At 36.8% G+C, this 576,716-nt stretch overlaps 1 protein-coding gene, 2 long non-coding RNA genes and 1 pseudogene across 13 annotated transcripts; 2 read left to right on the top strand and 2 right to left on the bottom strand.

Annotated features, from left to right (window-relative positions):
* The first annotated feature begins 2,491 nt into the window (after positions 1-2,491).
* LOC107402019 (uncharacterized) lies at positions 2,492-477,027 on the top strand. Of its 11 annotated transcripts, none has more exons than XR_013043825.1 (10): positions 2,500-3,004; positions 33,626-33,683; positions 108,263-108,310; positions 128,341-128,433; positions 181,165-181,285; positions 239,491-239,535; positions 436,418-436,556; positions 462,487-462,636; positions 475,324-475,390; positions 476,270-477,027. XR_013043825.1 is itself a non-coding variant. In XM_076549122.1 (9 exons), exons 4-9 carry the CDS (start codon positions 108,308-108,310, stop codon positions 362,518-362,520), a joined length of 366 nt encoding a protein of 121 aa, XP_076405237.1. In that variant the 5' UTR covers positions 2,492-3,004; positions 33,626-33,683; positions 95,000-95,352; positions 108,263-108,307; the 3' UTR covers positions 362,521-382,115. The 11 variants fall into 11 exon arrangements, 1 of the variants encoding a protein (XP_076405237.1); XR_013043824.1 differs by lacking the exons at positions 436,418-436,556; positions 462,487-462,636; positions 475,324-475,390; positions 476,270-477,027 and adding exons at positions 38,170-38,256; positions 284,011-284,636; positions 286,254-286,314; positions 362,493-382,115 and having other exon boundaries at positions 2,524-3,004; positions 128,322-128,433; XM_076549122.1 differs by lacking the exons at positions 239,491-239,535; positions 436,418-436,556; positions 462,487-462,636; positions 475,324-475,390; positions 476,270-477,027 and adding exons at positions 95,000-95,352; positions 286,254-286,314; positions 314,766-314,825; positions 362,493-382,115 and having other exon boundaries at positions 2,492-3,004.
* LOC121821763 (uncharacterized) lies at positions 118,788-124,434 on the bottom strand. Its single transcript, XR_013043828.1, has 4 exons — positions 124,360-124,434; positions 121,078-121,178; positions 119,031-119,861; positions 118,788-118,904 (listed from the first exon to the last, which is right to left on the bottom strand). It is a non-coding gene; the product is annotated as an uncharacterized LOC121821763 (long non-coding RNA).
* On the top strand, positions 404,469-405,120 carry LOC102923218 (ribosome biogenesis protein NSA2 homolog pseudogene; annotated as a pseudogene).
* Positions 477,028-490,033: 13,006 nt separating the features above from the next.
* Positions 490,034-512,667, bottom strand: LOC121821606 (uncharacterized). The gene is made up of 3 exons (XR_013043829.1): positions 512,329-512,667; positions 494,421-494,468; positions 490,034-490,619 (listed from the first exon to the last, which is right to left on the bottom strand). It is a non-coding gene; the product is annotated as an uncharacterized LOC121821606 (long non-coding RNA).
* Between the last annotated feature and the right edge of the window lie 64,049 nt (positions 512,668-576,716).

The following is a 576,716-nucleotide window of genomic DNA, read 5'->3' on the forward strand; positions in this document are numbered from 1 at the left end:
ATATGTTAACCAAAAGTTAGCTGAGTTCAACTAGTGGTTATGGACTGCTCATCACTTGTCTTAGAAATCTAGAAAATTTTGATTTTTTGCATGCTGGAATTGAACACAGGATCTTATTTATGCCAAACAAGAATTCTACTATGAACTTATACCTTCAACTCCTAGAAATTTATTATATTATTTTCTTAAACATTTTATTTTATTTTTCCCAGGGGAAAAATGATCCTCTTTTAAACATTACAGATTATGAGACAAAATATATGTAGACAAATAATATAATTACTATAAAATATTAACATGCAATTTATATTTAATATCTTGTTATTATGTAAGTTTTATAGATTACGCCTTTATAACTTCACATAAGCATATTGGAGTATTAGTCTGAATCACTGAGTGGAATGAATTCTTAATTATTTCAAAATGTATTACAAGTTAGCACCTATAAATATGTATGGTAGTGTGTACATGTTAAAATGATTTGGGCAGTGGAGATAATTTTCAAATTAAATAAATTTAGCAGAACATGATCTACCGTGTTTGATTAAATCATCAGAACATCTAGAGTAGCAGACCTTTTCACTGTAAAGAAAGGAGTTGATGTGATTAAGTTGACAAACTCTTTTTAATAGTGTCCTGGTAGTGATCTTTCCCAAGTAATACCAGACTTCAGCAAAGGGGATTATTTTCATAACCTATGTGTAATTCAGAAATGTCTGTGGCCACATAAAAACTGGCACAGTGGCCATAAAAATTGCATTATAGCCTCGGAAATCATCAAGGCCTGTTTCAAGGGCTGGTGTATGTTTTATGCTTTGTATGGGTTATTAGTGACCTTTCTGAACTTACAGGAAAATCCTTCATTTCATGTAAGTAGAAGTTATATTACAATAAGAGCCATATCTTGAAAGTGTATGACTGTAGACATCTAAAGTATAAGGCTAGGTGGCTTTGTTGACTCTTAAATTAGCTGTTAATCTTGAGAAAAGGAAACGAGAAACAACAAAAGTACAACACAGATTATGGAGTAGCATTGACGTGTAGCAACCTCTGTGGACCTTCAAGAACTAACAAGCTTCTTGATTTTTCTTATGTCTATTAGCATGTATATTTTTCAACGATGATCGGTTTCAGTTTGCAAAACAGACATGATGGATTCACTGAAAGATGTCAAACATGTTCTATTCTTTAAAAAAAAAAAAACTTATTCAGCAGTGATATACAGACCTATCAATGACTTTGTTTTATATTTGAGAATGTGGGAAGCCCAGTTTCTGCACTAAATCCAACCAGGAGCTAACTTTAATACTTTTAAGTATATTGTCTGTTTCTGTACTTTCAAAATTGGTGCTCTATTTATTAGAAAGTTTTATTTATAATAATAAATTTTATTATATCTATATATATCACTAATTTTATACTCATCTATTTTAATTTTGTATTTGTTTGATCTGTATCAGATAATGCATAATTGAAGCTAATTCAATTTGCTAAGTAAAGGATGATGATATTGATAGAAGCTCAGTATCCATAGGAATTTCCCAGGCAGCCTGAATTGGATGATGCTTTAGTTGCCTGTGGGATTACTCAGTAAATAGGGTGAAGGAGGGAGTCTTGGCCATCTAGCTCTGTCTCTGACTGACAGCCACTGGGAGAGGGAGGGGTGCCTATTACAATCACTGTAAAAACATGAGCTCCTTAGTTTGGTTGGATCATTCAAAAGAATAGGTTTGCTTTGGTGTGCTATTACTTGATACTCCCTTGTCATAAATTTGATAATGATAACTATTATTGTATTTTTTGAAGGATATGAAAACTTGATGTATAAAACGCAGGCATAGTTTTACAATATTGCATTTCTATTTAGTGTCTCATAGATTTTCTAATGAATTCCCAGTTTGAAATGTCCTAAAGGAGAGAGATACAGTTTTCCGAACTAGAGGACATTATAATTAATATAGTTCTGAAAATAAGAGAATTTGTGATGTTACTGTGGTGTGGAATCTCACCAGAAGTTAGCATAGCTATGCCCAGGTCCTCAAAGTCAATTCCTTAGGCACCAAGAACTTTGTTTATAATTGAATTTTGCATCAAAATTCTTTAAAAGTCTAAAGTAAAGCACGACACAATACAAGGAATGGATGTGCTGGTAATGATGTGACTGTGTATATGAGTTCTTTGGTCATTTCTGTGTCCCCGGGCATGGAAACATGTCCCTACTCGGTCCTAAGTGCTGTTTGATCCAATGTGGAAAAGTATTGTTTTGGATTCACTAAAATAAGCGATACCTACTCAACAAGGACACTCAGGTTTACTCTTTTGGTTACTTTACATCTTTAGCACATTTCCTATTAAAATATTTCTAGAAATCAGGGTCTGCCCAGCTTTGGTTATCTAAGCTGCACTAAGTAGCCCTGGGACCCCTGGAGGCACACCCCACACACTTATGCAGTGTGACCTCAGGTCACAAGTAATGGCTGCAAGCTAATTGATTGAGAAAGGCTTGTCTGGCGGGGCCCCTCTGCGTCCTCCCTGTACATTCCGAAGTTCTGCGAAAGAGGCACTAGCCGCTCAGCCAGGCAAGGCAGGAAAAGAGAGGAAGTTTCTGCTTTCTGATTACAGCCTGAGTTCCCTGTAGTGAGCTTGCTTCTCTCCACCCACTTCTCACCACGAACTCCTTAAACTCGAGGGTGGACGATTTAATGCTGGATGCTACAGCCTCACCTGAAAAGTGTTCTGTGTATTCACTGAACTGAAAGGCCAGATCACCTACGTGAGGCGGTGGGAACCATATGGAAATTATATTAGAACTTCAGCAAAGTGCTCAGCCGCAGCACGCAGAAGCCAGCGTTCAGACTGACAGGCAAATGAACCGGCTCATGGACGGGGCCTCTGGGTGTCAGCTCTGGCCTTTTGGTTGTTGGACAACTATAGTCAAAACCGAAATGGAACAGGGGACAGGACAAAACACATTTTCATTCCACGCAACTGTTGCTTTCACATGGTGAGTGCAGATTTAAGATGTTACTCAAATATTCTTTCTGGGTTGTAATATAAGCTAAGAAATCTGTTATGCTTTTGGGGGAGAAACAAGCCAGCAAGAATATTTAGAAATGCTGAAGTTATGTGGCTTTGTCTCTGCTTGATTTCACGTGGTCTTTGCAATCCGAAAAGAGAAATACAGTACTTGTAGTGTCCTGTCCGACCTTTTTTTTTTTTCTTCCAGGTTTCCTTTTGTTTAAGTCCTGCTTTTCTGCAACCAGAGTCAATATTGATTTAGGGAAATCATGTGTGGCAGGGATGAGGAAGAAACACGAGACAGGATATATGTAAACATTTCATTTAGTCCAGCGTCTGTGTCACTCGGCTATGGCTTCACGTTTGGGTGCCTTATCTCAGGAGTATGCAGCACAGACCTATGGAAAGAGCTTTGTCTTAACATTCGTGGCCAGGGGAAGGGTCGGGGCCCATGCTTAGCTGACTGCCAGCCAGCTAGACTTGTTGGTGCACCCTCTTATTTTTAGTGTAAAATAGGAAAGAAAATTGGTCTACACACATTGAAAAGTAAGTGTGCTTTGATTTCCCCAGTCCCCCTCCCGTGGTTTATGTGTATTATTCCTGGGCAGGACCTTTAAAAGTCCTTTGAGTAGCAGCATGCAAACCTCTTTTGTTCCCGTAGATCGTGTTTGCTCACATTGTGTGGCAGAAACTTTGCACACATTTCTTCTGGAGAATCATGTTGAAATAATGCTTAGCAGTTTTCGTTTCAGTACAAATATCTTGAAAGTTAGTAAGCTTATGTTTTCTCAAATTAAACCTCCCAAGCAAAACAAAGACCTCTGAATATAAATGGTGATTAATCCCTAGTTTAATCATACCTACACCCTATTTTAAATGTGTTTTTTGTTCAAGAAAACTGAGCCTGCAAGCACACCCGGAAATCTGAGCAGAAGAGACTTAATTTTCTCATTCCAAAGCTCCAAGTTCAGACTTACATTTGTAGTAGGTGGTAAAGTATAATTGCTGTTGTTCACTTCATTAGAAAATCAGTTTTTACTACCAGAGTATTTATAATTGATTTTATCAAAAAAAAGATGAATGAAATGGAGAATATATCATCAATTTGCTGATTTGATAAAAGTCCCAGGTCTGTGCTTCATGCTTATTTAGACATTTTACAAAGTGGGGGAGGTAATGCAATCTTTTCTACTTGTTTAAAGCATAGAATTTACATGAGGACAGCCTCATTTCTGGAGCTCTCTACTTTCTGCTTGTAAAGTAAATTAATAAACTAAAAGCAGTCAATGTGAAGCTATAGACCTGTAACAATGGGAGCAAAGCATTAAAGAGTGTGAGAATATAATTTCAGTTAGAAGGTAGTGTTGAAGCATTACTTAGCTACTCTTGCAAGCTTTATGGAAACCTGTTAACTGCTGGCATAACTGAGTCCTAGTCTGGCATTTTGTACAGAGATTATGCATAAGAAAGACAAGTTAGTTTTGTGATATGACCTGAGCTGCATTATCAAAGCAAAATGTGGTGGACACATTCTTTCCCGAGAGAAATAAGTTCATTATGTCCTTGCCCACCTGTTACATTCACTCTCATCCCTGTGGTCATAGTTCCTGTTTGTTCTTGCAGCCAAAAAGGGAAGTTTTCTTTCTTTCTTTTTTTTTTTTAAAGGGAGAAAAACAACGATTTCCATTTACATGTTTTGAAAAATTGTGTTCTTACACCCAAAGCACCTGAAATCTATTACATAAGGCTTTGTGTCAATGTGAATAGCAAGAAATGTGCATTGTTTTTGAAATCCTTGAAATGTATACCAGTAAATAGAATGAAGGTGCCTCTGAGAATTTATGAAAAAGATAGACATTTTGAAGATTATGGTTGAAAAAAATGTACTTATTATTCCCTCCAAACCAATCCAAAATACAGAACTTCAAGGCGACTTCATTATTTTTCAACACAGCTCAGGAAGTCAGCATGTAACAGGGAGGGGCTGCAGAAGAATGGGGTTCCTTTTAGAAGTGTGTGAGTTGCAAGGAACAAAAGGTAGAAAGGGTTGTTTGCTTTTAAACATTTAATCTTAAATTATTATCTTTTATCATTGCTGGTCATATTTACTTACTGATGGGTGGTAGAGAATTTTTTTTTTAGAAAATTGAAATCAACTATAGTATCATTTTCATTCTATATTTTAAGAAGGTGTATATCATTTTACAAAATGCTAATCTTCCCTTGATGTTCACCGTGCTTTTCTTCACCCAGTAGAAAACAGCAGGTACATGTTTACTAGTCATATTTCATATTTATATAGAGAGCGCATATGTGTGTTTTCCCTGAAAACATGTATTTGTGTCTTGTATATGTACCTTTAACGTCTTAAAGCAACATCCTCCCTCCTGGGGCCATGATTAATTTTATTCTTGTGTAGATTAGAATCTGCACAAGAACACACAATAAGGAAGTACAGTAAATTAAAAAAAATAATGACTTTTAATACTGCCAAAAAAATAACAGGGGGGAGATGGTACCTTACCAATGATTTGAAGGGTAGTACAAGGAGCTTGTTGCAAAATATATCATGAATGGTAGGTTTTCATTTATCACTTGTCGGGCCTCCTTTTCCCATGTTGGTGGTTAACTGTCCTTCTATACACCAAAGCAGAGTGTGCTTCTCATAGCGTTCCAATTCATGAGTTCACATACAGGGTTCCGGAGTAAACGGGACATTGGTTGGGATTATTAGCCTCTGTGATCTTCTTAAATCTTATGCTCACTAAATTTCAGCTTCCTTCTTGACCCTTGTAGCAGTAGAGATCTGTAACAGAGAGCTTGGATCTGCTCTGCTCAAGAAGAGTATCACAGTGCTATATTTGTATTCCAGTTGGGCTGGTGAATTTTTTTTAAAGATGATGTATTCCATCTACATTATAGATTTCTACAGCCACTGACCCTTTATTGTTATTCTCTCATGAGTTGGGATTTTGGTTTGTAGATTGAGTTAAGTGAGAGATTTTTTTTTTAATTCAATTTCTTAAATACAGTCCTAAGGTCTTATACCTAGCTTTGCATGTTCTTTGTCCAAGTCCATTATCTTGGATAATGAGCATATTTTCCTAGGTCTAGTTAATATGTCAAAGAGCGCTTTGGCAGAAGTTCTGGCTGCAAGATCAAGACTTCTTATGTTCCTTAAGAAATTTCTGGGGCTGTAAGGAGGTGGTTTGCCAGCTAAGAATGCTTGCTGCTCTTCCAGAGGACTATTCACCAACCAACACACATATCTGGGAGCTAACAAATACCTGAAATTCAGGGCATCCAATGTCCTCTTCTGGCCCCTGTGAGCAACTACGTTTATGTGCACATATATGGATAGACACAAATACATACACATCATTCAAAAAATAAAAATAACTACAGTAGTTCTATATAAGCAACTACAGTAGTTCTATATAGAGAACTTATATTCTATAAGGTATGGGAGCGGTCAGTTTTCCATCAGCAAAACTGGAATTGGGCATTGCTCACTGTGGGGCAAATGTGGCAGTCCAGTGAAGCCCAGCTTTCTCGGAAGTACATGGAGTTGCTTGTCTTTCATGCCAGGCTTCAGCTAGTTTGTACTTTATAGTTTGGTCTTGTTTTTGAGCATTGCTTTAATTTTATGTTGTCTCTATGGGCATTTATCTGTTATTGTGATGTATCGGAAGCAAAGAAAGGGGGTTTCTTGTCATGACATCTTGACAAGAGTTCCCTAAACCATGGGCTCTGCAATCAGAACATGAGTTCAAATTCGCACTCTAACCCATGAATGGCGTCACTTTAGGCAAAGCCGTTTAAGTGTTAAATGCCTCTATTTGTTCTTCTGAAAAGTACCAGTGGAATTGCTTATCTCATGGGGATATTGTAAGCATTGATGCAGGAAGTCATTAATTCTGTGCTTGGCCATACTAGACGTGTACATTTGAGTAGGGAAAAGCAAGAAAAACCTAGACAAAAGCCAGTGCTACATTTTGTACAATGAATCACTGGCAGATGCAGCATCAAACTAGTTTGACTCTTGTATTCTGCATGAGTACGTATCAACATTTATGATATGTAAAGAAATTTCTAATGACAAAAGACAAGAACACCAGTTTCGATGTTTAACGGCTGTTTGTTTCTGCAAACTGTTAGACTGCTTGTGAATCTTAGTCTGTGTAAGAGAATGTAACTCAGAAAACCTCAGGAAAACCAAAGAACTTCCAGATGACTCCAGACATTGTTATTTTACAGCCCTGTAGCTTCTTGTTTGAGTTTTGCAGTTCTTTGTAAATTCTGGATATTAGCCCTTTGTCTGAAGTAAATGGTAAAGATTTTTCTCCAGTTCTGTGGGATATCTGTTTGTTCTGCTGGTGTTTTCTTTTGCTGTTCAGAAACTCTGATTTTTGTATGTCCACTTATTGATGGTTGGGGATATCACTTGTGTTGGAGTTTTGTTCAGAATGTGCTTGCCTATACCTGCATTTTTTCCTTTTCAGGCTCTTTTATAATTGTGAATTTTATACATGTACAATACAATGTGTTTTGACCATATATACACCCATTGCTTCCCCTACAAGTGCTCCCCCATCCACCATATCACTTTCCATCCCAATTTAATGAGCTCTTTTTTTAAAATACACACCAAGTCTGCTAAGTGCTGGGTAGCAGGAATCTTAAAAGTTCTTATTAATAAAATCAAACCTGAGCCAGGTATTGGAGTGAACTGGAAGATCAGAGAACCAGAACAAGCCATAGCTACCTCACCTCGCCGGATCCTCAGCTGGTCTTGTTTCCTCAGACTGGAGGCCTCTGAGTCCTCATCCAGAATGGGTCTCAGCTGAACTGTGCTGCTCAAAGCATAAAAGTTTAACCAGCCCAAATGCTTCTAGTTCCTGGTCCTCACGCCTTATATACCTTTCTGCCTTCTACCATCACTCCCTGGGATTAAAGGCTCACTCCCTGGGATTAAAGGCATGTGTCACCATGCCTGGTTGTTTCCAATGTGGCCTTGAACTCACAGAGATCCCAGATGGATTTCTGCCTCTGGAATGCTAGGATTAAAGGCGTGAGTGCCAACATTTTCTAGCCTAAGTATCTAGTGGCTTTTCTGTTCTCTGATCCCAGATAAGTTTATTAGGGTACACAATATTTTAGGGAACACAATACCACCACAGTACTGCTTATGTGTCCATCAACTGGAGCATGGATTGACTTATGGAGTGTGTCATCCATGAACAAAACTTACTCTCAATGCCCAGAAACTACCAACTGTGAATAGCTAAGGAAGGCATTTCATGAGTTCCTTCCCCATCCATGTTGGAATTTTGGGTGACTTGTTCTTATGTAGGTCTTAAGCATGCAACTATAGGTTATGTGAGATCATGTGTGCAATAGTATTGTCATGTCTGAAAAATACTGTTTCACTCTGGACATTGATTATTTTGGGCTCTTGCAATCTTTCTGCCTCTCTACCTCAATGATCCCTGAACTTTGGGAAAATCAGTGAGATAATAATGTCCCATTTAGAGGTGAGTATTCCCCATTCCTTTATTCTCTCTATGTTGACCAATTTGGACTCTCTGTATTAATCACTATCTACTGCAAAAAAATTCTATGATTAGGGTTTAGAGATCCACTAATATTCAGGTAAAAATATAAAAATCTAGTAACATGTTTACTATGTCTATTTAGTGGAAACAGGATTAACTCTCCTCTAGAGTTATGACCTAGCTTGCCATGGATTTTTGCCTAGTTATACTTACCTGGCATGGATTCCATCTCATAAAGCAGGCCTTAAATCAATTTTAAAAATGGGTGGTTACTTCTGCAACATTTCTGCCATTATTATACCACTGTTCATATCTTCCAAGCCCATTGGGATTGTAGTTGCAGAGATCACAGGTAGGAAATACTGTTGATTACTTTTCTCTCCCAGAAGTTTACATAGACCCTTCCAGAATCGTGAAAGCTATCCAATATGAATAAAGATTCCAGATCAGTGTATTTGATTTCTCTATGTCCTATGATGTAAGTATGTGGTATTTTCTACAACAGGGTCTTACCTTCAAGTTTTGGAAGAGTAATAACAATAATAATAGCCTAAAATGCTTATGAAACCTGTGGGATGCACTAGCCAACAAATCCTTAAAAAGAGGTAACCCACACCTGGTACTAGACTTTTTATTTGATAACCCATGATATCTGAGAGAAGCATTGTCCCACTCATTCAGAGTAACTTCATTTAAACCCCCTCTATGTATGTACATATATACATTTTTGGAAGCTTCTACAGTAGTCAATTTCTATATGGCTTTTTCATAAGTGTTTAGTGTTTTTTTTTCTTATGATTCTTCTTCTGCCCTAATATTCCATCCTCCATCCCATTTAACCCTTCCTGTCCAGTTATTCCATTTCCCCCTTCACACACCTGTCTTATATCCCCTTTCTTTCAAATCCCCCATTTGGCCCCTTATTAGTTCAAAGTTAAGTACATAAATTCTAAAGATTCAAATCTAGCCATCACATATGAGAAAGAGCATGAAATATTTGTGTTTTCGGGTATGAGTTACTACACTCAGACCAATTATTTCCAATCCCTTTCAAACTTGTGAATTTCATAATTTCACTAGTCTTTACAGCATACATGTATTACATTTTCATTTTCCTTTCATTGGTTGATGGGCATTTAGGCTGTTTCAATTTTATGTATATTGTGAATATAGTAAGAATGAATGAATACGGATGGTCCAGTACCTCTGTAATAGTGTATAGTTGATCAACAATTCTTCTCATCCTGTAGAATGCCTCTTTACACAAATGATGGTATCATTTACTATACAGAAACTTTTTAGTTTAGTGGACTCTCATTTGTTAATGAGAAAAAACCATGAGCCTCAGTGTCTGCAATTCCAAAGTCCTGTTCAGAAAGTCCTTTTCTGTGCCTTTAAGTTAAAATGCATGTCCTAATTTGTCCTGTAAAAGATTCCGTGATCAATTCTTATGATAAGGTCCTTGATTATTTGTAGTTGAGTTTTGTGAAGGATGGAAAATAAGAATATAGTTTTATTCTTCTACATGTTTCTACATTCATCTATCTAATTTGATCAGCATTACTTGTTGAATACGCTAGAGTCTTCAGGATATTCTACATCATCATATCATCATTAAGGAAGGATATGTTGATTTCTTCCTTTCCAATCTTTAGCCCGTTATCTCCATCTCCTATCTTACTGCTTTAGCTAATACTTTGAGAACTATATTGAACAGAAAGGAAGAGAATGGCAACCTTGTTTTCTTCTTCGTTTCAGTAGAACTATTTTCTATTTTTTCCCCTCAATTTAACATGGTATTGACTAGGCTGATTGTATATTTCTTTGATTATGTTGAAATATATCTCCTGTATCCCCAAGATTCTCTAGGACTTTTGTAATGAATGGATGTTTTATACTGTCAACGCCTTTTCTTCATCTAATGAGATGATCATGTTGTGTCTGTCCTTGAGTCATATTCAGTGGATCACATTTATTGATTCATATGTATTAAACAACTCCTGAATCTCTGAATGAAGTTGACTTGATTGTGGTAGGTGCTATTTTAGATGTGTTTGGTTTGAAAACATTTTATTGAGAATTTTTTTACTTTGTATCATTAGTTATTAATTTTAAAAAATTTATTTACTTACCAACCACAGTTAGCTCCTTCTCTCCTCCTGTTCCCTCCCCCAACCTTCTTTCTACCCACCTCCATCCATGCCTCAGAAAGGATAAGGCCTCCCATGGGAGTCAACAAAGCATGACATATCAAGTTGAGGCAGGACCAATCTCCTCCCCACTACATCAAGACTGAGTGAGGGATCCCATCATAGGAAATAGGTTCGAAAAAGTGAGCTCATGTGCCAGGGACAGATCCTGGTCCCACTGCTAGGACTCCACAAACAGACCAAGATATATGACCGTCATCCACATGCAGAGGGTCTAAGTTGGTCTCATGCAGGCTTCCTCACTGTCAGTCTAGACTCCATGAGCTCCCACGAGCTGGAGTAAGCTGTCTCTGTGGGTTTTCCCACCTTCATCTTAACCCCACCTTGCGTATACAATCCCTCCTCCCTCTCTTCAGCTGGACTCCTGGGACTTGACCCAGTGCTTGGCAGTGGATCTCTGCATCTGTTTCCATCAGTTACTGGATGAAGGTTCATGTTTGTCTTTCTGAGTCTGAGTTACCTTAGGATGATTTTTTTTCTAGTTCCATCCATTTGCCTGCAAATTTCATGATGTCATTGTTTTTACTGCCGAGTTATACTCCATGAGAATTTTTGCATCTGTGTTCTTCAGGCAGATTGCTGTATAATTTTCAGTTGTTGTTTTTCTTTATTCTTTATCTGCTTCAATCACCAGTGTAATGCTGGCTTAATAAAAAGAATTTGGAAGCATTTTCTTTTCCTGAACTATTTTACAGCATAGTTTGAGAAACCTCAGTTTCTGTGGTAAATCCATCTGGGCTTAGATTCTTTCCTTCCCTTCTTCTTTCTTTCCTTCCTATTTTTTTTCTATTTTATTGACTGGGAGCTTTTTTTATTGCCATTTCAATATGTGTTGAATTTATTATTTAAAAAATTTTTGCCAGGCCTCAATGGCGCACACCTTTAATCCCAGCACTCGGGAGGCAGAGCCAGGTGGATCTCTGTGAGTTTGAAGCCTGACTGGTCTACAGAGAGAGATCCAGGACAGGCACCAAGACTACACAGAGAAACCCTGTCTCAAAAAACCAAAAAAAAAAAAAAATCTTGGTTTATCTTTGGTATGTGATATACATTAAACAATTCATCTATTTATTTTCAATTTTCCACTTTGGTGTAAAAATATATGAAAGTATATCATTATAATCCTCTGGATTTCATTGATGCCTGTTGTAATATCTTCCTTTTCATCTCTAATTTTCATTGATTTTGGTTTTCTCTCTCTTTCTGTTAATTTGGTTAAAGATTTGTCAATTTCATTAATCTTAAAAAACATCTTTTGGTTTCACTCTTTGCCTACTTTTATTTATTCCATTCATATTTTGTTAATCCCTACATTGATTTTGATGATCTACATTTTTGGGGGTGTTATTTGTTCTTGCTGTTTTCCAAGGCCTTCGGGTACATCATTATTAATTCAGATCTTGTAAATATTGTATGTTGGCACTTAGCTCTATAAAATTTCCTATTAAGTCTACATTCATTGTGCCCCGTCTGTGTTTGACAAATGTTATATCTAGAATTGTAGCATCCAGTTTTAAAGGACTGTTCCCTTGATGAGTATTCCTCCTTTTCTCTTCTGACTAGTTAGTTTTGCTTTGAAGATGGTTTTGTCAGAGAGAATAATAATACCTACATATTTTTGTTTATTTGTTTTTTAGTTCCATTTTCGTGGAATAACTTTATCTACCCTTTTACCCTAGGATACTGTCTATCCTTGATAGTGAGGTGTATTTCTTGAAGCACATTCTATACACTAACCGGCACTCCTGTCCAGCTGACTACATCACCATCTCTTCTTTATCCTGTACATCAGCTCAGCCCCAGTCCACTTAACTCTGTGACCCTCTCTTCTTCCTCAACCAGCTCTGTCCATAACAAACTCAGAGCTAACAAAGGAATTTCACATTTCATCTCAAAAATACCAACAATATACAAGATCAAGCTAGTATCTTCTCTCCCAAACCCACCAGTCCTGTTGAAGTGCTTGTCAATGAGAATTATTTAGATGACTTCCAGGACACAGAATTTAGAAAGAATAATCATTAGTTTTTGAGGTACTGCAGAGCCAACCAGGGTCTTGAATGTAGTATTTAAACCTACTATTGAGCTCTTTCCCCAGAGTCTCATTTCTTATTTTGAGTTATGCATTCCTGAATTGTTAAGCCACAAAATTCTTCTTAATGTAATTTGGAATTACTTCAATAACTCATGCTTATGAAATTTAAAATGTAACTTTCTATAGTATATTTGCATATTTGTGTATCTTAGATGTGTAGACAGATGATAGATAGATAGATAGATAGATAGATAGATAGATAGATAGATAGATAGATAGATAGGTAGATAGGTAGATAGGTAGATAGATAAATGGATGAGAGGTAGATATTAAATATAGATCTTGCTTTTCTAAATTTCTACTTATAGCTAGTCATTTTCAATCTCTTTATATATTTACTAAATGTATAACAGTTATTAAAAGGTTAATAACATTTAGTAAGCATTGATCTTTTCCCTACCTACTGAAGAACCAAATTCTAAAGGTTGATTAACAAGCTCTAAACCTAGGTGATTTGGGCTATATTCCTGTGACATTTCCCCGTCAGTAATTTCTAGTGTGTAAGCAGTACAAATGAATATTGATTGCAAAAATCTTGTTAAATTGTGTTGTGATATCCTGCCTTCAAGAACATATGAAATTTAATCTTACTAATCTGCATCTGACTGACAAGAAAATATTGATTGAGCAGATGAGAATAATAAGAAAACCAATTATAAGTGGCTATATGATATCAGATTTGAAAATGGAAAACCCTGATGTCAAAGAGTATTCCATTTCAAGACTTAAAATATTTCCATCTCCTTTGCTGAGAGAGATAATCTAGAGAAAATAGAATGAAATTCTTGCTGAGGAGAAAAGGTGATAGGAATTGAATAATGATAGAAAGATATTTGAGAAGAGCTGCAAAAAACACACAGGACTTTCAATTTAAAGTAACAAATTGAAAGATAAGAATTCAGAAATCAGCTATTCCTTCCAGAAAGAAATGTGAATAAAGACAAACAAAACTAGTTAGTGAGGCTGTAATGCCTGATGAAAATCATAACGCCACATTTGTATTCTTGAAAAAAGATGTCAAACTAATAATAAGTCACAACCACTTTACCACCAAATATGAGTACTAACGTGAAGGGGCTAGCCTGCAAGGAAATAAACAACAATATCAGCAGAGATATCACCTTAGCTCTTGTCACAGTTTCTCCATGTGATGCTATTCCTTATGGAAAATGGGCATCAAGGGATTAGGAGGATAAGAATAAAAACATGATCAAGTAATCAAGGAAAATATTTCATGTCTAGAAGAGTTGATGCATCAATGTAACAACTGCAAATCAATGAAAGATAAAAGCAATGCACCTTGTGCTAAATGAACTATACTAACATAACTTATTCATTGTAAAGATTTTTTCCCCTTAAATGTCCATAGGTGCAATCTGTAATCCAGTAGGGATTGGAAAACATTAAAGAACAAACAAGCTCACAGAATGCAACATTCGTAGGAGATTTTTATTTCTTAGTATTTCTCTTTATTTCTCTATCTAACTTCATAGCCCTGACAATGAATTTGTAATTCTACAAGGAAATCCACAGAATGAGAAGAAAGTTAAATAAAATAACATTTGATAGAGACAGGGGTACCTTGGCAAGTTCAATTCAGTGTTAACCTGTTCTACACAATGAATTCTTGGCCAGCCAAGGCTAATGGCCTTATTCTCTCTCTCTCTCAAAATAAATAAATAAATAAATAAATAAATAAATAAATAAATAAATAAATAAATAAGTAAGTAAGTAAATAAAAAAAACAATAACAACAACTACTGGTAGACTAAGAAAGTTGCACCTACAGTAGCGGGTTCAATCTCTTTCATCATAAAAGCAAATGATAAAATAAAATTGGAATTTCATTTTATTAAAAAACAATATTCAAAAAGGATAATCTAGAACATTCAACATGCCTCACAAACTAATACAGACTAGAACCAGGGCATGTGATTCCTCCATCATTTCTCTTCTAAAGGGATATATCTTTTGTTACAATATGTGCTAAGTTCTTTATCTAACTCACTTTTATTCACTTTCTTTTACTAGAATAGGTGCTGTCTACTTACAAGCCCAAAGGTTCAATCCTACAGTGGATTGTTTTCCTAGTGGACTTAGGCTTTTCCTATATACTAGAGGTTGTATGCCCCAACTCTTTAATAATTCTCACCAAAAATTTGTACCAGCCAGACATTGTGGGTGACATCGTTAATCTCATCACATGTGAGGCTGAGGTAGAGGGATGATTATGAGTTGAAGCTAGCCTGGAATGTATAGTGATTTTGAGGCCATCCTCAGTTTTAGAGTGAGGGTATATCCCCAAAACTAAATGGAAAACAGGAGCAAAAGTAGTCAAATAATTTCATATAGTCATCCTTTGTACCTGTATTTCCAATTTATCTGATCTATAAAAATCAAATCATTCCAATGTGTAATGTTCAAAGCCTTGTTTTAGGCACTCTGCCTTAAACACATTGACAATTAGCTGCTAGGAATTTTACCCTTTCAAGAAGGTTCCTGGCTACTGTTATAGTCAGAGCAAAAGATCCTCATGCATTCCTCTAGAAAGGAGGTACCAAAGTTTAGGTGATAGCTATGGTACTATAACAAACACTGTCTTAGCTCTCTTTCTATTGCTGTGAAGAGACACCATGACTGAGGCACCTGAGAGAAGAAAGACTTTACTGGGGTTTACAGTTTCAGAGGGTGAGTTGATGACCTTCATGGCATAGAGCATCAACATGCTAAGACAACTACAAGATGGAGAGAGAGGAGGAGGCAGGGGTGGAGTGACATGGGCATTTGAAACAAGCCCACTCCAAGTGACCAACTTCCGCCCACTCCAAGTGACCAACTTCCTCCCACAAGGCCAAACTTTCTAATCCTTCCACCCACCAGAGACTAAACATTCATATGTATAAACCATTGGAGCCATTCTTGTTGAAGCCAAAACATGTCACTCCCTGCCCCTCATAGGATTATGGCCATGTATCATAATGTAAAACGCATCTAGTCCATCTTCAAATGTCCCTAAACTGCATAAAGATCTAAGGTCCAAAGACTATTCTGAGACACAAGTCAATCTCTCAATTGTAGCCTCATGTAAAATCAAAAAGCAAACCACATGCTTCCTGCATACAATGATGAAGAATATCTATTTCATTTCCAAAAAGGAGGACTAGGAGGACAGTGAGGAAACAATGTCCTAATGAAAGATTCACATACAGCAGGACAAACTCCAAATCATGTAGCTCTATGTCTGATGCCAAAGGCCTTAGATAGCTCTTTCCTTCCAGGTTTATTTACTACAACCCACTTACCTCTCTTGGGCCAGTTTTACTCTTTGTGTGCAGCTCTCCCTGACAGATATCCTATGAGTCTGGTATCTCCAACATCTTTGGCTTTCCAATATGTCTTAGTCAGTGTTCTATTGCTGTGAAGAGACACCATGATCACAGCAACTCTTATAAAAGAAAACAATCAGTTGGGGCTCCCTTACAATTTTGGAGGTTTATTCTCATCATGCTAGGGAGCATGGTGGCATGCAGGCAGGCGTGATGCTGGAGAAGCAGCTGAGAGTTTTACATTCAGATCTGCAGTCATCAAGGATAGCAACATGGACCTGGCTTGAGTTTTGAAATCTTGAAGTCCACCCCAGTGATACTCCAACAAGGCCACACCTCCTAATCCTTTCAAATATTGAGACTCCCCGGTGACCAACCATTCAAATCTGTGAGCCTGTGGAGGTCATTCTTATTCAAACCACCTTACAACACAATCCAGGTGTCATATTCACAGTTTCACAGAATGGCCTCTCTGGGCCTCCATTCAGGGACAACTCTATCTCATGCTTGGCTTTCCTTAACCTTGGAGGAAGATTCTAGAACACCTTTATTCCTGTATCCTTGGTGGCTCTAGAGTCACACAGTCTGGCCAGTGATGCCAAGTTCACTGCTTGCTTGGGATGGAGCCTGGTCCCTTCCTGAAATTACATTTGTATAAGCTTTGGTACTTTGTTGGTCTTTAGAAACAGATAATTCTTTGGATTTTTTTTTTTTTTTATAAAAACTGCAGGATTACCTGGGGAGGGTCTTGTCCTGAGAATGCCACTCCCTTTATTCCATTTCTTCTTATCTCTTTCAGAAAAAAAAATGTTTCTAACATGGCTTTTCCTGGTGCTCTTTTTCTCCTTAAATTCCACATTTTTAAAATTTCTTCTTCCCTTACTTGGTCTTTTTCACTTTTTCTAGATCTGCATCAGAGTGACAGATAATAACCACATGACACAGTCAATATTAAGTTGTCTTGAAATCCCCTCTGCCAAACAAATTAGTCCAAAACTTTCAATTGAACCTCAAGCAGATTCTTAGGAAAAGGTAAAAAGGCAGGCGCATCCTTTGCCAAAACATCACAAGAATGGTCTCTAGCATAATAGCTAATATTTTTTTCCTGCTTAAACTTCTTGAACTAGGTCTTCATAATCCATATAACTCTCAACACTACCACTATCTCCCAAGCTACTACTAGAATTGACCTTCAAGCATTGCTGCATGTGGTATTTATAGTGTTCAATTGTTTTCTTAATCCTAAACCCAAAATCTATTACACTCTTCCATAAAACAGTATGATCAGGCCAGTCACAACAATAACCCACTCCCAGGTCCCAATGTCTGTCTTTGTTACTTTTCTCTTGCTGTGAAGAGACACCAAACAAGTTATAAAAGAGAGTATTTAGTTGGTACTTACAGTTTCAGAAGGTGAGTCCATGACCATTGAGGCAGGGAGCACAGCACCAGACAGGCAGGCATGGTGAGGAAGCAGTACCTGAAAATGTGCACCTGACCCACAAAGTAGCAGGGAAAGAGGAAGGGAGGAAAAGGGGAGGGGAGGGAGAACTAACTGGAAATGGCATGGGCTTTTGGAACCTCATAATTCTTCCCAAACAGTTCCTCAACTGGGAATCAAGCACTGAAAGGCCTTTCCCACTCACGCTATCACAACAAGTAACTTTAAATTGAAAACTCACTTTAAATTTATCTAACTTTCGAGGAGATTATCTTACCTTCATTAAGCATTTACATGCCATCTCTGTGTTGTTAAGAACAATTGGAATTATAACACAGAAGCAGAATTCAAATGAAAATGCACTCAGTTGTACTAAAAATGCTTTAAATCAGAGAGCTTTCATTCAGCTGCAATGGGTAATATTTATATACTCTTAAAATGTAGCTTTCCTTTTAATAATGAATAAATTAAAAAAAATAAAAGACCTGGACTTAAAGTTTGAGATTATACTTGTTTATTCCTACTGATTGTTATTCAGAAGATGTAAGAACTTTGGCAAAGCAACAGAAGAGGCTGGATTAGTCATCAAAGGTACAGGTTTATCTTAAATTCTGTACTAAACACTAAACTTGCTTGAGTTTTGAGTTTGTATCCATGATGACTACTTATGTGTAAATTTCTTTTCCATGTGAAAGTATCACAGTCAAAAGCAGAGAGTGATAAATTCTGGTGTCTTATGGATATATCCATGTTCATGAATACATGTAATATGTAAGTACTTCCAGAGGCTAGCTGAGGGGGTTTGATTCTCTGGAACTGGAGTTACAGGCACTTTTGAGCTGCCTGATGTGTATGAGAGAGCTGAAGTCAGATCCTTGGCAAAAACATTATGAGATATTAACTGCAAAGACATCTCTCAGAACCCCTCCCTGATTTTTAATGCAGTCTGAGACTGCAGCCCGTGACATGGTATTGTCCAAACTTAGGATGTAATTTTCCATCTCCGTTAATATAATCTGGAAAATCTCTCACAGACACACCTAGAAGTGTGTTTTAGTGGTGATTCTACATCTAGTCAAGGTGGTAGGAAAGATTCTCAATCATGAGCACTGATATCACTCTGACTGCCTACTCTTCATTTTGTCATTCTGGGCACTCAGTTCTGTAAACTTGGTCCTCAGCCTAATAGTGTGTTTTCCTGTATTGGGAGAAAGATCCAGTTTCTGTAAAGCAACAAATGATTTAAAATGAACAAACATAGTTACTGTCAAGTCATTTCTTCCCTTTCCACACTGCAAATTTTATATATCACACCATCCCAAACCATCCATGTTTTCCAAGTGTCTTGGTCAATTGGTACTTATGTAAGTGTTAAGGACTCCTCATTGAAAACTTTTGATAGGCCACCAACCAAAATATTAATTAAGATTAGGATATATGTCAGGTATTTGCTTTTCATTTTTATCCTGCTTCTGCTTTAAGTAGTAGTATGTATTTTGTGGTTTTATTGTAAGGACAGACTTTTCCTTTCATGTACAGATTCAGGATCTACAGAGCGAGGACTGAAGTTCCATAATGTGTATTGAGAGGATTAAACATACATGCTGCCATTTTATAACCTTCCCGCTGCTCATCAAAAATATATCACCACCATCCTTACACAGTTCAAATAAGGGGGACATTTCACAGATAAGGACGAGATTATTATTCATGGAAAAATGATAAGTCACTGCTGACTCTCACAGATAGACAAAACAAACAAATCAAGTGCTGGTCCTGTAGATGTGAGGAAATTCTCCCCGGTTTAGTCAGCATCAGGAAGAGGATGGATGACCTCTGTGAGGAAGTGTAACGTAGCTCTGAAATTATCCCCGTGTGCAGGGAAGTTCCAGCGGAAATGGTGGAAATGCCAACACTCATATTAGGAGCCAAATAGACAAAGTGCTGAACTGTACTCACTGAAGTCATGCTAAGAGTAATTGCTTGTGCTAGCAATGAAGAAATTCAGTGTAGCAGAATAAGCAGTGGGTGAGCTGAAACCTGGGCATCATATCAATGCCCTAAGGAATTCAGTTCAATCAAGAGGAATGAAAAAATTACATATTATAAAATAAATAATAATTCTTCTTTCACCAGGAGTTGCTTACTTGTGATCCTGGAATTCTTATAAAGTGCCCTAAATCCTTTATTATTGAAGATGTAGTCAACATTCAACAAATACATGTCATTTAGAATATACATATATATAAGAGAAAGCGAGCACTAACTTAAATATTTGGCTTAGTAAAACATATTAATCATAGCATAAAGTCTTAGGTAATCCTCATGACAAAATCTGGCTGTATTTCTAAATCAGCAGAAACATAGATCATCATTGTAGGTTAGAAGCAGGCTAAGGGATGGGGAGAAAAAAATCATCTAATAAAGTACTTGCCTTGCATGTATGAGGACCTGAGCTTGATTTAGAACCTACATAAAAGACAAATTGAGGTGATGGCGTATGTTTACAATGATAGTACTGGGGAGAGGAGAACACAGGCAGATCCATGTGGTTCACTGGCCAAAAATACAGTGGCTCACTCCTGAGGAACAGCAGCTGTGGCTTCTACGTACATGTGTAACTCCTACCCCCATATACATCCATCTGGACACATGTGAACATACCACCTCCTCCACAACACTCCCCCCCCCACACACATACACAAAGTGGATGATGACTTAGATGTGATCAATGCAAGACCTGCCTAGCAGCTGTTGAGACTGGATAATTACATGTGAGTTTCTCATCACCAGGTATCATGTTCCCACTAATACAGATTAAGAGTGCCTGTATGAACTATAATTACCTCTGTGGCTTGTGTATAACATAATTAGATTTTAGTAATGCAAAGTGTTTCTACTAAGTGGAACATGCTTTTTAAAACTCACTGAAATGGCCACCAGAGCAATTCCACTGAAGACAGAAATATTGGCCCACATAACAGTGATGTGAAAAACATGCTTATCTCTTTTGTTTTATGGTCTTCAGAATTCCAAGTCCTGATTATATGGCAGACACATGGAACCTGGTTTCAATTAGGCTTTCTTGCTGGAGTTTGTGCACCAGGTGTCCAGACCACGGAATGGAAAACACGATCTTTGTCTGCTGTGTATAAATATTGTCCTAAGGTTCACTTGTATTTTAAATGCCTGGTTGCTCTTTCTTTTCAAAGTATCATCCTTTGTTTTAATTAATAACAGTAATTAAAATATAGTTTTGTAATCCTACCTTTTCCATCACTCCTTCTACTCTCAACATGTCTTCATTATTCTTCCTGATCCTCCCCAAATTCGTGGACTCTTCTTTTCTAACGAGTGTTATTACATGTACATATAAAAGAATAAACATAAATCCAACCCACTGGGTCAGTTCAGGGTTGCCTGCCTTTATATATTCCTAGGTCTGACTTCTTGGTCTTGACTAACCAACCAGGTAACTAATTTAAATAGAGTAATACTACCACCACCACCACCACAACAACAACAACAACAAGAACATTAAAACAGTAGTGCATTTCAGAGTTCTTTATGCATTTATCAACATAGAATGTACATGATATAACTGATAGCCTTATGTAATCAGGTTTATTGCATGGTAGTCAATATTTATGTTATATATAACTTTCTTAAAAGGAGCCATCCAATGATAAAGCACATACTGTGTAAATGTGAGGACCTGAGTTTATATCCCAGGGACTCACATATAACTTGGTATGGAAATCCCATTCTAGGATCCCAGTGTTCCTACAGAGTGATGGTAGGCAAAGAAAAGAAAATCCCCAGAAGTTTGTGGGCCAGTTAACACGGCACATACATGAATAACAAGATGATGCCTCAAACAAAAGTGGAAGGCAAGGATCAACATACAAGACTGTCCACTGACCCCGACACCATTATGTGCCTTAGCATGTGTGGGCTCACACTCACAAATGTGCACGCTCACACATACATAAATATGCATGCAGACAGGCAATGATACAAAAATGCTAATGAGAATGTTTTTGTTGATCAATAAGAGTTAACTGAAACAGTGAATACCACAATGAATTTCCTTTCTTGTAGTATCTTCAAATATATGGGATTTTAAAACACATGTGGTATGAGCAAACGAGAATTTAGACACCAACTGTGAAATGTTGTTATGCAGATGGTGTATAAGGTGTTGAACAAGGGCAAGCCTGACTTCAGGGGCAACCTGTGATCCAGCTAATCCTCCACATGACATTCACATGTCTATGGAATATTGCTGGGCAATCTGGTAGCTAGAAAGAAATGCCTTTAGGTGCCCTTTTGGGGAAGTATGTTCTCTGGTAGATTTGAGGCCTTATGACTGCTACAGCTCAAGACACTCCCCAAGGCCCTGCTCTGCCCTTTAAATACACCAAACTGTAAAATAAAAGTTGTTTTCTTTTCCATGTAAAGGGAAGCCAGAGAGTCCATGTATCTCTCTTCCAGAGCCCATGTTCTTCTCTTGCAGGTACTAAAAGTTTTAGATTTGCTGTGCTGGGAGATGCGCTGGAATATTTGACCCTTTCTCTGTTAGTTTCATACCCTCTGAACCTCCATTGACCCACAGTAAAATGATGATAACCATGCCCATCCAGGAGGGCCGAGGGGAGAATTAGATAAAATAATTTATAGGAATAGTCACCTTAGATTATGTTTGTTTATTCAATATTCCAAAAAAACTCATGAGAAAATTATCAGGCTGTTTTCTCTCTTTCACTTCACAAGAGAATATGAAGTAGAATAAATGGCAGGTTTGAGGAATGCACTGCACTTGAAATTGTTTTTAAATAAAGAGATTGTTAACTTTTCCCTAGTTATGGAATAATTTTGTCCTTTCTGTAATCACTTCTGGGCTGTCTATCCCTATCTTCTCTGTTACGCTGTTTGGAGGGAGCAAAATATTTTCTAATATTCATACTTCTGAAAGTATTTCTCATATGTAGTCTTTTATGTCTTTCGTTATTATATTTTACATTTTAGATTGTCCCCTTGATTTCACTAATAGTTTACTAACTTCACAGCTGAACCCACTTTCAGACAAATGCCATACTATCAGGAGCTATACAGTCAGTCCAACCAATTCCTTGCCTTTAGTTTCTTTAAATATGGACTGGCTTAGATACATGGCCATTAACAGGGCTCCAATAATTAATTTACTAAGAGTTTCCTCCCTCTGCATTATTCAATACAAGACAGATTGTGATCTGGCGTATTTCCAAATGTCAAGACCTTATCCTTCACTTTCACCGTCAAATCCCTTCCTACATCTCTACAGGAAAGACCCATTCCATCGGTGACTGGAAAAGGCCTGAGAGCCAATGGCAGCAAACATTTCCCCACTGAAAAGTACAATCACACCTGTCCATACTACTTAGTTTTCTATTATAAGCATAGCATCAATATTATTTACTATTCAACAATTTGGCACACTTAACGATGTCTATACATTAGGTGAGGTGAAACTACATTTTAAAATTGAGTGTTCTATTTATAGTGTGGCAATAAGTCTAAAATACAGAAAGTATGAATAGATAGCCACAGCCTGCAAATGGTCATTAGGAATGAAGAATAATTAGAACCATCAGTGAAATCCAATTTTGCTTAGTTTATTAAGATTAAAATTTAATTTGGAAGCAAATTATTTTACTTTAAAAATATATTAGTGGTGAAGACTGAATTAAAATGAACTCAACCTCATTTCAAAATAGATGTCCTTTGTTGTTGATATATATATATATATATATATATACATATATGCATATATGTTTAATGGATTTCATTTAATGAATTATAATTATCAAAAGACATGTTGTACTACCAACTAAACTGTTTTAATTTGTATAAATTAAGTTTATATAATAGATCTGAATTGCTGAAGAAGTATATTTCATTGTAATTTAAGAACATTTAATGAGCAGACATTTGCTTTTTGTACTTAAACGTTAAATTATTATCATTTTATCCAGTTCTAGAGTTTGAGGTGCTAAAGCTGAAAAATATCAGTTGCCTTGCTCCAAGTTAATTTTCAAACCCATTGTTTGTTACTACCTTCATAGTGCGATGAGATTTCTAAAAATTAGGAAAGTTCCTCTTTAATCTGAAACATATCAGCAACTTGTATTGCATTATTTTTTCTGACACTGAATATTACCATTATTGGTATTATCTTTCCATATTTATGCCTGGAACTATTGCTTAAAATTCAAGTTGAATTCATATTATAGTGTGGCAATAAGTCCGAAGGAACAATGCAAATACAGTTGGGTTTATGTCACTTACTATACCAGCAGAATGATAATTCACAATATGATGATATACTCAGGCATCCTCATTGTTGCATGCTCACGTTGTTTCTCACACTTTATTAAGTAGCCAATAATAGACACTTTCTTTGCATAAATGAGGCCACTGGCTAAATGTTAAACTTGAAAATTATCTGTACTTCTTTTAACATTGTGAGAAGATACATAAAACAAAAATACATTTTATATATGGCAGATGTGTTTTTGTTAATGAAACTTGTTCTTTGACATTTTCATACATGTATACAGTCCATTCTGATTACTCTTGCATTACAACCTCCCTGTCACCTTCCGACCATCATAGCTTCACTCTCTTCCCTTTTCCCAGGTTCATTAGTTTTTGTTTTGTTTTGTACTAAAGAGTTCAACCATGGCAATCTGTGAGATTGTTTTTAGAGCCCCCTTCATCAAAGTCTGGTGTGCTCACCTGGGACTATTTGAACGATGGCAGAGACTCTCCATTTCCCAGGCTGCATTGTGTCTAGAAGATGACATTTTATAGTTTTCTTCCTGTCTTTTATCCAATGTTCTCTGAGCTTTAGATGGATTGGTGTAAAGGTCCTGTTTGCAGCTGAGCATTCAGCTTTCACATATTCTCAGTACCTTGAGCAGTCATGTGCTCTAAACTCTCTTCTTTTTTATTGTAAATAGACTCCTCTAATTATGGCTAAAAGTAGCTTTTTTTTCCTATTAGTTTAGAATGTAGTTTGAGGCTATCCTCCCTGAGACCAATTACTTTTCCACACATTAATTTTAATGTTTATTTTTTTGCTTTTGAGATTATAATAGAATTATGCCATACATAGATGTATTTCAACTAGGCAGGTAATCTTCAAACACTTCAAAGACCTACAGAATATGGCATTTAAAATGTTTTAAAAACTTACACTTTTCTGGACATTGAGACATGTCTGTCCCTGGCAAACCCAATCTACTTCAGAGAAGATAATGGGTATCGACAAAACTCTGTATGGAGTTTGCTTTCTTTATGGCAAAAATAGCCATTTGGGCAAGAAACTGCTCTTACCTGGACTGTTTGACAATATGTTGTATAAACTAGACATGCAGGACCCATAGGAAAATGACCACTGAATTTACCAAAACAAGGAGAAATGGTCCTCCAGTTTCCTGCTTCACAGAGGAGACTACTAGATATTCTACAGAACACAGGGAAAAGTGACTGAGAGACTCTAGACCTATAGGATGAAGATGGATGCCCCAATGTTACAGGAGAACTTTAATTGACTGTCCAGGCAGCCAGCTGTCTCTGTCATTTCTAAAATTATGAAAGTTGCATGCAATTCACTTCCTATTTACTCAGGTAGTATTATATTCTTCTGGGGTCTTTAATACAGTTGAAGACTAAATAGTTACAATTTTCAATGGTTATAGTAAAAGATAAATTAATAAAAGGCAAAAGATTTATACGATCTGAAGAGAAACCAGAGTATAAAAGATAAATTAGATACAAAACTTTAGACTCACAAATATAGCCTAGATGATAGAATATTTTCTTTAAACTTGCCAAATACAAATAGACTAGATATTATAACTGTAATTCTTGCTTGGTAACTGTTCTATTATATGCAATTTTACTATGTTAAAATTAAAACCTTCCTTTTTGATTAGACAGAAAAGGAGAAGCACTGTGGAATGTCTTTCTGTATACTGTGAATATATGTTGCTCTGACTGGTTGATAAATAAAGCTGCATTGTCCTATGGCAGGGCAGGATAGAGCCGGCAAGAAAATCAAAGAGAGATAGTGAAAGGAGAAAGAAGAATATGGGAAGGCACCAAATCACTGTCCAAGGAGCAACATGTAATGGGACATAGGTAAAGCCATGAAACACAAGGTGATACATAGATCAATAGAAATGGGTTAATTTAAGATGAAAGAGCTAGCTAGCAAGAAACCTACCATAGGCCATACAGTTGGTAATTAATATAAGCCTCTGAGCAATTATTTTATAAGCAGCTGCAGGACCTCAGGGCTGGGTGGGACACAGGAAAACTTCCAGCTACAGGCAACCCATAGGAATGGCAAGACCCTAGATTGTTTAGGGGAGTGGCCTCTAGAGCCTCCCTGAACAACAACTCAAAAAGTGGTATTCCATACATAGCACTTGAGGTTTTGTTTAATAACCAGTGACTTCTAGGGACAGTTTTATACAGAGTGGGGGTGATGTGTGTGTGTGTGTGTGTGTGTGTGTGTGTGTGTGTGTGTGTATGTATGTGTATTGATGGTTATATTTTTAAATTACGTTACATAATCATAGGTTTCTGTGACTTTTTTTTTTTTTTTTTTTTGGTTTTTGGAGACAGGGTTTCTCTGTGTAGCTTTGCGCCTTTCCTGGAACTCCCTTTGGAGACCAGGCTGGCCTCGAACTCACAGAGATCTGTAGCTAGAGTTTTCCTGCCTTGCCTACAGTCAGGACAAATTTTTGTCACCCTCCAGTCCCATAGCCGCTCAGACCCAACCAAGTAAACACAGAGACTTATATTGCTTACAAACTGTATGGCCGTGGCAGGCTTCTTGCTAACTGTTCTTTTATCTTAAATTAACCATTTCCATAAATCTATACCTTGCCACGTGGCTGGGGCTTACCGGCGTCTTCACATGCTGCTGGTCATGGCGGCGGCTGCAGTGTCTCTCCGCCTCAGCCTTCTGCTTCCCACAATTCTCCTCTCTCCTTGTCCCACCTACTTCCTGCCTGGCCACTGGCCAATCAGTGTTTTATTTATTGACCAATCAGAGCAATTTGACATACAGACCGTCCCACAGCAGAGATCCACCTGCCTCTGCCTCCCGAGTGCTGGGATTAAAGGCATGCGCCACCACCGCCCGGCTATGACTTTTCCATACATATTGCAACTAGTTTACCTTGTCCTTGTTCCTCTCCTCTCTCCCATTCTCCCTGCTTAAATCACCTGCACTTTTCAGAGCACAGATGTTCATCTAAATATATCTCATTCTTGTTTAATACATATTAAACACTTACTTTAGGGAAAATAAATAAAATTAGAGAAAATAGAGAATGTTTTTATTGAGCTATATGTGTGAATTTTACAATGAAAATGATTATATATACTATAATGTGATTTAAAAATTAAGAACTAAATTTAGACTCAATGTTAATTATTATGTAAATATCAGATTAAATGGTGTGAAATCATTAAATCAAAATTTCACAGTAGGGGGGCTATGGCTTTCTAATTTAGATATGTCTGGCCATATCTTAATTTCTGAGGATTTTCATTTCCCTAACATGAAATTATATGTAGGGTTAGTTAACTAATGAAACATGCTAGATTTATAGAGAAAATTATTTGTAACCATGCCACTAGGTGTGTCCAGTTTTAACTCTGTTCCATGGGGAAAAAATAAATATGTTTTAAAAAAATCTTTATTTACTGGAGCTTAAGCAATTCACATGCTTTCCTTATGTCTAACTTTGGTACATAAAAGGATGGCAGCTAAAAGATCTTTAAATTGTATTCAGAAATGTTGCCAATTGAATTTAAGCTTAGCATGCAATTTATTTTAATTGCTTTCCTACTCCCCAAATTCTGGAGTTCAGAGTTTAACTCGAAATTGTTTTCTCAAGTTTAGCTCTAGCCAAAGTCCAGGAAATGGCTTATGTCTGTCAATATTTGACTTAATGGATTTGTTCTATGTTGGCGCTTCATCCTTTTCATACTAGACTGTGCCGATGACATAACTATGTGGCTCTTTGCAGGCTCCACTTGGAAGTAGCAGACAAAAACCATGAAGAAATCAGCAATTATTTAGATGGGTTATTGATTCTTAGTAGAGTTCTGTAAGAAATCATATGTTTATTAACTCATTATTTTGCTTTTATTTTATCCTGATATAATTTCAGTATTTTCATGAATTCCAACCCTAGTTAAGAAGTTTTTAAGTCAGGAACAATATGAGGAGGTTCAAGGTATGAAATCAATGAGTTATCTGAATGTTAAGGTTGTTACTTAGTGGGAAGTTTTTACTGCAGAAACAAAGCAGTAGAGAAGAACCTCTTCAGAGAAGAACCTCTTCAGCCATGTCATTGAGAGAAGCTATCTTAAGTTGGAGAAAGTCCAGCAGAGTCTAGATGAAAAGGGACTGGAGTTTTCAAGGCTAGGGTTGGCTGCATATTTAATTACATGGGATGGCTGAGAGGAGAAAGCCTACCATGAAATAATGCATCTGGTATGTGCTCTGCTGAAGCTTGTAAATATGATATGATAAGAAATGATTGCACATGAGGCAGTTTAAAAGAGTTCACACTTCTGAACTCATAAGAACCTGCAGTTGAGGCCATAGATGCTGACTGCAAGCTCTTGAGCTCTCTTAGAGAGTTTCAACTGGAGAGCAAAGGGCTGTCCATTTTCAGAAGACTCTAGCAGGAGTGCCAAAGACAAATAGAGTGAGAACAAGAGGCATCAACCAGTATCTTCAGGGCAAAGTGAACCTTGAAACATTGTCAAATGGCAGAGTTGGGCAGGAGAAATATTGACTGTAGATATGATGGAAGTGGGAAAGGTAAAGCCTCATCGGCAATGAAAATTGGACCGTGTAGGGAATGCAGTAATACTGGTTTAATTCCCAGACATCTGTTTTAAGTTAGTGGGTGGAGAGTTGGGATACTCACAGATGGAAAAAGGAAGTAGTATATTACTTGCTTTTATATAACGGGTACCACATTACCCAACAAAAACAACTTATGGGAAGAAAGATTTACATTGTCCCACTTTTTTAGAAATTTCATCTCATCATAGAAGGGGGGGGGGCTGTGGTGAAGCAGGCCAAATGGGGGAAGTGCGAGTATGAGGCAGAGGCTGTTTCGTACTTACCTATGAGGAAATTTTAATAACTACTATTAAATTTATTCTTCTACAGTTTCATAGGTGTGTATAATGCCTCTGATTTCTCTTATCTCTTGAAAAATCATCCCCTTCCCTACAAATCCACTTTCCCATATTCACATGTCTGTGTTTTGTTTTGTTACACTCTGAGTTTTACCAGGGCTATTCACTGAAGCCTGGTGGGATAATCAATGGGCATAAAACTGAAGACAGTGACTCTTTATCTCCCAGAATCCATCAGGAGCCAATAGTTCAGCAAGAAAGTGTAAGGCACTGTTGCCCCCCCATTGCCACCAACCATGTTATAGATTGTTTCACATTCTTGTGAAAGTTCAGCACAGACAACCACAACTGATCCAAAATCATTATTGCAATGGCTATGTGATGCACAGAGGACAGCACTTCACAGCCCCTTTCCTTACCTTTGGCTTTTACAAGATTCCCAACCCTTCTCCTGTGATGTCCCCTGCTTCCTAGAAAGGACGTGTGTCTCATTTAGGATTGAGCATTCAACTACTACTCATTCTCAAAACGTAAAGCAGTCGTGCGTCTTTGCATTCACCTCATTCATTAAAAAAGGCAAGCTTTTCCAATTAAAACAGAGAGTAGCATTTGTCTATGAATATAAACACAATATTTAGAAGGCAGTTTGATGCTGCACCAATTGAGCTCAACAAACTCAACAGTAGTAAGTTTCCCTGTATGGCTTAAGGCCTCCTCTCCCAACTTTTAAAACCTGGTTATATGGTACAGGTATGAATCCTTTACTGTGGATTGGGCCCCAGACACAATGAGAGAGTAGTTGATTACTCCCATAATAGCCGTGTCATTATTGAACCACTGTGCACCTTTTGCCTGGCAGCATGGTGTTATAATTCATAGGGCTCACTGATGGTTACCACACCTCTACACCAGCAGTCTGCATATCACCTCTGACACTGTGCAGGCTTTGTATACAGGGAGGAAGCTTCCAATTCAGTTCTAATTTGGTTTCTTTGTATTATTAAACCAATGTGCTTGGTGTCTTCAGCAATAGGGTATTACCATCTAGTTCCCCTGGGCAACCAAGAGCAGTAGCAAGAGCCTATTTTGTTTGGGGGACTTTGGCAGTAAATATATAAGGAAATATTCCATGCCTGGTACTTTGATTTTTGTTTAATAATTCATGAGTTTGAGGTGAAGCACTGGCTAGCTATGCAGGATATCACCTTTGTAATTCTTTGTTAAACCTATAATTTTTTAATCGGATTACAAATTGTAGAATTCCAAATGGACTTTTCATACCTCTTTCATCTTGGTCAGTCTTCCTTCTCTCCCCTCCACCTCCCCTGTGCTCTCACTCCATCCCTGCTTAAGTCTTTTCACCTAGTAGAATTCCTTTTGACTGTCTCATGTCCACAATCCATGCACCTTTAAGTCTTTCTGCACCACAATGGCCCTTTAAAGCTTCCCTGGATTCTCTAGGTATTCCAAGTTAAACACACAAATCTGATTCCTGGAAGATAGGATTCACCTGAAACAGAGAACATATGACATTTGTCTTTCTAGACTTGCAAATTTTACTGAGTAAATATTTCTCTAGTTCTATCTATCAATTTTTTTGTGAATTTAAGTTTTCATTGCAGCTGAATAGAATGCCATGATGTATATCTACCATATTTTTATTATCAGTTTATTAGTGACATGGAGACTGGTTGCATTGCCTAGCAATTGTGACTATAACAGCTGTGAACATGGTTGTGAAAGCGTGCAGTAGGATAAAAACTTTGAGTATAAGCCCAGGAATGATATAGCTGGATCATATGATACTGTAATTTTTTAGCTTTTTAAGGAATTTCAACACTGATTTCATTAGTGGCTGCACCCGTTTGCACTCACATCAGTAATGGATGAGGTTCTCCTCGTCATGGCCATCTTTTGTAGTCATTTGATTTCTTGATGATAGCCATTTTGGCAGGGGTGAACCTCAAAGTAGTTTTAATTTGTACTTCCACGATGACTAATGATGATAATGAGAATAAATATGTTTAAAAGTCTCTATTAGCCATTTGTATTCGTTCATCGATTTGTTGTAAATGGAGCTGATTGGAGATACCAGGTCAACATTTGGCGTGTGGGCATATGCCATAATGCAGGACTGGATGTCTCTGTTACTCTAGAGATGGAAAAAATTGGTCATTGGCACTTGAGAACGATAATATTGATAAAACTAAAGCAGATGTTGAGAGAAAAAGAAACAAGTTAGAAAGGATAACTTGGAGAAAAGTATATTTAAGATAAGGAAGTGAAGCTGACATGATGGCGTGGTACTAGTGCTTGCCACAAATTCCTGGTGATCTGTCCTTGATCCCAGAACCTACATAAAGGTGGAAGGGGAGAACTGGATCTACAAAGTCATCCTCAGGCTCCCACATGTTTACTGTGGCACTCACACAAGCAGTAAGACTCACAGTGTCAAAAAAGGAGGAGGAGCTAGTGAGAGAGCTCATGAAAATGTACAAGGTGCCATAATCAGGAGTCTATTGGGAACCTATGAGAGAATTGTTTTTCAGAAACATTGGAAGTCAGAGTTAAGATCTCGCTTGCTGGTATAGAAGAATGAAAAACAAATGGAAGCAGTAAGCTGAGCAAGTTCACATTCTGTTTTGAGGTGCTTGTGGGAGAAGAAAACATTGACTATCAAGATGAGAGACAAATAAACCTTACTAGTGCTTTGTGGTATATAGGTAGTAGAGGGGGACCTGGAAGCATGGATGAAATAGGAATTACTCATGAGGCAGAGACATAGCAACTCTCAATAAGTAGGTAATGGACAGCTGCCATTATTCATATTGTGAAGGAAACTGTGGATGATCAAGTCCAAATTACGGCAACTGAAAGCACAGTCTGTTAACCAGAGCTTACATAACAGGTGTTTTCAAACCTTTGGACAAGCCAGGCTTCTCTCTCAAAATCCTTCCGTTCTACCATATCCAGATATTTTTCTCCATAGACACACCAATAAAAAGGGGATATACAAAATGAAGACAATTGCTCCATTCAGAGACTAAAAGTCTGTCACAGGGACCCCTCCTACTGTGGGACACTTTACATTTGTGAAACAGTCCACGTGAATTTCTGTGACTTGCTATAATTTTGGAAAGAACTGTAATTAAAGCTGAAATTGGCAATAGTGTCATGTCTTCAGGATATTATTTTGGGCTCTTAGTTTTTCATATTTCAGCTGATAATTTCATAATGCAGAAAACATTGCAATTGAAATATGTGAAGACCCATACCAATATATTTAATATTTCAATGTTGTTAAGATAATATGACTAAATTTAATGTACTTACATATTACCAGTAAGATGTGTGAAAATGGAATTTACTTAGACATCTAGAAGTGCAATCTTCGTATTTTAAATGATTTCATTCTTTTGCAATGCCTACTGTAAACAGGACATTGAGCTCAGTGCCAATACAGAACAGGAGTTAATACTCGATCTGCAGAATGGCTCTCCAAGCTTGGTTTTGCTCTTCCACGTGGAACCCTTTGCATACTTGCAACTTTCAGTCTCTACAGTACTTTTTCACACTTCACATTGAGCTTGGAGTTGATGAAGATTTAGATCAGTAATCAAATAAAAGATTAATTTAAAAGGATCCAATGGGGGGGGGAATGGTTCTCTCCATTTTAAAAGTGTTTTAGGAAAAAAAAAGTTTTATTCTTGAACAAGAGGTCTAGCCACAGGTCAAAGACACTCAGTTGTTTGGCTAAGCACTTTGTGAGCCAAAAATACTTCAAAGGTTAAAGAAAAGATAGTCACAGGAAATGAGCCTTGGCTCAGAGTACAGCTGGATTCTGCAACCGTTTTACCTGATTGCATTTTATTCTGTATTAATCAAGTAGATGTAAAAGTGTATTCAATATTTTAATGAGCTAAGATCATTAGAGTTAAGCTTCATGAAGTCAGGTGATCTATCTTGTTCATTACTGATTCCCCAGTGCCCACTTCAATCCTTGGCATTTATCAGAGCCTTAATAAAGGTGTTTTAAAATAATCCCATGGAAAGACAATGAATTGAAGCCCCGAACATCAGCATCTGGTCACAGTTCTGCCTCTGAACCAATGTCTCAGCCAGACAAGCTTGTCCTTGTTTCATTGTTCTCATTTAAAAAAAAATAAGGATTTTTATTGATGGAAATTCTTCTGGTTTCATTAAAGTGCTTGGCAAGTCTATTTGGAATAAGTTGGCAATTACTACCTTAAAATAAATACATTTTTCATAGACGATATAATTGCTAACATTATAAATTAGGTCATATAGTAAATGGAACAAAATAGATTTGAGGATATTGATTTCATCTTATCACAGTGAAATGTTACAGTGCAGCTTTCCCACGCAGAAAGTTTTCAAAGTACTATGAACAAAGAAGAGCCTGGGGGTGCAGTTTCTTCGTTTTGTTTAAAGGAAATATTGAGTCAGAGTCCAGAGGGAAATATTTCTTTTAAGTTCACAGTGTGATTCCTGCAGGTCAGAGTTGAGGCCGAGGGCAGGCAGGTGGGGAGGGAATTCCTGGTCCTAATCCTGGGGTGTGAGTAAATAAGACATGCATTACCAACAGAGGGTGGACAGTATTCATATTAAGTAGAACCATGAAGTTGAATATATCTTTGTGGAATTCTAAAACAAGAATATCAAAGATCACAGAATTAATCCATGAAAAAATGGTTATAGAAATTAGGCTGTACTGACCCTCTCCCATCTCTCTTGTATCGTAGATCTTTGAGAATGTTACTGGGATAATTGTCCAAATCAAATTCCATGCATCCAGCCATGGTGAGTAGAACTATTTAAAATATCATTTTTTTGTTTGTTTATCTGTAATTTTTTTCCATTGTTAATCACAAACTTCTGGTGACTGATATAGGAAATTCAAAGAACTGATCTTCATGTTTCATATTTTTATGATAAAAAGGAGAATGATAGGCTAGGTAGCTCAGCTGGTGGTGTGCTGGACTAGTATGCTTGAAGGCCTGACTCTGCCCAGCACCACATACAGCTGGATAATGGTGGATTGAAATTCTAGCACTGAGGAGTTTGAGGCCGGAGTATCCTAAGTTCAATGTCACCAATAGCTACAGAGTGAGTTCCAAGAAGACTATTAGAGATTAGAGTCACTAAATAGTTTTGACTAAATTTTAAAATTGTTATCCTGAAGTGCAAATATACAATGTATATAGTTTTGCAGCACTTGCAAAAGTAAAATGCCTAAAATGAATCCTCTTGCTACTATCAAGTCTGTTTCACAAACACTGTGGGAAAGATTGTGTATGGAAATAGACGTATGAAACCCCCTTATCATGCTAGTGTGTGTCATTGATTGTCTTATGATAAAGTTATGAAAATCTAACCTTCAGGTATTAATGGAAAGAAACTGTTTGTCTGTTTGTTTACATTTGTTTTACCCTGGTAAACTGTTTAAATTTGCTTTAGGGGTTATCTCATCATCCTCCGCAATGAAATCATTTTTATTATTGTCTACAATCCCAGGTAGGACTGAATATTCTCTTGGACAATATTCTTCTGTTTGTGTCCATCACAGTGTCCAGCAAATGAGTGCTCTTGTATACAAAAGAGCTGTCTCAAGTATTGAGAGCTAAGAACCTAAATTAAGGGCTTCAGTGTGGCACTAACTATTGTGGTAATATTTTGTTTGTGATAGAACAAATAAACCTTGCCTGAAGATCAGAGGGCAGAGCTAGGCCACTAGTTAGCCAAGAGGCAGACGGAGTTCTGTGAATTCAAGGACACGCTGGGCTACACAAGACTGATCCAGTCCAAAAGAAAAACAGAGTGATGGCACACACCTTTGATCCCAGCACTTGGGATCTCATGCCTTTGCTTCCAGTACTTGGGAGGCATACATGCCTTTAATCCCAGCACTAGGGAGGCTGAGACAGGAAGTGATATGGCTGGGTGGTGAACAGAATATAAGGCTCGAGGAGACAGGAGTTCAGGTCTTTCAGGCTGAAAGAAGTAAGAAGTCTCTGGTGGCTCTGGCTGCTCTGTTGCTCTAATCTTTCTGCTTTCACCCTGATATCTGACTCTGGATTTTTATTATTAAGACCAATTAGGATTCATGGTATAGGCTATGTTTCCATCCCATAGTTTATGATGTTCATGGTGGATCTATATATTAAACATATCTAGTACAATAAAAATAAATCAGCCATATTCTCGACACTTAACCAGTTCATCCTGTTTACGAAACTGGGGATATTTTCAGTATATGAATGCACAGCCCACTGTCAGGATGCTAGATATAATGCAATGATGACCTAAGTTTCTCTTTTGCTTCCGTCTCTCATTGCAGCAAGACTGGAAATCTTGCTCACACATATGTCCTTTTGACCTTGACTGATTGTCAACTTGCTCTAAGCTTTCCCTTTTTATCAGCAAAATGAAGCAAAGAATACATATCTACTTGACTGAGTGTCCCAAGGGTTAAACAGATTAATGTGTTAAGAATGTTAGGTGTATACACACACACACACACACACACACACACACACACACACACACACACACACACACACCAAAAATGTTTCGACTAATTCTTTTAAAAAGCAGTTACACTAAGTTCCTTAGAAGGTTAGTTCTTGGGCTCTGAAGGGTCAGAAAAGGGAAAGGTTCTTTGTCAATATCACTAGTCATTAGCAAAACACAATGAAAACAATACCAGACATCATACCTCCTAAGGTGACTAAAATAAAAATGCAGATATTGTAATAATGACTGAGGATATGGGAAGAGTAAATTCTAAAACATTACTAGTGTGGTGGTAAAGTGATGTAGCTGTTTCTGAAAACAGTTTAACAGGCCCTCAAAAGTTTAATGTAGTTATTTTATGACCAAGCAATTCCATACCAGGTTCATACTAGGAAAAAAAAAAATAGAAGCTTACTGTTGGGATAAAGTGATTGACAAGAAGCAACTTCAGGGAGGAGGGGTTTATTTGGACTCACTGTTTGAGAGGATACAGTCCACCAGGGTGGGGAAGGGCTCTGAAGCGAAAGCAGGAGGCCCCTTATAACACAGCTTCAGGCAGGACTCGGCGGGGAGTGGATGCTGCTAGTCACCTAGCTAGCTTCCCCTTTACATTTTTTCCCCCAGCAGTTACAATGAATGGTTTTAAATAAAGATGCTTTGTGGATAATGTCTAATTCTGTATAGCCTAGTTGAACTTAATGGAACAATGAAAGATTGACCTTGTACATTAAATGAAGCAATGTTAAATAATACAAGTTACTTAGATGTATTTGAGAGATTTCTGTAAAGTCCCTTAGAACCACGTCCACGTGAGTACTTCTTACCTTTTGACATCCCACGCAGCTTCTTGCCATGTGTTTGTTCTTCAGTTATTTTGTGGCTCTAGGCATGAAACCACATTATCTGTAAATAAGAACCATTTTAGGTGTTTTTATTTTTTCCTTTTACTATAACATTCTTTAATATTTTCAGTTCATTACTTAATGGTGTGGTGGTAGCTTGTAGATGAATGTTAAATGACTAAACAGTATTTGTTTTTTTCCTGCTTTTATTTAGAATGTCTTTCATGATTATTATTTGAGTATCACATTGACCATTTATGTGGGTCTTTAATTCACTAGAATGTTATCCAATTACTAACAAGCTAAATTAGATTTTATGAGATTTTTTTCTTAATCTCATTTGAAATATATGAAGAACAATTTTAATCTGATAATTTGGTTTTCTTCTCTTGGCCAATTCACTTGCTCATGTCATGTCTTCCTTGGATAGTTTCATAGCTTAACATTTTTGAACAAATAGTATTAACAATTTATTTAGTATGTGTTTGTATTATTGTGTGTACTTGTGTGTATCTTCAGATATGGAGTTCAGAGGATAAGTTCCACGGTTAGGTCTCGCCTTCCACCACATGAGTGCTGGGGATTTAACTCACATCCTCGGGGTTGAAGGCAGGTGCCTTTACCTGATGAGCAATCTCACTGACCCAGCTCTCTCTTTTGTTATATAGTTTATGTCAATTTGTTTTATTTACTTAAGAATTTTTGGGAAGTATTGCAGAATGATGATAGTATTTCTTAGTATCCTTTTGTCTGGTAGTGTTAAGGAAAGGTAAGGGGTCACTGCAAACTCTCCCTGGAATGTGAATCTGGGGGAAAGATGCAAGTAAAATAATCAAGCCACAGACTTTACTTTAGGGGTGGTCTATAAAGAGTTTAAAATAGCTGAATATGTTGGTGCATGCCTTTAATTCCAGTACTCAGGAGGCAGACTCAGGGGATCTCTGAAGCCAATGTGGTCTATAGAGCAAGTCCCTGGATAGAAAGGGCTATATAGAGAAATCCTGTCTCAACAAAACAATAACAACAAAATGAAAATCCCCAAACTTTACATGTATTTTATCAATTATTATAAAGGAACTACATTTAATCTGACAGCCCTGAAATACCATGTTGCTCATTTTGTTAAGTTTTGCATCTTATTACCATATGTTTATAATTGAAATGCTTTTTCCTTGCAAAATTGTCACTGAATAAACCTGATGGACTCGCTGATATTTTCAACTTTTATGTATTTAATCTCTGATTTTCATTTTTTATGTCAGTATTTTGGAATATTTTGCTGATTCTCTCAAAAAGCCCAACCTGTAGTTATTGCTTGGTGTTGTTTGTCAAGTTATCAATTATTTCATTATATTCATATTGCAATATTCATTAATATGGAAATATCTCTGATTATATCCTCAGTTGTGTAAATAGGATTTGGATATAATAGTTTTCCAATGTTTTGAGTATGTATATGAAATAATACAATAGATAATCCTTGTCATATGATAATTTAAAGACATTTCTATCTTATCATACATCATTATATCATATAAATTCTTTATTCTTACAGATGGAGTAGACAAAGACAAGAATTATTTGTGCAAATTTGTACTGTAGGGTTATGTATAGGACTTAAGGATCTCTTTGGATCTGCACTGTCACACAGAAGATTGAGATCTCTACTAACTTCCCTCCTGTCTGAGAGGGAAGTGCCAGTGTTCCAGTTATTTCTCTGAATTATTCAAATCTAGTATTCTCACCCTAAGTGGATTTCTTTCTCGTGCCTTCTCGTTCATTTTGTGGCACTCAACTAAAAAGTGCAGTCGTTTTCTTTTGAATTAGTTAATATCTTTCTCTTGTGTCTTATTTTTAAGCACTATTTTATAACTAGTAAAACTCAAGGCAAATTTCAGACAGAAACTGAGACACAGTATTCTTTCTACTAGCCACTAAACATCCTCTGGAAAAAAAAAACTGTGTGCCAAGCAACATACCAAAAGATGGAGAAAGCAGACTCAGACTCCCCACCACAGGTAAAGTTTTAACAAGTCTGGAAGACAGAACGTTCTTCTGTTTGAACCTGCCAAGGCTCAGTATCTCCACTTTCTAGCAACATATCTTTTATTTGTGAACCTGAAGATATGCCAAACTTGGTGTGTTTTATCTCCAATCTGCCCTTCTTGCCAATTCCTGACCTACAAATGGCTATTCACATTGCCAACCCAGTGGATTTTCCACGTGTGAACTTTGCTGAATTAATGTTGTATTAATGTTGCATTCAATAGTTTGTCTTAACTCTTAGTAGTCTGCATCAAAATTCTGTTGACCACATATGCACATATCCCAAACTCTTCTATTTATCACCTTAGATTCAGAAAATAAAATATGCTCCAAGTGTTCTGTAAGCCCTGACAATGTATTCCTTTCTTTTGTACCATTCACCCTGTCATCAGAGTGCTTCCTGAAATTGATCTGTAATTGTGGTAAATTGTATGTCAGTCTGATGCAAACTAGAACTACCTAGAGAGAAAGTGTCAAGGAAGAATTATTTGGATCAGATCAGCCTATGAGAGATCTGCTTAAATGGGTTAATTGAAGTGGCAAGTCACCCTCTGAATGTTAATATAGAGAGGTCACTGAAGAAAGTGAATTTATGCATTCTCTCTCTCTCTCTCTCTCTCTCTCTCTCTCTCTCTCTCTCTCTCTCTCTCTCTCTCTCTCTCTCTCTCTTTCTCTCTGCTTTTGACTGAGAGAATGTAACTCACTGTCTGTCTGAAGTTTCTGCCACTACTTCCATATAGGCCATCTTAGACTTCCAGGCTAAGATGGCCTATAATCTAGAACTGTTAGCTGAAGTAAATCTTTTCTCCTCAAACTTGCTTAATGTCAGGGTGTTTTGTCAGAGAAACAGAAATGAAGATAAGGCATATATGATCATGTCAGTCACTTACTCATAAGTTTTGCCTTTGCATTGTGTAAAAGAAAAAGTCAAAGCACTTAGATAGCTTACTTAGTTTTATTCACAACTTATCAAGTTAAACTCTTCTCACTTTATTTTGGATTTATATCCTCATTTCTCCAAATCTGATCTCATTAATTATTAAGGATTATCACTTATTCATATTCAATTGCATAGATAATGTATATATACTAATCATTATTTGGAAAAGAAAAAAATAATCAGTAAATATTACCTCTTAAATGAATCAAATGGAGAAAACATTGTTTAGTTTGGTAACATAGAGAAAACCCTTGGAGTTTTATTATGAGAAGAATGGCATAGGAATGTAATTCTTATGTGTAATTTAGATTTGATCTAGTCAATATGCTTTTTTGTATATTTAGAAATAAAGTGTCAGAATCTTATAAAGTGCTATAGTTAGCAAAGTTTAATTCTCTGGGACCTAATATGCCTTAATCTTAATGACCAAAATAAATAGCATTTTGAGTCCAAATTAGAAATTCAAGATAATAGTAAACTATGACTTCTGCATGAAATTAGTGGTAGATTCCATTTTAGATTTAAATAACTATTTGCATATACTACTAAATAATTTACCTTGAAGGCTGTAATATTATGCCTCTTCTAGAACATTCATATTCAGCTATTTGTGATCATATAAATGTCAGTGTTTTTAAGTATGGGGTTGGATATTTGATCCTGTGACACAAAAGTCAGGACTGGGATGGTTATAAATGCTCATAAAGATGTCTCAAAAACTGGAGTTGCAGAGATTGACTCAGGTCGAATGAAGTCCACAGGTGCTTCACAAAACTTGGCTCAAGTATAGCCTGGAGTTCTTATATTCAACAAACATAAATCAGCCAACAAAAATCTGCCTTGTATTTTTGATAAGTGAAAAATGTCTAAACTTAATGGTATATCTTTACAATTATTCTTTGAAGTTTTTAATTGTTTGGTCTTAGTCATTTCTTTTCACATGCCAATGTATTAGTGCTTAATAGTGTTGTGTAATAGTCTAAAAACGTTACCAATGACAAAAATTCTTGAAATAATTTTAAAAATAGATCACATGTAATATGATTTCACTGATTTCTTAATTATTGCTGGAGCACATAATATTTTCAATTGACTTAACTACTATTAACAGATTTGTTCCAAGTCTGGCTTATTTTGTTTAACATTATAATCTCCACTTCTATCTGTTTTCCTTCATATAAGTGATACAATTTTGCTCTTTATGGCCAGATAAAACTCTACTGTGATATATATCAAATTTAGTGTTATCCATTTATTTGTTAGTGGGAATCCTGGATGATTCCAGACTATTGCTTGTGGTCTCTCCAATGAAGAATCTGTTGCTAAAAAAACAAACATGACTGTAGAAGGATTATTTAGGTTATAGAAGGAGAGAGGCATGAAAGAGGAGCATTGGAGATCATTCCAGAAGATTAATATGATCAAAAGACATATGAGTATATATGAAAATGTCATAGTGAGGCCAATTTATTCAATTAATGTTTGCTAATAAAATATGGAAGTATAAATTGTTCCTATTTCACGAGGGTTTTTTTTTTTAAAGACCTCAACTCCAGTTCACTTGGCAAGGATAATAGTGAACTTTCTTTAATAGCTCTATATTCTGTGAGGTTTTTTTTTTAAAAAGATATTATAGTTTTATAAGAGTAAAAAAACCTTTGAAATTTTGTAGATTTTTAAAAATAATATTTAAACATAGAAAAATATGCTAGGTTCACAATAAATGTCAATAAAGACCTTCTTCTTGGTCAAAAAGGGTCCCAAGTATTGGAACTTAAGGAATACAAAAAGACATATAGGATATTTAAATGACCTTGTGTTTCACACACTGAGGTCATTCTTATTACAGAAGGGCATACTTCTACATGTAGAATTATAACATCAAGTTAAAATGTTGGGTAGTATTTCGAGAGCATTTGATCTAATGCCCATATTACGTAGATTGCCAAGGAAATCCAGTGGATTAGTGAATTCAGCGGTGCAGTCAGCAATCCAATTTAACTGTAGTGATAAATAGATGGAGATAAACACTATAGTTTTTACCATTTGCTTTAGATTTGAATACAGATTTTAAAAATCAGATTATATATAAAAGGCTCCTGAAGGCAAATGAGGTTGAGCAGAGTCATTGTATCAGCTTTTCAAACGTATTTTGTAATGCAGCTTCTCATGAGGAATGAATATGCTTTTTCACAAGTATATCATTCCTTTTCTGTAAAAACACACTTCCCAACTACTACACATGGGTCATCAGACTTGTTCTTTCAAATATTTGATTTTTTTTTTTGGAGCATATGGAACCATTACATTGTCTTCCTTAAATGGTACGACCTAATTGACTTATTACACAATTTGTGGCTGAGATACTATGAAAACAATTCATAGCTGTAAAGACCAATCCAATCTGATTCTTACTGCTGGTATAAAAAAATAGGCTATTGAAATATAACTCCAAAACTTGAAAAGTGTTAGAACCTTCCTTTTCCCTTTAGATACAGCTAGCATGGTGTGGGAATCATACAGCCCTAGCTATATTGTGTTCAGAAATCCCTGCCACAATAGCACAGTGGAACTAAGTCATGGTGAATGGTCCAGCTCCATTCCCTCTTCCTGCTCAGTGTGCCTAGATTTATGTACCATCTGCTCTCCTTGGATTGACCTCTGAAGCCTGTGGAGTACGTCCTTTCCCCTTACTAACTAGAGGTGTGGCCTCCATTGCCTCATTTAACAGTCAGGTTTGTTTGTTTGTTTGTTTGCTTTGTTTGCTTGCTTTGTTTATGGCCAGGGGAAGGCCCTTTTTTCTTCACTACACTAAACTTTTCATCAGTATGGATGGAGATAGACAATTAGAAAGTATCTTAATTAAATGTTTTCCAGATCACAGTCTTGGAATCTAACAAACTTGTTGAAGATGCTCCCCACACCCCGCTCTGTAGCTAGAGTTTACTGCCTTGCCCACAGTCAGGACAAATCTTTGTCACCTGCCAGTCCCACAGCTGCTCAGACCCAACCAAGTAAACACACAGAGACTTATATTGCTTACAAACTGTATGGCCGTGGCAGGCTTCTTACTAACTGTTCTTATAGCTTAAATTAATCCATTTCCATAAATCTATACCTTGCCACATGGCTCGTGGCTTACTGGCATCTCCACATGCTGCTTGTCCTGGCAGCAACTGGCAGTTTGTTTCACTCAGCCTTCCACTTCCCAGAATTCTTCTCCTCCTTGTCCCGCCTATACTTCCTCCTGCCTGACTACTGGCCAATCAGTGTTTAATTTACTAACCAATCAGAGCAACACATTTGCCATACAGAACATCCCACAGCACCTCTCCTTAGTAGGATTGCCAGCAGTAGACCTTATCACAAAAGACAAGGATAAATATTTATTGAGCCCAAAAAAATATCTGAAGGACCCTCATTTGTTTACATTGTCTTGTGAAGATGTTTAATTATATGTGGCATTATTAGGGATTCTGGATGAAACAGGGTGTTCTTTAATATTTGTAAATAAAACTGTATGGAGTAAACAAATGGTTAAAGTACTTTCAAGTGTCCAGGATAAATATTTAAAGGATATTTGTTTTCAGATGAAAGCCTCTGAGAATATCGTGTGCTTTACTAAATTTCTGCAGTATCTGTCTTTTTTTTGGAACTTGTGGGATCCACGGTTTTGTAACATTAGTATTTGCAGATGTGACTTGTCTTCCCTTGCAGAGGCATGGATGACAAGAGAAAAAATTTTAGTTGGATTAAATAATTTTTTCCTTGAAGAATAAGAAAATGCTGAAGGAAAACTGTACTGCTTCAATTTGGCACATTTCAGAATATGAATTGAGTAACTCTTGACCAGTTATGAATAATTTACTTTCTCTATTATGCTAACAACACAAAAAATTAAGGAGAGAGTATGTAATCCCTGTATTGTTCATGAGTTTATGTTTTTCTAAAAAAAAAAGATAATTATACAAGTCTTTATAGATATTTGTTTTGATAGATATAAAATTAGAATTTATGGTTTATTCTTTCAAAATGCATTTTAAGAAACATTTAGGAGAAATTGAAATGGAAAAAAAATTTCAATTACTGATTTAAGAATTTTATTTTCATTACAATGAAATAGAAATATCTATTATTGTGAGAGATATGAATTGCTGATAGTCTTCTCTATAAGTTATACTCTATAATAATAAAACATTCTACTCTCCCTATACTTTCACACATATGGATTGTTATTTACTGATTAAAAAATTCCAGTTAACACACAGAATTATATGGAGATTGGGTTTTTATGACAAATATGTTATCATTTTCCAATGAAGTTATGCTGGAGAATTGTGAGCCGGGTAGCAGTGGCACATGCCTTTAATCCCAGCACTCATGAGGCAGAGCCAGGCAGATCTCTATAAGTTCGATGCCAGCCTGGTTTGCAGAGCAAGATCCATGACCGGCACCAAAACTACACAGAGAAACCCTATCTTGAAAAACCAAAACCAAAACAAACAAACAAAAGATGGAATTAATTGTGAACATGTTTTCATGATTTTTTCTCATAATTTTTGAAAAGTTTAAAGGCAAAATATTTGTTGCTTGTAACGTAAAAACTTGAACTACTATGTATATATATGATATTTAGGAAATGAAGAGCTAATGGTTTCAGAAACATGTGTTTTCATGGTGAATATAATAAAAATTTCATTTTCTGTGGTTTCAATTTTTGTTTAAATAGCATTTTTCTAAGTGAACTAAATATGGTTAATTTAAATTCTAATTCAATATCTATGAAATCTACTTTTGTCCAGTTCTCTAATCTGATATGTTTAAGGGTTTAAAACATAAAAAATCTTGTTTTTTAAGTCTTTTTCTTAAAACAATTAAATAGTTTCTTTTAGGTTTTTTAATTAAAATGAATTTTAATTAAATACATCTGTGGTTATTTTTTCTTTTCTGTCTGGAAGCAGGTGTTTTTGTTTTGTTTTGCTTTGTTTTTTAACTATATGCCATTGCAGTAAAAGGATAAACCTTATCATGGCTACTCCTAAAGATTTGTTTAAAAGGTTGTTTCTCAGATAAAGACCATTCTTCTAACTGGAAGAATTTGGTTATTCTGTGTATTTTCCCATAGAAGCATCTGATAAATTCTTGTGTTTATTAAGCATGTGCAAAGCATTCAAGACCCCAATGACAAGCCAGTTATTGTTGAAATGGTTTCATTCCAGTATCCTTGGAAGTCTGGTTAAGTATTTGCTGATAAGCCTCTGTGGCCCTCATGGTTCTGGCCATGTGCTAGATGAAGATTTTACAAGAACAACCTGCTGCATTTATGGGAAGTTGGCTTTTAGGGAATTTTTTAATTCCTACCAAGTGTACATTCTATGTATTCATTGATAAAAGAAACCAAATTCTGTTTTTTAAGACAAGCAATAAGTTTAAATACAATTCAAAAGCCATTTTTTAATTTTAATATTAAAATATAATATAATATAAATAAAATATAATATAAGTAAATTAAGCTAATTTAATTAAAATATAATTTTTTAAAAAGTAATTGTCAAAATGAAAATCTTTAGATTTTTTCATTATGTATTTTCAAACAGCTAAAATTCAAGTTCCCTTTTCTTGCTGAGAATTTGGGATTTTCTAGGTACTTCTTTTCCCATGTTGAGTGAAAGAAAATAATGTTCATTGTAATATGGAATGTCTGCAAGTAACTTAAGTCCTTTGATAAATTCAGCTCTTAAGTTTTACTGTTAGGTAAAATTTAGACCTATGAATTTTTTTTTTGTTTTTGTTTTTGTTTTTTTGTTTTTTCGAGACAGGGTTTCTCTGTGTAGCTTTGTGCCTTTCCTGGGACTCACTTGGTAGTCCAGGCTGGCCTTGAACTCACAGAGATCCTCCTGGCTCTGCCTCCCGAGTGCTGGCATTAAAGGCGGGCGCCACCACCGCCCGGCCTAGACCTATGAATTTTTTTTCTGATAATTTGAATGAGATAATTGAGAGCTCATTTACCCTTTTAGCTTACTAAAAATCTTAAATGCAGAGCAAAATTGTAGTATCACAGACTAAAGACTGGTATGTCTAGCCAAAGAATGAGATAGCACTACCTAAACCCAGTAACTCTATATGAGTTTTATTTATTTAAACAATTACATCATTTGACGATTTCTCATGTGTACACAATTTATTTTGATGCATGTTTCCCGATCCCCTCATCTATATCAAAAACTCACCTCAACCCCATCCACACCATTCTCTTGCCCAGATTCATTGTTTTTGGTTTTATTATCAGAGGCATTGAGTTTAACTAGGACCATCTGTGTGACCATTGGATTAGAACTGTCCATTGGTGCCTGGTAGAGTCAACAGTGGGTTCACAACAGAAGGCAATGACTCCCGCTCTCCTTGAATCTCTCAGTAGCAAATAGTTTAGTAGTAAGATGCGGGGCCACTAGAGTCCCTCCTTCATCCGTGCCTCACTGTTGTGAGCCTTCTGCTTGGGCAGGCTCGGAGGGCATATACAACGGCTATATATTTGAGACGAAAATGTCTGCGCCTTGCCCAGAGTACCACAAAGAAAATAAAAAGGTGATTGAAGGCAGATAGCCTGAGTGGCTGGAGGAAAACTCATCTCAGAAGCAGTGGTATCTCTGTGAGTTGTAGGTTAATGAAGACTTAGAAATCCTGCATAGCCTTTTACCATTCCTCTAGTTGCCCCCCGCCCCCATAACTAGACCCTATTACTAAAGCTATTATACACCCTGGTGAATCATATAAAGAAGTCAAGGACTTCCTCCCTGATGGTCAGCTATCAAAGCTTCCGAAGGTAATATGAATGACAGTGGGGACAAAAAGGCATCAGTAATCTTACTCAGATTGCAAATCTTATTATCTATGGGACCCACCTTCCATGCAAGATATGCCCTTTAGAGAAACAGTGCCATTACTGTTATGGGGGTAACCAAATGCTCTCTGATTGGCATTGAGTTCTGCTACTATAAACCTGGTGATAAATCCATGGTGGGGAAGATCATAGGCCTTGCAATACAATGGAATATATATATTCCATATGTATATATGTATATATATTCCATATATATGTGTGTGTATACATTATATATATGCATATATTTATACTTGAGGATTTGACACTTGAGGACTCAAACTTTGGTACTGAAAAAAATTAGAAATGTTATTACAAAAGAGCTTTAGTATGGACATACAAGCTAATCATTGATCATTTTAATTTTTTCATGAAAATAATTTGAAAAATGTAAGAGTAATTAATTATTCTAATTTTACAAATTATAAAGCTCGAGATTTTGAGTTGCAAATTAAATAGCTTCTGAACGCTACTGTCTTATTAATTATATCATGATAATGTAGGTGTCAGTACTGCAAAATTCCTGTCTTGCTTTTGACAGAATTGTTTTCATTTGTATTGTGAATATCTCAGAAGACAAAAAGATCTCACTGCATTAGTTTTATAGTAATTATAGAGGGTCCAGCTATGTTGAAAATTTTAATGATAGAATAATTCCCATAAAAAATTTAAAATGCCATATCATGGAAAGAAACATTGATTTGAATGGATAATGCTCTTCTGTTTTCTTTCCATTGTTATTCAATCTGAAGATGTTTTGTGCCATCTCTGAAGTGTATTTGTGCTGTTTTGGCTTTTTTTTTCAGCCAACCCTTAAGAGAAAGGACAGGATTAGTGCTATGTTGAATGCATTACGGATACCATGTCGAGGAAATACCAGGCCAGTTAAGTGCTTATCAGGAATATCATTATTCTTTCTGGTTGGTGCTCATGCATGTTGGTGATGGCCTGGTTCTCTCTACCAGCTACTTAGATGCCTCTTATCCAATTTAAACTTATGTCAATCTGGAATGGCATGACTTTGTGACTCTACTGTCATAATGTTAGACTCTATGTAAATGTTTCAAGATTATACTGCTTTTGATCAAAAAACTTATATCTGTATTATGTGGATATAAAAATAATAAAGAAAATGGCAATGAAGTATTATTAATGTTCTGCCACTTGTAAAAATCTAACTGTTTTCTCATTTGCATTTTTGATACATTTATTTAGTCTCTGTGTGTGTGTGTGTGTGTGTGTGTGTGTGTGTGTGTGTGTGTGTGTGTGCCTGTGCACATGTGTCTGTGTGTCTGTGCCTGTGTTCTGCCTGTTTCTGTGTCTGTATTCCATATGACCACACTGGAAAGAGACATAAAACATTCTTAGATCCCATGATCCTCCAGTTACTTGTGAGTTACCAACTCAAGAATTAGATTTAAACAGTGAGTTTATTTTATTTTATGATTATACTTTAGATGCCTGTTTTCTAATGAGAGATAGAAAAGGTATAGATTCAAGTGGGATGTGAGGTAGAGAGGATCTTGGAGGAGTTGGGGAAGGGGAAACGATAATCAAAATACGTTGTATGAAAAAATATGTTTCGATAAAAGAAAAAGATACGTAAGTACATCCATAAATACATATGTAAATAAACAAGTAAATAAATAATAAATAGCATAACTAAGCAGTCCTGGTCAAGCTGTGGTCCTGCCAATCATTATCTTCTTGGTCTGTCCTAAAATTTGTCAGCATGTAAAATCTCTCTGGAGAGAAACAAGTTCCCATCAAGCCTACTCCAGAGCCCTATCCTTCCCTGTCCCCACTATGAGAATCTTAGGGCAATTTCCAGTTTCTCTGAGCCCATCTTCTCAGTAGTCGGATGGTCACTGAAGGGAGAAGCACAAATGTCTGTCTAGTATCTTTGCTCTTTCAAGGATGGTTATACAGCTACTGTCTTGTTCAGTGGTTCTCAACCCTTCTAATGCTGCGAGCGACCCTTATTACTGTTCCTCATATTGAGTTGATTTCCAGCTACAAAATTATCTCACTGCTACTTCATACCTGTAGTTTTGTTACTATTATGAATCATAATGTGAATATCTGATATGCAGGATGTTTGATATGCAATCCCAAAGGGGTCGGAATCCACTAGTTGAGAACCACAGGTCTAGATTGTATAGCTTAAGCTTTGATTTGTGTGAAACATACTGTCCTTTGAGTTTCAGCTAGTTTGATTACAACAAATAGAAATACACTAAATGTATAATATTTCACAGAACAAAAATGTCTCAAAATATCTGGGTACTATATGCTGAGTTCTCTCTTTACAAAACACACATGGTATTTGGACTGGTACACTGAATCCCTCTAGAATCTGCATATGTGTTACAGTTGTGTAGTCTGGTCTTCTTGTGAGACTCCCAACAGTGAGAGCCGGGGCTGTCTCTGACCCTGATGCCTGCTTTTGGGACCCATTCTTCCTCCTGGATTGCTTCATCCAACCTGAATAGAAGAGGAAAAACCTAGTCTCACTGCAACTTGATTTACCTTAGCTGGTTGATATCTATGGGAGGCCTTCCTGTATCTGAAGAGAAAGAGTGGAGGAGGAGTGGATAGGGGCATGGAATGGAGGTGAGAGGTTGGGAAGAGGGGAGGGAGGGAAAACTTGGGTTGCAACAAACAAAACAAACAACAACAACAACAAAAAAAAACAAAGAAAGATAAAAGCCTCACAGGGATTCATTTGTTCAAGAAACAAAAATCCTTACTCCAGGAAAGAAACACTCAAAGAATATTTGTTCATCATGTACTGTAAGAAGCCTGTGATGGGATGACAGGGGAAATCCTGTAGAACAAGCCTGACTTTCTTCCTGGCTTCTCATTCTCTGCTCTGTGGTCCACACTAGAGTCTCCTTTCCTTTGCCTTGCTCTTTCTTGTGGTAGATGCTCACACCTCTTCAAGCAGCTTCCTGGAATTCACATTTGTGAAGAATTAATTATCATTATACCTAGAAATTACTTGGATAGCATAATGTAATTGCCTTATAGATTTGGTTGGTTTTTAGAATGATCCAAGAAAGAAATCCACCCTGTCCTGCCAAAGGCCTATATTCTTTTGTAGGAAAGTAACAGGCAAATTACTCACCAGACTTTTCATCATTAATTTAAAGGAATTTGAAAATAATGTAGAACAGCATAATTTAATAAATATAGAACTGACAAATTTTTAAGTAAATATTATAATGTTTTAGAATCTGTATTTTCATATATCTTAACCTTATTATTTACAAAATACAGTAAATATTCACAATAGTATTTGGAATGTAAATAAAGAGAATAAATGTGCAACATGCAATAGGTCAATAAGAACATTTAAACATTCTCTCCTAAAGTACATAGAGAAGGCATTTCTTGCTTATATTAGAACATGGAACAAGGAATATTATTTTTCTCTTAATTCAGTTTTCTTTTAACTTAAATCAATTCTGTTTTGCCTTTTAATCTCTTAGATTACATATTTTAATAATTTATTGAATGACATGACTTTGTATCCTCTTATTTCATACTCATGCTGCATTTCTGTTTCTCGATGAGTATGGACACAGAATTGTGAGTATTTATATATTGCTTTTTTCAAAAGCGATATATAAGCAACAATATTATATGATGTTGGAACAACATTCCTCTAGAGAGGGCACAGAGTGATTTCATCCAAGTCTAGTTGGTGAACTGATGTGTTTGTTGGCATTCTACAGACAAGCATGAGTAAGGCATTGCTTACAGTAGCATGCATGGCTCAAAGGTGGTTGATAATAACTAGTGAAAGCTGCATCCTGGAGCCCCCTATCCAAAGTGAAGTCAGCTCCGTGCAATAGTGCCATCTTCCCAGTAATTGTTTACTGTTTTTATAACCATCCGGAGGTGCCTGGTGAATCATGTAACTTTCTAGTCTTCCTGAACCTTGTAAGTTTCGTTAGTTTACTGACTCTTATGAGTGACCTTTCCTGTAAAAGGGGAGGTTTCATTTTGGTGGAAATAGTTGTACAACACACTTAAGCATTATAGAATATGATGTCGGGGAAACTTGTTAGGAGATATTAAATCTAAATATGGCTAGTATCGTTTGCCATGATTATGGTTACTTTTGGAGAGAAATGAAAATGACACAGATTCACTTCCTTTTATTGGTAGAGATTAACAATGTGATAGTACATGGAACATCTTTGATTTTTCTGTATTTGTTGAAAGGCAGTGATAGAGGATATTTCTGATGTCATCTGCAGGAGCTTACTTGAGGCACAAGTCCTTTTCCACTTTTATTGGTGTGTGTAGGAAATGAATAAATAGAAATTTACAAGGAAATAATATTAAAAAATTCAGGATTTAGTGAGAAATAAGTCCAGTTCAATCATACCCATATAGCTCACAAACAAAACCCATGAACTTGACCATTTTCTCAATCTCACTTATCCCATGCCACAGAGAAAGCTCTCCTGAATCACCTTCCCCTGGTGCCTTTCTCACCTCTCTGTTGATTCATATGGCTTTTATAGAGTCACACTGTGAGAGAGGACTTACATAACAGAGAAATAGATCGTTCATTAATTCTTTGAGAAATTTATATAGTGTAATTTGAACATATTCGCCACTGTCAACTCTTCACCTTATAACTTCCTCATCTGTCCTGTCACTTCCCATCAAATTTGAGATGATTTCTCTTTTTATTTTTCTTCTTTTTTGCCTGTCAAGTCCAGTTTATGTTCCCCTGTTCACCTGAGGATTGGAGCCTGTTCTGGGGTGTGGTCAGCACACCAGGTGTCACATCGTTAAAGCAAACTGACTCTCCTTCTCTCGGCAGCTATCAAGTGCTAATATCTCCTCAGACAGTAGTGCGTTTCAATGCTGGAATTTTGTTTGGCTGAAGTTTACATAGGTCTGGTGCATGCTGTGTTAATGTCTGCTCTCTTTGTCTGGATAATCCTGTTTCCTTGCTGTTATTGACCACCTCTGGCTTCTCTTCTAAGGAATGAGTGATATTCCAGTCTATGAGCACAACAGTAAGTCATTAGGAGTTGTTTTAATACTAAGTTAGTTTAGCATACCAATAGTATTAAGTTCACCTCCAGGGCCTATGACCTGTTTATTTATGGGTTCTTGACTCCTGTAACAGTACCAGGTGTGGGTTCCATCTCATGGAGTAGGCTTTAGATCCAATCAAAAATGGTTGGTTACTCTCATAACATTCATACCATTATCATCACTATACGTGGTCCTGTAATATAAGCCAAGACATTGTTGTAGCTACCTGAGATTGAGGATTATGCTGCTCCTCCAGCAGCATATATAGCATCTTCTAGACACATGAACACTTGTCAGAGGCTTGAGACTTCCAGGTGAGTACTATATTGACTTCCCCATATTCTGAAACTCAAGGATGTGACATCTTGAGCAATAAGGTCTTACCATCAAATTCTAGAGAGTAGCCAGTAGTATTTGCATTATTCTGTAATTCCTGGTGGGGGTGGTCTATGCGACCCCATTGGACAACAACTCAAAAACTAGTGACCTGTTCCTAGTACTGTGTCTTTTTTTTTCTTGCTAGCATTAGTTGTCTAATTGAGATATTGTAACACCATTGTACTAAAGAACTATCTTTTTTTTTTTTTTTTTTGGTTTTTCGAGACAGGGTTTCTCTGTGTAGCTTTGCGCCTTTCCTGGAGCTCACTTGGTAGCCCAGGCTGGCCTCGAACTCACAGAGATCCGCCTGGCTCTGCCTCCCGAGTGCTGGGATTAAAGGCGTGCGCCACCAACGCCCGGCCAAGAACTATCTTAATAGAAAGTTATCAAACTGTCGATGACAAAAACATGTCAAACTTCTCATGATTGTGGAAAGGGAAAAATGATAAACAACTAACTGAGAAATTAGTTATGGGTCAGTAGTATTCCATGTTATTGTCTACTGTACTTTGTATATAGTAGATAATTACTAAATGGCAAATCCCTAATGATAATATAATAAAATAATTAGAGAACCCTTGGCCTCAAAGTGTTTGAAGAAAGAGGGCAATGTGAAGCTAGCATGGAGCTTTGGTTATTGCCAATAGTGGAATCCTGAAGTAGTCACTTACTTCCCTGGTTTGCATTTTTGATGCTCATAGACCATCCTCTCCTTTAAGATGACTATTACGTATTATTTATGTAAGATACACATATGGTGAGCTTGAGAGAAACTCACTTCATTTACCTCTTCATCTTTTCAGTTCAGTTTTGGTCCTGGATAAGCAAAGCATTAATTATTCATATTTTCTCGTTAGATATCAAAAATCTTGTTTTTATTCAACCTCAGGTGATAGTACATTGTCTATAATATTCATGGATGACCCAGCCCAGCCTTTTTAGAGAGAACTATCAAATGCCATTCTTTAGCTATAATAGTCCTATCATATTTTTTATTTTGTGTATTTTTTCTAGTACCATTTATATTTTTAATGTTTTAGTCATAGCTACTTAAAGCTTTCTAATTAAATTTGAAGGATAAGTATGTTTGAATAATAAGTTTTAAGTGCCTGAATGATAGTATCATTTGCAGTAGCATTTTAAATTCCAATTGTTATTGATTTTTTTTATAATATATTTCTGACCAAAACATTCTTTTTAGAACATTTGACATTGTCTTTACATTGGAAATTGTAGAAAGTTAGCAAAAAAGAAAAGAAAAGAAAAAACACCCTACTGTCATTTAATTGTCTTCTTCAAGCTGCAATCATATTGCTTAAAGATAGATCATAGATTATCAGATGTTTTCACACTTTTAGTTTGTGCAATGGCCTCATTTTTATAAAAAGAGAAAGCTTAAATTTTCCCTTTATGATTTGACTTCATTTATTACAAAGATTCCAAAGTAATTGAAGTAAAATTAAAACTAAATGAAATAATTAAATAAGCAATCTAATTTCTAGGTGCTAATTCAATTCTGCTTCTAATCAATTTTCTGTATTTTAAACTTCATTTTCTTTCTATCTTCTTCTTGCTGGAAGGCTTATAGCTCTCAAATCGTGGAGTAGGTACACCCCTGAGTAGTTAGCATTATGACACAAAGGAAAATTTCATGACAGGACTAGACAAATACACTTAACAGTTATTCTACTCTTTGGGAGTTTCCTTCTCCAGATGGCCTTATCTTGTTGATTTGATTGTCTTTGAATATTAGCAATATGTACTGTGAAATTATAGAACCAGAAAAGAGCAAATCTGACTTACTAAGGGTGACCTTATTGCTCCTGAAATATTTATACAGGGAAAGAATCAGTATTCCAAAATGGGAAGGAAAAACAAGGTAAGTGGAGTCCTTCTTCATGTATCTTAGTGGAAATCAAGTCCACTAAGTATAATGATAATTCTTATAATAAGGTAACCACATTTCTGTCTCCTGCCAAAGCAATTTCAAATCTGAAAACATTTCACTGAAGAATTTTCTGAATTGGCGTGTGAATGCCTGCTCTGTAAGTCCAGGGCTGACACCATTTCCTTCGGGGGCAGTTACTCACCTCGAAGCTAACAGAGCTGCTACTGCAGAGGTTCTATCCTTCATGAACCAGAAAGCAAAGGGGAGGTGTTTAGAAGGCTGTCAGCGAGCATTATGACAAACAGCCGCCTTCCTAAGTGAGCAGAATATAATATTTTTGATAACTGAATTTAATAGGCTTTGACAGAAAGGTTTTTTTTTCAAGAAGCCATAAGTAATTCTTTACACAAATACTGGTTTTTGACAGTATTTGAAAAAGAAAATATACTTTTTAAGATATTTGCTTTTAGATGCCATTCATAAGCCTTCATGGCTTTCTTACTATAAGACAAACCCGTCATAAAAACTCCACTACAGATTTTTAAGGGTTTGAATTCACATGAGGTTGATGATTAAATTAATCATGACCACATTATGTCTATTTTTAAAAGTAAGATGTTTAGAAGTAATTACACTTTCTGAATATTTTTTCTGACTGATCTACAAGACAGGAGAATACTTACAAATAAAAATATTAATGTATTTCCTAGGTTACTTTTTATTACATTGCTTTATGATAAAGCCAACATTCAGAGCTTATTAATGCTATTGTGGCCAATATTTCCTCTTAACCAAACTGGAAGGGGATATATGCATAAAGCTGTCTGCATACTATACAATATATAACAAGTTGACTCTTTCTAACATGAACTGAACTGTGTAACTCTACTGAAAATATTGGACGTTACATCAGGCTTGTGTGTGTAAGAGGAAGAGGGCCAGGCACAGGGAGAGAGAGGAGAAGAGGAGAGGGGGAGGGACAGAAAAAGAAAGATGGAAGGAGAGAGAGAGGGAGACACGGAGAGAGAATTCTTTATAGCCCCACTGAGAAACAAGTTCTGCATTCCACTGTGTCCTTGGGTTGTCTGGGCATCCCTTTGCTTCTCTGTGGCTAGGCACACACCCCTAAATTATATGATTGTGTGTGGCAGCAATCTCCCTTATCGACATCTTGAAGATGGATTAAGTGAGGCTGGATTTGTGGATTTTGCCTTCGGTCCTGTCAGAGACCAATGCCCTATCTCCTTTGGGAATTTGCCCTACCCGGGAAAGAGAGGCCATAAATTGTGCTTCCCACCCCCATCTCCTTGGTGATCAGAATGTGGGCTGTCAATCAGGCATTGCTCTATTGTTGCAAGTCTATGTACAGCCTGTGTTTCTCAGTTATTGTGCAAGTTTCCCCAGCCCCTTGTTTCTATATGATAGCTCCATGATTATCTACTGAAAAGTCTGTTCTTGTAATGTTTACTTACCTAATAGGAATCTTCTGCTTCTAATTGTGACAGTCTGAAAGCTTCTTCCAGAGAAATCTAATTATGCTTCATCTGGAGTGTTCATCCAGTGATACTGCTAGCCTCCTGGGTACTAAGCACGCATGATGACAGGTGATTCATAAGTACGGTGTGACATTTCCCAATGAGTTGTTTTGTCATGGGTTATCCATTTTGTCAGACATGCTATTTCGTTCTGAGCTTTATATGTGACTATCACATCACTGGGCCAGTTGCTGAGAGTGTTGTAAAGCCTGGCAAAAACATAGCACCATTTGAACCAGAACATACAATTTGTAAACTAGAGCTATGACTCTTTTAAATTTTTATTTACTTTTATTTTATGTGCATTGGTGCTTTGCCTGCAGGTCAGATCTTTGAGTTAACAGGCAGTTGTTAGCTACCATGTGGGTGCTAGGATTAGAATCTGGGTCCTTTGAGAGAGCAAACAGTGCCCCTAAACACTGAGCCATCTCTCCACCCCCACCCCCCACCCCCGAGCTATGACTCTTAAATGAGGGTCCTGCTAAGACACAGCTAATCTCTTTCTTATGTGGGGTCCAATGTACTAAGAATGTTACATTGCCTTCACCACCCTTTAAAAATAAGTTAAGCCAATTGCAGGGCATAATTTCTTATTGGAGCAGACTCAATTACCTGTTCCATGGTACTCAGTTGCTGTGACCAAGTTCTGCCATTGAAGAAAGCAACGTGTCATATTTGAGCTCAGTTCTGCTATGGCTGGATCAGGTGTTTCTGCTTGTGCAGTGTAACCTAACGGTCATCGCTGCAGCCTTGCTCTTCTTACTGCCCCCCACTGTAGGTCTTTTACAGACCACATCTGTAATTGAAGGATAACTTATTTTGATAGTGATTTTGTCACATTTTCTGTAAATTTAGACACATTTCCAGTATAAATAACATGAAAGTCCCAAGGCTACTTGTGATGCACTACTCTAGCTATTGAAATACAAAACTAAAAGTTACCAGTTGAGTTGACATCACTGGAAAAAGGGAACCAAAGGTTTAAATGAAGTAAGAGTCATTTGTAAAAATTAGGAAGCCAGAGAAAGTAAGATCGGGGCATAAAACTTAGGAACTTATAATATCTTTGTATTTCAGGGAATCTTACTGAGTCATATCTTCTAACAAGCAGTTATAGTAAAAGCTGACATCTTCTACATTTTTCCTAATTTTATATTAAATTTAAATAAACCATATACTCTTTGATAAAGCAATGATAGAATTACTACCATATCAGATGCCACCTCAATTTATGTTACATTTGTTACATTTAACTGATTACTTTAAAAAGCTATGTATAATAATTCAATATGTATAAAGATATAACTTACCATTCATCCATTGATCCATATGTGTGCATAGGAAGATATTAGAAATAAAGGGGTCCAATAACAATTCCAGTTATTTCTGCCTGAGGATATTAGATACTCTACTTTCCGTTTCCTGGGAAACCATTTTTGCATTTTTAAAGTTATTATAACTCACATAAAAAGAAAATATCAATGACAATGAGTTTTTTTTTTAATGAGAATACTAGCAATTTCCTAAGCAATGATTAGTAGCATGATATGAGTGTCTTGTTTTCTTCTTTATACATTTCAGTCCCTTTACATTTGTATTACACGTATTTATTTATTATATGTGTGTGACAGAGGATGCCAAGGTGAGCCTGGAAAGGTCACAGGGCAAAATGTGGAAAATTGTTTATATTCTTCCACTATGTCGGTGAAAGGACAAAAGTCTGTTTCCCAGCACGCACATTGGGCTGCTCATAACTGCAAGAAGATCTGACAAACTCTGCAATTTCATTGCCACACATACAGATGTTGCATACACACACACACACACACACACACACACACACACACACACACACACTCACACACACACACACACACACACACGCATACACACACACAAAAATTAAAAAAAAATATGACTTTCAATTTTTGAAAATATAATTTTTAAATTAACATAAACAAATCATTCTGGAACTTGCTATTAAAAAGAAATGGTATTTCCATGAATAAAATGATATAAAAAGTTATTTTTATAATGTGCAGTTGTGCTCTGTCTATTAATCAACAGCCCCAGTAACAACAGCATTCTTTTAGGAAGCAGATTTTTGAACCTTGTTAAATTGGATGGAATTTTCCACAAGGATGGGATTCATTAGAGCACTATCTACATTCTGTCTATAAAAGCATCTAGTAAAATTCTGGACATCTTTTCTTATGTTCTTTCTTGAGTTCTTGCCACACAATGAAGTTGAGTTTTAAGTATAATTGACATTTTTTTTTCTGTGCATTTTTGACCATTAAAATTATGTTACAGAGCTTGAGAAAAGGCTCGCTGGATAAAGTGCTTGACCTCCATGTATGAGGACTGAGTATCAAAGCTCACACAAAAGCTGGACAGTTGTGCCAGGACCCTATTATCCTAGCACAGGGGGAGGAGCTACAGGGGATCCCTAGTAAAGCTGGCTAGCTAGAATGACCAGAATTGACATGCTCTGGGTTCAGTGAGAGACTTTGCCTTAATAAGTAAAATCGAGACTCCACATATACAAACACACATGTGTATACCCACCCACACACATCTGCCCAAACACATGTGGACATTTATACATTTGTGAATGTGTACCACACATGCAAAAAGACAGAAAAATTGCCTCTATATTGATGGATTAAACAATATAAGCCATAATTGTAAGGATTAAAAACCCATTCTAAGGCACATCCAATATATTTTACTTTTTAAAGTAAGCAAAGGTCACATGAAGAATCCTCAAATCCATTCTGATTTTACAAGCAAGCACCTAGGAAGGTCTGTATACACTGTTGAGATAGAAAGATGATTGCATGTTATTTCCATCTCTCTCTATAGACTATTACTTTGTCAACACTGTAAAGGAATATTAGTAGATTTCTTAAAATAAGTTGCAGTAGTACAATTAATTTTCCCAAATGACAAGGCAATCTGTTTTCTGAATTTTGAAGTGAAATTTGGAAAGAAACAAAATAGCCCAGGATGCTAGATATACTAGTATTGAGTCAGCCGTAGTGGCACATGCCTTTAATTTAGCACTCAGGAGGCAGAGGCAGGTAGATCTCCATGAGTTCTAGACCAGCCTGGTCTACATTGAGAGTTCCAGATAGCCAGGCCTGTTGCACAAGGAAACCCCGTCTCAAAAACATTCAAACAAACAAACAACAACAACAACGAAAGACAGGCAAAAATATAAGTATTGAAAATTAGTTTCGGAAATCATAAATCCCTCATTTTCACAGAGCACTCTTCTTTGATTTTAAAGTTACTGTGAATATATAAATATTTGCAATGTACCTTGTGAAGAACTCATTTGTGAGATGACTCTATGGGAGTGTTCATCACATGTCAGTGCTTTACACAGATCATTCCAGGTGGTAGGATGTTGTCACCTGGAACTTTAGTGTTTGTTGAAATTGGAATTGACTTAACTGCAGAAAGTAGATTAATTACGGTGCTAGATTTCTTTTTATTTTCTAATGTTGGGCAAAGTAATCATTATATCGATCCAGTATAGCTTAATAAATAAGTAAACATATCATAATTGTATATTAAGATGTAATTTTTAGTTATTGACAATACTAAATACATTTGACCATTTTATATTTTGTTTTATTATCAAATGTATAGACTTTTTGAACTCATGGACTCTCCACAGTTTCTAGAAAACAAAATCTTTACAACTATATATCACAGAGTGAAAAGGTTGAATCGAACTTTTTCTTTCCAAAACTAACACTCCATGTTGACTTTAGACTTCGTGAATGAGATTGAGGATTATTGAGGAGTTCTAAACTTGAAAGAGCAGTTGAGATTTGTTGGGCTCCTTAATCCTTCTGTAGCTTTGCACTGGAGGAAGAATCATCAGATTCCTGCCATCTGTTCCCATATCATAAGTTTGGAACAATATTTTCTGCCTTTTGCGGTTCTTTTTTTTTTTTTTTTGGTTTTTCGAGACAGGGTTTCTATGTGTAGCCCTGTGCCTTTCCTGGGACTCACTTGGTAGTCCAGGCTGGCCTTGAACTCACAGAGATCCGCCTGGCTCTGCCTCCCGAGTGCTGGGATTAAAGGCGTGCGCCACCACCGCCTGGCTGCCTTTTGCAGTTCTAAGAGTTGCTATGAAGATCAAAGAATTAATGAACTGCTTATGAAAATTATTAAAGCAACATCCATCCTGGTGCGAGGATTTTGATTATTACAGATCTTTGTAAGCACCAACTGCTGTTGATAGGGTGTGAGTCAAATCAAATTGTGATTTCCTTTCTCTCTTGTCTGGACTGGTTCTCATGTTAGAGGATCACATTCTGACTGCCTTCCAGGTGCCCCATCCACTGGACTTAGTCACCATCTTTTCCATGGGAATGTCTATGATATTTACTTTAATCGCTGGTAAAATATAGTCTTATCAATGCAGTTTTAGTAAAATATGTTCTGTTGCTGTGTGCATTGATTTATTTGAAATAAAATTTCATACGTTTGTGGAAATTGTTCAATGGGAACTACAGAGTCAACCCTGAAGGGAATTTTATGAATGAGTAATACAGTTCACTTCTTCTAATAAAAGTATTGTGAACCTCATATTTAGTTTATATTGATTGCTTTCTGACATGGAAATAAACAAATCTTTATATTATGCAGGGTTCCTGTTAGTGGCAATATCGAGACAATCAATCTTCCCCTGTGATGTCTGTTTCTATGCTTTTCTCCAACCTCATTTGACCCTAATTTAAATTAGGTTTTTAATTAAAGTAATGTGAGCCACTGAGTGCACTGCTTCTTTAATGCATGATCAAATTACCATCGAATGAATATATTCCATCTCTGTTGTAGACTTGAACTTTCTGTATTGGTAATAAAAGTATAGTTTCCAAGGTTGAGATCTGATTTCCACCTTTAAAAAATGCTGTATCCTTTTGACAGTGCTTATATAAAAGTGTGAGAACTAGAAGATACGGTGCTATCTAGATATCTATTACTGAGTTTGAAATGTAGACTCTGATACATCTTTGATTTTACTTAGCCTGTTTACCTGTTAAGGTATAGTTTAGATCACATAATTCCATTTGGTTATACAATGTATGTTTACAATGTAATAGACTTTTAAATTCCATTAATCTGAAGTGTAAGACTAAATGTTTTTCTCTAAATAAAAAGTGTTTTAGATTTTAATCAGTATTTCATTGCATAGAGCAATAAAACCCTAAGTCTTTGGAGGGAAGTCTAAGGGAAATAGTGAACATTAGTATCCCTTGCTACTAGTCCCATGTTCTGAGTGCTGCTGGCTATGAGCAAAGATAAAATACAGAATATTGTTTAAGAGTCTGTCATTTGAACATAGATTATTTTCCAACACAGACTAGATTTACCACCTTGGCAAGGTATTTAATCCTTTTTAGTCTTGATATATTCATCTGTAAGCATAAGTTTCTTAGATTAGAGAAGGTTGGAGTTAATGCGATTGAAACAATAACATATACAAAACAATTGGTCTAGGCTGTTACTAGCCAGAGTAATTGATCATTCATCTAATTACTAAAATATTCTCTTTGATTTCCTTTAAAATGTGGTCAGTGAAAATGGGTTCAGTGTATTTACTAATGCCTTGTCTATGGTCTTGTGATAATTAAAAGTTCTCCACAGTGCTTTGAAATTAGTTTGCCTTTGCTGGATCTTCTATACTCCAATTTGATCCAAGCAATTCTGGCATGTTCTTTCTTCTTGGTCATGTGAGATCATTATTGTTCCCTGTAGTATCCTGCTCTTTTGACTAGGCTGCGTTATGTGATGCTCTGTACTTGGTTATAGCAACCTATTTCCTTTTATTCATAATTGAATGATGTGTTAACTCCTTCCTCCCTTCCCCCCTCTCTTCATTTCCCACCCCATGACTTTTCTTTACTACTATGTACCGCTGCATCATTTTGCTTATAATTACCAAACAGAGCTTCAAATAGTATTGTTATCTTTAAATATTTTTGTCTTCATACTGTTTCTATTATACTTAACTATAGATGAATGGATGGGTGCATGGATAGAGGCATGACAACTAGAGATTTATAGCAGGCACATGTTAAATTTGAATAAAAGGCAGCATTTAAAAGCAATTTTCCTATGAATTAATTTTTCTTCATGGTAAAGGGTGTCATTCTTAAAATCCTCAATATGCAACACTAAATTTAACCAATTTTAAATATAAATGCTGAATGATGAACTAAATATGAGTACTTGGCTTTTAAGGAAAGTACTTGTATTTTGAGATTTATTTTACAGTTTTTTTTTTCTGTGTGTGAAGGTGTGCATGTCATAAACTGCATATGGAAATCAGAGGACGACTTGGAGGAATCTTTCTTTCTCTTTTACCTTGGTCACTGAATGGGTTGCTGTCAAGTTTCCAGACTTAACAGAAAGCTTCCTTCTTAGTGGAGCTACCCTGAACACCCAAGAATACTTGTATTTCAGACTCAGAGTTACCATTTAAGTTGGGGGGAAAATCTGTGATTTAATTCCTGCCTTGTAAACTTTGCTAAGGAAGAGACATAGAAGAAAGAAATGATATTTATAAAAAGTGAAAAACAAAATACTCAAAATAAAAACAAAAAAATTCTAGGAATAAGTCAATAAATGTAATACATGAATGCTTTTGAGTACTTAGACATTGGTGCAGTAATGGTATCAATGATGGAGTTAAAGTCTCCAGTTTTCTGAGACGATGTCACCTAAGGTTGTACCACTGGGTTCTGTCAATTGAGTGAATCGGTGGGGGAAGATTTCTCTCAAATGGTCCATAAGCATGAAGGAGAAGGAAGAAGTTTGGTATCACTTCAAACTTTTTGAAATATTCTGTTTGAAAATCAATTGTTGCACTGATTCTGAGGGTTCCTTTTGTTAAGATTCAGGTTTTTGCCGTTTCTATAAGATTTTAGTGTGGATGTGTTAGGTCACCATGTGAAGAGGAGGTGCCATCCACTTCAGTGTGTTTAATTTCTCTAAATCTTCTCTAGGACTTTCTGAGGGTGGGAACCTGGGTCTTTGTTGACCAGGTGAGGATGCACACAAGAAGCTGATGCTTCCATTCATGGAATACTTTGGTTCAACTCTCAATAAAATGTGTACTGGAAGTCCTTTACAAGCCTAGATATGTGCTAAGGATACAATTGTAGGTCAAACAGACAGGAATCTTACCTTTCTTGACTGAATGACTCTAAGAGAATCACCTGGATTATTTTATTAGATGTGTATGATGTGAGGACTGAGACGGTTTATCTTATTTTCCCAAAACAAATCAATTGTATCTTTAAATAGTAGGTCATCAGTTATGACATCAGTTAAGGCCCCAAGGAAAATTCACTGTTGTAGTAAAATGTACTCCATGTTGTCTAAGGGTCCTCTGTATCAATCTGCAGATAAAACAGTGAGATTTGTGTGTTTAAGCCTTGTTGCCTCCTCAGTCTTTGTGGTACACACACCAGGAGGAACACCTGGGCAGTCAGCATGAAATAAACCTGAATGTGAGGCAAATGATTCCTTTGATTCAGACATTTGGAAAGTTTGGCAGTAACATTTGGTTGGTTACTATGATTATAGTCTGTGTTTTATTTTCTTAGGAAATTTTCAAATCCATAATAACTCCCCTAAGTACATCATCATGGTATTATTATAGTTATTACCAAGTTTTATATAAATTTCCAAGAAGCATAACCCTTTCATAAATTTTATGTACCAGTTTTTTCATGTTGTTAAAAAATAGTGCAGAATTTATATTTCCATTACCAAACAACAGTTTGTTAAATTACCCCACATAACAAAATAAGTCTGCTCTAAGCAACATGTTAGTTGCTAAGGTAAACAAGAGTATACTGTTTAGTTTGCCTTTTATTACAAGATAATCAGAACATCACACATTCATAAATATCAGTTTTGCATAGAATATTGAGCTATGAATTTTTTTATCTTATTGGATATTTTGATTTAAATCACATGAAAGTTTGCCTTCCTAATTGGAAGACATGATTTAGTTAGTAACTAAAATTAGTTAGACTAGTAAGGTAGTGATGATACATATTAAAAAAAAAACAAACAACAACAGCAACCATGAACCAACAAAAATCTATGAAAGAACACTACAAGTGGCAGGAGATGTGGGTGGCATACTGGGTTTTCACATCTAATTATAAGGCAAAGGAAGAGCACAAAGTGAAAGTGTCCATTCGGATTGAAAAATCCTTTACGAAAGGAGTAAAGAAAAGGTATGTGTGATTTTAAACTTCTTCATGAAATGCTGTGTAGCAAGCATATTTCTGACTAGTAGACACTTTGGCCTGAACACCACAATGTAACAAAGTCTCAATTATCTTTGAGTTACAAATACATCAGTGAAATTTAAAATGTTTAGAGAAACCACCAGTTTTGTTGTGAAAAGGCAATAGACAGTGATCTATATTCATAAGAAACTTAAAGCTACATAAAACTTTCACTCTTCAAATTCTATTTCAATTGGTAATATTATGTACATTATTGTATTTCAGCTACACATGGCCAAGTATTATATTAACCTGTAATATCTAATATGTATGTATCTCAATTATTATTTACATTTTAGCAAGTTTCGTATTTCTCAAAGACATCTTTTTTTCACTGTCATGCTTCAGCCATACTTTTCCATGATCTACAAACTCTGTTGTACTTTTGATTAAAGAATGTTTTGCTTTATGTTTAGAACTTGATTTTGAATTATAGGTGCAAGAAGTACAAGAGAGTTTATTTTGCCAGATAATCAACTATAACTGCCTAGACTTTGGACTTGAGCTTATTGCAAGCTAATTTTCATTTATTCATATTTTCTTAAAGAACTAATTAATTGTAATACATTTATATATTTATTTATTTGTTTATTTAGAGAGAACATGTGCCACAGCTCATCTGTGGAGTTCTGGGGACAACTTGTGGGAGTCAAGAGTCCGTTCTTTCCTCCCATCTTGGGAGTCCACGGGATCAAACTTAGGTGCTCAGGCTTGGTGGACAGAGCCTGTACTCTGAAACACCTCTGGCCAGATTCTCATTTATTCTCGACAAGATAATCAAGGTCAAAGCCTTGGGACTCCTTGAGGAAGAAATTATGTCTAGGATTATATAAACCACAGTGAGAAACACTCTATTATAGAATTTTCCTACTATTGCATTCATATTTATATTTTAGAAAAGAGTCCCATGCTTGATAGTTAAGTGCTGGGAATAATCACATGCCAAATAGTTCTAAAAAGTGATTTTTACAGACTTTTCTTAATTAAGAAAATAATTTGTCTAAAATAAGTTTTCCAGATCATGGCAGGATTTTATACACACACTCAGATATACAAATTTAGCCATACATATGTGTGTAGATGTATATTTATGCATATATACATACAATATTCTTTACTTTTGTCATTACAGAGTCTTTAAGTCTTCAAAATATGTGAGTGTGCCTTTTTTCATTTGTTTATTTAGTTATTATTTGGTGCACGTGCATGTGTGTGTGTGTGTGTGTGTGTGTGTAGATTCATGTGTTGACAATATATAGAAGTAGGAAGCCATCTTATGAAAAGTGGCTCTTTGCTCCTTCCATGTCAGTCCTAGAGACTGAACTTGGAAATAAGGCTTGGCAAGAATCTCATTGATGTGCTGAGCCATCTTGCCAACCCAAGTCTTGGTATTTTAACTCTTTTCAATTGATATTAGGTTTTATATGGCATGTGACTTTTGATGTCACCTTCGTAAGTATATTTATTTCTAAAAATAAAAAAAAATAGGTTTGTGAGTGACAGTGAACAAGCAACCCTTGTTGCAAGTAAGAGATAAGTTATTGTGGAACTATGGCGGAGGAATCTGTAATAGAATGTTATAAAATTTTGAAGTGTGTGTTTATTTTGACTAAGTACAGGATTAGTCATTTTATTCTATTTCTAGAAGTTTAATTTGGAAAAGTACTGCCTCAGTTTTATTATGCCTCTTATAATATTACAACATCAATCAAACTAGCAGCTGAGTTTCATTTGAAACTCACTTCAATGTTATGTTCTTCAAAGTAAAATACATGGATTTAGACTGAGATATTACATGTTCTATTAAATGTTTGATGTATTCTCTTATAACATATTTTCTTAGATGAAAATTGAAATATATTTGTGAGCTTTAATTTAATGGCAAGGATGGATCTCACTTATTATATCTTTCTTATGACTTTCACAGTAATATATAATAGTTAGAGAAACAGAAACCAGTCTAAAAGTATAATATTCATTAGATATAATATATAATATAGAAATATAGACATATGAGTTTCTTCCTCAACTAGTTTGAATTTCACCTATGAAATAAATCAATTTATTTAAGTTAAAGTTACGGAAATGTGGATGCATGCTATAATGGTTAGTGTCATGGACTCTGAATCCAGCAAGCCAGAGATGGTCCTTAAACATTAATTTATGTCAGTAAGCTATTTTCTGAAACTTTTTTTTTTTTTGAGATAAGGTTTCTCCGTGTAGCTCTAGCTGTCCTAGAACTCATTCTATAGAGTAGGCTGGTCTCAAACTCATAGAGATCTGCCTGCCTCTGCCTCCCAAGTGCTGGGATTAAACGTGCAAGTCACCACAGCCTGGCATTTCTGACACAGTTTTGATGAACAGCATGGTATTAAGAAACAGTGTTATTATTTCCTTAAAATCAGAGTTTAAGACAGATTACAGATGTTTTCCAGAAAATTTGAAAGTTTATCTGAGTCATGCAGACTATGCATATATCAGAATACTCATTTGTCAAAAATGTATTGCATTTATAGATTCCAGGTAATATTTAAAAGCCATTTAATGATTCCGTAGATATATGTGTGTGTGTATATATGTATAATTTATATAATAATATAAAACATACATGTAATTATAATATATTATAAATATAATATCCTATATTTATATATTATGATCAGTCAAATTTTTCCTATGATCTAAGGAGAATTTTTCACATGTATTGTGCCTAGTTTTAAATATATATATTTTTTAAATTCTTTCAGGGATTTATCAAATATACCCCATTACTACTTCTAATTCCTTTAAGAACTGCCTCCACCTTCCTATCATCTCTTGACTTAGTGACGTCTTTTTTTACAATTCTATGTACTTGCCCAGTCCAGTTTGTGTGGTCCATATACTCATTGGTGTGGGGCTGTCTATTAGAGCTTGCTCCACCTTCCAGAGACCACACCCTTAAAGAAGACTGAGTCTTTATCACCCAGAAACATTTGACTGTTCACAGCTCCTTAGCTAGGGGTGGGAGATGATGAGACACCCGCCCCTTAACCCCCGCATGCTGGAGTGTTGCTGGCATGATCTTGTTCAGATCTTATTCGGGCAACCCCAGCTGCTTGTGAGTTCATGTGTACAATGGCTCTGTAATCTCTCAAAGGCACTTTTTCAGTCTGGTCTTCCTCTACTTCTGGCTCTCCCAATTTTTCTCTAACTGTTTACCCACCTCCACAACGGAACCTGAGCCTTGGAAGCCGGATATGGATATGTTATAGATGTCTTATTTCTGGCTGACCAATCCACACACACTTGTTCTCTGCACGTTGACCAGTTGTGGTTTCTACTTCCCACTTAACAAAGAAACTTCTCCAATAAGATCTTAGAGATGTGCTCATTTATGAGTATAGAGGTATTCATTTGGAGGGCAGTTTGGAGTTAGGTCTATTTAACAAAATTATAGTAATAGGTTCACCTGGAGCTTACGAGCTCCCCAAATCTGGGTTCTTAGGCAAATTTACAGTACCAGTGACTTGTTTATTCTTGTGGAATGGGGCTTAAATACAAGAAAGTGATTGGCTATGACCATAGCATTTGTAACACTGCTGCCTGCTTGTTATAACATACCTTTTCATAACATCTGTAATTATTATAGTTCACAAAGTTCACACCTGGGCAGCACTGTTGATGACTTTTCTCCCCAACAGCCTGAGGTATACCTTCTAATACTATAAAAGCCAGTCAATGCCTACTTGATTTCTCCATCTCTTGTGGCCAAAGTTTTTGTTATCTTCAGCAACAGGCATGGTCTTTCCTTCAAGTTGGGGGGACAACCAAGAGTAATGGCAATAATTGGTATTATTTTGGTGGTCTCCAGGACACCTTTGACCAACAACTTGAAAGGAGGCATCTTACAGCCGTGTGTGTGTGTGTGTGTGTGTGTGTGTGTGTGTGTGTGTGTGTGTGTGTGAAAGTTATAAATATTAAGCTTTTTCAAACATCCTCAATGTCAGTTATTTCTCCTGATACAGACTTGCCAATGCACACTGAATGGCAAATGTGTCAAATATATAGTAACTCAATTCTTTCCATAATTTTTTCATTTTAGACCTATATTACAGATGAGAAAATCAAGAAGAAGGATTTCTCCTTTGGCACTCAACTATTAAATAGCAGTCCTGTTTTGGAAGCCCAGTTCCTAGTCCAAGATCCTCATGCTACATTTTCATTGCCTTAATTTTTTGATTCATCTTAAATAGATGAATCTCTTCTGAAATTGAACTCTTCTGAAAGACTAGTAAAAGGAGGAAAGATAAGGGAATAAGGAAAGATGCCAATTAAGACATGCAATCATTTGCTATCTTTTGCAATGTGATAAGATGTTTCATACTGGCTGCTTTTCAAAGACTTTTTGATTAGAAAACTTTAGGAATATCTCAGCAACTGGTCAAAATAATGCTAGTTCTAGTTCTGACCAGGAATGAAATTTTCAGGTGGAAGAAATTTTTTAGTCATTTAAGTTGTGTGTCTCCAAATATATTTGTTGGTGCAATAATTCAAACTGAAAGAAAGTGAAGAAGTTTAGAGAAGTATTATGAAGAAGAAATTCCTCAGACTTATACAGATCCTGTAACTTAAAGCCATTTGATGTCAGTGATATTGCTTGTGTTGGGAAGCTTTAGAAACAGCTGGATATACAGTCAAAAGCATGTCTATAGCCAAATCTCAACTGTATCTAGATCCATAGCCTCAAATCCAATCTCTTCATTGATACACTGTATGATTCTATTTTTCCCCAATTATGTCTTTTGATAGACAATGACTATATGAAAATTAACTATTCTACTCTCTGGTTTAGAAAGGTAATCAATAAATATGGTTAAAGATGACCCACAGCCTGTCCAGGAAGTAGGTAGCAGGGGGTTCATGCTTTTATACACAGCAACAGTTTTGACTGAGATTCTCACTCCCTTTGCAGAGCTCTGAAAAAAAATAAGCAAAACAAAATCTGCTTAGAAGGCAGACTTTGACTCATTGCATTTTGCTATTGTTGTTGCTAATTTTAATGTGTTAATAGTAGTCAGCTTGTGTTGGTACACAACATACTACAGGATGGGAAAATATAGCATTTCTCACTGTTCTGAAATTGTGAGTCTATGATCTAGAACTTTGACTTTGGATAGCCACTTTCTCTTTTAACGCTCATGTATTGAAAGCAAAAGAGATTGCTTTTGATGTCTCTTCTTACGACTCTCATAATACAACTAAATCAGAGACCCACCCTTATAAATACATTTAACCTTAATTTTTTTCCACAGATGCTCTTTTTTTAATCTTGCCCACACTAGGAGCTAACGCTCCAACATAATACATTTTTGAGTAACACAAGAGTCTACAATAATATAGAAGCTTGATGCCTCTCTTTGTGGCTTATCAGGTTTGGTCAGGGAAATATGTACACCATATTTGTTGGTTCCTCCCAATCTTCCAAAGACGTTCAGGTACATCTTTGCTTTCGTATAAATCCAGATATGGTTAGAAAGTTCCTATGAGATTAATGAGACACAATCTTTCAAAAGAAAATGGACAACTTCTCCCTAAAATTTTGTGTCATATTTTTAAAATTTATATATTGAAAAAAAATCCCTTTAGAGGAATTCACCAAATCATAAATCTCTGTTTCTCAGAAAATACCCATCCTAATAAGACTTAATTCTGTAATAAAATATTAACACCAGTAAGCAATCAGATTAAAATCCTAGATTGATAGAATTAAGTAACATGTTCTTACTTCTTATGATAAGAATTATTGAGTTGCATATAACTAGTTCACAGGGAACCAATTACTATAAAATATTGTTTTTCTTAGATAACTTTTCCCTAAATATACTTATATAACTTTATAAGTATATTCTGAAAATTCATTTACTGACTTTTTTGCATTTAAAAATTAATTTAATTTGTGTATATTTGAAGAACTGTTGAAATTTCTGAGCCTCTAGATGCATAAAATAAATGCCATTTGCAATAATTTATATCAGTGCTGATAATAATTCTGAATTGTAGAAGTATATTTGCAAGCTGCTTTTAGAGGTTTTCTGCTTTCAAGGAGACGATATTAGACGATGTGATGTTTAACACACAAGAAAATTTCCAATGTTTCAAAACTTTGTCAAACTCATGACACTAAAACTTTGTAGAGAAGAATTCCTTGAACTATCAATAGTGTGACCCATAGACTGCAACTGATACCTGTGTCTACAGAGCGAAGGGACATGCTGTTTATTTGAAATGAGTGACATCCTGAGTTTCTATCATTTTACTTGCTAAGTGGTTAAGAAAACTTTTTGTTTTCTTTTTACTTTGCCTTTCTTTTCTTTAAGGAAGGTAAGTGTAAGAGAATGTATGTGTTTCCTTCTTCTGAAATATAACTTAAGAGGATTTCCAGATATTTGGTGATAATTAGTCGCGTCCCATTTTCATCAAATCAGGTTTCTTTAGAAACATCGCATTTAAACAGAATTCACGGTTCTTTCAGGAAGGCAGCTAGCAGGAAAGGGAAGGTTAAGGGAAGGTAAATTGGAGCTGGTTTTGTACAGAGCTATGCTGATCCTGTCATTTTACTTAGGGAAGCAATGCTGGGGAGCCTTGATTTAATAGGACCAGATGTTAATTAGCATGGAAACTATAACTGTGTATCCAGGAAAGAGACCAGCGCATGCTAAGGCAATCTGAAAGTCTGGAGCATGGATGTAGATGTAATTTCAAACTTTTTCCTTGCTAAGTTAGAATCAATTTCAAGTAGAAATACATTAATACTTTTTCAGTTAAAAAAGACTGGGTTTCCTTCAGGAGCTACCTGGAAAACTTTATCTTCTTCTTTTTTTTCTTCTTGTTCTTGTTCTTCTTGTTCTTCTCTTCCTCCTTCTCTTCCTCCCTCTTCCTATTCCCTCCTCCTTCTCCTCCTCGTCCTTCCTCCTCTTCTTCTTCTTGAAATAAATACTTCTTAGTATTCCTGATAAGGGTAAATATAAATGAATTACTGAGTTTAAAATAGACCGCAGGCTGTAACAGTGCCACTCTGTAGGTTAAGTCCTTTCCTGTTGTTCTTTTGTTCAGCAATTGATTACCAGCACCCTCTTTCACCCACCTTAAAGGGCACGCAGAAATTCATGTTTTTGTTCATCAGCCCACCCCTCTGAAAAGCGTTCGATATTAAAACAGTTTGCAAGGAGCAAAAGCAGAGTGAGCAAGTGCCCCAGCTAGGCTGTAGCAAGTTTAGAAGATACAGGTGAAGTTGCCTGGGACACACTCTAAGGCCTTATCCTGTCCTGCATTTGCATGGAGCTATCAAGTTAATTAGGGTAGGACTCTGTTCTCCATGTTCTATGTGACCTTTTATTATATCTGTGCCTCTCTAGCTCGTGTGGTGTCAAACTATGGGAAAATCTTCCCAGCTGTTTGACACGAACTGGGAAAATTGAAGCATGGATACTGTCTGAAGGTTTTGCGGCAATATTGTACAACAGAAGCTGAGCTGAACTCTGGAAGATACACAGGGGTATCGGAATGTTTCTTTTGTCTTTGTGCCGGCCTTCCCCCACCCACTGCTTTTCCTCATGATCAGGTGTGAGTTAGAAAGTTGCCAGGAGAGGACTGGGGTGTTAGGGTGAGTGGGTGAGGGTTAGTGCAGGAGTTACATGGCAGAATTCCCACGAATGCTGGCGAAGGATGAAAAAGATAAAGAAATCTTGTTGTTGTTGTGTTTTTTTTTTCCCTCTGAACCAGAGGATTCTCTGCATGACTTCCCCACTGTTGGGGCGATGAGCTTTCAGGCTGCGATTTTATTAACGATTCATATGGAGATGGAGGGCAGTGGAGGAGCAGATTCTCACATAAACTTGATCTGTCCATGAATGCGCTTCTCTGTTTGCCCTGACCCTGAATGGCTTAAGACACTGCCTGTGAGGCCAGTGTGCCAGACACAAAGAAAGAAATGAAAAGCGAGCACATTCCAGGAGTCTGCACAAAGGAACCCAGCAGTTTCTAGCCGTCTCCCCAGAGAGGGTGTTATCTGCATGCGGCCAAAAAACATCTAAAATGTTTATTTGTATACCTTCAGTTTTAAAATCCGTGCTCAGTTCCTTAAGCAACCATCTTTCAAGATGTTCTGCTGCGTTTTAAATTCTGTTTTCTGAACTTGTTGAAACAGGATATTTTATGAGGGTGCATTTTCTAAGTTAAGCTTCAGGAGGCATGGCCTCAAATTGTCTTTATTTGGTCTCTGGGTAGTTAAGTTACCTTGCCAAGTATGCCCTTTCTAGCTTTAAGCAGAGGACCAGAAAATATTTTAAAGTTGGGTTAGACTTTGTGACACATCTTGACACTGAAGTCTTGGGATAGAATTGATGCACGTATGAAACTGGTATGCCTTTGCAGGCTTGGACATCACCATGCTAATAAGCACAGACCTAAGTGGTACCTTAGGAGAAAAATGAAAGAAGCAATCAAAGATAAAAGTCTGAGTGAGAGAAAAGAGTCAAGGAAATTAGGAACTTTTCACAGGCTCTTCTGGGAGCATCACCAGCTCATTGTACCCAGCAGCATGCATGTCAAGATAAAGAAAAGTTTCACAAGCTATCTCTATGTGACTTAATGTATACTGGAGTTATTACTGAGCAAACATGTAGTCTGGAACAACAGTATCTTGAGGATTAGGGGGCTAAAAAACTGTATATGTTTAAGATGTTCCTACATTGAGTTGTGTATTTCCACAGATGCTCAAACACTAGAAATTTCAAATACACAGACTCTTGAGTTTTGTATGTGTTAAGCTGTTGAAGTTGCTTCTAACTTTTACGGTTCATTATTGAAATAACTCGTTAAGGAATCCAGGCAAATGCCATTCATTATGATGGGTTTTGTTCCTTTCACTTTATGGTGGCTTTATTTCCATGAAATTAACTGTTGTACTTAGGCTAATTGTCAGTAATTGGGGACAAAATCACTTCATTGTTTCCCTATAGCATGATACTAATTAGGATCTTTGCAGTATCAGCTCAGTCATGTTCTGTATTTTACCTTCTAGATTGAGTCAGTGGCAGATAATATTGAATACATCTTTTAAAGAAATCCATAAGATAAAATGCTTCTATTAATAATTAAGCAAGTCTTTTAAGCAGTCTGTCACAAATTAACTTTTAACATTGACATTAATGGAAGCCGTTGTTAGAAGTTGTGTTGATTTCCTCAAATATTAACTGATTTTCCTGATTTGAGTGGAATCCTCCTAAAAATGTCACTTTTGAGATATGACAGTTCCAAATCTCCACCTTGTGGTTATGTGCATTTCTGTTATTCTCTTGGTGTAAATAATGTGGAAGTTAGGATTCCTGCAAGGCTTTTGTGAGAGGTGAGGGGGCAGAAAGTGGTCTTTTTCTGATGTACTGGTAAGCAAAGTGATTGTCTTAAAATATGAATACCATTGCCTCTTACTTTTCTGCTTTCATTCTTTGTTTTTCCCATATGAAAATAAATTTTTGAAGCACTGCATGTCATATAAAATATATCCAAATAGTTTTAATCAGAAAACTTGATTTTGTATATTTGTTTTCACCCTAGAAAAGTATGAGAAATAAATTTTAATTTTTTTTTTGATGAGAAGCATTCAGAATTTGTAAGTGAGATTTAATGCCAACTGGAGACAGTATTCCAATAGCCTATATGCTATTGGAGCTATTGCAGACAGCAGTGTTTTACTCCATAAAAGAATTCTTCTCATACAAGTCCCCTGCAAGTTTTGTCAGTTAGGAAAGTTTTCGAACACTTTGAAAAGTAGTCTTGCGGAGTTTCTTTTTTGCTGAGAGACTTTTTACCAATCAAGTGCCAATTTGCAGTTCACAACCTACTCGGTTTGTTTCCAGTACATCCATAATGTATAACTTGAAACTGTTTCTCAGCCCTCTCAGAGAAAAGATTTGACAAAGCGATTAGGAAAATAATTGCCTATTAAAAGGTGAAGATTGCTTGGAGCAGCACGAAAATGAACTTTGAAATTGAAAGCATGCATTGTTAGCCTGGAACATACGCAGCAAATTTGAAATTAGTGAAAATGCAGGAAATACACATCTTGGCAAGCGTAATTGTTTGAATTTTCTAAAGCTGTCAGCCCATTTGCTTTATTTTCTTTTCCCCGTTAAAGAAAAACTTCAAATGGAAAGCTTCACCTTTTGCATAGAGTTGAAATGTTTTATTATTGAGGAATTGTTCTAAACTGTACAAAACCAGAACAATTCAACAGTTTCTAGGGTGGGAGGGGGGAAGCAAATGAGAATCTCTCTGTCTCTGGTGAATGCCCATAGCAAAGCAAAAATAAGTATAAAAATCTATAGTCAGTGCCTCCAGAAAGGGGCCTTTTGATTTCAGCAGCTGTCTGAATAGCCATTCAGGCTCTTTTGTAGCAAGTTGCAATAAAAGCACATCTAAATGGAGTACAAAACTTAAGACATAAACTATGTTTGGTTTTGGCATCTCAATAGGTTACCCCACAGGACTAAACAAAAGTTATTTTCCTCTCTGTCTTTCTTATGTTCCTGTGCCCTAGAAAATTAATTCTTCCATGTAAAATCCAGCTTACTCCTTACTCATCTTATTGGTGCACATATAAGGTGGTCTTGTTTGTTTTGTTTGGTTTTATAGTATGTCTGTTTCAAATATGCAGATTGTGATAAACGAACAAATTTGAAAATACCCCCAAATTTCAAGAGGGATAAGATATAATAAAAGTTTGAGGAGAAAAATCTTTCTGCTATTCAACCAGCCATATCAGAGATTCCAAGATAGCACAAGCTAAAGTTTGTTTTCTTTGCTCTTGTAACCATTCTAGCAAAAGAGAAGAATGGAAGTAGGAATCGGATAAAATTATGGACCACAGAGATGGGCGTCTGAATCCCGCAGGAGTGAGAAAATGTCCAGGGTTGTTTCTCATGTCATCATTCTTGAGAAGCCTGCAGATAGCACAGGAACCAGCACCAGCTTCAGGCAGTGCCCTTGACCATCTTGGCCCCCAAAGGCTTTTACAATTATAATCAGTTTTGTCATCATCCCACATTCTGCCAGCACCCCTAATTAGTCACAACCCCGTTTTTAAAATTACGAATTATCTACCTGAAATAAAAGCAACAACATCAGCCACCCCTCAAGCAGGAGTGATGGTCTTTATGGGAGTCCACATGAGCTCTGCCCTGCATGGGATTCTTAGGGTACCACCTTCTGAAGCGGGGGCAGTGGGTATGCATTCAGAAGAGTATTTCCAATACCAAGGCCACCAAACTCTGGTGTCATTCTCATGTCTATAAACAGCCTCACCTCATACTGCTAAATAGATTATCTTACCAACTCAAACAAGGAGCGATCAGCAAAACAAACCCGATCAGAGGTAGTACTTATGCCCTTTTTCCAACTTAGGTTTTGTTTACACTTCACAAATGAGTTCCACATTCTGTGAAAAGCATCTTTTTTTCAGGGTGTAAGCTCCTGCTGCCCACGAAGAAGGAGGCAATGGCTGCATTAAAAAGGACGAACTATAGTAAAATAGTGTGACAATCTTGAGGTAGTTCAGTGTTTATCTATGCTACAAAAGCAGTACATATTTTTGTGTCTTAGAAGATATAGGTAAAGACTTATGCTACTCCTCTTATTAAGAAACCTACATTTTAAAACATATTACATAGGGTTTTACTTCTTCCTTTGACAGTATTAGTTTAAAATTTGAACAAGTTTATGTGACATCCAATTCAGGTCTCAGCAAGTCAAAGGCAGATAAAACACATTCATTAATGCATGCCTCATGTCTCAGTCGGTTGAGCAGCCACTAACACCTGCTTTAGGTGGCCAGTGCCTGCAGATGAGACCAAAGTCTGTGTTTAATCCTTTGAGTTGTGTTATTAACTATTTTTTACTGATGAATAATAATTGAATTGTAAGCTTATTTGCTCTAGAATACAAAAGTAACATGGACTAATGATTGTGTTGCAAGTCACCTAGCCATCTCTCATCTAAGAAAACAATCTTCTCTTAGTTTTCCTAGCAAACGAAGACTAAGATTTTTAACCCCAATTCTAAGCACAGAATATATTCATGCTCTACAACAGACTTTACCTTAGAAATCACACTGTAAACTATTTGTGGTGGGATATGAAATATATAATTTTCATATTGAAGACATCAATTTCAAGATTCATAAGTGAAGTCAGATATTAACATTCACAGTGGTTTATATCGTTAGTTAACATGAAATATAAAATTATGTATATTATCCCTGTAGGTATACATTATTCCATGAATAGCTGCATGTTAATGTAAAGCACTATATGAAAACAAGGAAATTACTGAGATACACTTTAATTTCACAGTAATACAGAGAAAATGTACCAGAATGAGGAAAAATAATGTATTTTGAAAAACTACATCCATAAGTTTATTTTTCTTTTAGAATGCAAACATTTTTCCCCACATATAACTTATAACCAGCTCAAGATGTAAAGTGTTTAATGAATTATTACACCCTGTAGCCTGGAGCATGACCACAATGTAAACTGTCAAAGACATATAAACACCAAAGCAGGGCATGTGATTTTGGTTAACACAGTCAGTGAATGCAGGCGATTCTTAATGCTGCTTTTTTACTTGAGCAGTTTTGTTCTTTGGTAAACGTCTTCCTGTGATCGATCCCCGGCCCAGACAGCACTCTTCAGAAGAAGGTTGAGAGCAGCAAAAACGATGTCAGCCTCAGCTTTCGTAGAGCGGTGGGGTTATCAATAATGCATTGGAAGTCTCAGGGACCTTGGACATAAGCACAGCGCAGCTGCCCCGTGTTACAGCGTTTACTGCAACACTCGCGGGTTTGGACAGAAGTGTCACCACAGCTACGTCAGAAACAGTCACTGCTGCAGTCTCAAGAAATATTGGAAGCACAGGGGGAGCTGCAGGGGTTTCTCAGTTGAAGCGTTTCATTGGAGGATGGTATTTAGGCATGAGAATGCATCTATGAAATCGCTTTTTAAGGAAGATTATTTGATACTCATTAATAATCATTTGTCCCCAGAGCTACTCCCTAATACTTGTAACTTTTGTTTTGTTTTCTTGACTGGTTTCTTCACATCGTAACAGCTTGTCTGGCAGCAGGGTTCATCTTCTTCACGAGGGCTTCCTGGTCACGGTGGTGGCTGAGAGCAGTGGAGAGGGGGAATAAGGGAGTGTGGAAATGCAAAGCTGTCTCTTGTTACATTTTATCGATCTCATTCTGGTGTCATTCAATTAAGACAGAAACGTGATGGATAGTCTGCACAGATTCCTGGGCTGCCCTCCATCCCTTGCAGATAAAGCCTTTGTGTTTTATTTTGGGGGAAGGGATCGAGAAAGGGCATGGGCATGAGGGAGGAATCAAAACTGCTATGTGATCTGAATTACAAATCAATGCCTCTGTAAGGATGTTCCAAATGTCAAACATGCCATATTTATCTTTTCGCACACACAGAGTATTTCTGTTGATGTATGGCTGACTAGAATATAAGGTAGGTTTAGTTTTTTTTTATTTGCTTATTTTCTAATAGGCAAGATAATTAAAAACTGAACCACGTTAAAAAAAAAAAAAAAAAGACTTGCTGTTTTTAAAGCTGGTGAAAATGAGGAAATTCCCTTATTTTTTTCTATGGACCGGTGAACTGTCACTGATCTTTTCAGCAAACAGACTTTAGAGGCAGTAACGTGAAAATAATGGCTAGTGTGTTTTTATAACTTATAAATAAACCATTTGATGATTCCTCTTTTAAAAGGTATGCTATCTTGAACAAAATGTTAAAATTCTGATAGGGTGTGTTATGGCGATCCCTGTTGGTGCCATGTTTCTCCTTACCTGCGCATCACCTCTTTTGACTACTGGTGAGATTGACAGGAACCATGCACGTGGGTAGCTATAAATTAGCAACTCATGTAAGCAAAGTGGGTTTTTTAAAGACATTAAAATAATTGCTGTAAACAGATATCATCAAAGCAAGTAATGCTAAGCAAACTCTCTTGGTTCCTCCTAAAATAATACAGTTTAAAATAGCATTGCTGGTTTTCCAATTAAGATTCTGGCTACTGGTAATTAATCCAACTAAAATGCAGTGTTCTTGCTATAAGATTTTAAGCAGGGGCTGTAATGTTAGAATAATGTGTTAACATCCTACTTTTTCTCCATTCTCAGCCTTTGACTTAACCTGCAATTGTTTATCTAAAAATCGATAAACACTATTACTGTTAGAACAATGCAACTAAGCATATGGAAATTCCTGCTCCATGCTTGTCCTATGGCTTTGCATATGGTGGCATCAGACACTCTCTGCTTTATCCTGATCCCCCTTTATGGCTTTGACACTGAGTAATTTGGTCCTGTGTTAATAAGCTTGTGCAGTCATTTGTGAAAGGGATGTATACAAAGAAAAATAATGCATTTGGGACCTACTGCTGTGAGTAAAAGAATTTTCAGATTCACATGCACAGAAGCTAATTTATCAATCTTTATAAGGAAATTTTGGAGAACTCCCTAAAAGTCAGTCCTAAAATTTTGTTTACAGAATAATCTGAGTGTATTTAGGTTTAATCAAAATTTGTCAATGAAGTTTGAACTACCTCATTTGTAATAAATTAAAGGCTGTAGTTTGGGGCCTCAGAAAACATAAATTTCATCATTCAGTTATATGAAGCAGATCACCTAATATTTGTGGCGATATTTCCTCCCTTGACTAACAGTATAACTAAAAATAAGGAATTTTGTTTGCAGTTATCAAAAATTATAATATCATCTGTTTGGTTATCTACTTAAATTACTTAAGTATTCAACCAGTTTGATTCTGACCTCTAAGCATAGCTAGAATTCTACAGGACAGACTTTAACAGATTGACTCAAAATTATGAAAATCAGAGTGCAATGATCTTGACAAATCGTTTATGGGACTGGATACAAAATAGAAAAGAGACCTTCATGCTTTCAACAGTGGCTAAAGAAAATAGTTTTTTTTACTCTCTTGAAATGTAGATATTCACACTTTGACTAATTTCTTCCATGCTAAATTCTTCCTTTTTTTTTTTTTTTTTTTTTTTTTTTGGTTTCCATCCAAAAGGGTTTATAAAGAGAAAAACTCACTATTTAATCCATAACAGGATCTACATTTTGGTGGGATCCAAGTGTTCTAGGAATCTTTTGGAAACGCCCACAAAAGTGTATTTGGTCATTTATTCAAGAGTGATTAAAATCCTTAAGAATTAACTCTCACAAATTCATCTTGATGTGGCATCCCCAATAGAGAAGAGGAAGAGGAAGATTACTTCAGACAAGTGGGCATAAATATATGTTAACTGGTCAAATTCATCTCTTCTCAGTATAGCAGGCAATCTTAAAACACATATTAGTGCTAGGCCCTTACAAATTATAAAATCAATATAAATATTATATATTAATTTTAATGAATGCTTATAGATAATTATCACCCAAAGTTCAAGTCAAGTAAATACTGTTCACTATTTAGTTCATGAAAAGTTTTCTTTAAATGTACTTTACATCATTTTTTACTTTTTTAGTATGTATATTATCACTGTTTCTAAGATAAATAAATCATGGAATTGCTTGATATAGTTCAGTACAAGTAGCTAAATATAACTAAATAAAAATGGGATTTCCAAAGAACAAAACAGTTAAAAAAAATCAAGCATGTCACTTGTAGTTAGAGATATTTGTTCTGGGTTTGTGTTTGTCCATTGTCTGTTGCTATAACAAAATATCTGAGGCTAAAGTATTTATGATAAAAATAGGCATGTTGTGTTCATAGTTTGTGAAGAAGAAAGCTTAAGATCAGGTAGGCCATTTGAGAGGCTTCTCATGGAGGTTTTCTGTCAATATTAATAGCCTGTCATGTTGGTGTAAGCACGTGTGAGGAGGAGAGAGAAGTCTCATGGAAGGAAAGGAAGAAAATGGGCTTCAGAAGCAAGGTTTGATATTTTTGAAGCAATTCATACCATTGAGAACTAAATGAGCTACCAGTATTCGAATATGAAATGTTCTCTGTAAGCTCGTGTGCTCTGACATTTTTTTTTTCAGCTGTGGTCCTTTTTTGGGATGTTAGGAAACCTAAGGAAGTGAGTATAGGGAGAGGAAGTGGATCATTATCAGGGCTGGCCTTGGGTGTTATAACTTACCTTATGTCTTGTATGAACCCTCTGCTTCCCATCTGTCGAGACAAAACAAACCTTGTCAAAGGTTCCCACCACCATGTCTTCCTCAACATGATGGACTGATAATCCCAAAAAGTGTGATCCAGAATAGTTACACCTTAAGTTGCTTCTCTTGGATATTTTGTCACAATCAGTGAGACAAATTAACAAATACATGAAGTCCCTTCAGAGAGGGCTGCCATTTTGTTCTACCTCCACAAAGTCACCTATTAATGCTTCTACAACACTACCACACTGGAGACCAGAATTACGCTCATGGACTTTGGATGGACATATGCACATGGTGTTTCAGCTATGATTAATCCATTTTGTTCCTTTGTTTTGATTTCCTCAAGTCGTAGCTTACCACCTGTATTAGTTTGGTTTCTGATACTATGACAACACACCTGAGCTAGGAGTGAGATTTACTCACCTTAAAATTTTAGAGACCCAAAGTCCAGTATTGGATAGTCCCAGTGGTGAGGCCATTACTGCAGATGACGTTAGGATGGGGACAGCAGTGAAAGCAGAGATGGAAGAGTGAATCCTGCATCCAGGGAGGAGCCCCCCCACACACACTCATCCAGGGAGGAGCTCCCACACACACACTCATCCAGGGAGGACCCACACACACATACACTCATCCAGGGAGGAGCCCCCCACACACACACACACTCATCGAGGGAGGACCCCACACACACACTCATCCAGGGAGGAGCACCCCCACACACTCATCCAGGGAGGAGTCCCCCCCCCACTCATCCAGGGAGGAGCCCCCCCCCACAGTCTCCATGCCACCACCCTTTGATATGTTTCCATCACAGGGAGGAGCAAGCCACCCCCACATGAAACACCTCAGAGTGCACTAACAAGTCAAACTAAACCCAAACCAGAATTTCAAATGCAAAATGAAGTCAGCTTAGATTTTTCTGTCTCATTCTTTCTAGAGATAGCCATGTGTGATTTCACAGGTATATGGCAAAAGTCCCCAAATTGTTATACTGTTTTAGAATCTTTCTGAGTTTTCAAATGCTGATCTCTCCTTTTTTCAATCAGCAAAACTGAGTCAAGGGCTTTCCCTGAGCATTATGTTCAGACTAATGTGGTCTGAGTATACGGAAGATACTCCCTTTTCCCTTGAGTAGCCTACAATGTTCATAAGCAGAAGGGCATAGAAAGAGAACTCAGAATTGAAGTAATTTTAGGTGCTAAAGAAATGAAGTAGAGGATTTGGCACTTCAGGATCAGGCTGCAGAGCAACCAAAGGCAGCATTTTCAAGTTTACATTTTGAGAATAATCCTGAATGAAAGTCAGAGACAAGCAAAACCACAAAGGAAATATCCCAGAGAAGTCACTAATGTTTGTTTTCAACCTCACCGTTCTCTCATTGCGGGTGTGTATTCATTACAAATGACAAACTTGTTTCACCCGGTTAAACATTGCCTTCAGACATCATAGGGCATGCATTGTCCTTTCGTTTTCTGTTGAACCTAAGGACTAGTTTGATGATCAAATCAATTTTGTATTGCCGATTATATGTAGAAGTACTAGAAAACACGAAGGCTATTTTGTATGACATGTTAGTTGAACACAGACGTGGGCAAAGCCTTTCATATTTGCATAACTCTATGGGTCTATCAATTTGCAACGTTTACAGTCATTTCTAGACTGAGGTGTTGTGGACTCAAAGGAAGGTAGGGACTATCAAATGACACAGAAACAATGAGATGCTTCCTGCTTGACCACTCTTAAAACCCTATTCTTCCTTAGTGTCCATCTCACCGAATGGCTGCAGCTTCCGTTGGTGTGTCTCATGTAAAATCTCGGTGTGGTCTTGGATGACCCTCTTCTAACCTTTGCATCTTCCCACTCACCACATCTTACCATTGTGTCCTTTTGGTTTGGTCCTGGCTAACCATTTCCCCTCACCCCAATACTCTCCCATCCCCTTGATCCACCTCGTAATTCTGTTTGCTACTTTTGCAATTCTGATCTAATTTTCTCCTTCCAGAGTTCATCTTCATCTAAGAAGCCTTTTGTATTTTTCATAAGTACAAGCTAGATGGAACCTTTAACAGATTCTCATTAGAACAAACTTCTACTCCTGATGCTTTAGTCTCAAAACTTTAAGATAAAGCTTCAGCCTGTGTTTCGTTTTCATCTCCTGCCCCCTTTTACATATGTCCTCCTCTGCCGACTGTATTAGTTCTGTTTGCATAATACTATGATATAATATGCACCACCACCCAAAGCACCTTGATGAGGAAAGGGTTTATTTGCCTTTCAGGTCCTTAACACAGTTCATCATTGAAGGAAGCCAAAGCAGAAACTCAAGCAGGGCAAGAAACTGGAGGAAGGAACTGAAGCAGACACTATGGAGAGGAATCACTTACTGGATTTTTCCCCCATGGCTCACTCTATTTGTTTTTATGTGCAACCTCAGCATGCCCAACCTGCACAGGGGTGACATGGTCCATAGTGTTCTGGGTCCTCCAATATCAATTGTTAACCACCCAATCCACTTGCTTACAGGCCAGTCTAACAGAATCATTTTCTCAATTGAGGCTACCTGTTTCCAGATGACAGAAAACCAACCAAAACACTGACTTAAAGTAGTGTAGTGTCTGTTTTATGTCAACTTGACACTAGCTAAAGTCATCTGAAAGGAGGGAGCTACAGAGAAAATGCCTCACCTGTAGGTGATGTGTAGGGCATTTTCTTAATTAGTGATTCATTTAGGAGGGCCCAGCCCACTGTGGGTGGTGCTGTCCCTGGGCTGGTGGTCCTGGGTGCTATAAGAAAGCAGGCTGAGTAAGCCTTGAGGAACAAACCAGAAGGACCACGCCTCCATGACCTGTGCTTTTGCTCTTGCCTCCAGGTGGGCCTGTTTGAGTTCTTGTCCTGACTTCCTTTAGTGATAAACAGTAATGTGGAAACATAAGCCAAATAAACCCTTTCTTCCCCCATTTGCTTTTGGTTGCAGTGTTTTATTGCAATAGTAATCCTAACTGAGACAGCAGTTTCTGTAGTGTGCCTTAGTCTTTGCCTTAGCTCTTCATGCTTGTTTTGTGTCACTGTCTGAGACGTCCTTTCTCACTTCTTTATGTGGATTCATTGCCTCTTTTCCCAATAGCACTCATAATTTCAAAGATGTCTTTCACCTTGCACATCCCTAAAAATTATATGAACACTGGGAAGAAATATTTCATAAGTATTTGAGTGAACTTATTAGGAAAATAGAATGTGGTTTGGAAGGCAACATTTGAAGGAGCGAGATTGGCCTATTTCCAGAGAACTTATCATTAGATAGCTGATTTTTTTCCTTTTTAATAATATTTTGGTTAGTTATTTGAGAATTTTTTTCATTACATTTATCCCTTCTCTCAGCTCTACGCAGATTAAACTCTACCTCCCTGCCCTACCAATTTCTTATTCTCTGTTTTAAAAAAATGGAGCTGAATTTGGGTTGACCAAATAATCTTGAGTGCAACCTGTCCCGGATCATGGTTAACCTATTAGAGTCATACCTTTAAAGAAAATTGACTCTCTCTCTCTCCCAACAGCTAGAATTATCAATTACTTTTTACCTAGGGGTGGGACTTCATGTCCTTTTCAACACTTTGCTGTGTGGTTGATATACTGTGCACACCAATAAACTTCTCTGGGGGGTTAGAGAAGAGAGCAGGCACTATATTAAACATAAGTTTAGGCAGTGGTAGAACACGCCTTTAATCCTAACTCAGGAGGCAGAGATCCATATGGATCTCTGTGAGTTCAAAGCCACACTGGAAACAGCCAGGCATAGTGACACATGCCTTTAATCCCAGGAAGTGATGGCAGGAAGCAGAAAGGTATATAAGATGTGAGGACCAGGAATTAGAGCCTTTTTAAGCTTTGAGCTTTTAGCAGCAGTTCAGCTGAGATCCATTCAGATGAGGACTCAGAGGCTTCCAGTCTGAGGAAACAAGATCAGCTGAGAAGTTGGTGAGGTGATGTTAACTGTGGCTTGTTCTGTCTCTCTGATCTTTCGGCATTCACCCCAATATTTGGCTCCGAGTTTATTTTTATTAAAGAGACCTTTTAAGATTCGTGTTACATTGCTAGGATTTTTGTTTGACCTGATCTTGTACAGGTCTTGTTTGTGCTGTCATTATCATTGTGATTTCCTATGTACACAGGCCATGTTGTGTCTAGAGCCCAGGGTTTCCTTGTAACTATTTGCTGCTTCTGCATCTTACACTCTTTCCTCCTCTTTGTCTCAGGTGATCCCTATGCTGGTGTTCTATTTAGGGCTGAGGACTCTTCAATCCCTTATTCTCTGCGTGTTGTTTATTGTCATCTACTGAAAGAAGAGACATTCTGATGAGGTTTGAGAGGTGTTCTAATTATGAGTATGATCATAAGTCATAACTAGTCAAGTTCCTATTGTGAGTTTCTTTCCTGTATATGCATGAAAATAAATTATCATCCTGATTTGTGGAGAGGATGAAAAGTGATGACTACATAAAGATAATGATCCACCAATAGAAGATACTTATTGACTGTACTACCATTACCAATAGTAACAGACATAACCATAATTATCTAATGTCCTGAACTCCATCAATGAAAAAAAATGAAAACACCCACCTTTTGATTTATGATTAAAGACTTCAGATAGAATCTTGAATATCCACCCTTGGGAAATGGAGTAAGTGGCACAACTTAATAGTTTTAACTCATGTAACAGAACAATTAAAAAATAGACAAAAGGGGAAAGTCTTACATTGGAAAAGAAATTGACCTGATAACCAAATGCTGCTTTCTGTTATTTCCTGGGAGAGTATACATGTTAAATTCATGGAAGTATTCCCAATGTTCTTGTGGGGATACACTTAGATAACAATTGCATTCCTATCAACAAAATTGGACCTAAGGAAGCATGCCAAACATTTTAATAGTGCAAGAGTTTTCTATGTAGTATATTAAAGTTCACCAACTAGATGAATCCTTACTTGCTTTGTGTGAAGTATGAAAAGCTTCTTTCTCTTCTACTCAGATGAAGTATCCTTGTGGTTGTGGTTGGATATCTATATCTCCTTGTGTCTCAGTAGTCAGAGCCTGGGCTTTGTATGATTCAGCCTTACTCATCTATATGGCTCATTTCACTTTTACAAAATACCATTTGCAACCATAAGCAGACTCAATACAAGCTGACATACAAGCAACTATATACAGGCAGAGACCCTGAAAATATAAAGACAAAATAGGAGTCTAGATAACATGAACTGTAGGATGGCAAAGCTTAGCTAAGGCTTTCTTCAGCTGATGTCCTTGAATGAAATGCACAATGAAAAACTATATGCTTTCTACAGCTGATGGGAAACACCTTATCTAATGCAGAGACTAATAATTTAGAAAAATTGTTGCTTAATAATGATAGAGTGAGTAAGGGAGAGATGATTAGGAGCTGGGCTTGAACAATGCAATCAGAGTGTCACTTTTTCTGGAATGCTTGGGATCACAAGTATTTTAATTTTTTTATTTTTCTGATCTAGAAAGATGTATATATACATAATGGAATATCTTGTATTTAGACACACATGTGAACATAAATTCACATGCACATCATGTATACAAGCACATCATTTTAAGGTAGCTTTATAAAATATTTGCTGTAGTTTTACATTTAACACACAATTTCATCATGTGGAATTTTCAATTCGTGATATCATATCAGCCCTGAATGTTTTAGATTAAAAAATGAATCTTTTTTAGATGAAAAAAGAACATTTTTCTTTGTAAATACTTTTGTTGTTTGAGAATTTTGTATATGAGTATGATCAAATTAACCCCATAAATACACATCTTGCTTCAAAATTCTCATCTATATCCCCAGGACTTTACTCCCAAATGCATGTTCTCTCTCTCTCTCTTTTAAAACCCACAAAGTCTATTTAGTGCTACCTGTATTCATGGGTGAAGGACCATCTACCAAAGCATGTGTACCTTCCCAAGATTTTGAAACATTTAGATCTTCAAGCTTCTAGACTGGGGTTGTTCAACATACTTTGAAAAACACCAGTCGCATTACTTAGTTCTAATGATGTTTACTGAACATCCACTCCACTGTTGATCTTATAGATTGTAGAAATGCATATGCAACAGTTTTGACCTTTAGAAGAAAGTCCTGAAAGTATAATATTAGCTAATGGATCACTATAACACAGAGTATGGTAAAATAGGAGGCTTATTGCGAAGAAGGGAGTAAAGGGAAGGGGTATCCATGTCAAGTAGATCAGGTGAGATCATTGTGATTGTGTACTGATCCTTGAGAGAAGTGAGTTATCCCTGGGGAGACTTGAGAAGGCACTGCCACTCTGTCTTCTTAAAGTTACATTGTAGCTTTGGCATTGCAGCTGGTGCTTCCATTCATGGCAAAATAACAATGTTTACTGAGGTAGAAACAGCATGGACAAACGCAAGGTTGGAGGAGTTCAGACACTCTTTAAGGAAGCAAAGACAGATAATCCGCTTCAGCAAGATTCCAAAGGTCAGATACAGAGAGAAGGCGGTGGGTTGAGGTGGAGGAGACACAAATGGCAAGAGACATGAAATAAATTAGGCTCTAATGGAGCACATTTGAGTTTCTTATCTCTTTCAAGATAATATGCTGGGAAGCCCCTTTTCGGTTTTAAACACAGTTGGTCTCCTAAGGAAGTATCTGCCTGTGGGCAGGGATAGGTCTGGGCGGGGGGGGGGGGGGGGGGGGGGGGGGGGGGGGAGTGAAGATAGAATTTAGGAGCATGCTCATGGTGGGTCTTAGAAGAACCATAAGGGCTTAGGAATGCAAGGCAAAAGTGAAGATGATGAATGGGAGGAACTTGATTTGAAATTGTTTGGATGAAATAAAAAAGAGAGAGAAAGCCAAGGACTTAAAAAATTAAACCTTTGAAGTATATAGACCTCCTAAAGGACCCACTTTGAGCCCTAGGAACTTAGAAAACAGATTTTCCAAGAGTGTGAGCAAACTGGCTTATAGCATAGGGAAATTTTCATTCAAACTTACGGCCCACTCTTACCTCTTTAAAACCCATAATGATGTCATTAATTTTTACTTTGTCATTGAACTCCAAGGCACTTAGGCAGCTGTGCCCATATGCCTTTTGTATATTATTTTTGCATAATTCAATCATATTTGATTGACATATGGAAATGGAGTTGTGTGTTTTATTAAGGATAAACAACACCCTTTAGAAATGTCCTCATGTTTCTCATCTTTGGTTCTAACTAAGTACGGATTGTCAGTGGAGGGCTTGCACAATGTAGTGACTGTTTACCCTCATGGTCACATGGCTGACCTGTGACTGCAGCCTTGTAACTACTGCTGTACTTGGCAAGAGTCTGGAATAATATACAACACTGTATCAGGAAAATACTAGAGTTTCATTAGAAATATGGTTAGTAGTGACTACATATCACATCTACACCATTTTAAGTCAGAGTCCAAACTCAAGCTATTGTAAGTTGGATCTTGAGTATATAAATTAGAAATTTGCTAACCTTTGGCGGTGGCAGCACTAAGATCACAAATGTCTAAGTTGTATTTTTAAGTTATGAATGGAAATTGAAAAGTATTAGCTCAGTAACTAGGATTCTAGCAATAAGTTTCACTAGAGAATTTACTTTGTAGAGGTATTAATTAAAAGAGATTAACTTCCCGCTCTAAGATCAGAGTAACACTTTTTTTCATTAGTAAGCAGCGTTGCTTATAGATTCTCTTATAGGTGAAACTGAGGAAAGGCCAGAGTATCATTCTAACATAATATATATTATAAGCACATCTAGGACAGATTTTTTATTTTTTGACACATGAACTTTATTCACAAGGTTTTGTTATTTATGTATGTAGTTCTCAAATAGTTACTCCTTTGAAATTCATCAAATCTAACAAATTTCTTTCACTAGCATTCAACACTGCCAATAGAAAATAGTATAATTCCTTAAAAGTCTCTTCAACACACAAAAAAATACATTTTTTTTCTATTCAGACATATGAACAACGACTGACCACGAATAACTTCAGTTTTAAAAGTTAGAGGATATAGCATTGTCAACTAATTTTCTTAAAAGTTAAACATAAATAAAGCAGTCAAGGACAAGGAGCTTTTGATTCACGGTTGTCCATTGGAAACTCTGGCATTCCAGACCAACGTGGACAGGGTGTGAAGGTAGATTCTCTTCTGAACTTTCAAGATGTTTTTCTTTCTTCTCTAAAGACACATGGTGGCCTTGAATACAAAACCCAGAAATAAAGAAAACGTTAAGACCCTGCCAGGGATGCAAATCTAACAAGCACGTTCTAGACTAAGGGTGTTTAAGGAAGGCTTGCCGATTGTGTCAGCAGATAAAGGCACTTGCTGTCCAGAGTGATGACTTGATTTCAGTCTGTGGGGCCCACCACAAAGGAAGACCCACTTCCCACATATTGCCTTCAGACATCAGTGTGTATGACACAGTGGGATGGATATGCACATGCACACGCACACCTACATCATGCACACGTGTGTACACACACACCAAGTGAACAACAAAATCAACCCCCTGAAATTATGACGTGAGGTTTTTTAGTGTGCTCACATGTGTGGCAACATGAAAGTAACTCCCATCTCTCTTTTGTGTTTAGATTCTCATACTTTGTTATGCCCTTTCTGCATTTTAGGTGTTATATTATTAGCTCACACTAATGCTTATTCTAACATGACTGTTTCCTAGCCATCTTCTTGTCATACATCAATATTAGAGGCTTATTTTTTATCTATCTCTGATTTCTCTGAGTAATCTCATTGGGGATTAGAGCATAGTTTGAGCAAGTCAGTCTGTGAGTATAGTACCTACTCAGTGTGAGCAAGTATTGGGGAGCTGAGTCAGAAGATACAGGGGTATAAATGGAGGATGGTTTATAGGAAAGTTCTATTGAATGATGTTAGAAACTCAGTTCTGGAAGTTGTTAGGGAAAGAGATTCCAAGAGTCTTCTAGGCACACAGCAGGCATCTGAAAGCTCTGATATTAACTATTACTCACATACACAAGAAACAAAGAGCTAAAAGACACACTTTCAGTCATAGCCATTTGGAGTGGCAAAGAGGATGTGGGAATAACTTCTTAGAATATATCTGACTTATATGCTATGCTTAAAAAAACTCAGTCAAGTTTTTATAAGAGAGAGGATTTCCTTAACAATAGTTGGAGCAAAGTCATTTGTGATGAGTGACTAATAGTAGCCTCAAGGTATTTTGAAGAAATGATAGAATTTTACATTATGAGCTATATTTTGTTGCACAGATAACTCACCAAACTCTCAATTTTCAGGAGAGTCTTTTCCATGGAAAAATCAAAGAGATTGATCTACAAGTGTATTATCCCTCTTATCTGAAAGGGATGGACTGCGTGTTTAATAACAAATATATTTTTTTGTATTGAATCTGGGAGAACTTTCAGTTTTAAATGTCTTGAACATATTTGCAACATGTTAGAGAAAACTTAACCTGTAATGGCAATTGAAATAACTGATGTGAAAATAAGAAAATATCTTCACTTATAAAATAAACGTGTGGGATGATGGGGGAAGCTGGTCCAAGGGAAATAGTATCAGGATGAACATGCTCATGGACATTGTCTTAATACATGGTAACTCTAGTTAATCATAAGGTTTTATAGGCTTTAAAACTGCTGAGGAGCAGCATGTTGAATGTTGTTACCATAGGAAATGAGAAGTGCACAGGGCAATGAATATATTAATTAGCTTTATTTAGTCACTGAGTACTGTATTCCCATATTAAAACATCACTTAGTATACCATATATATGGCATACATGGGTTATACATATATATATAACATATATACACATATATCATCCCATATAACTTATACATATATATAAAACATATGCCATATATGTGGTATACAGAGTGATTATACCTCTCTATAAATATATAAAGTGATTGTTACATATACATGATTTGTTATAGATTTTGTTAGTTATAACTCCTTCACAAATCTGGAAGAAAATAGCAAAAGGGTTTTAAATTATTATTATTGTTGGTGTATCATGGTTTTTCCTGTGCTTTCAAATAAGTTACATGTGAAGATGATGTTATTTTTGATATTTAAGAATAATTGGAGATGCTGCTGCTGTTATGTGTAAATGAAAGGAGTCATGGGGTGTATTCCCTTTGTTTGCTGAAATGATTTACACATAAAGCTCACAGAAGCAACAATATTCATAATTTTGAGGCAAGAACTGATTAATCAGAATAAAGTCATTTTTGGATAGGTGATATGAAGTGGAACTTGCAATAAGATTTCCTTTGCTAATTTTAAGGTAGAATTTTTGGTATGTGTCAACATTCCTTTGATAAATTTTAATGAATATAAAATCATATTCTCCTCATGTTATAGTGAATACAGAAAGAAAAATTCCTTCATAGGTTCTTATTGTTTAAAAGGCATGATTCTTTTTTTAGTGAGAATTCAATGCTAAATCAAGTTTTTGTTAGATCTGATATTTTATGTTATTTTAGGCATGTTTTCTTGAAGTGACCGTGCATACTAATTAGAAAGAAAATAATTTATTGGGAGCTGTATGAAGTACAGCCCTGCAAATGGTATGAGCTTTTCCCAAGGATCCATATTGTCCTTGGACTTGGCTGTTGTATTATGCTTTAAATGGAATTGATTGTGTGGTTGTAATGAAAGTAACAGATTGATTTCTATCCAGTCTCACAAAGAGTAAATAGAGAAGCGTCCCTGTCTTGACCTACATTCATAACCAATGTGATTTGCTGGATTTAAACCCAAATCTTATGAGAGATAAAATGCAAATATAATGAGGCTGCTCTCAGAGTTTAAATTTTTTAAATAGTCCTCACTGATTTCTCAGGTTCTATGTGTTGTGTTAATTAGATCATAGTCACCTAAGAAATACTTCTTTCTTTAAAGCTTTTGCATAATTTCTCATGAAAGGAGCATTCCTAAACTCATGCCTTTATGTTTATTCTACGATATTAGAATGGATTATGAAACAGTAGTGTATTTTTTCAACATCCTAAAGTTTGAATGATATTTTAGTGATTCAAGCCAATGAAGTTGTTTTAACTTAGGATTTATTGACTTTATTTAGAATTAACATAAAATATTTTTGTTGGTGAAGTATACTGTGAAATACTAGGAAAGACACAACATTACTACATTTTACTAGCACATCGTAGTTACGATTTTTGTGAAGCAATGTTTCTACTGAATTGAATTATCTTGACTAAGAAATGGAATGTTTGCAACAACAAGCCCAGTGTTTCTTTCATCTTCTTCTGATAATTTAGAAGATAAACACATATAAGTATTACAGTTATACATTTATTTTTTAATTCTAGCAGTCAGGACTGTGAAAGCCTGGCTCCTATTTATCCTTTTATAGTAAGGAAACAAAACAAAGAGTTTTGAATTTGATAACTTCATTTTGTTATGAATGAAGAAATGAAAGAAGAAGAAAAAAAACTCAGAAAACACAACAAAAAACCACCCAACAATTCATCTGGAAGGAGCAGTTCTTTCACACATTCTGTGACTCTTTTGGATTTGTTTTATGTTTGGGTAAAACACTTTAGTATAATGATGCCTAAATGAGACAAAACAAAACAAAATAAAAACAAGATGAAACACAGAAAAGTTAGAAATGACAAAAAGAAGAAACAAAACAAAAAACCAACTAACACATTTGACTCCTGGTGTTTCCGAGTTGCAGCTCCAAGTGCTATTCTTCCCAACCCACTCGATTACCCTGCAGGTTGTGGCAGACAATTCCTAGGCAAAGCTTAGACATGGAGCCTGCATGCTTCTTGACTCCATTTTAAACCTTTTGTTCACACCAGGGTGGCATTTTTTCACACCGCATGTGGCAATTTTGACTCCTATCCAACTTGTCTTGCAAAATCAAAGTCTGTGATTTTTTTTTTACACCCACAAGGCGCTTCCTGAGCTGTGGCTGAGAGTGAGTCCTTCCTTAGCGATTGGTGCAGAAGTTTAGAGCAAAAATGTGTTTGGAGAGAGAGGCAGAAGACAGCAGTATGAGAAGTGTTCTGCCTCTCAACACTGCAAATACATGTTTGGATAGAATAGATGCTAACTGCAAACATCACATGTGGGGAAAAATACAGTGAGCTCTATGCTTATTAATTTAGCATTATGCTGAATGGTTGGGATAATGAAAGAAAACACTAAGGTGAAATAAATTTCAGGATGCATAACGCTATTTTTAAAAGTTGCCATAAAACAAGAATATCTTCAGGTCCATACTGTTTTGTTTGTCTCCACATCTCAAAATACTCACTAGGGCAAGAGGATGTTACTTTTATTGTGGTCATTGAACATGCTGTGTTTGATACTCTCTCCAGCCAGGAGTAAAATGAGGCATTCTTATAAAAATGTAGACTATGAGCCACATAACTGAAATAATTGCTCTTACTTCCTCTTCCTTAAAGTATTTTCTGTCTTTCTTATTTGTTGTCTTAAAAAATTTGCCTCATTCATTTATATTTTCTAATGGCAAATTACAAGATTATATCTAAGAAATGATATAAAACACACTCATCAGGGAGGAATAGAGGAAACAATATTTTACCAAATTCAAAGGTTTGTATCGTGGTTTTTCCCATATTTCTAGGAAGGACGGGAAGGAACAAAAATCTCTGAAGGCAATTTGATATCACAGATAATAATGGTAGTAAATCTATATGTATGCTTTCCTTGGATATTTTTACCCTGTTATCTTTTATTTATATTAATAAGAACACTTAAAATGACACATTAAAAACATTCCCTCAACATACATATTAATTCATTATCTGTGTAAGGATGCCAGGGGAAGATTGTTATTTTAGTCAACAAATTGATGATAATTATATGATTTCTCAGGTTTTCTGCAGAAATACAGTGATCGTGTGTTTGAATTATAAGTGACACATCGTAAAGAAACTGGAAAATCTGTTATTAGAAGGAATAATAAATACATGTAAAGTACCAAATATTAAGATCAAAGAGGCTAATTGCTTATTGTTTTTATGTAATAATTTATACTAATTTTTTAGCTAAAAAGCTAGCATAAAGGAATAAAACCATTTTAGTTAATGTGAGCTGCATGTTTTATATATCAAAATAACACACTATTGTAAGGAAAAAAAATATATAGCAGACGTATCTGAGGACTATGGATTTTGTGCCTTCTTCCAGAGAACATGTAAGTTAATTCACTGCATTTGAATTATTTACTGCAGTGTTTAAAATAAGAAATGTATCTAGTAAATTGCAAAAGACTCAATTAAGAAGTTGTGTGCACACACTCACACTCATACACACACACACACACACACACACACACACACACACACACACACACATTTTATAGGTAACCGTATAACAAGAAACGGTAGATAAGAACTCAGTAGGAAGGAGAGCAGCCTGCTGTAAGTTCTGAGGCAGTGGATGGACTAGCAGACAGGACTGCCTAGCTTTCCTTTAACACAGGGTCATTACTTCAGTTCAACTTAGAAAAAGTATTATAAAATACAAAACATACAATTCCCAGGAATAGGTACACCTAGCTGGTTAATATAAGAAGAAGACCAACTACTCAAATATTAATTGCAGTGGGTTTTATAGTCTGAGATTTTCTTATGGTGCCTGAATATTTACCAGGTAGAGCTTTTGCCCCTCAGTTAATTTAACAACTGACCATGGTACAAATAGAAAGGAAGAATCTTTGCATTTAGATATAAAAATTTCAAGGATCAAATAAAAGTCTTTTCCTTAGAAATGAAACAAAGAAGCAACAAAAAGGAAAATATCTGCACAAACACATGCCCATGGGACTGAAGTCTGATATTAAACCCTTACAGAATGCTAATCAGAATCTAAAATAAAAGCAAAACAAACAAACAAAAAGCAAACCATTTGTCCCCAAGAATCTGAAAGAGAGAAAAAAATTATTTAAGGCATAAGAAGTGTATGAAATAAAAGGTACCTACTTTTGCAGCAAAAACGTGTGTTGAAAAAATATGAGTTGCATGTGCGTGCCAAAGAATCTAGAAATCCATCTAACTCGTTTTCTTCACCGTGACAGGGAAGGAACACCTTTAGTTGCTTCTAAGTTTCTTCCTCTCTGCCTATTCCTTCTGTTTCCTCAGACCCTCTCCTGGCCAGTGTCTCTTCTATGTTAGGAGAAACAGAATACGATCCCCAGACAGACACACAAAATAAACACTCCAGAGCCAAAGAGAGATAGACCTGCTTCTTTTTTTCCCCCTGGTTTCTTGGGTTTTTTTGTTTTTGTTTTATAGATGTTGTTTTTTGTTTTTTAAATCAGCTCCTACATTCTGCCACAAAATTCAGCTTGTAAGTAATCCTGTGTTCCTTAAAGCTAGATGAAAAGACTACTCATTGAGAATTATATTTCATCCGTCACAATAACCTTCTTTATCCTGCCGTGGACCTCCCCTTTGCCTGTGGCAATTAGAGAAAATAGGTATGCCTTTAAGTATGAACTACTGGTTTCTTCAAATCAAACCAAACTGCTCCTGATGACACACGCACACAATGCTTCCTAATCACCATACTGGAGAGATGCATCTGAGACATCCTGAACTTGCAAGTTTCATAAAGACACAGTGAAACAGCGCCTTTGAGAATGAGCAGGTTGCATAGTCTCATCAGCCATTAACATCAGCTGTTGATGAACAGCAATAAATTTCAGTCATGTTAAAAAATGAAATGCAAAGACTTTTTTCATGTTTTGTGCTTTCTAGTTAAATCATGCCATGAGACAGACATTATAAATATATTTATTCAGTATGCTAAATCATAGTGATTTTATGTGCCTCTCCTAAGCACAATGACGTTATATGCTTTTAAGTGTATTTCAGTGCTTCCAAATAATACTTTTACTGATTTTCAAAGGGGGAGAAAACAAAGAAAACAAATTCCTTTCAAATACAGTTTATCAAACAACACTGTTCAACTTAAAAATCAATGTGATTATCCGGTTTACTTACTCTTATAAATCACTGAAATCACCTTGAGAGGCTCAAGTCCACCTTTCTGGATTTGAGCCTGTTAAGTAATACACAGCGTCAAATCGCCCCCTTAAAAGGGTAACTCAGATGTGCGGCTTTATAGGGTGTAGTAAAAGTTAGACCACCTCTACCTACAAAGCTACAAAAAGACCTTAAGACAGCTACAAAGGAAAACAAACAGATGACGGAAAAAAAAAAAAGTTCCGTTTTGACACCAAAACAAAATCCCTGCTGGTAAAGTATCGCAAGCAGTCACCAAAACAGCTGGATAAAGGCTTACAAATAATTTAAGCGAACACAAAATTCATCAAGTCTGAAGAAAGGAAAAAAAAAAATTCTTGAGAGTAAAATGAAAAACCTTTTGGCCCACAGCGCAGGTTGGACACAAAAGTGCTGGCTAAGCTATCTACTTCACACATGCAACGACAGAAGGTTCGATATTCATTCGATCGATGAGCAAAAAGGCACAATGGCAAAATCAGACAGACTTCTTTTCAAATACGGATCTCCAATGTCCCCCTCCAGTCTGCAGAGGCACGGCTGGTGGTGTGGCTCAGACAGAGCCAGGGTTACATCAAGGCTGCTCTCTGGACCGTGCAAACAGTCTAGACCAATGACCTGCAGCATCATGCCCTTTGAAGAAGAGGCAAGTTCGGTCATGATGAAGAAGAATCTCGAGGCGTACCCCCTTTTAACAATAGGGAGCAGCTCGAGGCTGCAAAGAGGTAAGCAGGGTAAGAAGAAAACAGCATCTGCTTCCATGGTTACAGGCCAGCTATGAGAACCTTGCTTTTCAAGGGAGTCTGTTCTCAGGCTCCCTCGTGGGGTATGCGGTGCATTATAAGCGAAGGCAGGTTCAGCTGAAATCGCAGAGTTATTTCAGAGTAAAATGATACGGAGCACATGGCTGGCAGGGAGAAAAAAAAACAAGTCACATGACTTAAGAACAAGACTTGGTCTGTTTTGCAATAGAATTTTTTTTTTCTTATACCAGTTTAGATTAAAAGAGTGAATTTGTATAAAACAAACAACGATGATAAACATGCTCTTAATGTCTTTAGTTTTTATGTGAACAAAGGTCAAGGGTCAAGACATTCTTCTCCCGGGGGCAGGACCAGGAAGCCTATTGTTAGTGTAGCTTTATGATGTATATTATTGTAAAAAGATTTCCTTTTTGCCAAACTGTAACCTGGATATGTATTTTTCTGAAAGTCTCTCTGACTTCATTTTCTCTGTTGCTGTAACCAATATTTCCCCGTTTTATGTTCATTTCTGTGGCTATTTCCCATTAGAAAACCTAGGAGGCTCCGGGAGAAACTTCCTCAGTACAGTGTTAGTGTTTTAAGAAGGTGCAAGGATTCTCCGGTCTTTACAAATGCGCTTGCAGAGAATTTAAATGCGGAGCAAACCCACAGCCTTGGCCAATTGTTCTGTTCTCTTTGTATTTCACTCCCAGCTTGCCTCAGTCGTCCTGTGAGTGCAGATGTAAAGTTTCCCTTTCTGTGGAATAGTCGACTAGCTACTGTTTGGACCTAATGATAGCCCAGCAGCTATGGACAAACATCTGACAAATATGAAATGTGGTGCATTCTGTATCATTAGCAAGATCCCGAGTAACCACATTAAAACACAGACATACGCATACTAACACAGAAAACAATCTTACTGCCACCTATCACAGTGCAATGTTGAAAGAGACCAGACAGTTATTTTGCACTTACATGTTTACAGATGTTTCATGCTATCTACCCTTTGAGCAATGTTTGCACACGTAGCATAAAAGTGGGGGAATGGGGAAGGAAACAGTGGTCCAAATGACAATGCACAAGGCATCTTCAGATTAATTTTGTAGAAGAGCATTTTATATTGAGTATGCCAGAGGAAATCGTGTCCTTCTTTGAAAACAGGTTCTCAACATCTGAGGTGGTAAATGGCTAAGAAATACAAACACCTTACTGTCGAAAGCTGTGTATTTTCCTGTAAAGGAGCACCACGTGGAATAGAATTTAAAAATTCATTTTCAAAATGCCTCCTCCAAAGGAACATGTTTTGAAGCTTCACAAAACCAACTGTTTGCGAACGTGGTTGTGACCATTCTGTTCTTTTCATTGAGAAGTCAGAAAACTGTTTTCTGGTGTGCTTCCCTATTGTGTGTCTTGTTTTGAGCTAGATGGACATGAGTTCATAAATATATGCATGCTTGAAGCTTTCTGTAAATATGTTGAAGTTCATCGTGTTTTACTTTACTTTGCTTATTTGTTTGCTTTTATATTAAGAGAAACATCTGGGGTATGAAATGAACCTTTGAAATATTGCTATTTTAGTATAGTAATCATCCACATATTAGTATAAGCAGCGAAAGAACATACTACATTGATGCAGCCACATTGCAGTTTATATAACAGAAAAAAATGTTAAAATAATTCAACATCAGAGAAACTCTGAAGTGCCAACTGATCATACTTCCTGCCAAAGGTCAAGTATTTTGTAATTGGAAAACTTACCTGTCAATTATCCAGAGGAAAGCTGAGCAAGCCCAAATACACCAAGGCTTGCACATTGAATTAAAATCTGTGAGCTGTGGTTAAAGGAAAAAGACTATTCCAGAGTGTCTGGTGTGAGGTTAATAACTGGATTCTCTTCTATCCATCATGTTAACCTTCAGCCTACTCTTGCCCTTTTATTTTCAAAACTTTATTTCACTTTATGAAAACATATGTAAACATAAACTTAAGAAATATGGCTATCCAGAAACACTTGGAAACATTCTCAGAGTCAAACTATCAGCTTATAAATTAGTCACTTGTTATATTAATATATACATGAGGATATTTAATATTGAATAGTTAGGGACAATAATAGGTTTTTTCCATAAAAATTCTCTTATCTGAGGTACCAAATGGATAATTAGTACCAATATTGTATGTAATGATCAACAAATACCGCACTCATATCACAAGTTATGCTGGCTGGAAATATTTCTTTAAATTCAACTTTAGAGTAATTATTATGATACCTCCATCACAATATTTTTTAAAAAAATGAATCTTGTACCATGTAATACTTATCCATAAAATTAAGACATCAAACCTTCCTGTTGCCTCAATGTGTGATAATGTCTTCAATATAGCATGTGCTCAATAAGGATCTCCTACAAGAGATAGGGCAGAATCATCCACATTTGAATGCACATTATTTTCAACTTCTAATGACTTCTCTATACAAGTGAATACTATTTTATCAACAATATGTGATTACTAGATGCCTACTATGCATTCCTAATTGAAGGGTATGATTACAGCCTTCTTAAACACGGCCCTGAAATATTATTCTAATGTCATTAGTGGATATTATAAGGGGGAAAGGAATAAAATAAATGTAAGGTGGTAATGCAAACCACATACATAGTTTTCATGTATTAAAATAGATTTGCGGTACATGGTTTTTATGAAATTTAACATATCAATGTGCAGAGTACATCCTTAAGAAGGACATGTAGCTGGTAAACATTTTACCAAATGATTTAATCAACTGTTTATGAGATGATTAACCTAATTTCATGATCAGCTGAAGTTGACTTACAGTAGCTAGAAGTACCAATTTATGTCTTCTGACACTTCATTTTCACTGACAGAATTTTCTTTAGCTTGAGACCAGCTGAAACAGAAACATCTCTGACAGAAACACTGGTGCTAAGAGAGCATGGGTTTGGCTTCTTGTCTTTCTTGGAAAATGGTCGTTTTACCACCCCCCTGCAGCCTGGTTTCATCTCTGCTTCTCTCTCTATAGGTTAGTCACGACCACAATGATACAAGGAAGTTCAAACTCCCTGAAGTTCAAAACTACTGAAACTAATAGTAAACACTAGACAGAGAAGATTGACAGACACTGGACAGTAACTTTTCTTTCAATGTCTAGCTATTGTATCAGAAAGTTATGTTGTTGTATTTTTATTTATTTGGATAGATAAACATTTGTGTTTATCCTTATATACTACTCCTATCAAAACAGTAATATAATGGCCAGGTGTGCTGGCACATGCCTACATTTACTTCAGTCAGAGGATAAGGTAGAAGAGCTGAAAGCCTGAGGCTAATATGGATGTAGTGAGACTGTTTCAATAAACATAGAGAGAAAACAGTTATGTCCTCCAATATTCAAATGTCACATCAGAGCTAAGTGATGCCTTAATGACAAGATTTTAAAAACAAACAGACATCTTTTAAAGGTGTTGGTAGCCCACCCTTGACTCATTAGCTTTTGTCTTAGGAAGTTGACATGAGGAATCTCTTAAAGCAGTGTATGATTATATAACATATCACTTAATTTTAGGAATTTTACCACAAGCATTGACGTCATTTATACATTGAGTTAGATTACTTAGAGGTAAGCAAAGTTATAAAAAAAACCCATGAATTATGAAGCTTCTCTTTACCATTTGACAGATAAACCATTCTATTACCAACTGATTTTTACACAGTAATTGACTGAGGAGAGGTTAGATGTCCACCTCTAAAAGGTGGGTGTCTGAAAAAGGTTAGATGTCTGGAAAGCCAATAAATAACCCACAATCCTGGATGGATTCAGTCCTCAAGTTAGAGCCATGTGTTCTTGATGACAGGTTTTGAAAGGTATCTGGGACTCTGCTTTGAACAACACAGGGTGACATTCATAGGACAGTTCTGATTTACGTTGTCAAAGCACACACCCTAAACACCAAGCACTTCTTGTTCGTATGCCACACAAATGTGGTTAAATAATCCGTCTATGTTGATTCATATATTGGACTGGTCATTGGAAATTAAAACTTACCTAACACATGCTCTTGAATTTGATATAATCCACAATATGATGTGTTGGCTCTAGCTTTTGTATTCTACCACTGGAGAAAAATCAACTGAATAGAATTCTTCTTAATTGAAATCAATATACATATTGATATTAGGAGTTCCCAGAATTATCTATGTTTACTCTTAGTTCCTAGAATTATCTATGTATAATCCCACAGACTTTCTGCAGTCTACACTTACTGCTTCATAGGTGTTGATCCATCACAGAAAGATCATAATCACAAATGTGATGAGGAACAGGAGAGTTGAGGAGACAAGGCTAAGATCTCATGAGGCCTTAAATAAAAAGTAAGTGAATGATAAATTATAGAAATTAATTGTTTCTAATCATGTTTATGAGCACAGGGGGGAAAGGTTCATAAAGTAGAAATTCTCAAAGGACACCTCCCATTCATCATAAGGCAAATATGAATTCTAAACACAGTGGTAATTGGTACAATGGTTAAGTTTAGATGCTATGGTGTCATGTCTATATGTGGGAATTTAAACAGGTGTTTGTTGTAGTTTGAAAAACTCAAGTGAACATATTAATATGATGCTATGGAAACTCTGCAGCCAATATAAACTCATGAAAGGCTTTATGTTAAAATCTATACTACAAAAGCTGTGCGATTTTAGAACTGGAAGTCATCTTCTCCATGCTGTAAAATTTAGTACTCTTCCATTCAGAAAGTATTTCCCAAGTTTGAAAGCAAACATGAAAGGTTTTCAAATGATGTTTTTAATACCAAGCATTGGATGAGCATACTTTAGATATTTTTATGTACAGTGTGAATTTATAAGCCTTATTACTGTCCAATTAGGTAGAATAGTTTTAGACAGAATTTTAGACAGAATTGTTTCCTTCTTATTTATATGCATATTTACTCTCATGTTTACATTTTTACTGAGATAGAAAAAAATGATAAATAGGTGGGAATATGAGAAATCTTAAAACATATACAGAAATTCTTATACTGGAAAGCTATAATAAGTATGAAACTCAACTCTGAACTTCCAACTACTCTTCAAAAATGTCCAGTCTTTTTAAAAAATTTTTAAAAGAAATTCCTCTTTCCCCATGGCAGGAGAATGAAACCCCAATCCTCATCTTATCCACTGTTTTATGTAGGAATGAGACAGGTTGGTGATTATTAAAAACTGTGTTTAGGTTCCATGTATTCTGCTTTCTAGTACTTGTAATTTTTTAATTAATGAGATAAGATCAAAAGGCTATTTCTCTTAATCGGCACAACATAACTTTCCTATTTTTGCTGAGCTTTAACCCCATTCCACTCAGCTATTCTGCATGCCCACATTTGTATGTAGACCCCATACCATTAGCACATGGTAAAGTGAGCATTTCTCAATGACTTCATTTTACTGACGGAATACAACTGTTTTGTCTTCTATATCCCTCTGTGTTTCCTATGGGATACACTTTTCTCCACAGCTAAATGATTAAATGCATAGCCCTTAATTCTCACTACACTGCTCAATATTGTTTTAATAAAAGAAGCTCATTTCTCTGAATATTTTCCCTTGAAGGACCATTTCTTTTTTTTTTTTCTTTTTTTTCCAGAGCTGAGGACTGAACCCAGGGCCTTGTGCTTGCTAGGCAAGCGCTCTCTCTACCACTGAGCTAAATCCCCAACCCTTGAAGGACCATTTCATGTACTAAAATCTATTCCTTTATAACACATATTTGTCATGTATACTTTACATAAATCATAGTCTCATTTAGTGATGCTGAGGATTTTTTATAAAACATTATTTGAATTATAGCAATTATAATTATGTAACATGAGTGTTATTTATAAGAATACTTTAGATAAGTATAACGTTTCTATAGATGGTCTCTCTATTCCTTTAAATACCCTTGTGTGTGTTATAGTGTGTGTAGATATAGTTGACATGGTGTATTTATGTAAAGGCAGGTAGATTCATGTCTAGTTTCATATCAGCGAAACAGTTAACTGTAATTCCTCAACTAGGAAGAGCTGAACTTGGGATGTATCTCAGTGATAGAAAGCTTGCCAGCATATGTGAGACCCTAAGTTGGATCCCCGACTTTGAAAAGGACGGAAAAATACTTCAATCTATAAATACTGTTAGTATCCAAAATTGTACTGAATTTTCAGGAGTGGAGTCTGAGATTCTGTAGTTTTAACAAACCCAGAGGAGGAAATGGCTCTGGCATACTGTGGACAGAACTAGTATGCCAAGGAACAAGATGTGACCTGACCCCTGACTCTAATCCTAAATCAGAGTTAACCTTCCCTATCCCATCTTGTTCCTTAGATGTAGAAAGGACAAACCCTGCTGTGGCTTCTGACTTCTTAAACAGTGGCTCTGTGCTTTGCTTTAAATCAATTAGGAAAGTTCTTTGTCATAAAACAATATAAGAGAAGGAAGATGTCTTGAGATTCACATCTTCAGTCGACATGCCATAGCAATAACCTAATTGCTATTGAAATCTGTCTACCTGTCTTAAAACAATGGACTTGACTCTCAATAGTTATTTTTTTAATTCTCCCTTTGCTGAGTCATTCTTTAAACATTTAATATCACCCAGCAGACACCCCTTGTGTATCTACCAGGCACAGTTCATTGTGCTACCTGTGGCTGCCACAATCTACTCCCTCTGTTTACTTCAATTTTCCTAATCCTCTCAAATGATTTCTTTCATTGACTTTGGTGTACACTCTACATCTCCCATATCCCTTCCTTCTTCAAAAGTGGTAGAATTACAAATTCAATGGTTTCTGTTCGTTTTCTTTGAACCAATGGTATTTAATCACATCCTAGGAGCTCACTGACCAGCCATCCTGGATAAATGAATGCGTTCTAGATTTAGTGAGAAAACTTGTTTCAAAAAATAAGGTGGAAAGTGATGGAGGAGTAACCCTATAGTCAAGCTTTGTCTTCTACATTCTCACATGTAAGCACACCTCCATGCATTCATGTACACACTCTTACAAACACATACAAGAAAACAAGAAAACACACACACACACACACACTCACGCACACAGAAACACACATGCAGGCACACACTCAATAATACTGTGTGAGGAAAACAAAAACTAGAGGAAAATAAAATGAGGGTCTTGGGGGAATGTTGAAAGTTAGTGTTGGGATTGGCCTCCTTACTGAAAGACAATCTTAAGACGAACTTGTAGAATCCTAATGCAAATCAATTATCCTTGAGAGATATGAGCTCTGGGGATCTGAATACTTAGTGAGCTCAAGGTAATCTTTTGCCAATTTTCTCTAAAACAGCATCCCTCCGTGGACACAGTAGCGTGTACTCTGTAAAGTCTAGGCCTGGTTCACTACCTAGCCAGCTCTCTACATTTAGAGAGGACACTGACTTCTCTGAGTGTTGAGCTCTTCTTAATGATGGGAATAATGAACTCAGACTCTGTTTTCAAAGCTTATGGCCAGAGATAAATATAGCCAATAAATTAGCAAATATCAGTTCTGAAAACGCAGAGCCCTATATAGAATATAAATGTCTCCATGTGTTTTCCAGCACTCTACCTTACTTCTGTTTGGAGAAGGGCTTAGAAGATAGTCCATTCCTCTTTTGTATAAAATGTGACTCACTAAGCTTTTAGAAAACACATCTAACAGCTCACTTATTTTCCCCACTTCTGCTTGAATTCCTTTGAATCACTCACAAAGATGCAACCTTTCTTTTATCCAATTGTTAGTTTTTCTTGCTGGCAGGCTTGACTACTTAGTGTAGCCATTCTGACCTTAGCTTAATGAACACTTCCTGAGATGTCCATCACCCATGAGGCATGACCCCCTCCCCATGGACCACCTGCCCTCCTCATTCGTTTGCTGCATGGCACTTTTCATTACCTGGAATCACCACCTTTGCTTATTTGCTTGTATATTATGTGCCTCTTTAGTCAATATGACTTTATTACTTCATTACGTGATAGACAGTGTCCTGGGAATCAGCAATGAAACTGAGTCAATAAGTATGCCCTTAAGGAGATGGGTACTAATAAATACTGATAATAGTAACTATCTGTATATGTACGTAGGTGCCAAGAGGCAGAAGAGGCTGTGAAAAAAATAAAGCAAGCTGAAGGATTAAACCCTGGAGGTCATTGTGCCATCTTTTGTCTCATGTTAGGGATGGATTTTCCTTCTTAGGTGATATTTATTCAAAGGCCAAGACAAAAATAAAAAATCTAGCTGGAGAAAATGTTTCACTAGCATGGGGAACTGAAAGTGTAAAGATTATGACATGAGACATATTTGGCAAGTCCAAAGATGAGAGAAAAGACCGTGGTGGCTTCAGAGCAGCAAGCCAGATACAGGTAGTAGGTGATACGAGGAAGAGTCTAGGTACCTATCTGTAGGCTGTGAACTTTGCTCAGGATCTAAGATCTTACTCTGAGTCCATGGGAAGAAGCCTTTGGGCAGGGCGTTGACATCACCAGATTCAGGTTGCCCTGGCTGCTGCGTGGTGGTGAAGGGGTTATCATATGTGCAGGACAAATAACGGAAGTTCCAGTGACAAGCTTGGATCCTTCACGCCCATTGCACCAGGACCTACTGGGCTCATCACTTTCCAGACGCTGCATTTTTGCTCACAATTAGCCATATTGCTAATTATGCACCACGACACACAGAGAAGCTGTGGCCTGGGGAGTCTTTATCACTAGGTTTAATTTCCTCCCTCGTGTCCTCCCTCTTTTCCATCCTTCCCTCCCCTCTGCCTTCATTCCTGACTGCCCACCTTCCTTCCTTCATGTTTCTTGTTTGTCTTCTTCCTCCTGTGACTTCTTCCTTAATTTTTCATGTTCTTTCCTCTTCCTTCCTCTCCTCTCTCTTCCCCTCCCCTCCCTCCACTCTCCCTTCCCTTTCCTTTCATTCCCTTTTCAGTTCCCTTTCTTTCCCCATGTTTCACAACATTAAATATTTAGTTATTGTTTATCACAAAACTTTGTTAGAAAGTGATTAAACTTCATTAGGAATTTTTTTAAGGTGGCGCAGGCTCTGCTAAATGAGCTAGAAAGTGATTAAGAAAATATTTCTTAACTAAATAATGCAGAAAAAGAATCAAACTTGGTTTCCAGGGTGTGAGCATTAAGTAAATAAAGGAATGATGATCGTTGATATTGATCGAAATAATCCTTAAGAAGAGAGGTTTCGAGAGGAACATAAAGATACTGATCTTGGGCATGTGCTAAGTTTTTCCAAGTGGAGATGCTGAGTGGGATGTTGGATGCATGAGTTTCACTTTCAGAAAAGAAGACTTGATTGGATTGCAAATCTCAATTAGGAAGAGTCCTTAAAGAGAATGGACTCTCCTTGTTCCCTGTAATTGAAATGGGGGCCAAAGACATGCCAGGTTTTCAGGGTTCTCATGCAGAACAAGGAGTTACTGTCCGCACTGCCACTGGGTTTTCTTGAGATCAAGACAGATAGTCTTTTGTTGCTTTTTACTTTTAATTTAATTTTAATTTTACTTGGGGTTTCATTTGAGACTGAGTCTCACATTGTAGCTCATGCTGGCCTTGTTTTACTCTGAAGCGTAGGCTGAGAATGAACTCATTGCAATTCTCCAACCTCAGTGCCCAAGTGCTGGGGTTATAGATTTGATGTGAGTCACTATGCCTGAATTCTTGATACACTATCCCTAAAAGGATTATGGTAACCAGACATAGTATCATTGTTCATAATGTGGTCCCAGAATTCAAAGACTGTGTATCAGAATTAAGTGGGTACATTTTAAAATGTAGGTCGGGCACCCAAGTACCAAGCATAGTAAATAACAAGAACAGCCATGGTCCTGGGGTTCTCATTCTAACTCATTGTTTAAATGATTCATTCCATTAAGCTATATAAATGATTTGGTATTGTGTCAAAGTGCTTCAATATAAATTAAAATATTTTTCTATACATTTTAAAGGATATTCTAGCACCAAACAAGTTTAATGATTGTTCACAGAGTTCATGTGTTTGAACTGCTCTGCTTATATTCTGTATTGTTGGGATTAGAATAGATTTAATTTCAATCAAATAGATTTTAATGGCATTTAAATAGTAAAGCCAAATTTAACTGTTCTGCTTTCCTTCAAAAAATATAATTTTAGGATATACCATAACTTTAGGATAAACTACTCAAAACAGGAAAAAAACACCTTAAATTGTGAATAATAAATTACAATGCACCTAAAGTATGAAGTATTTGTGATTTCCTATTTAGGGCATATGAGAAAATTGTGTTCCATTTCCCATACCTCTTATGATTTAGATAGAGTGAGAAAAATGGTTGTGGCCAAGCAGCGTGGTACTGTAGCCAGAACATTTGGTTGCCAACGTTCCTTCTTACTTGAATCTTTTTTCCATATTTAACATGGCAGCTCCCCTCTCTCCTGCTTGCCCATGCTGCTATGATTAGTAGCACTTTTATGCCAGCCCATAATGGGCATTTAGAGAGAGGGAGAAATACTCTTTTGTAACTTTAGCTTGTTGATTCCAGTGCATAATGCAAAGAATCCTTCTTCTAATCATTAGGTTCCCTAACAAAGTGGATCACCTGACTCTGAGATGTCCTCCTTCCATTAAGAAGGGAGATTTTTTTTTTCTCCATCAACAAATTAGGAATGTTTGTTGATATTTTGGCCATTGACAATAAAGAGTTGGGAGTTGTTTGCATTTTCTCGCACAGTTCACTACCAGATTATTTTAATGAATTAAAATAAAAGGCAAAACAACAAAAAAAAATGAAATTGTAAACCAATTGCTACAAGGGTAGAGATGATTCTTTTAATAATCATGTGCAGAACAAAATATCCAGTCACAGTAATTTGGAGGAAGTTTCTATTCCCTGTTCTTTGAGGATTGTGGTCATGCTGAAGAAATACAATGGGTATTTCTTCTGGTAGTTAACAGGTAAAGTGTAATCCTCCCAAATGAAGGGTTGCTAACAAATCAAAAGGATTCTAGACCTACAATTTCTAGGATGTTAGTCTTAGCCTAATGCTGCTATTTTCTAACAGTTTGGTCACACAGAAAGGGATTGCCTCAGATTTCTACCCAATCTTCACCTGCCTAGTCAATGAATAATTAACTGTAATGATTGTTTGTGATTTACCTGGTTCCCACATACAGCTTCACAGGACAATATTAAGACATTGAAGTATAATTTTCAAATCAGGAAGTTGGAATCATTGCAGGCATAAAAAGTGGGTCATTGATCAGTGCTCCATAGATGTTAACTTTTTCCAACATCATATTAGAGATAAACTTGTACACTGAAGACTCTACTTAAGGAGCTTTTGAAAGTAAATTGTAGCCACTAACAATCAATTAAACGTTTTGAGTTATTTCCCCCTGTATCCTTTTCAGGATAGAAAACCAATGAAGCTTATATCCTTTTATTCAATAAATGCAAATGTATTTGTACTCGATTGTTAATAGTATAATACTTTATTATAAATATTTAATATTAGTTTACATCATTAAGAAGATCAAGAATTAATTGTACATGAAATACTGAGATGAACTGACTTGGGTCCCTGGAACTCATACAAAGGCAGAATAAGAAAATCAACCTCACAAACATAACCTTTGCCCTCCACACATGTACTGTGAACATGTGCATACCTATACTCACATATACACATCAGGCAAGTTCATACATATTTACGCAATAGCAATAAATATAAAAATGTTAAATAAATTATTTATTCACTGAACAAGCATAATATGTGTATATATGCACATACATATAACCTAACTATTTACATAATTTTTAATAAAAAATTAGACCATATCCACTTGAAATGAAAACGTTGAAACATCGGGTTATAATTTTCCATTCTGCTTTTCTGTATTTTCATGGTCTGGAGACTAGCCTTACTTAATGTTTGAGTTTCCAAATATTATGCCAACTCTGGATAAATTAGGTCAACAGAGGGAAACATGCTTTCTACTGCTTACATTAACATTCTGCTGTCTGAAAAACTGCAGTAGCCCATCAATCATCTTGTTAATATTTGCCACTTGGAACAGAGTTTAAATGTGATCTGTAAAACCCCCAAATCTTCACTTCATTTAAAATTATTCTACTCTGTGTCATGCATAAATAATTTTGGATGGATATGACATAAAATAAGAGTGGAAAGAAATGAGTTATCAAAAAAGCATATAAAATGATTTATTTTTAAAAGTTGAAAATGTACTTGAAAGAGTAGATTTAGTGTTGCAATCTAACCATTAGATTTTCATATTATACTTAAGAATTATGTTTTGAAAGTAGCCTTTCATTAGTAAAATCTGTGATTGAAAAAGATGTTTGTATATTTATAGACATTGAACATCGATGACAGAATTTTGTGCATTTGTCCACAGGCCAATAATTCATTTCAAAAATATTTTTACCACTTAATAAACAATAATCATGGAACAACAGTACAATTTGACTGCATAGAAACCTAACTATGGTAGACTTAACTTAATAGTTAATTAATTTGTATTCTTATGAATTTTCATGTTTATGAGTCATATAGTTTCAGATTTAAGAATAATAGTTCAGTGTTTCAAATTGACTACTAGTAGTAAAGAACCTATTTGATATATTTTACATCTATATTTATATTCAGGGTGTTTCATCTGGCAGATGTTAAAAGTGAAGATTTTAACTCTATTTGGAACTTTATTTTAGTAAGCATGCTTGAGTTTAAGCCCTGTTTGAGAGTAAATGTGGACAATTTAGATACTCATCTGGAGAATTTGTAAGGTTGATAATACTTCAATTTATTTCTTTTCCTTTCAGGTACTGATTATTAAGGTGACATTATGACAGCATAACTCCGAAACAATGGTAAGTCTTAAATATTTGCTAGTTCTGTAATTTAATGTTGCACTATAATATATGTATACCTTATTGGGTTGCTTTTCCTATTATAATTGTATAGGTCTGTATAGGATGTAAATTTTGAACCAGACCACTAGACTGTAAGGTATTTATGACAAGTCAAAACATTTTAACTCAACTTTTATACATAATAGTTTTTGAATTTGGCAACCTGCAGTGCAGTCCTCTTTTTAAAGAACGTCAATAAAAGTAATTACTTTCCCATTCAATGTCCATTTTCCCTGAAAGATTTATTTTCCTTTTGGAATAAATGCTTTCACATATAGTGGCAGTAGAGCAACAGCAAGGTGTTGATTCCCTGTACTGTGTTGAAAATAATAATATTCACACTGGACTTATAGATGGTCAGACAGAAGATTTATTAATTAAATTAAATAAAATTTGATGATAACAGCCCTTTCTGTATTGATACTAGTAGACTCTTCTTAGGTGCAATAAGATGCTTACAACTAATCCTCACACACTGCCATTGCTTTTTTGGAATCATGACTCTTTATATGCTTATTATTTGTAACAAAATTTCAAATTGTCCATAAGCTAACTTCTGGCACATACAGATGATAGATAGATAGATAGATAGATAGATAGATAGATAGATAGATAGATAGATAGATAGATAGATAGATAGATAGATAGATGGAAAGATAGATACATAGATACATAGATAGATACATGGATGGATGGATGGATGGATGGATGGATGGATGGATGGATGGATGGATGGACAGACGGATGGATAGGTGGATGGATGAGATAGATGATAGATAGATCAGGTAGATAGATAGATAGATAGATAGATAGATAGATAGATAGATAGATAGATAGATAGATAGATAGATAGATGATTGTTAGAGACAGCAAACAGACACAGGAGAGATAGCATCTCAGGTACAATAGATGGTAAAAATATTGCAAATTTTTATTGGTTCTGGGAAATAAAATTAGGGTCTTACATATGCTAGTAAGTACTCTACCAGTGATCTATATTCCTAGCCCAAATATTGAACATTTTCTTCTTAATAATTAAAATAATTTAAAAATGTGTGTTTTGGTTGAATTGTCCTCTACTTTTATAAAATGCTGTTTTACTTAAATAAAATTATGTCCACTTTTGACATTAAAATGTTCTTTTCATTCATAAAATTTGTTACCTAAATATATACTTAAATGATTTACTAAAAAAGAAAAACAATGTAAAATAAAAAATAGTAAATTTAGATATATGGACATGTGTATTTGTGTGTATATTTATTACACGAAAGGTTATATGAATGGGTAATAACATATCACTAATTAATTTATTGGTATGTAATTGTCCACTATAGCCAACATAATTGGGACTATTTTAAATGAATCATATAGGTATATATAAGTAAATTGCTTAAATATGCACAAATATTCAGATATATAGAGATATAATAATATATAAATATATAAACAATCCTAGATAAAACTCAAAACAGCTTCGTGTAAAGAAAAAGTCATAACATAAGGCAGCTCCTCTTTTGGTCATCCTTATGCTGGGGCAGCTGGTGACAGAAGATGGCATGTGTCCCTTTGTATCAATACCGTGGAACCCTCCTTTCTGTGCTCAGAAGACAAGATGCAAGTTCATACAACTCTTGTCACCATAGAAGACATGCATTTGCCCATGTGTTTTGTTCTTGCTGATAGAACACTAAATACAATGCAGTTCAGCCTGGTTTTCATAATGGCCTTGCAAACTAATATATATATTTCATAATGACCTATTTCATGTCCTTCTGCCACTTAAAGTAGAAAAATGACAATGAACAGCAAACCTCATGGCTGTTTTAATTCTATGTGCAATAGCCACAAGAAAATGACAGAAGACTGTAGTAAGTCAGGGCGTTGTATATCAAGTTACTCAGAAGAGCATTTCTTCACTGCTGTGTGGTCCGGTGTGACTGATCTCTAAACACCTCTTTGATGCCCATAGTAGAGCACGTGCTGCTTTGCTTTAGTGGGGAGTTGCATTCTCACACTTAAGAGAGAAAAAAAAATTATATGACCATACCATCAGCAGAAAGGAATAAGCTAGAGAATCGCCTCACCTGGCTCAATAGGGATTCTAGACTGATACTATGAGGACCATGATGATGTGTGAAATAAGAGCAGAAATACACTAATCTAAAAGGTTACCCACAGGAACAAAATTCAAGGAAAATAAACATGAAAAAATAATAATTATTGCTTAGTAGAGAGCATTTTCAAAAATACTGTTTAGATCAACATGTGATAAGAAAAGAACATATATTTAGTATTAACATATTATCAATGCATTGTATTGTATATTCAGCCACTGCAAGTATTTAATGGTATTATGGTGACATTTAGTCTTTTATGTATTTACATATTTCATAAAAATATGTTGATATTCTGTATATTCTGTATCTACCATACTATGAGTTTATTTAGCCTTTATTTTCTTAAATTCTCCATAAAAAAAAAACATGGGTTCTATAATCTTTCAGAATTTAAATTCTAACACAGTAGTATAACTCCGGTAGGTTGTGTGTTAGTGAAGTTTTCAGAGTAAGCTTTAGAGAACTGTGTGTCTGGGGGTTGGAGGGGTATGTAGTTAACTTTGAGTCTAAATCCAAAGCAAGAAATGTGGATCAAGCAGACTTAACTCCACTGAAGCATGAAGAGAACATTGACAAAAAATGAGCCACTTTAAACCATCAATATTTATTAAACACTTACTCTAAACCAGGCCCTTTTCTAAACGCTAAGGTGGTAGCAGTGAATACAATACCAGGAAACAAGCTTTTACATATTAGTGGTAAGTGGAGAGAAAGTGGAGAGAGAACAGATATTAAATATGAATAATTAAACAAATATGTTTGACAAAGTTGAATGTGTGAAGAAAATAAACCAAGTTGGATAGGAGGCTAGGGGAAGAACTTTAAAATTAGTATTAGCTAAGAAGAGAGCTGGAAAGAGAATGAGTGTATATTGTGATAGTGATCCTGAAAGGGACATTCCAGGCAGCAGGAAAAGGCAGGATCTGCTTGCAAGTAGAGAACAATGCAATTGATTTGAGCAAAAGGGGAGAGATTGGTAGACAAGGGGAAGCTCTGTTGGGTCATGTCAAAAATTATTTTCTTCTTTTTTGTTAAATTTATTCATTTTTGTTAGTATGTGTGTGTATGTGAGTGTGTGTGTGTGTGTGTATGTGTGTGTGTGTAAACATGTGTGAGCAAACTGGTATCACGGTGAGCTTGTGGAAGTCATATGACCACTTGTAGGAACTGATTTTCTCCTCCTCCTTGTGGGATCAGAGGATCAAACTCAAGCCATGGGGCTTGGTGGAAAGAACTTTTACCTGCTGAACCATTTTTCTGGTCCTGGAATATTGAATCCTACCTAAAAGGGAGGCCATTTGAGGCATTTGATCAAAGATATGAATTGATTTACATTTTAAAGGTTTCATTATGGTAGATGAAAGAGCCTGAATCAAGGTTGAGAGGTTATTGCAGTGTTTCAGAAGAATGAACATGTTTACAGTAGGTGCTTTTAAATAGAATGAACTACAGTGAATGATTTAAAATTTATTTAACTTTTCAAACAATATTTTTATTCTTTGAAACTTTCACACAATTAACATAATGTATATTGCTCACATCAATCTGCCACTGTCTCTTTTCAGCTTCGTATATTGTACCCAGCTGTCTACTCCTCAACTTTATATTCTGCTTTTAATGTTATTGTTTTTAATAGTCCATTGAGTTGAGTTAGTGCTGGTTTATATAAGCACAGGTGAGTGACCACTCACTAATACATAAACAACCTACCCACTGCTATATCCCTAAAGAACGATTCTCCCTCTTTTGGCAACCATCAACAAGACCCTTTCCTCATCCATGATAGAATTTTAGCTGATTTGATCTTTGGCAGGTAACTAGATTTGCAGTAAGTTGATGTGTGTAACAACCATTTGTTGTTTTTATCTAAGTTGTTCTATTACCAGTAAAGACTCAAGTGTCAGCTATTGGGGTAAAAGCCTGATAGGTCAAAGAAGCTGCAGAGGAGTGACCAGACCATTCTCTCCACACTTCCCAGATCAAAGAGACTGCAAAACCTCCAAGTCCCTCCCTCCTACTTCCTGTGCATCTTCTCTATCTGTAGTCTTGACTTCTCTATGGCTAAGTCTGGTCAGCTAGTCGCTGGCTCTGCCCCCTGATTTAAGGTTAACTTTATTAACACAGTCTCAGGATGTCATTGTGCGATCAAATATCCCTCAACAGCCATTTACAACTGAAGTAAAGTATGGAGCCTTTAGCACAGTATTGCCATGTGGTAAGCTCTACACAAGTGCTGATTTATCTTCTTCCTCTTCAGCATCATTATTATTGTTTTCTTTATCAAAGTTATAATAGAAGCCTTAGGAAAAATGCCAGCACCTTTAAGTGTTATATGAGCATTATTCTCCTTTTCTTGCTATAGTCATATATTAAGCACTTGATTTGAGAGAGCACCATACTTCAGAATTGTTTATGGATAACATACATAATGCTTAATGCCCTAGTCACTGCAAAAATGTTACACAACTCATAGTTAAAAGCTATTTCTAGAACATTGCAATAAGCCATAGTCATGCCTTGCTCCTCTCATTTATCTCATCTTCAAATATGCCCATTTGACTTGGTTTATTTTTCTTAGCATGGGTTGTCCTTGAGCTTACATACGTTCAGTGTGCTGCTTTTTATTGTATATATTTTAATGCTCAGTCATCATTGATACATAGGAAATACACATATACAACACTATTCATCACAGTGGCTGTGGCCTTTGAAATTCATGTCTTAGAAATGAAGACAGATATTAAGATTTGTTTAAAGTAATGCAGTTATCTGTAGTTACTTTGAAAAAAACAAGATTTTTGCAGGAAGTATTATGGACTGTACACCTGTGTACACATAAGTTCCTGTATGTTATTAAAAAGTTGCTTAGGCAATCACCATCATTAAATGCTATGGTGGGTACAGAATAGGATTGGGAAACTAGAAACTGATTTGCTGTGAGTTCTCTTGACACACACTGATTGCTTCTTCAGTTTTATGAGAGTTTTAAAAAAGGTTTATGGAATAGAGTTCAGTAGTGCCTTTTTGTTGTGATTTTTATTATGGGTGTGATACTTTCATGTGTTTCTTTTTGTTTGCTTGTGTTTTGGCCTGGAGAAGTGATGCAGGGTTCTCATTTTAACTGGAATTTCAAATATTGATTTGGGTATTTAAACACATACTTTGGTTAACAAAAACAACCATAAAGCTAAGTAGAGAAGGATAAGGTGCTCTAATTTTCTCTTTTAGGTCTGGTAGTTTAGAATTCTGTGTATGTTAGCTTCTCTAGTACATAAACTGGAAAATGTTTCCATGTTGTGTGTTGAATTAGAAGGGAAAAAAGCACAGAAAATATGTGAAATCATTAAAAATTATTGTGAATATTCTGAAATACAAAATGATTCTTAATGTAAATGTCTCTTATTTAATCACAAATGAGTATGTTTGCTTAAATCTAAGCCTGAGGTAGACCAGAACTGAAGTTCAGGCTGGCCTCACATGAGGAGTGTGTGACCGCTGACAGGCGTCATACTGAACTAATTTTGGATTTTAGTTGCAAACTCAGTTGGGAAAGATGAATTTGAGAAGTATCAACACTTTCAAACTTTATGTCCATGTTGATGTGTACCTGTTCAGACATACATCTTTTATGGAATAACTTTGAAATTAAATAATTACTTTTTACAAGAATTAATGTGACAAATGCCAAACAGGATGGAGTATTCAGACAGAAAAAAAAATGTAAACCCAGGCCTATCTGTCATTGGTCCAGTACTTAGATGCCTTCTGAAATCTGTCACCTTGAAAAGTAGTTCATTTGGACTTTCACGCTCTTCCTCAGCATGCATAAATATGTAAGCTACTGTCTAGACACTGTCAGATGGTATGAGAACCCAGTGCACTTTTTCTTTCTGCTGTTGTCAAGGCTGAATTTCTATATCCTGCCTTGGTCATTGGTCCAAACAACTCCAGTGAAAAACAGGGTGCTTGAGAGAGGAAATAGAAGCAGAGAGTAAACAATGGAATGGGGGCAGCGCACAGGACTCCATCTCCAGAACACAGATTTGTTGCTGGAGAATTTATCTCCAGATCCTGCCGCCAACTCCGGCCAGTCCCAGAGCCCACTTATAAAATAAACACACAGGCGCTTACATTATTTAAACTGCTTGGCCATTAGTTCAGGCCTATCATTGTCTAGCTCTTACTCTTACATTTAGCCCATTTCTATTAATCTTTACTTTGCCATGTGGCTCGTGGCTTACCGGTACTTTACATCTTCCTTGTCCTGGCAGCGGCTCCAGGTGGTATCTCTTTCCTTCCTCCTTCCTCAATTCTCTTCTCTCTTTGTCCCGCCTATACTTCCTGCCTGTTCATTGGCCAATTGGTGCTTTATTTATATAGAGCGATATCCACAGCACAGATTCAAGTAAGTTCTTGCTCAGAGATAGCAATTAGCCTGTGTCCCTGCCAGTAACACACCAGAGGTTCAGTTTTGTGCTTTGTGAAAACCTAGTGCTGTAGGATGAGTGTTTTTTTGCCTGTTTGTTTTGGTTTTTTGTTGTTGTTTGTTTTTTCTTTTTTTAATCTTTGACAATATTCTTTACTCATTTTTTATTAAGAAAATTTCCCTCCTTTCCTTTTTTATTCTTTTCTTTCCTTGAGACAGGGTTTCTTTGTAACCATAGCTGTTCTGGAACTCTGTAGAGCAGGTTGGCCTTAAACTCAGGGATCTGTATAGCTAGAAGTTTCTCCAGTCCTGCCTGAGCCCTGTAGTCCCATGGCCTGCTTATAAAATAATCACACAAAGGCTTAATATTATTTATACCTGCTTGGCTCAGGCTAACTACTGACTAGGTCTTACACTTAAACTCAGCCCTTTTCTGTTAATCTATATGTTGCCACGTTTTCTGTGGCTTTACCTGTGTGCCATTACATGCTGCTCCCTGGACAGCAGGCTGGCATATCCTCACTCAGCCTTCCTCTTCCCAGAATTCTCCTTGTCTGCTTATCCCACCTATACTTCTTGCCTGGCTACTGGCCAATCAGTGTTTTATTCATCAACCAACCAGAGCAACACAATCACAGCACACAGAGTGATATCAACTATCATTCCTGCCTCTGCCTCCTGAGTGCTAGGATTAAAGGTGTGTGCCTTAGAACCCAGCTTACTCTCCACCAATCTGTTTCTGCTAAGAAACAATCTAGACCAGGGCTGCTTAGAGCGTGGTTCAGGGACCAGATGTTTCTGAGAACTGCCAGGGACCCGTCATAAAACATAGAAGGATGAGAATTGAGTGTTTTTAGAAATTTATTAAAATTCTCTTGACTTCATGATTTTGTGCACCTTGACTCAAATAATACATTATGGATGTTTTAAAATCTCTATTTTTTCTTGCCCTTCACTTCTTATTAGATAGAAAATTATTAATAAATGTCCACTCAGAAAGAGATAGGTCAAGCCTCCTGTCATAGTCAGGGAAGCACTGGTCTTCCTTGCCAGGCCTAGCACAGGTCATTATAGGACAGCTCTGAGCAACATTAACATGTGTTTCTCATCGCCTGGGATATCAAGACTACAATGAGATTGCATAATTATATCCCCAAAGGAACTTACAGTTTGATTAAAAAGCTTCCCTTCCCTTTCCTTAAGAAAATTGTTAAATATTCATGTAAAAACATTCAGCACACAAGCAGTCATATTTAAATGCTAAATAGGATATCAATAGAATTGCATTTGTATGTGCTAAAATCCTACACCATTTTATATGGAGTCATCTATTTGCTCCTACCATTTAACTTCTACAGGGCATTTTCTTATGGTCCTCATAGAGAATTTATGAGGAAGATACCTAGTAAAATATGAATTTGTCAATCCTACGTGATTTTCTATGAAAATCCTGAACATTTGCATTTAGAAATCATGGTGGTCTCATAAAAAAATGAAAGGTCTTAAATCCTCAATAATAAGGTGATTTCTATATATATGCTAAGAGAGACTTATTTTTTAATAAGCACCCATCTATTTTCAAGATCTTACCATAGAAAATTATTTAGAATACCCTATTCTCATGATTAGGAGTAAGACATGCAAACAAGACTTTGTAATCTTGAAAAATCTGGAGAGAGAAATTGGAACATAAATGCCAATTAAAAAGTTTTCACTAATTTGTCTCTAAGTCATTGCTCCTTCTATTAAAACCAGAAGCTCCCAGAGACCTCTCCCACAGAGTCATTGTTTTCCTAGGCCTGTGGCAAGCTGAAACACGCTTTGTATTATTAAATTGTTGTTACTGCCCTCTAGTGGCAACAAATAATCCTTGTTCTTCCACCTGTACTGATTGAGCCCTAGAAGTTCAGGACATAAAGGCAACCCACAGCTTGTGTATTGCATGAAGTTAAATAGCAAACCTAGGAAACCTTTACCTCATAACATGTAATCAAGCAGGAGTCTACTCAATGTGTAAGTTAAAGCAGAGTATGGAGACAAAAGGGTGGAGGCCTCATCCACGTGTTGTATTCAACTGTTTTTTCCATATGGTTAAAAAACGAGTCTCAAAAATTAAGGCAGCTTAGATAAAATCCTCTCAAAAGTTATATTGCATACTGTATGGTGGGGAACGTGTGAAATGCAGATTCATACTGTAGGGGCTAGAAATCATGACTCAATGATGATGATTTTCTCTGGCTGTCCACAGTCAGCCATAATTTGGAGCTACAACCCTTGGGGAGGTTATCAGAGAAAGTGCAGAAATGAAGATCCTCTCCTAAAATATACTTTATTGAGGAATTACCTTATAATGTAAGGGAATACTTCTTTCAATGATTTGTTGAAAAAGAAATAGGTATTTACTGGGTTTACCACTTACTTTGTAGGTGACCTTGGAGGGTACTAAGCATATTGGACTTTCCTCCAAACTCATCATTCGTATATACATACACATATAATCATTAAGATATATGTACAGTCAGAGCAGAATTTGAGGTTCATATAAAAAGTAAATGACCTAGAGTAAAATATATTTTATATGTTAAAAGTTAGTAATTACAATTTTATATTATATGTAACACCCAGTGAGCAATAAATGTCAGTATTGCCAATAAATGTCACAGGATTAATATGCAGGCACATCTGACCATATACGCTAGAAAGTTTCCCTCAGTACAGAGAGGATTTTAACATTTCCATAAAAAGAAACATGTTATATAAATCCATGAAAAACATTACCTTGAGGATTACTGAAGGATAAAATAAATAAGACATTAGAATGATTCTGTAATAAAATTCAATTGACTGTGGGAAAAATAAAGAATGATATTAAAGAAATGTTTCGATTATTTACCTTTCTCTTTTCTCTATTACCTGGAACCAAGAACAGATAAGAAGGTAAATGCATCAAGTTAAACATCAAATTCCCATCATGTCACAGCACATATAAACCACATGAACATGAAAAGCAGACTCTGGGTAAACTTAATCAGGTTTTAGGCATTTGATGAGGAAAATGGGTCATAAAAAATATCTATTGTTTCCCAAATAAATCACATTGCATGTGATTGAATTCTGTAATCATTATGTCATCAATAATTTTACATAGTTTGAAAGCTATATGGTATTTATAGTTCATGATGCATTATTAAAGTATAAGGGAAATATTCATGTGTGTAAAGTTTTAAGAAAAATTGTAGCAGTGTAGTTGGATGAAAGGGTATACATTTATATGCAAAACACTTATGTTTCATAAAATTGGATACTAAGATTATATGAGTTTATACTGCTTCATTTTTGACTCTACAATTCAATCTTTTCTCTGGAGTGCACCAACTTTCACCTTACCACGTATTGATAGTGAACTTCAGAGTAATATGTAACGTATTAGAAAGACTTCAAATTATGAGTTAGAATCAAAGTTGCTATAACTAACCAAAGTTGATATTAATGGTTATTTTTGTGTGGTATCAATAAAGATGTTTTAATTCTCTTTCTGAAAATCTCTCCTTTTTATGGTGTTTTATAGTGAAAGTAATTTCTATAACTCTGTAGTTTAGAAGATTAGAAGCCAGTGCAATCTAAGGAGCATGGACAGCCCCGTGCAGCCTATGAATATGATTATTAGATTCTATTTACTGGATGATGGAATTCAGATTGGTGCTGTTAAAAAGAAATCAAGGAATTACTGTATTCTTTCCTAAAAAATGCAATTCCAATGTCTTGTAGTACCAAAAGGCTGACACTCAGGGTGCACTAACAGAAAGGAATCGAAAACAAGATACTTGTACATTTACATTCATAACAACATTACTTCCAATAATCCCCCAAAGGGAAGAAACCCAAACTCTTACTGAGAAAAAATGTGTCATATACATACTTTATTCAGCCTTAAATAAAGATCAAGTTCCTGTTATATGCTTTCACATGAGGGATTTTTGTGGTCATCATGCTATGAAAAACAAGCCTGAAACAAGAGGAAAGACATTTTAAGATTGCAAGTATATGAGGTATATAGAAAGTCAAATAGTTAAAGAAAAATACAATGACTAGTGGTGACTGGGGAAGAGGGAAAGGAGCAGAGAGACCTTACCGATAAATAATAGAGTTTCAGTGCAGATAATGTCAACGTTTTGGAGATGGATAGTGGTAATCAATGTACATATATATACTGGTTCCATTGAAATATATATTTATGGTGACTAAGAGTGTCCATTCTATGATGTTTTCTATAAGTATATTTATTTAGTCCAGTGAAAACAATTTCTAAATGAAGAGGCTGAATACTGAGATCCAAGCCATTTTGCCACATAAAGATGACTATAGACACCAACTGTATTCTATTCTGTCTTGACAATGAGCTTCAAATGAAAATCCATGCTTCACATATCTGTAATTTAATAAAAATAAAAATGAGACAGGACAGTGATGATACATTTAGTTATAGCCACAAAGCTCAAAGCTTTTCAACATAATAATGATAAAATAGTTCATAGAGAAAAAATGTTGAAAATAAGACAAGAAAATACCTGTGGGCATCACTTCTGGCAAATTTAGTGAACACTCAATAATTGCCTTGGTCTGTTAACACTACTAGAAGAAAATGCCCAAAGCTGGGAATATTCTGAACAAGAAAAGCTTAGTTCTCATTGTTCTGAAAGGAGGAGATTCCAAGGCAAAGAGATGGCACACTCCCTGACTGGTAGAGCCTGGCTTTCTACTTTATAGATCTTCTCACTGTTTTTCACATGTTGGAAGAATGTTGGTGTCTTCTGATCTTGTTAAGAACAGAGATCCCATTCTTGAGGACTTGACTCTCAAGCCCCAATCATCCCCTAATGTTTCCATCTTCTAGTCTCCTCACCTTGGAGGTTAGGTTTCAACACAGGAATGTGGGCAATGCTGAGTCAGGTTTTAGGGTTCCCTGTGGAAGGTTTCACAGTGGAGATTACTGAAAGAACTTGAGAACTGTTATCACCCTAGATGCATAAAAAGTGTACATTTACAGGTGATGAATTTCTAGCTGGTGGTTTTATTGTTTTCACTTTGAAGATAAAGACAGAAAGTTGTTATAAATTACATGAAACTCAGGAAAACATTCCACTGAAAATACATGGCTCCTGTAGTCAAAATAAGCTTGAAAACTAAAAAATAATATGTAAAAATATTTTAAATACAGTATAAATTTAAGATAAATCTCTCTCTTACTTTGCCTCCCTTGCAACTGTCATAGGTATAGAATTAATAATATCACTAACCCTGGAGGAAATTGACTTATCAAAACACACTATATGCATGAATGAAATTCTCAAACATTAAAAGAACAAAAATACGAGGGTGAATTAAACAACAACAACAAAAACAAATTTACAAGCAATAACAAAATCACCAATTGTCCTACATAATCATTTCAGCTAAGCACTTCCACATGCAATGTAGTTTTGCTTCCTATTAAGCCCTGCAAAATGTCTATAAAATACAATTTTGAAAATTCTCAACTAAATCAGAAATTATAAACTCCCAAATTAAGTAGAGATTATACCTGGAAAAGTAACATTGTATACAACAAGCTTCCCAAATGTAAACCAGATTGTCCCTTTATGCTTAACTGCACAACACATTCAGTAGCAAGCAAGCGTTGAAAGTTCTTCATATTGTCCATAGCAGGATTTTTAGTTTGTGAGTGTTTTTAAAGAGGAGATGATGGCAAAGGTATCTTAATCCACAGTTTATGAGTTTTTTGAATAGAAATTTTTGCATATAAATGTTCACATCAATTATAAGTCATACTTGCCTTAAGCATCTCAATTTTAACAATCATGAAGTAGAAATACTCTTAAATTAATGTATATTAGAGCACATGGGCTTAACCTACTTTAGTTCTCATAAATGAAGCTGGGAGCAAAAGGTGAATTTTAATTTCTTTTTTAATATATGTTTTTATTATTAAAAATATTTTCTTTCATTTTACATACCAATCCCCGTTCCCCCTCTCTCCTCTTCTCCCACTCGCCACCACCTACCCCCATTCTGCCCCCAACATCTCATCATCGAGGGTAAGGCCTCCCTTGGGTAGTCAACATAGGCTGTCATACCATGTTTAAAATAACATCATTGAAGATTAGGATGGTGGTACATGCCTGTGGTATCAGTGTTCACTGTTAGAAGCAAGAGGATCAGTAATCCAAGAACATTCTCAGCTTTCTACAGGATTTGAGGTGAGCAGGAGCTACTGGAGAGCCTGTCTCAAAACAGGAACAACAAAAAATTTTAAACAAACATATAACATGCTTGGGGTTTTTTGTTTTGTTTTGTTTATTTGTTTGTTTTGCTGGATATACTGGGAGTAGAGCCCAGGACTTCACATGTCATGGGCAAATACTTCCCCAAAACTGAGTTACAGCCACAGACAAGTACAGTGAACATCTTGTAAAACTTTCTCTGCATGAGCATTGTTTTTCACCACATAAATGTGTTCAAGCAGTGAGTTCATTGCCAGTCTGCCTTGCTGCTCCTGATTGCTTTAACTTCAGGGAGGTGTCTTTTGTTTCTGTTTATTCATTTTTTATATTATGAAAGTGCAGAAAGATATTATCATTTAGAGCTTCTTCTAAAACTGTTTAGTCATCACTCAGAGTTGAGTGTAAATTACTTGTATTGATTTACTTACGAAAACAAACTGGTTTGTTTCTACATGGGTATGTTGTATAACTGGCTTGCTATGTTAACATGCTAGTGAGCAGTGGGTTAAAAAATATAATCTATGGTAGTATTTTATTTGTGCTGAAATGTGATTTTATTTGTATGTTAATAAAGCTGCCTGGAGATCAGAAGTCACAGTGAGCAATAAGCGGGAGTCAGGCAGTGGTAGCACATTCCCTTAATCCGATCACATGGCAGGCAGTCTCTGTGTGTTCAAGGACACAGCCAGCATGGTGATATATACTTTTAATCCCAGTACCAACCATAGAGACCTGGAGGTCTGTATAGACAGGCAGTGATGAGGAAGTCATGTGGTTGGGTTTAGAGCTAATGAGAAGGCAGAACAGAAAGGTAATAAAAAGACAGAGAGAGAATGTCTCTCTCTCAGGGGAAGTATGGCAGTGAATGGTAAGATAAAGCGGTCTTAGCACTTGGCTACTGCTCTGATCTCTGGGCTTGTAACTCTTCATTTGTCTCTGTGTTTCTTATTTAATAAGACCATTTAGAATTTCATCTACAATAATCAGTGCTTAAAAGTTTATTAAGTTTTTTTTTCATCTTTCCCCCTTGTGAGGTTGCAGTCTTTTTTCTCTTTTGCATATAGTAAACATGAAATCATTTTATTCATTGCTGATTGCCATCTACAAGCATTTCCCTCCAAAAAAATGGCAATCTTATTATTTTAAAACATGTATTAAACAAAATGATTGAAGTTGTTTTTAGATTATTTATCTTTTAGATTGTTAATATAAAAACCATTCAAGTCTAAGGTAACCCTTGTTTGAGGTAAAAGTTCTAAGAACTAGCAAAAAACGGTTGAGTGAAAAAAAATAAAAGACTAGGTAGAGAAATGGGTTATAGGTCAGATTTTAACAAATAAAGTACACAATTAAAATTTACATTTTTAGATGATTGAAGTTGTGCCAGCTATTTCTAATAATATAGTACTGGAGACAATAATAAAAATAATGAAATATTATGACATGTTTTTAAATTACATATTTTTGTACAATGTATTTGTCATATAAGACAGAAAACCAAAATAAATGGGAAATAGAGAAATTATTTGTTCTCCTCATCTTGAATGTAAACTGCACATTTTTATACATGTAGACTTTCATGTTATTTTCTAAGTAAATGTGCATTTTGCATGCATTAGTTAGTACGTGTAATATACAGTACTTTTAGCTATATACAGAAGTTTTAGAAAAAATATAGAAGATAAACTTTCTTGTACAGCCTTTGACAGACCAAAATGTAGCAGAATTGTAGAAAGTTTATTTAAATATTCTTTAAATCTCCTTCCCTCCCATTCCACAACATACTCTCCCCTACAAATCAACTCTTAATAATGACTCAGGCCTCCTCTTTCTGAGTGATTCCATCATGAAGAAATGGGAAGTCTTTCCCCTCTGTTCACTGAGCCGACGGTTCCCATTCTGTCCCTGATGAAATTGTTAGGCATCTCTTCCATGATAACAGACCAGGGATGCTTTTGAGTGAATTCTCCTCCTTATGATTAAGAAAGCAATTACTCTGATCCTGATCAGTTTTCTTTTCCTTCCCTTAGTTTTTCTTTTTAAAAGATTCATGTTCTCCGCCAAGCTCCTCTACTCATTCTGTGTTCACTGTACTAATATACCTCAATATATGATGCTTAGAAAGATACTTTGCTAAAGACATGTACTAAAGTTTGGATGTAAGTGCATCCCATACATTAGAACTTAGCTCCCAGATGGTGGTGCTGTTTTGGAGTTTGCTAGATATTTTGGGAGTTAGTACCTATATAGAGAAAATAGTAGGGGGCAACATATCCTTTGGGGTTCATTGTGGCTGGCCCCTTCCTGCCATAGTCTTTCTACTTCCTATTCGCTAGAAGGTAAGATCCTTTCCCACCACATGCTTCTACCAATGTGATGTTCTAAGCTCAAGTGCATGGAGTCAAATGCCATGGATGAGAACCCTCCCAACAAATATTTCCTCTGTTAAACATTTAGCTTCAAGCATGTCAAGGTAACTGACAGACCATGCACTTCCTCAAGATGTGAACAGAAGTTCCTTAAAATCCTGATGGGTTCAAGTGGATACACTGAGCTTGATGTTGGCTGGAGACAGTAGCTTAAGCAAGCTGCTAGGCCTCCATGATGGTAAATGGATTCTTTGTCTCATTAGTTCAGGATTTTACATTTCAAGTCCAATTTTAAAGTAATTTTTTTCTGTTCCATTCCATGCCTTTGGCTCATTATTCATTAAAATTCTGTCAGTCCCTAGGACTTTTAAATTTGCTTAACTAAATATTTAAAAACTATGGGTTGCATATGCTATACAGTTGATTTTTTTCTGTCCTACCTCAACTCTCAGTTATCACATGAGTACATTATTAATTCATTTTACCAAAGATTTCTCATATTATGACCAAAGTAGCTATCAATTACAAAAGAGTAAGCAGCACGTAAATTGTGTACACTCTGGACAAAGAGTTCACACCATATAACCACAGTAGGTTTTCTACCAAGACTTCAGTTAAAAATAGAATTAATTTTAGTAAGGCTTTCTTTATAGTTTTATATAATGTAATTTTGAAGTTAAACCAAAATGCAAGTTGCCTATCATTTGACCATGACTCTTAAATTGTAAGTAGACCCTTAGATTTTCTTTTTAAAGCTGTTTCCCCCAAAAGAATTCACCATATAGTTAAGGTCAATATTATTTAACCTTACATAATATCATGTTATGCTGCTTTCATTGGTGTTTATCCTTGAGGCTTGAGTATCAACCAAACTGAGTTCCAAGAGTTTAACTGTTTGGAATTTAGAATCCTATGATATACCTTTACTCTAGCTGTTACATTTTTCCTGTAAAGAAAGTCACACTTACCTCAATGATGCCATAATAAACAGTTTTAGACTGTACATTATGGATCAAGAGCAATAAGCGGTCCACCCCTTAGTTCTAAATCATTTGAGGCAATAATTGTCATTTCATGTAGTTAGAGAAATCTTGACAATTTGGTTTGGAGAAAATAACACCAATTTTGGTGTCATACTGGATATGGGTATAGGCAGGTAGACTTCCAGCTCTACAGCTCTCTAGCTTTGTGTATGAAACACTTTTTTTTGTGGTATTAGTTTTTAACAGTCAACCATGATCCCAAAATATTAAGTAGACTTTTCTAAAAATAAACAGTACAATACATTTGTTTCATACCGCTCTAAGTAGTGGGATTTTTGTGACATCTTGTTACTGCCCTAGGGTACTAAACATCCCTCTGTCCAGCGCACCCAAGCTGTATATACTATTTTTAGTTACACAGTGGCCATCTGGATTATCAGACTGACTTTCACAATATCCCAGTGTTTATGTTCAATTAAATCTATTTTGGTTACTAATGATCTTAAAGTGAGAGAACAGTCGCAATGACAATTTGGGGATACCAAAGAGAAGTGGTAAAAGGCCTCCTTTAAATCAGAAAGAGGAAGTTCTCCACTTTGTAAAACAAACAAACAAACAAACAAAATCTTATCTGTGTAAGGATTGCTAACTAAGAAAAAATTACTTCAATCCTTGATTTCAAGGATGTGCTAGGAGTCCTGGTACACAATCCCATTGATAAAGGGGGACTGTAGTTCTCCAGCTTGTCCAACTTGTCTGACCATTTTCTGTAAATGTAGTATGGAATATGACAAGGACAACTTAATAAAACCTCAAATAGATTACAGAAAAGCAATTATGAAACGTTAACACCTAATAAATGCCAGTAGCCTTCTTCTCTAGTTACCACACTGCAGATTTCACCTTCGGGTAGCAGTGTGCTGGCTTTGTAATGCAAACAGGTACCAACTAACTTATTGTCTTATCCCTCTGAGGTCATTCAGGCATGCATTGTATGCTTGGTAACAAGTTAGACTTGAAAGGGCCTTACAGAGGGGGCCAAACTTTCACCAGAAACTCACAGTCTTCCACATTATACATGAACATTTCTTATGCTGAAATTGCAACCCAGCACAATTTTTAGAAATCAGTCGGAATTGATAGTCTAGGTCAAGTCCTATAACTAGTGAAATTTTTTTTCATATCTAAAAGCAGCTATATACTAGGGGTTTAACCTTGGTAAGTGAAGACTTCCATACTTTCTTTAATTGTGTCACATATTTATATACATTCTTCACTATCCTCTTAATTGATTTTTGAAACAGGGTCTCAGTTATCCCAAATGGGCATCCAACTTGCTATGTAGCCAAGGATGACCTTGAACCCCTGATCTCTCTACCTCCACACAGTTTAAACACTGCTATGGCTATCTTCCTAATCATAACTTGAAAACATTATTACATTGATTAAATATTTTTAAATGTAATTTCTTTTAAATACCATTGTTACTTTCTACATCCTAACAATGACATTAACTTTCTCCTGATGACACAATGAAAAACTGAGGTACTGGCCCATGTTAACATCCTTTACATCTATTATTTGAAATAGAAGCTCTTGAATTAGGAATAGTATACTTTCGTCAGGTGAACAAGTAAGCAGGTAGAAAGCATTGCCTGTCATACTTTCATAAACTGCACAGTGTATTAAGGAGTTAAAGATTCGGCTAAAGGACATGAAAATACTGATGGGTCCTCTTGAGGAAGTTCATACATCCCACAGGTCCATACTAAAGCAGGTTTGAAACTCTTTTGTTTGTTTGAGACAAGGTTTCACTATCTAGCTCTGGCTGTCCTGGAACTCACTACGTAGACAAGGTTGGCCTCAAACTCACAGAGATTTGTCTGCCTCTGTCTCCCCATTGCTGGAATTAAAGGTGTATACCAACACTCCCAGATGGGTTTGGAATTCTTAAAGGAGTATGGGAAGACTTTGTAGTGTGAACTCAGAAGCAGGAAAAAAAAAGATTATGTTAACAGTAGCCTTATTTAGATCATTAAAATACAAAGTACAAAGTTAGAGCTCAAATATGGTTGTTCATCACTGAGCTGGGTTTCCATTGGTTTCCATGGCAACAGAGCAATGGATCCTCCTCAGTATATTGGGTCCCTGAATTTATTTATTTATTTATTTATTTATTTATTTATTTAGCTAGATAGTTGATTATTAAGAATTTTTAAATTCACTTTACATACCAATCAAATCCCCCTCTTTCCTACTCCCTCCTGTCCAGCCTCCCCCATCCCCAACTCACACCCTATTCCCTCCTAAGAGAATGTAAGGCCTCCTGTGGGGAGTCAGCAGAGCCTGGTACATTCAGCTGAGGCAGGTCCAAGCCCCTCCCCTTGCCTCTAGGCTGTGCGAGGTGTCCCACCACAGGTAGTGGGCTCCAAAAAGCCAGCTCATGCACCAGAGATGGATCCTGATCCTACTGCCAGGGGACCCCTTAAGCAGATCAAGCTACACAACTGTCTTGCTGTGCTGTCTGATGCTCCACAGGTGTTTGTCTAAATTTCATGAGTTCCCACTAGTTTGGTTTGGTTGTCTCTGTAGGTTTCCCCATCATGATCTCAATGCCCTTGCTCATAGCATCCCTCTTCTTTCTCTTTAACTGGACTTCTGGAGCTTGGTCTGGTGCTTGGCTGTGGATCTCTACATCTGCTTCCATCAGTTACTGGAGAAAGGCTCTAGGATGACAGTTAGGGTATTCACATATCTGATTACTGGGGTAAGCCAGTTCAGGCACCCTCTCCACTATTGTTAGTAGTCTAAGCTGGGGTCATCCTTGTGGATTCCTGGGAACTTCTCTAGCACCCAGTTTCTCCCTATCCCTGTTCTGTCTCCCACTATCATGGTATCTCTCTCATGGCTCTCCCACTCCATCCCTGTTCCAGCTTGACCATCCCATTCCCTTATGTCCTCATCCCCTATCCCCTGCCCTCCATTGCCCACCCCTCATCCCCAGTTTACTCATGGAGAGTTCATCTATTTCCCCCTCCCAGGGCTAGCAATGCATCCCTCTTAGGGTTCCCCTTGTTACCTAACTTTTCTGGAGCTGTGGATTGCAGTCTGGTTATCCTTTGCTTTAAATCTAGTATCCATTTATGAGTGAGTACATACCGTGTTTGTCCTTCTGGGTCTGAATTACCTCACCCAGGATGATATTTCTAGTTCCATCGAAATGAGCCTTCCTCAATTTTTTTAAGTATAAAAAACAATGAGATTTTACTTTCACTTCACTATAAAATATCTAGTAAGGAAACCAAGATAATAAAAATAACATGGTTAGAAGTTATCAATTTAAGTCCCATTAAAACTAAATATGGTACAATAAACATCTTTATACATCTTAAATTTATACCAACTAGTATTTGGAAAACACAGTAAAATGATAGTGAATTACTAGAAAAAATAAAATGTAACATTTGATTCCAAATTTTGTCTTTCCAGTCATGTAACCCACAGATTAGTTTTATTGGTATTTAAAAAGTTAAGTTCGAAATTTTACCTTGATATTTTCTTTTTCCAAGAAAATGAAGATTCTCTTGAAAGCCAACCACTCTCAGATCACAACTTCAATAGTACTGCCCGATTGAGCACACATATAAGGAACAGCCTTTTCAGGGAAAGAGAGCATACAGATAATGAACATGCAACAATACATATATCCTAATCCATTTCTTGAGTTTAGATTCTACCAAGAGAAGATCCACTGACTAAGGAAAGTGTCTATTATATTGCCTGATTATAGATTCCATAGACTGTAACAGGAGGATGGAGAGGTGGAGGAAGGCAGAGTCTTGCAAAAGAAGACTCTGAAGAACATTTCTTCTGAATCTATTGAAATTCATTACTTCCCACAAGTAAGTACTTAAATACCTCCATTGTGATTATATGTCTAACTTTTATTGTCTACTAATTGATAAAAATTCATAGAATTAGATTGTTTGAGGGAGGAAATCACCTGTTTCCTTAGGGTTACTTTTCTTCTTTTAATGTTCTAAATATAACTTACAAATGTGCTGTATACTATATAGTATGTAAATGCAAAATGTGTTTCTTGTTTTTGTTACTGCTATGTGTTTAAAAGATCTTTTGCTTATGCTCATAGATGAGATAGAGTTGTGAATTTTGTTGTTGTACTGCCCTTTTTTGTTTTATTGTTAAATTGTGTTGGTTTTTGTGCAACACATTCCATAGCCCTTCTTGCATACTTTTATGCACGGAAAGACTTTTTTTAGAACAGAGAAGTGAAGAGATGGTGGATATTTTCCATAATATGGTGAAACCGTTGACACATCTGTCAGTCAGTTCAGCTCTTCTTTCTTTAACTGGTATTAAATCTAGAATGTCTCTTATCTGTTGAGGTTTCTATTAACAACTATATGATTAATTTATATGATTAGAGTAAATCGTTTTCCTATCAGCCTACTAATATTTTGTTCCTATCTGAGATTATGTGTTTTTTATGGACATTAATGCACACAGTGTATCTATGTTTATAAAATAGATAGCAAATTGAAGTTCCAGTTTTGAGATGGTTGTGTGTGCTTTCTGTTTCTAAGCAGTATCATCTGTTTGGGTATCTAGGCTAATAGAGGTGAGAGGTGACACTATAGGAACTTTTTGACTTCCAGTGTCCATTTCTTCCTAACTCCCTTTCTTGCCAACTTTCTGTCAGCATTTTTATAGCTGACTTGCCTTCCCCACCCCCTCATTGACTTTGGAAATTCATCCCAGTCAAAGCCACAGAGATATTGTATGGCTTGGTTTGATTGGGAAAAAAATGCCTTTCCTAAAGCTTACATACAAAAGAGCTTCAAGCATGGCTACCTTATTTTGGCGTTCATTGGCTTGCTCAGCTTCTCATTGGAGAACTTCACTGCAATCCCAGCTCAAGGCAGGGAGCAGAGCTGTCTTTCCCCCACAATTCTTCGGGAAGATTTGTTGTTTACCTGCAGGGTAGAATCCTGACTACCTCCACCTCTGTGCACCCACAAACTGTGAGTTGAATCTCCCAGCATGCCTCACTCATTTGCGTGAGATTTCACCATGATTTTTAGTTTGGAAAAGTCTTTTGATATTTTTTTATTATTATTCCACTTCAGATTTCTATGTGTCCAAAGCAGGAAAAAAAACTAAATAAATCATCAAATTGTGAATGCTTTGCCATCATGACTTGAAATCTCCTTTTGCAAGAATGAAATCTGTAATTTTTATCCATGAAGTGTTATCTTTCCAAACACAGTCTCTTTAAATAAGACAGTAGGGGGAGAAGTGAGAGAGGAGGAACAGAGAAAGATGAGAGAGAGAGAGAGAGAGAGAGAGAGAGAGAGAGAGAGAGAGAGAGATCAGATGTTAATGAAATTTTTTGCAGTAAATGAGACCCCTTCTCCCCACAATTTGACCCTGATTCTGAGACTTACAGAACATTTATCCACATATTCTAAAGATATTATAGCTCCATATGTCAAGTGGTAGAAAAATGCAAGGAGGTATTTTACATTAAAAAGAGTGGTTATTGCTCACACAAAAAAAGCACAAAGTGTCCTATGAGAAAAGGAGAACTGGCAATGACATCAGTGACAACTACCTTCCCTTTCAGGCTCCTTTGTGCCTCCACTTCCCCTTGTCTCTTGTGCAGCCAGGAGCCAGTGTCCTTGGTGAAAGGACCTCAAGCTGTTGGATTGTGGGAAGAGGTTTCTGCCCAAGATGTTTTTACCTCTGCATTTACTAAGCCAGACAAGTTCAGCAGGAAAAGATCAAAGTACTAGCCGACGTTGTAAATCTCAATGTTTAAAAGATGTCTGCAAAAGCTATGGGTCTTCCCAAGACTCCCCGCCCTGCCCTACCCACACACACTCGGGCAGGGAAGAAGCAAGTAGACTCACAGTAACATGAGTAAAAGAGAGCGGTAAAAATAAAACTGGTTTATTTAGGTCTTTGAGCCCAGCTTGTTCAATTAACTTGTTTACTGATTTCTAATGTAAAACCTTTCTGTACGTTTTCCTCACTATGATAATTAACAGACCAGTGTTGAAAAATCTTAAAAGAATTCTGGTTTGGAATATTCATGTGTGTTCAGAGTTTTTGATTAAACAAAAGATATTTAATGAAATCAATCCTCCTAGACCTTAAATTGCAATCCAACTCACATGAATTTAAATGAGTTTCAATGATATTGCATATGTATAAAAAGTCAAATAGGGGAAAAATAAATCACCAGCTATGCTTCTGTTCAATTTTAAAGCATGATAAAAAGAGTTACTGTGTCACAGCTCATTAACACACCACCATAAAACAAATCATATAGATCACATTATATATAACATTTTATTTTTTGCCTGATTATGTTTCCTTATAAAATAGGCCTCTAAGAACTTTACACACATGGTAAAAAAATTACCTCTAAGGACTTTTATTGGCCACTAGGGATTGTCTTCGGTAAACTGTTTAGAACTACGAGGGTCTTAAAAAGACATTGGTTTGCAACTTTATAAGTTCATGTAACATACACACAGCTTTGCTGTGATTATTCTGTGACTGCTTGTATCCCAGTATATTCTTCATTGGCATTCTTTAGTTCTCTCCTTTTTCAGACTCCTTTCTTGCCTCTGAGATTTTGATGAATTTAAAATGAATACTCACAGCAACGTAATGAATAATGTTTTCTTGTACCATAAATCATCACATGGATAGAATAAATAAGTCAGCTGCTTATTCATTTTTAGACCAGAAATGTCTTATAAAACACAGTGGTGCTTGATGTTCATAAGTAATAATTATCAGTATAATACTTAGAACTGGTAACTAAATCATAGTTGGTAATAATCAAGATCTATTGGCTTATTGTGTGATTAATCACCATAGTTTTTAATGTCAACTATCTTCAAACATACATAAAGATAAACATGAATTTGAGCATGTAAATGCATAAATGTCATCTGGAAGAGTCGGATTTTTTTTCAGGCTAATTAAATACATGGAGGAATACTAATAAATTACAGAAGTTTCATTTCTTATTTATAGCAGGAACAGAGTATAGATGTATACTTGACCTTTATATTGACTATTTCCCCCTAACTTCATGCCATGGCTTTGGAGAATAAAACAATATTCCATGGTAGTCAACATTGTTTAAGATAAGCAAAAGTAAGAAATTGAAAACTTGAATAAATATTCCATATTTATCACTTGTAAGTACTGTTACTAGCTATAACGAGCTTTGCCATCCAGAATACTTACTACTAAAACTTGTACAGTAGCATTCAAGTCACATATAGAAAAAATAAACACGGCCCATTTCCTAAAGATACTGAACTATGCTAACTGAGGGATTTTTAAACTTTCAGGGGACATTTGAAGTATAACCTGATTTTTCTCTTAGTCACCATCTTCGTCTTGTTTTGAGGAAATGGAGATGTGATTCAGAAGCATTATTCATTTTAATTTAAATTGGAAACTGTTGCCTGACATAAGAACTGACTTTTGAATCTTCTCTTCAGAGATATTGACCGAAAGTTATTAACTAAATTTTGCAGCAACTTAGTTATGGTATTTGGAGATGATATGTCCTTAATATACTTTATAATTTTGTATAGCCTGATATTGCTCTATTGCTGTCCAATATTGGAAGCACTTCTTTAGGCACACATCTTCTCTTTCTATCTTATAACAATGTTTGAAGTAGAAAATAGTGAGTTTCCTATAGGGAAGTAACATTAAGTTTCAGTAAATTTAAATGACTTGGCTGCTAAATAAGTGAGTCAAAACTCTTGTTAGAAGAGGCCACATATCGTCAAGGTTAGGAATCTGAGCCTTAAAAATCAAAAGGTCACATCAAATTTGAATTTTAACTTTTCCTGCTTGTACCCTTGTACAATTGTGTCATCTCTTCGGGTCTAAACTTTGTTAAGTAATGTTCCTTAACACAGTAGAGTTCCTTATAGGGTGATGTAATGACTTGATGAGTTTTGACACTACAAAGAAATAAAAAAATCATATATACACACATATGCATCTGTAGATACACAGTAAATAACCATTAATTGTTATTGATTAATGTCAATTCAGCTTTCAAATTCTAAACTGCTGCTATTTGGTCAGAAGTGTTAGCTTTAGTGAGAGATGTCTAAATAAAATTAGCTGATGAAAAAAAATACTAAATTTCTGGACTTCTGAGTTGAGGTAGTTGCTATAATAACTCATACAATCTGAGGAAATTGAGTCATGGCTTAGTATATACTAAAGATCTTTTCCAATCTCCTTTCTGCTGTCTCTGGTTCACAATAATGGGCCTCATTCTTGTCCATCACAGATTAGGTTTGATCGAGTTGTTCCTGTGTTCATCCCACAGAGGAGTTGTCCTTAGAGATCCCTATATGCACTAATTCTCTGCCTTATGGCAGTACTACTGAAGAAAAAGAATGTGTTATGCCATGTATTGATAGACTAGAGCTGCATGTTTTGGCTCAAGGTTTCAATCCCAGGCACCAGGAGGCTGAAATAGGATTACAAGGAATTTGAGAAAATTCTTGATTACATGGTAGACCTTATCTCAAGGGCAAAAAAAGAATAAAATTCAAAGGAATGAAAAATATGCCTTTAGGGGAACATAGAAATAAAAATAACATTTAATAGACAGGAAGTTGGCACACTGTTCTTCTGCAGAACAATATGGTACAGGCAGTCGAGCTACTGATGACCTCATGGCAAACAGGTGGCTGTGAGTGTATAGCTACCCAACCAATCACACATTCTTCCAAACATTCATTTTATACTTGATGTCATTAAATGTTTATCTCTTGTAGTCACACAAAATGGGAAAACAGAATCAACTTCTTTAGTGACCTTATTACTCTATCCTTAAGGTGAGATTTACACATCTTCTTTTAGAGAACACATGTATTGTTAAAATACTAAAAAGTTATTCAAAGTTATATTTTTCTAAGTATGGCATGTAAGTAAAATATTTGCTAATCACTACCTGGCTCTTCTATGATAGCTAAAAAAAAAATCTTAAAAAAAACCCCACCCAGTTATATAAGTTGCAGTGGTGGCTGAATTGAAGAATTATTCATTTTTAAGTATTGATTTACTATAAATTTTTAACAAAAATAATTCTATGCTTTCCCATATTACTGTTATTAGTTAATATATACTTCAAGTTCTTTTCCATTATATATCTGGTTTGAAGTTCTCTATATTGAATATCGAAGCACAGGATTAAAAAAAGAATATTAATCAGCATGCACTTGAATAACTGTCCTCACTAGAACTCATAAAACCCATGTGAAGTAGGCAGAGTGTGTCTGGACCGCATTTAAACACAAAATCTCAAGTTCCAAGTGCTTTGGACCCAGAACATGCAGAGTTGCACAATGAAGTGAGAATCCAGGTCATCTGCTATATCTACCAATGCATTTAAACGTATGTGCAGCCAGGCTTATGCACACATGGATTGTGTAAGAATCGATGTTGAATGCTCTGTTTCCTGACAAGATAAATGATACTCTTCATGGTGACATTTGGTAAAGAATAGATATATGATATCTGTTTCTATAAAGACAAACAAATATGTACAGTAGTCTACCAAGAAAAAGTCTCAATGTTTGTAAAATTGTATTCAAAACATTTGTAGTTTCTTGGGTTGATAATACCTTTCTTATCATTATTCTACATTTCTGTAGAATCTTATGTGCATACTTATTGCCCTAAGATTAAAATTAAATGTCCAGAAGATGTAAAATTAATAAAATAACCAAATGTGACAGGTTATATTGCCAAGTATGGCCTGCATACCAACCAGAGAGATGGCTCTGTGGGTAAAGTCACATATTGCCAAGTCTAGTACCCTGACTCAGATCCTTGAGACTCACATGATGGAAGGAGAGACACTACTTCAGCAGATTGACCTCTGACCTCCATAAGCATACCATAGTATACATACCTACCCATCCATACACACACACACACACACACACACCCATCTCTCACCTCCAGCTTAGACAAATAAATAAGTATAAACATTTAAATAATAATGGAAGAAGTAATGGATAACATCAAATGAGTCACCAAAAAAGCACCATTTTCTTAAAAGTGCTATATGGTAACTCTAGAGTCTTGGTCAACTTAAATTTCATTTATTTAAATAAGAGCTCAATTTTTATCTATTTTTGAGTGTATGCATGTGTGCATGACCCTGTGTCTATGCACATATTCATATGGAGTCCAGTGATTGATGTGGTGTCTCTTTCTCAATCTTTCTCCACCTTGTTCTTGGGATAAGACCTCTCACTGAACCACTGTTTCTGCTAAGCTGGCTGGCCAACACACCCCATCTCCATTTCTCCATTACTAGGCTGAAGATCAAACTCCTATCTTCATGCTTGCACTGAAAATACTTCAGCAGTTGGGCCACCTTTCCAAAATTTAGTTTGTTAAATTATTGCATAAAAATCATTTCTGAAAATTAACATTTGGCTTGAGAATTAATTTGGTATGTCTGAAAATTCAATGACTTTTGAGGATACTTTCAGTTCCTAGCTGTGAATTAATGGTACCTCACAGGTCCTTTCATGCTTGAATGATTCTAATGTCTTTAAAGAATGATAGTGTATAATGTAATTTTTTTAAAAGACAGAAAATGAAGATTGGCTGCACAAATTTAATCTAATGCTAATAGGATGTCTTATTTATTTAGCTTTGTGTAAATAGAACCATGCCAGCAATTAGTGTTGAACAACATATGGAATCCAGAGGGAATGTGTATTTGAATTTTCATCTCAAGGATATCACAGTAATTTTGCTAGCCTAAACATAAATTTTAATATAACTTAATTTGCAGATTCAGATGTCTTAAAATACTTTATCACCTGTTTCTTGATGTGTTTTAATATTTTCTAAAATACTGAATTTTGAACTTTGTGTATTATCCACTTGTCCTATGGCCTTAGGGAATTTAAAATGTTTAGTATCATTTTATTTATTATATCCATAAATATACCTATGGAAGTTCCATACTTGACCATCCATATGTATTTAATAAATGTTTGCACACATAGGAAGAGGCTAAACTCTTGTAAACTTTTAATATTATCCTATAAAAGGATAATTTCTATATGTTGATTACTATTATTTTGATATTTCAATGCACATGGACATAAACCAAGTTTGGAAATTAATTTTGTAGCTGCCAAGATACCATAAACCTTTCACTCTCAGTTTTTAAATTTTACTGAAATTTTATTATACTGTGTTTATTCACTTATAAAAAGTACTTTAGACATATTTTGATGTCATATGAATAATAAACAACCAAGAATCAATGGCAGCTAAAGATGCTCTTTTGATTGTGGAGAAAAATCAAAACTCATTTATAGTAAGAAGTTTTCTTGTGTCCTGCCCTGGCTGGCGGTTGGGACAAATCTCTCCCACTTGCATTCCCCAAGTAAACACACAGAGGCTTGTAATAATTATAACTCTATGGCCATTAGCTCAGGCTTATTACTGACTAGCTCTTACATTTAAATTAACCCATAATCCTTTTATGTTTAGCCAGATGGCTTGGTACCTTTTCTCAGTCCTGCCTTCACATCTTGTTTCCTCTCAGTTTGGCTAGTGACTCCTGACTCAGCCTTCCTCTTCCCAGAATTCTTCCTGTCTGCTTACCCTGCCTATACTTCCTGCCTGGCTACTGACCAATCAGTGTTTTATTAAACCAGTGTACAAGAGCATTATCCCCCAGAACTCATTGATCGAATGATAAATGGATTTGAGATGAAAAATAAGTATTATCATCTGTTATTTAGATTTTAGAAGATAGATTTCTGAGTTAACTGTGTGTGGATTACAAAGTGATAATTATTTAATAGAGTTGTTATCTAGAAAGAACCAGTGATCTCACACCTGCCCCTGTATAAAGCTAATAATAGTCAACTCATCAAGGTGCACAAAATCCTTTGCAAGACATTGAACTTTAAGGGTGAAGCCATTGTCCATTCAGTCCTCAGTGTTGGCACACAAAAAATAGTAAGTACTAGACAAGTGAACTGCTGTAAAAACACGTCACAGTTAAGTCTTTTCTCGGGCCTGGAGAGAGGGCTCAAAGGTGAAGAGCACTTCCTGCTCTTGCAGGGGACCTGGGTTTGGTTGATACCTGGTGTCTCACAACCTTCTGCGTAACTCCAGCTTCAGTGGGTACAAGGCCCTCTAATTCGTGAGCTAATGAACAAGTGCTCCTTTCTTTAGCTAAGGTCAAGTGGTTTGTGTAATGGGTGCCCCAGATAAGCTGAAGGGAGTATGGAATTTGCATGCACATAGTGCATGCACATACTGGTAGGCAAACACTTGACACTAAGAAGTACTTGGATTTGGATTTCAGGAATTCGTGAGGATATATTAATGTAAAGCTGCTAGAGTTTCATCAGGAAGAGAAATGTTCTAGTTGATCTCTGTCTCCCCTTCACCGAGGAACTAGTTTCTTTTCTTCCTGTGAGCTTAGTTAATATAAACAAAGATTCTGGTTGTGACAGGAAATGAAAACAAACACCCTCTTTGTTTAAGTTGTATTCATACTCTGCATGAATGATGTCCTTCATGAAAATATTATGTCTCTCTCCTCTTCCCCACTCTCTCTCTGTCTCTCTTCCTGTCTCTTTGTCTCTGTCTCTGTCTTTCTCTCTCTCAACATTAGAAATAAGGCTCGGCCATTCCTTCTGTATTTTCTAAGACCACTTTAATCTTAGCACATCTTTATATAGCCAACATTTAAGGAACTAATAAGTCAACTGATACCATAAACTAAAGTGGTAGCAAGTACATTCAACTCGAAGTTGATTCAAAAGTCTTAAACACATAAATTTGGAATTTTGGCAAGCACTGTCAGGTGGCTGGAATAAATAAAGTAAACAGGAATAATGCCAATTAGAACACTGGAAGAAACCCCAGCATCTAGTCATTTAATGGAGTGTTTAATGTCTCAAAGCATGATATTGTGGTATACTTTATGTCAACATGTTAACTCATGTGAACATTTTGAATAATCCTCCCTTTCACCATTTTATACTAAGTTGTGTTTGAAGGGTTTTATATTACCATGAATATTTTTATGTTCTATGGTATTTGAACCCATTAATTAGGGTAGTTACTTTTGAATAGTATTTTTGCCCACTTTTCTGTAACTTTCCATCTGAGCATTCCTAAGGATCATAAATTCCACAGTGTATTTGGAGATGAACTGTATTTTAAAATCAAATTTGGCATTAGATTTGAAATGTTATGTTTTTATAAAATATCTACATTTAAGTCATAATCAGTATTGTCTGTGACTCAATATTTTAAAATGTTCTATTTCAAAGTAAATTTAAGAAAATATTTAAGTAATTAGAAACAAATGCCGAAAGTATAAATTTAAAATATCTCTAATTTAAAAAGTTTGACCAGTTTGAAAATTTTCTAAACTTTCTTATATTTTAAAAAAAATCTATAACAATTGCAAGAGTTTATAGATATGTTGCTATAGTGAGTTTTATAGAGGGAGACATGACTCATTTTTTTTAATTTGTGAATTATAATATATGAAAAGATAGATATTTTGATGGAAGTTAAAAATGATAAAGTAAAAATGAAGATCTTCATATATTCCCCCAAACAAATTAATGTACACTCTTTGTTTAAATGAGAATTTCATACTATTCAAAAATATGTGTTTGATATTTCCCATACTGTCAGAGAATGGCTGCCATCTGGAATGTAAGCCAAAGTGTGGAGATGGCTCTTATACAACACTAAAAGTGAGAGACACAGTTTTTCTGCAAGTGAATTGAAATACAAGAATATGTACTTGCTGAAGCACAGTTTTACCACATGCCCATTACTTACTAACTTAGAGTGTCTAAACCAAATTGAGCTACCTCACCAACTTACAAGAGGCTGGGATGGCTTGCCACCTTACCAATGTGTTCTGTAGAGGCTAAAGTGTGTGTGTGTGTGTGGGGGTGGCCTTCTCATTGACATTAGTTCATAATCAGTGTTCTGGGCACTGAAGATAAATCTCATTGCTTCATAAATTTAAATGTTTCTAATTTCAGTTAGTGAAGCCAGCAAATATACAGTCAATAGAAAAGTATAACACCTATCTAGACTTATTATATTTAGTGGACTCTTGATCTTGTTCATTTTAGCAATTGGTTTCCAGTGACCAATTTGAGGGGAGAAAATCAAATTATTCAGTTTGCACTTTGATTTGAAGTGGCAATGAGGGAGACGCCGCACAGTTGAGACAGTCCTGTCTTTTTGGAGTCATTGGTAGATGGATAGTGGGTAGAAAGGAAGGGCTTACTTATTACTCATCAGAATCAGTGTATACTGAAGCAACCCACATCATTCAACTCAATTCTGCCTTTGAATATCCCCAGTCAGGTAATGTTAGTGTTGAATTTGGTCATTAGTCACCCTCTTTCAAGTTCTTTTCTGATAAACTTAGAAAATGGTGATTTTGACTTTATTTAAAAACATTCTTTGTATGTGAAACAAAGAATTTAGGAAAACTTGAACAAAAGCTCTGAATTTTTAGCTGAAGATGGACCTTGACATAATGGGTATTTTCAAATCTCTGTTAAATCTTAAAGCTCACCCTTCTGTGTCCCAGAAGTGTTGGATCTGTGACTTATGGGCTGTCCAATTTAGAGCTAGAGTGATGCTTTATACAGAATGGGAGCTGTGGAAGTGGTCCCAGTGGTCTCTGGATAAAAGAGCCAATCAAACAGCTGGACCCTAATAGCTTTCTAAGAGAAAACTCACAGAGCCTCATCAGCAAGGCCTTTTACATTATCCTTGGGATGAACGTTACCCTGGGGCCTAACTGGCAACATCGTCTTCACCTTCCTCCATTCCAAGGCTTTCTATGATACAATTCCCCAACTCCCTGAATGTACTCTGCATGTGGAGGGGAGGGCTGTACAAGTCTTTTCATGGTTCATATAGCAAAACACAAGAATGGTCACATTAACTGGTTATAACAAAAGTACTGGTGATTTGGTGAGCTCTCTGACATTGATCTTCAAAGCCATGTGAAAAAAATATGCAATCTTTATTTTTAATTTCAAGCATATCAGTTCAAATCTTCCAAGCAGAAAATTCCATCAAGTGAGATCCATCGGCAGTTAAAGTTCAAAGTCAGAGAGCAAATGGAAATCGTTGTAGCATTTCTCATTTCCCCATGGGCATGACCACTCCAAATGTGCCACATGATTTACTGTCCCCAGATAGTAATTGACGATGCTCACTGTGAGGAAACTGGTAGAGCACTTAGGGAAGATGAGTGTGGAAGGGCCTTTTTACATTATTTTTGGCTCCATTCTGGTGTTTGTCTTTTAATTTTCTTTCTTCCTTTGAAATTAATTATCATATTTTCATTCTATCCCATCTAAACTCAAGCTTTTTGGAAGGAGATTAATAGCATCATCAAAGAAATTTTAAGATTTAGTGTCAGAAATATCAAGTAGTATAAGAGAGGGAACAGTTAGATTTGTAATTTAAGAAAAGTTTACATGGTAAAAATAAGAATCAACTACACATAAGAGAAATGACATTTGAGCTGTATTCTAAATGTAAATTTGACTTTCCTGGGATGCAATATATATTAGTATGTAATATTCTCCTTAATAATTAGGAAAAAGAGATAACTTTATATGTAAATATTTAAAATATTAAAAATTTCCTTGGCATTAATATTTTTAAACCTGTTCATTTTGTTTATTGAAATTCTTAATTACTATGTATTTTATAGTGTGTGTGTGTGTGTGTGTGTGTGTGTGTGTGTGTGTGTGTGTGTGTGTGTTGCTTGAGATAGCTTTAAACTTTGGAACTCATTTTGCAGCCTAGGCTTGCTATGTAGCAATTCCCCTGCCTCAACTTCCCAAGTGCTGGGAACTTTCACTTGTACTCTTGTCACCTGGAATCTCCATAGGCGCCTTTAATGCTTAAAATAATTCATGCAAATCAAATTTTGATTTAATTTGATAATGACTTCCAAACATTAAAATGTGTATTAGGAAAGTGGGGCCTGACAGAAACAGCCATCTGTTCAACAATGTGGATTCCTCTGTCATGGGCTCCATTAAGCCCTTTTTTTGTTCTTAGCTGCTACTATTTCTCCTTCCCACTCCTCCCTCTCTTTGCTTCTCTTCATCCTCTCCCAACTCCCTCTCTTTTCTTGCTTCTTTTTCCTTTGTGTGTCATTGTTGATATCCACCGTAGTGGTAGGCATGGAATGTATTCATTACGTATACAGTTATATAAATAAATCGACCAGGTTACTTCCACAGTTCTTTGAGCCAAACAATGTACAGTATCAGCAAATTATCATTCTGACTGCTACCATGTGCTTCAGTGTTTTATTAAGGGAAAAAGAGGGCCAGAGTGGGGTGGTTAGCCAGAATAATGCTCAAGTGAAGATTTTTTTCCAAACAGGTGAGACCATACAGCAACAACCAAAAGGCATTTGCTTGATTATTTATAAGGAGTATTTCTCTCTTGTATTTTGTAAGGTTTTCAGCTTGCCAAGAATAGCATATATAGTATAATAAAATATGTAAAATGCAACACTCCATTCCAATTAATAATTATATGCTCTTAATCTTTGGGAAAAATATTTAAAAAATCATAGAGTTTTAAGAACTACCCAAAGTGATTCTTACTATATTTGTCTAATACATTTATTTATTCTGCTTGTTTACATTCAGTTTATCATGAATTTAACTGATTTCTTTTAGTTCCATTTACTTTGAAATCTTTAATTTTTTTCTCCTAAATCATTGTTTTCTTTTCCTCAGTCTTTCATGAAAGACATGAATTCTTTGTCTTAAAACAAAATACTGTCGATAGTTTCATACACTACATGTTATGATATCAAATGTTCTTATGTATACTACTTTGTGTTACATAATAAATCACTGCTTATATTTAAGTGGTGAGTCATCATGATGGTCATTAGAGATTGTGAGAGAATCATTTGTGTGCTTTTACAATGTATAACTCATATTAAAGACAATAAGAATATACAATTCTTGGAAAATGAAATGCCTTCTGCCATTTCTCTTGTCTTTTTTAGTCCCTTTATTGAAAACACTTCTTCTTTTTTTTTTTTGTCCCACATAATATATCCTGATTATTGTTTCCTTCCCTCTGCTCCTGCCAGCTCTTCCCCTCCTCCACTCCCATCTGGACCACACCCTTCTGTCTCTCCAGAAAACCCGTCTTCTAAGGGATAACAACAAGACAAAATATACCAAGATAAAACAAAAACTAACACATCAAAATAGGATAAAACAAACAGAGGAAAAAGAGCCCAAGAAAAGGCACAAGAAACAGATTCATTTACACACTGAGGAATCCAAAGAAACCTGTATATGCAAAGGACCTGTAGGATTAAAAGAGAGAAATAAATTTTACCTTAAGATAATTTTTTTTTTCAAAAAAAGAGAAAGCTCTGACATGACATTATGAGATAGGAACCTCCAAAAATGCTGTTAGGTTTCTAAATTTTCACTTTCAATTGGTCATTAATTAGAGGTAGCTCCTTGGTTAGGTATGAGGGCATCCACTTCTCCTTTTAGCTCTAGGACCCCACCTGGTTCAGACATGTCTCAGTGTCTGTGATTCATAGGAGCTTATTTTTTTAAAGTGTCCACAAACCCTTCTGGCTTTTACACTCTTTCTGCCTCCTCTTTCACAGGGTTCCCTGATCTCTAAGAGAAGGAATTTTTATGGAGACATCCTGTTTAGGGCTGAATATTCCAAAGTCTCCCATTCTCTGCATAATGTCTGGCTGTGAGTCTCTGTATTTGTTTCATCTGATGCTGGAGGAAGCTTCTCTGATGATGGTTGAGCAACTGTTTTTATTTTTTTTTAAACAGGACTAAATCCCCATAGTTAATCATGTTCCTTTTCCTTGGTCAGCAATGCCATCAGCTATTACAGTCTCCATTGGCTAAACTACTAATGTGTTACTCACTTGAGTGTGGGTTTTAATTGTAGTAAAATTCTTTCTTTTTTCAACTTCAAATACTGCACTGTCCCATTTTCAAAGATTTGTATTAAAAAAAACAAGGATGGCATAGCCTTTGAAATTATGCCATTATTGTGTGTTTATTGCTTAAATGGGAAGGATTGGCTCTTTCCATGAAGCTGGGTGTGTAAGATCAGTAAAAGCATGCAAGGGTGTGCAGTATACATTCTAAGTATAAAATTTTTCCAATAATAAAGAATAATGGTCACATAAATATACAGAATAAAAATAAGAAAAATTATCTAATATAATAATACAATATCTAAAGACTGTTGCCAATGTTTTCAAATTTGCTGATTAGCAAGTGAAAAATTATTTTACTGTCAAACCCTAATTTCTGTCAAGATATTAGGTCATTTTTTGTTTGTTCAGTGTTTTCTCTGCTGTGCTATGAAATATGATGACTCCAAAAAGGAATTGGAAGGAAGTAACACCAAACACATTAAAATTAAAGGTTTTTTGAAGACCAAAACTTCAGTTTGTATATATATATTGATAAAATACAATGTGTCGATCATTTCTAATATTTTATCATTTCTAATATATATATCAGATATTGTCAGAATCTCAGATGCACAAAAAACAATTTTTATTTTGAGACAGTGTCTCACTGTGTATCCCTGGTTGGCCTGGAACTTGCTATGTGGACCTGGCTGGCCTCAAGCTTAGATGTGTCCTCCTGCCTCTGCCTCCTGAGTGCTGCAATTATAGGGTGTGCAACCACAGCTGACCAAATGAATGTTTTTTTTTAAATCACATTTCTAACAAGTAATAAGAATACCACATATTAAAACGATTTCTGAATACTCTAACAATGTGAGAATATCAAGTGTACTTTCTGAAGTTGGGGTGGAATGTAATTAGAAACTCAATTACAAAAATAACACAAGATGTCAAATAACTCTTACTGTACCGAGACCAGGTACCAGTGTCTCTGTTTTCTCACTCATGCGAATGTCAACACTTACCAGGGATGCTTCATTCTAGATTGTGAGCACCAAGTGGTCTTAGTACCATGCTATGAGAAAGATCAAACTTTACCCTGGTAGCATGATTTCAGAATAACAGAAGACAGTTCCTTAGGGAATAAGATTCTATCTCACTTAACCTTTGCTTTACAGTACCTCATAGGTGAGCACGGGAGGTTTTCTTATATCTGTGACATGTCTTAAGATAGCAAAGACAGGGAGTTGATTTCATTCTAAGAACCATGAAATAGAATTCCATACCCTCAATGAGGTGACAAGATCTTTCTTCCCCTTACATTTAAATTTTAAATTTTAAGACAGATAGTTTGCTATAGTGATAATCAGAAATAGTATGCAGTTTAGACAGTGCATTATTTATATTTAATATGGGCAAGACTTTACTTCATAGAGTAGCAGTGTATCAATTGCAGCATTATGTTAATACTCCCATTGATAAAATACAATGTGTCGATCATTTCTAATATTTTAAACTTCATTGAAAAATTGCTTAGAAGTTACCTATATTTGATTATTCTGAAGTTTTGAATATCTGGATGTTTGGGAAGAGTTTTAACAAACCTGAGCTTATCGATAAATTATCTTTGAATTCATTCCATCATTTTGTAGATAGTTTTATTTTCTGAATGCTAATAATCTTGCATGGACACCTGTGAAGGTTTGTTAAGGGCAGGCCTAGGCACATAATGTGTCATCCATTACGCTAGCCAAGCATTTCATTTCTATTAACATAAGTGATCTTTTCTGAAAGTACTTAGGCTATTTAAGCAAAATTCAGGTCTCTGGGACTGCAAATATAGGACATTCAGACATAACTGACATGAAAGACAGCCATGCACCATTTAACCTTAGTATATCTGAGAAATGCATTCTTCTGTGATGAGATTGCTGTATGAACATCATGAAGTGTGCTTACATAACCCAAGGCAGCAACTGCATGGGCATCCCTGTTTCACTGAATGAATTAGCCTTCAGAATAACATCTCTGGGTATTAAGACAACATTTTGCATTCTTACATGGACATTTTCATGACACAATCTGTAGTGTACATGTGTGTGTGTGTGTGTGTGTGTGTGTGTGTGTGTGTGTGTGTGTGTGTGTTCATATACACATGATTGCATGGAAGTAGCATGATGGTAAGGTTTCAGCCCAGGAAATAATAAGATCATGCTGAAAACATCAAGTTCTGTATTTTCAACAATAAATTTCTAATTCTGCAGACACTGTTGAATAACAAGTATCTTCATAATATCTTCATAGTGATCTTATAGTATGTCTACTCTGTAGGTGAGGAAATAGTTTTAATAACATAAGCAAGAATAAATTGATGAGTGGAAGATGGAGATTTTACTATAGGTCATTTTATTAAAATATTCCACAATAACTCTCTTTAATATTTTTACATTTATTTATTTGTGTAGGGGTGTATGTGTGTGGTGTATGCTATGGTGTATTTATGGAGGTCAAAGGACAACTTCAGAATGACCTCTCTTAGGCCACCATGTGGAATCCAGGGACTGAGCTCAGGTCTCAGGCTTTAGATTTGGTAGCAAGTGCCTGTACCCTAGAGACATATCTCTGGCATCAGGCTGTCTAGTAATTTGATTTAATAGTAAAGATTCAAATCCTTATAAGAAATAGATTGGTGAACATCACACAAACTGCTGCTGAATTTATCTAATGTTTGAGTAAAAAATTAAAGATAATTTGAAAGTGTAAAAACTCTGCAACTCCAGAACAAAAGAAAAGTAAATAGAATAAAATAATTATATTTAAGAAAGAAGATCTTAATTAAGTTAAGCTCCAAAATAAGCACCTACTTTGGGGGAAAAAAAAACAGAAAATTTCAGTGTAGTAAACGTTCATCAAATAATTCTTCATCTCCACAAATCCACCAGTGTGCAGGAAGGACACGGAGGAACAACATACTAGACTGGCTATAATCAGAGACCTGAGAAAGGGATGTCAAAATGCAGAGAATGACATTTAATCTGGAGCTCTAGGGAGAAACATATCACGCTGAGAAAAACTAGCTAAAACCCTAAGGAGGGATGAGATGAAGCCATGAGCCAACACAGACACATTCACATGTGCACACTTGTACAGAGAGGTATGCCACTGTATAACAAACCAACATAACCCAACAATAAAAATTACAACTGCTAAAAGTTCCTGATTTTATGGCCTCAATTGTTTACTTTTCGATTTGGAAATTATTACTTTTGACCTGTTTGCATGTGCTGAAATTTACCATTATCAATGTAAGAATCAGGCAAGGCAAACAATGGAAAAGTTGAGAAGAATTTTTCCTAAACATTTAGATACCTTATTTAAGATGTAAACATTGGCAACCGGGCAGCGGTGGCACAAGCCTTTAATCCCAGCACTCAGGAGGAAGAGCCAGGCAGATCTCTATGAGTTCGAGGCCAGCCTGGTTTACAGAGTGAGATCCAGGACAGGCACCAAAACTACACGGAAAAATTCTGTCTCAAAAAACCAAAATAAATAAATAAATAAATAAACAAACAAACAAATAAATAAATAACAGTAATAATAATAATAAAGATGTAACCATTGGCATGTAAGTTGCATATTAAAGATCCTCAATGAGCTAATTAATTACAAGTTCTTATTTGTTTAGTGAACATTAGGTGACTTATGTAATGGAAGCCCCAGGTAAACTGAAGGGAGGGGGAATTTACATGTGAATATTTCCCTTAAATCAGACAGAGCTTAATCAGTGGATATTTATGATATATTGTTGTTAAGATCTGGTATTTTGCTTCCTAAAATGCTAAACATTTTATTCTAGTCTTATATCTTAACAATGGAAAATCATGCCTACCTGTCTCTAATTCAAATTTAATTGTCTTCAAAATAGCTTGTTTGAAAAGATACCACTGCCTAAGTGATCTACAGTTAAATCCATTATATGAAATTAATATCAGCATGTTAAAAGTTTAACAAGAAGTTCCCTAATAATTGCATGGCAAGCATAAGACTTCTGCCTCCTTTTGAAATTCTCTAAAAATCTGCCATTTTTGAGAATTTACATCTCTCAGCTTGAGAGTTCACCCTGTGGATGGGGAAGCCAGAAGAGGAACCCGAAGGAGTAAAGGACAGGTTGCTCTCGGTTTGCTTCTCCTTGGCTTGCATTTGTCTCTTTGGCATGGTGAAGGGCTACTCCACGTTGACTGTGAAAACAAACACAATTAGTACACATGAAGCATATGCTAGCACTGCTGCAGGGGGATGACGGATGAGCTGCAGGCGACAGCAACACCTGTTCCTAAGGAGGATGTGTGACACACAACCCCAGCGGAGTAAGGAACTTTCAGCCACAAAGTGCACATCCCGCCAATTATAACGGTTTGTGTGGCTCTGGAAGTGTTCTCACTTTTATTAATCTCTTCTCTGATTGCCTCTACGTTCCCTTACTCATTCAGAACTTCACAATTGGCATTGAGCTGTGCTTAACCAGATGTGGCGGCTGTGCAGAGTAGCCACATGAGAGATATTAATAACTCTAAGTTCTAGGAGACTGGCTGTGTGTTTCCATGTCATAATGATCTTTTCTAAAATGCTATTGTTATCTTATTGATCTAGATGTTTTTTGAACTTATTGGGCACCTCCAGTAGCTGATTCTTTACTTGGAGATTTCAAGCACCTTTTGAAAACCTTAAGTTTTTTTTTAATTGTAGATATAAGGGAGAAAGCTGGCAGAGGGAAGAGTCCAGGCTGAACATAGGCCAGCTGACTAAACCAGACCACAGAGGAGAGAGGGGGAGAGAGAACAATAGAGGAGCCACCGGCCAAAGGAGGCTGCCTGGGCCAAGAGGCCAAGAGACAAAATGGCTGAGTTACATAGGAATCGGTCTAGAGGGAGGAAGGGGCAGTGCAGCCCCTAGGAGGGAGAGGTTTAGGGCCGGGGATGGGTGAGACAAGGTGGGAGGAGCCGTGGGTACTGACTGATGCTGGGAGAGCTGGCCAGCATTGGCTTTGCTGTGTTAAATGGGCACCTCCCTCAGTGAGCCATTTGTCCAGAGTTTCTGAGACCTAACCCTTACAAGTGAGTGTTCCTGAGCATATGTGGCAGTGAGCTCAGAAGATAATACACAAAATGCTCAAAGTGAGGCCACCGTTATATAAAATGACAAACAGAACGCAATAATGCTAGATGTCCTCTTGTATCTTTTACCTGAGGAATACATGCCAACGCGTAAGAAGTTTCAGCAACATTTTTCTGATCTTCGTTTTGTTGCAAACAGTCCAATGTCCTGGTATAACGTGCATTACTCCTACCTCTGTTATTTACTGCATTTTATTCCTGGTTTGCCTCTCTTTGCTTTAATGCATAATTGATAAAGCTCTTCTCTATCACAAATATAATTTGTACCTGAAGAGGCCTTGAGAGATAGTGTGTCTTCCCATTTTAAAACTTTCAGTGAATCTTTTTGCATCTACACATCAGCTCTGTCACCATTTCTTTTTTTCAGTCTTCCCATTTTGTGAAGAACATCGTAAGTCCAGGCCTTGTCCCGATTTTGTAATCATACGTCATTGGGGAGTTCTCAAGTCTTCAAGTTTACTGCTCTTGTGTCCTCATAAGTGTCTTTTAAAAAAATTAATAAAGGGGAAGCCAAAACTTTAGAACTTCAATTTTTTTCTCCTGAAAATCTGTAACCACCAGCTTTCTAAAAATGTTTCCTTATGATTGTTTATTATTCATCTCAATGGTCAGACGATAGACTCTAAATGTAAGGAAAATATTTGTTGTGCCTTCCAAAGGGGAATTTAGAGAGCATGTGATGAGTAGGCTGTAGGGTAGACACAGCAGATTTTAAGTGCTGTGTTGCTAAGTAACAGCTGTTGACTATGCAAGGTTTCTGAAGTTCTCCATACCAGTTGTCTGATGTATAAAGTAGCAAATAACTTTAAAAACTCTTGGATCTTAAATCTGTCATGAGAAAAACTGAATTAGAATGTGTAAAATACAGAGTTTAACATACAGTATATGCCTTATGTATTCAAGTCAATGATGTTAATTAGGTATTTTTAATTATCATCATTTCTATAATCTCAGAATCTCACCTTGTGCTTGACTCAGCCCAGCTTTCAACCAATATTGTGTTGGTGAGTGAATAAAATGAGTTAATGGTTGCTGTAATTGGCACAACTGATACAACTACATTTTTTGGGGGGGGGGGTTCAAGACAGGGTTTCTCTGTGTAGCTTTGCGCCTTTCCTGGAGTTCACTTGGTAGCCCAGGCTGGCCTCGAACTCACAGAGATCCGCCTGCCTCTGCCTCCCGAGTGCTGGGATTAAAGGCGTGCGCCACCAACGCCCGGCAACAACTACATTTTTATAATATTCCCATTTTGATTACCTCACTATTAGGACTTTATTTCTTTGGAAATTATCTTTATCTATCCAAGAGAATTTCATTCAAATTCTGCCATATAAGTTAGTAGGGCTCTGCCAACTCATTAGAGTACAGGAAACATGGATGGGGTAGAAATGAAATTATTAGTGCAATGGCCTCATGCCCCAGCTTCCCTTTTGTTAACGTTAAAAATATTGCTTCACACAGCATCCAAAATAACTCTTTAGCAGCATTAACTGGGGTATGTCCCTCTGTTCTTTAAAAGTTTTCAGTAGTTTCGTTTTACACTAAAAAAAAAAATTCACACTCCTTAAAGTCTAGCCAAAATGACCCTGGCTCTGGCTCTGAATCCGTATGAACCATATGTCTTACCTGGCAGATCACAAAGTCATGGAAACCTTGATCTATAGAGAGACTCAGATCATTCTGTGCTTGAAATGTGCTGCCTCTCTCTACAGCGCCTCTTTTTTTTTTTGTGGATTCTGACTAGACTCACATCTTGCATGGTAGAATTGTGCTCTCCTCAGATATTTTCCTTAATCTGTTCTTCCTCCCACCCAATCATATGTTTCTGCTCTAGTTTCTTCTTCAGAGATTACCAATTTACCTGTTGACTTGCTTATGACTTCCTGTCTTTCCCATTACAGGGTAAGTTTCATTATGACAGGGACTTTGTCTGACTCATCATTTTGGCCCAACTTTTATTATTAACTATTTGTTAAAACACACAAAGATGCTGGGTGCAGGAGCCATTGCACAACGAGCCTTGTAATGCCTTGTTGTAGAAACTGGACTGTACCAAAAGGCAGCAGAAGTAGTCAAGAGATTTAGAAGATTGCCTTGTACATTTGAAGAGGCTTTTTTCGAGCAAGAAAAGTTTGAGCTTGTCCTAAAGAACCAGTGGAATTAGATGAAGGGAAAGGTACATCCCACTGAGCCAGCCTGAAGTGACTGCTGTCCAGACATTCCACAGATTATGAGACAATTTAAAAGGCTAGAGCAGATGAGCCATTAACTGCTGACATTTTCCTTCACACTAGTGGTAGTGGGAATACTATCCTGGTTGGAATGAACCCTGAGGTGTTATTTCTTGGCAGCAAGATATGAATTATCTCCTGGGTGCTCTTGAAGTTCTACTACAGAAGATAATGTAACAAAATCCTTCTGATCATGTAGAGTTCCTCTGAAAAATATTTTGTTTTCATTTGGTACTCTGATGAGAGCAACAAAGACTTCTCAAAGCTACCCACCCCAACTTTCAGTGTACATGAACCTAGCTCCAATGATGTAGTGATATTCCTGAGGTTAGAGATCAAGTTTACTCTCAAGACTTTCTAACATACATCCAGAGAATAGTATTCTTAAACTGTAACTTCCTCTCCACTTAAATTTGTCAGTTTTCAAGTTATATTTTAAATTGTTCCCCTTAGCTATTGAATTCTTAAAGTAAATTTGTTCTCTGGATGAATTTGGACTCACCACATACTAGATCTCTTCTCCTAATAAGCCTAATGAACATGTTATTTATAAGAGAGGCTAAGGGGTACTAGAATTAATTTGGGAATATCCTCCAAACCATTTGGCCCTCTTAAAAGTCTCTGTGAGGATAATACACAGTTCTTCTGATAACAAATATTGGCCTCAGAAGGTTGTCAGGGACCACCCACACTGTATAAACAAATACTGTAAAAGGAGCATCAGTGTTTATTTTTATACTTTTAAGCATTTTTTATCAAAAGATCTCCGTAATATAAAATAACAAAACACTACGCCATATGGGACATTGTTCCTTTTCATTTTGAGGGAGAAAATAAGGCCACATAAAATTATGATTCAAGTGCAAAGTGATCTGGTGATGTCTTTATTATGTGTCATGGAATTCTGTCTCTCCTGTCCTCCAGGGAGCTGTGCCCACTAGAAATGTGCGTTGTCTACAGTGTTTGTGCTATTGCTCAGCTAAAATTCCTCCTCATAAAGACAGAGTGGAAGAGAGGTGCTGAAAGATATCCTAAGCTGAAAACAAACCAGATAATAAATTATTTAGAAACTCACTTTTACTAATATCTGAATTAAATATATATTTTAAGACTAATTTTTCCCTAGTTTATTTTACTATTGTATCAACTTATAATTTGGTTCTTCACTTTGATGTATAGATGTATACACTAAAGTTTTCTATTTCTCTTCTGCAATATTAGTACAGCAGCTGTAGGTAAAATCAACATTGCATGGCTTGTGTTCTTTTGAAACAATTTAAATCCTTTTTTTTTTTTTTTGGTTGCAAATGTTGTGAGACTATGAATGTCTGTAGAATAGGAGGAACTGAAGATTGAAAACAGGACAGAGCAATATAGACAGTATTTCTGTGCTCTAAGGAACATTCAGTTGTCCTTATCTTGTTATGATATCCAAACAATTCATCTTGATAACTGGCACACACACACACACACACACACACACACACACACACACACACTCACTTTCATACAGATGATTTGATTGGATGAAGGAAGATGATTTTGTCAGTATAATTTTCACCACTGAACCACCTGTATTTTTCCATATTTAGATATAATTTGTGCTGCTAAATCAGGTTGCCCTCTAGCCATAGTGGTTGAACTTTGAATTTCAAACAGATACTTTGTTTGCAACTGCCATAGGACATTAGTTCTCAGCATAAAATGACTGGTTGCTTTAAGTACAAAAAAAAAAAAAAACTCAAAACCCACAAAAAATGGTGAACAGAATTCTCTTCTTTATTTTCTGCCCATTGGCAAAACCTCAGGATGTTGTCATTTGAATTTCTATGATGTGCTGTCATAGCTGTCACCAGAGACGTTTTCTGACCATCTCTTAGATGCTCTAGCCACCAGCCCACAGATGGAAGCATGCCGGCACCACATCTCAGCAGCCAGTGTTTGCAGGACTCAATGCTTTCTTTTCCTATTCTTAGTGGTTTCCTTCTTCACCACCTCTGGGAAAGCCACAGCATCCACAGGAAGAAGGCAGTCCAGCATCAACAGGCTAGTCCCCCATGACCTCACACCACGCCTGCCTCAAATCTGCCCTTCAATCCCAGGGTCAAGAACAGTAAATAAAAGAGAAAACATCCCCAGAGGACCAAATCTAGTCTCTGCTTTCAGCTTTCTACATGGAGTAAGTTTTGGAGGAAACATTATACTGACTTACCTTATCTCTCCTCTTTTCTAGTCTCTCTAGATTTACATAAATAAGCTCAGGGGATAATGTGATATACATCTGTATATTTGAGTATATGTGACACGTACACAAATACACAGAGAAATACTTCAGTGTGTGTATATATACACATGCCAACAAATACATATAAATGCACACTTATGTACAAACACATATAATACACACTCAAAATATATGCATATACCTTCATCTTTGACTTTAAGTGAATGACTACATTTAGCTTCTTGCCTTGAAAACCAACCCTTTTTAAAAGTATTTGTGTTGAGAGGGGAGAATATAGGGCAGCATCCTAAAGAATGTCCTCCTTCCTCTGTAGCTCCTGCATGAGAGGTGTCTCTTGAGCCAGCTCTTTCTTTCCTTAGTGCAGTACAGAGCAAACATGTCTATCTTGGCCACCATTGCCAAGTTCAAACACTTTTCTTGGAACAACGTCTTCCTCTCAGTATTTACTTTCCTATTGTTCTATTTGGCCAGCATCCCCATAAACACACAGACTAGCCTGTCTAACAATCGCTTATCTTGCACAATAATGTAAAAGATTTTAATAGTTCTGAACGTGTCTTCTATCTTCATAGTCATGGTTTCTGTTGATTTCCAAGGTAATTTCATTTATCCAGTTGCTGACAGAGGAGCCTTCTGAAGAGCATGTTTTGTGACTTACCAGACAGCGTTAGTGAGATCTGCTTTTAGTTATATGGATGATGGACATGAAGAAATCTTCTGGGAGAAGTTCTGCTGAGTTAGAAGTCCTGGTGGATGTGTGGGCTCACAGATGTGCTCTCTCTATGTTCTACACCTATGTGACAAAAATCATTGAAATAGAGCTTCGTGCAAAGATCAGGAACTTGCTGTATTCAGGATAGTATTGCAGAAAATTCTGGATTATTACTGTTTTGGATAATGTATCAATTCTATTTCTTGTTTATTTGATTTGCATAATTCCTATGAACTAGCAGGAATAATATTCCCTTGCAATTAAAACAACACTGCCTCTCTTGCAGTGATTGCCAACTCTTTATTGGAGCTTTTAGAATCAGGGAGGAACTCACAATGGAAATGGAAAGATACAGTTCATAAGAAGCCTTGAACATTGGAATTAAAGCCTTTCATATTATAACTAATAATTCTTCTTACATTACTTAGAAAATAATCAAATTACATGACTTCTACCTGGATCATTATGTTCCTATAAGTAAGTTTTAAAGTAGGTAAGTTTATGAAAAAAAGTACTGGGAGTGCAGATTTTATCTTTCTAATTTGATTAGAATATGCTCATTCTGTTATCTGTTATACATGTCATAAAAGGCACAATACTTAGGGTGGTTTGATTTTCTGATTCTTCTACTTTAGGTGGTGCACAAGCAATACTCACTTATTAGAAACTACACTTTGAATTTTGATTTTTTTTCTAGCTTAACTATCCCCTCTCATGATGTTGGACTACTACATCTAGCTGCACCTCTCTCCCATTCAGCTACCTAATTATATTAGAAACAATCACTACAGTATAGTGCACCATGGCTGAGCTATGATGTTCAATGGGATAAGGTGTATAGGTGGAAGTTTCTGTCCTGCCAGCAGCTCCCAAATAAACACACTGAGGCTTATATTAATTACAAATGCTTGGCCAATAGCTCAGGCTTGTTACTAGCTAACTCTTACATTTAAATTAATCCATATTTCTTATCTATGCTTTGCCATGTGGCTTGGTACCTTTTCTCTGTACTGCATGTCAATTTTGCATCTCTCTGTGTCTGCTGACAACTCTCCAGTTCTGCTCTTCTTTCTCCTAGTATTCTCAGTTTAGCTCTCCCATCTAACTTTATCGTGTTCAACTACTGACCAGTCAGCTTCTTTATTACACATATTCACACAGTCTAAAGGAATATCCCACAATAGGATTTTAAAATATGTTTTCAGTGTATAATTCTTTTAACTTACAATGGTTTTTATTGCTATATAACCCATTTGTAGGTTAAAAAGCATTTGTAACAATAAAAAAATTAGTACTTTCATCAAGCACTGTTGTAAATTTTCTACATATATGAATATAATTCAGACCCCAGTTAATATATAATTACTCATGGAAATCATATGGTATCAGGTCAAAAAAAAAGATTTTTGTTAAGTTAAAATGTTACAAAAACATAATTTTTGATGAAAGATTGATGCTTTTTATTATTAGTAAGCCATTCAGGTTTGAGGAGATGACCATAGGTCAAGAAGTATTTCAATTGGCTTCCTACCTTTACGCTGAAATCCTCATCAATTTGGATGATGTGGCTGCTCTTGGAGGTGAAAATTTTCACTCCACAATAGTGTATATCACCCTTTTTAAAAAAGAACCATTGCTTCATGATGGGACAGAGCACATTGCAGTCCTTTCTGCTTAATGATTGCCACAGGGGTGATTTATAAATAATTGTTTACTTAGAAATATTTCTCTAGAAATTTTCTGGATTTTGCCTTATTTATTAACTCTCTCAAAACATCTTCTGATGCATTAACATTTTGTAGTACTTATTTTATTTATCTATTTTGTTTTTTGAGCATTTCATGCATGTATACAATAAAATATGATCATATCCACACCCCATTTCCCTTTTCCAACTGCCCTGTAACATCTAATACACCCTTATCCTGTTTCATGTCTTCCTTTTTAATGTTGAAAGGTAATGTACATATAATGTATGAAAATATAAAACTAATAAAAGTCCTATTATGAAGTTGGCCTAGAAGATCACACATTAATTTGTTATCCAAATGTAGCACTAAGACTCTTGTGGGGCTTTTGGTGATTATAGTACCAAATACCTGATATAATCAACTTTTAAACAGAAAAAATTTCATCTCTCTGGATTTAGAGATTGTGATCAATGAGCAAGCAGAATCTTTGCTCTTAGATCTTATAAGGCAATGGTAGAGACCACATAGAGAGATGTTCTTCACTTCATGGCCCCCAAAACAAATTAGAAAATAGTATGGTCCCAGTATCTTGAGCATCTCTTATGTTGTTCCATCCACATAGTTTCTACCACCATCCAGTAATATCCTGTGCAAGAAATGAGATTTATAGCCATGGACTTTGGGGGGATACTTATCTAAACCATAGTTAATCTCAAAATGATCTTTTAATGACATTTAGTAATTTTTTAAATCACAAAACATACATGTACGATTAAATTTCCATTAAATAAAACTAAATGTATGGATACCATCCTTTTAAAACTAGATGACCTACTTAGAGTTAAATTTAATGACAATTTGCCTATTAAATTTGCCCTCCTTTGTTTTTAAAAAGGAAAAACATTTTAAATACATCCACTAAAATGCCAAAATAAGTGTTTGAATGTCTAAATTCTGGGCATTTGACTGACTGCTTGATGAAGTATTCTTCAAGAATGTTACATATTTTAAATAGTCACAGTTCTTGTCAAGTGAGTGATAGCTTCACTGTGGCCTTTACCTCAGGTCTCCTTTTCATGTTGGAATGCAGCTTTCCCCATGGATAGATCTCCTCACCACTGTACCTTGCCACATCATCTCCTTGTCAGAAAACTATAGCCCTGAATGATGTTCAGAAGACCCTCTCATTTTTTTTCTAAGATAAATTTTAAGCAAATTTGTTTCCTTTAGGTTTGAATTTACTTGACAGAACATTGGTTCTCTGAAATAAAGAGGAAAAGACAGCCAGTGCGGCTCCATACCAAAGAGACTTAAACCAGGTACCATTTCCCACACAAATTTGGTGTTTTGACTACTTGAAAGTCTAAAGTCACACATTCTCTTATAGAAAAAAAGAGCTTGACTCCAGTGATGGTTTGTTATCTTCATGAGAAAAAATGCATGATATGCCATGTATTCTCAGCAAAAAGAAAAAAAAACAGAATACCTTTATAATTCTAATATAACCACCTCTAAACTGAGTCATAGACATCCTGAGTATGACTCTCATCAGCTCTCTCAAAGTCTCAGCCTAGAACTGGAAGGCACTCAGCTAATGGTGAAAAAAATGTGAATGAAAATGAATGATTAATATTTCCATGAAAATCTCTTGAATTTGAATTTTTTAAATTTAATTTTATTTTATTTTACAATACAATTCAGTTCTACATATCAGCCACGGATTCCCTTGTTCTCCCCTCTACTGCCCCCCTCCCATTCCCTCCAGCCCATCCCCCATTCCCACCTCCTCCAGGGCAAAGCCTCCCCTGAGGACTGAGATCAACCTGGTAGAGTCAGTTCAGGCAGGTCCAGTCCCCTCCTCCCAGGCCAAGCCAAGTGTCCCTGCATAAGCCCCAGGTTTCAAACAGCCAACTCATGCACTGAGCACAGGACCTGGTCCCACTGCCTGGATGCCTCCCAAACAGATCAAGCCAATCAACTGTCTCACCTACTCAGAGGGCCTGATCCAGTTGGGGGTCCCTCAGCCATTGGTTCACAGTTCATGTGTTTCCATTCGCTTGGCTATTTGTCCCTGTGCTTTATCCAACCTTGGTCTCAACAATTCTCGCTCATATAAACCCTCCTCTTTCTCGCTACTTGGACTCCTGGAGCTCCACCTGGGGTCTAGCCGTGGATCTCTGCATTCAAATCCCTCAGTCATTGGATGGGGATTCTAGCACAGCAATTAGGGTGTTTGGCCATCCCATCACCAGGGTAGGTCAGTTTGGGCTGTCTCTTGACCATTACCAGTAGTCTATTGTGGAGGTAACTTTGTGGATTTCTATGAGCCTCTCTAACACTTTGCTTCTTCCTATTCTCATGTGGTCTTCATTTACCATGGTCTCCTATCTGTTCTCCCTCTCTGTTCTTTATCCAGCTGGGATCTCCCGCTCCCACAAGCTCTCTTTCTCTTGACCCTTGCCCTTCATTACCTCCACTCATGTCCAGGCTGTTCATGTAGATCTCATCCAATTCTCCATCATTGGGCAAATCCCTGTATCTTTCTTGGGGTCCTGTTTTCCAGGTAGCCTCCCTGGTGATGTGAGTAGCAGTCCAGTCATCTTTGTTCCACATCTAGTATCCTCCTCTGAGTGAGTACATACCATGTTTGTCTTTCTGAGTCTAGGTTACCTTACTCAGGATGATTTTTTCCAGATCCATCCATTTGCCTGCAAACCTCATGATATCATTGTTTTTCTCTGAGTAGTATTCCAATGTGTATATGTACCACATTTTATTTATCCATTCTTCAGTTGAAGGATATCTAGGTTGTTTCCAGGTTCTGGCTATTACAAAAAATGCTGATATGAACATAGATGAGCAAGTGCTCTTGTGGTATGATTGAACATTTCTTGGGTATATGCCCAGGAGTGGTATAGCTGGATCTTGGGGGAGATTGATTCGCAATTTTCTAAGAAAGCGCATATCGATTTCCAAAGTGGTTGTACAAGCTTCCATTCCCACCATCAGTGGAGGAGAGTTCCCCTAGCTCCACATCCTCTCCAGCATAAAGTGTCTTCAGTGTTTTTGATCTTAGCCATTCTGACAGGTGTAAGGTGGTATCTCAGAGTTGTTTTGATGTGCATTTCCCTGATAATTAGGGATGTTGAGCAATTCCTTAAATGTCTTTCAGCCATTTGAGCTTCCTCTGTTGAGAATTCTCTGTTTAGTTCTATAGCCCATACCAATGTCAAGAGTGAGGCTTGGTACAAGAATAAACTATTTTTTTTAAAAAAAATAATGGTTCTCAGAAGTAAAAATATCCCAAGTTTTTCACTGTGACATCATACAGAAATATAGATGAAGTTTTCCTGGTCCCACCCAGCTCTCAGGGTTCCACAGTCCTGCAGCTGCTTATAAAATAATCACTCAGAAGCTTATATTAATTAAAATTGGTTGGCCATTAGCTCAGGCCTACCACTGATTGCCTCTTACATTTAAACTCAGCCTATTTCTGTTAATCTATATGTTGTCATGTGTCCGGTGGATTTACCTGTGTGCCATTGCATGCTGCTCCCTGGATGGTGGGCTGGTATCTACTGACTCAGCCTTCCACTTCCCAGAATTCTCCCTTTCTGTTTATCCTGTCAATATTTCCTCCCTGGCTACTGGCCAATCAGCATTTTTTATTTATTTTATTTATTTTTAATTATCAACCAATCAGAACAACACATTCACAGCATATAGAACATCCCACAGCATAGAAACTTAGTTTAATGTATGTTATATTCTTTGTAATAAAGTAACTGAAATATTTGTTATTATAATTTTACTGGAATAAATTGTACAACTCTTAACAAGGCTTAATGTAGTAATCATTCTGGGTTTTTAATATTAGAATCATGAAGACATAATATATTTGAAATTTGTGTCCCAAGATAGTACAGTTGTTTTCCTTTCTGACAATTCTCTGTGAAAGATGATTGCTTCTTCACCTTTTGAAATAGAACTGTTCATGATACCCCTAATAATACATCTAATTTTGCTAAGTACTTCTATCTTACCATGATGTTACCACAAAGACCTGGTTGACTTTGAAAGGGAAGTGCCCCAGTCCCATGTCTCCAGATGCTGTCTACAGAGTCTGCATAGTTATGTATATAATCTCGACAAGAAGCTGTAATCCCACTATCTTCTGTTCTGGGAGGTTATAGACAAATCCAGAAGGAAGGACCATAAAATAATACCCCACTAATGCAAATACAAGAAACACAATGAAATAACCTAGACCTGACCTATTTGAATATGGCCATTTTAGACTTGTAATGGAAAGTATTGAACAAATGAAAAATAAATATTTAACATAAATTTTAGAGAGCAATAGATAAAATATAGGCTGTTAGTATATCCATTCTATAGTCTTTCTGATGTTTTATTCTGTTTTTCAATGTTTTCTTTGAAGGCTGCTTAGACATATTGGGTGAATACTTGCTCAGAGTATATGTTTTGTGGCATTTTATTTATTGTCCAGTATTCCACCCTCCAAATAGGACATTTGTGTGAGTGTGTGTGTGTGTGTGTGTGTGTGTGTGTGTGTGTGTGTGTGTGCAATGTGTGCAAAAGCATGCCTGTGGAGTTCATGGTTGACATTAGTTATCTTCTCAGTCACCTTCCACTGTATATTTTGAATAAAGGTTCTCTCAATGATCCTGGGTCCTCCCCTGTCCATCTAGATGAGATGATCAGTGGGCTTGATTAATTCAACTTGTCTCTGCCTTCCATCACTGGGATCCCAGGGATGTGCACTGCACTGGCTTTTGTTTACCTGAGTGCTGTGAATTCAAACACAGGACCTCCTCCAGCCCAGGCAGCATTTTACCTGCTTAGACATATAAGCAACCAATAAAGCATTTTGAGTAGATAGTAGAGCCACACATTAATTGTATGCATAGAAGACGCTGTGTTATAATAATGATGACCCACTCCTTCAACATTTATTATGCACTTTTTATGTCACCAGGGCAAAATTTTTTTCTTTTCATGGACCTCATATTTTAATGATGAATGTACATTGTCAATAATCTAAATAGTCCAAGTATTAGAATATGTTAATAGAAGCAAATATGATTGAAGAATAAATGAAGGAGAGTATAGACTAATAACGGGCAATATAACAATTATAGGCAGGCTAGTCAGTAAGACAATCACTAAGAAGGTAACTCATAATAATGACCTGGACAGCCTGTGGGCCACTTCAAGTCTATAACTGAATATGGAACATTCCAAAACAGTGAATAAAAGGCTGTTTCCTTTATGAGAGGTGGATGTCCACAAGAGGCTTGAAGTGAAGGAATATTGAACAATAAGCCAACACTCAGTGCTTAGAGTGGACTTAATTTGTTTCAGTAAACATCACCTTGGAACTCAAAGTTTTATATATATATATATATGTATATACATATATATATATACACACACACACAATCACATATTTATACATTATATAATATAGGACATGTAAATAATATATCATACATATATACATATTTATATTATTGTATAATTTATATTATGTTATGTAGGGTATGTCTGTAATATATACTATATAAATATATGTGATTATATTATAATATAATATAATATAATATAGTATATAGTATATAACATATATTACTTTGAGTGTATATACATATATAAGAATTTGAATATTTTGAAATCAAATATTCAATTCACGTCATCAAACTTTACTGGAAAATGCTAGAAACTGTAGTGAACAATAGCTTTTACCTTGAGTTTTCTTGGTGTAGTCAAGAATGAGGATTTTTTTTAAATGATGAAAGAAAAATAGTTCTTACCAGGCAGGAGGATGACACAGATGCATTCCTGTCAGGAGGGAGAAGAGTCATGCAAGCACTAGCTAAGACACATGTTCCTAAAACATTAAATTACTGAATACCTTGATATAACCCAAATAAGTCAGTGACTACTTGTGGAAGAACCTGATTACAACTCAACCTTAAAAAAGAAAAAAAAAATTGCTTGAGGAGATAGTAATCCTAGAATCATATTAAAACACGATTTCACTTTGTTTTGAAGAATACATGGTGTCTGCCATGTGTCTGGAACTTATATCATCCACTTGAAAATGTATACTCTCACTGTTTAATTGAGATGGCTGAAAATCAAAGTAAGTATGATGATGTAAATATCCTAATGAAAGTGCCAAAGACCTTCACTTACATGTGTGTAATTAAGAAATATGGCAACAGATATGATAAAAAGCTTTAATTTCAGTATCCTTATTAATACCATGCAAGGTACATTTCCCAGCCTAACAATTTAGCAATCCTGGTATGGTGGCTCAGCCCTGTATTCTTAGCCTTTGAGAAGTTAAGGCAGGAGGATTACTACAAATTGGAGTCCAGCCTAGGCTAGAGAGGGATACCTTGTCTCCATAGAACCACAAACAAACAAACAAAAATCTGATGACAATGAGCTTACATTTTAAGAATTTGATGTATCAGTGCTTTTGGCCCACTGCTGTATTTTCTCCTGACCTTACTCCTGGGAATGCACACACCTTTTACTTCTCATGCTACAGAACTATAATATATTTAGCACAGAATTCTCTATTATTTTTAGGCCCTAGTGACTGCAACTGTGAACTGGTTCCAAAGTGCTGACATATAGTTATTTTGTAAAGGAACATATTATTTCTCCCTTATATAGGACCTGGAGACTTGCAAAGGGTGGAAACATTGTCAATCTGTTTCTCAATTCCTTAAGCACTGTTTTTTTTTTGTTGTTGTTGTTGTTGTTGTTGTTTGTTTTTTAAGATTTATCTTTGGCTTTCCTTATTGTCTACTGTGGTGATGCTTTTATTTTAGTCTCAATATCATTTACTCTACTCTTTCTAATGATTTTCTCATGCTATTAGATCAGTACTACTTAGATTTCCAGTTGGAAAGATAGTCTTATGCCTCTCTGTCTGTCTGTCTCTCTCTGTCTCTCTGTCTCTGTCTCTGTCTCTGTGTCTCTGTCTCTGTCTCTCTCTTTCTCTCTGTCTCTGTCTCTCTCTCTCTCTCTCTCTGTTAGATTAAAAGGACTTAGATATTTTCCCTAAGTAGGGGAAATTTCCAAGTAGATAGCATTTATTGAAAAAGGCAAAGTGACAAAAACAAACATTCAGATATGTAATTGTATTAGAGAAATTTTCTCTTTACCAAAAGACTTCTGGTTTAGCCATTCCATTGAATGTTTCATGCATTTAGAATGAAGCCAAGTGGAAAGATTTTTCCTTCCAAGGTGTGTCATCTGAAACACTGGTATCACCAGGTCTCATTGGTGAGACAAATCATCTTATTCCATACTCACATCATCTATCTTATTTTTTCATAAATACTCTTAAAGTTCTTTTATCTCTGGCAACAAAGAAATCTGATTAATCCTCTTGCCACATTGTTTACCAGACTCATTTATTAGAGGAATCCTCTTCTTATATCAGATCAAAGAACATATTTCTGTGGCTAGTGTTTCACACACAGTTACTGAAAGTTTACCTTAGCAACTGCTGACAATAAAATTCACATTTAATTAGCAAAGAGAATCTCTTTGTTTTGTGCAACCTCATTGATAGCTTGCTACTATTTTAGCTTCCTGTGTGATAGAGCTTTTAGTAGTAAGCAGGACAGTGGTAACTGGCTCCCTGTACAGCAATACACTGAGAGTTCTAAATTCACTTTTCAAGAATTTGCCCGTATCATTTTGTAACAACTAAAGTTTGTATATGCTTGGTGTCTATGGAAATTCACTGAATTTGGTGACAGTAATTCATTGACTATCACTGGTTAGAGCTGATTAACAATGTGAACATTTGGTATTTACCTGGAATATAATTGACAGACACCACCCAAACTGACTTCCTCTCATCCTACTACTCTGTGAGATTCGACACCTGGAGCGTTTCCTTTTCTCATTTGAATTGGATAATCAGAATAAATTTACCATTGTTCAGTCCTTAGGACTCTACTTAGATGTCCTCTCCCTAAAAATGCTCATCTACTTCATGACTCCATCTTAGTTACTATCCATGTACTAACACTTCTCTTAATTTCCTCAATGGTGACAGCTATTTATCCATACTTCTGCAAGATAGCCTCAATGCTTTAGTGTTTGCCTTCATTGAGCTTTATTCATACTCCTCTTTGCACTACACATTCAGTGAAATGTGATTGATGGGACTTGATAGTCTATAATTTCATATTCAGAGACCAACAGGGTTCTGTGCTTAGTGGGTACATAAAATGGAATGGCATAGTAACTTAAAGACTGGCCCTAATGATCCTTCTGTAACAGGAAAATAACATTAGAATGCAGATCACAAAGCATATAATGGGTTTTCAACTAATTTACACCAGGACACTTTATAAGAAAAGTAGAAAATTCTGGAATTTAAACCTCAAATATAATTGGTATGTTTTCTTATTGTTGTTGCTTTGGTTCTGGCTGGTTATTTTAGCCAAATAAATTTTTTTAAAAAAAATATGTCTTTTAACATATCAACATGGTCCCTACAATTTCATTTCTAAATTTTTGTTCTCTTATTTTTTGTTTCCCTAAATTTCTCTTTACAATTAAAAAAATATTTCTCAACCTTCACACAGCTTTTAATTTTTTGAATTTACAATGTAATTATATCATTCCTCCTTCCTGTTTCTTCCCTCAAGCCCCTCCCATGGATGTCCCTTGCTTTCTCTCGAATTCATAACCATTTTTTCAATTGTTTTTATATATATATATGTACACACACATACATGCACACACAGCTAAATATACAAATATATAATTATATTCCTAAATATGTAAGCCACTCAGTTTATATAATGCTACTTGCATTTATATGAGTTCAGGGTTAATCATTCAGTGTCAGGTAACCAATTTGGGGGCTCTTTGTTGTTAAAGACTGTTTTCTTCTACTCTGAGTGATCGTTAATTTTAAAACATTAGCAAGTTTGAATATGAGCTATAATTTAGAAACATTAGCAGTCCACTTCCTTCTAAGCCATAGATATAAGACTAATGAAAATCATTTCCTAAGCTGTAGGACTATATCTCATTTCAACATTATATTGTGCATTACTGGTCTCAGTTTAAATTTTTTGGTAATGGTGCAGAGTTTGGAACAATGATTTCCCTTAGAAAATGTAGCATTCCTTGTTTATCTATAGTTCTTTGTCTAGAGTTGGTATGGCTATGGGTATTGCCCTTGTTGGGGTCTTATTTAAGTAGCCATATTGTTGGGACTTCATAGATGTAGTGTTTCTAAACTTTCTGTGAGACACAATTTCACAGCAGACATCGTGGTTCTCCGGCTATTATAATCGTCCCCCCTTCCCCCCCCTGCCTACCCTGCTTCATCCATGATGTTCTCTGAGCTTTGGATGAAGGAGCTGTGTTGTAAACTGATCAGCTGAAGTTGGGCACCACATGAACTTTCATACTTCAAATTATTTCAGACATGTAAAAGTTTTCATAAGTGCTACAGAAATATCTTTATGGTTTAAAATCACTTTCACCACATGTTAATGATGCATGTTTTTCTTTTTCTTTTTTTTTTTTTTTTTTATTAACCTGGGACTTTCTTGGCTCAGCTGTTCTTGACTCAGGCTCCTTTGGTGCTGGATCCTCATTGGTCACCAAAGATCACCACAAGTGTGTTATCTCACACCAATGAAATTTAAAGACACAAACTGTATGCAATATGGAAGCAAGCTTTATTAAGGAGAATTAAAGAAAAGTAAGAAATTCTCAAGAGAAAAGGGAGTTGGTTTCTAAGAGAAGAACATAATCACACTCTTTTATCTAGGGTTTTTATAGGGTTGTCATGGAAACTGAACAAAACTGAGGTAATTTTAGTTGATATTGGTTAATTCTCTGTATTATTGTAGGCTGAGCCAATGGAGGGTACACAAGCTGTATGCATGTCACCCAGGCCTAACAGGTTGATGATCAGGTGTTGTCTACACTGTAAAGCTAAGGGAGGTCAAAGCTCCTGTATGTTCATCCTTGACTCATGCTTACCTTGTTGCTGACCCTAACTATAACCTGTTACTCTGTTAACTACTTGTTGCTGCCTCTAACCTTGCAAACATCTCTAGTCTTGTTAATTCTCTTTCTCAGAGGCAGGGTTTCTCAACCTGCCTCATGCTGTGACCCTTTAATACAGTTCCTCATGCTGTGGTGACTCTCAACCATAAATTTTAATCGCTACTTTATAGCTATAATTTTGCTACTGAATCATAATGTAAATTTCTGATATACAGGATATCTGATATGCGACCCTTGTGAAAGGGTCATTGGAGAGCCACACACCGGGAGGTCTCAATCCACCTATTGAGAACCCCTGCTCTAAGGGCTGGTCTTGGGTCTCTGCTGAACATGAGGCTTCTTGTTGGAAGCTATTGTTACTTACAGTTTAGTATGTTATAATTATTTGATTGTTTGTTAGAAGGAAGAATAAAAAGGTAAACAGTGCCTTACATATGTTCCTTCCAGGAGTTGTTTGGGGAAACTGTGAGGATGCTATTGCAGAGCCCTGTCCCTCTCTTATCTTTCTAGTGAGTTATCTCAAACCAAACTACAAACTCTCTTGTTCGTCTCTCTCTCAATGTTCTTGACCATGCCATATTAACTCTCCATCATCCTTTTCACCACAGCGTCTGTTCTCATTGCAACACATACAAGCAACTTCTCGTTGCTTTTATTTGTCATGAACCTGTTCCCTCTCAATCTGCAGAGAGCTAGACACCGCCTCATTAACTTCTCACATGGTCAAAGTAGAATTACAGAAACCAGGAGATTAATTGAAAATTTCTATTAATTAGTCTATAAACTACTCACATTTTATGAGTTGGTTCAAGGAAGCTTTCCCTCTTCTGCCTAGAACCCAATCCAGAATCTAACAGTTGAGTCCATTCTTTCTTATGCTGCCTACCCTGGCCTTAGTCTTACATTCTCCAGAATGATTCGGAGGCTTGTAATGAAAGCATGCTAACTAATGCTTTTCAGAATATCAGTCTCAGGTTGTCACATATGCAAGAAGTCATTATGCCACTGAGACATAGATCCAGAGTCTCAGGAATGGAAGTCTTGGGGTGGAAGTTACTTATTGTTACACATGTTTAGTTGGATCGTATCTCTGCTTTACATGTGGTAAAAACATGTGGTTCTTAATTTCTTGGGAAAAAAAAAGTGTTTTGACTTGGAATGTTCTTTTGAGAAATTTATACCAGGCATAGTTAATAACTGGATAACCCACTCTTGTCGATATGAAGACAAGTTTTACCAAGCATATTTCTACATATTCAGGTACACAAACATTGAATATGCTCTTCCTTAATAAATATTAGTCAGGTAGTATGAAAAACTTGAGGTAGTGATATTTAATTGTTTGAAGGTGTCTCTCTACAACTCTGGCTGGCAAATCTCCGGCTTGCTTAGATGATCCCTTCATGGATATTATAGGTACCACATTTAATTGCTGCTTCTAAACTGACATTAAATATTCTTTGATGTACTTGGCTTCCTTATCCCCACTTTCTAGTACAGCTTTTTTAAAATTTTGTTTGTTTTGTTTGTTTCTGGTTCTTGAGTGGTGATAGGATCGAACCTGTAGCCTCCCACATGAATGGGAAGCACACTCCCACTGAACTATCAACCGTCTCCAAGTAAATTTGTAGAATGATTTTTTTTCCAATCATTTGAACTATTTCAGGAAAAAAACCCAGAATCTGATATACCCTAACCAATCTGAAGTCTGACTTCTCTGTCATGTTACTGAAATTTCTCTCTTAAGTGCCTGTGGCCTGCTACTAGCCAAACGTGTTTATTATGTGCACCACTTAATAACATCGATTATTCTCTATGAATCACTTACAATCTCAAAAAAAAAAGAGTGAAACAGCCTCTCTTGGTTCTGCTATTTCTTTCCTAAATGTTTCTTTTTATCCTCAGTTTCTCTATCACTCGGTACATATGTTCTGCAACTCTGCAAAGGTCCCATAGCTAAACTCATCAGCTTTGGACAGGTAACTCAGTATTTACTTCCAATTTGAATAATTCCCATGAACTTTACTGCTGAATTCCCAGTAAATAATACAACTCCATTCATCACCAAACGAAAATCATAACTATCTTTCAATCGTATACTTCTTATTAATCTTCCTCCACTCACTCACTTGGACTGAGACTAAATCCACTGATTATGTCTCTCTTTACTTTGTCCTGTTCACACTAACCTGTAGTGGTTTTAGTAGTAAACAGCAGCAGCAGTAGCAGCAGGAAAAGTATCTTAATCCAGGCTGCTCTCCCTCTCTTGTTCCATGTTTGAACATGCCCAGTTTTCATTTAGAAATGGTATACGTTCTACCTACCACAGGGATATATCTTCAATAGGAAGGTGTTCTGATATTCTCAGTGATGCCATTATGTCCTGTAATATCTTTCATTGTAAACATGCTTGTATTGCTTTCCTCGGGGATTGCAAACCCCTCAGGTGATGTTTGTGGTTTCCATAAACTAGTCCAATGCTTTATTTATGAACTGATTTTTGAATTGACCAGAAACAAATCCCCTCTGGATTCTTATGTTTTGCATTATTTAGTCAACATTGAAGTACCATGCTCTTCCCAGAGATGATGTTACTCTGAAATAGGGAGCCTATCAGATTCTTCATATCCATCCTACCATCCATCTATTCAGTTATAAGTTATTATTAATAAACCCCATATAAAACTATGCATTCACTGACAGTTCCTGAACAATAAATATGTTTAGTAGTTAATTAAATCAAATTGTTTCATTACACCAACTGTGCTAAGGCAAGAAATAAAATGATGTGTTTTTTTTTCTGTGTTTCTCCCATTAGTGATCAGCAAAGGAAATAGGTACATGATCTGATGCTTCATTTCTGAAACTAATGCTGTGCTTTTCATTTATCCAATTAGAACCTCTTAGCACCTCAAATAGGTGCTTACAAAACAGCATTATTTATAGAAACAACAATACCCAGATGTAAGGCCAGGGACAAAGGAACAAATGCAAATTGAATACTTTTCAAAAGAGAATACGTACATTTTTGATCCCTGGAGAGCATTCAATAAATATCAAGTGTACTAAAATTAATCTACAGTTTGCTGATGGTTCTGTGCATGAATCATTTAATAAAGTTTGAATTTGGTTTATGAACATTGATGTGCATTTGAGATAAATATTCACATGTAAACATGTAAGTAAGGACCTTCACAATCTAAAATCCTCTTTAGGAGCTGCTGAGATGAAGAAGATTCCCAATTTCAAGATTCTAACAAATAAAAGAAATGAAAACAAAATATAGTAAGTGAATAGCAAAATGTAATTACATTTCTAGTATCCTACTGTGTAGTTATTATTTGTGAAACAGATTAACATAAAATGATGCATACTGACAGTAGTCATTTCTATACACAGTTATGAAACATGAACACAGTGGAATCCAAATATTTCTACTTCCATCAGCTTGGCTTGACACTAGGCAATCAACCACAGCCAATTGAAGACCTCCTACTGCAGGGGTCCTCAATTCCTCTGTCTTAGTGTTTCATTTAGGTCTCTGATTCGGGAGCCGCTTGTCAACTTTCTAGCTAACCTGTGCAGAAAATGTCTGGTGGGACCTGGGATCTGAAGGCCTGAAAAAATGGGGCAGACTACAGTCTAATGCTGTAGGCAATCTTACTTCATTTTCAGTGTACTTAGAACACAACAAAGTAGTGATCTAAGGAAAGTTCTTTGAGTTCAGAAAAACATGATCAGAAAAACATGTAAATAAATGCCGGTAAGCACATACTACATACTGATAGAGTAGCCCTTTCCCAAAACTTTCTCAGAACAGACCAATTTAAACACAATTACCTGGCACATACTTTAGATTATATCTGGGGAATCACAAAAGCAAGGCAAAAGGCTGTATCCAGATCCAGGGTAAACTGACCAGACCGGGTTCTCTAACTACGTTATGACATCCAGTAAGAATAAACATGTCTTATAAGCATGGAATCACATCCAAGAACAATCCAGGAAATAAAATGCACCTGAGGTAAAAGGCTCTTAGCTCTTTTTCCTAGAGCCTCTCTCACAGATCCCCAAGGCATTGTTCAATCATGAACCATTTTTATGACCATGTTCCAACATGCTGGACTGCTGACATGTATGTCTGTGCACTATGTATGTGCGGTGCCTGCACAGGCCAAAAGAGGCTGTCAAATTGCCTGGGAGTAGAGTTAGTTACAGATGGTTGTTAGCTGCCATGTGGGTGTTGGGAAGTGAATCCTGTTCCCTAGGAAGAGCAACAGGTTCTCTCAAACCCTGATCCATCTCCAGCCCTCATCGCAAGCAATAATTTTTAACATCAGAAAATGTGATTAGTACTTTAGGTTATCAAAGTTTTTGCCATGTGTATGCAGCAGTTGATTAAAAGATCTTGATGCCTAAAGGACTTTTAAATGATTTGCAGAATCAAGTTCACATAACTCATGTGCATCTAGTGGCTTGGAGGCTCCTCCGTTTTTTGATGTTTTTACAATTAATGTCAGTTCTAGGATTGTATATTTGGAATGACTTCTATTTACTCCCTATCCTATTCAGAAGTCTCTCTACAGGACCTCCTAATAGACATGGACAACAAAGAAAACAAAAAGGAAAAGAGCTAATGGGTCATTTTAGGGAAAAGACTAAAGAAACTCTATTCTTGGATAATCCCCACTACCATTTTACCTCACCAACTTCATTTTTCCTCTACTAGTCAAGTTTCAGAAACCATTATTTGGTCTGATTCAGCTAGAACCTTTATTCTGGACTTAATGTTCTTAAGTTTTGGATCAAGAGCAAGCATTATTTAAGATAAACAAAATCTGTTTGGGATATGGCTTGTCTTCATTTCTTTCATGTTGCTGTGATAAAATGCCCTGAGAAAAGCCGCTTCAGTGAGGAAGGGTTTATTTGAGGTTACATTTCAGGGTCATAGTCCATTATGGGGGAGAAGTAAAAGTGTTAGGAGCTTGTGAAGATGGTCACATTATATCACAATCAGGAACCAAGATCAATGGATGCTACTGAAAATCTTTACTTTCTTCATTTCATGCAGTCCAGGATGCCCAGAGTAATCCCACTAAGGTTAATATGGCTCCTCTCACATCAGCTAACCTAATCAAGACAATCCCCCCACTAGTGTGTCCAAGACTACCATCTCACTACCGATTCTTATGCTTATGAAGTTAATAGTTACCACTAACCATGGTATATGTTAATATACAGTATGTGTATTCCTTTTCTTCCAGAAGCTCCAGAGATGGTCAATGAGTTTTGTTGAGGATGCCGATGACACAAAAATGTTACTTACCTAGCATGCCTTTGCAACTTCAGTATGAATGTGATTAAAGCAAGCACTGGAATTAAAAAGTTTTAGTGAATTTATTTTCATTAATAGTCCAGGTGGTATTAACCATAAAATTCCTGTCTTGTGACTCCTTTAAAACTAGAAACATTATTCAGAAAAAGAATAAGTATTCAAAATCTGTTTTGTTCTTATATTTGCTTTACTCTCTAAAATGTGAAATTTTTGCAAAGGAAAACATTGAAACTCCATTAAAATATAGACTACTAGTTTATTATGAAGTATATATTTTATGGGGCACCTATTATTTTAAACTGTTCTACTGCTTTTAACCCTTGCTATATAAATGTTAATTTCTACTCTTTACCGTATTTGTTTTTTTAAGAATTTATATTTTTAAAGGACTTATTTTATGTATATGAGTGTTTGCCTGCAAAGATGTGACACCACCCCTCATCTCCATGGGCACTGAGGAAAAGGCTTAGTGCTTTCCTACTTCAACATATTTTATTTGCACTGACTTCTGTTAAAACATCCTTATGTGGTATCTATAGCAACTAATGTTTAATTTGTGTTTTTCATTAAATTAAACATGTCAGTTGTAAATAAACAGCACAGGCATTTTGGAGATTCCCTTGGTGGGAGACACGACATTAGTCTCTGATAAACATGCATCATCATCATAGTGTCCTGTGAACATGGCCCCAAATGACAATGTGTTCTCCATCTAAAAGGCAAGTGAGTCAGGTAGGCTTTCTCAGGCACTTTGCAATATTTTGGGTAATGAGTTTTTCTTCTCCAGCAAATCACTTTTCCAGAAGAAACCGTTGAAATCCAATAAGATCAGTGCAGAATGCCACACGATTACCTAAGTGGTGGTGTTAGTCCTCAGTCCAGTGCTCACGTCCTCCAGAACTGTCATATTTCTCCCATTGCAGGAGCATCACCTTTGACAAGAGGGAAAGCAGAGGATAATGGAAATAGAATTGCCATGCATAGATGACCCCAATCCTGCTCATAGCAAGTTTTATTTTTCCTTAGAACCCTCGGAGTTACGCTTTGCTTACCACCCACCCAAGTGCCCAGAATTTGCTTTTAAAACAGTCAGCTAATATTTCTCAAACATAAACTTTCAGCAGAAATAACTGGGAACTTGAGTTTGTTAAACTTTTACATTCTTAACTGTGGCCTGAGGGGTACTTTAAATTCAACCATTGGCTTCAGGTCTACTTTCTTATGCCCCCAAAGTATGCAGTATGAAGTAGATGAGAAGTCATTATGTAAAATACCCTTTCTAAATCGCCAGTCTCAGATTTCTGCTGCATAATAAAGAACGAAATACACAGTGTCCATATGATGGAACACACTAGACATAGATTGAATTTCTAGAAAAACTAAAAAGTAGTACTAATGAATAAGAGCATAGCCCCAGTTATGTATCATAATATATACAAATGTGTGGAAACTGAACTAGAGATGAAGGTAAGACATTAAAGAATAGTTCAATGACATGAGGGACGACATAATATAGAATATTAGGTAATTATTCCAAGAACTTGTGTGAGGGTTCCATGTGCTGACCAGAATATTTCCCATGGTATACATTTGGGGAAAAATAAACCAATTATAGTGTACTTTGAGAACTTTTTTGTTATAGACAACACTATGTCAAATTAAGTCTTGTGGATACAGCTTCAGTGTATTTGTTTAGTGAAAATATTGAATGCATATTTGTTCACACAGTTTAATTTTCTTGAAAACTCTGCCAGACTAGTGTCATATTGAAGGAGTAGAATGCTATATATTCATTTTATATAATAATAATAATAATAATAATAGTAATAATAATAATAATAGCAGCATAGATTTTGAGCTTACTAAGGTTTTGCTTTCCAAAACTGCCTGGTTTTAGAGCCATTGAACTAATATTCAAATGTTTTCCTGCAACATAAGCTAAAATTTGTTGCCATTCTGCTGAGTGATGTTTATTGGAAAGTCATAAATAATCTATTCAGTAGTAAAAAACGAAGCTCTCTTGGGTTGGACCAACATTCTTAAATTGTATAGAGCTGTATTCAGATCAGAATCTATTCAGCATTTTCATCTTATCGGTTTGCAGAGTAGAGTGACTGGCATTCTCTTTCCCTCATTTTGCTGGACTGGATTTCACACCTGTCTCAATCCCCTTAGTTCACACTTGTACCACTAGGGGCACCATCCTCAAGTCTGGCAGAGCCTGATTGGTGATGTCAGTAGTTCTACTCCATGCTGCCTCTGGAGGCTGTGATTTGGAAGCAGTTCTATTTTTGTTGCTTCTCCTGGCACTGTGTACCAGTCTGCTCACCAACAGCCTTCTCTCTTAATTAAAATCCCCTCGGACTGTCTCCCACAAATGATCATCTTTCAGCATCAGTGTGTGTGTGTGTGTGTGTGTGTGTGTGTGTGTGTGTGTGTGTGTGTGTGTGTGTTGGGGGGGGTGTCACACCTTCCACTGAGGATTAAATTTTCAGTCCATAATTGTTCAGATCTACTGGTGTGAAACTCACAGATACAGAGAGCCAACTTTATCATATGAAGCTTATGATGATACTCAGCTCATAATTTTTGTTTGAAGATGAATTATTATAACGCAATGTACTTAGACTCAAACTTGGCATATAGAAACATAAAATAAATATAAATTATCTTGATTTTGTATAAAAGCTGAGTTGTATCATTCTTAATTGTTAATGGAATCTAAAAATATATAATTAGTCATAAGAATTTGATATGTATTGATATATTGCATTGAATACTGATTCACAGCATCAGCAGATGCTATGAAATATGGCTGTGTCTGGGAAAATACCTTAATCAATAGTCATGTTTGTGGTGGGTTAAGTGTTTAAATAAAACAGCTGATAATCGTGATAAATTCAAATACATTGTTCTTATTTTAAACCAAGACAGGTTATTAACAGAATTTTTTTTAAAAAGGACCTTGCTCTTTTTCTGTTTAAACGACGATAATATGCAAAACCATTTTTATCAAATATTTTATTATGAAGCTACATTTTATTAGGCGCCGGGCGGTGGTGGCACACACCTTTAATCCCAGCACTCGGGAGGCAGAGCCAGGTAGATCTCTGTGAGTTCGAGGCCAGCCTGGGCTACCAAGTGAGCTCCAGGAAAGACGCAAAGCTACACAGAGAAACCCTGTCTTGAAAAACCAAAAAAAGAAAAAAAATTATTAGGCAAAAGGAAACACCTCACAATGTGATACTGAATGTCCCTTGGATCTCTTTTTTATTGTGGATTTTTAACAACCATCAAAAGGGAGAATATTCAGTACTAATACTTTGAATATTACTAAATGTAGAAGTTATATTTCTCTTGTGCAATGATTGCTTTACATAAATGCCTAACTGGCAACCAGTTTAAAGATGAAATACTACATGTGCCCATGCAAATGCAGAATATGGAAATATTACCGACCAAGTCAAAAGAAAGGGGGGAAGGAAGAGAGGGAAGGAGAGATGAAAGAGTGAGGAAAGGAGGAAGACAGAAAGAGGGAAGAGAGGAAGGGCCTTAGGGGGAGAGAGGAGAGAGACACATAAATTTGATTATAAATAAAGGACATTCGTGTTTCTATTTTAATACATGTCCTCTTTGTCTTCTAGAAATTAGATTATCATATACTCAAATACTCTTGAAAATTTAGGTTCTGCTTCTTTTACAATTTACTTTGAATTACTTTAATCACATTATCAGACTAAAATTCTGCTTATGACCTGCCAAAATCAGCTACCCTGAGGATATTGTAATTGAGCCATTGTTATCTGGTCAGACCTCACACCATAAAATTTTGTAATTTTGACTGACACCCCCAGTCCTCGGGAAGCTTGATATCAAAACTTAGGGATGTTTCTGGACTAGTGGGAAATGTGGTGTTTTGATGAGTTAGGAGTTACCTAAGAAAATATTTGTTTAAATCCAAAGGAAGCATTGATTGCCATTTTTCATCGGAAGTATTCCCATCAAGTGCATCATTTCCCAGAGAACATCAGTCTTTGCTTATTTTTAGTTGAGAACTTTTTTTTCCAGTATATATTTGTACTTCGTGTTTTCGTATGATATCTTGAGGCCTCCTTCTGTTAGCTGAGAGAATGGCTGGTTTACCACAGGATGCACAGAAGGTATTATTAGATGGAAGATATGATTTTGTTTTCCTTAATGAAGAGGATAGGCCTGTGGACATTGGAAAACGGCATCTGGAGCATTGTACAATAGGAGCCTGCACTAAGGAGCCAGAGGTTATCAATCCAAGCATAAGAGGTGGTGCAAAAGACATACAGTCAAAGCAGAAAATGAAGCCAAGGAGAAATCTGAAACAACACATAAATTTAAAACAATTGAAAAACTAAAATATATAAGATGAAAAACTAATAGATGTCATGGAAGCCAAGGAAATAGTGGTATTACTTTGGTTCATATTTCTCAGAAATTACTTTCTAGATCTTACTTCCTTACCTAAGAAAATATTTGTTTAAATACAAAGGAAGCATTGGGATTGCCATATTTCATGAGAAGTATTTTAATAAGCTTTCAATTTTAATACTTTTAGAATTATTACAAAGTTTGTATAAGATGGAGTTACTTTTAGGTCTTCTTTTTTCATATTTTATTTTTGATATTATAATTTAATTACAACATTTTTCTTCACCTTTCCATTCTCCAAGTCCTCCCATATGCCCTCCCTGCTCTCCTTCAAATTCATGGCCTCTTTTTTTCATTAATTGTTGTTACATGCAGAAATGTATATATAGATACCTACGTATTCCCAAATATAACCTGTTGTGTCTATATAATGCTACTGGTATGTATATTATCAGGGCTGATCATTTGGCACTGGACAACTAACTGCTGTTCTCTTCCCTGAGGAGGCCTACCTCCCAGCTTTGCTCAGATGCCTATACTTCTTTATGTAGGATTGGCGTAAGGTCTAGTAGGCTTTTCTTCATTCAGTTTGGCATGTTCATTGGTGTCCTCCTGGTTCATCTCACATTTTGGTGGCCATGTTGGTAAAACTTTATAGATATAGCTTCTGATGCTACCAGGAGACACAAATTCACAGAGAACTCTCTGATCCACTGGCTCTTAAAATCTTTCTGCCCATTCTTCTAAAATGTTCCCTGAGCCACAGATGAAGGAGTCTTTTGTACATGTATTCGTTGGGACTGGGCTTCACATCTCTTTATTGTGAATGGATGTGTTTTCTACAGTGGTTTCAAGATGAAGATCATATATAGCTCACAACTAGTTCCTATGATATGAACATAATATCTTGATCACAATTAATGAAACATGACAAGTAAATGATTATACTCCGTATTTTATGACTCCTCAATATGCTTTTACTGATGCTTTTGTTCTGAGAGCTCATTTAAGATATCAAATTTCAGTCAGTAGTTGTGTCTCTAGGCTATACTTGGTTCTAACAGTTCTAAAAATTCTCAGATTTTGCTTATGTCTTCTAACCTTGATCTGTCTGAGGTTTACTGATAAATTTCTCAGTAAAATATCCCTCTGAATTTTCCTGATACTTTCCCCATGCCTAGATTGGAATTGTGTTTGTAGGCATAAAACATCCCTATGAAAGTATGCAGTTTCTTTCTTCATCATTCATTCTTTAGTCTTAGGAAGGAAACCAGCCAAGGAAGAGAGGGAAATGATGCTCCATCCCCCAGAATAGAAGGTAGACATATGGAACTGTGAATTCCTTGTGTAAGATAATTGCCTGCTCCCTGTGCATTTGTTTAATCATTTACTTCCATCAAGATAGACTGGTGAATACTTATTTTTTAAATAATCCACTATTTTATGTGTGTGTTCAACTTGCTCTAGCTCTCATATCTGGACTTCTTTAAGTGTCATCTACATCCCTTTGAAATTCACTGACAATACATTGTTATGCTTTCTTTGTAATGCTTTTTATTCTTCGTCGCAATAAGGTGCTTCAGGTCCATTCTGTAGATTCCTGCCTGCCAAGTGCTTGAGCCAATCATCATTTCCCTAAGGATTCCCTTAGGGAATCCTTTTGTGGAAGGAACATGTTAAAAGCTAAGATCTGAATCTAGATATGCTCATTGCTGCCAAGATATCTTTGGTTCAAGACCTACCTTATAAGACAGAAGAGCAAAACCATGTACTTATTTGGATCATCCTTCACATCAGAATCAATGTTTCAGTTTTACATATATATGTATATATATTATTATTTTCTTTTAATTCTTTTTAAATTTAAATATTTCATTTTTCTTATTACAGCAAATAGCTTTTTTCAGAATTTGAAATTTAGAGGTTTCATGACTGATAAGTTGAAAGGCAACTGGCTTTTGTCTGTCGGTCATGTGTCAAGAGAGTATGCTGTATTTCTCTGTGTTTTCTAGGAAGATAATCAACAATCCACAAACAAATATGATTTTATGTACCTTTAAAATATTTATGTTTTAGCCACTTTTCTTGTCTTATCGCACTAGCTACATTTATACGGGAATAGCATCTACGTTTTCACCCTCGCTGTGATCTTAGCTATGGGTTTTCACAGATGTTCCTCGTCAGTCAGACAGGAGTTTCCTCTATTCCTTGGTTGTTCAGTTTTCTTCACCACTGAGCAATGAGTTTGTCAAATGCTTTGTCTTCAGGATCAGTTGACATTCTACATGATTTTTCTTTCTTAGTGTGCTGAGGGGGTGATTTCAAATGGCGAATAAGCATTTTTTTACACTAAAATGCTACCTGTTGTTTCTGTATATTAATGTCATACATTGATGAGTTTTACTTGCAAATGTTTATTGAAGATTTTTCTTAAAATACACTGGTGTATAATTTTCTCCCCTCCTAGTAGTTCTCTTGGCTTTTGCATTAAAGCACTTCTTGCTGCACTGAATGAATGATTGAACGTCCTCTGCTTTGACTTGTCTTCAGAAAGACTAATGTAAAATGTGTATATCTTTCTGCTTGTGAAACCTTTAGTGACAGCTGCTAATTTTACTGAAGAATATCAATAATTCACCTAAACTGTACATACTTGATTGTAGGTATTATCCATTGCTCCTACCACTATTAGATTGTTTTCAATTCTCTCGAAGCATAAAATATGTGACCGGATATATTGCTTTCATGAATTCCTCACAAAGTAGATTTTTAGATCTAGAAAATGGGACAGTGAACAATGTTCATTCTGAGCTTTACAAAAGACAGTCATGTTAGAAAAGCTAAATATCTTCTAGCCAACATCCTCTGTGTTTTCACATATGTCTGTGTATCTGTATGGACTTCCATCTCCCCCACCTTAGGAAAAAGTAAAAGAAAACCCTACTTGAGGACTGTATATTAAGCTTTAACTAGTAAAAAGTTTTGTGTAAAATAATTCACACATTAATTTAATATAATAGTTTCTTTAAAATTATCAAAGATATTTAAACTTTATTATAAAAAATCATTGCAAATTTAAATCCATCAGACAACAAGATTAAGGACACCGAAGATTATACAACTCAAAGAATTTTTTATAAGCTAGAGCAACCATTTGAAATAACAGCTATGGAGCTTCATTTTGCATTTTATTCTTTGATTGTCAAATATTTTTTTATGTCTTTATCCACTATCAGACTGAAAAATGTATGAGGAAGTTAAAACAATTCGGTTTACACCCTCTGACATAGTTTGTGTTCCTTGCCAGCATTCTGCTCTTCTTCTTCCCCTAATAAATAGTATTTTTCTAACTCTTTCCCTGTATCCACATCCATATTTGTTTATATATGTATATTACCAGCTAGATTCTAATTATGAGGAAGAATATATATTTCTTTTTTTTTCTGAGATGGTGTTACCACGTAATAATTTGTTTGTTTAATGAATGCATCCACTGTATGTTTACTATTTATGTGAAATATTTTCCAGTGTTTCTTGGATGTTTTTCAGTGAGAAACAGGTGTTAACAATTTCTCGCTTATCAGGTGTTCAAAGTATCATATTATTATTTGAACATCTTCTCAAAGTGAGAGCTACTGTAGTGTACTTTGGAGTATCATACACAAAGGTTCTATTTTGAATTTTATTATAAAAGGCTCATATTTCAAAAAATATTGATCTTTTTGTTTCAACTAAAATTAAAAATAATAAAAATATACTTACAAAAGAATAATGCAGAAGATAAAAAATCATAGTTTTGTATAAACAGTCATGGATTTGGGCATTTGGAACTCAGTTGGTTTGCAGTATCATGACATATACTTAGTAACTGACTCATTTGGTATAAGTGTTCTCAAAAAAACCCCAGATAATTCATTGGCTATCAGCATCTTCACCATATCATAGATGAAGAAATCATATTGTTTATAAAATAAAATTTTGTGCTGTGTAGATCACCAGTCAGTAGAGTGTTTGCCCCATGAAAGCGTGAAGACATGAGTTCAGATGACAGGACTCACATGTAAAACTCGGCATAGTTTAATCCTAGTTCTAGGGAGGCAAAGACTGAATAATGCCCGGGATTTGCTAGCTACCTAGTGTACCAGAACCTGTGACCTTTGTGAATCAGTGAGACTTTGTCTTTAAAAAGTAGGATGGAGAGTGATTCAAGAGGACCCCTAATGGCCACCTCCAGCATCCAAGTACATATGCAACAGGTGCACACACAGAAAAACATGAACATGTGCACATACATCACACATACAACAATTCCAAAAGTGTCTGACTTGGTGCAATAATAAAAACAAATATTCAGAACTGCAAAGCTGAAGAAACAGCTTTCTGAAAACAATCATGGGAACTCTTGCAGTGTGGTTCAGAACTGTTTCATTGTCGCTCATCACAGTCACTTTAAAGTTCATTATTTTAAATATTAGTTATTTCCTGCTATGACCATGAAAGCTAAGGTCAACACACAAAAGATGTTGGCTTTCCGCCTCGGGCTTTCATGGGCTGTTGGGGGTAAAACTCCTCGGTTGTAGTCTATGCAGTAGCTCTCCTCACAGCTTTCTCTCCCCCACGTGACAGAGGACTTACTGAGTAATGTGCTCCACATGTCCAGAGGTTGGCATCTATTTGTTGTACCATTGATCTTAATTATCAAATCCCTTCTTCCTAATTTTGATAATTGTAATATTGGACTTCCTCTGGCTTCTTCCTCATTTAATTTTTACTCTATGCTACCAATGGATACATTTTAATCTCTGGCAGTCATTAATGAGATTTCAACCCCTTAATGAATAAGTAAATAAAATTAGAAATTTAGGGAAATTGCGTTGATTTGTGCCTTTGCATGTAAAGAAGCAACCTTCTGTACTTTATTTTACTTCATTTTTGCTTCTGAAGGAACTTTCTAGAAGTGGAGGAGACCACTGAGGAGACATTGTTAAGTCCTAGTATAATCCCAATTCTCCATCTTGTTTGGTGGAAGATGTTGGCTTGGGATGAGTGGACACCAGCCTTGTTCCTAGAGTTTCAGTACAGAGCTCTGTTATTGCTGCATTTTACTGTTAATTTCAACACACTAGAAAACTTTAAAAGAAGATTCAGAATTCTTACCTTCAAATCCCAAATCTCTCCCTTGGATGTAAAATTATCACTCTTGTTTTCAAAAACTATAAAATCACCTTCCAGTGACCAGAGCAAAAGCTGGGAAACAAGCACTCCGTGTTAACCATAAAGAGCAGGGTTAAATTTTTCTTTCCACTGATAAATCCCACCCCGGAACAGATTTCAGCAAGGCAGCTCACAAAGCTCGCGGGTGAACTACACAGGCCATGTGGGTGCCGAGCTCAGAGCCGGAAAGCAAACAGCTGCTGTAGCCTGATTTGAGTTAAAATAGTGTGAGTGTTTAGTCTGGCGCACGGCTTCGGGGGAGATTGGCAGCTGGGTCAAACAAAGTCCTTCCGTTGGCTCCCTTCCCAGGCTGCTCTGCTAGTATTTAGTGGGTCCTAGTGCTGTGTAGGGCCCTTTTCTCAGGCAAAACCCTAACATCTGACCGCACCCTCTTTGCTATTTCAAAAAAAAAAAAAAAAGAAGAAAAAGGGGGAAAATAGCTGTTTCTGCTTCTTTCGTTATAAGATAAATTCTCCTGGAGACAACCTCTCCCACTAATTGTGTGTTAGCCGTGCATTTTATCTTGAGAGCTGACGCACTGGGCTCTCAACTAGTGTGGAAGGCAGACTGTTACAGTGTGGGATTCATAAAAGGGCCGCTATGGTGTGTGAAAGAGTATCTGTGTGCTTAGGCAGGAAACTTTTTGATCTACAGAAAAGCCAGAAGACATCTAGGTAAGGTTCCCGGGTCAGATCTACTTTGGGGGGCAAAGTTTGGCAGTGAAATTGGCCCATACAAAGGATGCAAGTTTAAAGGGTGCATGCTCACTTCTGTGGAAGTTGAAATGGACTGAAGATTGTTTGCTTATTTTTGATCTGTGATTTAAAACTAAAATCGGGAGGCTATAGTCTGTGGTTCCACGTTTGGCGTTCTGTTGTTGAACCGGTCGCAACAGATATGGTTTGATTACAGAGCGAAGTCTTTGCAAAGTGACAGAGAAAGAAAACGTTTTTTAAGAAGGGAAATTGACAAGTTTTAAAGAGAAATTGTGTGAACCTTAGGAGACGAGCCAGTGTATTCGGTTACACTAACATGGGTTTGATTACCAAAAAAGAATTTTAAAAAGTTGAACGTTGCTTTGGAAGGAATATTAAGTAAGTTGTCTTTGTCTCTTACTTTTTAATTTTAGCCGCTGATTTATCCTGTTGGGTCACATTTTTTGAGAGTGCTGAAGGCTGCCATGAATCCTTAATGAGGCCCCCTTTGCACATGATTTTGGCCAAGTGCCAAAATCAACTTCCCAGCGGCGAGCTTTCTCTCTCTCAGAGAACCTGGAGCGATTTTTTTTTTTTTATTAGAAATCATGTTTGAAAGCCGCCACAACCAGTTGTATAGGCATGTCAAAAATGACTTTGTACAGTAAATATGAAATAAACCTCAGTTTTTTTCTCATATTGTCGCTGGGGAGTCTTCGCCTGTTGCCACCTAAGCAGCGATAGAATAAGAAGAATCTGAAATAAGAAAATTTAAGGACTTTTTTTTCTTCCTTCAGCACACCAGAGTATGGGTGAGCATCTCACTGGGCAGAATACACTATGGAGAGATTCTTCAAAGCCCGTTGGGACAAATAACAGATGAATTCATGAACCTGTTCTTCTCTGTAACAGTTAACAGTAAGTAATAGTTTTCTAGAAGTTTTGTGCATACAGTTAGTTCAACATTGATTTAAGTGGGGTCTTTGTGTATGTCAAAAATGCCTTGGTGTTTGGGATCTGTTGTTGTTAATATTTGCTACATATTTTAAAAGATTAGGTGATACCTTGATGCTTTTAACAAACTTTTTCATCGAAATGTTTGGTATGTACACATGTCTGAATGATGAAATCATTGCATTTAATTGCTTTCCTGTAAGATAAAGGCTGAATTTTCGTGAAAGAGTGTGGGAAGCTCAAACACACATACACTTTTTTGAGCAGTTAAATCTGACTTTTTTACACCTGAATTGTCACAGGAGCCGGTATGGAATTCTATACGATAAGGTTTTATGGTTTACATTCATAAGTTGCAATGAAATAGTCTAGTTACTAGACAGTAACAATTTTAGATTTTGTCAGTGATTTTAAGCAATATCTTAAAACATTAAAAGCACTGAGTCTGCAAAGCACTTTAAAGTAAAGCAGAGGGATCTCAGTGTCTCTGCTGTTTTAAAGACATCCCGTGTCATCACCATAAAACATGATTTTGCCTCCTGGGTTAAAGTAATTTAATGCATAAGTTAGATCTAAGTTACACTTGTATGTTCTGCTTACTATATCAATGAGAATTAAAAGAATTATCAGTTCGTAATATTAGAACTATGAATTAGGAACACGAAATTAGAACTACCTTAATTGCTATGCTTACCACACACTTATAACTCTGCCAGTTTTCTCTTGACACAATGTAGCACATTGTTCATTTGGATTGTACAACAAACTGAGGTTAAACTTGATTTTTAGAATCTGATTACCTCTGGATAGTTAGTTTGAATTTTTGCATTGTGATTGATGACTTTGTATACATGTTAACATGTTACTGTTAGTTGAACTGAGGGTTAGGGTGTATGAAATGATCATATCAGTCAACAATAAGATTCATGGAAATTATGAGTCCTACAAATTTATCTGGATTAGTTCCCTTGGTCTGTGAGTTCATAGCTGAAACAATACTTAATGTGGCACTTCTTTAATAAGAAATTGCTATTAAATATGTCAATTTTTTATTAAAACAATCATTAGATTTACTACTATTAACCAGATGCAGAGAAAAATAGCACTACATTGTTTGGTTCGCTCTAAAAACCCCTTTATTTTTTGTTTTCCTGATTTTAACTCTCATTTTATTTTTATTAACATAATTTTGCTAAGTATCTGAAATATGTAGACTATTTTCTAAAATTTGCTGAGATATATCTTGACTGACAGTTGCAAAGATTTTTGTTACTGTTAAATAAGGACCATAACAACGCAAATATATTCAGAGATAGAAGTCTTAAGGCACGCAGATAGATATATTAGTGTTTAAGTTCAGAAGGCAGAAAATCACATACTTGACTATTGGCAAATATTTTTGAGTTACAGGAGAAATAAGTAAGCATTGAGAGCAATTTGAATTATATATCTCACTGCAGAAGTTAAACATTTACTTTCGTTTGCTGTGCCAATGAGCTGTTAGCTGAGTATGTCTATTGTGTAGGCTTTCAGACACAATCATCAACTATCATTATTAACATTTTACAAAGAGTATCTAGAGATACAATCACTTTGAAAATAAAAATATTTCTGTATAGTTTGCAGTTACTATATTTGAAACTAATGTCTTGAAAAGGTTTAATTATTTGTTCATTCTTTTGGACAGACTTAAGTCCAATCGTACTTCACAATGTAGAAACTTCAGAGAAATAAAATCAACTTGTAATTGTTTTTGTAAAGGATGGCCTTTTACCCATTTTAGTAAGAAAGGCTTTTGTTTGTTTCAATCATACAACAAGCACATAAAATTATTCCCCCCCCTTAAAAGAGACATCGAATAATTAACTGCCAACTTTTATTCTTTATTGGAATGCACACGTGGACACATTTTTATCTACAATTTTCAGTGTGAGAGAAACATTAACAATAGGGCATTTTAGGTGAACATTTCATCATTGCCATGAAGTGCGTTGGTCTGAATGGTCTACATTCCAGTAATGAGATAAGCACATCGCTACAGTAGACTGAATGGCATTATCGAGTCTTGGCACCACCTCAGTGACCTCAGTCAGAAAAGATTAGTTACAGGCAAGAGGATTTGGGATTGGAATAGCAAAAGTAGATAAGAAATGCATGTGAAGACATCGGCCTTCCTTGCATTGGAGAAAGGATATCCTGAAAAAAAGGCCGTACATTTTATGCAACATTTTATGGCACTATTTTGCCAGTTATTTGTACAATAAATCTTGAAACACTAATAAGCTGGTTGCTGCCTGTGATGGATTTTCAGATTTCAGATGTAACTGTAACACTTTTTCTTTTGGTAGATATCTAATGTATTTCCGAATAACCAAAATATAATTACAAACTTTATAGCCAAATCATTTTTAAATGTTTTCATTGAAATTTAATATTAAGAACACAGAACTATGTCCTCTGATTTTAAGTCTTTTTCAAGTAAAAGAAGGGTTGATCTGCAGTTGTTACCATTTTCTCTTACGAATTTAATTCTTAAGTTATTGTTAACTAAATATTGCCATTTGATATCTTTTTAACGCATTGAGTTGGGTTTACAAGCAATAGGGCCTATTATATGGTTAAACAAAGATGAATTATGTGCAGCTCTATAATCTTCTCTCAAAAATCCAGATAACAGGTCAGCCAAAGTTCTTTTTTTTTTCTAGGCTGAACATTTTTCTAAAAAAAAAGTAAGAACTTTTCAAAGTTGTAGGTTGTTTTTGTTTGTATGCTCTAATGTGTTGTCACCCTGCTCTGTTGCCCATGCTCTGACACATCTGTCCTGTGAACTGTCTGGTGAGACATCTTGCCTCGCCCTATGTTTGATTCTATTCCATACTAGTTTATATTTTGTTTTAAAATTGGCTTTCTTGCTGGGTATTAGCCAACACACAATTTAGCATGCAAGAGTCCATCCAATCTAGTTCTTTGGATACTCTCATGCACCGAGTTGTTTTGCATGCATTATGATCAATGGCATGTTTGTGGAGCAAGGCTTCACATGTGATTATTACCCATTGTTTAAGTTATTAATATTTGGAGATTCTAGAATGCTATCATTTCCTTTAAGTGGAAATGTTTGCTAACCCATCAGTGTTCCACGTTGTTACAACTATTATACAATATCTGTCCTTCAAAATACCTTCAGGCCAACCAGTTGTCTCAAGTTCCTTTTCTTTTGATGACAAGAAGTCAACATCTGTACGGGACAAAAGAGTACCTGAAATATTTTCAGATGATTTTTCTTAGACTTTTCTACCAATTTCATCCTTGAGATTTTGATAGCAATGATGATCTTGTTTAAACATCTGTATAAGTTTGAGGAATGTGAACTTGACTTGAGTTTTCAAATTTTAATAGAAAATATAGGTGAAGTTTATGGCAGGTATTTGCAACATGCTATTCCTCAGTAAACTACTAACTAGAGAGAGAGAGATACAGGAAGCTCTAAGAAAGCCGTGCTGGTAAATGGGAAATGGTGGTCCAGGCTGTGGGGTCCATGTTGTTACAGTTCTGGGCCTCTGCAACCATCTCCCTGTTTAAATCCTGGCCTTGCTTCAGACCCCCTCAACATTAAATCTCAGTTATGTCTACAGAGTAAGCAGAGTTATTGCAGAACACATGCATTCTGTTATATCGGCCTCCATGCTTAGGTTTTCCACAGCAAATGCACTATTCTTTGTGTGTGGTGGTTTTCAATATCATAGGTTGGGGTAGGTTGGCTCAGTACATTGGACATACCAGTATAATGTTGAAGCAAACTCTGCCTTAACAAATATAATTAGCTTTTTCACTTTGTCTTTACCTGGGCATCTTCCTAAAGAGTGGACAGCTAGCTGTGCACAGAAGGTCACATTACTGAAAATGACAGAACATGCTTGTTGACTTGTGAATTAATAACCTGTGTTTTGTCCAAAACAGTGTATGTCAATGTATATGGTGTCAAATTTAACATTCACTTTGTTCAGCTTCTACTTAACATATGAGTCAATTGGTCTTTGAAGAGATTTTTGTTTGTTTGTTTGTTTTGTTTTGTAGTACTGGGTATTGAGCCCAGGGCCTCATGAATTCAGGGCATCTCCAATGATAAAATATACTCATTATATATTTCAGTTACATTCTTTGTGGAGCATAGTTATCTCAGTGTGGTGTGAATTTTCTGCTCATACAGCAAGTCTGTACATTATGTGCATATTTCTTGGCATGCCCTTTGGAATTCTAACTTAACCATGCTTCTTTTCATTCCTGGGGTTCATTCATAAATATTCACTCCAGAGAATTCTTTTTAATCGATAGAAAATTGTAGTTGATATATTCTGGGAACTTGACATTCAGAGAGGTTGGTGCATAGAAAATCTTTACTGATGTGTGATTTGAGTATTTCTAAAACATCTTCACTTGTCAGGAAGTGAATTAGTAATAATATAGAAACAAGGAATGATTGGTAATTTTGACAGACGAGACAGTGATAATCAGTTCATAATGTTTGTAGAAATGATAACATTTTTCTATTGACATAGTGATATGCCAACATGTTTAATTTAGAAACCGTATTTGTTACTAGAAGGCAGTAATCGATTTTAGTAATCAGTAGTTTAATATGACTGATCCAGTCCAAACCTAGGACTGATTAAATGAACAAATAGATCTTCAACAAACTATAAACTGTCAGGTCACCTTATATCTGGAATTTGTTTTAATTTTCTATATGTAAATACTCCAATATAAATATAATGGTTTTTAGAATTTACTATTTAACCATGAAATGTGTTCTTTGCTCTTAGATATAAATCAGGAAGTGATAAAATTTCTTACAACTTGCCTTTAAAACCTACTCAAAATCAAATTTGAGTAACTAAAACATGTAAAAGTGTAGATGACTAACATGGCCCCGGAAAAAATGATGTATAGAATGGCTAGAGAGCCGACCATTGCTGCAGGTAGACCTTTTCCTTCCTCACTTGAGAGAAGTGCAATGAAAAGTGATTTCCAGATGTGCAAATTCACAGCTGCTTTTCTTTAACCTGAATTTTGCAGAAATGAGCTAAATTATAATACGCTTTAAGGTCACTATATTTTTTAATGGTTTTAAAATTGGTTTTTATTTTTCATTTCTGGGTTGAGTGCATGATAGTAAATGATGGGACTTAATGCGGATGTGGACCAGAAACTATTGCCATCTAGGTGGTAGCAGAATCATCACAGAGTCGGCAATTATAATTGAGCAGCACACAGAGCACATTTAAGAGCACAAGTCTCCTTCTTGTGTAGATGTAATGAATGCCCATATACAATTGCATAATATAATCCATAAAATCAGTGAAAGCTACCTACATATTGTTGGGGGGAAAAAGTGTATATCCATGTTCATAAAATGGAGAAATACCTTTATTTTTTTTTCTTTGACCAATGTTAAGGAAAACATCAAGAGAAAGATCCAAACAAGTTCTTTACAAAATGGAATTCTAGGGGCTTGGAAGAAAGCTCAGTCAGTAGCACTTGCTGCATAAGTATGAGGCTGGGCTTTCCATCTTCAGCACCCTCATAAGAACCCGAACCTGGCAGCTCACATCTGTAATCGCAGTGCTGGGAAGGTAGAAACGGGAGGACCACGAGGGCTGTTAGCCTGCCAGCATTGCCTGAATGTGAGGTGCAGGTTCAGTGAGAAACCTTATCTGCACAAATAAGGTGAGCCATTGAGGAAGACACTGGATATCCACATCTGGCCATCACATGAATATGCACACGTATACACAGCATCCACATGAGGCATGAGACAGAGACAGACAATAAGAGGCAGAGAAGGAGAAAGGTAAATTATTTGTGCAGATAATATCCCAAGCAATGAACATGGTGTTCGCTCTGTGACTATGGCAAATTACCTGAGGTAATGAAATTATGAAGAGAAAAAGTAATGATGTTTTGCTCATGTTTTTAAAGATTTCTCTCCACAATAAATTGATTAATTGACTTGAGCCTGTGGTGAGGCAGCACACGAGTGCCAGAGTGTATAGGATGAAGAAATTTTCTCTCACTTCATGACCAGAGAGCAAGGAGGATAAGGGGAAGGGACAGGAACGCACAAACCATTGAAGCACATGTCCTAGTGATATTATGATTCCATACTGGGGACAACACATACAAGGTCCTGCTGTGCCTGTGACCATTTTTATACAGTGAGCCTTTTCAGTGATGTATTTATCCAAACACTGCAACCATCAACCCATTTTTCTAAAAAAACACTGCAACTATCAACCCATTTTTCTAAAAGTATGAACACTTTCCTTCAATCCCCCATTTTACTTGAAGTTGCCAGTGTGTCCTATGGCAATAAGATATTGTTACTAATATTATTAAATTTTATAAAATGCATGTCCCTTACTACGAATCCTGGACTTGAAACAGATTTTTCTATGCAACTGAAAATAGTCTTTTTTTTTTCCCTAGAAATCTATGGGAAGGCATTACTATGGTTTAAAGGAAGGATGTGAAAGGCTGGGGAGATTTTAGGACCTTTATGATATTCAGACCCAAATAATGTTCACAATCAATTCTCCAGTATTACAAAAGTAATTGTTTTTTCTAGGAGCATTTTGAGAAGAATTTTAAAAATTTGACCCGAGAAATAATTGCAGGGCTGGCTCTCTGCTTATGAGTGTGATTATGGAATCCTTTATCTGTTCTATCTACAACATTCTTTCGAGTGACTCCTGACCTTGAAAGTACTATACATTCTAGTCCCAGATGCCCTAGGTCAGACTCATGACAGCATGCCTCCAATATTTCATGTCAGTCCTGCAAACGACCAGGCATAGCAGAGATGATTACAATAATGCCTCATTGTATAGATAGGAAGCACAAAATACTTAATTAGCTTTCTCTGAGTTGTATTCCTAGTAAACATTGATGTAGGGATGCCAGTTTTTCTAGCTTATTTTATTACATGTTATACTTCATATTTACTGATCATGGACCTAGACTACAACTCTCTGATCTCTCTCTCTCTCTCTCTCTCTCTCTCTCTCTCTCTCTCTCTCTCTCTCTCTCTCTCTCTCTGTCCCTAACCTTCTTCTAACCTTCTAATCCTCCTTCCCTTTCCCCTCTCTTCCTTTGTCTCCTCTTCTTCTTCCTTCTTCTCCCCCCACACCTGACTATTAAAAGTTCTAAGTGTAGGAAAATGAGCCACCAGTAGAGAATACTAGGAAATACTGATCATTCATATAACAGGTTTTCTAATGTATATTTTGCTTTGTTCTAAGTTAAGCAATTGTCAGTGACAAATCAACTTTAGTCACAGACACTTTTTCTGCAAATAAACTATGATAATATCAACATGCTGCGTTTGCATTTTTAAGGTGTGGTTCCTTTACACATCAATGGTTTAAAATAATGAGAGCTAGGAATAATAGTATAATAGTTGGAAATATTTCTCAAGAAATTGCACTACTGTGATTTGCAATCATCCATTATTACTACAGAAGAAGTATATGGAGAGGTAGTTTGTTCCCATCATAACCATCTATATCATCCAGTGTACCTCCTTATTATGGCATATCACAGAAAAAGAAATACTCAGATCCCTGTATGAAGTACTTAACTGCTCTGGTACCTATTTACTCTTTCAAATTCTGAACTTGGCCACATTGCACACTTATAAAAAATGAAACCTCAACTTTTAATAGTGGGCAAATGTTTTAAAATCTGGGTTTATAATTGCTACTGATAAGACCAAACTAAAATGTAAATAAAGGTGTAGATGTAAAATGTGTCTTAAAATTGCTTGTGGCATTTGTATTGTTTATGCCACGATGACTGGATGTCATAATTTAAAAGAACTTGACGGACATAGGACATTTTGGTCAAAGTCTCTTTTCTAGCTCTCACCTAGTTGAGTCCTTAAGAAGCCATGGCCATCCAGTGGTATTTCCCCAGCTCCTTATTTTATGCAGGAGAAATGATGACTGCCAAGTAGTGGAAATGGCCTTTGGGATCATGCTTGTCACTTAGGTACCTGTATAACAGGCCTTTCCCACAGATCCTCATTTCAGTATCCTGTTCCTTCCTTGAATGAGGCACTGTGCCCTAAACTCCTGTACAAAACAGCTAGGAAATATTTGGATGTTTCTTCTCCTTGAAGATTAGCAGCATAGTAATATGGTTGAAGAGGAAATCACCTTATTTGACAAGTAGAAGAATTATTAATAAAAATAAAGATTTAAATACAAAATTGCCTCTTATTTTTCCTGAGTTACATGTATCACTAGGGTGGTCTGTTTCATTGCTTTGTAGTACTTCTTGTCATATTGTGGAATAATTTATTGATTCACTCTACTGTGTTAACAGACTTGGGTTATTAGATTTATCATTTGAAGATAATTTTAACAATATAGGCTCAGTAACAAAAGATGTAGTAGTCACATACTCTCTTTAATAGACGAAATATGAAAATTAAATTGTTTAGTCACAGCACAGCACCTAAAGCTTGCTTTTTTCTTGTATTGAAATTAGATTTCTTTCCTCATAAAATATATTCTGATTATCATTTTGCCCTCCCAACATCTCCCAGTTTCTCCCTCCTTTCTTTCTCTTCCAAGTCCATACCCTTCCCGTCTCTCCTTAGAAAACATATAGACATCTAAGAAATAATAATAGAATAAAATAAATCAAAATAAGATCAAAGAAAAACAAACAAATCAGAATGGGACAATACAGAAAAACAAAAAGCCAGGGAGGCTACCTAGAAAACAGGACCCCAAGAAAGACACAGAGATCCACGGCCAGGCCCCAGGTGGAGATCCAGGAGTCCAGTTGGTGAGAAAGAGGAGGGTTTGTATGAGCAAGAATTGTTGAGACCAAGATTGGAAAAAGCACAGGGAGAAATAGCCAAATAATTGGAAACACATGAACTATGAACCAATAGCTGAGGAGCCCCCAACTGGATCAGGCCCTCTGGATAAGTGAGACAGTTGATTAGCTTGATCTGTTTGAAAGGCATCCAGGCCCTGGGACCAGGACCTGTCCTCAGTGCATGAGCTGGCTGTTTGGAACCTGAGGCTTATACAGGGACACTTGGCTCAGTCTGGGAGGAGGGGACTGGACCTGCCTGGACTGAATCTACCAGGTTGAACTCAACCCCCAGGGGAATCTTTGCCCTGGAGGAGATGGGAATGGGGGGTGGGCTGGGGGGAAGGTGTTGGGGGGGTGTAGGGGGGAGAACAAGGGAATCCGTGGCTGATATGTAAAATTAAATTAAATTATAAAATTAAAAAAAAGAATTATGTCAAAAATAGTGGATGAGAGATACGTGTCCCATGGGACTAAAAAAAAAAAGAGCCAAAGAAAAAGCATAGAAAATACATAGAGACTTACAAACACAGGTTCATACTCACAAGAGTCTCATAAACACATAAAATTGGAAGCTATAATAAATACACAAAGGACCTGTAAGGTAAAGAAAAAAAAATGTTCTGAAAAAAACCTTATGAGATAATGAACCTCCAAAGATGCCATTGAGTTCATTTTTGTGTGGGTCATCTCCTGCCAGGCATGGGACCTACCCTTAAGAGTGGTTTGTTTCTGCAGTGAGACACCTCTGGAAAAAATTAATTTTCCATTTGCAAGTCCCTATTTATTGGAGAGAGGATTGTGGGCTAGAGACAGGGTCATGTATCCATTGCTCCTCTCAGCTCTAGGATCTCATCTGGTGCAAATCCAGGCAAGACATTTCCACACTGCTCCAGTCATGCATTAACCCTTTTCCATCTGGAAGGCCTTGTTTCCTCGGTGGTGTGCATCCTCTCTGGTGCTTACACTCTTTCTGTCTCCCCTTCCACATAGTTCCCTGAACCTTGGGGGAAGAGATTTGATGAGGACATCACATTTGTGGCTGAGTGTTCCAAGGTCTCTCACTCCCTCCACATTGATTGGCTGTGGATCTCTGTACTTTTTCCTATCTACTGTAGTCATGGTTGTGGCAGAATGTTCTTATGAGTTTATTTTATTTCTACCTTCCTTTAGCATAACAGTAGTATTTGATTTTTCCCTAGGTCCTTGGCCTCTCTAGTTTCGGGTATGGGTTCCATCTCATGAAACAGGCCTTGACTCAAATCAGATATTGGTTGGTTACTCCCCCAAACTTTGTGCCATTATTATAACAGTGCATCTTGCAGGTAGGCACTTTCCAGTCCCATGAACATTAGTTTGTATGACTGAAGACCCTAGACAAGCCCCAGATAAACTTCTCCATGTTCAAGGATATGTCAGCTACAAGGCTTTGCTCTCAGTTTGTGGAGAGGAACCAATAGACTTGGCAACAGCCTGGATTGTTTGTACATTCCTTTGGCCAACAATGGGTTAGATATAACCCATTCCCAGGACTGGAAGCATCATTTGGTGATAAAACATGTCAAACCTGGACTCTGTCTTCTCCATTACTTGGCAACTTCATTGAGATCAGCTTCACATGTGTATATATTTCAGGAAGTTTCTATTGTGTTAGGTTTCCCTATGAAACCTGGCATATGGCCCTTAGTTTTATTTGTGCCTCTCCATATTAGCTCCTCCACATTTCTCTCCCCTCCCCCTCCCAGTTTGAGCTTCCATTTCTGGTCCCCCTCCCATACATCCACAATTATCTCTTCTGTTTTCTTTTTCTAAGGAGGTCTGTCCCTCCTCCCTAGGTCTATACCTAACCTCTACAGTAATATAGCTTGTAGCTTGCTTATCAATGACTCAACAGCTAATATCCACATATAGAGGAATACATACCATTTCCGTCTTTCTGTGTCTAGGTTACCTTACTCAGTATGATATTTTTTCAGCTCCATCCATTTACTTTCCAATTTCATAATTTCAGTCTTTTTTAACTGCTGAGTAACTTTCTATTCTGTAAACATATGAGATTTTGTTTATCCATTGATCTGTTAATAGACATCTAAGTTATTTCTAATTTCTGGCTGTTATGACGAGAGCACCAATGAACATGGCTAAGCAGGTGTCTCTATGGTAGGATGAAGTGTCCTTTGGATATATGCCCAAGAGTGTGGTAGCTGGATCTTAAGGCAGATTCACTCTCAGCTTCCTGAGAACAGCAAAATCAATTTTCATGGTGAGCTGTACAAGTTTACACTCTCACCAGCAATGGGCAAGTGTTCCCTTTACTCCACGGCTACACCAGGATGAGCTGTCACTTGTTTGAGTGATCTTACATTCTGACTGGTGTAAGATGAAGTCTCAAAGTAGTTTTGATTGACAGTTCCCTGATGACTAAGGATGTTGAACATTTCTTTTAAGTGTTCCTAGGCCATTTGAGTTTCCTCTATTGAATATTCTCTGTTTAAATCTGTACCCCATTTTTAATTGGGTTATTTGTTTTATAGATACCCAGGTTTTTTAGTTCATTGTATACATAGGATATTAGCCCTTTGGTGTGTATTTGGTAAAACCCTTTTCCTATTCTGTAGCAAGTTACTTTGTTCAAATAACAGTGTCTTTTGCCACACAAAAGCCTTTCAGGTTCATGATGACACAGTAACTGTTCTTAGTGCCTGTGCTATCAGTGTTCAGTTCAGAAAGGCTTTTTCCCCACCAGTGAGTTCAAGACTATTCATTTCCCACTTTCTCTTGTATCAGTTTCAGTGTATCTGGCCTTATACTGTGGTCTTTGATCCACTTGGAGTTGAATTTTGTACTGGGTGATTAAGTATGGATCTACTTGAATTGTTCTACATGCGCCAACCAGTTTGGACAGCATCATTTGTTGAAAATGCTGTATTTTTTCCAGTTTTTATTTCTGGCTTTGTATTTCAAAGATCAGGTGTCCATAGTGCATGGACTTATTTGGGAGTCTTCAATTTGATTCCATTGATCTATGTGTCTGCTTTTCTGGCAATACCATACTGTTTTGATTATGATTGCTTTGTAGTACAATTTGCGGATGGGGATGGAGATACTTCCTGAAGCTCTTTTACTATTCCAGAGTTTTTTTTTTTTAAGACTTGCTTTTTAATTTTGTGCTGACTATAATTTGTGCATGTTTGAACAATACAGAGTGGATACAATACTGTGTTCTTGGGTTATTGTAGGAAATATTTTCTAGAAACGTGAATAAATGTGTGTTGATAATACTTAAATGTTCTTTATTATTTTTATTGTTGTTGTTATTTAATTTGTATGGGTGTTCTGCGTGTGTGCATGTCTATGTATCATGTGTGTTCCTAGTGCTCCTGAAGACCAGAAGAAGGTGTCAGGTCTTTGAGAACTAAAGTAACATACAGATGGTGGTGAGCTACCATGTGTGTTATAGGAATTGAAACCAGGTCCTCTTAACCACCGAGTCTTCTCTCCAGCCCTTATCATTATTCTTGAAATAATAAAACCTAAATCATTATTCCTTACTGTAATTATTTATTATGTGTATGGAAACATAGTTATAAGTTAGTAAAAATACTCTTTTTTTTAACTTGATCAATTTCGTTTTTCAGCTTACGAATTCCTGATCTGTTCTAAGTCAAATAATTAGTTCGATGTTTTTGACATGATATAATTTAGAATAATCCTTAGTATATGTAACCCCATAATTTCATATCTGATAAGAACAAAATATAAGACCTAATACTCTCTGTTTCGTGTTTGTATGTGAACTTGAATGCAAATACTCACAGAGGCCAGGAGGCATTGCATCCCCCGGAGCCAGAGTTGTACTGGTGGTTAGGAGCCTCCTTACGTGGGAGCTCAGAACTGAACGTAGGTCCTGTGCTGAAGCAATGGTACTGCCTAATCACTGAGCCCTCTCTCCAGCCCCAAAATATAGAGTTTTGACTGTAGAGATAAATACTTATTTGAAAGCTATGGGAATAGGTTTAGAGAAACTTTGTTTACTAACTTGTATACTATTTTGGACAGTTCATCAGGTCATGTGACTCTGTTCAAATTGAATGTGATTTACATTACTGAGAAAGTAGAAATATTATTTTTTTACAATGCTGATTGAAGAAAAAGCAATATTGAATTATATATATGCCTTTATCCAATTCACCTATTGTTTACTTACTAGCCTCTATTGAGTACTCTCTTCAAGTGCTAGTTTATATATTTATTTACTACTTTGTCCATGTTGATAAATAATATAGGGCTGCCATCTGGGTATTAGTCAAAATTGCTAATAAGCAACCACCTCAATGAAATAAGTAATATTAATGTCATATATCAGAATATAGTTTGCAAGGGTCTTTCATGTAGTACACAGATTAACAGCAGATGGAGTACAGCAACATCCCCTGCCCCAAACAGTGAAATAACTTATATCTAAAGCTAAAACAGACTAAGCAATTACGTGGACAATGTTTCTCATCAACTCTAGAACTGTTTTATTATTTTGTTGTTGTTGTTGTTTTTCCTTTTGTTTTGCAATGAATTACAACTTGGTAAATATTAGAAGCCATTACATGAAATCAAAGGTGAAGTAGTCTTTTTTTAAATACTTTTTAAAGAAAACTGATTTTATTTGTGTTTACTACTCTATATATTATTGATATCTTCTGGAAGTTGATTAATAGTACTTGGTAAGCAATTTTCCTTTTGTGATTTTCCTCGGAATTGCATGCTAAAGACATTACTTATCATCTATAAACAAGAAAACCACGTTCTGGTATTCATCCATTTAAATAACCAGCTCGCTTTTGGCCAAGGTCAAGGAGAATTAAACCTTGTTATTATTTTTGACAGCTATACAATGCCTGATAATGGTTCTATTTCTGACACCAGCTGGCAGCATGTCCTCGTTCAAATGATTTCATAGATGGCCTGGTCACAATCCAGACATACAAGGGACATGCTGAATTCCACTGCTGTGCTTCTGCCTAATTAGACGTGTGTTCCTAATAGGAAGAGAAGGCCAACTTTCGCAAAGCTTTTTCTCCATGTAATTTTTTTCTTAGTTATTAAGTACATTTTTAAGCCTGTACAATGCCTGAAGGCTTCTGGATAAGCAAGTTAACCTGGACATTTTAGAAAAAAAAATACTGGTTTGTCACATGTGATGTGGTGCATATTTGGCCTAGAACAGCTATAATTGACTTGGAGTTCTGTTCTCTCTGACTCGGGATGTCATCTGCATCAGTTGGTCTTTGATAATCATGACAAAGCCTGGCATTCCTCTCATCACACTGTGTTAAGGGTCAGGTTCACAGATTAGATTAGACAACAGAAGAGACCACCTTAGAGAAAAGGCTGATTTTAAAGAAAATATTAATATTCATTTACTTTGAATTAATCAGAAATAATGATCAGGGAGAAGACTGTTGTAGAATTACTTACACACATGCACATATATGTACACACACACATATAGTGTTGAAGTCTGCATATATGCACAGGACTTTTTTCTGTCCGAGGCAAAGTCTCTCTATGTAGTTCTTTCGTAGAATTCATTCTGGAGCACACATTCACCTCAAATGTACAGCAATGGGATAGGCCTCAGCCTCCTAAGTGATAGGATTGTAAGAATGAGCCACCAAGGACATTTTTAGGTGCTTCCACTTAATCATCCTTTGTTAGTCATGTCAGTGTCTGAGAGGGTCCCTGCAGGTTTCATGGCAGCCAGGGAAGTGATCCTCAAAGGGGTGAGAATGAAAACTCTGTTCAGCCTGACTTAGGCTGGATCAAACTTCAGGAGTCTGGTGCCAAGTGGTTTATTACCAGCATATTTAAGGAGGTATAATTTTAAAAAAAAAGTTTCCTGATATAATACAATCACCAGTGCATAAGGAAGGAAAATTACATCAAAACTTAACTCAGGATATATATCATTTCTTCCAAGAAGATGAGTTTTGAAGATAAGCTACCTGTACTAGCTTAAGGGTCTAAGGAAGGATCTGACATGGTCCTGGTCACATAGATAATATAGAAGTCATTTGGGCTATTAGCTACCCTCCAGTCCTGGTTGTGGAAGCTTGGAGAAGCCCCTGGTTATACAAGTAATGGAAAGGTCATTTAGACTACTGGCCACCTCCAGTCCTGGTTGTGGGAGCTTGAGATGACTTGGCCCAACATATGAAATAAATCACTAGGCTCTTAATCACCTCAATTTTTCAGCATTCTAGATGGAAGAACAGATATGTCCTCCTTTGAGGAGACACCCCTGCATGAATAACATTCGTGGTTTCCTGGGAGATCTGTGGGTACAAGGTCCTTCATGTTCCCAACAAGTGTTATATTAATTTCTTCATGAAGAAAGCAATAGCATTTTACCAAAAGTGTTTAATTACTTTTAACACATTAGCTACCAAGCCAGCTTTCATTCCTGTAATGTTTAAACTTTTTTGTTTTAAAGACATTGTACTAGTTGTCAACTTCTTATTTTTTTTTAATTTTAAACATACGGGATATTTTTATTGTTGGTTTTTGGCTTTAGATTTTTTTTTACTCTCCATACAACTACTATAAAAACAATCATGATCCTGGAAAATCAAGTATAATTCATGAAAATACCATTCTAGCAGAGTTACAGGTAAAATATCAACATACATAGGTAAAGATACAGAGACAGAGACAGATATAGAAACAAAGACATATATAGATACAGATTAGATAGTTCTAGATATAGATATGGATGATATAGTTTCACTGAGCCAAATTTAATTCCTGGCAAATATTTTATGCCTTGGAATTTTTCTAAAGGTCTTAATCTTAAGATTATCTTTATGACCTTGCAAAGATTTCTATGGAGACAAACAGTCCACCTGAATTTTTGTTGATAATTTTATTTGAAATCATTGACATTTATATTATAAAATAATATTTTTCAATTCATTTGTTTGATTTAAAAATGTATTAGTAGATGGTCATTTTATACATATTGCCTTTTTTGGTAAGAGAAAATGAATTTATATTTATAATGCACAACAAAGTATCAAAGTACATAATTCTTTTGTTGTGAATAATTGTATAATGAGAGGCACAAGTAATTTAACTAATTACATGTTTGAAGTACATAGAAAATGTCATTTCTAATAAATGCCTTCATAAAATCGTAATGATGAATATACTTTAAGTGGCTTTTGTTTTAAGAGGAAAAGCACATATGATCTGTATTTGATTTTCCTTAACTTGTGGAAAGTTATGTGATAATTTTGACTTAGATGTCTGATATGAACATACCAGTTTTCAAGATCCACTAGGAAAATTGCCATATACAGACTATTGTTCTCTTGCCCTGTAGAACTATTTATTTTAAATCCGTGGTGCTCATAGATGTAAAATAATATGCCACTGTGATAGATAACTAAGTTGAAATGTATTAAAAATGTAATGCAGAAGCCATGTGTGGTGGTGCAAGCTTTTTTTTTTTTTTTTTTTTTTTTTTGGTTTTTTTATTATTATTATTATTATTATTATTTTATAACACCATTCAGTTCAACATAATAGCCACAGAATCCCCTGTTCTCCCCCTCTCGCCCACCCCTCCCCCCAGCCCACCCCCCATTCCCACCTCCTCCAGATCAAGGTCTCCCCCGAGGACCGGGGTTGACCTGGTAGACTCAGTCCAGGCAGGTCCATTCCCCCCTCCCAGACCGAGCCAAGTGTCCCTGCATAAGTCCCAGGATTCAAACAGCCAACTCATGCAACGAGCCCAGGACCTGGCACCAATGCACAGCTGCCTCCCAAGGCTAGCCTAGCATACATAATGAGTTTCAGGACACCAGGGCCATGTAGAGAGATCTGGTCTCAAAACCCTACCCAAACAAACAAACAAATAAAACAATGCAAAAGAATGTAGTCAGTCATCAGTATCTATTCAACCCTCTGTGGTTTAGCTTCATTTAATTTGATTACTAGTGAAACAAAAATATCTTAAAGGGAAATGTTAAAAATTAGCCTATCTCTGATTCTTTTTTCTGATGCATATGAAATAACTACTACTAGGTAAATGAGTCCGGAAAGGAAAAGAAAATTAGTCATGGAATGGCCACAAAGCATACGATCCCTAGATCCTTCCTGGTAGATTCAAACAACCTACAATTAGAACTACTAAGCAGTTCTCAACCACCATCATGTAGTGAATATACATTTCTATATTCTTGTTAAAAGTACATATGTGAATATGCAATGTTGAACAGTAATTAACCAGCACTGGGAATAGGCTCAGTGAAGTTAACCAAGCAAATAGGTTTTTAAAATTAACATTCTTAGGTCTTGAGAGATGGTTTAGCAGTTATGAGAAATTGTAGAACTTGGGGTTCAGTTTCCACCAAGCACATGGCACTCCACCTGTAACACCAGTTCTAGAGGGGCTGGTGCCCTGTTCTGGCTTCCATGGGCACTGAACACACTTGTGGGGTACATATTCAGGCATTCACACATACAAATGAAAAGTGAAAAAATGTATCTTTAAAAAGATAAAAGGCAGGGTTGGGGATTTAGCTCAGTGTTAGAGCACTTGCCTAGCAGGCGCAAGGCCCTGGGTTTGGCCCTCAGCTTCAAAAGCAAACAAACAAACAAACAAACAAATAAAAGGCTAAATAAAAACAGTGTTCTTTACTTAAAAACAACAACAGCAATGTTCTTTACTTAAAAGGGAAAAACAAACCAACACAGATCTTTTTGAACATTTTTTAAAGAAAACATGCTTTTCATTACTATCTTGGAAGTTATTACTGAAATCAAGAAATCATGAATAGACGTTGTCTTCAACAGCTGCTTAAAGAATGTATCTCACACTTGATTCTTATTACTCTTGCAGGATGAGGCATGGGATGTGATAGATGATCAACTACTAAATCTTGAATTTAATAAATGATTAGGACTGTCTAAATAATCCTAATAAAATGAGTATCTATTAGTTACTATTCTTCCATTGTAACAAAATCCTTATGGAAGGCTACTTGAGGAAGAAAGGATTTACTTTGAGTCATGATTTGAGAGGACAGATACAATCCATAGTGACTGGGAAGTTGTGGTAGTTGCATCATCAGAGAGCTAGTCACATTATCTCTGCCATCTAAAAAAGAGAGATGAAGATTGGTGCTGATCTGACCTTCTCCTTTATTCAGTCTGAGATCCTAGTCAATGTGATGATGTCACCCATATTTAGAGTGAGTCTTCTCTCAGTAAAACATCTTTGGAAATGCTCTCATAGGTACAGTCTAGGAGATTCTAATCCTGTCAATTTGACAGTGTTGGTTAACCATCCTACTCTGCATATCTGACTGGGCTTTATCCTATTGTTATGGCCCATTCCCTTGCAAACTAAGATTTTCTTGTAGCTACTTCTGGATCTCTGGTCTTTAAATGTTTCAATTATACTGTAAATTAATAATATCTGAAAATTAATATTCACAAAAAGCACATTGAGTTTCACTTTGTAGTATTATCAATTAAAGAAAATGATAATTTATGGGAATTAAAGTATGTGGTAACCTGGAAACATCATATCTATATCTCATCAATAAAAGAATGAAAATTGTTACCAAGAACTTAAGAAATTAGTTCATCACACAGTTTAATAACTAATAACTGAGTTCTAAAACATACCCAACATGTGTTTTATCTTTATGACTTGTATCATGTCCTAATATTTGGCTCTCAAAAGATAATGATTTCAGAGCCATGCATGAAGTTCAATAATAGAACAGTGAGTGGCCTACCAAGTGTTAGATCTCATTATTATGGGGAAAAATAATTTTGTATATATGTGCTTAGCTACTTCTTTAAATATTTGTGGAAATGGTATCAGTTGTATCTTCATTTAAAATGAGAAGTTGCATTTTGATATTTCTTTAGTCAGATGGATGTATCCTACATATTTTATTTTACCATTAAATATTTTTAATGTTTAAAAATCTTCATGTAAGTGTTATAAGCAGTGGCATAACGAAGTGGCATAGTCTACTTTGGATAACCTTGTTACTAGTGTATTAAAGGAACAGATTTCTAGTACTAAAGTTTTGTCCTCCTTAACTTACTGAGGACCCAGTAGTTCACAGCACTATGATTCTGGCACTGATGGTTGTTGCCCTTGGATTTATGTATGACACTTTAGCACTAAGCTGCTTAACTAACATCAAAAAAATTTTATCAAAATCACATTAATTGGTAACCAATATGTACATAGGGGTGCGGGAGAAGCTAAGGGAATGATGATTAAATTATCTCCCTAATAAATTATTAGTGTGGGTATCAAAACCTAGTAAACTAATAATTTAAAAGCAAGGATAATTTTTAAAATAATTCTAGAATTTAGCACTGCTTCTTGTTAATTTTCCTTGGGTCTTGTAGAACATTGTTTGAATGAAAACTGAAGTGAGATCAACTACTGACTAATCAATCAGATCTTGAACTTGGTTTTTCATGTTTTTGCAAAAATCAACTTCATATTTTCCCCGTCTCATCCACCATTTTTAATTTCCTTTTGAACTATTTCTTCAAGGGACCATTGTAGCTGGTGAGTTTCTCTCCAGGTCCCGCCAAGCCGCCACAGTCCCACAGCCTACTTATAAAATAATCACTCAGATGCTTATATTACTTATAAACTGTATAGCCATGGCAGGCTTCTTGTTATCTAGTTCTTCTACCTTAAATTAACCCATTTCTATTAATCTGTAAGTTGCCATGTGGCTCATGGCTTACTGGTATCTTAACATCTGCTTCTCATTCTGGCGGCTGTCAGCATCTCTCTGCCTCAGGCTTCCACTTCCCAGCATTCTTCTATCTCTTAGTCCTGCCTATACTTCCTGTCTGGCTACTGGCCAATCAGTGTTTTATTTATCGATTAATCATAGCAACATATATTCACAGGATACAGGACATCCCACAGCCATAATGTACCGTAAGTACATTAATTGAAGTAGGTCAGAATTTCAGCATTAAATTCCTTCTCATGGCCAAATGGTGGTGGCGCATGCCTTTAATCCCAACACTTGGAGGGAGGCAGAGCCAGGCGGATCTCTGTGAGTTCAAGACCAGCCTGGTCTACAGAGTGAGATCCAGGACAGGCACCAAAACTACACTGAAAAACCCTGTCTTGAAAAACCAAAAAAAAAAAAAAAAAAGAAAAAAGAAAAAAATCATTCTCATGTAAGAAAAAGTAATTCACATTAAAAAACAAACAAACAGACAAACAAGTTTCATGTGCCTCAGCATTCTAATTTCCAAAAGAGTTAAATGTGCATTCTCAGATGCCCTGTTGCCTCCTGAAGTCAGTCACTCACTTGGCTTTCTTTTCTAGTATAACTGGTTATTTTGTTTAGCATCAAAAGGTTGCCTGGTATTCACAACTAATCTTCCTCCCACCATTACTAATGTGATTGTTTGGTAAATAAGGAGAAAAGAATGGCCAGTGAAAGGCATGTGATTGTTAAAGTCTGGAAAGGAAATCAGCATTTAACTTAATTACAGGCTTGATGTACAGGTAAGGATATGTATATGCGGGGAAATCTTTTACCTTTACTCAGCTATTTAGATATGGAGCGTCAAGGTCAATTTAAAGAAATTTGAATAGGGTGTGTAGTGTGACTTTATAAAAATCCCTTTGAATTTCCATTTTTGGTAAATTTCAAAATTTAACAAAAATAACCCCTCTAGAAGAATATCTTGTTATTTTTATTTCAATTTTATTTCCCCTTGTTATTAAAAATAGGTTGTCTTTCTCATAAAATATATTCTGATTTCAGGTTCTGTAAGGGACCTCATTTGGCACAGAATACACACCCAAACACCAAATTCTCAACACAAAGGAGATTTCTTATTCAGGAGAGGCAGGTGGGAGTGCTACCTCTGGATCAGATAAAGACAGCAAACAGGTGTCTCTGCCCAAAGTGGTTTTTGAGGAGAAAATTGGGAAGTATGTGCTAAGATGAGTTGGTATGTCCTGATTGGTCAGGTTAGCCAGTGTAATAATGAATAATGAATTTTGATTGCTGGACCTTGATGTTTTGATAGTTAGACCTTGGAGTTTTAATCGTGCATGAGGAAGTGGCCAAATAAGGGACTAGACTTTGGGGGCTAGCTTTAGGAATGTAATCTAACAATTTAGCAAGGAAGAGGGAGGGAGAAAGGGCAAAACCTGCTGGAGCCATATTTGCCATGCTCAGGCCTGTTGCAGGGCCCTCCAGATTCCTCCTCTCCCTCTACATGTTCCAGTTCCTCCCCATCTCCCCTCCCATCCAGATCCACTCACCTTCTGTCTCTTATTAGAAAAGAACAGGATTCTAAAAGATAACAACAAAAGATAACAAAATAGTAAGATAACACAAATACCATCACATCAAAGTTGGACAAGGTAAATGAACAAAAGGAACAGAACCCCAACAGAAGACACAAGAATCAGAGGCCCATTGGTTCCCACATTCAGGAGTCCCATAAAACACTAAACTGAAAACTATAACTATATACACAGAGGACCCGGTGCAGACCCATGCAGGCTCTATTTTGCTGCTCCAAGCTCTGTGAGTTCAGATGAGCCTTGCTTAGCCTATTTAGAGAGCCTTGTTGTCCTGGTGTCCTCCATCCTCTCTGGTTCCCACACTCTTTCTGCCTCCTCTTCTGTGGGGATTTTTTAGCTCTGAGGGGAGGGATATGATGGAGACATCCCATTTAGAGCTTTGTGTTCTAAGGTCTCTCTTTCTATGTAATGCCTGGCTGTGAGTCTGTATTTGTGGTATTTGGTTTTGTCCTGGGTCTCTTGGCTATCTAGTCTCTGTTTCTTTGTCTCCCAAGAAATGTCAGTTATGGGTTCCATCTTGCTAAGTTGGCTTTAAATGAAATAAGACTACTATAGGCTACTCCTATAATCTTTGTGCTACCATTGCCCTCAGGGCTGATTGTAGGTCAAGGATTTTGTGGATGGGTTTGTGTTTACATTTTCTTTTGGTAATCTGCAGAGTACCTTCCCATTCCAAAGACACTATACCATGGGGTGAGATTTATATATAGGCATCAGCTCGACCTCTCCATATTCAATGAGTTGTGTGGATGCTGTCTCCAAAAATGGGACCATGCTCTCAGTTGTTATTTTTAATCTAATTACTATACAGTAAATCCAATAAATAATTTTAAAAACAAGAGACAATCCCTTACTATGAGCATCTGTCAGTGGAGGGTTCAATACCTAATCTAAGGCAATTTATAAATTTCCAATGTAGGATTTATTGCTTTGCAGACACTTGAATATTCAATTACTTTCTTACAAAAAGGTCAGCCTTAACATGATATTTTTAAAATCTTGTTTTCAAGATCTAAGCAAGGACAAGTATTAGATACAAATTAACTAAAATAAATAAATAAATGAAAAACAACTTTCTCAAAAAGTTAATTTGGTCATGAAGTGGTTGGGTAGGGTAGAGGGCTAAAATTACAATAAAGATACCCAGAATTATTGACTAAAGAAAACATAGATTAGAAAGCCTGGCAGAAAATATGGGTATTACCTGATTTTTTTAAGGGAGCAAATATCCACCTGTTTGACTTCTAAGAACATCTGTATGCTATCTTCTCAATCAAAATCATAACCAACTGCCACCTACATTTACAAGTAAACTCTGACTTATCCAGAAACCAAATTTCTGCTCTTAAGCTGATTTTCCATGCAGCTAGCCATTGCATTATATATCTGGCACAACTTAAGTCTTGCAGATAAAATATGGTAGTAAATTCCAAAATGATTTCCAAGTTTCTGTTCATGTCTTCCACTATGCTGCATATTCTATCCCATTTGCATGACTGTTCTTTAGAAAATTGAGGTCATGGGCCAGGGACATGGCTCAGTGAGTAGAGCACTTGTGTTCCAAGTGGGATGAACAGAGTTTGGATCCAAGAGCCCACATAACTTCAGGCAGACATGGCGCCTCCTGTAATCACAGCACTCAAGAGGTGGGTACACGTATACAAAGATCGTAGCTCTAGTTTTCTAAGACATATTCATGACTCTTACCTGAATAATCAGATCTTGCCACACAGTTAAAAGTTCCCCTACAGCACCCTCAGAGCCTCTTCCTGCTTCCTTTCTTTCTATGTGATCACATTTAGATGTGAGAAACCACTTGTTTCTCTTCGTGCATCATATCGGTACCTACATTGTGTTCATCCTGTTTTTGTCATCAAAATTTTTGTTTCTCACTTTCTATACCTAACGGAATCCTGCTTTTAATTCCTATTGTTACTGACACTTTTGGCAAGTGAATGAATTGCTTTGTGTATCAGTGAGAAAGTCTTGGGTCCCTAGTGCATCCCAGAATTTAGAATCTTGTGAATTTGATGAATGTAGCAGAGTGGTTGTAAATACATTATGTAGTAAAACTATGGCCAGCAGAGTCCAAGGTAATAGCTTATAACCAAATATATCACTATTTCTTCATTAACATATATGAATATTTAAATAAAAATAAAAAAAATAAATAAATAACAGAACTGTCTTTTTCCTCAAGATGAATTAGCAACAAACCTTAAATTTTTTCAAAGTTTCCAAAAGTACTTAGATTTGGAATTGGAGATTTTAAAGTGAATTCTAGTCACAGTGTCTGAAACTTCCAGGAAATCTTAGGCAAGATGGCAATGAAGAATTTGCAACAGTGACCGACCGCCATGTAGCAAACATTACTGTGTAATTGGTGGCTGACATCTAAGATTCCATTTAGATAGCTCACATCAGGCATAGCAGTTTGTTAGATATTCCTTATGAGAGTGGAAAAAATACACTTTTGGTTTTTGTTTTATTTGCTTCTTTGCTTGGTTGCATTTTTACATATTCTTTTCTACTTGTCCTGTATTGTGAAGTCTTTCAAGAAAAAAGTATTTGATGTTTCCAAATTGACATCACATCCCCAGCTACATTCTGTATCATCTCCACATCTTCTCTATGGTCTCCCCTCTACAAGTGATTCTTTTTTATTAAGAAATGGTGACTACTTCCATTTTTCCCCTTCCAGACTAGAGATTGTCATTAGCATGGACTAGAGGCAGATGTCTCTTCTTGGGACAAGATCTGTGGTAACAGATGATAAGCAAGGTGCCACTGGAGAAAAAAAATGCCTTGAGGCATTTTATATATATATAAAATCTCGCTTTTAATATTTTTTCATTGAAACTTTTTTATTTCAGTTAGGTAAATACATTTTGAATAAATTGCCACAGAGATTGAGTTTTGGATCAAGTCCACTAGAAATTTTGCCTTAAAAAAATCAATAAAGTTTATTCAGTTTTAGGTGAGATGATCTAATGAGGCCTTTCTCTCACAATCTGCTTTTAGGCTTTTATGATCTTAAAAAAAATAGATTAAGTTCTTTTTTGTCAACAACCACAGAGTCTAACCTGATTTCACAACCTGATATACATAATCACCTCAATCTGTATTTCTAGAAGTCTTTCAATTCTTATGAGTATAAAGATGATATTCAAATGGGAATTCATCTCAAACCGTATCAAAACTGAAGATTATTTTATGTGTATATATTGATAAACAAATCCTCAGCATGTTGGACTTGCAAGAAAGAAGATGAAATTTAAACTCAGGCTATTTCAAGTTAGGAAGGAAAGTAATATGAAGAATACTAAGAGAAACTGTGGTATTAGTACCTTAAGCATGGCCATTGATTCTGGAAGTGATATTTTACCATTTTTGTTTACTTATGTGTTACTTTGTGTGTTCTGTTCAGATGAAGAACTGCTCAGAATCACTTTTGCAATAAGTGATCATGGCCTCATGTATTTAACTCATGCCAACTGAATTCCATCTTCCCCCAAATAATTTCATACTAAATATTTAATATTTGTATATAAATTATTGTTGATACCCACAAATAGCTATGTATATTTTCTTGTAAAATTTGTTTTGGTGTGTAATATCAACAGTTGAGCAAATGAATGAAAAATTGTAACTTAGAATTTGAGCAATCATGGTTTATGTGCTGTATGCCCCAGAAGTAATGATGAGTCAAGAGCAAGTCTACAAAAAATTCAGCCAGCCTTACAACTACCCATTAAACTGAGACTCTCTTCTAGTTTGGCAAATAGGGAGTAGTCTTGGGAGACTCATTCAGCATTCCCATGACTTGCTCCACACTATAAATAAACTCAAAAACTCCTTCCTGTTCTGTGGAAAGAAATGCAGATGTGAGATACATGTGGGGAGGTGTCCTTTGAGAAAATACTTTTTAGTAATGTTCTTTCATTTTGGATGTGCCCCTTCACACTCAGACAACCTCAGGGTAGGGACATTTTCTGAAGTATATCGCTCCAGGGTCCAATTTTAAGGAATAAAATTAGACTACAAAGGCAAGAGTGAGTCTTTACTTAATTGTCTCTGAGTTATGAGAAAAGTTCTATAATAATCCTTGCAGTATTTAGAAGCTTTCTTTGAGTTGTTTAGGAAGTTGTGACAAGATCTTATTTCTGTCAGGCTGGATTTGATCTTCTCATCTCTGCCTCCTACTTGTTATTATGATAGGCATTCACAGTCATGTCTGGCTGTATTTATTTTTTTCAAAGATAGATTATGGTCTTACAGAAAAAGATAAGTAATTAAAAATACGTTGATTATTAATTTTTCCATTTCTGTCTACACTGAAGCCACTGTTCATCATTTTTAGTGTATAATTTACTTGGTATAAAACTCTCACCCAGGGGCTGGAGAGTTCCGTGGTTAAGAGCACTGGCTGCTCTTCCAGAGGACCCAGGTTCAATTCCCAGCACCCACATGGCAGCTCACAACTGTCTGTAACTCCAGTTCCAGGGGATCTGACACACTCACTCAGACATACATGCAGATGAGACACCAATACACATAAAATAAAAATAAATCTTAAATAAATAAATAAAATTAAAAAAAAAAACTGTCACTCTGCTGTGGGATGTTGTTCTGTATGCTGTGAATGTGTGTTGCTCTGATTGGTTAATAAATAAAATGCTGATTGGCCAGTAGCCACACAGGAAGTATAGGTGGGATAGGAGGATTAGGAGAATTCTGGGAAGAGGAAGGGCTGAGTCAGGAGTCATCAGCCAGACACAAGATGTGAAGAAAGAACTGAGACAAGGTACCAAGCCATGTAGATAAACGTAAATAAGAATTATGGGTTAATTTAAGTGTAAGCTAATTAGTAGTAAGCCTGAGCTAATGGCCGAGCAGTTTTAATTCATGTAAGCCTCTGTGTGTTTGCTTGGGTCTGAGCAGCTGCAGGACCGCAGGGCCACCAGAGCCGGGTGGGGCCAGGAAAAATTCAGCTATATCACTCAGTTTTCATACTTCTATGTGTGTGCATATTGTTTTATATGCATGAAAAAATTCTTTCTTTACATGGTCACCTAAAAAATATTGTAGATGGTAACTTACAGTAATCTGACACCACTTTCCATTACCTTTCCATTCTCTACCAGGCACAGGCAGAGTTGAACGTTCTTTTCTGAGATGGTATACATCTCTGTCATGCTTTTCACACTCAAGTCCCACTTCTGTACACATCTGCCCTCAAGCTGCATTGCAGCCAGGAGGATGTCTCATCCATTCCTTTGTTTCCATAACCTTCCCTTGTGCTTTTCACAGTTGGCAGGTTATGAAAGGCTGACGGAGTTTTTAGCATCAAGCTAGTCTTTCAGAAAAAAATGAATGAATCTGTTTACACTGAAATAAGATCCTAAACAGCATTGTGTGCTGCTTCTGTTACCTTGTGTTTCTGACTAAAAGTGAATAATAATAACAACAGCAGCAGCAGTCTAACAAAGAAGAAACCAATAGGAGAGCAGGATTTCTTTGGGAATTACTAATATGAAAAATAAAAATATCCGGAGTAGTATGAATAGGATATTCCAAGACATGAAGATCATCGATATTTGTCCTAAATACTTGCACAGTTTTTCTGATGTAATCAAATTTTAAGATTGAAACATAACTACAGGATACCTTATTCAATTACATTATACAGGAACATTGAACGCATAAGTGGATATCTGAAACCTGGAGGCCAGGGTGAGTGATATGCTAAGTCAAATCTTCTAGAATCATGTGCAAGGTACATATTGTTAAGCTCAAGGTAAAAATCCCTATTATAATAGGTTGTTATTTTTCTAAATTGCATTCAAATAGTTTTAGACCTAGAGAAAAGTGTGCAAATAGCACAGAGATTTTACACACACCTGACATTTAGTGGCCCCTAGAAGTAAAAGTTTGCACTAGTTATAGTATAACTATAAAAATCATAAACTTAAAGATACAACTTCACATATTATTGTGTATGTAGGTGTTTTGTCTGCATGCATGTCTATGCACCACATGCACGGATTACCCATAGAAACCAGAGAGGGCATTAGATGACCCTGAATCTGGAGTTACCGTTAGTTGTAAGCTACCATATGTGTGCTGGGAATGCTGGTTTTAGTTTATTATTGGTTTAGGGAAATATGTAAAAATCGTATGGTTAGAAGCATTATTTAAAAGTTATACAACTTTTATTCCCTTAACTGTTCTACTTTCATATTCCATTTTTTCATTTCACTCTTTTCTCTCGTGTTCCTTTTAGGTAGCCTCTCTCTGTCTCTGTCTCTGTCTCTCTCTGTGTCTGTTTCTCTCTCTCTCTCTCTCTCTCTCTCTCTCTCTCTCTCTCTCTCTCTCTCTCTCTCTCTCTCTCTCTCTCTCGTGTGTATGTGTGTGTCCCTTGTACAGATGAGCAGATAGATACATTCATTTTCTCATTTTCTTATACTCCTTTTTGTTTCACAAGAGAAGCAGCTCTTACAGGCTTGCATTTGTACTTTGCTTTCTTTATTTAACAGGTAACTGCAAACCATAGTAGATAGTGTGTGTGTGTGTGTGTGTGTGTGTGTGTGTGTGTGTGTGTGTGTGTGTGTGTATGTGTGTACAGATGTAAGATGTTCTCCTCTCTTACTCGAATTTTTTTGAATAAGGATCATTAACCCTGGAGCTCACCAAGTCAGCTATACTAGCATGCCAGAAAATGCCAAGGATTCTCCCTAACTTTTTCCACTGATGCTGGGGATCCAAGCTTAAGTCTCCATGCTTATGTGGCAAGCATTTTATTTCCTGACTCATCTTCCTAGTCTCTGTTCCTCCATATTTTATATCTGTATAATATGCTGCACAACTTTTCTGTGCATAGTCATTAAGTTGTTTTCAATATTCTTTAAACCAATACTCTAGTGATCACCTTGTTTATGCATATTTTGCAATTGTTGGGAATTTCTTTAGCTACTGTCTCAGAAGTTGAAGTTTTGGGTTGAGGATAGTGGTGTGTGTATTTGGTTAAATATTGGAATCTGTAATACATTTCTTTTTATGTATTAAATAAAAATTTTCTATGATATATTTTGATCACATTTTCCCTCCCCTGACTCCTCCTACCTCCCTATGAACTTAACTTCATGTACTTTGTCTCTTAAAAAACAAACAAAAACAAATATCAAAACATACAAAAAAATCAATGAAACAAAAAAAAGTCAAAACAAAACAAAATGAAATAAAAGGTCCACAAAACCAAACAAGCATGGCCTTCATTTTGTATTGGCAAACTACCCATGGGCATGGGGCCTACCCTGGAGTATGGTTCATATACCCAGTGACACTTCATCGTAGAAAATCGATTTTTCTCTTCCCCAGCAATTTTATCCATTGTAAATAGCTTCTTGGTTAGGTATGAGAGCCCTGTGTCCCTCTCTCGGTGTTCCAACAATGTCTGGCTTATGCAGGTCTTGTGTGTGCTGCCACAGTCTCTGTGAGTTCATAGGTGCATCAGTCCTGTTGTGTCTGGCGGATTCTGTTCCCTAAGAGTCATCTATCGCCTCTGCCTCTTTATTTCTGCCTCCTCTTCCACATAGATCCCTGAGCTTAAGGGGGTGAGGTTCGATGATAACATCCCATTTCATAACCAATGCCCTACAGTCTCTTACCCTCTACACATTAGCCAGTTGTGAGTCTCTGTGTTATTTCTCATCTACGATAAGAAGCTTGTCTGATGAGAGATGAGTGAGGCACTGATCTATGGGTTTAGAAATATGTCAGTAGGAATTATTTTATTCTTATATTCCTTTAGCAGAGTAATGGTAATAGAAGAGATCCAGATAAATAAGTTCTAAAGCTGCATTAGAGAACTGCTGATATAAGAGTTTTTCAAGAATCCCTGCCAAATGATGCCTTTGTTTTAATTAACACATAATTGCAATGTAGGGTACAACATATGTCAATACATACACTGAATTCTAATAAATTCAGAATAATTAATATGTCTATCTCATTATTTATTCATGTGTGAAACCATTGTGGTCCATTCTTGTAGTTCTTCATAAAGCACATAACGGGTTATTGTGAAATGTAGTCATTCCATTGTGCTATTAAACACTGGAAATTATTTCCCCAAATAAATGTATCATGGTAGCTGTTACACCACCTCTCTCATCTCCTTCCTTCTATCAGCCTCTAGTAATTACTATTTCTCTTCTATGTTGAGTTCAACTTATTCTGGCTCTCACACTTGAGATAGAGTATTCAGTATCTATATTTCTAAATATACATTATCTAACTTAACATATCTATTTCCATCCATTTTTGTGATAAATGGCAGGATTGCATTGTTTCTAAGGGCTGCTGATCTTCATATATTATTGTAGCATGAATCTTAAAAGTTCTTATTAATAAAATCAAACCTGAGGCCAGTTATTGGGGTCAATGCTGGTAGATCAGAGAGACAGAACAAGCCACAGCTACCTCACCTTGCTGGATCCTCAGCTGGTCTTGTCCCCTCAGACTGGAGGCCTCTGAGTCCTCATCCAGAATGGGTCTCAGCTGAATTGTGTTGCTAGAAGCCTGAATGCTTAACCAGCCAAATGCGCTAGTTTCTGATCCTCATGCCTTCTATACCTTTCTGCTTTCTACCACCACTCCCTGGGATTAAAGGCTTGCTTTCTGGGATTAAAGGCGTGATGAGTCACCATGCCTGTCTGTATCCTTGAACACATGGATTTCTGCCTCTGGAATGCTAGGATTAAAGGCGTGTGCTACCACTGCCTATCCTTTATGTTTAATATTGTGGCTGCTCTGTCTCTGACCCCAGATAAGTTTATTAGCATGCACAGTATTTGGGGGAATACAATACCACATTTCCTCTCTTTTTGTCTAAAATTTTAAAAAGCTTATAACTAATACAAGAAAAATTATATCCAGTAAGTATATACAATATACACAGTCAAGATTACATTAACGATGTCTAGTCCATTAACATTTGACAGATTCAGATAAAAACTCCATTATACATATTAACAATGTCCAGTCCAGTAACATCTGATAAACTCAGACCAAAAATTTTTCATTACTTATCTTATTTAAAACAAGTAATTCCTTTTTAAAGTAGATTCCATAATCTCCCTTTTTATCTTATCATATCCATATCCTCTCTTTTTTTCTTTTCATAATACATTCAGTAGTCTACCTTTTGTCATTTTTATATCTTCCCCTTTTTCTTCAGTGTGGATTCAGTGATCTACCTATTTATCCTATTATTTCTTTATCTTTTTTCTCAGAGTAGATTCAATGATCTATCTCATATCTTATTCTCTTTTTCTTTTTGCTTTCTAGGGGTGAAGATATCTTTAGGGAATCTTGAAAAGAAAATTTTTGAGTTAATTGTCAAGTCCTATATCATTTGTCCAGCTGCTGCATAATGAGAAAGTGCAGGGCTTGTTTCAAGTCCTTGTTCAAGTAGTCTGTCAGGCTGAATCATCTCAGCTAGTCATCTCAAAATTGTCCTGAACAGTTTGTAGTCCAAAGTCAATTTTTCCATGGTATTAATCGGTTTAATGGCTTTATCATAGTCCATGTGGAATCATCTTTGTGGAGTACCATCATCCTTTTGAAGATTTCAAAGTTGCTGTTAGGTATGGTCAGAAGGTTTCAAAGTTGCTGTTAGGTGTGGTCATAGTTCCCTGAAGACTTTTTTTTTTAATGCCTCCTCTGTGGTTTGGAGCAATCACAGTCTGATATATATCTGTCTCTTGGAACCATGAACATTCTTCCTTAGAAGATAAAATCTTCACAGCAATTTCTCCCCACCATTTGTCTTGCCAAACTTTTTCAAACTGACTTTTGTCAATGCTTTCTTGTAACTCGATGGTCCTGGCAATTCTTCTCTGAACCAGCAGAAGTAAATCCTTTGTTCCAGGTAGCAGCATCACTGCAGTCACCAACACGATGAGAAGGAACCAGCAACTCAGAGCAGCAGCTTTTGCCTCCATGGTCCCACCACTGTTTGTGGTTCAGTCCAGGCCAAAGCTTCTCCCAAGCCTCCTAGGCCGGCCTCAAACTTGGGATCCTCCTGCCTCTGCCTCCTTCAGTAAATCCTACCAGTGTGCGCCACCACAACCGGCAACGTATAGCTCAGGTCTGAGCTGGGCCCCCCAAGGCCATAGCCAAGTAGTTTTTTCAAGAATTTGTAGCACAAATGTTGGGTGCCAGATGTAGCATGAATCTTAAAAGTTCTAATTAATAAAATCAAACCTGAGGCCAGTTATTGGGGTCAATGCTGGCAGATCAGAGAGACAGAACAAGCCACAGCTACTTCATATTATATATATTGTATGTATTATATATACTATATACGTGTGTGTTTGTGTGTGTACATGCAATAATATCTTTTGACATTTATTCATTGATCAACAACTAGGTTGACTTTTGTGAATAGTGAGTGTTGTGATAAACGTGCACAGGAGCATCTCTTCAATATGGTGGTTTCATTTCTTATAAAGGTTACAGGTATTTTATATGGCAGTTTTAGCTTTTACTTTGCCAGGACCATAAAGGCTACACTAATGCATCTCCACAAATACTGTATGATATCCTCTGCATTTGTGACTCTGTTGTCGTTTCATTAACAGCCATCCCAGCAGGTGAGGTGGTATTTGTTAACGTTCTTATTTGTGTTTCTCAGATGGATCTCACATGAAGTTGAGATCTTTGTACACATGCTTTGTGGAGAAAAGAAACCAAACATTAGTAGTTTGATGGCTTCTAGAATTTGAAAGTATTAGTATCACACCACAGTCACAGGTTGGGACAATATTCTGATGTCTTTGTTCCAGGGTTTTAGTCATTTTTCTAATGACTCCAGCTCAGTTTCCACTGAACCAGGTTGTAAAATTGTTGAACTAAAGGCTCATCTATTCAGTGAACAAACTGATTAGGACAGCAGCCTGTTCCTTTTCTCCACAAAGGAAGGGAACAGGTGACTCCAAGCTTTGTATGGTTTGGGCTGGTATTTTCTTTGTGACAGCACTAAGTGAATTATTTATCATCCCCGATTGCAAACTGGATACCGTCTAGTAATGCCGAGGTTATTCACATGTTCTTGAAGATTGATGCTCTGTGTCCGTACATGGCACATTGCCTTTCATTTCTTCCAAATTATTCTGGTGTAGCTGTGAGGGGAGCCTTAACGTATGGGTCTTATTTTCTCAGTGGTGAAGTGGAGACAGTGTTGGGGAGTGTTCTGCCTCAGGCCATCAGTGTGGATCTCTGAGATGATGAGATCCTGGAAAAGAAGTTCAAATTCATCTTAATTTCCTAGGCAAAGTTATCCCAGAAAAACTAATTTTCAATTTCAGTTAAAAATATAGCCCTTACTTCCCTGAATAATATATACAAACATATAGAGCCATTTTGACCCCAATTTTAGAATTCATCACTGTATGCTATTGTGGGTGAAGCAGACGTAGGGAGAATTAAAGAAATATGAAAAATGACCAAATTACTATTGCCCTTGAGCTGGGCACAGTTGGAGTTTATCAGTGAGTCATTTTATATCATCCCATGATGTTTCTGTCTCCTGACTCTCTGTGAATATTCTGGATCTTCTGAGGCAATTCTGTGGAAAAAATATCAGCATAATTGTTTTTATGCAATGAAAGTACCTTAATTCATTGAGAGAAAAAAGTCAAATCATGTCAGTTTCTACTTTGCTTCAGCATAGAAATTATAGAAAGAAAGTAATGCATAGTGAATGTTGATATTCAACAAAGGGAAAGTTACGAGTTATTTCTGTATTTGAAAATCCTTTGGAGCCTGACCACTCTTTTGTTACAGTTCTTACTATGATTAAGACTAAGGGAGTATCAAGGAAATTATTTCACTTAACATTAATTCAAGTACATTTTTTTTTGTTGTTTCAGTAGATGCCTTTCAGTGACATATACAACACTGTTGTATTTACTTCAGAGTTTTGGATATGTCACAATGCACAAAGTAGATGCTTTCTAGATTCAATTTGTAAACAATGATTTATTCTAATATTGATTCTGCCAAGGTCACTGATATCAAATCCTACCTTAAGGAAACTAGGTACACTGTGGTTGTAATATTATCATATAACCTTCTTAAAATCTTTTGCTTTCAGTCCTTATTATTTTGATTTGTAATTGATTTATAGCTCTATTAATAATTATTTTCCTTATTATTTTTTGAAAATATGCAATTCAGGCGAGAAAATACTAAGCACAATTTTAAGCAACTTTGGAACTAAACATGGCATTTTGAATCATTTTTGAAGTATTCTTTTAGTTAGTGAATATATTAGATTTAAGTAAGCAGGCTGTACTGGACGTCTAGTTTAATGTTTATTTTTAGTTGTTTTATTTCATTTTGTTGTCCTATGATGGAAAAGGAAAGATTTGGTGAGTCTACCCTTTTCTGGATTCATCCCTGAAAACAATGTTGAAGAACAATGACATGGCAAGCACTACATATACCTAGTGCTAACTTTCACTAGAAATGTTATGACACACTCTATGGAATTTAAAAATCAGTTTTACTTTTATCTCAGATATTTTGCACATGTAGAAATCCGTCTAAAAATTAGATGACTTGTCCAAGATTAAAACTTCTCCGTAATTCATGCTCATTTCCAACAATCTCTCCAACTTCATTTGTTAAGCTAAACCATTGCCAATTTCCTTCAATCATTCGATGGACTCATAGAATGCAAAATGGAGAAGGATGTGTAGCTCCATAGTAGATCCTTTGCCTGGAATGCACAAGGCTCTGATTTGGTTCCCAGTACTGCCTCCCACCTCCAACACACACAAGACTCTATAAGGATAGAGGAGGAGAGAAAGATCCACACAATAACAACACAATAACATCCGCAAAGGCAACTCTTTGGTCTTTCAACACAAGGAAGGTAGACTCTACTAGAGCAATATCCTTACAACCTTGTGAGACCAGTGTGACTGAAAATACGTTGTAATGGTTTTGTTTGCATTCAGTATTTTTACACTTGTGAAATTAATGAGACTATACCTGGTGAGATGTGATAACTATCTTGGCAGTTGATGCCATATGTAACACATGAACAAGTTACACAATTGTAGAATTATCAACCAAGTATATTACTTCAACACAAATTAAAGATCTTATATAAACTTCAGTGAAACTGATGCTTCCTGTTCATTTCCAGTCATATGACTATATCTCCAGTGTGCTCTTCTTGTCTAGAGGAACTGTGGGAAAGCAGGATCCATTGACTTCAGTATGTAGTGATGTGGTCCTGGTTTCTACTTTTTTTAAATTTAACTTAAGTAATTTATAATAAATTACAATGCTAAAGTACCTAGCACAGAAACTTCATTTGAAAAGATATTTAAGAAGACATCCACATGGCTTTTATTTGGGTGTTACCAACTCTGTGTCTCTTGCCTTGATTGAAACAAAATAAATTATGTCTGATGGATATCAACAAATCAGTAGATGGGTGTCCAAAACTCTTTGTACAATATTTTCTTCTCCCTTTAAAAGCCAATGAACAACTTTTAAGCAATTCATGAAACCCTAAAATCATATGAGAATCATGGTGGGATGTGAGAATTTTAATGGGGAACATGTCCATGACCTTTTTCAGATTCTCAAAGGTCCCCAGTGTTGTGAAAATGAGGAAACATTGCCCATTTTCTGTTTGGGAAATGGAAGTGAACTAGATCTTGCTGGTTGTGTTGATATGCAAAGAAGCTTTGATTCAGAAATATTGTAGCTTCCCTAATGCCAAGCAGCTGTAGAAAGTATAATAATAATTGGTTGCCTTTTGAATTACCCAGAATGATTTCTCGACATATTACTCTTTTACCCTCATTAACCAGATAGTCTGAAATCAGTTTTCCTCCATCAACTTCACCTAATAATTGAAAACATTGAAAGCCTTCATGAACCATCATGTTCAATAGGGAAAAAATCCCAACTCAGCTTTAGATATCTAAATGTTAATCTAGATTTCACGTTGGCTCTACTTTTATAAGAAGCAAATAACAATCAGAATTTTCACAAGTAATTTCCCAGAAGACATTTGACCTCAGATCATCAGGTAAACAAGCTACTGTATCTTTCATTCATAAGTGATCATTGGTTGTTGTGATAAACCATAAAAACAAAATCCTTCCGAGTTTCCTCTATTCCTTGATATGTAGGATGAGGGCATCAGCAATCAGGGTTTTAGGTATTTCAGCAGAATGATGAAAGGATGTTGTGGTTTGGCCTGTAAATAAGAAATAGGAATAGCTCTGAGGATCCCATTCTACATGTGTTCTAGTCACTGGCAGTCAACTTTTTCTCCCCTTAGCATTCAGTTTAATCTGTCTACAGAAATAATCCATAAGTACAAGGAAAGTAAAATCTGAAAGGCATCTGAGTAAAGCACAACAACTTAACATGTTCTTATATATAAATTCAGAAACTTCCTTGTAGCAATGTGTAAATGAACATTAATGGGTTTACTGCGCTAAAAGATATAATTATTTTAAATTTAAAAATAGGAGAACATCATGTTAGAACTGAAAAATATTCCTTTCCTATTTTTTTTCAATGAAAAAAGTTCACATTACATTTTATATGTTTAGGTGTCAATTCCGGGAAGTAAAAACAGGGAGAAATTAGGTTTCCATTGTTGAAGGCACTTTTTTGCTGACTCACCACTAGGGGGAGAACATTGCTAGGCCAGAGTCTAACATTCCTGTAAGGCTTTTGTGTGTATGTGTGTATGTGTAGTGTGTGTGTGTGTGTGTGTGTGTGTGTGTGTGTGTGTGTGTGTGTGCCAGAAGAGATTACTTCCTAATAAAATTTAAGGTTTTGTATATTGTTTTAAAAATCTAGACATGCTTAATACGACTGGAATCTAATGACAACATTGATTATGTTCTGGCCTTCCAACATTCAAGGCTCCACCCATTTCCCTAAGCCTTGAGAGCGAAGGCTTGACACCCTGCCTTGAAATCTCAGAGGGAAGAACTTGGAAGAAGGCTATTTTTCACATTCTGGTCAAAATAGCAGCTGCAATTTGGTCTCGATGAATGCTTTAAGTCTACATGGAACCATATAAAGCTTGTTTTTGATAATGGAATCAGTCTCTACCTAGATACAGAATTTTACTTTTCATTTGATGTTTCTTTGAGACAACTTCAGCTGGAGCCAAGCCAAAATCTCATAACAAAATAAACTTTCCTTGGAGGACCTTGGTACTATTGTGTTTGAAAGCATTTACCTGACTTGGGACTTCAGAACTTTCGGAACGAAAATAATTATTTCAAAATAGATGATCATTCAATATGATTTCAATTTCACCAACATTTCCCCACCCAGTTCTCTTATCTTTATATGTTTTAAATACAAAATATGATTTAATCATCTAGTACAAAAATCTCCAAATGTACAGATTCATTCTGCTTGAAAACTACATTCTGATTAAATTTGGTCACGTTTATAAAATTTTTTAGTTTGTGTGACATAAAGTGCATCTTTCTCAAGTAAAGAATATGTTCTGTGAAAGTGATTTATTTATCCTACCCCAATGGTATTTTTTGTTTGTTTGTTGTTTGTTTTGTTTCCTTCCCCTGATTTCATTCTCCTCCTTACAGTCCTTTTTCATTTCTTCCGATTTCCAGTTCTCCACTCTCACTCTGTAGCTTTACTGCCTCATTACCCCGCCTCCTGCCCCATTCCCAGTGTGAAATGAACGCTCTCTCCTTCATCTATTTTCTTAACAGCCTCCTATATTGCACTTTTACTTAATTTTTTCCCAATGAAATTAACGATTCTTTATATTTTCCTGCCCTCACCCCCCCCCATTATACCGTCTCATCTATTTCTCTCCTGATGCTGTGATTTACTCAGGGGAGGGACTTTCTCATACACACGGCTCACTGCTATGATGATTTCAATGGTGCCAGCATATTTTAACCACATCATTATCATGTAGTCCCAAAGCTTTGCTCACAGAAAATGCCCATCTTTAAAAGGATTTTGTTTCCATTAATCAATGTTGGAACTTGAGATTCAGGCAAGGAAAGCATTTATTAGAATGTACCCTGCTTGTTCCCACAGTCATTTCATTTCCTGAGCTGTCTAAGAAGAAGGAATTGTGCAAGGGTCGTTCCCCCCTCCAAGCTTACCTCTCTTTTCTATATCCCACCGAGGCCCCCTCCCAAATCTATTCTTCCGTACAGTAGTTAAATCAGAGCATGCAGCAGGACGGCATTGTGTGAACTGGTGGCCACACAAGTACTTTGTATTCACGAGAGGTTTAGAAGTTCAGCAGCTGCATATAAATATGCATAGTTGAGAGATTCATGATGGTGCCTCCTCATTCTAGTGCTGGTTGGCTGCGGTGCAGGCACTACAAATCAATGAACACTTTCCCCATCCATCAGCTGCTCACTTGCAAGCAGACAAAACACTTACAATGCCAGAAACCCACAGAGAGCTCCTTAGTGAAGGAAACCTCACTGTCAGAAGATTCAAAATAGCCTTCTCCCTCCAACCCCGAATCTCCACAGCTCTCGGCCTCGAATATCTTCTTCTTATCCAGTGAAGATTATAAGCACTTAAAAAAAATATCATCAGGAAAGAAAGAGGAGGGGGGAGCAATGATAAATCAGGGTTTTGATGGTCCTCACATTACCCTTGTCACAAAGCAAAAGATTCTTTGAGCATTCTTTTAACCCTTTAGAAAATAAAAGCGAGCATAAGCATGAATCTGCCTATGTTGAGTGTACTGCTTTACAGTTACAGGGTTGAGTGTAGCAGCATTTACATATGCATAGCCCTCGCCCATGCTGCGGCAGACATTTGTAATTCATCCATAGTTATTAGATGGCTTTGGGTATTGCAGGGTTATGATGATTGAGCCAAGAAAAAGAAAAGAAAAAAAAAAACACAAAATGTGCTTCATAGTGGAAATCACATTTTCTCCTCTGGATTGAGCAATCTTTTTGCCGAGGTTTCGGGTTTATTTATATTGAGATTATAAACATTTTAATAAAAGCTTGATCTCATTTAATACAATTTCATACACAGCATAATGATGAATCAAACGTATATTTCTTGGTGAAAAGATATGAATTTATTTCGTCTAGAAGACAAGTCCTTTTTAATTTCTACATGGATTAATCATAATAAAAATAGCTTATTGGTGCTTAGTTATTAACCAGTATTTAAACATTGTCAACTAGAACATAAAATTTTCAAAAAGAATAATAATCAATTTGAGTTTTGCAGTCATAGGTTCATTCACTCAGCTTTCAGCTATTTGGTGCTATGGCAGTACTACAGAATGTAAAACACAGCACAGTGCTATTTGTGGTTCTTGTTTGATGCATATGGATGTTCAAGAGACAGACAATATAGGTACATAAATGAGTATGTGGCTTTCAAATTTAAGAAAATTTCAGTTCAAGAGTCACTATATTGAAGATGTTTAACAGAGATTTAGTAATTGAATGCCATATTTATTCAAAATTTATCTATCCAGTTAGCATAATCAGTTACCATCTTGCTAGAAGATCACACATCAATTTCATTAAGACTGTCTGACTAATCTTCAATGCTATCACAGGGAGGCTGACTGACATGTCCAAGTCTTTTTACTTATGAGGAGCAAAGCCAAAAATTGAGCCCCTTTCAGCTGAACCCCAGCACCCATCCCCACATGCGTTTCCACTAAGCCATATTGAGTTACAAGGCAGAATGTGATAATTGCGCTCGTGGATCAGAGGAGGTAAAGATCACTTCCAGCTGGGATGACCAAAGAAGACATCATTAAGAAGGAGTTGCATTGGAGCAAGCCTTTGAGGAGTGGGCACAGGAACAAAGCAAACACCACAGAAGGCTTAGCATCTGAGAAACCTGGGGACTCTGGAAAACACTTGTCAGAGGACAGTGTTTTCAGTGAAAGGGATGCTGTAAATAACACTACTACTTAAGGAATCACCAGCAAGAATCCTCACTTAATTGAAATGGAATTCATAAATAGATTTATAGATCAGCTGCAAACATGTCAGCCAACCTGTTGAAACCTCAGTTTCTCTATTTCTGAACTAAATGCATGAACTAATAACCACTGAACTCTCTGGCCAAGGAGGCCTGAACAAGGCTTTCATTTCATTTTTTTTTTAAATATTCTATAGAGTGGGTTCCAGGACAGCCAGGGCTACACAGAGAAATACTGTCTTGAAAACACACACACACACACACACACACACACACACACACACACACACACACACACACAATTCAGTATATATCAGTTGTAACATGCAAATAGAATTATTCATTGAACATAAATCCACTCCATATGTTTACATATCCATAGCTACATACCTGTGTACAAGCCAATTATTTTCATTGTATGGACTAATTATAAGTTCTAAAGTTTAGTTCAAAGAAAACTTCCTGTGCCAAGTAATTTCCCGCCCCCCTCGTTTTAAAATGCAAACTGATTCTTTGAACAATTTAGTCAACATAAAGAGATCATAAGCATATATTAAGCATGCAATAAAGATGGGATTGGTACCCTCTCTCCCGCCCCACCCCCACTCTCCGATTCTGTATTTCAGCCAGTGGGAAAGACAGAGACTACTATGCATAATAGACATCCATATGCCAATAAAATGGTATTTTGTAGTATTCAAATGTGCTTGAGTATGTTCACAAATCTTCTACTTTTCTAACTAGCCAGACATTATTCAGGCAAATTTCAGTAATTTTTATTAAATTAACATTTATGCATAAATCTCTCTGAAAATCTCAAATTACTATATGTTTTAGCCAGAAACATCTCTAATGAATATAGTGTGTGTGTGTGTGTGTGTATGTGTGTGTGTGTGTGTGTGTGTGTGTGAGAGAGAGAGAGAGAGAGAGAAAGAGAGAGAGAGAGAGTGTGTGTGTGTGTATGTATGTGTGTATGTGAGAGAGAAAGTGTGTGTGAGAGAGAGAGAAAGCGAGCATATGGGTGTGTATGTTTTGTGGACACATGTAGATAAGTGGAGGGAACATGGAGACTGGAAGAATATCCATGTTATCCCTCTAATTTGCCTTCCTAATGAATAAAATCATCATCAACAACAACAAAACAAAAATAGTTTGTTTGAATTTAACGTGAGAAGAAAACCAAACATCATTTACACCATGATTTTGCTAAGGCAACTTAAAAGATTTTGGTGTATGCTGTGAGTGCCCACACTTTTCATTGTCCATATTATACTTTCTTCTGTGTCTTGGTCAAAATCTACTTGGAATTGAGCTTTGATTTATATTTTAATCAATTTCAGATTTATTATTTTTATTTTAATAATTTGAGGTATATGTAGCAAATAATGCAATGCTTGAGTCTAATTAAATTTGATCCCAAATAGGGATAGTTTAAGCTCAGTTTGGTTAAATCAGTTCATGGTCAAATTTGCTAATCTTGACAAATGTTTACTGAATACCAAATTTGTTAGCACTACGTGTTGCTTATTCAAAGGTAAATATAACAAAAGTTTCTGACCTCAGTTATTTATATCTTATATTGAATGAGATCAAATTTTAGAGAGACAACTTGTTTAACTTCCTACATATATAAGTGCTGAGTGAGTGATAACTTTTCCAGATCCTTTGAAAGCTCAGGAACCAAGAATTTGCATAAACCCAGTCTTGGTTAACCAGGTGGTATCAGCACCACGTTCTGATGGAAGAAAGCTCTCAGAGAATTTGCCCCCCGGTATACTTAAAGCAGATACAAGCTGAGAAAATTTGGAGGACAAAATCATTTATAAATTGATCAATGTAGATTATAGTAAACTTTATTTTCACAAAAGGAGAACAATGACTCATTATAATAAAATCAACACTCTGCTGCAGGTGCGATGTCAAGGTAAAAGAATTTCACTTCATAAATATATTTCTCATGGGAGGTTTAAAATATTTCCAAACAGGATCACTCCTTGGGGTGCAATAAAATTTTCATAGATTTGGGGTCTTATAAATTGCTTGCTGTGAGGTCATGAGGACTTGAGTTCAGATCTCCAGCATCCATGTAGTAGCAATAGCACTGAAAATGATAAGAGCAACAATAGCCAGTTAACACAGGTCTGTAACTCCAGCACTGTGAGGGAGGAGACAGGCTGATCCCTGATGCATTATGGCCAGCTCTTCCAGCCAAATGGTGAGCTCTGGGATCAGCGGGATACCCTGTCTCGGAAAATAAGGTGGACAATGATTAAGAAAGAAGACCAACATCAACCTCTGGCATTTACCCACATACATAGGTGAACACCCCACTCCCACACACATACATGCCAAATATTCAATAGTAATTTGAATGTCCCATATAATTAAGGACTTACATTTTAAGGAAATTCAATACCCATAAGTGTGAGAACAATACAAAGCCATTGAAGATTAGATCTGAGAGTATCGACCCAATAGCTCTTAGTAGTCCTGTCTTTCCTAGGTATTATCTATGTAACATAATATAATTAGTTCTGTGATGATATCTTGATCTGGGTAATTAAGGCAAATTTGAACTTCTTTCCCAAACACTAATCATCTCAGAGATTTTGTACCTAATGCCAGAAGGATGGAGTTTTGCCACATTGACTGGATGAAGAGTGATGGATATATATTAATTTAAAGGCAATCACTAAGAAAATTTAATGGCGAATAATGTTATATAAAAATACCATAAATGAATTATCAGTAATTGGTGAAATTTTAATGATATATTGAATACTGGATTCTAAATCATTTTAGAACTTGAAGCAAGTATATTGGCATAATGAATAAATGACTTAGAATTAAAAAGCTATTTCTGTTTAACACTGTTTATCTCCAATAAAGTACTATGTGGTAAGAATGCTGTTAAAAATGCACATTTAATTTAGTAAGAATTTTTTTTTGTTTTTGTTTTTTGGGGGTTTGTTTGTTTGTTTGTTTTGTTTCGTTTTGTAATTTCGTTTTGTAAGGGTTTCTCTGTGTAGCTTTGGTGCCTGTCCTGGATTTCGCTCTGTAGACCAGGCTGGCCTCGAACTCACAGAGATCCAGCTGGCTCTGTCTCCCAAGTGCTAAATTAACGGTGTGTGCCACCACCACCTGCCTAATTTAGTAAGAATTTTGACCAGGTTGGATTTTACTTGCAGTATTTGCATATAATATGTAGATAACAGGACATCTTACCTACAAAATATTTGGTTTTTTTTCTTCATAGGCAACTTGAAGCCAGGTATTAATTTGAAATACTATTCTTCTCATATAAAAACAAGGTGTATTGTTCTTCATTTACCATTTCACCCACTTTCTAATTCTCATCGACAAACCTGGAGCTTCCTATCTTGATCCTAACCATAATGCTTTGGGTTTCTGAATCAAACTCTCAATGTAAAGAGTAAATTAGACCGTGTTGTGCTGTGAGCATGCATATCTGGATTCCAGTCTTTCCTTTTTGTATGTTATTTACGTGTAGGCTTCATGTGAGAATGAAGTAGGAGGTGATAGAGTATCTGAACCAGCTGGATGCATGTGATGCATGTTAAATGCTTAGTCCTGGTAACCCTTGATATCCATTTGACCCTCTCACGAGATATCTATCTTTTAGGTGCTAGAATAGGAAGTGAGGATGTGAGGCAGAGCATGACATTTGCTTATAGCAAGGAGAGATGCCAGGGACTGGCACATTTTTGGATATACTAAAGGACAAATAAAAAGAGCTTAATGGGGGCTGGAAAATATCTCTGGTGCCTGCTCTATTGGAATGAGGACCTTAGTTTGAATCCCTAGCAAGCACATAAAAAGCCAGACATGGTGGCATGCATTTGTAGTCCCCTGCACTTCCTGTTCCCGGAGGCAGAGACAGGAGGTTTGCTGAGGCTCAGAAGGCAGTTGTCCTAGCAGAACTGGCAAACTCCGGGTTTTAGTAAGAGGCTCTGTCTCAGAAGACAAGGTAGATAGCTCCTGAGGAAAGAACCCGATGTTGACCTTCGTTCTCCAACTAGACCTGCAACCCTAGGTGTACCCACACATGTGAACACACACACACGCACACACACATACACACATCAACAATATACACACATACAAATACACACAGCACAGCACACATACATATATGCACTAAAACAGTTAGTGTAGAAACTCAAGTATATATAACTGATTTTAAGGAAATCACTATTTGCCTATTGATTTAATCAGTCAAATAGTTAACTGGAATTTATGTAAATGCTTTGTACATACTAGTGATTGTCCTAGAAGTGGAAAATGCTGTGGTGGAGGAAGTCTTCCATATTTATAGGTACAGTTATCACCTTATAGGAAAATTGTTATTTAATATTCAAAAATAAATATGGAATTATGTATGGTACTATTGTTACCAAACCCAGAATTTCCAATTTGGACAAGCCTTACAGCCCACCACCAAGTGCTAATAGAATCTCTTGGTAGAGGCTTGGCATGTTACTCAACACCCTGCAATGAAACAGAGTACGCCCCCACAAGAAGAATTATCTAGGCCAAAATGACAATAGTGTCAAAGTTAAGGAATCCAGTGGCAATCCCACAACCCTTATAGAACACAGGACCATCATAGTAGCTACCTGTCTTTTTAACTATACAACCCTGATGCCTAGAAATGTGCCCGACACATAAAAGATGTCCAGGAAGTGAATGCGATAAAGGATTACGGGGGGAGTGGTAGAGGGGAGGATAGGTTCTTTCAGCACAGGCTGAGAGGATGCAAGGTACATTAGAAAACCGAAGACTAGAGGCAGACAGCAGTGCCATGGAGAAGACCAGTGGCCCTGAGCTTGTTGACCAAAATGGGCTTGCTCACTCCCTCTTCTCTGCACCTCCTTCCTGCTGAAATTTCATGGTGACATTTTACTCTTCCCTCCTTGGTGAACATAGTAACATTTTTAGGAAGATTTTATTATATATATATATATATATATATATATATATATATATATATAAAATATTTTTTCTGTGCATGAGTGTATGTCTGTGTGAGTGTACATCATATGTGGACAGGTATTCCTGGAAACCAGAAGAGGGTCTTGGATCCTCTAGAGCTGGAATGTCAGGCAATTGTGACCCACCTAATATGGGTGGTAGGAACCAGTCTAGGATCCTCATGATAACTAACAAGCCCTGTTAGCTTCTGAGCCAGCTCTCCAGCCCCATACATGACACATGTAAATCAATTCCACCTTTCTATTTTTTCCCATCCAAGAATTCTGAAATTTATCCAGACTCTCTTGTTTCTTTATTATTATTATTATTATTATTATTATTATTATTATTATTATTATTATTTATTATTAATATTTTAGGTTCTCAAAAAGTGGTTTAAACCAAGAGGAGCAGGGAAGAATGGCAGCAGAGCACAGGCGACTTGGCATGTAAACCATGATTCTAGGAGGGACCGAATTCCTCAGGACAGTAGACTCAAGGGAGTATTTCTGGGGTGGGTGGGGTGTCTGAAGCAGACATAGATGACTATTTTTAAAATCAGTCCCAACCTTCTTTTTCTGCTATTTACATTTAGCCAAAAAAATAGACTATTGTTTTCCTTAGCAATGTGCTCTGTCTGCCTGGAGTAGGCTACAACCCCAGCCACTACCTCTCATGACCCCTTCACATGTTTTCACTCTGGCTTTTGTATTTTTGTTTCCCATTGTCCTTTACTCATGAGGGAAAGAATAAACCACAGTCTTTCTGCTGTTCTCCCAGCCCCTCTCAAATAATTACTCTATAAAACACTTCATCCCATCTGTTATATGATTGCTAAAAATATAGCTTACCTTCATTAGCAAGGAAAAATGTTTCCTGGGAATGTGTGAAGGCACATCTGCTCAACACACACACACACACACACACACACACACACACACACACACACACACACACAGAGGCACATATTCACATACATGCACTAGCACACACAGCACACACACACAAACACACACACACACACACACACGCACACGCACACGCGCACACACACACACAAACAGGCACATATTCACATACACACACATACACAAGCACTTTGCTAGTAACTTATCCCAGGACTATAGTTGGGAGCATCAATATCTAAAGACACTGCATGAAGTGAGTGTAAGGAAGGGAGAGAAGAGTGAGTCTAGGGATGTAACTGACTGCTCATTTCTACCACATCTTGTACCTCTTCTTATTACTTAGAAAAGTAAAAATGTGACTAAAAAACAGGCATAATTGAAAAACAAAACATTTCTTTCGGTCATTTTAAATCAGATATATATATATATATATATATATATATATATATATATCATATATACTGTTTTTGTTATATATATATTGTACATACTTCAATGTGATGTAGAGAATTGTAGTATGCCTCTAAGTTGCTAGTATTATTTTAACTAAATTCAACACTTTCAATACATATTTAAGGCAGTGTTTTATTTCATCTGTTTTATTTACATGGAGTACTTCTTTAGCTCTGGTTTGACTGGAAGACTTAAAAGGTCACCAACTAAAATTTCAAAAACACTCCCTGAACCCTGGTAGAGGTGGATACTCGTCAGATTCCTGATGGTGACCAAATGGAAAAAAAAATGGCAAAGACACATCAATCTGTGGCCACCAAGCAGCTGCTGTCCAGATAAAGAAAACTCTCCTGGTTGATGAAGGAACTTCAGAAAGTGTTCTGTCTCCAAGGCGAAGTTTTATTGAGATAGGCTAAATTAAGGGTGAGACTATGTTTCCCTGGGTTAAGCAAGCCTTGTTTCCATACAGTAGTTGACTTCCTGCATGTGCTCGCCAGGGTTGCCCAGGGACCGGACCTTGGATTCTCTGAAGCAACCGAAGAGGCTTTAGCTTGCTTAATTAGAAGTACTCTATGGTGACCTGGTACATTTTCTGATCATAAACAGTCTTTCTTGCGTTCTTCTCATTCTCTGTTTTGAAAGCCCTTGACAGTGGAAGGACACAAAATGATCATGAAATCTATTTTGAAAAACTGTTGCCAAGCAAGCTTTGGACATAGATTAACTTAACTAGACTTAACTGTCTTCAATTGTTTATCCATGATCTACAACATGTATATGTATATATGAAAACAAAATCCTTAAATATATTTCCCATGTTTAAGTAACATTTTGAAGAGGCTTTATTATTAGGTAAAGTACTTTTAATGTCTAATGCAAAATATTTCAAAATATTCTATTTTAAATGGTACAAATAAATGTAAAATGCATATGTGTTTAAGACAGAAATATTTAGATAGTTATTTTCTAAAGAAAATATAAAAAAACCAATAATTATAAGTAAGCAATACAAATAATAGAGTTATAAAGTGTCTGCATAGTGAGTGTTTAATTCACTAGACTCAAGGCATCTTTAAACTCATAGATATTATGGTGTATATATAATTCACCTGTTCATATATTTAAGATAATATAAAATAGCTTATCTTCAAAGGAACTTTGTTTTTATATATACACAGGGGAAATTAATCCTGCATGTATTCATAAAATATTTCCAAACCTATGTACACTATTGTATTCTAATATACTAATATATAATACTGTAGCTGTCCCTTATATTAACATTATACCCAGAACTCATAGTCATTAAGTCCAGTGGGCATGTATGGTTTCCAGGTTAGCTTTGGCTCTCAAATTGACACAACTTAGACACAACCTAGACATTGCCTGGGAGGAGAGCCTCAAATGAGGAATTCCCTAGACCAAATTTGCCAATGGGCAGATCTCTGCAGACTGCCTTAAATTGTGAATTGAAGTCAGAGGGCCTCACCGACTGTGTGGGGGATCATACTCTGTGCAGGTGGTCTGGGCTGTCCTTGGAATAATTTGTTCATAATGCCATTCATTGGTGTCTCTGAGGATACTCTGATTGTATCTAGACTCAGCTATCACTTTTCAAGTTGTATTTGCCTAACACACTAATAGGAGCCTTAAAACACAGGTTCAATATTGTGTGCATAGAGGAGAGAGTGCTACAGTTATGGGCACACAGCCAAGCACTGTATAATATAAGTGAAATTATTCTAGAAGTACTTCTGCATATGGAAAATTGGTGCGTGAAAGGGAGTTGTTTGTTCTTTCTTAAAGCAAAGTTCACATACTCCTGATATTTACTCTTAGCTCATTACAATCTACCCTGAGTCCATGCAGTTCATAGGCATAGCTAAGTTGCTGTGGGAATTGAGATTTAGGTTCTCATACAAAATCATCAGAACACTGAATCTATTATCTGAAAAAAATTATACATTTGAATAGTAAATGACCAAGTTACCTTATGTAAAGGAAACATTTTTCTTTCAGAAAGTGCTTCCAAGTATCTAACTTCTAGTTTCCTTAGTCATGAATTTATTGTCACACATCACAAACCAAAGAAACATTTATTTAGTACTGTTTGTACCGATACACATCTTTGAAAGTAAGGCTCACTTGTAATTTTTCAATGTGAGTAAATTTGCACAGACATGTGCTTTGCTTTCACGTGGCTGAGAAATATCTAGTAAAAATATCAAGATAGTTTACAACAGTTCCTCTTCCTTGTCTGCTGTTGTTACTCATAATATGGGGGCTTCGTTTTAAGATGCAGAAGTAGATAGAAGAATGCTATGCATTCAGGAGAAAATTGCCAATCCAGTTTTATATACCAATTTGTCTTTAGGGTCCTTCTCTGAGATTTCATTGTGCTTTTCTTTTGTAAGACAAAGTGGAATCAGTTCCATGCTTCTCTGATACTTCAGGGACTTCTATATGATTCAATTGCTGGTGGAGAGGTATGTTTATGTATGTGTGTATGTGTGAGTGAATGTGTTTATGTATGTGATGGTGTATGTGCATGTGTGTGCGTGCGTGTGTGTGTGTATGCGTGTGCGTGTGCGTGTGCGTGAGTGTGTGTGTGTGTGTGTTTATAACCAATAGAAGGGATACAGATAAACGATGAACTCCTTGAATAAATTCACTAAGTACAAACGATGTGCATTTTGTCTTAATTATACGAGATTGTGAGCAGGTTCTTCCAGGAACAGGAGCTCATATATTTTCACGGACCCTCTTTGGGAATCCCTGGGAAATAATTTGAAATGTTTGAGCTTTATTTCATGAAAGTTCAGTAAGTAACAGAGCCATTTCCCCTTTGGTGTCTGAAGATAATAATTCTCTATTTGTAATTTGTTAAAATTAATTTGTCTTTAAAAATGAAACAGCGTTTAATTTACAAAAAACAACTCTGGAATGGAAAGCCCTCCAAGAGTATAGTGGAAAAAATAAAGAGAGCAAACAACTGCAAATGGAAATAACGTAGCCTGTTAACTTGTTTTTTGTTAGCCAGGAAAGCCAACTTCACTTGTAGGTTGAAAGTAAAGAAAGAAAACCTATCTGGTGATATGAATAATGTCTGGGAATAGAAAGATTGCATCATTGTGGTGGTTTAAATGGGTTATTCCCCCATTTGAATATTCAGTGCCATTAGTGGAACTGCTTGAGGACTAAGAGGTATGGTCTTTGTGGAAGATATGTGTTAACTGGGAGTTAGCTTTGAGGTCTCAGAAGAACACTGGTATTCCTAAAGTACCTTTTGCATCTTGCTTGAGATTAGAGATGTGAATTCTCAGCTGTCCTGCCACTGTGCCTCCACCCCACTACCGTGGATTCTAACCCTCTGGAACTGAAAGCGCAATTAAAAGTTTTCTAAGTTGCCTTGGTCATGGTGTTTTATCATAGCAATAGAAAAGTTAACTAAGACAACCATCATGCATGCAAATGTAGATAGTAATCACCTCCTTTAAATTATGTTATAGTTCAATAAATAAACAAAAAAACAGGTGAACACAAAACTGACCCATCCTTGTTCATGTAGGTTCTTAAGCTACAAATTTTAAAAATACATTTCAATATTTTATATTATGTATATCAGCATGGTTGTGCTTGCACATTTATATGTTCTTTAAATAATTTTGCTAATGTTTACAATGATACATTTATAAAGTATGATAATTTACATTGGGGATGATATAGGAGACAGAGCCATACATTAATGATCTCAAATACAAATGCAAACTCACATAGACTCTGGTGCCAAAACCTATGTGGGCGTTGAGACCTCAAGTCATACTTTGCTTTCTGTCTGATCACTTCCAGATCAACTCCAAAAGGATTCCACTCCTACCATTTCTTCCTTTCTCAAAAGCCTGAATTAGACATAGTGTTCCTTCATCTTCCTGCATAGTCTGGCCACCATTTGGCCTCTGACCCAATTAAATTTGTCTGGTATATCAACTGTTATCTACTATTATCAAATTGTCTACTTGTTCCCACATCAAAGTAAGCTTCACATCTGCATGCCAGTTGTGGTTCTGGAGAGAGGCAGATTCAACCTAATCAGAAAGAATAGGGATCAAGGTCTATGGTCTTGTCCAAGTGTTTTCAACCCCCCAGACATGAAAGGATCATTGAGTTATGTCAGGACTGCACATCCAGTGTGATGCCACTTTGATCATATTCAATCACAGCATCATCCATGCAATGTGAGAGTGCAGATTCAGGTGGTGATTGTTTGCGTATAGCCCTTCACAATCTATGTTCTTATTCCTCATGCATAGAGATAGCTTGCATGCATGTATCTATCTTGTACTCATAAGATGTCTACTTGTCCTGAAAGAAAGACAAGTCACCCCACAGAGAGGTAACCTTAAGTTAGTTCTATTGGTGAATTATTCTACATCACTTGATCACATCATTCTTAAGACCTTGGGGATGGAACTATATCATCATTTCATTTCACATTATTGTCTTGATTGAGTTATGTGGGTTCTTCAATGTCCACATAAACAAGAGTAAACTAGTAATCATCACAATAGCTGAGCAATAGTATGCAATATATAATATTATTATTATTAGGAAATAATATTAGGAAAAAGGCTTATCTGAAGAAGGATCACTTCAGTTGAAATTTGAAGGATGGACAGTTGTTAACTAGGCAGAAAGATAGGCCAGAAAGCTATAAGGTAGCTTTGATATGGGTACACATTTTCTTAGGCAAGGTAAAAATCTATGTATTGAAAACAGACACAGTGTCTTCAGATTATTGTTGACATTTGGCTAGCATGGAGGCAAAATGAAACACAACAGATGAAACTTGGCTGCATACTCACCATGCATCTTAAATTCTCAGAAGGCAAATGATAAAGAATTTAATGAATAAATACATTACATGTTAGAAAATAATTCATTCTGTGAAAGATAATAAAAGAAACTAAGACAAGCAAAAGACTTGTGAAGGAAGCCATTCAACAATGAATGGAAGTGGTACTTCTTTGAAAATGGCTTGAATGAATTAAGAATAGTGGCTACATTTAGTGTTTAAGAATGAAGTCACTGAAACCAATATAGCAAATTGTGAATGATTATTAAAACTAGGCTGTGTACTTGAATGAAGCTTGTTTTGTCTTTCTGTACATTGGAATTTTGACAGATTTATGACACAACTACACCCTCCTAGATATATAACACAGGAACTGACAAAGATGTGAATCTATGTTTATTGCTGTATTATTGAGAATAGCTATGAAATGGAAACTCCCAAGATGTCTACCACTAAAGAAAGAATAGAAAAAATGTGGTTAATGTATACAAAGGAATTTTACTCAGCCATAAAAAAAAATGAAGTCATGATATTTTCCAGAAAATGGATAGAACTGGAAATTCTTAAGTGAAGCAACTGAAGTTCAGAGAGACAAACACCACATGTTTTATCACAGATGCAGACCCAAAATCCTGTTTTATTTGTGTGTATGTATGCATGTGGTTGTGTGTTTATGTCATGAAACTAACAAGGAGCTGACCTGAGGAGTCAAAGATATCTTATGTAGAGTGGAGAGAGGGTAATGGAGTGCATACAACAGGAGGTTACTGAAGGAATGGGGGGCACACGCAAAAGGGGTCAGAATGATGGGAGAAGGAGGAACTGCAGAGGTAGGTCAACAGAGACAAAGTTCAATAAGATGACGTCATGGTGCCCAGTACTTTATATGCTAATCTTAAAAATTAATAAAAATAAAACAACAAAAATACACAATTCAAGTAAAAAATGATTTTATAAGTAATACACTTGCTGTCACTGGGAGTAGGACTCAAGTCTCCAAGAGAGATCATTTTATACAGACTTTAAGTCTGTGCCTTACTTTTTGGAATCCACATTTAAGGCAGTATCACAGGAAAGAAAGCAAAGAGGGACTCTGGTGAAACTTAAGACTAAACCTTCTCTTTCACTACCAGCTAGATGAAGACACAAAGGAAGTGCCTAACAATTCTCCCTCAGAGCTCAGAGCGGTAGGCATTTCAGAACGTGAGTGCTGATAAGTAGTTAAAGAATATGCCTTGAGGCACTTTACCAGGGAGCAGAAACATGAAGTTTGGAAATTATATGTTAGTTGTTAATCATTGAAAAAGTGGATATCATGGTGGAGAGAATCTCTGAGGATCATTAAGGGAAGCTGTGTTCCTCAAGGACAGGGACCCAAAAAAATTGTCCTTCCCCATGGCGGTCTGTGTGATAATGTTTACAGTGTGGATTTTTTAAGTCTATTGATTAGAAATATAGCATATTAGTAAGGGTTTTCTGAAGGAAGAAAACAAATAGAAAGAATATATACACCTATACATAGATACAATTATATAGATAGATGATAGATGATGGACAGACAGACAGATAGATACATAAAAGGGGATTAGACTGGCTTATGGGATGTGGCCAACAGTGGTTGTCCTGTGACAGAAAGATTCATATAATAGTAATAATGGTGCTGGAGTCCTGGAGGACTCTTGGAGATCTTCTGGTTTTCAGTCTGTCTTGGAATCCTGAGGAAGTTGCAGTTTAACCAATTGGAGCAACAGGACATACAAACTTGCTCGTGAGCATGAGGTCAAGAGGGCAAAGAGCAAAGCTTCCTTCCTTCATGGCCTTTTACCTGGGCTACCATAAGGAGGTGTTACCCAGACTAAGGGTAGATCTTTCTTTTCTTTCTTTCTTTTTCTTTTTTTTTTTTTTTTGAAATTTTTTTATCCATTTTACATACCAATCACAGATCCCCCTCTTTCCTCCTCTCGCCCCTCCAGCCTTCCTCCATCCGCAACTCACCCCCCATTCCCTCCTACAGGCAGGTAAGCCCTCCCATGGGGAGTCAGCAAAGCCTAGCATATTAAGGAGAGGCAGATCCAAGCTCCTCCCCCTGCATCAAGGCTGTGCAAAGTGTCCCACCATAGGTAGTGGGCTCCAAAAAGCCTGTGTGTGCACTAGGGATGGCTTCTGATCCTTCTGCCAGGGGGCCCTTCAAGCAGATCAAGCTACAAAACTATCTCGCTTATTCAGAAGGCCTAGTCCAGTCCCTTGGAGGGTCAAAAAAAAATTTATTCATTTTATATACCAATCAAAGATCCCCCTCTTTCCTCCTCCTGCTCCTCCATCCTTCTCCACCCAACCCACCCCCCATTCCCTCCTGCAAGAAGTTAAGGCCTCCCATGGGTAGGTACATTTAACAGAGTCCAAGCCACCCCCTCTTCGCCTCAAGGCTGTGCAAAAGTGTCCTTTCATAGGTAGTGGACTCCAAAATGCCTGCTCTTGCACCAGGGATGGATTCTGATCCTACTGTCAGGGGACCCCTTAAGCAGATCAAGCTACACAACTGTCTCGATATACAGAGGGCCTAGTCGAGTGCCAGGCAGCCTCCACAGCTGTTGATCTAAATTTCATGAGTTCCCACTAGCTTGGTTTGGTTGTCTCTGTAGGTTTCCCCATCATGATTTTGATGCCCTTGCTCATACAATCCCTCTTCTCTCTCTGACTGGACTCCTGGAGCTCAGCCTGGTGTTTGGCTGTGGATCTCTGCATTTGATTCCATCAGTTACTGGAGAAAGGCTCTATGATGACAGGGTATACACCCATTTGATTACCGGGGTAAGCCAGTTCAGGTACCTTCTCCATGATTGCTAGTAGTCTAAGCTGGGGTCATTTTGGGCTGGAGAGATGGCTCAGTTGTTAAAGGCTAGGCTCACAACCAAAAATATAAGAGGGTAGATGTTTCTGCTCCAAATAATCTGATTAAGAAAATCCTTCCCAGGAGTGCTCAACAGTTTGGGTTCCAGTTAATTCCAGATGTGGTCAAGTTGACAACCAAGATTAGTTATCACCAACAGTTATTAGTTAATATAATATGTGTAATTAAGTTGGGATAGTGTCAAAACTATTCATAGATTATTGACTTGATTCCACACATTTTTATTTAATTGCTGTGGTATCTAACTCCTATCCCTCATTCCCCTTACAGAGGTAACTATCACGACTCAGGAGTTTTGGGGTGCAATCCTCTTTGACTGCAAGCTGGTAAAAGGGTAAAGATGGAGCAGAAAACACCATGGTGTTCCCATTTTATCTTAAAGCATAACCTTATTTCATATTTTTGTTTACGTGCCTTCTTTTATAGCACCTAATACTACTATCTTAGAGATTTATTTATTTTTAATTACATTTATTAGTATATAAATTCCATTAAGAGAAAGAAATTCTTATTTTGAATATAATTTTCTAAATAAACATTATCATTTTGTATTTTCCAAAATAAAAGATGGGACACATTTTAGTGATGAATTCTTATGTATTCCATTGATTTCGCTTAATATACATATATATTACAAAAGAGTATATATATATATGTGTGTGTGATTTTAGCAAATTATATTATACTTACTCTGTAATATATAAAGTAGGTATAGTTATGCATTACACTTCGTAGGTATCTGTGGTGTTAAAACACAGCATATTTTACTTGCATGGAGATTTTTATTCCAAAAGGGTATTGAGCATGACAATCTGACAATGTGTCCTTGGGATGCTGTCATTTCTAGTCTCAGATCCAGCTGACAAGAAGTCAGGTGGCCTCTACAAGTTGTTTAAGAACACTTCCAAAACCATCTTATTGGCCATGTTCCAGCTGTCACTTGGAAAAAATGTGATCAATTGAGATCCATCTGCGCAGCAGAAAGCCAGTCATCTCACTCGCCCCAATAGAGCTTTTGTGGGGTAAAGACCTTATCAAATTCCTTGGACATGAAGTTACTGTTGGAGCAGCTGCATTTCCTAACTATTTCATCACCAAGCAAGAAGCTGCAGCTTTTGAAAGGTCACATGCCCTAATAAGGATCTAAATCATGCTGCTATTGTTCGGGAGAGAAGTGGAAATGGTTACATGGTGATACTGTCAAAACTCTGCTCATACACCTTCCGTTGGTGTTAAGCTGTATTCCATCATGTAAATCACAGCATCCTGATGTAATTGCAGAAGCCTAGTTAAGAGACTAACAATAAACCCTAACCTCATCCTGAACTTGGATTCACAAGTGATGGATTTAAATCATAGAAATGGAAATGGATTGTGCAAAGGGCTTATGACATACATATACATAGACATGTATATACATATGTCTCAGAAAGAATAGTCCACTTGGTTAATAATGGAAAAGAACTTGTATGCATTCTTCTTTGTTGATTACATAGAGAAAATAGATTTTAAATGAAGCATATCCTGCTAGCAGTTACCACTTGATTTGAATCCTAAAGAAGGCTGGGAAGATGAATCTTAAAACTCAATTGATGGGAAGGTTTTCAATATCATTTCTACAATATAAAAACCAAGGCTTGCAGACCATGAAAAGAATGTAAGCTCTAATAATAGAATTACACTTTATTTAAAATGTGCTAAGGTGTGTTTTAACTCATTATCTACCTGTAAAGTCAAAGATCTTACCAAAACAGTCAACGTTCCTAAGTCAGTTTGTAGGTGAAGCTAGTTTTAACATATGGATTTTCATAAACATATTAATCATCATTCCCTGCATGTCATTTTAAAGAACTAGCTTCTCTCAGCGGTGCAGAGGGCAGACAATGCAAAGCTACTTGTCCAGACATACTTTGGGGAAGAAAGCGTAAGTCCAACCTTGCTCCTTCAAATGCTGTTAATAGCCTGCTTCAGTAGAACAGAATCGTGTGACTTATACTGATAAAAAAAAAACTGGGATGTAGAATACATTGAGTGGTAGCCTAAATTCTCTTTGTAAAGTGCTTAATATGGTTTTCATAGAAGCTTAATAAACATTCTCTTCGCCAGAGGACAAGAGAGGTGAATAGAGTCTTTAAGAAATTTATGTTTTAAAATGACTAATGACTTGTCTCCTCTTCACCTTCCCTTAGCTCTACAGATTCTTTCATACCACATTAAGGAAAATTTTGTCATAAAATCTATGAAATAGGAAATAGTTGTTATTAATGTTAACTAATATATGTAATTGTGGTACCCAAAGCCAGAGAATGCTCATTAAGATGGTCTAGTCATTCACAACATGCATCCCACTTTGAAAGCCACAGATGTGTTTATTCCTCCTGACCCCCATTTTGGACATAAGAAAATGTAGGACTCTTCTCTAGAGTCAAAAATACTTGAGGATATAAACTGAGTAATTAGAAGGATCTATTACAGTGTTAAGTATACTTGGTGGTATAAACATAATCCTATGCACAAGAGTGTGTAAACAAGCATGTTCATAAGTTTTTATATCTGAAAAATGTATGTTCTGAGATCATATGTCTTAAACTAACAATGTGGATACATTTTATACATTATCTGTTACTGGTGTTTCAGAAATCATTCCTTTGTGATTCCTTGTGTGGCTTTATTTCACTTAAAAATGGTTGGATTTGGTTATTTAAACCTTGACATATAAATGTGTGCCAACATTCTTTCTTAATGACTCAAGAATTGAAATGAAAAAATGCCATAACATAATCTGGCAAATTTATCTTACTATTAAGCAGTGCTCTGTATTATTAGGGACATTAGCCTCTTCAATTGCATATATTTCTAACTGTTAAGTTATTTAAATGTCTCATTAAATATTTTATTGAATGTCTTTTCTTATATCTGATATGACTTTCTAAACTTAGCAAGTTCATCTTTGGACATTTTGTAAAAGAAACATGAATTAGAGAGGGGGATGCATGCCATTGATACTCTGAGTTTCCTATGTAGCCCACACAAGCAATTTCTGGGATTGCAGCAGAAACACCTTCTCACAGGCATGGCTTGCTATGTACTCTGTTCTCAGTCTCTTATAATTCTAGGTCTAAATAGTTTGGAGAGGAGAATCTCTGCACATGCACTACTGTTTGTCTGATCACACTAAGAACATGGTGTTTCTTAGGAAAACAAACTGGTCCAAGAATTATTTCAGGAGTGTTATTATGGTGATAAAAAAAATTGTGTATTGTTAGTAAAATCGTGTTATCATTTATGTTTCACAGATGTTTATGTATTTGTATTGGTGGATAAACATGAGCCAGAGAGCCAAGATGTCCCTCCAATATTGCCTTCAATCTCCATGTCAATTTAGAATGAAGAACACGTTAAAAAGAAAAACGCTACATTTTGTTGGTTTATTTAACATTAGCCCAGGAAACACATTTCATATCGAGGATTTCTGTAGAGTTTCTTGCACATCCATCTAGTGGTGTCGTTGACTAGTTGTGCCAGCTTTGGGCACATTTTCCACACTTGCTCTCTCTCTGATTGTTGTCTAAGAAGTTTATGACTGAAATTCTGACCACTAATCCATTGGTATATCTCCTCAAAATGGAGAAGATTTTTACAGAATTTGGTGCTAAGTAAACACGACTGACTCAGATCCCCAATTTGGGTCTAAAATATAATGTTCTTGGGAGCAGATTTCATGATTCCACTCCCTCTGCTTCTCGTCAGTCTTAGGAGGTACAAGGAATTTATGACTCAGTGCTGTGGAATGATTATGAAACCAGGAAATTAAAAGGCTACCCTGAGTCCTGCCATGAGCTAGCAAAGGGACTGCTTTGATTATCTGTCAACAGCTGAGTTTTCAATTACCCTCCAGTCTACCAGTATCTGTCTTAGTGAAAGACACAAGACGTTTCCTGGTGGCAGTCCCTATGCTAGATAGTATCTCTATGCAGCCTCAGAAACGCAGGATGTGTGTCACCCTGGGCAGAAGTTTTATCATATCTAAAGAATTAGCTGCTTTCTTAGCGCCTATGTTTTTAGTAATGCAAGATGTTAGATAAGTCTGTAGGTATTTAGTTTAATTTTTTAGATTTTTTTATTTTGTATATATGAGTGTTTTGCCTACATATATGCACCGTGTGTGTGTGTGTGTGTGTGTGTGTGTGTGTGTGTGTGTGTGTGTGCACGTGCGCGCTGCCCAGAGAGATCTGAAAAGGTCATCAGATCTCCTGAAACTCAGTTTACGAGTAATTGTGAACCAGTATGTGGTGTGGTGAGAAACAAACCTGGACCTTCCACAAAACCAAACATTCTTACCCAGTGAGCCATCTCTGGAGAGATAGAGCCCCAAAATCTAGAGTAACTTAGGTTGTAATTTTGTTATTGTTTAGTTATTTTGATTAGTTTTATCAATATGGTGTAATTGTCCTGGTGCTTTCCGCCTCTCCATAATGTCAGCAATGAAGTTGCTAAATTGGCTAGTAGTGATGAACAGCAAAGAGACTTCATGGTTCCATACTCCCTATGAAGCACAAGCAAGCTCTACCTTCATAGGATACTTAAGTTACAATGTGCCTCCCCCCTTTGTTACTGACAATGTTATCAGCCTTGTGAACACATGAAGTGGGAACAGACGATGCCTTGAGGCAGTGTGTGGTTACCCAGCTTATATGTTACTAATATTAAATGTTGATAATGACTCTAAAGCTATCTAACCCTTGCATTTCCCTCCATATCATCTATTTTCCATTTCTTTCCCAGGTTACCCTTAATAGTCACTCAGAAAGAATTTACTCAACTATAAAGGTAGGAAAAAATATTTCTTTTTATAAATTTTAGTTGTTTTAAAATAGACCATCATTATTAAATATCGATAGGATTGATACTGCCTATAGTCAGTGGTGTGTATTTTCTCTACTTAATTGCTAAATTTGAATTAATCACAATCAGTGTTTGTCAGTTTGAGTATTTTTCTATTGTATTTGTTTGTTTTATGGAAGACATCATTTTGCTTTATATATGTAGACATTTTTTTTTTACATTCTCCATGATTTTATAGTCCCTTGGCATACTATATATAATCTCCATATATCAGGAACTTTCACAAACAGACAGACAGATAGATGGAGATATTGAGTAGCTCTTATGCACGATAATTCTATATTTTTCTTGCTATTCTATACTTAAACATTTTAAGGAAATGACGCAAACACACAACACACAAAAGCTAGTTGTGAATAACTTAACAACATAAATGTAAATTTGGAGGGATTTTCTTCAGTATTTACTTTGCTTAAAAGCACTGAAAATACAGCCCTTCCCTTGGTTAGGGCGTACATGAAGATAAATTTAGAGTTTCTAGTCTAGTAAATACTTCTCTGATAATAACTTAATTGTAGCTATTTCAAAGCAAATTGGTTAATTGTGGTGAATCATATGCAGATTGCTCAGATGTAGGTCAACCCCCACTCCCACATTCTAGAACCTCTTTTCTAATTCAGGACAGATTGCTTCATGCCTAAAAGAGCAGAAAAGTACAGATCAGAAACCTTGGAGAAAAATGAAACAATAACATCAATAACATAAAAATTAACAGTGCACCAGGGGTCAGAGTGTTCCCATAAAAATGGGAAGGTAGGCTGTGTTTATTTAGAGCTGGGTTAATGATTTCTTAGCTTTGTTATGTTGTTGGGGAGAAGTTTATTCATTTGCCAAGATTTGTGGCCACCAAATCATGGCCTGAAGGATGATGATGTACATGGAGTGACATCATTCTTGGCAGGTCGTTGAAATAAAATGAAGATCAAATTAAAGCAAACAAATAAACAAACAAAAAGAGGTTGGTGGTACTGTGAAATGACTCCTTAAGCCCCCGTGGAAATACAATTTCTTTCTTTCGGTGCTCTGAATGAATGATAGAAGAGTTGATCCCAGAAAAGCCCAAGCAGCTCCTGGCAAGGCCATCTGAGGGGTTAATGGGAGAACACCATGTGCCAGCCATGCTGAAGCAGTCTGGGTGCAGGTGCAGAGCTCAGAGCTTTCTATTGCTAGCTGTTGTATACAGGTCTAGTCTACAGGTGTCTTTGTGCGGAAGTGTTGTATTGTTGTCTAATGAATGGCCAAGCTTTCATGGTACCAATCACACTTTATACGTGCTGCTTGTTGTATTTCTCACAGAACATTTGATATCTGGTAATAAGTGTATTGTAAATTGAGATTTGGATGGTTACACTTATTGGCTTTTATCTTTGTGTGCCATTGCTGAATTTTTCGACATATTGAAAAAAGAAAAAAACATGAACCTTATTTATTGATTAAAAACTACTTTTAGGCTTTAGCTCTAAGAAATTTAAAATTCTGCATTGATATAAACTTTTAAATTATAACTGGAATTTTATTATTCTAGAAATGGAACTGGAGGCTGATGTTGTAACTCAGTAGTCAACTATTTCCCTAGCATGCGTATGGGTGTGGGTTCAATTCTCAGTTATAAAAAAGAAGCATTTATGCCTATAGGTAATTTAATCATTAAGGGTCTTTAAATATTGACATTTTCTGAATTATTACAAAGCAGTAATTTATTTAAAAACTTCTTTCTGTGAACTCAGAAAAAGATTCTTATTTTTAGTATTAATATGATGTTACTAAACTACATTTTAATAAATCTTTGTTTGCAAAATAGATGATATATACTTTGCGCCTCTAAATATAAACCTATGTTATGTTAATTACATAAAATATGAAATAAAGAATTGTACTGTATATGAAGTGACATTTCCCCAAAAGTTAGCTTACAAACATTTAGTTGTTTTAGTATTTTGTCATGTCCATAAACAATAATAAAGGCAAATGGTACTTTCATTCTGTCTCCACAATTCTGAGCTTTTTCCTCTTTTAATTGTAGATCTCCATCCAAGTCAACAATATCCATTTCCTCTTTATTAATGGCTTGCATTAGATGATATTTGGGTGTATCATAATTTATTTAATAGATCCTCTAAACATTGCTTTTAAAATAGAACTTTGAAATAAAACAGAGAGAAGCTTTCCTTAATTACACTCCTGGCAGACATACAAAAGGATAATTCCCATTTGTATATTGAATCAAGAAATTGAGGAGTGAAAAAAAAATGTTTTTCAAGAGGCATAGAAAGTAGTAATAGGTAAATGTGCTTCTGTCGGAGGAAAGTAAATGGCATAGATGATCATGAAAATGTGTCATAAGTAGATAAAACTGACAATCATCCAAATTCCTCAAGACCACAATGCCACCTCTTTCCATCAGCATTTAGAGATTTGTCTCTTTCTATGTGACAGTCATTTGTCAGATCTCTCCATAGCAACTTGGGGAAAAACTGAATTCACTTATAAAAATTAATTTGTATTTATCTTTTTGTTCACAGTAGGCTATTTGCCTAGAGGGTAATGACTGTGTATTACTCATCTTTGAAATTAATGAATGCAGAATAAATATTTATTCAATTACATTGGATTGAAATGAGACAAAAAAGAGTTATCAAGTAAAACTATTAAATAACCCAAGCATTTTATAAGGTGCCATTTATTGCCCTTCTATTATCTCTGGGTTAAATAATAATTCCTAATGAATTATGCACAAAAATATAAATATATAGATTTTGATGTACAATGAAATTTATTTTGAATGAAATTTTCATGGTTCTTTTTGGTATGCATATATAAAATTATTTTAAAATGTAACCAGGCAACCGTGGTGCATGCCTTTAATCCCAGCATTCAGGAGGCAGAGCCTGAGTTTGAGGCCAGCCTGGTCTACAGAGCAAGATCCAGGACAGGCACCAAAAACTACACAGAGAAACTCTGTCTTGGAAAAAGAAAAGATTATCCTAAAATATCATACATAAGATTCAATTATTTGAGAAAATATTTATTATTTTCAGTAAATTTACTGAATTCACTTATAAAAATTAATTTGTATTTATCTTTTTGTTCACAGTAGGCTATTTGCCTAGAGGGTAATGACTGTGTATTACTCATCTTTGAAATTTACTCATAAATTTACAGTAAATTTACTCATATGGTCTTAAAATTAGAAGTACATGACTTGATATGGACTTAGAATTTCTGTTGCCTTTCATGCATTATTTGCATGTATGATATTGCTATGTTTGTTAATACTCTATGAAAAAATGGTTTTGTTGAATCAAAAAACTCTGTATTTATTTGTCAAAGAGTGAAAGAAGAAACTCTGAAGACAAAGAGTGTCACTAACAATATATGAGATGTGAATTGATATTTATGCCATTTGAGTCATGGACATTATCTCACCAACAAAATTAGGGTTATCACTGGATTGAATTGTGTTTGAAAGAACGTCTGATCTCTTAGTCTGAGCTTAATGGTAATATTCTTTTAAAACATGGAGACCAGATTTACTAATTTCTCTTTGGGAGAAAATAAATAAAAGTTAGCCAGCACACAAAAGACTCTGTAGAAGCTGAAAGAATGAATTTAAAATCAACTGTTTCTAGCACATAACCAGGGCCCTTAGAAGAGTCTGTAAATTGCCTCATCCCTTTCTTGTTTTCTGGTCAGCTGGATTAAAAATGAAGTGCCACCAGGGCCCATGCACATAAAAATGAGTATATTAGAGCAAATAAAAAATACTGAGAAATGCTATGGAAGACAATAGAGTAGATGGTCATGTAATCTGTGTCTGGAATGTGACAACGTCCTATCTTGTCTTTTTTTTTTTTCTGATCAATTCTATATCCCAGCATTCCCAACTTCTCAAAGAATAGGATATTGAGATAGGATCTGATATGTGACATATCATGGCTTTGCTTTTTCACTCAAATTTAAAAAGAAGGAACATAAAAAAGACAGACCAAAAGGAGGCACACAAACCATTCGATGAATTAAGTCAAGTCTTAAGTAGACAATTCCCCACATATAGGTGCCCCATCAAAATATTTTAAACAACACACTTATAAAATCATAGGGAAAAAAATCACTTTTACCCAGGTTTCCCCTTGCATTAAAAATGTCATCGTATCTTAGGGGAGGAAATAGAAATAGCACACACACACCAGTGAAGCTTATTTCTGAATTCCAGAATCCAGAGAGACAAGAGCCAGACAGCAAAGAAAGAACCACGTGAGGTAGGAGGGTCTTCCTACTATATATTCTGTTATTAAAATATTGTTCTTGATACTTCCTATGACTGGCAATTTATGCCAAGAATTTATTACCATCCCCTCCTTAATTCAAGTTTTCTGCATATCTTTATGCTGTATTAATCCCATAAGGCAGCAATGAATAAAGTTAATGGAGCAACAGGAATTAAGACTCTGAAGTTAAGTTCAGGTACATATCTATCTTGTCTCATGATTGCTATTGAATAAAGTAGTTCTAATAGACCCACCACTGCTTTGTATCTTATCTTGTTTAAGATTCCTTTTACAGATCTGTCCTGGACTGACTCCCTCTTTGCTCATCTGTCAAAACTTCCCTAGTCATACTCCCATATATTCCATTGTACTTAGTGACATTTACTTACAGTTCCTCATATGTCTCTCTTCCCTAGGAGAATTGAGAGTTTTGAGGCCAGAAGTAATCTTTAAAACTGTTGTGTTCTGAGAAGGCAGAGTGGAATAGTAGAATTTTGAGTTAGACCATAATGGCATTTGATGAGTGGATATGCTTTGCCTGGTACTCATAGCAAAGAAATAGACAATTTACATGTCAGAATAAGTATATATGTATGTGCAATTGTAAATATACATGTGTAAGTGCCTGCACATGAGTTAACATGTTTGTATGATTTCTGCTATATAACCTGTCATGAAGAGGTCATATATATTGTGCTTGTTGGTTTGAAAATATGTGTCCACATTTGCTTATGTATTTAACAATTTGTGTGTATGTGTCTAAAACCAAATATTGTAAGGTTTTACTTACTGAAGATCTTTTCCTTAATTAATTATTTAGCGAAGGTCCCAGCCTCAGTGCTTATTAGAATTCTTTCATTCTTTATTCTACTGTGTAGCTTGAAGATGTCGCTCAGATTTAATATCAAGGTCTACACTTTCTTCAGGAGCCTCAAAAAACAGTAAGAGCTTATGATTCCAGCTTAATGAACTCTCAATTCTTTCTCTAGCTGAGGACTTTGCATTCCTAAATATTAATTCTACTAGAATTCCCTCCTATGAAACTTTTCTTCTTCCCTTTATGCATGCTTACTTTCCATCAACCGCCAGAAACATCTGGAATAGCATCGTGGTCTTCTTATGGGCAAAAACAGTATCAATGTTGCAGACTGAACTACATTAAAAACAGTAGGTGGATTCAGTCCCATGTCTTGTCCATTGCTAGTGACTTACAGTTCTTGAATAAATGTCAACTTAATTGGTATTAACTGGCAAGATAAAGGTTAAAATAACTTATGGAAGAAGAGCTAGGCACTGAAGTAGAAGCATCCAGTAGCCTGGTGATTAGGGAAGCAGAAAAGTCTATAGTTCCCCTAATGCACTTTATATTTTCTATGATGAAGGCCAGTATTATAGAGTTTTCTCTGCAAAATGAGGGTCCCTAGTTTTTCCCATGTATAAAAGGAATTTAATATTGTAGTTTATGTTACAGTTTGATTACTGGTGGCTACATCCAAAAGAGGCAGGACAGATGTGGAATTGTTTAACTATGATATTTCACTAATCTTAGCAAAGAAGCTGAAGATAGCATACAGCAATAACGAAAGGTTTGAAAATCCAGGGAGTAGTACCAGTGCATGATTTTGGAGTCTCTTAGGGAATGGATTCAGTGGAACTTCTCTTGGGCTTTCTGTATAGTCAAGGGGAGAGGGGAGGAAAATGGCAGAAAGAAGAGAGACGAAAGCCTGGAAAATTCCTAAAATGTGTTCCTGTGTTTCTGCATGGATGACATTACTCTAAATTAAACTAAGGTATATGGGAGGACAAGTGTGTAGGATGTAGGGAGAAACATAAAAAAGAATCCAGTTTTAGAAATTAAATTTGAAATGCCTGTTGAGGAGAGGTCAAAGCTGGAGAATGTACATATGTGTTTCCTGCCTGTGCATATGTAGCAAGAATTTCCTGTGCCAATGCTTCTGCACGCCACAGTGTCATGCAAAAGCTCTGCTTTCTCATTAATTTATTGCCATCAAATTAATTTATTGCTTGAATATATCATTTGAAACTACAGTAATTCATTCCATATTTCCAAGCATACCACAAACAGAGAATGCTACAGTTTAAAACTTGTTCCAGACTTAGGGGGAAAAACAAATCATGTGTCTCTACTACCATAGGAAATAGGAGAAGTGCCAGCTACATGCCTCAACCTGTTTCGGTTTCAATTACCTGAATTATTGAGGCAGAAACAACCTTTGCGCTTGATTTACTCTTGTGATTGTCTTAGTCTGCTTAGCCTTGCTTGGGGCACATTTCCATGGTCTACTATTATTAGAAAGGAAAATTTACATCCTTTTCTATGGTATTTCTCCCCAAATAGAAGCACTCAAAACATCTTTATTAAGAGAGGAGTTTGCTGATCCAAGGGGGAAGTGTCCACCAGTATTTTCTTCTGTTACATTGTGATAGATCGGTTACTTCTTTTTCCTTTTTAACCACAAACTTCATGACTCTGACTTGTCACTATGAGTTTTGAGCATCACCCATCACCTGATTTAAAATATCCAAAATTACCAAATACACTGCAAAGGTCAGCTAATTTCCCAGTCAACAACAGCACCTGGAATGAAATTCACCCTGCATCAATAAGACAATTTCAAGACATGGAACCCAATTTTGGTTATTGACAGAGCAATCCCCTAAATGTAAGGCTGTCAACTGAATGTAGTTTAACAATACAGTATCTTAATACTTCACCCATAATAACTACTTTGTGGCCTTTTTAAGCATTTGGGATAATCAAGACTGATAAATATAGTATTTGAGTGAATCAAGTTTCCTTTTGGATAGTCTTCTATGAATGAAGTAGACACGATGTATGTCATCTCCTTCCTTTTCTCTTACACATAGTCAATGACAGTATCTGTCTACTTTCAATAGTCCATTTCCCTTATGATTCTAAAATTCAAAGAATTAAATAGGTATAAACCTGAATATTTTAAAAGTAAGAAACTTTTAATAGACAAAAATAAAGTATGCAAGCAGCCTCTCACTGTTAATTTTAATTTATCCACATGTTTATACTTTATGGATTTAGTCAATGGGCATTCATCTTTTATTACTTGTCAGATAAGGTAATAAGCATTGTAGACTCAGTAGTCACGAGTCATTTGCTCTTGAAGATAAAAGAGCACAGATGTAATCCAGGGTAACAGCTTCAAGTGGGGCCTGTAGAGGCAGAGATATAAGGAGATTTTAAGAGTCAGGCACACTAACTAAATTAGTAAGATAGTTACAGGTACAATAAGTACATAATGCAGCTAAAGAAATCCCACTTGAGAAATATTAATATGATGTGTATAAAGAGTGGAGGTGGATGAGAAGCAAGATGAAGAACCACGTGCCAGACCTCAAGAGCTTTTCAGGCAATGCTAACTACTCTGAACTAAAAGGAGAGTGTATGGATGTGTGGGGAGGTGTGGCGGAGGGTCATTGGAGGAGTTGGAGGGGAAAAGGAAGGAGGCAACGATGATATGATTACATCATAATATCAAATAAAAATAAAAATTAAGGATGATGAAGAGCAAATGGGTACATTTAAAGGCTGGCATAAACCAGCCAGATTTTATGTTTTAGAATGATGTTTGTTAAGTGTGAAAGCTATGTGACTTAATCAAGCAGGAAAGATCAAAGAACACAAGTGTGCTCCAAGAAGAGAATTAGACAACACAGTTGAATAGGCTACATTAGATAACTTTTTTAGATATCAAATTGGGAACACTTTGCAATTTATGTGTGAAAGCCTTGACAAACTCTCAAAGGTTTACAAGAAAGCATGGGGAGATGAAGGTATCAATCACCGACTACAAAGAACAGGTTTGGGTTAAAGTTGATGATTTCAGTTATGAACGTGTAACAGGCTGATAGCTGCAGTTGGACTTTCTTGTCACACTTTCTTTGGACCTCCAGCCCCCAAATAGTGGCATGGAGACTTGTTACTAATTATGAAAGCTTGGCCATTAGCTTAGGTTTATTCCCAGCTAGCTCTTATAACTTAAATTAACCTGTTTCTTTTAATCTACATTCTGGCACATGACTCTTTATCTGACCTCCATTGTGTATACCCAACTCTCTTATAAAGTTCACAGTCATGTGAAAAAATTAACCGTATTACAAATGAAAATAATATGTGATTATTTGATGCATTTGCAGATCTTTCTTCCCTTGTGAGCACACTAAAAGGGGGGATCCTTTATCAATCCAGTACACATTTGGTGCCCATTCCTCTTTTCTCCTTTGTAGACTATTCATTTGACCTGAATGAGCTATATACAGCTACCATCGGTCCCTGATCGGTAAATATTGAGAGGATTTAGGATGTGTCTACAAGGTATTTTAAAATAAAACTTCAAAAATAATAGATTTTTAAAAACCAAAAGTGTATTCTTTTCATAGTTCTTAAACATAGGTTACTTTTGGGAAGACAGGGAACCAGTGAAAGAGAAAGTGGAAAACTACAATTATCTAAATGAGTATTTGAGATTACAGTGAATTCTATCACTCAAGACTGCAATTTCTCATGACTTTCTTGATGCAAAATGTAATTAAAAGATGTATGTCCTTGTTTAAAATTTTCCATGCTGTTTTTAACAGATGCATCACTGATTGATATCTAAAATTAAGTCACCTCTTAAATTAAATTATTCACATAATTTTCCAGTTTAGAATTTCATGATATATATATGTATGTATATATATATATATATATATATATATATATATATATATATAGAGAGAGAGAGAGAGAGAGAGAGAGAGAGACATGTAGATAGAGATAGAGATAGAGATATAGATATAAATATGGTTATTTTTGGTAAGAAGAACACATTAGAAAAGAAATGATTTTGACATCATAGGTTTAAAATAAGGAGTCTTTCAGCACAACTCATTGTCCAGTACCAAATGGTCATCCCTAAAAACATACATACAATTGGCATTATATGGACTCATTGGGTTATACTCAAGAATATATGTGCATGTATAAATACATATATGAAAGTAATAACAATGAAAAAGGAAATCATGAATTTGGAGAACAGGTAGGGGTGTATGGGAGAGTTTAGATTGAGGAAAAGAAAGGGAGAAATGTAATTAAATTACAATCTCAAAAATAAACACAGAATTAATACAAATAAGTAAATAATGAAACTATCTAAGATAAGCTGTCTTTGAGAAAAGCAATGAAAACAGTTTAAGAGCATTTTTATAACCATTTGCATCAGAAAAGTAAAAGTTTTCTTTGTAAATATTTGACCTTTTCTCTTATAATCAAATAGATCTCTCCCTCCCTCCCTCCCTTCCTCCCCCCACTCCATCTCCCTCTCCCTCTCTCTCTCTCTCTCTCTCTCTCTCTCTCTCTGGTATATGCACATATATAGGTACACATATAGGTAAGTATTATATTCACTCTGGTTATATTAGCATGAGAAATTTGTGAAGCTTCCTAATTCAAACTATTTAAACTAAAATTGAAAATTCTCTTGATGCCCAATAATTACATAAGCATAATTTTTTTTAATTTTAAAAAGACTGCTTGTCACATAGTCTGTTATCCTGAGTAATAGGACTACAAGATGCAAAGCTACATTGGGCTTAATCCTTTTTAAAGATGATTTTTAAATTTATATAAGCTCATGTTTTATTGTTATTGTTGTTTGTTATTGTTGTACGGGGTGAGTGTGAGTGAATTTGATGTCTTTTTTCTTTTCTTTTCTTTTTTTTTTTTTGGCCAGAATTACCTTGATCAGTCTTTCACTATTGAGCTTAATTCTCTCCTAATGAAATGCTGTACCACAGTGAACTTCTGACCACAGTACACGGAGATATCAATCATTCCTACTTATCCACCAAATAGAGTCTGCATTCCTGTTCTAGGTCACTGTGCCCTGCACAGACATGGCCCCATTCCCTTTTCTTCATCTAGACTTTTCATGTCTCAATAGCACACCCCACACTTGGCATCAAGGTGGGTCGTCTTTGAGTATCCTCTTCCCATGTCTTCTGTTTCTGCAACAGAAGTCCTACTTGTGGTTTCATATATTTGGTGAATATGTGAAATCCCTGCCTTTCTAATGTAGCATTTAAGGTTTTTTTGTTTGTTTGTTTTCTCATCTGGTGTCTACTGTACCTGACAGGGTCTACATAATAACATTTCAAAACCCTTTATGTGTCCTAGTGTCAGAAGATTCAGTTAAAAAAACATCGGCCACTTTAAAATAATTTCAGCTCTACATGCCTAGACATTTTAAGAAATGTTTATGTAAGTTCAGCTTCTGTCTCCTTGAAAAAAAAAGATATATAGGCTCATATAAAAGGATACCTAAGTATTTGAACTAATAATTATTACTAAAGTTAAATTAACTGACAATTTTTTTCTGAATAATGTGTGTGTGCATTTAAGTTGAACTGAAAATTGCATAGAGTTATCATGTAAAATATGCTCAAATAGTAGTCATTAAATCTATTTTTGTAACATTCTTGAGATGCTGTTTCATGTTTTATAGTCTGCCTCTCATCTGTCACACATATTTATTCCCAAAGAAAAATTTATGAACAAAATAAGGATTATATTTATACAATTTTGCAGGTAAATAATTACTGGATAAACTGATCCTTTCAGTTCTGTTAACATCATTTATAGAGAGCTGTAAGACTTCAAACTTGGATAAATTAATATTTTTCCATCTGTTAATATAGTTTTCCTCGTATCAATATGTATTTATATTTATATATCTTTAATGTTCATGTTTATATCCATTTGTATGCATGTATTACTAAGCAGAATGTTTACCTCTTATAATTAGTAAATTGTTCCAAACTTTCTTTTAATAGCCATTTGGAAAGGACATCAATTACAAAAAGCTATATGCAAAAGAATAGTCAGGAACTATAGATTGTTTTCATATTACATTTACTGTGAAAAATGTGCTTTTATATTTTTAGATGTTTGTGAATTCATAAGAATGAGCTGAACAGATGTATCACTTTTAGTTTAGAAGCATATAATGTCAAAACTCGGAAACTTTGCTCACCCTTGATGCAACGGGGAGGGGCTTGGTCCTGCCTCAACTGAGTGTACCAGGCTTAGCTGTCCCCCCATGGGAGAACTTGCCCTTTTGGAGGAGGGATTGAGGGGTGTGTGGGGGGGAGGTAGGAGAGGAGCCAGAGGAGGGATGAGAGGAGGATCTGTGTCTGATATGTAAAAATGAATAAAAAAATTAAAAATAAATAAATAAAATATAAAAAAAATAAAGTCAAAATTAGAAGGGAAAAGATTCTCAGACCAGATATTGAATTATACAAAGGTAACTATTGATTAATTGTCTGTTGGAAGGAATAGCTGTTTTTATATTACTGTGCTTCATTTTATCTAAAATAAATGGAGTGTTTTTCTGCCAAGAAATGATTTTGGCATCCTGGATAGGCACTTAATTTCCTGTCTTCAAATACCTCAGTAACACAAGGTTCAGTTCCAACAGTCTTTATTTAGACCACACAAATTGTGCATAGTTAACACTTGCTTTAACAAAATGAAGGCATACCCCTTCAAGGTTTGAGTCTTTACATATTGACCAGACTCATTAAGGCTTAAGGATCAAAGACTCCTCTTATAAGAGGGGAAAAAGAAAAAAAAATTTCTTCCATCCTAGAAAACAGGAGGGGAGAGCCTGATATTAAGTCCTGGTCTTAGAGGTTGCTTTGCAACAGTTCCAACCTCATTTCTTGACTGTAGCTTTAACTTAAAACAAAATGAAAATTTCCAGACCTAAGTACTGCCTGTGGCAGAGTTTGCCTTCTTTGCGGCAGGGTTTCTGTTTTACACCAGCATATCTCCTGCTTTTATTCTTTCCTTTGTTCTCATTCTCTTTTTCTTCCTTATATTTATATATGGTCTCTGTCTTTCTCTACCCTTCTCTGTCACCTGCCCTTCATCTTAATTCCTCAATCTCATGACTCCATCTCTTAATACTCTAGCATGCCCAGCTGCTAGGAAGAAGCACACCTAGAGAGTGCTTTCTCAGAACCGAATCTCACTTCCACTATTTTCAAATTCTTTGACAATATAGTAGTTAATAGAAGAGTAAGTGTTCTCAGCACATGAATTCTATTTCCTGTAATTCCTACCAAAGATCTAGAGAGATGTTTATATCCCTCCCTACTTTTAATATATATTGGTTCTTATAACCCTTTCCAACCAAAATTTCAGCGTCCATATCTAACACTTACAAGTTCAAGTACTTTTTATCATACCACTATGAATTACTCTTGTTTTATATTAAAAAATATACTATGTAAATAGCTTGGTCTTGAATAATGAAATATAGAAAAGTCTGAGGGCTTAAGTACAATAGAAATTCATCTGGCTAGGTGGCACCAAACCACAGTACTTGAGGCCACAAAATGTATTTCATCAACACCTTAAATTTAGTTTTGTATTTGATAGCTAAAACAAAAATAACTCATCATTTTCCAAAAATATTTTTTTAATTTTTGGAAATTGTCAGTGGTACTATATTTTTGCCATGTAACCTATGTGCTTTAATCACAGAAATATCTTGAGTGATAGATGGTGTTATCTGTTCAAGCAAAGCATAGTATTTCATTTTTCAAAATGAATAGGCAAATTAAACACACCCTGTGAAAGCTAAGCTGGCATGAATCTTTCGCTCAGGTTCGAATGCTGTCTGCTTCAACACTTGTGAATGGTACCTGAATTCATAAGACAACACTAACCACCACCCTGCTTTATTCGAGGCAGGTAAAAGAGAACTCACAAAGTAGACTTTGTGAGTGTCATTATGTATGGTATAATTATACAAAATACTACATAACTATATATGTACAATACTATATAAAATAACAGGTTCGCTACTACGCCAGTTGTTTCAGTTTGGGGCACCTGTGCATTTAGTTTATATAGAGCATGATTGGAGTGCTGTCCTCATTTTACTAGACGGGAACTTACATTCAAAGCCTGTTGAGCTACCACACTTAAGAAAAGAGCAGCATGGGGTACCACATTATTAATTGCTCAGGTTTTTCTTCAGACAAATGAGGCAGAAACCTGTATAACCATCCTTTCTTTGATGTTAAAATAGACATGGGAATCAGTTTAGAAAATTAAGAGTGGACAAAATAGAGCATTTAAGTTTAACTTAGAGTAATTTGAAGAAAAAGAGATCATATTTTGTATTGGAGAGTTATTCTTGCTTTGTTTCTGTATTATGAGCTTTTCTTCTGCAGAAAGGTCTTGGAAAAGATAAACAAGAGCTCTGTATCCCATGAGTAGATGATTTAATCTTCTGTTGTTCTTTCTGCAAATGCCTCATTCAATTTTGAAGTGAGAAAAATAGATATGCAGGAATAATCCTCCAATTCTAAAATGCATGCACAAGAAATAAATTGGTTATCACAGGTATCCTCTATGCTCACTGGTATTACACACCTCTGAAAAACACATCCTGCTGGCTTCCCAGAACATCTCTGACTTTGACCTCTCCATGACCTTTCATATAAGCATCTGCTTCTGAATATGTTAAAGAACCTCATAAACTGCATATCTTTCCAGTAAATATGCCATCCCTATATATAAAGAAAAATACTAATATTAGCATTATTAAATATTGTCAATGTTGCTACCATTGAGCATATTAATACTGGTGTTCATTATGTCCCATTTTTCAAAGAAAACTTGTTTGCATGGGCAGGATTATGTTCTTGAGTAAGACATGGCAGAGTGAGGAGCTGTGAAAATATGTAATGAGGTCTAAGGAAATGGAAAACGCATCCAGGATAAGGTCTTCTGTGTGATTTTGCTGCTGTTTTGTTGTGTTGGATAATTAATAAGTCACTTCTATGTTTTCAATGTATTATTTACAAAATAGAACAAGATAGTTTTCAGACTTCAATTCTTTAAAAGTCTATAAAAATTACACAAGAGTTCCGATGAAATCCCTTTTGTAGAATTGAGAAAATTTTAATTTTAATTAATATACATGACAAAAATAATGAATCAAATATTTTACAAAGGGATAGAGTAGTTCAGTCTATTCACTACCCATTAGTGTGGCACAGCAGGAGATGATTGCCTCTGAGGTGTGTGCTATGGTTACTGATCACAGAGCCAGAAAACATTTAACTTCTGGTTTATTTGGTTTTTTTAAAGATGAAAGTAATTGAAAAGAATTGTGATGTTCTCAGCAATCCGAAGACGATGCTTACTAAATAGTTGTAAACTGTAAAGCTGTCGCCAGTTGTCCCTGCATTTACCAGTGCAACTGTGCTGTGTTTTAAAGAATATAGTATAAACTTTAAATGTGGGGTGCTACGTGGGGTTAGTTTCTACATTAAAAAATATTTTGTGTTTCCATTCGTTTGGCTATTTGTCCCTGTGCTTTATCCAACCTTGTTCTCAACAATTCTCGCTCATACAAACCCTCCTCTTTCTTGCCAATTGGACTCCCGGGGCTCCACCTGGGGCCTGGCCGTGGATCTCTGCATCTAGATCCCTCAGTCATTAGATGGGGTTTCTATCACAACAATTAGGGTGTTTGGCCATCCCATCACCAGAGTAGGTCAGTTCAGGCTGTCTCTCGACCATTGCCAGTAGTCTACTGTAGGGGTCTCTTTGTGGATTTAGCTGAGGAGCCCCCAACTGGATCATGTCCTCTGGAAAAGTGAGACAGTTGATTAGCTTGATCTGTTTGGGAGGCATCCAGGCAATGGGACCAGGTCCTGTCCTCAGTGCGTGAGTTGGCTGTTTGAAACCTGGGGCTTATACAGGGACACTTTCTCAGCCTGGGAGGAGGGGACTGGACCTGCCTGGACTAAATCTACCAGGTTGAACTCAATCCTCAGGGGAGTCTTTGCCCTGGAGGAGATGGGAATGGGAGGTGGACTGGGGGGAAGGCAGAGGGGGGAGAGAACAAGGGAAAAATTAAATTAAATTATAAAATAAATAAATTTTAAAAAATATATGAAGAAAAATATTTTGTGAGCATTTTCTATTAAACAAATAAATTGGCTTTATTATGTGTAAAGGGTAAGTGTACATTTTGAGAACACAAACATTAAATATTTACATATCTTCTTCTAGCTCTCAAATAGCATAGCACAGTATGTGCAGAAAGTTAACAGTTTTGGTATTAAGTTAACGGTGTATGGTATCATTTAGCACATGTTTTTGTTCAAGGAAAATGTTCTTCATTATATTTTAATAAACATTTCTATTGCTGGACAGTCAAGAAGGAAAGCCTTATAGATTCAGATGCAGGTATGACCGTAGTTCTCTAGATATGTATTGCTTGTGGAAACATACTACAATCTATCAATAATTTCTGAGTATTGTTGTACTTTAGGCTTTGTTTTGTGATAGTGAAAGTTACTGAAGTCATTAGCATAGTACTTCACCTTGACTGCTTTGATATGGAGATGGGACTATGTCTAAAACATATGAAAGATTGCTGAATAATAATCAAAAAATATTAACCAGGAAGTGTCATTGGGAATTGACGGAGATGGGTCATCATACTGTACTGAACACATGGCTATGGACTCACTCAGATTGTAAAACTGAAAACTCTATCAAGCTTTGTTAGAAAAACAAAGATAGAAGTGAAGAGGATTTTATATGAGGGGACTGGCATAATTGTGACAATATGCTTGCAATGGATATGGAATTTTAATGACACAGTAGGAAGATGACTGAGCAGTTTCCTTGATGGTTCTGAAGGGAATGTTTACAAAGAACTATTGGGAATGGTGACATCTGACTTAAACATCTGCATTGAAAAGATTTGGTTGTGAGGTCTGTGTAGGGATCCAAGGTGACTTTTAAGCAAGGTTATTATATAATGAAATCAGCATTGAAAATGGATTTGTCTGGAAGTAGTATGCAATATATAGATGGCTATTGGAGGGTGGAAATAAAGTCTCCGGGTGCCCTGTAGCCAGGAAAAACTATGGAAAACACTCCCAATAATGCAGGTGTGAAAGCAGGTGATAAGCTTTTAGCTTGGGAGGGTATCAATTAGAGAGTAACAAACAGAGAGGATACCTGAGGCATTTAATTTACACGAACGTGCCATATCTATATTTCAATCTTATAACTACCCCCATATGTTTGGTCTCATTAGTGCTGGTTTAGTTCTATGAACAAAATAGTTACTGCCAATGTGCTAATGTATTTCTTATCGCTCAGTTAAAGGCATTATTACAAAAACAGCAACAACAACGTCTTGCCTATATAAAGATAGCGGTACGAGATAATATGAATTCACTCAGAGCATGCTGAGTTGTTATCCAGCAGTGGTGAAAGAATTCACTGAAATAGGTGCGTGTTCTCAGTTCATCCCAATTACGAAAACTAGCTGGTACTTTTGACAGTTGATAATGATTAGTGACCCATTTAATGACTTAAGACTGAAAGCAGTGAACACATCAAATAGAGGTAGGTGGCACATAATGGATGCCATCCCTTAACAGTGCCCTAGTAATGTTATTAATGCCATCTACCAAATATTGAATTAATGTACCATGTAGAGTAAGCAAAGTAAGCCAACAATCAGGAAGATGGCTAAACTCAAACTAAGGGGATTTATTTTTAAGCTTGGTGTCAAAGGCTGCTTTTGTTTTTCAACTTCTTGTATGTTTTTCAAACGGAATCTCCAAATTAAATAAGTAGTAAGTTTGGTATCTTCATGAAGTTGAGGTGTGTGTGAACTTCATGACTGATAAAAAAATACCATTTTGTACATGTAAAGTTTTAACCCCTAGTACACATATCAGTTAGAATGTCATTATAGGCCATTCATTACTGTGTAGAGGTCATACAGTCTGCATGCCATAATCACAATATGAAAAGTCTTTCCCATAAAGTGGTAAATTTCGTTTCTGCTCAATGGTAGTATGAGGCTGGGGTTGTAAGTACAAGGTAAACATGGAAAATGGTGTTCTGCTATTTTTGCTGTTGTCTGCTTAACGAGATTAGTCAAAGAGCCCTCAGCATTGCACACCATCGTTGGCTGTATAGTTTGACTAAGCAATTCAATACAGGTTACTTTTAATGTAGCACTATCACCTAAATTTCATCACCCATGTACAGGCCAATTCCATTTGCCCTGTTATTTTAACAACTGATTTGCCTTTATCAATAAACTGGCAATTAAATAATCCAAGTAAGCGATCAACGGGGTTTGTTTTTAATAAGTTTTTCTCTTTGGACATGTAGAAATATTTATATGGCTTCTATATATCCACTACTCTGCTTTAGTCAGTTATCACTCTCTAAAAGGATTCTGTTTACCAAATGGATATTTATGGGTTATATAGCTATAATCAAATTTCCTCTAAGTTGTCGATCAAAGAGGAGTTCCTGAGATGTAGGTAAAATACTTAATGTAGTAATTGAGGCTATTTGAACTGTATGTTTACACGTTCTACTTTAGAGAAATACTAGGGATCCACACTTGAAAAATCTCTAGGAATTTGCTGTGGGCAACATATCACTTTCATTTTTAAAAGGGTAGATAAAATATGATTTTTCTGAGTTGCACTTGCCTAGAGAAAAACTATGTCAGACTTTTTTCTATTATTCAGAGAAGTGGCTTACCCATCCTTGGTTCTAAAAGACCTAACAAACTGTGAGGGGAAAATTTTAAACAATACAGAGAGCTCATTGTCGTGAACCAATTCATTTATCCTCTTCCAGTAAATACGGTGATAATTAAAACATAATAATCAGTATGGATATTGCCTGCCTAAAGAAAAAAGAAAGGCTTCTTTGTTTATGATAATGAAGAGAAAGTTGTAGACACTTGAGATGAGGACATCAGTATGAAAGAGATGAAGGGGTGCCAGGAATCTGGGGACATGGGGACGGGAAAGGAGACGGGCACAGGAGACTAAACACCGACAACCATAAGTAGTGCAGAAAAACAAGGCAATACTGAAGTCGTGTGGTAGCTTTGATGACTTCATAAAATGCATGCTTTTAAGAAAAGAAGAAAGCCTAGTAAAAATATTAGATAAAAATTTCAAGACCAAGAATATACCAAGTAGATTATACTATACTAAAAGGCAAAAAAAAAAATTAAATAAATTAGTTGACCCCATCAACAACCTCCACACACAAAGCTGATTTAGACAGAATTATGAGATAAACCTAGTTTTAAAAGTTATTAACTATGTTGAAATGACTGTAAGTTAAACTGAAATAGAGTCAACCAGGGATATAAAATTCTTACTCTAAATATGAGTATAAAGTTTTTGTTTTCTGAGAATCCCTGTATAATAATTTATCCAGTTAAGATAAAATGTATAAATAAAAAAGTCAGTGTAAAAAAATATGCTTAATTTGATTTTTTGGCCAGGCGTTGGTGGCACATGCCTTTAATCTCAGCACTGAGGAGGCAGAACCAGGCAGATCTCTCTCTCTGAGTTCAGGGCCAGCCTGGTCTACAGAGCAAGATCCAGGACTGGCACCAAAACTACACAGAGAAACCCTGTCTTGAAAAAAAAATTAGAATTTTTGTTTTATTATTTCATTTTGATTAAGAAATGGTAGAAAAATATTCTTGGGTAAGTTGTGTGTACTTACACACACTTGTAGTTCGAGCACTTGAGGGGCAGAGACAGGAAGATTAGGGGTTCAAAGCCATTCTTAGCTACCTAGACAATTTGAGGACAGCCTGAACACATGGAAATCTTGCTTTAAAAAGCCAAAAGATTAATTTATATGTTAAGTTTAAAATATTTTAACTAATTTAAATTGTCTTATATTCAGCGAACAAAGTATAAATAAAATAATTTGTGAGGCTACAAGACACAGCTTTGCTACACTTAACCATTTAATACAGAGCCCGGGACTGAGCAGAGTCTAAGCATCATAAACAAGCACCTAACATTTTAGTTTGGGTTTGATTTATTTATTTTAAATTGCCAGCATATAAATACATAGATACATTTCTCAGGACACTATCAGTGGTCATTTAATCATTCTGTGGGGAAAATATTTTTACGCCATACTTTAGGCTTATTGTTCTTTTTCAAGAAATTAAATATTCTAATGCACACATATACATGTCCATACATTGAACAAGGCACAGATACAACCATATAAATAAATAAATAAATAAATAAATAAATAAATAAATAAATAAATAAATAAAATCTTAAATAAAGAAATGAGATATTTTGCAGTAAGGGAAGTCTTTCCCATCAGCCTGGTGGATGGTGCAAGCATGGCTAAAGTCTACCGTAAAGATCTTCAGGGAGAGATTAAAGAACTTATTTTAAAATAAGAGAAACTTATATGAAAAACATTGAGAACCAATCACAAACGTGTTAATATTTTGTTTCTTTAAGGACAAAGAATACTTCTTTATTTCTCCAACTATACTTCATACATCTCATCCACATTGACTCTAATGTATTTCAGTGCAATTTGTCAACCTATACTGTAATTCTTCTTGAAGTGAAATCAGCATGATAATTGTGCATCTGTGGTTAATTAGCTCAGTTGGTTGAATCATGAAGCTAATGAGGCCATATCCCGGGTCTGATCTTTGTGTGGGCCAATGAGCTTTACTCTCTTCCTGGGTCACAGACTACAGTTCAAGCCCAGGCCAACTATCTCATAGCTAAGTGCCACTGACCGTAGGGAAGTTGGTCAAAGAGAAAAGCAATTCAGCAGTGAGCCTGAAATAGACCATCATCTCCATGGTGTGTGCTTGTTAATGCAGTCTGCAATGACCATGTATGCGGTGAAGCATTAGGTGGGCACTCAGCGTGCTGCAAAAGGACACACAGAAAACCTTCTGTGGTCTCAAGTGACACAATAAGGAATAACTAATAGTCAGATTGAATCTTTCTTGAATTGCAAGGGGGGACAAAAGTCCTATGGTTCCTATGTGTTGATTTTTCTTCAGTATGTGTAGGAGTCTTACATAGATTTGGTAAGGGGACCCTTCAAGTTCTGTCTGAACTATGAAGTAAGATGAATGAAAGTGAAGGGAAGGCAAGTGAGGGGCCAAAGTGTCTCTTTTATGACAGATAAAGATGAGCTCAGAAATGCAGTTTAAACATGTCTTAATAGTAACTACAGAATTAGACAAACGTGTTAACACTTTCTGACAAGAAAACCATGGTTATGTCGATGGCACCGGCTTAAATTTATCACCTATATTTTTTTTTGTAGGAAGGTAATGCCCCAAGTGTGTGTGGGGGGGGGCAGGGGGTTATCCATACATGGAAATGTTTTGATATCATAAGCTTATCAGATTATAATCTAAAAAGAGAAGGCCATGGGGGAAGAAAGGCCTGGATGGCATGAGACAGAAGAAAACAATTCTTTCCTCCTCTGTTTCATTTATACTTTCAACTTTCAGGGCTGTGGTCAAATCTCATAAGAGTATATACTGTATTAGGTAAATGCTAGTAAATAGTTTCTATCTGCTTTAAGAACTAATTTTCAAAGCCATTGTGGTCCAAAGGCATCATGACTGGATAGGACTGTTGGTTACTTCTCACCTTCGAAAGCTTGAATGGTATCTCCTGCTACCATGAAAACTGGTCAGAGGGTGCTTTCAGGGGAGACACAGCTCAGGGTCCTCTGAGCCTTGTGCCTGAACTGCATAGTGTCTTCGGCAATAGAGACTTACCTTCTAACTCCAGGGCACAGATCTCTGGTGTAATATTTTACAATATCTACCTCATTCCCAAGAATGAAGAAAGGATTTATCTCTGCTGATTTTCTGATGTTCTATAAAATGCTATATGTAATTCAAAATGGTATTTTACTCTTTACAGACACTAGAGTGGTTGTTTTGCATTTTATACTCTGAGATCTGTATGGGTCCCTGACTATATTCACATTGCAGGAACTGTACTGTTAGTATGAATAACCTGTGATATATTAATGAATTTCATAAAGTGAACTCACATTTCTCAGTTTGCCCAGAATTATATTTAGTCAGTGAGGATTCAGGTTAAATTTTGTCATAAAAATGTCTTTGGTTTAAGCAGAAAAATAACCTTGGGAACTTGAAAGTTCAACTTGCTTTTAGAAGTAAGAACAGCATACCTTACACAAATTTGACAAATACCTCCTTTGCTACTCTGTATTTTTCAATACACTGGAGCTGTCACAGTAGTTGTTAACAGGGATCTCCCTGACTTACTGGAGTTTTTCTTGTATTGTAATGGGAGAAGGTGGCTTTTCTTCCCCTTCTGAAGTCTCTCAGAGATACTCTTCCATATTTAGAAAAACAGAAACATCAATCAAAGTAAGACATCAAACCTTCACTGGGGTTCCTAAATCCAGTAGTTACTTCAAGGATAGGAGGCTTGTGGCTTTGGAAACACATTTGTAAACATATTTTTAGAGTCAGCAGAATACTGTACTTATGGGGGGGGGAAAGCATTTGAAATATTACTTCTTTGATCCTTCTTATAACATTTTTAAGTTTCTATCCCTATTTCTCATGATCAATTTACCTTACTCACTTTTTTTCTTACCTGATCTATCTGAAATGTATCAATAGATATAATTCCAGCACTCGGGAGGCAGAAGCAGGTGGATCTCGATGAGTTCAAGGGCCAGCATGGTCTACAGAGTGAGTTCCAGGACAGCCAGGCTACATAGAGAAACCCTGTCTCAAAAAACAAAACAACAACAACAAAAAAAATACACTAATCATATTAATTACATAATTTGAACTCTAAAAATCTCATGTTTATCATAATGCATGTTTCATTTTGTCATGATGGAAGGTTTCATGATAACCATCAAGTGCATATGCACATTTTATATGAACTCCATATGTTTTCAGTCATCTTGAATTAATACAGATTAGACCAGAGAGCATGCTATTCCCTTAGGAAAGAGAAAATCCTGATAATTACCCCAGAGTCACATTTTTTTTTCATCAAAATAGTAAGTTGTAATTACTATTTAAATAAATGGCAGGGCAATCTTAAAGGATAATTGTATGTTTTCCTTTGGCTTTTCTTGGTTTCTAATTTTTCTTAAATACTATTGCATCACATATCATCTAGAACATTTTCAGAATGAAATATCACACACCACTAAATATTTTAAATAAATAAAAAATATGTAAGCAAATTTAAAGATCTGGTTTTAGACAAATCTTTAAGAATTATCACTCCTGTTGGGAGACCTTGCCTTGGAAGAGGTGGGAACGGGGGTGGGGGGGGGAGGTTGGTAAGGAAGTCTGGGGAGTGGGAGGAAGGAGGAGAGGGGGATCTGTGGTTGGTATGTAAAATGAATAGAAAAATTTTTTAATAATAAAAATAATTTTAAAAAGGAAAAAAAGAATTATCATGATACCTGTAGTTTATAAGAACAAAATGTTTATCTGTTTTTGTGTACAGATCAAGTTTTGTTTGTGTAGAGATCATATTTAGATCTCTATCCCAAATTTCTATTTCAAGTAGATAAATAGTAGAGTTTGGTTTAAATCCAAGATTCATAGCCATCCAAGTTCATACAGTACTTTTTAATCATTCATGTAGTCTCCTTGTTCTTTGTAGATTCAAATTGATATATAGAGGAGTTATCACCAAAGGAAATTCAGCTACATTTGAAAAAATATAAGTTAATACTGGAAGTTCATGACTGCATTTGAAAATATTTAAACAAAATACTTTTTAAATTGTCAAAAAACATGGTCACAAAATATTTTTGGAGTGTACTACTGTGATAAAGAGTAACTTGTTTCAAAAACCTTACTTAGTGATGACCCAGTAACCAACACTAAAACAGAACTATATACATCACTCCTGGTGTTTTTGTTGCTGTTGCTTTACTGCCCAAAGCAAGTAACACAATCAAGATTTTAACAAACTCAAAACTATTTAATTTTATTTATTTTTCAATGAATTTTAATCATTCACCATCAATCCCAATTTTTAAAGCTAGACTACAAAGGCCTGTGGTGATGGCGCAGGAAAGATAATCATATATTGTTTGCCTCCTCCTATCCATGTCGCCTATAGTGCAAAAGATCAGAGATGGGACCAGAGAGTGGAAGTGAGATGGGAGACAGGAAGTAAAACCACAACAAGCTGAAAGTTTCCCAAGTTAAAACATATATGTATAACCTGCTCCTTAGGAGGAAAAGCCCTTGGATATGAACCAGTAAACTTAGGTTCTTTAGGTTCTTATTCACATGTGAGATATACATATATATGATAATATTCAATATATTTAATGATATATGCCTCTCAGCCTTCATTCTGATCTTCAATATATTTATCTATAGAAAAAAATATGTCCATATGCTCTGCTTCATTTTTAAGATGTTAAATGGCAGAGTTTATGCAAAATCACATTGCTTCATATAAGCAGACAATAATGGTAGCATCTTTGACCTTTATAGAAAACCTGCTGGAAATATTTATTTATATAACTTTTAACTAATATATTCAGTTTGAAACTTTGAAAATGATTATAAAGTTCCATACTATTTACTAGCTCCTATGTAGAAGACGTTTTAACCTTTTGAGATAGATATGCCTATTTTATACTTTCAAAACCCAGTAAAGTCATTATTGCTTTTATTCCTGTTTGGAAAGAGTATAAAAGGGTTTTTTTTAGGTTATGGTTTCCAGAGGGATCGATCCATCATGGCAAGTGGGCATAGCAGCAGTCATGTGCTGTGGATATCACTCTATATAAATAAAACACTGATGGCTGCTTATAGACTGTTTACCTTATTTACGTGAAGCCTTAGTCCTTAGGTAATTTCGGTAGATAAGATTTATAGATTTATAGTCGCCTATGCTTGTCATCTCTATAGTTATGTTAGTTAGGTTATCCAGATTTACAGATACATAGGTCAGATGGACAGGTAATCTTCAAACACTTCATAGACCTAGAGAATATGGCATTTAAATAACTTAGAATTCTGTTGACGTGAGGCACAATTGCTCCTGGCTGCACCAATTGATCCCGAGAGAATGTTGGGCTTCTAAGACATTTCCATTTGGAAGTTTGTCTTTTTGGCATAAAATGGCCTACTGGGCAAAGACCTGCCCTTGCCTTGATGGCTGACAGTACAAATGCAATGCTGTCCTTTCTGGACAAGCGGAACACAAGGAAAGTGACCACTGTACTCTGCCAAGACAGGGTAAGATGGTCTTTCAGAAATCCTGCTTCTGAAAATGGTCTGTCAGATACTCCAGGCCTGTAGCCAGTTTGAATGCACCAACAATGCTGAGAAACATTAGGTGACTGTCCAGGCTGCCAGCTGTCTTGGTCTACTCTTGCAAGATTCCCGAAAGTTGCTTGCATCCATCTACCATTTCTCAGGTACCATTATGTTCCTTCTCAGGTCTTTGATGTGGTTGAAAACTAGATAGTTGTAATTTCCTCAGTTATGATAAAAGATAAGTTAGATATAAAACCTTAAACTCACAAATATAAGATAGATAGGACATCTTCTTCAATATTGTAACTGTAATTCTTGCTCGATAATTGTTTTGTTATATATAATTTTACTATGTTAAAATTAAGATCTTCCTTTTAAAAAAAAAAAGAAAAGGGGAAGTGCTGTGGATATCACTCTATATAAATAAAGCACTGATGGCCAGTGACCAGGCAGGAAGTACAGGCGGGACAAAGAGAGAGGAGAATTGGGGAAACAGGAAGAAGGAGGGAGAGACACTGCAGCCACCGCCAGGACAAGCAGCATGTAGAGACTCTGGTAAGCCACCAGCCACGTGGCAAGGTATAGATTTATAAAAATGGGTTAATTTAAGATAAAAGAACAGTTAGCAAGAAGCCTGCCACGGTCATACAGTTTATAAGTGATATAAGCGTCTGAGTGATTATTTTATAAGTGGATTGTGGGACTGCGGGGCTTGGGGAACCTGGAGAGAAGCCCTCCAGCAACAGTCATGGAAAGCATGAAACTTGCTGGTCACATTTTCGTATCCATCAGAGGAAGCAGAGAGAGAGAAGAGGTATTTAACTATCAAAGCATGTCACTTGTGACACAATTCATCAAGAAAAACTCTTACCTGCAAAAAAGTTTCGTAACTTCCCTAAATAGGGCCACTAAATATTCAAAACCATGAGCCTATGATGTGTATTTTTTCATTTGAACCACAGAAAGTTTTCTGGTTTGCCTTCAATCCTAACTAACCAGTCTCTTTTATAGGATCCTGCCATGCAATGTTCTACGCATGTGAAATTTATTCCAGTAAATGATGCATGGCATTCCAGGATGTTCAATATTTTGTGAAGACTTCCTTCTATGGCAATGTTAGTTTTTGTTTGCTTGTTTGCTTTGTTTATTTTATGCATTTTTTGGATTAAACTAACATATTTTTCTCTTAGTACTACCAAGCATGAGTATCTGAAATGATTAAAAAAAGGTAACTTTCACAATAAGTCATTCCTTCCAAGGGAATTTCATAATAATTTGACAAAAGATAATGAAGACATTGGGAGTGGACAACAGCTAAGATAAATTTTGAAATATCATAAAATACAAATTAATAAATATAAATAAGATACTTGTTAAATTATGTTTGGGGAAATGAATTATATAGTATAAGCTAAGCAATAGGCTTTTTGAAATGAAACATGTTGTTTATGCTCACTCAACCTATGTAAGAAATTCTTGGAGACACACCTGCATGTATTACCAATTCATGACATTTCCTGGGAAATTTATCATAGGGCAATTACCATAACCAAATTACAATACCTGTAATTAAACATGGTAGATAGAGATGCATTGTTTATGAAGAAAACAAAGTAAATGTAACAATACAGTCCAGCTGTGACACCCAGATTCCCATAGTTAGAGAATTATGTTTGATAAAGCAAGTGTGAACTCAAATTGTTGAGGGCTATTTCAAGTTGCAATAGTTACTTAGCATACCTAGACATTGCAGTGAATTCTGTTAGCTCATTTTATACTCCTATTCTTCTATATTGAAAACATGCTACAAAAATAATTATAGCTATAGGTGAGCACAAATATATGCATCGTGCTTCACTTTTCATATCATTTCCATTTTCAAACTATAAAGAAACTTATTACACTAAGGAATGTGGGGTGTTTTACATGAGGAGGCATTCCAAAGTTATTTTTAAGTGTTCAAGTTACAGAGCTTGCCTTGTAGTGTATTTGAAATATTGAAATACGTAACTACAAAACTAGTGATGTCATTCTTTTATGACTTTTTTTTCCTTTCTATCTTGTTCCTAAGATCCTGATAGTCACGACACTAGTAGCTTTCTTCCTTGGGAGACTTCTACTGTCATTCTGGAATTCTAGAAAAATCCTTGTAATATAAATCCTATACAGTATATGATTCTTAATGCTCAATTCGTGGGATAAATTTCGAAATATGGCAGTTATTTTTAATGTTTAACTGCTAATGTCTAGGTCCACAGCAAGAAGCTGTAGACTTGGTTTTCATATATTCTCTCTGATCTTCTCTCTGTGTCTGCTCTCCATGAATCCTACTTCAGAGTTCTAAATGTGTATATGATTTAAGCGTCGTAACTTTTGAAGAAAAAATATTTGATTTTGTGCTAAAGAATATTTATTAAATTTTATCATTTCAAAAGTGACTAAATATTTTGGACAAACAAAACTGCTTCATGCATAGACGTTTCTACATGCACAATACTGGTTGCTTATTCATTAAAGAAGTAAAGGTTCCTTGACACTATTATAATAGCTGGATTATTTGATTAATTTTTAGCAGCAGAGATTAAATTCATTAAGAAGTTAGCATAGGCCTCGTGTGGCTGGACATGCCTTTAAACGCAGCATCCAGGAGACAGAGGCATGAAGATCTCTATGAGTTTGAGGCCAGTCTGATCTGCATAGTGAATTCCAGTCCAGGCAAGGCTACGTAATGAGGCAACATCTCAGAAACACAAGCAAACAAACAAGAAAAGAAGTTAGCAATAGGCTCTGAGAATTAGGAGTACATTGACATCTTGATGAATAAAGAAGAGAAGTGAAACAAGTAAAACAAAAGTATAGGTGAAAAAATATAAATACTTCTTGGTTGTGAGCCTAGCCTTTCATGTCTCCAGCCTCAACTGGATGTACCAGATTCTCCTGACTCCACTCCATGGGAGTCCTTGTCTTGGAGGATATGGGAATAGGGGAGGGTTGGCGGGGAAGGCTGGGGGGGGGAACAGGAGGAGAGAGGAGAGGGGGATATGTGGTTGGTATGTAAAATGAATAGAAAATTTCTTAATAATAAAAAAAGGAAAATATAAATATGTGGTGGTATTGTATTCCCCAAAATATTGTGCACCCTAATAAACTTATCTGGGGTCAGAGAACAGAGCAGCCACTCGATACAGAGGCTAGAAAATGGTGGCACTCACACCTTTTAATCCTAGCCTTCTGGAGGCATGGATCTCTGTGAGTTCAAGGCCACACTGGAAATAGCCAGGCATGGTGACTCACACCTTTAATCCCTGGAAGTGAGTCTTTAATCTGCAGAAAGCAGAAAGGTTTATAAGGCATGAGGACCAGGAACTAGTTCTGGTTAAGCTTTTAGGCTTTTGAGTAGCAGTTCAGCTGAGATCTATTTGGATGAGGACTCAGAGGCTTCCAGTGTGAGGAAACGGAATCAGCGGAGGAACTGGTGAGGTGAGGTGGCTGTGGCTTGTTCTGCTTCTCTGATCTCCCAGCATTCACCCCAATACCTGGCTTCAAGTTTGTTTTTATTAATAAGACCGTTTAGGATTCATGCTACATAAATACAGTAAAATACAAAATTTAAAAATATAAAGACTGATTTAGGGATTTAAATTTTATTTTTGAAGATCTCTGTAGAGCTTTTGCTATGGACAATAGATTATATAGGCACAGAATGTTTTGGCAAGTGGGGGGAGCATACTCTGTTCTTATATTTTAAAAATTATTTCTTTATAATGTAAAAAAGAGCCATTTTCCCAATGCATGATGGGCAGTTTTCCCAATGCATTATGTGCAAAGAAAACTACAGTTACACAAACGTCCTCCTGTTCATAAAGTTATGTTAGTGAGTCTTAATCTCTAGTTATCAATGAAAGTTATTGCCTCAGACAAGACTTTCCTCTTGACCTGACACCATTGGTTCACAATTTTTCCCAAGGGCTGACAGCTTGTTTCAAATGACATAGCAGGTGGAGTTATATGCATGCTTAGTATCAACCCCAGAAAACCCTGGTGGCACTTTCCATTGAGAAAGAAAGGACTTGGATAATTAATACTTAATACACACCTCCATTTGTCACTGTGGAAGTTCTTAAGAGTCTCCCATTCTCTTTCGAATCTGAAATCGTTAAGATAAACCATAACCACTGAAATAATAAGAGATGTCAGGTCTCTGGAACTACCATACTTAATTAGTGAACCTCACTTGGAAGAAGGCACCAGTATGTAAACTACCTATAGCTAACATAAATGCCTTTCTTACAGGAAAATTAAGGAGACAGCCAACACTTTTGATGATCTTTTGCATCATTTTTAAAAAACTATTTTCTTATTTTGTGTATATGTCTGCATGTCTGCCTTGTACCACATGTGTTTAGTGCCCCTAGAAGCAAAAAAAAAGAAAAAAAAAGTTGCAGAATCCCTTAGAACTGGAGTTACAAATAGTTGTGAGCTACAATGTCTGCTCTAAGGACCAAACATAGGCCTTCTGGAAGAATAACCAGTGTTCTTAACCAATGAGCAATCGCTTCAGCCCCAAACAACTGTTTAAACATTTTTTAGTTCCATTAATTGCAAAAATAATGAGTTTCGTTGTGACATTTCAACCATATATATAAAACACATTCTCAACATTTTTATTAAGCACTGAAATTACCCACATTTGCTTCCTTTACCACAAACCTAGGTCCCTTTCCTCATCTCAAATGGTTTAACTTCTCTGTGTTCCCATTAACTATGCAAATTTATTTATTTTAAACATGTCATGAGTTATGTTATTCATAAAATAGCATTGAAATATACTTAATATTCCTTGTAAAGGGAATATTTACAACATGGATTTTTAATGTATTGTTTGGTTGCTAAATATCAAATTGGATTTTTCAGACCATTACATTTGGCTTTGTGTGGTTTCATAGTGGTGATTTTTGTGTGTCAATTCTTAAACCATTCAAAGGCTCCAAGGAGTCCTTCAGTTGCTTGAAAGCCAAATTTCTAGATATGAAAATTTGCAAATCCAGATATGCAAAAGGATCAAAAAGGGTATTTAAAATTATAACTAAATATTAATGTATAGATAATTATTTACCATATTGTTTCTCTATTTTGAAATAAAAATTAAAATTTATAAATCTATACTATGTATATGATGAAAGTAAAAATACCATTATTGCATCATTGCTTAATATGCTCTTTTCCCTAGTGCATGATGGGTAGTTTTGTACTAGAAAGAAGCCTCTACATGCATGAATTTCCTTTGTGCTCATGAAAGTAAAGTTAGGGAAATTAGTCTCATAGTTATCAACTGAACCAGTTTATTACCAAGTTTTACCATCATATTTGTACATGAAGAATGCCAAAAATGTTAATATTACTTTATTTGCAAATTCCTGTTAGAGATTTGAGTATGACTTTTTAATCAGGTATGCAGACTACTTCAGTAGTTATTAAATCTTATTTTGTATTGCAAGTATTTTAAGAAATTGTCTTCACTTAATGATTTTCATTTTCATCAAAACTATTTTCATGAGTTTCTTTCTGGTGGTAAGATGACATCATGATTTCCTAATAAGACTCTGTTATTGTCTAATAGATTATAAGGCAAAATAGAATGGGCACTGTAGTTTGGAGCATCATTCCAAATCAGTTTGCTTATAAGGGTGTTATAATCATTCCCACCTCCTCCAAGGCAAGGTCCCCCATGAGGAGTCATCAGAGCCTGATACCTTCAGTTGAGGCAGGACCAAGCCCCTCCTCCCTGCCACAAGGCTGCTCAAAGTGTCTCACCATAGGCACTAGGCTACAAAAAAGTCAGCTCATGCACGAGGGACAGATCCCGAATGCACTGCCTGGTGGCCCCCTAAACAGTTCAAGCTAAACAACTATCTTGCTTATCCAGAGGGCCTAGTCCAGTACCATTGGGTCTCCTCAGTTATTGGTCCACAGTTCATGCATTTCCACTAGTTTGGCTAGTTGTCTCTGTACTTTTTCCAGTCATGGTCTCAATATCCCTTGCTCATAGAATCCCTCCTCTCTCTCATCGACTGGACTCCTGGAGCTCTGCCTGGGACCCAGCTGTGGATCTCTGCATCTGCTTCCATCAGTCACTGGATGAGGGTTCTATGATGACAGTTAGGGTATTCAGCCATTTGATCACCAGAGCAGGTCAGCTCAGGCACCCTCTCGACTATTGCCAGTAGTCTATGGTGGAGTCACCCTTGTGGATTCCTGGGAACCTCCCTAGCACTCTGTATCTCCCTATTCCCATGGTGTCTCCATTTATCATGGTATCTCTTTCCTTGCTCTCCCACTCTGTTTCCATTCCAGCTTGAACCTCTCGCCTCCCTAAACTCTCATTCCCCATCCCTTGCCCTCCATTACCTCCCTCACCCCCAGTTTACTCATGTAAATCTCATCCATTTCTCCATCAATGGGCAATCCATGCATTCTTCCTAGGGTCCTCCTTACTAGCTAGCCTCCCTGGAGCTGTGGGTTGCAGTAGGGTTATCCTTTGCTTTACAACTAGTATCCACTTATGAGTGAGTACATACCATGTTTGTCCTTCTAAGTCTGGATTACCTCATTCAGGATGATATTTTCTAGTTCCATCCATTTGCCTGCAAACTTCACGATGCCATTGTTTTTCTCTGCTGAGTAGTACTCCATTGTGTATATGTACCACACTTTCCTTACCTATTCTTCAGTTGAGGAGCATCTAGGTTGTTTCCAGATTCTGGCTATTACAAATAATGCTGCTATGAACATAGTTGAGCATGTGTCCTTGTGGTATGATTGAATGTTCTTTAGGTATATGCCCAAGAGTGGCATAGCTGGGTCTTGAGGCAGATTGATTCTCAATTTTCTGATTTTCTGATAAACCGCCATACCGATTTCCAAAGTGGCTATACAAGTTTGCACTCCCACCAACAGTATAGGAGTGTTGCCCTTGCTCAGCATCCTCTCCAACATAAGCTGTCTTCAGTGTTTTTGATCTTAGCCATTCTGACAGGTGTAAGATGGTATCTCAGAGTCATTTTGATTTGCATTTCCCTGATGACTAAGAATGTTGAGCAATTCCTTAAATATCTTTAGGCCATTTGAGATTCTTAAGTTGAGAATTCTCTGTTTAGCTCAATAGTCCATGTTTTAATTGGACTGTTAGGCATTTTGATGTCTAGTTTCTTGAGTTCTTTATACATTCTGGATATCAGCCCTCTATCAGATGTGGGGTTGGTGAAGATCTTTTCCCATTCTGTAGGTTGTTGTTTTGTCTTATTGACCACGTCCTTTGCCCTACAATAGCTTCTCAGTTTCAAGAGGTCCCATTTATTAATTGTTTCTCTCAGTGTCTGTGCTACTGGTGTTATATTTAGGAAGTGATCTCTGGTGCTAATGCATTCAAGGCTACTTCCTACTTTCTCTTCTATCAGATTCAGAGTAACTGGATTTATGTTGAGGTCTTTGATCCACTTGGACTTAAGTTTTGTGCATGGTGACAGATATGGATCTATTTGCAATCTTCTACATGTTGACATCCAGTTATGCCAGCACCATTTGTTGAAGATACTTTCTTTTTTCCAGTGTACATTTTTAGTTTTTTTTTTTTTTTGTCAAAAATTAGGTGTTCATGTGTGTGGATTAATATCACGGTCTTCAGTTAGATTCCATTGGTCTACATGTTGGTTTTATGCCAGTACCTAGCTGTTTTTATTACTGTAGCTCTATAGTAGAGCTTGAAGTCAGGGATCGTGATGCCCCCAGAGGTTGCTTTATTGTACAAGATTCTTTTAGCTATCCTAGGTTTTTTGTTTTTCCATGTGAAGTTGAGTACTGTTCTTTCCAGGTCTGTGAAGAATTGTGTTGGGATTTTGATGCGGATTGCAATGAATCTGTAGATTACTTTTGGTAAGATTACCATTTTTACTATGTTAATCTTACCTATCCATGCACATGGGAGATCTTTCTTTTTTCTGATATCTTCTTCAATTTCTTTCTTCAGAGACCTAAAGTTCTTGTCACACATGTCCTTCACTTGCTTAGTTAGAGTTACCCCAAGGTATTTTATATTATTTGTGGCTATTGTAAAGGGTAATGTTTCTCTGATTTCTATCTAAGACCTCTTATCATTTTTATATAGGAGGGCTACTGATTGTTTTGAGTTAATCTTGTATCCTGCTACTTTACTGAAGGAAGTTATCAGCTGTAGGAGTTCCCTGGTAGAATTTTTGGGGTCATTTATGTACACTATCATATGGTCTGCAAAAAGTGGAAGTTTGACTCTTCCTTTCCAATTTCTAGCCCTTGATCTCCTTTTGTTGTCTTATTGCTCTAGCTAGAACTTCAAGTACTATGTTGAATAAATATGGAAAGAGTGGACAACCTTGATTTGTTCCTGATTTTAGTGGAATCGCTTTGAGTTTCTCTCCATTTAATTTGATATTGGCTGTCAATTTGCTGTAAATTGTCTTTATTATATTTAGGAATGTTTCTTGTATTCCTGATCTCTCTAGGACCTTTATCATGAAGGGGTGTTGAATTTTGTCAAAGGCTTTTTCATCATCTAATGAGATGATTATGTGGTTTTTTTTCTTTCAGTTTGTTTATATGGTGTATTACATTAACAAATTTTCGTATGTTGAACCATCCTTGCATCCCTGGGATAAAGCCTACTTGATCATGGTGGATAATTTTTTTATGTGTTCTTGGATTTGGTTTGCCAATATTTTATGCGTACTTTTGCATCAATGTTCATGAGGGAGATTGGTCTGTAATTCTCTTTGTTTGTTGCATCTTTGTGTGGTTTGGGTATCAGGGTAACTATAGCCTCATAAAAAGAGTTTGGCAATGTTCCTTCTGTTTCTATTGTGTGGAACAAATTGAAGAGTATTGGGATATGTTTTACAATATGAGTCACTTTAGAAGCCGACTCTTGCCCACATGATCTCAATGGAGAGTTAGGACTCCAAAATGTATACAAGGTACAGTCACAATGACATTTAGGTTAGGCTTTTGATTTCTGACTGTAATAAGGTGGTCTTGTAGTTTCACAACTTAAGCAGTTTAACTTCATTCTCTTTATGGTCACCAGCTTCTTTTTTCCCCATTACCTATAACATCTTTGCTCATCTATCCAGCATCATGCAAGCACTCCCTGTAACTACATCAGTCCATATTCTTGCTTTCAGTTCTTTGTGTCACTCTATTAAACACCCACTCTAAATAAATCTGAATCTTCAACAACTTTCTCTTACATAACCCATTCTTTAATAATTGTCAAGGAAGACAGGATCGAAGAGGCTCTGTAAGAGGCAGCATTATTCCTCACTAAAACTATGAAGAACGTGAAAGCAAAAGGTGGTCTCTGAGAGATTTTACTCGGGTTTCCACTTGATCCCCAGTTCTACACTTTATCAGTAAAACTTCTGTTTTACTCATCAAAGATAAAGGGAAATAGAGATAAGAGAGCATTTGAGAGGAATTTTTAAATGGGGAAATTAGAAGATATAGAAATGGAGGTGGTTATGAATGCAAAAAGAAAACAACATGAACAATGAGATGCCACTCTCCAAAGAGGAATTTAGCACAGTGCTGAGTAACTGCACTCCATATGCTAAATTGAGAACCTTTTATATATGGTTGGTTCATTTGAGGGTTTTGGTTTTGTTTTTATTTTGATTCATATCTGAAAACATAAACTCTATGCTATAGTATTAGCACGGTGAATTTAAAACTTGGTTGTATAGAAAGAAATTCTTACTGGAAGGCTGCCACTTTTCAGTTCACTTGTATATTGTTCTGGCAGCTTCGATGTTTCAAAAGCAAAGCCAGGCAACTGGGATAGATGCCACACAACACAGAGCTGCAAGGCGTTCATCATTCAGACTTCTAGAGATCTTTGCTGTCTTCTGACCTAGGACATTCTCGTAAGCTAACAGGCCTAGCTGTCTGTCCCAGGCACTGCTTCAAAATCACATCTATGAAATTTCACACACACACACACACACACACACACACACACACACACACACACACACAAATGGGGGCAACTTATACCTGCAGACATGCAGGTTTTGATAACAAGTAAAGCAGTGACTGTTTTGGATGAGTTACTTTTAAAAAGATTCCAACTGCTTGTTTTGAGGTGGCCAAGGACTCACATGTATTATGTGAAGTGGAAACACGTACACTATGTATTATTTCCTCACCAGTGTAGTTTTGGTCTCGGGCGGATGGGCGTGGGGGCAGGGCGTGGAGATTGCAGGGTCTGCCGGGGGTCTTGGAGAAGGGGAGCCGCCCGGTAGGCTAGAAGGGAACCTGTCCGGTGGCCAGAACCTGGGGCCAAGTTGGGGAAGGTCTTCGCTGGAGTGGCTGGTGCCCAGGGATGGGGTCTAGGCTGAGCCTGGGCACTCACCTCTGGTCCAGAAGGGAAGTCCGGGGCAGGATCTAGTTTTGAAAATCATTATAGTACAGTGGTATAAGGAAGTAACTGACATTGTTAATGTTAATTTCCAGCCACCTAAAGATTCCTTCCAGTTCAGTTCCCTTTAATATTCCTGTGTTCCTCCGACTCCTACTGTGGCCTTAATGCCATAATTCTTTGTTTACCACTTCTATGAAATTCTGAAAGTTGTAGAAATGCAATTATATAGAATAACTTTTGCCACTGCTTTCTTATACCCAATATAATTCCTTCAAAACCATCTAGGCTGTTGAACGCATTATTAGCTCCTGAGTTCATTGCTGAATACTATTCCATTGTATGGATATGCCAGTTTACTTTAATAAGTCATCACTTGGAAAACATCTGGGTTTCCCAGTTTTTTTACTATAATGAGTGTAGCTTCTGTAAGCATTCAGAATTTTGCGTCGGCAAACATTTTCACTTCTATTTTTTTTTTTTTTTTTTTTTTTTTTTTTTTGGTTTTTCGAGACAGGGTTTCTCTGTGTAGCTTTGCGCCTTTTCCTGGAACTCACCACTTGGGAGTCCAGGCTGGCCTCGAACTCACAGAGATCCGCCTGCCTCTGCCTCCCGAGTGCTGGGATTAAAGGCGTGCGTCACCACTGCCCGGCACATTTTCACTTCTTTGGGAAAAAGATAACCAAGTGACACATTGCAGGTCACACAATAAGTTTACAATCTTTAAATAATTTTTGTATTATTATATGAGCATGAGAGACACATGTCTGTGAACATGTGGTGGTGGTGCCACTGTATGCCTGTGGAGGCCAGAGGACAACTTTTAATAGATTAGGTACCATGCAGCTTCATTATTGGATCTTAAAGGAAAATGCTAAACTATTTTCAGAGTAGTGGCTTCAGTTTTATCCCCTACAAGCAACATGGAAGGTATTCAGTATCCCTTTAGTACTGAAACTGTTTTCTTTCACCTTTTCGAATAAATGTATCATCTCCTTGAGGTTTTACTTTTCATTATTGAAAGCTAATATTTCTCAGACTCTATTGGTATGTTTATCACTATCTGTTTGACTTTTGGTGTGGAAATCCCTTCATTTCTTTTGTACGTTTTCCTTTGGATTAATGTTTTTATTGAATCATAAAGGAGCTTCATGTTTTGTGGAATCTGGTGCTTCATTGAATAAGTGGCTTGAGAATATGTTCTTGCAGTCAGTTGTTTACATTTTCAAATTCTTAATGGACCCTCTTAGGAAATGAAAAATGTTTAATTTTCACAGACCACAGAATCAAATTTTCTTTTTAAAATATGTTTGTTTATTATAATTACATCATTTTACCCTTACTCCCTCGGACCCTTCCTTAACCCCTCCAGTGTCCCTCCTCTTGCTTTCGCCCAATCAAATTTATGGCTTCCTTTTCTTTATTGCTATATACACACATACATAAAACCTACTTCCTTAGGACTGGGCACTTGGAATTGAATAAGTAATAATTGCGGGCAATAATCTTGGAGAAGACTGTTTCTGCCCCCAGCATTTCTCGGTTGCCCATAGTTCTCTTCCTAAGGTTGAGCCACACGTGATTTTCCCCATCCTTGAATGTTAATTTTTGTGTGAATTCTAGGAATCTCACCTAACCACAGCTCTTAAAGGTCTTGATTTTACCTTGTTTTTTCTTTTTATAAGTTCTATGTACTCTTTCTTATATTTAATCTTTGATTTTTAGTTCAAGGAGTGGAAAATAGGTCAAAGTTCTCTTTCTGTCTTTTATCATTTGTTTTAGCCTCTTCATGTCTAATTTGCCCTTCCCTATGTTATGAAATAACTGTCACTCTTTCATTTTACAGTTTTTATAACTTTGCCTCCAATCATTTGGGTATACATATGAATGTTTTTCTTGGCTCTTTTTTTCCTCTATTATCTGGTGTATCTATTTTTCCACAATACCATATTGTTTTAATTGGTAAAATTACAGTCCATAGTTGAATTTGCTATTATTATAGTTTTATATTTATTGGTAATATATTAGAATAATATGCTTTTATAGAATCTGCATTGGAACCACATATATAAATTCCTCCTATTATAATCTTTTCATACTCAAATTGTTTCATCTAATTCTTTGCATGTATATAAAGTTACAACATTCAGAATAACTTTATGCATCTATATCAATAGTCTATACTGTTTTTGGAGTCACTTGGACCACTCTGCCCAACCATTGAAAGGATATTTTTTGTGCCTGATGTTGGAGTTGTTGTTAGTCTATGGTTCTTGTGTGGAGTGTTGTCAGCCCAAGTGGCTTAGTTTCCTTTAAAGTGTGTGTGTGTGTGTGTGTGTGTGTGTGTGTGTGTGTGTGTGTGTGTGTGTTATACACACATACACATATATATGTATTGTGTATAACTTTATAACTATGAAATAAATGATTCCTTAAGGCTTTCAAATGATATAATTTTTAAAAAATGGGCTCGAAACCTAAACAGAGAGTTCTCAATTGAAAAACTAAAAAATGGTTAAAAAATACCTCTAAAGTGGTCATCATCCTTTGAAAAACTTTTAGACAGGGTGACTAACATCAACAAAGCTGGTGAGTTTGTAGAGAAAGGGAACCCTCATTCCAGTGTTTGGTAGTAATGGGAACTGGTGTAGCCACTCTGGAATCAATATGGAGAATCCTCAAAAAATCTAAAATTAAAAATTCCATATGAAACAGCTATACCACTCCTTAGCATATACCCACATCCTCTAGAGATTATCTACTCACCAACGTTCATTGTCACTCTATTGACATTAGCCAGGAAATGGAAACAACCTAAATGTCTAATGAATGGATATAGAAAATATAGTACATATATATGTGGAATACTATTCAGCTGTAAAGAAAAAAAAATGAAATCATGAATTTGCAGGTAAATGGACAGACCTAGAAAATATTTTATTGGGCGAGATAACCCAGAGCCAGACAGACAAAAACTGGATGTTCTCTCCTCTGTGATTCATTGCTTCAAGTCCTCAGATGTGTGTATACAATATGACGTAAACAGAGAAACCAAGAAAGTATAAAGGGGCCATAGGAGGGGAAGGGAGGTCTGGTAGTGAGGATCAGGGTGCTGGCAATATCAAGTGGGAAATGGGATAAAAGGGAGAACGTTCCAAGTCTGAAAGACAGAGGGCAATCACTACAGGAGAAACAAGGAGCAAATACCAACATTCGATCTTATAATTTTGTATCCACCTCTGTTTATTTTGTGACAAATTCTTGATTGTTATTATTGGTTCTTTATCTCTGTTTACCTCCCTTCTATCTACCTTATCTCTCTACTCATTTCCTCCTCTATCTGCCTCTCTCTCTCTCTCTCTCTCTCTCTCTCTCTCTCTCTCTCTCTCTCTCTCTCTCTCTCTCTCTCTCTCTTCTAGCTGCAAATTACAGAATTATTTTATTGAATTAGTGTTTGGAGCCTAAGCACTCTTGCCTTGATTCTGAACTTAAGGGAAACAGTATTTATCATCAGATATAAATATAATGTTAACTATAAGGCATTTTGTAATTATTTTAGAAATCTTTATTAAGTTAATTTTTCCCCCTGGTTATGTTTTTAAACCATGCATGAATGGATACTGAGTTCTGTCAAATAGTATTACTTAATTTTTGTTATTTAGCCTTCTAATATTATAAATTATGTTCTGTGGTGTTTTTTAAGTAGGCCTTGCATTCTTATAATAAACTTTATCTTCTCATGCTATTACTATTTTTTATTTCTTGATTAATTGAATTTGATAATAACTTGTTAAGGATTTTTTGTTTTTTTATTCATTAATGTTGTTGGTTTGTAGTTTTCTCTTTAGAGATTGTCTCATGTGAGTGTAAAATCAGAATAGTAGTTTTAGAAAATGAAGACACATCATTTCCTACTTTTTATTTCATCAAAACAGTTGTATAGAATTGCTGTTAAGTCTGTCAGTATTGTTTAGTGTTGTCCAACTGAGCCTGGACAATTTCTTTTGAGGAAACTACTAAATTATAAATTCAACTTCTTGGATAGTGTTAAGTCCATTGAGATGAGTTATTTCAAGTTGGAAGAATTTGAATATATTGTATTCATTTTATTTTATTTTGAAGAGTTTGATTTGGGTGAAGAAGAGCTTAGCAGTTAAGAATGCTTCCTTCTCAGTTACAAGAAATGATCCTATCAATTCCGTAAAGTCCTGGCCACTACAAACACCTGTAACTGAAGCCCCATGGGACCAATGTCCTTGTCTTACATACACAATAAAATAAAATAAAATAAAATAAAATAAAATAAAATAAAAGACTTGATATATTTCAACAGAAACACCGATTTGTCTTCATGTGGTTTGTAATTTTCCCTTATTATCTTTTGATATCTGGAGGTGACTCCCTTGTCACCTTGTTTCATTTCTAATATTGATGCCTTGGATCGTCTATCTTTCAATTCCTGTGAGACTTTGTCAACTTTATGAGTACCATAAAAGAACCCAAATATTATTTCATTGACTTTATTTTTTTTTAATTTTTTAAGTTCATTCCTTTATGCTCATTTTTCCTTCCCATACCTACTTAGGTTATTATTATGGGTTTTGAGGTTAAAGTGTGGATTATGGATTTGAGATATTTTCTATGTATACACAGTTACTGTTATTAATTTCCCTCTGAACACCACTATAGAGGCATCCCACAAATTTTTATGTGTTACATTTTCAGTTTTTCTTTCTTTCTGTTATGTTTTTATGGTTTCTTTTTGTTTGTCTTGGTTAAGACTTCCTCTGTAACCCATGGATTACTTAAACATGTGCTGTATTTTCTTCTTCTTCTTCTTCTTCTTCTTATTATTATTATTATTATTATTATTATTAAATGTTTTCATTTATTTTACATACAGACCACAGTTTCCCTTCCCCCACCTCCTATGTACCCCCGGTCGTCCATCCACTCTTCCCCTCCCTCTCTTCAGAAAGGGTAAGGCCTCCTATGTGAGTCAACAAAGCATGGCACATCAAGTTGAGGCAGGACCAAGCTCCTCCCTCTGCATCAAGGTTTGGGCACGGAAACCCAGCATGTAGGATGGGTTCTTTAAATCCAGCTCAAGCCCACTGCATGAAGCCCCACAAATAGATCAAGCTATGTAACTCTCACACATATGCAGAAGGCCTAGGATGGTCCCAGGCAGACTCCCTAGCTGTCAGTCCAGAGTCCCTGAGTTCCCATGAGCACAGCAGATCAGCTCTCTGTGGGTTCCCCTGTAGTGACTTTGATCCCACTGACTCATATAATCCCTCCTTCCTCTCTTCGGCAGGAATCCCAGAGCTTGGCCCAGTGCTTGTATTTTCAAATTATTTGGAAATAGCCTAGTACTTTTCTGTTAATTGATGTCTAGTTTGAGAGCATTTTATCAACCATAAAAAAAAAAAACACTTTGTGAAATTAAGTGAAGTGATACACTCTTGAAACCTCAGTAGTCAAAAAATAGAAGCAGGAGGATTATGAATTTGCAGAAAACTTAAGTGCATAACAAGACTGTTTGAAAATGAATAACTATTTAAACAAACAATGTACCACCTTCATGTGATTTTTAACTGTTAATGTTTTGAGATTTATTTTATAGACTTGTGTTTTTATTTCATCAACTTTTTAGGTTAGCATGAAATAAATGATTTTCACCATGGCATCTTTTGTGTGAGTATGTGTGTATGTGTGTACATGTGAGCGTGTAACAGACTTCCTTGGACTGCAAGTCCTCAAAACGTGACAGAGAGACTTATTATTACTTATGAAAGCTTGGCCAATAGCCTAGGCTTGTCACACTAGCTCTTATAACTTAAATTAACCCATTTATATTAACCTACATTTTGTCTTGTGACTTTTTACCTCTCTTCCATCTTGCATCTCCTGTTTCTTCTCTGTCTGCCACCCCTAGATTCATCTCTTTTTTCCTCTGCCTGGAAGTCCGGCCTAACCTCTTCCTGTCAAACTATTGGCCATTCAGCTCTTTATGAAGCCAATCAGAAGGTACCTTGGCAAAGATACATCTTCACAGTGTACAAAAAGATGATTCTACAACGTGTGTGTGTGTGTTTGTGTGTGTGTGTATGTGTGTGTGTGTGTGTGTATGTGTGTGTGTGTGTGTGTGTGTGTGTGTGTGTGTGATTACACTTTGTTTTCATTTGCTCCCCTCCCCCAATACCCTCTCTCTTAACCCTTCCTTAGACTTGTCTTAGACTATTCCTAGGATGTTTGGGAAAGGGCATTAGGGCACTTTATTTGAGCTTGCCATGGCAGCATCTAGTCTTCATGTTGACATTTGTAAGTATGGGTTTGAAATTGACAACAGTTCCTTATTTGGTATTTGACTATAGCTAATGGCCATATCCCAACAATTATTGTCCTTATGGACCACTGTTTTCCTGATCACAATACTAAAGAAATCCAGCACAAGTAAAGGTGAAGGAACTCACCAACATGCCAGTCCTTAGATCCTGAGTCTCCAGCTTTCTTACCATCTTCTCTTCACCCATCACAGTCTCCTGTTATCTGTTTTATTCTCTAGAGATATTAGCAGTATTTAATAGAAGATTAGAAAACTCATGTTCATTCCATGTTTCTAAATGCAAGTTTGTGGTGATATTTTGTTTGTGCTCTAACAAATAAAGCTTTGCCTAGAGATCAGAGTGCAGGGCTAGCCACTAGAGGCCAGGCAGTGGTGGCTCACACCTTTAATCCCAGCAGTTGGGATTTGATGCCTTTCATCCCAGCACTTGCTCTGCTTCTCTGATCGGTCAGCTTTTACCCTGATATCTGACTCCAGGTTTTTATTACTAAGACCATTTAGAATTCACACTACACAATTTCCCCCTTTCTCTTTCTTTCTTTTGGAATTGGGAGCCCACCATATAACTCCATTAGTGTCTTTATGCAATTTAAGCATAAAATTATTAGAAACTAATTAATATGTTTTTCCCGAAAGTGGAAACTTCAAACTGAAATATTTCCATCTATAATTTATATTTAATATGCATTTTATTTAGATTCTTCAATTTCTCCCTGCTTGCTTCTTGAAGAGTCTCTCTATAATAAATTTCCTTTTGGATACTATCTTCCCTCTGTTTTGTAGTGAGCTTTTCTCATTTCAAAGTAGTTACTGAATGACACCCCATGGGAGTCTTATCCATTTGGCTTATTGTTATTCCCCTGAGCCTATTGCAAGACCTACCAAACACTAGTGCTTAATTGCTGCAAAACGGAACAGTCACTAGGAATTTACTTTCCATTTTATATCTGTTACCTATTTTGTGCAGTCTTACAACTCAGGAGCTATAGCTTTATCACGCACAATTCTCCCCTCAGCACTTGGGAGGTGTGTGGTTAGAGCTCTGACAAAATTTGCCCAGAATTTTTCAGTCTAGGAAAAAGCAATTGCAAAATTCAGCACATGTTTAAGGTCATGTTCTACTATGTAGAACTGCGTGCAATTTTCAATTATAGACAGGCAGGATTCCATGACGTTTCCCATATGTGCATGTGATACTCACCCCTGCTGCTTCTAAAGTGACCTCATGAATAAGATAATATCCTTTGAAACCATTGATAGGACATTTCCTAGTTCTCTGACTTTCACAAATAATGTTTAGGCAAGTCATGGTTTGAATTGTCAAATATTATTTATTGTGTGTGTATTCCTAGAGAGGGATGCAGATCTATTTTTCAGATTAGGAACTGAGCATAATTTTAGACTTGTTGTGAACATTATTTTAGATATAATCACTAGAAATTTTTCAATGGAGTATGAAAGTATAGATCTTTTAAATTGTGCTCTATGTCTTTGGCTTAAATATTAGCAATATTTAATGCTTACTTTCCTATTTGGCTTTAGATTCTGCTTAAGGAAATAAAAAGTGAATTCACTCCACTTTTGTTAGAAAATATGGAAATGTTTGTGCATGGGAACTCTCATTGCCTGCTAGAATGGAAACTCACCAGGGAGGGGGAAAATGTTCATTTTATTGCCTAAGAGCTGTTGATACACTCCCTGCATCTTTCAAAGACATCTTTCATGCCACACAGGCAAACCGTGGCCAGTGAGAGAACAGAAAGACCACTTCTCACATGTGTCACTCTCAGAAAACTTGCTTAGCAGCTGTGCTAGGTAGTGATGGGGATTATCACAAGACCCAATTGCAGGCATTTGCCTGCTGGAAGAGACAACCCAGCCTCTCCAGGGACCACTTTGTTGGAAATAGTAGCAATAATGCATCTCTGTTGCTAGTGGCCATGTAGTACAAAATTGGTGCTAGATAAAATCGGAAAGCAATAAAAATGCAAAAAAAAAAAAAGAAAGAAAGAAAGAAAAAGGAGAAAACTCTGAGTTTTTGTTTTGTTTAGACATCTTAAAGTGGAAGAATAAAACAAATGTCCTGGGTTTGCTGTATTCACGGTAAAGAAAACATTATAGATGTCCTTAATGAAGAAAACTCACGGAGCGTTCAGTCTTCTCATTTGAGAACCGTTTGGGTGTGTTGAGAAATAAAGTTGCAAACTAGGCATGTTCAGACCTTTATTTGCTACTTTTAGTAGGGAAAGACTCTCTCTCTCCCTCTCTCTCTCTCTCTCTCTCTCTCTCTCTCTCTCTCTCTCTCTCTCTCTCTCTCTCTCTCTCTCTCTCTCTCTCTCTCTCTCTCTCTCTCTCTCTCTCTCTCTCTCTCTCCTCCCCTAACTACTAGGCAGTTTTCTGTGCAAATGAAACAGGCGTTGCAAGAATCAGATTCACTTTGGACGACTCTTCACATTCCAAGTCATCACTGCGTTAGGCAGCACAATCCCATCTCTGGTTGATGGGCAGAAAAAGTGGGCAGCTTGCCAGGTAGACGTTTCCATGACTCCCAGCCCCCAAAGGTGATGCGTTTTTCAGCTAATTCAATGAAGAGTGGGCTGAACTTTGGGTCTAAAGGAGACAATAGCTGCCTTCGCAGTATCAGCAGAATGGTTGATGGGAATGCACTCACTCTACATTTGGCAGAGAATCATGTGACCTGACGACTGAGATTTTGTGATGGTGCCAACGGAGACTTGGAAGCAGCAGCGGGCCGGACTTTTTTCTTCTTTTCTAGCAAGGATCAGAAAATGGTGGATCTTAATACTTGACTTTAGCCAGACTCAGCAAGCAACTGAGCTTTGAAGCACAACTTCGCCTTTATTCGGGGTTTTTGGCAGGCCACCAGGAGGCTGTCCCTTTCACGCCTGATAAATTCTGCTGCTTATCTAGAAAGTGAGAGGGAGAAAAAGGAAAATAATAACAGAATATTGAGGCATAGCAAGTGAATCCTAAAATTGTATGTGCTTTCCCCCCCGCCCTTTTCTGACTGCTGATTTTTTAAAATTTTCATGTTAATACCCTTTTTGGTTACTGAAGAATCCAAGTAGTTGGGTTATTTATTTATGTATGTATTTGGTTTATAATGAACAGGCATTTGAACTGGTCGAACAGGACGACAGAGCAGTGAGCATGAGATCATTTCAGCCGACTAGCAAACTGGCACCCAGCCTTTTCACCCCTTCGGTTCGGGAGGCAAACGTGTGCAGTCCTCATTTCTCAAGTCAGCCCAGCCTGGAAGGATTCCGGGTCTCTCCCACCTTCTCCCACCCTGCTGCCAGCTGATGGCAAGGATTGGTACAGCTTCTGCGTAGTGCTTTGTGCCTGGAATACGGAGATGGAAGAGAATGATGACAAGCCCTCTCTGGACCTCCTTTGCTGAGAAATTAAGGAGCCCTGAAGAAACAGCAACATACAAAACAATACAAAAAACCAGAGCTTCTCAGTATTTGCAAGAATGCTGGAAAATAATGATCATGATGAGATGCGCCTGCTCGAAAACAAAAAAGCAAACAAAAACGCAAACCAAAACAAACCAAAAACCAGCAAACTTTTTGGCTTGTCTAACTCCTGAGACATCGTGCTTTGTAAAGCAGCTTGGAAGGCAACACAGCCAAATCAGCCTTCTTTACTTTTGTTTGTTTTTACTATTATTATTTCAAAAAACTATGGGCTAAGAGCAGTTCTTTGCACTTGGTGAACCCGCACTTTCATATCAGGTATAAGTTTTGTTGTTTCCTTTTATGCTTTCTATGACATAAATCAGGGTCCTCACACTTTCAGTTCACTCTTCTTAACTCATCACCCACTTCACACTTTTTTCCTTTGCTTTCTTACTCTAATCATTAGCATAGACACTAAACTGAAAAATAGAAAACTCTATAGAATCGTGTTCCTGCTCTTGTGCACAGAAAGTTTTAGAGAAACAGCAATGTGTTATCTGTGATTTTTGTGTCCAGTTATACTTTTTGCGGAGAAAAGGGCTTAGAATTCAGTAGCAAAGAAAGTAACATCTTTTCTGTGACTCATAATTAGAAATGCAAAGAAAGAAACTTCTCTAAGTTCTGTAAAGAGATCTTGCTTGAAAAATGCACCCAAATAATGTTAAATAAAATTAGTTTAGGGGGGAGATACTTATAGGGATTGCAGTAGAGGAGAGATGGCGATGGAAAGAGCATATTCTTGCTAAGTACAAAATAGTTTGTTCCTTAATAATTCTACTTCTAAACACGGAAAAAGAATTTGCCCAGGAGCGGTTGCAAAGTGTTGGAAGCTGCCCTTCACTTTTTCGGGGGGTAAAGTCTGTACAAACTTGTTTCAAGTTCAGAGCTGCTTTGGTTCGGCAGGTGAACATTGCATTCTAATTATTTTGTCTTTGTGTAGAAGGAAATCGCTAAGCAAGTTCAACATTTTGTGACAAAATGCAGTTTTTCGTGGTTCAGTGGGAAAGGAGTAGATGATATAATCTACTTTAAAATTTTTTTATTTAAAAAATATTTCTAAATATGTAGGGAAAAATTCTGAAAAGAGAAAACGCTTTGGAATATGCAGTGTGTATCAAGATTATAATTTTCATAGTAAGAATTGATATGGTAATATCATCTATGGGAAATAAACTTTAGAAAAATCATTATGCTTTTAAAATCATACTTCATGATATCAGAAACACAGGATAAACAAAGAGAAATATACAGCTGGTTAATTCTGTGTTCTTTTTGGTTATCTGGCAAAGAATTATGAGATGGTACACGGAGCTTATATATAGATAACATTTGAATAAAATGTTTTATTGACTTTATTCCTTGCTCACTAATTATTTACAGAATAGCTCCTGTTCCTCCATTGTGTTAATGGTAAAGCCAACTTTCAAAGGCTTAATTAATATTGATAAACCTGTTTTCATGTTTCAAGATCCTTTAGTTAAAAAACATTATTTTGAATGTTATTTTAGGAGCCATTAATCTCCACACTCCTAATTATCTTATTAAGCTCCATGCCAAATCCAAACCTCTTTTCAGCTCTCACTACTTCATTGTGTAGAACCTAGTCGCTTCCTTGAGAACCATGTCCTTTCACTTTCAAAACTGTTTCTGTGAAAGCAACGCCAACCAAAATGAACACATAAATGCAAACTGTGAAAGTATTTCTGTGTCCTGTGAGTATCCTGGGGTGGGGCCCTTGGACTCTGCCAAGCCTTAAGAAAAATACTTGTAAGGGTTTTCCCATTTCGACATTGGGCTTTCTTCTCGGCCCCGTCTACTTTCATTCTCAGAATCCATACCGAGGCTCCTCCTAGGTGGCAGCTGTCTGATGTCTTCCTTTTGTGGTTGTTTTAGGGGAACCCTTAAAGTGGATATCAGAAGAGAAGAGAATGGCCATAGGAGAAAACCATCTCAGGTAAAAAAAAAAAAAAAAAGAAAAGAAAGAAAGAAAAAGAAAGAAAGCACAAATCTAAAGTGTAATTAATCTACAATATTTTAAAGAGAAAATTATTCTGACTGTTCGCTTGTATTCCTTTATGGAGAAGCTATTGGGATTTTTATTTTCCTTCAAGAGTTTATAGCATGACTTGTCTTTGTGAATGTTCTGATGTGGTTTTGTGATCAATGCCCCAGTTGCCATCATTCTGAGCACATATGTGTATACTGATTCATACAACACAGGTACAAGATGATTGAATAGGAAGCCATTTAATGGAAAGAAAAATATGTTTTCAGCAGTTATGCCTTATAAAAGGAAGTAAAATCTGGGAGAAAGGTATAAAATTATGATTTGCTTTTTAATCTTTTCAATATATCTAGCAAGACAATAAAGCCAAAGCTAATTTTGAAGTAACAAAAACTGCAACCAGTGTTTCCTCTTTTTTCACATGAAATATATACTATATAGTGAAATACTTTCACTACAATCGGGTACATAATTGTTGATTATTTACTATAGTTTGATTAAGTAGAATGATTTGAAAATAAATAATGGTGAAAATTTGTGTATACCAAATTATCTGTATTAAACTCTATAAAATACATTCTATTTTTATTTATTTCAAAACATGCCAAATCATAAAGTAATTACTATGCAGTATTATTTTTCACAATGAAGATATAATTAGGAAAAGCTAAATCATTTTTATAGGAGGAAATGATTAATGATTGTACAACTTATAATTTTGCTGCAGATGAGCTTAGAATCCTAAAAAAGTACATGGAACTGGTTTTGTATGTGCTCATTGACTTGCTCCCTTACAGTCTGATAGTTCACAAAATTAAGAATAATTTATTTCATTTCAACCTGTTGAACACAGGAGAGTTATAGGCAAGCATATATTTTGTTTTAAAAGATATAATTTTGTTGGAAAATAAATTTAAATATATTTTGCTGAAAGAGACTGTATGCCCTTTGATGTGGTACAAGTGAACACAAACAGTAACAAATAGCAATAATGACACACTCATCATGTCACTGATTTTAGTGTTCTGATACCATTTTTTTTCTATACTGGAAAGCCTAGTTTCATCTCAACTGTAGACACATATCTATGTATTAAGATTGTGATTTTTGTGTTCTTTATCAACCAGATCTTATTTGTTTTATGAAAGGTATAATGTCACTATAAATCCTTAAAATCATAACTAAGACTATGTGAATGAATACAAGCACTCTAATGCATATACAATTAATTGAATAATTAATTTCTTTTTAATTTAGACTACATCCATGCTTCATAATAGCATAATTCATATATATGTATATGGATATGGATTCTTAATTAGAACAGTTTAAAATATTCACAATTAAAACAAAAGCAATCTATTAAAAAAAGGAAAAAAACTTGAAAAACTACTTTTTAATCCTCATGTTTATAAACCTGTATTCACGTCAGCGTATTTATGAAGGTCTTTAACTGGAATTTGCATCCTGACAGTACAGCCTTTAAAATATTTAACCTAAAATATTAATATTATTTTTATCCCCTAATTACATTAGATGTTTAGAGCAAATGCTACATTATTAGAGAGTCCATGTGAGATGATGCCCATTGGCATAAACCCGTAGATCCGATCTTGTGGTGAAGTGGACCGCACAAGCTCGTTTCTATGGGTCTGTGGCAGTGTGGTAATCTGACAAAACACTATGTAGAGTGCTGCTCAGTTACATTTCAGTACAATCCTGCTAACACTTCAGTTTTTTACGTAGCCTTGAAACAATCATAATTACTTTGTTCTTCATGTTATATATTAATCCTCATATGTCTTACAAGACAAGCTTTAATTGTTGGCTTTCTGAAATTATTTGTAGCACAGCCATTCAAGGCTGAATTCAAGTGCAATAAACTGCTTTCAAAAGGTTGGTTTTTTTTTAATAGCTGGCTTCGAGCAAGATCTGAATAGCCGTTGTTGAGAAACTACAGCACATTCTCCGTTAGTTAAAGTGCCTTGTCCACTTCAACAGCAGAGGAAAGTCTATAACTGAATTTTTATGTTACAGTTGAGCCTGTTTCTCTTCAAAATTGAGGCTGAATGCTACTGACTTTTAAACTTACTCACTGTTAGTGGAAGTATGGCAAACGAGATGTCAGAATGTGTTTTATGTGACCTATGCCATAAACCCAACAGATGGGGTAGTCCTGTAAGATACAATTGAAGTTAATTGGTAAACCACTAGAATATTCTATCTGCAACCTTGCCAAGTCCTTAGGTATTTGGCCACCATATTTGGAGAAGCTGACTGAAGATATGATAAGGAGTTTGAAGCAACATTGGAAGCTGTGTGCATCCGGGTTGAGGTAGTAGGTTGTATGGTTTAGAGTTACACCCTGGGAGTTAACTGTACAACCTTCTAGCTTTCCTTGGAGCACACTTGAGCCATCGAGGAATTCTTCATCTCTTTAATATGACTGAGCCAATTTCTGTGCAAGAAAGTAATGTGTCATGAGTATGTGAGGCCTTAGTGATGGAAATGATCATTTCAGACCTGATTAGGAAGATATTCTGCTTGTGTCTACTTGTAAACAATGACACAATGCTATTTCTAATGGGTTGTTATTTTGTGTTTACCATTCTAAAGAACTGGATAGTGAATTAAATTGCATTAATATTGAAAGTTTGGGTTTTTTTCATCAATGGATTCACAAAATTTGACATTTTATTTTCAAATTGATCATTGGTCTGTTTTCATTCTGTACTTAGAAACTACAAAAAGAATATATCTGTGGATGTTAATAAATTCCATAATATATTATCTGAGTTTTCTCATGACCCATCACTTTCTAACTTATGTTACAGCTATCAATGTTTATTTATATTTTCTACAATAGACTGTAAGCCCCTTGAGGGCAAAGTCCATGCTTTATTTTTCATTGTATTCTTTTACTTCTTACACATCTTAAACAGTAAATATTTGCAGGATGAATAAATGGGCTATAAGATTTCAGTCTATAAAGAGTTTCTAAATTTGAATTTCCTATATTGACCCAATTAAACATTTATAACTAATTTCCAGATTCTTCTAAGTCAGTAGTATCTCTATTTTTTATGGTTTTGATTTACTCTATACATACAATTTTAAAATTCGGAAATACTTTTTCTCTGTAACAAATACTGAATAAATTACTTCATCACAGTTTATATATAATCTTAGCTTTAAATAATACATATTTATGTTAACCATTTAAATATCTTTTTTCAGATAAAATGTTTTTATTTTTAATATCAATTCTATCTACATGTCATGCCAAATGTCTCATTTAATGATTTTAAAAATCAGATGTTTGTATTTTATATGTTTTTCTTGTCTTCTATACCATCCTTTATTTTTTTATACAACTGAGTTTTATCTGTTGGGAACCCCACAAACATGTCAAGAAATTTATAATAGATAAGGATTTAAAATGTAATTTTAAATTTTGGAAACATTTTTACTTAAAGGAAAGTCATTTTATATACCATGTTATAAAAGCAAATGGCACTTTTTAGAATTTTTTTGCTTACTGTTCATTTTAGTGGCTCCTAGTATTACAATGTTACTCATTTCATCTTACATATATCATCTTTCAACCCTAAATTTAAATAGCTTTTGACATTAAAATTTTAATTTACAATTAAAAATATCTCGAGAAATCATGGAGTACATCCTATAAATCATATGTATTTTATATGTGTGTATATGGACATGTATATACATATCACATTAATTCTTTCCTTTGTGATCGTTAATCTTTTAGAATAGAATACTTAGGCATCCAAATATTTTATTATTCAAAAAATTGCTAATAGTGACAACAAGCAAGGAACTTCTGATGTATAGAATATAGGAGCCTTAGAAACTGAACACCAATACTTTTCAGCCATTGTTTTTTGTGATGTGGTTTGCCTAAGAGCAAGGCTGGTCTGAGCCTTGCTATGTTGCTCAGTATAAATTTGAATTTGTGGTTCTCCTACCTCAGCTTTCTGAGTGCTGGAATTATAGGTGTATGCCACTAAACCTGACCAAAAGTATTATTGTAGATAAATAATATTACCAATATCTCTGAAAAAAATCTTTTCAATTTCATATCCTAAAAAACAAAGACTTCAAGAAATAAAGGGAAAATGGGATATAGAAAAATAGAAGTAGTATCATGTCATATGGTGCTGGTTGAGCACAAAAATGGAAGAAATGGACAAGAAAGTAGTTAGCTAGTATGTGTCTATCATGGTTTAGCCCTTAAGAGCCTAGCATTCATTTCATTTGTATCTGTATATATTTATTTACCCCAATACTGGGTGTATAGATTTGGAGGCCACATGCTATGCACATTGAAAGGATCAAGAGAGTCCTGTTTTCCATTCAATGAAGGAGAGTTAAGCATACTACAGTGGACAACTATTATGTGCAACTTAATAGTATGCTATAAAATACTATAAGAGGGGGCTGGAAAGACAGCTCAGCCATTATGATGCTTGCTGATCTTGCAGAGAACCAGAGTTTAGTTTCCAGCATCCACTTGGGTAGTTTACAACCCCTGTAACTCTAGCTATGGGGGATCTAATACCCTCTTCTGGCCTCTGAGGACCCCTGAACACAGAACACACACACACACACACACACACACACACACACACACACACACCCCACACCAAGTAAAATACTATATCAATTATAGAATTATGATCATGTCTATGTACTTTCTAAAGGGAACTGTGATTGTAAAAAAAGAAACTGCAACTCATTACATTGATTACACAGAAGCAACAGAAATTCTGAAGAGCAAGGGGCATAGTATCAGTGAAGAATTTTAAAACTCCATAGGATGAGAAAGCTACATCTAATAATTACATTTGCCTTTGATCATGATAAATTTTACCAAGGCAACTCTAGGGCTGCTAAAATCCTGTATGCTTCTGGATAAAAATAAATAGCAAATATAAGTATAAACATTGACATGGCTTATGTGGAAGACACCAAGGTCTAAGACCATAGATGATGTGAGTTAGAAATAGGTAAACTGGATCCTAAACTGTAAGGAATGAAAACACACCACATGTTGAGCACTGACATTCAGTCTCACAGCATCAACCATCCAAATTGCATCATTTCTGAGGTCGCAGGCTTTGCTATACACTGAGGGCTGTACATTTTGGCTCAGATGAAACGTTGATGACAAAAAAGCACTCAATTATTAATGAATCATACTTTACCAAAATACATTTTGTGGCAGTGTGACAAATGTTTATATTCATAGTGGTTGACTTAATTTATTTTGTCAATATACTTGGATAATATTTGAAGCTCCCTTTGCCTTCTCTTGTCCCCTCTGATCTACTTTCAATTCTTTGCAGCATGTGACATTACAGTGTGATGGAGGGAGCAGAAGGAAAAGCACAACCCAGCATAAGCAATAGGTTGAGCCTTGGGTCAAAAACCCAACCAAGTTCACTATGCTGTGACTTCACAGTATTGGCAACTAAATTGGCCATAAAACTGTGGAGGAATCGGATAAATTTCCCAGCATGTGTCTTTTTGAAAACAGTCCAGCAGTACATAAACTATGCTATTCGAATAAGTGAGTCATTTTCTGTAAATAATCGTTTAGTTACTTTTGCTTCCTATTACTAAACAGTGACTCACAAGCAGAGGTGATCCCCCAAAGGGTGGGACACAAGGTCTGTCACCCTGAGCCTTAAACTCATGCCTCACTCCTCTGCCAGAGCACATAGTACTTACTGATGTGGGATGACGGACTCCTGATGATGCCTGTGTTTTCCCTATAAGACCCATTTTGTTTCGTTGTGAAAGGTCGACATGGGAAGCTAGTAGCATGCCTACAAACGTTTTATTTTGTACTTTAATCTCTACTACATAAACAAAACAGCTACTTTTATAACAAGATACTATCGTATTCATCTACAAAACCTTTACTGATTCAGGAAGAAAGACTATTTCTGTTTTGATTCCCCACAGCAATTACTCTGAGTTCCATTAATAATAATAATCAGTACCCAAAGGGATTGTGACTTGCCTTTGTACTTTCTGGTATGTACTTAGAGAGAACCACATTTGTATTGAATCAATGCCTGTTGTTTGGGATTGAACTTTGGATTATTTATGGGTTGTGTGGGGAATCTCTGTACAAAATTATAATAACTTTTGTTCCAGTGTAAAGTTCTATGCTTTCCAAAATATTTCCAGACACTGAAATGTACTGCTGTACTACTGGGGCATTCTAATGGCATTTGAAGGGTCTACAGTCTAGTCTTAATTAAACCTATGATGTAATGTTTGAAGGTGATTTATGAAACTAACCAATCACTATTTATAATGAGTCCAAAACCCTTATACACCAAATTCAGTTTCTCTTACAACTCATATTTCTTACTGTATCATTGGGGGTTTGAAACAGATCCAAGTATTCCTTGGTGAATTAAAAAAGAAATCAATGAAATAAAAATGTTCTGAAATAGAAGAGCAATCCTACATCAAATAAGATTTACACAGACCTTTCAATTCCAGTATAAGGGACATTAGGGATATCACTTCTCACTTTAAAATGCTTGAGGGCTGATTTTAAATGTTGTACCCTTTCTTCATCAGAACATGCCTTCATCTTCATCTTACTGTGCTACGTGGAAGGTGTGAGTTATATGTGTACATATTTGCACCTTCATCTGAAATCTCCCAAATCCCCATTATGTTCCTCTCCTCTCTCAAAATGACAAAAACCATTATGAAAATGTGAAGTTTTTAGTAATAACGTATTATATATGTTTGCAATTCTTCTATGGGCACTAGAAAACTTGTTGTTCAATGTATATAGTATAGTCCACAGTTGACCAATTAAGTCATAAAGATTGTGTGTGTGTGTGTGTGTGTGTGTGTGTGTGTACTGATACACCTTTGTGTACATGTATGTGACATCAAGTGTCACTTTTCTGTCCACTTTTTTTTTTTTGAGGCAAGAGTCTTTCACAGACCTGGGACACACCAAGTAAGATAGGCAGGTGGCCAGCAAGCCTCAAGATCTGCCTGTTTCTTCCTTCCCAGTTCTGAGACAGCACCATGTACCACCATGCTTGGCTTCTGAGGACTGAATTGAGATTGACATGTTTACATAGACAGCACTTTATTAACTGAACTATCTTCCTATTCCCAAATAATCTTAAAAATTACTACATATATATATATATATCACATATTTCATAAAATAAAATATCCTGAAGTAATTATATATAATATAAATAAACTATAATTTGTCATAATTTGTCACCTATGATCTCTAATTTTTGGTTGCTTCATGAGTGTCTTTAACTAGAAAGGAAAACTAGGGAGAATTCTCTATTCTTTGAGAGATTTTTTTTTCTATCTTGCATCTAATTCTATAGTAATTTGAAAGTGATAGAATTTTATTCCTTCTGAAACATCCAACTTAGAGCATCTCTTATTCATTTTACACTTATATTTTGGTTGGTTCTGATAATATTAAATGGCTTGAGCATGAATGTAGCTGACACTCAGCAGGCATATGTACTTGGTGGTGGAAGACTGGGAGTGAGGATCAGTGGGAGTTTTGTTACCCAAATTGTTACAAACAAGTCCTTATAACTCTTGGGTCTAATCCACAGCACCACAACTAATTATTAGCAATAGTAGAATTAGTAACAATTTGTTGGGTACATAAATATTAACTCAATCATTCTTAAAATTGTTCTTTGTGTCATCTATAAAAAATATTTACTAGCCACATTTGGCTAAAACATTTGGTATCTAGTGTAACTGAAGCACATAATTTTACATTTTCGTTAAAATTTAAAGAGCTGCATGTGGCTGGTGATGAACGCATTAGACTTTTGAAGTGGTGAAGTTTCTATGTGGGTAAAACTTGTTCTATCTCTCAGAAGAAGTGCCCCCTTTTCACATTTCCCAGTAGTCCACAATAGCTTGAGAGAGCGATTATTGTATGAAGTTGCTGCTTGCCACTATCTGGACTTTTTAAAAGTTTCTTCAGACCTCAGCTCAGATAGAACTGGAAATACTCTCTTACATATACTGTCAACTTCTCATCTACCTACCTACCTGTCTGTCTGTCAATCTATCTATCTATCTATCTATCTATCTATCTATCTATCTATCTCTATCTATCTATCTATCTATCTATCTATCTATCTATCTATCTATCTATCACCTATATTTTATCTGTTATTAAATATAAACTTTTAAAATACTGGCCAAAACTTAATTTGTGTGGTATTTAATTAACAGAGTATATATAGTTAGCCAGCTAAATCCACTGAACAATATTGAAGAAAAAATCAAGGTTTTAAAATGATTCGAGGAATTACATAGTTGATAAACCACTATGTGTTATGCTTAAACATTTGAATGTATAGTATTAGACAGATTATAAAAATAAATCCTGATTCACTAGATGAGTACAGGGGTCTCCTTTAGACCAGTGGAAACATGAAAATAGCACATTGAGCATGGTCTTATGAAAGTCCCAAAACAGTACGCAAACCTATCATCAATGAAAAGATATTTATCACTTGAAAATACTACGAAAAGTTATAAAATTATGCTTTTGTATTTAGAAAAACAAAGTATTTGCATTTTACTTCTAGAGAAGTGCTTAGTAGCTCCTCCTCTTAAACATCCTACATGAGATGGTTTGTGCTGTAAAAGTATTAGTTGTTTTTTTTAAACATGAGAAAACTGTGCTCAGGACTGTAAATGTGTGTGTGTGTGTGTAAATATGTATGTATGTGTGTACATGTATTTGCCACACTTACATGAATCGTGGCTCTTACACCTAAAAGCTGTGTGCCTTCCACTACCTCAACCCTTCCCAGACTTCTAGAGACTTTTTCTAGAGCATTGTTTCAATTTAGAAATTCACACAATAAAAGTTCAATGAAGTTCCCCCCCCCGATACTCCCCAGGAATATACAAATGGCGTAAGGTTACCCAAACCTGTCTGGCAACAGGTGGTATATTTGCTCCTAACTAAAATTATCAATTCAGTGAGTTTCAAAGTCTGTCTTCTACATCATGATCACTTCTGTTCCATAAGCATTTGAAAACAAGGGACTATAGTAATCCCAGCTTTGCAGACTCCTTGTGACCTTACCATTTTAGGAAGTGTTTAACATTCTTCCCAAATTTAGGGTTCAGACATAGCTCACATTTTCTTCCCCATCTTGTAATGATTTTAGTGCAAACTTTGACTTTTTCCCTTCCTTGTCTCAATGTAAAGCCTCTTAGAAGACTGACTCTCAATGTCATCCTTCATCAGGAAGAAAGAATGGAGTTGATGTGAGCAGTCTTAGAAAGTCCTCGATGCTGTTCATTTTCTACACTCTTCATTCTCTGAGCAGTCAATGGTTTTCTCCTTGCCAGTAACACATGCATGGAAGCTCACCCTGGGAGTGAGGAATGACTAAACTTAGAACAAATCTGATCAACATGACAGTGGGAGCTGGCTTTTCCATTATGCTTCATAATAGCTTGTCATCTGTAGGTGGAAATTCAAATACCTCTTAGTATTTCGTGATTATTTTTAAGGACTAAATGATTATGTGTATATGACATTGAGCAAGCATGGTGGCTAGTTAGATAAAAGTATATTGTCACCAGGCAGTGGTGGCACACACCTTTAATTCCAGCACTCAGGAGGCAGAGCCAGGCAGATCTCTGTGAGTTCGAGGCCAGCCTGGTCTACAGATCGAGATCCAGGACAGGCACCAAAACAATGCAGAGAAACCCTGTCTCGAAAAAATTTTTAAAAAAGTATATTGTCAAAACATACACGATATGGTACAGTTCATGTTTTATTGAAAGTCCTAATGCCTAGTGCTACAGAGGTTATGTAGAAGGATACAGTCACAGAAAAGTTAGGGAGGTGCTTGTTTCATATCTTTTGTTTTTCCTGGCTCTTTCTTCTTGTTTTTGGACCATCATGGATGGTATAGCTGCCTGGATTACTGTTTTGAACAGATCACATTAAAAACATCTCCATTGTTAGGTAAGATAATATGTCTCACCTCTTCTCTCTGAAATTCCAGTTTGTCTTCATGCCTCTGAAGTTAGTTTTTTGCCTTCCATGTGTAATGCCTGCTTTAAGAACTGGCACAATCCTGCCACTGCTGTGCACCTGCAAATTTGAGAGAACAACAAATTGCTGATTGTCTCTGAGTTCCTCTCTCTAAAATAGGGATAATGATCTCTTCCTTCTGATTTCTTTAGACTGTGGAGAGAGTAAGACCATTTGATAGAGAGAAAAGGAGCATCCATATTTTTATAAACAACAAATCAAGTCACTGAAAATCACTCATTTGACGTCTTACACGTGTGTACCTAGGAAAGGAGACAGCACAGTGTTTTCTTCGATGCTCACTGCAGAGAAAGAATAGCTCTCCTTTCCTTACTTCTACTCTTTGCCTTTCTGTATTTCCTTCCCTGATGTGTGTTCCCGGGTCCTGCTGCAATAAAGCCAGAGAGCATTGGCATGATTTAATTACTAGTCTGCCAGGTTTGTGTGCAACCTTGGTCATATACTGCTATAGGGAGCTAGAAAAGTCTTACCATTTTATTCCATTATTTTTTCCTTAATAGCCACCCATTTCCACATGAGCTACAATGGCATGCCATTCCTGTTTGCTAGGATTTCGGTGTGGTTTTAAAAGTCTATGAAGCTTTGTTCGTTAATTGATTTTATTACATATATTTTGAGACAAACTCCCCAGAGGCCAGGAATGGTAGATTCCAAGCATCCTCTTGAGGTTTTACTTTTATTTTGTTTATATTATAAATTATGTGTGTATGTCGGGAGCGGTGGTATTTGTGTACACATGCAGGTGCCCACGGAGGTGAGAAGAGGACTTAAGATCCTTTGATACTTAGAGCCAGTTGTGAGTTGCTCAGTATGGGTGCTGACAACCTAACTTGGATCATCTATAAGCGTGGTACTCACTCATAAGCACTGAACCATCACTATGGCCCCCTTACCTCTTGGCTTTTGACATGGTTCTTTTTCTTTAGGTTGGCTAGACTCCTATGTCAGAATCTTGGATGATTTCCCAAAGCAGGATTACTGTCATTTAGGAAGCAATGTATATGTTTAAAGTTTGGGAGTATAATAGGTTTGTATGGCCAGTAAGATTTTACTTTACCCATCTTTCTACCCATCTGCAAAAAGACCCTAGACTGTCCCTGGGGCATGGATAGAGGCAAAATACAGGACAGTAAATAACATGTCTACTGACTTAGGTCCTTAGCCCTGTTTCCTTTTGAGAGTGTCAGTGACTTGGTGAGTTGTGAGGGTGACCTTGCTTATTTTCTGCTATGGATTAGTATTTGAAGTACCTTGGCCTGAAGAAAAAAATCTTCTCAGATTTTGTAGACAATTGGGGACAGAGAAAATATCATTTTTTTAAAAAACAATTTTGCTTAAATAGTTTTGTTACAAATCATTCACTTTGTATAAAATGCTAGCCAATTTAGCAAATAAAAAGGATGGGACAAGGGTTTGATATGAATTTGAAATAAATAATTTTCAAGAGTTTTCTTCTTTTTTAATGTTTATGAGTGTTTTACCTGCAGGTATGTCTATATGTACTTGAAGTGTGTATGGTGTCCACAAAAGTCAGAGAGGGCTTCGGATCCTCTGGAATTAGAGTTATAGACAGTTATGAACCACCATGTGGGCATTTGTAACCAAACCCACGTTATTCACAACAACAAGTGCTCTTTATCCACTGAGCCACCTCCTGAGCCCAACAATTATTTTGGAAAACTATTAGTATGTCCAAAATAATCTGTTTCTGTTGTCTATCTGACATTCATATTTCACTTGGACACCTAATATTTTTGTTAGGCAGCTGTGATTAAAAAGTGTTTTCAATATTAAAGTTTTATTATGGGGACATAATTAATATATTTGCCTGTAGTTAACTAGCTAACAAAATATACATAATTAAAATATGCCTGATGAGCTATCAGAGGAAAACATGCCAAGCAAATGTAAGAATTTATATCAAAGTTCTAAAACAAAAAAAAAAACTTAAAAGAAGCCTTCTTCCTTAAATGTTAGGACTATGTAAAATCAGTGTTTTAGACGGTGCAATAGCAAGCGAATTCCACCTAGTAGACCCAAGGTGGCTTGTGACATCATCATACATGTCAGTGGATAAAGAATTGTTAGCGCTAAAGCCACACTGTATGATGACTTCCATGATCGCTTAAGCAGCTTTTGCAATGGCAGAGTCAGCATTCTTTTGTGAGCTCCTTAAGGAAATTTTCTGAGAAAACAAGCTCCGCTCTATGCTCCGTTAAGACCTCACTGGTTTTGCACACGCTGCTGCTGCTGCTGCTGTGAGTTTAGAATTGCTGGGTTTGGAGAGATCCATCGCCCTAGCAAGATAAATCTCTTATACATAACCTATGCTGTGTCTGTTTGCCCTCATCTTGAGACATCACACTCTCTAGACATTTTCACAGCTGGATTTCTCTTCTCCTCACCATCTCGGCTGCCCCCCCCCCCTGTGTAGTGACCCCCACACTTTCCTGTTTTGCATATACCTCTACAGTGCTCAGATTCCCAGCTGAGACTTCTCTACCCTCTCATCAGCTCCCAGTCCCCTCCCATGTTTGTGGCCTTGGGCTGGTATTCACAAGTCTGGAAATTGTCAATGTCACTTATGAAGCACGTATATGCTCTTTTAGTGTTCACATCCAGTGGATATTGTTTTTAAGGAGGAAACTCATAGGGCAAACCGAACTTAAGCTCCTTTACTTCATACAGAAAGCCATAAACACACAATGATTAAAAGATGTTTTCAACAGTCGTCATCAAGTTAGAGTCAAGGCAGGAGCATGGGTTGTGCCATGAAGTTAGTCTTTGTGAGGCTGAGCTTCTCCTCTGTAGCATGGCATCATTACAATCACAGAATGGTATGTGTGAGATTAAGAACTTAAAGGTCTTAACTGAATGACATAGAGTGGGTGTTCAGAAAGCGTTCGTTGTTACTTTACTGCCCACTCTTTTGCTTAAAGAAAAGAGGGAATGTTGGAGACAGTGAGTGAGACAAGGCTTTCATTAGAGCAAAGAACCTTAAGTTTCCCCATCCTGAGAAATTTCTTTTTTCTGATCCTAGATAAACATTCATGTGTCACTTAACAACTGACATTAATGGTCATAAATTCAGTTTTGGGGAGTGTCATTGTGTAAATATCACGGAGTACACACAAATAAAATGGTACAGCTTACTGTCCTTGTAGGCAGATGGTCAGGTATACCTGAGTTGTGACTGTCACACAGTACATGACTGAAGCTCTTTGGCATATAATCATGTTCTATGTGTTTTATGACACCATAATCTTTCTGTGCTCACATTTTCCTCCCAAAACTAGCATGTACTTGAAGTTCAGTGTTCATGAATGAATGCAAGCAAACATGAGTGAATGGTAGTAACCCATGTTGTTACTATCCTTCTACCTGATAATAACAGATGTGAAAGAGATGTGTATTTTATTGTTTCTGTGGATATTAATAGTAAGTCATAGTGCACTCCCGTGATGACATTTTGTAAGGTTGCCCCTTATTTCTGTTAGATCTATACTAACACATCATATTTTAATATAACCCACATATAAAGCTAGTTTTCTTTAAACTTCTTAAGTTCTTTCCCTCTCTGTATTACTTACTCCAAGAGCTATGTGTGTTTTTAAAATCAGCTCCTCTGAAAGACGTTGAAGTAATTCACAGTCTGCTTCCATCAGATCAACACAAACTCATCTCACCCATTGCCCATCTCCTGTCTCTGCTACTTCTGATATCCCACTTGTGAATTACTACTTCAGATGCATGCCTGATGTAGTGTAGTGGAAGGCCATTGAGCTACACAAACGCAGGTTTGGACATGAGGCTGACAGTGCACATATACAGCAGTATCATTTTGTATGTGGAGAGGCAGTGTCTAAATCTTACATTCAATGCATTTGTAAATGGCCTAACAAGGCGTCATTGAGCTCTTGTAGGATTAAATGAGATAGCAGCATTTAATTTTTGTTATAAGCAATAAGGAGCAAAGATGACAATAAGTTGAAGCTATTATAGTGAAGTAAAAATGAGTATGAAAACTTTTGACTGTTCCATTCATTTTTTTAAATTTTTGTAGCACATATTATTTGTATAAAATCACAGGTTGTAAAATAAGATGCTCATAAATATGCACAGTGTACTTTAGTCATACCCAACCCTCCTTTACTCTCACTTATCCCCTACTCCATTCTACCACTACCTCTGTCCTTCCAGACGTGTCCCTTTTACTTCTATGTGTGTGTGTGCATGTGCATGTGTGTGTGTGTGTGTGCGCGCGTGCACGTGCTCGTGTGTGTGTGCGTGTGCATGTGTGTGTGTGTGTGTGTGTGTGTGTGTGTGTGTGTGTGTGTATTTGTGTTGTGTATGCATACACATGCACACATGCATGCTTAATACTTTGGAATCATTTTACTTTCTGGAAAATTTGCATTCATTCTTCAAGATCTGCTTATCCTCAGTGTTCACACTAAGGTGTCGTTAGTCGTGTTGAAGCAGCCTGCTATGGCATTTCCACTCTCCTGCTTCTTAGTTAATATTGCATCCTTTTGCATTGTGTCTTATTCCATAAACTATCACAAAAATGGACGGGTCACACAGATAATAACTGTGAAGGAGACTCGCAGTAATTTACTAAAATTTCCTCATTTAGGGTAGGGGAGATGACTCTGTGGGTAAGAATGCTTGTTGCATAAGCAGGAAGACTCAAGTTCAGAGATCAGGACTCACTATAAAAAGCAGGCGATGGCTACTCACACACCTGTAACTCCAGCTCTCTGGGAGTGGAGACAAAGGAAACACTGGGGGCTTACTGGTTGCAGGCCTGACTAGTTCCAGGTTCAAAGAGAGACATTGTCTCAAGAGATTTAGGTGGAGAGTGATCAAGCAAAATGCCTAGTCTCCTCCTCTGGCTGCCATAAGGGTGAATACAGATGTGCCTAACCATGCATATGCATGTGCATTCACCACCACACACACCTCTGTACTTGCACACACAAATAATAATTCTATCCTTACTCACTAGCAACAATTGCAACACGAAAGCTCAAACTCTTCAACAAACTATTTGGGGGAAGTATTTCTACAGCATCTGCTGACGTAGCAATGGGTGAGTTTCTAAGAAGTAGAAAAATAAGTTTGTCTGTTTGGCTTGGTATCTGTAAGATTGACAGGGGACAGACCCACAGCAGAAGGTATTTCTGGAATAAAGGGAAATCTTGTAACAAGTGCCTATGACAAACCTAGAAATTCTTGCTTCGTACTTTTTGTGCTATGCTACATTTTTGTAGCTGGAGAGCTTTCTCTCTAGATCCCACCAACACATTTCTCATACAGAACATCCCACAGTACGTGTGTGTGTGTGTGTGTGTGTGTGTGTGTGTGTGTGTGTGTATACAAATTTCAGCTTTTCTCCTGTTTAGAGATAAGACCTCACTATTTGGCTCAGGTTGTTTCAAACATGTGGTCCTCCTGCTCCAGCCTTCCAAAGGCTGGTGTTACTGGTGTCGGGCAGTCTTCAACTTCAAATTTCATCTTATTTTCCAGATTCCCTTTATAAAAATTGCTCCTAAAATTCTTTTGACATCCATGAGTGGTCCCCAAAAGACTGATCTTTGCGGGACCTGGTAATTCTTTGGATTCTGCAGTGTACCTGCCTATCCTCTGCCTTCTTAGGATGTCTGCTCTCAGAGGCCAACCATGGATGCAGTGAAGAAGCGGAAGTAGCATTTTTTGTTGTCACTCACATGTTTGTCCTCCCTCAGTTAAGGAGAAAAGAGAAAGACATACAATTCTCTACCCTTCCTACAAAAATGGAGTTGTCCTTTGTGTGTCCAACCACTGGTTACTTCAATCTCAATTTAGTAGTCATACTCAGTTTTGATGATCTTGGCTGTCTACAGACTATTGTTAGGGTTGTTAACCTCCCTTCTGCTGAGAAGGGAGAAGAGAGAAGGAGGGAGCAGAATCATAAGGATTAGTGCTTAATTGAGGGGGAAACAGAAGCTTGTTCAAATTCAGTTTTCCTCTCTTGCATTGTAGTGTGCTCCTATGAACAAACTTTCCCACTGTCTCTCATGAGAGCTACCTTATGCAGAGATCCACAGCCGAGCCCCAGGTGGAGCTCCGAGAGTCCAATCAGCAAGAGAGATGAGGGATTGTATGAGCGAGAGATATTGAGTCCATGATTGGAAAAAGCACAGGGACAAATAGCCAAACTAGTGGAAACTCATGAAGTGTGAACCAATGGCAGAGGAACCCCCATGGAACTGGACCAGGCCCTCTAGATAACTGAAATAGTTGATTAGCTTGAACTGTTTAGGAGGCCCCCAGGCAGTGGAGCCAGGACCTGTCCTTGGTGCATTGGTTGGCTTTTTGGAGCCTGGCACCCATGCTGGGACTCTGCTCAGCCTTGGTGTAGGGAGGAGGGGACTGGACCTGCCCAGGCTGAGTCTACCAGGCTGGGCTGACTCCCCAAGGGAGACCTTGCCTTGGAGGAGGTGGGAATGTGGGGTGGATTGTGGGGGAGAGCTGGGGGCTAGGAGGAGGGAGGACGGAGGAATCCATGGCTGATATGTGAAACTAAGTTAATTATAAAATAAAAAGACTATTAAAAAAAAAGAAGAAGACTAGCTTAGACCAGCGACAGAACCCATCCTACAACCACAGCCCTGAGAGAAACTTATTATTTCCCATGTAAGTTACAGCAAAGTACATAGAAATTCCACTTAAACATTTGAGTGGAGAAATAAGCCTCAGTGAGTCTGTGATTTCCTTGGTTCCAGGAGAAGAGGTAAACAGAGGCTGAGCTGCCCAGCATTAGTTCCAAGAGTTTGAATCTCCTACTATGGCCAAGAACTTTCTTTATCAGATGCCTCATTTGTAGAGCTCTGATAACATCGAAAGTTCCTGAACAGTCACTTGTTATATACGTAGAACAGGATCTGCCTAGTGCTAGTGGTCAACATCACTGTTATTTGTGAAAATTGTTATCTGACTTGAAATGCATGGGGAGTGCTCATATTTCTCCTTACATATAAGAGAATCAATTTCCTTTTAAATTAGAAGGTAGGGAATTCAGAATTAACTTCTTCATTTCTTAGATGACTTTAGAACTGATTTCTTTTTTTATTAGATGATCTTCCATCACTGCATTTTTAGAAAAGAATATTTTGAGCATGTGGAAAATGAATATACCCCCCTGATGTCTTTGGCAGCACATTGAGAGGATGCATAAATTTACATTAAAAGTTCATCTCTGTCTTGACATTGCCTTGAAATTCATCTCCGTAGGGTGATACTTTAATAATGACTTCTTGTAAACATTTGGAATGGATTCAGACATAGGTTAATACCGTCTCTGGTAAACATCAAGAAGATAATTTCTGATTGATTTTTATTGTATATCTTGTAGATCGACCAGTCATGTATCATTGTCATCTTTCTACTAAATCCAGACACTACAAGGTATGATGGGTTGTTTACAGCCCGGTCCTTCCATTTGACGGGGAACCAGAAATACTTCCCCTCAAGAAACATGAAAACCTTGTGTTAGTGGTTGTCAGTGAAAATCTGTCTCTACAAGTTTGTGTCATAGGAGCATTAAGATTCTTTATACGACCATCATTTCTAGCATTTAATTTTCCAAATGTATTTTCAAAAAACATGTCATATTACGGTCCATTACCAATCACTAATGGAGAATTTTATGACTAACTTTTGGAGCAAAAATGAGTATTTGCTGTGTGAGGATACATTTGCAAAACTAGATGTGGTAACATTTAAATGGCCACTTATCGCTAGTAGAGTACTGCTCTGACTAGAGCCTAAAACTTAGATTTCCATTTCATGGCATCATTATCTGCAAGGCCAGATGGATGTATTTTGCACATAAGGAGCATAAGTGAAACCAATTTGATGGAAATAGGCTGTGTCTTATCATTAGGAAATTTAGAAATGGAAAAATAATGACTTGCATAATAAATGTATGATCAGAGACCAGGTCCATCTCCCAATATAGTTTGTTTTTTCAAGAAACAGGGAAGCAACACACATCTCTACTAGATGCTCCTTTATTCAAGAATGGCTTCAGTATCCAGGGTCAAGCTGAGCAGGGTGAACTCTTTCATTGTGTGGATTCTTCGATGACTCATCTTTTTCCTTCTATCCACGAAACTTTTATTTTATGCCCATTTTGTATTTGAAATTTTTAGAAAATAGAGCTCTTAAAATAATGCCACCGTCATTGTTTCTATCTTATTTTTAACTGCTATGTGGGCTGTGAGGATCCATTAAACAGTTTTACATTCTTTCTTTACTGATGTCTCTACAGTCTGTTCCCAACATTGCTGAGGATAGCTGTAAAGAAAACAATGATTTAGTGACAGAATTTATACAGTGCCTATAGTGTAAATATTGCTGGAGAGAGGCTTCTTAGTCTAGAATACACATCCTGAAAAGCAAGGTGATAGCTTGTAAAGTTTCTTCTTTTACATTTTGACTTCTAAGATTTACTTATACTTACATAAACCTCAAGTGTTTATTTTATAGCTAATCTTCACTGAAAGCTCTTCCAAACTTCATTTCCGTGTTGTTTAAAGTACAAAGGGTAGGATAAAGAAATAATATAGAAGTTAAGCGACCTGTCTGAAGCCTCAAGCTAGCTGCTGACTGTGTCAACAATCAGAGATTCAAACCACACTGGATCCACTGGTCCTTTAGAGGGTTCATTGTTTCTACCTGGTTTTTCTCAGAGTGTGGTTCAATATCTTTATTTGTCAATGTAAAATACTCTTTACATTATTAAGGCGTTTAAATCATGCAATGCTAATATTCTAATGTAATGTATGACAACTAGCTACCAGTAATATGCCAAATGTTTATTTAATTGCTAATTCAGGATTGATAATCCTGGGGATGATTTTTGCTTTGTTTTGTTTTACTTTCAGGAAGTCACATAGTTCCAGTAATTAGTGGTAAATGAAAGCACAACCTGGTAAAATGCCTTCAGACTTTTAAAATCAATTTAGTGACATGAATACTCAAGAGGCTTCCAAAGTTGTTTCTTATCACAAACTTAAGAATGACAGACATGTTTAGGGAAGTTAGCTGGATTTTTGGAAACAGATACAAGTAGAAAACTTTCTAAATGATGAAAGAGAAAAAGTTCAATGGAAGCATTTTTCTGTACACTGAGGACTGCAGATTACGAGATGTTCCTGAATTATCCTTGGAAAGGGTCTGAGGCAGGAGAAATTAAAAAGCCCCCTCACATATGTGGCATCATGCCCGAGGTGAGGCATTCCCTTCCTGCTCCATTCTTGAATCATTTTCCTGATTCAGATCAGAAGTCTCCTGTATGCTTGACACAACATGATGTGTATTCGTGACTGTCTACGCAACCTTTTGTCCTACTAGACACTTGACTAGGAGGGTAGAACTAGGCATCCAGGTATCTGGGCTGTTTCACACTAAGTAATCAACTCCCACTATATGAACGTATTCAAATATTAATGAGTTTCTATGGAATTCCTTAGTATTTATACACACCAGTTCTCATGCAAAGATCTCTGATTTTTCTTTCTTCCGAGTGAGTGACACCTACAAGCTGAAACTCCAGCAGGCTTAACAATATGAATGGCAGAGGGAGGAACAGAAGCCCATCCATTCCCTTTCTTACTCTTTCATTCAGCAGTTTTATCCTGAGAGAATCTTCATGTGTCAGACATTATGTCAGACCTGAGGATCTAAAGATGAATATGTTAAGATCCCCTGAAACTCTGCCTAGTCACAGAGATAGACTATAAACAGTAATTATAACGCATTGTGATAAGGGCTTTGACAGAACAATGCACTCTCTGCTCTGGGATTTCTAAAGAAGGAATAAATGACTGCGCACACCAAATTGCTCCATTTAATTTTAATCTACTTTTAATAGTCATTCTAGTCTGATTGTTTAGTATGTAACTACCGTAATTCAGAAAAAGGTAGGAAAAGACCTATGCAAATTAATGAAAGTTTAAATATTGCAATTCTATTTCTAAACTCATTAGTGCTCATTATTGTTCACATTATACATTTAATTTGAATCTCAAACAGAAATCTATATAAAGTCTAATGCGGAAAATGTTTAAATGGTTTGCTTAGAAAAAAATCATTATTGATGTCATTTATATAACTTTGAAATCTAAAGAGAAATCTCAAAAGAGGATTATTTTCATATGCACCTTTCAAGAACAGGCATATGGAGGAATTAGGGTAGGGTACAACATGTCGTGAAGATGGCTCAGAGACAGTCAGAAACATGAACAGTGTTCTAGACCACAGGTGGGTGCCTGAGCTTTGAGTAAACGTTCATCTGCTATTTGTTTGTTTTTGTTTTTGTTTTTATTATTATTAAATCTTGTATAGAAAAACCTTTTGGCTGGATGAATAGATTTATTTCACTTGTCATAGTTTATCAATCCTTTTTAATGGGAAAAGAAATAACTATGGAAAAATTATAGCATTTAATAATGGCAATTAAAATATTTTTCTGAATTTATGAAAAAAATCAAAATCAGAACAAGTTTCTTAACATTTCTTAATAATCATCAATCTATTGCGACCGAGAGCAACAAAAGCTCATTAATAACAAGACATGAACATTCCTGGAATAAAAAATTTTAAGTAAATTGCCATTATAAAATGTTACATTTATTACTTTTTCTTGAAAAAAATTTGGAAAATGATTTAAAATTTTATTATTTTTGTACTTTCAAGTTTATTTTTTGGATAGAGACTTCATACTTATGTTTATTAATGGGCTACATTTTGTGGTTTTCAAGGGAGAATAATTAGCATACACAGAGTCTTAAAGTTTTATCATTCACAAGATAAGTGTACTGAAAGTCACATGTGATATTATGTTTACTTATTTTTGTTCTGAAACACCAGAATTTCTTCTACCAAACTATAGCACTGTATCAGAAGACAGACACCTCCCAATAATCCCTATACTTCTTCCGCAGCCTCTGGAACCACTACCCCCTCTTTAAGAGATCAGCTTCCTCAGTTTCCTCATGAGTGGGATCATGCAGTGTGTCTTTCTCTGTCTGACACATAAAATAAAATAAATGCATCTAAAAACTACAGTAAACAGAATAGATATGAAAAGGTCTAAAGCAAAGGTGGACAGAATGGCGCTCTGTTTCAAAGCTTAATTCCAAAAGCTGAGAGCGACTAGTAGACAGTGGTTAATTCAACACCTAAGGAGTCAGCGGTGTGTTTAAGAGGAAAGGGAAATCAAACCGATGAAAACTGGGTAGAAGCCTATGGTGGGGGGGCAGTCACAGCTCTCAAGCATCTGAGGAATGCAAGTTCAACACATTCCAGGATCGCCTCCCCCGCCGGCTGTGGAGTTGCTCTGCCCAGTATCTATCCATCCACCTTAGACCACTTTGTAAACAGAAATTAGCAGGAGAAACAGATGCTTGCTCTTCTGTGTTTCCTATGGAGCTTTAATCTAGTAACCCTTTCTTTTGTAATTAGAAGAAAGCCATAGTCATTGTGAAAGGGAAGAGCCCTGTACCTTAAGACGCTCTGAGAAGAGTAGAAAGGGCAGAGAAAAGAGACAGTAGCTAGGATTTGCTAGCTAAGATAACTTCACTTCCAGTCATTCTTTAACTCTCTGCTCACTTTACCTCATATCATCCCCATTTAATTCTTATGTTGCATCAATGTAAGAATGCAGCAGGAGTGTTTATTGTTGATAGATGCTACACCTCCTTGTCTTAAGTCAAGAAATCTATTCCTTGTGAATAGAGATCAGTAGAGAACATGCCTTCTTGCTCACATTTCTTCCAAATTTCTGATTTACTGCTGCCAGACACCAGGGATAGAGAGGGTTTTCAGATGAGCTTAGTTTGCAGGAAGTAATTGAGTCAGCAGATTATACCATTGATTCCTTCAGATCCGGTCTGTGGATTCCCCTCTGAATGATTTGAGACTTTGGGGACTTGGAAGCCTTTAGAGTTTCTTGGTAAAGTTCACTCAGGGAGCTAGACTGCTGAAGGGCAGCAGCCACCAAAGCCACCCTAAGCCAATGGCTTTTCTCATACTCAAAAAGAATAAGATAAGGAGGACATGGAGTAACCAGATTAACTAAAGCCAAGTAAGAGGAAAAGGACTTCATAGAGTGGGAGGGATTCCAAGGAATACCCCTGTGTTGACCTGCCCAGTCTTCTCTTATGAGACTTATTGAGAGAGTTAGATGGAGTCTGAGATAATCTTACTGGGTTGGTAAGATTATCACTCATCAGAGTGAGCCAGTAAAGAGCTGACATGCCCTAAGCCTGCTCCCTAGTGTCAATCACTCACCCATTCCAGGAAAGAGAAGTGAGTGTGTGCTTTGGGGCTAAGCTCAGCTCCACCTGGACCCTACTTTACTGCATGAGAGAGCTGTCTGCTGTCTCACAGGGAGCCTGGAGTCCCTCCTGCTCTAATGTGATGTCCTTCCATTGCCTTTACTTTCTATTGAAACATCATAGCAATATTATGGGTCAGAGAAGAAGAAGAAAAAGGAATCCTTCATCCAAAGTGTGGTGGCTGAGCCTTCTGGCCAAGTGAAAACTATGAATCCCAATATCATTAACAATAAATGCTTAAAGCTTTTCTTCCTTCCCAGCTACAATTTCTGTGAATCTCACCAGAAAACTCATTTTAATAAAGCAAACAAACAAACAAACAAACACAGTCCTAAACTTCTCACGCAAACATACTAGCTCCTGCTGTTACATTATCAAATTATGCTCATATCTGAGGCATCCCTAAAGCTACCCTGTACTCTTCTTTATCAAAAAAGAGACTGGAAAGACAATGTTTCGCAGTAATCCTTTGGGGTAGAACTGGAGAGCCACCACGTAAGTATAGATAGCTAATGCTAAGACACTTAAGTGAGACTCTACAGGCCATATTCCCACTGGATGTGTCATTCTCTCCCTGACAATCACGCTCTTAACCCTTACGTCCAAAAGCTAGCTTAAAGGTGTCATGCTAAATAGGACTCTTTCCCGAGAAGCCCACATGAATTCTCTCAGGAGTGCTTTCACCTTTCTCTGAGCATGGTTTTTTCTTTCTTTCTTTGTTTCTATTTGTTTGTTTGTAAGGCCTTTTGTTTTAATTTTTTCAATCATGTATTGACTCTTGTGGATCTTTCACTCATCAAAGTACAGCCTGAGATGACAGGTTCTATATTGTTCTGTGTGATAGCCCAACTATCTGAATTTATCTGAGTCAGTCTCTAAGACATTAATGGACATCTCTGAGTGCTGAGGGCTCAGGACAGGCCACTACCCCTCCCCTGTTGCCATTGATATTCTCCACATAAAATATATTTTGTTTTAGATTTTTGACAGGTTATAAATTAAATTGAGTCTCATGTAAGTGAAACGTCTACTATAAACAAGGAAGACAATCATAGTGAAATCTATTATCAGGATTTTTTTCTGAATTTATTATAAATGAAATATTAAACCTTGTCATTATACATTAACCTTTCATCTAAAATCTCCCTATTACAACTTGACATAATTCTGGAGAGAATCTTATTTAACACTGAGTTGTAGTTATAATGAGTATAAGTTCAGTTATCATCTTGTTTTTAATAATCATCTTTTTTCAATATTATACACATAAGAGATATTAGAGTTACCTGGTGTCACAAAACAATCCTTGGAAATATGTCAGTCTTGCTATTTAAACTACCCTTTATGAATATGTAAAACAAAATATTTTTTTAAAAATAGACTTTTCTTACCATTTACCATTGTATTTGAAGGTGAATTTTTGCTAATTCTAGTTTAGTCAACTATTCCATTCTAGTTCATGTGGTATCTTGTCAGTGAGAGTGACTAGTTTTTATTCGACCCAAAGCTAGAAACCATATTTTTCCTAAAATGGTTATATTTATTCAAGGCATTCTGCTCTGTAATGTTCCACTAGTATTATCTGGGTGGTTTTTTCCTAATACTAAAGTTATATATTCTGGATTCTTTTGATGATTGTTTGTATATATTCCAAACTTACTATTTGTGAATTTTGGAATAAGTCAAATAAATGGCTTTCCTTTTCTGGTCACTTCCAGAATATATAATTAATTTCACTACAAACCCTCTAGTGGGAATTTTCCCATTTGTGTTGGTCAATGGAGAAGCACAGATACAGGGGTGTATTTGCTAAAGTATTGATAACATTTTAGTACTGAGACCAATGTGGTTTGTAAACCAAATAAGTCTCCTATTTTTTGTCTCTCATGCTTATAATTTTTCACTTACATTATGATCCTTGAGCAGGGGGAGTAAATGGATTTATGAAGGCAATGTAGATGGAAATGATAGACTAAGAAATAAGTAGACTGATAAGTATATTTCAGTCATTCCAAATATCATAATTAAAACTTCAAAAGAACTACTCTAAGTATTCATAATTGAAAATGGATGAGTAGGCATAAAAGGTCAAATAATAGCAAATCCTCAGTCTAACCCTAAAACTAGACCTCTGAAAAGTGTACAAATATTGAGTACAATTAGGAGTTACAAATAGGTGTTAGTGCTGGACTTTCACTCTGAACCACCACCATTAACTGTCATGATTATGATCATATACTTTACAGTCTAAACTCATAAAACCAAAAATTTCAAACTCTTGAGAGTAGACCCTGTTCAATCACTGTGTTAGGTTCCTATCAACAAACATTTTTATTTTAAAATTCTTATGGGGAGTAGGGAGAAACAAGGATATAGGGTGAGGTTTTCAATTTTAGAGTCTAAGGTTTGGGGCCATGTAACAGTTAGTTTTTAACTTTATAGTACTCTTTTATCATTTGCCACAAAAGCAGGTTGACTACCTTTTTCCTCAGGCAAGCTTTTTGAAATAATCCAAATCATTTAAATTTGATGCATGTTGCTCAGTTCCTTCCCTTGCTAGTTGACTACTTTGTGAAACCTAGCATCAACATTTTTATACGTTTTTTTAATTAAGAAATTTTTATTCATTTTACATACCAATCAAAGATCCCACACCTCCCTCCTCCCACCCTCCAGCCTTCCCCTCCCACCCCACACCCCATTCCTTTCTAGAAGATGATTACCATGGGTAAGTACATTTAGTAGAGGCAAGTCCAAGCTCCTCTCCCTGCTTCAAGGCTGTGCAAGGTGTCCCATCACAGGTAGTGAACTCCAAAGAGCCTGCTTATACACTAGGGATGGATTCTGATCCTACTGCCAGGGGACCCCTTAAGCAGATCAAGCAACCTACACAACTGTCTTGCTATGCAAAGGGCCTAGTCCAGTCCCATGTAGGCTCCACAGCTGTTGATCTAAATTTCATGAGTTCCCACTAGTTTGGTTCAGTTGTCTCTGTGGGTCTCTCCATCATGATCTTGATGCCCTTGCTCATAGAATCCCTCTTCTCTCTCTTCAACTGGACTCCTGGAGCTTGGCCTGGTGTTTGGCTGTAGATCTCTGCTTCTGCTTCCATCAGTTACTAGAGAAAGGCTCTATGATGACAGTTAGGTTATTCACCAATCTGATTACTGGGGTAAGCCAGTTTAGTTACCCTCTCCACTATTGCTAGTAGTCTAAGCTGGGGTCATCCTTGGGTATTCCTGGGAACTTCCCTAGCACCCAGTTTCCCCCCTATCACCGTGATGTCTCCCTCTATTATGGTATCTCTTTCATTGCTCTCCCCCTCCCTCCCTGTTCCAGTTCAACCATCCCATTCCCTTATGTTCTCATTCCCTATCCCCTACCCTCCATTGCCCACCCTTCATCCCCAGTTTACTCATGGAGATCTCATCTATTTTCCCTTCCCAGGGCGGTCCATTCATGCCTCTTTGCATCTTCCCTGTTAGTTAGCTTTTCTGGAGCTGTGGGTTGTAGTCTGGTTATCCCTTGCTTTACATCTAATATCTACTTATTAGTGAGTACAAACCATGTTTGTCCTTCTGAGTCTGGGTTACCACACTCAGGATGATATTTTCTAGTTCCATCCATTTGCCTGCAAATTTCATGATGTCATTGTTTTTTACTGTTGAGTAGTACTCCACTGTGTATATGTACCACGTTTTCTTAATCCATTTTTTGGTTGAGGGGCATCTAGGTCATTTCCAGGTTCTGGCTACTTCGAATAATAGCATCAACATTTAAGATGTTATTATGAAGGGCATCTCAAAACAGTCCACTAAAAGCCATAAACAGCAAATTTCATTCCATCTGCCCTAAAGCAAGTTTATTTTATTTCCATGTGCTCTATTTGGTTTGCTATAGTTAATAAAGTCCACCCATATTTTTCAGGAACTCCTGATGGCCTAAGAACTTTAGGCAGCGGCTGCTTGATCAAGCCTAGCACACCTTTCGCTCTCATTTTCTCACTGGTGAGCATCACAGATACCATGCATCAGTGACAAGTCATGGTATTTTCCACATAGCACACCACAGTTTCCTTTTTGGAAACAAAATCTTACATATTTACATGTATCTCTTGCCTTCATGTTCAACTTAGATTTAATTTTCTGCTTTTTAAAATTCAAATGAATAAAAAAAAGTACTTGAGGCTCTCCCCCATATATAAGATAATTACTTACTTTACTGTGTATATTTCTTTTGTGTGCATGGCAATCTTTGCATTCAAATCAACACACACATGCATGCACACACTGTCCATTTGTTGTTTCGACAATCCTGACCGTATTTGTCAATATTCTTTCTGGCCCAGATTTCTTATATATAAATTAGATTAAGTACACAGATCTGTTATATCATTCAAAGAAAAGTAATTTTAAAAGTTTAGGAACAGTTTTGAAGAATATGTTGGTGATGGTGGAGAGATGGCTCAGTGGCTAAGTATACAGGTTGCTCTTCCAGAGGACTAGGATTTGATACCCAGAATCCACATGGCAGCCAACAACTTTCTGTAACTCTAGTTCTAAGGGGATCTGGTACCCTTTTCTGACCTCCATGATCACGAGGCAAGCATGTGGTGAACACACATAAATGGAGGAAAAATACCTAGATACACAAAATAAAAATAAATATTCTTAAATGTTTTTTTAAATGAATTGGTGCAAGGTGGTGTAGCTTTATAAAGATGACACCACCATCTTATGGGATGTAGCAAAAAGGGCATGTCTTGTGCCAAGTTAACCTCCTTCAGTTAGTGCTTAGCAGCATTTTGTATAAACTTTTCCAGTCTGTGTTTACCCACTCAAAGGATGCTCCTTCTTAAAAACAAATGTCTGAATATATTTCCTTCTGATGGGTGTATGGTAAAGATCTGGTTGCAGGTGCATTTCCTCCATTGAATCTATCTAACATGATTACCTACGTGTAAGTGAATGTCAACGGTTAAAAAGAGAAAGAAGTCCCTGTGATGAAATAAATTGTGCTAATATAAATATAAGGGATAGTGAGTGCTATATGCTATTAGCATAATAAACTCTTCCAGTGTGAACATATAATACTGACTTTCTCTAATTATTACACCCATATTTGAATTTATTTTTCTATTCAGTATCTATTGAGTTTTGAATGTGGACATTTCTTTTTCATTTTACACTGAAATTTGAATAGGTGTTTTAACATGCATTATCTATTTGCAGGGAAATGATGGGTTTTCAAAATGAAATAGTCTGTGTTATCTGCTCTATTCCTTTTGCTGGTAAAAGATTAATTTTGCTTTTTATTGAATAATTGTCTGTATAATTTTTACATTTCTTTGAAGTAATGTGTATCACTTTTAAGTAGGCCTATTCATTCAACTAAAATATATAGACTTTTTACTTTGAAATGCTATAAATTATCATATTTTGTCCCATGATTAAAATATTTAATACTCCAAAAATATTTGTGTGCAAATAATCATAATAACTCTATTATTTATATTGTATATATTTATATAGACTCAGATGAAAACATGAAGTATTTATTTGTGGGGTGGCTTAAAATGTCCGTTTTTTTACAGGACTATTTCATATTTTTATAGCAGCAAAATTCACAGCACATTCAGTTTTACAGACTCAAAATATCAGGATATTAAGCTTTTGTCAGAGGAACAGACCCTCTCACACTTTTTAAATGAACCTAATACATGTAATGTTCATGACTTGCTTTTTTCTTTCTTTGTTCATGTTAAAGATGGTTGGCTAAGTTGAGTTAAACCACTAATACAATGGTTTTATAATACCAGGTTTTATGCTTTGATCAATTTATACACTATGTATTGCAATCGTTAATCCATCCTCTCTCAGATGCCCTTTAGCTGAGGACAGCCAGTCTCATGCCTGGAAGTATCAGCATATGCTTGGCAGGTAAGTAGATGAATGAGTTTACATAATGTGGTATTTCTTACAGCTGTGTTCTGCACAGGTGGTACCAACACAGCTAGAGTGATGTTTTTGGTGTTTTTTTTTTTAAATTGTAGTTAGCCAGTCTTCCTCTTGATGCTTATAGTATTTTTTTGTTAATTGCCAGCATGTTCTTTTCCATTTATTATAGAAAAGATATAATAAAATAAAAATAAATATTAAGTAGGAAGGAAAGGAAGGAGCCTTAAGATTATTAGCCTCCTTGTGTTTTCATTCTGAAGACTCACATATTACTTAAACTGTTCTTTAATTAGATCCATTCTTCTTTAAGACTTTTAAAACTAGTTACTCTTATCCTAATAATTTATCTTTAAAATTTCAATTAAGGCTAGTAGTCAATAGTCTCCTCTATATTCTTATTCTAGAACCAACCGAGGCATGTTTTCTGATTACAAGCTCAATATAAAATAATTCTCTACCTTGATGAGAATAATGGTTGTTGTGACCTGAAGCTCCAACTTGCTCCTGTATTGAAATACTCAATTACCCTGCTACTTTTTCCTTATTCAAGATCTACTTTGCTAGTACTTTCTTTCTGTTCCTCTTGAGAAGTTTTTTACTAGGAAATATATATTGAAGTTTTCCATCATAAAGGGAAAAATTGAGATATTTTATTGTCTGAAAACAAAGTCTAATATATTATTGTAGTAGCTATGACAAATAGGATTGTGAGGTAACTAAACTAAATTATATGACATCTAAATTTCAACTGAAGACAATTAGCCAAAATTAATAGATATTTTTCTGAAGTAGTTGGTAAAGTACCAAAGGAAAAGAAGGGTATGAAAATTCACTAGGTTTGAAGAATAAATCATTTACATTTTTAATATTTTTGTAATTATAATTACATTATTTCTCCCCTTCCCATTTTTTCCTCCAACCCTTCCTATGTATCCCTAACTCACTCTCAAATTCATGGTCACTTTTCTTTTTATAATATATATATATATATATATATATATATATATATATTAGATAGATATAGATTATATAGAGAGAGATAGATAACTAATATATATGTGTGTATGAGTGCATGTGTATATATATATATACACACACACACACACATATATATATATATATATACATATATATATATGTGTGTGTGTGTGTGTGTGTGTGTGTGTGTATGTTACCTGTATGTATATGAATTCAGGGATAATAGCTTTTACTGCATAAACAATTGGGTGCTTCTCCAGGGGACTGTCATTTCTCCTGCTCTCAACTTTCTCCAGTTGACCGTAGTTATTTGTCTAGAGTTGAAGTTTCTCTTTGCAACCGATGGGACCATTACAGAAAACCACAACCAAATAAAATGTAGAGGAAAAAGAGAGCATGTGTTTCCTAGTTCCAACTTATACATCTACTACATACTTCCTATACCTAATGCTCAGGGATCATTGCAGAGGAGGAGACAGGCAGAAAGTTTGTAAGGGGAGACGCACAGGGAGTTTCCTATGAGATTGTGTTTCCAAGAAATGTGAGAGAGCCTGCAGCTATGAAGTCTCTTTGTATTAAAAGCCAATGGGGTCAGGTATAGTAGGCTATACATACAACCCCATTACATGAACATCTGGGCAGTAAGATTGAGTTCAGCCTGAACTAAGTAGAGGAGACTTTATCGAAAACAAACAAGCCACACCATATATACTTCAAAACATAGAAAAGTTCAAGGAAATGATGATAACAGCAGTTACAAGCATCCTGGATGCAGATGGAGGAAAGGATGCGTATGGCTGAGGATGTAGCATGAGTGTCATTTTCTTAATATAGTGGCTCCAGAGATGACAGTGAGATTGGTTGTTCAGTGACTTCTAAACAGAAGAGACTATATTTTGACCCCCTGTGCTACTCTTTGAAGCTCTTAGGAACTTCATATGTGTTTTTTATCATATCTCATTGTTAATTCTCAAAAGCAGACTGTACTGTGACCTCCCCTTCTCATCTGCATACTTATAAAAATAGTATCTAACACAGTTTGTACTAACTCTCTTAAGGTTTACAGGATTTTTTTTTCAGGTTCTCAATTCCAGAGTTTGTTAAGATAAATCATCCTGAATAAAGAAACACAAAATCCCAAACATGTTTAAAGTTTATTTAAAAGCCAAACAAACAATCAAAGTATTTGGGATGTAAAGAATTATATATCACAGGGCGTTGGTGGCACACACCTTTAATCCCAGCACTCAGGAGGCAGAGGCAGGTGGATCTCTTTGAGTTCGAGGCCAGCCTGGTCTACAAAGCAGGTTCCAGGACAGCCAGGGCAGTTACATGGAGAAACCCTGTCTCGAATCCCCACCACCACCAAAAAGAAGAAAAAGAAAACCTTAAAAAATTAATTGTATACCTTAGGTAACTGAGCTGAAAAACAGCAGATGTCAAATTGTCAAATATGATCTCTGTGTTTAGACATTGTATTTATACAGTGTCTTCCAGATAGCTTTGTGTAAAAAGGATTTTGCCTGTAAAGAGTTGACCAAATGAATATTTTTATTTATTTGTGTTATTGTACAAACTCTTGTCAGGGACTTCTGTCTTCTGATGTAATGCAATGCTTCTAATTTGCTCAACCCAATAGGTTTTTGTCTTCTGGGTGAAATAAGCTTCAGGAAAACATTTATTTCTAAATGTTGTGATTTATCTATTTGAATTTTTCTTACACTTATCAGAGGTCTACTGTAGATTCTTGTCTAAGATATTGGTAAAAAATTTCTTCAAATGCCTTCATGGTTTCCACTAACAAGAAATGAGTTATACTCTGAAGTATAGAAATATTTTCTCATTTCCTCACTCTGTTTATTGGATATTTTCTAAAGGATAAATGAAGGGGGAAGGATTTTGTTTTAATACCAGGACGTATGGAAATGCACTCTGACTTCACGACTGTATCAGTTAGATAGCTAAAGTTTGGATAAATCACTACTGAGGCTTGTAAAACTGTTTGGGACTATTTTCAGAATGTATCTGAAGATTCTCTTCCTGCTTTACAAGAAAGTCCACACAGTTGATACTCACAGAGAAAAACCATGGTGTGTGGGAGAAACCAGTCAGAGTTTCGATAAGTATTTGATTTTTCTGATGTTATTTATCTCATTCTTCCTATGCTTTCTAGGGTATATGCAAGCTATGTTAATGGTGATTGCAAGGGATTCTTTCCAAGTGAGTCTGTATCATAGTTCTTATTTTCAGCTGTAGCTATTTTTGAAAGGGATACATAGCTTGAGAGTGCATTGTTAGAATACAAAAGTGTATTTATGTGATTATTTAGTTCACTACAGCTCTGTCTTAAGATCCTGAAAATACATCTAGGTGTCTCTCTATTTCTTCTTCCTATAGGATTAATGAGCATTTAAGTCAGATTGCACCCTTTAATTGGGGGTATGTTTTATACCTTTAAATACGGACAATTCTGTGTCTTCCTGCATTCAGAATATACAAAGCAACATTTAAAAAAGGCAACGGAAGTTAATTTGAAACTTTTTCCACATTCAGCAAAGTTCGCTTTAAGGGCCAGTCTGGAACAAGAAGCTATTACTTTACAGTTTTGTGGCACATTTGTTTTCAATAGGCTTAGAGTAAAAACTGACAATGTATTGCAATGTAGTAACTTAGTACTTTGAAAAGAGGAATCCAAAACTTTGAAGGAGTGGCCCTTCTTTCAGTATTTGCTCAATGAAGACAACAGAGACAAAGTAAGAACTCAGAATTCCTAATTTCAATGTTTTATTTCGATTGCTTCTCAAGTTAGAAGTGTTCTGTACTTTCAAATTTTATTTAGATCCCTAGAAAATACTTGATCTATTGGTATTTCCTTTTCTACAGTTAAGGCGTTTGTTTCAAAAGGTTAAAATCTGTTAGAAATATGAATGTAAAAGAACTTCTAATAGAAACTTGTAAGATGATAGATTTCATTTCTACAAAACTCTAAAAGAAGTATTTGCCCCGACTTACTACTTCCGCCACTGACCTTGTTGCTCTAGAATAGGTATAATAGTATCTGGCTAAGTCATGTAATTTATCATGCAGCATAAAATGACTACATGGGACAAAACAGAATATTTTCTTCATATGACTTTTGAATATTACTCAGTGCCTGGTCCCATGAGTCAAGTAAGTCAAGGAAAGTCTAATTTTTAGCTGAACTTTGTGTCATAACATGTAGTCTGATCAGAAATAGAGATGTCAGAAAATGAGTACTAAATGAGGGTGAAAAATGAATGGATAGATGGATGGATGAGTAAAATAAGAAAAGTTTCAATGGAGTAATAGATACGATGTCTGATACACTGGAAAATAAAAACAAATAGAAAATGCCTCACTAATTATTTAGTTAAGCTGAAATTCTTCAACTGTTTGAACTCATCACAAGATTTGTCTGCAGTATTATACAAAGAAGAAGAGCTATTTGTGTGTGTGTGTGTATATATATATATATATATATATACATATTTGAGAATGTCATAGACGTGTATTGAATTTGTATCATTCTTTTCCTCCCTCTTTTCCTTCCAGTTCCTCCTATGTTCTTCCCACTCCTTCTCAAATTCATGGGTTTGAATTGTTTAATTGTAATTGCTACACACACACACACACACACACACACACACACACACACACACACACACACTTTGACTAACAAAATCTTTGGAGATAATTTTGTGCTGCTCATATGTATTTAGGGCTGACCTCTTGCAGCTGGCTAGCATATCAGAGTCTTCATCCCTGAAGATGAATTCTCATGTTCCCAGCAACCACTGATTACTTGCAGCTATTTTTTTAGGACTGAAACCTTGTGAGAATTAAAGGAGAAGATGTAAATGAAAGAATAAGACCCATTAGAGACAGGTACTGGGTTTAATAATGGCCCCAATTTGGAATCTCTTGAGTTTCTCAACATTTTTTAATGATTAAGAAAATTGTGTTACATTCCTAGGTTGCAATTCATTTTTAAAGACACTAACTTATTGCGGTACAGTGGCATGTGAAAAAAGAAAGAACACGATTTGAGGAAGGGGCAAACACATTTACATTTTTGTTTTCTGTTACTTTCAAAGTGTTTCATGTACAAAGGAACTTCTGAATTCTATGGAGTACCTTTGGATTCTTTCCAGACAAGGGGTTCCATGACATGATATAGACCATAAAGAGTGACTTGTAGTTAGAGCCACATGCAGCATAAAGTTCTCAAAGGCCACTTCACATTTCAGACTACTAAGTCTGATAATTAAGAAAACCGTGAAAGTTGAAATTAAACAGGTCATGGTCAAAGTGATCACACTGGGAGCATTCCATAACTTCTCTGATGCTAAGAACCCTTGGCTGTAATGGACAATAACCACGGCAGTTATCTGCTCAGATCACTGTGATGATAAAATGAGGTGAAGTGTATTAGTCCTGAGCCATACAGGAGTCATGTGCAAATAAAAGGTAAATCATAGCATTATTGTTGCTTGCCATCATTACTAGTTTGAACAGCCATGCAAAAACACGTTTACTTATATGTTTCCTGAGTAGTTTTATTTGTTTGTTTTTCAGGACAGGCATTCACTGTGTAGTTCTGATTATCCTGGAACTCACTATGTAGACCAGGCTGACCTCCAATTCACCTAGCTCCTCCTGCCTCTGCTTCCTTAGTGTTGGTATTAAAGGCATGCACCCCTGTTTCCCCAGCTTGTTCCCTGAATTATTAACCCCTGCTTCTGCATTATGCACCATGCATCACAAAGTCACATTCAAGCTGCCTGCCTGCATCCTTTGCATACACTAATACATATTTTTTGACTTGCTAACCTGATCTTTTCCCCAAATCTTGTGACTCTCCAGCCTTTGAACCTTTCTCTTTGCTCAGCCTACACACAACAGAAGTATTATCCTCTCCAGTTTGATTTCCCTTTCCACAGTCCTCATCTTCAGGTTCAGCTTGAGGGGAACTCTTCTAATCCTTCCCTGAAGCACTCAGCATGCGTTCCGTGCATTCTCAAAGAGTTTCACATTCCATGGAGCACTTCAGCAGTCCTGTACTTCCACACTGTTGTCAACCTGACTTCCACTACCACATGCTAATCATTTGGGAGCAGGGACTATTTCTGCCTTCATTTTAGTAATGTTGTGTCTGGTCTTTTGTCAACATATATAAACTATATGTCATGTTACTTGGGGGCACACCAGAAAACTCTAGAAAGAGCCTGGTGTAACTCTTCATGACAGGTGCGTGCCATTTGAAGCATGCAAATTATATATATATATATATATATACATACATAATCAACTGATTATGTATGTATGTATATAATCAATAATCAACTGATTATATATGTATGTATGTGTATAATCAATAATCAACTGATTATATATGTATGTATATATGTCAGTATATGTTAAAGATGTTCTAATTTGAGTGAGTGTTTACAGTCATTACAATATATCATAGGATCTGGAATATGTGTAAATTAAATTGATTACAACACCAGAAACGCTGCCATATGAATTTACTTATAAAGAATATTTTACTGTTAACAGTAGAGATCAAAGTGTGGGAATAACCTAATTTTAGTTTCATTTAAAAACTGGAACATTTAACTTGTTTTAATACATTCTTTTGTTAATTCTTTGAGAATTACATCCATTGTGTTCACTCACCTCTTCCAACTCCCCCCAGATCCGTCCTCCCTTCCCATACCCACTCAACTTTGTGTGCTTGTTTTTTTATATTTAAAAACCCACCCTATACAAATTAGTACTAGCCATATATTCTTATGTGCTGAAGCATCTTCTACTTACCAAAGGCCACACCCTTAAGGAAAAATGAATCTTCCTTTCCCAGCAGCTACCAATTACCGATAGCTGTTCAGCTGGGGATGGACTTTGTGGTAGCCTCCCTTCTTCATGCTAGGATATTTATTGTCTGATTGGATCGTGCACAGGTTGTTTGAATGCTGTTACAGCCATTGTGAGTTCATATGTGCAACTGTCCTTTTGTTTCTGGAAAACGCCATTTCATTACAGTCATTTACCTGGTTTGCAGTTTGTAGAGATTAACACAGAGAACCGCACATGGTCAAGGTAAGAGAGACCATGGAGTATCTGGTTGTTTGTTTTTTGTTTTTTTTTTTAATTAATTTACTTATTTGTTTTACACCCCAGTCACAGTTTCACCTGCCTCTTCTCCTCTCAGTCATTCCCCCCACCCCCAAATCCACTCCTCCCACATTTCTGTTTAGGAAATGGCAGGTCTTCCATGAATATCAACAAAGTATGGCATTTCAAGTTGGAGTAAGAATAAGCACTTCCCCATGTATTAAAGCTGGGCAAGATGACCCAGTATGAGTTGTAAGGTCCCAAAAGCCAGTGAAAGAGTCAACTCCTGTTCTCACAGTTAGGAGTCCACAAGAGAACCAAGCTACATAACTGTCTTTTGTTTGTTTGTTTTGTTTTTTGTTTTTTCGAGACATAACCGTAACATATATGCAGAGTGCCTAGGTCAGTTCCTTGCAGGCTCCCAGTTGAGTCTCTGTGAGCCCCTATGAGCCCAAGTTAGTCGATTCTGTGAGTTTCCTTGTGGTGTCCTTGATCCCTATGGCTCCTACAATCTTTCTCCACCTCTTTGGCAGGATAACCCAAGTGCCACCTAATGTTTGGCTATGGTTCTGCATCTGTTTTCATCAGTTGTCTGATGAAGTCTCTCTGATGACAGTTGGGCTAGGCACCAATCTATGAGTACAGCAGAATATCCTTAGACATCATTACATTGATCCCCTCCCCCCAGCCCCCCCGCCCTGCCCAGTCATGTTTGGTTCAATCCTAGGTCTCTGGATCATCTAGCCTGTGGGTCCTGGTGCTCCAGGCAGTGTCAGGGGTGGGTTTACTTTCCTGGCATGGGTTTTAGGCTAGACTGGTCATTGGTTGGCCAGCCCTCAATCTCTAGGCCACCCTTACCCCAGCATATTTCATATGGAGGACAGACTCTAGGTCGAAGGATATGTAACTGGGTTGGTGTCCTAATCTGGCCACTTGAAGTCTTGCCTGGTGACAGGAGATGGCAAAATCTCTTCTATTTTCCCTTCCCAGGGAGATCTGGGTGGCCCCCTTTGAACACTCCTTGTTACCTAGTCTCTCTGGGTCTGTAGATTGTAAAACATATATTTATGTCAGGCCTGGTGGCACATGTCTTTAATCCCAGAATTTCAGAAGCAGAGGAAGGCAGATCTCTGAGTTCGAGGCCACCCTGATTTACAGAGTGAATTCCAGGACAGCCAGGGCCACACAGAGAAGCCCTACCTTGAAAAATGAAAAAAAAAAAAATCACTCACCAACTTGTCTTTAAACTAAGCTTTCTATCTTCTCATGAAGATTGTTAGCTAGCAGACTCTCATCATTTCTGTATTAATGATTTGTATCCTAAAAAAAAGAAGGGTGTGTTTTGTTGGTGGTAGTGTTTTATTCTTGTTGATTAATTTGTTTTTTAGATATTCACCCCTAATATGATGAAAAAAATCTCTTGATGGAAGGGAATTTTGGAATTTTTACATTAAAAAATAGTATCAGTAGATGTGTATTTGGGATATTAAAAATTATTGGTGAAATTAAGCACTATACTTCTTAAACTTTTTCACTTACGAAAATTTTATATAATCCCAGGCATGCAAATACTTAAGAATAAGAATATAAATCAAACATTTGCTGTTAATAAGTCATAAAAGTTTTAAATAATTATTTGGTATATGTATTAATTTATGTTTACTAAAGACAAATGCAAATTTGCTACTAAGGAATTCTGTCCATTTATTTGAGAATATAATATAATTACATCATTTCTCACTTCCTTTTCTTTCCCTAAAACCCTCCCATATACCCTGCCTTGCTCTGTTTCAAAACCACACCCTCTTTTTCCATTAATTGCTGTTTCATTCACATCTATATGTATAGATGTAACTATAACCAGCTCGGTCTGAATAATGTTGCTCATAGGTATGTTTCAGAGCTGTTGGGCACTGGACATCCAACTAGTGTACTCTTCTGGGGAAAACTACTTCTCCCCCTCTCAGCCTTTCTTTTTTGCCTGTAGTTCTTTGTGTAGGGTTGAGACCTAGTGTGCTTTGTCCTGTCTACTTTGACATGTCTATTGATGTCCTTCTTCAGCTCACATTTGAATCGTCATTGTACTTAGAATTTATGTGTAGCTTCTGACATTCTAGGAGACACCGCAAAACCCCTGATCCTCTGACTCTTACCAACTTTCTGCCCCCTCTTCTGAAATGTTCCCTGGGCCTTCCGGTGTGGGAGTACTTAAATATCCATTGGGGCTGGTCTTGACAGCCCTGCATTTTTTGTTGTTGTTGTTGTTGGTGGGGTTTTTTTTGTTTGTTTGCTTTTGTTTTTAGTTTTTTTTTCTTTCACTTTTTTTTATTAAGAAATTTTCTACTCAGTCCACATGCTATCCACAGATCCCCCTCCTCCCTCCTCCTACCCCCTAGCCCTCTTTCCCAAGCCACACCACATCCCCAAAATCGAGGTCCCTGGTCTATGGCCAGGCTTCTGGACAACCTTGCATTTTTGATTGAAGTTTTCCATAGCGGTTTCAATCTGTTGCAAAGAAAAATTTCTTGGACGAGAGCTGAGGAGAACAGTTATCTGTAGGTAAAGGGACAAATGCTATATTGCAGTTAGGGATTATATTGGTTTAGGAAAGGTCTGCTCAATGTGAGAGAAATCAAGCCTGGTACTAGAAAATTAGTCAACTACTCAGTGCTATGAAAGTTACAGATCTCGGATTAGAACTTACAAGGAATATTTATTTTTAAATAAATAATTCAATGATGGTTGAATTTTGATAGTTTGGAACACAGAGCACCTTCACTGTTTTTCAGGGTGGTATTTTTATCTTATAATCACTAATATTGAGAACACCAATTCATATAATCTAGTACAAAGTGGCAGATGTGTGCTCAGGCCATTGCAGAACTTGCCAGAAACTATCTTAGTCACAGGCCAAAATTTATCTAAGATAGTTTTAGGAAATTCAAGTCAGAAATTCATGTATCAGTTATTGGAATCAAGCATTCTATCATAATACAATAGGAAGGCAGGCATACAAAATGGTAATTACACTCGGAATAATGACAACAGCAAATGCCAAAAATCTTGGTTTTCTGTAATAAAAGCATCGTCATGTTTCTTTAAGATCAGAAAACCTTGTATGCACAGAAAGATACTACAACTGATAGCATACTGTACTCTCATCTGATCTGCATGTTGCAAGCAGCTTGCATTGATTTCTGCTTGGAATGTCAGTAGTTGCAGAGCAAAGAGCACAGGTTCTATGTTCAGAAACAAAGGCACAGTGGGACTCACCGATGTAACATGGGCATGCTCTGCAAAGAACACTGTAGATTCATTACTCATAGAATTTTGAACTATTTTTTCATTATTGAGCATTCAAAAACCCATTACTCTTGTCAAATTCTTTAAAACCCCAGCACTCAGTACAGGATGCCTTATAGGTCATGACCCACAGATTAAAGAACTGAGCTAGAGGGTGAGGAGTAGTGAGTTTATGTGCCTTCCTCCGGACCATGTATCATTGTGTCCAGTGATGGACAGGAACCCCAATTTTCTGCTTTGGGTGGGGTACAGTTGCCTTGCAACACTTAAAAGTTACCCTCATCAAGTTGAGGACTTCACTATTTAGTAAATAATGTCTCTAACTAATCCAAACCATGTCTTTATGGTGCATGCACACAATTTCTTACACCTAAGGACCAATGATGTTTAAAAGTGAAAGAACTCCTTTAACTTAACTCTCTATGTAATAGGGAATGTCTACTCATACTGTGATTGCCATTCTTTCTTTATCACTAGTATCACTCCTTCAGTTAGAAATGAAGTTCATAAGTAAGTTACTAACTGTTGAGAACAATAATTGAAAATGGCCACACATTTCAAACGGAGAGGTAAATAACCGAAATAGCTTGGACACTGGTTTACCAAAAGAAGAAAAGTGAAATATATTTGTGATTTCTTTACATGCTCTTTTAGCACAATTAAAACAGATGTAAGAATTCCATGAGACATGCACATTCATTTTGTAAAGTTGCACAGGATTCTTATCTTTTTTTTTTTTTTTTTTTTTTTTTTTTTTTAGTTTACTCAAGGGTACTGGAGATATAGCTGATGACCTCAGGAATGCTACTCAGGAGCCACACCACTGAGCTACATTTGCAGGCCCACACAGTGAATGCATTGGCATGAAGAAAACTGTTCATTAAATTGATCTGTTGACCATAATTTTAATACTATGACTATATTTTCTTCTCTGGGATTTTAATTGGCTTTTACATTTATCAAACTTTTGTGTCAGGCTCTTTCTTTCAAGGACTGACTGCCTGGTTTTTGTTTCAGGGAGCCAGTGATAGCTTTTGTCCTGTGTGCCGTTATCGGCTCTTGCTTTTGACTTTCTGTTCCTATGCAATCACCTCCTCCCCAGATCCCATGTGGACCATGAGGAATCCACATTTGTTTCTTCCTGGTCTCTGGCTCCTGAGGGGACTTACCTGCCTAGTTTGATGGAGGTATTCCAGTCCTATTGTATTTAAAAGAGAATTTTCATTCATTTTATCTAAACAGAGACTTAGTCAAAGACAATTGGTTTTGAGATATGAGTAGGGCAGTTTCTGGTATTGTGTCTAGTTTGTTGCAGGTTTTGTGGGTGATGTTTCTGCATGGAACTTAGTGTTGGAATATAACTCTTCAAATAGCAGTAAGTCCCAGGAACAAAAAGTTGTTTTTGTTTTTTAAAACCTAAGCAGGCTGTTTAAAGAAGTGGACATTTAAGTGCTGAATCCAATTAGAGACTCTTAAGGTCTATCCTGACAAAGATGACAATAACCTTTATAAGCATTAGTTTCATGACACAACCACTTTGTAGAAGTGGATGTAGAGTTTGTAGGTCCTTCAGCGAATCCTCCCTGTTAGCTGAATTTATTTAAAGAGCTTTTCTGGTCACCTTTGAACCTCAATGATTTCTCCAGATGTACAAAAGTGAACAATGTAAAAATCTTGCTGCTTCAGCAGAAATGATTCCAGCTGGCTGGGAACTGGTTCTGCAAGTCATTGGTTACAGCTGTGTTTCGATTTATGTGATGGTTGAAAAAATAAATTACCCGATTAGATGGCTAGAAAGAGGACTCTTTGTTTAGCCCTTGTGTGGGGACTGAAACTGTTTATGGTGCTGTTTTCTCCGCAGCCTCTGCAAAGTAAGCTGGACAAATAGACTTATTCAATGCTCCTAAGAAATGTTGCATATTCAGCTTTAATTCTTTACTGGAGAAACTGTGCTTTTTTGTTTGTTTGTTTTTGTTTTTATATATAGATATATAATGCTGTCACCCAGCAAATGTTTTAAAGATCTAGCATTGAAGAAAAGCACTACATTTTCTGTCCTGAGTACCACATTTAGTAATTGAAAAGCTAATATGTACATGTCTTTGTCAGGCATAAGAATAAGAATATGCTTTCTCTTAAGTTCTATAGTAGCATGTGGTCTGAATATAATTTCTAATTTAACTTATTCACTTCCTGGACTCGAGCTCATGGCACATAGACAAAAAAATAAAGAACTTCTAAGGGAGTGTAGTCAAGTATTGCTTTGGGAATCTTAAACTATGAGAGTTTTGAATTTGTGAATATTATTTGTTATCTCAGGGAAGTTTATACAGTTCAGAGGGGTTTGATTGGCAAGTTGAGTTGGATCCTTGACTCTTTTTCTTATTTATTTTAGCACAGGGTCTTGTTAAGTTTCTTAGGTTGGCCCAGGACTCACTCTGTATCCCAGGCAAGCCTTTAACATGTCTTCTCAGCCTACAAAGCAATTGGGCTAAGAGGCCAGGGCCACTAGACCTGGTCTAAACTTTAGGTTAGCAAAAATCAAAATCCTGGTAACACTTGTAAATATATCTTCCTGGGGCAGCTACTACATTATTACATTATTGCAAAATTTTGCTTATAGAATTTTTTCCAATTTAGCTTAAGTGGAGTCACTCTATTAAGTTAAAAACAACCTGTCAGAACCAATGACTTGTTTATAACATAATCAGATCCATTGGGGCCTTTATAAAATAATTAGTGGATATGGAAGACAACCACAGTGACATTTTTATTTTTAATTTCCCAAATGGCATTGACTTTTAAAATTAATCCAACATTTTTAAAAATAATTTTTATTTTATTCACTTAATGCCTCCGTGTGTGTGTGTGTGTGTGTGTGTGTGTGTGTGTGTGTGTGTGTGTTATAGACATGTCACTTTACACATGTGGAAGTCAGAGGACAGCTTATAGAAGTTGTTTGTCTCTTCCAACCATGTGGATCCCAGGAATCAAACTCAAGTCATCTGGGTTGGTCACAGCACCTTTATCCTCTGGGTCATCTTGTCTGTTCAACTCATTTTTTATTTTTTTTTTTTGTGTGTGTGTGTGTGTGTGTGTGTGTGTGTGTGTGTGTGAAGTTCTTTATAAAACCTTGAGAAAGGACTAAGTTTTTCAGTGAACTTGAAAATGATCCCAAGTTCCTGATCAAAAGTCACATAGAGTTCACAGCAGCTGTATGTGGTGAAAATACAGAAACGTCCTGTTTTTCAAGATAATACATAATAGATAACACTTTATCCTTCTTCCTTTCATACTCAAGCCCCACACTGTGTTTGTGTGTGTGTGTGTGTGTGTGAGAGAGAGAGAGAGAGAGAGAGAGAGAGAGAGAGAGAGAGAGAGAGAGAGAGAGAGGGAGAGAGGGAGAGAGAGAGAGAGAGAGAGAGAGAGAGAGAGAGAGAGAGAATCTAATAAATAGAATAAGTATCCATAAAGTAGCCAAGAGGAGACAAAGGTGGGATTGATTTATCTTGAACCAGCAGACACTTTGCTGTGTCAGGTTATTCCTTGATCAATGCAAATACACCCGCTCAGTAACCCTCAACAAAATCAATACAGTTGATTGGAAAAGATGGGAGGGATGCATGAGAATGCAGGATGCACTTGACCCTTCACTGCTCACAAATATTTAAATGAGGCCATGATGATGTGAACCATTTTTCACTGCTCTCTTGAAGTGGAAACTTGTTCAGTCCAGAGGGAAAATCTGCGAGTTAAGAGTAGGCTTGAACTTGCCTCCCATTAGCTTTACATCTAGAAATTTATTAATCAGAAAAAAAAATCTATCATTGAACGGAGAATACAAAATGTAATTTAGTATTAAAAAGAACATGTATGAGTCATTTATGGTAAGCTTGCCCTAACTTTTGCAGTTATTTGTTTATTTTTATATTAGTGGTGACCTGAGCTTGGGGAATTGAACCCAGCGCCTCATGCACGCTACACATAGCCCTGTATTATTTCAATTAAAAAAAAAAAAAAACAGATTACCAACAAAGAAATGACACTTTTTAATTCATTATAGTTTACGTTGTGCTTTGTGCCTCATTTCTGTCAGTCATGATTGGTATATAAAATTATTTTTCCTTTAGAGTAAAATCATCCAAATACCAGGTATGGAGACATACTTCTATAATCACCAGGCCAGAGAATCAGCAGGAGTTTGAAGCGTCCCTGGAATGGATAGTTAGTTCTAGGCCAGCCTGAGCTAGAGCACGAGACTTTGTCTAGATAAATAAATCAACAAAAAAAATTAAGGTATTTTTCATGTTGAATAAAGTTGTAAAACAAAGATGATAACATACAACCATTGTAACTCCCCACTATCAGCTTTATTTCACTTTGTAATCAGCATTTTAAATTAAGTATTTTTTTCTTTCGTTGCTGGTAGTGGAACCTCGGGCCTTCCACGTGCTGTGTGGGTGCAGGTACTCTACCACTTAACCAAACTCCAGCCCTTACAATAGGATTTCTATAAACCCAAACATAAAGGTTTTTATACTGCTGTTATTTTCAGACAAGGGTTGTCCTGGGACACTCAGCCCCTCTGCCTCTGGTTCTTGAGCGCAGAGTTCAGTATGTGCTACTACTGTGCCCCATAAAAACTAAGGTTTCTCAGAAGCAACAGTGACAAGAGTTTTCCCATTTCTATTCAAAACACAAAAATAAAATCTTCAGGAGGTTTGATAAATTGAGATATTTTTGCCTTAACATTTTAAAAAAAATTCACCATGAAAGTAAAAACATATGTTTTCTAGCAATAAATCTTAGAGCTATTTTAGCCCATGCAGGTAGCGATTCATTGACATGAGCAGCACCCCTCTGCATATATACTATGATGTTATATACATATTTGCTTCCATATTCAAAAAACATGACCCTTTCCAGTTCTAAATTTAATATATATATATATATATATATATATATATATATATATATATATATATATATAATTTCAGGTATTTTTCAAATAACTGAAATTTTCATGTAAATAGGCAACCTGTGCTAAAGTTTAGTGATTTGATGCTGCCATCCTCTCCAGTTGATGTAATGATAGGGTTTAGGGGTTCTGCCATCAGACCCGCTATGAGGAGCATCAGAAGAAGGTCTCTCTAGCTTTCCAGTTGGAAGTACAACTAGAAAGCCATTGTGAGACTGAAACGGGACAGTCATGTAAGCACACAAAGCAACACTAGGTAATGCTGACTACACAGATTTCAGTTTCATTTCCATCCCATTTCACTGGTGTTTCCAGCATACCTAGGCCTTGGTCATAACCTAGTTCTCCCTCCTAATTTTAAGGATTAGAAAGTTAAAGTTCTTAAGCGCAATGATTCATCGAAGACCATGAACAGTATTAACATCTGGGCTGGCACTGCATCCAGGCTTCTCAGGATTTAGATAAATTCTTTTCTTCACCTATCCCCATGCTTTGTCCAGTCATTGTGTGCTGCCATACAGAAAGCATCTCTTTCTTATAGGTGCATTAGTTTAAAAAACAAATTAATATGGATTGTTCTAGATTGTTACAGATCCTGCTCCTTAACACTCCAACTCTAAATACAGCAGTCACTCCACAATTATGTCATTATTTTCTTTCAGCTTATGTCTTTTCTTTGAAAGGCAGGATTCCTTCTTTCTCATCTGCCAGCAAGCTCAGGAATGTTGCAGAAGCATGCTGCTTGCTGTTAGTATGTACAATCCTGATAGCTGCTCCAATGGACTCCTCCACATTGGAGTATGATTTGACAGGTCCTGGTGCATTGCCATGCCAGTGGTCCCACCTTGCAATGAGCTGCCTTACTAACTGAAAGAGGGACTACCACCTGCAGCCTCAAGAGCTGTTTGCTCCTGTGTGTGAATGTGCTACAGCACAAAGCACTTTGTCTTCAAGACCTCCTTCATGTTCAGGTTCCTGCCCTGATTGCCCCTGGCTCAGGCTGACTGTTCTCATTGGTGTGGCTCTGAATGCAGTCCTCCTGTGGATAGTGCTGAAGATTGGAACCAAAATCAGGTTGTGCACTTCTAAGAGAGCTGAAAAGGGGAAAGGGAAAAAGCATGTGAAGACTCAGCAAGATTGATTCAGTGAGTTACAATCAGTTGTTTCTTAAATTAATTAACAAAAGAGTGAGCATTAGACTCCCATTCCAGGATCATTCCTAAAAGTAAGAGAAAACTCTATGATTGTTGTTCCATTAATTGTGATATTTTTCAGCTATATAGCAGAAGAGAAAGGGGGAGGGAAGAAGAGAGAGAGAGAGAGAGAGAGAGAGAGAGAGAGAGAGAGAGAGAGATTCATAATCAGAATGACAAACAAACATTTGGCATCCCAGAGCCAGCAAAATTATGAAAGAAAATATAAGTCCGATTTTTTTCTTTGACTAAAAGCCAACCATATTCTTCACTATAAAGATTTTAATGTACATATTTATTTTAGTGTATTTTAACTTTCTTTGAAGTCTGATTTGGAATCTAATTTGTGCTCAGAGGTGTCTTCCTCAGGCAAACACAAACACTGGGTGTTTAATTTCATAAAGAATTCCTAACCAGACCAACACCAATTCACAGGCTTCTGATTCTTGTCTCTTTATTTTTTTTAATTATTCATTATTTTCTCTGGAAAAAAAAGGTCCAGAAAGGCCTTTTTGGTTTGTATGTTGTTCCCTTTCTCATGTGAATAGGAAGTAGAAAAAAAACTTGGTATTTTGCTTCTCCCACTACTGCTCCATCCCTTCTGAAAGGCAGAGCTCTGTAATGTGTGTTGTTTGGCACAGAGAACATGGTTCTCCATTCTGGAAGGGTTAAACAAATAAGCATCCCCCATGTACTCAGAACCCCCAGAAGGAGCAGATTCTTTAGTCTTCTGATTTTGTTACATCATTTTTTTAGGGGAAGTTAGTTTCTGTGTAACCTGTAAATCATCTTGCAGTTTTTAAAGCTATTAGTAAACAAAATCACTTCACCCAAAGTAAAAGAATAAAGGTTCTTCAGTCAAAAAGAAATTCTCTTTATTTTAGATCTCTAAGTAAATCAATACAGTTTAGTTATCTTAAAAGACAGTAGAAGGAAAACATTGGGATCCAGTGATGAATTATGCTGTAAGCCTTTTCAGAGGGACAGATTAAGTCAGAATTGTACAATAAGCTCTCTGCAAAGTTGGACAATGTTTCAAATCCACATTGTCTAAAATGATAGACTCCCAGCCATACATGCTATCCATCAGAGATGCAGCCAGGGAAACAGAGGCAATGAACTTTGACTTTTGCTTAGTATTAATTTTAATTCATATTCCAAATTACTGGCTGCAGCTGGTTGCAGAATACAAGTTAAAAATGGCACAGAAATTATTAGGCAGGTGAATAATATATTGCCCCTGCACATCCATGAGTTTTGAGTCAAAGCATGAACTACATATCATTTTTATGTCATCTACCCTCCTTATTACAAACCTCACCCATTAAGTTGTTATTATTCTCATAATCACTCTAATTTCAAATACCACTTAGAAGAAGTAAGAGATTCTTGCTCTGCAAGGAAGGAGCAGGCAGACTGTATTGTTTCAAACCACCGTTTCTTATAACTTCATATCGTTTAGTGCACAATCAGACCAATTTTGACTTTTAAAAAGGTCAACAAACAAGCCTCCAACCACATTTGAAAATAATTGATATCACGAGGATGTACCAGTGTTACATTTTTCAAATTAAGTATAGAAGCAAAGTCAACGTTGTTCTTTGTAAGCATAAACCCTGACAGCAGGTCAAAAGACAAACCCTGATAAGCAGTGATTAGGAGCTGAGAAGTAACAGGGACTGCAAACTTCCATCTATGACAGCAGTGACCAAATGGCTTGATTTTAACGTTTTCTTTCAAATAAATGTTGATGTATCAAATCTACTTTCCTATTGGCCTCCAGGGAGGTCTTGCCAGAAGCCTAGTCACTTAGAACTAGCTAACCAATGACTCAATATAAATATTTTAACTCATGGTCTTCCAGTAATAATTATTGTTTTTCCTCCAACTTTCATTGCATTTCCTTTTCTAACCTCCTTGGTTAATATTTCTTTGTGCTTTCTCTGGAGTCAAGTCATGTATGCTGCCTGGATGTAATAAAAAAAATAAATAACATAGATTAAGGAGAAAAGTGGAATGTGAATTTGTTGTTTCCAGTCCAAAGAGGTAAGAGTGAGGTGCTCATGCGCAAGGTCCACAGAGCTGGGTATCAATGACTAGTTGTTGTAAGCATGTATTCAGTTATTAAAAAAAGTCGACATTTTATGTCTGATAGCCATAGCAAACTCATGATACTGATATACTCAGAGCATTGTGAGCAATTATGTGTGTGTGTGGGGGGGGGGTCAGCATAAAAAAATGCACGGATAGACGAAAAAATCAAAATAAAATCTTATCAAGGAGACAGAGGCAACCAGTTTCACCCATGAAGCGTGATGAATTCTGCAGGCTTCTTGCCATCACTGACAAATAAGTGTGCTAAACTAATCTGTGTGTGCATGTGCGTGTGCGTGTGCGTGTGTGTGTGTGCGTGTGTGTGTGTGTGTGTGTGTGTGTGTGTGTGTGTGTGTGTGTGTGTGTGTGAATCTTTGTTTTAACTTTTGGTCCGATTCTGCGCTCCGGCCTTTCGCAGTGTCCAGCCTCGCGGAAATCATGATTCATGTTTTCTGTGCTGATGAACTGCACAGTGGCTCAATGCTGTCTTTCTCCCCCCACCCCACGCCCTCCCCGCCTCTCTATTTCGCTTCCTTTCCCCTCGCCTTTCCCATTCTTTTCTTCCCTGAGAGTATGCACTCAACACCATGTTTCCTTCTGGCGGCCTCTTCTTTTTCTCTCCCTGTCTTTGTGTTCGAGGGTTGCTCTGCCTTGCCTCCCACACCCCTGTTTCCCTTTCCTTCTTTCAAATCAGAAGCCGGTAAGAGCTGATTTTAGAGAGAGCTATGTTCTACTTGCATCTCTTTATGGATCGTGTGATTCTTTTTTTTTTTTTTTTTTTGGAACCCCAGCGAATGGTTGGCTGTTTGTTGCCACAGATCTGTTGCCAAACTGCTACCTTAGTTGGTCCTGCAGTGGCGCACTGCATGCTGGGATTGTCTGTGAGAGTAAACTGACATTTCTGCTGCACCAGACAGCATTGGCTGGAGGATCCAGTCCTTGGCTTCTTCCCTTTTGTGTGTCCCCCCCCCCAACCTCCCCCCCCCTCATTTTTTTTTTTTTGTATGCTGTAAAGTCGCCGATGGATAGTTCTGTCCTGCAAGTAATTCAGAAATACTGCTAGTGTAGAAAGGGGAGGTAGCCGTGTACCACACTGTCATTACAGGGAGAGAGAGAGAAGAACAAAGAAGCGGGTGCCCTGTATGTTGTGAAACACTAGCACAGCCATGGCCGAGTGCGTTAGCTCTTCTGGTCCTAGTGGACAGATGTACAGGGACCCACAGTTTATTTAGATCTATATATTCAGTCATTAATATGCAGGGTCCGAACGCTCCTACGAAGTACATATTCATTAGTGGTCATCTTTTTATTATTATTATTTTCAAAAGTCTTAAAAATTAAAATATAGTCATACCCTGTTGGTTTATCTTACTCCACAACTTAGCATTTCAACACAGTTTAAATCACATTGATTAGTCAGATCTTGGCAAGACTTGTCTTCTCATTCCTTCGAAATGAGAGCATCGCTAATAAAAACATGAAGCTATTGCTTCGATTAAAATCCCCCTCTCCCTTTTTTTTTTTTTAATTTATTATGGCTAGAAATGATTGATCTCTACAGACCCGCCACACTATGGATGTCTGGTGCTGGGTGGGGTTTTCGCATAAAAATGAAAAGCCTCACTTTTGCTCTTTCTTCGGTCAAAGGGGAAAGAAAATGAAACCATAGAATCAAGTCTAGGGCTGTGGAGAAACTGCTGGCATTATTTCTTTCTGTGTCACGTGGGAGCCTGCCTGCCTGGCTGCTTCCTGAGGTGGGGACCCGGGCGAGACCGCGCCTGAGTCTGTTTCCACACTGCCCTTGCAGATCTGTCTTATTGATTAGCAGGGAGAAGGGTGGGGATTGGAGGGGAGGGGAGAGGAGCTCTAAGTGGCGACTGGCTCGTTGAAGCACAAGACATTTTCTTCCGGGAAGATGTCAGACAGCTGAGAAACAGCCACAGAGGAAGTAGAAAGGTGGAAAAATAAGGAGGAAATGAAGGCATTTCTTAGGAGAGTCTCGAGGCTCCTTTTCTTTGCTCTCTCTCTCCCCCACCCCTTTCCTTCCATCATCTGACCTGCAGAGGCTAGAGTGACAGCGTCATGCAAATGCCGCAGTCCAGCAGGTCTGGGAGAGGGTGGATGCCAGACTGTGCGTTAATGTTAATGATGAGCGCAGTGAAAATACCAGCCGCCGCCACCCCTTGCACACAGAAGCGCTCTGAGTCAGCATCAGATGCTAGCCTGACTCTCCGTGTGTCTGTGTGCCTGTGCGCGCGCGCGTGCTCGCTCGGGCATCCGTGTCTAGCCGAGGGGAGGGGGTGGCGTGTGAGTGCGTGGAGGGTAAAAGCCAGTCAGTCAGTGAGAAGCAAAGGTACGTTGGAGAGCAACTAAAATCTGACTGATTTCCATCTTTGGAGCATCAGATGTATTCCCTAAGGAGGATGGGTCTCTGTGATGGGGGTGGTATAATTATGTTAATGTCATATTTATGGAGGGGTGAGATTTTTCATTCTAATAATTGGTTGAATGCTATGGTCAAAAATTGTAAAGCCATATTCAGTTTTAAGGAAAAGCATGGATTTTTATCTAAGGACTGTTTTAATTTTTTCTTCTTTTTTTTTTTTTTTTGGTTTTTGTGAATGCTGCTTTTTGGTTGTTTCTTTGGGATTTTTTAAACTATTTATTTGGAGCCATTCAATATGGGAAATCAAATGATAAACAGAAAGAGATCTTATATAATGATGCATTACATTGCGGAACAGAATATTTAAGTCTAAGAAGGCAAAGTAAAGATCTGGGCAGGGGTGGGGGGGGTGGTTAGAAAGGGGTGTGGTACTAGGGTGGAGGAGGGGGACAGTTAGCAAATATTTTGTTCAGCCTAGCTTTCCTTGCAGCTTGCGTGGAAATGGATGATTCACCTGCCTACAGGAATACACTCCAATTCTTTCCATTTTCTGTCTTTTTTTTCTCTTACTTTCTTTCTTTCTTTTCTTCTTTCCTTCTGTTTTAACCTCCCCTTTTCCCTTTTAAGATCAACCACTTCAGAAGAACCAGATTCCACTTCTGTGGCCAGGAGTTTTATGTTATGCTAGTCTGATTGTTTTACCCTGCATTCTGTGCTATTAAACCCTAGATCATTCCTAAAGTACAGAATCTGCTCTTGAACCACAAACAAGCCTAAAGGATGGGAGGGAATTCGATGAATATACAGGACTGGGATTGTGTATTTTCAAAAGTAGTGAACTTTACAATGTAATTAGTCAAAGAAAAGAATCTTTTTTTTTTCCTTACGATGTTGCCAGGATTTTAAGTTACATGCTTATTAAGTGGCCTTGCTCAAATAACTATGGAGTGTGCATGGAAATGTTTGCTGTCTGAATAGTTTGCATATTTAAAAAGAAAAATCAAGATTAATAGGTATTACGTTATGACATGTAGAAAGTTTTTTGTTTGAATCTTAACTGAAATAGTATATATTTAAATATATATTTAAATCAAATTTTAAGCATTGTATATCCTGGGCCCACCAAGTAACAGTTGTGATATATAAAACTGCATTAGAAGCAAAATTTCAATTAGGGTCCCATTAACTGGCATATAATCCTTCTTTAATGTAATAGAAGCGAGTATTACTGTAAAAACCTGCTAGCAGCAGATTTTAACCCATTTGCTGTCTTCTTTGAATAGAATGGAATGAGTCTTAGCTGTTCATTGTCTGCTTTGTTCTCATAGTCCTCATTATTGTAAGTTCTAATCTGTAAGTGGTCATCATGATTATTCTGCTCATCTTGACTTTTATGTGTCATGTATGTTTCTATTTGTGTGCTTCAATTAGTATTTAGAAGAAAAAAATCTGACTGAACCCAACTGTCATTCCTAAGCTGTCCTTTTCACTGGAAGAAGAATTCTCCTGCATCAAACCAGACTTTTCCTAGTCCCTGAGACCCTAACTTGTGAGGTATTTTAGTAACATCACAAGTCAGGCTCTTGGGACCTAGGCGGAGGGGTACCAGCAGCTTTGGACCTTATTGATTGTCGGCATAAACCACCAGAACAAAAGAACAGACATAGATTCTGCCTAGGAGGGAAGAACAATGCTTTTCTTTTTAATCAGCAAGGGTTTCAGCATGGCCCACCCCCCAAAATACAGTTGTCAGAAGCTATACTCTAAAGATACGGCACAATGGCAGTAATATAGCATATGTATTTACTGTGGTTATTGATTCAAGTCTTGTAAGAGATCTGTATAAGAAGCAAAATTAAAACACACGTGTTTTTAAAACATTGCTTTGGGTGTATTTTAAGATGGATAAGAAGAAATTATGTCCTTCATTAATGACAAAAGTTGTTTATATTCATAACTTTTTGTATGCATAGAATTATAGCCATTACTTACTTGAATAAATTATTGTGCCTTCATAGAACTGTGGCTTAGGACACAGAAGATTCCAATCATATTTGAGGCCTGGAAAAGAAACGATTTGCAATCTTCTTTATTAATCCTATTCGGGTTGATACAAATTTGTAAAGAATATTGCTTTATACGTGGTAGTTTTAGCCAGATTTCCTTAGACTTTGCCCACACAAGACAGTCTATGTGTATTAACAATTCTCTCATTCTGAAAGTCACCAAGTCTATATATTTAGAGAAATACAGTACATTTGAATTTTCACATTTCACTTTGTGTGTGTTAGCAACCTATGTGAGAGAAAGCATTAGGTAGCACCTATGAAATCAGATGCCCTAGCTCCATGTAAACTGCATCTGAGAAGCAGGCTTTGATCAGAATTTTCATTATCAGAAGTAAATATTCCAACCATAGCCTGTGTGAACTTGTTTGAATATTTATTAGTCATTGACACATCAAACGTGTATTTCTGGATCTATAAGCAATAAATCTGTTCCAAATACGTAATACTATTACAAAAATTGAGGCTTAAAATGGAGATGGCTCATAACACAGGCGACCGAGTGACTGTGATGTTTTAACTCTACTGCTTCTCCATAAATTGTTCCTCCATTGTTAACAAATCCATGAATCTATTTTAGGATATCGTGTGGAGTCTTTGTTCATGTTTGTTCACTTTTAGGTTGTTAGTATTGCTTATGACTTGAAATATCATAAAATACAAAGCACTCTCGTTATTTCCTAAAAATAATATAAAGTATCATAAACACTGACTATGTTTATGTATGCATGGATGTTGTATCCTTTCAGATTCCTTATTGGCCTCACCCATGCCATTTATCTAGACGCTTGAGAATGTGTCTGTGTGTATAAATGTGTTTTATGACTCCAAGTGAAGGGAGTAAATATAAATGGTGAAGGTTTATTTTTAACTAGTATCTATCCTTTGCTGCTTTTAACCCCATTATTGTTGGAGCTGAGTATTTTTCAAAGCAGAACTTTTTCAGCACAAAGAACTCTGTGTATGTGTATCTCTGAGCATCAGAAAACTTGATTCTGTTTAATAGAAGGTTTACACAACTGATAAGAAAGCATTCTATTGTACAAAACACTACATAGAGGAGTGTGTTTACCGACACCTGTTTTACAATAATCATAAATGATATGCATATGGTGTCTGATGAATTTAAACTCAAAAGAAAGTAGGGAATAATATTCATATAAAGGTAGCAGAATATTTAAATATAAGGATTTTCTTTTTATCCTATGTTAAAGAACTGCACTATTTATTAACATATTTCATAGGAGGAAATCACTGACATAAAGTGATAATTCAGTGCTATTTATTCAGTTCTCCCAAACAAACATCATACATACATATATATGACTGACAGATCTTGCAGCTTTGAACATTTTCTGTGCAAATACCATGTGTGGCATGTGTTTTGTGAGAGTGTCATTCCCAAAGTGTCCCTCTCACTCCATAAAGGTGTGGACCTCGGACTTTGTTTCTGTAAGCCACTTTACGCTGTAAGTATGTGGACGCATGTGATTCTGCATTTCTCTCTCTCTCGGCTGTCGCAAGATGATGCTGTTCTGAGGCTTTGTAATGTGACTCGGAAAACCAGATCATTCTAAGCTTAAAATAAAAGGAAAAATATACAGCAAAGAGTGAGAAAATGATGTGGGTGGCATACAAAAAGCAGTGATATTAACAATCCAATCGCTTCGGGACTGGGAGAGCAGCCTGAGTCAGACGCATACATTAAGAGCCGTCTGATGCCCATGTGAGCTCGCTCAGTGTGTTGGAAATGAGGGATCACCTCTTCTCTGACACCAGCTTATTTGTATGTATTCATTTTGAAATAGCAAGCCACTCTTCCACACACATCAACTAACCCCCCCCCCCACTTGATTCTTGGATTCTTCCTCTTTCTTATATTGTTTGCTAAATTACCGTCAACTCCAAGTTCCTTTTAAAAACAAAAATCATTACTCAACTTAGCCATTTGCCAGAGACTAATGAAATAATAGTTTTCCTTTTGTCTTTGTTTTGTGACTCTGACAATATTGCGATACCTGTGTCTTTAGCTTTAGCTCTCTGTAAGAGAAACATGGATTTTTTTTTTCTAAATGATAATTTATAAAGCATTTTAGAATGCATCAAGGAAGCCACTCTGGAATTTTGCCAAATCTTAATATGATTATATTTTCTTTTAATATTCATGAGATCAATATCATTTCCAGTTTAAAATTCCTAAATGCTTCAGTCTTCCACTGACACACAGAAGTATAGAGATATTCTTAAGTCATTTAATAATGCTTGGAAGAAGAAGAAGAAGAAGAAGAAGAAGAAGAAGAAGAAGAAGAAGAAGAAGAAGAAGAAGAAGAAGAAGAAGAAGAAGAAGAAGAAGAATCATCTCAGGGGAATTATAGTTATAGTACAAATTAATTACTAATGAAATTGGAAAAGGTGGGTTCACCTTAAACTCATGTTCAAAATGGCAGGCTGGTGCATGTGCCTAAGCTTGAACTCATACACCTTAAATATGCAAAGGACCTTGCAAGCTGTTGTGTTTGGGTGAGTTTGGGGAAAAGCAGGGCACAAAGGGTGAGCTGAAGGCCAAGTTTCCTTGCTGTTTGCACATGCAATGCAGCCTAGCTGTCTATAAGCAGCAAATGCAGGCACAGTTTTGATGCCTGGATTCTTACGTTTAATTTTTAGTAGACTTTTAATTTAGTCCTCAGATCCCACTGATCCCTAAGTGACTGCATTTGGAAAAAGAAAACAAGGTTCCTAATATAGAGAAGTTTAGAAAAAAAAAATCCTGGGTGTTTGTAAACATGTGAAAACAGCGTTGTTGGTGTTTTTTTTTTTTTTTTTTTCCTGTAGCTCTGCAAATACATACTTAGTATGCTGAAATTCAGTTGCTATTTTTATCTATGTGTCGCTGTCAATTCCATGTTTAGTTTCTTTATCCATCAATGATGAAAGACATATTGGTGTGTGTGTGTGTGTGTGTGTGTGTGTGTGTGTGTGTGTGTGTGTGTGTGTCTGTCTGTCTGTCTGTCTGTCTGCTGCGTGTCTGTGAGTCTTTGCATTTCTGTAAAATATTTAGTGAAGACAGTATGAACACTGGGACAGCTCCGTGATGTCATCCATACTGTGTTATTCCTAACAACTTCAATTTTCATTGAGTGACACTTTTTCCCATGATGCTTTGTGTTAAACATATTACACGTTTACTTGAATATGATATTGTACCTGTATTAAGTTTGAAAGCAGGTGAAGTTTGGAGATATTTGATATTAATTTAAAATTAGTTTCATTATCAATCAGCTAATTCCATGAATCTTTTATGAAAACCTCAAAATGAGATTTTTTTTTGATAAGGTGGGAAACCTGCCCCATTGATTATATTACTAATGTGATTTTAAGTTTGTTTCCTCCATAGTTAATTACTAACCAAACAAGTACAAAACCAATCACGGATGGCATCTGTTTGGCCAAGTAAGTAAGACTAGTCATTCCTAGGTCCCAACTTTGTTAAATAAAGTGAGTGTGTGTGTGTGGGGGGGGGTCTTTTGCAGAAGTTTTTAACAATCTATCTTATTTTTCTCTTTCATTGTTGACTGGTATCTGACAATTTATGAACAAGTGAATATGAACAAATAATTCTTTTTCCGTGTTTTTGAACTGGGTATTCTCTTTACTCTACCAGTCAACATCAATATTTTATACATCCAAGTTGGCAGGTCATCCCTGAAATCTTCTGAATACTTTGTAGCCATATAAGTGAAGTGTAAAAAATTACATATTTATGTTAAGATTGTTTTCCCATTTCAATGAGAGGTTGGAGTCATGTTGAATTGAAACATTATACAAGTGAAACCCTTGGCTATGTAGAATTTTTTGATATAATATTTTTTTTCATAGCAAACATCCAAATCTTAGATAGGGAATCAATCTCTACTAAGTTATCACTCTGTTATACACCACACTCAAAGGCCAGCCTCAGCATTCATGAACTGTGGGGAGATTTCTACATTAGACACTATTTTTTTTTTTTTTGTTGCTGTTCTTGAGGGATTAGACTAGTCAGTTCCCTCCATTTCTCTCTCTTCCTGCCCCACCCCCCTGCACCCAACATGGAGCCCTTTCAACTTCTTCAAAGAAGTTGGGGGGAAAAAAGTGGACTCTTTATTAATGGCAGAAAACAAACTGGCTGCTAGACTTCCGAGACAGCTCTCCAATAATGAAGCTGAGCAGGCTCTGCGACAAAGAATTCTTGAATGTACTAAATATATAGAGAAGCCTATTTAATTCATCAGAGCAGCTTAGAGGACAGGCACACAAAGTTTAGAATTCAATTCAAGCCATGCCAGAAAATGAAAATGTACTTTAAAAAGGATTTCTGAAACAATTGTTCAAAGAAATGTCAACTTTTAAGGTTCTTTCTAGAAGAATGCATTTTGTACTCTCATTTTATGTGGTGATTTTTTTCAATTAAAAAGGAAATGATTAATAGAATCTCAAGGAAATTGTATCTTATAATTTTAAAAAAATGTGTTTTTTTCCCACAGGACCCATTTTAGTGAGGCCCACCTAGAACATTGTCTAAAACTAAGCAGTTATATGAATGAAAAACAGAGATAGTTTTATTTTTATAACAATTAGACATAATGTAAGTACTCATCCTACTAAAAAATTTAACTTTTATATGGTTTCCAGCACATTCACACATACCAAACTTTATGTTTTAAAACAATATAATAAATTGATTCTGAAAAAAACAAATTACTAATAAAAAATAGGACCATGTTTGATTACTATTGATTACTATGTGAAAGAATTCTTTTGCCTCTCAGGCTACCTGACATGATATTTGTAAGGAATACTCATTTCTACAATATTATGAAATTTATCAGCCCAAATACTGTCATAAAGAATGACTTATAAAGTTTACTCAGGCCAATGGGAATGTAATTCTGTTTTCTTAGGATTGGCAGTCTGGAGAAAAGTGTGTTATCATTTTTTTCATTGATAACTACAATCTGTGAAGAGAATGGTTGTTCCTCTTTGTTGCTTCTCTGGAGCAAGCACAGCTGAGAAGGAAAGACTCCAGAACTCATGGTTTCTGAATACATATTGTCAGCTCAGTATGAACTGTTTATTCATTAGTACATTCATTAGTGCATGGTTAGTCCTTCTCTGCCTCTGCTCTCCCATTCCAGTCTCATGCATTTCCCTCTTTTTCTCTCTACTGTGTTGACATTCTTGGGCTCTCACCATTGAATGACAAAGCTGACCAGCTGAATCATCTTCACAACTTAGTATTCCAGAAGGAAATAAACACAGAGGGGGGGGAGGGACAGAGACAGAGAGAGACAGGCATACAGGAGGAGAGAGAGAGAGAGAGAGAGAGAGAGAGAGAGAGAGAGAGAGAGAGAGAGAGAGAGAGAGAGAGAGAGAGATTCTGTTTTACTAAACATCGGTTTTGAAAATGATGAAGAAGCCCCATGCCATCAGTGGATAAATTCTTCTGCACATACCTCTTCTACTCTCACTCTGGTGCTGACACCCAATACAGAGAGGCAACAGGACTAGATCAACCTAGCAGGCTCTGAGAAACAAGGGAATGTCACATAGTGGAAGAAATACCAGCAACACCCAAACGGCTTAGACAGTGAGCACCAATTTCTGAATGGTTTGCCACAACAGCATTTATAGGTCAAATGTTTGCCTCGGTGAACTTGGCAGTGCTTATCAACATGGGAAACACTGTTATCCAGGGAAATGTGCTGTGTACATCATGACAATGAAAAACTTTATGATATTCAGCCTTGAGTATCATGAAGATTAACTACATTTTCTTAACATTTCCCATGATTATTTAGTTTTTGACATATGTCAGGACAGTCAGCATATTGTGTCAGTTAGGGATCTGAAATTTTATGTTAGGATTATTAGAAATAGAAGTTTGGTAAAGAAAGGATAGTGATTTTATTTTGTAGTCTAATGTGTATATCATAGTTACCACATGATTTGACAGTTGCTTGAATCTTTTAATCACCAATGTTATGAAAATGTCTGTGACTGAATCTTGGAATCCCCTCATTTTTGGTTATGAATTGGACAAATTTCCCTATTCTTTAATGCCTATGTATACATGTGTGTGTTATATTTCTATATGTATGTTATATATTTATATCATTAGACACATGCGTATATATGTATATATGTATTATAGCTATAGTTAAATGATTCAGGTGATAGGTTTTTTTTTTTTTTTCATACTTACTTTTGTGGGGAAGTGGTTGAGAAGACAGAGTTAACACTGTATCCTAGACTGGCCTTGAACTTTTGACAATGATCCTGCCTCAGCAGTGAGCCAGACTGGCTGGCTAGATTCTTCATAATTTATCCTTTACTTTTTGCATTGTTGTTTATCATGGTATGACCTGAGCAATTTTTAACATTTTACTGTCAATCATGACTACTTAAGAAATCTTTTTCTCTAAGAATAAGATTAATTTGCTATGAATAATGATTCTAATGCAAAACATTTTTATGATGCAGTTGAACAAAGCTATAAATATAATTTAGAGACTTTGAAATTTTATTTTAACATTCACAGTACTTCTTACTAATTAATCAAATTATAAAATTATGCTGTGGTTTCCAGTATATTAAAACAAGCTGTCATATTTGGAACATCTGTTTATGTTCCTGCTTTTGATACATGTTTCTAAAGGGATGAAATAAAGATTGCCATAAATAATGCTCATAATTTATTCTACAGAAGAATGACATCTACTTCCATTCACTAAACCTGTTTATCTCCTACAATGTAAATCTTTCAGATTGTATTTTATCATGTCCTTATCAAGATGGAGGGGGAAAGGCTCAGGTCTTAGTTATGCCTCCCTGATTGGTTAAGAAAATTGGTGCTGTCCTGGCAGCCTTTGCAGACACTGTGTTTTGACTCCACAGTCAGCTGGTACTATCACTTTGTCTCGGATATATATATATATATATATATATATATATATATATATATATATCCCAACGGCCAAGGCTGACACTATGACATTCTCAAAAACAGTAAAAGGCCAGATTTGTAAATCTTGGGTTACTATTCAGAGCCTTTACTTGTTTCTTCTTAAGCCTACATGGGATTTTCATGATCTTCAAAATATTACTTGAATTTTATGTCATGACTTCTTTAGTTATAAAACCATGTTCTTACTTCAGTCTTCATGGTTAATTAAGGAAAATCTGTTGTTGTTGTTGTTTTTACTTTATGTTTATAAAAGTCAACATGAGGCCAGATTTGGTTTTACTTACCGATGATTTTAAAACAATGACAGCATTTGTGTTTTTTTTATGGTTTTGGAAAAGTACTGTGAAATGTTTCCTGATTTAAAAATCACATCCTGATTAGCTTTTGAATATTTAATAATAAATGAAGCAGGTCTCAAGCATGAAATTCTCAAAAAAGCATTGTGTGTGTATGTGTGTGTCTATTCATTAGTAAAGGTTTTACGTATTAAATTGTAAGTTTAAGAGCCATTGATGAATAGTAAAAGATTTTATTGGGTAGTTACAGGCATTAAACAGTATCAGCCTTTTTTTACCTATTAGCTCCAGGAACATAGAGGAAACTGTGTACTTGACAGTGTGAAAAAAATGTTTTATTTGGGACTTGTATGACTTGGATACTGGATGGATTTGATTTGCTTTCCATATCTTCTGTACTTAGAAAAATAGTAAGGTCTTTAAAACCATAGAAGGGAAAAATCTTTCATAGTAGTTTTGTTTGATTCTTTAAGAATTATTGAAACTCTGAATTCTTGGATATCCTAAGAACAATGTTATTTGAAAGTTTGGGAATCCTCTCTTTCTGATTACCAAAATTCTTAGTAACGATTTTCTTTCATTTTCATGAGTCCTCCAGTTTATCAGAAATTGCACTTTTAAGAGGAAATAATTCTGTATTGTTAAAAGTGTCATTTTGAAAAGTCCCATGGATAAGTGGACAAGACACTTTCTACAGACAAGAAACTTTCAGCTTTAAAATTTTTATCCATCCTTCTCCTTACCCATCCATTCATGAACAATGATATATATATATACAATCAAATTACTTGCCACCTAGGCATAGAATCCAAATGAAAGTAGAATTTTCTTCTTAAAATGCAATACTGTATTCTTATAAGAAAAATCAAAAAACTAAGAAATAATTGTCCTCAGAATAGGACAGATCTGCATGACAATATGATATTTTGAGGTTCTAGAGAAGGAGTTTACAATGGTATTTATGGAAAGTTCCCTATAAGAGGAAGCATCTAGTTCATTCCCTAAGGATAGGAAGACTGCTGAGTGACATGAAAGCTGGTACTTTAGTAGGAACATGCAACATACTAAACTATCCAGGAATAAGATAGACTATGCTATATTTTACATTTAATATAATTGATAAATTGGTGTCTTTGTTGAAAAGTTGAAACTGGGTGCATGAGGGCAAACAGAGGTCAATTTGTAAAGGACCTACAATGTTCACAAAGGCTGTGCTGAGAGTGGGTAGATAGGGAATGCTTGGGGACAGACACACGAGGTTGCTTACATTCCAACATCCATTCGTGTCTAGTCAGTATGGCTGAAGGCCTCAATGCGGAGATTATATCAGAGCTACAAAGATGTGTGAAGACACATCATTCTTTCTATCCTGGAAACTCTAGCACTATGTTTAGGGCAGAGTAGATGAGGCTGGAATGAGATGGTGCGAGTGATTAGTACACATGTGTGAAAGACTGCTGCAGTTCTACTGAGAGAAAAACAACGGGGAAATAAATTCTGATTATCCAACCCGAGCTCAACATATTCCTTAGAATTTGTAGTTTCATAGCCCCATGAAACTTTCTCTGAAATTTGATTGAAAGCCCTTGTCTTTTCTTACGGGTGAAACAATCCAATAGTGTATGTAGCATTTCCAAGACACTGAACACACCCAAAATTTATAGTCACTAATACCAATCATGTGAAACAAGAGGTAGATATGAGAAGTCTGATGCACACACAATTGAAAGACTTTAAAAGACAGTAGATTGCACGGGGAAACAAATCGTAGCAAAGATATGATGTTGTTTTACTTATGTTTTTTAAGAAATATTTTTTATTCATTTACACACCAATTACAGATCCCCCTCTTCCCTCCTCCCACCCCTCCAGCCTCCCCCTCACAACCCACTCCCAATCCTTCCTACAAGAAGGTAAGGCCTCCCATGAGTAGTCAGCAGAGGCTGGTACATTCAGTAGAGGCAGATCCAAGCCCCTCCCCCTGCCTTAAGGCTGTACAAGGTGTCCCACCATAGGCAGTGAGCTCCAAAAGGCCAGCTCATGCACCAGGAATGAATCCTGATCCTACTTCCAGGGGACCCCTTAAGCAGATCAAGCTACACAACTGTCTGGCTTGTGCAGAGAGCATAGTCCAATCCCATGGAGGTTCCACAGGTGTTGGTCTAAATTTTATGAGTTCCCACTAGCTGGTTTGGTTGTCTATGTAGGTTTCCCCATCGTGCTTTTTATGCCCCTTGCTCATAGAACCCCTCTTCTTTCCCTTTGACTGGACTCTTGGAGCTCAGCCTGGTGTTTGGCTATGGATCTCTGCTTCTGCTTCCATCAGTTACTAGAGAAAGGCTCTATGATGAGAGTTAGGTTATTCACTGATCTAATTGCTGGAGTAAGCCAGATCAGGCACCCTCTCCACTATTGCTAGTAGTTTAAGCTGGGGTCATCCTTGTGGATTCCTGGGAACTTCCCGATTAACAATCACAGGTCTTTAATATTCTTTGTTTTACTTATTGACAGCAGAGGAATGAGAATCATTATAGTCCTTTGACCCAGCATCAGTTCCTTTTGACCTCTTACTGCAGTAAGTGGAACTTGAATATCAGGCATGGGAATCTGGCTTGGATCTAGAATGCCCATGTGAAGTCCTTGTGTTTAACACTTGATCTTCAGTATGATGTCACTGGGATATAGCAGAACCTTTAAGAAGTTAAGTCCTACTGGAATGTCCTGAAGTCACTGAGACTATGCCCTTGAAATGGGCTGGGATACCCCAAACCTCTTCTTCCTCTCGTTTCCTGGCTGAGATGAGCAACTTATCTCCACCAAACACCTATGGCATATCTGTCCACAAGTAGAAAATCAATAGGGCCAACTGTGAAATGGATTAACAAAAGTGAGTAAAAATAAGGTACTTTCTCTTTATAAAAATGAACTATTTCAGAGATCTGTTTGGGGAACAGAAAACTAGCTTTCACACATGATGTGCACGTGACACCATATGAAGATGTCAAAATATCAGTAAAGTTTCTAGAAGTGGTGACAAAGCCAAGGAAACCATTCCCCTACCAAGAGAGTTGAACACTTGAGATCAAGGGTGCAGACTGCTTCTATATTGTGTTATCTGTAATGACTCTTCCATTTCTGAGGGAAAATGAAGACAATCAGCCATCCTCAGACACATAGTTTGTTTCCATGCTGTAGAAAGGAGGAAAAAGGACCAAGTGTTATTCTAAAGAAACCATCTGAAAATTTCACAGCATCGGAGCATGCTCTTAGAACTTCACCACCAGGAACACAGTTTTGGGGTTGTGTAACATTGAACATGCAGAATTTATTCTTGATAGTCATTCATTTGGATTTCTGAGAAAATCCAGAAGGGTGAAAACTAGATATTTGCACAAAAGTGCTTATCTGTCCATGTGAACATGACTAATTTTGAAACATCCAGTAGGGCATGAAATGAAAACAAAATATAGAGACTCTTTTATCTTAATCTTTGCCTCAATGATAGGTTTTGTTTGTAAAGATACACAAATTATTTTGTAATGTCATGTTATGAAATATATTTCATTTTAAACTTTTATTCCAGTGACCTATGTCTTGAAAGTACCAGAATCCTTCCACATATAACTAGAAAGATGTTAGTATTCCAGATCAAGTTAAACATGCTATTCTAATATTAATTCTGCTTGTTTCAGACAACCATGGGCCTACTTAAGATCTTATGATATTATCTAAAGATGGTCTAGTTTACTTACAAAATAAATTATTGTTTTAGAACAATAGCAGTAGTTCATCCTATAAAAATATGCAATTAAAATTCTAGATAAATAGAAAAGCAAAAACTCCATATCCAAGAGAATAAATATTATTACCATATAGTATATACTCAGGTGTTCTCAATGTCTCATCACATACATTCAAGTTTTCCATAACTTTTATAACTTTAACTTATATTTTAATCTTGAAATACTGATTTCATTCATGTATTATTTTATCACATGTTCATTGTGTTATAACTTCACTGTAAAATATATGTAACTAGTTGAATCACAGATATCAATATTTTTGCACTTTTTTGTTGCCTAATGTTAAAACTACTGTGCCGATCAATACTTGTATAAATACATGCAATAATTCTCTCAGGATACTGATTGGGACAGATGATAATTGCCTGAAAGAAGAGAGTGGCTATGCAAATATGAGACAAGAGTGGTCAGGAAGATTGAGGAGGTAGAAGTGACAGAGCCAAGTTAAACTCTGACATGAAAGCTGAGAGATTTAAATCAAGGTCATTACCTCTCCAAATTGCACTGGCCTTATTTATCACTCTATTCAAGATACTAATGACATTTATTTCTTTAGTGGATGAAAAGAAACAAGGAGAAAGTAAGAATATTTAGAACATCTATTAAATTATTTTCTTGACAGTACAGGAAATGCTATGAGCTCAAATCTAGCTCGTTGTCTTAGATAAGAAGGAAATCGTTTTATTTTTAATTTCTTAGGGGCATTGCCTGATACATTAGCCCAATTTCAGACTAGACATATGTCACAGAAATTAATCATAAAATAAGAAGACGCTATGATCTAGAGGTAGTTGTCCTTCACACAGAACACCGCAATACAAGGTAGGCTGAAAGCAGTGAGAGAGGGAGGGAGGAGAGTGGATGTTAGCAAGTACCCAGCTTACTTCACTCTTAGTGTCACCAACTCTGTGGGAGGCAGGCAGAGAACCAATACCCAGTAGATGGGTTGAGCGACATACGAGTCATAATCCTTCCTGTGGAAATCTGGGAAGGCCACTTGCACATGTCTTGGGTGGTTGACAGAAAGGAAAACCTAGAGAAGGGTTGAAATAGACAAATTTCCCTCTAGCCATCAAACACATAAACTTTCTCCCATGAATATCCATTAACATGCATGGACAACATCTTGGAAGGGTTCCTATATCATCAAGAAGTGTCAGTGACCTATCTGACCATAGATGGGAGATTCTTTATCATGTTAGAGCATTCAAAACACTAGACCAGGGTATAGTTTAGTCAGCAAGCTAGTCTCTCTAATAATAGTATTACCAGGATGAGGAATAAGCTGAAAGATGTTGCAAGACTAAGAGAACCACACCCTGACATATATTATCTTAAGCTAATTATGAATAGAAAGCATATGCTACTTTAGTGGGGAGGACATTCTTGAATATTGTGAGCTATGCAAGTCCACTTTATAATGATAGACCCAACAATGATAAAAAATGCTTTCTAGAGTAGCTTTGCTTGTCACTTCTCAGTGAGTCAGAGAACAACCTATGGAAATTGGAGACATCGGCTTTTTTTTTTTTCATAGAGTAGCAAAAGCTTTAAGTCTTCTGTTTCTAATTTTCTTTCAAGTATTTTTTTCTCCTTTCCCTTGAAAACAGATAAGTTCTTGGTCTTTAACAACTAGGCCCGAATATTTATTCATTCAGTCAACAAACACATTAAATATCCTCCATATGGCAAGCAGATTATTTTGTGCTGCCAAATTATTTTCAGCTATAATTTATTTTATTGTATTTGTTTAATGTTAATTGAATGTATCAGGGCCTTTATGTTACAAGAAGCATCTGTCTCACATAATTCTGATTCATGAATTTTAGCATTACATTTTCAACACACACACACACACACACACACACACACACAAACACACACCTATACCCACAGGTATATAGGAAATACTATGATGCTAAAGAATGCAAGGCAACATTTTAAATAAACTGTGTTATAGAAAGTCAGGGAAAAGCTCTTCAAAACCATTGAATGAGAGTCTTGATAATGCAGTATGATTTCTTTATTGGTGCTTCTAATCTCTTGGTTGGGAATTCAAGTAGAACATAGAAAACAGTGAAATTTAGTGTATCTTTCCCAAAGCTTGAATCTTTAAGCTAATCATGTGTGGTAAAGCTAAAATCAGAGAGCATTTGCTTCAATAGCTCTTGCAGATGCTTTTCTGATGAAACTGCTTCATTTCCTATCCTAATTAATTCATATACATGGAAAGATGAAGAGAAAAAAACTTGTATTAGAAGTAGTAAGATCCATGTAGTGTTTCTGACTCCATTGCTTTAGCTGGCCTCTTCACCAACCTTTTAACAACCGGATCTCAGAAATATCTGTCTTAGAAAGGGCTATTCTGTCTGGCTTCCATTTACTTGAGAAGGACTTAGGTTAAGGTAGGTCATAAGCAAAGTTTGGGTTACTTTTATCCAGAAATTATTCAAAAAATTCATTTTGTGCTGGGATGTGTTTTTCTGTGTCTCTGTCTACTTCCTCACAATACACCTTTTATGGTCCTTCACCTCCTTTAATAAACCAGTAGTTTAAAGGAACTTGAAGTTGTAGGTTTCTATATTTACATAATTAAATACTCAAAATATAATATGATGGGATAGGTAAATTGTATTTAAAAGATGTGATAGCAAAGAAAATACACAGATATCATAACTGAATCTAATATATTGCAAGTTTCAGCCTACATTCTTAGTCATATCTGTGCTAGAAGAAATCTACTTTCCATTTTCTGTTTGCATTTGCATTAACACAAAATTACTCATGAATATGAAAAAGATATTATTCATATCCATATTTCTTCATTTCTTTATTTCAAACCCAATGTGCTTATGAGTTATACATAAACATACTACTATATATGTATATTTATACACAGCTATCTAAGCGATACATTACAACTGATAGCAAGCTTAAGTGACTATATTTTGTGTCATGTGTGTCTTATTATATCATTAATGACATTACAATTGTCAAATAGGTTAAAAATCCAATAATTATAACTGCCATGTTTTAGCATGGTTTGTCTCATTGAGAATGGTTTTAAAAATAGAAGGATCATATCAGAATCCTTCTAGTACAAATGGCAGGTGCAGTTAATATTTTTACTGAGTTGCTATTTCCATGGTATTTTAGTAAGTGTCTTCTAAAAATCACTATGTTCACAAAGCATTATAAATTCAAGATTTCATAAATCTAATGTCCTTCTCAAAACACCTACAAAGATGCACCGACAAGAAAAATGACTGACATGTCAGGGCTTACATGCTTGATTCTTCTTAACTCAATATCCCAGAAAATCATTTCTCTTGAAATTGTAGGCAAAGTTTTCAAAGGAAATCGAATCCCCCCTATTTTCCAGTTCAACTTTCACACTTTGGAAAAGCAAATATTATTGCTTCAGTCCCCAAAACTTTTCTCAAAAACATCCCTGCCTCTGGGAAGCAGAAGGATACAGATCAAGCATGAGTATCATCGAGTGGGAACTTTATTTATGACAATGATGCTGGGCCTTATTCCATCTGTATTTCTGGGTGACATGGGGGAAGGGAAGGTGGAAGCTTGCATTTCCTTCTTTTAAATTAATTCCCCTTAGCTGCTAACAAGCGGATCATTTTAAGCCCACAGGATGTTGTATTTTTCTTTTCAATAATTGCTACAGATATTAGAGTGAAGAGACAATGGTGGGCATGCACAGAATCCACTGACTTCCTAGACAAACTCACTTGTCTGAGATCAAATGGCTACAGCACAGTTAGGGTTACAGTCTCCTTCCCTTCCTCCTTATTCTCAACAGCACTGGAGCTTTTTCCAAAGTTGCCATGGTAACACTCTATCTGGCTGCTGGCTCTGTCGTAAGTTATTGAACTGAGACTGGCTTTTGGTTTAGCAGATAATTAGGTTCTGTCTCACAGGTTCATTTTCCTGTGACTGGAACGTGAATATGACCTACAGCTGGCCTCAATTTCAGTGTCACAGACAAAAGTTTAACCCTTCAGAGCTCCCCTGGCACAGGCCTGAGCCTGTCTTCTGAGGTAAAAGGACACACAGTGCCACTCACCCACGCACACCTTGGGGAGATTACCAAGTCTGCATATAAAATTTCTTATTCATTTTAACACTAAGGAGCATATGGTCAGGAACACATTAGGCATTTTCAAAATTAAAAAAAAAGGTCAACAATATGATGACTATTTACATATTATGTATATAAAACACAACAATTCCCATAGTCATTTAATTATCCTTATTTCTTGAACAATTTTAAAGTCACGTGAAGGTACCTTCTGTTCGGATTGAGACCCACACTAGTACTAATATTCCAACCTCGGGAATATTAACATGGTACTTTTATTGGCAGCTTTGAGAACAATTTGCTTATCCCTTCTCCTTTAAATGTTACAGATTTTAACTGGTACCAAAAGGCTGCTTTGTAACCAAAGATGGACCCATTTGACAGGGAGTCGTAAAACTACTTCAAGAAAATGCAAAAACGTTCCCTCATGCTGGAACCATCTTGTTCTGGAAAACTAGAAAATTTGCAGAGTGTATTTGTCAGATTTCAGTTAACAATTTGCTCTTTGTTTAGAACAAAGAAAGAAGCCCAACATTGAAACGAGATATTAAATTCTCAAAATTAAAGTCATGCTCTGGCAACAAGGGCTGTGGGAATAAGCAGAGCAGGTATGTCTTCACAGGCAGGACAATGGCAAAGGCCTTAAGAGAAACTTAAAGTGTTAGTGTACTCTGGCTGGAATTTTAGCATAAAAAAGAAAAGAAGGTAATAGGAAGAAGTTGAGTTCACCATAACCAAAATATGAGTTAGTGAACTTCTATAGCTTAAGTGGTTGGAGGGTTACTCAATTCCCTTAACAGTGAAAAGTTGAAGTCCTGAAAGGGCTTAGATGCTGTGTGTGCAGGCTTCATGTAGACCACAGTCTCATCTAACCAGGGGCGACCTTCCTCACCATTCAGATGAGAATAAATTCGAAAAGAGCCCCAGCCTCAGCAGTCCTGAGTGAGAAGCCAGAACACCACACGTGTTCCATACACAGAGGTTGTAGAGGATCAGGTTGAGGTTAAAGTAGGTGGAGGTCACATTGATTTAAAAGGGGACCAAAGAGGAGGAACTGTTTTGTCCATCACTTCTCAGTGAACTGAGGTTCTTTTCACCTGTAATCTCAGTACAGAGCAGTAGCTATTCTCTTATTGATGACTAATAACAGTTTGTTGAATGAATATACGACTTTTCCACTCTCTATGTAATAAAAAGTAAGCATTTGATTAAAATTATAAGGAGGACTTAGGAAATATGCAGCATTTTCAGGTTAAATAAACCTTTTCACTGCCTTACCATGATGCCTTGTAACACCGGAGACCTACAAATACAGATTATCTCTTGCTGCGCTGGTGCAATGGCCTGGAATGAGAATTGTTCACGCTGTTGTCCACTCTAGTGTGTCACAAAATAGATCGTGTGCTATCTAGAATACGGATTACACTGCATCAGTTTTCTTTTTACAACTTCCTGTTGACTTCAGTGTTATTAGAATAGCATAATAAACACACTGTGTTAGGAACTCCTATACAACCTTAGCCTGCCCACTTCTCAACAACACCTCTCCAGCCTGCTACCTCTTTCACTCTCTACCTTCCATTTCCTCTATTAGACGGGTGTGTGCTCAATGGAAGGTGACGGTCTTTGCTGTTCCCTCTGCAGGAACGCACGCTTCCTCTGCACTGCATTCTGAGCTCTCTCTCTTCAAACGCCACATGCTTGCAGTTGCATCTCTGAGCACCTAGAGGCTTGCTCTCTTCACTTCCCACCATCCTTCTTGCTTCAAGGTTTCTTCATAGGACTTACCACTTCTTAATATTGCAGCAGACAAAAAACTAACCCAACAAGTACGTGTTTATGTGCTTTTCCACTAAAATATTAGTCCCATGGATTACTCAAAGATATATCCCCATCTCCTAGAACCTAGGAGGCCAGATCTAAGAAAGCCTTCAATAAATACTTGTTGGAGAAAAAAATTAAAGTAAATGAGTAAAGGAGTTCAAGTGGAGTGTCTATTTACCACAACCCAGTGAGATGAAGACATAACACCTTTTTAAACATAATGAGTAAAATCCTCTATAAAATGAAGTTGCATGAAAACAAAAGGATTCAGCATAAGCACCCACATTTCTGCACTTCTAGCCACCACTTTCAAGTAAGACAGTGTCTATTAGCATCCTATCATGTGAAGCACATGAGCACATGTGTGTTCAGATGTGTGCACCCAAATGTACACACAGAGGCCATAGGGGACATTGGATGTCCTGTTCTACTGCTGTCTAATTTACTCCCATGAAACAAGGCCTCTCCCTTGAGGCATCCCAGTGATCTTCCTGTCTCTACCGCACAGTGCTAGGATTGCAGCAAATGAAATAATTCCCTAGGTGCTGAGAATTTAAGCTCAGGGCTCACGCCTGCACAGCAGGCACTCTTGCGTGCTAAGCTACCGACACCCCCAGCCCCAAATTCTATTCTTGCATGAGCTAAACCCCAAACAAAATGACATCCATTAAATAGACACATACACACCACTCTAGTCATTGATGGGAACCTTCCTCTGGAGAGGATCAGATAGTAAATCATTTTGCTTTCCCACCCATACAGTTCGTCTTGCAATTACTCTGCACTTCTGTGCAGGTGTGAAGGCAGATAGACAACACATAAATAAAAGGTCATGGCTGAGTCCCAAAATTATTTATTAAGTACAGAATGGAGCAGATTTAGCCCATGAGCCACAGTTTGCTGGTCTTCATCTTCCCTGGTTATTGGAGAATGCCTTAGGACCATTACTCTCTTACCTACTCCTTGAAAGCAATGGCACTTTATGGATGGCTAGCTTCAGGACATGTGTGACCTAAGAGGCTGATTTCTTTCCTTTCCCTCTAGGTGCTTAAAGGCAGTGCCTACTTTTTAATTACTCTGTAGTAGCAATAATTGAAGAAGGTCAGAAATTTCCAGTGATAACATTCATTCTTGGAGAATGACTGGTGTGGTGCGTGAAAACAGTCAGTTGTTGGTAAATATTCTCTGAAGTGGAGAAAAAGAACTTTTGCTTATGCTTGTAGTACAAATTTCCCACTTTAAACTGCCAGTGTTATATCACGTAGCATTGAGTTGAGGAGAAAAACCTTGCCTCTTAAATTAGGAGGTGCAAGCTCTGTTTTCTGAATATATATTTAAACTTTCAGTGACTCCTCACAGCCAATGCAGAGTCTGCAAGAAAGAGTGGTTAGCTTGATGGAAGCAACTGTCCGGATAATCATTTGTAGTACCAATAAGTTCAGAGAAAAAAAGTATAAAGTATGTGTGTAATGCTTTATATAGCACCCCAAGCCTAGTGTTTGGTTAAAATACATACTCAATAAATGGAAGCTATTACCTTCTTATTTTAAGTTACTATAAACGTTAAAATTAAATGTTTAGCTACAAACCCAATCCAATTTTAGTGCCTCTGTGTTAATAAGGCCTCTTAACATTGAAGCAGCAAGGCAAAAGGAATTTTTATGCACTATTCACAATTGTACCCAGCTCAAGGTCAAGATAGCAACAAAATACTCCAAGCTGAATGAAAAAGTCTCCACTTGACTGCAGCTCTTCATAACACTTCACAAGGGTCAAGCCGTGTTATTTTCTCGCAATGTTAAATAGACTGCATCTTAGGAGCACAGTTCACTTATTGATTGGAGTGGGTTCAGACTGGCTATAATTCAAACAAAGACACTTCAGTGAGTTCAGGACCCAGGATGAGCCACCAAGGGGCAAAGGTTTCACTAGAATCTCAAGGCAAGCACTCAGTGTGAATTAGTAGCATGGATGTCTTAACATTATGTGGTTGTGTATAATACACTTCCAGAGCAGTTTTCCAACCCCAGTGAAGTAACAGGCAAAATACAAAAAAAAAAAAAAAAAAAAAAAACAGGCTTGAAATTCTAGTACTCTAGAAGTTTAGGCAGGAGGATTACCTTGAGTTCAAGGCCAGTCTTAGCTATAAAGTGAGTACAAGGTCAGCTAGAACTATATACCAAGACTTTTAAACATACACATGGAGACACACACACACACACACACAGAGAGAGAGAGAGAGAGAGAGAGAGAGAAATATTGACCTTTTTAGGGATCAATATATACTGTACTTCTTTGTCTCTGAAGAATGTAAGTATTTTCCTGGGAATGCACAAGAAGTACACAGTTATTTATAGAAGTGAAATGTATGGTTTGCCAACCCTATGGACCTCCTTTTTAATATTTTTATGAACAAAAACTGGAGAAGCTAGTGATGTTTAATTTAGAACCTGCTAGCGTGTTGTAACAGAATTGTAATCTCATATTCCACTTGTCACATATGAATAGAATATATTTTCACGATGTATTTATTGGGGCTAATTAAATTATCATTAGTCTTCCATTTATGTGGATGCCTTTTTTGTTCAGCACTGTTGTGTTACATATAAATACTACACTTATTCAATAATGCATGGCTAAAATTAGACCTCTATTCTATTTTGAATTTGTTGGTGAAGTGTCTTGCCTTGACTCTGAAAGCTGTATTATAGGTTAATGAGTTCTTTTCCAGTTTGAGGTTTCTCAAATCTATTTTAATTCCATGTCAGAAACTGGAAAGGTTTTTCCAGGAAGAGTTACATAAACCCACAAAATAACATGTGGGAGTCTCTGACCTACTTCTTCGACTTCCATTTTGCTACTGCTTTCATCCCCAAATAAGAATACAGATGCATTATGTGTTTCAACATATTGGCTTTCTTTTGCAATGTATTGCTGCAACCAGTCATATGTGTGTGTGTGTGTGTGTGTGTGTGTGTGTGTGTGTGTGTGTGTGTGTGTGTGTGTGATGTATGTCCATGTGTGCTGTGTGCAGTTTAACAAGGAGGCCAGAATGCAGTCGCCCTGAACTGTTTCTGTGCCTAGTTCTTTTGGTATGGATCTCTCACTGAATCTGGAACTCACCATATTCTGGCTAGCTGACTGGCCAGCCAGTGCTAGCAATCTTCCCATGTACATCCCTACAGTGCTTGGTTACAGGCCCATGGGGCAACACCTTGCTTTTCAAGTGGCAGGTGGGTGGGAATAAGAATTCAGGTCTTCGTGCTAGCAAGCACCCTTACCCACCGAGCCATCTATCTTCCCAACCCCTACGGGCATTTTAAAGCAGAATTTTTCTAGGAGTTAATTAGGCTCGTTTGTCTAAATTATTCTTTCCAGTAATGTCTAACTTGCCGCTGTTGGAGACCTGAGACAGTATAAGATCTGAGGTGAGGTTACTATGAACATTCACAAAGATAGCCATGGGCAACTCTAATTTCTACAAAATGGTAATAAGATATTCTGGTCATAGTTCGATCAAGGAATATTGTATATTTCTCAACTGGTAGAATCTTTTACTTAAAGGCTATTTTGTGGTGGCCAAACAGGAGGACTCCATTTTAGATATTTCAGGTGTACAATATACTTCGTTGACTATAAGCACAGCATGATAGGAAACAGGCCAAGATATTATTCTTGCTTAGCAGAAACTTTACGCCTGTTGAATAGTTTCCTCATGTGCCCCTCCCGATGGTCTCTCAACTCTTTTTGCACAAATTTGACTATATTAGATACTAATATATCAGAAAATGAACCAGGTGGCATCTGCTCTTCTGTGACTAGTTTGTTTCACTCAGCATGATGTCTTCAAGGTCATTAACATTGTTACTATTGTTTATTCCCATTTCTTTTTAAGGTAGAATAGAATTTCACACATATTTCACTACCCATTTATCTATTATCAGACATTAATTCATTTTACACATTTTCTTACTTTTATTTATTTAATTATATGCTTACGGAGATTAGAGGAGACAACTTAGAGGAGTTGGTTCTCTATGTTCACCATATGGGACCTGCCATAGAATCCAGGTCTTTGGGCTTCTCAACAAGCACTTTTACCCCTGATTCTTCTTATTTTATGAATACTATAAGTAAGTTATGTAGCTATAAGTAAAGTTATGTAGCTAATCGCTATTTGAAGTCCTGATTCTTATTATTTTGGATCAATGCCATATAAATGGGATGGCAAAACCAGAGTTGCTGTATTTATAACTGTGCATGGGACCTCTGCTCTATTGTCTTAGCACTGGCCATGTTCTTAATCCCACAGACAATACACAGGTGTTGTATTGCCCACACCCTCCCTAACACATTGTCTTTGACTTTTGATACTAGCCATCCTGACTAGATGGGGCGTTACTTCATTTTAGCTCTGACTTTTGGTTCCCTAATTGACTAGTGCCACTGAACATTTTCCAAACACCTCTTGACTGTGTGTCCTCCTTAGAAAAATGTCTATTCAAGTCCTTAGTTTCTCTTTTTGTCAGATTTTTTCTACTGAGCTGAGATATTTGGGTATTTTTTATTCTATATTTCATAATATAGCAGACCCATGGAATTAATTATCCTAGGATGTTTTTGTGTTGCTTACTCTTGGAATGCTGATTAGAACATTAAAAAGATGTGTGAAGGGAACACATTAGGGTTTAGAGTGGGCAGGGAGACTTGTCACATAGCTTAGTAGGCCTTCCACCCGCCAAGTCCCCAAGGATGACACCGAACTCTTGATTCTCTAGCATTGACCTCCTGCTTCTGATAATACTGTCCATCACCATGACCAGAATCACAATGTCCAGCCCTTGCTAGTGTTTCTTTGATTAATAAAACACAGATTCTCAGAGTTTTACTCAAGAACCTAGAGTACAGTGATGTGTTGAAATAACAATTACTCAGGAAGTCTCAGAAGGTATGTTTCAGCTTTTATTGATGTGATGGCATTTGCTGGCAATTATGGTATTAAAAAAAAGTTCCATGAAACAAATTTCCTCTCTGAATATGTGAGTATATTTTGTCTTAACTCAATTGTCCTCAAGTGTACAGTTAGGCTTTATGTAGCAATTTTAGATATCTTATGCCCATTTATAAGTCAATTGACAAAGTTTTTCTCTAATTTGATTGATTTATAACAAAAACCAATTATCATGTTACATTAATTTTGTACTGATGATAGAGTAGTTTTTCAGAAAAAGTTTACTTCAATTAACACTTTTGAGCAGGATTTCTCTGTGTAACAGCCCTCACTGTTCTGCTGTCCTGGAACTCACTTTGTAGACCAGGCTGGCCTTGAACTCACAGAGATCCACCTATTTTTGTCTCCGGAGTGCTAGGATTAAAGGCGTGTGCCACCAAACCAGGCTCATATTTCTTCCTTTGGACCACTGTGTAGTCAGGCTGAAATCAAACTCAAGAACTTTGTGCCTATCATTCCCAAAGTCTAGGATGGCAGGCAGAAGCCTGGTTCCCTTCAATTATTATTTTAAAATAAGCATTCCTTAGTTTACCCTGATAATTGCAAAATTGTACATATAAGCTCATGAGCTGTCAAATGCTTTTTTCTAGGGCACCTCTCTTTTCCCCCTCTATTTTTAAAATTTATATTTGGACAACTATTGGAACTTTTTAGTGATCTGGTATTCTGTAACAAAACAAAATGAAGACACCCTCTTCTCTGAGCCTGAAATCACTTAACAATGACAATTTGTAACACCTGCTCTAGGAATGAATGTTTTATAAGGCAGAAAACTGGCCACCCTGATGATGACTTCTTATGGTAACTTTAACTTTTTAGAAAGCCCTTTCTCATACAGAGTAACATTTCTGCAGTGAAGTGGTTTTACTTTGGTGATCAGAGGGCATTGTTCTTGCTTTCCTCACAGCGATAAAATTTCAAGAACATCTAAAACCATGCTTTTACTAGTTTGCATCTACATCAAGTTACAATGTAGTCTTTCAAACTAAGAATCTTCAAACTTAGTAGACTTACTAAGGTCTACCATGAATAACAGACATCATTATCACTTAGTTTCCCCAAAGAAATCGTTAAAAAAGACATGTTTACTTTGGTGCAGACATGGTATTTTCTTGGCTAAAACACTTGACTTCTTTAATATCAAATGAAATATAATTTTAGAAGCTAAACATATATTTGCTGTGTTTCTATAGATAATCCATGTTGTAAGTCCAGAGTACAAGGCAAATTTTAGTGGCATAATTGGGAATAATGGGCATCTAGTCTAAATTCTGAATGAATTGGCTTAACAAAAATGTGCAATAAGTAAAGACGTATTAATTCTCAATGAAATAGGATAACTGTATCGGAAAGACAGGGCAGAGAGAATTCATGCACAACAATAAAATTAAAGAAAAATTTTAACCAAAAGCTTATGTTTTGTATCAAAAATGTCTTTTTATCATATTAGCTTGTGGAGACATTATGTCAATGCTGCATCTTTACAAACACAAGAAACTGGGTCCAGTTTCTGGAATGCATTGTGTCACCTTTTGTGTTCAATAGGAAAACCATATAGAGTTGATTGGAAACAGTCTAAGAACTGTTGAAAACTGCAAACACAACTCCTTAACAGTCCCATCATCTGAAGATGGACCTTACGTAGTCTTTGCAGCGCCATTTCCACCCCATTCTATGCTGTCTCCTCAGAAGCCCCAACACCTAATAACTACTACACTGAACTTTTGTCCTAGAATTTCCTCATTTTGAGAATTGTATAGTCTTGAGAATGGCCTCCCCTCCCCTTAGAATAATTATCTGAAGATTAACCTAAGTGATTATAAATGTATATACGGGCTGGATATACCACCATTTTTAAAATTATCCATTTGTTGAAAAACACCTGGGTTAGTTCCCCATATTGCTGTTATGAGTAGAGCATAGTTATAATAAACATCACTGCACAAGTTTTGTTGTAAAACATGTTCTCGTGGATCCAGAGTGAATTAGGAAGAGTCTAATTTCTGGTTTGCAGCATCACTGCACATTAGATCAACAAGACACTGAAATTCTGTTCTAGAGTGGCTGTACATTTCTGATCTTTTATTGTTATATTGAATGTGTCAAAACTGCCATATGTGATTCTCCACACTTCAATTTGGGCAACAATGTTGTTGGCCTGAGTACCTAGATGTTGTCTAACTTCAGTTCCTCCCATGCACCCTCCTTTCTGTCTTGTGTACTCTCGACATCCCCTCACAAAGGCAAATGGACTTCTGGAGCATGGTGATTAGGTTTAGAATTCAAGCCCAGAAGATCTAAGGTTAGGTCCTAGATGTGTGTCCTACCAGCTGTAGGATTTGTTATTTAATGAGTGACTTCTCATTTTTATTGTTTGTGAGTGGGTAACTCTAGGCTGCTGAAGACTCAGCATTTGTTAAGTCTTTCCTGTGGAGACATTTCTTGCCTTCTTCTAACACAAATCTTAAATTCTCACACAGGTACTCACAACCCAGAAGAAAAATTTAGTTATGTGAGTATGTGATGCTGCTAAAATGTAAGCACCAATGAGGAAAGTGATAGCATCAATCTTACTCATCACAGCATCCTCAGAGATAACACAGACTTGGCCAGAATGAAGCTCTCAACACAATATTGTAGAATGAAGGAGAGAAAGAGCAAAAAGAAAAAAATGAATGGATCAGTCATGAATTTTGCCTCCAATGTTAGCATTTGCTTATGACTTAAAGCATTCTAATTTTTAAAAATCTATTATGTGTTAATCATGCTTCTTTAATTCTGAAGAGAAGGCCTCTGTATATAGGCTGTGTAAATACATTTACAAGATGCCTTGTGAATAAGATATAAGGTAAAGATCATACAACCTTATGGAAAGCACATGTTTTTTGTTTGTTTGTTTGGTTGGTTGGTTGGTTTTTTGTTTCATTTTGTTTTTTTCGAGACAGGGTTTCTCTGTATAGTTTTGGTGCCTGTCCTGGATCTCACTCTGTAGATCAGGCTGGCCTTAAACTCACAGAGATCTGCCTAGCTCTGCTTCCCAAGTGTTTGGACACTTGCTCTACTCTAGTGGTATTCTTTTAAGAAGGAGTGGATTGCTGAGGAGACAGAGACTGAGGGTTAGAGTCTTCTTTGTTTCTGACCTAGCTCTCTGTTTCCTGATGTAGACACAGAGCTATAACCCCAAGTTCCTGGTGTTGTGGATCCATCCACTTCAACCACCACAAGATCTATGACATTTAGGATTGAACCCCTTTAAACATCTTCTTCTCTCAAATATTCTATCCTTGCAATGAGAAACCTAACTAACACAATAGGATAATATTTGATTGATAGTTTGGGGTTACATTATCATGTTAATTAATCCATCGGTATGCTGGGACTCCAAAAAGTTGATAGAAGTCATGTTATTTAGGAGTTTTCTTTGGCTTTATCAGTCTTGAGAGTCCTCAAAGTATCAGCTGAAAATACTTCTTTATGCCTCTGTTCCTAAATTGAACTCAGCATTCTAGTGGTTTAATGCATTAAGTAAGTTTCACAAGACTTTCAAGGGAAGCAGATAACTCTGTGACATCACAAAGATGATTTTTCACATACACACTGTGTAATACCCAAATTGTAAATCAGCCACCATTGTAAACAGCACAAGACTTTAATCTCATGATTTCTCTCCTTTCCAGATATTTTGTTATCTGCCGTTCCCATTTTACTTCTGAAAACCAGTTGCTACATGGTCTTCATAGAAACAGTTATCATTTTTTCAGTACTCACTTGCTGTATCTATAGACTCCTAATAAACAAATATCTCCATATTTGGGTGTATGAAACCATGTGCTAAGTTTTGAAGACATACATAAGCATATTTATTTTCTTCATTTTCCCCAAATCTCCTCAAATACAGGTATCATTAGATTGGTGCAGTATATTATAGATGTTAAGAATTGTAATTTAATACCACAGAACTATATAGCAAAGCTATGCTGTGAAACTCTCAACTTCAAACTAATTCAAGTGCCCATTTTGTGCGGTGAAGGGTTTGAGCTCAAATTTTTACCAAATCATATCAGCCTGTAAAAGGAAGATTACATTTGTTTCCTTGCCTTTATGAGTTTTAATACTTAGAAGGTTAAAATAATGCAAACAGACATAAAATTTTTTATATTTATTAAGTATTTACTGTGTCCATCATTGTCTTAAATAAATCCCCAGGTTTATTTTATGCTAGTATAGACACTTAGGCTGCTACATTCAATGTGTATATGTAACTGTGGAAGAAATTGGCTAAGAGAGATTAGACAAGGGTCTCAAGGTCACAGTGAATGATTCTTAGGCCCAGAATATGATTATGTGTTGTGTATGGGATCCACCTTTTACCAATAGTTCATGCTTTTCTTACTGCCATAATTCAACTGGGTCATTTTAGCTAATGGTGTAAGAAGTTACTGTCCCTTCCATTTTCCTATTCCACACATTAGGCAACATTTTTCATTCACATACAGTGTGGTAAAATAAAACCCTATCCTCCTCCTATTATGCCTTTGTATCTATTGGGCACCAATGGCCTTTATAAATAAATCAAGTATAACAACAATCCTTTGCCTGAAGTGACTTTATTATTCCGCCTCCTTTCATTGTCCTATTGCAACTCAAATACTTTAAGGTCCATCATAAATATCTATGTGCCAACAATATTTAGTCAGCTACCTCCAGAATTACACATATGAAACCATAAAAGCAACATTTTAGGGAAAAAAATCATCCTATTGTGTATTACTAGACCTATGTCTGTACTTAACTGCTGGAATAGTGATAGCATATGGATTAGATTTTGCCAGTTGAGAACATTGAATCTATTTTAAAGAGTCCTGTTTGTGCCCATGCATGTACATATTACATACAAGTTAATGTCTGGAATTTGTTACCCCCTCTCTACTGTACATCTGCTCTCTGCAAGGGTTTGTATTCAAAGAGTGCTACTTTATAAAAAAAAAAGCTCTTTGAATTTATGTGTTGCTATTTTATTATTGCTGCACTTACTTGAAATGCTTCTATTATCTAACCAGGGAGATTTTTCTAAATCGACAAATGAATGTTTTCTACAAATAGTACTGAGATTTTTATATTTATTTATTTTCACTATGCTAAAATATCAACTTCAGTTCATAATTATAGAAAGGCTTTGTTCTTCTTATCTGGGTGTCAACAGTAATTGGAATCCATATCCATATCCCACCTTGCAATCATGCTGCAAAAGGGCAATAAATTCCCGCTGAGTGTGTTACTTGTTAAATTTAGTGCATTACATTCAAAGTAATGAATAAAAGCAGTGGGCCGTTACCGTCTGGCTGGCTGAGGGAGGCCAGAACAGTCAGACTCCCCTGGGGCCATGTGCTAGTTTTAAAAAAAACAGTGACAGGCAGAATCAAGGGAGTCCCTAAGCATCACAGTTTGGTTTGTCTCCCCTAATTTCCTCTTCTGTTAGAGACTCAGGCTGCAGGGAGAAGAGGTAATCTTATCCATTAATTCACCACACTTTATAAAATACTGAATACTGTGGTTCCATTACCAACAAATGCAGTTTAGATAGGTAGATATGTATTTACACTGAACGGGGAGATGAAAATTCCAGTGAATGTGAACCAACAGCTATGCCTCGGAGCAGTTTGTAGTGAACCCTACATGTATTGTATATTTATCTAGGTAGAAAGTGCACATAGATATTATTACATGAGTGAATAAACCAGAAAAATAAGCCTGTGCATAACTATCTACTTCCATATCATATTTATTGAATGTACATAAGCAGTTACTGAACATGATGCCAAATTGTTAATCACTTTTTCTTAAAAATAAACTATCTTAAAACGTAAATATTTCCATATAAAATACTCTCCCTTATATATAACATACCTTTTTTTTTAACCTACAATATAAATAATCAATGATGTTGAATGAACCTGTTCTACATTCTTGGTTTACAGATTTCTTATTCTTAAATATAATTAAGTTAGACTTACCATTTCCTGCTAAAGCCAGTTGATATGCCTAGTCTTTTGTATTATTGTAAATAGTAATACCAATCCAAAAGACAAGTAAATTCTTAAGAAAAAATACAAGTAATTTCTGTAAAAGATCCACTTTTACTTTCATTGAGTGCCTTGGAAATTTTATCATCTAGTGCCCTTTGCTATCCATGATAAAAACAGCTGCTTCCAAATAGCCTGGTGTATCTCATTAGAGAGATATTAGGCCTAATTATGCAACATATGAGTGAGATCATTATAGCGACATTATCTCAATGAGGTAAGTAAGGCACACGTGAAATCCAATACTCAGTTACTTGAAAGAATATCGGAAAGCAAATGTATGAAAGTGAAGATCATTTCAGTGTGTGTGGAAAGATGATTCAAGACTGTCATGAACTTCCTGTGAACATATTTTCTTTTACTACAACCCAGTTGTTTTACATACACAGTGAGTCAAGTGAGCCTACCAAACCAGAGCATCTTAACTACTGTGTCACAAAACCACAGTCAGGACTTGTGAAAGGAAAGATGTCTGGATCCCAACCCGAGAATTTCTCATTCAGTAGGGTGAGGAGAGCTCAGAACTCTGCATTTCAAGTTCCTGATTGATAGTGGGCTCTTTGAGAACCAGGGGAAGATCCCACTGTGCTTTGAACATTTAAATCAAATGATACTTTCACATTACAGTTGTTTTATGAAGAAATGTATCTTGAACTTATAACTAAGGCTGTCTATCAAGCACAGTAGGCATATTTACAACATGGCATTTGTAAACAGTAGCCTAAACGCTAAGCCAATCAGCTGTTACATTTTCAATTTATTTGCAAAGAAAAATGTCAAAAAAAAAAAACACCTGCTTACTGTAACTGGTGGGGTTTATCTCTTTTATAGAATGTCTCAATGTGTTTACTGAATTGATTAATTCTGTGCCACAAACTGAGTATCACAAAACCTCAATGGATTCATGATTATTATCATATGTAAGCAATTATCTGGCTCCCTTTGTTGAAAAATAAGTGCTAGCCCTAGCTGGGATAGATTAGTGACTTTATCTCCTCATAGTGTGTTGAGGGAAAAACAGGCAATCAAAACACTATTAAAAGTTCACATACAGGATTTTTTTTATTAATCTTTTGTTTTTTAACTTTCTTTTCAAAATTCCATTTATTTATTGTGTTTGTGCTTAGTGTGTATGTGATAATCCGCATGCCCTGGTACAGCACAGTGGCAAGAGGGCAATGGGAAGAAGTAGGTTTGCTCCCCCTACTCTGTGGCTTCCAACGGACTCCAGTTGTCAGGCTTGCTTGGAATAGCTCTTAGCTGCCAGTCCTCATAGTTTTCTTATCTCAAATCAAGCATTTTAATTGTTAGAGTAGGGTTCTAGAGAGGTAGCTCAAATGGTACATAGCTTGCCAGGCAACCATGAGGACTGGTGTTTGATCCACAGAATCCACATAAAAAAATAAATAAATAAAATCTGGCCTTGAGTGTGGTTAAGGGCAGGCCACATGCCCAGCAGTAGGTGGCCAACACAAAGAGAACTCAATGGTATATTTGCAGGTTTTTTGTTCATAATACATAATACTTTATCTGGGGATTTTTTTTAACCTTACAGATATTTTGTTTCTGATTTTGTGTTTATATCTGTGTCTATGTACGTTTCTTGTGCTTTTTCTTTGACTTTTTTTTGTTTACTTTTGTTCTATTCTGGGTTCATTTGTTTATCTATTTAATTTCTTTTTAGAAGCCTATTTGTTTACTAGTGAGAGAGAGAAAGGAAGGACGTGGATTTGAATGAGGAAGTGGAGAGGATCTGGGAGAAACTGGGAGAAGAGAAATCATAGTCAGAATATATTGAATAAAATATAATCTATTGTCAGGAAAAAATTTGTAGAATGTCAAATAACACCCCACCTCCCAGGTAATCTGGGCACAGTTATACATACTTGAAATCCCAGTATTGGGAAGTCAAAGACACCCCAGATTCCAGGGGTTCGTGTAGCCAACCTACCTCACTTACCTAGGGGACTTCTGACCAATATGAGACACCACTTTAAAAATCAAGGTTGACAGTGCCTGAGGAATGAAGTTGAGAATGTTGTTCTTGGCCTCCACATACATGTGCATGCAGGAGCATATGTATCCATGCACATATATCTGTACACACATAGAGAAATATTCACAAACACAAATATTCAAATATTTATAGTAATACTTGCTATTAGAAGGCCATTTTAAACGATAATAAACATCTGGCTTCATATAGGTAACAAAAAAAATTAAAAATCTGACTGATATTCTGAGCTCCCATATAAGATCAGGAAACATTTCTCTGTGGTAATCTTCTCTAAAAATAAAAATAATATTGTAAGACTTCAAAATTAAATGTAAGAGTGCAAACAAAACTTGTTAAATAACCTGCATTCTTAATTTTCAAATATTGGAATCTCACTTATTTTTCCAAGTTGTTTTCAATTGAAAGCTCTGACAAATTCTCGTCTGCACCCACCTCAAAGCAAAATTAGACACTCTAGTCCCCGTCTGCTGCTTGCAAGTCTTGAAACCATTATTGCTACCCTCTAAGTGCTTTTGGATCATTCTGATGTGGTCCCCCTACGACCAAAGAAAGCTTTTTCCCAGGCCACTGTTTATGTAGCCAGAAAATGTCTTTCTTGTATTGAATTGCTAAGGCCCATGGCCACCGCCTAACAAAACTGAGGCTTTGGCCTCCCCTAACTTTCTTGTGCTTTTATTCTTGGCTCCAGTCTGTAGTCACATGAGGTTCTTTAGAAAATAAATCCTAAGTCTGAACCAGAGAAATCTGGGTCTAATTGGTCTGGTGAATAGCCAGGCCATTAGGATCTTTTTAAGATGTCACCTTATGATCATACCATAGTATGGCCAAGTTTGAGACTAATGTTAACAGTCTTTCCAGGTGAATCCACTAAAATGTTGACGACAATAATATAATGATAGTAACCATGAAGTGAATGTATGTGTCTCATTCCCTAGGAGTGTTAACACATGGTAAGAAGTTGTTTGTCCCTCCATTAACATACATTGCAACGGCCTATGTGAAGATTAGAAGATGATGGTGAAGTCATTCTATGCCTTTGTCATAATTTTAGTGGTAAGAATTACTTACAAAGCAATGTTCATTATGGTAGCCAACGTTTCAACTAGTTCAGACCCTTAATCTCTTTCTCATATTTTATGCTCTGGTTTCCTAACCAGAATCCCCAAGAGAGGCTCCAAGCCCTGGCCAAGGGACAGGAACACAGTGGGTGCTAAAGAGAAGGCAACCTTGCATAATCATTGGCAATATATTTATAAAATGAGTGCAGATATGAGCATTGTTGAAAAAAAAGTAACTGTTTAAAAGTTTTACAAAGACATTTGATATTACTATATAAGTTATATTGATGAAAAATGGAACAGTCCTGTAGATATGGAGAAAAGGAAGAGGAAAACAAAATGAAAGGTCCAGCAACACTTTTGTTTTAAGTGGGTGGGCTGGGTGGGCCACTCATCCCTTAGAAAGTTATACAAATACAAATAATTTATTTAGATATCTTTATCAGAAATATAAATGGGAATAAAACATAAAAAAGTATGAAATGCTACAAAATGAATAGCTACCAAATCATTGGCAGATCAGATAGTTTTAAACAGAAAAAACTGTTGAGAAGTGGTTGTAAGATTTATACCTTATAAATAGAACTATATTTTTTGAGCATGTATTGTTCAGTCTCAAAATATGCCAAAATAAAACTAAACCCAGAAATCGCAGAAGCAGCATGTGGTCATAATTTGCATTACAGAAGTATTTTTTTTTGTATGTGTGTGAAAAAGCCTCCTCCAAAATATTTAAAAGAAACAATAAAACAAAAGCACATTAAATAGAAAAACCATTTGCCTTAATAATTATTGGAGCTTGTGGGAAACTAAAACCATAGTTGTAAGCAAATTAGAAATATCACATTACATGTAGTACCACATCTCAACGGCAGCATATGGCCAATATGTTCAGAGACAAATATTATTTGTCTCTGCACTATTTATTATATTTATTATATAATAAATATAGTGCACTAGTATTTATTATATTGAAATTTAGTCTTAATCAAGAATTTAAATTTTATAAAACTAGGAGAAAATGTCAGACGAATATAAACTTAATGTTGGAGATTTTAAAATCATCAAATGAGCTACATAAATAAATATTGTAAGAAAATGTTTAATGGTAAGTGAGAACACAAAGCAAAATATTATTAATTATTAGAAGATGGCAAAGTGAATACAAGGAGAATTTTAAAAAACACAATATGATGGTAATCTTATTTAAGAAGATAATTGTAAAATTCTAGAAAAATACTAATGAATATACTTTACACAGGGTGTTAAAAAAATAACTTCTGGCCAGGCCAGACAATGGTGATGTCTTTAAGCCCAGCACTAGGGGAAATAGAGATAGGCAGATGGCTGTGAGTTCAAGGACAGCCTGGTCTATAGAGTGAGTTCCAGGACAGCCAGCATGGTTACACAGAGAAACCATGTCTCAAATAAACAAACAAAACCCCTAAAATATCAATACCCTAGCTTACCTATGAAATATGCAGATGATTTTAACAACCCATACAATGTTATGAAGGAAACTATATAGTAACTATAGGAATTCATGGAAAGTTAAATCCTTGACCATAGTCTCCCCAGATATTCACATTTTTAAAAATGATGTCCTAAGTATTTCTACACAGTTCTTAAATTTATAGTTTTCAGGAAGTTTGAATCAGATTGTTTTCCATTACAATTTTTAAAATCTGAATAAGGAAACTCACAAAATTCCACCCACCCTAACACTTGTCCATAGATTGGGAAGAAAGTAACTGTAATGTGGGCTATGTCTGAATTCTACACACAAAATTTGACAGAATCTGCGCAAAGTCCGGTGGATCTACCCAGATTGACTCTATAAGAGAATATCCAGTCTCTCTGTCTTACATGTTTGCCCTTTCCTGTAACTTCCTCCTAAAGCTTGCAGTCCACCACAGAACTCACTCTGTCTCTTAGAAGCATCTAAATTACAATTTTGGCTCAAATTAGGAAAGGTTTTTTTTTAATGTTGTTATTTTAATCAATATTCAGCTTTCAATTGCACAAATTTGAATTGCCTCATTTTCCTTAGTTTTGTTTTATAAATTATCTATTAGTTTTTCACTTTAGGACATGCTTCTTTCCTACGAACTTGTGTTTACTTGTGTTTATTGTGATCATTACTCTGGAATTTACCATGACGGGTCTTGGAAGAGAAGCATCTTTTTTTTTTTTTTTTTTTTTTTGCACTAGATATTCCTCAACCCCTCCCCACTCACCTTCCCAATTGTGGCTCAGTCAGCTGATTAACATGTGAAGAGAAGAGATGACTGCGAGGTCTGGAGAGAGACACTAGGATTCAGGCCCACATCATGGGGTAGAAAGAAATTATTCCATGCCTTAGTCACAAAGTTTACCCAATCCATGCTACTCTCCAGATATTATATTCGTGGATATAAATTTTGATAGGGTACAGTAAGGAAGTCCAAATATGCTTAATTTAAAAAGTTTTTAAAATATTCTGAAATAAACCAGTATGTAGGATATGCCACAGACAGCAAGAACAACAGATTTGAACAGCCAGTTGAAAAACAAATTCACAATTGTGCTCAGAGCTAAAGATTAGAATGCCTTAGTTAAGAACATACTCAATATGAATTATGATGCATAAGAACTTTACAGTTTGCTATTTTCAATATTCCATCAGGTAGCTTCTCCTATCCCTGCACACCTTTCCTTTATTTATTGTTCATCATTTCTTTGAATAGAGAAGCTACAATGGGAAAATATCAAGAATTCAACTCTCCATGAAACAGGCAAATGACTCAAACACCAGTTTTCCCCCTTGATGTTTAGTATCAAGCATATTGTTATGCTGTTTTGTTGAGTTATTTTTTTATGCTGACTGATATCATACTTACTAATTGAACACACTGAAACCCAACATGTAGCAATTTTGTGAAGTCAAAATTTGCAGACAGGACCCTGAATGTCTTTAAAGAAACCAAAACCAGCAGTACAAATGGGCCACGGGATGGTGGGAAACCAGTTAATAAGACTGGTCCAGTTTATTTTCCATCTCTGCGTCTACCATACTCCCCACTCATCACTGAGCCTCGCTGGTTATGGCACTCCAGTTCATGAGATGGAGAGGCTAGTTACTGTGAGCTGTATTCACCTCAGTTCTAGTACCTAAAACCCCAAAGAACTTTACTCACACATAACAGGTTATAGATTTAAATCAAAGGCATTGACTGGGTATAGGTCATTGCCAATTCTCTAGCAGTGATGAATTCATTCCCTTACGTTAAGGATATCTTGAGAATGCTCTCTGCATCCTGGACCTGTCTTAGGTACTAGGGATATGGCAACAAGACACAGAGACAGGATCTTCCATTCTCTTGAGCTGGGAGAGGCACACAATACATAAGGTAAAATTTATGATAAATATCTTACATGCAAGTACACATAGAAGTTAAATATAGTACACAGTCATACATTTAATACTACCAAGTTAACACAGAATAAGTGATGGGGTAGCAGAGTGTAGGGCAACATTAGATAGAGATTTAGGAGAGGATGTCCGTTAAATTAAATGTGGCTATAGACCCAGATGACAAGAATAAACCAGCTATCAAAAATCACAGAAAACACTAGGACGTGGTTGTGTTAGAGCACATGTCTAGCATGTGTGGGTTGTGAATTCAGTCTCCAGCACTATCAAAGTACAAAGCAGAAAAGATATAAGGTATATATATATATATATATATATATATATATATATATATATATATATAAAGATGTGAGAATATTAGACAGCCAGGACTGCTAAAATCTAGTAAGCAAATAGGAAAGAGATGGGTGAGTTAAAGACAGCAAAATAGGGACTGAAAATATGTAGGGAAGGTTCTACAAGGCATTTGAATGTTACTCAAAATGGGAAAAAGTTATAGCCAGAGGGAAGATGCTGTGATTTGCCATGGTTGGGCAGGGTGCCCCTTGGGTTATGTTTTAATTTGACTGATGTTGCCGAAGCCAGAGGGCTGTAGAATGAAAAGGAGCATTTTCCCATGGGAGACATGGTTCTGGGCAGATAAAGAAAGGCACGTTTTTTTTTTTCCTTCCCCAGTCTGTTGAGGCACCTCTGTTAGAAATGCCCTCAGCAGTTCGTCCCCACATACTGTCAATCACTGTAATAACCTTCCCTGCAAATCCAGCCCCATTCTAACCTTTTTCTATAAATTTACAGTATTTTTGACGTTTATAATCTTCTTTATAATTTGAAGGGTATCCAAAGGAACTGGCTCAGTTGGAATGTGATCCAGTATTAGTAAATTGTCTTTGCTCTGCTGATTTAAGCATTGATCACCTGGTGGCTAATATTTCCTTGAATGCTGCATATTGCTTGGAGGCACAGGTTTCCAGTCTGATGTACTAAGCTTTGTGTTTTCAAATTTCCCATCTTCCAAGTTTTGTTATTTGCCATGCTTATTTTCAGCTTTCTTACCAAAAACATGCTTGCATCCTGAGGGTGTTTGCTAGAGAGCTAGCAAGGAGCATCACTCAGCTATAAAAGAAAGTCAAACTGGCCAGGGGGGAAATGGCACAACATAGATGGGATGCCAGCGGAAAAGAGATACTTGGAGAGCAGAAAGCAAAAGAAAACTACAACAGGCAGATAGCAATCATATCAAACCCCAAAGGAATGACCCAAAGGGTTGTGGAATCGCAGCAGAAGAATTAATGAGATGGAAAATTTCTCAAGGAAAAAGAGCCAAGTATAGATAAAGGAAGAAATAAACATCATAAAGGAAAAAAAAACTCAACATAGAGAAAGAAAAAAAATAAAACAAAGCCCAAGAGCAAGGTGAAAGAGTGAAGCAGAAGAGACCTGAAGAAATGGGCATTGCATTAAAGCAAATGTATTCCGTTGTCTTTTCTCTTATCGGTGACTGCCTTCGCATTGCTCGAGTGGCAAAGCCAACCTGAAAGGATAATTTTGTTTATGTACCCAATTTGCATAATTGTGCAATATAAATTACAATGCTAATTAAGGACAGCCCTTGGGCTTCTGGAACTGGGTCAAAGTGTTTCCCTTAGTGCAGAGAGGTTGGGGCATTGGCTCTGTCCCCTGTCCCACTGCAGGGGAGCCAAGCAAGAGAAAAGAACCTTTCTGATAGTGTGTGAATTCTTGTCAGAATTTGTTGTAGACCGAGAATTGTATGTCTCACTCTCAAACTTGGCTTTTCAAATGGTCTTTGTATGAACCTGAAATGATGTTCCTAAAATGAAAAAATTCTCCTAAACGTTCTTGCTTATCTTTCTATAATATTTCCCCATCTCAGTTTGATAATTTTTTTTTACTTAGGGAACTAAAATATGAAATTGTGAACAAGTGAACATGAACCTGGCATACAGTATTTTCTCACGGAACCCTTGCCAGATTGTCTGAAACCAGAATATGGTATGCCCTGCTTTGGCCTTCGTGAGGCAGACAGACAGACACCAGGCTCACATCTGAGCTTCAGTTAAACCAATATCATTAAAATTAAGTAAACATTAGAAATTCAGACCCAGAGTTTTTCTCTTCTACCATCCCTAAGAAGGGGATTATACAGGAGAAGATTCATAGAATAACTGGCTTGGGTCTTTCAAAGTAAGATAGTCTCTGAGTTCACGTAGTGAAGTTCAATGGAACACAGTGGAAGGCCTTGGGAAAGGCCTCTCCAGAAACAGTGTTTTGGAGGCTTTGATAGTCACTGAATTCTGACCTCAAGCAGAGGTTATATGCAAAATAGGAAAAAAAGCACATATCAGTTACTCAAGGATAAGAATGAACAATTGTGTTGTGGAGAAGGCTAAGTATGGCATCTAAGGTTTCCACTTTATTTCTTATGCCCCATAGTCTCAAAAGGTAGACTGGTTCTTAAGGGATTGATCCCCTACCTAACTTGATTGGTAGTCTAATTGATAATTAAGACTAATTAAGAACTCTGGTTGTATAGACCTGATTTCAATTTTAACATGCTAGGAGTTTCTTTTGTGGGGATCATTACAGGAATAATTGGATATATGCAGTGTCTTTTCTACCTTTGTGTTATTTCATATTCTTACCAGTGTTCTAGCAACTATTTTCCAAACATTTTTAGGCCCACTTACATAAAGAAAAATATATTTATTATAAATAACACTGGAGTTATTGGTGTTAGCAGTGAGTCCTTTGAGAGGTGATTAGGCGATGGAGCAGTGACCTCATGAATGAGATTAGTGTCCTAATGAAAGATGCCCACAGAATTAAATGTTACCTTCATGTGTACAGATGGACCAGTCTGGGGTTTAATTCCATGCCTGACAGCACAGATTATTATTCATGTAAAATTTTCTAAAATGTGTAAATAGCTCACATTCAAAATTTTTTATATTTAGCAAGCCCAAAGAAGCTTGCTGTCTCTCTGTAGTGGATATGCATGTCTCTCAGGAATGTGTGAAGTTCCCAGGAACATCCTGATCTCCACTGGTTTTCTGTTTGGATATTTTTCTGACAGTTTTACTAATTTTCCATTCTCTAATTGTGTTGACTCTACTAATCCATTCATAATTGTATTCATCATGCATTTTTTAGTCTTGAACAGTCACTTACATTATGTGCACGTACATCTGTTATTTGCTTATTAAAAATATTAACTACCAGGCAGTGTTCAAGACATTAAGGAAACAATGGCTACAAGAGATGAGCTAACGTAAGTGAAACAAATTCTAATTTCTGGAAGGAAGGAGCTGGAACATGCGTGGTTGGCTTTGTTCTTCGTGGAGTGCTGGAAACATGAGTAAATTCTGAACTGGCGAGTTTTGGAGTATTAAGATGTGTGTTATAGTTATAGTAACAGAAATAATAGAGAAAGTTTAAGACTGTCAGTGCTGAAGTTCAGTTTCAAGACATTCCAGTACAACTGCTCAGTCTTTAGGTGAGAGAGAGAATTGTTTCGGCAACTCAAAACTGGTCAAAATGCATTTACACGGTAAACCGCCAGTGGGGATGCATAGGGAGTATTTGAAAGAACACAAAGGACAAGGGAAAAGAAAAACAGGTTTGGGGGTTTACTTTGATTACCTAGCTCTTGTGTGACTAGGGAAGTTTAATGTCCCACACCAAAGGGCACTCATTTAATCTTGGAGGGATGTTTTAAGAGGCAAAATGGTGGGATGGTATTTGAAAGTACTCTAACACCTTTTCCTAACTGTGCAATGTTTTCTGGCAGAAAGGATTCAGTTTGGAGGTAGTGCCTAAAGCTGACATGTAGAGATGAAGAATGGGAAAGAGAAGCAGTCCTTCCTGCTCCACAATAATTAAGAACTGTACTGAAGACTCCCTCCCCCAAGTACGAAATGAGGGTAAATGCTTCAATAGTATGCATTTCAAAGACTCAGGAGCTAACTCAGGTAGCAGTGTTTGCCACATAGATATGATGAACTGAGGGTGATACCCGAAGTTCAGGGAAAGTTCCAGGCCCAATGAGACACTGTCAGAACAAACACAGCAGCACCTGAGGAATGACATCAGGCATTGACCTCTAACTTCCTCCCACACCATGCAAATACATATATGTGTCCACACACCCACCCATACACCCTTCTTACCCCTCAACAAAGAATACATACTTTGACTATCAAGAAATTCAACCACATATCACAGGACATTTTCAGTTTGGACCATCATTCCATGGTACATGCAATTCGAAGTAGTTAACTTGTTCTGAAATAACTATACCAGAAACAAATAGGAATTTTGTATCTTAAGACTGGCATGGAAAACAGCGTATTTGAAGAATAACGACTTTTTATATCACATGTTTGCTATTTGTTTTTTAGCAGGCACAAACATATTGTGTGGTGTTCTGTATTTATGAAACTCATAACAAACTGTGAAGAGATAACAGAATGCGTTTTACATGAGCTGAAGCAGTAGATCAAATATTTCGTTAAAATCAAGACTCCTGTTATTATGAATAAACTTAAATATTACTGAAAGCATCTTTCTTGTTGACACTTTTAATTATTATGGTTGTATAACCCATATGATACTATTTTGGTAAAAAAAAGAGTTCACATCTATGATAGTATGTCTCATATAACTTAGGTGCATAAACATGTCATAGCATGTGAGTATGCGGAAGCACTTATGTGTGATTTTCACATAATGACAACCTGACAATGCATTTCTAAGATGTCTATAATTAAGAAATGCACAGCTATATTACATTGCTATGTATTACTTATTTATAAGTAATTGTATTTATTTTTCATTTAATTTAGAGGGAAGAAAATAGACTGGAAATGACTAAACAAGGGGACTGATCCTGATTTGGGTATAATGTGTTTGTCTTCCTAGAATCCTTCTCCTGATAGAATTGCTTCTTCCATCCTGCAATGCTCCAATTTGAGCACATCCTCCTCAATTTTAATGTGTGCTTATCTGCCTGTGTTTGTATCAGAGAATAAACTATTTGGTTTTATCCTTGATACCTTTAGTACTGACCCAACACAGTGATGATGCTTAATAAATATTGATGAACATACATTAAATAGAATTGACTATTAACTTTTAGTAGTTTTCTAAAAATGGTGCACAGCTAGCTAAACTCATAATAAGTCTTTAAAATTTCAAGTAAGATTAAACATTAATAAGAACTTCAAAAATGCTCAGTGCTTGCTTAGAGGCATAGAAACCCAAGAACATAATGTATGTGTTGTTATACTCCTCAAAGTAAAGACTATTGAGATTATTCATAGAAGCTGATGATGTTAGCCAATTTCAGCATGCATATAGAATTTGGAGAGTAAATGGAAGCCTCGAAGATCTTGTCCGTGTCAATTACATACATAATATGAACTGTTGTACTTACTCAGTGCTTACACAGCACTGAATGAACAGCTGTGTCAATCTTGTAGCAATGTGGTCACCCGACACCTTGTTTTGGTAGCCTATAGTGGAAATGAATTTAGACATATGACCCAATTCTTGACAGTGGAATCCTCCAGATGTGCAGCCTGCAGGAACTTTATTTAAATAAAAAAAGAAGAAGAAAACATTTAAGGAACAACGGTCTCTTGGTACCATTACCATCAGCCCAGACAATTAGATGTCTGGAGGAGCAATCACCTTGCAATCATGGGATAGGTTTCAAAAAGAAAAAGAAAAAAAAAAACCCACACACAAGAAACCTAGACCTTGCTTCTCAATTTCTGCGGTAAGCCCATCAAAAATCCTGACTTTTGTTTCCTAAATTTTGTTTATTTAGTAACTTAACTCATTCTTTATTTATATATATTGTGGGTACACACCCATGAATGCAAGCGATGACGCCCATGTGGAGGTCCGAGCACAGTCTATGGAAGTTTGTTCTCCCTTGCCAGCATGAAGGTTCCACGGATCCAATTGACATCACCAGCCTTGGCGGCAAGCACTCTGCTCTCTCTCTGAGCCATCGGGCCAGCCCCACACTTTATGTTTTTAAGTTTTGCTGTCTGCTGGATTTTCGTGAAATCAAGCACAAACATAATACATTTTTCGTTTCATAAAAAGTAAACCTGACTCTGGCAGTCTGTGAGATCCATGCATGGTTCCCATCCCACTAAAGCAATGACATCTCAGCCACAGTACAAAAGAATTATCCTGACTGACGTATGGTATTTGAAATATTTTATCTGTGTTGTTGGTTTATTTTTTTTTTCAATTGTTTGCTGAAACATGAGTATCGAGTTCAGAAAAGTTGTCTCAAAGTCAGGAATGCACTCGTTGTGGACATTGGCTGATAAATGTAGTGATTTGTGTCTCTGACTTTGGCAAAACCTGAGTGCAAAACATCTCTCCACAATACTGACTCAATTAATTTTTTTTCTTTCTGGGTGTGATTTGTATTGCAGAGGCAAATCAAGAAACATCGACAACTTGCTTAAATCTTGCTCTTTGTCCTATTTATATAATTTATTGTGCCAGTGGTTCTGAGGTGGTGGCTCCTGCACCTCCTCACCCATGAACACATCCCAGATGTACTGAAAATTCCCCACTAATTTGTGTATTTCATTCCATTCTTTTGTAATTAAGTGCATATGGTTTTGACTAGAAGAAAAAAAACCTATGTAATCCCAAAGGGTTTTTTGTCCCTGTGAATAATTGATTCATGTCTTTCTCAACTCCACCCCTGTTATTCAAATAGATATTATGAAAGAAATCCCTGCTTTGTAAATTTTGCTGATCCAGACACGAGAAAGGACAATCCATTACTCTCAAGATTTCTTCAGGATCTGTGGACCATTCAATCTCTTAAAAAAAAATATTACCTCATTAAGAGTCATATGATCATAGAAGAGGTTTCATTGCTGTTTTTCAAAACTGAAACTTAGCCTTAACGCAGAAAGCAGCAATCTCCCTAGTGGTATTTACCTAAAAAGGTCCTATCTGCTATTACTGGATTTCAGAACTAGAAGCCAGGGCCCTGCCATCTAGGTTGTGGAATAGGAGAGAAGTTTAGATCCTCTTACTGTGTGGGTAGCTATGATCAGGTAAGTTGTTTATCTTTTGTTAATTACAATTCAATGATTCTTCTTTTTATGAATTATAGTTCACTGTCTCTGAGGAGAGTGTTTGTACCTACGATTGGGATATGCATGTACATGTGTGTGAACATGTATATGTTAAATTCATTAGCTCAGACACTGCATAACCGGAAAGAATGAGAGGAAATATTTTTACTGAAGAACTATAGTTTAGTTCAGGTTCCTGGTGTTCTCACACTACTAAGAAGCATAAAACATGGAAGAAAAAAGTAGATTTGATTGGTTCTTCTGCATCTAGGTTTCTTGGTGGAATCAGATTTGAGCAGTCTTGTTATAGGGTGCATGGAAATGGAAGAAAAGATCTCGTGACTGGCTGTGTCTAATACATTTTCTGGCACAGACTTTATATGTAATCTACTGTTCACATTTCAAGTACTTAGTTTCATAAGTCTATCATATTTGTAAATCTGTATTACTATCAACAATACCAAGGTGAACAAATGAGTCCTTTTGTCTCTTTCCAGAAAATGTCCAACGCCTGTACTGGACCATTGACTTGCTCTTTATAACTGTATCTCTTGTTTACTGTTGTATTTACTTCATATTTAATGCTCAACCAAACATCTACTTATATACTATCATAAAGAGATAGTTTTCAGGTACAATTTATAGTCCTTAATATTTTAAGTTTGAGCAACTTTCCCAGGTAAAGAAGTGAACATTTAGAAAGAATTAGAGTTATTCAAAGCCCAGGAGACATGTTCTTGTTAGTTTTTAAAGAGAATAATTCCAAGTTATAGAGACGTCCATGTGTCAAGACACCCTACCTATGCTTTAGGAGCTGAGGGCAACCCCCAGGAAAAATCACAAGAAAACTGGAACTTCAGTGTCACGGGACAAGGAGTTAAATTCTTGCAACAAGTGTGTGAACTTAGACATCTCATCTGAGTTTCAGATGACAGTATAACCCAGGCCTAACCCAGGATGTAATGTGGTTACACCTGTGCAGTGAATTGTTACGTCATGCCTGGGCTGCCGACTTATTGAACTCTCACTTAATAAATGAACCAATTTCATTTTAAGTTGTGAAATTTGTGGTGACTTTTCCTGTTATAAAGCTGACAAATTCATTACTGAATCATTCTTTATAATTGGTGAGTATATCTATTACTTCCTAACATTATTAGCACCATAATGTTTTAGAACAATGAACATTTTATTATATCATAGTAACTAGGAGGTAGCCAGGAATCTGGATGTGGTTTCTGTGTGTTCCTTGGTGAAGGCTTTCTCACAAGCCACTGAACATTAAGAAGAGTCCACATTTAGCCTCACTTGCTGTGGATATTATTCTGTATAAATAAAACACTGATTGGCCAGTGGCCAGGCAGACAAGGAGAGAGGAGAATTCTGGGAAGTAGAAGGCTGAGTTAGGGAGACACTGCCAGCTGCCGCCATGACAAGGAGCATGTGAAGATACCAGTAAGCCATGAGCCACTTGGCAAGGTATAGATTTATAGAAATGGACTAGATATCTAGAAGCCTGAGCCATTAGGCCAAACAATTTAAACAATATAAGTCTCTGTGTTTACTTGGTTGGGTCTGAGCGGCTGTGGGACTGTGGGGTGACAGAGATTTGTCCTGACTGTGGGCCAGGCAGGCAGGAAAACTCTAGCTACACTCACTAGATTGGTTGTTAGTAGCACTCAGTACTTATAGGTTTTCTGTTGATGGCCCTTAGATGGCTTTTGGCTGTTCACCAAAGCCCAGCTTCAGTGTGTAGTTTGTGAGTCTCTTCACAGCAGTCAGCAAAGGAGAGCAAATATCTGCTGAGAAGATACTACAATTTCTAGTAACAATTATAGAATTGATATCTCCAAACAAACAGGCATTTTAATTTCCTAGAAACTACTTAGACACGGTTAACACAAGTCTGTGAGTGTCAAGAAGCTGGGATCTCCAAGTCTGACTTTTAGAAACTAAGTTATTACATGCAGTATTTCACTGTAAGATTTCCATTATCTGCTTGTGGTGGTTGGAATAAAAATGTCTCCCCATAGGTTCATAGGGAGTGGCACTATTAGGAAGTGTGGATGTTGGAGTAGGGTGGTTGTTGGAGGAAGTGCATCACTAGGGGCAAGATGAAAGGTCTCATAAGCTCAAGACAGGCTTAGTGGCTCATTCTCTTCCTGCTGCCGGTGGAAAAAGATGTAGAACTCTCAGCTAACTCTCCAGCACCATGTCTGCCTTCATGCCACCATGCTCCCTACCATGATGATGTACTTAACCTCTGAACCTATAAGTCAGCCCCACTTAAATGTTTTCCTTTACAAGATGCCATGGTCATGCTGTTTCTTCACAGCATTAAAACTCTAAGATACCATTTAATGTTAGAAATTTGACTTCATTTGATTTGACAATTTATAAAAATACCCACAAAAACTGTTGCAAAGAATTTTCAAGGAGAAGTTATATGTGAACATATATTTTATTTCTCTTCAATGGAATTACAATGTCACACAGGAAATATCTGTTCAATTTTCTAAGAAGTATGGTGATATTTTATTTGTGCTGAAATGTGATTTTATTTATATATTAATAAATAAAAGTGCCTGGGCATCAAAGCTAATAGCAAGTCATAGCAGAAGTCTGGCAGTGGTAGCACACACACTTAATCCCCATCACATGACAGGCAGGTCTCTGTGTGTTCAAGGATACCACCAGCATGGAGACACATGCCTTTAATCTCAATACCAACCATAGAGACCTGAGGTCTGTATAGACAGGCAGTGACAAGGAGGTCATATGGTTGGGTTTATAACCATTGAGAAGGCAGAACAGAAAGTAAAAAAAAAAAAAAAAAAAAAGACAGACACGCAGGAAGTAGGTCTCTTTCTCAGGGGAAGGATGGCAGTGGCAGCGGGTAGTAAGAAGGTGGTCTCAGCTTTTGGCTACTGCTCTCGGACCTCTGGGCTTTTAACTCTGCATTTGGCTCTGTGTTTCTTATATTTTTTTCTGAGAACAACATTTACTGTTTATTAGTGCTGCATAATACAATAAATGCTCTCTCAGGATGAGATTTCATCACTTTCAGTAGATGGACACCGAAGTTTACACATGATAAATAAGATGATAATAGAAATAAATATTAGGAAATTGAGCTTTAAAATACATGCCTGCTTGTGATCTGTAGGAGGAATCTTAGAAGGTCTTATTAATAAAAACAAATCTGAAGCCAGGTATTGGGGTGAATGCTGGAAGATCAGAGAGACAGAACAAGTCACAGCCACCTCACCTTGTCAGTTCCTCAGCTGATCCTATTTCCTCAAAAAAGGAAGATATAAAAATGACAAAAGGTAGAAATTGAATCTACTCTTAAAAAGAAACTACTTGTTTTACCTAGGATAAGTAATGATATTTTTTTTGTCTGAATCTGTCAATGTTAATGGACTAGACATAGTTAGTGTAATTTTTGACTGTATATATTGTATATACTTATTAGATAGTTTTTCTTGTATTAGTTATAAGCTTTTTTTAATTTTAGACAAAATAAGGGGAAATGTGTTTCTTTTTTTAGATTGCTATGGATTTTGGTTTATTGATACAAATTTAAAGTTAGTTTTGTTGTGCTATATATATTTCTACTCTTGTTTAAGGTACTATGTCTATGTAACTCATTTAAAATTGTAATATGTAATTTAAAAATACAGAATAATTAGTCATTTATGATAATCAAACTTATAATCATGTTAGTTACATTTTCTAGATATACATAGATATATATCAATTAGGTAGATAATCTTCAAACATTTCAAAGACCTACAGAATATGGCATTTAAAATGTTTTAAAAACTTAGACTTTTCTGAACAATGAGTCACGTCTGCTCCTGGCAGCCCCAATTATTTCAAAGAGAATGATGGGCATTGAAGAAACTCCATATGGAGTTTGCTTTCTTATTTAATAAAACTATTCAGAATTACATCTACAAAGAAGTTTCTTAAAGTGCTTTCCAAAGTGATTTTATGGTTTCCTATTCCCAAAATAGTATCCTCTTGCTCTTATCTCCATAAGCACTGGACATCATCAGTCATTTTAACTGTAGGCATATGGATGTGGGTAGAATAATACTGATAAACATATTAAGAATGCCCTTCAGGGACTAATTATCTTAAGCACTGAACCCAGTTCATATATCTACCTTTAAGAAATACCTGTTTAAGCCGGGCGGTGGTGGCGCACGCCTTTAATCCCAGCACTCGGGAGGCAGAGCCAGGTGGATCTCTGTGAGTTCGAGGCCAGCCTGGACTACCAAGTGAGTCCCAGGAAAGGCGCAAAGCTACACAGAAAAACCCTGTCTCGAAAAACCAAAAAAAAAAAAAAAAAAAAAAAACCAAAAAAAGAAATACCTGTTTAACAAGGTTGTCCATTAGGATTGTTTTGCTTTTAATGATGGAGTTATAGAATTCTGCATTTTGAAAATTTTTTATCATTCATATGTATTATAGGTATTATTGTCCAGTCTATGCCTTGTATTTTTACAGTTTTACATTGTCTATCAACAGAGTAGATTTTATGTTATCAATATCCATTGCATACAGTTTCTTACTGTGACTAATGTTTTGTAAGCTGTACCTGAAAGTATCAGATTATTGGACTAAAATCAACAATAAAGTCTATAATTCAAGTATTTAGTTTATATCTTTGATCTACCCTGTTTTAATTTTTCTATATACTTAATATAAGGATCAATATTTGATTTCTTTATTAATATGCACTTTAAATTTTTCAGGGTCATTTGTTGAAAGAGCCTCTATTTTCTATTAATTTTATTTTCTTTAAACTTTTATATCTAAAATGAAATGACTATAAATGCATGGCTTATTTTTAACTAGCATGTTCCCTTGATTTTATGTAGCCCTTTATGTAAATATCATTGTCTTAATTACTCTAGATTTATAGAAAACCTTGGAATTAAATTTAAGAATTCCAACATGACTCTCTCTCTCTCTCTCTCTCTCTCTCTCTCTCTCTCTCTCTCTCTCTCTCTCTCTCTCTCTGTCTCTCTCGCTCTCTTCTCTCTCTTTTGAGACAGGGTTTCTCTGTGTAGTTTTGGTGGCTGTCCTGCATCTCACTCTGTAGACTAGGCTGGGCTCGAACTCACAGAGATCTGCCTGGTTCTGCCTCCTGAGTTCCGGGATTAAAGGTGTGTGCCACCACTGCCCAGCACCAACATGACTCTCTTTATGACTCTCTTAACCAGTTGTTTAGCTTATTCTAGGCCATTTATATTCTCTAAATATTATAAAAATTATATTGTTAATCTTCTTTTTAAAATGTTGCCTGCAACAATTTTAAATGGGTTTGTATGGATTCTATTGATCAATTTTTGGAGAATTAGTAATTGTTAACTGACTACCATTGCTATAGCTACCTTGTTCTTAGACAGCATATCTAGTTTAGCTCTGAGTCTAAGAACACTTTAGCTCCAGTTTTTAGAATCTCCTTTATTTCTCTGAATATTTTATATCTTCATGGTGCAAATACTGCAGTTTCTTAAACTGTGGATCTTTTGCAGTTTTGGTTGTAATTGTGATTACTTAAAAAGATTTTTCTATTGCTCACTGCTAGTACATAGAAATGTAATTCAGTTTTGTATAGATCCTATGCCTTTGTGTTGTAGTTGGTTATATATTTCAATAGCTCCTATGTGGATTCATTAGGAACTTCTATATACATAATCATGTGACTTCATGATTAATTACATCTTGATGTCACGTCTGTGCTTTTAATTCATTTTATTTTCCTTCACTAGTATTAATGAGGAGTGCTCAGTGTAAGGATATTTATTGTGTGCCTAATGTTGGTCTTTAAACCAAGTATGATCTTAGAGACTGGTCCTTTCTGTCCCTAGATTACTAATATACTTTACTATAAATGCACGTTGAATTTTCTCAAATCCTGTCACTCAAATCCTTCTCCTTTTTGTTTTGATAATGTGGTGAGGATCATGATTGGTATTCAAAAGTTAAGTCATGGATTCTTGAGAAAACCCCTTGTGGTCACTATATTCCCTTTTAAAAGATTTACAGGATTAACTTGCTAATATTTGTTGCTGATTTCTGAACCTATTCTCATGAAAAAAATATGTCTGTGTTTTCCTTATACCATTTTCAATAATAGAAATGCTAACTTCATGGAATGAATAAAGGAATATTCCTTTCTCCTTCTACTTCCTCAAATAGTTTGCATAAGCCTGGTGATATTTTCCTGAAGATTCATGGATAGAGCTGACTGATCTACATATTTTTTTCTGAAGTCATGTTTAAAATATATTTTCAATTTTTAAATTGATGTGGGTTCATTCAAGTATTCTACTTCTTTTTTAGTAAGTTGGTTAAGTTTCACATCATTAGATTAAAACTGCCACACTATTCTCTTATTGACATTCAATATAAGTAGAATTTAAATTGATATTTCTCTTTTCATTCTTTAAAAAATGTATTACATTTTTATACCTTGTGTAAGAGAAAGAAATAGAGAGAGAGAATGAATGAATGAGAATCAGGTGCTACAATCTATGTGTGGAGGTTATTTCTGTGAATAAATCCCTCCTCTTGAAACTCTAAATCTCAATAGATTTCCTAAATTCCAGTCTCTATTTAACTTATAGAGACAGTCTTCATGGGTGGAAACTCCTTCCCTGCCTATCCCAGGCTTTGGAATGTAACTCTATCTAGAAATCTAGGACCATCTTGAAGTTCATGTCATGTGTTTCCCCTCCCTCTATACTGCCCTGACTATTTTCCAATGTATATATTTTTTTAAAAAAGTAGATGCTTTTTGGCCAAGTTTCTAAAGATAAAGGCAGTTCTTTTATTTTATATTGAAATCAGACACTTAGGCCTATTCTTCCTCATCTTCTACCTTCTGCCCTTCTTTCTTTTCCTATATATCTATATCTATATCTACTATATCTATATCTATATCTATATCTATATCTATATCTATATCTATATCTATATCTATATCTATATCTATATCTATATCTATATCTATATCTATATCTATATCTATATCTATCTATATCTATATCTATATCTATATCTATATCTATATCTATATCTATCTATCTATCTATCATATATATATATATATATATCTTTCTGTCTATTTATTTATTACTCATTCCTCCCACTTCTACTCCTGACAAGCATGCTTTTGAAGCCTGTGGTGCTTTCAAATGCACCATTATTGCATTAGTGGCTTTTGAGCTTTGACTACTATTAAGAGTTCTCCAAAGCAATGAAATAAAATGAAGAGAAAAATCAGAGGAGGTGGGGGGAAGGAGGGAAGAGGGAAAAGGGAGGGATGGAAATGAGAGGGGAGAAAAGAAGAATGACAGATGGAATTATGAGGGGATGTATTAGATTCACTTACATGAAAAGAGGCTGAATCGTTCAGTGATGGCTGTCTGCAGGCTGGAGAGCTCTCTGGAAACCAGTCCCACTCAGTCAAAGAAGCTGAAAGTCACAAGAGAACAGCTACTTATGGTGCATCTCCAATTCAAGTCAAGAGGCTGAAAGGCTTTTAGGGAGTCATTAGTCCTGGTCCCCGTTCAGAGGATGGAGCTGATGGTCACAGGCATTGGAAGTAGCAAAAACTGAAGCTGCTGAAAGAAGAGTAGAATGTGTTTGAAATTCTCGTTTCTTCCACTCAGCGTTTCATTCATGCTCTCAGCCTCCTGCACCATCCTACCCACACTGGGGGTGAATCTTTCTCGTGGAGCTGACGGACCCACCTGCCAGTCTTCTCCCCAAACACCATCATAGTCATCACAGGAGTGAACTTTGACAGTTTAGCTGGCATCTCTCCAAAATTAACCCTCACATCTAGATATAGGACACTTAACTCTGTGCATGTGCATGTGTGTATGTGCGTGTGCGTGTGCGTGTGCGTGTGCGTGTGTGTGTGTGTGTGTGTGTGTGTGTGTGTATGTGTGTAAAACACATCACTTGCTGTACAATGGCTTCTGAAACTCTAGATAAGGCCAAAATGGTAAGTTATTACTGTTATTTTAATAAAACTTGTTTCTGTTTGGTTATATTGTAAAAATGGAAATTTTATGCCATCCATGATTCTCTAAACTTCCTCAGAGAACATTACCATAGTCTGAATATTTATGTCTCAATGAAGTGTGGTCCTAATTAATCTTAACAATAAAAACCCAGAGTCAGATATTGAGGGTAGGAGCTGAAAGATCAGAGAAGCAGAGCAACCAGCCACCAAAGACTTCCTAGCTCTACGAAATCTCACACCAAAGGGGGCCCTGTCTCTATGAATCCTCAGACTGAGTGAGCAGATCCTGTCTCTACCCACCTTATATTCCTAGCTCTACCTCGCTAGTGCGGGGATCAAAAGCATGGTCCTCCCAAGTGCTAGGATAAAAGGTGAGAGCCACCACGGCCTTTTTCTCTTTTAGACTCAGGTTCAATCCCCTGTAGCCCAAGGTGACCTTGAACTCCTGATCTTCCTACTTCCTCCTCCCTAGTGCTGAGATTAAAAGTGTGTGCCACCACTGCTTCTCACCCAGAAAGAAAAGTCATTGTCAGGTGATAGTGGCTGGACATTCATGAATTTGATTAGTGCCAAAAAAAGAGGCCCAAGACACCTCTTACTTACTTCATTCACCATGTGGAGACCCGCAGTTCATAGTCATTTATGGACCTGGTATACAGGCCTTCAGCAGATGTCCAATCGGCTTCTGTCTTGATTTTGGTAGGAAATGAATGCCTGTTTATAAGTCAGCTGGTTCATGGCATTTCGTGATGGCATCCTGAGAAGGTTGAGAGACAACAAGTTAACAGTTCATCTTTAAAATGTAATTATGGCTGACCACTTAGGATTGTATAGGTTATTAGGGATCTGGAGAAAACTGATTCTTCCTCTATCAGTTACCATGGACGGCCATTAGGTCTTCCTCAAAGGTGAAGATTAACCATCACAGAGATAAATTATAAATATACAAAACTTTAACTTGATCCAAGAGAGAAAAATAAAAGATTTCCAAAGACAGTGACTGACAGTTTATAAGAGTCAAGTAATGTGAGAAAAAGGCAATTTGAGGTTTCTTTTTCATCGGAAAGTTTTCACAAATAATGTTTGGGAAAGAGCTTGGATCATAATGGAGAGAATAGGAAAAAAAAAATCCAGAAAGAAACATGGGGAAATAAATCAGAATAACTTAATTTTCAGAAGAAACATGAGCCTAGTGTAGAAGAGGAAGAGATGGCCAGTTTGGTAACTAGACAGCAAACTGTGGATTTAATGCAGGACTCTGCTAGCCCTTTGTGTCCCAGTAAAGGAAGTCCACTGGTTACCATAACAGGCATGTGAATAAGCTTTATTCCCTCCCTGCCTCCTCTTTCAACATTGCCCCAAGATAGCCTTTCAGAATCCAACCCTGAGTTGTCCTTGCTGACACCATCTGCATTTACTCAGCTCCTTCCTCAAACCTGCTTTGCTCTCGCCTCCTTCCTCAAAGCCAACTCTAAAAATTAACACAAGCTGTACGCTGTAATTCAGATGTTCATGCTTGCAAGTAGTGGGTACTACAGGAATACTTGTCCTGTAATACCACCTGATCAGCATTCTCTTGGACTTCCAACCCAGAGCTCATTTAGATATTGATTGTACTTGAATATTATTATTTCATTGCTAGCTGGAGTTTATATATTCCATATTAATTCAGTCTGATTCTAATGAAATTCGAAGTGTATTTAAGTTTATATTTAGAAAGGATCTATTGAAAATGTGAATGAAATCATGAGTGGGATCCACACTGTGTGGAACCATAGCTTTCCTCTGGTCATGCTCTAGTGCACTTTGACTACAGAATCATTTGTTATAGGCACACAAAGGTGGGACAGGTATGAAGTGGGCTTTGATGAGAACCACTATTCTACTATGCCTATATTCACCAAGCACCATTTATGGGATATTACCCTCAGCAGTTAGATTATTCACAGGAAAACATAGATAAGAAAATAGTTACTACATGCAAGAGAGCTTAATTAGTTTTCTTTTAGATTTATTTATTTCAAATGCGATATGAATGTTTTACCTACATGTGTGTTTGCACACCACACTCATGCCTGGTGCCTGCAAAGGTAAGACGAGAGCATTAGATCCTCCCAAACTGGCATTAGGGATGCTTGTGAACTACAATGTGGGTTCTAGGAATCGAATCCAGGTCCTCTGCAGAAGCAGTAAATACTTTAAACCACTGGAACATTTCTCCGCCCCGGAGATAACTTTAGTATTGCATCTATTCTCAATATTTCCAATATAGTCATTTCCAAAAATGAATACAAATGAGAATTAAAGCTTGTCTTCTCATCCCCTCTTTATATATTTATAATACAATGAAAACAGATTGATTCATAATATGTGAAGTAGTCTCCATTTGGTTGTATACTTTAGCATTCTGACTAACAATAATAAAATATCACAATATACATGCTTTGTTTTCCAAATGTTACTCATTTAACTGGAGCTTTTAATAACATATTTTCCCAAACAGCCTTAGGAGAAATATAATAACAGTGACTAGCTGTAATCGGAAAGCAATTGCAGATTGATGACGACCAAAGAGAACAAACAAAATTAAAAATGTATAGGTCTGCTAGGAGAACTTGTTCTGGATTCTTTTTTGCTTTCAAACAACAAAGAAAGGAGAAAGAGCAAACACAGATTCTGGAGAGAACGCTTCAAGCTCTTCTATTCATCCCAAAGAATGTCTGCTTCTCTCCATCACTGGACCTTCCCCAAAGGTAAATACACTTACCCGGAAAGAGCAAGCTGGCTTCTTATGGCCACTGTGTTCTGCAACATTTCCAGAGCCTGAGGAAAGAGACTTGGAGCAAAGGGTAACAGTTGTTTAGAATTGCTGTGCCTGTAGACAGATATAATAAGCACAGGTATAAACGTGGTCTTTGGATGTAAGGGCTCACCCTTCTTATTTTCATGGGGATAAGAGTGGTGTCTAAATAAACCCTGTGACTGGAGACGATTTTAAAGAATCAGACACTACTACCAATGTGGCTAGTGCTGTTATATCTAAGCTGGTGCAATATGTGGGATTAAGGGTTTAAAATGGGGGTGGTAAATATTTTCAGATGTTATGTTTAAAACAGAAGCTGTCTGCATGTTTCTGTAAAAAGACAGAGGGAAAATATTTTGGGCTTCATGAGCTATATTTGAGGACTGATCCAAATATAGAAGTCTGTTGTTGGAGCAATAGATCATATGTTAAGTAACGGTGGGGGTGTGATTTAAAGGCTCATAGGTTGCTCACTCATGCTATAAATTATTAAGAGCTGCTTGAATGTGTCAGTATATCCTTATAACACCTATACTTGGGAGGCTGAGGCAAGAAGAATATTAAGAATGTGAAGATAGCCTGATTTACATAAGGAGTGAAACCCTGTCTTTAAAAATTTCATAAAACCATCAAACAAATAAGTAAATTATTAATATAGGGTACCAGAGTTGAGCCAAAGCACAGATTTCAGTGAATGGGCACAGAAATGGGTGTTGACCATTTGCTGTCAAAGAGGAAGGCCCAATTTGAACCTAGATGACTTGTACTAATATGTATTCCTCTGATGAAAATCATCACTTTTCATGCAAAGGAAGCAACTATCTGAACTTCATAGACCTGCTAATTCCATACTAACCACAAGCCTTTCTCCACAGCAATTTTGTTGATTTTCACAGTGTAAGAAGACACAGAGAATGCACACCCAACAGAGAAGATGCTTCATGTGTCTTTCGGCATCTTGACTATTGAATATAAGCCCAATCAAAGTACTTCAGCAGTTTCAACAAAATTGAATTCTGATGGTTGCATTAAATCAGCAGTTTTCAAGTGTGGTTGATGTTGCTCCCTAAAGGACTTTTAAAAACCTGTGGAGATATTTTTCGGTCATCACAACAGGGGAAGTATTGATTTTGCTATCTTGGGAAGAGACAAGGAATACTGCTGGAAGTCCCACAACACAGGGCAGTCTTTCACTCAAAACCCAAAATATCAACAGTACTGAATTTGAAAACACCTTCACCGGAGCTTAATTGACTCTTTAGTGAAATAATTTCGGGACAAAATAGGAATCTTCCTTTGGAGGATACTGGAGAGACATAAATGCAGAAAGAAAAAGGTCTCAGAACCAAAATCTTTCAGGTAGCTTTCAGAAAGAACTCTGAAAATATTTTTTCTTTTCCAAAAATCAATGCAGGAAGTGAAAATATGTCTCGTAGTTGGGGATTTAAATTCGGTGACTCTCAGAATAGCATTTGAAATCCCTGCTTGGGAGAGAGTTTCTTTGAATTCAGGATGATTTTCCATTTAAATTCTGTAACACCAACCCAGGATATGAAACACGAAATACAGAAACACTTAGGTTTTCTATTATTGGCGTGATATAGTCTGCAAGGACATCAAGGCTGAGCAGTTACTTACCTGGCTAATGCTGAAGATTGGGACTTTGGAAGCAGTGAGCTTGAAGTATGTGGTAAAATAGGAACAGACTCTTGTGGAGTTGGAAAGAGATTAGTGAGGCCTTGGAATTGCCTGGGAACTGCGTGCTTTTCTGTCAGGAAAGCAGGAGCTCAGAAGCAGTTGAGGTTGGGCTGACAGAATCAGGTCAAAGTGTTCTGCTCTATTTTGATGTGTCTTAATATGGAGTTCCTTAGATGCAGTTAAATCTATATGGCTCTGAATCGGGGGGCGGGGGGGGAGAAAAAGCACTATATCAACACAGGGAGTTTCTTCCAGAAACCGACTTTAGGTATGAATATTAACTCATCCAAACGATCAGGAGCTATGGAAACTTCTTGATGCTTCCAAATTATTTAATGTCTATTGAAATAGGGCGTATGAATACAGCAGTAAGACTCTTCATTGAACAAAATGAAACCAACTAGACTAATTATTTGCAGCAATATAAGTAAAGTTTTTGCTACTGGTAAATTGATGTATTGTTATGCAAAATTGAACTGTAGAGTAGCCTCAGGTTTGCAGAAATCTTATCTACATAATGCAGAGTTTCAATGCATGCCATTTTCCTCTACTACTACTTTGTATTTCATGATTGACATAAGGTATATTTTTGAACCAACACTGATACACTGCTATTTTATGACTTTTAATTTTTAATGTTTGATAATTTCATACATACATATTATACAAATGTTTTGTCAAGTCCACTCTCTATTTCATCCCTTTCATTATCTTCCCAATAACATCTATCACTATTTCCTCCCAATTTCATATATTCTTAAAAACATAATCCCATTGATTAGCTGCCCAGAGTGGGAAGAATTAGTCTTTCCTGGGGATGAACCGACTTACTGATGGTCCATTGCAGTGTGGTCATCCCTGAACAATGTACACACAAACAACAAAACAAATACAACAGTCCAAATTTATTTATTTGTTCACATACACATATGTATATAACAATAATAATCAAAGAAAAAGAAGCTATCAATTTGAGAGGCAGCATGGGAGGCGCTGGATTGAGGAAAGGGACAGGGGAAAATAACATAATTCTACTTTAATTCAAACATATTTTTAAGAATTCCATTGTGTTTATGCTAGTTTAGTAAAGAGGTGGTTGTAGGTTCACCTACACCATTCATAACTTCATTAGCACTAAGTACTTGGCTAGGTCTCCAATACCTGGCATAGATTTCTGCTTGTTGAGTGGATCTTAAATCCTATTAGAGAGCTGTTAGGAAGAAATAGTCTTCTCTATGGAAGAAGACACAATTTCGATTTCCAATGCCAAATGTTCAGTCCTGAAAACACACATGCAAGTAAAATTATAGAGACCAAGCTGGTGTATTTAGGAATGTGTGTTTGTGTGTGTGTGTGTGTGTGTGTGTGTGTGTGTGTGTGTGTAAAACAATTAATGAAAAGGAAGCCACAAATTTGAAGGAAAGCAATGAAGTGTATATGGAAGGTTGGTGGGAGGAAATGGGAGGGAGAAATGATGTGATTACATTCTAATATTAAAAAAGAAGAGAAAAAAATCCCATTGAGTCCAATTAGTGCTGCCAGTGATGGGTGATGTCATTCTGTATGCTGTGAAAATGTGTTGTTCTGATTGGTTGATAAATAAAGCTGTCTGGCCAACGGTGAGGCAGAATAAGGTTAGGTAGGACATTCTGTTTTTTTTGTTGTTGTTGTTGTTTGTTTGTTTGTTTTTTCGAGACAGGGTTTCTCTGTGTAGCTTTGCGCCTTTCCTGGGACTCACTTGGTAGCCCAGACTGGCCTCGAACTCACAGAGATCCGCCTGGCTCTGCCTCCCGAGTGCTGGGATTAAAGGCGTGCTCCACCACCGCCCGGCAAGGCAGGACATTCTAAAGAGAGAGGAGGAAGGAGAAAGGCAGAGCGGAGAAGACACTGCCAGCAGCACCATGAGAAGCAAGGTATAAAGATACTGGTAAGCCACAAGCCACGTGGCAAAGTATAGATTTATAGAAATTGGTTAATTCAAGATATAAGAGCTAGTTAGCAAGAAGCCTGCCATGGCCACAGTTTAAAAATAATATAAGCCTGTACGTGTTTACTTGGGTCTGAGTGGCTGTGGGACCCTAGAGCCCTGAGACCTGGGTAGGACCAGGAAATTTTTCAGCTATAAATATATGTAATTTTACTAGGTTGAAGTTAAAAACCTTCCTTTCGTTTAGAAAGAAAAGGAGAAGTGATGGGGGGATGTCTTTCTGTATGCTGTGAAAATATGGGTGTTAACAGCTTAGATGTAAGATTGTAAAACATCGATAGCAAACTTCTGCCCTCCGGGGTTCTCCCATTGTGCTATAAGCCTATATTTAAGATCTCCTCTGAGCTGGGCAGTGGTGGCTCATGCCTTTAATCCTAGCACTTGGGAGGCAGAGCCAGGTGGATCTCTGTGAGTTCGAGGCCAGCCTGGGCTACAGAGTGAGTTCCAGGAAAGGCGCAAAGCTACACAGCAAAACCCTGTCTCGAAAAAAACCAATAAATAAATAAATAAAATAAATTAATTAAACTTTGTTTATGTATTAAATGCCACATGCTATATTAGTGGTTTGCAAGAACATTCATGTGACATTCTATTTTCCTTTTGAAAAAAATCAATTTTTATGAAAAGAAGTCATATGTTTTCAATGAAGATGTATATATCTCAGAAATGTATATTAGTCAGTCCCACCTTGTGCTAACATAATGGAATGTACATACACAAGAATGAGATGCACAGGGTTGGTTGATGGTGGTATAACATATTTTCACGTCATCTTAAATCCAGCTGTAATTTTAAAGATAAATATGAGAAGAAAACTACACAACACAGCCCTCAAATAAACACAACCATAAACCAAAAAATTAACAATGAGATTTGTATAAATTTTATAATTTTACACATGAAAACACAACAGAGCTAAGGTGAAACAAATACATTGTTTTGATAAGTTTTACTCATGTACTAATGATTCCACCTAGATGATTATCAATATACATTCATTTACTACATGCCAGGGTTTGATCTAAAACAGACGGACTTCAAGATTTAAAAATTAATGAACAGTATAGATGAATACTAAGACTAATCAGTAGCCACAGTCTTTGCTACTGACAAGGCAAATTCAAGGGCAAGCAATATTAACCACACCACAGTTTGTTTTGGCTGCTGTAACAAAATAAAATATACTATATAACAAAATAGAAAATATAACAAAATAGAAATTCATTGTGGTTTCAGAGGCTAGAATCCACGATCAAGGCTCAAATTCATTATGTGGTAAGAGTGGGTGGGTGTCTTCGGTCATGGATGACACTTTCTCTCTGGTGGAAAGAGATAATAAGCTCCCTAGGGCCTCTTTTCTAAGGACACTAATCCCATTTATTTGGGCTATGCCCTTATGATCTAATTACTTCCCCAAGGCCCTATCTCCTAGGACTACCAGGATACCAGTCTAAGAATTATAGAGTGAACACAAACATTTAGATAAGAGCAATGAGTGAGGATAAAATTCACAGGGAGTAAACAACAGATGAATTTTTATATATCAAAGAATAAAATATCAACAGCAACATAATAAAAACAACAGAGTGTTGATAAAAAATGATGTGAGTTCAGTGGCTATAAGTTTCACTTACTCCTCACTGCAAATACATGAAATCATCTTGAAATAAATAATACATGGAAGAATGAAGTATAGTAATAAGTTAGGACTAAAAGATAGTCAATGCCTTTATTTCCAAAGCCTAATTTCTGGTATCCAATGTTCTCATTGGGAAACACACACACACACACACACACACACACACACACACACACACTCAATCAATCAATCAATCAATCAATCAATGAAGTACTATCTTGGCCTAAAAACAAATATCAAGTAGAATCTAAGAAGAGTAAATACTGTGGTCGGAATTCTTGAATTCTGGGAAAATTTGTAATCAACACTTGTGGGTCTTTCCATTCCTGTTGTTAAACCTAAAAGTTCTACATAAGGCTTGGAATACACAAGATGCAACTGTAAACTGTCGTCGTCATTTTAAACAAGTGTGCTAATCTGTAGAACCATCTGGACTAGGTATGGCTCTAGGTGGCAAAAACAATATTTCCTGGACATAAGATTAAGCCTGCTTCATTCAGTTATAAGACTTTTATTTTTGAATTTTAATATGTTTTTAAAATTTTAATTTAATCACACGTCCTCCCTCCCATTCCTCTCTCCAAACCCACTCAGATAACCCTCTTTGCTCTCTTTTAAATTCATAACCTCTTTTTTTTTTCATTGTTTTAACATGCATATCTGCTATGGGATGTCTTTCTGTATGCTGTGAATATGTGTTGCTATGCTTGGTCAACAAAGAAGCTGCTCTGGCCTATGGTGAGTCAGGTTATAGCCAGGTGGAAATCCAAGGAGAAAGACAAGAAGAAGACAGAGGCAGAGAGACACCAGCCTTTTGCCCAAGGAACAAAATGCCAGCAGACCTGTAAGCCGTGAACCATGTGGCAAAACATAGATTAATAGAAATAGGTTAATTTAAGATATAAGAGCTAACTAACAAGAGGCCTGCCATAGAATATACAGTTTGTAAATAATATTAAGCCTCTCAGTGATTATTTTATAAGTGGGGCCAGGCAGGACTGGAGAAACCTTCCAACTACACATATCTCTATCTATCTATCTATCTATCTATCTATCTATCTATCTATCTATCTATCTATCTATCTACACATATATTCCTAAATATGCCCTGCTCAGTCCGTATAATGTTATTTTTTTGTATGTTTTTAGGGCTGACCATTTGGGATTGGATAACCAATTGTGTACTCCTCCCAGGAAAAGACTAGTTCTCCCATTCTTAGCATTCCTTAGTTTTCTGTAGATCTTTGTTTAGGGTTGAGGCCTCCTTAGAATCCCTCAAACTAATAATTGAAATGTAAAGCTAATTTTAAGTTCAAGATATCAGTGTGCTTTGGTATTAATAGAGGCAACCTCAATATTTTTCCTGAGGTTTTTTATTCTACAAGCATAGCCTTTATATAGGTGAAAACACTAAACCAGAGTTTGTTAGCAAATATCAAATATATACCAAGCAAGTTCACCATAATCAAGAAACAGATGAACCAACATAGAAGTGTGCATTCAATAATAGAACTACAGAGGAGAATAAAGAGTAGTCTATACATAAAATATTTAATGAAATAAAACTGACTAAGGAAAATGATCAGCTGTCAGATGACTGTTAATTAAAACACAAGAAGTTGTGGAGGTTTAGGGAAGCGGCTCAGTGGATAAAAGTGCTTGCCAGGAAAACATGGTAACCTAAATTAGATGCCTGGAAATCACATGAGAGCTTATCTCAGCTGTCAACTTGACTAGATCTGAAATCAACTGAATTACACGCATGTAGGCACAACTGTGCAGGAATTTTTTAATCACATTATCTGAAAAAGGAAAACTCTCCCTAAATGGGGGTGGCACCTTCTGGTGGCCACCCGAATAGAATGACATAGAAGACAGAAACTTTTTGTGCTTGGCCTGTTTGCCTTCACTCTTGGTGGTGAGTTCATCTGTTCTGTGGCTGTGACATTGCTTCACTCGTACTAGAACCACTTTCTTTAGGATTCCAACGTAGACTGAAGCACAGTAGTTCTCTAGGAATCCTCCAGGCCTTCAGTGTCAGACTGAGACTACTCATCATGGATTGAGCATTGATGGACTACACAAATGATATCATGGAAGCCAATCTAATAAATCCCATATATATATAATACATAGGTATATAATATATATAAATAAATAGAATATTATATATACACACATATATATTAGTTATATCATTTCAGTTCTCTTAGAGAGCCCTTCCTTATACATCATGTAAAAACAGGGTACATATCTGTAATTTCAGCAGCCCTATGTGATGTGAGGCAGAGAGGAGAATCAACGGGAGCATCCTGCGCTAGCTAGCCTATACTATACAGTGCAGTGCCAAAATGTCACAAGAAATCCTGCTTCAGCAAGGTGGAAAGCAAAAACCTACAAATTTCTAAAAGTTGACCTTTTACCTCCACAAATGTAAAATGTATGCGCACGCACGCACACACACAGACACACACACACACACACACACACACAAATGATAAAAAATAATAAAAAATCTACTGAGACTCAGTATGAGTGTGTGAGTATAAGATATATGTAAATGTTTTCAGATGTTCCTACCACTAGGAAAAAAAATCTTAGAATGTAAAATGAGGAAGGTGAATCTGAAGTTTCTATAAAGCAGATTGTGACTGGAAAGAAATGTAAACAAAGCTTCACCCTTCTATTCTCATTAGACAAAATTCCAATCCTATTTTTCTTATTGAAGGAACTGGAAAGCATCTCTCTTGGAGAATTATCTTTTGAAACTACAGTCTAAGGGCTGAGCCCTTAGTCTCAGAAAATTCAGCTAAGTATCTTTTAAAGGTTATTTTCACATTACTAAAAAGACAAATGTTAGATATTGTTCACTCTTGGCTACAGTCACAGCTCCTATTGCCTAGAGACATAGTTTAAGCTTTAAAAATGGATTATGAGTGTTTTATCTGTCCAACGATTACATCTGTTAGTAATGTACCGTATGAAGTTTACAGTTGGTAAAAAAAAAAAAAAATCTTTAACATAGGCTTTTGTACAATGAGATCATATAGAAAAGAAAATGTTACTTGCTGTTTTCTTCTCGCCATTTCTCCCCACATTCATTCCTCCAAGACAGCAACTTTTGTACCTATGTGCTTGAGTAGTGATCCAAATTTGACAATATCCACCCGATGTGTGATTCCTATTTAACAAAGACCCAAGAAAAAAATATCCACAGACTTACAAACAACACAAATTGCTCAGATGGAAAATGTATAATTAACAAAATAACCTATACAGCCTCCAGCTCCTTTACTACAATCTTTGAGAGTACTCCTTACACACATGTAATGAATAAACAATAGGATGATATTGAGTGATACCCCCCAGAAGTTGCACTTTAACTCTGTCTTGAAACCACAAATGTTTAGATTGGCTTTTCTTGAGATACTCATTATTAAATGTTTATCCTACCACTTTATTCTGCAGATATTCTGAAGCCCTAGAAATAACAATTGTAGCTTTCCAATAAGTCTGGGGTTTATTGTATTGATGATGTAATCAAGAGCTAGCTGTGAAGTTGTGGATTTAACAGCCATGCTCTTGCATGTATTGATAAATCCATTCATGCAACAGCAATATTGGACGCCATTTCCAACAGACTGATCTCAGGAAGCTGTTTTCCTTTTCTGTCTCTTCCTTTCTTCTTACCCATTTCTTTAGTAATCTCTTATATTGTTCAGTCTAACAGATGTTACTTTAACCTACACTTTGAACCTCATACTGTAGTCAGTATTTGTTCATTCCCTAACTGATACCTCAACAAAAAAAGTAAAACATCAATTATGAGAAAGAGGTTTATCATCCAGTCATTTGTTTCATGCTGCTACAATTGCCTGTGGTTTGGTTTCAACCATCTAGGGAGTCATGCGTTGGAGCTTTGGTCCCCAGTGTAGGCATGATGGGAGATGGTGTAGAACATTTAACAGGTAGGGCCTGGGGCCAACTAGGCTGCTTCGGGTTCTGCAATCAAAGAACTGGTACTGCCCGTACAATGTGAATTAGTTTCCATGACAAGAAGTTGGTACAAAAGAACATGGCTAGCCTCTTTTCACTGTCTGTCTCCTGGTGTCACCATATGATCTGCCCCCTCTCATTTTTTTATAGAACCCAGGACCACAATGGCTAGGCCCTCCCCCATCAATTAACGATTTAAGGAAACAGACCTACCTACAAACAGACTGTATAAAGGCATTTTCTTAATTGAGGTTCCCTTCTCTCAAGATGACTTCAGCTCATGTCAAGTTGATAAGACACTACTGAGCGCAGGAGACATTTCAGATTCTCTGGTTGTTTCATTCTGATGTCAGCTGCTTACAAGATTGTGGATTCGACTCTATCAAACACCACAAAGAAACGATGTAGGGGCTGGAGGGATAGCTCAGCCGTTAAGGACTAGGCTCACAACCAAAAATATAAGAAAAGATGTAGAACAGAAGCAATGTGATAAAGGAAGAAGAGTGGAACGCAACAAGTCAAACAAGTAGACATTGGTACTCTAAAATAAAGGTTAGAGTTTTGCAGTTGTTGATGTTCCAAGTGAGTCCCATCAGTCTTGCTTACATGTCAGTTGAGGAATTCTTTATTGTATAGTCTGTCCCGTGAGCTGTAGAAGGTCTCAGCTGCATATATGTACACACAAACACACATCTGCCCACCCATCCCACCCATCCCACCCATCCCACCCATCCCATCCCCCCACACACCCCAATTGTGACAAACAAAAGCATTTACAAATATGGCCAAATGCAACATTGGCTGGGAGTCTGTACATAAATCACCCCTAGTGAACTGTGCTACTTCAGATGAATCAGTCATTAAATCTTCAGAGAAAAACCCATGTGGTAGGAAGGATCATTAAAATATAACTTGGCAAGAATTGCCCCCATCTTTTGAAAGATTGGGAAAAGAAGGTGCTGTGATTGATAGTCAAACACACACAGCTGTTAAATGGGAACATTAGAGACTCAAACTCCAGGATTTTGAGCAAATTATTTGTGTTAGTTGCACACAAAATAGTTTGTTTCAAAGATGAGTTGAATTTAAGATTGATTGAATTAATCTAAATACACAGTTTATTTTAAAAAGTGATTTAATTATGCCTTTTATATTTTTTGTTAGAACTTTGCATATTTATTGCCAAGAAAATATTAAAGATACTTCACCTCCAAGTCACTATTCTTGAGGTATTAAAAGTATCCGCATTGAGAGTCAGAAGATGTGGACATATGTGGTTATAAATGTCAGCGTTGATATCTTCTAGAGTTAAGTAGATACCTAAAGACAGTTTTAACACCCTCTTTAAAAACATCATTGCCCTAAGCCCTGGGCTGGCTCAGCTCATCTATATACAAAACTGCCTCTTATTCAAGACCATACCTGTGACCCAGACAGCTTTGAGAGACACAAAAGAGGAAGTCCAGGCTCAGAGGAAGAGCTTGTGTGATAATGACTTCAAATGCACACATTTTAATTTAATTTTCAAACTTTCAAAAGCATTGGTTTTGGTCTTCTCTCTCAAACCTTAGGATTTGTATCAGAAAAAAAAGTAAATCTAGATCTAGAGGAAAAATATCTAGAAGACGGGGAAAAGCAAGAACAAAGGGAGAGAAATAACTGAGCCAAACAAAAGCATTTTCCTATTGAAGATATATCTAAACATATTGCTTTAATTTAAATTTAAAGCCAAATAACTTTTTTAATTAAAATGAATAAAATGTATTGTGAGAAAAATTTAAATTAATAAAGAATACATTACTTCACCCAGCAAAATAATTTGGCATAGTATATTTACAGCTCTGTGTCTAATGAGCAAATGCATTCATACAAATTTTTCTAGACCTTCATGAATTTTGTACTTAGATCTTAAACTATTGAAACATGTAATATAGAGACATGTAAATCTGTAGCTCACTAACTTAGCATCTGAGGAATATGCTGGGTTGAAATTGAACAATTTTTAGGAAATCGAGGAAATAGTTCAATTTTGTGACAGAAATCTGCAAATTGCAAGCAATTAATGAAGGCTAAGAAGAACATAGTGGCTATGGATTCAACATGGTCATAAACGAGTTTCCCTTTGTTCTTTCTAGGATATCTGCAAAGCTTTATTCTCTTAGAACAGTACCCACAAGGTGACATTTGTCATCAGGATGACTTTTCAATTATGGATCTCTTGGAAAGCTAATGATGTCTATATGTTAATACCACCAACACTGTGTCAGTCCATTAAAGAATCTGTGATATTAAATATACTGGTGTAAAATTATATGTTATGTCTGCTCAGCCATGTGCAAACAATCTGGCTGAAGTGCTAGAATTATAAGGAAATCCTCCCCAGAGACAAAAGCACAAGGGAGTTCTGTGGAGAGCAGTTTAAATGGTCCCTTATTTTAAGTGGCTTCCTGAAGTTTAGAGATTGAAGTTTCAGAATTTAATTACATTGGATCTCTCACTCAAGACGTCTGGTTAAAGTTATAATTTTACAGTGCTACTCTTACTTTGAGAAGGGGTGAAGAGAGGAAGGCATCATTAGGCATCATTAACGTAACCATTCCAAGTTTTACAAAATCCATACCTATTGAATTCTGAAGTGAAATGATTAATGATGTTTAAGACTGCAAGAGTGCAGAAATGGTGATTTTTCAAGTGGCTGATATTATAAGGATCTGAGACCAAATATTTTCCATCACATAACTACTAACACAAAGCCAGGGTCATATTCTTAATTTTTGTTTCTCACAGCAACCTTCATTGATTGGCTATGAACCTGGACAATTGTTCAGTGTGATGGGTTCCAGATGTATAAATACAGTAACAACCTACTGATAAAATGAATCATAGAAAACCAAGTAACAAAAAGAACATTCAACTCATAAGTAAAATGAATAATAAAATTGATATTTAGTCACATATTTAAAATGGTGCTCTTCCAAATTCTTTTGTCATATTTATTTCTTAGTTCCACACCTCTTGCCTAATACATCTATTACAAGCAATAAATTTGAGTAATGGTTTCATTTCTAGTGTATAAAAATACCTGTGTGATATTCTCAGAGAATGAAACTTTATATAATAAAAACAAATAGCAATAAGGAAGAAATGTCTTATTATAAAAACCAAGAGAGAGCATTTTAGAAGAACAAATTCCTGCTGTCTTAATAGCATGATAACATTAATTTAGATGTAGCCTCATGAAGGATGTATCAACAAACTGAATAATACTATTCCATTGATAATTACTGTAACAATAATGCAACATATATTCCTTAAGGTTATTCTGTAATAGAATTTTTGTTACACTTCATTAAATAGCTTCAATTATACTACAAAAAGAAATACTTAATATTTCTTCTCATTTTAAAATACATGCAATATGTATACAATTTTCAGAAATTGTTGACATGAATATCCCATGCATAATTTTCATAAAACAATAATGGCCGTCATAAATATTTATAAAATTAGCAAAAATTAAGAAAGGTCACAGTCTCTTATTTACTTGTAAATTTTTATTTATTATTAGTTTGTGTGTATGTGTGTGCATGATAGAGGGAAGAGAAAGAGACAGAGGGACTGTGCACATGCACACATACACAAACCACAGGAAAGAGGTCAGAAGACAAGTTTCACCAGCAAGTTATCTATCTTCTGTAGCTGGAGTTATCTCCAATCCTGACGCCCAGGCCGGCAGCCACTCAGACTGAAATACACACAGATGCTTGTATTATTTAAACTGTTTGGCCTGATGGCTCTGGCTTCTTGCTATCTGTTATTATATCTTAAAGTAACCCATTTCTATAAATCTATACCTTGCCACGTGGCTCGTGGCTTACCAGTATCTTACATCATGCTTCTCCTCATGGCGCCTGGCACCTTCTCCCCACTCAGCCTTCTTCTCCTCAGCCTTCTCCTCTCTCTTGTCCTGCCTACACTATACTTCTTGCCTGGCTGCTGGCCAATCAGCATTTTATTTATCCATCAATCATAGCAACATATACTCACAGCAAATAGAACATCCCACAGCAATCTCCTTCCATCTTGGTTTCAATAATTGAAATCAAGTCTTTAGGCTTCCATGTAGATGAAATTCTAAATGGTCTTATTAAATAAAAAGCACAAAACCAAATACAGAGTTAAAAGCCCAAGAGATCAGAGCACTAGCCTTTAGCTTACCACTCACTGCTGTCCTTCCCCTGAGAGAGAGACCTCCTCCTGTGTGATCTGTCTTTTTATTGCCTTTCTGTTCTACCTTCTCATTGGCTCTAAACCCAACCACATGATTTCCTCATCACTGCCTGTCTATACAGACCTCCAGGTCTCTATGGTTTGTACTGAATTAAAGGTTCAGGTCACCCCTTGGCTGTGTCCTTGAACACACAGAGACTCTGCCTGCCTTGTGATCGGATTAAGGGCGTGTGCTACCACTGCTGCTTTTAGCTCTGATCCTGAGGCACCTTTATTTATTAACATACAAATAAAATCACATTTCAGCACAAATAAAATATCACCATACTTCCATGGCAAGCACTAACCTATAAAGCCATCTTTCCAGACTGATCGTACTAGTTTCAATGATTAAGCAGAAACGGAAAGACAAGCCTGGAAAATGGGAAGTCCCTCTACCCAAAGTTCCTGCCCAAGGAGAAACAGAAGTATTGAAAGTTATTCGAACAGGAAAAAGAAAAAAGAAGGCATGGAAGAGGATGGTTACTAAAGTCTGCTTTGCTGGTGATGGTTTTACAAGAAAACCTCCTAAATATGAAAGATCCATTAGGCCAATGGGCCTGCGTTTCTAAAAAGCCCATGTCACACATCCTGAGCTGAAAGCTACATTTTGCCTGCCAATACTTGGTGTGAAAAAGAATCCATCATCCCCATTATATACAACTCTGGGTGTGATCACCAAAGGTATAGTTATTGAAGTGAACGTGAGTGAGCTGGGCCTTGTGACACAAGGAGGCAAGGTTATTTGGGGGAAAGTATGCCCAGGTTACCAACAATCCTGAAAACGATGGGTGCATAAATGCAGTCTTGCTGGTTTGATAGTGACTTCTGCTGAAGACTACCCACCTTTAGCAAGACATCATCACTGTGGTTTGTGACTACTACCAAGCTGTCCCCCCTCTGCAGTCATGAAGGGCTATTTATTACATTGGAGAGAAAAATAAAAACTGCTCAGTTGTAAAAAAATATTTTCAAAGAAAAGGTTGGTATAGGGAATGACAAATGTATATAAAGCTATTATTGATATATTTTATAATCTTTAATATTGAAGATTACACAGTAGGAATATCCGAAAGACTCACAAATAATTGAACAACCAAAGGAAATGTTGTCTTGTTGTATTTTGTTTTTAACTATTGAGGAGGCTCATTTTTTACATGATTTGTAACTAGCTGCTGAAAATAACTTTAATGGTTCGTATATCAAGTTATCAATATAGTCAGTTTGTCCTTGAATGGTATGTCTCCCTGGAATTGGTTTGCTTTGGCTGTGTTATAATTTCCACCATGAGAGTTTAGCAGCATGAGACAGCACCTATTATAATGCTCATGGCCATGGAGCTCTAGCTATGGCTGTGACATCACTGGCTTCTCTGCTCAGATGTCCCAGGTGAATCCAGGTGTCATCTGGGCTGTGCACTGTGGCTCTTCCAGCACAGGTCTGTAGTTTAGTCTTTTGTTGTCCTCTCAGTTCTACTAAATTGTGACCCTGTCAAGAAGGAAATGCTCTGAACTTGTCTCTGTATCTCATTGTTATATTTCTACTGGCAACCAAAAATGGCTTGTGACAAAAAATTTAGTTTAAGTCGTGACATTTTGACCTTTTATAATTAAATAATCAATGCCTATAAAACATAAAAAAATTGAATATTACTTATCTTTCATTTACTGTATGAGGCAGACAGCATCAGAATCAAGTATAAATTTAACTCCCATAGAACTTATCCAACAATCAGATAGGTAAAGAGTAAAGATTAATAAAGTATTCATCAAAGTAAGTAGACAAACTGGCACTATTTTAAATAAAATATTGTAATATTTGGGGTATACTTTATACCTTAATTTATATTTTTGACTTCATTTAACTTATGCTCTTAATAAAATATCCAAGATAATTCCTGTACAAAGACAGGAATTTATATCTGCTTTATATCTGGCAAGCACACAAAATCTATTTCTTTCATCAACCCAGACTAAATGACCACTCTCCCATCAATACCCTTTTACTTGTTTTCCATTTTAACCAATTTTTTTTTTTTTGGTTTTTTGAAACAGGGTTTCTCTGAGTGGTTTTGGTGCCTATCCTGAAACTCGCTCTGTAGACCAGGCTGGCTTTGAACTCACAGAGATCCGCCTGGCTCTGCCTCCTGAGTGCTGGGAATAAAGGCATGCAACACCACCACCCGGCTCAATTATTTATTTCTTGTAGTGAATATCAAACAAAGCAACTTTGAATTGTCCATAAATTATACACTAATCATGCTATTTACAAGTATTTTATCATTTCTTGAAGTCATAATATTAGCTTTGATAATAGAAATATATACCTGACTATGGAGATGACAGAATTAAACATAAATTTTTAAGAAAGCAGGCTGTTAGTGAAATGGCATCCCAATTATCAAATCACACACACACACACACACACACACACACACACACACACACACACACATCCATTCATAACCCACCCATATGAACAGCTTTTTTATGTTGTTACTAAAGAATATGAGCACAGCTCTGTTTACTAATCATTTTGAGTGTAAGAACGTGGATAAGTTTTGAATATGAGAAAATTAAACACTAGAAGGTATAAATTAAGTAATAAGAAATAGTATGTACAGTGTTATACAACATGTCAATAAGGTGCACCAGCAGAACCATCTGAATCAATTGTACAAGAGTAGAAAAGTGCTTAACAGCTTACACCTGGAGTCTTCAGAATGTTTCTAGTTTTTCATTAAGAAGAAAAATAACCATGTACCTTTCACCATGGAGCATGACATGGTGACATGCTTTATATAGACATGCTTTTAAATAGACATGCTTTCTCTACATTTGAACATTTAAATAATTGACAGTTTACATTTGTTTTCAAGAACTTGTGTTTTAAAAAATTCCATATAAAATAAACATTTATAGATGGCTTTTAAACATCTGAGAACATTTATTGGAGAACAGATCACATTGTTTAAAAAAAATAGTGAGTCAATCAAAATGTGCCTTTTCTCTTCTCTGTGATTTTTATAATCATAATAAAGTTGTCCCAAGGACCATATCAGTTGTCATAACTGCAGCAGTGAAAATAATTTCTTTTGATTATAGCTCTTGTTATTTGCCTTCATCAAATAGAATAACTTTAACCTTCAATGCCATCCTTTCACAATGAAGATGGGATGACTACTCTTGGAATACTTCATTTGTCATTATTAGTTACTGTCTTCATTCAGACACACCAAAGTAAGTCTGTTTCAAGGCTTATGGGTGGAGTAACATTGTGTCAGTGTGACAACCTTTATAAACACGTAAGGCATATTGATCTTCTGATCCAGTGAAATGTAGAGTATCATTGGTAGTTCCATCCCTTGTTGTCTAGAAGCACGTTGGGGGTGGGGAGTTTTAGGACTAGGATGCTCTGACTGCACCTTGAACCCAACTGCACCAAAGTGAAATGTGAGAGCCTTTCACTAGCATCTTAAGATTTCCCATACATTTCTAATGTATACAAGATTGGGAACAAAAACCTCCAAAATAACATCTTTCATTTCCTTATACATTGGAATTATCTATGGAGCTTTGGAACTTCCTTTAAAACAATCAAAACCAATATCCATACCAAAGCCACAAGATAGGTAAAGTTCCAGGATAAGCATTTAAAAATATATTTCCTTGTATTCCAGCATTCAACCATACACAATTGTGTGTGCTTTTTAAAATGAAAATCAGCTTTGGCCCTAAGTCAATGTGCTATTTTGGTTTGGTGAAGCAAAGAAACATTGGCACAAGGGTTAGTAACCAAGAAAAAAATTCTAATCTATTTTTCAGATCTCTCTTTTAAATCATGTTACTTAAAACATGTATAATGGAAAAGTATATGACAAAGGTCAAGCACATTATCAAGTCCCATTTGCATAAAAATAAAGTGTGTTTAATAGAAGACTCCTTGAGAATCTAAAGCAATGAGAAAGAAATAATCTACCCTTATATTTTCCACAGAGGAAATATAGCATACTGAATCAAAACATATAAACTGAAATAACTTATAAATATTTATTTCACTTACTTCAAATTGAGTTTTATATTGAGAAACTAATTGACATAGTTATTCATTTTTAATCTCCCAAAGTTATGTAAGGTGCCCAGGCTGGCCTCGAACTCACAGAGATCCGCCTACCTCTGCCTCCCGAGTGCTGGGATTAAAGGCGTGTGCCACCACCGCCCGGCTCTCTTGGGGTATTTTAAAAGAAAGACAGAGTAACTAATAATCACAAATGAAGCATTTCAAGAGTAGTCATCCCATCTTCATTGTGAAAGGATGGTGCACGCCTTTAATCCCAGCACTCGGGAGGCAGAGGTAGGCGGATCTCTGTGAGTTCGAGGCCAGCCTGGGCTACCAAGTGAGTTCCAGGAAAGGCGCAAAGCTACACAGAGAAACCCTGTCTCGAAAAAACAAAACAAACAAAAAAAAACAAAACAAAACAAAAAAAAAAACGTGTTCCAATATCTTAGTCTGAATTATATTTGGATTTCTCTCTGTGTTATCTCCATAAAAGGTAAGTTTTGATTACAGTTTTAAAGTTTAACAGTTTATGCCTTTTCCTACAGGCCTTCCAAAGTACAGTTGCCATCAGGTCAATGTCTAATAATGAGTTAGAATAAAAAGCTATTATTAGGACTGCCAATGTAGTAGTTTACTCCTTTAACCCCATAACTCAGGAGGCAGAAGCCTGTGGATCTCTTTGAATTTGAGGCCAGCCTCGTCTACATAGTGAGTTCCAGGACAGTCACAGCTACATAGTGAGTTCCTGTCTCAAAATACAAAAGAAAAACCCCACTAGTAGAACTGAAATGTGTGTATGTGTACAGGTATGTGAGTACATATCGAAACATGTATATTCACATAGGCATATGTACATACATACATACTTTTTTTGTCTTCCCATCATGATTCTAGTCATGACAGTATTTATAATTATCTTCCTTTTTATAATTCTTAATTTTTTGAGATTATAGTGTAATTGCATCATTTCCCCCTTCCTGTTTCTCCTTCCAAACCATATACCCCTCCTTACCCTCTTTCAACTTAACAGCCTCTTTTTTCACTAGTTGTCCTTAATATACATTTATGTATACATTTTAAAAGGATACATTAAATTAAAATTGGAAACAACCTTTGTTTCTGTGAAAATAGGATTAGCACATTAAGGAAGATACAAGCATCCTCTGATCAAATTATAAAAATATAAACTTTAAGATGCTTTATAGAGCTATTTCAAAATACCTGGCATGATCCTAGGATAAGGTGTACTTCCTACAAAGTCACTGAAGGTTGAAAAGGAAATAAAGACAAATAAGACAAAGCCATTGTACTAAAAAACTGTATTCTGTTATCTATGATCGAGCTTATACATTCCATAGAACCATTTGAGTTAGGAAGTTCAAAGTTCATTAAGGCAACATAAGCAGACATGTTTAATATTGACTTTGTGTCATTCTTTGTTTAACAAGTAAACTCTATTGGACAAAAATAATATAATTATATGTAATATCCAAAATATGGAACAAATTAAATCTTTAAGATATTGTCTTTTGAAATTTTTCCTGTATTTTTAAAATTTTCATGTGTGTATACAATGAAATACGATATTTATCTTATACTCTCCCTCCAACTCTCCCCATATCCTCCCCATATGCTTCCCCTCCCTGTGTGTGTGTGTGTGTCTGTGTGTGTGTGTGTCTGTGTGTGTGTGTCTGTGTATGTGTGTGTCTTGGACAACCCAGTAAGTCCAGTTAATGCTACCATAGTGCACGGGTATGGTGCATTTTCCAGGAACACAGGAAATCTATCTGGGGCCACATCCTCAATAAAGAATGATTCTTCTTCAGCCAGCAACACCCCACTGCCAGTAGCTCCTTAGTGTGGGGTGGGGATCTGAATATCATCTACCCATTCTAATCTGGGATTTTGGCTAGCTTGATTGCTATGCAGGTAACTACATCTGCTGTGAAATTGTGGTTACAATACCTATGCCAAGGCCAGAAGACAGCGTGTCACAGTGCTTCTCCCATACTCTGGCTCTTGCATTCTTTCAAATTCCTCTTCTGTGATCATTTGTAGGTAATACAAATGTCCTGTTTAAGGCTGAGCACTCAATCCTTTCTTCTCAGAACTTCGACCAGTTATGTATCTCTCCATTGTCTAATTTGCTGTATACACATACACACACAAACCCTTCTCTGATAAAGGTTGAGATCAGCCTAGGTCTATGGCTATAAACATAAATACTTAGAAGATTATCCAACAGCATGACCAATTTGCAAAATGTCAATAGAAAAATCCTACCTAGAACCCATTGTGTCCCTAACTGTGGTCTTCTGACCAGGATTACAGTATCAGGCATGAAGTTCCCACCTGTAGAGATGACAGAAAGTAGTTAATGATCCTATATGAGTGATACCACTACTGCACCAGTAAGTGTATCTTGCCCTGTATATTGCAGTGTGAAAGCCCAGTGCTGGGTAAGACAACAGAGTACACATGAAAGACAGGAAATGCAAAGTAGATTTTTTAGTTGGAGAGAGCACATTAAGGGAGGGTAGATAGTAGATTCTAGGTAGAATCAAAGTAGTGAAATGGAATTTTGGGAGCAAAAAGGCTTAAACAAGGAAGCATATGGGATTGTGGGGGGGAGCTAGGGGAACTAGGGGCTGATGGGGAGGGCTAACCCCAAGGATGGGAGTATGAAAAAGCTTGTATGGAAGCCTATATTTTCACAACTCAACCTAAGAGGATAATTGAATAATAGGACATGTGAAAAGAAAGAATTGAGGAGAATCCTAAGGTCTAAAGGTTTAGGCGAGGATAGGAGTGGTGGGATGGGTAAAATAACAAGGTAATGGGTGGGTTAACCAGTTAAGGGTGCATGAAAAGCCTTGTGAAAATCCACTAGTTAGTAGGGCAATTTCAAAATAAAGCTTAAAAAAAGGAGCTCAAACAGAATTATCCCACATGGGTGGACATGATCCTGGAAGACACCGTTATTAAGTGAAAATCACAGTAGAAGGCATGAATTGGTCCCTATAAGTTATTGGCTTGGAAGGCCTAGAGTCTCCAAAACATTGTGGGCTATTTCATTGCTTTTGGTTACCCACCATAACTACATGGTAAGACCCTATTGCTAAAGACACCACACACTTTGGCTGCAGAGAGACAAAAGTCACTTAAAAAAAAAAAAAAAAAAACAGGAATCTTTTTTTTTTTTTTTTTTTCCGAGACAGGGTTTCTCTGTGTAGCTTTGTGCCTTTCCTGGAACTCACTTGGTAGCCCAGGCTGGCCTCGAACTCACAGAGATCCGCCTGGCTCTGCCTCCCGAGTGCTGGGATTAAAGGCGTGTGCCACTACCGCCCGGCCCCAGGAATCTTTTTAATGACTGGCTTTTCACAGTGCCTATGCAGGCTGCTGGGAGAGAAAAGACAACAATGAATTCATTTTCTTTTTCTATGTTGAGAAAGACTATAAAAATTATATATTGAAATTTGAAACAAAAATAATAGTTTTCTTTTTTCTTCACATAACCTTTTTATTGGTTCTTTGGGAGTTTCACATCATACACCCTGATCACAACCCCTTCCCAGTTCTTCCATGTCCAGTCCCCTTGTATCTCCACAAAAATGAGTTGATAATAATAATAATAATAATAATAATAATAATAATAATAAATAAAAATAGAACTGAGTCTCTCCCCTCCTATATCTCGACCAGAAGCCATCAATTGTGGGGAGCTACACTTCAGCATCTCTACCACACATTTCGTGTTTGTTTTTTTTTTTTGAGACAGGGTTTCTCTTTGTTGCTTTGGAGCCTTTCCTGGAACTCACTGTGTAGCCCAGGCCGCTCTGGAACTTAGAGAGATTTGTCTGTATCTGCCTCCCAAGTGCTGGGATTAAAGGTGTGCACCACCACCACCCAGCTTCCATCACACATTTTAAGAGTTCTCTTTGGTGGCTTCCTATCTAGGCTGTTACTTTTTGGGAGGGTGGGCATTGGGGTGGGGGTAAAGATTGTCACAAAAGCCCTCCGTATGTCCATCTCTCAACTGTGCATCTGTAGTCCTTGATATCACAGCAAAAGTAACCTCCAAGATTGCATAGTGATTGGGAGCATGGCTCATGGACCTCCGCATAGTTTTAGTTTCTAGAGACAGCACAGACCCACAAAAACAGCCCCTTGCTGCAGGAGAACCACAGGCCCAAATATGGGTCTCAGCAACAGTAGGGACCTGGACGTCACCATGGCCTCAAGTGGCAGCAAGGATCAGTCACATCAATTTGGCCTCCAGGAGCAGCATGGCCTACAGACATCGATATGGTTTCACGAGGCAGCACAGATCATGGACATCTGCATGGCCTTCAATGGTAACTTGGACCATGGACATCAACCCCAGCTGCTGCAGAATGGCCATGGACACAGATGTGGCTCTCAAAGGCAGCATGGGCCTGGACATTTTTAAATGATTGATTTTTGTTCTTAAACTTCTATTTCTACATATGACACCAAATCAGATTTTAAACCCCTGAAGGGGTTCTGAATTACATGTAAATATCAACTGCATCACCTCTCTCTCTCTCATTGTCTGTCTCTGCCTCTGTCTCTGTCTTTCTTATGCAAATAGTTCTTTCTTTTTTAAATGCATATCTAAACTTAATTCAAAGTGATGGAATAGCCTGACTTGGTCATTATAGATTGTATATATGAATTGAATTATCGCATTTTGCCCAATAATTATGTATAAAGATCATGTTAATTAAAAACATAAATGATATAGCCTAGTACAATATTTTCAAGAATGCAAGGCTTCAGAAGTTTTCATATACAAATGCCCACACTTAAAACATTTTTTAAAGCAGCTTTAGAGGAAAAAAAAAAGGAGTAGTGCCATTGATTGAATACTTTGGGGAAGAGAGGAAATCTATGGATAAATTTTTGAGTATATTCATTCAATTTCACAATTTCTTCCTTTCTTATTCTTTTTCGTTTTTTCATTTCTTTAGACAGCACTTCTCTGTGTAGCCCTAGCTGTCTTGGAGTTCTCTCTGTAGACCAGGCTGGCCGTGAACTAAGAGACCCACCTGTCTCTGCCTCTAGAGTGTTGGGATTAAAGGCATTGTGCCACCATGCTAAACCAATTTCACAATTTTCTTAATAAACCTTTTTCTACTGGACTTTGCAATCATAGAAGAGATTGTCACCTTTATTTTTTGATTTTTTTAAGTGTACTCCAAATGATCAAATCTTGTATAAATGGTAATAAGAATCTGTGGTTTAGTCAAATTCATCTTGTTTTCTGGAGTTGGTTTGGTTATTTGTATCAAGGGCAAAAATACCACTTGAAATCAAGAGTTAGAAATAACTGTGGGACAGCACTGAGCCAAAGTTACATATGACATATCTGAAGCCATGTGCACCTTGACTTCAAGTGACAATTGGCACTTACACCTCCTGGTCTAAGTTGAAATTGATTTCTGAAGGTAATTTCCTCACCATTGGTTCCTCACATGAGTCAATGAGTTGACAGACATATTCCCAGTTAAAAAACCTACACATTTGGCAGCCAGAATTCTTAGATTGAAGGCTCAACACTGCTAGAGAAAGGGTTTCTATATTTATCCACTTTTCCATTACTATAATGAAATACCTGAAGTTGAGTAATGTTATAATTATAAGGTGGTTCCTTTTTAGAGAAATTGTGCAACTTCTATATTTACCATCTCTTAAATTATTCTTTCATTCCTTGTGTCCTATCCTTATATCTTAAACACTTGTTTTTATTTCAACTGCTAACTCCAATATTTTATTTCCCTGAGGACAGAAGCACCCAAGAGAGGGGAAGAGAAGAAGTGTCAGAGGTTACCTGTGGATTTTTTATGATTATGTGACATAGGCATATTGTCTTTTGGAATAAACTTCATTCCAGATATTTACTATTAATCACAATACTAGAATAATATAATGTAGAAAAAACAACCCCCAGATCTCCGTGTTAATCCATAGTAACATTCCATTGTGTGTCCACCTAAAACAAAGGAGGATTTTTTTTCCTGACATGAGTATTTTTTCAAATACTTGGCATTCACTTGATAATTTGCAGAGGTAGGCTGGCTTCTGCTTGCATGATCACAGCAAGGTGACACTTGTTATATGGCACATATATTCTGATGCCTTAATTGGATTGTGGCATAGGAAAGAGCTCATTTGTAATTTTGCAAATATGTATTTAATCTTAGTCTCATTTTCTTTTCTTTTAAAAAATTCTCAAGAATAACATATATTTCCCAGAAACAATACAATTTGCCATATACCTACACCAGGGCTGGGGGAAGGCACAAAATTCTTTAGGTCATAGGCAGTAGCCATTCGTTTCTATTGTTTTTAAGCATGTGAGATTGCATAGGTATATTGGAGTGGGTGACACAAGAGTATTTGGTATTCTTAATATTTGCCATCAAAATTCCATCACAATTTTTTACAGACCTTGAAAGAAAATACTCAACTTCATATGGAAAGACAAAAAACCCAGGATACCTAAAACAATCCTATACAATAAAAGAACTATGGGAGGTCTCATCATTCCAAACTGTACTACACAGCAACAGTAATAAAAACAGCAGGCGTTGGCATAAAAACAGACAGGTTGATCAATGGAATTGAATCAAAGACCCAGAAGTAAATCCACACACCTGTAGATACTTGATTTTCGACAAAGAAGCCAAAAGTATACAATGGAAAAAAAATCATGTTCAACAAATAAACTATCTTTTCCCTGCTATGACTTGCACCATTAGGCTAACAGAACATGTCACTGATATATTGGTTGTAGTATTAAGGCAACTCCATGTAGTTAAAAGGGAGGTTTATTTTGTGGGGTAACTTACAAGTAAAGCAATAGGTTACAGGGTCTGAGAAAGGTGTAGTGCAGTCCAGCGGTGTTCTCTGGAGAACTCTGCTTGATCTACCTCTAGCATCCAGGAGCCAGGAACCAAGAAAGCCAGCACATCCGGATCTCAGGTATTAAGAGCTCCTGTCTCGGCCCCGCCTTGTAGCCATGACAGTTAACAAAGCCTCAGTGGGGCTAGTAGTACTTCCAGGTCAAAGCTGGAACAGCTACCTAGTACACTTATCCAATATTCGTCTCTGTTTCTAACAGACAACTTCTAAAACCTCTAAATTTCTCATATTGATTGTGGCTTTTATTTTTTGGTCTTCTGTTGGTTTGACCGATATCTGGCACTTCCTATAGAGCTTTAGGATGGGGGCTGACACAGTCACCCCTAAATGAATGCAGGATCAAAGGGCTGCACTTTCAGCCACAACATCCACCCTCCAGGGAATGAGTAGGGCTGATGACTAAGTTCACCACTAAAAATCCATGATTGGATCAGTAATGTGTAAGTAATGAAATCTCCATGAAAATGCAGAAGGACAGTATTTGAAGAGTTACAAAGGTTTGAGCTCATGAGGTTTCTGAATAATGTACACCTGAAGAAGATATGCAAGTTCCATGGTTTCTCAAGTCTTTTCTTATCCATCTTTTCATCTGCAATACTCTGAGTCTTTATAATAAACTCATAAAGAGAAATTGGTATTTCTCAGAGTTTTCTGAGCTTCTCATGATAGTCAATCAAACCTATAGAGGCTCCGGAGCTATGGAAAACTCCATTTATATAAGCACACCTTGGAGAGCTTGGGATTAGTTCCAGACTGTGCTGTTAAAGCAAATCTCAGTAAATGGGTCACAGAAAATTTTGGTTATCTAATGCATATAAACAACATCAGAGTGCACAAACTCAAGAGCATTTTAGACTGCACTTGTAGTCCTTGGTCTCTTGATATTGTTGCTGTTTGTTTATTTACTTTTGTTGTTGATTATTGAAGTTGCTCAAATCATGGTGGTTATAATCAGTATCTTCTAATCTCTTTTTTTTGTCAATATTTCTGTCTTCATCATGAATTTTTCTAATAGTATCTGTAATGATGAGTCTCTTCTTGAAATGTATCAACGTACTTTGCCAAGATTCACCAGAGGCACCCACCATATCCAGACAGCTTCTGTAAAATGATAACTCTTAAATACTGCCTTGATAGTCAAAATTACCCCTTGATCCGTGAACTATTGAAAGGAATCTTCTTTAAGTAGGCTTGAAATACTCAATGTTCCATATTGCGAAGAGATGTGCTGTCATTCAGTCTTGTTATTCTATTTACGCAGCACAGAGAGTAAATTGAAAACAATTTTGAAGGGCAATAAGATTTTTCAGGATGGTTAGTGAACATTGATTTCTATTTAAAATTAATAGGTGCATTAGATTCTAACATGCCATCCTTCTCTCTTCAATGCTTTGGAGTCAAGCACTGACTTCTCTCCAGCTACAAAACTCGAACATGGTATTTTCTTCCAATGGAAGGCTGTGTCATGTATATTGGAAAAGCTATTGTTCATTATAGCCACCTTCATCAATGGCCATAGGTAGATTTTCTGTGTAATTTGATGGTTCACCCTGATCTTCTGTAGTATGCAGCTGCATCGTGCCTGTAGACATGAAACAATCTGCTAGATTCATGCTTGTTTCTATGGCTTCCTCGCTTAGCATCTGTAGAAATAAAAACAATCAAAAACCTTGGGGTTGTGTTTAGAATTATTCACTAGATTTACAGACTGCTCTATCTGCTTTCATATTCTATCTAAACAACTAAAAATATACATCAGCAATAAGGTTGTTTTGCTTTCTTATCGTTTGTGTTTTCACTGCGGTCTCATTTTTGTTTGCTCTCAAGAAATTTCCTTTATAATATCCACTTGGCTGTTTAGCAGCAGATGCCAAGGCTAAGCCATCCTGCACCTTTGACATCCCTTCCTCACTAACATTGTTCACTTCCAGCTTCTGTGGAAAACTGGACACAGAATATGGTTGTTTTACTTGAGCATGTCGAACCATTCTAAGTTTATTAATTAGCCTAATTTACATGTCACTGAATAACTAGGACATAGAGAAACCAGAACAAAAGATATCAGAAACTGTAGGGTGGGCAGTGGAGCAGCCAAAACCCACACCAATGTATTGTTTGGTGTTCTAAACGGACGCAGTTTGTGATGCCTCAAGACAACAGCAGTAGTGACACCAAAGGCCCCATCATAGAAAACCAAAGCACATACAGTAACAATGAAAAGGTCTGGGAAGATTAAAAAATGTCAAAAAAAATGTGAAAGAGACACGGTGCCTTCATGAAGATGTCATTGATACACTTGCTCAATGAAAGGTCTTCTAAGTTTTGATTAAAGAATTTTTGTATTCAAGATACAATAAATCAAAGAGCAAAAGAAAAAATGAGGTTTGTCTGCTGTCAGTCATCCAGAAGCACAGGGAAATCTGTCTGAAAGGTGTGAATGGGAACCCATCTGTGGTAGGAAGTGTTTGTGGTTGTATTCTCAACCTGTGAGATTTGATCATATGTCAGCGCACATTCAAAACTGAATTAAGTCAAGGATACTAAACTAATGTCCGCTGCAGAACTGAATACATACTTGTTAGTGGGAAGAAATGCTCACACGCTTAGAAGCCACAGGAATCTTCCTTGTGTGGTGAGTAAAGGGAAAAAAACATATTTTGACCTGGTGTTGAAGCATGTAAAGCTTTTTCTTGACAAGCACCTTCAGGTCTGAATCATCCTATGAAGCAAAGCGAGGCACATGGTGATGTTCAGTATGTACAGCTAGGGAAATACATTTCTTCCCTTTTATGGGAAGTGTTGCAAGGTTTCAGGACAAAGAGCATGAATCAGTAAAGGCCGGGACAGGGCCACCAAGACTATAATTACAATCTGTCTCAAAATGAATTTGAGGCAGAAAGGACATTTCCAAATTCTAGTTAACACCAGGAAAAAAGGTGCACAAACACCTTAAGAATAAGTGAGTTCCCCCTCACTTGTAAGCACCTTGTATATCCAATTGAAATGAACTGACACTGTAACCTTCTGCATCATGACTGTGATAGGACCTGGACATAAGCAATGCTGTCTAGAACAGCACTTTTTTAAGTTATAAAAATATGAATCCTTGTGACTATTCACTCTAAGCCAAAAGCTGCAAAGTACTGTGATAAGAGCTCAAAATTCATGGTGATCCCAAATGAAGAGGTCATATGTAGGGAAACCATAGTCAGCTGCATTGGTAAGACACTCTAGAAATGTAGCTAGAGTTTTCCTGCCTTGCCCACAGTCAGGACAAATCTTTGTCACCCGCCAGTCCCACAGCAGCTCAGACCCAACCAAGTAAACACAGAGACTTATATTGCTTACAAACTGTATGGCCTTGGCAGGCTTCTTGCTAACTGTTCTTATAGCTTAAATTAATCCATTTCCATAAATCTATACCTTGCCACATGGTTTGTGGCTTACCGGCATCTTCATATGCTGCTTGCTTGTCATGGCAGCATCTGGCAGTGACTCTTTCCGTCTTCCTGTTCTTTCTTTTCTCCTCTCTGTTAGTCCCGCCTATACTTCCTGCCTAGCCACTAGTCAATCAGTGTTTTATTTATTGACCAATCAGAGTAATTTGACATACAGACCATCCCACAGTATAGAAATTCTGGTTATCTGTCTTAGCTGACAAGAGAGATAAAGCTGCACCCACAGATTGAGATTTGCATACAGGAAGCCAGAGATTATCTATGCTGAGGAGAAATAGAAGAAATGGAAAAGCATGTGTTGGTATCTGCTCCCCTCCCACACACACATCCTACTCACAAATTATTAATCACTCCCCTGCCAGCTTTCTCGGCTTTCCTAAATAATCCTCACACTCAGTCTACAGATACGGTTCACTTAGAGCTACAATGAGTCACAGAAAAGTAGGACATATTCTGTTCCTTCACATTTATAAACATGGAGGGCTACAATGGCCTTTCATGATTTCTTTTTTTCAATAGCGAGGGAGATTACGGCTTGAGTTTCAGGCAAGTGTGCTAGCCTGAAGTTGGTTCTGGAGGGAGTCTTTCATAGAAATAATATGTACATTATACATTCCTTGGGTTAGTTCCAATGAACTATGCCTTAAATCAATGAATATTCATTGCATGTATACCAAGAGTGTACATTATGCTTGTGATAATGTAATATGAGTATGCAATACATTGCTCTGATATCAATTGATTAAAATTAAACTTCCTTGTTTTACCTAAATGAAGTTTAATTGAAACTATCAAAAACTAAATTCAGATCCTTTTGAGTGTTCATGGATGAGTGGTAATGAGACAAGGTACAGCTTTTTTTTTTCTATCAGCAATATTTACTTTGAATAATATAGCTGCTTGCTACATAATATAGCTGCTTCCCATATCATAAATAGAAAAAAGGTAGATTAACAACTTAAGCCTGAGAGTGTAATTGAATTCTTTAGTATTCTCTGTCTAGTTTTCATCATCCAATTCACTTTCATCTTAGAAGAAAATTACTTGGGTCAAAAGTCATTGCTTTAAGTCTCTAGGTATATTATGAGAAGCAGAATGTTAAGCTGAAAAGCTATTATCGGGTTTCTGATAAGAGCTTTTGTGATAGGAATTCTAATTTTTGTGTGGCCATAGTTATTAATGAACACTGGAGGTTTGGGCTCTGGCTGCTACAGTGGATAATTCAGTGGGACTGTATGACATCATGTCACTCTGGCAATGTACCTGAACCTTTTCCCTGTAACATCAGTTTGACTTTGTGTAGAGAATCTACTTGCACACTCCCAAGAGTGTCAATGTGCGTCTTCATTCATATGTTTTCCAGAAAATGTTTCCTGCCAAATATAAGTAAATGCTAACTCTTATATGCGTTACACCTAATATCTAAAAATCATCTGCCTCCTAGAGGATTGTTACAGGTTGCTATTTCAACTTACTGACTCTCATTTTCTAGTAAGTTTGGCACTATTTATAAGTTAATTTAAAATGAATGTTGGCAGGACCTTAAATATAAACAATTTATTATTCATTGATGTATAGATGAAGTTTGATGACAGATGTATCCTGGCATGACTTAACCCAAATTTGTTTTAATCTCTTGGACAGTTATTGATATTTCACATGCGAAATTTCCACGCTTGTGTAGTTTTTGAGCTTAGTGTTTCAAATGAGGTGATTTAGATGAGCACAATAAAAGGGAGAGCTCTTCAACAGGGGGAAAGTTTTCACAAAGAAAATGAACAATGGAATCTGTGACTGGTTGTACAAGGCAAAGTCTCATTTATAAAAATGGGGCGCTACACTGGCCTTTCATGATTTGTTTTCTTATGGGTTGTAATAGGGAAGTTTTGAAGATCTCTCAAGCTAACACAGTATGGTTCTGTTTAAGACTAGAGAGGCATTGTTTTGTTCTATGTTCATATACCTCACCTCTTACTTTATATCTAGCTATGTATATAGGATTGTGCTAACTGATGGAATTAAGGTGATGTGTCTCTTTAACCTAATGTCCTACACATAGCCCTATATGGATGTTATGCAGTGCTGTGGGATGGTCTGTATGTCAAATTGCTCTGACTGGTCAATAAATAAAACACTGATTGGCCAGTGGCCAGGCAGGAAGTAGGTGGGACAAGGAGAGAGGAGAATTCTGGGAAGCTGAAGGCTGAGGCAGAGAGACACTGCCAGCCTCCACCATGACCAGCAGCATGTGAAGATGCCGGTAAGCCACCAGCCACGTGGCAAGGTATAGATTTATGGAAATGAATTAATTTAAGATATAAGAACAGTTAGCAAGAAGCCTGCCACAGCCATACAGTTTGTATGCAATATAAGTCTCTGTGTTTACTTGGTTGGGTCTGAGCGGCTGTGGGACTGGCGGGTGACAGAGATTTGTCCTAACTGTGGGCAAGGCAGGAAAACTCTAGCTACAATGCAGTTATATTATCTCTTTCTTTCTGTACACTTTAGCTGTCCTGGGCTTAATATTACTGCATTCCTAAGGAAATTGAACTTTTGGAAATTTTCAGCTAAAATTCATATGCAGTGCTAGAGCACCCAATTGAGATTGTCCTGTCACTGGAGGCCGAACGAAATTCTAGTGAGGTCCACTGTAATTTTCCATCTCAGTAAATTACTGAGAAGTCGTGAGTTGCTGCAACTAAGTGCTTGGGGATGTTTTTCTTTTGTCTGAACTGACACCTTAAATTGGAGCTAGTTTTATTTTGCGGTTTTTTTTTTTTTCAGGACAGGAGCCACTCAGGTAGTCATGTGGTGAGATCTGATAAGTGCTGGAACATCTATCCTGCCCTCAAATACCCATCATCACAGTGTGGTCTATCACAGCTCTTACAAACACTGACATGAAAACCTCTCTCTTCAAAGTGACATTTTTCTTTTGAAAATAAGAGTATTCCAGAAGGATATGGAATCCCAAAAGGAGAAGAGGGGAGGGGAGGGTAAAAAAGAGCAATAGAGGGGTGAGTAATATCAGACATTATATTCATGTATGAAAAAATATCATGAAATTATTTACTTTTTACAAGTTGATATACACTTACAAAAATAAAACTGCTCTAGAAAAGACATGTATTTATCTTACTTTCACCATTTATACAATTATAATTTGTCAAGTCGATAAAATATAGAAGAAGCAAATAACTTAAAGAATCACTTTAAAGGTTTATGTGAAAATGTACGCCCTCACAGGAAATGTGCAGATTGACGCATTTGGGTTACCGAAACGCTGTGCTGTAACCAAGGTAGTTCAAATACATGAGCTTTTCTTCACCCCAAAAGTTATCTCATGTCTCCAGTAGGACAAGTGTTTTATCTCCACGCTGGTTCACTTGTACCTAAGGCATGATGTCAGAAGTCCACGTAAAATAAGGCATACTAAGTGGGCTTTCTCTCCCTAGGTGTGATGAGTAAGTTCCATTCATTGTGTTGAAAAGTGGTGGTATCAGTGATTCTTTTTTCACCATTTATGTTTCAATGAAACATCTGGTTTTTGTTCAGGTTAGTGGCTGTTATAAATAAAGATGCTTGTAAATTCTTCTATAAACATTTGTGTTCAATGATCTTAATTTCTCATGAGAAGCACCCTGAATTAGGATCACTGGGCCATACAGAAACTACCTGTTCAAATGAATAGGATTCTACAGAGCTGGTTTGTTTTAAACATGACGGCAAGTTCCCATTACTCCAAGGAATGTGTGATGGTTTCAGTTGTATTGTTCCCCTCTACTTGGCACTGTTGGTTTTTATTTCTTATATTTTAGTGGTTAGGTAAATTTTATCTAATTGGGGTTTCATTTCCATTTCTGTAGTGACTAAAATCATTGAGCATAATTACTTTTGCTCTCTATATATCCCAAGACCCTTGGGACTCCACCTCGGAATGCAGACTGGGACCTCCCCTCTCTTTTTACTCCATCCCTTCAGGCATTCCTCATAGCCCATCTCTGTTCTTTCTGTCTCTCTTGGAACTTAAGAACCAATCTCCACCAGGCACCCCAAAGCTGCCATACTTGCTTGGAACCTAGCTAATGTGACAGTGTACTTCTTTGCGTCTTCCATTCTAGACTCTCCCGACCACTCTTCGACCTGCTTCTGCCCACCAGCCTAAGCCCCTCTTCCCAGCCACCTCCATCCGCTTGGAACTCAGCCATGTGGGACAGATTCAGAGCCTTCTTAGCTGTTCCTTGCTCTTCGCAAATGTGACAGGTTTTTAAATATTGAAGTGTTCTGGTCATTGTTTCTTTGACTACGTATGCTCTGCGCCAGGATTCTAATTTCGCTAGTCCTGCGCAATTGAGTGTTCTCGAAGGTCCCTAGTGAACCAATTTTATTTATTTTATTTTATTGTCATTTTCTTTGTCTGTGAAAATAACAGGAGCAGAAGATCGGAAGCCCTAGTATAAAGGATTAAAAGGGAATTATTGAACAGGAAGAGATAAATTGGGGTGAGATGGAGCAGGGCAGAGTAAGAGAAAAATGGAGTGATAACACTATAGACCTCAAAAAAAAAAAAAAGAAAAAAAAAAAACAAGAGAAACCTAATATTGTAGAAGCTTCCTAAAATATATCTCTATCAATACATAAAAAGATTAAAAATAGAGTTATCCCATAACAAGCTAACAATAAGACTGCTAGATATCACAATAAATAAAAAGCCAGGAATGGGTTACTGGAAGCAGAAAGTAAGCCTCAATCATACCTGGCTACGACCACTTAAAACTACAATAATGACTCGCCTGGTCCAATAGTGGCATGATCATTATGGGAGTAATCAACTACTTTCTGAATGGATTTAAATCCAGCTTCCCAAGATGAATTGCACACGTGATACCATTATCAGACTGAGAACCTGTGGCTACATAGGTCACAGAGGACAACCTACTACTATTATGCTGTTGAATGGACATAATACTGAACTAATTCTTAGTGATGTATACTTATATCCATAGATTAAGGCACCTCTTAATTTATCAGAGAAGTTTTTGTTTGAAGTAGAATATTATCAAGCTACACAGAGAAATCCTGTCTCGAAAAACCAAAAAAAAAAAAAGCTGTGAAATGTTGATATTATTATTATTATTATTATTTATTATTATTATTGGTTTTTCGAGACAGGGTTTCTCTGTGTAGCTTTGCGCCTTTCCTGAATCTCACTCTGTAGACCAGGCCGGCCTCAAACTCACAAAGATCTGCCTGGCTCTGCCTCCCGAGTGCTGGGATTAAAGGCGTGCGCCACCACCACCCGGCTTACAGTTCTTTTTAAGCCAAAATTCTTCAACTGTTACCTCTGTCCGTATTGCTTCTGGTCCTTTTATTCACTATGTCCAATAACCTTCCATGGCATTTGTTGCTTTATTTCTTCATATCACCCTTAAATATACCTGTTCTCTAGGAACAAGCTTCACTTATCATACTTCAAAAGGCTGAAATGTTAATATATAACACTATAATAAAATATTTAATAAAAATAAAAATTTGGGGATCATTTCAAAGCTTCAAACACTATGAATTTCAAAACTTGCATGTGTATCTGCCATCCCTTTCCTAAGCTTCAGACCTTACCTACAACTATTTAGTGGACACTAGCACTCAGACAAAATGAATTAATTTATGAACTATATTTACAAAATCTGTTGTTGGAAGGCAATGGCAATTGATTTCAGTGATCAAGATTGGAGAGCAAGGCTAGGTAGGAATGGTAAGATTGCTAGATTCCATTATAAGCAATTTAATATCTTTTAAAAATGTATGTATTGATCTGTTTTATAAAATTATTAAGACATTAAAAATAAATAATGCAAAAGGAAAAAGAGAATAGTATCCTCTGTCATGAAAAACAAGCACATCCCAAATGAAAAGAGTCCTGACCCTGTGGGATAACACAAGATCTCAGAGTTTTGACTCCAACCATACAATGTCATACAAGAAAGGGATATTTTCCTTTGCTTCTAGACTACTTTTCTAGTCAGCCATAAAATTAATGCTGTCTAGATTTCACTTAAAAGTGTGTTATAAATAACATTTTAAGAAAAGGAGACACATATAATGTTTACATAGTCTATTAATGACTTACAAAAGAAATGTTTCCTTTTTTAATAATATATGACATGATTTTTAGTGAATAACTGCCATTGATGAAAATCATTTACCGTGTATAATGACATTGCATCATATATTTAAATTGAAAACACCCCAGCCAGTTAAAAACAGAGCAATTTTTCTATATATAGTGCTAGATATATAACTATATGGCATATTGCTGAAATATAACTATAACTATATAAATATCTATATTGATAAAAGAAAAAATGGCCAGAGGCCATGCATTTGAGAGAGAGATAGAATGGGGCCCATGGGAGAAGGTGAAGGGAGGAAAAGGAAGGGGGAAATGTTGTAGTCACATTTTTATTTAAAAAGATTAAAACTTCAGAAATCATTCATTGGAGATTTTAGCATGAGATCTCAAATTAAGGACAAGTTTGACTTTCATTTATGTAAATTTATATATACAAATAATTTAAATATGTTATAGTAAATGCTTTTAATATTATGGATTGGATAAGTATATAATATTTTAAATTATTCCTTCCCTTCTTTCTCATTTAAAGTCTGACATCCCATTTGGAGCCCTCCTACATACAATGATAGTGTGGTGATTTGAAAGAAAATGGCCCCCAACGGTAGTGGCACTATTAGGAGGTGTGGCCTTGTTGAAATAGGTGTGGCCTTGTTGGAGGACCTCTGTCACTGTGGGGGTTAGTGCTGAGGTCTCTTTTGCTCAGTGTGACACAGAGTCCACTTTCTGTTGCCTTCTGATCAACATGTAGCCAGCACCATGTCTGCCTGCATGCTTCCTGCCATGATGATAATTAACTGAACCTCTGAAACTGTAAGCCACCCCAATTAAATATTTTCCTTATAAGAGTTGCCACGGTCATGGTGTCTTTTCAGAGCAACAACATTCATGATTTAGGGAGAAGAGTCAGTGAAGGAGAGAAACAAAACTCAATTCAGAAATCATCTGATCATAATGGAGAGATTTTCATTCTTGCTAAGATTTTGCACATCATTCACATAAAGCTGAAGAATTTCCAAATTCTTTAGAAAGAATGTTTTCTAAATATATAGCAAGAGCTTTATTTACCACATTCTTCTCAAGGAAAATCTAACAAAAATAAGAAGAAATCCTTCATCATTTTGGCTCTAACTTTTTCTCTTACTAATTAGATGTTAATCTTAGAAACAACTGGTTATGTGTTATTTTTCAATTGCTTTGTTTTTATTTGATTGACTCATTTTTCTTTATTCATGCTTTAATGACATAATTGTCCATTATAGCTGTTTCATTGAAACCTTATTCTATTTCCAAATTTGAATCTATATCCCCAAGATCATTAAAGGTGATGTCATTTTATAAATCATAGGTTATGCGACAGTTAGGGCTGATTTTCCACTTGACAAACTTTGAAATCAGCTAAGAGAGAAGCATGTAGGCATATCTGTCAAGATTATTTAGAATACATTAACTTCTGACTAAGCCTATGAGGGATCATATTGATGAGTTAATTTGAATGAGAAGACTCACCCTGAAAGTGGCACCATTCCCTAGGCTTGTGGCAAAAGCAGGAATCTAGCCAAGGACTAGCATCCATGCCTATCCCTTAAGTTTACTGGGAACATCATGTCACTAACTGCTTCAAATTCATGCTACCTTGACTCTTACACAATGATGGGCCTTACCCCTTAACAATGGGCCAACATAAAACTGTTCTTTACTTAAGTGGCTTTTTTCAGGATACTTTGTCACAGCAACAGGAAAGTAAATAAGACTACATGCTTAGATTTACTTCTCAACAGTTTTCCACAAAATTCTTTCATTGTGTCAAAAAAAAACTCAGAAATGAGGGGGAAATCCCACAAACAAATGTACTTTATATTGTAAGATGACTATGACTGGAGCATGTACATTTAACCACAAGGAGATAGCTCTCCATAGCTGGACAATGGTGGTAAAATTCCCACTATGTGGGCCGTATCTCGTACCAATACACAGACTATTGGACTTAAAAATACTAACACACTGGTAAATTGAATGTTTCTAAACACACACACACACACACATACACACAAACACATTCATACACACACAAAGACATTCACACACATACACACAAACACATTCACACACATACACAAACACACACACACACACACATATATATATATATATATATATATATATATATATATATATATTACTTTTTGGCTGTTTCAATAAAAAGTTGTATGGGCAAATGCTATCATAAGAACTTTTTAATTAATACATGGAAGTTACCAAAATGTAACCAAAACAACTTTAAAATTCACAATAAAAACAAAAATACATGAAAACATATAATATACCAACCTATGATAGATACATTTATAGTAATATACAGTGTAGTATAATAAATATATATCATATATATCATCCTAGAGAAACTTAAAATATATGATGGTTAGCTTTGAAGTCTTTAAAGTTTTACAAAATTTGATAGTGTTTAAGTTCATTTTTCCCAGAATATGCAACTTAATAAATTTTGTCATGAATTTTTTTTAAATTTTATGTATGTATATAACATGTACAGAGATGAGAAAAGGGTATTAGATTCCCCTAGAGCTGTAGTTCACAGGTGATTGTTAGCTGCCCAACATAGGTGCTGAGAACTTAACCAGCTCCTCTGGAGGAGCAGGAAAGGCTGGTAAGTCATGGGCCATCTCCACAAGGGCCATCTCCTTGTCATGAGGTCTTAAAAAGCTTGTTCAGTCATAACTTGTTCCTTTAAAAAACTCCACACACATATTCAGACCCATATTTTGATTATCTGTTCACAGGCTGAGTGATAATTAGGTTGTTTCCATTTACTAGCTGCTGTAGATAGAGATGCAGTGAATGTAGTTGAGTAAGTATCTGTGGGGGAGGATGTTGAAAGAAAGACTTGTGCGTTCTCTCTCATTGGGGGCTCATAGCCCCAAATCTTCAGAGAGGAGTACATATTCTGGAGTAACTACAGAAACCACAGAAGTAAAGGGGACCATTGCTGGGGTGAAGGGTGGGGAGCACTACAGATGAGAATAGCAGGATACAAGCGATTTGAGCAAGGAAATGGGAAGAACAGGGAGGGCTTTAATTAGGGAGGTGTGAGGAAACAAGTAGAGAAGAAGGAAAAGGGTACAATAATGAGAGAGATGTCTGAGAAAGTCATAAGGAATCATAACTAAAAACACCTTTAGTACACTTAGCTCTGTATAAATATACACATACAGTTTAAATGAAATTTTCTCATCAGGATTGGTAATATTCAATCCAAGAACTAAAGACTATAACAAACACCCCACACCAGTCATAAGAAGTCCTCTTTTAAGGTGTTGATCAGAACTGTCCAAGAGACTCCCAAATCATTACAGGCTATTACTTTTGTTCTTGCTTTCCTCCAAGAAGTGAAGGCAATTCTCTTATTGCTGAAGACACCATGCACTTCAGATACAAGATCTAGAGGCCTTATTCACAAAAGCCAGCAAATGGAAACAGCCTAGATGTCTATTGATGAATGAATGGATAACAAAGTTGTGGTTCCTTCACACAGTGGAATGCTGTTCATCCGTTTAAAAGGTCAAATGATAATACCACTGTACCGCACAAAAGTTACTCAGCAGCACAATAGTGGTATAGTTATTGTTGGGATAACCAATCACTATATGAACTTACTTGAGACCCACTCCACAGGATGGAATCCATGCCTGCTAACATAAACCACATCAAAACCCATTGCTGGGGAGGTCATACAGCCTAAAGTGTGTCTGGGTGGTATTTACCACTGTTGTTTGACTAAATTGACATGGCACCAAACTGACTTTGAAATATTTATGTCTGTAGATAAATATTATGCTCAGTCTTACTCAGTGAAGTTACTCATTGCAATGAATGGCAAAGAATCCTGAGACTCACAAATGTTCAGGGTACTCAGAAAAAGTGAAATTTAAGTGCTTAACTCTAAATAGAACATTTCTAACACCTCCATTAAGACACAGGGAATATTGCAAAAGATGATGTGGAAAGAATTTAAGAGCTGGAAGAGCCAAGAGAAGGGCATGACGTAGCCACTGCAAGTATATTCTCACAGTAGTTGTGATTGGTGATGATGAACCTGCAAAGCACTTGTCCAGTCAACAGTCAAACATGGATTGGCTGGTCAAGGTCTCACAGGGCAAGGTCTCTACCATGCCCTGTTGAACTACTGGCTACTGATGGATTCCAGGGCAGAGGGAATCATTATCGTCAGTTTTTTACCCACTGAGCTCCAATGTCTAGTTCTAAACCACAGCTCTACTTAAATCAGTGGAATATAATACAACTAAGAGATGTGGACGTAGGAAAGGAAACTTAGGTATGAGGGGTATTGATTGGGGTAGGAGGGAGATGAGAGGTGGAGAGAGCAATAGGAATGCATTATATGCATATAGGAAATTGTCAAAGAATACATTTAATTAACAAAAATAATGTGGATAATTTTTGAAGACAGTCAATGTCAGCCTCTTCCCTACACACACATACACACACACACACACACACAGAGAGAGAGAGAGAGAGAGAGAGAGAGAGAGAGAAGATATGTGCACAAAAGAATAAAAAATGGACTACACATATATATGTATATATATTATATATTCAAGTGCACTGTTTTTAGTATAAAGTGTCAAAATATAAATCAGAATTCTTATACAATGAATAATGAATGTATTTTTAAAAGAAAAATAAATTTACAAACCAATGAATGGATAGGTCTAAAAAAAATATTTTGAGTTAAGTAACCTAGACACAGAAAGACAAAAGCTTCATGTTTTCTCTCATCTGTGAATGTTAGCTTTTCATATTTAGATATGCATTTCTCACACTTGGAGTATAGGAATGTGAATATTCCTCACACACAGGTCAGGAAATTAATAAAGGGCCATGGATGGTTTGTCTACCAAGGGAGGGTAGATAGAACAAAGTGATGTAAATACTTAAAGAGAATACATAGAATATGAAGGGTTAAACTGAGGAAGGAAAGCAGAGAACAGTGTAGATGAGGGAATACAGGAAGGGTTAAATAATACTAAAATCTTTCAAAAATAGTTATATGAAAGCCTACTATTGTAGATGCTTTCCATGTGTATGTGTGTGTGTTTGAATGTGTGCATGTATGTGTGAGTGTGTGAGAATATAAGCATATACATTTACACATGAATGATAAAAGTTAAATTGTCTTATCCTATAATGGGGTGGTAATGTGCCTACTAGACACTACAGGCTAACAAAAAAATAGCCCCAGTGTCAAGAACAGGCTGCATCTATAGGAGTTGTTGGCCAGTGAGTTCCCATTCACTCCCAAATATTACAAGTTATTACCTTTGCTCTTGGTTATTGTTCGTAACTTGAAAGTATGTCCCTATAGTCACAAAATGATGGAGAAAAGTTTGAATCATGGAGAGTAAAGCTAGACTGTGAGATGAATGGTGAGAAAAAAAAATCACAAAGCCAAAAAGAAAACCCTTGCCTGGAATGAGCTTTGTATAAACAGAGCGATACTTAGAGATGGGTATGCGAGGGGAAGATAGCAAGTCACATTCTTTTCTGTTTTAAACTAAAGCAAGCAGCTTTATAAGGATGTGAAGAACTTGTCAGTTTAGTTTCAACTCTGGATAGAAAGAAGTAGTTCCCTGAGTGTTCTCAGACACTTGCCCTTATCCCCTCAACTGGTCATTTTCCCAGAATGGGTTGTGTTTATAAGTCATGAAATGATTTAAGGTTCTAAATTCATGAGACTTTTATGTATAAATCTTGTCCAGTTGAGTCACATCTTTAAAAAAAAAATAACCAACTTAAAGCATCTTTTAAAACTGAGATCTGAACATGCTGTCTGGCTTAGTGGTCTATGAAGGAAGACTATGAAAGAACAGACAAACTCTAAATTACACTTCAAGATGTGATACTAAAAAATGTACTAAAATGGAAATTTCAATACACACCAGCAAGTGGAAGAGCTGTTTCAGTCACAGCTAAAGTAGAGAGAACCATTATTGTCCTCTTAAAACAGAAACAAATTCTTCATTCCAACTGTGAATGAGAACCAACAATCAAAGCTTTCAGAGACACTATAACATGGAAAATGTGATAAATTATAAGAAAGGGTGTTGTGCAAATAAAATCACCACAGATCAAATTTGCCAATTAGCCTTGAAGAGATAGCATGATATTTACATGAGTGTATTGCTTTGGTCTTCTATTACTTATTTCCTGTAGTATGCTTGTTATTTCATATATATTCTATATTGTTTATGGGCTGTGTGGCAAAGAGACTGAACTAAAGAACATATTGTAGTATTAACAAATATACCTTAGTATACATAATAGATTTAAAAAAACAATGTAATGTTGGGGTTTTTTTGCCCTTTGTAGATTAAGGAAGCAGCTAATTTTTAACTGGAAGCTTTCATCAGGCAATTCAGGAATTTGTGGGCTATTCATCTTGTGACTGGTTGCCAACACATTGGTAAGGCTTTTCATCTTTCTGATCATTGTATCATGGACTCCTCTATTTCATTGGTGAATCATAAAATCCTTTAAGAATATATAGACAAATGATGCCAGATGCCTTAATCTCAGCACTTGAGATGCAGAGGCAGGAGGATCTCTGTAAATTTGAGGCCATCCTGGTCTACATAATGAGTTCCAGAACAATAAGGGCTACATTGTGATACCCTGTCTCAGAATAAAAATAATAACACGTTAAAATATTTAGAGTTAGAAGAAAAGTAACTAGACTGCATGAGTTCAAAATATATAAATAAATATGTGGTTGTCTAAATTAGTAATTAAGATCCTATTATAGCAGCGTATTCTGATATCTGCATAACTGTAGTGATGAATTTAAGCAGTATTTTTAAGGCCTCTAGAGCACAAAACCAAGGAGCATTGACTGTCAACTCAATGAAATAAGCGGTAAATTTCCAGGCAGTTAAAAATAAAGATATTCTTTGTTCCTACCCATGCCTGTGAACTTCCTGATTTCTACCCAAAAAAAAAAAAAAAAAAAAAAAAAACCAACAGCTAAGAATTTTCAACCTGGTTGGCTCCAAACCATCAGAAAGGAAAAGTAAACATGGAAGGAATCCTTGTACTGGTATATGTCTTGTCCTCAATGATGTGATTTTATACTGAGAGTAACAGTAGCATATAGTCATGAAGGAGGCAATATAAGGGCAATGTTTGCTGGGGTTAGCAAGAAGCAAACAGGAAAGGGATGAGGTAGCTTTTGAATGAGTGTATGGCTATTTCCTTCCAGGATTTACCATGGAATAAGCCCAGTCTTAGGTGCTGAGGATAAGGAGTTTAAATGGCTATGTAAGACAGGGTTTCTGTGATTTTTGAAGTAAAGAAAAGAATGATAATAAAGTCAATGGTGAGAAGCAATATGGCAAGCCATATCTCTGACATGTGTCACCTGATACCAAGGCACATGTGCTTTAGCTTCTTGCATCTGGCCTTTGTGTGTCTTAAAGCCACACTACACAGGAAGAAGGTCTCAATTACTGAAAATGAGACCTTGGTTTTAGGAATGGAAAGAACTAAGCCCAAACAAACAGAGCCTCTAAACTCTTATATATAGGCCTGACCTATAGCAGTGGGAAGGGGTGCATCAGTTTTAAGAAAAAAATATCTTTTAATACTACTGTTGATTAACAGACATGAAAGAGGACCTCTATTTTAGGTCATGAAGCTGCCTTTATTCATTAGAACCAGCCTTTCTGTATATTTTTTTAAATTCTCCTTTTGGTTATCTTAACAAAATGTGAGATTAAAATTGCTACTACAATGTAGTATATTAGGCAAGCATTATTTTCAGCTTCATAAACAGACCGTGCTAGGTGGCTTTGTGTCAACTTGACAGAAGTTGGAGCTATGAGAGGAGGGAACCTCAGTTGAGAAAAATGCCTCCATAAGATCTGGCTGTAGAGAATTTTCTTAATTAGTGATTGATAGAGGAGGGTCCAGCCCATTGTGGGTGGTGCGACTCCTGGGCTGGTGGTCCTGGGTTGTATGAGAAAGCAGCTAAGCATGCCACATGAAACAAGCCAGTAAGCAGCGTTCCCCCATGGTGTCTGAATCAGCTCCTGCCTCCAGTTTTCTGACCTGTTTGAGTTCCTGTCCTGCTTCCCTTCAATGATGTGCTACAATATGGAAGTGTAAGCCAAATAAACCCACTTTCTTCCCCAACTTGCTTTCAGTCATGGTGTTTCATTGCAGCAACAGAAACCCTAACTAAGACACAGACACTGTTGAACTCAAATAATCAGAGTTTGAGGAGATGACTCCATCACAGGGTAGTACCTGCCATGAAACTGTGAGGTCCTGAATTCTGGTCCCCAGGATGAATGTGAAAAATAAAAATAAAAAAGCTTGGCATTTCAGGTTTATATCAATAAACCTAGTGTTGGGCAGGCAGAGAAAGGAGGATTCCTGGGTCTTGATGTCCAGCTATTTTAAATAAATTGGAAAGCTCCAGATTCAGTGAGAGGTCGCATCTCAAATAAATAAGTGAATAAATAAATGGTAAAAAAAAGGAATAGAAGAAAACACCCGGTGTTGACCTCTGGCCTCCACAAACAAGTGCCCACACATGGAGATACACTAGTACACACACACACAGTACAATCACACATGAATAAGTGTATGTTCAATGTGAATTTTTTGTAAGTAGTACACAAGATGGTTGTCTGAAAGAACTCCAATGAGTGCTATCTTTGAAGAAAAGAAGGGAATGACTGTAGACAGCAGAAGAAAAAAAAACTCAGTGAGATGGAGTTATGATGGGGATTTTAGGAATGAACAGCATTTCACCAGGTGCACGCCTATTGCAATACTGACCCAGAGAACATTACGCCTTGGAACCTGAATGTGCAAGGCTGTCTATAGCAGAGGGAATAATGGGAGCGCAAAACAGGAGTCAAGTTTGGAGGAAGCACAACAGGTCCTGGCCATAGACAGGCTTGATGCTCTGCCAAGCTGTTGGTACTTACACACATCCGTCATCACTCATAGGGGAATAACTTGATGGCAGCATTAGGCCGAGAGACCAGGTTTAGGTTGCTATTGCAGTGGTAAGAGTGATGTTTCTGAAAGAAAAAGAGGCTGGCTACAGAAATGGAAATAAGTGCATTAACTCAAGAGGTAATTTATGATAGATAACAAATCATGATAGTCAGTAGACTTCAGGAATAAAAGAAAAATCTGGGGACATAATTTTTGATGCATTAAGCTAGATGCCAGAGTGTCAGGGCTGTGCAAACAATGGTAGAATACAAAGAATGAAAGATGATATCAGGCTCACTTTGAGGTATTTTAGCTTCACATTTGATACTCCTTTAGCAAGCATTGGTTACCCCTAGACATAGTTGATGTTGTAAATATGAAACTTTAGAAAGGGCCAAGGCCTGAGTCACACATCCTCTGGGAACCATTTGGGAAGTGTGAGTAAAATCAGTTAAGAAAGGAATGTTACAGAGGACATCAGTTCACAGGCACCTAGAAAAGCATTCCATTGAGCAATCATGACCTTCATAATCTAGTTGCAATTCTTTAAAGTTTAACTAAATGACAGATAAGAAAAACATTAGAAGATTCATGAGGTTACAGTGTTAAAAAAATATGCCCTGTTGCTTTTTCAGTGATTAAAGATTAAAAGTCAAGTTTTATTTCTTTGTGTGTGCATGTGTATGTGTATTTATATTTTCTTTCCAGATGAAGGCATATTTATTATTAGTAGTACTTACATTCTAAGAATCTAAGAATGTAAGATCACAAGGATCGACACTGTTTGTGGATCTCTGGTGAGTGATGCCTTCTACACAGCAGGGCTTCAATTTATGTCTGTAGAGTGGATAAATGAGAAAGTGTGACTAACCACCTTCATACTTCTCTGAAAACACAATCCTCTGTGAATACTTTATTTCTGGATGTTAGAAACATATTTTGCACAATCATTATATGTGGTAATATTTTGTGTATGATCTAACAAATAACGCTTCTCTAGAAATCAGAGGGCAGAGTCAGCCACAGAGTTAGCCATAGAGGCCAGGCAGTGGTGGCACACACCCTTTAATCCTAGTACTTGAGAGGCAGAGGCAAAATGATCTCTGTGAGTTCAAGGCCACCCTGGACTACATCAGATTAATCCAGTCTAAAAGAGAAACAGAGCCAGGTGGTGATGCCTCACACCTTTAGTCTCAGTACTTAGGAGTCACACGCCTTTAATCTGAGCACTAGGAAGGTTGACACAGGAAATGACATGGCTGCGTAGAGAAAGGAATGTGATAAGGTGGATGGAGACAGGATCTCAAAGCATTCAGTCTGAGGGTTTCTGGAGACAGGATCTCACCTCTTTTCAGCCTGAGGCCTCAGGGACATTCAGGCTGAGGATTTGTGGAGACAGGATCTTCCCCTTTCATCTGAGGAGTTGGTGAGGTGAGAAGTGTCTGTGGCTTGTTTCCTCTGATCTTTCAGCATTTATCCTTATGTCTGGATCTGGGTTTTTATTTATAAGTTCAGTTAGGATTTGTGCTACAATTATATCATTGGTTTTCAAATATTCTAGTAGTAACTGAGTGAGGGGGAAAGCATAAAGCATCTTTATGCGATTAAACTTGCTTTTTCAAATTTTGTCTTTGAGAATTACATACATGTGTATGATATACTTTGATGATTTTCTGAACTTCTGCCCCTTTTATTCCTCACCAACCTCCTTAACCAAATAACTCTCCTAATTTTATGTCAAAATTTTTTTCCAAGTAACCAACTGAGTTCAGGAGTGTTGCTGGTATGTGGAGAAGTGTAGGTCCATCCTCTGTAGCATGTGAAACCTACCTGGTGCAACACTCCCGAAGAAAGCTGACTGTCCCTCCCCCAGATGCAGCTAATTACCAAAAGCTCCTCAACTAGGGTCTCATGAACACCAGTCCATCTGTTCGTGCTGGAATTTGGCTTGATCTTGTGCTGGTCTTGTACAGGCAGACACAGCCTTGTAGCTGAGAGTACATGAGTTTAATGGGTTTGTTATTACTAGAACAGAATGTTTCTCAGCAGTCCTAGAGTATCCAACATTTAAAAAGTCTACTTTGTAAGAGAAGCCCCAAATGTGACTTTGTGGTTTTGAAGTTTGACACAATTTACTCCCTGAAACTAAATTTCATAATCTTGCTAACATTTCAAAGGGAATTCAATTTCATCCATTTGTAATTGCTTCCTTAAGGTTTTGTCCTACTACTAAGAACCCATCTAATTTTTTCTCCATGAGTGAAAATCAAATCTGACATCTGCCTTGGGGAAATTTACCTTTATCCTAGAAAGTTGTACCTGAGTGTTCCATGCTGCAGAATTGTCAAGAGAATTTTCACTTTGATATGTGCCTGTCTTTATTTAAAATAAAAACCACTCACCCATCTTTATTTAAAATTGCTTATTTTTGACTAAAGAAAACCTTAATTCTCTTATTTTCATGGCTTAATGGTTTAGGATTGAAAGTAGATTTAAGATATTTCATCTATTCTTAGTATGTTAGCTTTAATTCAATTTTTCACAAATACATCGTAATACTTTCAAAATGAATATAGGAGAACATTGAGTTTGCAGACAATTATGAAGCAATTTTTGTTTCCATTTGCAGACTCAGAAGTCATCAGTGTTTCCATAGCATTTGAACTCTGGTTTTGACATGAGAGCTGCAGATTCTCCTGACGAATTCCATCACTCAAAAGAAACATCGGAGCATATCTGCATAGTAGCATGATTAATTCCCCAGAAAGGTACGATAATTAATATATGATAAGATAATTAAAATACACTATATAGCTGTTATTGAGACCTAAATGTGTAAATGTTCTTACTGAGCAGTTTTATGACATAAAAATACTACAAAATTTGAGTAAATCAAAGTGACCAAAACTCTAAAGATCCTCAACTTGTCTGCTTTAGAAAAAAAAAAACAGTTAAAGATTTGGTGAAAACATAGGAAGGCAGTTGAACATATTGGATAGACAGAAAGATGTTGGATGACTAAATTGATAAGAAACTGATTAATATTTTTATTTTTTTAATTTTTAAATTCAGAGAAAAACAGCTGGTGATTTGGCTCAGCCAGTGGTCTCCTAGTACCTTAGTACTTACACACATGCATACATGCACATCTACACGCAATAAGTAAATAAATAAATAAAAGTAATTTTCATAAATTTAAAAAGGACTAAAGAAAACTGTTGAAGATTGCTGGGAGGTGGTGGTTCATAACTTTAATCCCAGCACTTGGGAGGCAGAGGCAGGCAGATCTCTGTGAGTTCAAGGCCAGCCTGGTCTACAAAGCATGTTCCAGGACAGCCAGGGCTACACAGAGAGCCCTGTCTCAAAAATCAAATAAAAATGTTGAAGACCAAAAAATACTTCCTAAGAGATGGAATTTTTTTTCAGAAGAATATAGCTACACAATGAGTTGTATCTATCAAGTGAAAATGTATTTGACACAGATACAAAACACATGAAACAAGCCTCCATTCTTCTCTAGTTCAAATTGCCTTAAATGATGTTTTACTAATATATGAATGTTAAAATATGTGAATGTAGAGAATATGGAATGTTGACCTATTATCCTGCCACAAACAAGATTCCAGACTTCAAATGAGGGATAGATTATCAAAGGGTTTGAGGTTTCTCTTTTCTCCCATTGTTACATGTCCATGACTTTGATTATGAGTCTTTATTGTGAAATCCCTATCTATTTATAATGGGCAAAAAATGGATTTTTTTCCTATTAGGACATTTGACATGCTCATTGTGTGGGTGATAAATACTGAATGACGCCTTCAACTGTTCTGGGATGTCCAAAATTTTCTTCTGATTACTGGGTTAATCAGACATATAAATGGTGAGGACATAGGTGCCGGGCATTAGAAGCACTTGAAACATAAAATATGATAGTTATTTAAAGTTAGTGTTCAAAAATTGAGACTTGGTCAATTGTTTGAAATATCAACAGAAGCAGAGATTGGTTATTATAGCATGTTTCTAACCTAGATGAAATAGTTTCAAAGATGCTGAAATAAGTTTTAGCTCAAAAATTAGTGCTTTAGTAAGCAAGGATAATATACAATCATTTGTGTGTATTTATAAAATTATTTATAACAGTGGTAATTTGTGTGTGGTAAGAATCTTCATTCTCTTCTTTTGTCCTTTTACATATTTTAAGTTATTTATAAAAAACATGTATTATTTTGTAACTAAGGAGCTTGTACAAAAAAATTCCATTTTACAGCATTCATTATTTAATGTCACTGTGTAGAAATCCAGAGGTTTTGTGTAGAATAGACTCATTATACAATCCATTCTCATCTCAATATTCAATATGATCCTTCCTTCAACATGTACCACCAAGTTCCAGCAAAAACTTGAGTATGATGTGGTGACGTAGCCTCAGTTCAAGTTTCCCCTTCCTCTCTCATCAATGGACCATACAAAATAAAACCATGTGGTTGGAGATCATCAGAAGTTTCAATGTCAATAAAAGCATAGTCACAAAATTTAGTAATTTTTCCCTCATTCTGTCAAGAGAAACCCAAGAGCCAGAAATAAAATAAGAAAAAGTGTTGAAAACAATGAAGCAGTTATCCAATATATTTTTGTGTGGAGGCCAGAGGTGACCTTGAGAAAATATACATTTCATAGGAAGGTTTTGTGTACAACAAGAACAGTAATGGGAAGCCTAGCCCACAGCCTATGGTTGAGTGGGAACAGCTGGTTTAGAAAGGAGACAACCTCCATCAAAACTGAACGCAACAAAATGGTGGGTATAACCTGCTGAGAAAGTGACAACAACAGGAAACCAAGAATAATTTTCCATGGTCTACTTGTGAATTGTCTAACTTTTCTTGAGCAGAATTCGGAATGATGGCTGCAAACTCAATCATTGAAAAAAAAAAAAGAGTAGAATTGGAGACAGACTAAAAATACAACCTCAACACTTCCCTTAACTTATTGAAAGAACAGAAAATCCTGCTTATCTGGTAAAACGTTCCTTTCCTCTGGCATATTTTATTGCCCATACAGACAGTTGGCCCATCACTCAACCACCATTGCATGTCAGATATTTTCTCAAGTGTCCATCCTAAAATGTTTATGTGGCTGGTCAATCACAACAATGAATTCTATTTAATTATATGGCATTTAAAAATCTTGCTCATTTGATGACCAAGTATTTTTCTTGTCCTTATTATCAGTTCATTATACTCAGCTACTAATTACACAAATAATCAGCTTTGAAAACACAAAACTGGAAATGGTGAAAGTTTTTATTATAAAGGATTTGCCACAAATTCCTCATACAGACAAGATAGTGACTCAAAAAATGTAATATCACACTATAACATGCAAATGCAAGGGTTAGAAAGAGGTAGTGATATAGTGATTAGGAGTTACTTAGGTTCCGAGCCCTCTCTACCTCATCTCTTGCTGGGCATTAAAATGCCTTTTATTACAAACATTAATGGCATCCACTGTTCTTGTTTTGGTATCTTTAGATCAATTACATAACATTGTCCTTTCTTCAGTACCCTGGACTTGAAGTAGTAGTAGTAGTAACAGTAATAACACATCATCTTTTATTATCTAAAAGAAGCTAAAATAGGTCTACCCATTTCTTACATATGTGTTATAGCTATGCATAGTTCATACATGCCAATCAGTACAGGAAACAAACAGGATGCATTAGGCGCTAAGGAAGAGTTAGACGTACGGCTGTGAAGTAAGTACTACTGATTAGGGTGGGAGACAACGCTTCTGGGGACAGTTTGCCAGGAAAGGTTCTGAGGATAATTTGGAATCAATAACAAAGAATGAAAACCAACAAACTCCTCTATGAAAGTGGTGATTTTCAAACAAGAAATAAATATACTTATAATAATATGTAAAAAAAAATTTCAAAAATTTCTTGATGGGCGGGGTAGATATTTGTGGAGCGGTGAATATTTTTCTGCATTACAAATAGTGATGTGGATGGCAGTAGATTTCCCTGTACTGAGAAAGTCTAAGGAACAGACTTATTAGTGTTCTCTTGCTCTATTTATACCACCAACTGCCGCTCTGCTTATTTCCAAACTTCAGATTTATTTAATCAACTCAACCTGACATGTTTACTGTCTCAGTTACCTGAGGAAGATATAAGTAAATTTAAAAGACTTGCTTCTGAAAGTTTGTGGTCACTAGAGAGCCATTTACATTCTGGGGGACACTAATCCATCTTTTATTAAATTTGGCAGAACTGCCCCCCCCCCAAAACTTCATATAAAGCTTATTAGATTGCAAGCTCCTTGAGGGCTAGAATCGTGTGTCCCTTGTCTTGGTATTCAATTCAGCAAGCCTCTGTATGGAAAGGGTTACTGTATTCATGCATTTTAATGAAATTGTTATCAACTGAAACTAGACGGATGCCAAGAGTGTAAAGTCACACACTGCTGCTCTCAGTCACCTTCATGTATATTAGTGTCCCACTGCTGTTATATTCCTTTGATTATTTCCAGGTATTTTTGTGGTTGTGGGAATGAAATCTAGAACACTATATGAGAAAAGAATTTACTTTGGAATACTAGATCATTAATAGGAAAGTCCGTGGCCTGGGTATTTAATAGGAAGATGGTCTGCTGACATGTCATTAATAAGAAAGTTTGTTGGCCTTATGGCCTATCCTATCATTGACAAAGCAAATGTAGAAACTTCATAATTTTGGACAGCCTAATTTGGACGCCATGAAATTGGGCCTATAGTAGATGTATTTAATTTTTTATACTATGCTTGTAAAAGTAATTATATATATATATATATATATATATATATATATATATATATGTCATAGAGATTCATTTTTCACTTGATAGTAGCCCCCTAGTTCTGATACAAACTAAATGAAAGCCAGAGCTTATGCCCTGGGAAATAAAATTGCATGTATTAAAAATATATTTAATTTATGTTTTCCAATACTGTTGAGATATTTCAGCAGCCTAATGGATACCACAAGTTATTCTAATGAAGTCCATGTGTAATTATTGTGCCATAATCTGTGGAATTCTGACATTTTCATAATTAACCAAAGCCTAGGGATTTAGTTCTCACTTCATCTTCTGGTCGGTACTGAATTCTTAAGTGTGATTAAGAAGCTGATGTTACATTTGAACACCCAGCTCCAGCTGCAAGAAACAGTGCTCCCTAAATTATATGGTTTTCCAGCATTCCTTGTGACTGGAAGGAATTGTTTCCATAAAATCGTGTGTTTTGGAGCAACTGAATATTCTGTACAACATTGGCCTCTTAACCCAGCCTTCTCTTACCTCTGCATATTTGAGTCTTGATCCTTTTTCAGATTACAGCTCAACTATCTACCCTGAGGAACTTTTTCTGAAAAATCTATATAATGTCTGTTAGAAGGATACCTACCTTAAATCATTTCATATAGCTCTAGTATGCTATCATATGTGACATCTAATAGTAAGCTCTCACATTAATTTTCTTAGATGGTGAGAAATAATTGTCTCTTCATGTTTCTTATTCCAGGCAGGCAATTCAATTAATTTTTGACTAAAAATCTGAAGTCATTTCATTTCTTAAAACTATGGAATATTTTTAAAATAAATATGGAAGATAAAACAGCTTTGACAACTTTAATATATATAATTCAATATCAATATAAACAGACTTTTCAAGGTTAAAAATATTCAGTGACTCACATAGTAGAATTCTTAAAGTCATTTCTTTTATTTTTTGAGATTACAATGTTATTACATCATTTTCCCTTTCCACCCTCCATCAAACCTTTCCATGTATCACTCCTTGCTCTCTTTCAAATTCATGACCTATTTTTCATTAATTGTTGTTACAGTGTGTGTGTGTGTGTATGTGTGTGTGTGTGTGTGTGTACAACCTTTTCAGTCTCTATAATCTTACTTATATGTATTTTAGGTTTTCTTTTTATCTAAGCTATCCTTTTCAATTAACCTTTCTCCTAACAAAGATACAATGCTTCTGCTTATCACTCTGCTGCAGAATTCCCATTTCTGTCCCTGTTTGTTGCACAGACCTCTCAAATTTTGCATTTTAAAACTGAATTTGTTAAATGTTCCCCAAACTCCTTCACCAATGATGCCTCCTATAATAGGCCTTGTATTGACTATTCTCATTGCTTTGTAAATTTCTAAATCAATGTCTAAGAACAGTGTGGAATCCTCTATTGTGCTAACAACTCTGTAACTTAGTCCCAAATCAGTACGCGCGCGCGCACACACACACACACACACACACACACACACACACACACACGCATACATACATACACACACACACACACACACACACACACACACATCAATGCATGTGTAGATACATTTAGATTTACAACATCTACTGAAGTGAGTAAACTGTCATCTATTTGTCTGCATGACTTCATTGTTCCTTAATCAAGTTCAGATCAGTTGCTTCTTTTTATTTCTACCCCTCGATGGATTCGGGCCATTTTAATCAGACCTGTTGAACCAATCTTCAATAGCCAGTTCCCACTCCTATCTCCTGCCATGATGAGTGAATCTTTCTTCTTTTCTCTTCTTCTTCTTAAAGTTGTTCTGTAGTTTAAATAAAAAAAAAGTACCATACTCTTTCCATTTGAAATTGTGAAGTTGCTTTTTTTCCTGAATGGGTGCTTCTCTCTATTGTTTAGAGTGCTGGACATCCATTGCACTTTCTGAAATTCTCTCACTTCTTTTTTTGTCTCAGTGAACTACTATAAATCTTTTAAAACGGTGAAGTTTTAGTTGCATCTAAAAATCAGTTCTTAAATCATGTCTCTTATTATTGCTTACCATTTTTATAGTTTTGTGAATATTTTGTCAGTATATATTCTTCCATATACATTATTGTAATTCATTGCCTTTTCCACAGGCTATGAGCACATCTTTAAAGTTTAGTTTCTCTCTACAAATCTCTGTTGTATCATTTCAGGTATGGCTCAAAATTTATACTCAGCATATTTGGATGAAGCAAAAACTAGTCAGGAAGCCAATAACATAGGTCTCTACTTGAATAAATTCTATCATTGGAAATGGGAAATAGAAAATTCACAGACACATAAATCTTTTATTAAGGTTTTGCTTCTAAATATCAAGAAATATTCCATATGTTTTTCATATATGAATGCATTGGATCATTGCAACAATTCTAAAAGATAAGGACTTGTATACATTTCCACACAAGGAAACTGAGGCACAGAGAAGTTTATACTTAACATCGAGAGTTTTCTTAGCCTGGGTTCATCTGAAAATTCTGAGGCAAAGATTTGTTTGCAAAAGAAATTTAATTATGAGTACATAGTAAGTAATTGACAGGTAGAAAAATGAACTGAGATTAAGAAAGAAGGAAACCTTTATAAGCTGATCTGTACTTTTACCAAGTGCAAATGATCTACATTTCACTGAACCATCTTTTAAGATACTTCATAATGAATGTGTCTCAGAGAATCTAAAATCAACCCATTGTTGGGGAAGAAATTGAGAGAATTATTCTTTGGTTCATATGTTCTATTGATCAATTTTTTTCAATGTTTTTTTTTTCTTTTTATTAGACCAGCATGGTTGTTTACAGGTTTCTCTGGCATTGTATGTACTGTTGTTAGAAGCTAGAATTAAGTGGTGGTGCTGGGAGCTGGGGATCCTGAAAGATATTACAAGCACTGTTCCTGTTTGAATATCCTGACAATCTAGTATAAAACCCTGGTCCCAGCTTTTCCAATAAAGTCTCGATTAAAAGACAACAAAATTACTTAACCCCAGGACAACAAAATATCTTAACTGACAGCGATGTATGAAATCCATCATGGATCTTTAATATCTTAAAATGGAGTTAGACCTCAACCAACCAAAATGCAGAGATGTCGAGCCCAGTCCTATGGATATGTCTACAAACTACCCAGCTATTTCTGTCTCAGAACATTGCAGAAGAGAGGCCTGAAAGATTGTAAGAGCCAGAGGATTGGAGTGTTGGCTGTGAGATGGTGTCTCCTGGTAATTTCAGAAGCTATAACTGTAGTCTCCTCAACATGACCACATAACATTAGCTGAACATGAACTGACATCAACAAGCAAGCCACAGTGCACTGGGGGAAGCCTATGGGGCCTCAACCCTACACAAAGAATTACAGGCAACCATGTGAAGCTGGGAGTGGGAGAGGGGGAAGAGCACATCAGTTGGTTATTCAATGGCAAATGGTCAGCCCTGAAAACATATATACAAGTAACAGTATATTGACCAGATCATATTTGAGAATATATATGTGTGTGGGGGGGGTGTGCACATGAATACGCACACACACACACACACAAACACACACACATATGTATGTGCATATATGCATGTAATAACAATTGATGAAAAAAAGAGGCCATAAATTTGAAGGAGAATTGGGTTGGGTATATGGGAGAGTTTGGATGGAGGAGAGTGAAAGAAGAAATGTCATTAAATTACAATTTCAAACTTACACAACAACAACAAGAAAAGGAGTTAAATACAAAGAAACAAGAGAGCTGGGCATGTTGTTAATTGTGTTTCCTGATGGTTACAAGTCCCCTTAGTAGTCAAGTATCTTTGAAATAACAGAATAGCATCACCACTACCCCAAAAACTAAAGCAACAGGGTATTTCCTCACACATGTTCACTAATGAAGGGTATGTGTCCTCAAATACTTCAACTTTATTATAATAGTCATATTGTGGTTTTGGTGCCCTTCCTCATGTGGGTTTTTCTAGAGCTTCATAAAAATAACTACCCTAAAATGGAGACCTAGGCAACTGTGATCTCAGAGGGAAGTATAAGACAAATTGCTAAACGGTCTTATTAATTAAAAAAAAACACAGAAACAGATATTGGGGTTAAAACTGAGAGATCAGAGGAATAGGAAAAGCCACAGCCAACCTCACCTTACCAACCCTCAGCCTCCAGAGAGAGCTACTTCCTGTATACCCATGCCTAAATGTCTTTCTGTCCCTGCCATCTCACTTCCTTTTTCCCCCCTACCTACATCACTTCCTCTTTCTGCCCAGCTCTGTCACTTCCTGTCCGTCTGTACAGACTTCCAGACCTTTATGGTCAACCAGTGTTGGAGTTAAAGTGTGTGCCACCAGTGCCTGGCTCTGTTTCCAGTGTGGCCTTGAACTCACAGAGATAAGGATAGATCTCTGCTTCCTAAATGCTAGGATTGAAGGTGTGTGCTACCATTGCCTGACTTCTATGTTTACTATAGTGGCTGTCTTTTTCCTCTGATTCTCAGATAATCTTTATTGGGGTACACAGATAAAATATCACCACAGGGAAGAACAGTTATCTTACTCTATGAAAGTGCCACCACCTCATGCATATTCATAAAGCCCTCTTAAAAATTCACAGCATGGAACTTACAATGTTGCCACCCTGCTGAGACAGAGAACTCTAATTTCCCTTTTGAGGTTTCCTTCGCTTTGCTCAACAAAATTCTGCTTAATGTCTACATGCCCATTAAATTCTTCCTTTAGGAAAACAAGAACTGAATGGCTTCATGAGGCTATCATCCACACTGGTTCACTAGTGAAGGAGGCATAACATTCACTGGAGGAATGATCTGAGGTTGACTTGATTTGCTAAGTCCTCAAATTCTTTAAAAAGCATACATATCATCTTGTCGTGGCAATGGTTTGGGAAGAACAAAGACAAAATCTCTGGAAAATATGCGGTTAAAATCTCTGTAAAGGTGCACAAGAAGGGACAGATACAGCCATTTGATGAATAGTGACATTCCAACTATATATGAGCCCACTATCAAAAGACACACATAAAGGAAATCACTGGAGGGAACATGGATGCCTCTGCCTCTGATGCAGGAGAACCCTCTATAAGCATTGAACCTGGGATGGAAAGGTATCCTGCAAGACAGGAGTCAAATAAATCCACAGGTCACTATAATCATCACAGCTCTGCTACAGTGGGAAGTGTTACAGCTCTGCTCCTGGAAAGGTTTTCCCAATGCAAGTGTAACAACTCTGTTCTAGTGGTGGAGGATTTCCCTAGCGACAGTGTTGCAGCTCTGCTCAGGTCTGAAGAAGTGTTCGAGTTCTTTTCTGCTAGCGGAAAAATTTTTCCTAGATACAGCTCTGCTCTGCTCTGATGAAAGTTGTTACAACTGGACTATATTCTGGTGAAAGTGTCCCACACCACAAGAAACCTCATTCAAGAGATTTATTGGGAAGGAAACATCCAGAGGGTGGCTGCCTCTATTAGGATGAGAAGCAGTAGAAAAATGAGTGGAATACAAGGATTACATAGGGTTTCTTGCATGCGAGAGGGGAGTTTTCCAAGGTGGAGATTTCCAGCATGGGGATTGGTGAAATTTCAAGTCCTGAGCTTGGCGGGATTCTGTGATCAGACTTTGGTGTAAGCTGAGGGATTGGTTGGCTTTCCTACTCAGGAACTGGTTGCATTTTGTGCTCAGGGGATAGTGGGGGCAAGCTCGGAGATTAGCGGGAGTTTTAAGTCCCTGGCCCTGGTCTTAAAGTTAACTCAGGGTCAGGGTGTTTTTTTTTCCCTTGGCCCAGGTCTCAGATCAAGTCAGGGGCAGGATATTAGTTCCTTGGCCCTATTTACCCTATACCTATAAGCACGGCATCTGTTCTCTTGATTCTGTACTGTGGAAATGCTTCACGATATCTCTTTCTGCCTCCTACATACAAAGCCAAGATTGAGATTTCTCAGACTGGTGACACAAAAGATGCACAAGACTCAGAGTTTTTGTAGGGCTATATGATTGGCCAAAAGTTCATAAGAGAACAAAGGAGCTCCTCAAACCCTGCTCTCAAACATCTATAGGAAATTGGCACATGACCAAATATCATGTCTCACTATTCTAATCCAACATCTGAGGTTGTTCATTCAAGAGCATAATGTTTGCAGATAGAAATACACTTGATATAAAGATTATTGTGGTGATACCATTCTCCAAGGCCATATGGATGGCTTCTGATTATTAAACTTTAGAATGGTTTTGTTTTGCAAAACAGCAATACAATTCAATTACTCTTTAATTAAATTTAAAAATGTAGCCATTTAAATAATCTATACTTAAGATTGCTGTGGATATCACTCTGTATGCCATGAATGTGTTGCTCTGATTTGGTTGATAAATAAAACGCTGACTGGCCAGTAGCCAGGCAGGAAGTATAGTATAAGCAGGACAAGCAGAGAGGAAAATTGGGGAACAGGAAGGCTGAGTCAGGAGATGCTGCCAGTCACCACTGCCATGAAAAGCAAGATGTAAAGATACCAGTAAACCATGAGCCATGTGGCAACTTATAGATTAAAAGAAATGGGTTAATTTAAGATATAAGAACTAGATAGCAAGAAGCCTGCCTTGGCTATACAGTTTATAAGTAATATAAGCCTCTATGTGTTTACTTGGGTCTGAGCAGCTGCAGGAGCCAGGTGGACACAGGAAAACTTCAACTACACAAGATTACTCTAATAGTTAATTAAATTACTATCAGTCACTCAATTTTAGCTGATATGAATTATTCTAGAGGAATGTGTCTAGTTTTCTGACACATATATGAAAGGCAATTCCATTTTACTTTATTTTTACATTTGTCATAATGCATATTTATTGGAAAAAATAATTTAGCTATTATAAACTCAGTAAAATGACAATTTAATTTTTGTATTATGTCATTACAACTTAATTTAGATAAAATTAATAATGACACAGTTATGTTTTTAAAACATGACACAAGTATATTTAATACTCATAATAATTTTGCATTATACATGTTAATTTATGTAGATACCTTAGAACATCAGAAAATACATAAAATGATTTTAGTTATCTTTGATATTAAATTAATACAATTATTCTATCACAGATTTCATGATATACTCAAGGTTGTTATTTTTAGTTATATATGGTAAAATGTTTTATTTCACAATTACTACCAGAAACACAACTTTTCTATATTTAGATATAAGGTCTTCATGTATACTCTTGACTTAGCCCTCAGGAATATTAAGTATGTTTTCCACAATATTTATGGTAAACATCTATATTCTTCTTAACTCTGCTTCATGCTACATAAAGCACACTTTATTCTAACTCATTTTACAATTCCATGCTCTGCTGCTCGTGCTACTACAGGCCATTATACCTCCCTGCACTATCTGCTTTACCATTTTTTCAAACATCTTTCTCTTAAGTAACTCATTCTGGTTAGACAGTTGTCTCTAAATCAATGAAATCATCCCTGTGGTCCACTGAAACTGCTGGGAGCATATTTAACTATCAATGTATACGTGTGAAAACTATAGACAGTGAGGAATAAAACTGTCCAAATTCTAGGAGTGTGTACAATGATGGGATTTACTTTTTAAGAGAATCCCTCTGAAAATACCAACCCCCCTCCTCAAACCCCTCACAGGGTTTCATTTACATCATCTAGGTTAAGGCTTCTGACACTATCTCCAAGTGAACGAACACTTCAAGTACATTGGCCCCTTCTATAAATTTCATAAGGCATTTGCTTATGAAATGTTTTCTGAACTTCTAAATAGCTTATAGAGATAAAATGACTCTAAAGAGAATAGCATGCTATTTTATATATATTCTCTTTCATGTCAGATTCCAATAAGAAGGTTGGAGGGAGAAAAGATAATGAAGAATCAGATTATTTTCCTTAAAAGTAATCCCACCTCTGTTGAAGTCATGGAGTCTGGGTGGTACTTTTTAAAGGATGTGATACTTAGCCATTGTTTCTACATGTTCCTCCTGTTTATAGTTTTTTATATGTTCTGTTCAATAAATGTTCCATCACCCGTGAAGACCAGGGGGGAAAATACTGGTGCTCTGAGGACATCTTAAGGGAGTATTCACACTGTAATAAGCCCATTTTAAACTCAGAGTAGTGTTTTCCTTTTCCTGACAACTGTATTTTCATCTCCAAATTCATCACAGAAATCTCCCCTGACATAAAATCAGAAATCTTTTTTTCCTGCATTATGGGGCTCTTATTTTATGTTTAATCTTTTGCATCTGAAAACTAAAGCAAACCTTTTCTATTTCCTCTGCTTGGGTCCTGTAAAACAGTGTTTGGTCATTCAAAAAAATTCTCTATTTTCAGATAAATATTATGAATTTATTGTAACATGAATTCAGTTAAATTCAGAAAAATGTTAAATCCTGTCATTTGAATTTACCCTGAAGCTTATTTTCATGAAGTCTATTTCTGTAAGATACTGAGTTTACCCACAGGCTAAAGTATGTTAAACTGGAGTCTCAGTCAGCTATACAAGTAAGTGACACAAACAATTTGTCATATATCATTAAACATTTTTGCCAATCATCTCTGTTTTGTGTGGAGATGTGGACATGTTCTTGATACTGAATCCTTCTGTAGGAGGGAAACCAGGCTATCCAGCCAAGATCAATTTTTCAGTGCCAAGCAGCTCTGTAATTCTGAAATACATACTCACTGAGGCTGACCTGACCCAGCTGGAATCAGCTGGCAGGAAAACACACTGCCAAAGTGAGTGTCTCTCACTCTTGGAGCTGAGTTACTTCTGCAATGTGGATATTCTACTCCAATTATTTGACTACTCAATAAGGAGCCATGACACCGAGACAACTCATTCTGTGCAAGCTCCTGGCTGGTATCAAAGACCCACACAAATTCTTGCTCCCAAACAGACTGATACTCAGTCCAGATAATCACTGACACACACTTGACCTCTGAAAGCTACAAATATTTAGGATATTGTGCTGGAAATTTTTCTCATGAAATTAAATGATTTATTTGTACAATTTGGAGGAATTAAAAATCTTGTGTGTGTGTCAATTTACTGTTGTTATTACTGTATACATTTAATCTATTTTGAGATTGTAAAGTTTCTTAATGTTAATAATATTTACCTTAAATGGATAGCATGGCAGTGATGTAAAATGGCCCCTTTCTCTGTGGGTAAAATGGCCATGAATGGACTATAGTTATATGGTGACATATTTTTAAAAGAAGCCGTTCATTACAGAAACACATTTTTGAGAGCTGGGAATCTCTTACAAAGGTCAAATAATTTTCAAGTCAAGCAGTGAAATTAAATGATGGAGAAATATTTGGAATGCAAGTTGCTGCTTAGAAATTTGCCAGTGGAAAATTTTAGGATAAACAGCAGAAACAAAAAATATTTGTTAGAACTTAGAATTAAATAAGCAGGCAAGCTAAAATGTAAAATATTTGAAGTTATGTGTCTCCAGAGCTATAGCCCACTTTATTTGACATCTTCCTCAACCATCATTAGATTATTTTGATTAGGATTTTAAGTGTATGATAAATTCAAAGTATTTTCTAGTTCATAATATATGAAATAGCCCCAAATCTCTAACTATCCAATCAAATATGAGTCTAGGTTATCCTGAAAGTGTTTTTTTTTTTCAAGTACCTTCTTCTCTAACTCCATGCTTTGCACAAATCAAACCCCTAGACTCTGTGTCTTTTCTGCCTTTGTTTCAGTCTGGAAAATTTATTCAGCAAGATTCAATGCCAATATCACAATTGTTAGAAAGGGATCTTGGCCTCTGGACAGAGTGAATTGTTCCTTGCTTCCATCATTAAACTATATTTTCTTTTATTACAATTATTAGAAAACTTGGCTCTCAGTTATAAGCTATGTGTTCCATAACCTTAGGAAGTATTTATGTTCCTTCCTCCTTCTTCAAAATTTCACAGCACATTTGTACACAATACATACTTTAAATTCATTTAGTGATCATTGGTTAGAGAGACAATACATATACTTAATCTCTACCAAGGCCCTATTTATTTCTGTATCTCATGATCTTCTCTCTAGTTCTTGACTTTTCTATCTGTATCTCCACACATACCACCTCTGATTGTGACACTTGCCTAGTAATTCACAAATGGAAAGTATATGCTTTCATTTTTATGTCAACCCAATGCTACTTTTGAAGTTTGGTTCTTTTGGAAAATGTAGTCTTTTGTTAAACAATGCTGTTTCTTCTAGTGCCATGCTTATGCTCCAGTCAACTCGAGTGGTGAAGCCTTGAGATGGTGGTAGGGAATCCATTCAGTTTGCAATGTTTCCACCAGTGTTAGCATCCATTGAAAGGCCAGATGTTCCATCCAGTCTTTGTTCCTCAATGTCATAGGGAATGATGATTTGTCTCTTTTTCCATTTGGTCCACACCAAATGGACTTCATAGAACTCCAGCCTGTCTCAGCTACCTCTGGAACACTTCCTAGAACTCCAAGTGTATCAAGCTACTTGTGTGTCACCTATAGTAATGCAAGATTCATGGAAATCTCTTTAATTCTTCATCACTCTCTTGTACTCTGGGAGCAAGACACCATCCTTCTCTTCCCTGCCTCTTGCTAGTGAAGGGAAATGTGTTAAACCTCTTCTATGATTGTCACCTGGATATGCAATGCACATATCAAGGGGGTATGGTTGGATGTTTTGGGGGTTTTTGTACTGATGGTGTTATTTACAAGTAGATAGATTAGTAGGTGAGACCAAAGAGCTTTGTTTTATTTCTTTTGAATACCAAAGAATACCTAACCTATTATAGATCCTGACACCAGTAATTTTTCATTATCTCTTTAAAAATTAAACTCTAATATAGCTTTCCTGGAATAATTTTGTAAAGCTGTTTACTTATTATTGTCTAACAGAATGCTAATGATCATAGAGTGTGGTAAGTTTAGGTTATAAAATGTCTCACATAAGTGGACATAATTTCTACTAGTGTTTGTGAGCAAATAGAGCAATCTAAATACACGCCCCTTACGGATAGAGGAAACTTGAGCTTAACATGCTTCAGTAAGTCACATGGCATCATGCACCCGGGCAGGAGTAGATGTGGGCCAGAAATGGCACTGCTCAGTCACTGTGCCCTCTGTACTCCACACCTGGAGCTCATCTTTCTGTACTAGCATTCATTGTTTTCCACCACTGAGCAAACCATGTATTTCATCCCATGCCATCACTTAGGGTACTTTAAATAAGTGGTATGTATAACCACAACATCAAATATCCAGATTTAATATTTCTTAGGGGTATTTTTTAAGATTTCACATGAAATCCAAAAAAAAATGCAATGTTTTCATGAACTCTAACTTAGTTAACCCAATTCAATGTAATAATTTATCGAAATGAAACAATTCCTTTAATCTAGTAAAGTTACACTGTACTAAACCTTTACAACACAGCTCAGTGGGTAGGCACTGTCCAGTCTGTAGACAAAACTGACACGTAAGTTTTCAGGGGAGGGATCTTTAAAAAGGATTACATGACAGTGGTGTCAGAATGAGTTTGGGAACAAAGTTAGGCGTTGTATCATAGCACTGTAGCATATAGCACACAGCCACTGGATCCTTTCCCCTATCTACCCAGTGGCAGAGAAGCCAACATACAATCATGTTAGTTAGGTATTCCTTTCCCAAATGTTAAGTACCAGTGATGTGGCTATACAATTCTACGACTCCATGCAATATTTGAAGGAGTCAAGTCCTAATAAAATATTTTTAAAATACTAACCCTAACCTTTAGACATCTCTTCTAAGAGAAAAAGGGGCTGTTGAGTACAGAGTGGCTTGTGTACTTTGCTGCTGTCTCATACGTTTAATATTGAGTTATCCACAATGTGTTCTGTTCTGGCGTGTTTGACCACCTCGGACTTAATAGACTAAGCAATTTTATTGTGCCTACTTATTTATGTGTATGTGTGGGAGGGGATGGGTGTGGGTGTGTATGTGGAGGTCAGACGCCAGCTTTGTGGAGGCAGCTTTCTCCTTCTACCTTGTGGGTCTCAGGCTTTGAAGCCGTGATTAGTGTTGGCAGCAAGTACTTTTGCCAGCCGACTCATCTTGCCAGTGCTAAGCAAATGTTTTAGCAAGCCTTGTCCTTGAATTTATGACTGTGGCAGTAATGCATTGTACCCTGATACTATTATCAATCAGATGAAAATACTCTGAAACTCATGCAGTTAAATGATTCTACACTGAAGTACCTCTGGGAATATTTAATGTGTTAATGTAGTTTACCAGAAGAATGTATCACCTAAATCATCTGTAATGTTTTTGGCAATACAAATTTATTTCTGTGAATTGCAATTGAGTAAGTGTGAGTGTATAGAACAAAACTCTGAGCTAGAGTTAAAGTAAAAAGGCCTAAAATATCCATGTCTTCTAAACCTGAGCCTGAGTTAATGGTACTGTTCCTATCTATTGTCTGAGCAGGGTTAAAAAGACCACAACATTTGAAAAGCTAAGACTTCACATTAATCATTACATGCCCATCACCAAGCACAGTATGAGTGTGTGGTGGAAAATTCATAAATTTTTATTAAACATTTCAACAAACTAATACATTTGTGAATATATGATATTGGATAATTATAAAGTAATTTACAAATATAAAAGAGACTCTCATAATAGAACTCATTTTAACCTGAATTTATTCGAAATTATTTTTCTGCCATTATAATTTTAGTAACTAAAGGTTTGTTTTCTTCTGTATAGAGGCACATAATTAGCTATTCCTGATAACTATCATTGGAGTCAAATATTAAAACAGAAATGACATTGGAAGGATGATAGTAGAATATAAAAAGAAAAGCAGCAAATGAAATATAAACATCAGTTTTGACTCCACATAATGGAACATTGTTGGCATTATTTTGTTAAGTTTGAGCTTAACAAGGGTGCTACAGAAGATGAGGCGGGAGGATGGCAAGGCAAAGCCATCCTAGTCTGCACCTTCCTGGACATAGTGACACATGCTTGCAACCTCAGCATGTGAGAGAATTCCTAAGGGTTAGAGGCCAGCCCAGTTTACAATCCTAATACCCTGTTGCAAAAACAGAAGACAAAAAGGCAAGTAAATTGTTTAGATCTTTGTTTGGCTGAAGAATAATAACAAAACGCAGAACAGAACTTTTGTTTTCAAGATACATTATTGTCAGTGGCACACCAGTTTTACGATACAGAGGATGACTTGAAATGATCACAACATAAAGTTTTACAGTCAAAAGCATCCCAGACTTGAGATTCATTTAACATAACGTCTCACAGCACATCTCTGACGTCTTAAAGGCTGTGTTGTCTGCTCCCCATCCATTAGTCTTCCTGCTCCTCAAGGTCATTTGCTCACTCATTTGCACTATTAGATTTATCAAGCAGTGTTTTTATCAATGTCCTGACTGAATTCAATTTGATGAGTTCTATATTTTGAGCAGTATGTTTGAGGCATTTAGAGGGTTTTTCTTACAGGAACGTCCTTTCAAGAAGTAAAACTGCCTGTCAAGCTGTTTATGACTTGGATGAGGACTGCAATTGCAAGCCAATCATGGAGTGTGTGTTACCAATTCAGTCACAGCTTGCATTTTCTCCAGATATAAATCCTTGAAAAAAATTATTCCTGGGTCCATTATACTCACATGAATTTACTGACAGATAACATAAAGAACAATAAACAATAAATGTTTCTGAAAGGAAGAACGCAAACACATCTAATTGTAAAAATACAGCTCTATTTTATTACACCAAATGAATTATACTTCTGGAGAATAAAAGTTATAGAGGAGCAAAAATACGATTCCCATGTTTTCCCTGATCAAACGTCTGAGCAGTCTGTGCAACTTTGAAAGGAAGTTAAAAAAAATAGTCTCCAAAGACTCTCAATAGGCATGTTTCAATCAGTCATCTTATGATTAGAGAAAGATCAACTTTTACAAAATTATGCAGCAAAATAAGACAAATCTAAAATAAATTTGTCTGAAGTCCTAGATAACATGACCGTGCCCCTTCTGAGCTGATTCTGTTTCGCTTCAGAGACACAGTGGACAAAGGGCTGTGAGGGGGGCAGATGATGAGAGTGTCCCGGGCTGGTCCATCAGTCATTCCTAGCTGTGCTCACTCCACTGTCAACACTTCAAGTAGAAATGACAATATGAGTATTGCCAGTGAGAGTTGGGAAAATGTGCCACATACAGTACTCACTCTCCTCCCCTCCTGCATCTGCACTCTTAAATTAATATCACAGCTTCTTACCAAGACACTGGGAGAAAAGGGGTTGACACGTTAGGGGCCACCTCTTCACCTCCTTGTTCCCTCAGTGGATAGCTTTAGTGCCTACTATAGCTTACATGATGATGATGAAATTCACATGTGGATTCTATCTATCTATCTATCTATCTATCTATCTATCTATCTATCTATCTATTATTATGTGTATATACATGTACATCTGTCCCCCTTCTCTCAATGAATTGCACAAATATGAAATCAAATGTAGAAAAATTTTAAATTTTAGCCAGGTGATTTTTCAATGTATCGCTAATAGAAAGAGTTTAACTCATGTTTGTGTAAGATGTACACGACATATGTGAGACCCCATTAGCACTCCTTCCTGCTATATAGTTAGCATGTAATGGTACTTTTCCAAGTATAGATAGAGTCAGCTTAATAATTCAGAGAAAAAAATATTTGGAAGGATACAAATATGACTTTAAATTCTATCCCTATAATTTATAAACTTTTAAAAGTATCTTAAACTCTCTGTTCTTGGTTTCATTATTTCCACACAAAAAAGTGCTTACTTTCTACAAGATCCTAGAAGATGGAATGAGTAGTAAAAACATGGCCAGTGTGTTGACAAGCACAACCTATGAGCACAGTGATCACGGAACAAAATTAAGGGGAAAGTGAGACACAATCACCCCTCGGAAGGAGCACTTGGACCATCTCCCCCTTCATTATCAGTAAAAGTAGATTCCATTGTTATTTTATATTGAAAGCACGTGTTCAGCTCGGTTTTCAGAATGTGCAGTCTGATATGATTATGAAAAGCCCGAACCTTATTAAACAGGCAACTTAATGCCTCCAGCAGCTGGCGCCTGTTTGAGGCTAGGATTCATAACAGCGCAAGAGTTCTGCTCTGTCTCTCCCCCTACTCCCCATCTCTATCAGTAGTGAGATGTACTTCAGAATGATCAGAGTATGCAGTCAACATACCTGGGTGACTATAAGCTTTCTGGTTCTACAAGTTCACTAATGCTCGTGGTTCCTGGTGGAAAAGAAGTAAAGCTGAATACAGATGCCCTCGTGATTGCTGCTATGGACTGAATATGCATATATGAGAGAACTTAAGCCCCAATCTAATGGTACTTAGAGACGGTGTTTAGAAAGTAATTCAGTTTAGACAAGGCCATAAGGTTAGACACACATGAATTAGGGTTCATAAAGAAGCAAGTCATAACTCATAAGAAAAACTATAAAGAAACTAAGTGATAGTTCTCCACCAATGAAGAAGCAGCCATCTGCAAATCAGGGAGCAAGTATTCTGGTTATGCTGAGACCTATGCACCAGACTCAAGCTTGAGAAGCCTTCTCAACTGTAAAAACCAGATGTTTCTCATTTAAGTTACCTATTCTGAAGAAATTCTTTGGTAGCCAGATTTAACTAAGACCCAAGACTCCTTGGATGTTCACTTTGTCCAGTCTCTCTCATGGTACTCTTATTCCCAACAAATCCATTATGTCCCTTGGCTGTCTTCAGTGTCTGGACTCAGCTCCCACTCACAACAAACACCTCCTCCTTCTCCTCCTGGAGTCTTTTCTTATTCCATGGATCCCCAAAAGAGACACTGGAAAACTGAAAATAATTCTTGAAGGTGGCACACAGCCAACTCTCAAGTATCACCATTTGTTTCACCAAAGTAAGATCACCTTCTTTTTATTCCTCCTTTTCAGTCCAATCTTTAGCTTCCACATTTTCCCAATATGAGCTGGGAATGTACTAATCCATAGTACACTGTAGTTATCTCAGTCATGAGTCAAATCAAGCATCTATCATTCATCTTGCCCTTAAGTAAATCCAAACATTGCATTGGAGAAGTTGATGGAGAATGAGATAGCTTCATAAATCTTTTTGTTCTAATATCAGTTCCCCTAGCAACTTCCAGTCTAACCCTTCATGGTGGGAAGGTGGCTTAATATCTAATGCTCACTTCAACATCCTGACATCTGCTTTGATATGTCTCCTGTGACATCCTGGTCAAGACTGAGGAGAATTATACTAGCCAGGAATCCTATTTTCACCTCTAAGACTGACTGAGTAATTCGCTAGGCCAAGTACAAAATGAATATTAACTAAGGTCCTCACAAATTATTAACAACGTCAAGATGTTGACAGCAGAGCATCAGACTGTGTGCTTCCTATGTGGAATCCCCAGTGAAGGCAGTTGAATGTCCATATAGCCCTTCCAGACAGCAGAGTATCATGGCTCATCTTTCTTTCCCATCCTATCTCATACCACCTCCATTAGATGTCCCTGTGTGTCACATACTGAGATTCTTAACAAATCCTTGCCAAAGACCCACTATGGCACCTTAGTTCACTACTCAGAACTTAGCTCATACTGCAGCAAAAAACAATATAAGGGAAAGCAGCCTTCCTCAAAATTAACCAGTCTCGTTCCTGATAAGGAAATGAGTCTCCCAAGTGGGAAAATAAAAGAAAAAAAATGAGTGACACAAAAATGCTAGATCAAATTTAGAAACTTTATTTAGATCAAATAAAGAAAATATTCATTAATAGAATTCGAAGTGAAATGTTTTATTTTTAATATTCAATGCAAAAGTATCCTGCATATGATTTTAGTCAGTTGCATTTAATTAAATAAAGCAAAAATGTATCTGCAGCATGTAAAATGTCACTACCTGTACAAGTGGTTTCTTTGGTTTTGCTTTGAGAAAAATAATAACAAAGCAATGGAACAAAGAAAAGAGAAACAAGAAAGCGCCACATCCAGGTCCACGGAGGTTGAAAGTGCAGGGAGTAATCCATCAAATCTCTAATGTGTGCCATTATTTCCATTACAGTACTTCGTACTGAGAAAAAAAATGAGGTATTTCTTAGAAGGGGGAGGTTTGCTTTTCTAATTCAATGACACAGGAGCTAGCATCCCCGAGGTAAGGTTCAGCGGGAGCTCATCGCCAATGTGGAGATGCAGACACCGCAGATACGAACGATCCATCTCTCTGACACACGTGGGGCCTCATTTGGGGGCTGCCAGACACAGTCGGCTAGATGAGAATGTCACAGAAAACAGAAAAGAGAGCAATGGGCCGGGCTTATTATCGCTCCTATCTAGGAACAGTGCCACACAGTGATTCAGAGATAATTATTCTGACGTGAAGAGGTAGAAATTCCACCCATGGCCATGAAGATCCACACAGGCAGTTAAGGAGTTAAGGGAGTAGGAAACGGTGAGCCAGCCCAGGAAATATTTTTGATATAGGTGCTGAGTCATCTTTTCAGGTCCATTCAAGATTGATGATATGTTACCATCTCCCATCCCTCAAATTCTAAACAAACAAACAAACGACAGAAAACCGCCAAAAGCGAACCAGACAGCATCAAAACCCATGAAAGCCTGCTAATAGACACAACAATATTGGGAAAGGTAATGAAAATGCAGTGTGTAGGTAGAGATGGATTGAGTATAGCATATGGAGTAATTCAGTTCCAGTTTCATGCCTGAGGCTCCCTTACTGAAAGGATAATAACGTAGAGCAAAATACAAGTAATCCGGAACAGGCTGTCCGTATAAGGACTAATGGGTTTACACAGATAAACACAGGCAAGTGCAAGGAACATTGGATGGTCATTTGACGCTTTACGGCATGGAAAAGGTTTTAGGCTAGCTTCAAATAAGGAGCATTTGTAGTTAGCCCCTTCATTCCTTACCAAGCCTCATGACCACTTGTAGGAATTACATGGTTACTGTTATGCTTCCAGACCTGTGATTTGACCTGTGACCTCAAAATCTATATAATGTTATTTCTTCCTAAAAAGAGCCAATACTCTACAAAGGTTCTTGCCTCCCCCGTACACTCCCTGCCTTTAATTTTAAACAGAACTTCTTTGGGGGAAGAAGACAATTAGTGCAAAATCCATCAGAAGGCGTCTCAACCTGTTCTCCAGTCTCTAGCCAGGAACTCTCTGGAAGGAGGCCATTTAACTCTCATTATTTCTTAGGCCATGGCCTATTTTTCCAGGCTGTTGTATAAGGCAAATCCATTACTTCATTTCTCATAGCCTTTCTACAAAAGACAAAAGCAGACGGATCTTCCCAAACTCTGACAGAATATTGTGCACAGCCAAGTGGGCTGAAAATGTGGGCTGCCAAGTTGGCCAGCACAGCTCCTGTATCATTCTCTTTCCAGAGTTTCAGCAATAACAATGAGACTGACCCCTAACAAATGTGGGGGTTGGGGGGGCTTATATGTTCCTACTTAGACAGAGCCATGACTCTCTGAAGCAGGCAAGGGACATTTCCATCAAGACTGTCCTCTTCACATGGTATGGTCTGGAAACCAACATTTACAAATAAATAATGCTGTCATATTTATTTACAAACACATAACTTTATGCTGAGGAGATATAAACTGAAATGACTTAAGTCATCGCCATACAAAATTCTTTTATGCTCACACTCTGCAGACAGCTAATGCATTATCTGTGCTCCTCACAAGCATTCTATGATCATTACACTAACAAATAGCTTCATTTTTGAGTGTTTGCCAAGGTTGTGATAAGTCTTGTACATGATCACCTACTTCTCATTATTACTCTGAAGTTACTCTGAATCTGCACTGGAAAATACTGTAGTTCAATGCTCAGATACTTGTTCCAGCTAATGGTGATAGGTAGAATCATTACTTCCTCTCAGAAGAGAGCTGTTTAAATGTCTCCTACTATAACACTGCTTCTTCATAATTTCATTGCTTTTAAGATGGTCAATCACAGATATTCCAGCCTCATTTCTTTCATCCACACTTATTATGCATAGAACAGTGAACTTCCATAACATGATGAGGACATATTTTTGTCCTTGAGGAATATTTTAAATGTTATGTGTCAACTTTAACATTATGGGAAGGCTTGGAGGACCATGTCCCCAGAGCAGCAATTTCTCTTCCAAGTGGCATTCATCTTTCCTAGAAGTTTATTCTCTGTCTCTATCCCTGCCTCTGTCTCTTTCTGTGTCTCTGTGTCTCTGTCTCTATTTGTTTCTCTCTTTCCCCCATCTCCCCATCTCTCCTTCCTACCCCAACCCTCCTCCTCCTCTTTCCCCTTCTTCCTCTATGCCCACTGTGTGATCAGTATCCTTTATGTCTGTGCAGCATAATATGAAGACTGACTCCCATTTGCCCTCTTTTCTCATAGACCAATAACAAAGCATTCTGACCACGGGGGCCACATTTTCAATGGCTGCAAAATCTCTGGTGGTGGTCAGGAGTTTGGAAAAGCTACAGTCCCAAGACACTCAATCAAGTCATTCAGCCAGTGGCATTTCACATAATGCTGCATGATTAAAGACTACGAAGGTTAAACATTCTAACCGCACACATATGCCTAGCAGTGGTCTTTTGGAAACCTCTATTCTGAGGAACCATCTGGACATTCCAGGTGATCTCCATGCCTACTGATGGGAGCTTACTCCATCACATATAACAGTTAGGGCAACCCAGCAGAGAGTGCATTTCACATCCCCCTTTTGTTTCGAGTTCTGTAAGAAGAGCCAAAGGCTGACTTCACTCCCATCAACAGGCTATTAAGTCATACAAGAGTAAGGGTCCCAGCTATAGGAATTAAGCTCTTGCTCTGGAGCCCTTTGCAAATGCAGATTTTTACTGAGACTCGGGATAAGAAACCAAAGTTACAGAAGGATCCACTTCAGCTGGATTCAAGGGGAAAAAAACTTCCAAACAGCACAAACACTATGAGATTTGCAAGGGTTCTCAAGTGATCTGAATAAGTTATTCATGAAACCAGAGTTGAGCCAGGTCTCGGTGGTTATCTATCTTCACATTTTCATCACAACAGAAAAAGGCTCAGAGTTGAGGCTGGCAGTTTGAGTCCAGAATCTCAGACTTCTGATGCTCAGGGTAGAAAATTTTCCTAATAAATAATCTAGATATGTTCAAACAAGGCTATGTAATTATTGGGAATACTGTAACTATGTTTGAATGTTTAGATGGGAAAAATGTGTCAAGTACTATTGCTCTGTCTAAGAATTTATGATAGTGATGCTATGTATGACAGATAAATGGTATTAATGTTAAGTAAACATACACTGTCTTGTAGACAGGACAAATTGTAGATCAAAGGTTTTGTGGCTGGGTCGATGTCCCAGTCCCGCCACTAGAAGCCTTGCCTGGTTACATAAGATGGCTGGTTCAGGCTCCATAACCCCCATTTCTAGGAGTCTTCACTAGGATCACCCTCATAGATTCCAGGGAGTTTCCTTTGCACTGTTTCTACATCACTCCCAAAATGCACCCCCCCATTTCCAGTCCTGTCCCCCTGTATTCTCTCTATTCTATTCTATTCAAAAGTGTATATCACACTTTATTGTCACTTGCCTATAATTTCTGTGTACACATACATTGCTAGCGACTAGTAAAATATTGCAAATACCTACACTTACCTGAGTCCCATTCACTCTGTCACTAATAATGTCTAAAGCTAATATGCTGTTACCTATTTCTAATAAATAGTTAGACGTTTTGATTTTCTTGTCCTTGATCAGGATGAACTGAATCTTAAAGAGAAATACCTCACCCTATGAAGATATCCTGTAATCAATTCGTATATTTGGAACCTGAACTGAGTTCATCTTTGCTTTATTTTTATTAGTCCTTTCTATTTTTATTATATACATTCTTTCCCTTCATTTCTTCCAGATCTATCATACCTTCCTTGCTCACCCCAAATTGTATCCTCTTTATTTATTTTTTTGATATAGACAAATAGTTTTTTGTTTGTTTGTTTTTACTACCACCACAACAACAGCAACAAAAATACAATAAGACAAGGCAAAAGCCTTCACACTGAGCCTGGACAAGGCAACCCAATAGGAGGAATAGAGTCCCAAGAGCAGGCAAGAATCAGAGAAGCACTAGCTACCACTCTTAGGAGACCCACACCAACACCAAGCTAACAGCCAAAGCGTACAGAGAGAGGAGCTGGTGCAGACCCATGCGGGTCCCGTGCTTGCCAGGTTCGTCTCTGTGAGCCCACATGAGGCCTGTTGAGTTGATTCAGTGGGTCATGTTCTCCCGGTATCCTCCATCTCCTCTGACCCCTAAGGTCTTTCTGCCCCCTCTTCCACAGGGTTTCCCAAGTTTTCAGGGGAACCTCCAATTTACACACTCTCTCTCCCTACATAATGTCTGGCTGTGGGTTTCTGTGTCTGCTTCCATCGGCTGCCTGGGAAGCTTTATCCGTCGTTGTATCCTGTTTTTGGGGGGGAAAAATCCAAAACAGTTTGTGCTGTCCCTGTACTCCTGGATGTGTGGTCTTTTCACTGCAGCACAGACAAATGATGAGGGGCGCTCCTCTTAAACAACACTGCTGTTTAACTTCCTTGTCCCAACACCTACGAATGGCCAATAGATCCTTATCTAGGGTTGGATGGTTTGGCTCACTTCCCCTCTCTATGCTAGAATTTTGTCGGAGTTTGTCTTTGTTGTTACTGTCTCAGCATCTCTTTATTTTCTCCTTTGTCTTACAAAACTTTCTCTGTATTTTAATTCCTTCCTTGCCTCTGTTGCCCTATACAGTGTCCAGAGACAGTGTAAACCTCATCTCATGCAACAAAAGAGATGCCGGAGCAGAAGCTTCTCCCTGTCTTCCCTACTGAGAAACGCCAGAGCACACCTGAAACAGAGTTTAAACCTTCGGGATTTCTTCATACGTTAAGGAGTTGACTCGTGAGTAGCTAACATGAAGACAGTGTTGATCTATTATAATTCACAATCCCGAGGCTGAAAGAGGCTTCATTGCTTACTATCTATCTACACAGCACGGTTTGTACAACTTAACAGCGCGGTTTAATGAACTTGGTTGGCAGTCTGTTATTGCTTTCTTTCCTTTGTTAGATATAAGAAGTGAGGAGCACGGGGTCATTATTTGGTGTGACCTCTTTCTTATGTTTAATATGACAGGCACTGAACCTGAGTTGAAATCACAGCTGTGACTTGGTTGTTACTCAGTAATAGGTTTGGGTCACATAGTCATCTCTCCAATTGTTTTCTTTGGTTTGAGAATGAAAAGGCAACTTAGAGTTAAACAAATTAATTTTGTTTTGGTTTTCTGATAGTTCAAATAACTGTATAGAGAAGGACTCAAAATGGTTAATCTAATTGAAATGTCTAAGCTACTAGACCTTTCAAAAGTGGGTGGCTTCTACAGACATGCAGATAATAGTTTAATGATATGTATTATCTACTTCAAAGTTGTTAGACTTGAATAAACAATGGCTCCAAAGCTATCAGCCAAACCAAAAGTGTGCTGGTGTTAAAAATGCTGAAAGCTTCCATTATGCATTATTTTAGCCAGGGTAATGAATATTGGATGATCCCTTAATGTCGAGGTAGTTTTGTGCTATTTTGGTGCCTATTATTCTTAGAGGAACCTTAAGTAATGTAATGGAGCTAAGCTTAAATGCCATTTTGCTGTTTGGGTCATTATTTTCCACTTTTTGCCTGCACTTCAGATTATATGAAATCCTGCTGAGGCAAGAAGACGCTTTTTAAAGATACAATAGAGGCGATGTTAACTCAGAGCAAATCTTCCCTAAGAGAAACAAAAGGCATTTCACACCTGGTTTCTAATTACACTATAGGTGTGTCAAACTTGCCAAGTACATGATTCCTGGAAGAAAGAAAATGGGTAAGAATGTATTTTTATACAAAGAACTTTAAGGATCACAGGATTATGTGTCTTCACATTTATGTGTACATACAGCCACAGCCTTACCTCTCTCAATTCTGCATCTGTGGGGTCCAGATGCTAAAGTAATATTTAAAATTTCAGTGTTGAGTTTGCACAGACAATAACTTCTCACTTAGTATTTACAGTATATTATGAATATATAAATACACTATATATATATCATATATAGTGTAAATATATAGTGTAAACTATATAGTGTAAATAATTTAGAGAAGGTTTAATACATACATTAGTAGATGTTTATAATTATATGCAAACATTATACCATTTAGGAAAAGGACTGAGGATTATGTATCTACAGAAGGCTCCTGGAGCCAGCCACCAACAGATAACAAAGGACTGAATATAGTAAAAAGAGAGCTGGATATTGAATGCCTGATATGTGCCAAGACGAGACACCTCACACTATATCTATATCTATATCTATATCTATATCTATATCTATATCTATATCTATATCTATATCTATATCTATATCTAGATAGATAGATAGATAGATAGATAGATAGATAGATAGATAGATAGATAGATAGAAAATCTTTTCAAAACAACTCAATCTTATAAAATGCAGTCATGGCTACAAAACCTGTTCAACCGTCTTGTTTCTCAGCGTTCCCCACCAGCCAGCTACTGACACTACTAACCAGAGGAAGTCCTACAATAACACCTGCTTCTGCTATTCCCATGCCTGACGAAGGCCTGATGGCCTTCTGAATCTCGCTGTGCTATTCAGCAGTTTCACAGTCCATGATTCAGATATGAGGGAGTCCCCTCCTCTCTTCATCCCCAGTCCTCAGTGGGCATTTCCACATTGCTTCAATGTGTCCCTGTGACATCTGTCATCACTTGCACAAATCATGCTCGACGATACTATTTACTTTATTAATGAATTCCTTTTGACAGCCACCAAGATCCACAATGCTTATTTGGGAATTGCATCCCAAAGTATAGAAAAACCATGCCTGCCCATCACCTTATTCCTAAAAAATCATAGCTGAGCCCTATCCCCACATGGTGATTGCCTGGCTACCATGTGACCCTTCTCTCCTGACTTGATCATTTTCTGTAATTATGCCACTTGGTCTGTTTCTCCAGTAACCATTCCTATTTATATAGATGCGAATAAGCATATTGATATTTTTAATATGTTAATAAATATAATTTTTATAAAGATGTGCCTTTATGATTCTGCATTCTTACTTATTTTGAGATAAATATGTCCCAATCTCATTAAAGTTACTCTTTTCTTTATTCTACAACCCCATGTTATTGGTGGTAGGTACCAACCACTGTGAATTTTAACAATTGAATCAGAAATTCAAAAAAGTTACCCCAGTTTTTCTCAAAATCAAGCTTCTGTTATTCACTTTATCAACACGCAGTCTCTGATGTCTACACATCCACTTGGACTGAAAAAAAGTACTCCTTCATTTTATTATAAAGAAAGAGAAGCACTGAACAATAAAATCATATCTTTACCAGAATAGCTCATTCTGCAGACTTGTGGCTTATTTGGTGACACTTGGGTGGTGGTGGTGGTTTGTAGCATGAATCTTAAAGGTATTATTAATAAAATCAAACTCAGAGCCAGGTATTGGGGTGAATGCTGGAAGATCAGAGAAGCAGAACAAGCCACACCTCACCAGTTCCTCAGCTGATCCTGTTTCCTCAGACTGGAAGCCTCTCAGTCCTCATCCAGAATGAATCTCAGCTGAACTATGACTCAAAAGCCTAAAAGCTTAACCAGCCAAATGCTTCTAGTTTCTGGTCCTCACACCTTATATATCTTTCTGCTTTCTGCCATCACTTCCTGGGATTAAAGGCTCACTTCCTGGGATTAAAGGCGTGAGTCACCATGCTTGGCTGTATCCTTGAACACACAGAGATCCAGGTAGAGCTCTGCTTCTGGAATGTTAGGATTAAAGGCGTGTGCTACCACTGCCTATCCTCTATGTTTAATATTGTGGCTGTTCTGTTCTCTGACCCCCAGGTAAGTTTATTAGCATGCACAATATTTCAGTGAATACAATACCATCACTGTGTTTGTTTTTTTTTTAATGCCTTTAAAAATTGTTAGTTCTTTGACAATTTCATCCATGTACATGATGCGCTGTGATGGTCCTCACCTCTTCTTAAGTTGCTGTCACCCCTGTTAATTCTCACTTTCCCCTCCCTGTCTTTTTCCCAGGTTCATAGCTTTTGGTTTGGCTCTGTGGTCCATTTCTTTTAACCAGGGCCATCTGAATAAACACTGAACTGAACTGTCCATTGGAGCCTGTCAGGGAAACATATTTCCTTTTCTATTACTTTTTTTTTGTTCACTTGTTTTGTTTGATAGCTATTTTTTTTTTTTTTTTTTTTTTTGGTTTTTCGAGACAGGGTTTCTCCGCGTAGCTTTGCGCCTTTCCTGGAGCTCACTTGGTAGCCCAGGCTGGCCTCGAACTCACAGAGATCCGTCTGCCTCTGCCTCCCAAGTGCTGGGATTAAAGGCGTGCGCCACCACCGCCCGGCTATTGATAGCTATTTTTAAAGTCGTGGATTTCTTTTTCTTTAGTTATTTTGTGTACTTTTCCCAGTGGTATTTTAGAATTCACTCTCAAATTTTTATATGATTGGTTTTCTCAGTCCAACTTCCATATTCCATGTCACTCTGAGTCATATGTTTCTTTATTTTTTTTAATTTTACTATTTTAAGTGTATGAGTGTTCTGCCTGCGTAGATGTCTATGCACTAGGTGTGTCCTGTCCACAGAGATCAGAAGAAGGCATTAGAAGGAACTGGAGTTACAGAAAATTGTGCTTTGCCATGCAGATGCTGGAAATCAAACCCAGGTCTTCTGGAAAAGCAGCCAGTGTCCTTAGCCACTCCCCAGCTCATACGTTGTATGTTTCAATGGTAACACTATCCAAAGAACTGGAATTTTTTGAACATTTTATTATAGGGTTAGATTTTATTCTGACCATAAAGGAACTTCATAGCTCATTACTCACTTCCTCCCCTTTCCCTGTTTCTTATCCCAGCCTAGCTTTTTGGGAAAGTCACAATTAACAAGGGGGATAATTAGACCAGAAAGTATGGAAGAGTCATTTGTTATTGAGTCATTTGAATACATCATCTGTAGTTGGAAGATTTCCTGTGGCCTGCCTGGCTGCGGCCGGGACAAATCTCTCACCCACAGTCCCACAGCCTTTTATAAAATAATCACACAGAGGCTTAATGTTATTTATAACAGTTCAGCCATTAGCTCAGGCTTATTACTGACTAGCTCTTATATTTAAATTAACCCATAATTTTTATCTTTGTTTAGCCATGTGGCTTGGTACCTTTTCTTAGTTCTGCCTTGTCATCTTGCTTCCTCTGTGTCTGGCTGGTGACTGTTGACTCAGCCTTCCTCTTCCCAGAATTCTCCTTGCCTGCTTATCTCACCTATACTTCCTGCCTGGCTATTGGCCAATCAGCATTTTATTAAACCAGTATACAAAAGCATTATTTCACAGCAATCATCCCTTTGGGGCTGGTGGCCCAAGCAGCAAGTGCAATTCATAGATTTAAAGGTCAAAATAATGGTTACATGGAACGGGAAATACCAAAATCAGAGTGGTCTAGATGAATCTTCTAGCAATCATTATGTTAATAAAGAGAAGATTGCTGCAAAAAATGTTTCTACCAATTAGCGGGTTTTTATCAATTAGTGTGCATATTACAAAGACATATAAATATAAAGTATGTTAAACAGCATCAATTATTTTTCCAATTTTCTTCAATGCTTTGTTTTTCTACCTCATTATTACTTTTTTGTAGTCAGTTCTAGTATGAAAACTTAATTCTTTACATGAGTTTCAACATTTGCTCACACATTATTTAATACCTCTGATTTGATTAAAATTATCAATAAATTGAGTTTTAAGGACACCCAGGAAGGAATAAGCCAGGCAGTTGGAAAGGAACCATCCAAAGATCTAATGTATACATTTTGTTAAAAAGTTAACAATGTTGTTTGTGGTTTCAAATAGGATATACAAGAAAAGTAAAACAAAATAAAGAGCAATAAAACTGTAGTATATTAGAGTTACAAAGTCATCATTTCATTGTAATTTGAGAGCCTTCCACTCAAGGACAGCAATCTTTACACATTTAACAAAGTTGCAGACAACTCCTTTCAAATAAAGCAAATCTAGAAAATTCAGAAGTTTTCTGTCACTTTAGTTTCATAATAAGCCACAGACGTGACCTAGAAGCTATCATCCTTTGAGTGCTTCAGCCCTCCGTAGTTGTTGTACCAACCTTTGTCCCAAAACTCAGATGAAACTCAGAAATCATAAAACATTATCCTTAAAGCTTTGCTTTCAATTCTCACAATTACTTAGCTAAATGCATTTTTTGAAAAAACAATTCCACAATTTTAACTTGACCAAAACTCCATTTTGAAAAATGTAACATTTGAGGAAACTCCCCTTCTGGTTTAACTTATTAATGATTAATTTCACTTTAATAAAACAACCTCATTTTAAGAAAAATAATATAACTTAAATACAAAGTTAGCAATGTAGAATACATTGCTCTGAGTTTTACTCCAATAATCTAATATTCACTAGCACCCAAAGAAATATGTTCTTGATTCCCCATTCTGAAAGAAGTGGATTTTGTAGTTTGAATGAAATTGTCCTTCCTAATCCCGTAGGAAGTGGCACTATTAGGGGGTGTGGCTTTGTTGGAGTAGATATGGCCTTGTTGGAAGAAGTTTGTTATTGTGGAGGTGGGCTTTAGGTTTCCTGTGCTGAGACACCTAGTGTCTCAGTCAACTTCCTGTTGTGGCAAGATGTAGCACTCTCAGCTCCAGCAACATGTCTGCCTGTACACTGCCATGTTCCCCATCAAGATCATAATGGACTGAACCTCCGAAACTGTATGCAAGCCACCTCAATTTAAAATGTTTTCTTTATAAGACTCAATGTGGTCATAGTGTCTCTCCACAGCAATGAAAATCCTAAGACAGTAGGAAATGGAAGTTATGCAGCAGATTCCAAGGCAATGCCAGCTGCTCTAGGACTAGCTGAGCATTTGATTGCAGCCTACTCTAACTTCTGTTGTATAAATATAGATTCAATGCAACTGATGTCTTTCATTTCTTCTACCCTTTAGTAACTACGATTCTGTTAGTCGACTATGTAATAATGTCTCCTAGGTGCTGTCTTTCTTATAAAATACCCCAAGAGAGCCGGGCGGTGGTGGCGCACGCCTTTAATCCCACCCAGCACTTGGGAGGCAGAGGCAGGCAGATCTCTGTGAGTTCGAGGCCAGCCTGGGCTACCAAGTGAGTTCCAGAAAAGGCGCAAAGCTACACAGAGAAACCTTGTCTCAAAAAACCAAAAAAAAAAAAAAAAAAAAAAAATACCCCAAGAGAATAAATTCCTTTAGTTTCTGCTATCACTCACAATGATTTCAAAACCTAAGTTAATTTTTTCTATCTACTTAATGAAAAGGACTAATCTTGAAAGTAATATCCATTATCCTTGGCATATCTAGAGTGAGGTAAATAGCATTAAATGACTATATATGCGTATCAGCTAATAATAACTTCAGGTCTAAAAATTCCTTTTTCTCAGCAAAATCAGCTAGTAGGGGAAAAGCCCAGGAGGCTTCAACACTACAAAAGAAACTACAGTCAATGAAAGGATGCTGAGCACAAAAGAAATAGTCTACCTTGGGGAAAAGCACATTAATTGGTGTCTTAGGGTTTCTACAGCTATGGCAGACACCATGACCATGGAACCTCTTGTAAAAAAAAAAATTAACTGGGACTGGCTTACATTTCAAAAGCTTAGTCCATTACCATCATGGCAAGAAACATGGCAGCACATAGGCAGACATGGTACTGGAGAAGGAACTGAGAATTCTACATCATGATCCACAGGCAACAGGAAGTGAATTGTGTACCATTCCAAGAGGATAGCTTGAGCAAAAGAGACTTCTGAGCCCACCCCCATAATGACACACTTTCTCTAATAAGGCCACAACTACTCCAACAAACCCACACCTATTAATGATGCCACTCCCTTTGGGAGCTATTTTATTTCAAACCACCACAATATGGTAACCCATTACTGAATGGTCAGCCCAGAAAATATAAATAGGAATAATATACAGACTGAATAGGTTGTACTCACATATTTAGGAATCTATATGTATACACATACACATATATGTGTGTAACAACAACTAATGAAAAGGAGGACATGGATTTGAAAGAGGACAAGGAAGGGTATGTGGGAGGGTTTGGGGGGAGGGAAAAGAGGAAATTATATAAGTATATTATAATCTCAAAAAATAAATGAAGTAATTTTTAAAAATTAAATTTTGGCACTTATTTCTTGTCTCTTGATTTATGAATGGGCTTCTTGACTTGTGAGGGGAAAAAACAGAAAAAGAGATGGAATTCTGTTGCCTGCCTACTGAAGAAGAGGTATACCTGACTAAGGCATGCTGGGAAGGTGTGTTGCTATTTTAATCGTTAGCCCTATGAATAGATGAGTTACTGTATTGGATTTAGTTTCTATGCATCTGCTTTTCAAATGCTTGGTAGAAGGTGAACAATGATCTACATTTGGAGGGAAACCTGTTAGCACTTGCTGTTGGCTGGGAATCACCACAGGGCATTCACTTGTGGTTTCAGACTGTGGATATCTCTGTAAGATGCCAACAATTTGGTTCCTGGAAAATGTACTATATATCTTAATGTTTTCAGCTTGCCATTGACATACACATTTAAAACTTATGATTCATGAACCACAAGAAAGAATTGCATTTTATAATTATCCAGATAAATAAGTTTAAAGCATAAACCTCATCCAAGATAAAAGTAACAGACTCCTTCTTATCCAATGAATTCTTTCAGAATTTGGCCTCAGAAAGAGCAAGAAAATATTTACCCCATAATTATGCTCTGCAACTTGCCAACCATTCATCCCTTTGAGCACCCCAAAGAGAAATACATTCTTGTCTGCCTGAAAGAGAACAAGATATAGTATATTTTGGTTACAGGACCTATGGCCAGTTAGCAGTGCTCTCAAGTTTTTATACAGTGCAAAGAATGATAGATAGAAAGGGTGTTGGAAATTTAGAGAACTGTGGTTGAAAGGGAGAGAAATAAAGAATTTTTACAGATGAATGTTTTCTAACTGGGAACAATATATTTGTGACTAAAAAAATTGTAGGTTTTCAGATGTATTGCATGTGATGTTTTCTCCCAGGAACTGGGAAGAAATTAGCCACAACTGTTTAAGGAAAAGCTTTCATACGGATGAGAAAAAAAAGTTACATTTCCAAGGCAAGGTGATCTTGTATATGTTGGCCTTACTGACAATCAAAGAAAACTCTATATGGACTAAAACCACAGGAAGCTTCAGGGCCCCCAACTCTGACACATAGACAATTACATCTCTTCCATCTGAAATCTTACTTCCTGCAGAAAACCTCATGGAAAAATCTCCAACTCAACCAGGTTTTCAACCTTTTGCCTTTGGAGCCCACAAATAGAATGTAGTTCATGAGACCAAAAAAAAAAAAAAAAAAAAGAAAGAAAGAAAGAAAGAAAAAAAGTAAGTAAAGCTTTAGAATAATTTATTTTTCACATGAGCCTAACAAACTCATATACAACATGAAACTAATTAAACTTTGGTTTGTGGGGGCAGTAGACATGGGCTCTTGAGGAGGAAAAGGGGTCTAGAAAACAGGGTCTAGAAGTCTAAACATTTGATGGCCGCTGGCTTTCATCACCTTTCCCCTACATCTCTCTAATCTTCCTCCAGATAGGCACTTTCACAAACAATTCACTCAGATGTGTTTATAAAGCTAAACTTCACTGAACTTGGAAGCTGAGAAACCTATAACATGACTGACAGGAGGCATAGAGGACTAAACCATTTGGTTTACTCCACAGTACGGTTTGGAGAAAGATTTCCTAGTCTGGAAAAGAAATGGCAGAACTAAGTGATGCTATTCTTGCACCGTGAGTTCCTCTCAGCAGGGTTTGACAAGTATTAGTTGAGTGGGAAACTGCTAGTGTTACTACACAAGATTGGGGTGCAGTCCTGAAAAGCATTTTTGGTTAGGTTCCTGACAACAACTGCTGGCTAGCCAATCACCTGAACATGTGCACTGTATCTCATAACTCAGACAGTTATGAGACTGTATCTCATAACTCAGATAGGCTTGTGACTGGACCTGGTCTTTAAAAACTTATTTCCAATATGTTTTGAGATTGTTATGTAATTACATCCTTTCTCCCTTCTCTTTCCTCCCTTCACACTATCTCTTCACTTTCGAATTCATGGCCTCTTTTTCGCAAATGGTTGTTACAAAAGGACTGAGTGTCTGAACTCAGGGCTCCACCCGTGTGCAACCAGCTTGTGACTTGCTACACCCTGAGCTATCTGCCCAGCCTTCATGTGCTTCTTGAATGTCTACCATGTATCAGGCATGTATTAGGACCTAAATTTTGAACCTCAGCAACAAAATGAACCTAAGGAGTACTTTTAAGAATATGAAATCATGATAATAGAGGCAACCATTGAAAAGACCGACTCAATGATAAACCAGCATTGTCCCAAAACATGGCATGTGCTTTGGAGCAAAGACCACATCTTTTTGTGAATCACTAGGGAAGGGAACTTATCTAGATTACTAGGTGACTTAGATATGACAGAAAACATGAAATTTAATTCAAAATTTTAAAAGTGAGTCAAATGGAGGAGCATGTCTATTCTAAGAAGGGAAGGAAATGTGAAAAGGGGTGGGGGGCCCATATCCAGAGCAAGTTTAGCACATTCATAAGCTGCACAAGACGGCATGGGACTGAGTGTTGAGATGCTAGGGAACAGGATATCCTTCCTCCCACCACCTCTGCCTGCCTTCCTTTGCTCCTTCCCCCCTTTCTTTGTTGTTAATGTTATGAGAACTTGTGAGAAATCATGAAGGTTGATGGAAAGATAAAGAAATGATTATGTTTCAACCATAGACAGTTTTAGCTAGAGACAGCTAAAATACTATAGACAGTGTATTTTACAGTGGAAAGAAAGTAATAGATTCAGGGAGGTAGAGTAGGAAAGGAGATAGTTAGAATGAAAAAATAAACATTACTGATTGCTCGAATAGGAGAAATGAAAGATAGTAACGTGCTGCCTGTGGGCTAATTTCCATCACTGCCTACCTTAATGAAATACGTTTTGATGATCTATATATCATTAAATAATATACATTATATGTGTATTATATATGTATAATATATGTAATATAATATACATTGTGTATTGTATTAATGTACAAATGTAATATAATATACATTAAACCCGATGCATGTGAAAATACCAAACACATTTCTAAAAACTCTGTAAAGGTATATTCTAATGGTGTAGATGAGATTACACACTTTCCATCTGTGGAATCATGTACACAGCCAACAAAGACAACATGCCTAAGATCACAGAGTCAAGAAATAATGATGTAGAGATTTGAATTCACAAGGTATATCCCAGGAGTCTGCTTTCTTAACCCCAAATGATGCTGACTATTGTGATTTAGATAGACATTTGGCCTAACATTGGAGATTATATTTCTCAGATTACAACTCCCTTGCAAGTGATGTGTTCTGTAGGTAGTGATGTGTAAGTAGGATTTACATATGCCAGTCCACCCCTTCTTGACAGGTGATGGACATTAGAAAAAACTTTCTTAATTCTAGAAATGAATGCCATGTTCTAAAGAGGGAAGGGTTGACTGTTTCAAAGCCAGGAACTATTTATTGAGAAAATAAGGGCTGGAGAGATGACTCGGCTGGGAAAGGCTAGGCTTGCAACTGAAAATATGAGAGGATGAGAAAAAAATATGTTTTTGAGTTTTTTAGCTCATACTATGTTCAGGACAATCTGTTATTGAAACTAACTCATCACTTTCTTTAATTGAGAGTCATTCTTAAACAGATCCTCTGTTTCTGGAGCACAGAATGGGAACGTGAAGAAGCTGTTCACTGAGAGAAAACACATGAAAGACGGGTTTGGAGAAAGAAAAATTGGGCCAATTGTAAAGTGTGAGAGGACTTTGAAGTGTTCAAATAGAGAATAGAATTTAAACAAATGAGTACAAAGCATAACAAAATAAAAGCTAAAAATGTGTTCAAACTATCTCACAGATATAGAGTTGAAAGCAATGGAGAAAAATATTTACTGAAATAATTTGTAACATTCTCATGTGCTAAAAAGAGTCCCTTTCCATTTTATTAACATATACAACAAAGCACATTTAAATTATGTAAATTAGAATAAGCAATCACAAATAAAGACAAGTGAAGAAAATATTTGTGTATAACCTTGGAGAGCTTGGTTTAATAACTTAAATAGGAAAGTTTTTCTGACTTAAAGATATCTGGTAATTGGGAACTGTGCTAATTATCTACTACTACATCATAACAAATTATTCCAAAAATGTAATAGCTTTTGAAAACGTCAATTAGAGTTAATAGAGCTCAGGAATCTGTTGAAAACTTCACTGGGAGCCTGTGGTTCAAGGATTATCGGTAGTTTATCACCAAGCTGATTGTCATATCTCAGAACTCAAATACAGACTTGCAGATCTGCTTCTGGGCTCACTTGAATTCTAGCCAGAAATCCTTAATTCCCTGCAGCCTGTAGAAGTGAGAGGTCGATTCTTCGTTATACTGTGGGACCATCCCCACCAATAAGCAGACATTGCAGCAGCTTGCTTCCCCAAGGCATGAGTAATGAGGAGACAAAGAAAACCCTCGCAAAAGAAAGGTGGAGGTTTTAAAAACCTAATTGTTCGTTGAGCCTTCATCCAGTGACTGATGGAAGCAGATGCAGAGATCCACGGCCATGCTCCAGGCCAAGCTCCAGGAGTCCAAACGATGAGAGACAAGAGGAATTCTATGAGCAAGGGACATAGAGATCATGATGGGGAAACGTGCAGAGACTGCCAGCTAAACTAGTGGAAACACATGAACTGTGGACCAATAGCTGAGGAGCCTCCATGGTACTGGACTAGGCCCTCTGGATAGGCAAAACGGTTGTTTAGCTTGAACTGTTTAGGAGGCCTCCAGGCCGTGGGATTGGGACCTGTCCCTGGTGCATGAGCCGGCTTTTTGGAGCCTAGTGCCTATGGTAGGACACTTTGCACAGCCTTGGTGCAGGTATGAGGGGTTTGGACCTGCCTCAACTGAATGTACCAGTCACTGCTGACTCCCCATGAGAGATCTTGCCTTGGAGGAGGTGGAAATGGGGAGTGGTTTGAGGGGGGAAGGCTGGGGAGCAGAAGGAGGGAGGAGAGGGGAATCTGCGGTTGGTATATAAAATGAATAGAAAATGTCTTAATAAAATAAAGAAAGAAAAAATAAAATAAAATAAGTGATTGGTGATGAAAAAATAAAACCTAATTATGAAAGTGTCATCCATTGCTTGTGCAATGGTCTGTTCATTCAAATGAATGAGAAATTCTAGCTCATACAAGGGAAAAGGATGAGTCAAAGTTAAAGAGAGCCAAATGTAGGACTTTTGGGGGCCATAGCAAGGGTGACTAATCTAGAAATCAAGACTGATTCAAAAATTTCTCTTTACAAGATTTATTTATGTCTTTCTTGGGGTCCTGTTTTCCAGGTAGCCTCCCTGGTGATGTGAGTAGCAGTCCAGTCATCCTTGTTCCATATCTAGTATCCTCCCATGAGTGAGTACATACCATATTTGTCTTTCTGAGTATGGGTTACCTCACTCAGTATGATTTTTTTCTAGATCCATCCATTTGCCTGCAAACCTCATGATGTTATTGTTTTTCTCTGCTGAGTAGTATTCCATTGTGTATATGTGCCACAATTTATTTATCCATTCTTCAGTTGAAGGGCATCTAGGTTGTTTCCAGGTTTTGGCTATTGCAAGCAATGCTGATATGAACATAGCTGAGCAAATGCTTTTGTGGTATGATTGAGCATTTCTTGGGTATATGCCCAAGAATGGTAGAGCTGGATCTTGGGGGAGATTGATTCCCAATTTTCTAAGAAAGCGCCATGTTGATTTCCAAAGTGGTTGTACAAGCTTGCATTCCCACCAGCAGTGGAGGAGAGTTCCCCTAGTTCCACATCCTCTCTAGCATAAGGTGTCTTCAGTGTTTTTGATTTTAGCCATTCTGACAGGCATAAGGTGGTATCTCAGAGTTGCTTTGATTTGCATTTCCCTGATGATTAGGGATGTTGAACAATTCCTTAAATGTCTTTCAATCATTTGAGTTTCCTCTGTTGAGAATTCTGTTTAGTTCTATAGCCCATTTCTTAATTGGACTGTTGGTCGTTTTGATGTCTAATTTCTTGAGTTCCTTATATATTCTGGATATCAGTCCTCTGTCAGATGTGGGGTTGGTGAAGACCTTTTCCCATTCTGTAGGCTGTTGCTTTGCCATATTGACCATATCCTTTGCTCTACAAAAGCTTCTCAGTTTTAAGAGGTCCCATTGATTGATTATTTCTCTCAGTGTCTATGCTACTGGTGTTATATTTAGGAAGTGATCTCCTATGCCAATGTGTTCAAGACTACTTCCTACTTTCTCTTCTAGCAGGTTCAGAGTAGCTGGATTTATGTTGTGGTCCTTCATCCACTTGGACTTAAGTTTTGTGTACAGTGACAGACCCCAAGAAAGACACGGGGATCACCCAATGACGGAGAAATGGCTGAGATCTACATGAACAACCTGGACATGAGTGGGAGTAATAAAGGGCGAGGGTCAACGAAAGAGAGCCTGTGGGAGCGGCAGATCCCAGCTGGATCAAGAACAGAGAAGGAGAACAAGGAATAGGAGACCATGGTAAATAAAGACCACATGAGAAAAGAAAGAAGCAAAGTGCTAGAAAGGCCCACAGAAATCCACAAAGATACCCCCACAATAGACTGCTGGCAATGGTGGAGAGACAGCTGGAACTGACCTACTCTGGTGACGGGATGACCAAACACCCTAATAGTTGTGCCAGAACCCCATCCAATGACTGAGGGGTCTGGATGCAGAGATCCACGGCTAGGCCCTGGGTGGAGCTCCGGGAGTCCAATTAGCGAGAAAGAGGAGGGTTTATATGAGCGAGAATTGTTGAAACCAAGTTTGGATAAAGCACCGGGACAAATAACCAAACGAATGGAAACACATGAACTATGAACCAAAGGCTGAGGGGCCCCCAACTGGATCAGGCCTTCTGAATAGGTGAGACAGTTGATTGGCTTGATCTGTTTGGGAGGCATGTAGGCAGTGGTACCAGGTCCTGTGCTCTTTGCATGAGTTGGCTGTTTGAAACCTGGGGCTTATGCAGGGACGCTTGGCTCAGTCTGGGAGGAGGGGACTGGACCTGCCTGGACTGAATCTACCAGGTTGATCTCAGTCCTAGGGGGAGGCTTTGCCCTGGAGGAGGTGGGAATGGGGGTTGGCTGGGGGAAGGGGAGGGGGGCAGGAGGAGGGAGAACAAGGGATTCTGTGGCTGATATGTAGAACTGAATGGTATTATAAAATAAAATGAAAGGAAAAAATAAAAAAGATTTATTTATGTTTATGTGTATAGGTGTTTTGCTTTCATGTATTTCTATGCATAATGCATGTGTAGTGCCCACAGAGTAATTGGATCCCCTGTAACTGGAGTTATGGACAGTTAGCTGCCATGTGGGTATTGGAAAGATAATACAGGTCTCCTGGAAGAGCAGCAAGTGTTCTTCACCTTGAGGTATCTCTCCAGCAGCAGATTCTAATCATCTTAGTGTACACTTAACAGGACATTTCAATGTTCTCACTTCCATTTTAAGAAGTTCTAACTAATACTAAAATAAAATATATACCCAAACATCAAGGTAAACATTGCATCAAATACAAACATAAGTAAATTGTATTTCTGGCCTCTAGAATATTCTGCTAAAAGTATGAATTACTTATTTCACAGTTTGAAATTTGTAGTTTTGGATTTCAGCTACAGAAAGACAGCATCTATACAGATACATAGCTATAAGACATATGGATTTAGATATGGATGAATATACATAAGTGTTTATGTGTATTTACCATATGACAAGATGAGGCATGATAAAACAACACATTTCCCTAAAACAGAGATGAATGTTTCCATATTTGACATTTTAATATTCCAGAAACCACAAACATTAATAATTATACTTAAGAAATTTTATTTTTAGCTTTTACCAACAATTGTTTTATTACTAAAAGATTTTACTATTAAGAAAGTGGAATTTAATTTTTCTTAACAATAAAATAGGTGAAGAATATGAGTTGCTTCTCTGTTTCATTCCTGTCATAATAAAACATAAGGTGGAAATAGTGATAGACCTTTGCAAAGCTTCTTAAGAAATTCATTGCAGATGTTATCCCATTTGTTAAGTACTAAGATTAGCAAAATAACAAATTAAGATAATTAATACAAAATACAGTATTCATGCTCAGTAGGGCTACTCATAGTGGATAATAATTGAAACCGATGTCTGTTAAAAAGGAATTCTAGCCAAGGGCTTTTATTTCATCTTGAGAAGATTACATATCACCATAAACTCAGAGATTAGATCTTCGCAATTATACAAATTGCCTTTCTAATATCATGTCAGTATGAATGTTATGTAAAGATAAAGTAATGAAGTTAAAGAGGTTTTTTCTTCCCCAACCATTTTACTGTTGTGAAAATAGTTTATAGAAAGTGTATACTTGTCTTCTGCTAAAAAAAAAAAAATTAGTTTTAATCCTTTATTGGTTAGCTAATTCCATGGTGGGAGTCTTTATAAACTGTCCAACTACATATAAGGAACACATAAATTCAAAGATTGCCAAAAATCATTATGCTAATTCTCTTATTCAGATAGAAAGGAATGTTATACCATTGTTTCAATTTTTCTTTACCTTGAATTATATGATGAACTACATAGTACAACTTTCAAATTATATTTAAAATATTGCCTCTTGATTTAATAAAAATTAGTTCCAAAATTAATAGGGATAAAAAAATGTGCTGATGAATTAGATGTAATTAATTGATTTGTATTTTTTTCTCTACATGTATGTTTTTGCATGTTTTGCTTAATTACATAAGAAAATATCTTAGTGGATAAAGTCCTCATATTTTTTGTCTAAAATAATCATCAAAATAATTGTATCATTGTTTTCATACATAGTATCCACTATTGATTCACCTACTGAATTTCAAAATACATTGTTAAGTCCTTACTATGCAAGAAATGTTGTTGAAAGCACTCTAAGGAATGTAAGGATAAATAAGATAAATGTAAAGATAAAATAGGAGGTGATGCATGAAGCACAGGACAGATAATGTCACAATGTAAATTCAAGTAGTATAATCATCACAAAGACAATTGTGTTGGCACTTACACTGCTCTTTGGCGCTCCAGTAAGAACTACTGAGGGAAGTTCCATTGCATATGCCTGCACCATGACTTTTGCCCTTTTGGAATCCACACTAAAACCACAATAAGAATACACTCAACTTTAACCACACCTTCTTCTTCTATTTTTAGTGAACTTTATTATTAAAAAAAAAATCACACACCAAAATTAACCAGATAACCAGTTGCATTTTCAATGGGATTCAGAAATGAAATGTATGCATGCATCAATGATGCATGGATCAGAAGCTGTTTAAGATAAATTATACAACTCTAAATAATAGAAATATAAAGGTATATATGTACTCAGTAGAAGCATCTTTCAGAAAATCAGCAAAAAATATATTTCCTGAAGGCAGATCACCCACTGTGAACTATGAAATAATATCCCTTTGCATTAACATTTGATGTCAAGGATGCCATCAACTAAAGAGCTTTGGATAAAAAAACAAGAGTTAGGAGGATCTCTCTCTCTCTCTCTCTCCTGTCCCTGTCAATGTTCCTCTTCCTCTCTTCTCTGACACACACACACACACACACACACACACACACACACACACACACCCCTCAGAAGAGTGTTTTAACAATAAGTAGTCCAGAGAGGTATTTACCCAGGAGGAAAACATTTGTATTTTGGAATCTAGAAGATACTGTAGGATAGCTAATTCTTTGTGCAAATCCTAGCTGTTGCCCACCTCTTTACTTCAGATTGAATATGGCCACTATTGTCTTGAGGCAAAGCATTTGTTAACTCTCTCTCTCTCTCTCTCTCTCTCTCTCTCTCTCTCTCTCTCTCTCTCTTTCTCTCTCTCTGAAAAAAAAAAAACCTTCAGCATTCAGGTTTATTAACATCCTCCAAGGTGGGAGGAGGAAAGTTCACAAGGCTCAGTCGGTAACTGTGCCTTCCCTTCTGGAGGTCACATACTGGGCCAGCAACATTGACTGCAGATGGATCTCTTACATAGTGCACCTACCTGAAAGTTGTTCAGAGATTTCTTCAGTGGTGCAGAATCTGTGTTTCTCCAATATTTTATTCTGAGTATAGAACTCTTGGGTACTATATCTGGCAGTAGTTTTCCTAAGTGACTGCCTTTGAATCACTCATGCTCCCGAGAAGAGGAAGTAATCCCAATAAATTCAATGCCTCACCCAGTTGAACTTTGGTGGAGTTCTTTCCTTGGTCTCCTCTCTGGTGTCCTCTGTATATGAAGTGAATTAGTCTCTTCAAGAAAAATCACATAACCCTTATCCAGGAAAATCCCAGCTTATTTGTTGATGAGGACAAAAAAAGTAGGGCATAATATACAAAGGAAACATAAAATAAAATCATGCAATATGCCACAGAGTTAACACACTTCCATAGTATCTATGGAAGTTATAAGCAAAAGCCAGAACCTCATGAAACGAGTGTCTATATGACATTAGACTAGAAATACAAAGAACAGCTAAAAGATGTCAAGAAAATATGTGAGCTTGAATATAATTGGATGTGCCTCAGAAAGTAAGTACAACAATGATCAGAAAACATGCAGGTGGGGTGGTTTGAATGTGAATGGCCCCCACAGGCACACATATTTGAATGTGTGGTCACTGGGGAGTGGGACTACTTGAGAAGGATGAAGAGGTGTGGCCTGGTTGGAGGAAGTATGCCACTGGGCTGGGCTTTAGGGTTTATATGCTCAAGCCAGGCCTAGTCTCTCTCTCTCTCTCTCTCTCTCTCTCTCTCTCTCTCTCTCTCTCTCTCTCTCTCTCTCTTTCTCTCTCTCTCTCTCTTCTGCCTGCTGATCTAGATGTGGAACTCTGGGTTCCTTCTCCAGCACCATGCTTCCCTGAACAGCACCATGCTTTCCTCCATGATGATAATGGTCTAAATCTCTGAAGCTGTAAGCTAGCCCAATAAAATGTTTTCCTTTATAAGAGTTGCCATGGTCATGGTATCTCTTCACAGCAATAAGAACTCTAACAACGAAAACAGGAAACCATTAAAAAGAATCACCACTAAACGTGAGGCAAATGAAATAACAACAGTAGAGTCAAAATTAAAAGTCAAAAATTTAAAAATAACAAAATCCTGACTAACCAGGAATGCCTGGTTACATGTGTGTATTTGAAGTCCCTGCAGAAGACAGCAAAACAAATTAAAAGAAAAACACGAAGGTATAATTCTTGAAAACTCATGAGAGATTACAGGACAATCATTGTATAATTCCAATTAGGTGATATACTTAATGAGTCAAGGTTATTGGTACAGAAAGAATAGTTAAAGTATGAACAGGAAGGGCTGAGGGAAACAGGGAATGAGGACTTGTATAATGGAGATGGGGTTTCAGTTGGGAAACTGGAAATGTTCTGGTTAGAGATGCTGGTAGTAACAAGACAATGATATGCAAGTACTTAACGCCATTGTACTGTACAATTAAAACGATTCGAACACTAGGCTTCTGGCAGTGTGCATTTTGTCACCAAAATCTCATAAGACAAGGTGACTTTGCACAGAAAAAAAAATGAATATCTTGGGTCATAGAAACTTGACCAAGACTGCCTAAAAGGTAGTATTGTACATTAAGGGTAAGTAAACGGGCATAAATACCATGGCACTTGTGAAAGGCAAAAGAAATCCAGCTTCTCTCAAATTTCTCCACAGAAATTTTTCACACCAGTATTCAGTGAGCCAATAAATAAAAGATGCTTAAGTAAAGAAAGCAGGAACCAAGTATTTTATATGCAAATAAATCATACTGAAGTATAAATGTATAGATAATTATTTCACACATACTAAAATCAAAGTGTCATTCCTAAACGACCTTCTAAAATATTACAAAAGGAGGGGACTTTGGGTAGTTAAATAAGCCTAGTAAAAACGTGAAGACAGAGAGGAAAGAAAGAGTAAAATATATCTAACTGCAAAATAAACATGACACAAGTAAGTCAGAAGTGGAAACTGTATTTCCTGATTACTATTAAGAAAAAAAAATGGAAAAAGAAAGCAAGAAAAGACTAAATAAAACTAAGATTATAAAGAATTGGGAAGCAAAGAATATAGGAAGCTAGTTCCTGAAATGCCCAGAAATCCCAAAATCTGAGTTTTCTCAAGTCCCTTGTTAAAATGGCATCGTACTTGCATATGCATACCCTTACCAATACTCCAGATCACCTCTAGATCACCTACAATACCTAAAATAAAGTAAATGTTACATAAATAGTGGGAATGATGGAGTTATATTTTTAAACACTTTTTACTGGCATATTAAACAAAATTTGTTCCTATCATTGAGGTATGATATAAGGTCTAGATATAGGTACACATTGTATAAGGTTTAAACCAAGTTAAACACATGTGTTTCCTCTAAGATTTATCATTAAAATATCTTGTAGCTTTTCTGAAAAGTACTGTAGGTATCTGTTAACTGTAATCATTCTTACTGCACAGTAGTGCACAAGAGGAATTTATTTCTAAATTTGTATTTTTTGGTATGTATCATAATTACATTTACTTAATAACTGATACAAAAATGATAGATGTTAATGAGATACCATACGATGTTTCTGGGCATGTACACATTGCAAACATCTTTCTCTTTAAATACCATCTTTATGACAAAAGCTTTCAAGATCCTTTCTTCTAACTTTGTGAATGGACAGTGCCTCTTACTCTTAAGTCACTGTCGTTTCATATGATTTAACCAACTGTTCTTCATCCTATTTCCCTCCACTCTTTCCATCCCTAGTAACTACTCTCCCCCTCTCAGCTTCTAGGTCAGCTTCTTAGATTTCACTTATAGTTCTTATCTGAGCTCCAAAAAGTCACCAGTTTTGAGTTTAGAAATAACCCTGATGTCGTGTTTATATTAGTAAAGGTTAGGTTGCATTACATTATCTGCCATGTGTAGCATGGCCCACGTCTTATTTCGTTCTTGAATTTATCCTATATACTCGTGTCCCAGAGGAGTGTTTGTACTACCCTCATTCCATGGTAAGGGCTTAATACGCTTTTTGTATTACAAAGAGTAAAAGACTAGTGGGTATTGTATATCAATACAATGATGCAATTACTCTGTTAATTTTAAACGAAATATGAGGAATTATACGAAGTGTTCAGTTTGTGGTCCGTTGACACTGTCACTTTGTGTCTGGTTGTCATAATGTCATGGTGGAGAGCCCCTTACAGAGCAGACAGAGCTTCTAAATTCATGGTATGTATGGGAGAGGGGTGAGGTGGGGAGGGAGAACACAGGGTGATAGACTAAATGCACTTATAGTTAAAAGTTACTGTGTTATTTTGAGTTAACTCAATTAGAAAATGCTTATTATTTTAAGAAGTGTTGAGAACGTAGAATGCAAAGCAGTTATAAAAGGGAATGTGTGAGAATTTTTTATTACATATCTTCTATAAATTTTGAACTGTAGTTCCTAACTAAAATTTAAACAAAAATAAAATAAAGTGGGTTACTTGTAAAAAAAAGAATTGATCAGTTAAGCAAACCAGACCATAAGACAGAATATTTGCATCTTGGTTCAGGCTCAGTTGCTAACTTTCACTGTTAGTGCACGAGCCACTTAATATCCACAGTCCAGGTTCCCAATCTGTGAAATGATGGGGCTGGAATCAGGGATCTTCAAGTTTCTTCCTCCTTTAATATTCTGTGAGTCATGGTTTAATACAGTGTTCACCAAACTGTAGCCTAGGAAAATAGTTTTGGAGGCCAGCCATTTTCCACCATTTTATCTGCATGTCTGTTGCCTACTTCTTTGAATCACGCAAAGAAAGAATAACTAACTGCCTTGCCAATCCCAGAATTATGAATTCAAGCCATGTAAAGAATAAATACTAGAAAATTCAACATAACACCCTATTAAAAGGAGTCAAATCAAAATGACTGCAGGAAAACTTACTAAAACCTAAATACCAAGCTGTCATTTGAGGCATCATAGAAATATTAAGATTATAGCATATCTTAACATAATGATATAATATAAATCTACAAAAATCTTGGTGTTATCATTTTTAAATTATGATATCTCTTTTGGGTAAACTTAAATGTTTCTGATCATTATAAGATTAAACTCAATTAAAATTGGGAGTGAAACTTTCCCATCATGCTGTCTGTCAACTTGTGATGTAGCTGGACCTATTTCTGTCTTCTTATGGTTATAAATTCAAATCAGTGTTCTGGCTCTGCATCTTAGAGAATTAACTATTGAACTGAGGTCTTGTATCCTCAATAACATTCATAACCCTACAACAGTACTGAGTTTTAATAGTTGCTCAAATCTGAAGCTGCACAGGGGGCAGACATCCTGCTTTTATGAAATGAGTCAATGAGAAAACTAAGTCTAGAATTTTCTATCTAGCAAGCCATACACAAAGAGAAAAACCACTCACCCGAGCAGGAGAACAGACGGTGAAAATATTTGCACAGTTGCAAAATAGAATTAGTTAGCTGTCCAAACAAAGGGGAATTTGATACTCCAGGATTTCCTTTTCCAGCCTGAAATGTATAACTGTGACATGTACGCAGAGCCATTGTCTCCCAATGCAGAGTGAAGGCAGTCCTTGAGAAGAACATTTGCAACATGTCCTGCAGCCTCCACTTACCCCTGGAAACAGTGGGGATAGCCGGCATGTCACTGCTAGCAGCATGTCTGACTACATTTCTTTGCTCATGCATCTAGATGTGTTCTTTGTTTTCTGGAGACCTTCCTGAAACTATCGCTCTCTCCTTCAGAAAAAAATGATATAACTACTTCAAATCTTGCACTACTTCTGGAGTCAAAAATCCCTATGCAAATGGCCCCACATGGACCCATTCCTGTATGACAGCAGGTTTCCGCATTACCTTTGTTTTTCACACATAAAGTATGAAATATATATGCAAGTATATATAAATATAAACATAAATACAAATATAAATATGCATGCATATATACAGATATACACACATATATATGCACACATACACACTTATATAAGCACACACACACACATATCACATACAGCTATTTAACTTCTTAAAATCCAAGTGCACAATTGAACATTTTTCAATAAACTTTTATAATAACAAAAGCAAGATCCATTGAGGCCACTAAAGACTGCAACTCACATCTTCCCAATTATGAAAAGGCTGCTTTATCACATGAACCAGCAGTTTGGGCATTTCTACTTAAAGGCATTTTGTTCCAGTTATCCTCAACTATCATGGCAATTACCTGTTTTAAATTTTAAAAATGTATTTGTGTGTGTGAGCATATATATGAGTGTGTGTGTGTGTGTGTGTGTGTGTGTGTGTGTGTGTGTGTGTGCGCGCGCACGCGCGCGCACATGTGTTGCATGTAAATGAAAATATACATATGCCAGGGTGCACACGTAGAAGTCAGAGGGTAGCGCTTCTACTTCCATTTTGTTTTGCAGCAAGGCCTATCCTTTCTACCCCCGTGCTCCCTGCTCGGGCTAGGTGACCCTTTAACTTTGGGCCAATTTTCCTGTCTTTGCCTCCCGTCTCACTGTAGGAGGATCACAGAAGAGTGCCATCACGGCTGGCTTTTTTTCCCCTTCATTTTACATACCAATCCAGGTTCCCCCTCCCTCCGCACTTCCCTCCCCCCTACCTCCCTCATCCCACTCCCTATCCACTCCTCAGAGAGGGTAAGGCCTTCCTTGGGGAGTCCACAAAGTCTGGGGTACTAAGCTGAGGCAGGACCAAGCCCCTCTCCACTGTGTCAAGGCTGAGCAAGGTGTCCCACCCTAGGGAATGTGTTCCTAAAAGACCTTTCGTGCACCCAGGAAAAGTCCTGGCCCCACAGCCAGGGGCTCCCCAAACAGACCTAGTCACATAACAGGGTTCTCGGGGTTGAGTCCACAGGCTCCGGTGACAAGTGCTTTTACCCTCTCAGCCGTCTCTCTGGTCTCTGCACTAACTTTTCACTCTTAGTCTTTCATTAACTGTTTATTATATCATTTACTTGCATTTCATTTCGCACATTCATGATACACATAATGTGTCAGAAATTCTCTTTGTATTCATCCTCTACTTTTTATTGTGTTAAATTACCCCATTATTCCCCCCCAAAAAAATGTATTGCAACAACATGTAAACTAAAACGTTATGATAAAGTATTACAAAAAGCATCACACTAGGTCTTAACAAGTCATTTGCTCTTTCTAATTTCTGTAAGATCTTTATGGAGACATAACCAAAAAAATAAAAAATAAAACTCTCAATTTGTTCAATTAAGTTCCTTGCCTTTCCCTTGTCTACTGAAGGAAATTCAGGCTGTCATAAAACTGAACCATGAAATATCTCTATTTGGATAAAGAATTTTATAGAAAATGTTGTAAAAAAGCATAATTTAAATTACTTGTTCTTTTGAAACTTAAGTCCTAACAGCTAAAAAAAAATCAAGTACAATTTGAACTAGTCAAGATTTGACAAAAGAAATGAAACCATTTATTATCCACAGGAGACCAGAAAGGAACAGAAGAAAAACAATTAACTGGGCTTAAAATAGTAAAAATATTAGATTCATGAATTATTCATAATGCTAATCTGGATAGGATAGACTCAAACAGAAAAAAATATTGTGCTGTATATATTTATTATATATACGACCATTTCCACCTATAGATTTCACCAGTATTACCATTTCAATATCAAACTGCCCTAGCTCTGTTACTTAATATTTATGCATATATATGTTCAAATCATTTTTTTTTATTTTCAGTTTAAACATACTGGTGTTTGCAAGAGTAATTCAACCTTGGAGAAACTTTTACATTCATGTTTTTATTCCTTCAACCTACCTACTACTTCCAAGTACCTTGGATACAGGCCGGCTTAGCAATCATTGCTGTTCACCAAGCTGTTTGTATTTCATTTAAGGACCTTTAAGTTAGCAAACGCCTTCTGGGAGTCCCACATCACCAGAAAGCAGGCCTAGAAATATCTTTACACCACCCCCAAGTTCACCAGAACAGAAATCCTTGAATCTTTCTTGCACTGAAGGTAGAAAAGTTGCTCCTTAAACTCAAGATAGCCTATCATAAGGTAGCTATTGATGAGAACAGTCTTGAGACATATGTATCCTAACTCCATCTTTATTCATTCCCTAGTCTACTGTTCAGTGGGAGACTCACGGATTGTGTGCAACAAAAGCACACAGTAGAAAAGAACAGGTTGTGTTCTACACATCTAAAATAGTCTAATGGCAGAGGTAATAAATTTACACACAAGCTTCTAGACAGCTGGTAAAGTCAGCTCAGCCAATCTGTAGCATTCTTATTTTCCTTGAAACAACTATGGATTTGTTACTGTTGCTCTTATTTTGTAACCATACACCTTCCCACTCAGTGATCAACTCTGAAAACCCTTTGGAAACCTTCTGCTAATTGTTTTCTCTGTATCCTCAATTGTCATGCTTTAAGAAAGGAACCAACATTGCTCTGTCCCCCAATAGTTTGTTGACTGGTTCCTCTCATCTCTTAACTTTTACCCAATGATTTTCTTCTGTGGATGTCTGATGATCCCTCACAGTAACATCAAAGCAAGACTTCATCTCACTCCTGGTTATCTCTTCTCTTAGTTCTCAGTCTTGTGCCCCAATGCAATGTAATTCCAGCTATTTGAACTTCGCAGTTGCCCTCCAAGTGTGTTCCAAGAGCACCTTTGTATATGTATCTAGCTGTACTGCTTCATACCGCTTCACAACACTCCACGGCATTCTGTGTTCCACTGTGATTTCTTTCTGTTTATCCTTCATTCTCAATTTAATCAACTTATCCTCTGTGATGTTTCATAATCCCCTGTGTAACCACATAGTCATTTTTCTGTCTATTCTATAGTAGTAGAAATGTATTTCAGCATGAGATTGTATTTCTCGCCACTAGTTTGTATGGTTTCATTGTTTTCTGTTTGTTTTCGAAAATGTCTCTTGTAATGCATGGTTCCCTAAAACTCCCTATGTAGCTGAGGATAACTTTGATCTTCGAATCTTCCTGATATGGGCTACCATGCCCAGTTTCATGCTGGTGCTGGGAAATGAGACCAGGGTTTCCTTCACACAGGCTAACCAAGCACTCTATTCACTGAACCACATTTTATGATTGGCATGGTATGTGGACTTCATGATCATAGTGACAATGTGTTTAAAGTTCCATCTTTAAATCTTCAGTTCCTACTACGTCTTATTACTGGACATGCAGTAAATATTTTAATATGTATTATATTAAAATGCAATTATAATATAACAACATATGACTTTATATGGCAAGTGCTCTAACTAAGACATAGGTGAGCTGAGAAAGATGGAGAAGGTTTTGTGACTTGAGTTACATTTAAACTTGGTCAGAATTCATGACTGAGGAAGTCAAAGACCCAAGAGGAGACTCTATTGATACTTTTCTCAATGGTTATATTGTTAAACTGCCTTCCAAATACTTATGTTATAAGTATATAATAATGCTGTTTTTAACCTTAATCAGATGAGCTCCTTATTGTGGTGGGTAATGGTTAACACAGAGACTCAAACGTCCAAGTGCTGAAAATAAATGACAGTGAGTACTCAGTCATAAAGGGTACTCATATAAACCAACTGCATCCCTCAAGTCTAAGAGAACATTGCAGAAAAGATGACAGAACGTAAAAGCTAGAGAACAGGAGAATGTCAAAATACGGTTCATGAATGGAGTTGTGTGAGGAGAATTCTGAGAGCTTGTGAAAAAACTCCGGGAAAACTAGACAAGCCTCTTGCAACCTCTGGTCCCTCTAAGCATGGATTTGTTCTTGGAATGTGCTTTTGTGCTGCTCCTAGGTGTAGTAAGTAGGAATGGGTTTGCTCCAGACAGATTGCGTATTGCTGCTGACCTTTGTTATTCAAAAATGTTTCCAAGCGTGGGTTGTGCTTGTGTCTGGATACAGCCTACACTCCTGTGAACTTTGTTCATATGACCTTGCTTAACCCTCAGGATACCTTCAGAACATAAATTGTCTAGAGCACTCAGTAAAGTTGGCTATTTCATGAGACTTAAGTTTGCCTCATTTTTAGCCTCCAATCTTTCAGGTTCACACTACCCACAAAGCAACAACAGGAGACGTGCCACAAAATGCCATCTTCCATTTATGACAATAACTGCTTCATACATGAACTCACAGCAGCTGTGATTATTTGCACAAGACCTGCACAAAGTCAAGCCATTAAAAAAACACCAGCATGATACAGGGTTCCTGGAGTTTCATGCCCCATATAAATAACTCCTGGCAGTGATGTCTGCTGGAGGAAGAAGAGTTATTTTTCAGTGGAGATTAGTCAGCACATGCAGGCTGCCCATACTCCAGTGGGTGACCCCCACACCCATGCATATATGGGCAGACCCCTCCAGACTCCATGTGTTAAAATAAAAAAGGATACAAACTTAGGTCTGAGATGTTGGGGGTATCCCAAGGAGAAACTGGAAGGAGGAAATGGGGTATGGTTATGATCAAGTTATATTGTATACATGTATGAAATTTTCAAAGAATAAACTATTTTAAAATGGGTGTATGCAAAATAACTATATTAAGGCAGAAAAGGTATCTTGAGAATATATTGATGGAGATTATAAATATCCCAATAAAGGGTATAAGTTGATTATTGAATCTATAAGAAATAAAACATGGCTGGTATTAGCAGATTGGTTTTATACCTCATTTTGTAAAGAAAAGGAACCATAATGCTTTAAGCAGAAAGTCAGCTTAGGTAAACATTATGGGAGTTCACATACAAGTGTATTTTTGTTTGTTTGTTTGTCTTGAAAATAATGGAAATACTATTGGACAAGTAGATATTACTCAAAGATGAGATTGAGTAGAAATGCAGATATGTAGAGAGATAGGGATAGAGATTAATGAAGACATTGACTTCCTGATAAATTTAAGATCAAGAAATTTAGGCCCAGAACAAAAGAGTGATTTTGACAAATTCACCACAAATCAACACAGTTCTGACTATATAACATTTTAGAAGGCACATATCCAACAATAATTTAGTATGTGGTTAGAGAAGATGGGGTACAAGCCATAGAGAAAGCAAAATAGGTATGAGGTAATAAGCCTACAGTTTGGGGAAATTTAATTTCTTTTCTATATCATTAATTTGCTTTTCCACATGAGAAAGAATGGTTTACTGAAAGCAGAGACCTTCCCTATTTGTTTGAAAGCCCACCACCCAACCATGGGTTGGTTCATTTTGTGGAAGTTACATTGGGTTGCTCTCCGACAGTGGGCCCTGGCCAATAAGACTACAGTTCATGTTAGAGCTTGCTGTTTATTGCTGTTAGATGCATGGGTCTGCCTCTTACCCGAGGAAGCCTGGTTGCAAATCAAGTGTGTACAATGTTCCTTTTGAAGACTGGAAACACTGTAGCTTTGGTGTATCCTCGCACCAGACATGGAAAAAGGGGAAAGACCAGCTTGAACAATCATTGTCTTCTTGTCACAACTCCACACATGGCTTTAGACTTGACATATTGAGGTATAGCATGTTTGATGACAAGGTGGCTGCAGAAAGTTAGCAAAAATCCATATTAAAGAAATGTGTCTTTCAATAAGTGAAATATAAGTTAAGAAAACAAAAAAAAGTTAAAATACTGAAATTGGATGGCTCTTGAGTTTTTTATTCTATGTAGAAAACAAACTGCATCACACAGAGTCACAGCCCAGGAGAAAACTTTAAAAATATATATATATGGCAACCACTGAAAAGACCACCTCCTTTTCATTCCAAATGTTTTTTTTTAATTGTAATTTAGATTTATAGAGAAATTATCTCTTGGAATGCACTAACCTTGCACAATACCTGTTACATTTAGATGGCTATAGCTCTTAAGAAATCCAAGTAAATTTCTAAGGAGATGAGTTTTAAGACAATTATTTTAATCTTTTCTCCTCCGTTTCCTCTGCAAATTCTAAAGTAATAGGGTAGCTTAAGCCAATAAGTATCTAATTTGAATTTTTAAAATCTCAAAGTCTGTAGGGAATTCTCTTTGCGTGATACAGGGCATTGAAGGGAAACTTGTAAATGGTTGCCCTTCTTTTCTGTGTGCATACATGACAGGATCTACTGTTCCTACAGTCGGTTCAATCAAAGAAACCATTTGACCTGAATGTCTGACCCAGTGACCAGCGGATTGACTCGGTGCCCAGCCTTCAGCCGTGCTCTGCCCATGCGTGTCCATGTGCTTTGTTTGCTCGCTGGCAGTTTCTGCATAGAGAACACACAGCATATGCCAGGTGGTCATGTGTCTGAGGCAGACAGGAAAGAACAAAGCAAAAAAAAAAAAAAATTCATTTGGACAGAGATGCTTTTCAGCCCTCCAACTGCCAGTCACCGAGAAGAGAAGAAAATGAGATGATGCTTGAATATACTCAACAGTAAACAACATCAAGCCGAGATTCAGATCACAAATCTCCCTCCGCCGCCGCTGACAGGCTCAGCATGCACATGGGGGCAGGAGACAAAGAAATCTGCTCACGGAGGAGAGGCAACACTGGAGAAGAACCTCACCCTGACTGACTGCTGCCCGCTACCTCAGATGGCTGTTTTAGGATATGTTCGATCATAAACATGTGTTCCTAGGTCAGAAACCTGTTTTGTTAAAGGAGAGCACAAAGCAAAAGAAATCAGAACTTGCTTTGTGTCCACATCTTTCCCTTCCCCTTAGCACTTAATGTCCTGCTCACCCTCTACTAGCTCACAAACTATGGGACACAGAGAATAGATGCTCACGCCATCTCAGAGCTGTTAGAATATCATTTGATACAGAAGCAAAAGGATGTGGCTTCTTTAAGAAGAGAAATGGATAATTTCCCTTACAAATATGCGGTGGCGTATTAGTAAGGATGAACACCTTTTCTTCCCTGCAGTTATTATTTAGAAGCTGCTATTGGGTAGATGCAAAACTAGTTCACTTCCGGCACTCTGACTTCTAATAGCACTACTAACTTCCTGCCATTAATCTTAAAAAAACGAGAAAACTGGCATTCAAAACTGACAGTAGACCAGCCCCAGTTCAGTGTTCTTCTGATTCCAAAATGTGGGCAAGTATCATCACAGAGAACTATTGCCTTGGTTTGTTAGTAAGTCTGTTTGCAGGAGTTTCTTCAACATAGTGTATTTCTTAATACAACTGTGCTATTTAACTAATTCAGTACAAGTGAGTGTCATTCTAGATGTTTTCACGTATGAGGGTAGGCCATCTTTTGGCATTTCCCCCTTTCTTGAGGGATTTTTTTCTCTTTATATTAAATCTGACAAGTTCCTTCCATTACTTTTCCCAGTATCTACCTTTGCTGTATGTGATTGATTCGAAAAGGCAGAACTAATCACTCCTTTCTGAGTGCCTTGTGAACACATCCTCAAGCCAATAAATAGGCTTTCTGCTTTTTGCCTGCACTGAACGACTTGTCTATGGCTTTGGCTTAGACCATTTCTGATCACCCAGAAAACAAATCAATTTCTTGTTTTCTTTTGAACTTCCACCCAGGTTACTGTCTTATAATAGTAGAGAAATAAATAGCATTTGTGGTGAGAGTGTATAATTCAATAACAAAATCAAGCAAAACTCTCAGGGGGAAAAAAACAGTACAGGTGTGTGGGCTCCCAAAGTCATGTGAAATGGATGAAATAGCTCTTACAGTGAAGGAACAAAATCGTATTGTCTCTTATCTGGCTTTTAAAGCCATTTTGTTGAGCTGAAAATCCTATATTCATAGAAAAGCCTTGCCTGAGGTGTCGGGATCATCTCTGATTATTAAAGGGAGGATTTTAAAGATCTAATTTACTTTTTGTTATGCACTGCTTGCTATTTGCATTCCACTCCGGCTGAACATTGAAGTGAGACAAGCCTTTGTCACCTTGTGTCTGGTCACGTCTCCCCCCCCCCCCGCCCCCCCTCAAGTCTCCCTACGCTGGCACAGCAGCACAGCAATGCAGGGCTGCAAAGAGCAGCAACATGATTCAGGGGGAAAATAAAATGGAGAAACAAACGGGGGAAAAAGCAATCCGCTTGGGCTCCTAATCAGATGAAAATATATTTAATGACAACATTTATATCGGCAGCAAGCTTTTCTTTCATAAAACCTTTTCTTTATAATTTCCTAAAATGCAGACACTTAGCCTTAACTACCACATGGCTGTAATATTGGCAGCCAGATGAGTACAGCTTTCAGGGAAAAGAAAACATAATGGGAAATGACTGTTATTTTACAGGTCTTGTAAAAATGAGGGAAACGCACAACCTGAGTGAAAACTCCAGATAGTGTCTCTCCCCGAATCTGCCCATGGAGAAACCTAGATAGATGGTTTCAGTTCTGAGGTTGATTCCAGAAATGTATTTGGATTTTTAGTTTAGTTTATTCAGGCATAACTATAGATTCATCCCAGCAAACAGATGTGTTGAAGGTGAACTTTATGTCTGTTCATTGGCAAAGGAAATGGAATTGAGAATTTGAACTAATTTCCATTTTTATTATGTGGTATGACGTTTGCTTCTTTGTTCTCTCATAATCAACTTCAGGCCTCATGAAAATACCCTAGCCGATCATGTCTAACAGGGTTGGATTCCGTGCTCTGAATGTAGAGTTGTTTACGAGTGTTATATCCACCTGTGCACCTGACAGACTTTCTCTCAGCGGAGTAACAAATTGGATTTTTCAAGAGCGAGAGAGAGATACAAGCTCCTTCTAATAAAGTAAATATGATTCCACTTGTATATGGCTGAATTTTTAAACTAAACTAAAAGTGAATCTTTGGGTCATGAGGTGCAAAAATGGGTTTTCTACAACTTTGTTGAAGAAGATGCTGGGCCAGCCTCCTTTATCTTACTGATAAGGACCATGTCTGAATACCTTCTGATCCACCCTTGTCAATGGGACCAATTTTCATTCTGTCTTTGTGCTCACAGAAACAACTGCTGTGAGATTTAAGTCCAGTAGGCTAATCTTACTGGAATTAAGTCACAGGTTTGTCTAAAAACACCAGGAGGAAGAAAGTTGGGGTTCTGAGACCCCCTTTCCTCCTGGCTTGATGTCATAAAGGTGACAGTGAGTGATTTGATGAGTCTTCCACTATGGTCCTCACTCTAGTGGTTCATCATGACTCTATTTTCCATATGTTCTTTTGGCCTTTAGAGGGGCCATGCTTTTTTTTTTTTTTTTACTGTGGCAATTGGGTGTTGTATCAACTCATATTTGATCTCTTATTCTTCCTTGCTGTGTGTGTGTTACTTCATTTTTCTTGTTGCTGTAATAGAACACATTGACTAAAGCAATTTAAGAGATAAAGGGTTTAATTTGACTCACAGTTCTGGGTTATGGTCCATTTTGACCTGGAAGTCACCTCAGCAATGGCTTGATACAGATAGTCACATGGAATTGTGAAGAAGAAAGAAACAGTGATGAATGTCTGCACTCAAATAACTTTCTCCTTTGTTGCCACCCACAGTTATGGTGAGTCTTTTTCTCACCTTATCCTAATCAAAATCATTCCTCACAGACATGTCCAGAGTTTAATCTCACCTAGTCACTCCCAGACACTTGTCTCCCAGGTGATTCTAGGATCTGTTGCTCAACAACCAGTATTAGCCATCCCGACTACCAAACCCTTTTTATGTGCATCATCTTAGATGAATTTTTAGAACATTTTTATGATAACACAAATACCTCCTCCTCTCCCTCACCTTCTTTTTCTCTCCTCTCTCCTCCTTTTGTGAGATGTGTTTTTGTTCTATTGCCTGAAGTTCACAGGGTCCAGACTTCTCTTGAACTCATGATCTTCCTCTCTTAGCTTCGTAATGGCTAAAATTACATGCAAGGGCTGCTATACCTGGCTTCATCTTTTCTCCTAATAGTCACTCTAGTAAAATAACCCACTGGATAATTACAGATTGATTCTAATTGACTTTCACTTCAAAGACTATTATGACCAAGGTTCTCTAACAGTCTCCTCCTTAACCTCCATGGCAAGGACAGAAAGACTTAGAAGAGATTACAGTGCTTATCGTCTCAATAAGCTGAAGAAGCTGCTAGACTGAATAGATGGGATTTCATGTTGATGGAGGCATGAAGAGAAGAATTGTGATTCTCCTGACTGGGTATTCTGAAGTCAAGGAGGAAGGAAATGGGCAAGATGCAATATCAATATCAAGGAAGACTGATTCCAGACTATACAGTCAAATGACAAACGATATAGGATATCTTTTTGTCCAGTGAAAAGCAAGCGCCCAAAAGATTTTGAATGTGTCAGGTGTATATAAGACCTGGGGGGCTTCTTACTGACCATATTTGGTCATTTAGAGCTCAAAATATGCAGTGATATTTATGTACAAATCCTTGAAAAATGTGGACCTCTGAGTTCACATGGAATTAGAGACAGTGAGAAAAACAGAGAATAAAAGAAAGAAAATATAAAACAAATTAGTTCTTTCTTACAGTAAAACAGACTAATTCACAGAATAAAGGTAATAACATATCATAAATAATCAAGGGATTATTCACTCCCATGGATAAAAATCTGATGAGTACCAGAACATTTAAGAATCTTAAAGGCTTACTCCTTCCCAAACTGATTCTTATAAGAGAAATCTAACAACTTCACCATGGAAAAACCTTTCCGATATCCCTCAAGCTTGGGAGAATGTGTTACCTCAAGACATGCCTGTTTGGGTTGGGGCAGAAGAGATGGGCCTCCTCCCCACTTGGGCAGCATGGGAGAGCTGGCTTTGGAGGTGTGGATGAGGGAGAATTGGCTCCACCCCATCCTAGGGTGGTGAGGGAGAGCTGGTCCCTGCCAACTGCAGCACTCAGGAGAGCATGTGCTGCGTCTCACCTGGGGAAAGCAGAAGAGCTGAGCCTGGTGGTATGAGTGTGGAAGAGGTGGCACGGGTGTGGGAGAGAGTGTGAGAACAGGAGAACTGGCCCTGGCCATTTTTGACTTTGGCACTCAGGTAAGCTGCCAGGGCAGCGCTGGAGAGCTGGCCCTGGTGATATGGGTATGAGAAAGCTGGTCCCAATGGCATGAGCATGGGAGAGCCAGTCCTGCCTGCCCCCTTACCAGCTACCTCAGGCAGGAGAACTGGTCCCACTCCTCACCTGAGCAAAGCAGAGGAGCTGGCCCTGCTGGTACAAGTGTAGGAGAGTGAGCGGGATGACCAACTCAGCTACCACCCAGACCCAGATTCAGAGCTTTAAGTTGGCCCACCCCAACATCTACCTCATCTAAGAACTTCTGGAGCATGTGAAGACCCAAAGCTGCAGGATCTCCATGACACAGAGCAACAACAGGTTATCCAAGAGTAGTCTCAGTGAGGATCCAGAACTGAGAGTATAGCACAAGCCAGAGGCGTCAAACCAGACCAATGACTCATTACAAGGAACATTTGCAAACAAAACTGTTTTCCCAAAAGAGTAGACTGGGTAACACACCATGACACACCACAGCTTTCACAGTGAGATAGTTTTTTTGTTTGTTTGTTTGTTTGTTTGGGTTTTTTTGTTGTTTTTAATTTTAATTTTTATTTGTTTTTTATCATTTTTACTTTTTGTTTTATTTTTGGGGGAGGTTGCAAAGGTAGAGGGAGGATATGGAAGGATAGGGAGATGAATGGAATTGGGGTGCATGATGTGAAATTCACAAAGAACCAATAAAAAATTTTTGAAAAATGAAATTAAAGAAAAGACATGCCGTTTTGATGCAAGGATGATTTTGAATTGAAGAAACTTTTAAAAAGAGAGGAGGATTTTGACATTGGTTTCCAGCCAGATCTATACTGAATCAAGGGATTTCCCCAACTTTATTAGCGTGGACTTTCTCACTTTTCCTCAATATGTTCATGTATTTCATCTAACGTTCTGCTTCCTCACCCAGGTTCACTTTCATTCTGTATGGCCAACCTCTGCAAGTAGAAAAGCCAGAATTAGATTTCAGACTTTTCCAACTGTCAGCTTTGTACCCAAACAAACTAGTCATTGCTGTCCCTCAGAAGGAAAGCTGCCTCTCACATATAAAAGAATCTTCGTCTTGGACGGTTCTGTATCTTCAAAGGTTGTTTTGAAATGTTGATGTACCATATAAGTAAAAAAAAAAAAAAAGTAAAGTCTCCAGGCAGATTAAATGCATATATAAATACATAATATAGCCCACTGACTCCAGTTGGCAGAGTTATAGCTTTAGGATAAGAGGCAAAACACTCCCCAAGGAAGTTGGAGACTCCTTTTTCCTGCTGCCAAGTCCTCCCCACCGACTCGCACACGCTGACTAATGCATATGCTTATATTGTAAGGTTCCAGGCACTGGTCTTCACTGTGGCCCGGGTAAGGATGTAAGGAGACATCCTAGTGCAGCCTCTGCATTCCAGAGCAGTACATCTTTTGTCCTCTGCTACATTTCTAAGGTCTTTCTTGCTGCATATTCATGGCCATTAGCAGCATAGATGTCCTGAAGCCTTTTATTCACATTCAATAACATTAAATATGAAATTCATTTTGTAATTTTTAAATGTTGCAACATACACATACAGTATTCTTTAAAAAAAGAAGTAAAGCTATAAAACACTCATTTAGTCAGTTGTTTTAATCTTCTTACTCAAACAAAATATTATCACAGATCTCTTTTTATTTGGCAGTCAGCAGAAATAATGTTGACTTTGGCCCCCTCTTATTAATGAACCACTAGAACTCTGAAATTTCCTTCTATTCCTTCTTAAGGACCTCCAACTTCTGTCAAGTCACGTTTTGCCTTCTGTTGTAGCAGCTTTCACTATCATTGACATCCCCTATTGCAAAATCTTCCATTAAAGAAACAAGTACAATATATTTATTTATTATATTGATTATGAACAGCTGGGTTGTTTCTTGTTTAAAATATCAAAGCAAAGTTACTGGGGAAATGAGCTTTTCTGTACATGATTTCTGTTGCCAAAAAACCTTAATCTCTATTATTTATGTACATATGAGCAGGCTGATCATGTACAAATTTAGCTATTGTTAATACTGCTGATTATTTTTCCAACAGTGTGTATTGAAATAATTTGACTGTTGAATCAACTTACCGTTGAATTAGTCATATAATTTTTGAGCTATCTAGTTGATTCATGTCTTTACTAACAGTATTTTCAGCCTTTTGAAATTGAGGTTAGGCCACGGTGGTGGTGCATGCCTTTAATCACAGCACTCGGGAGGCAGAACCAGGCAGATCTCTGAGTTCGAGGCCAGCCTGGTCTACAGAGCAAGATCCAGGAGAGGCACCAAAACTACATGGAGAAAACCCGTCTCGGGGGGAAAAAAAAAAAAAATGAGGTTAGGGACAAGAAGATGACCTAGCCCCGGCTGCCCATGCCTTAATGATCTGAGTTAGGCTCTCCTATGCCACTTCAAGGCAGATGAAGAGAACCAATTTCATAAAACTTTCTGACTTCCACACAAGCATTGTGGTATAAGTACCCATACAAATAATGTGTGCATACACTAAATAAAAAATTAAAGTATAAAAAAATAAAGTTGATGTTTATCCTTTGGGAGGGTACAATGTTGTATTGTATGGCTTAAGTTGTAGCATGAATCTTTAATTGGTCTTATTAATAAAAACAAAGCTGGGGCCAGTTAGTGGGGTGAATGCTGGAAGATCAGAGAAGCAAAACAAGCCACAGCCACCTCACCTTGCCAATTCCTCAGCTGATCCTGTTTCCTCAGACTGGAAGCCTCTGAGTCCTCATCCAGAATGAATCTCAGCTGAACTGCTTCTCGAAAGCCTAAAAGCTTAACCAGGCCAAAAGCTTCTAGTTTCTGGTCCTCACGCCTTATATACCTTTCTGCTTTCTGCCATCACTTCCTGGGATTAAAGGCGTGAGTCACCACACTTGGCTGTTTCCAGTGTGGCTTTAAACTCACAGAGATCTGGATGGATCTCTGCCTTTGGAATTCGAGGATTAAAGAAAGGCGTGTGCTATCATTTTCTGGCCTCTATATCTAGTGGCTGTTCTGTTCTCTGACCCCAGATAAGTTTATTAGGGTATATAATATTTTGGGGAACACAATATCACCACATTAAGTTTATACTGAATTGAGGAAAAATGAATCTGACCAATTTTTCATATGGCTACTGGCCATTTTGGTATTGATTTATTTAAATCATTCTTTATATTTTGTTCAATTATTAGTTATGATTTTGTTTATTAATTCTTTGGTATCCTTTATACATCTTGCTGATGAGTACATAGAACATATATGTGAATTCATATTTTATATATATATATATATATATAAACAAAAAATATTACATTATATAACATGCCATAATGCACTATTCAATCATCCTGCTAGGTATAACCATTCTGATTCCTGCTTGGACCTATTTTATTTATGTGTTTTCAACTTTTTTAAGATTATATTTCAATTACAACATTTTTCCCATCTCTTTCCTCTCACCAAGCCCTCAGAAATGCCCTTTCCCATATTCCTTCAAATCCAGGCCACTGTTTTCATCAATTGTTAATACATGCAGGAAAGTTTTCATCACATGTGTTTTGTTATGGTCAGAATTCATTTCTGAATGAAGCAGCACTGGACATCTTAACCCACAGCCTCCAAAGTGCTAAGAGAATTAAGTATGATTAAGAATAATATAGTGGGCTAAATTTATGTAAAATTAGGTAACAATAAGAATATATATACACAGCAGTGATAATCTCAAGGGATGAATTATTGGGGAACTGGAGAAGAAATTTTTACCTTCTTGAATACTTATTATTTTTTTCTGTAAAAACATACTATATTTTGTTCTGTATGGCAAATGTGTTGCTCTGATTGGTCAATAAATAAAACACTGATTGGTCAGTGGCCAGGCAGGAAGTATAGGCAGGAAAAGGAGGAGAATTCTGGGAAGTGGAAGGCTGAGTCAGAGTCACTGCCAGCCGCTGCCAGGACAAGCAGCATGTAAAGATGCTGGTAAGCCACGAGCTATGTGGCAAGTATAGATTTATGAAAATGGATTAATTTAAGCTATAAGAACAGTCAGCAAGAAGCCTGCCACGGCCATACAGTTTGTAAGCAATATAAATCTCTATGTTTACTTTATTGGGTCTGAGCGGCTGTGGGACTGGCAGGTGAGAGAGATTTGTCCTGACTGTGGGCAAGGCAGGAAAACTCCAGCTACAATATTTAGATTTAAAGTCCCTACTAATGTTATATAAATAATTCTTTTTTAGAGTAATTTTTTAATAAATTGTACTATTATTCATTCCAGGAATGAGAGGTTCTGGTCTAATTAGGTTGTCCTCTTACCTCTCTACCAATGGAAGCAAGAAATGTCCCAGTGAACATAAATGAGGAGGCTGTCAAAGATCCTGACCATAGATACCTCTAGTTGCAAGCTATTAACTTGTTTTGTAAGCATCAAGGATGCATGGAGGTACATTTTGGGTTCTTGATAAAATTAAAATCATTGAGTTTTAATTCATTAAAAACTGTTTTAGAACACATATCCTTCATTAATGCAATTAACTCCCCATGACTGGGAAAAAATAAGTACCCACTTCGAGGTGCAATTCATATCCAAAGAGGTTGGTTAATTCACCTGGCTGGATTTTGAGCTAATGATTGAGAAATGACCAATATAGTACTTAGGATTTCCACAGAAGAAAAACTTCACAACCGAGTTCATGTCTAAGGTGTTAAATTTTGCTTTGTCTGGGAAAGTATTTATTAACATTTCAGTATTTTTTAATGTCTTTTTAAATTTTTCTCATCTAATCTCCTTTGATATAATATGTCTCTTAATCTGTGAAAATTTAAAGTAAGACTCTCTGTCTTGGTGCTGTGGAATTTGACTTGACAAATGTTGCCCCTAAAATGCTACCGAAATCTTTTCAGGACCTGTGGAGGCAGACGTGACTCTTCTCTTTTGTACTTCTGGGATTTCAGTGGGAAACCACTGCCATGTGCACTGCACGCTAATGACAAGCTGGATGTTTACATGAAAGCCTGTATGTTCTCACACTGCTTTCTGAAACAAGTAATAATCAGCCTGTCATCAACGTCATACTGCAATCAGGCTTTGACAAGGTTGGCAAATAACTTGAAAGGAACTACTCATTCCTGAACACAGCAGATCAAAACCAGACCTGAACAAAAACTCCAAATCTGCTAAATGTCAGCTGTGGAGGCTTAAGGATATGGTATGCAAAGGCAGAAGCAACAGCAGAGAGAACAGCAAAGCCCTACCTTCCCCTCCCACCCACAGTTAACTTTCTCTCTCTCTCTCTCTCTCTCTCTCTCTCTCTCTCTCTCTCTCTCTCTCTCTCTCTCTCTCTCTCTCTCTCACACACACACACACACACACACACACACACACACACACACACACACACACACAGGTTTTCTCAGCTACCAATCTATCAATGGAAAACAATGATCAGCTACCTGAAATGCCCCCTGATTGGGAGCAATACCTGTGCTATGCCTGAATACCATAGGAAGCACAAAGCACATGTCCATTCTTCCTGGAGTTTGTTCTCTCAGCCCACAGGCTTGAACAGACAGGATCTCTAACCTGTTCAAGTATGTTCATTATGGAGAAAGTTGTGGACACAAGGCATTTTTTTCTTTCCTCCTCTTCTCAGTCCTTCTGACTATAAAAAGGAAACACTATTTGTGGCACATGCTAATCTGCAGATATTACCAACTTTAAGAAACCAGTTAAAGATATATCTAATACTTCGAGAAGAAGGTTGTTTAGAAGAAAATGTTTGTTTTTAAATATCAAATGTTAACAATTTCACTCAAAGTATCAGTTTACTTTTGAAGTTTATGTTTTCATAAACATCGGGATTGTTTTTGCACATATAGACTTCAATATTCATGACATATGCCTAAGACTCAAGCCAGACAGAAGGCTAGCATGGAGAAAGGAGGTCCCTACCAGAGAAGCTATTGGCAACTGATAGATGCTGGGAGAAGAAAAGGCAATTTTCTTTAAGAATATATTCCCTGAGGCATCAACCATGCTCCAGTGGAAGGCCACATATCCAAATATTGCATTTGATAAGTAAAAAAGATAAAGAAGATGCAAAGATGGGTGGACAAAGAAGGGGAGGCAGCATGGACATGGGAGGAGTTGGAAGATGGAGTGAATATGATCAAAACACATTGTATGAAATATTACTTCATGCATAGGACATGAAAACAAATTTAACTACAGATTTTGTTCAGTGTTGATTTTGTCTTAGCATAGAATAATTTAATTCATAGCTATTGTAGTAAGCTTTAGAAAGAACCCTGGCCATCAGTTGTTCAGGGGCATAACTCATTCAAAGTAAATATGTCAACAAAAGTACTATCGTCAGCATAAAGTCCACATTCCAAAAATAAAGGAGATATAAAACACATTGAATAATCCCTTTCGTGTCAGTGTGACTATTTGAAACTGTGGCCCGCATAATATTAAAATAAATGTTCAATAAAATATTCACTTTATAAGTATATGTTGATCATTAATTAATTTGTCATTATAGACTCTAGACCATCTTGAGTATGAGAGATAAGCATAGTACACCAGAATTAATTCCTGTTTTTGAGTTTATGATCTGTATAGGGAGAAGATGCTCATGTACATGAACACTGTGGTGGTTTGAATAAGAATGATCCCCATAGGCTCATATATTTGACTGCTTGGTCAACTATTTGAAAAAATTAGAAAGTGTGGCTTTGTTGGGGTAGATGAGGCCTGGTTGGAGGAAGGGTGTCACTAGGGGTGGGGTTTGCCATCTCAAAAGACCATGCCAAGCCCAGAGCCTCTCTCTTTCTGTTTCCTGTGGATCTAGATGTAGAACTTCCAGCTACTTCTCCAGCACCATGCCACCATGCTCCCCACCATGATGACAATGGACTAAACCTCTGAAACTGTGTGCAAGCCCCAAGGAGATGCTTTCTTTTTTCAGTGTTGGCATGGTCAAGGTATGCCTTTACAGTAGAAATGTAACTAAGATAAACATACAACAGTAACTCTGTGAAAGCTCACAATGAACAAATCAAAATCTGGGATACAACAAATATCCACATTGTTTAGGAACATTTAATTACATTCCAATTTTCCCAGTATTCTCAGACCATTTTTTACAATTACAAAAATCCAGGAACACAGACAGAGAACATTGCTGCAGCTTCTGAGATCTCGCTCTACTTACATGTCTAGGCTGCCGTCACCACTTAGTTTTGACTGTCTAGGCTTGTCCATCATTGCCCATCCTGTTATTGGTTTTCTTTACTGAGCCTATTATGTCTAGTCAATTAGTCAATTTCACATCAAAATCTAGAGAACACAGAATTTTCCCCTACAGCAGCTTACTTGAGATTGTATATGTTTTAGCAAACTAAATAGAAGGTTTAATGATTTCATTAAGTAATAAAAATGAAGGAGAAATTTAAAGCAGGCTGTAAAGCAGCACAGGTCTAACAATGTATCAGTTGTACTGCTCTGTGTATTCCAAGACCCTTCTGTCTTCTGTAGTCTAACACTTACCTCTCATGACTACTAAAACCCCTTTCTCTGACTTCTTCACTGTAAAGCTCCAGAACAGTTCATATGGACACATTTTAGAGTCATGGGGCTACTCGAAAGAAAACCGATTTATACATAACTGATAAAGCCCTTTAAACTCTTCTCGAATCAAACATGCTCTAAAGAATCAGCTCTTTGGATTTGTAACTCAGATACACTGGAGAAGGCCAAGAATAAAATTAAGACTACACAAACCCTGACAACTAACAGCTCTTTATATGAATCTTTATTGTTCATATGATACAACCTAATGAGTGCTTGTTGAATTTTTCTTCAAATTTCACTAAGCCCATTTCGTTTTTGATATTCATCACTCAGATAGACTATATTTACCAGTATATTTAAACATTTGAACCATTGTTACCTATCTGGAACTGATGAAATAACCTGAAATAATTTTTGTGCCACAGTCTAATACTTTCTGTAGAGATGTTTTTAATTATCATAAAATTCCCAGTTGAATCTAATCTAAGATCCTCATTACCATCTTTATAATCGGTAGGTTTTAATGGGATAGTTCCTGAAATATTCATTGATTATGTCAAATTCAACTATGAAAATAGACCTCAGAATCCAATGGCTTCAAGGTATTATGCTTTTGAAATATATAATTAAAATAAAGATCTGTACCCAATGGAAGAATCAAATGTTTGTATATTAAACATGAACTGTGATTAATGCCATTAGTAGAGCCAAACTCTAATATATTTCAAAATTGTTTCAGTATTCCAGAGAAATAACTGTATTTGCATAATGAAATGCGGTTTGGCCCATTCATTATGGGCCAAAACCTTCAAGCATCTTGTTTGTGAACTCCAATTTATTTTATGCAAATCCATAAAATATTACTGAGTACAGACTTTAACTATCACTGGCAGTTTATTTATGAGATAAAACCATTTTAACAGATTATTGCAAGATAATCTTGAAGAAACTGCCATTAAAAATACTTTCTCCATATACTTAATGTTTATTTATATTGTATTTATTTATTACATTAAATCTTCCTTGCCACAAAAAGTTGACATTTATCTGGAAAATCATATAGTTCATCATATCACCATCAGGTAAATTAACTATTTTACAGTAATTCTTCATAAGGCATGAGGTGGGAGTGGAAGGGGGAGACTGGAAGGGGGAGGAAAGGGGAGTGGAGGGGAAGAACAGAAGGAAAAAGAACAGAATAGATGTAGGAAAGGAAAGGAAAAGTAGAAAAAGAGCTTGTGGTAGGAGAGTGAGGGATAGAGGAAGGAAGGAAATAAGATGAAAGGAAGAGAAAGAAGAGGGAAAAAAACTAGTATTGCCCTTTCTATTATCTGCTATTTTATCAGATAATGATGTCATTGGTTGTTTTTTTTTTAAGGAACACTTCATATTTTTATGAGAGTTGTTCAGATGTGCACCAGCCTAAGATAGATATAAAGTAAAACACTCCCCCAAATGAAAGGAAGAAAATCAAACATAAAATTTCAAGATAGAAATGCAAAGTTGGAGGTCTGGATGTCACAAAAAGGACAAAAGAAGTAACATGTTATAAGAAGTGTTCATGTTTCCCTTTGTTTTCTGAGTGTACCTAAAGTCTGGAGAGCTTCTAGCTTCCTTGGGGACTGGAAGGTGAGGATGCTAGCATCACAAATGCTGTTCTAGGTACAGGACCTGAAAAGCAGTTCTTCCAAGAAAGACTCCTGAATCTGAGAGTGCTCCCTTTATGTTCACTTTCTCTGCTTCTTTTAGTAAGAAAATTTCCCTAAGCTTTGTTATGTGATTTAGATTGAACACTTATTTGGGATGCAGAAAGGACACACAGTTAAATAGAGGCATAAGTAATTCTAAAAGGTTTTGCATTTCAGCACTTAGATTACAATCCCATGTATTAGATATTTTTTCTGCACTTGAAATAGTGAAATTAAATCTGTCATTTCAGAATTACTAGATCAGACAAAAATTGTTGGTGGAGTCTTCCTGTCCTGCAGGGAATTTTGAAGGACTGTCCTACCTTGTCTTGGCAAAGTTTGGCAGTTCCTTTTTTGCACGCTGCTGGTCCAGTTTGGACAGTATCTGTCAGCAATTGAAACAAGGGTAATTTCTTTGCCCACATAGCTAGCTTTTGCCATAAAGAAAATAAATTCCATATGAAGTTTCTTCAATACTGATCATCTTTTCTTAAGCAGATTTGTGCTGCCGGGAGCAGATGTTTCTCACTGTCATGAAAAGCCTTTGGTTATTAAAGATATTAAATACCTCATTCTGTAGGTCTTTGAAGTTTTTGTCGACCATCTATCTATCTAAATATATCTGTGTGTTTTTACATTAAATCTTCCTTGCCACAGAAATTTGACATTTATCTGGAGAATCATATAGATCATCGTATTACCATCAGGTAAATTAACTATTTTACAGCAACAAACCTAAATGACTATGAGTTTGACTATTATAGATGACTATTAATCTGTATTTCTTAATTACATTATATTTTTAAATTAACTGCATAAGCACAATACCCCAATCAAGAGTAGAAACATACATATAATACAACAGAAATAATTTTAAATTTTTATCCATATACCAAAATCCATACCAATATAAAATATTTTGAGAGTAACAGTTGCTTTTTGGATTAAAATAAATTCAATAATCTACCTTTTTATCCTAACATTTCTATATCATATCCCCCTTTTTCCTTTTGGAAAGAGATCTCTGAATGTACTTCTTTGTCTAGATTTTTTTTGAACCACGACTAATAACAATTTATAACCAGCCCTCCTAATGAAACTCCCATAATCCATTTTCTGCGAATGTATGCACAGTTCTCTAGACTATTTCCTGTTGTTTTGGGGTGCTGGTAATCTTTGGGGAACCTTAGAAAATTTAGGATAATTATTAAGTCTTGGCTGTAATATTCTTTGAGGCTGGATCTTCTAAGTCAGCAACCTGGAAGCTATTCTGGATGCTGGATCATGTAAGCCATCCATTTTCAGTCTCTGCCCCTCCCTTCCCCCTGTGTTCTGAAATACATAAGCTTTTAAAGGTAGCATACATATCTGCATTAATATAAGTATATACTGTGCATTGTACACAAATCAGCCACAGATGATTTTTTTGTTTTGTGTTTGAGCTGATAAAATATACATCGCATGTCTTGTAGTTCTTCTAGGTTTATTTCTTTATGTCTGCAGTCAGGATTTCAAGGGGTCTTTCTCCATCAAATCTGATTTTTTAACCTGGAATTAATCCACAGCCTCTCATTTCCTGTGGAAATAAAAGGATAACCTCTTCCCCAAAATAACATACCTTTTGGATTCAATTTTGAAGTCAAGATATTTTTTAAATGTATAAGTTGGTTAAATCTAGCAGTTTTTATGATCCAGTGTCTCTTAGCAGCTAAAAAAATTCAAAAACAAGACAATAACATACAGGATCCAGACTCTCTGTCTATTTCCCCATCTTTACATGGCTTATATTTTTATTACTTTATTCCCTTTGTAAGGACTATTTCTACCCATTTTCTCTTCTCTCCAAACCTTGTGTATATTTTTAAAGGCACTGTAACCCATTTAGAGGTGGTTTTTTTCTTTGTTTTTGTTTTTTTTGTTTTAATCTGAATCTGTCTTTACTGCATATCTATAACCTTTTCTGTCTGCATGAGCAAAATCCCCAACACCACCCCCCATGCAGCGTGTAGCTTTGTGGAAGGTCAGCTCTCACCTTTTACAGAATTCCTATAAGGAGGAGAGAGGAATAAGAAGCATTTTAGATAGAAAGAGAGTGGAGATGAGACAGACAAAAATACAGAATAGCTTCAAGATGACCTGGATCAAAATCCATCAGTCCCTTCTGTCTCTTCAAATGGGCTTTTTATAACAATGCCAAGGGGCAGGGCAAAAAACCTCCCCCTTGCTAAATCAAAGCATTCCACACAGCAAAGTGCAGACCCTTCCAAATACCTGGTAACCAGTTAATTCATCCGAATGCAGCTCTGCTGGGTAAAGCAAGCTCAGATCTCACTAGGAAACCTCTGAGGGCTCCTACAGGTTCCCCTTTTAACATAATAAAGGACCCCTCAGGCCCCTCAGCCCCTCAGGCCCCTCAGGCCCCTCAGGCCCCTCAGGCCCCCCAGACAGATTGTGCCTGCCTCAGGTCATCTTCTTCAGCTAGACAAGCCTTACCCATCTTCAAGATATACTTTTGGCAAAGGGTACTCTGTATTAGGTTGGAAGCTAGCAAGAAGAACACTGCCTGCCTCTGGCTACCAGCCTCTGGCAGGAGGGAGTGCAGAGCTTCACTCATCTCTGACCCATGTCTCTACTATGAGCTTGCAAGTAGCTGAAACAACCACAGCAATCCCTAGGGCTGCCACACACCCCAGTAAAGGAGTAAAGGATAAGAAAGATGGAATATTCTATTTTGAATGCGTCTAAAATGTCTGTAATAGCCTTGGCTATGCCATGCCCTTTTTTAAATCAATACACTCTTGATGCAAACACATCAAATAAAGTGCATCAAACTTAAAGATTCCCTTAGCTTCACCAAACCATGGTTCATTAATATCAACATAATTCTAATATGAACATTGCTATACATATTTACAAATGGCATGAATATTAAGATACACATTTACACTTCTTACAAACTTATATTCAAAAGTAAACTCTTTATAGGACTGCTTTGCAAACTTCAGCAAACATCTAAAAGAGATGTCTTAATATAACTATTTACATTTTCTTCCAACAATACCAGGAGTACATGAATCATGAGTCACCACAGTTAAAATTGCAGGTAAACTCAAAACTGTTTCATTTCTGAGGTTTGAAGTTCACAATCAGTTTTGATAACATCCTTAAAGTTCCACAAACAGTTTGAAATCAGAGCCTAATTAATCAGTGGCTCAAGATTCTTTAGATCCAACTCTCTCGACTCTGGAATTGGATTAGTGCCACTGGTAGGGAGTTGTAACACTAGGGACATTGACACTTCCCCTATCCACCTTCCCTGCCAGGCCCTCCCAGATGTTCCAGAGCTGGCTGAACTGTGCCCAGTAGTGGCAGACATTCACCATCTGGGGAGTTGTCCCTTTACTCATTGCAGTTCCCCTGAATGCTACAATTCAAACAAATGTTGCTGAAAGCTTCACTCCCCACATCAGCAGAACTTTATGACAGTCTTTCCTGAGAATGTTGCTTCCGGGGGCAAGGATAGTCACCATAGTAACTGAGCTGCTTCTTTTCTCAGCTAGTAGGACTCAGGAACTGCCCCTTGAAGGGGCCATGCATTAATTTGCTGATAGTAGACAGAAGTGGTGTGGCTCCAGGCTCTGTTTCATTATTAAATGGTGACAAAACCTTTGTCCCAAACTCCTTTTCAGCACTCTGAGAGCCCCCTTATTCTCCTGCTTTCCCCCAACTGCAGGATGGGACATCAATATCAGGAACATTGGTTCCATCAGCAGCTACAGTGTCATCAAAGCTGACATTCCACTGTCCCATACATCACATCAAGCACTCAGGCAGCCATCAAGCTCCATTTGATGACTGAGGGTACAATCCCCTCTTCTTTTTTAAAGGTGCATCTAAAGACTGCCATGAGCTCTTTCAATGATGCCTTGTCTTTGATAAACTTCTATTAGCCCAATTTGCCCTTCTTCTGCATCTCTGGCACAACCCAAGTTCCTTATTTACCCTTAAGTTTTTTACACACCCAAAGCAACTTCCTGGTCTCCCTTGCTTTCTAAAGAGTCTCAAAATGGCTTGACAAATGGCATTAGCATTTTAATTGCCTCCTGATGGGTAAGCTTTGTTCCTCTGTTTCCAGTGGCCAGGAGGTAAGACTAACAAAGTTTGTGGGGGAAAAAAATGGCATTTTGAGCTTAAAAAATGGCATTTTAAACTCCTTAAGTTGTTTTAAAAGAATGGGAACATGCATTTGCATGATATTTCCCTGGGCATCTTACTGCCCTATTATGGGGAACATCTGGAAGCCTTGTCTGGACTTACCTTGTCTGAAAGGGGCTCCTTCTTCACAGTCAGTATTTGTACCAAAATCAAGATCAAGCTTTTACTCTTTTGCCACAAGAGGTTTCTGTCCTTCCTGAGTTTGTCTTAGGACACCTTCATTACCATTTGACAGGTGAACTGCCTCAATAAAACTCCCCATCTGGCACTGTCCCCGAGCAGGTTGTGCCCACCCACATGCACAGACCAGAGCTTGGTGTCAGAAGTGAGAACTCCTTGTGGCTCTCCCCACCCCACTCCCACCTCACTGGGTCAGTGGAAAAAAAATTGAGAGTACTTGAAACAAGAGTCTTTTCAGAGAGATTTCCTCCTGGACAGATCTCATTTGTCCCTGCTTATTTCCTCCCCTCAGATGCAGAGTCCCTGGTGCTGCTACCACTTCTCAGGCCCTCTGCTAGCCACTTTCTGTTCTGGGGTAGGGGCTTGCATTCCCATTTGTATGGCCAAACATATCCTCAGCTTTTCCCATGCTATCATTGCAGCTACGGCTAGGGACTTAGACCCTGCTCTTTTCATTGCAGGGAGGATTTCAAAGCATCTGCTGCTCTCTCCATGCCAGGGCTCATCCCACTCGGTGTCTTGTCAGCCAGCAGCTTTCTCCCCCTCCCCCCCCAGTCCTGCACTGCCTCTGCCAAGGTTCTGCCCTTGGGGATTCTGCCTGGTGACTATGGAGACCCCAGTGTCCCCAGAATGCACTCAAACATTGCTTCCCAAATGCTGGCTTGAAGAGGAGACACGGGGCTAACAGTGAGGGTTTGCTTTGTGATGCTTGGGGGTTGGGGGTGGGGTGGGTTGTGCTAGGGCAGCAATTATGGGCAGCTTTCCAAATCTGATAGGTGTTCCCTCAGGTGAGTCTAATTCTACTCCTACAGAAGAAAGAGACCTGAGAAGCTTCCAGTTTTTGAGTAAGAGAAATTATTAAGTTTTTCAAGCCTTCCAGTACCTCCCATGTCTCATCCCAAAACTTCTGTTCCCTAAACTCAGCTTCATGGCCAAGAGGGAACTGCCCCTGATTATATGATGTTATCAGTAAGCGTTTTCATCCAAAGTCACTGGATCAGAAGGTTTTGTCTCACCCATATCTACCTCAGGGAAAAATTTCCCCTTGCTGCTCAGGACTCAGATCTAACCTGTCCATGGGCCAAAAGCTTCCATGGCACTCTTTTCTGGCCCATTTTCCTCATGGTATTTTTGCATTTGGACTCCAATTCTCCCCCAGGAATCTGTGTTCAGATTTCCATAGTCAGAGAATCAAGGACACAGTTCTTCTGTACTTGTTGCTTTTCTACCTTACCCTTAGTGTCTTCCTACTCTATATTCCTATACTTAACTCTATATTTTTTCCTAATTTTAATAGATAGAAATTAAGAGAGAAAGAAAAAAAGGAACCAAGACAGAGAGAGATACTCACTTCAACCTAATCCTTTCTCTATACAATTTTTGCTCCTGAAGAATAAAATACCCCTGCCTTCACTTTTACTGAAAAATCAGACATGTCCAACTGCCTCCTGCAGGGTTATTTCCTACTCTCACTTAACTTCCTCTACACCCAAGTCCCCAGTTCTGGCGACATCTGTGGGGGTCCCTGATTCTAAGTCCCTGTTCAGGGCACCATCTGTGGGAGGCCAGCTCCCACCTTTTATGGGGTTCCTATGAGGAGGAGAGAGGAATAAGAAATGTTTTAGATAGAAAGATAGCAGAGATGACTCAGACAGAAATAAAGTATAGCTTCAGGAGGACCTGGATCAAAATCCACCGGCCCCTTCTATCTCTTCAAAGGAGCTTTCTATAACAATGCCAGGGGACAGGGCAAAAGGCCTCCCCCTTGCTAGATCAAACCATACCACACAGCAAAGTGTAGACCCTTCCAAACATCTGATAACCACACACAAGGTTAAGTAATCCCCTTATGTAGTAGCCCTGCTGTTTAAAGCAAGCTCAGATCTCACTAGGAAACCTCCATAGGCTCCCACATAGCTTAAGCTCACAGGCAGTGGCTGAGAGATGCCTCTCTGTACTACCACCCATGTGAGAGACTTCAGGAACCTGCCATGTGGCTTAGCTCATGGTGTGCTGGCAGTTGCCAGGAGATGTGTCTCTGTACCACAATAGATATGAGAGACACAAAACTATGAAGTCATGTCTGTGTGTTTAAAACCTTTTTAAAAAAAAAAATGATTTCTCGGGCTTTGTGTGGATGTACTTGGCCCTGGATGTTAGGCACCATTTGATGATGGAAGTTTCTATCCCACCAGCAGCTCCCAAATAACCAGTATCCACTTTCCAAATAACTGACTCAAATACTTAATATAAATTATAAATGCTCAGCCAATAGCTCAGGCTTATTACTAACCAGCTCTTACATTTTAAGTTAACCCATATTCCTTATTTTTGCTCTGACACACAGTGGTACCTTTATTATTGTGGCACATTCATCTCCTGCTCCCTCTGCACCTGAGTGGCCACTCCAGGCTGCCCTTCTTCCTCCCAACATTCTCTTAGTCTGGCTCCCCTGCCTATCTTTATTTTGACCAGCTATTGACCAGTTAGCTTCTTTATTAAATCAATCACAGTGACATATATTCACACAGTATAAAGGGATATTTCACAGCAAAAGCTTTTCTTATATCTGACAATGAAATTTACATACCTTTAGCCTACATATGATAATCCACAATTTCATTCACCTCCCATAAATGCTTGTAGTAGCAGTTGAGACAATTCTCCCATCACAGAGTATTTCTTAGTAGGAGAGCACACAGCTCTTTCCCTTAAACAGAGTCTCCTTCCATTCAGCCTTGACTGCAGAGATGCACCTAATTCCCCTGATAGTAAGTAAAAGGTTGTCATTTATAAGCTTTCTCTTTTTCATTATGCCAAAGGTAAAAACCAGCTACAGATAACCCTGGTAATGATGTTGTCTTACTCTCAAAACAGGGAAAATGATGGGGAAGAGAGGAGACAGGAGTTCTGAGAAACATCCCCTGGTTATTGTTGCCAGGGTAACTGTTGCTTGGTATCCTGCAAATAGTCATCGTCTGTCACACTTGGGGTATAATTCACAGACATGTAACACATTTGAGTGTAACTCAAAAAAAATAAGAGGAGGCTAAGCATTCATGTAAACAAAAAAGATAATTTAAATAGACACAAATAAAACTGCATGGCTAATGTTAATATCTAGAGAGAGAGAGATGGGCATAAAATGAATATATTTTTATAGTATAAGAGCCGCTGCTAAATATTACTATGCTTCATATTATACAAATTAGTCTTTACTAAATCCCAATAATTATCTACCCCTCTGCCTCATTTTACCCCCTTCTTACTTCAATAATCATCCTTTATAACGATGCTAGGATAAGTTTTGCTTGAAGCAAAAATATAGATGACATTTACCTTTCACAATCCTTAAGACCAAAAAGAATGTTTTACAATACTTCATTTTTCCCAGCCTAACTGACTTTGGATTCAGTCTGGCTTATTTAATTACCTAAGCAATCATTGGAAAAAGCAGCCAGGAGCACTGAAATATCATTGGCTAAATTTAAGTTATACTCCGATTTTTGTGTGTCTTCCTTTCTCAGAGCCATTGACTGTGCTATCCTTGTTATCACTGTCTGTTTTAATCTTATAGGAAAGTTATCTTACAGATTTTCTTTTTTGAAGCAAGGCACGGCTGTTTCCATCACCCAGCAGAAAGGAAGCCTTCAAGATCTCTAGCAGCAATCCATAAAGCCTCACCTTAGCATTTGCCCATGTCAGCAACAAAAAGTCCTCCACATAGGTACAGAAAAAGGCACCACATTTAGAAAATAGGCTTAATGACAAGTGAATGAGGGGTGTTACTAGGAATAGGGATAAAGAGTTTAAAACAAATTGCAGTGAATGAATGTAGAAAAGTATATGCTGGGGAGGATGTCTTTCTATATGCTGTGAATGTGCTGCTCTGATTGGTTAATAAATAAAGTGTTGATTGGCCAGTAGCTAGGCAGGAAGTATAGGTGGGACAAAGTGAGAGAGGAGAATTTTGGGAATAGGAAGGCTGAGTTAAGAGTCGCCAGCCAGACACAGAGGAAGCAAGATGTAAAAGTACTGGTAAGCCACAAGACACATGGCAACTTATAGATTAATAGAAATGGGTTAATTTAAGATATAAGAACTAGATAGCAAGAAGCCTGACATGGCCATACAGTTTATAAGTAATATAAGTCTCTATGTGTTTATTTGGGGCTGAGCGGCTCTGGGCCTGGGCAGGACTGGAGAAAACTCCAACTACAAATATAATACATTGAAGAAGAAGGCAAATGATTTTGAAAAGGCAATGTATGATAATAACATCAAAGATTTTGTTTGCCTTTCAAACTTGTGAAGCCTTCTCATGAAAGCCAAATATACACTTTCCTATAACCAAGATAACCAAATAGACACCAATGTCAATAAGCAAAAACTACTTCCTTAATTATTCAGCTTACAATTGGAGATAGATTCAGTCTCCCTATTGAACTCTTTGGCATGTTGTTTTTAATGGAATCCGCCAAATTTGTAAACCAAATATTTAGGAACTCAAGGAAGGAATGCAAACTTAATGATATTTATAATGAAAGTGATGAATGGTTTTAGCTAAACATTTTTCATATGCTAGTCACAGCATACATACTTTATAAAGATTAATTCCCTTTATGTTCAATTCATAAGCCACTAAATTAAATTATTTCTATTGCACACAATAAGTAATGAAGACACGCAGAAGTCATGGAATGCCTCAAAATTGCTTGAAAAGGAAATGGCAATTCTAGAACAGCCTCCAGGTTCACTGTGTGTGTGTGTGTGTGTGTGTGTGTGTGTGTGTGTGTGTGCGCGCGCGCGCTGTGGAGGTTTCACTTGGGAGGTTCCTCTTTTCTCTGGAGTAGTTCTGTTGGTTCAGGATGCAGTTGCCTCACCCAACCCCTCCTTTCTTTTGTATGCTTCATTCTCATTTTAGACCTTGTCTGCACTCAATTGCATGGAGCCAATCTGGGAGGATCTCTTTGGTTTCTTTGTCTTTAAGGTAGTCTCGGCTGTCACCACTTCATCTACTTCAACAGTTATCCTCTAGTGGTTACTTCTAGGACTTAACTTTTTTTTTTTTTTTTAGTTTAAATGCCTTGGGTATTTGGGGATGTTTAAAACATTTGACTTTAGGAGACAGGTTACAGTATATGCAACTTTTAAATTTTTGTTGCAACAGGTAAAAAAATGCAAAATGTTTATTTTCAACTCAACACATATATCTGTTTCCTCTTCTTTCGTCCCGTCTCTCCCCCTTCCCTTCCTCTACTCTTGTCCCTTCTTTTTATTTTTTTAACTGAAAATATGTTTTTCTTGTTATAATATATTCTGATTATGGCTTCCCCTCCCCCTACTCCTCCCCGTTCCTCTCCACCTCCCCTCCCATTAAGATCAAGAGACCTTTCTGTCTCTCCTTAGAAAACAGGCATCTAAGAAATAATAATTAAATAATATATGATAAATTACAAAACAAACAAATCAGGATATAGCAAAACAACCAAACAAGAAAAAGAGTCAAAGTGAAAGCACAAAAAACACATATAAATGCAGCGACACATGTATCCACACACTCAGGAATCCCATAAAAACCTGAAACAGGGAGCCATAATGTAAATGCAAAGTGCCTGTAAGAAACACACACACACACACACATACACACACACACACACACACACACACACACACACACACACACACACACCCACCTGAGGACAAAAGGTCGACTTAATATTATAAGACAAAGAACCTCCAAAGATGCCATGGAGTTCAGTGTGTGTAGGCCATCTACTGCTGGGCACGGGGCCAACCCTCAAGAGTCCCCTCCCCCCAGTGAGACTCCCGTAGAATAAACTAAGTTTTCATTTCCATGTAGCTATCAACTGGGAGTAGATTCTAGGTTAGGGATGGAGCCGTGTATCCACTTCTCCGTTCAGTTCAAGGACATCATCTTGTGCAGACTTGGACAGGCCCTGTGAATGCTGCCTCGGTCTCTGTGAGTTCATATGTGAGCCCACCCTGCTGTGCCAAGAAACCTTGTTTCCTTAATGTTCTCCATCCTCTCTGGCTCTTATAATCTTTCCAGTTCCTTTTTCAAAGATTTCCCTGAGCCCCGAGAAGGGATTTGACAGAGACATCCCATTTAGGGATGAATATTCAAAGGGATGAATATTCTCTCACTCTCTGCAGATTGTCTGACTGTGAATCTCTGTATTTTGCTCCCATCTTACTGAAGGAAGAAGCTTCTCTGATGATGGCTCAGCAAGGCATGGATCTGTAATCCTAGCAGAATGTCGCTAGCAGTCATCTTATTGCCATATTCCTTTAGCAGAACAGTAGTGTTTAGTTTTCCTTAGGTCCCTAGCCTATCTATTCTTGGCCACACAAGCAGTATATAATATAGGTTCTTGGCCATACAAGCAGTATATAATATAGGTTCTTGGCCATACAAGCAGTATATAATATAGGTTCTTGGCCATACAAGCAGTATATAATATAGGTTCTTGGCCATACAAGCAGTGTATAATATAGGTTCTTGGCCACACAAGCAGTGTATAATATAGGTTCTTGGCCATACAAGCAGTATATAATATAGGTTCTTGGCCACACAAGCAGAGTATAATAAAGGTTTCATCTCATGGAGTGGACCTTAACTCAGATAATACACTGGTTTGTTACTCCCACAAGCTCTGTGCTACTATTGCACCACTGTAACTTGTAGACTTCTCATTCTTGTCGATCAAAGTATTTGCAGCTGGGGGTTTGAGTTCACTTTTCTCAATTGGTAGCATGCAGGGAACCTTGCGGAACTGTGAATTTTAGTCCATATGGGTAAAGGCTCTAGGTGGCTACTGGCTTGACGTCTGCACTTTCAGTGAATTGTGTAGGTGTTGTCTTCAGCAACAGAGTCTTACTGTCAGTTTGAGGAGAGCCACCAACAGCCTTGGCAATAGCCTGTTATGGTCTGAGGGTTCCTAGGGTATCCTTTTGGCCAACAAATGTATTAGCTGTAACCCATTCCCAGCACTGGAAACTTCATTTGGTGATGAGAAATGTCCAGTTGGGACTGTGTCTCCCCTGATATTTGGTGATTTCATTTAGATCACCTTCTTATAAGTCTCCAACACCAGGAGAGCCTATGCTTTCTCGTCTGACCACAAGGGGCACCAGAGAAGTCTGTAGTGCACATATGTATATACAAGTAAAACAGTCACACAAGAAAAATAAATAAACCTAAATTTTCTAAGGAAAAAAATGAAACAAATAAAATGATTTAAAATGAATAAGGTTCAAAGTAAAAAGATATATGTCTTTTTTACAGAAGAAACAAATTATATTTTTGTCCATGATGGAAAAATGGTTATTCCACTTACTCTCTCACCATTAATAGCTAAAAGATGGTGATATCATGCCCAGAAAGTGCACAGCTGTTATTCTTAAACCAAGAAAATATGACAATTTAGTTCCACATTATGCTGGGCTGTTTCCTTCTGAGCACCTCCCTTAAAGTAAGCCCCCAGAGAAGTAGAGAAAATCCACAGCAATAATGTCACTGAATAGACTATCTGAAATCAGGAGGACTTTGGACTGCTGGTGTGGAAAAAATATGATAGAAAATTAGGGAAGACTATTACACAATGAAGAAAGAAGCCCAGAAATCTCTATGGGTCCCTCGTAAAGTTTAAAAAATAATGGTTGTGCTTACATTGGATGAGACATTTTGGAGCCTGAAAAAGAAGTGAATAGACACTGGATGTCAACCGAATGAACAGACTGAAGAGTTTGTAGGGTTGAGATTCCTAAAGTTACAACTATTTTTCTTAAATGACCTCATTGAAAATCATATCCTCTCTTTTTTAATATATTAATTAAAATGTAATTAGTTCTCATTTAGCTCTCTGGAGATCTTATTTTAGAGTAGGGCTATTCTAGGTCCAGCTTATGATCACTTTTTTGAACTCATTATCTGGATCCTCACAGTAGTGATATCTGTAAACCTTTTGGAGACCCAAACCAACATGTTCAAGTGTGTGTGTGTGTGTGTGTGTGTGTGTGTGTGTGTGTGTGTGTGTAGAGCCAACATAAGGGAGGAAGGATTTATTTTGGTTTATAATCCAAGGAGATAAGGTTTACCACTGTGAGGAAAGCATGCCAGCAGGGATTTAAGATCAGATTGCATCCACAGTCAGGAAGCAGAGATAAACAAAAGTCTCAGCTTAGCTGTCCTTCTCCTTTTGATTCACTCTGGGATCCCAGCTGGTGGAACAAAATGGTACTGACTTCATTTAAGGTGGATCTTCCTACCTCAAAGTAGTCTAGAAAATTACTCATATCCATTCCGAGAGATTTGTTAAATCAATGATTCTAAATCCCACACAACTGCAGTCAAGATTAAGCATCATATTCTTTTCATCAAGAACCCAGTGGGAACAGGAATTACTTGGATAAAGCAATAATTGTCCTTTATTATCAGCAGTCTCTAAACTCAACTTCTTTCACAAACATCAGCTGTGGAAGAAGGACCTTCAGAATCTTCATGAACATTTTCCCAGAAAGACTATGAACTGAGTACCCCAAGTGACAGAAGCATGACACACAGAGGGACAGTCCTGTGCCGCCCAGCACCCTAGCACCACACTCCTTTAATACTGAAGATTTATCTTCTAGATTTGGGAGTGGTGCCCAGAAATTCAATGAATAGTTCTGTTGTAAGGACTACCATGCCATTTTCCCCTTCTTAGGCATACCATCTCTGTAGCTTTCACCATATGCAAATATGTGCCTCGAGAGAGCAATCTGCAATGTCTAGCCTATAAGCTAGTCTACCTTATAGTCTGATATGCAACACAAAACCAGTGAACACTGCAAAGTCTCTGCTGAAAATGAATTAAGGAATATCCAAACAAATGGGGAGGTATAGTAAAAAGTGTGGAAGTTCAATGTTGCTGTGATGCCAAATATCCCCCAAGTGCCCTTTACATTAATTACGTTTATCCAATTTTGAAATTTCTTTTGTAAATCTTGACAAGCAGATTATGCATTATTTATGGAAATAAGTTTCTAGTTTATCTAAAATACATTTGACAATGATGAATTTGCAGGATTTAATCAACTTAAGACAGAATAAGATCATTAATCAAAATAATGTAGGATAGTTTGAGAACAAATAGATCTGGTATAATGATAGACTTGAGAGATGGAGCTAAAATGTAAAACGTGCAATTAGGTCATCTTAGGGAAGAAAACAAAACAAAACACTAAGTTGCATTTACTGGAAACACAAATGTTCCCACCAAATGATGCCATGTAAACATTCATAGGCAAACAGCGTAAGCACTGACCTTACCAATATATACAAAGCAGTGAAGGCAGACCGTAGATCTAAATGTGCACAACAGAACCATGAAACTTTGCTAAGAAAGAAAGCATTCAAGAACACTTACAACCCTTTCAAGTTTCTTAGATCTCAAGGATGCATCAACTACAAAAAAAGGGGTAAAAACAGAAAAATATTCAAAGACGATTGGATCCAAATTAAAACTAAAATAGTTCATCCCCAGCTACTTGATATTGGTTGATGTTCATCATTTTATCTGATAAAAAGCTGATCACCAGAACATATAAAGATTTTTACAACTTAGTGCAAGCAACATCACCAAAATGATATGAGTGGATATACTATTTAAATGGACCCCTCACAAAGGAAAATATACAAAAGATAAATAAGCCTGACCAAAATTAACATGTATCATTAGTGACTAAGGAGATGCGAATTAAGGCACAATGAAATATCACTTCACATTCAATAAGTAGAATGATCATATTTAAATTGTTTAACACCTGCCATTGTGGTTACCTGAAGTGCCATGGCTTGAAAACTTGTGTCTTCCCATGGTGTGTGTTTTGAGATGTAACCACCAATGTAATGGTGTTAGGCATTTGAAAAGTGATCAGGTTGTGAGGGTGGATCATTCTTGAATAAGATTGATGGCTTTATAAAAAGAGACCCTAGGGAGCTCCCTTGCACCTTCCACAATATGACAAGACCAAGGTGGTATTTGTGAACCAGGAAGCAAGTTCACATCAAGCATTGAATCTCTTAGTTCAGTAATATTGAACTTTTCCACCAACTGACATGTGAGTAATGAATGTGTATTATTTATATGCCATCTGGTCTAAGGTGTTTTGTTATAGCAATTTGAGTGGACTATAAAATATGAAACAGCTGGGGCTGGAGAGATGGTTCAGAGCTTAAGAGTACTGGCTGCTCTTACAGTGGACCTAGGGTCAATTCCCAGCACCCACATGGTAGCTCACAACTGTCTATAGCTCCAGTTCCAGGGGATCCAGTACCCTCACATAGACATGCATATAGGTAAAACACCAATGCACATAAAATAAAAATAAATAAAATTCTTTTAAAAATATGAAACAGCCAAAAGTCTCATGCCTTGCTGATAGGATATTGGTAATTTCTTATGTATCAAAATGTCCATATACCTTTGATTGATTAATTGAATTCCTTAAATATTTATCACAGTAAATGAAAACAGGTCAATGAAGTGTGGTGATATATTGTGTCCCCCAATATATTTTGTACCCTAATAAAACTTATCTGAGGTCAGAAAACAGAACAGCCACTAGATTGGACATAGATGCCAGAAAATGGTGGCGCACACCCTTAATCCTATCACTTGGGAGGTAGAGATCCATCCAGATCTGTGAGTTCAAGGCCACACTGGAAACAGAACAAGGCATGGAGGCCCACACCTTTAATCCCAGGACTTGAGATCTTATGTCTTGCTTCGGAAAGACACATGCCTTTAATCCCAGGAAGTGACGGCAGGAAGCAGAAAGGCATATAAGGCATGAGGACCAGGAACTAGAGGCTTTGGGGCTTTTAAGCTTTTGGCTTTTAGCAGCAGTTCAGCTGAGATCCATTCAGGTGAGGACTCAGAGGCTTCCAGTCTGAGGAAACAGGATTGGCTGGAGAGTTAGCAGGATGAGATTGGCTGTGGCTTGTTCTGTTTCTCTGATCTTTCAGATTCCACCCTAATATCTGATTCTGGGTTTTTTTTTTTAAATAATAAGATGATTTAGCAATTCATGTTACAATGAAGAGTTTCTAGGAGAATATTTAGGATCTTTATTCATCATATCTCAAAGCTGGAATTGGCAGTTATGTTCCTCGACATTAAAAGGGATAAACAAACAGTCAAGTATTTATACAATAGTACACAATTCTGAAATAAGAATCAGGACAGAGAAAAAGGTTCAGAAAGCTCCTCATGAGCAGCATATGGCAGCATCTTCAGGAGGTTATAGCCAAACTATATACTAACCTTAGTTTTCACAAGCTTAAATATGTATTTTCTTCCTCTTTCCCTTGCCAGTCTGAAGATTAATGTTTAATGAACATCCACTATATAATGGGCAGTGCAACCTTAGCTTTCTTATATCTGTTTGCTGTGGCACAAAGCTGGCTAGTAAATTTATAAACTTGAATTTAATGTTGTCTTTATCGTTTACATCATTATCATTGGGAAATTAATTTGAAAAAAAAGTCAGTTTTTTTTTTTCCTACCACCGATTGACCATTTAGGGAGAAAACTTTGGCAGGAGAGGGCTGGAGGCTTCAGTTTTCCAAGCCGAATCTTTGCCAGGGCTCAGAGAGTTTCACTGGAACAGTGAATCAAAACCAAAACAAGACTAACGGAGAGCAGGCTTTTACCCCACTGTGTCTTGTTGCATTCCTTGCTAACAGAAACATCTTTGAAGAACTGGAAAATTATGCAAATTTGAGCAATTTTTATAGATCTGTATGGTAAGGTCATATCAGCAGATTTTTAAAATATTATTGTAGAGACCCAGGTTTTGGAAATAAAGATACAAAAAAACATTATGGGGAAAAGAGGAAGGCCTATGGGGGAGACTGTCATGGGCAAAACTAGGTAGGTATATAATTTCCCTTTCTAGCCCTTGTATTTTCTTCTTGGTTCTCTTAATTTTTCCCTTTCCACCACCTTTATACAATTGTCCCATGCCACAAACCCCAGAAATGGACAAAATCCAAAAACCTTTTTCTCATCTTGACTGTTGTTTGACAAAAAAAAAAAAAAAAAAAAAAAAAAGTAAAATTTGGAAAAGGAGAAAAACAAAACCAGTAAGAACTAAGAAGAAAGTATAAAAAAAAAAAAACATAATTAGAAAGGACTTACCCCTAATAAAATACAGATTTCTGAGCCAAACACGGCTGAATTGCAACCACAAGCTAACAGGTCCGATTGACTGACAATCAAAGCTGACTTCAGCTCCGCTATGTGGAACACACTGTACTCATTAGAAGGTGATCGGGTCTTTCAGGGGGCAGAGGCTCCCGAAACCTACAAATTACTCCTTAGGGACATGAAGTCTAATATAAATTCATATCTGATGTGACAATTTTTTTCCTTAATATAAATCTAAGTTAATACAAATCTAAGTCTAAAATTCTCTTTACAACAACTGTTCCTTCTTATTTCACTTATGCTCCTAGTGAGAGCACCACCTTTCAGAACCCCCCTTTTCCTCTGGCTTTTTATTCTCGGTTCATGGCACTCTCTGAACAGTGACACACACAGCTGGCCAGTGTGTGACTTAGCTATAATTTACATCCCTGTGAAGTTCCTTTCATTTGATTTACTTGAACCTCCTCGTGTGGTGTCATTCCCAATCTCGACGGAGACTCCAAAACGACTGTTCCTCAGGCCGGCTTGCATTGGCCAGGCTCCTTCTTGTCTGGAAGTTGACATCATGTGCATTAAGGGAAGAGTTATAGAACTCTGGGTTAGCAAATGTATTTCCAATGCATTGGATATGTGAAAGTTGTGTGTGGGATCATCAGTTGAAAAGAAATAGAGGAAAACTGTGTGGAATCCTTAGCTGAGAAAGAATAGGAAAAAGCCAAGTGGCAGATAGAATCTGGGTGGCCTTGGCTGTTAAATGTGTGCACGCTTTTGAGTCATCTTGTTTTCTTTATTAATGTTTTTTGACCTTGAAAAATGTAAGTTGTCTTAGTCTTCTGCGTTCCTCTCTGCTCTTCCTGTCACCTTGAGTAGAATTTCTTTTTCTTTTTTCTACTCTTAAGGTGTAGTTTTTGGCCTTTGCTGACTAACCTCTACAAAATTATACATCATTTTGAAAATTTACAAATTCTGTCTTTGTGATCTTTAGTTTCAACTCTGTAGTTTGTGATCAAAACTCTATTTCTATTTTCTATTCTTCTTGAAAATAAGTATCATGACTCAACTGTGAATAGTTACCTTCCTGTTGCTGACAGAACTTATAACAAGATTATTCGAAAGACTTTATAGTCAAAGCATTTTTTTCTCCCCCTTCCCCACACCTTGGCCACCAGTCTCTTGCATACTGCCATATGTTTTGCTCATGCTATATCTCATTCAGCATTCTCTTTTGTGTCTTTCAGGGGTCTTTTTACTCCACTGAAAAACGTGCCTGTTTTCTTCTTACTGACCATGACCATGAAACCCTGTTAGTATACTTACCTTCTTTTTGATCTGCTTAAACCAACCAGGAAATGGATATATTGTAAAGAATAGTAATATCAGTGTGTGTGTGTGTGTGTGTGTGTGTGTGTGTGTGTGTGTGTGTGTGTGTGTGTGTATCAGTGGGTATGTGGCTGTGTAGTGGGTAGACATCCATATATGTGCATGTGGAAGCCAGAGATCAAGACTGGGTATTATTATCTAGCATTATTTTGAATACAGACATATTCACTGAACCTGGAGCTCACTGAGTGGACTGGCTACCAGAGATCTTGGAGGAGCCTCCTGTCTCCAATTCTGCATGGAACTCATCTCTTCATGCTTGTGTTGCAAATCCTTTACTCTCTACACCATTCTGCCAGCTCCTTCAATGACCGCATTGTCCATTTCTTACGTTCTTTCTTGTGGAATAAATCACCAGAATTCTGACATCTGTTTACTACACTATTATTGGAATTAATTTATTTATCTTAATTTTGCTTTCTAAGTCTTCGTAATAATAGTGTGATATTATCAATATCAGAAACCAAAATTTAAGGTGAAAATAATTATAAAACAAAAAATGGGGTATTTTATGCTAGAAGGAAAAAATCTCAAGAATAAATATTTAAAAACTGTATAAAAATTTAATCCAACAACAAGAGAAATATGCATTCTATCATTGTAAATAGAAATATTCAAATACTTTTTCCATAAATTCACATAACAAGCAAAACTCAGCAAGACAAACAGGATTCGAATAACATAAATGATAAATAATTCTGACTTCAAGAATAGGTACACATTAAGTAGAAGCACACAGACAATATTTGTAAAACACAACCAAATACAGGATTGTGAATATACGTCTCAAAAAAAATTAACAAAAGTATATCATGCTCAAAACCAAAATTCACTAATATAAACAGTGAAATTTGATAATCAAGAGAAATAAGACAAAACAAAATAAATCTTATAAAACAAGTGAAAACTTCCTGGCAAACAGAAAAAAAAAATTAAAGCACTTAGTGACTACCATAAATCATATAGGCAATGAAGAACTATAATGCACATTTCTAATAAAGGAGAAAAAAAACGATTATAATTTTTATCACATATGTCATCTGTCTCTATACTAAAAGTCTTAGTCTATGTAACAGCAAAGATTAGATTGAAAAGAGGTAACATAAATATGATAAATACTTGGGAGGAACTATCATTTGTTATAAGACTAAGAAGTGAGAATTAGCCATGCGGCAGGACTCATGATATATATGTCTCTCTCTCTCTCTCTCTCTCTCTCTCTCTCTCTCTCTCTCTCTCTCTCTGTGTGTGTGTGTGTGTGTGTGTGTGTGTGTGTGTGTGTGTGTAAACATACACACATGTACGTCAGAAGGTTTCTAAATCTTGCCATAATATAAGACAGAAACAATGGCTTCCATGATAATAACAAGAAATACAAAGTGCTTAGAGCTAGGCCTGGGGAGGTTGTTCAGTGGTTAAATGCATACTGCTCTTGCAGGGGACAGGAATTCAATTCCAAGCACTCCCTTCAGGTTGCTTAAAACTGCCTGTAACTTCTTCTCCAGGTTATCTGATGCTGCTGGCCTCCACTGACCTGACCCCATCCTGCATAATTAAAAATAAAAAGTTAACAAATAAAACAACAATGCTGAGGCATACATTTTATAAAAATATAGTAATGTGACGAAGAAAGTGTTCAACTTATTATAGCAGAAAAATCAGGTAGTATTATCAGGAAATAAAATAAAATTTCAAGAATGTTAATACACATAAATGAGAAACCAGAGACAATCAGAATCTATGCAGAGATTAAGACCGATAAGGAAATACAATTTACAGATAATGCAAGAAAAATAAATCTTAAGTGAAATATTTTCATGTGTGGTCTGGGAACATGATTCATGGAGTAAGAGCTCTTACAACTCAGAAATGACCTGATTTGAAATCCTAAGCATCCCCATCAAAGGCTATATATGAGAACATGTGTCTATAACGCCAGCTTTGTGGGTGTCAGATGCAGGAATATGGACAGGGCTTCCTGTCTGTCAGCATGGCCCCAAGCTTAGTGAGAAGCCTCGTCTTAAGAGAATAAAGTAAAAAATGACAGAACAAATACACCCAACACCATTCTCTGGCCTCTCGGGAAATACATGAGTGGATGTAGCTACATACATACATGAGCACACACCACCAACACTTATATGCAAAGAACATACATGTAAATATTCTTACTTCTAAAGAAAAAACTATAATGTTAATTTGGATGAGATAACTACTCTTGGATAAATGGCTATAATATCTCCACATGTCAAAAATCTCCACATAGTTTTCCCTAATTAATAGAGTAAACCCTTTCACAATGGTGTCACTGTTGAAAAGGATTTTTACAGAATTTTGTAGACATGTTCTAGGAATAGCTAATCTAAAGCTGAACATACAGAGAAACTAAAACCATCTTATTAAAAATAAAAATATACAAAAGCATCCTTCTTGAAGAATTATGATATGCATATGAAAATAAAGAATAAAATCCATAATATGAAACAGAACATTCAGAAAGTGACATATATATATATATATATATATATATATATATATATATATATATATATATATATATACATATATATATAATTTAAAATCAATGACATTTCATGTCAGTGAAGAGAATTACTTCCAATAAATGCCTTTAATTCAGGACTATTGGTACAGTGTAATCCTAGCTACTTGGGAGTCTGAATCAGGACTCAAAAGTTCAAGGCCTGTTTGGACTACAAAATGAGTTCAAACCCATCCTGGATTCCTTTCCAAAACCCTGAACCAAAATATAAAATATATGTTGTTCTGAGAATGCGGATTAGTTGTGTAGTACAAAGGTTGACAAGACCCCTGGTCAATCCCTCATAATGCAAATAGATCAGCAAATTATGAGATTTGAGTAAAGAAGTCCCCCATGGGCTCATGTATTTGAACACTTGATCATCAGTTGGTGGCTTGCTACGAGAGGCCACAGAACTCTGAGGAGGCAGAGGCTTACTGGAGAAAGCTTCACAAGTGGTGAGCTTTGATAGTTAGAGCCTGACCACTTCCTCTCCTCTCTCCCTTCCTCCTTCCTCCCTGTGGGTGAAATGTGGTTTCCCTGCTTCCTGCTCCAGTCACCAAGTCGTGACTTCCCTGCCATAATGGACTCTATCTCTCTAGAACCATAAGCTAGAATAAACCCTTTCTTCCTTAAATTGCTGTTTTGGTCATGGTATTTTACTACAGTCATAGAAAATAATTAATATGCTTGGCAAAAAATAATTCAGTAATCTAGCTCTTGCCTTACAAAAAATAAATTCTGTCTGACTTTAAGGAGTGTTGAAAATATTCTACTGTTAAGAACACAAGGAAAAAATGATTTTGTGTGATGTAGGTTAGAACAAACAAGCAAAAACTGCAAATACTAAAGCATTTGTATGTAATAAGTAATAAGGAAATATATCATAAGTAAAGTTACGTGGTATGCTGAGAAAAAGATCTTAGGTTTTTCATGTTTTAGAAATAGTGAATACAGTGTTTCTCGAATGCTCTAAGGTTATAGCCAGCTTTTTCTTCTATTTTAATCTTTAAAAACTGCCATCTTTGTTGAATTTATTAAGAAATTAATTATCAGGAAAATAAAATTAGGTTATATAAAATGTCAGTAGATGTCTTACATGAGGTTTTATAGTCATAAAATTACTCGGCCCATTTCCTTTCAGTTTCTCTGTCTAATTGTGGGCCAGTAATAAACTATCAGAACAACATCACTGGTCCACAGACCATGCGCTGACAGAACAGATCTGTCCTGAAGATTAATATAAACTGACAAAAGAGAAAACATAAGAAGGTCAAGTATGTTAACAAGAAAAATTACAGAAAAACACAGTATTTTAGTAAACACATGAATTTGAGCTAATATATCATCATAGGCTAGATCACATAAATCAATTGACTAGAACCTTAAAAAAGGCTTGAGAGCATCATATCTTAGAAAAACTGTAGACAAATAAGCTGATGATCCTAATATTGTGCTGATGACAGTTTAGACAGAAGAAAAAAATTGATACTACTCCATTAAATGTAACTGAATATTACCAAACCAAGTTTGTGGTGAGTAACTTTGACCTTATCCTGTGTTCTAGGGGTGGAATGGCATATTTCTACCAATAAAGGTATATGGGGACAATTCTTTTATTGTTTATATGGGCTGTAAGTTTAAGGATAAAGAAGGTAATCCTGAAAGTCCATAACAGAGTAACAGGAAACATTTATACTATAGAATAGAATTAATAGCAGCAAAAGAGAATTAAAGCCCTTGTTAGAAACATGTTGTAGTTTGACTGTGAAAGGCCGCTTACAGGCTCACATGTTTGAATACTTAGTTCCCAGGCAGCGGTGCAGCCCTTGGATTTTATGGAAACTTCAGGAGGTATAAGATCTAGAGTATCAATGACATGAACTTCTGAATGATAAAATGATAAGTAAATAATTACAACTAAATACTTTGAATAGATATTTTGGCAAGTGTATAAAATCTATATGATATTTTTGGGGACTCTGGGGATTGATTCATCAGTGCATCATACTTGCTATTTCATAGGTAAAGTTGATAGGTTTTCTGTATGTATGGATGTGTGTGTGTGTGTGTGTGTGTGTATGTTTGTGTCCACATGTGTGTGTGAATGTGCTAGTAGAGGGAAGAAGTCAATGTTAAGTGTTTTCTTTAATCACGTTTCCACCTTAGTTTTTTGAGTCATGGTCTCTCAGTGAACTTGGCACTTGTTGCTTTGGGTTGGCTGACTGGCCAACAAGTCCCAGAGATCGTCCTGTGCGTGTTAGCGACCCAACTCAATCTTCATACTTGCACAGTAAGCATTTTGCAAATAGAGCCATGACCCCTTTTATCCTGGGATGACTGTCATTAGTTTAAGTTGCAACATAGAAAAATCTTTTCTATTGTTATTGTTCAGAGATTTTAATTTTGGGGAGGGGATGAGTGTTGTCAGTGTTGGAAATTGAATCTAGGATCTCACACATTCTAGGAAGGTGCTGTGCTATTGAGCTATATTCCCAGATTGGGCCATTCCTTTATACAATATTATATGGCTGCTTTTAGGTAGTGCAACTAGTTTTTATTGAATATGTTATCCAAAAAGTTAAATTATAGCAAAAAAAAAAGTGGGGGAGTATGAGAAAAAGATTCAGAGTAATAAGGATAAATGAGTGATAAGTTAAATCATGTACGATAAATTTCTTGGTGAACTAATGAGTTTTATTGGGTTACTTACAGGACTATGAGTGAGGGGTTATCACAGGAGCAAAAATGACTCAAAGACATCCGCATCACTAAAGCCCCCTGCAGCATGAGTGACCGTTGTCAAAAGCTAGGAACCTGGACCATACGGCACAGCCTCAACAGGTTGTGGAGTACCCTTTCCAGGTGGCTCACTTGGTCCTCGTTTCTCCTAGGCAGCTCAGCCAGCTGCTCTCCTTTCAGGCTTCTTGGCTGGTGTCTGCTTTTTCCAGGAGGCTGGCTGGTCTCAGAGTCTTTTTACAGCTTGTCTGGTCTAGGGGTGACTCTCAGCCATGTCTCTCTTACATACTCTTGGAGGGGCTTAGTAAATCCGGTCAGTTTTAGAGACTTCTCACAACTATTTGGGGTTGTTTACTTTGTTCTGTCTCAACAGGGCTTCACTGTAGGATGGAGTGTTTCACCTTCCCGCAGAAGAGGTTGTTCTCAACCTTCCCAATGCTGCGACCCTCTAATACAATTCCTCATGCTGTGCTGATCCCAGCCATAAAATTACTTTCATTGTTGCTTTGTAACTGTAATTTTGCTACTGCTATGAATAGTAACGTAAATATCGCATATGCAGGCTATCTGATATGCGACCCCTGCGAAAGGGCGGTTCAACCCCAAAGGGATCATGACCCACAGGTTGACAACCACTACCCTAGACTCTCTCCGGTTGTTTCACCTCCAATACAAGATACATTTTAAATGAATGGTATAATGTTCCACAAATCAAAGAAATATATCAATGAATAAATGTTAAGGAAGGGAGACCTGATTTTTCTTCAAATGGGAAAAATAAAAATCAGAAATAAAAGTAAATCTGATACAGCAATACACAAAAGAAAGAATGGTGTGGGAAAAAAACACAGAAATGAAGTATTAATAGTGATCACCTAACAAGTCATTTAAGGGAAAATGGAATAATAAATAAAAAAAAATGTAAAGAAACAAGAAATTTATAAAGAGACCAATAGTCAAACATTAAGTCGAGAGATACAGATAGATGGTATTTCTGTATGGTTAATGGTTAATAAGGAAATAGAGATATCGTACTTATTTAAAGTGATACTGTTGGGTATTCATCAATAGTTATTGAATTGCATTATTAAAATATCTATAGCACCTTGATGTTTGGATTTCTCACAGAAGTATGACTCTTCCCACTTTTAATGTAAAACAATTAAGTCTTCACGCTATTCACCCATATTGTCAGATATGTTTCTCCACTCTGTGTGTTGTAGTAATATTTGGCTTCCAGTCTCCAGCTATGGACTGTCAGCCACACACACACACACACACACACACACACATATATATATTGAAAACATTGATGGTGTCCCCTGGAGTGGAAAGCAGGATTGCCCTCAATTTTGAAACACTGGTGAACATGGATGACAAAAAAAAGGAAATGTAAAAATTGGCCTTATAAAAAAAGAGGTTTTTCTGAAAAAGCAATATCCAGAATGTACAATTATTCCTATTACATTGTCCTATTGTTAAATTTAGAAATATATTTCCAATAGTTTTCAGAAAATAATACAAAAGAAAATAAATTTTAGCTAAGCTCTTTCAGTAGTTATTAACTACGGTTTAGTACGGTTTCTACACTTGTTGCTTTAAATGAAGTAAATAACTTGTATACATTATTGGATTTTATGTCACAAAGCGGTAATTTATGTCTGTTTTTATTGCTTAGTTCATTCTAATTGATATATAATAGTTGCATAAAATGGATAGGATACAATGTGATATTTCAGTAAATCTGAACCTTGGGAAGTAATCAAATTCAGCTAATAGCAAATCTATCAAACAAAATATCATTTCTCTGTGTGAGAGGACTGATAATCCTTTTATTATCTATTTTGAAATGTAAAATAGATTGTTATGAACTGTATTCCCAGATTATACACACAGAACACCAGAATTTATGTCTCCCATTTAACTGAATATTTGTATCTATTGGTCAGCATGGCTCTTTTCTCCATCCAGAGAGAGCTGCAGATGCTGGCAACCCCATTTCACTTTCTACTTTTAAGTTTAGTGTTTTTAGATTCCACATGAATTCATGTGGTCCTTTTCACTCTGTGTCTGGATTATTTCAGCTAGTATAATGTCCTCAAGATTTATCCATGTTGTCACAAATGACAACAAACTATGGCTTGTTAAGATTGACTAGCATTCCATTGTATACACATAGTTCCTTTTTTAATCCATTCATCCACTGATGGATACCCATATGTTTGCATATCTTAGTTATTTTAAATAACGTGTCAATGACCACAAAGTACTTTTGGCATACTGATTCTAATTCTCCACAAGTGATACTTCTGAACCAAATGGTAAATCCATTTTTAGTACCTACTGAAGGATCTGCATATTGTTTTATAAAATGCCTATATCAAATTGCAATACCATCAACATTGTACAAGGGCTCCACTTGCTCCACACCTGAATTAACGCCGGTGATCCTTCATACTTTAAAAGACAGTAGAATGAAAACCATAAAAATGATATGTCCTTGTAACTTCAATTTGTGCACAACCAGAAGCAGTCAAATAAGGCGCTTCCAACACTTGACTTCCTTCAAACTCTGAAAGAAATTCCAAGCAAGAACAAAAAATAAAGCCAGGCAGCTGTTTGGGTTATTACTGAATAATTACAACGCTCAGCACTCTCGTTTCTTTTAAATGTTAACTTAAAATATGCTTGAATCTGTAAAGTACACTGGTAAATTCAGCATTTTAGGGGAACTTTAGGCTGGAGTACGTAAGTTTTCCTCTGGAAGAAATCAAAGGAAGCAAACAGATGTCATTATAATTCCCTTTAACTGTTGGTAGAGGAGCAGTCTGGTTTTCCAGATTACAATAAGAAAGCTGTGAAAGCGGTGGTCTGGAGCCATGCTGAAATCAGTTCTATTCCCTCAAATAATTATCACAGGTAGTATTAGTCTCCAAAGCCAAAATCTTAAGTTTCTTATACCTTCCTGCTCTTTATAGCCCTCCACTTTTATGAAGAAATAATTGTGACTGACACCATATAATACCTAATATTTGTATTTCCTCATCTTGTAGACAAATGAAATGTAATAAAATATTAACATTCTTTTAAACACAAAAATTTGAACATCTTCAAAACTTTTGGTTATTATATTTCATTTCAATTGAAAATGGCTAGAATCTATGAAAATATCTTTGGAATAACACTGACTATTGCTATCTGAGCATTTAAGCTCCTTGGTATATATAGTTTTGAGGAATTTTTATTTAATATATATATATATATATATATATATATATATATATAGTTTCAAGCAATAAATTAAGTATAAGGCAAAGTAATTGGGTAAGGAAAGTTGTCACCAGACTATAGGTAGGAGACGTTCTATCCAGAATTGATATGGCTGGACCACAGGTAGGGACAGTTGCATAAAAGGAATAAATATTAAATTAGAGTGGAGAGAAACAACAAAGTTGAAGAAAACTGCACACAGTCCAATCTGAAAGTTCAGTTCCACAGAAATAAAATTTGAATAGAAAAGAAAATATTACTAGTTCTTAGAGGAGTCATTTACTAGTTCAACAATATTTGTGGACCACATACACATACCACACACTGTTCTAAATCTTAGGGGGCTTAAAAAAAAAACAACAGCAAATCCCTCTTTTTTTTTTTTTTTTTTTTTTTTTTTTGGTTTTTCGAGACAGGGTTTCTCTGTGTAGCTTTGCGCCTTTCCTGGAGCTCACTTGGTAGCCCAGGCTGGCCTCGAACTCACAGAGATCCACCTGGCTCTGCCTCCCGAGTGCTGGGATTAAAGGCGTGCGCCACCACCGCCCGGCGCAAATCCCTCTTTTATGAGTTTTGTAATATAGTGGGTGGAAAGCTACAGTTAATTTCTAAACAGCTCTATGTGAGGAAAGAAAAAAAGGATCAAAGTCTAGAAACTGAGTGTATGAGTCAAAATGTATAAATGTTATATTCGATAGCATTGATGGTTATTTTTTATTGTCAACTTTATGGGAACTAGAATTAATTAAGACACACAGTTCTAGGAAGGTCTGAGGTCTGAGACGGCATTTCCAAGAAGGATTATCTGAAAAAATATTCTGCCTTCCTCCATAGTGAGTGGCACTGTCTGGCGGGAGCCCAGATATAAAGAGAATTTAGGAAAGATCAGTGTCTGCCTTCATTTCTTGCTGGTAAGTGTATCCATCCCGCTGCCGCTGCTGCCGCTGCTACCACTGCTGCCGCTGCTGCTGCCCTCCTTTGCCATCATCAAACCTCTGATTCTTCGGCCTCCCAATGTGGAAGATGATCAGCGGCTCTCCATGTATCCTTCAGGCCTTCAATGCCAGACTGCGACTGCTGAGGTATCCAGCATCACGTAGCAGCTACTGGACTCTCAGCCTCTCTATACTGAGAGAGCAATTTTTGAACTGCCCAGGCCCTATCAATTGTAAGTCATCCTGCTAAATCCTCTTTTGGTTCCATTCCTCAGGAGAACCCTGACTATTGCAGATTCTGTGATCTGAAAAGGCCTTGCTGAACAAAGGAAAGGAGTGAGATTTGTCTATTTCTAAGGCAAATGGAAATAGGACTCCTTTTTATGGGAACTAAAGTTATATAAAACTATATGTGTGATAATCTTCATATTATGGTTCAAATACAAATGAAAAACATTTAAATTTTTCAGCTTCTATCAGCAATAGACATGTGCATAGTTCTCAACAAAAACTTAAAAATTAGTTTATCATTAACAATATCATAGGTTTTAAAATTGCAGAATAATAGCAGTAAAATATACCTACTTAAATAAAAATTAACATCAAAATTGAATGAAAATTAGATTCCTCAAAAAGATACCCATGGGTATATGCATTTATATACATATACAAATATGGTATAATGCATTTTCATATATAAATACAAAATGAAAATGGGGGAGCCTATTTCATGCCTTCAGAACCAATGATCATCTTCTACAGAATATGAAAATTTATTCTTGGAGGGTGTATGTGCGAATTTGCTTCTAGGCCAATTTTCTCCTACCCTCTCAACAAAATTTAAAATATATGTTACTTTTCCATCTTTTAAAAAGCATGCAGTGTGAGGCTGAGAGACAGAGAAGCACAGGCCCAGCAGCTGCGCAATGCTTCGTGTTGTGAATATTCAACAAATATTAAGTGACACGGAAATATGAATTGATGGATAATGAATCACTCTAGGGAATTATCCTGCCAAAATGTTTTGGAAGATCCATGAAATGTTTGACAAATCCAAGCTATCCCAAGCTTTGCCTTTGCCGAGATTTATTTATTTGTTTGGGGGATGGGGAGACAGGTTCTTATTTTTCATCTGGCTCATTTTGTCCTTCTGTTAGTGAGTAACTCACACTCAAATCATATTACTTTAACTTTGGTTAGGCAATTGATTTCTTGGTGGGTATATAATTGGAAAACCAGAGCATCTAGAAAAATTGCATCTTTTTATTAAGTACAGAAATGAAATTGATTAAGGAGAAATTTAATTATAGTAATAGGATTGACCCAACAATGGAGAATGAGCACCAGGAGAGGACAGACATACTACATTTAGAGGGCTTCTCCTAAGCATTATCTTATTTAGCATTATTTAAATAAGAAAAATCCATAGCCTGTAATACATTTTGTCTCTATTTCTTCTGATTGCATTCAAATTAACAGATAGGATCTTCGTCTAATTAACTTTATGGTGACTTTAACATAATTACTTAGAAATTATCCCACTTTAAATAACAAACTACTTTGGCCACCTGAGGTTTTAGCACCGTCTGCCACATTTGTTATAGTTATATAATAAACTTACTCACAGTGCCCCTGATATGAGTTTGGACTATCTGAGATTTAGAAAGTTGCAAATTAGGTTTAGGAAGTTCCAAGGGGGAAAAGGGAACTCTGCATTAGGATACAAGGGTTTCTAACAATTCTTCACGGAATGGGTGCTGGCAGATGTTAGACAGGGTAGGAAGGTACACCAGAAGACTTAACTGAATCACTTCTGCCCCAGTTCTTCATGACACCTCTCTGCACACTTAACCCATCGCTGTTTTCAGCACACGGCTTCTGGTTTTGTTTTCTACTCAACTCACCATAATTCCGGAAGGTAATGAAACACCTTCCTGTAATGGGATTCAAACCATACTGAGAGAAAGATTCCCTTAATACTAACCCTTAATTTTCAGGAGAGGAACTTCGATCCAGTCCAGTTATTGCTTCATTATTTACAATGAACTATGGTCAGAAAATTGAGGTGACATTGAATAAGTGTGAGCACTAAGTTCTAAGTTGCTATGACTGTTGACTGGTCAGGAGGGTATGAGACTGAATGAGTGGGTTGGATGACACCCAACAGAGCTCTCTATAACATATTAAAAAGTTTGGGCTAAAGTTTTCTTCTCGCCGGGCGGTGGTGGCGCACGCCTTTAATCCCAGCACTCGGGAGGCAGAGGCAGGCGGATCTCTGTGAGTTCGAGGCCAGCCTGGGCTACCAAGTGAGCTCCAGGAAAGGCGCAAAACTACCCAGAGAAACCCTGTCTCGAAAAAAACCAAAAAAATAAAAAAATAAAAAAAAAATAAAGTTTTCTTCTCAACTATTTTAAGCTTCATATTCAATAGTTTTAGGGGGAGATTGCCACTGAAAATTCAGTTTTTAGACCACTTTAGGTCATGTTGAAGAATAAATTATCATACAACAAAGATGACGTTTTAGATACAGTTACAAAATGGAAAGTTATTAATACAGTTAACAGTTCATTCTGGAAACTACAGCAGAAAGATGAGATTTTGGAATAAATCCAAGACTCCAGGAAATCACAAAATCGAAACAGAGTAGACACGTGTTTCCTTTGTTTCTCTTGTTCTTTTTGTTTTTTTTCCCCCCAGGGAGTGCAGCCATATATCACAATCACAGCGGCACTAGTTTAGAAATGGTTCAAATTCACATTGGAAGAGGTAGCCCACTGGCTTACTAAGGAAAGAAAACAGGGCAAGAGGAACAGGTGTTGAGAGTCACTGGAGAACAGGAGGCCATTAGAAGGGAGACATCCAGAAAACACCAGTGTCATCAGCTCAAGGCAGCAACAAGTTGATAAACATTAAACCATCAATGGATGAGACTTTCCCATGAGAAGTGGCTCACGGTGTGACTCAAGGAAAGGAGCAGAGACCTAAGCTGCTGTCCACAATACACAAACCCATTGCTGAGTCCAATTAAGTTAGATACCTGCTCAAATTAAGGCATCAAACACCTTTCAGTGAAATATATTAGAATTCAGATTCTTCACAATGTAACATTTAAAATATCCAACGTATAATTTACATGCAACTGTCATAAAAATGTGTTATGCCAAAGGAAAAGACTACAAATGTAGACAAAACCAATGAGATTAGTGGGGGCTTGTCTTATTAGAGAAAGGTTTTAAAGTAGATATTGTAGTAACACTCAGTGACATAAATGAAATTAAATTTATGTTAACTAAAACTATATCTATCTGAAATTCAAAAACTGGAAATTTTAGAGTCAAAAGAATTAATATTTAAAATAAAAGTTTGTGGGATTGACTTCATCGAAAATGAAGATAAAGGAGCTAGGAAATTTGAAAGTATACTAATAAAAAACGTTATCCTGTGATATACTTACTAACTTACAAGAATGTAATTTTATGATGGAAAATTTGTATATACCACTTTAGCCAAATGGTTGAATTAAATAGTGAGTAAAGAGACAAAGAAACACTTATCTGTTATATTGGGAAGTGGGCAGGATTATTTTATAATATTTTCTTCAAAACTGAACAACCTAAATCTAACATGAGGAAACATTTGAGACTAGTTTTTTTCAAAATAGATTTTCTCTCTGTAGTCCTGGTTGTCCTGGAACATGCTTTGTAGACCAGACTGGCCTCGAACTCACAGAGATCCACCTGCCTCGCCTACTGAGTGCTGGAATTAAAGGCATGCACCATCGCTCCCCAGCATGAGTTTAGTGTATGACACCAGAACAAATCACAGTATAGGAGGAAGATAGTAATAGGGTAATAGATGAAATAAGTGAATCTATTTTCTCCAAGTGGATTTCTGGTTTCAGTGCAATCAAGGTACAGAAGAAAGGATGCTTTTGCAGAAATCAACTAAGTAGCTCTTAAACAGATATAAAAGAGTGGAAATGAAGAATAGCCAAGCAATTTTAAAAATAGAAAATAATTCATAAAAGTGGTGATTTTATGAAATATATGTAGACATATATATGAATTAGAAGACACTGGATTGGAAGAAAACAGACATATATAGAAAAGAATTGTATGTGGTGGTATTGTGTTCCCCAAAATATTATGTACTCTAATAAATTTATCTGGGGTCAGAGAACAGACAGCCACTAAATACAAAGGCTAGAAAATGGTGGCACTCACACCTTTAATCCTGGCATTCCAGAGACTGAAATCCCTCTGGATCTCTGTGAGTTCAAGGCCACATTGGAAATAGCCAAGCATGGTGACACACGCCTTTAATCCCAGAAAGCCAGCCTTTAATCCCAGAGAGTGGTGGTAGAAAGCAGGAAGATATATAAGGCGTGAGGACCAGAAACTAGAAGATTTGGCTGGTTAAGCATGTGGCTGGTTAAGCTTTCAGGCTTTGGAGCAACACAGTTCAGCTGAGATTCATTCTGGATGAGGACTCAGAGGCTTCCAGTCTGAGGAAACAGGACCAGCTGAGGAAATGGCAAGGTGAGATAGCTGTGGCTTGTTCTATCTCTCTGATCTACCAGCATTGACCCCAATAACTGGCCTCAGGTTTGATTTTATTAATAAGAACTTTTAAGATTCCTGCTACAATTGTATACAGAAATAAACACAAATATGATCAACCAAATTATTATTGAAAAAAATTAAATCTCTTAATTTTAAATGAGTGATAGAAATATCTTTCCTAAAACAATGTTTTAGTAACTGGGTATCTGCATGAAAACAAAAACCATTAACTTTTATGTAAGACTGCACACAACTTTAGCACCAACAAAGTTCCATGCCTAAGTATTAACAATCTTTTAAAATAAGTTAAATAAAGTAATCAAGTCTAGGGACTTTTGAGATAAGCCATGCCTTCAGTACAGCGTAAAATGTTTGACTCACTTTTCAAAGCAGCATATACGAAATTTTATCAAAATTAAAACATAAAACCCCAAAAGAAAAGGCTGTTTTCTGTGTAATGCATATAACATTCTAACAAAGGTTAGTCCATGTGGGATTCTTTCCTTCTAGGCACAGACATTACAAGGAGACTCAAAGATGAATTTTATAGTTTCTTTTACTTGAGTGCATACCATGGCTAATATGCATGCCTTGCTGTCCAAATGAGAAACTCAAAAGTGAAGTGTGGAAAACATTTTCAGAAAGCTATAAAAGATGTTGTAAACCCTGCACATTTGTGAGACAGTCTTGGGATGACCTAAGCCAACAGTGAGATCAAAACCTGACTTAGGTCTCTGCATCACTGACTTGAAGGAACACTTACAAAAAAAAAGCAAATGACATGTTAAGCAGGGTCTCTGACACTTTCATGGCATTTTTTAATAATGTGACCCTGTACAAAATTTTTAGACAAACAATTTTAAAGCATTTTGATTCTTGTAGTTATGTCTATAGCTTCTTAATTCCCATTCTTGTCTCTACTTTAAAATTTCAGCACATAGGAATTTCTATTGTTAAATAAACACAGTTTAAATGTCACAAAACCTTCTAAGAATTTCTTTAAGCTGTATTCCAATCTCTGTTCAAATGCACTGCACTGTTTTCATAGCACAAACCTATTCCAACATGAAATGGCTCCAATTAGATATGAAACTCCAAACCCATGAATTTTGAGAGGGCTCTGAACTTGCCAAAATAATTTCATATTAGACTTGATAACTTGGATTATACACTCCCACTGTATATTTAAAAGCTTTTACTATAAAACTTTCTTATAACAAAAGAGAGATGAAAAAGATACTGCAATTATTCACAGAACACAGTCATGGCATCATTGCTGATGAAATATAATAACCATGACATTCCTTTACTGTAAATAAGATAGTAATTGATAGGAGTGCTATTAGCCACAGAGTACCCATTCTTCTACTTATTAACACACAAAACAATAGCTTTTATCTCAGACTATTCAACCCTTCAGAATCAAGCACATGAAACACTTTGGGAATGAAATTTAAGTTCCAGGTTGGTTTCAACTTTTTATGCTTTTAACTTCAAGAAAAATATTCTTCTGGAAAACAAGAGTCAATGTCCTACCAGCCTGATTTGTTAGGGAGACCTGGGTTAAGAAACTAGCATGGATAAAATCTGACCTTATCAGTCTGCAAACTGTTCTAGAAGTTTCTGGTGAGTGCTGAAGGCATAAATTATTCTCATTTTCATGTGGAGCTGTGGAAAGCCACACCAACCCTGAACTGACTAGTGTCCACCAGAGTTAAAGGGAGGGGCACATGGTAACAAAGGGTGTAACCCACACAGCAGATGATGATGATGCCTTTATTTTGAATGGCCATCTTTGTCACTGAATGAAAATACTTTCTCGAGACATGCTAGTAATAAGAAAACTTGGAATGAGATGAGGCCAAGGCTGATCCTGTCGTGACCACTGGTAGCCTTTTTAAAAAAGGAATCATGTACACATTGCATCCCTTGTTTTAATGAAGTACTTGAGCTATCAGTATAATTATTAAGTCTTTTAAAAGAGGAATGAGTAGGTTCAGTGCCCAGAGAGCTCCCTGATTTTAGCACAAGGAAACTAGGGTTTGGAGAAGTGAGGAAAAGGTACTGAGGCGAGCCATGTGCCACATCTCCTGGGCCATGAGAACTCTGTGCTGTATGACTGATAGTAGTACTAGGAGCAACGTCATCACAGTTAGAAACCCTGCCTCCACTTCTGCCACTTGCTGCAAAGCACACATAATGCTCCAGATGAAATTTCCAAGAACACATTAAAACAAAGACTGCTAACACAGCCAAGGTCTAACACACTTAGACAGCCTGTCAAATGGCAGGCCAGTGTTAATATACGGAAAGAGGAGACTATAGTACAAGTAGAAGCTGAGGGTGAAAGGCCAAGGTTTCGAAAGCTAGAGGAATGTTTATATGAATGCCAGTTATCTTCTAGTGGACATGAGTTGACTCTGGTTATCTTCAGGTTATTTCTAAATCCAAAACACAGAACACAGTTTGCTGAGTATTTCAGTATTATTTTGTTACAAATAAATAAATACTTTTTAATGAGGTTTGCGTGTCTGAGGAAACATCACAATTCAGAAAATGTTTATTTAAATGCTGACCTTAAATTGAAAGTATTGCATGGGTACATAAAGGAATAGCACGACTCTTGCTTCTCTGTGACCAAAGCTAATGTCAACAAGCATTTCTAGACAGGGCACTGTCTTCTAGAGTTGTTCTAGGCTCTGAGTTACATTAAATCATTTTGACTTCCCCTTACCCAGCTTCTAACTATCTTCACAGCTAAAAATTATCCAGCTCAGTCTTTCCCTTATGAGAAGAGTGCTCCATATCCTTCAATGCCCAGTGTGGTAAAGCTATAGGCTCCTCAAATAAAATTGCTGTGTTTAATTTACCCCAATTCCTTGTATCTGATATTGTTTTGACTGAAATAATGGTCACAGAAAAAAATTAACAAAACCAGAAACTATATTGCACACAATTTAGTTTTATACTTAAATCTGGAAAAACCACAATACAAAACATATTTATCTATAGATAAAGTAAGTTGTTACTCTTGTTACTAACACACATATTTAACCATTTTTCTTATGCTTTTCTTGAATGTTGTTGCAATTTAAGTGTATGAATGAGTGTATAAATTGCCCAATTAGTCTTTTTTTTTTTTTTTTTTTTTTTGGTTTTTCGAGACAGGGTTTCTCTGTGTAGCTTTGCGCCTTTCCTGGGACTCACTTGGTAGCCCAGGCTGGCCTCGAACTCACAGAGATCCGCCTGGCTCTGCCTCCCGAGTGCTGGGATTAAAGGCGTGCGCCACCACCGCCCGGCTGCCCAATTAGTCTTTAATGAGTAATTATATCAAATGTTTTTATTACCTGAAAGTCATATACCGAGGGTAGATATTAGTTCTGTTTAATTAAACTTAAATCAAGTTGAGTAGCTTAGAGTCTCCTTCAGGAGAACAAAGCCTAAGGTACATAACTTAGCATCAATAGAATATACATTAATCTTCCAGTTAGAAATTGTTTTAACAAGATATAGAACTGAACTTTTGAAAAATTGCCTATTAGCAAGTGAGGAGTAGAGGTTTCACCTTCACCTAACTAAGTACTTCTACATTAGTAATCTATTTTAAATATCCTCAAGGCTGGAGAAAGGAGGCAAGTCTCTCTGAAACTGATTAGCAAGCAACGTACACGAGGAGCTGGATCATTGGTGTACTCAAAAGAAAATGTCATGAGCAATGGCAGTGTTCTTGTGTCTAAGTGTAAAATAAAGAAAAAGGAAAAGTAGCCATTTCTTCCTAGATTCATGAGATTTGGCTTTTCTGCAAAACATAAAATATAAAATGATGAAAACTGCATTAAGGATGTATTTATTAAATTGGATAGCAGATTGTGCAAAAATTGTTATCATTTCAACCAAGGTTATTGAAATTACAAGCAACTAGACATAGAATAAACATCTATGTGGCCATTCAAACATGTGAGTTTTTCTCTGGTCCTGGTCCTTTCACTAAAGAGTTGTTGGATTTGCAGATTGTTAAGTACTAGACAATTGTCTATTGATGTTTCTGAGCTTTTGAGCCATCTTCTCTGTCAATTTCCATCCACGCTGAAAATTCTCTAATGTTTTCACAAATCACAATTCTACTCAGGAATGAAGACTCATGTACTATTATTACTATTTTAATTACACATATTTATGAAGTACTGCATGATCCTTTGATGCTTGAGAATGATTAACCAGTCATGTTTGCATTAGAATTTTCTTTCATATAACAGTATATTAGTTGATTTACCAAAAAAGATTTTTTTACAGGATTTTGTCTGCATGTAAATAGTAGAAAGAGTAGATATAAAAATATATTCATTTTAGGGGTGAACTTTTTTGACTGAGACTGTTTCATGTGTCTTTTGTGTATTCTTTTGTTTATTTGTTTTTGTTTGGTTGGTTGGTTAATCTTTTGCCCTTTGATGTGGTTTGGAATTCTTACTGTCATAAACTTTTAACTACTAAGAGAACCACATTTATATGAAAACATTTTAGGAGCATTGTTGCTAACCTTGATTTAAAGCTGAAGTTTATAAAATTTTCACAGGGCCTATTTTAATAAGGTTTCCAAATGTAATAAAAAGAGCTTGGTCATTTCAGTGAAATGACCTGCCAAAACTTTCCAATGTTTGTCCATGGTGAGACTGAATATTAAAAGTATTGATTAATACTTTTAATTGAATGAAACAAGAGTAAGAAGTTTCATATGTGAAACAAAGCAGTAGCTCTAGCCAGCACATTAGGAATAGAACCTTTTGGGGCCACCTCTCAGGGTCTATGTAGAAACAGTAATAATTTCTTGTTAAGTAGCATTTACTATAGGTACAACTGGAGGTAGTTAATATTGAATTTTCCTAGATGTTTTGATGAAACATGTTTCAGGCTCTATGAACCAAACAACTCTGGTAGAAGATGTTGATGATCTTTTAAGTGCCTAAGACGTACTAGCTTTTGTTCTTGGTATCTGAAAAAAATACGGGCGCATATTTGTTTCCAGATGGAAGATTAATTAACACACAAAGATCTGCTTTATTCATAAATATGGTTCTTTTCGAAATTTTAGTAAGTCCACCAAAATATATCCATGCATTGCCTTGGAACAAATTACAGCAAACCTGGTCCTAGAAAGAAAAAAAGTTAAACAAGGCTTAGCCAGTGGTGTTTCTTCCCGTTATTCAAATCAGGTGTAGCTGCTACTACAAATTGGAAATCTGCATCTTAGTCATCCTCATTATTTCTTCATGAAAGGTGTCTGCTAGAAGGAGAATCAGGCTATCTGTTTACAAAATTGTGTGACAATCTGCATAATTCTCTTGCATATGTGTTAGGTTAGTTATGAATGATCAGATTGTTGTTCAGAGTTAGAATGCCTGTGTTTTAGGAAAGCCAATAACTGTGAAATGAATGGGATTATGGTAGGCAGGAAAAAAAATTTTTCCAAATTTCAGAATTGGACTGCTAGTATCAATGGGATTTAGAGTGGGAAGCGTTATTTACCTCTACCCAGTAATGATACAAGCTAAATGGAAGAATCCAAGTAAACATGACAGTATAAGTCACCACTAAGTACAGTGTAACTTAAATTATTTCTGTTCAAGTGCATTTAAAGTGTCAATTAATTGCCTCCATTTCAAATGCACACCTTTCCCCCAATTATCAAATTAAAATTTGAGCTGAATCAATGAGCACAATGATGGTTTAATTATATTAAACCACATGAAATAAACAGTGAGGAAGTGTTTGTGCAGATGGCCACCCGCGTCTGACACCTCCAGGCATCTCCAATGACAAGTACCATTCTCTTGGTAAATAAAATTGCTTTATTTTACTGTCATTGAAGCATCCTTACTTTTAAAAGATAGGAGGAGAATGGGTTGGGATAGAAGGGTTTAAGGGAATTACAGAAGGAGAAATCTCAGACACAGATGTACTTTTTTTTTCTGAGGGCACCAGGTGTTTTAAATGCCACCAGAAGGGTGCTCCAGGCGATTCCATGCTGTCCAAGATAGCTTGGCATAGATTATCTGAAAGCTTTTGTGTCTTTTCAGCTTTTGATTAAAGGCCAGTGTCAGGGCTCCTCGGGGCTTTTGCTTGGTACAGTAAAGCCGGGGGATTTTTTTTTTTTATGTTGCTGCCAAAAAGATGCCAGTTAGGATAATTACATTTCAATTTAAATTGGTAATTTTATGAAAATTTAAACCAGAATATGTGTCACCCAAATCTCCTTACTTTTATTCCTCCCAAACATGCACGCACACACACACACACACACACACACACACACACACACACACACACACCCCTCTTGTTTAGGGGGAGACAATGACATCAGTCCACCAGAACCTTCCCATGACCCAGAGGTATGTGCCAGGAATTAAACAGATGAGCAAAAAATTGAACAGAGACTGTTTTCTTCATCCAAATTCATCTTCTCGGCTAGATTTATCACTAGTGTACATTGGAACCATCCCAGGGCATCCTAGCTTCTAGTGTCTTTCTTCCTGCAGATGCCAGCCAAAGAAGCTTTAGACCAGAACTGTAGTGTTAAAGACGCCGTTTTTCATTCACAGCCGAGCTTTGTATTTGTTAACAGGATGTAGAAAAGGAGTCAAACCTACTCCGAGTCTCTCACCCTCATGGTGAAAGGAAGGGGACACCAGTGGCCAGATGAACCCTGAATTTTCTGTCTGCCGCTTTCCTTTTTCCAGGACACATACGCAAGCTTGGCAGCACCAGCAAAGTGGAAGTAATGTTCCTTTGTTTAGAATGCAGTGTGTACGAACATTTACATAATAAAATACACACACAAATAACAGATGGTGAAGAGACACTCATTTCGCCACATGTTGTAAGCACAATATCGTTCCTTGATGATCTCATTTCTCTTCCTTCTCCCTACAGATGTCTAGCAGCTATTTAACCTCAGGGGTTATTCAGATGGTGGAAGGTTCGGATGACAGCCACAAAGCTGGCTACAGAATGTTTCTTTTCCATCAGGTGCAAATGCCCTTTCTGGATGGAGTTCTCAATCAAAAAAAAAAAATGTGTTCTTCTGTCAAAAGAACTAAACATAACCTCCATTTTTTTCACGGGGTTTGTTGGACAGATATTGTCTACAATACGTAGCCATGAATACTGGCAAAATGATGACTTTTTAAAATGTCGTTTTCCTCTAACATTTTTTTTTTTTGTCCCAAGCAGAACGTGGCTTATTAATACTTTGGGTTTTCAAATGCATAGCCTTCTTTCAGGATTCTGTCCATAATGAATTGAAGTCTCCCAGATACTTGGTGCTCACATTTAAACCAGCTTTTAGAGTTACGGCTCAAATGTAGGGTAAGCGATACGTTATGCAATGTAGGGTAATAAATACATTGCGTTGTTAGTTCCCTTTACTTTATCCTGAGATACCACTTCTCTCAAAACACACATTACATTCTTTTCAATGAGATGATGTACACTTCAAAGTGTACATTGGTAACATGTATCATTAACCTTTTCATTTACAAATACACTTTACTCAAAAATGCATAATAATTAAATGTTACAATGTGTAAAAGCAGCCATACCATACCCATTTTACAGAGATGTAAACATGTTAAGTTATTGGAAATAACTTATTCAGAATAAGAATATGCATTATCCATCTAGAATTCATAACTTCCTCTAAGAGAACACACCTTTACCTCACATTTTGTGTTAAAGTATACTATGAATCTGTACTATTGGACAAGAGTGCATCAACAAATATGGATATCAAAAATAACTGCCAAGCATCATTTTTTTAAAGAAAGCTTCTTGTAGTAGGAATGGGAGGTGGGTTGGGATGGGGAGGCTGGAGGGACAGGAGGAGGGAAGAGGGGGATCTTTGGTATGTAAAATGAATTAAAAATTTTTTCTTAATAAAAAAAGAAACCAATAATGAAATTATTCAAAAAGGCTGAGAACAAATAAATAAACAGAAACAATAATCTGCCATGTATATCTTGAAAATAATATTCAGAATAGACCTAGTAAACAGGCTAAAATGTATGTTGGAATTTATAAAAAATGCAAGGATCAGGACAGCTATTGGTAGGCAGAAAAAGAAAAAGAGGTAGTTTATCCACATTTCTGAGAGCTGTTTAAGGTGAACTGGTGGCCAGTTGTACATGGGTACATTGCAGAGTTGGCAAGGGACTCTTTCACAGACAAAAAGTGTGAGAGAGAAATAGAGAAAGAGAGAGATCACCAAACAACCATGAAAGTTCAGGAGACAAAAGCAGGTAAGCAAAGAAGTCATCAGATGGTTGGATGGGGTGAGCAAAAATCTTGCTCTTTAGTCGTTGATTACAAGAGACTTAGACAAGGAAAATAAAATGTGAGAAATAAATAAACTATTTGAAGGCCACCAAAGGAGGGCAAGCATCGACAATTTGACAGAACTTACTAGTAGACACTAGACCTGAGAGCTTGACAATCCCCAAGAGCCTATGCTGGGCGTGTGAAATGGAATTCCTTAGAGCTGGGAACAGAGAGGGGTGGACTTCTGAAGACAAATACCCAGGGAAATGGTTCCATTTTTCATAGCCATGTAGAAAACAGACCATTTCCTTTATGGGCATCTTTCCCCAATCCTCTAAGACTCTTTATCTCTGTAGTTCCACAATGCTCAGTTACCCATGCCACTGTGTCCCTTTCTTTCTCAGTCCTAGCTGGAACAGCAGCCATTGAAATAAAGCAATCATGGGGGACTCTTCTCCTAGGTTTACAGCTAAGTCAAACTGCTTGTCACTGACATAAGGTCAAAGAAACTGGACTGTGAACCTGATGCTAGAAAAAAAAATTCAATTCTCAGCATATGAATTCTTCCACAGAAACTTCCTAGAAAATAAACAAGGAAGTAAGGACCACTGGGGGAAGTGTGTAGAATACATAAAGAATTAAGTAAGCTCCACACTATCAACTGGGATGCAGCCTTCCTAAATGGGAAAAAGGGGAGAATTAAAAGTATTTTCTCAGACCTCTTCTTACTTAACTTAGATATAGCAATACTGTATTGTGACAACCGTAAGACATTCCTTAGGAGATGTATCAATCTTGTAGCTAGCAATTTCATGATCACTGTTCCCTTTGTTCATCCCACTGGGTTTGAGTGATAAGGCCCTGCTATTGCTACTACTAGCCATGACCTTCTTCACCATAAGTCATCGTTAACCCTGGCTGCTCCCTGGACTCTAAATAGTCCCTTCATTAAGTTAATTTCCATTGTTTCATTTTAAGTGTGCTATCTCTCTCCTTCTGAGGCACTAATTTTATTTAGCGTGCTCAATATTCTATTTCATCCACTGTCCTATTCAGGTTTCTATTGCTATGATGAAACACCAGGACCAAAAGCAACTTTGGAAGGAAAGAGTTTATTTTTACCCTGCAGCTCATAGTCCGTCCCATAGGGAAGTTAGGGCAGAAACTCAAAGCAGGAACCTGGAAGCAGGAACTGAATTTAAAAAAACCACAGAGGAGTTCTGTGTGCTGTCTTTCTCCCCAGGCTCACACTCAACAACTTTTCTTGTACTTCCCAGAACCACCTGCCCAAGGGTGGCACTGATCACAGTAGCTGTGCCATCCTACAGCAACCATTCATTGAGAAAAGGCTCCACGGGCTTGCCAACAGACAACATGATTTCATCAAGTGAGATATTGAATCACGTGTGGTCCTTATTACCAGATGGCTCTATCTTGTGTCCAGTTGACCAAGAAACTAACCAACACACCTATACAATCTAAAAATGAAGGCTTATGGAAATGAGTAAACACAATAAAAAAAGCTTCAAAAGGAAAAAAAAAAAAGCAAAACAAATGTCCCCCAGACTAAGCCATAAGATTGACAACTGCCATCCCCTTCTCGCTTCCATGTTGATGAGACCACACTGGGACTCTTTCCAGGTTATGTTCCTTCCAGTTACAGTAGCCTTGATCAATTCTTTTTTTTTAAGTAAGACAAAAAAAAAATAAACTAAAATTTAGAAGTTATCATTTATAGTTATTCAAAAACCTAAACAGTACATATTCCTTAAGAATGTTCCAAACATTAGTAGAATTATATGAAAATAATATGGCATTCTTTAAATGCTACAAAGTTACAGAAGTTCTTTCTTTCTTTCTTTCTTTCTTTCTTTCTTTCTTTCTTTCTTTCTTTCTTTCTTTCTTTCTTTTTGACTTAGTGACTTTAAAACTAAGAGCCCTAACACCTGATAGCCGAAGCTTGACTATGTCAGTCATGTCTCATCTACTGTCCCACCGTTTGTCTGGGAAAATCAAACACAAGCTAGTCATCTTAAGAGACATAAGCAACTTCCTTCATCATTTAAATCACACTGATGACTACTCAATTGATCTTAAACATTAAAAGTATAATGTGCATGAGCTGGCTTTCCGGAGCCCACCACCTATGGTTGGACACCTTGTACACCCTTGATGCAGCAGGGAGGGGCTTGGTCCTGCCTCAACTGAATGTACCAGGCTTTGCTGACTCCTCATGGAAGGCCTTAGGAGAAGAGGACGGGTAGTGGGTCGGGGGTCGGGGAGGCTAATGGGGAGTGAAAGGAGGGATGAGAGGGGGATCTGTGGTTGGTATGTAAAAATGAATTTAAAGAATTTTAAAGTATAACATCTTAGAAGAATCATGTTTCCCAATATACTTCTACATGCTTCCACTGTAAAGAGGGTTGAATTCTTGGAAACAGTTACCCTGCAAAGCTACTTTCATACTTCTGTGAGAGGATTCTCAAATACTTTCAGCCCTTGAAATTTTTTTCAGAGACCAAATTGACCATCAGTGATGGAATTGTTCTCAAGGATGCATTTATATTTTTTCTACTCATCCAAGAATAATAGCAGAAGCTTGAGAGTGCCTCGAAACTACGTCGCTCTTTAAATAGGAATGTCCACTAAAATTTAAAAAAAGAGAGAGAGGCTAGATGGAGATAAGAAAAAAATGAGGAAAGAAAAATAAATTCTTTCTTCAGCCTGTGCTCCTTATTGGGCTTAGGGTGCTGCTGACTGTGACATATGAGTGTAGAAATCCTCTTTGATTTCCACCTTAGCCCCTTTTTCCTCTCACTACATGGCTTTCTTCCTGCTACATGGTAGTGTCTGAGTAGGCCATTGATTATTGTAATGTCTTTTGCAAAACTCCCCCCGCTCCCGGTTTTTATATGAATGAACTCCATTTTAATTCAGCATGTTGAGTGATCTATTAAGTATCTATTTTCCAGGTACCAAATATATTTATAATTCCTATACGCTGTTCCTAAGATATTGTAGTGCGTGTAGGTGAGCTAAGAATATCACCCGTGGAAGGGAGAAAGGCAGTAGGTACTACTCCAGCAGAAACAAGAAACAAATTATTTTTTTAATGATATCTCCTCCCTTGATATCCCTCATCAGCTATTATCTGTTCACGTGTCCTTTTTTTGTGCCTCGTTGGTACCGCCTTGAGGCTCTGCTACGGTTATATGTTTGAAAGATGAATTCTTTTCATGTATGTAACAGCTGCCCACAGGAATAGAGGAGTACCACAGTAGAAGTATGAAGGCTGTCATCTCCAGACAGGAAACGGCCAGAGTAAAATTTCAAAAAGCTTGGAGCTTGCTGCCTACCTCTTACTGTTCTCCTTATGCCTTTCCCGTTTCTAAGACTTAATATGATACATACATAGGTTTTTTTTTTTTAATCCACTTTTGAGCAAACACACTCAGATGAGAAAACAAGTCAGGGCCATGTTTTAAGGGAAAGAGTGTGGCTCTTTTCCTTCTTTTGGGTTGCCTTGTCCAGCCTTGATGTGATGGTTTTTGTTTTATCTTATTATATTTTGTCATGCCATCTCTTAGAAGCCTGTTCTTTTCTCCCTTTTATTTGAGCTATTATAACTATTTTATTTAATTTGTTAGAAAAATATAAATCTATGTAGTCTTAATAACACAACTTTAATGTTTATGACTCACCAAGTTTAAAAAAGAAAAGTGCTGGGGGGAAGGGGAGAGAGGCAGGAAGCGGGAGAACAAGGGAATCTGTGGCTGTTATGTAGAACTGAATAGTATTGTAAAATAAAAAAAAACACAAAAATTAGAATCAAAACAAAAGAGAAAATATGATAAACAAATTAAACAAAATGCTCACAAAACAAAAAAATAAATAATAAAAAAGACTAATCAATTTGCTACAAAAATTAGAAGAGTAAAAAAATTTCACAAGAAGTAATAAAAGGGGGAGGACTAATAAAGAATATTATTGAATGGCAAAGGCAAGCAACATACTACTAATGTGCATTGATAAATTTATAAATTCTTTTTGTATTCATTTTACATACCAACCACAGATCCCCCTCTCATCCCTCCTCCCCACCTTCCCCCACCACTCTCCCCCCCCTGCATTCCCCCACCACCACACCTCATGCCTCCTCCAACAGGGTAAGTTCTCCCATGGTGGGAGACAGCTAAGCCTGGTACAGTCAGTTGAGGTAGGACTAAGCCCCTCCCCGATTTATCGGGGATGAGCAAGGTGTCCCACCATAGGACAGCTAAGCCTGGTACAGTCAGTTGAGGTAGGACTAAGCCCCTCCCCGATTTATCGGGGATGAGCAAGGTGTCCCACCATAGGTAATGGAATCCAGAAAGCTGGCTTGTGCACCAGGGATAGATCCTGATCACACTGCCAGGGGCCCCTCAAACAGACCCAGCTACACAACTGTCTCCCGTATGCCGAGGGTCTAGTCCAATCTCATACAGGTTCCACAACTGTCCGTCTAAAGTTGGTGAGTTCTTTTGAGCTTGGTTCAGTTGTCTCTGTCGATTTCCCCATCATGATCTTGACACCCACCCCTGCTCATGTAACCCCTCTTTCCTCTCTTCCACTAGACTCCTGGAGCTCGGCCTGGTGCTTGGCTGTGGATCTCTGCATCTGCTCCCATTAGTTACTGGATGAAGGCTCTATGATGACAGTTAGGGTATTCACCAATCTGATTACCAGGGAAGGCCAGTTCAGGAGAACTCTCCACTGTTGCTAGTTGTCTAATCTGGTGTCGTCCTTGTGGATTCCTGGGAATTTCCCTAGCACCCGGTTTCTCCCTAACCCCATAATGTCTCCCTCTATCAAGATGTCTCCTGAGAGACAGAAAAGGTGAGGCTCCAGATGGGAGGGGAAAGTGGGAAGGAACTGAGAGAAGCAGAGAGAGGGGAACCGTCATCAGGATATAGAGCATGAGAAAAGAATCCATTTTCAATAAAAAAAAATGAATGAAAGGAGGAAGAATAAATACAAATATTGAGTGTTTTACTTCCCTAGTAGGATGTGTGCGCAGTGCCTTCCAGTATGATAAAAGACAACCAGCAAGGGGGAAGCATCCAGGTTGGCACCAGCTTGGCTTCTCCAAGTCCTAGGACTCGAGCATGTGGTGTCTTCAGTAACAGTGTCTTATCACCTAATTCTAGAGCGAAGGGCAAGAGCCTGTAATGTTTGTGGGGGTGTCTATAGCACCCCACTGATGGACAACTTGAAAAGAGATAATCCACGCTTTCCCAGGGATTTTCCTTTGCTCACCTGTGTTGTCGGAGGAAACATTATTCCTTTATCACGTGTTAAGACAAAATAAAGTTCCTGTATGTATGTGAGTGTGTGCTCGTGTGCATTTGCATGTGCATGTGTGTGTAATGAATTTCTATATGTCATTTTCAAGTGCTTGGTGTTAATTTTCTCTTCCCATACTCTCTCTACTATCCTCCCCTGCCATCTGCCACTGAATCTAATCCCTCTTGCTCCACCTTCTTACACAGGCACAAACTCTGCAGGCTACAATAAGAACTGCCCTCACAAAATACACTCACTGGTGCAAGGGAGACATGAATGTTATACAAATAACTAACCGTATTCTGGTTGGATTCAAGGCCCACTTCACAAGGCAGAACTCCTGCCTGATACCATTAATGGGTCTAAGAACCCATGGCTCAATAGACCATAATAGTTTTCAGGGGGGAAAAAATGCTATTATTTTTCTAAATGGACATAATAATAAACTGCTCCCCCCAGTTCTTATGTTTATACCCATAAATTAGCATATCTCCAAACTCTCACCAGAGAAGATTCATTTTACAGTAGGTGGTTATGAATACAGAGGCCCACAACTGGTCAATATACAGAGAATAAGGGACTATTGCTTGCTGATGCCCATGGGAGGCCTGCCCCTTTCTGAGCGAATACAGAGGAGGGGTGGATTGGGAGGGTAGAGGGGAGGTGGGAGGAGGGGATGGGAGGAGAGGGTAAAGGGGATGCTGCAGTCAGGATGTTAAATAAATTATATAAAAAAGAGAGAGACTTTCATAGCCCTAAATGAACAGGTATATCACATTCCATACCACCAAGACTCAGGGAACACAGCGGAAGAAGGAATGGAACAACTTTAAGGGCCAGAGGTGGTAGACATCTGTAGCAAAATAGTATTTGGTGAACATAAAGATGCAGTTGTACACACAAACTTACAGGAGCTGTGTCCACAAGCACAAAACCTGCACAAGCTCAAGCCAGCCGAACTCCAAGCCTGGAGGGAAAGGGAGCTCATGAAGTTCCACCCTTAGCCAGAGAGCTACTGGTAATTGACAGCTGCTAGCAGGCTAACAGTCTGTTTTTGGCGGGGATGCAGCTCCCCAAAAGCTGTCTGTGCCCCAGCAGAAGACAATGCATCCAAGCACATACAGGCAGTACTGAGTGGATTCTGCGGGTTAAAAAGAAGAAGAAGAAAAAAATAAAAGAAAATCAGCAATTAAAGTTGGCATGGAAAAAAACAGAGACAGATAAGGGAGGAGGAAAGCGAAAGAGGAGGAAATTTATCCAAACACATTATTTGCAAGTATGAAATTCTGAAACAAAAAAGAAATGAAATTGAAAAATGTTTTAAAAGAGGGGGAATGGTTAGAGCTAGACCTAAACTATTTCTGCTTGCAGCTCCTTTTCATCTAAGAAAATGGTTTGTGATCCTAGGCATGTAGAATGTACGGGTGTATAAAATAGATACTCAAAACAAACAGTCAGTAGCGGTAAATCATAAAGAATTTATCCTGAAACAACTCTTTGGTATGCATCTAAATTTACCATTAATTAAAGATAAAAGCAAATTTGCATGCTAAGGAGATGGATGTTCTCTTTTATATTCATATGAAGACTTAAATCTTGGTTGAATACTTATTTAATAATGCAGGGTATAAAATGTCTAGTATTTTTTAGAGTTGACTAACATTTGACTTATACTCGTCAATACTGAGACTTCCTCTTTGCATAAATACTCAATACAAAATGGCAGAAGTATGTTTGGAGCCATTTCAGAAATTGTTGGAAACTCTGTCCCTATTTCTAGCTCAAATTTATTTAATAACTTAATAGCACCTCAAACAGAAAATTTTTAAATTGAGTGTTTTAATACTGTAGAATCCAGAGATATACCGATTTGATGCTTAGATGTTGAGCAACTATGGTAAGGCTGTATTAAAAGTCTGATTTCTGTGAGTAAGTCATTGTTTCTGTGGGAACAGAAATCTTTGTATACAGAGTAAAAACACCGCAGTTCATAATACACAATAGTTTTAAATCTGAGCCAGGTTATTTCAGGCAGTGGTCAAGGGCGCTGGGTGAAGTAATAGCATACTTGATGCCAAGTGCACATTTCATAGGCTCAAAACCAAGAACCAAGACTGTAGTATATTCTGCAATACAACACGGGCTGGCACTGCCAGGAATATCTCAGATGCATTATGCATTTTTGAACTAATTTTAGGTTGTTTGCTGACCAGGTTTTTGTAACCCTCACAAAAATTTCACACTCCCCACATTCAATGGTGTGGCTCCTCCTGAGATCATGACCCACAATTTCAGAAGCCTTAGGTTAGAGCACAGTAGGGCAAAGCTATGCAGGCTTCATGCTGTTGGTCATGAAGATAGAAGAAAAAGTGATCTCTTGTTTCTTCCACTAAATACACTGTGTCACGGATGTCAGGGCTCAGAGTTAGAGCTGTCAGTCCACTGAAGATGTACCGCATACATTGTTAAACCTAAGCTGGAGAAATTTTCTTCCTGGGTTAAAAATAGACAAGAATAAGCACAAATCAGAAGATGGAGACATCTTGAAGTTAGTAAATGAGTGAATCAAGATATTTACTATCTTTAACTGTTGATAACACAGTAGCATCACTTTAAACACACACACACACACACACACACACACACACACACACACACACACACACGTAAAACCTTGCCTTCAAAAGCATAATCAGGTCACACACTGAAACCAATCTAATACCGACTCTTACCACAGGAGCTCAAATGTAAGGTTGAAGTACCCCAGTTCGGGAATGCTGCTCTCTGTGCTTCAACTCCAGTTTCCCCACTTTGTAGATTTGTAACCGTAAGTAAATTACTTAACATTTCTAGGAATTAGTTTCATCTGTACAGTAGTGATGATGACAATATCTGCTACAGCATGTTAAGTATTATTGGTTCAAACAGTACCTGAATATAGTACACAGAAATTACACTCACAGAGACAATCATGATGATGAAGATAGACAGATAGTAGATAGATGATACATACATGTATGCATGCATACATACATACATACATACATGGATGAAGGGACAGACAAGACATATAGAGACTAATAACAAGTTTTCATTACCACTAATAGCATGATCAGCTTTCTTGCAACTATTAAATAATGGAACTTTAATTTGGTCAAGTTTTACTTTTTGGGTAATTTTAAGGATAAGCTGCTTATATAATTTTGTTCTACCTGAGTACACTTATGTTACATCGTACCAGAGCTGGCAAAAGAATAGAAACAGGAGCATTTAATGCCATAGAGTTCAGAATCTGCATTTTTTTTATGTTTTATGCCCATTATCAATGGTGTTCAATAAATTATTTGTATATATATGAAAGATTAAGAAATATGTGGTATATTTTCATACTATAACTGATAGAAGCATATACTGAAATATTTATAAAATAACTATGTCTGAAATGAACCTACTTTTTCCATGAAATCGAGGTTGATACTACTTTCCATTGCAATGTGCTGACTCACAAGGGTCAAGGAAAAGTAACCGCTCTCCCCCACCCCCTCCAAGAGAACTAATGTGCCAACTGCAATGTTCTTTTTTCATTTTCCTCTCTCTTTTCAACAAGCCCCACCATGGTATGAAAGGAGCATTGAGGCCATTGTGCACTGCTCTTTCCAACACTGCCTGATCTTGAGAAGGTGATCAATTGCAAAGGGTTATACAATTTGAGCTTGGAATTGTGCTATAAACAGGGAAACTCTGTCTTGGGAGGGATTCTGTTTCATAGGCCTATTGGTTTGCTTAGGAGATACAAGGCATGCCTCACCTACAAATGACGGGGAAATGAGAGGAGCAGATGTAAAATGGAGATTCGATCTTCCCAAAGGATCATATCTTAAAACTTGAGAATCTGGAAACAGTTTCAAAAGATTGCATGTGAACATTGTAGCCTCGGAGGAGAAGTACATAGAATTACATAGAGCACTCTAGTTATGTTACAATAGCTCAGGGAACAATTCAATTTCATTCTATTTTTCTGGACATTTATAGAGATAAGGTTTAATATTACAAGATTTATAGAATATAGTATAGCATAAAATAAATGGCAAGCGAGAGAGATAAAAATACTTTGGGCTCCCCACATACCCTGGAGTGATAGCATGTGGCATGTGTAAAGTCAATCTGAAACTATCAATTTGATTCATAGCAAAAAGGCAAATAAGGTCAAATTACACTAAGAGCTAATGTCTACCAAATTAAAGTTGCATTTGTGAATTTCCCTAGATTTATAGCAATAAATCAGATCTCCCCGTAAAGACCTTTAGAATATCTAAAGTTCTTGGATACATATCCCTTAAGGGGCCTATGATAATCAAAGTCATACACAAACAGTATAGTATTGAATAATAGTAAATGCTAAGACCAAAGCTGAATGTCATGGTATATGCCTGTGATTTCTGGATTCAAAGGAAGAAGGCAAGATGCTTGAGAATTAAAGGCCAGCCTGGCCTATCTAGTGAGCCTGTTAAAAACTTGGTGCTTGATTACTTGGTTTGTTCCCCCTCCTATTAAAAAACACTGCTGCCCTTGTACACGAACAACCACTTGCTGCCAGGGGACTTTTTTCATCCTCAGTCTTAGCCAGCTTGATTCACATTGGATTTAGTGTCATTGTAGATGTTCCAACATATGCTAGAATATGTAACATAACTCTAAATCTGTTGATTTATTTTCTCGTATTTAGTTAGATTTTCACATTCTTTCTTCAAGTGAGTCCTTTGCCTCATTTTCTTCCTCAAAATCTATGTTTTTCAGATATTTTAATGTTGATCTAATCAACAGTATCCATAACCTTTATCCTCTTCAGTTCTCTTTACTCTTTCACTGTCTTTATTTAGTACTGACTCTATGATTTCAATAACCTCTCTCTTTCGTCAGTATGATAACCTGTTAATAATAAAAACACTAATAAAATTTTCATTTATTTATATAACTGAAATAATTGCAAATTTAGAGAAAATTAGTTAAAAGTTGTGTGTTAGGCATGCCACACAGACTCATGTGTCTAAAGAATGAATCCCTAGCAGCGGCACAGTTTTGAGCCAATCTTTTGGGTTCCATGACTAGAAATAGGTCTTATACATTTTACTGGTTCTGCCCTGCACATTCTGCTCACTTGTCTGGATTCATAAAGTGACCAGTTGCTCCCATTACTGAAGTACTCCTTCTCACCATGCCTTTTTACCATGATGCAATAAAACACCCAGAAACCATGAACTGAAACAAACCCTTCCTGTTTTAATTTATTTATGCCAGGAATTTGTTCACAACAATAAAAAAAATAACTAATAAGAATATTAAGAGGAGCAGAGCTTTTGCTGTGTTTGAATTGGATCGTGTGTCTCACAGGTCTTCGAAACTTGTTTTCATGAAGAATGTGGAAAAGTATGGAGCCATGGTCTAACAAGCCTTAGAACACAATAATCAGAGTTCAGTGAACCCTTCTGGTGAAAGTTGAAAAGATTAAAATGATAAGAGAAAGGTGGACAGTAAAGATTGTGCCCATGATGTGTCAGAAGGAAACAAGGGCTTTATTAGGAACTGGACTGCCAGTCAATTATGACACATTCTAGCAAGGAATCTATCTGTGATCTATGCCGTCTTTGAAACTTAATTGCAGTACTATGGATTGAACCCAGAGTCTCATGATGCTGTGACTCAACACTAAGCCTTATCCCCAACTGTCTTTGAAATTTGGGTGAGATGGAATTCACAATAAATGGACAACTTACTTCATTAGGAAATGTCAGGATATTACAACATTCTAGTTGTGGTATGACTGCTAAAGGATGTGTTTAGCTATGTTTATAGTGAGTATTCAAATAAAAGGGTGGGATAAAACTATGCAAAAAACATGCAGATTAATGAGGAATAAAGAACTGATGATGAATAAAGTTTGGGACAAGGCAGCAATGGCTACTAAAGAGATAAACACCATTCAAAAGAAATGGTATTTTTCATTGAGGCAACAGGAAGGGTGTCTTGAGAGCATGATATCACCAATTAAAGACTTCAAGGCACAAAAATGCAAAGTCATTTCAAAAGACTTTACTTTAAAAATGAGTACTTTGAGAACATAAAGCAGCAGGAGAGGTATGCCTGGTTTAAACACAACCATCTACAGAAATAAGTTTCCTGGTTTAGTCAGGCCAAAACTCAATCACCTGAAGCCATGGTTGAACGACAACCAGATACATGTCCAACTGGCAGATAGTAATAGAATTTGCATTATGTGCCTGACCCAAGGTTTTCTATAATCTTAAATATAAGAAAAATGGGGTCATGGAGGCTTACACCAAGCTTCCAGACCAAAAAAAAAAAAAAAATTCAGGACAGCCCTGAGAAATCTCTCTTGTCTAGTATTTTGTTGAAATGGAGAAGCCAGGATATTAGAAATAATGGGAAAGTGAGTACTTGGTGAGGAAAGCTGTAAATAATGAACAGCAAAGTCCTAAGAGAGTAAAATATGTAATATAGACAGCAAGGCAGGAATAGCTGTGCCCACCGGGATCACATAAGTGACTCCTGCCCCGTGTGTTTCCATGTTTGATGTCTATCTTGATAGATTTGGTCTCACTTTGATCCCATCTTTACAGGTTGTTTTCATTCATCTACTTTGCCTTCTCATGATGGGAAAACTAATTTTTGTGACTTTGTGTAGTGAAGTTGATAGGGATTCTAGTCACGCCCCCATGACCCTCATGCCCTGAAGAGACACTTAGTCACCTCCACCTAGTCATTTTCCGGGGCCTTACATCCTAGTAATCTGTGCACTGCATGGTCACATAATTTGAGCACAGCGTGATCTCATAATCTGTTCATGTGTGGCATAGTCATGTGGGCCCATATGCGCATTCACAGGGGTAGTCTATAAAAGGCAGATCCCATGTACCTGCCCCCCTCCCCACACATGTCTTTAAAGCAGGCCTCATCACATTCTTTCCTGTCCCTCCCTTTTCATAATAAAATTCTCATAGTGGGTTTTGTTGTGCCTGATGACTTTTCCTCACAGGGTAAAAGCACCGCATAAAACCAACAAAAGTTATGTAACTTGATTTTTAATTTTTATAGATCATATTTACTAGATTGCTTCATTTGTTTTTTCATGTGTAGGATGATGGGGGAATATAATAAACGGCTATAAAGACATTACCAAAGCACTCAATTTTAAAAAAAAGATATGTGTGAAATTAGATCAAGGTAAAATAACAATACTTTACACTTCAGCATCTGGGGTCTTTGTATTACAAATACAAAGCTCACAGATCATTTGTGTCCTGGTTCCTGCCTCCATTGATAATCTACCCAGTTCCTTCATATCTACTTTATGCTCCATCCTAACCAACCCCATTCCCTTCTTTGCAGGGGTCTTGTTCTTGGGGGCTTCCTCTTCTTATCTTTCTGTCTCTGGAAGCTCCTCTTGCCTGTTTCCTGGTGTTCCCACTCTGTCATTTGCTGATGAAGCTTGTGTTTTTAAACAGTGTTGAGATTGCTAATGTTATAAGGACTCTTAAAGCTGGATTGAATGTATTTACATTATGAGATTGCCATTAACCTCTGAGGGCTAAAGGCGGAATACGATGATCTGAATGTGAAATAGATCCCTCAAGCTCAAGTATTTGAACAACTGACCCCTAACTGGTAGTACTATTTGGGGATGTTGTGGAATCTTATTTTTGGAAGACATTTCAAAGGAAAATGTTTTATCTGGCACTGAAGAATCATACCAAGTTTGTGAAGACCCTAAAGTTTTATACAAAAACTTGAGTTTATATTCCTGGAAAGCTTAAAAGTTTCAGTAGATTGGTCTCAAATTGTGCATGGTTCAAGTGGGGGGCTGTAATTACTTTTGCAAAAGAAAAAGAAAATCACTATCCTAAAGTACTTATTAACTCCCCCATACTTGTTTGGTTTATTTTAAATATCTCAAGGTAAATGGCCAATTTATGAGAAAATGTAAATTTTGTGCTTTTGATAAAATAATCAAGGAGTATGTTACCCACTTAGTGCTCATCTGGTTTTCTCCTTTCTCCTAAGTCATACAGAGGATACTTAACAGAACCCAATGAAGAGTAGTTGTAAAGAGTGCTCCTATATGGTTTCAGATAGGATTCTAAGATAAATTAATCCATGTTTAAATTTAATGGACTAAAAGAAATGTATAAAAAGATTCTTCTAAATAAGGAGCATTTAAGTCTATGGTGACATTACATAGACACTGAAATTGATACTGTACCACAGTGTCACAGAAATGCCAGGTTAAACTTGATATGCAGCAATCATTCAGAGGCAACTTTCTTTAAGACATATAAAATTGTCAAATTCAACACACTTTGTAAATAATGTACTGTTTATAAGCAAAAAAAACCCTCCAGTTTTCATAGTCTTAATATTTAAAAAAATCAAATCAGTTTTATTAATTTAAGCCATGAGATTCTGACAAATTTATAAGTGATAGAATGCTTAGAAAGGCAGGCTCCACAGCTGTGAATCTCACATGCCCACACACACATGCCCACATCATTCAGAAAGACAGGACTTTGAACAGAGGAAGGTCTAACCATGTATTTTTGGATTTGGGTTATCCTCTATAATTGTCTTTTATTTCAATTCCTCTGACTTCCTAATTTCTTGATCCTTTTCATTCTTCATAAAAAAAAAATTTTAATAAGATATCACAATGCAGGGTCGCTTGGCTCGGCCTGGGAGGAGGGGACTGGACCTGCCTGGGCTGAGTCTACCAGGTTGATCTCAGTCCTGGGAAGGGGGGAGGCTTTGCCCTGGAGGAGGTGGGAATGGGGGGTGGGCTGGGCATAAGGGGAGGGGGGTGGGAGGGGGGAGAACAAGGGAATTCGTGGCTGATATGTAGAACTGAATTGTATTGTAAAATTAAATTAAATTAAATTTAAAAAAAACTATTTTGAAAATAAACCTTCTGCCATCAAATATTATTTACTTGGTCATAGAATTCACAGAGATCCTCATGCCTCTGCCTCCCTAGTGCTGGGATTAAAGGCGTGCGCTACCACACCCAACTAAATGCTAACTTTTAAGATATAAACCATTTTCATGATCTTATTGCTTTCCAATTTAAAAAGAGAGAGAGAATAACTTGTAACTAAAACACCAAAGAGATAACATTTACGTAGAAGGTAAGTACAGAAATGTGCGATAGGAGAAAGGAAAATGTCAATAGTTTTTATGAAGTTGTGCTGAGGATTCAGTGGAAACTGGACTTCAGGAAAACTGAGTAAACTGAGTACTCACTGGCATGCCTGACTGCTTTTGACCAGATAAAACTGATGCCCCGTTGAGCAAATTTTCCTTTTATATTCTCATTTCAGATAGATTCAAATTCCGTATTTCTTTTATGTTCTTCAAATTGCTAACTTTACTATCGTTTATCCTGTTGTCCTGACTATCCACCTTCATTTACCCATTTTCATTTTTTAATTTTATTTTTTTTATTTAAAAAAAATTATTCATTTTCCATACCAACCCCAGTTTCCCCTTCCTCCGCTTCTCCCGCCCCAATCCCACTTCCCCCCATCGCACCACCATCCACTCCTCAGAATAGGTAAGGGAGTCAGCAAAGTCTGGAATACCAAGTTGAGGCTGGGCCTAGGCCCTCCCTGCTACATCAAGACTGAGCAAGGTATCCCACCATATGGAATGGGCTCCAAAAAGCCAGTTCACGCACCTGGGATAAATCCTGGTCCCACATAATTAGGTGGGATTATCTTTATGGATTACTGGGAATTTCCCTAGCACCAGGTTTCTCCCTTATCCCATAATGGCTCCCTCTATCAAGATATCTCTTTCATTGTTCTTCCTCTCCATCCCTCCTCCAACTCGGCCATCTCGATCCCTCATGTCTTCATGTTCTCCTTCCCCACCTCCTCTTGCCTACCCTGCCTCCCAGTTTACCAAGGAGATCTTAACTATTTCCCCTTCCTGGGGCAATCCATGTGTGTCCTCTTAGGCTCCTCTCTTTTACCTAGCTTCTTTGGAGTTATGGATTGCATCCTGGTTATCCTTTACTTTGCATCTACTATTCACTTCTGAATGAGTACATACCATGTTTGTCTTTCTGGGTCTGGGTTACCTCACTCATGATGATTTTTTTCTAGTTCCATCCATTTGCCTACAAATTTCACAATGTCATTGTTTTTTTACAGGGGAGTAAAACTCCATTGTGTAAATGTATCACATTTTTTTTATCCATTCTTCAGTTGAGGGGCATCTACATTGTTTCCAGGTTCTGGACATTATGAATAAATGATGCTGCTATGAACATAGTTGGGCAAGTGTTATATGATCAAGCATCTTTTGGACGTTTACCCATTTTCTATTATCACTTTCTCAAAACATAGCTCCAAATTTTACTTCACATCTGAATTTTCCTCTTTTTGGACATCTATGACCTTTCTCCTTTTTTTGTACATGTCCAGCAATTTATTCTCCTTTGAATGTATGTATATCTGTCAATATGCTTCTTCAAGTGTGTCTTTACATGCTTGTGTGTGCACATGCGAATTGGGTATCAGTGTTTTTGTATCAATGCTACCAAGACAACTTTTCAAATGTTTCTACTCTAATAGAAAAGGTCTTGGAAAAAAATGATAAAAAAAAATCAAAAAATGCTGAAGCAAGGACTGTAGTAACAACAATTTTAATTATTACTGTAAAAACATAATTAGCACTTGTAGATCATATTAGGGCTTAATAAAAGCTCTCAGATACAGCAGCTCATATGGCTATTATGTCATAATTTATAATTTACTGCAGTTTATTGACAGTGAAAGTGTATAATAGCAATGAATTTATTTAGCTTTGAAGGGTGGGGATTTCTTTTGTATTTATTCATGGAGGTATCTTGGAAATTCATAACATTTCAAAGTAATAGTATATCATTTGGAAAGTTTCAGCACAATCACATATGCTTCCCTACTTAAGGCTTGTGTGCTATACATATCATCTACCTACATTCAGTTTTCTATTTTAAGCAAGACTTTTCTTCCATCCTTGGTTGACAGCAATAAATATTTCCGTATTCAAAGGCTTGAAACAGACCCAGTTTCTAGCGTTTCATTCTCCTTTCTTTGTTTTCCCTAACAGACTGCAGGCTAATCAGAAAGCTAATTGGAAAAAGTGAAAACAAAACAAAACAATAAAACAGCACCTTGGGCTATCTGTCTAGATCTGAACACCTGACAGCAAGAACTGGCATTTGATGATGAAAAGATGGACAGATTTTAGGAGGAAACACTTTCTAAACTTGGCCTACCGGAATTAGAAGATAACTAGTTATGGATATTCTACTGCTACTATGACTACTAACAATCTTCCAAGAAAACTAATGAATGTTACAAGACCTAGAACCAAAGGGAGTGGAAGAGAATTATCTCCTCAAATGGCACTTTGTTAAATGGGATAGAGAATTCTTAAACAAATTTTTCTTCACAAAGGGCAGTTATAATGTTTTAAGCTCTTCTAGATAGCTCAGTGGTTAAGAGCATTTGCTGCTTTTGTGGAAGACTCCAACCCAGTTCCCAGCACCCACATTGGGTCCAATGGAGTCTAATACCATCTTCTGTACAGATACATCTGCATACATACATGCACATAGCAAACATACACAGAACTTTCCAAAAATGACTAAAAACAAAAGAAGAAGGAATGTTTAATTGTAACTAAGAAACGAGCAGCTGATGGAGAAACCCATATATATTATGTCAATTTAAAGCTGCAGTCCATGTCATTCCATCTCAGAAGCAAATCAAATAAGTACTGGGTGGCACAACATCTGTTAATGTCGTTGACCCTCAGTGGATTTGGAAGAGCAAGAGAAAAGTGTATGAGTTTGGAGTCTCTGATGGTTAGTTTTAATTTTCAGTTTGACACAACCTACAATCACCAAGAGAGTCTCAATGTGGGATTTGCTACATTATACAGGCTTGGAGTGTATCTGTGGAGAATTGTCTTAAGTCAATTGAATACCCAGGCAACTGCGGGCAGCACCATCCCCAAGTCAAGGGAACAATAGAAGAGTAACAAAATCAAACTGACCAAAAGCCAGCAGGCAAATGACTACGTAAGCATTCCTATTTCTCCCTGCTCTTGGCTGTGAATGGGATGTGACTAGCTGTTTTCCATTGCTGCTGTCCTGACTTCCCCTGGGTTATGAAGTATAACCTGGAACTGTGAGCTGAAATAAGCTCTTTCTCACTTTAGTTGCTATTCTGTCAGAACAACAAAAATAAAATGATGGCAGGTTCTCAGAAGAAAACCTAGAATATCTTAAATAATACATCTAATATCCAAGGTTTCTTAGAGTCGTGTTTTATTTTCAAACAGTTGATAAACTTCATGTATTTTAGAGGGTTTGTTCAGCGGTGCTGGTGACTGAACTTGGGCATGATGGGGATGAATGCTCTGCCATTAGGCTGCATTCCCAGGCTTTAAAACTCAAAAGATAGAACGCTTGTTTTTCCTCTTTTACAAATATGACAAAATACTGTATTTGTTCACTCTGGTGCATTCTTATTTAATAATGAATCCTGTTGTTTTTATCAGTGCACAGAATAAGTCCAGTTGTTTTATATGTTTACCAGAGTGATGCCTTTGGCTCTATTTACTGTGAATGTATGTTGTGTGAAGTTTTATTATTGTTACTTTTTTTAAAGTCAGTCTCTCAGTGTGTTGCCCAGGCTGGACTCTTATTCCCTTGCCTCAGTCTCCTACTATTCTGCACAATCCCATGAAACTTATAAAATGCCATTTACTAAATAAGTAAAACATTTGTGATCTATATAATTAATGCATTTGTATAACAAAAAAAATCAAGAAGTGAGACCACTAGGTCAAAGGGTATTGATACTTTGAGTAACTAGCTAGAAATTATTCTAAAATTTATAGTGATATAAACCATCACAAATAATATGTGAACTATTCTTTTACATTTGTGCTGATAGAACAAATAATCAAGACTCAGACCTTTAGCACATTTCTAGGTTAATTGATACAACAAACAAGATTTATTTTCTAACTGTCATGTGGTAAGCCCTACCAGATTGTGTTCATATTTATGAGTCATCTGAATTTTCTTTTCTGTTCATGACCTTTAGTCACCTATTTTTAACCTGGATGTTGGGGCTTTTCTTCCTTCTTAATAACATACCAATTAATTCTAAGTACTATTTTTCAAATTTTAATCTGAATTTTTGCTTTCTGTTGGGTAATTGTTACCCAGCAATACTTCCTATGGAAGTTGAATTATATTATTGCTACTTAGGATTTCCTAGTTCCATACTCTAGCACTTTAATGAAGTTCTGAAGAGATTTTCCCCCAAGAACTCTTATGGTTCATTTTCATAAATTTAATTATTTCACCATTTTGAAGTTTATTTGGTAAAAATATAAGAGTCAGTCCTTGAGATTCCATATCATCCTAGCTAGAATGGCTATCATTGAGGAAACAACAAACACAGCAAGGCTGTGGGGAAAAAAACTTATGCATTGCCGGTGTGGGCCAACTTTTCCCTATTAACTAAGAATTACAGTTTATTATATTTTAAAGTATATGGGGCTCTATTTTTTACATTTTAAATTTCTTCCTATTTGTACTCTTAAATTTTAATAACAATATTACTCTGATTTCAGTTTTCTCAGCCTTGTGTCTGGCTAAGTATATGAAAAATAATTCATAAGATACAGATCTTTCAATTTTTGAATCACCTTTTCCATTATCTTTTAAAATGTAAGCTTTTAAATCAAAATTTCAATATCAAATAGTTACAGGAATTATTTTAGATTCATTGATTAATTTCTTGACAAAATCCTTTCTATGATATTGAGGCCTCCTCTAGAAGCACGGAGTAAGGTATAACATCCTTCTCTAAGACTTATCATGCATCCCACACTCTCATTAAAAAGCGTTTTAAAATTTAAAATTATTGAGCTTATTTCTTCTTATTTGTATCTGTTTATGTAGCTTCTCTGTGGTTTATTGATTACCCCTGTCTATTGATTTCCTGAATATTTTCAGTTATTTTCTGACATCACCAAGTATCAGCAAATAAGGCAATAAATGTATAGTCTCATCCAAACTGTTGAATTTTAATATATCCCTTTGTTTCTTTTTTTTTTTGCATTGAACAGTATTTCTGAAGTACCAAAAGTCTTTCAAAGTCAAATGAGCATGAAACAAAATAGTTAAAAGTCACCCAGAAGTCAAGAAATGTGATTTAGAAGTTTACTTTAAAAAAAAAAATGTGTAGAGGAAAAATATACCACCGAGAAAGTCATCAAATAAAATGTTCGTAGAAGAAGCTAGAACGTTCTACAACATTCTAACAAAGCAGGGATTTCAACTATTCAGTAGAAAATGTACAAAACTTATGAAGATTCACAGAACAGAGCAAGAATTATTCTAAACATGAAAAGATACTCAATAACATTTCCACATAATAATTACAAATTATGACTGTGTACCTCTTAACCTAGCAGTTTGCTACAGATCAAAACTTCTAAGAAACACTTTGGCACATTGCCAGCAAAATGTAATGATTTTCATTGTTTGCTCTTTCTTGGCCCTGACCAACATGGAAAGATTCCTAGAATTTCTAAACTAAGATATATTTTCTACTTTATTCATATTCCTAAATTTTATTGAGTCTCTACCTATAGAGAATAGTGAATTGTATCTAGCACTTGAGGCATGCCTATTGATTACCTACTTCTCATTTCATCCTCTGTGTTTCAGTAAAGAACACACCATGTATCAAACTGTAGAACAGAACATACAGTGCCTGAAGAAAAGGTCTACCTGTGAATAATTACACTAACAGAAAGAAAGGTAATAAAGTGATTGCAGGCAATGGAAGATCTATTCCTTGCTCACTGGCAGATACTGAAATAGAAATATGAATGATATTATTATCTTAGGGTATTTTTCTGTCCCTGGTAGTATGCATATTTATCTTAGAATCTCTACACAACATTGTTCATTGTGAATAGTTAGATCCTGTCTTAAGAAAAGATCTGTTATTTATAAATTCTTCTGACTGGGCTTCTGACTAATTCAATAGACTACATACAGGATTTCTGCAGTTGATTTCCTGCTTATTCACACATAAAGCATGGGAAACCTTCTGTTTTCCCTTGGGTCACATTGCTGAAGTGGTACTTTGCCTTTTTTCACTTCAACTACCTGATAATTTCTAGCATGCTTTTTAAGTAGTTGTACACAGCACAGTAATTACGGCACTAAGAACTCATATGACACAGTCCACATCCAGATGGGAAATTCTTTTGACATAGAAGTTCCTGTGTAGAAAGTGCCTAAGGACAGAAGGGCTACTTTCAAAGGTAAGATATATAATTCTACATAGTATCTCTAGAGACACAGATGTTGATTATAACCACGACACATGGCATGCTTATGTAAAATGCTATGATAACCTATTTCTTTGACCCTAAAGGCTTATTATCCTTCATTTCTGAGGTTTGTTTTTTCCTTTGTTGCTTCCTTTGTTGGTGATGCTAATTGTTTTTATAATGTAAAATTTCCTGGTACCACTAGTGTGGAAAGGACATCATGAAAATATCAGCCAGCAACACTTAAGTAATAATTGCTCTCATGAGTTATAGCAGAGCTTGCTAAAGAAAAGCACAAATGTTCACAGTAACAGATTATATGTAATAAAGTGACCTAAATTTAGACTGGCTTTAATTGTACTGTCTTACTGTGAATTACATCATTTATATGCAATGTAGCTGGTTAAGACAGCATTTGATCCTGAGCAATTCCTGGTTGACATTCACATCCCTGAAGACCTGACCATTCCCCATTAACAACAGGCTATTGAGCAACCTGTCTTTAGAGAAAGCTATTTGTCTGTTAAGTTTATGGATAATGCAACCAGTTTAATGGTAGATATAGCATATTAATATAAAAATCATTATAATATATCATCTACTGATTTGTTAAGAGGTCCAAGATTTCTTAAAGTGAAAGGAAGTAATTCTTTGTGGTTAATCTTGCTTTTAAGGGCTGTTATTGTCTGGATTTAAGTCATCTATCACCATGGCTATTTTAAAAGCAGTGGCTTTTAAGGAGGCTGATGACAAATGCCTAATATTGATGTTTAGACTATAAAACTTGGAACATAACCTCCTTTCCCTAGCTCATTTTTTATAATTGCACGTTCTATAGAGTTCACATAAACCATAATTATAGCATCTGCTTTCACTTCCAAAGTGCCTAGCATATCATATAAGCTGACTATTTACCCAGACTAGTTGATCAGACATATTGATTAGATCAGATTCTCCCTTTGCTGCAGAGCATCTTTTTTCCTTCTTGCTCTCCAAGATCTGGTGCTGTGTTAAAAGAAACCTAACACTTGAGAACAGAGCTAATTAGGACTCTTGAAGTCAATGTAGAGTTTTAAAAGACTCTAAATACACATAAACTTGAAAATATGATGTTTGTGAGTACTTTTCAATATGCATCTGCTAGATTTTATGTAATATTATTTGACATAGACTATTCTATACTGTTAAAAAAGTTGCTAAAAATATTCTCTATGAATTAGGCTGATTGAATAATAGCTCTCTGGTTAAGATAGTAAACATAAGAAGGTATCTTATGGTGTCCAATGATAACTCTTTAGATATACTCTCATTCACAGACATATGGCACAGGCTAAAATTCTATTAGAATCTTCATGCCTCCTAAGGCCCATAGATAATAAAGGGAAACATTTAATCTCAAGAACAAGACTTAAAAAAAAATAGCCTTTAGAGCAGAGAAGACTGGCAGCCATTGATTGTTGCCCAATGCCAATCAATTTCTGAAACTTCAATCATTATATATACAGAGCTGGGAGAAACTGGAATTTAGCTCCATTTAAAAAAGGTATAGAAAGCCGGGCAGTGGTGGCGCACGCCTTTAATCCCAGCACTCGGGAGGCAGAGCCAGGTGGATCTCTGTGAGTTCGAGGCCAGCCTGGGCTACCAAGTGAGTTCCAGGAAAGGCGCAAAGCTACACAGAGAAACCCTGTCTCAAAAAACAAAAAAAAAAAATAAAAAAATAAAAAAATAAAAAAGGTATAGAATAAGACTTTAATCGACCCCAGATACGTGTATTTATTTCATTCACTAAGTATGAACAAAGTATACTTCTTAAAGTGCCAGTGTGGAGCGTTTGAATGAATTAAGAACATATCCCATTTGTTGTTCAACTTTCACATTTATTTCTGACTTAGTTTATTTTCTTGTTATTCTAAAAAAAAAAAAAAAAAACTATGGCCTAAGTTGGGAGAAGAAGAAAAGTTATTTGGCTCACAGGTCTATCATGAGGGGAAGCCAAGGCAGGAACTCAGGACCTCACCTGGAAGTAGGAAATGAGGCAAAGACCACAGAGCACACTGCTTACTGCCCTGTTTCCCATGGCTTGCTAAGCTTGCTTTCTTAGACAACCCAGGATCACCTTACCAACGGTGCCGAGTCCCCTGTAGCCCAGACCATCCCACATCGTTCATCAACAAAGAAAATGGCCCACAGACGTGTTCACAGGCCAGTCTCATAGAGGCAATTGAGGTTGCCTCCTCCTAAGTGACTAGCTCGTGCCAAGATGACAAAAATTAACTAGTACAGGAACACAAAACAAAGCCAGACTTGCAGCTCAGTAAGACCCTGGAAATATTAGAGACAAAATATGCTGAAAGAAATGCCATCGAATAAAGGGGAGCAAGAAAACATTTGCATGGCAGCCAACCGTTGTCATGTAACTCGCTTTTCAGTTTGCCACGGAGTTCACTGCAAGTTTCAGCTTCCTGTCTTAAACTCACATCTGCCTTCATAATGGAACAAGCCTCTCGATATCTTTAGAACTGAAACTATAAAACTCTCACAAGTTTACCCAGTGCCGAGATTCATGTTGCTTTGAACTTTCAGATGTCCATGTTGTATGCAGGCCACATGACTGCCCCAAACGTATTGTCAACTTATGTTGGAATGGCCCATGAATATTTCTTGTCATAAATATGCTCTCCAGCTTGGTTGTATTCATGCAGTAACTTGTCCCTGTCTGGCCTGGAAATCTAGAGCATCTTGATCTGTGTTCTTTCTCCTTATGTGAATATGTTTATACAAGGGATATGTCAATGACACCAAATTTATCTCTCCCAGAAACAAAAACCACATCCAGATGGTGAAGTCTCTTCCAGGATAGAATGGGTAACAGAAACAGACAAACCATATCAACAACAGCCCCAGCAAAACGGCATCCACAGGTTGACAAAAGGAATTCTGTCTGCCAAAGTATTTAGAGTTCTAGGAAATCGGCAGCACCTACCTGAGTGTCATTTCTATCTTTGTGGTGTTTGGCCAGTGTTTCAGCTGTTAGAATTACCAAAATTCATGTTTCCAATGAGCTCCCTGTGTTGGCCTGTCTTTCAGGCTATCATGTTGTAAAATCTGAAATTCTGTTGCAATAAACACCAGATTTTAATGGGACAGCAATGGAAACTGTGGAGAGATTAAGCATCATTTTTATAGCAACAGTCAGTAGTACATGAGGCTATGTCTAAACACAGTCTCCTCTTCCAATACAATATTAAATCAAAAATGCACTGACCATGAGGGCACAGTTGGAGAAAACATGTTTTGGTTGAGGGGATATACAGGGTTTCCTTCTGTATGAAAACAGTAAAATCACCCTTTGAGTCCCTCCTGTATCAACCACAAGCAAATACAAGTGTAGATCCCAACTGCACTATGGAAATTCTTGGCTTTTGTAGTTGAAAAGTGCTTGAACAAAATGAGAGGAGCCTTGAGATGAACATAAGCAGTATGCCGTACATGATAAGATTTTTTTAAGTAGTGAAGCAAAAGAAAATATCTCAGGAATTATTGTTTTCTCTGGATGATCATTTAGTGTGAATGGAATATTATCAATATTATCTCACAAATCAATGTTTCTGATCTTTTTGAACATTTTTCTTAGAATCGTAATATCTGTGACATCCAATTTTCAGGGAATAATCTTTTGGCGATTGCTTGCTTGCCTGTGTACCAGGGATTGAACCTGACACATCACAGTTTCTAGGAAACATTCTACTGCTGCTTTTTGTTTTGATGTAGTCTCACTGATTCTCTCATGCTGGCCTTGAATGTTCTCTATGATTCTGGTAGGCATTGGCCTTGCAGTCCTTCTGACTCTGTCATTTGGGTAGCTGGGATTACTAGCTTGTACCACAGAGCCCAACCCCTCCCATTTTAGAATTTAAACAAGGTGCAGTATCAAAAAGTCATGAGTGTATCCACAGTCTGCCTAGAAAAAAAATTACTAAATAAAAACATTGCCAGGATGCCCAGGAAGCTGTGATGTTTCCTTTAGAGCAGACAATAGACAAACCTTTTGTCTTTGTGCTTTTACTCAATGAATTTTTTTTCTTGACCTCTATTTTTATTTTTTCTTAGTGTTACAGAGCCAGGAAGAATCCCACAATCTCGTGGTGACAGACATGAAAGCTCGCAGACTCTCACCATCACACAATGTGGTGGACTTTAGCAAGCCGACAGTTTAGCTCGTCTTTGTCCTGAAGATGAGGTTGGAAATTGAAGAGGTTAAGCAACATGCCACAGAGAGATGGCAGCTGTTTCAAAGCCAAAGACTGGATCCATTGTCCCAATTATCAGAGAGTGGGGTACCTTCTCTAGCAGACTACAGGGCAAATTTCTTAAAAGCTTTAGGGGTGTGTGTGTGTGTGTGTGTGTGTGTGTGTGTGTGTGTGTGTGTGTGTAAAATCCCACATTTCATATAATAAAAGTCAGCATCATGTGGACAAAATGATTCAAGAAAACAATTTCTGCCATTCTTATTTTTTAATTTTTAAATAATATATGTCAAATTTTATACTAATTTTATAGCTAATCATGCTGACAAGTTAGGTACTTGTTTAAGTTAAGGCTGAATAGAAAATAGAAAATGTAGTAGCTAACAAAGAAAACATAAAATAAGATGATTGTCAGATTTTAATATTCTTTCTCACAGTAAATATTTATCCTGGTTGCTGGCTGACACTGTCCTTCATCCTGGTCCAACTCACACTGAATCTGGTTTCTAAATATAAGTGATCTAAAATCATTTTACTCTTGTTTTCTAGAGATAACTATAATCAACTCGTAGCCACTTGTGTGTCCTGTAAGATCTACTTTCAAAACTCATTCCTAACTTTTCTTTCTACTCATTCTACCACAAATTACTTCTCAGTATTTGGGGACTCATAATGTGGCTTGAGCATTATTTTCTATTTTCCTAAACTCCGATGACAGTAGCAAACTGTCTGATATGTCCATGTCTGCAAGGTTGTCGTCCTGAGATTACCTATGGGCCTCTCGTTTGTTTATCTCCCCCTTTTGGGGGCTGCACAGATGCAAATGCGTATAATTGTGTTAAGGTTCTGGGATGGGCACAGAGACATCCACAAAGTTAAATGCAGGGAACTGTTTAAAAGTACACCAAAATGCCAGTCAACTAGCCTTTTCCTGCTAATTAGAAACAGCAAAAGAAAAAAGTGTTTAAAGTAATTTTCCTATAGATGAAAAAGAAGTGAGAAAAATATTAGAATGATTTGGCTGTTATGAGATATAAAAAGATGATTCAGAAAAAAGGAAAATATAAATATTAGGACTCTACTGTGGATCATAACTGTCTGAGTCCAAACAGCATCAAAATAGGAAGGAAAAAAAGTAGACCCCAGGAATGTAGTCCTTTAATATTGAATGTTCTGTCAGAGAACCCATGACTTATTTTCATACAATTCATGAATAACAATGTCATGACATTTATAAGCTAACTAATTTAAAAATAAGAGTTATTTATACATTGCCATTCTGTGCATGAAACAAGGCTCTATTGTGAAAGGGCCCAGAGGATATGAAACATGTCTACTCACTCCAGTTAAGAGCAAAGTCAATCAAGTAAATGAAATGTATCATTGACCAGGGTACCAAACAATAGTTTAGAAGGAATCTGATGGATGGACACATGCTAGATCTGAAGGAATTGCACAGAATACCTTCTTTCTCAACCCATGATTATCACACCTTCACATGTACACAGTCAAAGAATTTCCTAATTTTTACTTAGGAAAAACTATAAAATCCTATATAGTCCCAGATTCTACCTGTGGAAACACAGGGACATCCCAAGACTGGAGCAGTCATTTTAGCTCATCAGTATAACAAAACTCTCACAGTTCTAAAGTGCCCAAGGATTAATCATTTCCCTACTAAAAAGAATAACGAACTAATAAGTACAATAAAATCATGAAATCAGTGCCCAGAAATATAAATCAATTTGTCTGGAAAGGGTAAAAAGCACATGGCCTCTGCAAGCCCAACCTGACCAAACACCTGCACGGAATGGAGTTGACACAAAGTTCAACCCCTAGCTGAAGACCTCTTGGTTAATGTTAGCTGCTGAGAGAGGAAGGGTCATTCTGTCTAAGAGTGTAGCATCTGATGAGTCAACCATGCTCCAGTGGAAGGCCACACATTGGAGAAGATTTGAGCATTACAAGTTGACCTTGATGAGGAGGAGAAAAAAAAAAGAATAAAACTGGATTTGAAAAAGAAGGGAGGATAGAAGTGGGAAGAGTTAGGAAACAGGAGGTGAGTATGATCAAAACACAAAATTTTCAAATAATTAATAAAAAAAGGAGTGCTGCAAATTTAATATCCTCACACGTAAGCAGTTTGCACATACCTGCCTTGCCACTGTAGGTCATCATTCGCAGCTCCTTAGTTCTTCCATTTTTGTCTCTTACTTGACCCATGGCGTACACCTTGGCTGCCTGGTGTTTACCAGTTTATAACTATTAAGTTTATACTTTCCATTTTCAGGGACTTCACCTATTCATGACAAGGTAATTCAGGGGATGATCTCAAGATACACTCTTGTGTTACAATTTTTTTTTTTTTTGTGTGTGTGTGTGTGTGTGTGTGTGTGTGTGTGTGTGTGTGTGTTGAAAACAAGACAGGATGTGAAAAAAATTTTTTTTGGTATGGATAGTTTATATTATAACATAAATTATATCATCTAAAATAATCATCAAAAAAGTTTAGCAAAGTAAATCTAGGCAATAGATATCAAAATACTTACTTTCCAAGTTGTAATGAGATAAAATTATTTTTTAATTTTATAATTTGATTTAATTTTACATATCAGCCACAGATTCCCTTGTTCTCCCCCACACACACGCCTTCCCCCCAATCTCCCCCCACTTCCCATCTCCTCCAGGGCAAAGACTCCCCTGGGGATTGAGTTCAACCTGGTAGATTCAGTCCAGGCAAGTCCAGTCCCCTCCTCCCAGGCTGAGCCAAGTGAAAAGTTTTAAGAATTGACAGTTGGGAGCTTTTTATCTTCTCATTTTGAGATTTGATTCCTATATTTGAAATTCTATACACTATCTTCCTTTTCCATAGTAAACATCAACTTCATCAGGAGTATAAATTCTATTAAGACATCATCCTCTGGGAGGAAGTTGTGAAACTTACTCAATAATTTGATTTTGTTTTACAATGAAAAAACAAGGAGAGGTAGATATAGTCATCTTTGAAACTTTTAAAAAAATTATCCCAAGATTATCAGCCATTTTTCTGTAACATCCTTGAAAAGAAGATTACATGGTATTCTTCTAGCCCCTAACTTCTTTTTTTTCTTTTTATTAACAGATTTTCTATTCATTTTACGTATCAACCAGATTCCCCTGTCCTCCCTCCTTCCACCCCCCAGCCTTCTCCCCCAACCCACCCCCCATTTCCACGCCCTCCAAGGCAAGGTCTCCCTTGGGGAGTCAGCAGAGCCTGGCACACTCAGCTGAGGCAGGTTCAAGCCCCTCCTCCCTGCACCAAGACCGAGTAAAGTGTCCCAGCATAAGCACTAGGCTCCAAAAAGCCAGCTCATGCATCAAGGACAGGTCCTGGTCTCACTGCCTGAGGAACTCCCAAACAGTTCAAGCTAAACAACTGTCTCACCTAACCAGAGGGCCTGGTCCAGTTCCATGGGGGCTCCTCAGCTGTTGGTTCACAGTTCATGTGTTTCCACTAGTTTGGCTAATTGTCTCTGTACTTTTTCCAATCATGGTCTCGATACCTCTTGCTCTTATGATCCCTCCTCTTTCTCATTGATTGGACTCCTGGAGCTCTGCCTGGGGCCTGGCCGTGGATCTCTGCATCTGCTTCCATCAGTCACTGGATGAGGATTCTAGCCCCTGACTTCTAACACTGCCTTATGCAACTACAATGGACTAGCACATAAACTCTAAGAGAATATGACTCATTTTCTTTTTAGGTTTCTAAAATAAAATATTCCTGGTTTTCATTTCCTCTGAGCTAAATCATGCTATTCTTTTTTGATACAACTGGCTTATTTCTACCAAAATGCCTCTCTCTTTACCAATTCATTTCCATCATGCAACCAATAAAAGACAAATAGTAGATCACAAAACTCAAGGAAACTTTATATAAATCACTAAATGCTTATCCAATGTAACAGAGAAAATACTTTAAAAAATTGTTATGTCCTAGATTCATGATGCTCTATGAATAAAATATTCATAAAAATTGTAAATCATCTAAACTCTATGTAAGTGTGTACACTTGGTCTCAATTTCATTTGGAAACACAATTTATGTGTGATTCATTTGTATAAGTATATCTCTTCTTTCTTTTAAAACATGAATTTGCATCATGAGTGTTGCTATTGACTTTCAGTATATTAAAAACCCTAAATGGTTTATGATATGTAAGAAAATGAATTCATTTCATAGACAATGAACAAGAATGAGCTGTCCAGTACTTGGCTATGTATGGTCTATTTTCTGTATAGGATTCTTTTGGTATTTTGAGTGCACACTTATGTAGGTAATTTTTTTCAGAGGGAAAGTTTTATTACAACTGTGTACTTTACAACAGCATGAAGTGTTAAAATCATAATATGGATTGCAAAAATGTTCCTGTGTAAATATCATACCTTGTGTTATAGTGCTGTAAACATATTGTATACTTATTTAATATTGGAATATAATACACATCCGAATCCAAAAACAAGTATCATTTTCTTAACCTCCAATCTTCAAATGAAGAAAGAGGAAAAAATAAGTGTTTCTTCCCAGGAAAACACATCCCAGAAACAAATAAGCTACATCTGTTTTAGCAGTCATGGATGGGGCCCTACAGGGTAATGAATTACTATGGATTTCAAAAACTGTCAGTCTTCACTAGTAGTTCTCAAAGTTGCAAGGGAGCAGAATTCTTATACAGATTTTATTTGAGAGACTTTACTGTGTCAATTAAGCTTACGAGTTTATGAGTGCTGTTGAAGCAATTATCTCCCCCAACTCAGAGGCAGACATTGGAATCTCTCTTGAGAAAACCACATGGCCAGCAGGCTCCCTCATCTCAGATCACCACAGAGGACAATTTGATGGTTTGTTTGGAAGGTTTTTTTTTTTTCCACACTAAATCCTATTTTTCATTACATTACAACTTCAAAAGCTTTCTTTAGCCTTAATGTGGAGTTAAGAGCAAATTTTCCTTTTGCTTGAGAGAGAACAATGATGGATGAGAGAAAAGTATCACTGGGATATTTGGTGATTACTGTCAAATGAGTCCATGATAAAACACAATCAAAAGCAACGCTTTAAACTGAAGAACCGTATGAAAGCGCCGGATGTTTAGATGTTAAGGAACACACAGAGACCATTTCACACCCACAAGAGATTTCCTTCCTAACCTTTTCTCTAACTCTCCCATTCCCCCTTCACAAACATGTGTGCATTCTTTTAGAATACAGGAAGGTGAAACCACAGTAGCAGGCATCCCTTCAGTCTATGCCTCTGGGCATGATTTTAAAAAGAAATGTGAAGGTTATTACTGCTAAAACACATACATGAGATCATGATTTTTAATTTGCAGTAGAAGAACCCAGAAAAATGAAGCCAAAACATATTTATATGTGCATACAAGCATATATGGAGGCACTTGTAAATTATAATATGTTCGTGCTATTAACCAAGCTGGGCAATTAAACAATGTGCAATTGGGCATGTTCAATGGAGGTCCAGTCAGCAGATGGGAGTGTATTTGAGGATAAGGCTGCCAATTTGTGCTACAATGCAATATGCTTATACTAAAAAAAGAAGAAAAGAAAAACATTACATTGTACATGAAAGAAAAAAAAAAGAGATGCTTGCTTGCTTTGTTCAATTTCAAACGAAGACTTTTTAAAAATTGTTTTTATTTCAAAGAGAAAAGGAAATAATGACCTAATTCCCAGAAAACATGCATACAACATGAGACTGGGGAGTCTGCCTTCTTGGACGCCATCAGCAGGGCTTTTCTCTAAAAAAAAAAACCTTTCTTTTCAGAGAGCCTTTCCCCAAAGGGGAGCTGTCTCCCCAGCCTTCATCTCACTAATCCTCACGTGATCGGCGGCGGCGTTAAGGAGTCCAGCAGGCAGGCCTCTGTAGATTCCACCAGTCAAGCAGACAGACAATGGAGGCTTGAGTGACTTCACTGGAATTTTAGAAAAAGCCCGGGGCACAGCTGGTGCAAGGATCTGGGTCCGCCGTTTGCCAGCGCTTTCTTCTACC

Source organism: Peromyscus maniculatus, chromosome 12 (genome assembly GCF_049852395.1).
Source record: "Peromyscus maniculatus bairdii isolate BWxNUB_F1_BW_parent chromosome 12, HU_Pman_BW_mat_3.1, whole genome shotgun sequence".
Classification (NCBI taxonomy): Eukaryota; Metazoa; Chordata; class Mammalia; order Rodentia; family Cricetidae; genus Peromyscus; species Peromyscus maniculatus.

Coding starts and splice junctions, on each gene's coding strand:
- LOC107402019 (XM_076549122.1), top strand. Junction 128,434..181,164: donor AAATTCATTACTTCCCACAA/GTAAGTACTTAA, acceptor TTCTTCCTTCAG/CACACCAGAGTATGGGTGAG. Junction 314,826..362,492: donor TATCAGCATATGCTTGGCAG/GTAAGTAGATGA, acceptor ATTCTCACACAG/GTACTCACAACCCAGAAGAA.